At 36.9% G+C, this 538,718-nt stretch overlaps 7 protein-coding genes, 3 non-coding genes and 1 pseudogene across 13 annotated transcripts; 7 read left to right on the top strand and 4 right to left on the bottom strand.

Annotated features, from left to right (window-relative positions):
• Positions 1-23,456: 23,456 nt before the first annotated feature.
• Positions 23,457-38,034, top strand: LOC113057517 (GDNF family receptor alpha-1-like). The gene is made up of 7 exons (XM_026224941.1): positions 23,457-23,498; positions 23,889-24,304; positions 26,301-26,410; positions 27,123-27,257; positions 33,597-33,793; positions 36,680-36,724; positions 37,458-38,034. The coding sequence occupies exons 1-7, from the start codon at positions 23,457-23,459 to the stop codon at positions 37,599-37,601; spliced, it is 1,089 nt and encodes a 362-aa protein (XP_026080726.1). The 3' UTR covers positions 37,602-38,034.
• A 257-nt stretch (positions 38,035-38,291) lies between these two features.
• On the top strand, positions 38,292-42,936 carry LOC113057515 (serum amyloid P-component-like). Its single transcript, XM_026224939.1, has 3 exons — positions 38,292-38,749; positions 41,710-41,847; positions 42,205-42,936. Exons 1-3 carry the CDS (start codon positions 38,665-38,667, stop codon positions 42,873-42,875), a joined length of 894 nt encoding a protein of 297 aa, XP_026080724.1. The 5' UTR covers positions 38,292-38,664; the 3' UTR covers positions 42,876-42,936.
• A 10,520-nt stretch (positions 42,937-53,456) lies between these two features.
• On the bottom strand, positions 53,457-354,012 carry atrnl1a (attractin-like 1a). Of its 2 annotated transcripts, XM_026224245.1 has the most exons (30): positions 353,268-354,012; positions 325,411-325,494; positions 325,084-325,197; positions 323,887-324,015; positions 323,570-323,778; positions 320,426-320,600; positions 318,483-318,570; positions 312,151-312,406; positions 291,735-291,918; positions 283,760-283,914; positions 272,541-272,625; positions 272,070-272,281; positions 269,626-269,744; positions 269,419-269,535; positions 269,066-269,198; positions 265,441-265,628; positions 262,173-262,386; positions 258,222-258,410; positions 252,293-252,511; positions 252,051-252,188; positions 228,150-228,243; positions 218,282-218,334; positions 208,810-208,904; positions 208,426-208,504; positions 207,414-207,571; positions 195,789-195,850; positions 177,727-177,805; positions 109,842-109,949; positions 81,935-82,043; positions 53,457-54,357 (listed from the first exon to the last, which is right to left on the bottom strand). In XM_026224245.1, exons 1-30 carry the CDS (start codon positions 353,570-353,572, stop codon positions 54,233-54,235), a joined length of 4,275 nt encoding a protein of 1,424 aa, XP_026080030.1. In that variant the 5' UTR covers positions 353,573-354,012; the 3' UTR covers positions 53,457-54,232. The 2 variants fall into 2 exon arrangements, with proteins under 2 accessions (XP_026080030.1, XP_026080031.1); XM_026224246.1 differs by lacking the exons at positions 53,457-54,357; positions 81,935-82,043; positions 109,842-109,949; positions 177,727-177,805 and adding an exon at positions 191,111-191,463.
• LOC113057138 (uncharacterized) lies at positions 57,429-61,264 on the bottom strand. Of its 2 annotated transcripts, XM_026224247.1 has the most exons (11): positions 61,104-61,264; positions 60,743-60,866; positions 60,277-60,511; positions 59,900-60,176; positions 59,596-59,773; positions 59,404-59,480; positions 59,129-59,309; positions 58,639-58,887; positions 58,352-58,523; positions 58,121-58,269; positions 57,429-57,988 (listed from the first exon to the last, which is right to left on the bottom strand). In XM_026224247.1, the coding sequence occupies exons 2-11, from the start codon at positions 60,774-60,776 to the stop codon at positions 57,819-57,821; spliced, it is 1,722 nt and encodes a 573-aa protein (XP_026080032.1). In that variant the 5' UTR covers positions 60,777-60,866; positions 61,104-61,264; the 3' UTR covers positions 57,429-57,818. The 2 variants fall into 2 exon arrangements, with proteins under 2 accessions (XP_026080032.1, XP_026080033.1); XM_026224248.1 differs by having other exon boundaries at positions 60,743-61,254.
• Positions 311,173-311,243, top strand: trnag-gcc (transfer RNA glycine (anticodon GCC)). The gene has a single exon. It is a non-coding gene; the product is annotated as a tRNA-Gly (tRNA).
• Positions 317,155-317,225, bottom strand: trnag-gcc (transfer RNA glycine (anticodon GCC)). Its single transcript has one exon. It is a non-coding gene; the product is annotated as a tRNA-Gly (tRNA).
• On the top strand, positions 317,480-317,550 carry trnag-gcc (transfer RNA glycine (anticodon GCC)). The gene has a single exon. It is a non-coding gene; the product is annotated as a tRNA-Gly (tRNA).
• A 3,603-nt stretch (positions 354,013-357,615) lies between the features above and the next one.
• LOC113057136 (hyaluronan-binding protein 2) lies at positions 357,616-365,337 on the top strand. Its single transcript, XM_026224244.1, has 14 exons — positions 357,616-357,795; positions 358,385-358,526; positions 358,620-358,706; positions 359,192-359,299; positions 359,378-359,494; positions 359,938-360,048; positions 361,006-361,177; positions 361,460-361,554; positions 362,877-362,957; positions 363,375-363,666; positions 363,956-364,098; positions 364,627-364,761; positions 364,844-364,989; positions 365,090-365,337. Exons 1-14 carry the CDS (start codon positions 357,685-357,687, stop codon positions 365,252-365,254), a joined length of 1,905 nt encoding a protein of 634 aa, XP_026080029.1. The 5' UTR covers positions 357,616-357,684; the 3' UTR covers positions 365,255-365,337.
• Positions 365,338-365,643: 306 nt separating this feature from the next.
• Positions 365,644-369,574, bottom strand: LOC113057537 (probable E3 ubiquitin-protein ligase TRIML1). Of its 2 annotated transcripts, none has more exons than XM_026224961.1 (6): positions 369,326-369,574; positions 369,142-369,236; positions 368,219-368,482; positions 368,008-368,027; positions 367,197-367,339; positions 365,644-366,781 (listed from the first exon to the last, which is right to left on the bottom strand). In XM_026224961.1, the coding sequence occupies exons 2-6, from the start codon at positions 369,232-369,234 to the stop codon at positions 366,231-366,233; spliced, it is 1,071 nt and encodes a 356-aa protein (XP_026080746.1). In that variant the 5' UTR covers positions 369,235-369,236; positions 369,326-369,574; the 3' UTR covers positions 365,644-366,230. The 2 variants fall into 2 exon arrangements, with proteins under 2 accessions (XP_026080746.1, XP_026080747.1); XM_026224962.1 differs by having other exon boundaries at positions 368,258-368,482.
• Positions 369,575-396,016: 26,442 nt separating this feature from the next.
• On the top strand, positions 396,017-410,426 carry LOC113057134 (protein FAM204A-like; annotated as a pseudogene).
• A 48,484-nt stretch (positions 410,427-458,910) lies between these two features.
• Positions 458,911-473,006, top strand: LOC113057133 (rab11 family-interacting protein 2-like). Its single transcript, XM_026224242.1, has 6 exons — positions 458,911-459,179; positions 459,991-460,590; positions 464,198-464,601; positions 464,862-465,210; positions 466,492-466,588; positions 469,232-473,006. The coding sequence occupies exons 2-6, from the start codon at positions 460,238-460,240 to the stop codon at positions 469,460-469,462; spliced, it is 1,434 nt and encodes a 477-aa protein (XP_026080027.1). The 5' UTR covers positions 458,911-459,179; positions 459,991-460,237; the 3' UTR covers positions 469,463-473,006.
• Positions 473,007-538,718: the final 65,712 nt, after the last annotated feature.

The raw sequence follows: 538,718 nt of genomic DNA, 5'->3' as shown, positions 1-538,718 counted from the left end.
TTTGAGGCGTCTTAGACCTTTCCAACGATATATAGTTTGTCATGATTAGATTAGGATTTAATTGTAATATAGTGAAGTAAACGTAGGTTTAAGCCTAAAGACAACCTCTGTGGCCCAATTGGGGAGGACAATTTGAATTGTGAAAGTTACTGCACATCCGATGTACGTGCTCAACTTATGATTTTCCAAGCCAAACTGTCATTATTAATAAACCATCCCCTGTTGTTGAAAAACTTGCTAATTAGTCGAATGAGCTGTTGTAGAACACAGCTGGAACAAAAACCCATAGGACGCCAAACCCCTGAGGAGATGATATGAGCGCCCATGTTCCAAGTCATCAATGGCGCTCTGGAATCAATTATTGCTGGAAGCTCTTGCGAATGGCTCATATGGCACTGCATTGGCCTTTTCAGTCAGTTGGAAAGGGAGTTGGATGACATGTTAAGTTGTGCCTAATAATTCTGTTCTCTATCCGGAGTGGAGTTATTACATGAAACACAAAAATGGACTTGTTCTTTGATGAACACAAATCTTTGAATGTGTCCAGTGGTACGTTCATTTAGCGGCACACTACCAGACTATTGATCGGCATATGAGTCAATTTCTTGCGTTCTGGCTCAAAGCGATTGCTGAACTAGACATTTCTTCCATCACGCAGTCCATTACAGCAGGTCAGGGCTCAGCAGTAATGCAGAATCACCAGCGCACACCAGTCACACTCAACACAGAACAAGACTCAAGCCCCCAGAATTCCCTCTTTTTAAAATTTCCCCTTTCAACTGCTAAGCACTTTGCTGGTCTTTAAATATACATCACAGGGTTCAGGCACTTAACTCTAAGTACAAATCAAAGTCTGGCACTTGTCTTGTAATGCTGCAGAGTCCAGACTGTGACTTTAATCTCCTGTCATCCAATTTCCTTTAGACTGAAGTTAGGCCTGTCAGAAAAGCTCATACCAAACTCATAACCCATATTAAAATGTCTGATCTCCTCCCTCTTCACAATCAAAGGACAAATGACAGTTCTTTTTCCTCGGGGAAAATACTGGTTTCTTTTGATTATAATGGAGCCAAACTAAAAAAATGGCTACCTTGCTGATATACAGTCTAAATTGATAGGAAAGAGTGATCGGATGAGCAGTAGCACATAGAATTTGCATTTGCATATTTCCATAGAACTGAAATTACCTTTATTCCCCGAGTTCTACCATTGTGTGTGTGTGTGTCTGAGATATGTTGGTTTATTTGATTATGCTTAACAAGAGCACGGCAATCTCAGCTTCATTTAACACATTTTACCATGTTTAAATTCATTTCAACCAAATATTCAGCAGAGAAAAAGCTTTAAAATGTCTCTATATTCCGTCTGGGCTGGCTGATAAGTGATGCAGTAGCCACCGGCTCTTCAACAGAACTTTGCAGGACATTGTGTTTATTTAGTTTTCTAACTCCTTAAGGCTCCATTTAGCTGGTTCTTGAAGTAGCAGGCAAATGCAAAGGGCACCCTGACTCAGTCTGAGCTATGAGCAGTGATCCCTGGTGCAGTATATGTTTTCAACTTTGAGAATGACTACTACTTTTCATCCATAACCAGAGCTGTGCAGTCAGTCTTGTGCTGGATAGTTGGATTTCATAGTATTCTATAGCTGTTTTGATTCTGTATGCATGGTATCTTATAAGAGATTTATGTGGCCAGAAAAATGCCCTTCTTTATTTAGTATTTAGTTATTATGCTGGATACACTACTGGTCCAAAATGTGTTGTCAGTACTATTTTTCTCCCTTGCCAAAAAAAAAAAAAAAAAAAGGGAAATGCATGTAATAATAAGGGATTATTTAGCAAGGATGCATTCAATTGATCAAATGTGTCAGAAAATGTTTAAATGTTACAAGAGATTTCTATTTTAACTTTTGAACTTTCTATACATCAGAAAACCTTGAAAATAGTATGACTGTTTCTCCAAAAAATCCAAGAAGCACAACTAATTTCAACATTGATAAATGTTTCTTAGGCACCAGATCAGCAAATAAGTATGATTTCTAAAGCATTATGTGAAATTTAAAGACTAGAATTATGGCTGCTCAGTATTCAGATATTTAAAAATGTTCATATTATTTCACAGTTGTACTGTTTTTGCTGTGTCTTTGATCAACTAAATGCAGTCTTGGTGAGCATAAATACGTTTGAATGGTAATGTATGCAAAGGAATATAAAAATGTTTAAAATTATGTAAATTAATAACAATGAAAGGTCATATTTCATTGAGGTGATGCCTTTCCAGTGTGATTCTTTGGACAGCAAATGTTATGATCATCACGGATGGCAAAGTGTGCATGGAGGTTTAAAAAGCTAAATCATCTATTAAAATAATATGTTTTTGCCCTTTGGGAACATTTGTACACTAATAAATATGAACATTTAAATCTATTAATTCCAAGTGGATTTCTGCCACAGCAATTCTGTGGAAAAATACATTTATTATGTTTTAAATAGAATTGCTGAATGATTGAGAAGGTCATGAAAAAGTCATGCAATTGTATTAGTCATATAGTGTTAGAACCTTTTATTTTACAGAACTTAATATTGTAAAATTGTTCATTTCCTCAACTATTAATGCATGAGTATAGGAACTACTGTGATTCAGTTTTTTCCTCAAGACTGTTAATTCTTTATTTATGGCTGTCTGGGTTTCATCACTAACACTCACACTGAAAGATTTCAACATCACATCTTCCCCAGCTATTGATTCTCCCCTTCGTTTATTATGAATGTCTTGTGTTTCTTTTTTTTCCTGCTCTGTCCCTTCACCATCTCTTCATCTCTCTCTATCATAGTCCGAGCCATATGAGTGATGGATGTAGTCATTCTCATTGTGCTGTGGTTTATAGTCCTGTAGATAACCCACCAGCATGTCCTGACTGACCTCCATAGTAATGGGTATTAATTAGAGGTCATAAAGCATATCGGGCCTGACCACAGTAAAGCATGCTGCCAGAGGCCCGACAAACCCAGTCAGGCGACTGTTACATCCTCTAACTTCTCATGCAGCCCCATTAATTATGTGCCATGCGTTCATGGAGATGATGGAAGGAATGCAATGGAAAAGTGCACAGTCGTTATTTTGAATTTTGAGTTATCACGTACAATCCCTTGTGTCGCTATACAAACTTAAAAAACAAAAATGGGAATCAAGGTGAATGATTTGTGTGCACAGTCCAGTTCAAATGCAAGTGTTAAAGTCATGTTGCTTCTACAAACTTCAATCTACAATCTACTTCAATCATAATGGAAAATAATATCAGCTTATGCTTGGATAATACATGTGAAAAGTTATATGCACCCTAGACTTGCATTTCTAGTATTTAATATGGCAAAAAACAGCTGTGGTACTGGTGCATGGTAATGGTTTTGTGGCTTAAATCATGACCATCGCTAATCCAGCAAATAAAAGAGCATTTCCAACAAACCAGCCTTGCTGTGCTCTACGAAGCCCTCAGACAATGTGATTAAAATATTGGCTCAATGTCGAGACAGCGTACACTGGTGTTTCCAAATAATTACAGGGGAAGTTATCTGGCAGTTATTGGGTCTGGAACCCCTGTGAAGTCATTAGGTAATCTCATTAGGTAATAATGAGCTCATTGGCTGGTTCCTATACCCGCAACTAGTGTAAGCGAGCAGTTTGGGAATAATCAAAACCAGGATGTTGTGCATATCTGCATTGCTTTCGGTTTCCTTCCCCCATCCATGTCTGTTATACTTTGGTGGTGGTGTTTTTTAAGTAAGATACAAAATTTTCAAACTTCTGCAGCTGTGACATTGAATGAAGCACCAGCAGTTTTTAGCGTTCAAAGAAGCAACAAAATACAGGAGAGAGGAACATGTTGATGTGTTTGATGTGAAAAAATATCTTTGCAGCATTGCTGTTTCTTTGAGGGCAGAGAGACAGATTCTCCAGAGACCCTACATCTCCGCCAATTAGATATGAGAGCAGTGAAGCACTTCTTTCTTTCGTTCTTTCTTTCTTTCTTTCTTTCTTTTCTATAGGGAAAAGTACAAAATATATGATTAGCTAAAGTATAAAAGTATAAAAAAATGATTAGATAAAATTCTGCAATGGCAAAGCTGAATTTTAGGCAGCATATATTTTGCATCAAAAATCATTCTTACAGTATTGGATATGTTGTTTTGCTGCTCAAGAAATATGTGAAAAACAGTTATGCCACTTAAAATTTTTGTGGAGATCATGATTACCATGTATTTTGAGTGTAGAATGATGGCAAAAATAATTTCAATCATCAAATAGGAAAAAAAAAAATTCAATAGCCAATATTACATGTGACCCTGGACCACAAAGCCAGTCTTAAGTGTACATTTTTCGACATTGAGATTAATACATAATCTGAATCCTTCGGAAACAAACAAAATCCACTGCGTCTTCAGCGGCTCAGATGTCTGGAGTAAATGACGACTGCTATGTCCATTATTACATCCAACAACAGAACACCTCAGTGTCTCAGGAGTCATTCTTGACTACATCTGCTCCAGCGGTGAAACAATGGAGGACTGATGACAGCTCACTCTGGGCGGGTCTGAGGTGAGACACCAGTCCAGTCTGTGCTGAAACACCACTGTCAATCAAACTATCGTGGGAGGGGCCTGTCTGCATGACTTCACACAGACAGGCATCTGAGATTTAACGAGAAAAAAAAAACACTGGTTGGATTTTTTTCATTATAGGGTGCTTGTGTACACACACTGTCATCACACATTTCAGTTCAAACAACTTGTAAAAGTTCATGTAGTGCCTGATGAAAAAAGACCAAAAGCTGATGAAATATATCAAAAATATTGATATACCAAAATATCATGAATACTTATACTATTATTGTGTATCTTCATTCTCTATCGGTCTCTCTGTTGCTCTCTGTTTCTATTTGCCCATGTCCCTGCCCATTATTCACAATGGTTTTTGCTGTGCGATCCTCAACTTTACCTGTCAGAATTGGGAGAGCAGTAGTCATCCATCTTCCAGGGCTTACTTTGGCAGAGTGTATGTTAAATTAAAACATCTAAGGAGAACTGGTCAATGCATCTTTAAGTGTTGAAGACAGCGCTTAGAAAATTAGTATCATCAATCACTGCAATGCTCTGTGAATTCAGCCCAATTATAAAGGTTGATAGACTGGAGACAATGTTTGTTTTTCAGCAAAATGTACATTTTTAAACTGTAACCTGGAACTGTGTAGATTTAACGTCTGCTATTAAGTCACATTACATTAATCACTTAATCAGTTTGTATATATGAGTGCACTCCTTTAGCTGTCATCTTACCAGTCGTTTTCTGGGACAGTTCAGCTGAAATACTATTTTTGTCTTTCTCGTTAAAATACATTCTAGCTATTATTGTGTGGTTGTTCTTAGTTGTATATATGCCACCATCTTTTGTGAGATATATATATCAATCAGATGTTTCCTTGCTTTGAGAGTTCTTTATTTCGGGGTGTCTGAAAATCCCTCAGATGTATAAATCCCTGTCTGTAACCTCTCAAACTGAATGAAAGCTGTAGTTTTCAGCGTTTAGAACAGACTGTTCATTTCCTCTGCATGCTTCCTCTGATTGGCAGCTGACATTGAGCGATGACAAGGATGGCAGAGAGAAATATCACGGAGATAATAATAGACCACGGGACTCTTAAAGCTGTGGAGAGAACAAGCAGATTATATTCTCTGATGACTTTTGCACCGCTGAACGACAGAGAACCACCAACTACTAGTGTCTTATATAGTTATTAAAGTGGTAGGCATGATTATATATAGTATGTCATAATTATCATCTCATATAAAAGAGGCATTCAATCATTTTTGTGCAGTAACACAAGACTTTTTTATAATGCTTAATTTTCAAACAAGATTTGGCAAAGAAATATATATAAAACTGTATATTTTTATAATCAACAAGTCAGTGGGTTGTCTGAAAAACTAGTTGACTAGACTGTCTTAGCCCTGGATAATTGGGCTGATTTAGGGTCCACCACACAAAGCACATTCATGCATTAATGATCAGCTAGATACACATACGAATGTAACCAAATGCTTGAGGTCCAGAGATGTGCTTTTTAAAATGCATATTTTTAGTTTTACTGTGAACGATTCATTCCATGCATTGCTTTTAAACCCAAATATATATATATAACAGACTTCAATGGACTGAACCAAGTACCAAGTTTTTTTTTTTTGGGGGGGGGGGGGGGGCATTATCTGTTCTCTCAGATGCACATGACAATATGGGAGATCTCTCACTACTTCTGTCCATTGCAGCTATTTTTAACCTGACACAATTTTATGGTATTTTTTTGACACAACATTTATGGTGTGAGATGCAATGCAATGGCCAAGTCTCTCACAATCTCAAAGCATGTTATGAAAAACACTGACTCTAAAAAAAAACTTGTAGACAAACTAGTCAAACTATTGAGTTAGTGGATCAGCCATCCTGAATCGCGAATAGAAAGCCGACTACTTTTGAAAAGTTGTTTAAATTATGGTAAATCTGAATTGCATTCATTCCACACTATCAGTTAAGGGGTGTTTGTATGTGTGAGAGAAATGATGTGAGAAAGCATGTTAAAACTTGCCGTTTGTTACACCTCAGAGCCATATTTTGCTTGCTCATTACAAAGCCCCTGGCTCTAGTCTCTGTATTTTTGTTACTGAATGCGAGCAGAGAGAAATATCACAGTATTTGTATGATTTAGAAGTGCGGCAGACGCAGATGACTGGCAGTTTAGATAGCCGCACTGATATTCCACTCCCACTGGGTTTCCGCATTAGCTCAGAGTGATCTCTCACTCTTTCGGTCCTTTATGAGCAGTTCAGTCAGTGGGCGCCTTTTGAACGTGACTGCTGTTAAAGTATTTTCCCTCCCACATCTTTCCCACTCTCTTAGAGGATTCACACATGAGTAGCACTGCTTGACGGATTTGGGTGATGTCTCTTCACTTCAGCGTGACCTTTGACACATATAGTCAGTCGGCGGTGTGATAAAGAATGTAGTGATGGCTGTGACGTATGTCATACTACTGGAGCTGTCTGATGCTCACAAGTCTCAATAGTTAGTTTTAGCTGTCATTTTAAGGGTGTTTGGTAAGCCATGCAGCTCTCTGAGCTCCAGAGCAGATGGCCTCTATCAGTGCTGCCAGTTTTGATGTAACATGTATGGCCCAATCAGAGCCAAGCACTGCTGCTTTAGTCTGATTGCACTGTGGAGGTTTAAACTGCACTTAAAGCCTCTGGCAATAGATGCTCTTTTACCAAATTTTTTTACCACCCAGGGTCATTCTGTCTCACTTTGGAAAGTTAATCAATTCCAAATGAAATGGAAAGTTATTCTAAGTCATGAAAGCAGCATGGCTGGACCTGAAATACTGTTTCACAAGCTGCCTAATCTAACTCAGTAATGATGTTGTTTTCAGCCATGTTCATCGAGACCTGCAGCTTTTTAGTTTCTGCAAACAGCATCTCTTGCTTTGTTGTGCTAAGATGGGTCCTCAGTCTCTTTCTGTTGACACTGGTTAAGTTGAGGTCAATCAAATAGGCCGAAAATATCAATATTATTATTAAAATATGTAGTATGCATTTTTTTACATTTAATTTATGAAACCAAGGGGAGAAGATATTACTCATTAACATATTATTATTATTCTATTAATCTTTTTTGAAAATAACTTTTCGCATAATTTTATTTCCTTTAATTTTTTTTAAATAAATAAACATTACTGTTCAAACATTTGGGGTCACAAATATTTTTTTGATCAGTCATCAATCCTGCATTTAATTGAAACAAAAATGACAGAAAAGACTTAAGTTACAAGAGATTTCCATTTCAAATAAATGTTAGTTTCACAGATATTTTCTATTTATCAAATAGTCCTCAAAAAATGTATCAGTTTCCGCAAAATATTATACAGTTTTCAGCATTGATAATATAAAATATTTTCTTTAGCACCAAATCAGCATATTAGAATGATTTCGGAAATTCAGCTACACTGGAATAAACTGCATTTTAAAATATATTCATTTTAAATTGTAACAATATTTCACAATGTGACTGTTTTCATTCCAAAAATAATTTATGACAACAGACATTTGGACTTCACCAGTGTGGGTCACAGACCATACATTCTAAACATTTTCCCTTCTTAAACAATGAATACAAATCATTACTTTTTCTATATTCTTTCAATTTCTTATTTGTACATGGTAAAAAGTTATTTTTTTGAACAATGATTCAGCAACATGCATTTGTTTGCATGCTCTATTTCATCACTTCCAATCATGGGAAATAGATCACAGCTATCCTATCTCTTGCACTCATGCAAATAGAGCAGCAGGTCTAATGATTCTCAATAGTATAACTTTCCCTGAAACGGATGTCTCTCAGTGCACTGGTACTCTGGGCTAGGACAGTATATCTCTGTGACAGGCTGGGAGGGAGGGAGGTGGGGTGTTGTGCATATTAATGCCTCACAGATCATGTTTGTGTACAGGACCGGGATCGAGCAGGCAGTCTGGGCCATGAATCCTCATCAGTCGAGGGTTCTGGCAGGATGGTGATGCTAATGCTGCAGGGAGTGCGTATGTGTGTGAGGGATGTTAACTTCTCAAACAAACTTCCATTTTGGTAAAAGTGGAGATACAGTATCCGACATGCCCAAAAATAAAATGTCCATTGCTTCTAAGTCCCTCGGGCTAATCACATAGCCAAGGCATCAAATGCTAATTTATGCAAAATTACTCAAACTGTAACTAATATTTTCTGATCCAAAATCTCCTTAAAAAGACCAGCTTCCTTACCAAACTCTCCATTACCCCAGGGTTTAACCAGTCACCTCTGAAACCCAATGCATCCTTATGAAATCTCTTAGAGGAATGTCCTTCTCCGAGAGCACGCCACCTTGGTCGAAAGAATGAGGAGAGATAGAGAGAGCTTCAGGGATAAATTACAGAGGTCTTGAGTTATAGTTTCATTTGCCATTATTACACCGGAGGATTGTTTGTGGAAAGAGAGAGTTTATTAAGCACTACAAAGAGCTAAAGTACAAAAAAGACAGTCTTCTTCCCAACTGTTTGGCTTCTCTGGTTCACTCAGTCAACAAGGAAAGATAGCTCTCTATGATTCCATTTGTACAAATGCCAATTTCTGTCATGAAACTCTAGATGGTGCAGGCTGATGAGTTGTTAACACAAATTGATGATATTCACAGCGTTAAACTACTTGGAGCAAGCTGATTGGTTTAAATTGCATATGCAGCCAATGAGGTTAATGCCTGAAATTTAAATTGCTGGATAGCATTCACTAGTGTTACACCCTTGGTGGGGAATAACACGTAAGGATGGGAGGCAACAGGGGTAACTCTTCAAAGTCAATTTTATTTTAAGTTCTCAGCTACAAAAACAAACGAAAATGGCAGAGATGTGCCACGCAATAAAGCAGAGACGTGCCCATATAAAGGTGACTAATTAAAGCCCATTATCAAACACAATCCTTACCTTGTATTATCAAACACTACATCTGTGTGACCGCAGGGAAAAATTAACCTGGACACACAATAACAGTCTCTGTCAAAGAATTTGCTAATGTTTTCCATCCTTTTAGTCTCATTACAATCTTTTTTCTATAATTGTCTGTCTCTTCATTTACTTTCTCTGCAGTCCAGTGACTGACAATCACCTGAAGTATGATTATAGAGTTATAGAGAGAGACACACACACGCACTCAAGAGGACATTAGGTTCTAAACACGGTGTTTGTTTTAATCAAATCCTCAACCTCTTTGCTAATTACTGCTGACAGTACAGTTCCAGATAAGGTATGACAGGAGTGTGCTGCCCCCAAACCCCCCCCCCCCCCCCCCTTTGCATGTTGATCTACACAAATACAAGTGATTATGTTAGCTCCAACTTGTTAAGAATGTACTGCAACTTGGCGCTATCTTAACCAGTGTTTGGAATAACGGTTTTAAAAGAACGGCGTTAGGTAATGACGTTATTTTTTCAGTAACGGGGGTAATCTAACTAATTACTTTCCCGACGTTACAACGCCATTAACAAATTTTAATGTAATGTGTACATGTAATGTGTGACACACGCATCTACAAAGCTAGTGGCCAAAAACACTTTTCTTACAAAGATAATACTTGAATAAATCTCTTGCTTCTGTTGACGTGCAATAAATATCTAAAGTTATGTACGAACACCTGTCTGTTCTACTCATTTCAACTGACTGCTAAAAAAAAAAAAATATTATTTGGCATATAGCAATTTTTTCTTTTTTTTTTACAGTAATGCAAATAGTTACTTTCCCTGGTAACGAGTTACTTTTATTATAGAGTAATTCAGTTACTAACTCAGTTACTTTTTGGAACAAGTAGTGAGTAACTATAACTAATTACTTTTTTAAAGTAACGTTCCCAACAGTGATCTTAACTGATTATTGTAATTTTTTTCAATGCATTAATGAGTTTCTCATAGATATTTAGGGCTGCATTCTATGAGTTTGTTTATAATCATGACAACTTCCTTTAAAATAAAAATTCAAGTCTTTATTTGCCCAGTTGGATCGCTGCCATACTGGCTCAAGGAAAGAACAGATGGATAACAAAGGTCCAAATAAAACATGAGAAGCAGATCTGTAAGCACACCCCAGGTTTGTTCCAATAGCATTCAAGGTCATTATTCAGACTGATTCTCCTGCTAATTGAAAATTAGAGCTAAAGGGGATGGAAATAGGAGAAACTAATCAATTTGAGGTTGTGTCAGAGATGAGACACTGTAGGGGAGGGGGTTCCTGCTCCACCTTCTAGGCCAGATGGCCAGTGTGTGTGGTGAAGGAGCTGCAGCATCTATGTGTGATTTTATTGTTTGCAAATGTGAAACATATTTCTGCATTATGGTTCAAAAGTACCTGCTAAATGAAATAAGAAAATGTGTCCTTTCTTACTCTATTAATATTTTTTATATGTATTATTATTATTTAAAATTATTACACAAAGTAATTAACATTAACATTAAAATTATCAAAGGTAACAGACTTTATACATTGCTATGAACCATTTAAATTTCAAATGTTGTTAATTTCAAATGTTGAACTTTCTATTCATCAAAAAATCTTGAGAAAAAGTATCCATTTCCAGCAAATCCAGCATAGAATGATTTCTAAAGGACTAGTGCTGTTTGATTTTAATGACGCCATTTTATCGAGGTTTGACAATACAAGCATCTACCCAGCTGTCCCTGTATCAATATCATGTGCAGTAGACCACGCTTAATTTGAATACAAAAACATCATTTGAAATGGAGTAGAAAAGTGCACGCTTTTTAAAAATAATGAATAGAGCATAATATATGGGCTATAACAAGGTTTAATCTGGCCGCAAATAAAACATCCAGTGTTATGTAATGTAAAGAGACGTAATCCCTGAAACAGAGCTTCCCACTTGCTCAATACAGAAATATCTGCTAAGTTTTGTTACTTATCTTTGTCAACCTGGCAACCATGTGTGCACACGCTCTCTCCACTGTGGATAAACTTTAGTTTACTTACATAACCCCAGTTCCCTGAGAACAAAGCGAGGTATCGAGGTAGCGTGGTAGCAATGTTAAGATGGTTTAAATATATTAGAATGACTAAATTACAATATAAATGTATTAGAGTAAATACATTACTATTTATGGCCTTAAAAACAGGATGCAAACAATCAGAATATTTTACCTGGTGGGGTGTGTACAACAGGGCTCTCAAGTCTCACGCATTGGGCGTGAGACCCACGCATTTCAACTCGTTCACACGCTCACACGCCACACCTTGTATTTCTCACGCAGAGACATTACGAGGATAATAATGCCCACCAAGTTGCGGCGCTATTTTTTAAACAGCGAAACAGGTAGAGGAATCAAGTGAGTTTCCCGAAGGCCCTGACACGCACCAGCTAATCAAATAAAAAAAGTATATAGCTACCGATCAGCCAATCAGAAAATAGCATTGCTGTATCTGGGTAAGATTTTCACAGGCTCATGCTCAAAACAGATTCAGACTCTCGCTGAAGTAGGTAACGTAACGGTTACAGAAGAGGACAGTAAGCAGCGTCCTATGAGTACAGTAAGTTATGTCACCATTGCTGGGGAATAAGACAATCTAAGATATGTTTTGGTCTGATGATTATTATGACCCCGACCCCCACGCAATTTTGGCCATCGTACGTGGTCGGCCGTAGCTTTTGCGCCTATTATTAACCCACTATTATTTTTATAGCTAACGTTATACGTTGAAGAGGATGCGGGGATACTCTGACATTTTTTATATAAGAGACTTCTATAATAGGGCTATCCATAATACTTGTATGGCAGTAGTTTGGATTATTTTTAGTTTTTTCTTTCCTTTTATTTTTACTGCACAACTTCCTGGTCCCCATTTTGAAAACGTTTTGCCTAAGCTATTATATTTTATCCAATGTATAATATTGATTATTGCATTCATCTTTTTCAAAGATGTCAGGGAAGAGGCAAAGGAGCTCTTTCATGCTTTGCTCAGATCAGCTCCCTAAAAAGGTGGCTAGGTCAGAGGAGGAGACTGTGGAGAAGACAGTGGAGGAGGCAATTAGGGTGCCAGTAGAGGATGGGTCCATGGAAGAGACTGAGGAAACAGTGGACAGTGAACCCACTGGAAACAGGGAAAAAGAGAGGGTTAAGTAGAGCAACCACCTATAGGTGTTCCTTTAAGAAGGAGTGGTCAACCCGATGGCCATTCATCACAAAGGGAACCACTAGCTTTGGAGTTTTGTACTGCTTATGGAGTTATGGAGGCCTACATAATGCAGAGGTCAAGTGACTGTTCTGTCTATAGTTAGCAATGTCCCTATAGTATGCAATGTTTAATAAACAGCTTTTTTACTAAATTATTCTGAGGTGAAATTCAGTGCAGTCCTGTATCATGATACCTATCGTCTTTGTGGCCTCTTTATCTTGATGCATATCATATTGTGACTTTGCTGGTGATACACAGCCCAATAAATTATACATGAGAATTCTAAATATATTTGACACTAAAATTCTAATATTGGAAGCTGAAGCAAATTAGAATATGGTGACATGCCTATCAGCTAATCAACTCAAAACACCTGCAAAGGTTTCCTGAGCCTTCATATGGTCTCTCAGTTTGGTCGACTACACTGTAAAAAATAATTCAGTGGCTTAGTAAATTTCACAAAAATAAAGAGCTATATTAACTTAATAAAATCTTTTGAAATCATTTAAGTGATATTTTGAGTGGGTCAGATTAAAAAGAATAATTAAAAATCCAACAAATAATTTCTCTAAAATTTACATATATTATTTAAGTTTATGTAATGAAAATAAATAAGTATTTAACTAACTAGTTATATTTTTTATATACCTTCAATATTTCTGGTGAATTCTAATAGAAATATTTGATAATTATTTACTTGTACTGATCTGTTTTAGAAACTAAAATTATTAAGTATTTCCAACCAATTTTCCTAAATAAAGTTCCATCTTAATAAATGACAGTTTAAATAAATTGAGTAAATTTCGCGGCTAAAGTGATCACGTGTGCAGCTCCGCAGGAAAAAAAAATCTGCTTTCCTCAGCAGCGACGACGACTAGCCATACACCTCACAGCTCCTGGTAAGTAACGTTAGTCAGCTAACCCTACTTACGTTTGTAACACTTTATTAAAAAGTTAATAATTATTAAGCATTTTCTAACAATTGTCTTTGTATTTTACGTCATATTCAACAAGTTTCGTAGCTTAATCGAAGTCACCTGAAGGACGGCTTTCCTCAGCAACGGCAAGACCCGCACTCCTCTCATATTGTGGTACGTTATGTAATTTAGCCAGCTAATACTAATTATGTTTGTAATGTTTAATTCAGAAGTTAATTATTAAGGATTTCCTAACAATTGTGTTTGTATTTTGCATTATCTTAAGAAGTTTAACAAGTTTCGCGGCTCAAACAAGAGGCACCTGTCACTGAAGGACTGCTTTTCTCAGCAACAACGTGAACAGCATTACTCGAATTTCCTGTAAGTAACGTAGTCCTTTTATAACTATGTATATTTGCAAAAATGTTTTCAAAAGTTGATTAAACATTGACCGTGTGTACGTGTACATAACAGTGTAACGTTAGTTTTCGAAGTTAGTTAGTAGGGCAGCCATATGTATGTTAGGTTTTTTTTTTTTTTTTTTTTTTTTGGAGTGGGTTAACGTTCGTACTATTTGGATCACCGTTTATTTCAACCGCCATTTGAAAGTCTAACGATAAGTGTACCGTGGTCCAGCAACTATAACTATACATGCCCAATGGAAAACGATTTTGTACAGGTTCCCCTTTGGGGTCAGTGGCTTGTCAAAAGGGAACACATCATTTATGAACTTTCAAATGACAACATTCTTTCTTGTAAAAAGCTGTCACGTTGTTGTAAAACATCATAATTACTACACGAACTCAAGTATGAGCTCTTAAATCACCACTACAGATACGCCATGCAAAAGTATTTAAAATGGCGTGGACATAACATAGACTGGTGCGTTTTAATCAGCTCCCACTATAGGGAGTCGGACAGTTTAAGGCCTGCTCCATTGTAAAATCATTCTAGTGCACTGAAACCTAGATCACATACAATATCGGTCAAAAGTTTGAAAACCGTAAGCTTTTTAATGTAACAAATCCAGACCTGGTGGGTATTGAAGGACAGCGGAGGCTGGGGGAGGGGTACGTTGTTTTAATTGAGTAAACTTACTAAATTTCTTAAGAGTGTGTTTAAATATATTCATTTTGATTTGAAATTATTTGTAATATTTTTGTTCCCTGAAACAGATCAGTTTAATTTTCCATCCTTAAATAAATTGATAGAAATTTCACAAATATATTGTGTGTATTATAAATAAACAATTTGTTAGTCTAATACTAAATTGTTTTAGTGGAAAAAATAAAATATAACTGTACATTTTAGATAAAATAAACTGTTGTATTTTTAGTCCGTTAATATGTTTACATCTATGCATTTGGCAGACACTTTTATCCAAAGTAACTTACATTGCATTTCAAGGTACACATTTACAATTTAATCAATTTTTGCTAGCGCCGACGCTCTACTGTTTGAGCTACAGGAAAGCCATCTTTTGTATAATCAAGTGAACTATATTCAGAGATTTTATTAAGTTAATAAAGTTAAATATTACTGTAATATTTACTAAGCCACAGAATTATTTAGAGGGTTAAGGGTTGAGTGTGAGGGTTAATGCAATGCATATTTTTTTCAAGTAGTGCAATTAAACAAGTTTTTTTGTTTCAAAACCATTAGCCATTTTACTTAAATATTAAACATGTTTATAAAGAAATTGGTTGAAATAATGCAGACCTCAATAAAAGCCTATAGCATTGATTTACAGCATAGAAGCTCGCAGTTGGTCTCTTTTCGTTTTTCTTTTAGGTTTATTGTTAAAAATAAATGTCCCTATGTCGAAAATTAACCTGTCCTCTTGTTAAGAAGAATGCTGTTAATTTTTGCAACTCCTCCCCCTAGTAAACTTTGTTTGAGATTTTACCTATCATATGGTCCAACAGAATGTTTGCTTCTTCAGGTGCTATTTGTTTTGTGTATTTGTCACTTTCTTGTAACATTCAGTTTTGAATGTTAGCTCTAACCAGTTATCTTTAAAATTTGCCTGTAGGGTTCAGCTGATCTACCCGTCTTCGTACAAGCAGAGTTGGCAGAGGAGGTCATAAAAATCTACATCCTTCGGAACAATAATGGGGCAGTCAGCGACGTAATCTTGGGAATCTCAGCAGAGCCTGCTGCCATCTTTCAGGAGTCACATTGGATTTGAGATATCCCAAGACCCACAAAAACAGGTCCTTCTCCAAAAATTAGCATATTGTGATAAAGTTCATTATTTTCCATAATGTAATGATAAAAATGAAACTTTCATATATTTTAGATTCATTGCACACCAACTGAAATATTTCAGGTCTTTTATTGTTTAAATACTGATGATTTTGGCATACAGCTCATGAAAACCATAAATTCCTATCTCAAAAAAATAGCTTATTTCATCTGACCAATAAAAGAAAAGTGTTTTTAATACAAAAAAGTCAACCTTCAAATAATTGTTCAGTTATGCACTCAATACTTGGTGGGGAATCCTTTTGCAGAAATGACTGCTTCAATGCCGCGTGGCATGGAGGCAATCAGCCTGTGGCGCTGCTTCGATAGCGGCCTTAAGCTCATCCAGAGTGTTTTGTCTTGCGTCTCTTAACTTTCTCTTCACAATATCCCACAGATTCTCTATGGGGTTCAGGTCAGGAGAGTTGGTAGGCCAATTGAGCACAGTAATACCATGGTCAGTAAACCATTTACCAGTGTGAGCAGGTGCCAGGTCGTGCTGAAAAGCGAAATCTTCATCTCCATAAAGCTTTTTAACAGATGGAAACATGAAGTGCTCCCAAATCTCCTGATAACTAGCTGCATTGACCCTGCCCTGGATAAAACACAGTGGACCAACACCAGCAGCTGACATGGCACCCCAGACCATCACTGACTGTGGGTACTTGATACTGGACTTCAGGCATTTTGGCATTTCCTTCTCCCCAGTCTCCCTCCAGACTCTGGCACCTTGATTTCCAAATGACATGCAAAATTAGCTTTCATCCGAAAAAAGTACTTTGGACCACTGATCAACAGTCCAGTGCTGCTTCTCTGTAGCCCATTTCCTGCACACGCCTGTGCATGGTGGCTCTGGATGTTTCTACTCCAGACTCAGTCCACAATCTTCCTCAGGGTCCGGTCACCTCTTCTTGTTGTGAAGCGTTTTTTGCCACACTTTTTCCTTCCCACAGACTTCCCACTGAGGTGCCTTGATACAGCACTCTGGGAACAGCCTATTCGTTCAGAAATTTCTTTCTGTGTCTTACCCTCTCGCTTGAGGGTGTCAATGATGGCCTTCTGGACAGCAGTCAGGTCGGCAGTCTTACCCATGATTGCGGTTTTGAGTAATGAACCAGGCTGGGAGTTTTTAAAAGCCTCAGGAATCTTTTGCAGGTGTTTAGAGTTAATTAGTTGATTCAGATGATTAGGTTAATAGCTCGTTTAGAGAACCTTTTCATGATATGCTAATTTTTTGAGATAGGAATTTTGGGTTTTCATGAGCTGTATGCCAAAATCATCAGTATTAAAACAATAAAAGACCTGAAATATTTCAGTTGGTGTGCAATGAATCTATATAATGAACTTCATCACAATATGCTAATATTATGAGAAGGACCCTGTACTCACTTGAGTTGTTCCAAAAAAGGAGCTGGATCCTCCAAAACTCTGTTAATTGTCAGAGGTTAAAAAATTATCTTCTTGCATAGTAGTGGTTCATGGTCATCCCACAGAATGGGTATTCCTGATGGAAGTGTTTCTGTTATCTGATTAATTCTGTTGAAGACATAGTTCACCCCAAAAGATGATGTTGTCATAATGTACTCGCCCTCAATTTGTCCTAAACCTGTACGAGTTTCTTTCTTCTGTTGAACACAAAAGATATTTTAAGTGAAGTGACGTGACATTCAGCCAAGTATTAAAGAGTGTTGGTTAACGCAGTTAAAGGTTGCCATTGACTTTGCATAGTATACTTTTTTTTTTTTTTTTTTCCTATCATGGAAGTCAATGGCAACTTTCAACTATCTGTTAACCAACATTCATTAAAATATATTTTGTGTTCAACAGAAGAAAGAAATTCGTACAGATTTGGGACAACCCGGGGGGGCGAGTACATTATGACAACATCATCTTTTTGGGTGAACTATCCCTTTAATATTGATGTAAGTGTTGCTTTTATATTTTTTTATGGTTTAATGTTGAGTGTGACTGCAAATGGCTGGTATGCACCAGGAACAAAGTAAGATGTCATTTCTCTTACGGCTATCATATTTTACATGTAATCTACTTGAATACTAAGATGGATGAAATGTTTCATAAGGTTTAATCATTTCCCTTATGGCTACTTTACAGTTTTTAATTTTTGCAATCTACTGGAATATTAAAATGGATACAATGTTTCAAAGGTTGATTTTAGACTTTGTCTTATGTTTAATTGACAAATAAATTTTCAATAAAAAATGTGTTTCTTTCTTTATTTGGTTTTATTATATTAATTATAAAGGGTAAATGGTGTAAAAAAAAAAAGTGAATGCAGCATTTTGATAATTTATAGTCCAATATTAAGTTAAATTCACTTTTACATGTAGTAAACGTAGCACATTTTTTTTTGGTAAAACTTCATCCAATATTTCAATTATATCTACTCAATATTTTTTGTTTATTTTACATAGAATTACAGTTGTGGTGTTTTATAATTTTGATTATATCCAATTAATTTTATTTCTCATATAAAGTAATTCAGTTACTCAGATTTACTTAATTTTTTTACTGACAATTACTCAATTTAAACAGTATATTTCATTGATTTCACAGCTTTAAAATTTACTCAATTTTTTTGAGTGTAAAAATGTTTCACCAAAAAAATTGAGTAAATAATAGTTAAACTTTTTACAGTGTAGGCTACACAATCATGGGGAAGACTGGTTATCTGACAGTTGTCCAGAAGACAATCATTGACACCCTTCACAAGGAGTGTAAGTCGCAAAAATCCATTGCCAATAAGCTGGCAGAGTACTGTATCCAAGCATGTTAACAGAAAGTTGAGTGGAACAAAAAATTGTGGATGCACAACCAACCGAGAGAACCGCAGCCTTGTGCAGATTTTCAAGCAAACTGGATTCAAGAATTTTAGAGAACTTCATAAGTAATGGACTGAGACTGGGGTCAAGGCATCAAGAGCCACCACACACAGACGTGTCAAGGAATTTGGCTACAGTTGTCATATTCCTCTTGTTAAGCCATTCCTGTACCACAGACAATGTCAGAGGTGTCTTACCTTGGCTAAGGAGAAAAAGAAATGGGCTGTTTCATTGGTCCAAAGTCCTTTTTCAGATGATAGCAAGTTTTGTATTCTATTTGGAAACCAAGGTCCTGGAGTCTGGAGGAAGGGTGGAGAAGCTCATATCCCAAGTTGCTTGAAGTCCAGTGTTAAGTTTCCACAGTCTGTGATGATTTGGGGTGCAATGTCATCTGCTGGTGTCGGTCCATTGTGTTTTTTGAAAACCAAAGTCACTGCACCCGTTTACCAAAAAATCTTGGAGCACTTCATGCTTCATTCTGCTGACCAGCTTTTTGAAGATGCTGATTTCATTTTCCAGCAGGATTTGGCACCTTCCCACACTAACAAAAGCAATAACAAAATAACAAAAAAATAGAGAATCTATGGGCTATTGTCAAGAGGAAGATGAGAAACAAGAGACCAAACAATGCAGATGAGCAGAAAGGCCACTGTCAAAGAACCTCAGGTTCCATACCACCTCAGCAGTGCCACAAACTGATCATCTCCATGCCACACTGAATTGAGGCAGTAATTAAAGCAAAAGGAGCCCCTACCAAATATTGAGTACAGTAAATTAACATACTTTCAACAATTCACTAAATGTTTTTTATTATTATTATTATTATTATTATTATTATTGGTTTTATGAAGTATTCTAATTTGTTGAGATTGTGAATTGGTGGGATTTTGTTAAATGTGAGCCAAAATCATCACAATTAAAAGTAGCAAAGATTTAAATTACTTCAGTCTGTATGCATTGAATTTATTTAATACATGAGTTTCACAATTTGAGTTGAATTACTGAAATAAATGAACTTTTCCTCGACATTCTAATTTACTGAGAAGCACCTGTATTACAATTTCTACTGTATTGCTTAATTAACCTGTTAAATGTCACCGTCCCGTATACGGGACGCCTAAATTTACTTCAATATATTACAATTATATCCTAATCTAATCATGACAAACTATATATCGTTGGAAAGGTCTAAGACTCCTAAATAGATATTTGACCATGTTTTGTTGTTAAAAATTATGAAGGAACAGTAAAAGATTAATTTATAAAAAGAGTGCACCTCAAAACATATACATCATAAGAGGAGTTCTGACCTTTGTCACAAAAAATATACTCCGCTTCCTTTTTCCCTATCACATGTTTTAGTAATCATCATAAATTATATATCATTTAAAAGCTTATATACTCCAAATTCATCTTATGAAAACCATTTTGAAATCAGACACTGCGTTACCATGGAAATCATACTTTAAAATATTTTAGCGTGGTCCTCCCCCTTAGTGGGAGGGGTCATATTCCAAATATATTACGGTCTTTTAGAATCAAAACTTTTTATAATCTTGACAAAATACATATCGTTGGAAAGGTCTGAGTCTCAAGATTCCATATTTGGTGGTTATTTTGTCATAGACATAATATTGAGAGAGAAATTGATACATTCGTGACAAACAAATGCATCCAAAAAATTCAATGGAGTTTCAATGGCCCCCGGTGGCTTTTTGTGGTATAACACCTAAACAAAATTGCATATGAACCTACATTTTTTTTATATCAAATTCAAATTTGGAACACAACTTATTTAGACATATGGCTTTAATTTTATAGCAATTGTGGATTAAAACATATTTTATAAAATATTTATTTTATATAAAATATAATAAAAATAAAATAATAAATGTATTTACAGTAAATTTAAACTTCTATAACTTTTTTATGCTTTCATTTTTCTAAATGATTTCACTTCTGCAATAATCTGCAGATTGTCTTCTTTAAAAAGAGACCGACCTTTGGTCTGTATTCAAAAGCGTTTATGAATTATAACAATTTAAGTGTGAATAGTGTACTTTCACGTGTATGTTAAAAAATGGGGGTGACAGTTAAAAGGTTAAATAAATGAAGCCTTGATGAGCATGAGAGACTTCTAAATTATATAAGATTATTAATTAATTACATTTAATTAATTTACATCTGACTCTTTGTTTGTGCACTTCAATGTTTTACAAAAAAATAATTTACAAAAAAAATGTACTTTCAGCTTTATATTAGATTACTTATAGTTTATTCATTCCACATGCAGATAATGAAAAAGAAAAATGTTGAAAAAGGCACAAGTCAAGACAGATATTTTACTTAGTATACAATTTGATTTGAATCGTGTATCTTACATCAGTGGGAGTTGGAATATTGCTCCTACAATTTGATTTAAACCCTATATTATGCAATTTTTGTATGAAATTACCAGTCAACAAGTAAATCTGTTTTATTTACTCGCCATAGCAACTTTTTACTTGTTTTTCTCTTATTTTTAGTGCTCAATACATGTTATGTGGATTTAGACAGTGTTCATGTGTAATTTGGTCAGTCTCTTTAGTGTGACATATGGTTCTAAGGGTTCATACGACAGGTGAAGGATCCAGACAGCTGTATAGGATAGTTTCAACCTGAAGCCCTTTGGCCAAACAACAGAATAGGTATTTTATTCTTGTCAGCCTCAGGGCACCAGATCAGAGGGGCACATTGCAAACACTCACACACACAGACTGTCTCTTTTTTTGATGATGTCATCTGACAGTAGTGGAACTCAGCAGAGAGGGGTTTTTTTTCTTGCTTTGAGTGCCTGTGTGTGTGTGTGTGTGTGTGTGTGTGTGTGTGTGTGTGTGTGCATGTCTGATGCTCTGACTGAGAACATCACACTGCTTATGAATAGGCAAGATTACATTCCACTTTTCTCCCACACAGATAAGCACCCCTTCTAGAGAGAGAGAGAGAGAGACAGAGGCTTTTCTGTGCTGAAGGGCTTGAATGAGCAGATGTTGACTGGGCTGATGGACTTTCAATGTCCGTACATGCTTCTATGTGTGTGTTGAATTACAGTTCAGACGGCTAACAGATGGAGTGGAGCGGTGTTATTTTACATTGTTCTATAGAAGGCCAAGGGGTCATAGTGCATCTCTGGAAGACACACAAGTTTGGGGTCATTAAGATTTTTTGTTTGTTTGTTTGTTTAAAAAAATTCACTTAAGCTCACTTGACCTCAAACTTTTGAATGGTAGTGTATCTTGCTACATCATCAGAAAAACAGCTTTTTACTTGGTAGAGATCACTAGCTATGTTTTTATCACCCTGTGTTAGTGCGCATTTTGAAGCATTGCATTAGAAACGAGTGGTGTAAACGCCAAATAAAAAATATATTAATAATTAGCTCACTTAAGGTGTTTTTTGTCTTGTGTGAAAAAGGGTTCGTGCGAATAATTGGAGATGGTAACTCATTTTTCCAATAAATTCCTCCATGCGCATCAAAAAAAAGTGAGTTTGTGCGATGGTATGGCGAAACCTGACCAGCAGATGGATCTTGTTGAAGAGCACCTGAAATGTTGCAATGTTCATTCTGAAATGCCTGGGCAAAGTCTGTTGTCAAAGTATTTCTGTATTATTGCCCACCAGAACTGTTACAAGACTATGTTCCTGAACAGCAGGCATTTATGAGAGCAAGTACCACATTCATTGTGTTTTGTCTGCTCACTCTGAGGCACAAATAATTTTATTATATATGAAAAGTATTATATTCATTGACTTCTCCCACTTTTCTTTGTTATATTTAGTGCCCGTTTATCAGGGAGTGATAATTTTGTTCTCTTTGACCTGTTGGGTGGACATGGAGCTTATTCTCAAATGTTTTATGCGACATTCTAATTTTGCACAAAAGTTAAATATTCAGCTTTAAATGGAAACCTGGCTATTGAGCAGTGATTTCAGTTTTTCTACATATCATTGTGCAGCTTTATCAGTAATATACCAAAATGAAAAGTTATATACCACAAAAAAAGCAGTTGAAGAGGAGGGATCAAAAAAGTTAAATGGATTTGTGATATAAACTTCAGATGCATGCATACATTTTGTTGAAAAAAAAAAAAAAAAAAAAAAAAAAAAAAAATATATATATATATATATATATATATATATATATATATATATATATATATATATATATATATATATAACAATGCTTTGAATGAGCACAACTACTATGAAATGTCAATTATGAATCCATGTCCACTTCGAATCTCGTATGTATGACAAATTACTTCTCATTTCTAATAGAGAGCACTGGGAGCTGCATAGAATATCAGTCAAATGTGTATGAAGAATTTTCTAAATTGATTTAAGGTTTGGGTGCGGAATATTAAAATATTTTACATTAGATTGTATGTAAACTGAAAAACAAAAAAAAATTTGTTGTTTTTTTCTGACGGGGGATATATTCCTAAATTGACTATTCTGTTATTTCACCAAGTGGAATAAGACTGCTTTGAAACTTCCATGTAAAGTCAAGCATACACTGTGTGATTTTCGTCTGCTGCTGCTGTAGCTCAGCAAGTCTCCAGAAATGTGTTAGAAAGCCTGCAATTAGCCGCAGCTGACCTGCGAGCAGAGCTATGCTGGCCGCTTTGATGACTTCCCTGTTCGGCCAAGATGATGTTTGTTTAGGCTGCAGGGATCCAAAGGGATGAGCACTGTTCCATTAAACATAAAAAAACCAACCCAAAACAAAAAACAGGTTCCTTTTAAACAGCCTCTGTGTTTTGGAAGTCCTGCAGAAACTGGGATGATTAATTCACGTGTCTGTCAGTGCCGTAGGGTTTTCAAATAAAATAGTTTTCAGAGATGTGGATAATATCTCTTTTTTTTTCTTTGTCTTACTTTTTTTTACCATTCTTTTTATATATATATATATATTTTTTTTTTAATTAAAAAGTAAACAATTTTTGTCAGTTTATAAATGTTTTCTTTAAATAGCCATTTTAAAGCAATTTAGCTGGTTTAGCTGCATTTCAACTGCACATTCTCTCTCCACAAATGATTGACAGACAAAGTGTATCTGTGTTATATTTATTATATTGTCTTTTATACCATGCATCTTTGTCTTTGCAGGTGAGCCAGCGCTAGCAAAGGAGAACAACTGCCTGAATGCAGCGAAGGCCTGCAACCTAAACGACACCTGTAAGAAATACCGTTCGGCTTACATAAGCCCCTGCACCAGCCGAGTCTCAACGGCTGAAGTCTGCAACAAACGCAAGTGCCACAAGGCCCTGCGGCAGTTCTTCGACAAGGTGCCGCCCAAGCACAGCTACGGTATGCTCTTCTGCTCCTGTCCTCTGGGGGATCAGCTGGCCTGTTCTGAGCGGAGACGCCAGACCATCGTACCAGCCTGTTCATATGAGGACAAGGAGAAGCCCAACTGCCTGGCACTGCAAGCGTCCTGCAAGACCAACTACATCTGCAGGTCTGAGCCTCAAACAACTCATTTATAACAGGCAACTTATTATATTATTATCATGAGAATCTTCTTAATATTGCTAATGTAATGAAGTTCAATTAATAAATCAAAAGCACTTTACAATATGTTTCTATTAGTTAGTTAACTACATTAGTAAGCATGAATTAACAATTAAAAAATACCTCTAAAGCATGTAGGTTACAATTTATTTTAAGGTGTACTTGTTACAATGTGATGATTCACTTAAGTACTGAGTAATATTAATTAACTATATGTACTTAATATATGGTTAGGGTTACTTGCATGTAATTATGCACAACCTATTATTAATAGTAAGTACATATCATGTGTAACAAAGATACCTTAAAATAAAGAGTTACCAGCATTAATTAATCTTTTAATGATAACTTCAGCATTTACTAATACATTATTAAAATCAAAAGTTATATCTATTAACATTATTTAATAGAACTGAGCTGACTTGAACTAACAGTGAACATTTATATTTTTATTAACTAATATTAACAAAGATTAATACATAAATTATTATTATTATTATTATTATCATTCAGTGTTCACTTAAATTGTTATAAGATAATAAACAATAAAATATATTCCAATCTATTTCAACATGTTATAGTGATAATTTTAATAGTATGTGATTGAAATTATATATTTCTCTTAATAAACTAATGTAATTAAGAACTGACATTTAAAAACAATTTAAAATATTATTAATATAATAATTTCTAATGGTCTAATAAATACATATATATAATATAATATAATATAATATAATATAATATAATATAATATAATATAATATAATATAATATAATATAATATAAAAATAACAGAACCATTTCACTAGCAGTCTCAAACTTTATAGTTGTAAAGCGAGTAAATAAAGTATATACACAAAGTTAAGAATACCTAGCTATCCTTCTCTTTCAGCCTCTTACACACACACACACACACACACACACACACACACACACACACACACACACACACACACACACACATACAAACACTTACATGCAAATGCATCCACACTTCATGGCAACACTTATCTTGTGTGCATTAACACATGGCAGTGCAAAATGAGCTATTTAGAGGTGCTAAGAAATGCCTCACTGAATCTGAGAGGCAACATCACAACATGCCATCTGTAATAACACACATTCACCAATAGGGACAGACATTGCCATGAGCAGCTAAACTGCATCTATTGGGAAATAAAGCATTTATTAAGGTAAGGCAGGAGAACACATCGCCAGGACGATTGTGGTGATTATTGAAGTCTAGCAATAAAAAACTGCAGCCTTAAATCTGGTTTGTGCAGGAAGGAGGCAACCCCAGAGTCTGCTAAGTGGCTTGTTAAGGATTCATTAACACAACGTGGATGTAGTTTTGCCAAGTAAACGTCTTTAGGCACAGAGAGTGTGACAGCTAATGACCCTGCTCAATCAGAAGATTGACATTATCCGCATTCTGGGGGCACACTCAGACACTCATACAAATAAATGGAATATATTTGCACTTGCGCTCCAGGTCTGTACAGTTAGCATGCTCCATTCTGGTCATTTTTTCCTCATTATTTGTCTTTCTTGCTGCATCCATCCTGCTCTTGTTCCTATGCTTTTTTTGAAGCCAGGTGTAGCCCCTAGCTGTAGCAAGGTGTTCGGCGGAGTTGTGCAGAGATCCGACTCTAGTCTCACATCATGTTGTCTTAGGACACACGGCACAGCACTTTCATTAACACATTCCTTCTCCATTCTTAACACTGCCACAGACTGCTACTGAGAGTCTTCCAACACTTTTAACTGCCAAGAACTGTGTGCAGTTTGCTTTTCAAATAGATTTGGCAACATATGTTTTCTTTCATTCATAATGAACTGTATTTAATTATAAAGTGGTGTCATTAGTACTCATTGTACTAGAATAGATGTCAGGAAGAGGTGAGAATTATGTAATATGAAGTGTGTGTGTGGTGTTTTAGGTCTCGTCTGGCTGATTTCTTCACTAACTGTCAACCGGAGCCCCGCTCTCTCTCTGGCTGTCTGAAGGAGAATTATGCTGACTGCTTGCTGTCATACTCTGGCCTCATTGGTGAGTTTGCCCTGTAACATATACAGTATTTGTATGTGTGTGTGTGTGTGTTTTATTATTATTATTATTAATAATATGGTAAATTTAAAATTATGGTCTTGGGGAATAGTTGCACTTTTAAAAATCAAGTTATCACATATACCTATAAACACAAAAATGTATTTTTGAATTATTAATATAGTACATTTAATATTAATTTAGAGCCACGGTGAATACACAAACACACACATCAACCTGTTATATACTGATGATTCAGTGATACAAGTGTCTCGTTAACTACCACTGGGTGACTTCTACTCTCAGCACAATCCACTGAGATCTATATAGAGAAAGACTTTGAGAACACATGTTTGTTCTCTAGTTCTTTCTTTGCGTTTTGCTTGTGCTGGATGTCTTCCCAAAGTTGTGTGTGCAGCACACAGAAACAGCAGCTGGACATGTGGGAATACAGCAGTGCAGCTATTAATCTGTGATTAGCTCCTGTTGTTGTTCTACCAGTGGGAGACTGTTTCTCTGTGGGCTAACACTGTCACACCCCCACAGTATGGCTTTTATGAGGCAAACTGCACCAGCATTATTATTATTTTTATTATGACAAGGGTTTATGTTTTGATATGTACTGTACACATTCAGGCTGAAATAATCAAATTCCAATAAAATATGAAACTGATACTTTAATTTTGAAAACGCAACATGTCCTTTTGTTTTCCAGGCACGGTGATGACCCCAAATTATCTGCGCTCACCCAAGATCAGTGTGTCTCCATTCTGTGATTGTAGCAGCAGCGGCAACAGCAAAGAGGAATGTGACAGATTCACCGAGTTCTTCACTGACAACGGCTGCCTGCGTGAGTTTCTGCTTTGATTTACATGTGTAGCTTGTGTTAGAGCTGGGCAAAATAGCATATATATATATATATATATATATATATATATATATATATATATATATATATATATATATATATATATATATGCAGTGCCATCCATAATTATTGGAACAGTAAAGACAAAATGTATCTGTTTGCTGTGGAATCAAAACATTTGTAAATATGATTAGAAGATGAACATGAGACAAAACTACAGAATGTCACATTTTATTATTAGCTGTTTCAGTACATAAATGTTTTAATATTTTACCAAATAAAAGCACTTTTAAAGTTCATCCCACTATTTGATGTGAGAATAAGTATTGGAACGTTTGAATTTAATGATGTAAAAGATTAAAAGCTAATATTTAGTTGCAGATCCCTTGCAGTGAGTCTGTGACCCATAGACAACTGCAGACTCTTGGCCTTATGCTTTGAAATGATTTTCCCTGGCTTTAATGCAGCCAAAGTCCAACTGTTGCTTGTTTTGGGGAGTTTCTTTCTTTAGTCTCCTCTTCAGCTGGTGAAGTTAATGTTCAAATCGGATTTAAACTTGAAGATTGACTTGGTCAATCTAAGACTTTACTTTTTTCTCTCTCTCTGATAAACTCCTTGAATTGGCAGGGTGTTTTGGGTCAGTGTCCTGATTTAATGTGAAGCACTTTCTGATGTGACTGGTGACATTTTCTTGAATATTGGTAGCCAAGATCATTTTGTACACTTCCATATTCATTCTGCTACTGCCATCTTACATTAAGTAATCATTAAAATGAAGAGGTTCTGTTCTATAGACAGCCATGCATGCCCATGCCATGACACCACCTCCACCAAGCTTTACAGATGAGGCTGGATGCTTAGGATTATTTGCAGTTCCTTTTTTCTCCACACTTTTGCTTTCCATTCACTTAGATAAAGGTTAATATTTGTCTCATCTAACCATAAAACTCTAATCTTGCCTTTGTATTTTTGTTGCTGGTCAGAAGTTTGTATCTTGCTGTGTGGCATCTGTAACTCTGTGTCAAAGTCTCCTGTGGACAGTAGATTGTAAGAGCATCACTCCAGCTCTCTGGAGATTGTTGGTGATTTTACAGACATGTATTTTCATGGATGTTCAGCCAGCATTTTAGCGCTGTTAGAAGTCCATTTTTGAGCTCAGGGAAACACGGGAGGATATGGGTAATCGAAACCATTGTTTAGGCATATGGAGGGTCCCGGAGTGGGATGAGCTGGAGAGGCAAGGTGTGTTTCAGAGGAGGCTGGATGAGGATGATTCTCATTCTTAACTTCTATAAAGGATAAAAAAAAAATGTATAAAGTCTATAAAAAATAAAATACCAAAATAGATAGGATCACACACACACACACACAAAAAAAATGCAACAGGTTATAATATGATTGACAGATTAACAAAAGGATAATATTATTAGAAATGGCCTATACTTGTTGAATTTTTTTTTCTTGGATTCTTTTACTCTTAATGCATTTACATACCCCTCCAAAGGCTGACCGCCCTGCCACAGGCACCACAGCTGGTCCTCAGCCCAGTTTGCATTATTTGGTCTGGTCATCTGTCACGGTGATTCAGGAAGGTGGGGGAAGACAGGAGGTGCAGTTCAAACCCACTTCTTTTAATGAACAAAGTTAGACCACGGGCAGAATGGTGAGGGAAAACAGCATAATATAAAGGTGAGCGAACAAACAAAAAAGACTGAACAGATTGGGGCTTAAATACATAGACAAATGAGGTTAATTAACGGGACACACTTTAACTAAATGGCTAATCAAAATGAGAGGGAGAAACTAGTTCACGGGAAGCACATGGGGAGAAAACCTCAACAAAACAGGAACACAAGTCTGACAGCGTGCCAACATATAGCGCTGTAGTGCTATGGCCGTCCACAGTTCGAATCCTGGCTCATGGACCTTTCCTGATCCTGCCCCGGCCCCCTCCTATCATAATAAAGACAAAATAGAGAAAGTTAAAATTAAAATGTATAAAAAATTAAAAACGTTTAGTGCCCATATATATATATATATAACATTCAAAGCTTATAAAATGACACCAAGTGAGAACTTTGAAGTGATTTTGAATTAAACTTATCAAATCTAATGTCAATTTTCCAACTGAAATTTAAAATGAGACAGTATTTAAACTTTGCTGACTTAATGGTTTCATACTTGAGTTGTGCAAGTGCTGTAGTCTAATGACAGACTGTTTGGGAAACTTGTGGTTACATAAAAAGAGTCAGTTTCATTTAATCTGCCTCTAGTTAATGATATAAAAAATAGACGTAAAGATGTAAGCAATCTGTCAATCCCTCCTCATATCTTCTGTTAGCTTTTTTCTCTCTTCGTTTAAACTTTGTGCCTCCATCCGTGCCATTTCCTTCCTAACTGTCCATTTGTCTCATTCTCCCTCTGATCTGGTTTGCTCTGTCCAACTCCTCAGACTCTTGTTTGTCTGAGTTGTTTTCTAAGGCTTTTAGCTCTCCGTCTGTCAGCCCGTTTTTATCTCTGCCTCTAAAAAGCCTCTTCCATCTTCCTATTATGTACACCTCTTTCTCGTACACTTTCTCCTATATATCTTTTGCTCGCTACACTTCTTTGAATGCACCAAGTGTTTTGTTTTGTTCCCGTTCACTCATAGAATGGCGTGAAAACAGACTTAGTGGTAATAGCAAAAAGCAAGTTTTCAGGGAGGGCTTGTGAAAGTCCTGGAAATGCTACAAAAATGTATAGTACTGAAAGAGATCCATGCAGGGGTCAGTTTAAAAAGCACTGTCAGGTGAATGGCACTACTCAAACCTCAATACACAGCACCTGAACTAAGTTTCTCGTGGTGAAATAGTTCACAGAAGAAGAAAGTTTTGCCACAGTCCACTGCTAAAAGTCAATAGGAATACATAATAAGAAAAAAAATCTGATTATGATTCTTCTAACAGGAATTGTGTTTTGTAATGCAATAAAAAATAATAATAATAATAATGGAAAAAAAAAACAGGTTTGCTGTACTTGTTTGTAAGGGCTGCATTTTTTTGCCAAAATTGTGTAATTATATATCAATATGGAAATGATGTCAAAGAAGGAAAAAAGATTTCCATTAAAAAAATAATAATAATAATAATAAAAAAAATAATATTTATATATATATATATATATATATATATATATATATATATATATATATATATATATATATATATATATATATATATATATATATTAAAACAATTTTTTTATTATTATTATTAAATCACAGCCTTTGTGATTTGATAATCACACTAAGCCATAACAAAAAACTAAAATAAAAATATTATCTGAAACTATTTGTGTTACTACTGTAGCTATATGCAGCCTTTATGACAATAGTATTTGCTGCATTCAGACTCTGTGGCTGTTAATTTTCCACCCTGACTGAGAGTCTACATGGATTATTAGGACTTTTATGCAAAACACAAATTGTTTCACACCATTTACAGTTGTGAAGTAGTGTTGAAAAGTAGTGAGGGCAAAAAGGTGTTAAAAAAACTATGATAAACGTAAGAGAATAGTGACCTGTCAAAATCTTTCTCTAAACCACTGCAGGAAAAACAGAGATAGTTTTCAATGTTCAGATCTTCACCAGAATGGGCAGGAAGGTTTCATTGTAGGAAGAGTATATCTGTGAGCAGTCTGAGCTTAATTTATTTTGTTTCTTTTAGTGCCGAGGGCTTTGAGTGGATGTTGAAGGAGACTCTTCAGGAGGTTAAACTGGGTTAAACTGCTTCTTTATTGTTCTATCTTTCTTTCTCGTTCTCTCCTTCTCATTACCTCATTCTCTCGTGTCTCATTAGGGGATTTCAGTGTTAAGACATCCTGACAGTTGTGGGGGTTCGTTCCCAGCGCCGTCAGTATCTGGGTGTTTAGGAGGCTATGACGAAGCGCTTTGGCCTCACACCCTACACTAGCCCCCGAGCGTTATGCGTCTGTCTGCCCTTGAAATACAGCGTCCTCAACAAAGGCTGGTGTTTCAGCAGAACAGATAGCATTGAGTGAAACAGTGACATTGTTCAAACATTATTAAGAATATTTTTCACGTTTATATCATTGCTTCCGGAGTATGGTGGAATTACTCAAACTTCAAACTGGTGTAGAAGCACTGACACAATAATAAGAGTGTTTCCTGGTCCTTATTTATCAATCTACGTAGAAACAAGTGCAGATCCATACAAACAAATCTACTTATGACAGAGTTCGCATGTGATTCATAAAACATTTGTAAGCTGCCAATCTCATTTTACGAAATTCTTCACATGCGCAAAAATGTTTGTTTGAGCGCTGAATGCTGATTTTACAGTGGACGTTTTAAAATAACACTGTGACTTTTATGTTTGGTTGAATGCATCTTAGTTTTTATGATGAATGGCTCAAATGTCAGGCAACGGTAGAACTAATGTTGTTTGTTTGTGTGTGCGTGAGGTGCCTGTGCGATCAGATGGATTAAATCAAATATAAAGAAAAGAAATAAAATGCATTAAGAGTGTTACAAAAACGAGCGTTACCTATATTAATTTTTATCCTTTTGTTAATCTGTTAATTATATTATAGCCTATTATATATTTTATGTGATCCTAACTATTTTATTCTTTTTATAGACGTAATTTCTGTTTTTCTCCTTTCACCGAAGCATTGCAAGTGCATGATGCGACGATTTAATCATCAGTGTCTTGTTTACGCTGCCATTTACGCATATAAAGCTAAAGCCCTGTATAAAAATGACATGTTTGACACTCAGAAAATACAAATGAACAAAATGCTGTAATTCTACAATTCTCCACCATATTTACTATGCTGCGGGCAAGTTCAGGTGACTCAAAAACTTGCGTACACGATTGAGATTTGATCGTAGCCACTGCTCACGTCCATATTGATAAATTCCAAGTTTTGTGTTTAAACAACTGTATGCCCAATTTTCTGCCTTATGTTTGTTTAATAAATGAGGCACTGACTTTATTTAAACATATAATGGAGTTAAAAAAAATCTGGGAATTAAATCTAATTTAAAGCTGGAAATGAACTTTTATTTTAGAAAACAAATAAATATAATAAAACAAATAAATTATGCTGTAGATACATAGGTTTGGGGAGTATAGTTGTTATTTAAGTGAGTAAATAATCTTATGTTCACCAAGCCTGCATTTATGTGATAGAAACTAATATTTTGATGAGCTGAATGTTCAGAAGCCCTCACTCCAATCTTCATTGTCACTCAAACAAACTTTGTTACAATGAAAAGGTATTAATGTAAAAAATAAAATTATAATAATAATAACAACCCTTTTGACACCAAACTTTAAAAAATGTTATTCAGTTAGAAAAAAAAGGGGGGTGTAAATGTGCGCTGCTAAAAAAACATCTTAATACAAATGCTTTTTACATCAGAATAGCATGCTTATTTTAAGCTGGTCTGCATTTCATCATAAAGAAAAAAAAATACAAAAACAGCAAACAGTAGCCTTTATTTGTAGTGCATTTTTTTTTCTCCTTTGAAACCTAAAACCTTATGGATATGAAGGTCTCCAGACATCAGCTGGTGGATTCAGAGAACATGACTCATTTGAGAGACATGCACATGAGAGGAAACTACACGATTCATCTGCTGAAGAAAATGTGTCAGGGCTTATAGACTCAAAACAACGATCAAAGCGTTCGGAGCCTGCGGGGCTTTTCCAGTATTTCCTAGAGAGATAGAAAGAAAACTAAAAATAGCTAACAACACATTTATCATGTTTGTTCAAATGATTTACATGTGAGTATGATAAAATTAGAGAAGCAGATTTCAAATATAGTGCAGTGACAGACAGAACGAAGCACTGTGAGACAGGATGGACGTTTCTGATACCGCAAAACAACTTCACAAAGTAAAACAACTACACATACTGTACCACATTTTCTTGGATTTTGTGTCTTCGCAGACACGGACAGTGTTTGTGCTAAAGAGTGTGCTGTCTGTATTGTTTCAGTGGAGATGGCAGAGGGAGCAAGAGCCTTTCAGAGGTCCATATAATGAGGCAGGTCCTACTTCTAAGGAAAACTGGAGAGGCCCCGACTGAGAGTTTGGGCAAAAACTGGTCTTTTCCTGATTTTCATATGTGGAGAAGCAAATATGCACAATAATAAACAGTCATAGATCTCTGGGTACTCTTATATTATGGTAAACATCTCTCAGACTATCAAGACAGGAGGCAAAACTAGTGTTGTATTGGCCATCCAAAGTCTTAAATATTTCATTGTATCTTTTAATATAAGGAAGAAACCATCTTTGCTTTTTTTATGTAGGTAATGCAATCCAGGCATTTGGAAATGGGACGGATGTGAGCGTTTGGCAGCCAATGCCCCCAGTGCAAACAACCACCACTATGACAACACCATCCCAGAGGAACAGAGATAGAGAGAGATCACCCAATGCCATAGAGCCAGGGACACATCTCAATCCGGCGGATAACTCCCTTTACCAGTTCTGTGGAAGCCTCCAGGTCAGTGCAACTATTGCAGACATAGATCTTCAAATTTCATGTATGCATTGTAGATTTTATGCAGGGTTTTAAAACAGATGATGTATTTGTGGTCCTCATATGTTAGACGTTAATAAATACCTCTGTTAATCTTGAAAATTATTTTTTTAGGAAGGGAATGGTTCGGTTGCATATGCCTAATTTACATAAGATAACTATAATAAATAATAGGTGACTCCACTAAATATTTCTCATGGGCAGGTAAATTTGATTTCAAATTTAAAGAGTAAAAAAGAATTTAAGGAAACTTAGAAACTTTATAAATGCAAGACAGAAATTACAATTACTAAACTATCTAGGCTAAATTAAGATTTACAACATTACAAAAAAAAAAAAAATTTAGTTAAATTAATCCACATAATAATCACACAAATCAAATCCTAAATGTCCGTATTTAGGGTTTTGAACATCATCGGCCAAGTCACCTTTATATCTATAGTGTTTTATACAATATAGATGATTTCAAAGTAACTTCACTGTATAAAGCAAACTTCTTTAAATAGGAAATAAATTCAAATTCTGCTGCAAAGCAGTTTAAAAAAAGACAATAATATCCTTATTCAGCTCAAGTCTGTTTAATATTTCAGTTTAGAACAGTTTATCAATTATGAAATTTCATCAATTCAGCTATAAGCAGCTCTACAGAAGACAATAGAGTTGCTATTTAACTCAGGTCAGTGTTGTGTTGATTCTATATAGCTTTAAAACCAAATGCATCAACTATGAAAATAAGTCGATTCAGCTATAAAGCTGCTCTACAGGAGACAATGGTGTCATTATCCAGCTCAGTTCAGTTCAAGTTTTGTTCTCATCCGATAATGTCAGCGCAGTCTATTTGGCAATATAACTGAATATTAAGTGTCTTTTAGACCACAACTTAGAAAGCCAAAGGCAAATGTGCACCAAAATTCTATTAGAGAGAGAGAGAAGAAAAAAAAAACAGGGAGGGGAAGTCAGGGAGGGTCAGTTCTTCACTGGCCTAAAATGAACTTTTGTGTGTAATTAGACTTTTGACTAAACAGCATTCCTGTAACTCATACAGTATAGCAAGGCGTTAGCTATGCCAAGGTCATGGATTCAATTTTCAAGAAATGTGTGCACTGTTAATGAAGTATACCTCGCACTGATGTATACCTTGAATGCAATCCTACTCACTTTGGATATAAGGGTCTGCCAAATGCATAAATGTATTAAGATACATCCCTTTAGACAACAGTTCAATCCAACAACAAGACCCACACAGCCAGGGTTAGAGTTGGTCATATACAGCATGTCTTTTAATTAGAAACAAGGCTAATAAATAATCACAGACATTAGGGCACGCACACGCGCATGCATCCAGACCCAGACACTTCAACAGAGAAAAGCGCAGCAGCAGGAGAAAGTGGCGTTAATGAGTTTACATGTTTTTGCATTAGCCTCACTGCTAAACGTAGTCCTCTGAGGGGGAGCAGCTGTCAGTGTGAAAATGAGGAGAAGAACAGAGACGGAGAGTGCAGACTCATGGGATATGTCTGTCAGTCTTTCTTCATCGGTTACAAATGATCACAGCACACCCAGCTGACCTCTAGGAAAACTAGCGAGACAACTCCTGCATATGAATGCCATGTTAATGTAGCCTCTGTTGCATATCAAACTGCTTTTGCCTCTTGTTTAGAACCGAGATGTTTACAGCCAGCCAAATGGTTTAATTCCCCCTTCAGTTATGTGATAGAAAGGGTCTTTGTATTTTTGGGTAAAATGACAGAGCCAGATATGCACTGACACCCTCAAACAAAGAGACATAACATGATACCTTATATAAAAGCATGTCAGAATGCAAGTATTGGGCATATTTTCTAAATTATTGAACACTCTGCTTTACCAGTACGAGAGAGATCTCTGCATTCAGTGTGAACTCGTATTCTAAATATATAATAAAAGTGAGAAACTCTCTGCTTAGTATGCTGTCAAGTGATTCAGTGAGATTAAGGGCCAATTTCATGAGGTTTGTGTTCCTTTTTTTCACACTATTAAAGTGCCATATCTTGCATTTTGCTTCAATGTAATTAAAACAGCATTTGATGTGTACAGAGAACAATTATCCAACTCTTTTTTTTTTTTTTTTTTTGCCTGAACATCACACTTTCTAGACTTTTGTTGGTTTATTTCTTAATTTTAAAAATGTTTCTCGTGTTGGGAGAGATTAATCATTGATATTAAACCTTAAATCCTCTTTTTGCCGGTCTGTTGACGCGGTTGTTTATAATGTTGTTTATAAAGGCATTGCTTTATCATGCTGGGCTCTGGCGTAGATTCAAGTCGGCTAGTTTCAGGAGGATACCGAACCGCCAACACACAGGAATCCATTCATTATACTGTCACCAGGTCTCCTATATCACCACTGCTTCTCACTTTCTAAGACACACATACCTATACACCAAGTACACACACACAAGGAAGTGAAATCCATACTAAATTGTAAGCTTCTGGAGGGTTACATTTGAAATGCTAAAATCTGAGAAATATAATGTGCCCTCAAACTGAGAATCCTCAAGTAACCCACCTGCTATAATTAATATTAATATCAGCTTGTGCACACATTTAATTCTCTATTGTTATATTGGCACTACCTAAAAAGAGAATCACAGTAGACTTGTTAATATCATTATAAAGCACGCTACTAATGCAATTAATGGATATACAATCGAAGCTATAAACAGCAGTCGGACTATTTTGTTGTTGATTATCTAGTGTGGATCCTCCTGCAGAACTGTTGTAATATGTAGTCTAGTAAGGGTTTTCTTGGTCCAAAATGTTATTAACTTATATCCAGTTACTTTAACTGAGTTTTCCCCCCCTTTCTAGGCTCAGAAGCTGAATACAAACAACACAATAGATGTGTTATGTGTGGTAAGTATGCTTACATACTTCTTTTCATGCCAGAATAAAAACTGACAGCACATCTCAAACTAAGCATATCTCTGATATATGTCAAGTGCTATTGAAATGATTAATCATAATGAAAGAAAAGACAGACAAAGCATTAATTATCTCATGTCACATTGGCCCCTTTTGGCTGAACTTTGACCTGGCACTAGAGAGCTCTTCCTGCCCGCTATGCACATGATCTTTGCGTTGGGCGACGGCAAAATGTGAACATTGCTTATCTTCTGCCTTTTAAAGTTCACTAAATGTCATTGTACATAATAAAAGCAACATTATATGCTAGAATGACATTTAGTGTTGCAGCGGCAGGCCCAAACTGCCCTAAAAATGAGGACCTCTTTTCAGAGAACAGTTTCATTGCTGAATCAAAGTGCTTTTCTAATCTCACAGACATCTGAACCCGTGTTGGGTATAACTCAGACAGAATGGCATTTTTATTTTTTAATGAACCAGGGTTTTTTTATTTATTTTTTGCAAGGTGAAAGTCCAGGTTTTTTGCAATGCATTATGGTGTACTAAAAGTCTTGAAAAGCCAATCACAAACACATACAATTCCTAGAAAAGTTCAAGGTAATATCATAATGGAAAAATACGTCAAAATCAAATAGCTGAACTCTGCCATGTTTGACCACCTTTAGGCTGGTAAGACTAAATGCTCATCCTCTTTTTTGTCTGTTCACTGTTGTGTATCTCCAAGGACCCACAGATCGATGACCCCAGCTCCTCCAACACCATCTCCAGGAATTCGTCCACTCGGCAGGCAACTCTATCAGGCCTTAGCTCTCTGCTGCTCCTGCTGGCTACCTCCTTGCACTGCATCTTCACCATAGCGATGTTGTAGCCACCTAAGAACATACAACAGGGACAGTCACAATTTGTACAAAGTCGATAGCTGTTCCTGGTCAATCTGTTGTACTCGGTACTCTCTCTCTCTCTCTCTTAGTCCCTCCCTTCCTCTCTCTAGCTGTTCTTTTTTTTAAAAAAAGGGGTCATATGATGCGATTCAATTTTTCTTTTCTCTTTGGAGTGTTACAAGCTCTTGGTGCATAAAGAAGATCTGTAAAGTTGAAAAGACTAAAGTGTCAAATCCAAAGAGATATTCTTTATAAAAGTTAAGAGTCAACCACGCCTACCTAAAACGCCTCCCACGTCTACTTCAAGATTCAAGATTCAAGATTTTTTTTTTCGTCAGCTACACAGTTATATAGAGCATATATAACCAGCAGTGTAATGTGAGTCAGGTCCGCTCCATGGACAGTGCAATTATTAAAGAATACAACACAGATGAAATATACATAAATATAGCTAGGAAAGAATGAAATAAAAGTAAACAAAAAAAATATAAGAATAAAATATAAAAAAAAAAATTACTTCACGATGTGGGAAGATTTGCATAACACCGCCCAAATGTTCAAGCAAAGAAAGAAGACGTAACTTTTATTCTCTCTGTTGCTGCCGCCGCCATGTTGTGGAGACGCTGTGTGTTTCATTGTGAAAGCTAAACTACTTTGTTTGGTCTTCCAAAAGAGGACACAACTAGAAATCAGTGGTTAAGTTGTATTTACAACACTTTTCCAGAACAGTTCAACCCAAATATTCAGATGTATGCTGCGTATTTTATAGAGGATGAGGACTGTTTGCCATGAGAGTAGCCTGCAATGCTTCTGTGGCACAAAGGCTGTTTCTATAAAAGTGAGGCAGCCTGTAAGTAAGTTTTTTATATTTAAATAATTTGCCAATTTTATTAAAATGCGAGTTTTGAGCAGTGTAGAGCAGAGCTTGTTGTTTGTTGTTTCTCCAATCACAAATGCAGATATAGTTTTATGTATACGCAGCGTGATACTCAACGCAACGCATAAAAAGACCGTATAAGTCATTATAATTAGTAATCATGTCCCCACTGGATGCAACAAATGCCTCATTTGAAATGGGTTGTATTGGTTTTGTCTGTTCTAGTGATGTCTGGATCACGAACGAGTGGTTCTATTTAACTGGATCTAACTAGTTCACCAAAACGAACTGAAATGTTTGAAACGGTTCACATCTCCAGTACGCACTAATCCACAAATTACTTCACAAATTATTCAGTTTATAAACCTGGCTGACACTCCCTCTGATGCGAAATAAACCGATTTCCTGAGTCACTCAGTTGTTCCTAACATTGCATTGACTGAACTGCTAAAAGAGAACTGATGATGGAATGTGCACAAGCAGAGCAGCTGGACTGAGACTCGTCCTGCTGCGAGACGCCATCGCAGTATGTTAAGGGGCGTAACATATTCGTCACATGCTTAAGGCATTCGGCCAATCACAAAACAATGAGCTTTGTAAAAATCCATGCATTTCAGAAAGGCGGTGCATAGAAGAGAAACAATAATGTACATTATATGGAAAATAATGTGGGGTTTTTTTTTTACTATAAACCCCATCAACACATTGCATTACACCAAATAATGATCTTTTTAGAAACGTCAAATGACCCCTTTAAGAGATTTTGTTGATGTTGTCAATGCAACAAAACAAAGTGGTCTTGGTGTACTCGAGTTTCTGTCTCTCTTCCCTCCTGATTTCGCATCAGAAGATGAAATGGGAAAGAAATGCGAGAGAACCCTGGAATCATTGCAGCATTCCCATGTGATGTTGTGCCGTTTACGTGTTTGAGGTCCAGAAATCATAAGGACTCCTGTCACAGCAGTAGAGATTAATCTTATCTGTGCACTTAACAATACAGTGTGCACTATCCATTGCTCACTGGTACACAAAATAAAACCAAGAAACTATTAAAATGTAATTTTTAAGACGTGGTCACTGTTTATTTTTACGAATTGTCTTCTGCAATCTTTTTTTTTTTTTTTTTTACATTATGGTGAAAATTAGATTCTCACTAATAGTGCTTCTCCGTAGTTTTTCGATAGCATTACCGGCCCATCTGTAGGTCAAACATATCAAAAGACATTTACAAGACATCTAGTCACAGAAAGTGAAAGGAGGGTTTAGAGGGGAGTTTACTGGATGATCAACAGGACAGTAGCTTTGTCTGAAAATACATGAAGGAGCCTATTTGATAACTTTGCTCTGGTTTGTTATGGTGTGGATGCATGTGTGAATGTGAAATGTTGTTTGTATGTGTTTGTTTGAAGGTTGAGGATGAGGTCATGGGTTGACTGGATGGATATGTCAATAGAACTGGGGTTTCATAACTCCTCTGTCACAGTTTACGGGAGAAAACATGGACTGAGGCCAGGCAGCAGCATTGATTCTTGTGTAATCAAACGATGTGTCAAGGTTCTATGTTACAATTGCTTATATAAGTATCTGTAAATTGCATCACCACTCACAAGGCTAAACTTACCGGCATCCGTGTATCTATCAAGTGTATATTGCCTTTCTGATGTTGTTTTGACAGAGATTTTCATACTTTGGCCCCAACGAAACATGCAATCTACAGTAGTCATGTATGTAATATATACTGTAGCCAGTTTTTTTGTACTGTATGTCTATACAAAAGTTACTGAAAGAGTCAGTATTGTGATCCTGCATCACAATTACTTAAAACCAGTCAGAATTCTTTATGATGAATTAATAAATAAAATAAAAAAAACAGAAGTCTTATATATGGCAGTACGAGGCATGTGCAGTTTAACCAGCTCAGTGGTACACATTAAAAGAGTCTATGACATGCTGCTTTGGATCATGTGGCATTTTTGATCAAAAACATATACTGTATTGTTGTATTCCATGTTATTTATAGGACATTTTAAGTGCTACATAAAAAAAATAATAAAGAAATAATAAACACTCAAACATATATACTTCTACATGAACTATGTTTATAGAGCCTGCTATATTTGAATTGGGATTTGGTTGTACAATGTGTTATCATATTGGATAAGAGTTATCGCTTTTCTTAATAACTGTATACACAGTATATATTTTGTTTAGATATTACAGTACAGATTGAAGACTTGCATCTGTAATTATTGCTGTCCTGTCCTATATCCCAAATGAAGGAGATGTAACACAGCCATGTATTTACTATACCACTATGTTATTGTTTTATGGTAAGCCAAAAAGAAAGGGGGAAAAAAACTTATTTTTGTATCCTTTTGCATTATGAGTTTATTTATTGTAATTTTGTCTTTTCTGCTGGTAAGCAGTATGGGAACTTTAAAAGTATGAACATTAAAAAACCAAGCATGAATGATGGACATGTAATAAAGGCTATTGGATGCGGTTTGTTGTGGATTTTAAGCAGGCATTTTGTGGTGGTCTGCTGTATTTGGGTTTGGTTTGCGACATAACGTTGCTGTGAAGATGGGAGCAGGACAGTAAGAATCTTACACTGTAAAAACTATATTTCACTACATCCACATTTTATTGCTCCAGAGAATCAATAAAAATAATAAAAACAAAACCAGACGCTTCCACGATCTGTCACATTTATTCTTAGCTTGTGAAAATGTAAAAAGTATTCTATGAAAACGATTAAAATGTTGATGATTAAAATGTTGTGTTTTGTTTTCACCTGGAGGATGAATAAGAGGAATTTAGCAATTTAACCTTAACAATCATTTTGTTTACAAAAGGAGATAGCAACAGTTCAGTGAGGGCTGCACAATCATTCTAAATAAAATGGCAATATGGACTGAGACACTATAATAACTTAAAAAGATGTAAATAAATATAACCAAAGTCCCACAGAAAGTGGCTTTAGTTGGTTCTCATAAAGATTGAACCCACGTGTGAACATTCATAAAAAGCAGCTATTCCATTGAAAGCAAAATGTGGTCCCTTTGTTCTTTTTGCTTAAATGTCTCAGCAGCAGTTATACGTTTTCATATGAGAATAAAAGTTACAAATTTCAGTTTTTGGCCAAATCGTTCAGCCCTGCTCCTTATCTATGTATGTAACCAAACTGCTGAATCATCACTAACATGCTGTGTCCTCAGTCACTACAGTGGTGCAGAATAAAAGAGCAAGAGCGAGTGCTCAGGTGCCTCTCACATGCCTGACTCGACCCAACAGGACCATGGAGAGACTTGCTTCATACCTTTTCTTTATTGTCCTTTGTGGTTTGGCATTGTCCCGTAAGTACTATGTAATACTAACAATATACAGTAGTCAGCATTTAAAGTGGATCAAAAACTTTCATCAAAGTTGTCCTTAAACCAAAATGTTAATTAACTTTTTTGATCCACTTCAAATGCTGACTACTACAGTTTTTAAAATAGAGGTCACCTAATTAACGTTGGCTATAATAATGTTGAATTTAGTTCATTAATACCACTGGACAAAGCAAAATAATAATAATATTTTAGACAGCCTTTGTCAGTTTATTTTGTTTGTATACTGCTGTCTGTGTGGGTGAACCACATAGTGTCATTTCACATTCTAGAGCTTTTAATGCCTTAAGTGCTGAAAACCTTTACTTATATCAACAACAGAGCCGATAAAAGACAGAAAATGTTTGAGGGGGAAGGTCATCACATTCCCACAGCTGAACACCAACACCTGGGTGAAGCTCCACCCGAATGAATCCATGAACATGTCTGCAGCCACCGTGTGTTTGCGATTTTACACTGAACGAATGAGTCTCGACCCATGTCTGTTTTCTCTGGCTACACCATCGTACGCTCAAGACTTTTCTTTACGGTGGTTAGGTTACGTCAAACAGTACGAGATGACTATTCATAACTTCAAGGTTCAGTTGGATGGTTTGGTGTTTAACCACAATCAGTGGATCTCAGTGTGTGCGACCTGGGAAGCCAACAGCGGTCTTGCCCAGATGTTTGTGAATAAAGTAGCCAGCATTAAGAAGGAAGTGGGCCCTAAAGTACCTTTCAAAGGAAATCCGGTCATAACACTCGGACAGTATCAGACCCAATATGATGGAGGGTTCGACCAACTAAATGCCTTCACAGGTTTCATAGCAGATGTGCATGTACATGGAAAAGTCCTGCCCATCCGTCAGATTAAGACCTACATGGAGGCAAAGACCAAATACAAACTTGGGGATTACATTAACTGGCACAATCTGAATTACACCATTGCTGGGTCTGCACAAGTGGAAGAAAAGCATCAAGTAACATTCGATAGCAATGAAGAGCAGCAATAGTGCTCTGTTGTACTGAACTGTTGTTGTAATGTCATGAGAAATGAATAAACATCTTGACAACAAACTTTGTGCTGAGTTTTCAATATTGACCAAACAAGAGAAGCCTAACTGACATGAATTAGAGTCAGATTTGGGTGCATTTTAATGAACAGACTTGACACAGTGGTCTCAAGCTTGCATTATTTATTTACTATATATCTGATAGAGTAACAGCATTTACCACTAACATTGTAGAAATGACCTACAGTTGTTCAGTTTATCAACTAGCAACATCCTGAATGAGGTTGAATAGTTTGTACTGCCTAAAATAAAATAAAAATGATGTCACTTGTGGGTACCCTACATATGCCTGGTTTGTTAACCGGCATTTTTACTTGCACTATACTATAAAACCTAAAACGACAAAGCAAACAACTAACATTACAGGAGCAAACCTCTTGCCCATTCTTTGTACCTCATTTAATACATCTGAGATGATTTGAAAGATGCCAGATCTTCTAATAATGATACTTCAAACGAATTAGCAGATTTGATGAAAATATCTGGATTAAGTTGTCTAAGATTAGTGCACATTCCCTTGTTCCCCGAAGTGATGTATCAATATTCGAAACCACGGTCAGAAATGCAATGATTGGCTGGAGGCTAGACAGCAACGTATTGACATCATATAATTAAAAAAGACACCTGATAAAAAACTTGACAAATCTCTGGACTTTTATAAAGAGACTTATAAATTGTGATAAAAGATAAATGAACTGTGCAGTGTTTTTTTTTTTTTTTTTTATGTGATTCTTTATATTCATGATTTCTAGTATTTGTAGTGGCTTTACATTTTTAATCTCAATGTTGTTATTAGCAATTCATTTAATTTTATCTTTGAAACAGATTTGTTACTTGACAGCATTAATTATAGATTCTTAAGGGTCAAGATCAAGTTATCTGCATCTCCTGAGCTCCATCAAGTCACTCCCATAATAGCTGTCACCACTCAAATTAATGCAGGGCTCAGATTAACTGTATAGCATGCGTGTAAAACTCCAATACAATTCTAACATAATTATTTATAATGAATAAATATTTCAGTGAGTAAAACTGGCTGTCTATAGTATTATATACTACACAACATTATTATATTATTTTTCTAATTTTTTATTTTTTTATTATCATTTAAAATGATTGTCCATGGATCAGTAGAGTACTCTTCTAACACTCTTCTAACACTAAATGAACAAAGTATTGATAATTGTTGCTTTGAATGTCACGGTTATCTTCATTACCACATATATCACGACACCCCTAGTCAACACCTGCCTTGCTAAAACAAGCCCCCACATCTACATCACTTTGTGAGAAGATTTGCATAACACTGCCCAAACTGCCCACGTGTCCTTAGTCGAATCTGCCGGCCGATTCATCTTCTAACCTTAAACTGCATAAACACATTGCATTACACCAAATACACAACATGATGTTCTTTCTAGCAATGTCATATGACCCTTTTAAAGCTGTGACAGTTGAGTGCATGAAGTGTCCAACATTCCACACTTCATTTTTTCATTTATTTAATTGCATCTTCCAGGTATTTAAAGTACACTTTTTCTTTTTGAAATTTTCAGTGTCAACGCACTACTCACACTATGCATACTAAAAAAACATTATAGAATAGTGCATATGTATGCGATTTGGGACAGACCTTTTGTGTTTTCTGGCTTCAGACCTTTTCTTTGGCTGTGCACTACTGATTCTCACGTTTCCTTGTGTAAGCAGAGAATGGTAATGCATTATGTTGAATTAAAATTACACTGGCGACAGCGAGGGGGGAACCGCACTTGTAACCGCGTGTACAATTAAAACTTTTATTGAAAACTGTTATTAGTATTAGTATTCTTCATCTCATGTGAGTGTGCACCATTCAAAAACAAATGTATTATGTATACTTTTTAAATTAGCACTAAACTGAAAAAAGGCATGTGCACTTTTTTTGTAGCAATCATATATTAACCATTGTGCTCTTAATTATCTCTAAATATAATTCAAAACACATTATGAAATGTGTGGAATATGATGATGTAAAGCAAACCATGTTACTGTTAAGAAGAGCATAAGCCATTCACACTTCACATTACAATGTCCATAATTATGTATAACAATCAAATTACTAACATCAAACACAAAGTATGTTTTTGTATAGCAGCATATATAAATATTGTTGTATAATTAATTTTAGTTGTGCAATATTTGTAACAAATTCAGCAGAAAGCACTGTCACCCTTTATTGACATGAATTTTGTAAACACAATGACAACATTTCCCAACTCTAATTGCACATTGTTTGTTTAATTAGCATTAATTATAAATTAATGCCTTCATTGAGATCCTTTCTCAAAGACATTTCATCCTGAATCTTTAAAGAAATTTCAGCTGAATTTTCTTTCTGATGATATAAAAAATGAACTCCTGAAATATTTATCTAATGAATGAATGTGACCCCTCACAGACGTCCACAAAACAGATAATATTTACAAAGACTTTATGTGTGCATAGCTTTAGGGGCTGTAATAAGGATGGAATAATACTATTACATTAGCATGCAGAGAGCTGGCAGCATGGCTCATATTGGCTCATGTTGTGTGGTGTCAGGGGCCAGGCCCAGGAGCTTCAGGCATGTGGGACACTAACAAACAACGGCTGGGGAGAACAGCTATCTTTAACATGGCAGCCCCAAACATCACATCCATAACAGTCCAATAATGAACACCTACCTCATGCAAGTCTGATCAGTGTCTTGAGGCAGTTTGTGTCTCGAAATCCGAGGGACAATATGTATGCAGAAGATTGCTACTTTACTTTGATATGCAGTGTGTTGTTTGTTTAGAGTGGACTGATATGGTTTAGAGTGTATTTAAGTGCGCAGGTCTCAGCAATCTACCAAAAGAGTTTGGGAATATTTTGCTGAAGATCCTAAAAACTAAAGTGAAACTTTTGATACACATTCACTTCAAATGGTCTGGAAAAGATGGAGTCCATTCTAGAATTTGCGCCAGATTAAACCACTGATTTAGACATGCTGCTTTTTTCAACAACTGGTATTTTACCTGTCGATCAAAAGCTCAACTCTTTTTTTTAGCTTTTTGAAGCGCTCTGCTTCCTTCAGAGATTTGCCAATGTTCACATATTTTCTTTATCTCGTCACTTTTGGCCTCTTCATTTCCCTCTGTCTTCCTATTTTATTTGGCACACATGAAAACCAATTTAAGTTCATAGAGTGCAACCGTTGTTCCTTTAAGGCAAGTCATTTCTCTCAGACAGCTGTTACAGTCATGCAAGTTCAGCACCTGTCTCATTGAATGGGAAATCTCCAAATTCTCCAAAGCTGTTAACAAAACTTACAATTAAAGTGTCCCTATTTTGGGTAATGCAAGGTTCCTATTTTAGTTTTGGGAGTCCCCAACAACTTATAATATGCAAATTTTCGCTCAACGAATAATTTTTCCAAAACCCTCCTTTACATAATGCTAATCTACAGTGATCGGTTCGGTCCGATCGGTTGATTGTATTTCCATTTTATGGCTGATAAAGCAGCATTTGTGAGTGGATCCAGGTGACTTCAGTGACCATCTGATCGGATACAGACGAGATCTGGTAGCTGGTGACCTTGGAATAAGAGAGAAAACATTTTCAAGTGGGCGGACAATATGCTAATATTTCATGTTGACATCAATATGAAACGGCTTGGGATCCTTTTTAAAAACAACTTGTTTAAATGATTCAGAGTCAACTCTTTCTTTTGAGAGACAATAACTTTATACATGGTACACTTTCAGTGTTAAGTACCTTACACGCAGCGTTAAAGGGTTAGTTTAACGAAAAATGAAAATTATGTCATAAATTACTCATCCTCATGTCGTTCCAAACCCGTAAGACCTCCGTTCATCTTCGGAACACCGTTTAAGTTAACTTTTTTAATGTGGCTCTGAGTTAAAACAAACCAATATCTCTGAGTAATTCATTTACTCAAACAGTACACTGACTGAACTGCTGTGAAGAGAGAACTGAAGATGAACACCGAACCGAGCCAGATAACGAAAGAAAGATTGACTCATTCTCGAGTCAAGAACAGGTTGCATCGGTTTAAGGCTTGTGCACCTTGCAACCTTTAAGGCTTGTGCACACTGGTACGATCATTTGCGTGATAATAACTGATGTTTAATTCCTTGTGACTAAACAAAGGGCACCAATGTGAATGTGCACAAAAACATGCAAAGCACCAGACATAAAAGCGTCATTTAAAAAAAAAAAGGCCTATGGCTCAGTTTTCATTCAAGAGGGAGTTGTTATGGAGAGGAATTGCATATCAAATAGGATTCGATGTCTACCGTTGTATTTCTGTTTTTCATTAAGCGCCATCTTATGTCAGGAAGTGAATCTGCACGTTCACTCGGCTCATCACCAGCAAAAATCGCTTGGGTATGAACACAAAAACACATAAAAAAAAAAACGTCTCGAAAAACGCAGGTGACAAGCACGCACGATAATCACCCTGCATTCACAAGGCTTTGGTGACAATTTAAATTGATACTGGAAGACAGTATGGGACATATTGAGCAGCCCCGCCCCCTTTTAGCATTTTGTTTAAATCTTTTTAAATCATCTTTTAAATCAGAATATTGTCACTTTTTTTGAGCAAACTGGCTTATAGCAAAGACTATAGAATACCCAAGAAATATCACTCGTATAGTTTTGAATGGGGAACAATGCAACACTCAATATGGCCACTCTATCTAACGAAGCCACACCATCTGAGCAAAAGAGCCAATCGCTAATCAGTAAAGTCAGCACTGCAGCTGCCATTCCCGGTTGCTATAGAAACAGTCAAGCTTCAGCAAAATAAACAACATTTATGATACAGTTGTTATCAGATTTTTGATTTTTATTTGAAATCAATTAAATCTCACATTAATTGTCTCATAAATGTTTCCTATGCACAAACAGAGTTAAGCTTATCGTTCAGGCTAGACCAGCCAATGCTCATGTGAAGTCTTAAGATCACATCTCAGGACACTTACCGTTTCTATCCACTTGTTTTCAAATGACAAAATAAAACAACAAAACGGTGCTAATTGTATATGCAATGCAATGTAATACTATAATCTTTACATTTATCTCCATACTGAAATCTACATTTTTCATAAATTAATTAATAGTAATATAAAACACATTTTAGGCATAATATTAAGAAATGTGCATCGTGCAAATAAAGTTTTACTAGGGAAGGCTTTGATCCAGAAACAGCATTGCTTAGATCATGACTTCGCATGTGGATAACAATCTGAGCTGGAGTACTGCATGTTACGCTTTCTCCCATTCATAAGTAATAGAGTGCAACGTCTTTTTGTGTCTTAAGTCATCGGTGAAACAGTCAATTCTGGAAGTAAAAATCTAAAAATTTTATCCATGAAGAGATTTATTTATTTATTTATTTTACCTGTCTTTTTAATATTTTTTGCTTCAAATCAAAAAAATTGAATGTTGTGTTTCTACTGTTTGGTTCATGGCTTGCAACACTTTCTTTAAGATTCCGATGTGAAAAATCCTTCTGGTATCTAGGCAGCTAAAACTGGTAGGATGGTAAAGTTCTCTATTACGCTTATGGCTTCTTGTTTCCCATATATGTGGACATTTGTGGAAGAGAACAATGATTGACGGACAGAAAGTCCCCCAAAAGTATTCTTATTGGTCAAACAAAGAATCTGATCCTGTTTCATGGCCACCGTTTATTTTACTGCTTACAGACAGTAGAGCTGTCATGGAGATTGTGTGTTATATATCTCGGGACTGCTATTTCAGTGATATATTTTATGACGTGTAATCATTTTTTGCATACCATTCCATAAAGGAATCATTTACAGCACCTTTACGTCCACCCCTGCAGCTGTGTGTCTTCTCTTTGCCTATAGTTTGAATGACAACACAAACATCATCACCACCTGCCATGTTCAAATGAAAAAGCCATTCATGGGAATAGGAATTTCTGCAACAGACTTTACTCACTGATACACATCTGGAAGTGAGTTGACTGCAAAGTATTTTTTTTTCTTGATCAGAGCAGTTGTGGGCAGTATATACACACAGGCATAAAGACCAATTAACCGAATGGCAGAATGGTTATGGGAAAGTAGCTTGCTATTCCGACTTCATTTGTAATGAGGATGCGTGATAATCATCCTGAGTAGCTTTGTCACTCTTTTACTCACTATGTATAATCATCTCAACACTAAAAAACCAAACGGATCATCATGACTCATATTAGCAACCTGATGACTCTGACTGATGTGACTTCATCCTGGACACAATAATCCATTTACCATAATGGCACACTGTCATTGTGGCCTGGTTGGTGAACAGAGAGCAGTGTCTCTATTAGCACTGGTGTGGGCTGCTGTGAACAGACCGCACAACAGGAGAATCATTCTTCTCACTATGTGGGTACAAGTGACCCTAAAACAACTGCAGGCTTTGTAGTCTGACTGCATGACGATTGATCATTCACCATCAGACGACAACAATTACCAGACGTAAATGGAGCATAATGGTGTAAAGATTAAATCCGGCCTACACATCAATCTCTACATGAGAGGCGTCTTGACCACGGCTGTTCAAATAGGCAGAGGAGCGTTGATAATGACAAGTTCATGATGCCATGATCATGTGAGATGAAGTCAAACATGAGTCATGGTGGGAAATTTTACAAATTCAGTAACTTTATATTATTTTTGTGCATTTATTTATTTTAAAATATTCAACCTTTTGTATTCACCGTCTCCTTGCCATATGCACATTTAAAAAAATAAATAAAAAAAATAAAAAAATAATATATATATATATATATATATATATATATATATATATATATATATATATATATATATATATATATATATATATATATATACACACACATACATACATACAGGTAAGTTTTAAGGTCTGCTCTTTTTTCCCCTAATTAATCTTTACACTTTATGTCAGTCAATAGTGGCAATCTTAAACTGATAACCCCATTGCTTTAATTCTGTATATAACACAATTTATCAGTACTAAACAGATCTTTGAATCCATATCAGCAATATTCTGATAAATAAAAGAACCACTGTCTACTGTAGTTTTATGACTCAAGGCTTAAACTATCAATCATGTTATGTTTCTAAACCTATAATTATATCCCAACAAATATTAAATGTACTCATTTTAAAATGGCAAAGTGTAGCCTATTAATGCATAAACACATTTTCAACTGATGTAATGTTTAAAAACTTAAGAAATGTACTTTAAAAATCATCTTACCGTCCATTTTGTAGAACAACCACAGCAGAGTCATAAAAATACAAAGTTCTGGCATGAAACTCTAGATGGTGCAGTCAGATAGGTCAAACTTAATCTCAGATTATGTCAGATTATGACATCATGATCACCTTGCACATATGATATTGTTTTTTTTTTTTTTTTTTTTTTTTTTTGCATCAACAGTCAATAAGCTTGCTGCTTTATATTCAAATACTTGGCTAGTGTTTGCTTGCTGTAGCAGTTGCAGGGCACTTCAGAAACCCCCCACCTTCCCCAGCTCCACCTGTATAGATCTGACACAGGGTGATTCATGCTACAATGGGGTTATTTATTTTTGCTGCAGTAGTATTTCTTGCATGCTCACAACAGCATGTTGTGGATGTAGTGGCAGTAGCACATCTCAGTACTTCCTCTGCCACATCAGCAGCAGTGTAGCAGATCTATTCCGCCAAGAAAAAACACATTACCAATGTCATGTACATCAGTGTTCCCCAACCACTGGGCCGCACAAGAAGAAATAAATAATTTACATTAAAGCTGCAGTTGGTAACTTTTGGTGCTCGTGTCTGGCGGAAGAACATTGTAGCCGGAGCTACTTCTCTCTGTTTACATCTATGGCAAGACACATTGGTTCTGTGCTACTCTGCAGCATTGCCGACCCCAACCAGACTAAAATAGTCTGAAATTAAACACTTAATATAGGAGTACCGTAGTGATTCAGGATAAGACAAAAACACGTTTTGGAAAATGGATTCATGATGTACTCGCTCATTATATATATTTTTTACATTTTCAACACAAAATAACACTGTGGCACAGCCCTGCACTGACAGGACCAGAACAAATATCAGAGTAGAAGTGCGCTGAGCCATAACAATCTTTTATTTTGAAAAAGCCCGGATGCTCTGTTATTTTCATGGATTTTATATTCTTTTTTTGTGGTGTATCTTATTTTTAAAGCACTATAGCGACCAGAATCAGTGAAAAAAAGTGAGTTTGGGGGCAGAGAGGATGTTACTCAAGTTATGGTGTTGGCACAATGTTACGAGACGCTGCTAATAAAGTTGCATATAATACACAGCAGATTCATGTTTATTATTATATATACAATATACCACCATTTTTATGCCAGTCGTATCATTTTATTTTGTTGTATTTATCCGTCACACCTTAAAGCCCGCTCCGTGAAAATATTGTCTGACATTCAACCGGTCCTTGGTGCTAAAAAGGTTGGGGACTGCTGATGTACATTACCATGCCAATCCCTCCGAAATTTGTCACGACAGAAATATAATTTTACAAATACATAACACACGTGCATTTCTATTTACTCTGTTTAATAATATGAGCAGTTTCATGGAAACTGATGACTTCTCTTTGGCCTATACATCAACATAGCAAAGCACAGCAGAGGGCTGCCAATAAGGCCAAACGGGAGGGTTTCTTGGATGTTTAACTTGCTGGGTTGGATCCAGAGTGACAGATGATCCAATAACAGCTTTAACAAGTACAACTTTTTAACAGCTGTCTACAATCATACTGCAAACTTACTGAAAAAGTCATTTAATCTGTCATATATGAATCTCCATACTCTGTTCCGTTTAACACCTGTGGCAACAGTACATAATTACAAGCGTATGTGAATTCCTTTTTTATTAATTAAAAAATCTATAAGTGCATTAAACCATTGCGTGCTTGTGCAGATAATATTTGAACAGCTTTCCAAATCCATGTGGGTTTTTTGTAGCATTTTTTAATGACTTGGTGAGCCAAATAAATAGATGGTATGGACAGATTTAATAGACGATTAATCAGTAAAGTGAGCATGGAAGTAGCTACTCTTACACACACACACACACACACACACACACACACACATATATATATATATATATATATAAAATATTAATTTTTCTTTCAGGCCTTACTTTGTTCCTTGTTCTTGGAAAATACCATTCATCCCTCAGGATTTGTCCTGCAAGACCCATTTACTGCATCTCATGATCATGCGAGCAGTTTCAAAAATCTGCGAGCACAACAGATTTATCAAAATGTTTATTTCTGCATAAACATGAACAAACTGTCTTTGGCTGCTCTTCATTTATTTAAAGTTGATTTTGTATATTGTAAATTATTACATAATGCAGCAAAACCAGAAATCTCATCAACATTTATACAGTTTTCAAAGGTTATGACTCAACTACACAAATGAGAATAAATAAACAAAAACAAATGCCTTTGAGACATAAGAGACAACACAATGATATTTGTTCTGCATTGCAGTATAACACTGTACCTGTATAGCCTGTGTAACAGTGCAAATGAACCAACAACCCAGTCAGTGATACATTTGTTAGATTAAAGTTGAACGGAAGTCATTTATACACACGTTATATAAATGTTCAATTTAAAAATTTAAATCAACACTGCAATGAAAAAAAAACCCAATAATAATAATAAAATAAAAAAAACAGACAATATAACAAAGGGCTTAAGTTCAACACGTTTGGGTTGATAAACATAATAGAGAAATACAATAACAATTTTATGCAGGAAATGTATGACTTATTGAGCCTACTTTAGTTTAATAAACTTGATGCATTTTCATATTAAGAAATGAAATGTCTTTTACATGTCTTGACTATCTGAAGCAAACAAACCAAACATTATTATAATACACAATTAGATCTACAAATACAATCCGTTGTTTCTTGGCTTTATTAAAATTAAACAACACTGAGTTGGACATACTATATGTACTAATGGCAACTGTAGTCTGACGATTTTGTGAACAAATTAAAATACAAACCAATGATTTTGCCCACAGAACCCTAATATTTTAGGTCCATTTTTGCTGTGGTTAACTTGGCCAACTAACATCTGTTTATCACAGGCTGTTTCATTACAACCACTCTGTCTGATAAATGCAGCACTAGTTTATGACAGCTAAAGTTCCATAAGGTAAATCTGTAGCCAAATATATTTGATGATTCATATACTTTCTTTTATGTCAGGCACAAACACACGCAAGTGTAGTAAGCCTGTAAAAAAAAAAAAAAAAAAAAAGATGAAGGAGACGATTTAAATATGTACTCTTCCATTCAAAACTTCAAAAAGTTTGATATGCTCACCAGGGTGAAAACAGAATTTTAGCCAGCATACTGTGTATATATATATATATATATATATATATATATATATATATATATATTATAAATTAAATAAAGATTACTGGAGTATATATTTACAGTCCTTCTACTTGAAAAAAACAAAAACTTTTATTTCAGTATGTTCCTTTTTGCTCTTTGTAATTATGAGTGAATCCTATACCAAAACCTTTTCAGTGTAGCATCTAGACAACTTCAAATCTAAAATATACGGAGAAAAAGCCCAAAACTCCAGTTTTAATTTCATGTGGTCAAGTGCATGAGTTTGTGTATGGCCACTAGAAGACCCAAATATCAGTTTTATAAGACAAATCCAATCTAATCGCTAAAATTAAACTTTCCACAGACCAAGACCATTACAAAACACCATACAGTATGTACCAAATACAGTTCTCGGCTTACGATAATTAGTCTATTAAAGAGTCATCAACAGACATTTTACTAAATAACAAGACAAAAACCTGAAAATAGAGGCAGGTTTATTCTGAATCAGATGATTAATTCTGGCCTGAAACTTGTTACTAATTTGGGTCCGAGGGAGTTTTATCTACACGCTCCCTCCCTTTTCGAGAAACAGCTGTTGAAAACAGAAACCCAGTGGGTGCAATCAAAATGCAGATGTCCTCCACAGAGGTTCAAGCAATACTGAGGGAATACGAGCTCCACTATGGAGCGTGCAATTCAGGAGGAGCCACACACGGACTACTAATGTCTCGACCCTCCTTTGTCATTTACACTTCAAGAGCTCCCCGCTCATCAACACCATCTCCTTGTAGTGGTAACGAACGAGAGAGAAGGAGAAAAAAAGCTGAGAATCAGTGTGTCCAGTGAAGTCAGTGGGCTGGTTCAAACGCAGGTTCCCTGGTGCACCGTGTGCTGCTGTTTACGGCTCTTTAGACTCAAGCCCTTGTCTTTGAAGTCGCCGGCCCTCTGCTGCGATGTATCAGTAAGAGCACTGGCTATGGTAATGCCTGTGGGGAGAAGGAAGAGATGTGAGAATGGGAAGGAAGTGAGTTTCAAAGAAGAGGACTCAGAAGTGCAGCAGGTGAGGCACAGCATCCTGATAGGAACACACCGACACTTAACAAACAAACCTCAGTCTCTGTCAATATCACAGCAGTTCAAGCTCATCTTACAACCATCAGTGCAGATCACATTGATATTTATTGTGTTTTTTTTTTTTCTACAAATGTATACACTTTTGACAACTGGGAATTTTAGAAAACATTCCAAACAGCATCACAGCTCGGATGAAAATCATATAAATCTATGCTAAAATACATGTGAAAACTAGCAAAAATACATGTTTTAAAGGAAAAAGTGCCAATGTTTATTACTGGGATAAAATTATAAGATTATCAGTATTGCAGCAGGGGTGTTTTTCTGTCTGTACATGTAAGATCTAAGATAAAAAAGCCTCTGAAAGCTCATTGTTTACCTTTGTAATCTTGAAATGAGGGAACAACGTGGTGTATCTGATATAGTTTGATCAGACTCATAATGCTACAGGCCACATTCATCATTCAATGTGTATTCAGGACAGAAGCTCTGAGAAAGAGCAGAGGCTCTTTGAGCTCTTGTGTAATTTGGACAGCATGTGTTGATGTTTTACACATCAGAGATTCCTATTGAATACTGGCTACCCTGATGAGTTTAAAGCTTAATTCTTGAACGTATTTACAATAAGCACACATGAGAGCTAATAACTTTCAGATGTGATCTTTGGTAAGAAATAGAGTTGTGACTGAATAAAGCTTGCATTGAAAAAATAAGTAAAATGAAAGAATAAAACAACTAACTAAATACAGATGAATAAAAAATATATAATAAATAATTTATATACAAGAATGAATGAAACAAACAAACAACATATAAATGTACAACTTTGTATAGATAGACCTAATATTTTTGCACTATTCCACCAAAGCACGATTGTAGTGTAGTGATTGTAATTTCTTTCAATTGCTTTTTCAAAATATCAAAGTTCAAATTCACCTTCTTGTCCCAGTATTTGAATAAGATGGATTTATTTACAGCACACATTGTACATAACAATAGGACGAGATCCTCTAAGGAACAAAATGTTTTCCGCCGAGGAGAGCTGTCCATCTCAAGTGAATTAATTGCGAGGGTGAGTCAAATCAGGTGCGCATGAGGAGAAGGCTAAAGTGCTTTTGGCTAATGGAAAATCAAACTCATTATTGTGATCTTTGGCAGGTGAACTGCTTGCATGATTAGCCCTGATGAATCCTGCACTTTGAGACAGGATGTGCGAATCCGAGAACTCCATTAAAGGTAATCAGAAAGACTGTTGACCTGAGGCATGCATCACTGTAAATGAACCCTTTACAGCTCCTCCATTATTGGAAACGGCCGTTGTCTTGTCCACGTGAAGCATAAATGCCTTCCCGCCACTGCTTGCGTTTGCTGTGAGCAATGTGCGTGAGACAAGTTCCAGAGATAATCGGAAGAATGTCTCTGCGGGAGGCGAATGAGCAGCTGTCTCTTCGCACCACCTGCCTCTTCACAAAGTGTCATTATGCCACACCAAGGTCACTCTTTCAAATGATGAGTGTTTTCCACAAGCAATCAGCCACACTCCAGCCTCAGTGTGACGCCAAGGTTACTCTGAGAGGGGATACACTCTCAACCTGACTTTCTATTTCCTTGAGTCATAATGACTTCACCCGTCATTCTCAAGCCATTGGCGGGATGAGAGATCTGGTGTGGTGGGGGGTCAACAACATAATTTAACTTCAATGTTACTTGTGTGATTAAGGTTAGGGTAATGAACTCACTTGGTGTTTATTGTACAACACAGGCCTGACAGCATAGGTGACAACAGCTTACAGTGCTAGCATGCAAACATCAGTGCTGTAATGAATGCTAATGGTGTTTAGAAGTTTAGAAGTGAAGAAAAGACAAAGTTTTTCTTTTTCTTTAGCTGAAATGACTGAGCTTTAAAGGGCACCTATTATGCCCCTTTTTACAAGATATAATAATGGTCTTGGGTGTCCCCAGAATGTATTTGTGAAGTTTCAGCACAAAATACCCCACAGTTAATTTATTATAACCATTTGAAAATGTCATTTTTGGGGCCTGTTTTAAAAAGAGCTGTTTTGGTGTGTACCACCTTAAATATAAATGAGCTGCATATCCCCGCCCTGCCTTTGGATGAGGGCGTAACTGGCACACCTATTACAATGAGCGATCGGTATCGGTAGAAGCAGAATGGCTGAGAGTGGGAGACCCGCTGTTTTGTATGGCATTCAGCCGTATATGTTTGAACCAGAATCAGACCCAGATGATGAAGAGACTCCGGCAGAAGAAACACAAATGAGAATGGAGCAGGACGTCTCTGAATGGTTGTTTGATACATTTATGTACTTATATTTTAATCGCGTCCCCTTTGCAATTATGGATGTGCAACACGCACTGTGATAACGTTCGCGCAATTTTTTTAAACTACAAACACAAATACTGTGATAACGTTTGCTAAGTACAAACGAAATTATATTTATGCGAGGGAACGATTGCGTCATGTTGACATTACTTGTCGTACAGGTGTTTATGTGGCAAATGTGAGAAGATGGCTACAGAACCAGAAAATATATGCTGCAGGGAGATAGAACAGGTATTAATTTATTTACATTTGTAATTGTTGCAAAAAATAATAAGTGACATAAAACTGTCATACGCTATTTGTTGTATCAAAGGTTACAAGACGGATGCAACAACTTGAAGTCACTCCATCATGTATGGTAGACCATCCCGGAATGGATCCAGTTTGTTTAAATGTGTTTTCGTTACAAAACGCTTTTAACATTTACAGGGCTGACTATGGTCCCCTGCGACTTCGTGGAGTACAACAGTGAGTGTTAATGATTAGCACATTTAAGAAAAAATGTCAATTTCTTCTAAATATTACAAATGTTTTTATGAATTTTTGATGAATTAATTTTTAGTCTAATATTTTCCCGGGTTATAAGGAAATTATAGTGAAAACAAAACATATTATAGCTTTAAATAATTTCACAACAACTTGCATATACATTTTTTTATTTACATTATGTATAAAGACACTGAACTGTACAAATAAGTTTAGAAATTAAATAATTTTAATAAAAGGACATTCCTCCAAAAAAAATTGAACCATGATCAATTAAATATCAAATATTTCAACTCCAGACAACAAATGATAGATATTTGAAAGAAAAAAAAACACAGAAAAATCCTTGAACCCTGTTTTGAGAACGTGGCTATGTGTGTGTGTGCCTTAGTCGTTACAGATTTTTAGCTTATCGGAGTTTTGTGAGCTGGTGCTGGGGTTTCCTTGGACGAAAAGTTCGAGTTGTGATTCCATCCTGTGTGGTCCTGAGGATTCGAAGAGAGTTTCCTGATGCCCAGGGTAGTTATGTAGGTTTTCGACCACCTATTGATTAAACCGAGATACCCTACTAGAGATGGCCTCCTCCTTCTCTGGCCGGTCATACTCTGCGCACAATGCTGGTGGTATTGGTATCCTCAAAACATCATCCACATATGGTGCAGGATCCACAAAGACTTTATCAAATATGAGGTCCAGCAGGTCATCCACATATTCTGTGCAATATAACATTTTATTTTATTTTAAATTAGTCAAATATTGAGTTTTCTAATAGCTTGTAAGAAATTATGCAAAAAAGATATGTACATTTGTAGTAAATTTGTTAAGTAAACTCATTTTATACATACTGAATGTTGCTTGTGTCTTTACTTCTCTGACCCGGTATTCTCCCTTCTTGGCCTTTGGAAAGGTCACTTTGAACACCGGTCGACCAGCTGCTGTCGTGGCTTGAGGACGCCCGGCATTCTCATTGTAATGTAGTGCAGCCAGGTATAGTCTGTAAGCAATAAATACATTTTCAACATTCAATGTCTACAGTGTATGTAAAAGTAAATTTATTTTTACAACAATAACATTACCTGCACAACATTCCCAGAAATGGAAAAACCACATTTTTTGGTGTAAACCGTAGTATTACACTGTGGAAAACCTCGATAGAAGAAGTCTGATAGTGTGGACTTAGCTTGGCAACATCCTTCACAATTCTCTTGTTGGAGAGAACTTTCTCCAACTTGAGACATGGCAGTGTTCCTAAATTATTGGAAGTGTTACTATAGTATGATATGTAATTTTAAATAAAAAAAGGCAAGCTATATGATCTGTATACATTTTTTAAAAGTAACTATTGCTTCTTTAGCCTACATACCAGCAGCTAGCCACTTTTTTGTGTCTCGACTTCTCCTTGTTCCATGTAGACATGCTGGAAAATTGCTGTCTTCATGTGTGTGCTTATTTTGCATGTGGTTTAGCATAGACATCCATTTAGCCACTCTTTCAGGTCCACTGCTTGATGATGCAGCAGTCCAATAGATGTGGTTTTTTATACTATGCAACCATTTACGTATTTTCTCACAACCCTTTAGCTTGCACACTTTTTCCAGCTGCTTTGAAATTCCTGGAGATTTCAATTAAATACAAACATGACAACACACAATAAGTGGAGCAATGTGTCATTACATATAATGTAATGGTGGTGTTTTATATATATATATATATATATATATATATATACACACACACACACAGTATATATATAAATAATCCGCTAACACATAATGATCCGCTAAAACAGTTTCAGCGCAATTATTAGTCTGTAAAAATTTAGAAAATGATATGATGGTAGTAAGGTTATTTACCTTTCTCTATGTGCCAGACATCATAGAATTGGTTGATATTGCGTTCCCTGAGGAATTTTTGTATTTGCGGATGTCGGTCAGTCACAATGCAGTCCAGAGTCACTCCATGAGCATCCAAAAAGTCAAGACCTCTCTTCAAACCTTCCTTTTCCATGTGGTAACTTCCTCCCACTTCATTACTCTGAAAATTGATTAAAATATAATTATTTTTTTGCGTTTAAAATAAAATATTCAAGTTTTCCAGGACATTGAATCAAAGGTTTCTGCTCATTTACCTGGACGAGTTGTACATCAACAACGGTGTTTGTCTCCAGGTCCATCATTGTGTAACTGCCATATTTGGCAGAGTGCCCTTCAAAAACAAAAATACATAATCTCTTATTACACAATGTGCCCTGTCTATAAGATAAAATTCTATATATTTTTTTCTTTATAAAAAAACAATGTAAATGTGTCCCACAATGTACCTGGTGAGTCAGCCCTCATATCTCCTCCAACAATGACCTTTTCCCTTTGAGCCAACAGCTGTAGCATCTCATCCTGCCAGTTTCTCCATTTGTAAACAATAGCAGGCTCAATGCACATTCGTGCATGACGACGAAAGGTGTCGTACTTGAAAAGATGTAACTTCATAGCTGCAAATATCTGACAACACATAGAGAAGAGTTGGTAAGCAGTAAATTAATAAATGAATAAACATATTTTTTTTTACATTACACATTTTTAGTCTCATGTAACTGCAAAGCTATTGATTATTTCATTTACAAATACCTTTTCAATTGTGAAAAATGAAGCACCACTGAGATACACAGCAGCAGAAAGGTGAAGGTTTCCAGCTGGAGTACTGCCCAAAATCGGCTGACTGTTCCATTTCCGTGAGAACTGACAATGGTGGCAGAGTTGTTCAACACGTAGAAATGTTCCAATCCTTTGTGATCTTATATGACAGCTTCTATGACATACCGGGCACACATCAAACAGTTCCATGATGCAGGTCTCATAGACAATATATTTACAAATGTTTTGAATAGGGCTGGATTCTTGAGCTCTGAAAAAAAAAAAAAACATTAATTTACATAAGCACTACAGAAAAATTAGATATGCTATAATTAAAACAAACATTATTCTAAAATATAATATAAACTTACGACAAGTCTTTTGGCTCTGTTATTGATGTGTCTGCCTCTGCAGGATTAAATGTGACATCAGTCTCTTGTGATGTTAGTATTGAAGAGCATTCCTGCAGGATATCTTCATCTTCCTCAAGGTCCAGACAAGGTCTTTTTGATGAAGTCTTGAGGGGCGTGGAAGACGCAACAGCTGTATGAGAAACTAATTTTGTGCTAACATCAAAACTTGACAATGTTGTCTCTGTCTGGACACCTGGAATATATAATTCAGCAAAGTTTCAGCAAAGATTCACTTTCTCTATCGTGGCTATTCAATTCAATTCAAATTTATTTGTATAGTACTTTTCACAATACATTGTTTTAAAGCAACTTTACAGAAAATGAATTTCGAAATGTGCATATAAAAATACAATTAGCTATTACAATTATATAATATTATATTGTATACTATATAATATAAATATAGTTAAAAACATAAACATACAGACACTCCTGTGGTGTGTTTGAAGCGTCCTCATTGACAGTTGTGTACCAACACTGCATAGCTTTGATGTTTCTGTCTGCACGCCAATATCCCTCGTTCTACAGCTTCGTGTCGATGTGCTGGCCTTTGTATAAACATAGCAATTTTGATGTCTTGTCTTTACAGAAAACATACACGGTTTTTAATACAATATCTTTAAAAAATTATATACGTGTGGATACACACTTTACAAACAAGGTTTACATTATATACACAGTCAGATTTTCTACGACGACGACAACAACTTTAGACGCATTTGTTATTGAACTGGCTGACATCGACTGAAATGACTATTTTCTAAAAAAACATGAAATACACTTACTTCTTCTGAAGGTGACGTTGCATCGCGAACAGTAGGCAACGATCCAGACTTGAGGATTAACTTTGAAGCAAGACCTGCTTTGAATTGACCCTCGTTCTCAAAACAGTCAGTCAAAAAATGATTCGCGCAAACATAAACGTATTTTGGAATTTTGAGTGGCGCCTTTCCTTCATAAATAAAATCCATCCACTGCGTTTTCAGTGGCTCTGATGTCGGAAGTAAGTGAAAACTACTATGTTCATTATTACATCCCACAACAGAACACTTATGTTTCTTAGGAGACATTACCGGCTGTCGTTGAAACAATGGAGGATGGTGTACAGATCACGGAGGGCGGGCTCTATGCCAAAACCAGATTGTCAATCAAACCACGTCGGTGGGGCTTAGCTCAATTCTACGTCACAGTGAGAGCAGTCTTAGAACAGGGCGTTTTGAGACAGTGCTCATGAATTATTGAGATTGTAAAAAAAACACTAGGTGGATTTTTATCATGCTAGGGTGGTTTTGCTCACACACTGCCAACACACATGTATGGTCAAACACCATGTAAAAGTGAATTTTGCATAATAGGTGCCCTTTAAGTGGCATATTTTATAATTATATTTGCTGCTTAATTTTACTATAAATCTTGGATACAGCTGATATCACTTTCCACATTAGCAGACCTCAGATCTTGCCTTTCAGTTGCTGACCAAAGAGGTTTTAAACCATCCTCTCAGAGGCCCACAGCAATTAAATGGATAGTTTACTCAAAAATGACAGTTGTGTCATTATTTATTCACCCTCATGCCGTTTCATATTTTTTTCTGTAGCTATTTAGGTAGCTACTGCCACATGACAGATAATGATATTTATTAATAAAAGGGAGTTCCAGTCCTCAATTCTGATTGGTCAGCAGCTGTGTTTTATTCACGATACAGTACAGCTATGACCACTTCACCCAACAGGTCTGTGTATCACTGCGCAACACCCTTAACATAAACATTCATAAACAATCAATAATATACAGTGCCTTACAAAAGTACAAAAGTATTATTTTGTTTCATATTTTGTGACATTGCAGCCTTATGTTAAAGTTCTTTAAATTACTTTTTTCCCCCACATCAATTTACAGTCCATACAGCACAAAAAAAAACCAAAAAAAAAAAAAACCATACAAACAAAAAAACCTTTGTGACAACTTTCGTCAGTTTCTGAGCTCTAAAGGCAGTTCTTTTGACCTCAGGGCTTGTTGCTCTGATATGCATTATCAGCTGTTAGACCTTTTATTAAGACATGTGTGCCTTTCCAAATCATGCCCATTCAATTGAATTAGCCACAGGTTGACTTCACTCGAAGTGTAGTAACATCTATAAGCAGCAAACATATAATGGCCCATTACAATAGAGGGCTTAAATCGCATTGATAATATAGCAATATGAAATAAAAAAAATTTTCTACCACAGAGGATGCGATAAGACTGTCATGTGACAGTAAAGAGGTGTGTTCGACTTGAAGGTTGATCAGTGTATGACATCAAAGTACGGCGATAGAAACCATAAGTAGACGTCTGGTCTCTTATCGCTCTCGTGGTACTTGACACACACCTATCGGTCTAAGCAGCACTACTTTAAGTCGAACACATCTAAGAAGTCTTCAGAAGAAGCATCGCTTCAGTGGGATGCTACACCTTTAGCTTCCAGAAACATAATTTTTAAACCCTGAAGTGTGAATCTTACCAGGGGAACCCCTCTAAAAAAAACTATTTTACCCCTGGAATGCAATGTTGTCTGGTGGGACGATGGGCAGTGATCGAGGTAGTGACTAAAGGCAGTGTCTGAGTTGTTCTGACGTCACATTTTTACGGAAGTCACGGCACGTGAAAACGCACAGCTTCTTTATTCAGGCTGTGTGCATTTGACGGTGGATTGACTGTTTTGAAACTTATATAGTAGTTACATACAGTAGCACCTAGACCCTTTCCAAGTTGTCATGAAAAAAAGCCAGGAAATTTAAGTTTAAGAATATGGGACCTTTAAGTAGTCTAAGGTAAAGGTATACGTAAAAATAAATAAAACTAAATGCATGATATGGAAAATGTGCTCTCTGTCACCAATCCTGTCCCTGGTCTTCCGTCCGTTCGCCACCAGATTTTTGCCTGTGTATTTTGGATTTCCTTTTTGTCTTACCGGTTGAACTCTGTTTGCCCCTGCCTGAACTATTGCAGAGACCCTGGATTATCTCTCAGTCTTGCCCTGTTATATTACTTTTGCAGTTGATTGTCCGACGCCTGTTTACTGTAGTTCTCTTTTGTCTTGCCCTCTATATACCCGTGCGCCATTGTCTGACCCTAGCCTGTTTTGACCACGTCTTTAAATAAAGCTTTTCAAATGGACCCGCATGCCTTTCGACCTGTTCACTCCATAACAGAATACTCGGCCACATAAGAAATCATCAACTTTTCAAAAGGACATTGGCCAGGTATGGACACAGCAAGAATATTATTAATCCTTAAACAAGGCACATGATCGCTTTACACAGTAACCAGACTGTTTTTTTTTTTTTTTTTTCTGTGATGGTATTAATCAATGGTGTTACATCCCCAGGCGTAATTTTTATTTTGTTTTATTTGGTGTTATTTGTGCGGTATTTGATATTGCTGCTATGTTGATTACGGTTTGTCTTGGCAGTGTTTTGTTTTCTGTCCATCTCTCTTCTCCCTACTCCATGCAAAAGCTTAATGAAGATCATCTGGTCCTAGTTGTCATCAATCACTTGGTTGCTCTGTTTGGCTGCTGGAGGGAGAGCTTGTGGATAAAGCTGGAGACTCCATCTGCTCTTTTGGCCTTCGCTGCCTCTGGAGACTTTTTTGCTTGCCCCAGACCATAGCATGTGTGCTAGTTGTTATCTGTTTGTTTTGTTGTTGGTGTATACAAATAAATCTCAGCTCTTTCACGAGGGTCTGCATACATCACTTAGTCAATTTTTGGACTACGCTTTGTTGTCTGTTTATGGACTGTGGGTGTCATGGAGGAAGAGCGCAATGTTGCATCAATGCCAGTAATGGCAGACGCAAAGTTTAGTCAAGCTCCAGGACACTCGAGTACAATGATCGCTACTCCAGTGATTCAATCAGCTCGTTGAATGGTGGCCGTATCAGAGCACTCTCACATAATGGCAAAGACAGCAGAGTCTGTTCGCAAAATGGCGGCAAACAACGTCCCATTTGGTCACTGCTGCCATTCTAGAGTCTCATCATGTCACAGCCAATTGTCCAGTGTCTCGTCACATCACAGCTGATCGTCCAGAGTCTCGTCACGGCACAGCTGACCATGCAGAGACCTGTCACGTCAAAGCTGCTCATCCAGAGTCACGTCACTTCCTGCCTGTTACACCCAGATCTCCGAGGTTAGTTCGTCAGTATTCCTGACTGGCATCCAGCATGAATGCACTTTTAACAGTGCATCTACCGCTGATATCAGCAGGCACAGCTGGTATCCCCAAAGACCATTCATTCTAGTCCTGAATCCTTCTGTTCCTGAACTGATTTCCCTGTCTGTAGCACTTCCCATACTGGGGATCACTTTATGGTATGTTTGGGCTGCGTACATCACCACAGAGCTCCCGAGGCGGTGGCGTCCACTATGATGCTAAAGCTGCAGAACCTCCAAAGTTAGTGGTGCTTACTGCTGTGTCTCCAGAGGCAATGGCGTCTGCTACAGTTTTTCCAGAGTTGGCGGTGCATGCTCCAGAACCTCCTGCCACTTATTTCACTGTTATACACTACTGCTTAAAAGTTGTTTCAAAACTGTATCTCTTATGCTTACCAAGGCTGCATTTATTTGATCAAAAATACAGCAAAAACAGTGATATTGTGAAATGTAATAATATAGTTTCAACCCTCTACGGACACCTTGGCAATTGGCTAGTAAATTGTAAAGAAAATTTGTAAAATGGCACCGTTTTTTAAATACAGTACTAACATTACAAATATTTAAATCCACTAGCTAGCTACCTGTTGAAGAGTCTAATAAACCTCCATCCTGAGGGCAGTGTGTTGAGGGTGGGTGGGGTCTTTAATCATGGATGCAGCTCTTCTGTGGACTCTGGTAAATGGCGATGGTAAATGGCCCGCAGAGAGGGCAGCAGAGTCCTAATGATCTTCTCAACAGTCTTCATCACTCTCTACAGACGTTTGCTGTCCCTCAATGTAGTGCTGCCATACCACGCAGTGATGTAACTGGTCAAGACGCTCTCAACTACACAGCTGTAGAAGTTGTTAATGGTCTTAGGTGACATGCCAAACTTCCTCAGCCTCCTCAGGAAGTACAGCTGCTGTTGTGCTTTCTTAACCAGCTGGGTGGAGTTGAGTGTCCAGGTGAGGTCCTCACTGATGTGGACCCCCAGTTATTTAAAGCTGCTTACCCTCTCCACTTCAAGCTCTTGGATAAACAGTGGCTGGTGAGTTCTCTTTTTCCTCAAGTCCACTATCCTCTCCTTTGTCTTGTCTGTGTTGAGGGTAAGATTGTTATCCTAACATCATGTCACAAGACTGGCCACCTCTCCTGTAGGCTGCTTGATCCCCGCCAGTGAGCAGTCCTATCACTGCTGTGTCATCAGCAAACTTGAATATGGTGTTGTCCTTGTGGAAGGCTACACAGTCATGTGTGAACAATGTGTAGAGGATGAGACTGAGAACACACCCTTGTGGGGTTCCAATGTTTGTTATGACAGTGTCTGAGGTCCTATTTCCCAAAACAGACTGGGGTCTGCCAGTCAGGAAGTCTAGGAGCTAGTCACAAAGTGTGGGGGGTAGTCCAAGTACTCTCAGTTTTTGGGTGATTTTTTGATGGATGACCATATTGAAGGCGGAGCTATAATCAATATAGATCATCTGGGATGATTTTCCTCAACCATTGTGTACCGCAGCTAACAGTAGGGGGGAGTTGAGTGGTCCGAGTGTGTGTGTGCCTCCTTTCTGTGTCGAAGCAGGCATAGAATGTGTTGAGGTCAACCAGTAGGCTGTCTGAAGAGCTAACAGTAATGCTTGTGGTGGTCTTGTAGTCTGTGATGCTGCATGCCTTGCCACATTCGCCCAGCATCAGCATTAGAGTAGAAACTGTCCAGCTTCTCTCTGTACTGTCTTTTAGCCACTGTAATGGCTTTTCTCACTACGTACTTTGCAGCTTTGTTCTCTGCCTCGTTGCCTGATGTAAATGCAAGAGATTGAGCACGCAGCATGTGAGGTACCTGACTGTTTATCCAGGGCTTCTGATTGGGGAACTTCCTGACTTGTATGGTGGGTACAATGTTATCAACACAAGTGGTAATGTACCCAGTCACATACTCAGCATAATCCTGTATGGTGACAGAGGAGTCAGCAATGAAATGAGCCATAAAAGTCACTAAGGATTAATGAGCTGCTGGATTCATGAATATTAATCAGGTTATGTGCGTTCGCTCAAACTGATTTGCTGAAATCAAAACAGGGACAATAATACAGTAGGTTGCCAACCAAAATGCCTATTACCGGCGCTGCAGGGCCACGGCGTTGCAAACTGACTGGAATTATATTTTGTTTTGTAAACGGAGATTGAGAATGAACGAGTTACTCGTTCGTACGTTATCTGGCTCGGCTCGGTGTTCATCTTCAGTTCTCTCTTCACAGCAGTTCAGTCAGTGTACTGTGTGAGTACATGAATTACTCCGGGATATTGGTTTGTTTTAACTCAGAGGGAGTGTCAGACACATTAAAAAAAGTTAACAGTTTATGTCATTTGTGGATTAATGCTTACTGGAGACGCGGACCATTTAAAACGATTCAGTTCAATTTGGTGAACTGGTTCAAGAAGATCCAGTTACATCGAGTGATTCGTTCGCAAACCGGATATTACTACACTGCAGTGAACGCGCTCACAACAGATCCGGAAGAGAAGACAATGCTGAATAAAGTCCTAGTTTTTGCAATATTTGGACCAAAATGTGTTTTCGATGCTTCAAAATATTCTGACGGACCATCTGATGTCACATGGACTACTTTGACGATGTTTTTATTACCTTTCTGGACATGGACAGTATACCGTACACACACCTTCAGTGGAGGGACAGAAGGCTCTCGGACAAAATCTAAAATATCTTAAACTGTGTTCCGAAGATGAATGGAGGTCTTACATGTTTGGAACGACATGAGGGTGAGTCATAAATTAAATAATTTTCCTTTTTGGCTGACCTTACCCTTTAAGTCCTATGCTGGCGCTTGGTCGACAGCTTACAGTATGACTGGAGCCCGTGTCTCTTTTCTCTCTCGCCATTAAAATAGTTCAGTTTTGTTTTTAATTTAAAAGTTACATTTCTCATTGTTTCCTTATTAAGAAAAATGAGTCAATGAGTTTAATTCTGAGTCAATCACGTTTGACCAATTTAGCCTTTTCCAATCATCACGGCTTAAAATAAAATCTGAAGATATAGAACACTTAAAGCATACTACAATGTTATTTTAAACATTTAATTAAAAGTGCACTGTTAGGCTTATATCAAAGCATTTGTGCTGAAAGTGGAAGTTGAAGCACGCTTATTAGGCTAATACAGGCGCCAGTGCGATCACTTCATCCTGTTCTTCATAACAGTGGAAACAACTTGAAGTACGCCGTCTTTTTTGCTCATACATACAAGACTAATATTTCATTCGGAACTGTAAATGGTGTACCCTTATTTTTGTGTAAACATGAATATCAACAAAATGTGCTTTTGCTAAATAGAGAAAATAAACTGGATGCACTTTCTGCCATGTCTGTCTGAACATGTCGAGCCCGGGCTGAAATGCAAAGCTCTAAAGGCCAATTAGATAAAAATTAGAATACTATAATAAACACACAATAATTATCTGCTTGATGACACTCTTATTTTTATTATTGGCACATGAGAACGCGTCTGTCTTAAATGCGCAAACATGCAATGGATAATGGAAGTTTGGTTTATCAAGTTCATCTATGGTCCAGTGGTAGAAGTGATTTTAGAAATCCTGATTGTGTTTTTTTAATAATACATAACATTATTAATACAGATTTGTGTATTCTGCAGTTTGCTGTTTTTTATTTATTAATTTTTTTTTTTAGATACAGCGTGTCCATTGGTTTGGCTTCTGCAATTTTTGCAACAGCATACAGAGTATTACATACAATATAATATGGTTTTGTTTTTTTCTCAGGAGACATGAGGCGCCTCTTAGAGCGAGACAAAGAAACTGGCTGAAAGAGACGTGAGTCTGCCAAAGATATAACAACTTTTTATCTTAATGCGTTGCTTTGTACTATTTTCAGTTTTTATATTTTGTTAAATTCTAACAGAATATATTCATTACCAATATATTGAACCATCTCTTTATGTTTTTTAAATCCCAAACAGAGTACAGACATCAGAAAAGTGTCCGTCTATGAATGTGTTTTATAAGCAATTTTAGATTTGGGAAATACACGTTACGGACTTGACAAAAAATACCTTGTTGGGAGACAACATATTTTGTAGACTTTCTGTGATTTACCATGCACAAACCAGAAGCAACAGTATCTGCAGAATGGAGAAAGGTTGACCATTAAAAAAAATAAAATAAATAGGCCTATCAATTTTTGTGTTTCATAGGAAAAAAATCAATGTTAAGGATCTGACATCTCTCTGTTACAGACCATTCTGTAAGCAGAATTTTTGCAAATGCTTATAAAATGTTTTAAAAACTTCAACAGAGATGTCTAGAAGGAATATACACACGCATTTAGTTTGCGACAAAGCACAGGCAGAAGTAACCTAATAATTGTGAAAAAGGAGATATTTTAATTATTTATTAATGAACTAATGTTTTCTTGTCGGCAAGATGACATTCATGGTGCCAACTCTCTCCACATGAACGTGCCTTTAAAGGGGGGTGAAATGCTCGTTTTCACTCAATATCCTGTTAATCTTGAGTACCTATAGAGTAGTACTGCATCCTTCATAACTCCAAAAAGTCTTTATTTTTATTATATTTATAAGAGAAAGATTTTTTTTTCCGGAAAAACACGAGCGCCTAGAGGCGTGACGTGTGGGCAGAGCTAAAGAATCACGAGCGCCAGTAGGCTTTTGAGTTGAGAGCGTGTGGAAGCTGTGACACAGATCCAGAGGCTGAAATTTAACAAGAGCAGCATCAGCAAAGGCGGTATGCTATGTGGTATGTACTGAAACTGTATATATTTGCTTAGCAGTTTTGGAAAATGACTAAGTTCCACTTTATGTCGTCTTTTTTTTTTTTTTTTTTTTTTTAAGCTGTACATGTGGAAAGTGCAGTTTGATGACAACATCGCATGTTGTTTACTTGATGTGCTTACGCGCCGATAGCTAAGTTAACAACACAGAGATATTTGAAGCAGTTTTACTCACCGCATGTGGTTCCAACACACGATCGTGACCCTTTTTAGTTGGGACTGCATTATCCTTAAGAAATAAACGATGTTCAATCCGAAATGCAGGGATCAAACAAAAACACTTGCACAACTCCGTTGATGCTCTGTAAAAATAAACTCCATCCACTGGTCCCTTAATGCTGTTTCTCTTTTGGTAATCTGTGCAGGGTTGTCTTGCCCTGGCAACCAAAAACACACTTCTTTTGTGACATTTTGCGACGCTCTCGCTCTGATCAGGCTGTGCTCAGCCTCTCATTGCTCTGCTATACGGGAGCGCGCGCTCTTCCGGCATAAGTGCCTCAAGAACCATATAAGGAAATTCCGCTCCATCTAACGTCACACAGAGCCATACTCGAAAAAAACTTTCCGAAACTTGTGACAAACCGGAAGAGGTTTTTTTGGAACAAAAATACTCCTTCAAACGTACAACTTAATTTTTGAAACTTTGTCCATGTTTAGCATGGGAATCCAACTCTTTAACAGTGTAAAAAACTCAGTATGCATGAAATAGCATTTCACCCCCCCCTTTAAAGAGAAATGCAACCTCCACAGATTACATAATCAGGGAGTATTTGCTTTCATTTTGAATTTGTTCGTTTAAAAGTAGAGATTTCAAGCTTTTGTAGATATATTTCTCATGTATGTGAGGAACCCCAATTTTAAGTTATTTCATTATCAGGAAAAAATTTAAGTGATCTTGAAGACGACTCCCTGTCATGCATGCACATTAATAATTTTCCGGACAAAAACTTGAATATGAATAGTAATAGAGCACATTTCTTTTAGGTTACAGCATGGGATCTGCATTTAAATTACATTTTCACAAGACTAAAACTGAGACAGCTATTTGATGTTAATTTAATGCCCGATGTCGCTACAAAGCGCTGATCATTAGTTGTTTTTGATCAAGATTAAATGGATGCATTACTCTCATATACTTGTTTAAATCTCTTTTGCATTAAATCAAAAATAATTATAAAATGTTATAGACTGTGAATAAAATTGCAGTTTCACATTTTGCATATGCTTTACAAAGTTAATTACTATTTACATGCAATTATACAAAATAAAACCAAACAAGATTTTTAAGGAAGATAAAATATGTAGTCAAATAATTAATGTTGTGCATCGCACCGCACAAATATTGCACTCTGATATTTTAAGGAATAGTATATACAGCTGCATTTTTTTTTTTTTTTTTTTAGTTTTATATAAACATATAAATGTATAAAATCAAGTAAAGGCGGCTTACTTTAAAATAACTAAAGTTGTCAATTAATAAAGCTCTTTTTACATTGTGTGCACTTTGTTGATTATAACTTGCGTTTAAGAGAACCTAAGTTTAAACATGAGGACGTTTTATTAAACCGTCCATTCTTTTCAGTTAGGGTGATTTAACTAAATTGTAGTCCGGTTTAATTTATTTGTTTCTTTATTTTTATTTAGGCCTAAATAATGGGAGTGAAATTATACAGTGCCTCACATTTTATTAAAATAAATGAAATACTTAATAAAATCACTTTTAATGCTCAGATGAAAAGTAAACCACCATTTCTTTAGGCTAATATAAAAATGTTAAAAGTTAAATGTTTCAAATCTAAAATATGGTGTAATACTGTGTAGCTTAGAGAAAATATAAGCACAGGCTCATTTGGCTTGACATTTATCCTGCTTGAATTCATTCTAAGAAATGCACATAACTTCTTAAGTAGGCCTACAAAATTTTCATCTGTGAATATTACAAATTTTAACTACAGTGTTTGATGGCAAATCTGAATCTTCAGCAGACATTAGTACAGTCTTGAGTGTCACATGATCCTTCAGAAATTACTCTGATATGCTGCTTTGCTGCTCAAGGAACAATTATTATAATTATCAATGCTGACAACAGTTGTGCTGTATAATATTTTTGTGGAAACTGATTATTTGGTGAACAAAGTTCAAAAGAGCAGCATTTATTTAAAATTGTTAATGACTTGTTTATGATTGTTTATGATTATGATTGTTTATTTATTTTCATTTACGTTTAGTCAGTTTAATACTTCCTTTTAAAATGGTAGTTTATGTCTATTTCTTTTCTTTTTCATTCACTTGAGTAACCTGTGTATACTTGCTAATAACATTCTAATAACAAGTTTTTTTTTTTTAAATGAACTGAAATCTTGTCATACAAATTCAGCATATCAACTATGTGCTGGTCAGTGACAACCTATATACCTAGAAACAGTTACACTTTTGAATGATAATATCTAAATCTGGCAATACTTATGCAACATGCTGTACAGAAGCCAAGACAACCTGTAATATTATTTTTGTTTACAAAATGATAAGCATTATGATTCCACAAAGAGGAATATTTTTTAAGTACCCTGAAAGGCATTTGCTTGAAAAGGTTATAAATAAGTCAGTCTGCCATGACAGATTGTAGTTGCAGATAAAGCAGGTCAGAATAAAATCAATTTGGCTTTGTTGCTCACTTATAAAACTATCAAAAGACTGCACTCTAATTCACTCCCTATGCGACTTCCCTACGGTGCTGACTGTGCTTTAAATGCACTAAATGGAAATTTTAAAAGGGTAAACAGGCAATATAGAGACACTGCAGACTTTCTCGTAAAAAAAAAAAAAAAAAAAAAACACGGGAAAAGCATACTGGGAGGATACTCTCTAAAACTGTCAGCCAATGTCATGGTCATCAACCTATATTCTGATTGACAGGGTTAAAGGTCATTGCACACTGAGTCTGAAATTATTGTCTGAAATTTCCCACTTAAAAAATTAAATATGACCTCACTCTGTTTTATTACTGCTACCTGTTCACTTTATAACCTCTTTTGACTGTCCCAGTCACTGGCGGTGTACCTCTTCATCTGAATAAACAGTTGAGAGGGATGAAAAGTGGGAATGTCTTTTGCAAGTACTCTGCTGATACGTTGTCTTAGAGCTGTGGTTGTACTGACAGGAGAATCAATCTGTTATCTTACAAACAGATGTTCTGCATGTACCTGACTCTTAGTGTGAAACTTGCTACATTCACCTGACTAAGTGTGGATGTGCGAGTGCTTGTAAGGGTCAATCAATCAATGATCAATTTAACATGACCTTTGTTATTAACAGTATTATTTCTTTAAAACATCTTTCTCTGACTCCAAATGTTTGAATGCTGCAGCTAATTTTAAGCAGTATTCCAAACAGTTATTTAAGTATTGTTTCTGCAAACTCGCACTCTATCAGGCTCTATTCTGGTACAGTAAAATCGATTTCTGCAAGATAACATCAAGTTTCACTTTAAAAATATGTCTCATAACAGACATAAAATGGGTTGCGAATAGGCTTTCATTTTGATTGCAATCCATAACTTTGAATCGAGTTTGCATTAAAAGGTGAATTAAAGGCCCAAAACGAGATGTGAGAAGATGCTGACAGTGCAAAGGATGAAAAGACAGGAAGTGATATCACTCATGGCTCAAGAGGAATATGACCTCCACATGACCGTCTAATTTATAAACCAAACAAGTACACTGAGAAGTCTAAAGCTATTCTCTTTAATGCTTTTTGCAGACCTTCTGTCTGAAATATTTCCCTTGTCGAGGAAAAGACTGAGATGAATGAGAAAAAAGCAATCTTTTTATAGTCTCTTCCAAATTCTCTTTATAGCTTCCCAAACTTTACTAGAACGTCTACTTTTTTAGATTACTAAAAAGCCTGAATATTGCCATCTAAATCATTTTTAGGCAAGAAAAACAACCAAAAGTAGGTTCTCTAAACAACATACAGAGGAACAGAAACACCAAAAGACAAACTCAAGATGCCACACTACTGCTGGACTGTTCTGGGGAAATGAAAGAGTAAAGGCCCGTTCACACCAAGAATGATAACTATAAAGATAACGATATTAGCGTCCACACCAGCGAATGATATTGTCTGTGTATTCTAAGCGGACGCGCGTCTGATGCTTTAAATCCTTGAGCTCATTACAGCAGGATTGATTCTGATTGGTTGACAATGTTTTTATCATTCATCAGAAAAGAAAATCGTTCTGAAAGTGATTCCAATGATATAGTTTCTCTGTGCCATTATCGTTATAGTTGTGGTGTGGACTCCGCTATTCTTTAATATTGAGAACGATATATTGATATTCAATATTGAGAATGATTTTTAGAACTATATCTTTATTGCTATCTTTATAGTTATCATGCTTGGTGTGAACGGGCCTTAAGACAGAATCTTCAGGAACAAATGAATACATTTTGCCAATACCTAACCTACATGTAATGTCGTCACACAGCAAAACTATGAACATAAGAACTATGCATAACAAGTCTTTAGTTAATCGTAAAGCACAATTTATTGATCTAAATAACTTAAAACATAAAAAGACAGCCTGTAATTTACATTCATACAGTGTAAACTTTCAAGAGCAAATATATATGTACAGGTAGCTGGGTTTTTGTACATGGATTGTTCTTCAGAGAAATTGTTTGTGCTCCACATTTCAGATTTGATCTAGCATGACCCTTATCTGTCCTCTCCTTGAGTGCTTTTCAGATGAAAGCAAAAGTATAAGCTAAGACAACCATTCACACCAAATGTCTTCTATATTGACATATCTCCTTACTTTACCCTTCACCACAACTTTAAAAAAATATCACACTTGAGAGGTATTGAATTGCCAGTAAGCTGCATTATACATATCTAAAATATATAATTGATGTTACATATCCAAACATTGATTTTATATTGAACCACTATTAAAGTATCTAGTGACCTACGGTACAACAGGATCCAGTGAATATAGTGCTGTCACGATAACAAATTTTGCTGGACGATAAATTGTCCAAGAAATTTTTGCGATAAACGATAATATTGTCGTTCTAAGACCAGTTTCAACTAATATAATGATAATGGCATAATAACGCAAGTACACCTTTTCAAAGATCAATAAACTTTTACTTTATTTTATGGCAGATTCAGAGCAAAAAATAACAACATGTTGACTTTGTGTGGCTTAAAATTAGTTAATTTTGTATGTTATGTTAAGTTTATATGCAAATGAGGGATGCTTATATTGACTGTTTAACCTTTAACCGAAAGTAAACATTTTGACCGATGAAGGGGACATTCACATATCACTTAATTTTGGGCGCCTTAAGTTCGTTATTTCAAATGTGGTATGCGTGCTCATAATGGAAGAGATACGCTCGCAACACGCTAGTTTTTTCAGGCACGTCTGCACATCATCGAGTAAAAGCTGCAGTAGGTAACTTTTGTAAAAAAAATTTTTTTTTTACATATTTGTTAAACCTGTCATTATGCCCTGACAGTACAATATGAGACAGATAATCTGTGAAAAAAATCCAGCTCCTCTGGCTCCTCCCAGTGGTCCTATTGCCATTTGCAGAAATTAATCCGCTCCCGGTAAGAAACAACCAATCAGAGCTGCGGTCCGTCAATATAGCAAACAACCGACGCCTCAGGAGCGCAACTGCCCGAGCACTTTGGAAAGAAGGAGAAAACGACGCACGCACGCGTGTGTTTGTGTGTGAATTCACACATGCAACCACACACCTACAGACATATTTAGCTGAGCAAGCCAAATGAAGCAATTGAAAAGTAGGCCCATTTCGAGAGAAAGGGCAACGTTATTACTTGCAAAATATGCTACACGGTATTAAAATAAAGCAGTAGTGCAAGTACAGTGCAATATCACTTGAGACGCAAACATCCATAAGCAAATGAAAGGAGCTCCTCCCAAAGCTGGCCACTCTAGCGAGACGTTATCTCTTTGTTTCCATGCCAATCGGAGAGGGTGTTTTCTACCGCGGGCTGTCCACAGGCTGCGTTCTAGACTAACCCCACATCATTACATGTTACATTATTTAAATAAAAATTGAAACAATTAATTATTACGGCCGAAAAAATTATCGAGCTAATTTTTTACAATTGTGCAATTCATTGTTTTATCGACTATCGCAAAACTTTTTGACAGCCCTTCTTTATGTTAAAGGTGAAGTACATCATTTCTGCACCAATAGCAGCATCAAATGGAATTGCTAACTGAAGCCTATGCTTTTTTCCCCCCTACCTACCGTCCAAACTCAAACAGTGCTGTCATTTTATCTCTGATGTTTTTATTGCTATTTTCAATCTTCTCCGAGTAATTCCTGAATGCAACGGTCTAGCTTTGAAGACCCATAAATTAGCACAGCAAATTCAGGCACAGATGACGTGTGTGGTTACTTTTAGGCTATACGCAGACAGTCTGCACAGATAGGACTGTTTGAAATTTGGAGAACTTTTTAAATCATTGTTTTCATCAATATTTATTATTATTTATTTTTTTCTTTTTGGCATCGCTAGTGGTGCAGCAATGACACACTTCTTCTTAAAGAAAATAACACTTCAGTAGACCTTCAGGCAACCACAATTCTGCCTTAACACTGATAAAATATTGAACATAAACATTCTTTTGATTTAAGGCTTGTTTACACATTCTCCATTATCTATGAGTGACATTACCACATGCTGCAGGCCGAATCGCTCTAAATTTTACTGTAATCCAAGGTGAAATGTTGTTGCATATTTTATGATTCACCCTTGCTATATGTATCTGTAAAACACAAAGGCATCCTGCATCCCAACCAAACCATCTCCAAAAATCTGTCATATGCCTTCAGCGTGAAGAGTATCAGGCCAAATATGCCTTTTCAGTCTTTATCAAGAGCAGCAGCAGCGCAGGAGCCTACAGATTCACATGTGCCAGTGTTCATTAAATGAAAGAGCAGGTATTAGGCCCTCATAGACCACACAGTTAGCGTGCTGGAATAAGGCGGCTGGCTTAAGAGATAAAGGCGTACATTTACTGAATGTTTTGGAGTATTTGGATTTGATTTTCCTCGGGGATAACATTATCCCTGTCAGATATATTCCTCTGATCAGTCAGCAGTATTGGACTACCAACATGCATTTTATTTCTTGTTTTCACCTCATCTTTAATCCTTTATTCCTCTCGTTCTCCTTTTTTCCCACCCCTCCCATTCTTTATCTTTCTGTCTTTCAATGAGGTGCAGTGGTGTCAGTGTCATATTGCAGTCAGAAGATGTTGCTGGCTTGCAGAGTGCCGCAAGTGTTGCATCTCTGAACCGCTACTTCCTGCTGCAGTACCATTTACAGCAGCTCATTTTTCAGCTCATTCATCACAGTTACATGATGAACACAGCCACACCACAGAGACAAAGAAACTCAGTACGAGGACAGAAAAAAATGACAATTAAATGAGAGAATGAAAAAGAGAAAGGGTGAGGAAAGGTATCTATGTTAGACAGGATGAGAACAATATGAGATGTAGACAGCCAGAGACCAAAGGTCAGTGTTTGGCTGGTTAGTCTAATTAGTCCCTACTGGCAAATGTCATAACTACACCATCTGGATGCACAGAGCATCCCATAAGTAATGCTCACTGTTAATTATTATTTTTATTTATTTACTTTTTTAATTGAATTAAAACATAATAATACTTGTTAGTCGAAACAGTTGGTGCAATTGTTTTTGCAAAAAAAAAAAAAAAAGTTAAAGTAAAATAATAATAATAATAATAAAAAATAATAATAAAAATAATAATAATAATAATTATAAAATATTTTAGAGATTTTGAAGAATGTTGGTAACTGAATTCCCCATACTATGGAAGTCAATGGCTACCAGCAACTGTTTGGTTACCAACATTTCTCAAAGGATCTTGTTTTGTGTTTAAATTGTGACAGAATTTTACATTTCTGGGTGAACTTTGACTTAAAGGCGCAATATGTAATTTTTCTGCTTTAAAAATAGCAGAAACCCCTCTAGTTTATCTAACTTCCTGCGGAATCGCCAAATACAAAGGTGAACAGAAACAAAGACGAGACGCAGAAGAAAAAGTAGTAGCCTTTATCGAGACTATTATATTTTATATTTATATTGTTTATATTCGTATTTAAACCTCAATCAATAACTTAGTTATGGATCATGATTATGCTTTGCCTGCACGTTCTGTGAAGCGCAAACGCACGGGTGAAATAAATGACCCGAGATGGTTTTGGGACAAGAGAAGCAACAAGACACGGGTAAATATTGGAGTTGCATTTCCAAGATAGAGAGAGCTTCGTGACAAGCTGAAACTACAGAGAGATGCCGAACTCGCTTGCATTCTGATAAACAGGTATGCATCCATTCAGCTAACTTTATATATCCGTATATTTTGTGAAACGATGATGTCTTGTGTAAAACGCAAACGGACTAGCTCTCATGTAAATCTACATTTGTTCTATATCTAGCTGAATAAAGTAGCTTCAAATGCAGTTCTCTAACTTGTTTGATATCATAGTATAACGTAATTATAATTATTAACGAAAGGCGGCCGTGTTTTTTAACATATATTACTACTAGCTAGATGGAATATTGACTTGATAGGGGTCTCATAATTCATATAGACTGTTTCATCGGGCGCACGGTCGTGTATATCGGTCTGGCTGCGGTGCCTTCTACAAACGCAGTTAAGGGCTAGGTTATGAGTAGACTGAAGTTGGGCTCAGGTGGGTGTGCTGCAGGATGTGTTTCCCATACATTTATTTATTTTTTGAGACTCGCCACAATTTTAAAACTGATCTTTTTTCAAAAAGACTTCATTGAGTAACGTTGCGTACCGCACGTTTAATAATAATAATAATTCCTTACATTTATGTTTAAATATCAAAACGAGGCACAGGTGTTTTTATATCGCTTTATTTCTGAAGGAAGACTTGCATGTTATATGCCTGATAGCAGCCTGTGAGCGTGCCAGCTCTGCTTCGTTTACAGCTGTTACTGGGGAAACCTCTATTTCTCACGCTTTATGTCTATGCTTTAAAACATCTACTGTTGACAAATAATGAATTTGCATTTTCATTAAGTCCGTCGGATCCACGCAGCAAACATTTTGCTCACAAAAAATCTCTACTCTAGAGGGACTTTGCTGTTGTTATTGATTCTATTTGGAAGTCTACCGGAAGTTAAGTTATGTCCACAAAAGCGCTCATGCGCAGTAACGTTTGTTTATGTTGTTGCCATTGAAACCGTCTATATCTCTCCGTTCGAAAAGACGTGATTGTCAAAATACTAAGTTAGAATGAGTGGGGAATGATAGGGAGCGACATGGCGCGTGTTCCAATGAACAACAACTCCCATGAGCCTTACGCTCTTTCCCGACGTCATCAAAGTACGTCTTATGTTATTATTTTGATTGAGTGACCCCTGGTGGCCAAGAATTACATACTACACGTTTAACCCTCTGGAGTGGCTTCACGTGTTTACAAGTGATGAGGAATTTTCTTCTGATAACCCCGAAAAGAACTTAAATTACACTTTCAGTTTTGATCGTACAGATAAGAGCAATATATCAATCGAATCTGTAAAGGGTCTATTTTTTTTATACATAAATAATAACAACACAGCTTTGTGCACTTATAAAATAAAGATAACAAACAAGGTATGCTGTCTGCAGTAGGGATGCTCCGATCACGATCGCCCGATCGTTATGCGCATCTCGTCAGTAAAGCCGGTTCTCTAATCAGCGGTTAATTCCATCAGGTGCGTGATTTCACATAGAGTAGCTGTTACTACACAGAGCCGTTGTTAATAGAGAAGATGCGCAAATCAAGTTAATTTTCAGCGTTTATTGGCGCATCTTCTCAGTTAACAACCGCTCTGTGTAGTAACAGCTGCTCTATGTGAAATCACGCACCTGATGGAATTAACAGCTGATTAAATAACCGGCTTTACTGACGAGATGCACATTAACGATCGGCCGATCGTGATCGGAGCACCCCTAGTCTGCAGCCTTGGTCTGTGCTGATCTTCATTTGGAGATCCTCAGAAAAAAGAATGAAGCGCTAAATCCAACAGAGATCATAAAAATAAGTCTCTTTTTATGTATTGATATACTTGTATTAGGTTTCACATAACGTGTACACATTTTAGACTTTTTTCCAAACTATAATTCCTGACTAAATGTATAATCAAGTGTTTCAAACATGTATCAAACATGTTTCATTGACTACGTTTTCAAGCTGTTAAAATTCGGGTTATGGTCGGGTTAAGGTCACTATTTCTGAAACATTCGGGATAACCCGTTTACATGCGTGAGCAGAGAGAGTTACTCCTGTATACATGGAATGTGTAATCAGTCGCCAATATCCTGAGGTAAATAGCGACGCACGGACAACATTACTCAAAAGACCAAGATTCCTTGCGAATAGAACATGCGCAGAACACACATTTTGATGGGGATATGCCGAAACGCATTTACAAGACCAAATATTTGGGTTAGAAAAGGGGTACCCCCAGGTATAATATCCCATTTTTTAAAAACCGGGATATAAGCATATCCAAGTTTTTGCGGGTGTTTACATGGCCGTGCACGACCGGGTTATTGCTAATATTGTGGTTCTGAACGGGTTATTGGCTGCATGTAAACGTAGTCAATAACAATATACACTATACCATTCAAAAGCTTGATGTAAATAATATAAATGCAACAAATAAATGTAAATGTAACAAATGTAACAAAAAATGGTGTTCTTTCAATTTATCCAAAAAATAAAAATAAATAAAAACCCTGAAAAAAATATTCTCATCTCTTTTCCACATTAATAATAATAATAACAATAAATGTTTTTTTGTTTTGTTTTGTTTTGTAGAAAAAAACATTGTGTGACTGGAGCAATGATGCTAAAAATTCAGCTTTGAAAGACAGCTTTGATTGTTCCCAATAAACTGTTTAACTGCACTTGCAAGTCAATATGAAATTATTTTGTGGGATAATTAAATATATTCTAATTAAACTACAAACATAAAATTATATACATTTATTTTGTCCTCACATTCTTTCTTGTAACTCCTCACTCACAGTGGCACAGCTGACTGAAAGGCTCATTATGCAGCTCATTATGCAGGCCTTTGTCTTCTCAGGTGTAAATCACAATGATATTCATGATAGTTGACGCCTACTCGCATTTGACTTTTACCAACAAAAAGTGTCTTAGAAAAAATAAATAAATATATTGTTTTCTGTGAGTGAGTAAAAAAGATGATTTTCACATAATTTAGAAAGAAAAATTCTAGGCTACAAGCTCCAGTTCTCAAAAGTCCAATGTTCTGCATGTGTTGTATGGCCTTATTCAAGGGGGGAAGTCGTGGGGAAGTCGTTCCCTTTGAGGGGAAGTCGTGGCCTAATGGTTAGAGGGTTGGACTCCCAATCGAAGGGTTGTGAGTTCTAGTCTCGGGCCGGACGGAATTGTGGGTGGGGGTAGTGCATGAACAGCTCTCTCTCCACCTTCAATACCACGACTTAGGTGCCCTTGAGCAAGGCATCGAACCCCCAACTGCTCCCCGGGCGCCGCAGCATAAATGGCTGCCCACTGCTCCGGGTGTGTGCTCACAGTGTGTGTGTGTCTGTTCACTGCTCTGTGTGTGTGCATTTCGGATGGGTTAAATGCAGAGCACAAATTCTGAGTATGGGTCACCATACTTGGCTGAATGTCACTTCACTCACTCACTCACTCACTCACTCAAGTGATTTAAAATTTTTAGTTTTTCACTAACCACGCATAAAAATTGTTTTCTCAAAAGCACAATCATTTACATACATGCTGCTCACATATTATTATAGCCCAGTTGGTGCTGATTACAGTGAGATTAGACTTTAGCCATTTAGATGTTTATAAGCATTTTTGATTTTGGTGTGTTTAATTTGGGTAGCAGATGCACTTGTCAAAAGTAAGATGTAGGCATCTAAATATATTAACATCAGTATAACATGTCAGTTTAACATATACTCATTTTTTAAACTTAACAATTAAAGATTGTCAATAACATGTCCATATATTTTTCTTACATTAATTTACAAAAATCTTCCTCATGGAAGATGAAAACGTGCTTAATAACAGAATGGACAATACATTACTTTATCACCATCTTAGGGCAATGTTTGAAGATATGTCCTACACCATGGAAAAGCTTGAACTAAGCCACATAAAAACTGCAAAAAACATATCTCCTGTAGTCCATTTTCACCCCTAAAATTCTGTAGAAAATTCTCGCCTGCCACGTGGTAGGCCCGGGTTCGATTCCCGGCCAATGCAAATGCTATTTTCTTTTTTAAACTGTGCTACAGGGAGTCTTGCTATAAATCTATGTATATGTATCTATGCAAGTGCACGTTAAGATGAAACTCAATCCACATTCCTCAGCCTTGGTTCGATTCTCAGTCAATGCATTTTTTTAAAACTGTGTTTCAGAGATTTTTGCCAGTGAAAAATAAGTATGTTAAAAATAATTAAAGGACCATATGTTAAAATTAAACATGGAGCGAAAATGTTAAGTAAACATTGAATTTAGAGTTCTCACCACACTGGCCGGGGGGAGGCACTCCAGAAGATGCCCGTGGAAGACTCATCAGCAATGTTTGCACAGCAGCACAATTCCCAGAACATGGCTCCACCGCTACGGGACCAGCCTGAGAGAAAAGAAGAGTGATTAATTCACTGCAAGACACATATGGACTTTTCCTACAACAACAGTACAGTGGCAAAAGCTACCAGAATTCATGATGTCCAACACAGGGCCATTCATAGCAGATAAATTAATTAATTTGGGAAATTGTTAAAAAGTTATTTATGTCATACTAGTGACATAAATAGTTTACTTCAGATTCATGTAAATCAAGTTAATTACCCACAAGTCAGAAATTACTCAGTACTAGTAAACCATGACTGAGTTAATTAATTGCATTGGTCTTCTGCCAGGCAGGGCTCTAACAACACTTTTACAACATAGAGATTAACTTGGCAGACTTTTATACTGTTAGGATCTTTATTTGTTTCCAGATGCCAACTTTTCAGTGACTCCACTATTTTGTATATACCGGTACTCTGACCATATAAAGGGAGTATATTAAATTTGTTTGTTTTGAATGAAACAAACACCTTAATTCAGCAAGCTTGTATCAATCAGAATATTAGAATATGCATATTGATTTATGAAGCATCACGTGACATTGAAGACTGCAGTAATGAATGCTGAAAATTCAGGTTTGTCATCACAGGAATGAATTGCATTTTAAAATAAAATTAAAATAGAAAAAATATTTTAACTTGTGACAATATTTCACAGCATTACTGTTTTATTGTGTTTTTGATCAAATAAATGCAGCCTTGTTGACCACAAGAGAACAGTAGTGTGTATAATAATATATAAAACTGAAGATAGCATCTACTGCAAAACATGAGACTGAGCGTAACACAAGAAGCTTGTATTGAATTTTTTCTCTGCCTCCACACATGTTAAAGCATGCAGTTAAGACCATTTAAGCTTCAGTCTAGCTTTTCCAGCATTTTCTTTGAAAAGGCAAAGGTGCCTCATTCAAAGATGCACTGCAGGTTTCCCTTAACAGCTTTCTGTTTAAACAAGTGATGAAGTATCTATAAATGGGGTCCTTGCTTTTTTCACCATTTTTTTCACCAACAAAATGCCTTTGAATGCCTGAATGAAACTGCCATCAGTAATAGTCTGATGCAAAACTTGATGGTCAAATTGACGTGAAATTACTGTAGCATCTCTAAAGTACCATATTTTGCTCTCTATACTTACTCAAATGTATTAAAACTCATATACCAAACCAAATAGTGTTTAGAATGCATGTGGATGGCAAGATGGCAAGAACTATTCATTTATTAAACATGACTGCTTAATATTTATAACAAGACATCTTCACAGACATCATATGGACATGAACTATAAAGACATCAATGAGCATCTCAGCATCATTGTCAAAATTCATGAGACATAAGGATAATCGATTTATTATGTCAGGAGTCCAACAGATTGAGAAGTCCATCTAATTTCCCATCATCCCCAAGATGATGATCCTCTATTAGATGGTAGCTGTTTGATGGTCAATGAACAATAATGGTTGATTCGAAGCAGTATGTGGGTAATATATAGACACCTCTATATTTCCCCAAACACAGCACATCTGTCACCAAAAAAAAAAAAAAAACATTCACTTCTGTCACAGAAAATAAATCCCATGTTTTAGTGGAGTTGCTAATGCTCACATACAAACATTATAGTCCAATCTCCTTCAGTTGTCACTCTCTGGATTATTTGAAATTTTAAAACTAGCCTTTTCGACATGGCCAAGGGCCTAACTAATTTCAGTTTAAGCCTGCAACAAAACCATGTCAGGATCCCATCATCTGTTAAGGCGACATACATTCAATAGGTAAATAAAGCTTATGACTGATTGACGGTAAATGAGGGCAGTACAACCCCTAAACTACACAGAGAAGCACCATCAGGTGGTAAAAGTGGATTTCTTATTGCATTTTAAGGGTTGTTCATAGTGCATAAACAAAATGGGCAGAGATTTAAAAATTAATGCATACAGTTGGCCCCACTGCTGGGTGTTTGTTTATTCTAGAAGCTGCATTACACACATTAAAAGAGTGTTTGAATGACAGGAACCTAAACATAGGAAAGAATTCTTAAATTATGGGTTGCATATGTTAACGCCAGCTTACATAATATTTGCTAATAAAGAGTTTAGTGTAAACATAAGTAGTACATGGGGAAAAAATATTTGCCACTTTCTCCCAAATCACATTAATTCTGTATGTTTTCCTATCTAAACCATTGCAGCTTTCTGTGTTTTATAGATTTTTAAACAGGGTCCAAAATTAGCTCTTGATCAATGCCAAAAGTAAGTAAATATTGGTTTTGTTAAGGACATCACATCTGCTAGCTTTAATTTTGTACGTGATCAAAGATTTATAAACTATTTAAACTTCTGCCACTTACATAATTTTTTTTTTGTTATGTACTGATGACAATGTTGTTAAAATGATCCCCATTCACAAGGATGCGTAAAACAAATTAAAATGATGTATTATGCATGGCAGTCCTGTAGAAGGCTTGCTTCAAGAGTCTGTGTTTATGGTGATACCGGTGTTAAGCCACAACATGGTTATGTCATTTGCCCACTTGGCACAGCCAGACACCGTTGTTTTGAATTTTTTATGGTAACAAAAATAATTTTGTTCAGGACACTATTAAAAGCTGAAAGTGGCTGCTCAATGCAGCATGCCGAACGAAAGTGGAATCGCAGATCAACAGCAGGAGTCAGATTTAATTTGTCACGTGAGGAGAGTCAATCATGCAGACTGAAAAGAAGAGTATGGTGAAAGACAAGACAGCAGAACATTTAGTTTAGAAACTGGACATGCAAAAGCACCTGTTTGGCAATATTTGGGATTTTGAAAAGCCTTTTGACTTTTGCCATTTATCTAAGGTGGTTTTGGAAGTAGTTTTATATATATATATATATATATATATATATATATATATATATATATATATATATATATGTATTTGTTTTTTATTTAATTGGTTTCACAGTGTTTGCTGATTTTTACATTATTAAAACTTAGTGTATTTTATTTATTTTACTTTACATCCATGTGTATATGCCATGCCCCCAAGCTTTCTTATGTTTAGCTAATAAACTTTCTATGTTTCATATATATTTGCTTCCACAGTGTTTGCTGATTTTCAGTTTTATATACCTGTTTAAACTTTGTATAGCCTAAGTATTTTGTTATTTTACATTAGGCATATAGCATGGTGTATTTTTATTTGTTTTGTTAATGAAAGTTTTCTGATTTTGACATTGTATTTTGTTGTTTCATGAATTTAATCAATGCAGAATTGTCACTAATTTGACAGTGAAAGTAAAATGTGCACAGCATTTTTGCAAGCCATTTAAATGTGAAGGAAAGTGAGGAAAAGAGGGAAATCTCAAATGTTCAACTGCTTAACGCTGAATTGCCGCTAATTTGTAATTGAAAGTAAAATCTACACAGTGCTTTTACAAGCCATTTAAAAATGTTTGACTCCAAATTGCCGCTAATTTGAAAGTGAAAGTAAAATGCACACAGTGCTTTTACAAGCCATTTAAAAGTGAAGGAAAGAGAGGAAAAGAGGGAAAACTTAAATTAACTAAACCCCACCAATGGTAATACCATGTTGTCACATATCGATTAACCAGTGGGAAAATTTCTTCACCATCACAACCCTATCCAATAGTTACCAAAATACTATGTGAACGTAATATACTTGTGCATGGCATCACTGTTTTTACAAATTTGTGTTTTTGTACTTTAGACAGAGACTTTTCAACAAGCCTCCATGTGGGTTAAGTATCAGGGATGCAAACTTAATAGGGGTAAAGAAAGTGATAAAGAAGATGATCTAGGAAAACTTTTTTTTTTTTTGTAATACAAATTATTAATTTCAATTAAATTCAAGTTTATTTGTATAGCACTTTTTATGATACAAATCATTGCAAAGCAACTTTAAGAATTTTTTCTACAATACTTAGTAGTAGCTTATCAGTGGTGACTGTCAGTTTATGTGCATCTGACAGAAATTTTCAGAAAAATGTATACAAGACTTAATCAACCAGATGATGAACACTAATTAACAGCAAAATGATGCAAAATACAGTTTCATGGGCATATAAGTATTCAATCACCTTAAGTAAACCACTCATCATCAATACAAAGAGCAAAATGTTGATTTTGGACTGTCTTTGCAAGTGAATGAATTTAAGACAAAAGGAAGTACACCTACTATGAGAGCTTTATGACTACTGGTGTAATGGGTCTGAAGGTCATGGCTGAGGGTGAGCAGTTGTATTGAATGCCTGTGACTGCATAGCCTCCACTGTGGCTTCAGGCCGTCTGACTATAGGAAGGTGCACAGTGACCGCAGAGGTCAAAGAGGAGTACAATGTTTACATCTGGTCTAAGGTATTCAGTGACAGAGATGCTTCACTTGAGCAGTTGCCAGCCAAAGCTTTTACCCTTTGATCTCTAATCAATGACTGCTGTGTGGATGGACGTAGAAGTAGGGCACAATTACAAAAGTGCCGCAGCACAGTATCTTTTCTTTTTCCTTTTTACTTCTATTTTTAACTCTTTATTACCATCATCCTCTTTGCTCTTTTTCCCTCTCAAAAACTCTTATAGTTTGACTAAGCACAAATTCTCTTGTCCTTTTTCCTTTTCCTCTGACAGATAAGGCTAATAGGTTTAAGTACTGAAGCGTACAGACTAATTATACGTTGTACTACCTATGTTTGTGTTAGGTTTCAGAGATGATGAATTCATCAACATGTGGAAATAGGTTCCATTTAATCTTCAAATAATCCTTCATGCATCAGTTTCCAATTGAACCTGCCAAAGAGCAGCTTCTTGGGAACATATGTTAAAATACAATGGCCATTAACGTTGCATTTAGCAATATGTTCCTTATTTATGAAGAAAAAAAGGAATAAATGTTTGACAATGTATAAACATTTTGTCTCCTAATTATGACATACAGTAATGTCCTCTATGCAAATGGATGAAACTACAAAGAGTTGACTTTGACAGCTATCTAATGTATTGGACCACATACAAACACATGCATTCTAGGAAACTAAAATATTAAAATAATAATATAACAATGAATTATACTGTACACTCCATATTTTCATACATTAAATTGCGATAGGACCATATCCTCCCCAAAATAACCTCAAAGAGCATAGAATTTATCAAAGGCTTTTGACAAGGATGATCATTTTAAAGAAGTTGTACACTTGGATTTTCAGACATGAAAATGCTATTGCATGATTTGCCAACTACATTTCATCTTAAAATCAGTGCACTTAGAGGGTTGTACTTCATCTGTCATGCGTGTTTATAAAGGGAGTTCTTCAAGGGTCAGTTCTAGGACCCATTTTATTTTCTTTATATTTAAATAACATCAGAAGCAGAAGACACTGTGTTATTATTGTAGTGCGTCATCAGCATGAAAACATAACTGTACTTTGTTTGTTCATGTAAGTTCACAGTGCATTTAGTAATGTTAACAAATATATTTTTTGATTTTAAAAATGTGTAGGTAAAAGTTTAAATTAATAATTAACCAATATTAATACATTCCACAGAAGTGCTGTTCATTTTTAGTTAATGTTAACTAATGTAGTTAACCATTATTAACAAATGAAACATCACTATTAATTGTTGACAATAATTATTTTTTTAATACAACAACATTAATACGTTTTCAACGTGAATTTGTCCACCAAATATATTTTGCGGTGGCTCTGAAAATATATTCCCAGTAGCACCTGTTGCAGTGGCTCTGGACACCAGGAAATGGAAGTAAGCATGAGAGAGAGTGTGCATCCAAGCAGGACTTGGCTTCTCTTGGGTAAAGCATTAATCTCTTTAAAAGCCTTCATTAGCTTAGATTTATACATCCCCCACTCACTGAAGCAGCCTGTTCATCCACTTGAGCTGGGCAGGATATTTGTACATTTAATTTTAATCATTGTTAATAGCTATTTTATTAAAATGACACCTTCAAGAAGAAAGGCATTAACAGTGAAGTGATGGACTCTTCATGACAGATTGATCCATGGTGTGAACGGAGAGATTGACTGTTCAGAATGAGTGGTGAGGTGATCCAAATTAATCAAGCTAAGTAATACAGCATATAAATCAGGAAGGGGGCACTAGGTGCCCTCAGAGGAGGATTTCAGGTCTCGGGTAGTGGTCAAGATTCACTGAGATCCCATAGTGGCTGTTCCTTTAGGGAAATAACTACTAAAATAAATGTGTGGGTGTTCATATGTGACATTTATAGTATAGGACATTTCATGACCGATGGAAAGTAATTTTAATATTTGACATTTACACTCAAAAATTTTAATATATATCAAAAATATCAAAACAAAGTCAACACTTATACTCTCAAAGGAATTTTCAATGGTATGCTCAATAAAGACTACCATTAAAATCTCCCTTTAAATCAACAATGTTCTGACTTTGTTTTGATATTGAAATATTTGACATTTAGAAAAACAAAGGGCTTGTTAAAAACTTGTATTTGTGTTAACATATTTCACCTGAGGCATTATGTGCCTTATGTGGTAGAGCTTTTCTTTTTAGCAAACTTTCTGCATTTCACTCTTTGTCTTCCCACTCCAAAGTGCTTGAGCAGCCCTAAGGGGCTCTGACTGCTCTATGGGATTTTGAGGTAGGTGGTGTCCTGAATTCTGAATGTGCTGCCTCCAAACATTATGCACCCACATTGGTCTTATGTTACAGCCAGAACTTTATCGGTCACTGAATGTGAAGCCCCTGTTCCACTCTCAAAAATGGGCTGTAAAACAGTGGGAACGTTAGTTGAGTGGCCATCAGGTCTGCGAATCATGGAGGGACAAAGTGAAAAGGCTTTGTCATAAATGAGAGATACTAAACGCTGGTGAGGAGAACGATAAGAGCTTGGTAAGAACTGTAAGAGGTCATGGGTCATGGGTTCAAGTCCAAGGAATAATAATGCAAAGTATACACAAACAAAAGTTGTTTTGGAAATTCATGTCTGCCAAATGAATAAATATTAATTTGATTAAATAAAGGAAAGTCAATAGGGAAAAAGAGAGAGTGCTTATAAAGTAGAATCAAATCCAAAACTGTTCAGTTAGTATGTAAATATGTTCCATGTCTCTTAGCCATATTTCTGTCAACCACCACAGATGTCTACCCTTAAAGAATTGGAAAGTATATACTGTATGGAATGCAAAGCATGATCAGCAGAGCTGACAAAACATTATGGCACAACAGAGAGCAGACTCTGGTATTATTTATATTTTAAGATTATTGATACCAGATTCAGTTGGGACAACTGCATTGCTGAGTCAATATTTGAAGAAAATTCAAGAAAATCTAATATATAATAATCAAACACAATGAAGATAACTTGTTTCAGGAGTTGATTTCTTATCAGATTTCATTTTGAAATCTTGGAAAATGTATACAGTAAAATATGTTTTTACTAGGGCTGGGCAAGTTAACACGTTATTAACGCGTTAACACATTAATTAATAAATGCAGAGAAACATTTTATTGTGCATTAATGCAGTTTTATTATTATTATTATTTTGAAAGTCCATTGCTCACTGGCTCTGAATACACATACAGAAAAACCATGGGTCACAGGAGGGATGGGATGTTGATCCGTACTGATTTGGGATGGGTGCCATCAGGCGTCTCAACCAATGAGAGCAGGCATCCATCAAAAACAGGCGAACACTCTTAAGATCACAACAAATGATGGCATATATGAGCCTCCCTCAAGACACACCATCACAAGAAGAATACACGAGTTGTATGAAAAGGAGATTTACAAAAAATATTTTAACTGCTACTATGTAATGGGAATACTGCTGTAAAATAAATACTTTATTTGTTTAAAGTGTTTGCAAACCAAATTTTATTGCACTTTTGTGTGTGGAATACACTACATTCAAATTCATTACTGAATCTTTTGTATAGTCGCTATTCATTTTCTTTTTCAAATTAATTGTTGCCCAACACTAATAATTTTTAGGAAGTCAATTTAGAAAAAAAACACAATGCTATAAAAATAATTTAGAAGCCAAACTTAAAAATTACATTCATGTCATTTATAAGCTATTCTACAGAATTATTAGATGCATCTACTGGCATTGATATAATCATATCTAAGTAATCATCAAAAACAGTGACTACATTTTTGTGTGAGGCATTTTACTATAAATGTGTCTTCTAGAAAAATGAAAATGTAAGGCCTGTAGACTCCCTGTACAGGTCCATGTGATGTAGAGTTACTGAAATCATAACATTGATCCCAACATCCAGTTCTGTGAACATTATGCCCTAGAGCAAGGCACTTAACCCCTTGCTGTACTAGTGAGACTCTGTAATTACAGTACTGTAAGTTGTTCTGGATAATAAACTCCTGCTAAATGACATGTAACTCCCTGCTAAATGACAAGCAATTAGACAAGCAGTAAGAAAAAGGCTATTTAAAAAGCAGCATTTGTAAGGGTGGCCTAAGACCATACTATATAGTTATGACTTTTTACTCTGAAACTCTTAAAATAGTTAAACTTAAAATAGCCCAGGCTTTGATATTCCAAACTAATGACAGTGTCTTTGTGCCAGATTAAGTGCACCAAACCAAAAAACAGTTTTAAAACTTTAACCACTTCTACCTAAATAGCTTAATTCAGTGCAGTTAAGCAGTTATTGATTTATGAATTATTATGTTCTGCCTGTGTTTCATGAAAGAGCATTCCATTTGAAATTTCATATTTACAATGTGATTAAAATTAATAAATTCATATTTATTTCTTAAGTTCAGAATTCACTAAAAACCATATAAAACCTTATTCAAATTGAAATATTACAAAATATTATAAAACCTTATATTAAACATATAAAACACAATATTGTTCAAAAGTTTGGAGTCAGAAAGTTTAATAAAAATACAGTTAAAACAACTATAATTATTGAATAAAATTATGAAATATTATTACAATTAAAATAACTGTTTATATATCTGATTTGGTGCTCAAGAAACATTTCAGGTGTTCTGCTTAATATTTTTATTTTATTTTTATAATGAATATATAGAACATTCAAAAGAACAGAATTGATTTAGAATAGAAAACTTTTGTAATATTCTAAATATCTTTATAATGTCTTTTCATCAATTGAATGCAGTACTTATGAATAAAAGTATTAAAGCATTGTACTGACCCCAAACGTTTGAACTATATTGTACAAATAATAGATTTAAAATAGTTGGATGCAAACAGAGAAGGCTGTTGCTTTGGTAAACATTCATATTCAGTTTGCGTTTAATGGTGGGCTGAATCCTCTAAGTACCTGAAGGGCATGTAGCATCCCGCACACTTTATATTTCTTTATCAGTTCAGAGAGAGTGGACTGATGCCCTTTCCAGATCAGACTCAGTGTTTTCTGGTTAAATGTTAGAGTCTCTCTGCCCTTTAGAAAAGATCCTTACACACTCCTCATCAACATACTGAGCATATTTTCAGTAACAGGAGAACATGTTTGTCAAATCTAGATGAATTACTGTTTACCAGCAAATACTCAGGAGGTTTAGGCTTCTTTAGATTTCCATCAGCTCATTAGTTCATGAATAAAACCACCACAGCATATATAACCGGGACCCCGTCTCAACACTACTGCAGCATCTACTGCCTGATTGTGGAATGATATGTGAATAACAACCTTGCAATATTAATAAAATATGATTTTACATTTATGTTATCCTATACATAAATGTATCCTTTATTAACCTCTTAATGTTACTTAATAAAAATGTTTATTATCATGTTAGTTGTCAGAGACTATTTTTAATTTAAAAAATATAGTAAATGTAGTAATGTAGTAAAAACATAGTTTTAATTTAAATAATTTAATTTTAAATAAAGTAAATATTTAGATTAACAATAACTATAATCAACAAACGCTGTGGAAGTACCATTCACGTTAGCTATTAACTAATTTAGATAACTAATGTTAACAACATTATCATAAGGTGTTAATACCATTGTTTACAGTGATGTTTTTCTTATTTGTAAATAAAACTAATTATTGGGAGTGAATTTTACAATAAATTATTATTTCATTCTTTGTGCTTCAAAATTTCATGTTTAATTCAGTGTTACTTTCTTTATAATTAATTAACTATCAGTTCCGAGTGGAAATTGTTTCTACAACATTTTTTATCCCTTTATGGAATATGTGGGCCAATGTGTATTATATAATGCTTTTTTTCTGCAAATTATTTGCCTTTAGATTCAAGAATGATATCATAGAAGCAATAATGATTAATCAAAAAGGGAGTGAAGTTTTGATAATCAAAATAACATGTGTATATTTTTAAGTATTACTCTGAACTAACTCTCGAAGTAACTTTAAAATTAACTTAAAATAACTTTATAAGCATTATATTTTTAAAAGATCATTAGAACCCAGAGGTGGGGCTGACATCAACATATGTCAAAAATTCTCCTCGTAATTGCTGAAACATGCCTTCACTAGATGAACACATTTAAATACTGTTTTTTTAAATACATCAGGCATAGCAGGGAACTACACTAACCTTTTCCACTGGTGGCACTTGAGCGACAAACTTGTGTAGTGTAGTTCCCTGCATAGGTTAAGTCTGGAACTGTATACTAAAAGATGTCTGGGCAGCGCTTGAGAAAGTTGAACAACTCCTGAGTTTAGGTCTGTGTTATGTTTCAGTCTGCGCATCAGGAATGTTATAAAACTGAGCAGACACCACGCAAGCCCGTCGTGTTTGCCTCACGGCGCCAGGCACACTTACTCATACACCTGTCAGTACCATGGGAAACACATTAGCGTGAGTGCGTGTGTGCCTGTTTGTGCTGAGTTGGCCTGACAGAGAGCAAAAATGCAGGAAACAATTGGAGTTGAGAGGAAGACAAAAAGGCAAACAGGCCATCTGCTGGTCGAGAGAGAGATGAAGAGAGTGTAAGAAAGAGATGCTAAGAGAGAAAGATGGGGAAAGACAGTGAATGTAAGAGAGAGAGGGGAGAGAAAAGGAGATTAAATAACATAGAGCGATGCGGGGTGGCTGGCAGGTTATCCGAAGCGTGTCAGAAACACTCTCGCCGGGTGTCTTTTATTTTCAGCCTGCGAGCTGCAGTCTACACAACTAGCTGTTGTGCTTTTAGTTGCCTTGTGGTTCTGCTTTTCTGCACTGACTGGTTAAGATTAGTGCTTTTCAACTGGTGGGTCACCATTTCAAAACGGGCCAAGCCTGTTATTCTCAAGGTGGAGACATCTACCTGTTCATCTCACCATTCATCTCGATAAGCTCTATAGATGGGCCTCTTTGGCTTAAGCCTTGAGTGTTTTATTACCTTGACATCTCAGTGCGTACTCCTGCAAATCAGATGTGTAGCATTGCACATAAAATAAAAAACGTGTTTAATTTATTACAGAAATGGCTTTTGACAACCATGAGAGAAACTAGAGGATCCTGTTTGTTGACTGTTTGGTCAAGATGCCATAAGAACTCAATATTTACAGAAATACGTTGCCAGCTTTAAGAAACTATTTTAATCACTTCCAGATTTTGCAAAACTTTTTAATTAAGATACAATGTCATAATCTTGGGTAACTCTGGCAAATCCTGCAAGTATTTCTTTCTTTTTTTGTTTATTTTCTTCATTTTCTTGAAGCAATTTAATGGTCTGTTAACTTATAGCAAATGTAAAAACATTGTCGAACAATATACAGAAAGAAACTACTGTTTACTTTTTAATATTAATATTACATTTAATATTAATATTTAAATTTAATATTATTTCTTTTTTTAAATCACATTTGGAATAAAAATGAACAAATCTGACCTTTCAGCGTGTTAGATAGTTAGTCAAAAAATAAATAATAATAATGATAAAATAATAATAAAATAATACTGAAAAAATATTGCCTGCTAAACAAATGCACACACACACACATTGACCATCCTAAAACAAAACTAGATCCACTGCATTTACCTTGCAACAGACAGAGCTGTTTGTTTTCACTGATCGGCCTCAATTTTCTGTTTCTCCAGTGAAGAGTTACTAGGAACTCTGTTAATTTAGTTTCAAAGGAAATATGGAGTTAGTAAACTTTGAATTAGATTTGTTTCATGGCCAAACATTAAAAATAACTGCAATCAAGTTTTGGCTCTAGTAGACTGAGAAACAATGAAGAGCCAGTTCACAAACTGAAATGATTTTCCAAAAATAGTTTCACAATGAAAGAGAAACTGATTTGAATTAAGACACTCAAAAAGGGTCACTTAAATTACAGAATAAGACAAAAATGCAATACTACATTTTCAAAATCAACTAGTCATTGGGTTTCCTGAATCAGCTAATCAGTCTTAAAGGGATAGTTCACACAAAATCATCTTCTCATTCTACTCATATCATTGTGGAACACAAAAGAATGCTTCAACTACAGTATTTCTGTCTATAGACAGAATAGACTGGAACCCATTAACTTCCACTGTATGGAGAGGGAAAAAACACTGTTCTTTTGTGTTCCATGTAAAAGAGAAAGTCATACAGGTTTACAGTGATATGACGTTCTGGGCAAACCATCTCTTCGCAGAATCCCTGGATAATGTATATACCGTATCTTACAGCATAAAACACTGCCTCAAAAGAACAAACAAACAAAAAAAACATTCACAACAAAAATCCATAGGAAAACAATTGCAGGATGACTATTCAACCATAGCCACTCATCACTATAGTAAAACACTGCTGTCACGTTGTTTATAACCAAACTGTACGTGAATATAACCATATTCAGCACCCAAAACCAGAATTAACAGCAGTATTCTGCCGCTGTGTGAACGTTCCCAGAGACAGAACACAAAAGACAGAGTGTGACTGCACTTGAATTACTGCTTGAAAAACATATATAACTGTAGGGAGTTTGCCTCTCCACTTCAGTCACATTTGGCCTCCAACATTCCTCCCAGCATGCTCCAGGCCTCCAGTAGTGCACAGCTCAAGGTCTTCGGGGAGCTCATTGTGTTGGTTATGTGGAGCTCCACAGACAGATTCATTAGCCAGTTCCTGGGGATAAAAAAGGACCGTCCTGCCACCAAGGACCTTTGCCAAATTTCCATTTTAATTGTAGAGAGGGAAACAGAGAGACGGAAGGAGAGTAAGTGTACGATCCTATTACTGCTCTGGGGTAGAGAGGCCGGCGTACGATCTACACGAACAACAAATTAATCATCTCCCTAATGCTCTGCAAAAGCCATGACTTCTACCCTCCAAAGCAAAAGGAGGAGTGTGTCCTTCACTCCCTCTACCACTATTACGAGTGAAGATGAATGTATTTTCAGAGTCTCAGACATGGGCGGCTCACAAGTGCGGAAGAAAAACAAGCATGAAACATTACACAGCCCATCATTTCAGAAACTGTTTGCTCCAAATCCGTTATTGATTTTTTCGGTTCTCTGTGAGAATGAAGCTATTGATTAAAAACACAAAGGGAGAGAAGGAACACAGCTGTCATTAGGAAATAAGAGAAACTCTTAATGGAGAGGCGGAGGCAGTTTAAGGAAGTACTGAAAGAAATTAAATTCACTGATGCAGAAAGTTACGGGTGCGAAACCAACTGCCGTCTAAACCTGCTTCGACATATGAATGTCCTCTGCCAGTTATGAAAGATGATGCAAATTCAACCCCAGGCCATGGCGTCTGCCATGAAAGCATCTGTTGTTGATGAAAAACATAATTACTTGCAGTCTAGGCAAAAATAAAGCTTTGCAAAACAACATATTTGAGCACAGAATAAAGCTTGTCAAGGAGCCTTTATCACAGTTATGTGTAAAGTGCCTCTGTCTCTAGAAGATACAGCATACTGTCATGTCTTTACTCTTTATTTTCTTTACTTTCTCTTCTCTTCTCTTCTAATCTTCTCTCCTTTCATTTACGGTAATCTATATCTGTTTTGTATTTCTGTGTTAGCGTAAAGAACATACAAATGAATAAATATTTGGGATGCATCAATATTATAAATATTAATAAATGTTAACTAATGTTAAACCAATAAATGTCCATTTGATTTGTATACCATATCAAAACATTTATAATATGATTTTCTTTTTTTATTTATAAATATTCTGAATGCAAAGTAAATCACTTTGGACTAAAGAATCTGACAAATCCATAGAAGTAAATGCACTGTAACAGCATTCCTGGAGAACTTGAACACCTTTAAATATTTTAAGGATATTCTTAAGAATCAAATATTTTTCATTCTTTTTTGGAGACCTTTTGATCTTTAGAAGATAAGAAAGAAGCTATCGGGATTTGCAAAGACATTCTTGATGAGCAGTAGCATTTTGGATGAACGCATTTTTCCTGACAGACCCCTTCAGGGCTTTTGACCTAAGACTCTGAACCTCCTTGACAAACGAGGGTTTAACTCTTAATCATTACTAATCTCTAAGGCAGACAGGAAGCCTTTTTATCCAACAGCAAAAAGGCAAAAGTGTCAGTTCAGTTCAGTGAGATAAAAACGCGTGTGAAATGCATTAATAGTACATCAACTGAGAGATAAAGTATCTTATAATGACATTAATATAAATTCAGTCAATTAGTCTACACCTACTACCCAGGTAATGGTCTTCATCGGGAGCTAGGTGAACGGTTATGACAATCAATCAATTAACAAACATCAAATAAATAAATACCATTTTGGCTCCATAAATCAGAAACAAACCGGCTTCAATTCAACATTATCTGCATAAAACAATTAGTTAATAAACTGTTTGCATAGCTATCAATTTAACAATGAATACAATTATGATGTAAAATTGTTGATTTCAGCCAACAAAAGTTGTTTGAATACACTAACCAAATATTTCAAACACAATGTTCCAGTTGTTTTATTCAAAAATAGACATTTCTTATCAGTCATCAGTCAAACTTAATGACCCAAAAACATTTTAAGTACAGTTTCACCTGAATATCACTTACCTTTTCCTCTTATCTGTGCTAAATAAACATACTTTACTGTATATTACATCCGTCAACAGTGTGTGTACACATAGAAATTACACCCACTGACCAATCAGGCCTATATGAGATAACTATGAGATTCACTCTTATCTTTTCTGGGCTGAGAGAGCTCAGGTAGAGTCAAAACACAGAGTGATATTAGACTGCTAATGGAATGACTGATGAAAGGTTTATAACCCTTGGACTACAACACTATTGAACCAGCCCCATCGGCTAATGGCTCTTTCCCAGACTCTCTTTAACTAATATTAGCTGAACAGCCAATAAAACTTTGACTGCAATGTACAGTACTGATAGAGAAAGCTTGCTTGCCAGTAACCAAAATCAAACACGGGTCAGAATTCTTGCCTGCAGGAAAAATATAATTTAATTCCAATTCAGTTCATATCTGGCCATCAAATTTAATTTAGTTTCACTGAAATCAAATAATAATTAATAATTTCATAAAATATTGAAATTATTATTTTAAATTTAGTTTGATAATAATTATTAGGGATGCACCCCGATACTGAGCTCATGTACTCATACTCATGCTCATACTCGTTAAAATGCCCCGATACCAGACACAGATACCACACAGCATGTGATAAGTGCCATATTCAGAAAGTGGGCTATTCCTTCATTATTTCTACATCAATTAACCTGTTGACCTGCACTCAGGCTCGGGCGTCCTCAACTCCCCGTGTTCACACGTGTCAACATTTACGAATAGATTAAATGAAACGGGACAAATTTAATCTTCACAAACTATACAGTATATCATTATAAAGATCTAAGCCTCAAGCATATTTGAATTCTAGCACTCTCTCGTGATGGCTCGTGACGCGCGCTCTGACGCACCTGTCAGCTGATGGAGGCGGAACTTAGCGATCGCCTTTTTCTTTATTTGTTTTATTTTTCAGTTCATATATGAACAGTTTTCATATATGTGTGAGTGTGTTTTATGTATAATGTGCCTGTATCTGCATGATTACCATCTGTTTGAGTGAAAACCAGCTTGATATTACTGTGTAATCACGGCAATCATGGCTATAGATGAATGCCATCTATATGAATAGAGTGGTTTATTAACTTTATGGCCCATTTGTATTATTACCATCTCTATAACTGGCCATCAGCACATCAGCACGTATTTTCATTGTAATTAATTGTAAATGCTGCATTTCTCAGGATGTTCTGTAATCTGTAATACAAAGTGAAACATACATTTGTTATGCTTCAAAAACATAACTAAATCCATCAGAGAGATAGCAGGAACATTCGGAGTAGCCAAATTAATAGTATGGTATAGTCTGAGAAAGGATGCACTGGTGAGCTCTGCATCATAAAAAGGCCTAAATATTCACGGAAGACACCAGTGGTGAAATGATCGGAGAATCCTCTCCATGTTAAAGAAAATCCTTTCACAAAATCTAGCCAAGTGAAGAACACTCTCCAGGAGGTAGGTGTGTCACTATCAAAGTCTAAAATCAAGAGAATACTTCACGAGAGCAAATATGGCTTGTCGCAAGGTGCGAACAAGAACGGATTAGACTGCAATCATGGAGATGGCTTAGAACAGTTCATTATCCAAAGCATACAACAACATCTGTGAAACATGGTGGAGCAGTGTGATGGCATGAGCATGCATGGCTTCCAGTGGCACTGAGTTACTGGTGTTTATTGATGATGTGTCAGAAGACAGAAGCAGTTGGAAGAATTCTGAAATTTAGAAGAATATACTCTCTTCCCAGATTCAGTCAAATAGAGCAAAGTTGATTGGTTGGCTCTTCACAGCACAAATGGACAATGACTCAAAACACACAGCAAAAGCAAACCAGGTGTTTTTAAAGGTAAAAAGTATATTATCCTGCAATGGCCAGGTCAATCTTCTAATCTCAACCCGATTGAGCAAGTATTTCACTCACTGAAGACAAATCTAAAGGCAGAAAGAACCATAGAACCAAAGAACCAGAAAGAACAAACAAACAACGGAAGTCAGCTGCAGTAGGTCTAGCAAAGCATCACAAAGGAGGAAACCCAGTTTCTGGTGATGTACATTAGAGGCTGACATTTTTTCGGGATTTCCGCGGGTCACGGGAATCCTGCGTGATTGGGAACAAATTCACTATTAATCACGGGATTGGGACGGGACGGTAAAAAAAAGGCAGCAGGAGTGGGCGGGACCGGGAATACCCTTGATCCCCAACTTTATACACAAATATAGCCTACTTTTTATATAAATAAACTATAAACTAGGGGCGTGCGATATGAAGATTCTTGATCATGGATGATAAAAATGTCTCTACAATCAGCTTTTGAAGAAATGTAGTATCGTGCTACAGCACTCATTCTATCAGCTGCAGTTCTGGTGCCTCCGTCATATACTGTACAACACCACATCATTCACAGCAGAGTTAACTCAGCACTAGAGTTACTCTCTCATTCATGTGTGCTTTTAAATGTTTCATTCGCACGCTGCTTTGACCTGTGCTTTTTTTGAGCGCCGCATTCACCCGACAAGAGTATGTTAGAGGAGCGGTGTGATTCTGACTGAAGCGAGGAGAAGATTTTTCAAAAGTCGGATTGTCGTGGTTCTCACTCGCTCCAAGACTGCTTCATCACGAGTACAATTGGATCTCTCCGATCAGAAGGTTATAATGACGGCAGTAACCGAGCGGGAAATTACAGGCTAGTTCTCAAGGAGTTTGTCTGTTCCTTTACTGGATATTTTCAGGTTAAAGCATAATTTAAACAGATTCAGCACATTCATAAGCAGTCGCTTTCCCAGTAATGCGTTTAAAAAAGTATCTTACAGGGCTACTTCATCTGTCTCTGATTTTGAATAAGCAGAAATCTGTAATACATGCATCGATCTGTAGATAAAATAAATGATGAAAGTGTACTGTTATTTTCATCACAAAACTAAATTTTCACAGCAGAATGCAGCAATTATACCTTTTAATTCTGACAATGTTAATAGTTTGGCATGTGGTAAGTATAAAAAAAGTTTGCACACAATAGCCTAAGCATCTTTGAAACTCTCCTGTTATTTAATTTTATTTTTATTTTAATATAGGCTTCGTTATGAACATAACAATGAAATACACTGAAATACTTTATTCACGGAGTGAAGGCGTAGTGGTGTTTCTGGTATCAGTGAGCACGGAGCGGAGTGATTATAAAATGCTCAGAGCAGATTGGAATTCTTGTCAAAATACTCCGTCATTTTTGATCATACAGATAAAAGTTATCAATCTTTCGACGTTTATTTGTGTGCACTCCAAATAACAACGAAACGCAGTGCTTCTGTAAAATAATTAGGCTAAAGCAAACAAGATGCAGTTTCTGCCGTCTGGGTCATGTGACCTTGAGCGTGACCCAGGTTAGCATGGATGATTTACATGAAATTTAATGTGTGTGCAATGTGTGTGCAATGTGTGTGTGTGTGTGTATATATATATATATATATATATATATATATATATATATATATAAACATTTAAAAAAAATTATTTTACTAAAGTTGGCATGCTGTGATCTGTAGACTACTGTATTTTCTTTTTTTTTACTGTAACTGACAGATTCCAGCCAAAAAATATACAATCAGGGAGTGGGCGGGAACGGGATTCATTCTTCCAGGGTAATATTGTTCAATACCTTAATTTAAAGCTTAAAGTCTGCACTTCATTTCATATTGATGTTTAATCATATTCTGCTGCCATACAGAGACAAAATTATTACAATTGTGTCAGAGTCTAAGTATATATGGACCAAACTGTATATGAATGACAAAAACACTTATCCCATCTTCCTTTCATAAAAAGCAGCAGGTAGAGGATATCTGTATATATTTGATTATTTTCACAAACTTTCTGTCAACATCCTCTTATACTTGTCATTAATGTGAAATAAAATCTTCTGTCACCTTGTACTGTACAAGCATATGTTGACTTGTTAACCTGCTGTTCTGGAGGGACAACAGACCGAGAGGCTATTTAGTTTCACCTGTCAGTCTTTTGTAGCCCAAGATAACATCTGGTTTAGATCTATTTGGATTGTGCAGCTGAGCAATGTCTGTTTAACAGTAACATGCAGGATCAGCTGAACATGAGACGGGCAAAGTCAAATCTCTCAGAGCAGCAAAACTGCTGAGTGGAAACAGGGAAGAGAATGCAGACAAAACACTGCTAATATGAATAATAGACTGTGATCTGTGTCTGCACTTTTATGAGCCTTGTCTTTTGACACCAATATTGGGTTTGATTAAGAAGAATCCAAATGGAGGTGAAATGTTCTCCAAATGGCACATTGTCCTCAAGGGACCATGAATGACTTAGGTCAAGGTTCAGGTTAAGGATCAGTTAAATAGGGTTTTGAGTTTTGGTTAAGTCTATTAAGATTGACATTTGTTAACCTAGAAATAAGGGTTAAGTGATGTAGTCAAGGATTAACTATTGGTCAAATTGCAAACTGAGTTGTTCAGCCTGTAATTTAGTTTAGAAGACTGACGCCAGATTTGATCAAGCAAATTAAATGTGTGTGTTTCGCTCTGGGTCATTCCAAGGAAAATACAAGTACGCTGTTAAATATGACAATGACCAATTCCCACTGAAATTACTACTTGTACTCAGTGTTGCTCTGAGTGTGGTTGTGCTCTGGGGCAGCTGTAGGATTTATGGACGGCTCATAAAAACCATTCATGGATCATCGATCTAAAAGATGTTTTGCACAGAGATGAGAGGTGACAGAAATCAACACCCAGACAAAATGCACATTAGAAACGCAGAGCTAAGTTTTATGTGGAGCTCGCATAGGACTAGCTTTGATTGAAGTGTCCAAAAACTGTGAAATATGAGATGGAAAAACCAAACAGATGAACCTCCCCTTGTCTGCTGATATCATAGATTCTAATACATGGCTGTTCCAAGTTTAAATGTGCATGTTAATTAACCGCCTATTGTCAAACCACTCAAACAAACAATGTTTTGAAAATGCAACATAGTCAAAGTGTTAAAGTGCCCATATTATGCCTTTCTTACTATTACCTTTCATCAAGTGTATCGTGTAGCTGTATGTGAACATAAACTATCTGCAAAGTTGTGAAGCTGATCCAAAATAAAGGGTCGGCTCAAAATCGCCTAAATGAGTAGTCACAAATTTGAATCTTATTCCGTTATGGCTCTACGTCACGAATTAACACATTTGCATAATGTCCGCACACGTTTAAGGTCGCCAAATTGCCTGCCCACAAACACAGACGCTGTATCCTATAATGTGAGAGTTTGTTAGATCACATCTTATAATTACCACAAACATGGCAACACTTGACACTTATCACTGAAAAATTCCCTGCTCCAGTCGTGCTTGTGAATCAGTCTCTTGTCTATCAGCCATTTCATCATCAGACTTCGGCTTGAGTTGGTAAGCTACAATCCATACCATCTTTTCTATGTATTGACAAGTCTACAGGGCAGTCATTCTGTCATGGCAATTGATGTTTCGTTTCTGACATGCGCTGTACACAGTAGACCAATCCAGTGCCATAGAGAGATCTCTCTACGGTTCTTGACCAATCACAGAGGACTGTGCCATCTGACCAATCATAGCATTGAAGGCTAATGGAAATGAGGGGTTTAGAGAGACTGAGGGTGTACTCACACTAGGCACGGTTGCCATGAACCGGGCCCGAGTACGATTGTCCCCCCTCCCCACTTCCCCTCTGGCCTGCACTCACATATAGGGTTTCAGCATTCGTGCCGGAGCACGCTTACGTCATTATGGTGCGACGGTTTCGGGATAAACAGGAAGAGCGGCGCTCTATGAACACAATGGAGTGCATCGCTCTGTTTTCTTTGTGGATAATTTTGTGTTGTTTGGTCGACAGCCTGTTGTTAAACAGATGTGTCGCCTTAGTGGCGCGAACATTTTCACGTAATCGTGCTGCTCGTATGAGGATGTTTGCAAGATACCAGCTGAAGTGCAGCAAGGACTTTGCAGTTTTTCGTTTTTTTATGCGTTTTGCACCTCTGCCGTAGACCAAAGCGACCCTTTCCCTGCCATGTTGGTTTTGGAGCGTCGCAAAACCGTGAAGCAAAGCGTCCTTTTCGGTGCCCCGGCACGGTTAGCGCTCACACTGCATGCGAACCGCGCCCGAGTCCAACTGAACCGTGCCCTGGCCCACCTCTTCCAAGCGGGCCAAGGCCGGCCAATCGAGCCGCGCCCGGGCACGATTCGGAGCACTCACACTAGTCAAACGAACCGCGCTTTGGTGGTCAAACGCACTCGGGCACGGTTCAAACTGGCAGTGTGAGTACACCCTGATTCTTTGAACTGCTTTGCACGAGACATTTATAAATCATTTAGAAATTAAGTATTTTCTGAGAAAACGAAAAAATTTTGACCTTGCATGCATGTAAACCTGTTTTAGGAAACTCATAAAACAATATTAGCAACCTTAAAAATGGCATAATAGGGGCACTTTAATGGCCCTGTTCCTGGCAGATGAAAAAATAGCAACAAAATGAAACTAAACAAAAAGATAAATAAAAAAAAACAAAATCAACAAACCTTATCAAAACAAAAAAAACCAAAAAAAAAAAAAAAAAAAAAACCAAAACAAATACAAATCAAACCAAAAAAAAAATAATAATAATAAAAAAACTCACAATGAGAACACACAAACACACACACACACACACACACAAAATAACAATTTACAATAAAATAAGCCCCACCATGTCCCTCCCACACCCACAAGAAAAATAAATCATTTATTTTTTAATTAATTTACGAGAGTGACAACTGCATTCTAAAACCGAATTGACAACCAAAAATTTGAATCAAAAAGTGAGTTCTGTTATATATACACGATAAAGCGATAAAATAGGGAATTCACTCCTATATGTATATGCTGTATTTCCTGATATTTTACGTGAGATTTCTCAGTATTCTGAATTAATTAAAGACAGAAGATCTGCCTACAGGGAGAAAGAGAGAAAGTGTGTAGAGAATGTCAGTGTCCTTTAATGTCATCCACCACTTTCTGCTGAAGAGCAAGACATGACAGACAGAAATAGAGAGGAGAATGGGGTAGATATGTTTTTTTTTTTTTTTTTTTGACTCATGAGAGTTGGCACTGAGACTGCTGTGTATTCAAACAGCTGAGATTGTTTTGATAAGAGCAGTCCAGAGACAGACAGCTCACAGAACAGATGTTTGGGTCCCTGCTCAGTGGGCTACTGTTGTCATCTCCCTGATCGCTCCCACCACTCTCAGCTACCTAATATCAACAGCACATTTGGCCAGAGTACAGCGAATTACTGATGCCTAGCAGAGAGAAAGAGAGGTGTTAACTCAAGGAACAGACTAATATTAAAGCAGCTTCAGAAATAAGGTGTTTTTATTTTTATTTTTATGTATATAGGCATAAAACAGTAAAACTATCAATTTGAGAGCATACATCAGAGTGCCTTTTTCTTTTTCTACTGTATTCTTTGTATACTGTATAAAATAAATAAATATATATATATATATATATATATATATATATATATATATATATATATACATACACACACACACACACACACACACACACACACACACACACACACAGACACACATAGTATTTAATTAATTATATTAAGAATCTCCACTTCTTTTGTTTTTTACCTGCCATCTTGCCTTTAAAGTGCTATTTATGTACACTACTTTTTACATTTCTTAAAGAAATGATTAATTTTAGTAAATCTTTGAGTAAATATATTTATAATGTTACAAAATATTTATATTTCATGGTTTTTTTTTTACTTTCTGAAATACTAATCAAAGTGTTCACATAAAATGAAGCAAGATTGTTTTCAACAATGATAATAATAAGAATTTTTTCTTGAATAGCAAAATCATAGGGTAAAAATCAAAAGACTGGAGTAATAGATGTTGAAAATTCAGCTGTGACATCAAAGAAATAAATTAAATGTAAAATATTAAAGTATAAACATTATTTTACTCAACATAGTTTTTATTTTTATACATAAAATAAATGAATAAAAACAGCATGTGTGAGCATAAAAGACTTCTTTAAAAAAATAAACAAATCATACTAAATTCCAAATGGCACTGTGTGTCTAAAAAATTTCCAGCCTGCACCTTTAATGTTTTAAAGCTTGTGAATGTGTACGTGCGTTTTTGCACGTGTGTTAATAATAGTTGCCGTTCCCCAGTCAGACAGCTCATAAGTGTCATAAATAGTCTTTATCTCCACATTACCCACTGAAGGTAAATACGGCACATTATAACATTACATCTGAAATTGATTAATTTCTCCCAGCATTACAAAAACACTGGACTGCAATCGATCAGTCCTCACAAAAAATAGATATGCTTTTGGCGTAATGCAGGTGCTCTGGGCTGTAGCTTCATTAGTTTTATTACATTGTATGGACGTTATATGGATGCTGATGTGAAGATTTATGCTAATGTCTCACCTCTTGTTTATAATACAACAAGGTCATAGAGCCTGCTGCAATCAGATGTGGCACAATAGCATAGCAAATGGCAGCCAGTGATTTACTTGCTTGATATTTCACGCTTGTCGTTAGATCCTATTTTGGAACACTTCTATAAAATCTATAAATAATTTAACACTATTGATTTAAATCTCAATCAACAAGTTATCAACAACTCAGTGCTAAGGGGCTTATTTGTAAATACATTGTTCCTATTTAGAATAATCATGGTCTTAAATAATAAAATAATGGTATAAAATAATATAAATACAAATTATTTATATTTATACATTTTATTTAGTTTATTAAAAATAAAATAATTAAAATAATAGTTGCATGTAGTTTTTCCTATTTCATTTCATTTTAAAAAATCTGAGTACAGTTGCTCTGGTGCAGCAGATGTTGTTTGCACCTGAAGAGTTCTAGAGGTAACAGTAAGGACAGCTCAGTCAATGAACGTTTCTCACACGCTTCAGTCTAGATAATGAGAACAGCAGGTCTAGCACACTCTTAGCACTCAGTATGTTATTCCAGCAATTAGCAGTTATCTAGTATGATTCAAATTATATTGCAGCTATTTAAAAAAGTCTAACATGCTTGGGCGTATTTTGAAAGCACATCCAGATTTCCATGCATATGTTCCCAGAGCTCTTTTCCAACACACTCTTCCTACACAGCCACACCACACAGATGTATGCAGCGCAAGATAAAGGAACCGTCCAATAAATAACAGACAGCCAAACATTTGCTTGACTTTTACAAGAGGTCAATGATTGCAGATGGCATTAAAACAATTCTTGAAAAAGTCTGCATCTTTGAAAACAAGTGAAAACCACTCTAACAGGACCAATTTGAAGAGGAACTCTCACTATATCATCAAAATATTTTAAATCAATTCAACTGGCATGCTATCAGTTTCAATCACAGTCTGGTTAAATGAGGAAAAGTGACAAAGTAAAGCTGAAGTAATACCAGTCTGAACATGTGTGATCTTTTCACTTCAACTTGTTATAACATGTACCAATGAAATTAAACACTGTGAAAAGAAAAGTAGTGTAAAATAGTCAAATGCTGACTTTATCTATGTGGAAGATACTTGGGGCCCTATATTAACAATCTAAATGCATTGTCTTAAGTGCACGGCACAGGTGCACTCAGCACGTATCCGAATCCGCTTTTGCTAGTTTAATGATGGGAAAATGGTCAGTGCGCCCGGGTGCATGGTCTAAACGGGTTGTCCCTATCCTCCTAATGAGTAATGGGTGTTTATTGGGCGTAGCATGCAATAAACCGATCAGAGTCTCATCTCCCATTCCCTTTAAGAGCCAGTTGCACTCGTGCTATGAAGGATTTGCTATTTACATGGCGGAATTTGCAAGCGCAGAGACAGATTGTGTTTCCAGACAGGAAACTGAGCTGCTTGTGCATGAGCAAATAGGTAGCCTAATCCTTATACATTAAATGACTATCCAATATGACATGTAGGCATTTTTATATTTATGTAGTCTATCCAGTAATATTCTTTTGCATTGTAATCCTTTTATTTTTTAATATTTGGCATGCTTGTGTGCTGCTGTGCATCCCTGTGTGTTTAATAAGCAAAGAGCTTTGTGGACCCGCATATACTAATGCACTCTTTAAATAACAAAGGAAAAACATTGCGCCAGACTTTAGACCAGGTTTGAGTCCATTTTCAGTTCCTCAAAATAGCAACGCAGCAGCAATGCACCTAAACACACCTCGTTTTTAGACCAGCACACACATGAGCGCACAATTGCTATTTAAACAATGCAGCACAGGACAGGAAAATGAGAACTGCATCAGGCTGAAACTAGCAAAAACACTTGCACCACATGTATGATAGGGTCCTTGGACTACAAACATTTCCACTCTAACTGCAACAGTCAGTATGAGTGAACCACTCAGGGCCAGTGAAGGCATCCATCTGCAGCCTGTGCTTACCAATCAGCTTAGGCATGAAATGTGATGATGGCCCTGATCTTTGGCCTTGCTGCCTAATGAGCCAATATTCACCCGTATATTATGCAATTACGCTGAATGGATTCTACACTGTTATATCAGATGTTGTTTAATCAACCTCTGAATGAGCTTCAAATTCATGGTTTTGTATGTATTGGCAAAGTGAATATATTTAGTTTAGGTTTTTTTTTATTAAGTTAATTTGGAAAAGCGTTTGGAGTATTTTTTGTAAGTTAAATTTAAGTTTTAGTTTTTTAAAGTAGCTAATGACAACGCGGTCAGCAGCAGACAGTAAGCTAATTATATATGTTTGATCAATTTAGCCTTCTCAAGTCATTAGGACTTGACTAAAATAAAATCTATAGATATACTAAAACAGTTCAAGCATATAACAATGTTTAAACGTTAAACCTAGATAAATGTGCGCAATAGGCTATACAATTGTTAGTGCAGAGAGTGGAAGCTATGAGCACTTTGCAGGACATGGCGGCACCAGCGTAATCACTTGCATGTTTTTTTGTAGTTCGCCGTAATTTTTTGCTCATAAGGTAAGAGTAATTCATCATTCGTAACTGTAAAGGGTCTACTTTTATTTAGTTTTTGGTTTATTTCTGTACTTTTATTGTAAAAATTTTGTGTTTTTATAAAATAAAGAAAACAAAAATGTGCTTTTTGCCGTCTGGTCTTGAATAGGAGTGCTTCACAACGAAACACAGCGAATACTTGTCTCACAGACATGATAAATATACCTATAGAAAGCTTTAGTAATTAACAAAATAAAACATATTGAAAACAAAAACTCTTTTATCAAAATCATAATCCGTATAGATGCATTTCTTAAAGGCACGTCTAATGAGGAGATGGCATTCACTGCACATGAACAATTGGCTCATTGTTTGTAGTGCTAATCAAATCAAAACTCTTTTAAAATACAGCTTTTCCCGAAGCATTGGAACTTTTAATAACTTCCCAAGCACCAACTTCTCCCTGATGCTCTGCATGGTCAACCTTCACCTGTATGCTAATGCGTGTGTATATGGGTTGCATAGGCGATGTATAACATTTAAAATAGCCTATAATAATTAGAACAGTATTTCATACAGTAGCCTATGTGTGCTATGCGTGTATATGGGCACAATAAAAGGAGAGAAGCTAAATGAGCCCAAGTCCGACTCGAGCCAAATCTGTAAAAAAATATATATATATTGCCCGAGCCCGGCCCGAATGGGCTTGCAGACCTCTAGAATGTATAAAGTCATTGTCATTAGGGCTGCAACTAATTAACTAAGTTAGTTTGTCGATTATTTTTTTTGAATAATAGGATGAATTTCTTTCTTTTTTCTTTTTTTTTTGAAAAAACAACTGTAAATAAAACATGTTTGTGTCATTTATTAGGCAAAATAAACTTAACCTGTTAACCAGCCCATCCCAATTTTGGGACTCACAGCTGAAAGTGCTCTACCTAACTTTTAATTGTAACAGTTTCCTACTTCAGTGTGTTACAAACATAATTTTGGTGTCTTTGGAAAGAAGACACTTTGGGCTTTACTTTTTATTAACAAGAATTGATAATGCTCAAAAATATTAAAAGTTATAGACACTGAAGTGCCTTGATTTTTTTTTTTTTTTTTTTACTCACTTAAATATCTTTTTATTTGATATAACAATACATGAAATGAGTCCTGGAGCAATCTAGAAAAGTAATGGGTTGAAAGCCACATTCCCATGAGTCTCATGAGTTTCTATTTCAAATCTGAATAAGATATCATGAAAAATGAGACTCCTGCAAATATTTTTCTGAGACTATGTCTAGACCCCCAACCCCCCAAATTTAAGAAAAAATATTTCCCAATAGTCTTGAAGGCTTCTACAAACTATTTAGTCAGTAAAGATACCACTGCATAGTTTTTTTCAATTACAAAACACCAGACAGAAACTAAGACATCATATAAGTGATTTATTTGAGCACTAGAAAAATACAATAAGAATAATTTGAGTAAGAAAAATAAGAATAATAAGAAAAATAAAAAAAGATTTAACTTTGTTTGCCAATTACAGAAAATCCTGAGATTGCTAGAAATGCAGCATTTACAATGAATTAAGATGCAAATAAGTGCTGATGTGCTAATGGCCACTTATACAAATGGTAATAACACAAATGTGCCATAAAGTAAATAATCCACTCTCTCTATTCATATAGATGCGTTCACTTTGATAGCCGTGATCATACAGTAATAGCGAGCTGAGTAGGTAAAATAAGATAATAGGTAAATAACTATTGAATATCTACAAGCTTATGATTGAAGTTACCCACCTCCACCTGGCCCTGCAGAAGCTCCTCTTCTTCCTCTGGAGCCTCAAGTGCCACTGTAACAGATGCAAACGGACGGCTGGCCATCTGCTGGTGCTCTCGCATAAGTTGCTGTATACAGGAAGAAAAAGAAAAATAATAAGAAAAAAAATCATAAGTTACATAAATTTGTTTAATAGACATAATAAAGAGTATATTTCTTGTGCTGGATTAATGGAAGGAATATACAGGGGTTGAAGCAAAAAAAATTAAAAATAAAACCGAGCATGCAATGACTCTTGCGATTTTAACATTTGAAATGATACAATGGCAAAGTTATCGCTTTGCTCATTCAAATTGATTTTTTTTCATGAATATATGGTTGACCTGAAGAATGAAAGCTATTTCATACACTTGGAAAATTATTAGATATATCACCGCTTATCGACACTAGGGGTGTGACAATACACTTAGCTCACAAGACGAGACAAGATAAAGATACTTGGTTCACTAGAAAGAGACTATATTTTAATACTGTTTTTAAGAAATTTTCAGTGTCATCTTTTCATCACAAAAAGGAAAACATACGCAGTTTTATTTTTAAATATTTTAACTAATCTAAGACTGTAACTGATGACTACTTTGACAACTGAGTAATCTGATATTTTTAGCAACACAAACAGACCTAAGTGAAAAGCAGGCTTTAATATGAGTATTTATATATTAAACTACCGATAGGCAATAATAATGGGCTCAAATAAAATATCAAAACCAAGTAATTACATGGTTTTATTGAACAACACTGTTAAAATACATAATGTAATATGCCTATAAACAATGTGAATAACCAACTTTAAGTACATTATAAATTATAACAAATACCTGCAGAGGGCACCAACGGCCTGGTGACATTTCGCTTTACAGCAAGACTAAACAACGTTTAAATCAGTTTTTATATTTGCAAACTCAGAAACTTTTATTTTGAAATTGTGATGTACAATGAATGGCATATTTATAAACAGGTTGATGTATTCTCCTGTGTTGGCAAAGTTTTATAAACAATTTCTGTAACAAATCTAGTGAGATAATGCACTCTGTTTCCCCAGATGAATGTTAAGCAATTCAAATTCACACCATATGCAGAGTTTAGCCCCTTTTTCAAATAAAGTATTTACTGGTAAATTACCTGTAAGTAACTAGAGCCCGACCAATATTATCGGCCGATATGTGCTAATTGCATTTAAATCGGCATCGGCGTTTATAACGGCCGATGAAACATGAGAAACAGAGTCTCATGCTTCACTCATGTTATAATAATAATAATAATAATTCCTTACATTTTATATAGCGCTTTTCTAGGCACTCAAAGCGCTTTACATAGACAGGGGGTATCTCCTCATCCACCACCAGTGTGCAGCATCCACCTGGATGATGCGACGGCAGCCATATTGCGCCAGAACGCCCACCACACACCAGCTTACTGGTGGAGAGGAGATGGAGTGATGAAGCCAATCAGCGGATATGGGGATTGTTAGGAGGCCATGATGGTCAGAGGCCAATGGGCGAATTTAGCCAGGATGCCGAGGTCACACCTCTACTCTTTTCGAAAGACATCCTGGGATTTTTAATGACCACAGAGAGTCAGGACCTCGGTTTAACGTCTCATCCGAAGGACGGTGCTCGTTGACAGTATAGCATCCCCATCACTACACTGGGGTTATGAGTGTTGCATAGTTTGCCCACCAGAGGGAGGTCTATAACCCCAGAGTTGACAACAGCGCCAGAAATTCACTACAGAAGAAAGCGATCAGCCAAGCCACCCAGGTGAGTCTGTCGTTTCGTCATGTGAAATGATTGTAGATTTAGTTCATACACTGTTTATAAAAACGGTGTGGTAGTTCTAGCTAACAGCCCTATCATTATCACTTCTAAATATTCTATAACATCACTTACAGCCGCTAATGCATTGCTATATTAGATTAGCCACAAAGCTAATACCATGTTTATCAGTGGAAGAGCGCGGACGTTAATAAGAGGTCAAACTATAACGTTAGCATTTAACTTATTCTTATTCTATTGCGGTGTGTTTCCCACATAATGACAGCGTAATGGTCCTTTCACACAGGACGCGGTATTCACGGCGCTTGGCCGCTGGGTTTGGCGTTGCCCTTCAGATACAACGCGATTTGCGCTGCGCTATGGCGTTGGCGGAGTTTTAAAAACTTTTAGCTGGAGCTCTTTCATAGTCTGTTGTTCCTCCTTTCGGTCAGCAGCAAACATGTATTTATCCCGTTAGCAAGAAGCAAGGCAGAAGAGGCTACCCTCAGGTCCAGAGAACAATTTGGTGAATTCATGCTGGTTACGTTACTCTCGGAATCAACTTCGAATTGATTCCGTAATCTTCCGGTAACAGTAGGCTAACTTTACGTTGGCCAGCGCATGACAATGTTTTGATTCAGACTGCACAAAGAGAAGAGGAGAATATATACGGGTCCATTGTGAATGTGTCTGTGAGGGCAAATATAGTGTAGTTACAGTAGGTGCGTCAGAAATTATTAAACCAGAGGGGACATGTAAATAAATGTGAGCTGAACTCTTTTCTTTTTTTTTTTTACATATTGTTTCAAAGCAGCTTTAAAGACATAACAGGACAATGTTGAAATAATATAGTTAAATATAAGTAGGTAATACCTATTGCTTGACAAATAAAAAAATATATATATTTCTCATTTTTGCCTATGTAGGAGATCCCTGTTTATTATTATTATAATTCTAATGATGACATGAGTAATGATTCATGGTGATATTATTAATGCACAAACTTATTCTTTCTCTGTCTCTCTTTCTGCCTACAGATGGCTGAAAAAGGTGAATGCTGTAGCAGCAAAGTGTGGGACTACTTCTGCAAATACTTAAACTTTAGTATTATAATTTATTTACAGTACACACACAGACTGTTAAAACCAGCTTCAACTGGAAGAAAGTAAAAGTGTTAAATGTTTAAAATCAGTTTTTTGATCATTAAAAAATATATACTTTTGATGTGCAATTGTTTAGTCATTGAGACTGTAATCTAAGGCTTTCTTTTTTTTTTTTTACATAAATCCCTTCTGGAAAATGGTTTATACAGCCCACATACTTAGAACAGGCAGATATTAAAAGTGCAGTTTATAGGAAATGGGTCTAATATCCAGTTTATTTTCTAAATCAAAATATCGGCTTATAAATCGGCTCTTTTCGAGTTAATATCGGCATCGGCCCCCAAAAATCCATATCGGTCGGGCTCTATAAGTAACAGAGTATGTGAGTGGAGCGAGGAGTGGAGTGGCGTAATTTTGCCTGGAGCTAGGAGCAGATTTTTTGAAAGTCAGAGCATTGAGGTTTTTACTCGCTCCGAGAACGTTCCGCTACCGCTCTGTCACAAGCACAAAATATGCCAACTCATGCATTAAACATAATCAGTTAGCTTGACAGATATGTGGGTCACATACAGAGGTTAAAATGGCAATGGACGAGTGCGGGAGGTTAAAGCAACTTACAACTGTAAGTTGTACAGTTTGTTCATTTCAGCTCAAAACTAATGTGCTGGTACATTGCTGCACACAGACAGAGCACACAAGCTCGCACATAATGTACAGATCACATGCATACATTCTAGAATGAAGAAAAATTAATTCAAAAAAATTAATTCAAAAGTTACAGCATATTCTTTCTGTTTCTTAAATAACTACTCTCAGCTTCACCATAGTAGAGAGAGACATTGCACAGACAAGTAAGCTAAGGTTAAGCAATCATTTAATAAGGACTTGGGCTAATTGTAGTGTTCGAATAAAACATGTTAAAACTATTCTTCTAGTATTATGCATTTATTTTTCCTTTAATATCATTACTTAGATTTTTTTAAGCATAGTGAAACAATTTAGCTGCGGAGTGAAGGTGGCGCGGTGTTTCTGATCAGTTGAGCGAGGAGCAGGAAATTGTGAATCCGGAATGGAGTGATTATTGAATGCTTGGAGCACAGAGGGGAAACTGTTGCCACTCCACTCTGCTCACATACTCTGGTAAGATACCATTAAGAGATCATGTGTGAACAGGACCATTTTCATCTTATGGAGATGACGTGATTACTCTGAGCTGTTTACAAAGCTCCACTGCATTTTTAGTCATTTTTCTATGTAAATATGCACTAGATGGATATCTTTGACCATTGCACCTCGCAGGTTTTTTCACATTTATCCATTCATCAGGGCTGGGACTCTGCAAATGGATACTATTATGGGCATCTCATGTTTATAAGAGCACCAACATTTTATTAGCTGGTAATGTTAGTTTGGTTAAGAGTGAAAGCCCTGCTTCTCTCATACCAATGGTAGGCACACTCATGGGCTGCGTTCCAGTCCGGTTATTATGCCCTTCACTCGCAGACTTCCCTCTGTCTCATTGTGGTCTATGCATCTGTCTGAAGTGTGCATATGAAACAAACTCGCTCCCTCTCTCAAAATTCAGGAGTCGAGGGTCCGTCCATGGCTGCGTTTGATGTACATCATTGATTATGTTATATGAGTAGCCACTAATGGCGGAAGCCATGCAATGGCCTATATATATATTAGGGGTGTAACGATACGCGTATTCGTATTGAACCGTTCGAGGCTTTCGGTTCGGTACGCGGTACGCATTATGTACCGAACGGTTCGTTGGACTAATTAATTATATTTGGAAAATAAATAAAAAATTGTGAAATATAATGATATGCGTTCAACAAGGTAGCCCAATAACCCATACGACGTAACAGGCAATGCCCCTGACACCCCGAAGAAGAAAAAAAAACACCAACTTATATGTTTATGTTAGGCTACTCAGTCAGGTGCTCGCTCACTCAGTACGCGCTGAAGGCTCGTTGCAAAATGGCCAATGCATTTAACAGACCAGAAATAGAAGATCCTCCAATAACCAACAGGTCTGGTGTGTGGGTGCACTTTACCAATCGATCGGGGCATCTAAACATGCACGGAAATCGAAATGGACTAGTACTGTACTGTGTCGGAACTTCCTGAGCAGTACGATACAATTAACAGGCCTGCACGTTATTAGATAGAAGAACTGTGATAAATAGAACGTATTCACGGGCAGTTTTGAAAACTCCACCTCTTGGCATAGTGCAGCGCAAATCGCATTGTATCTGAAGGGCAACGCTGAGCCCAGGGTCCAGCACCACGCATACCGCGTCCTGTGTGAAAGACCCTTTAGCCATTTTGCAACGAGCCTTCAGCGAGTACTGAGTGAGCGAGCGCAGGTTTTAAGAACATGCTTAATGTAATTGAGCCCCATAACAATATTCCTTCACGAGCCCATTTCAGCCAGACCGTATCCTGCTTTGTTCCAAAAAACAAAAACCCTATAGAGAACCAATTGAGTAAAAATACTCAATATAAAGAGTTGTAGAGTTCCATATAAAAAGTTACATCTTTGTATTTGTTCATAACTACTACAACAATATAACATTTTTATTTTTTTTTATAAGGAGCTGTTTTTGTTTTATACAGTATGCTGCTAAGAAAACACCATAGAAGATGGGTAAAGAATAGCTCCATCATTGTTCAATGTAAAAAAAAAAAAAAAAAAAAAAAAAACATACTTTGTTAGTTTTAATTAATGATTTTTTTTTAAATCAAGGAAATTTATCTGCCAATTTTTTCTTTTTGCTGTATCTAAAACGTACCGAACCGAACCGTGACACCAGTGTATCGTATCGAACCGAACCGTGAATTTTGTGAACCGTTACACCCCTAATATATATATATGACACCATAATTGTGTTGCATTGTGGTGTAAGGAGCAGCCTGAAGTGTACATATGAAAGCAGACTTGCTCACTTAAAGCCCTGAATATATGAAATATGTTTTGACACGTGGAGTTGATAGAAGTGGGAGTATATAAGGTCAAGTAGATGAGGAAGACATTTTCATTTATATTTGGTGTTTTAGTTCATCTCTTTTGTCTATTTTCAATCACTTTCCTGGTGTCTTTGAGAGGAGGGTCTATGTATGGGCTTTTCTGATCTTTTGATCTAATATTGTGAAATAGGCTGGTGCAATTTACTTATGAACACAAGGAGACAATTGAAAATGATGTGGAGAGCAGTAGCTTTAATTTCTGCTATGATAGCCTCAGAACTGTGCCAAACATTGCGGGTTTGTGTTAGAATCAGGACTGGTAAGAGAACATTGTAAACTTTACTTTTTTTCGCCTTCAAACCAAATTTAAACCAAAATCCCATCTGTCTAGCATTCTTCAACAACATGTTACATAATGTTTAAAGGATTAGGTCAGTAGGCTGTCTGTTGTGGGTGTTTGTATGCATTTGACCAAATGAGTGCTCACATTATGAACCTTTATTTAGCTTGTGAGTGGACTAACATCTAATTACCAGGTGTAAACACTGCCTAAGATGAACTTTTGATGATGACTTATTTACTGAGTTAAAAGTTAGAAGAGAAATGTGTCACAACAGATGTTTTCTCAGTGTTTTTTAATTTGATTTGAGTCACTCGAATATGCATCAGTGAGAGTCTGGATGTTCTTGTTCCAAACAGTGGTATGCATTATCAATTCTCAGGAGGACAGACATGAGAGTATCAGGGAAAGTCAAGGTAAAGGGTGGTGAGATGATTCATAGGACAGTCACTTGCGATGATTATTAAAGCTGGCTATGTCTGTGTGTGTGCCACGGTCAAGAGAAAAAGAAACTCACTAGTAGAGAACGAATGGTTTATCATCCCTGACTAGTCCTTCAGGAGGTGAAGGACATTGTGGTATTTCAATAAATTTGTGATATAACAAACAAATAAGAACTAAAGGAACTAAATTTAAATTTAGAAATGTTTTGATATATACTAAGACAAGTACAGTCAGTTTGGTCACTGTCACAGAATAACCCCCCCCCCCCCAAATAAAAGGGTTTTTATCATCCGTAAGAAAATTCTTCTGCGATAATAAATGGCTCACTGTATATTATCCAGCTAATTACACAGCTACTTAGCAAATACATAAATGGACATGAAATATTGTTTGGTTTGAAATTATTTCATTATGTGAGATGAAAGAGACTGTGGAATGATATGAACAAGTAAAGTAGTTTGTTCGTAATTGTACAAAAAAAATATGCAGATTGCCAAAATTCACCAATCAAAATCAAGTATAGGGAGCCAGGTAATATATTATGGTATTGTTCAAACACAACTGAGGGCACACAAACAGGTTTCCCATTCCTCAGAAACTCATTACACTTAAACAAAAGATCACACCTTTTTAAAATCTGACGGTATAAATGCCTGCATATTAGCTGTTTTATCTTTCTGAAGAAAATACAAATATACAGAAGTAAAAAATTCAGCATATTAGATTAAATACAATAAACTTTTAGGAGTAATTAATGATAGCTGATCTTCATCATATTTTTACACTAATATCACAAACAATGTTTGGTAATGGTTGAACTTCACAACCTCCAGGCTGGTTTACTTGATCAATGTAGTTTCCTCTGGGTTTATCCTGATTAATGCTTTCTGGGGCTGATGTAATAACTCAAACCTTTAATCAAACAATTATCCAATAATACACACATGCAGTCTCACTGCATTCAAAGCAGCTAGTTAAAAAAATACAACCCAATCATTTATACATTTTAATATGATACAAGTTTACACAAGTTTTTATAAGTCATTAAATCTTTCATTCAACTGATTCTTTCCAAAACCCTGATTCATACAGCAATAAAACACTATTGCTGCCATGATTGTTATTTTGCTTTGGTTTTTTATGTTCAGTCAAATTAAAGTTGCAGTAGGGAACTTTTGACGCTCTAGCGGTTAATAAACAGAACTGCTTGCATCTTGCGGAAGAAGATTGTAGCCGGAGCTACTTCTCTCTGTTTATGTCTATGAAGAATCACAAAGGTACTGCACTGTAAAAAATTATTTAGCAGTTTAGTTGTTTCAATGAATTTTTTTATGTTGACACAACTTGCAGTTACTGAATTTGTTCATTCAACTAAAAATTGTAAGTTTTCAGTGTCTCAACTAGTTTGAAAGTTGACTGAACTAGGTTATTTGTCCTCATAACTAAAAAAAAATTGTTGACTCAATTCACTAGCAATATCACGTTCACAACATCACTTATCGCGAGATCTCGTCATTCTCCTGAATGCTGTTGAAGAGAGAAGAAGGTCGTCAGCCATTCTAGTCAGTTTCTCCTCAAAGTTTGGACATTTTACTAGAATACAACTTTGGTAAGTAAAATATTCTTATTCATTGGCTTAATGTGTAAAATTACATTTGTTGTCTCAGAAGAGTAAGTATGGTTTAAAGAGTCTTACATTCTGTATATAAGTTACTGTATGTAAATGTTCGTTTCGCGGCACTCTGAAGCCTCAAAATACAGGCGGTTCCACAGTATTTTCCTTATAAATATTAAAACAGATATTCCCCCATGCGGGACAGCGGAGCTGAACTTATGTGGAGAACAATAAAAATACAGTCTGTATGTATTATTTGAGCCCAGAGCTGCGTTAGAGACCGTTCAAACAGAGCGCGCGAGAGCTCATCGGATCACTGTATGGATTAAGAACGGCGGGAATAAAAAAAAAGGAACTGCTCTTAACCTGACAGCGTAAGACATCCGTCAGAATATTCAACGATGAAAAATTAGGAGATAAAAAGAAGATTACTACTCGAACTGTGTCTTTTCTGTATGTTATAAGGGCAACGAATGAGCAGCACAGATGAGCACCTCCCTCAGAGTTCTTCTGGAGCGCGTATCTTAACGTTACATTTGATATCGCTGACATAAGCTTAGTGCTGATGATTATTTTACAGTCTACAGTTCAGATGAAGTTCTGAAGGTAGCGTTACAAACTCTTCTTTCAGTTTTCTGAAGTAACGTTAGTCATTCAAGTGCCTCACTAGAACCTAGAACCCAGTGTAATGCTGCGTGAATATCTGTTTTTATACAGTCTATGGTGAATATACGGTCATAAGTAAATTGCATACATTCAAATCTATATATTTTAGAATAAAAGTAATAATAGCATATATCTTGTATAAATAGAGATACAATAACGATCGACACAAATGTGTTAAATTTCCTTTTATTGTGTTATAATTATGTGTTGTGTCATTTAAAAGCATCGTCTGGATGGTATAGTTTGTCTTTGGCATTTAATACAAACTTGTCAATACATTTGACTTTCTTTATATGTATTTATTTATTTATATGTATGTTTATTATTTTACAGTGTTTTAACATGTTTTTGTATTTTTCATGTTTATGATATTTTGGGATGACTGAAGATTCAGAGCAGAATTCAATAATCCTGTGGATGGACCGCAGCGAGTCCTTTTGCAGTTATCCATCAAAATGCTATGCAGACATAATGGAAATTGTATTTACATTGTAGAGCTTGGACGAAGTTGTAAGTAAATTTATTTATTTATAAATGCACATCTATTGGAGTCTATATGCTTTACGATTGTAAGGCCCTGTTTAATGCATCCCTTTTGTTTTTATTAAAGCACACAGGCTCTGCGCAGGAATTCATCAAGGACATGACTGCTGGGATCACGCTTGTGGATGACCAATCTGAGCACCATCAGTCTGCAATGATGTGATCCAGGTAATAGAAGAAGAAGAAACCTGGGTGATCTGGGGTTGTAACACGTTGTGGGGTTGTGTACTGTGTTAGACGATCTGGGACTGGGACTAACAGAAATAAACTAATTCAGGTTTAAAACAACTTGAGGTTTAGTAAATGACAATTTTCTTTCTTTTTCTTTTTTGGGTGAACCCTGTACGAAAATGTAGATATTTGCATTGGAAAACAGCTTCAAATTTTAGAGAACATAATTTGACATTATTTTCCCTTCAGTTTTATTCCGTGAATTTTCTATAATTGGTATTTAAAATGTCTTTATAAAGTGTTGAATTTATTTTCATAAAACCACCAGAAACCCTGTTTTTGGACAAAGCCATTCTTTATTATTTTGCTGAATACTGTTTTGAATCCTGAAAAATGTTCAGTGCTAGCATATTGGCCATTAGCAACTTTGCTTAAAGGATTATTTCACCTAGAAATTAAAATTAGGCCATGTTTTACTCATTCTCAAGGCACCCTATGTGCATATGATTTTCTTCTTTCAGACGTATCTGATCTGAGTTAAATTAAAAATTTTCCTGGCCCTTCCAGGTTATTTAATGGCAGTAGACAGGTGTGTTTTTTTCTCAGCAGTCCAAAAATAGTCAAATAAAATGCACCCATCCATCAATAAAACGTGTCTCACATGGCTCTGGGGAGTGAATAAAGGCTTCCTGTAGGAAATCGATGCGCTTTTTGTAAGAAAAATATCCATATTTAAAAAGTTGTAAACACTTTTTTTTCTCTTCCACTGACTTATCATACGTGCAAGCCTAATTTTGTGATTTTACTTCATGATTGGCGTATCGTTGTCTCTCCTCCACTCTTCCGTGTTCGTCACTTATCATCGGTGCATGCATGACCCATATGTCCTATTTTCATCCACCCGGAATGGCTCTCACGAAAGTGAGAGAAAAGGGTTTAAATATGCTTTGAATATCATTTTAAATATGTATATTTTTTTACAAAAACACATGGATTCGCTACAGGAGGCCCTTATTCACCTCTCAGAGCCATGTGAGGTACTTTTTATTATGAATTGATGCACATTATTTGACTACTTTTGGACTGTTTAGAAAAACACCCACCAATTGCCATAAATATTTTTTTATTTAATCCGACTGGATTTGTCTGAAAGAAGAAAGTCATACACACTTACGATGCTATGAGGGTGAGTAAAACATACATGGGTTAACCAACCCTTTAAGGGTCATGCTTTACTCTGAACGTGCAGTCCAACAGACTATTATTTAAAAGGAATACTATATTTTCTGATCATTGTATAAATGGTGTGACAGATTAGACACTTAGAATTGGATTAAGAAAAAAAAAAAACTGAACAAAGAAATTTGTACAGGCTTTTAACAGTTTAATACAGGAAGTCATTTGAATGTTTCTAAACGAAACCGTTGAGGAGCACCATTTACAGTTGACTTTCATTTTTGGTTAAATTTTTCAAAATATCTTCCACTTGAAGGTGAATTACAATTTGCATTTATTGGTAGCTGTGCTTTTAATAAAACACACAACTTTAATAGTGTATGTACATATGTGTGTTCATTTGTTATAAATCTATTAAGTAATGTAATATTTTTTTCTTTTCCCAGCCATCCAGTGACATTAAGGATGTTGAGAAAGAAATTGAAGAGGGCATTCTGATTGTAACTGAGGAGCAGCAATGTGATGTGCTTCCCAAGGAATAACCAACATTGGTCTCATTTGGACATCCTTTCATCACTGACATCTCCCATGTCCCCAAGGCATTTGGACCCCTAATGGGTCTGTATGCAGTGAACATCCACTACCTTCAGCGCATTAAATACACCATTGAGGCTCTGCAAAAACTTGTGAAGATCAGCTGCTCCCACCATGTGCTCGCTACAGCGGCAGGAACTGTAGGTGTGGAGGAGTGAATGTCCAGCGCTCTCTCCACCCTCAACACCACAAATAAGGTGTCCTTGAGCAAGGCACAACTTCTCCCCGGGCGCTGCAGCATAAATGGCTGCCCACTGCTCTGGGTGTGTGTTCACGGTGTGTGTTCACTGCTGTGTGTGTGCACTTTGGATGGGTTAAATGAAGAGCACAAATGTATGTCATGTCACTTTCACTTTTCAGTGTTCATGATGTGTCCATCGGCTCCACAGCACTCTTTTTGTACATTAAAGTTTATCTTGTCATGACTTGGAATATGCATGTTCTCATGTAAACAAATGTTGTTTCACCTCTCATTTTCTTAAACAGTATGTACACATTTTCAGTATGTAGCATTATGATGGGGGACGAGTTTGGAAATTTTCAAGATCCTTCTGATGTTAACACTTCTGTCTGGTCATGTTGTGCTATGAAATTTAGAATCTGACTGTTTAGATCTTTGTGCTTCCATGTGCATTCATTCCATTTATATCTTATTATACAGAAGTACAGTACACTCATTTTTTGTAACTAAGTGTGATATTATATACATATATCTTGGTTTCTCATTTTGACCATGACTTGCATTATGGTGGGGGGAGTGCGTGTGAACTTGTGCAGGGTTAATATGCAGAGTTCAACCTTCTGATTTTCATATTGAGTTATGAAATTAAAAACAATCCCTGTGGTTTTGATCTGATGAATTGAATTGCAACTATTTGTTTCTCAATCCCATGCCAATGTTATTTATTATACATCACAATTTCAAGTGTCGGTTCAGATCTTTAGACATGTGTTTGTATTTTGCATTTTTTGTTTTGTTTATCAATTATCAGTTGATGTGTTGACAGCAAATTGCTTGTTCAATTTAAATGTGAATGAAAGTGTTGTTTCTATCATTAAATAAATTACATAAAAAAAAGTGTTTTGTCATCTTTATTTAAACATTTAAGGCAGTGAGCTAAAATTTGTTTATGATTATTGATCGAAGTAAAAAAAAAAAAAAAAATCCCTGTTGACACAACATGATTTAGTTGACTGGACTAGAAAATAATAGTCAAGTCAACTTAAAGAAATTTGTTACCTGGACTAACTCCACTCTAATTTGAAGTTGTTTCAACAAGAAATTTTTTGTCAAGATAACAAAAAAATTTTAGGCAGCGGGGTAACAAAATATTTTTAGTTGACTCAACAAATTATTTTTTACAGTGTGGGTTAATCTGCCGCGGTATCCCCGAAGCAATCTAAAATAGTCAGAATATAAACACTTATTATAGTTGTACCCTAGTGATTCAGGACAAGCTAAAAACACGGTTTGGAAAATGGATTCATGGTGTACTCGCTTATTATGTTCATTTTCTACAAAACACAAACAAAGTTACGGACCGCAGCTCTGATTGGTTGTTTTTTACCGGGAGCGCATGACTTTCTGCAAATGGCAATAGGACCACTGGGAGGAGCCAGAGGAGCTTGATTTTTTTCACAGATTATCTGTCTCATATTCTACTATCAGGACATAATGACAGGTTTAATAAATATGTAAAGAATATATATTTTTTTTTTTACAAAAGTTCCCTACAGCACCTTTAACTAAATTAATTATTCAGAAAACCACATTTTTACATAATGATTCTTCATTGTGCTCTACTATTTTAATTTCAAGAATGCAAAAGTGCATAAAAGTCAAAGTCATTAAATTTGACTTGACTGCTTTTATGATTTGCTTATCAATTCAAATAAACTGAAAATAAACTTAAGTTCATTTTCTGATTCTGGGAAGAAAAACACTTGACATTGTAACATCTCTTTGTAGACTGCAATATAATTATTTTATAATAATTTATTATGTGTGTAGCTAAGGCATCCATTATACATTGCCTGTTGGCATGCAAGCGGAACAAAAGCATATACCTATGAATAAGCCCTTTCTGAATACAAATTGATAGAATGGGTACCACAGTGACCCTTTTCTAGCTTAGGTGACAATAGCACCCAGGCATAGGTCTATAGTGGGTCATTGTAAACATCCACGATGTCTTTCTTTTCTTCAGAATGGTGCACAATAACTCTGGCCGATAAGAGAGTGTAATTTCCGGCTCATTCCAGTACGGTTTTAACAGAAAACCCTTTACTTTCCAAGCACAGACAGAAAATTAACCTCTTTTGTCACCATGAAAGCAAGGTGTCTCACAAAAACAGGACACACTCTGTTTTTATTCAGTAACATCTGAAGGACCAAGTTGCTTTGCTCCTAAAGTAGCATTATTGTGGTCTGTTTCCTCAGGCATTTTTGTAAACTGGCAGAACACAGACTGAAAGCTCATACAGAACATTTACTCCATATGATGGACTTATTGCATAATAGCTTCACAATATATCATTTCTATCTTATTGCCAACTGCTAAATGATTATGCTGAATTGCACAGCCTTGCACTTCAGCAAACTTACCAAAGTTCAAAAGTTTAAGGTTGGTAATTTTTTTAGAAGCCATTACACCATTATTTTGTCACATGACCCTTCAGATTTCATTCTAAGGTGCTGATTTGGTGTTTTTTTTTTTTATATGGAGATACTTTTTAACCTCTTGCTGTTGTTATTTTTTGCTGATTCTTTGATAAATAGAAAGTTCAGAATAACAGCATTTGTAACATGAAAATATATTTATTGTTGCTTTTGATCAATTACATGCATCTGTGCTGGGAAAAGTACTAAACAAAGTAAAGAAAAAAAATTGAAAAAATAAAATAAAAAGAAAAGAAACAAAGTACTGACCCCAAACTTTTGAATGGTAGTATACTAATATACTTTAAATATATAATTTTGTATAAATTGTTTAAAGTATTACCAGATTAACTGTACTGTGTAATTACCCAAGTCTGTGTAATAGCACTAGCATATAGCGTGACAAAAAGATAATTCATAACATACAGTGGCTTTAAGAACCGTTTTATATGCCATTAATTTTATATACAGAGTAATATATAAAGGGTGACTGAATAGCTAAAAAAAAAAAAGTTTGTTTGTTTAACAGCTTTAACACCAGTATTAAAGACTTTTAAAAATAAGTTGAGCTCAAAACTCACTCTTAGTCAGCAGCTAGTGTTCAAAATTACTTGATCCGATGTGGACTATAATCACTAAACAAGGCAGAAATATTTTAAGACTATGCACGCTAAACATTAACGTTACCATAGTAAACATGGTAAATGCAACCACTTGGAGGAATCAGACATCAGCTTCTTATTCTCTATCACAATTGTGCATTTATTTAGTAACATATTTTATCTGTCATCTTGTCTGATAATTTAGCTCCATGTAGCATAGACTATCATAGCCTAATGATTTTTGTTTGGGGGCTTTTATAAAAATAAGAGAGTCTGCACTGCGGATCCTTTCAGAAAGCTAACAGCTATAACACCAGCAATAAACACTTTTTATTATAAGTTGAGCTCAAAACTCACTTTCAGTCCGCAGGAGTTTTTGCAATAACTTGATCTGATGTGAATTATAATCACCATACAAGGCAGAAATATTCATAAATGATGCAAAAGACTGTGCACGCTAAACATTAACATTACCATAGTAAACATGGCAAATATGACCACTTGAAGAAATCAGATGTCAGCTTCTTATTCTCTATCACAATCGTGTAATTATTTAGTAACTTATATTATCTGTCATGTCATGTCCCATTGAGCAGATCGGTAAGATCATGATCTTAGTCAATCAAAGTGGAACATAAGCAAAGCCAAGACCCCTCTAGACACTCTGTTGGGATGGGTGGAAGAGATGAAGGTATAGCGAAGTACTATGAGTGCAAAGGAGTCTTCGAGTTACCTTAAAGCTCATAAAAACTCCCTTTATGTGCAAGGTCCATTGTGAATAAAGTAGATCAATGGTTACATACGAGGAGGCTTCCATTTTAACGGGTCCAGCTGGGGACGTTATCTAACTCTGCTGAGCAGAGCAGAACATTACTGATTGTCAGATCCATCTCTGCACTCATACAACCTCTTTATAAATGGGCCAAATACTTTCAGTCCAAGATTATGACCAAGACTACAGTTGACAGAGAAAATGAAGCAAGGAAAAAAGGGAAACCAGATGGAAAAGGAACGATGGGGAGTGACAGACAAGAAGAAGTAATTAAGGCGCTAAGACCAATGGGATTCTCTCTTCTTCATTTCACTTACTCCCCTAGATAGTGTGTGAAAAGGATGACAAGAGTAAATCTCACTCTGTTGACATCTCACACTGTGGTGAGGAGGAGGAGGAGTGTGACAATTTAGCTGTCATCATCACATCCTCACTTCACATTAGCCCTCATCATCAGCTCTCTCTGATACAGGTTTGCATCAAGCCACACATCTGTGGAAAAAAATCTGCTTTATTGATGGGTAACAGAAGCATGTAGTCTCTGTTAGCCTTAAGGGAAGACGTTTGAAACAACCAGGACTCTTCCTATAGGCCAAACTGAGCAACTGATGGAGAAGGGCTTTGGTTAGTGGGGTAACCAAGAACCTGATAGCCACTCTAGCTGAGCTCCATGATAATATGTGGAGATAGGAGAAATCGACAGAAGGACAAACATCACTCCAACACTCTGCTGATCCAGTCTTTATGGTGGTGTGGACAAACTCAATCCTCTCTTCAGTTAAGACACATGAAAACACGCTTGGAATTTACAAAAAAGCACCTAAAGGACCCTCAGACTCTGAGAAACAAGATTATCTGGTCTGACAAACCTCAATTCTTAGCATCTTTTTTGAAGGAAACCAGCTCTGCTCATCACCTGCAGATACCATCCCAAAAGTAAAGTATGCTGGTAGAAGCATCATGCCGTGGGACTGTTTTTCAGCAGCAGGTAGTGAAGGACTCGTCAGAGTAGATGGAACGCTCGGTGCAGCAAAATATAGAGATAGCCTTGATGAAAACCCAGTCCAGAGCATTCAGAAACTTAGACTGGGCATAAAGTTCATCTTCCAATAGGACAGTGACCATAAGCACCCATCAAGAGTGGCTTATAGACAACTCCGTGAATATCCTCGAAGGGCCCAGCTACTGCCTGAGATCGAACCCAATCAAATATTTCTGGAAAAACCTGAAAATGTGCATCTGCCCCGATCCAAACTGACAGAACTTGAGAGGTGAAAGGATGAGGAGAAGAATGACAGATATTTGCCAAATGCTGATGAGCAAAGATTGTTGCATCAAACAAAAAAATACTTGAGATTGTAAAGGTGTATCAGCTAAATATTTAGTTAAGGGTATAAATACTTATTCAATGTACTTATTTCAGTTTCTTAATTTTTTATAAATTTACTAAGTTGTGACAATTCTCAGGGCTCTAGAGTGTGACTAATTTTGTTGCACGTGCGACCTAATCTGTCTATGGTGAAATTAAAAAAATCTTTTAGAGGGAAAAAAATTCTCAGTAACTCTGTAAAGTTCGACAACAGACACTAAATCCCTACATTTCAGCCCGATACAGATGGGCCGGGCTTCGAGACAATTTTCACGTCATAGTTCAGATGCGGGCTGGGCTTCCCACCTGTTTTAGACTTCTCGTTATTTTTATATTTTAGACATCCATCAATAAGTGCTGAAAAAAATTGCTGCGCTGGTGGAAACGACACAAGACCGTGCTATCGCTACTGTCAAGAATGGCGCAACACTGTCCCACCAACAGCAGTAGGTGCATGCTGTCAGCACAGCTGAACAGTTCTGTGTTCAAATACACGCAATAGGCTTAAGATTGCTGCTAAGCACCGGCAAAATTTCCATAAATGTGACAGGGGAATAGTAAGGAGATATTTGAATTATTTACTAATAAACTAGTGTTTTCTGAGTCTGTGTTGCAAGGATGAAGTTGCCGATCCTGACTCGTCATCTCCTCATGATGACACACCCTTAGAGAGAATTGTATCTTTACGGATTATGATTATAATGAAAGAGTTTTTGTTTTCGATTTGTTTTATTTGGTTAATTAGTCACTTAAAGCTTTCTATAGATATATTTATCATGTCTGTGAGGCATGTTTGCACTGAGTTTCGGTTAATTTTTGTACTCCTGTTAGAGATGGGCGATATATCGCATGCGATTGTCACCTGCATTTCATCAGTAATGCCTGTTCCCTGATTTGTGGTAAATCACCATCACCTGCTTTCAAATGGAGCAGTATTTAATAGACAGAGCCGTAGATCACTGACAAGCTACGCAATATCACGTTCATTATCGAAGATGAATCGCCTTTGATAATGAACGCAATATTGCGTAACTTGTCAGTGTTACTCTTGTTAACGACGAGATGGCAGAAAGCGCACCATGTTTGCTTTCTTTATTTTATAAAAGCACAACATTTGTTGATATTGTGAGTGCACACAAATAAAAATACACCCTTTGCTGTTACAAATGATGTATTACTCTTACCTTTATGAGCAAAAATGACAGTGTATCCACTGAAAAAAAATCCAAGTGATCATGCTGTCATCTCCAGGTCCTAAAGTGTCTCCGCACAATCTATTGGATATAGCGCACATTTATCTTGGTCTGGGTTATATGCTTGAACTTGTTTTATATCTATAGATTTTATTTTAGGCAAATCGTGATGATTTGAGAAGGCTAAATTGATCAGACATAGGCTCACGGTCTGCCACTGGGTGCTTGGTAATCACTTAAAAAAAAAAACACTAAAACTTATATTTAACAAACAAAAAATGCTCCAAACGTTTTACTAAATTAACTTAATAAAAAAAAAAATAGTAACAAAATATAATCACTTCGCTATTACATACAAAACTGAACTATTTTAATAGCAGAAACAGTATTATAAGCTGTTTATGGACTGTTTAGCTGTTCAAATCAGACAATAGAGCATCGCTTCATTCAGGCACAGTGGAAGATCTGATAAGAATCAGTGTAGAAGGGTCAAGTCTGGAAGATTTTGATGCTAGAGAGAGTGTTGTGGCCAGCTGGTTTAGCTGAGGCCAAAAATCAAGAAAGCCAAACTACAGGAGTTGGCTATCCGAGGGGCATGTGACTGCAATGGAGAATAGTCCATAAGACATTGAGCCATGAGATGTTCAGTCTGAAGCCCTTAAAACACATAATTTAGTTTTAAGTTTAAATTTCAGCTCAATGAAACACTTTAAGCACCAACACGTTTTCAGTAAGTTACCTTTCTTGTAGAATTGTGCTTCAAATAAAGAACTTTATGTTGACCAGAATGTTAATCAATCATTTAGGCTACAAGTCAATATTGCCTATATGGACAGCGATTTGAAAAAAAAAGTGAACTTGTAAGACTGTGGTGTTAAATGCGATGCGGTCTAAACTTTATGCAAAATTAGTGCAAAAAGTTAGTCTAGAGCCCTGATTCTCTTTTTGCTTTGTCAGTGTGGTGTATGGAGTGTAGATTGATGTGGGAAAAAATTATTGTAAGAAGTTTATCATAAGGCAGCAACATAATAAAATGTGAAAAAAAATTGAAGGGGTAAGAATACATTCGCAAGACACTGTACACTGTATGAATTTCTTTGAAATTAATTCCATTTTAATTCCATCTATGTCTCAACTTTAACTTCAAACTTAACTTAAAATCTAAATTACAATCCTGTTTGTTAACTCAATTTAAACTGGGCAATTTAATTTTAAAGCTACTGGCATTTGAAAGTAATTCTCAAATCAGTTCTGAATAGCTCTCAGCCATGGTGTATGTTATCCTTCCTTCCATTACTTGTCATACCTCCTTTATCACCTCTTCCCTCTAAACTGCAGAGGCAAAACAGCCCAGAGTGCAATTACTCCTCAAAAGACCAGCCTCTGATTTCACAAAGTGCTAAATCTTACCTCCGAGCCACTGGCACTTTTCTATCTACAGTGTGTTGTGCACAAACTGGTACCATTTTAGTCTTAAGGGACTCACAAGCTCCACTGCGTGAGTGTAGGTGTGAAAGAGACGGAAAGAGAGAGCTATAGTCATAGTGTTAAATACATCTATAGTGCTCAGTTTATCACCTCACATTTCAAGGGACAACATATAAACACACACTTGAGTGACATTAGAGGGTTACTCCACCCCAAAATGAAAATTTTGAGATTTAATAACATATCCCCATGTTGTTCCAAACCCGTAAAAGCTTGTCTCCGGAACACAATTTAAGAAATTTTGGATGAAAACCGGGAGGCTTGTGACAGTCCCATTGACTGCCAAGTAAATTACACTGTCAAGGTCCAGAAAAGTATGAAAGAAATCGTCAGAATAGCCCATCTGCCATCAGTGGTTCAACTGTAACGTATGGAAATAGTATGGAAAGAAATACTAAACAATTCGATGGGGACCATCAACTGTTTGATAACCAACATTCTTAAAAATATCTTCTTTTATTTTCAACATAAAAATGACATGAAGGTGGGCAAATGACACACTTTTCATTTTTGGGTGTATGTGCAATAACGCTTTAAAAAAAGATATATACAAAGGTCATTTATATTTTAAAAAATTATCTCTAAAATACAGTATCATGGAAAAGTTTCTTTTTTGCCATTTTCAACAGATATCTGGAAATAATTCAGAATTAACTTGAAATTATGCTGTTATAATACACAAAAGAAAAAGGAGTAATTCTAAAACATTCTTTAAGGTCTTATTTGTATGGATAACAAATAAAACCTCTGAGCTGCTTTCTTGTTTGTTTGTTTGTTCATTCATTCTGTTTTGGAATCCCTTTGTACCAGTATGTTTTTCCTTATCTGGATGACTCATTATATATCTGTTTGTGTTTAGAATTGAATAGACTTTTTCATAACTTTTCCAGTAATTTGTGATGACTGGAAAAGGATAATAAAGAAGCATTTCTTTATGCCACACACAGAGAATAATTTTTGGCCGAACAAAAACTAAACTAGTGCAACCAAAATCATTTATATTCACTATAGTAATCTCCATGACCTTTGACGATTCATTTTTTTACCATGACTTTTGCATGACCTTTTAAGATTCCCATGACTTTTCCATTCCTGTAATTGGAATTTTCCATTCCAATTCCCTTTTGAAATTCTCTTATATTTCCAGGCTTACAAGGAACTATAATGCTTTGTGTTGAAGCTTTGATGTTTACATCCTCTACTGGTCATACATCTGTTCACTAATCATATTTCAAGGTCACGGTTGACCAAATATGAACTTTAGAAAGCAGCAAAAGATTTCACATGTACTTTGCTTTCAATTATACTATGCTTGTATGCGTATGAATGAGAGAGAATAAAGCACAAACTAGTGTGACCTCACCTTTAGCTCAACTTTTCAGTCACTGCAGTCACAGTCCACTGACAGCACATCTTTATTCTATTAGTGTTTGTCGAGAAGTTGTCTCCTGACTTCAAGGTTGAGTAAGTCACAGCTAACAGAGTTGTAGGACACAAGCACAGACATATCCACTTCTTGTGACAACAACTGTGACCCCAATACCTTTCACCTAACATCCGTCACAGAACTCTCTCAAAGAGAGAGTCAGAGGATTTTTTTTGCTGGAAATCTAAAACTCTGACTTTAAATAGAGTACCCTTTGATATGACTTCTGATTCTAAATTGTGAATTTAATTAGATTTTCCAATATAGTCTTTTTAAAGGTGAAGGCAAACAGTCTTTGTTCTTTGCCTCAAGAGCCATCTTTTATTTTGACTTCAGTATGGTCAGAAACAAACATACATGATAAAAAAAAAAGGTTTTCTTAACTGTAATATCTCCAGTGTGATGTCAGATATCTTAATCAAGGTTGGTCGTTTCCCTCTGATTTCCCTGGACCAGCTAATCCTTTCTATCCCAACAAAACAAGGCAGGAAAGAAGGTGAAATTCCCCACCAATTAAAAAGAGGCCTCCGGTGAGCCACATCAATGCGAGTCGGCCTCTAAAATATGATTCAGCAGATTTACAGCTTCATCTCGACATCCCCTTAACGAGGAGTCCACCCAATCAATCTTTGATCAATACCAATCTCCAGCAAGGCCGTAAGGCAGAATCCACCAGCATCCCCATAGAGATTTGCTTTTGGATAATAAAGCATACAAACAGAGAGAGAGGTCTTATGCCCTTCACATGAGAAGGTAATACGGATGGACATTATGGCATTATCAACCAGTGTAAAACATTCAGAAATCTGGACTGATGCTGGTGTTGAAATTACGCTTTGAGAAGGATGCCCAATCAAGTTTATGAGCGACCATCAGCTTTTCCACAAACCATGTACACATTTAACTTAGAGGAAATTACAGTTCTAATTTAATTTACTTGAAATTACAGAATGTCTTTATATTGCTGAAGCAGGAAAGTGAATTTTGTTAAACAAGTTCACATGTGCACATGCTATGTTCCTGTGGCTCAGTGGTAGAGCATTGCATTAGCAGCGCAAAAGGTTGTGGGTTCAATTCCCCGGAAACAGACATACTGGTAAAAAATAAATGTATAGCCTGAATCTTACTAAGAATGTATAGCCTGAATCTTATGATGCTGCTGACGTGTTTTCTGGCGCACCCATTAACAAAGATAGCACGTCAGCAGTGTCGTACGTCAACTGTCACAGCAGTCGCACTCACAACTAGGGATTGGAACCGAAAAACGTTTTGTTCTTTTTTTTTTTCAAAAGAACCGGAACCGTGAGCAATTTCTAAGTTTCGGTTCCGAAAATTGTTCTTGTGCAAATTGTGACCAAGCCCCCCTGCGCTGTGAGCAGCCTTGCACCGCTGTTATGAGTATTCAGCGTTTTCCGTAAAGGATGTCACGAAGTGAATAACAGACACACCTCCCTGCCTCTTTAATTACTGAGCACATTGATTCCAATAACGCGCATTCCACAAAATCGTTGCGCTGTTGCGTCTTTAATTGCCGAACACATTGTTTCCCATGACTGTACGTACACTCGTGCCTTTGATAACTGTACACATCGTTTTGTCTGAGGCCGGCGACACACCGGATGCTTGGTGCAAGCGTCTCAGCTGCGTGGCATGTCCGTTTTGAATTCGGCTCCCAGGTTAGACTGCCTGCATGAGACGCACGTCTCGAAACGCCACGTAGCCAGTGTGTCACCGGCCTGACTGTACATCTAACAGCAGCGCGCTGCCCCTGCCGCCACTAAATTACATTATATTTGTCCCATATTGTCATTAATATACATACTGGCTTCAACTTCGACCACTAAATAAATAAACTGCTATTGTTATGCAAGTATGAGGGTTAGATTATTTAGTGTACAGGTCATTTCAAGAGTGATAAACAAAGTGATAGAAAATATTTATTTTAATGCATTTTAAATGTTTAAAAATGTGGAAACCACTCATTGCATCACACCATCTCCTGACTGCATTATTATTTGTAAAATAGGGACTTTATGGAGAGTGTGTATACATGTTTATAAGTTTAACCGTTTATATTTCATTAATTAAGGGAAATTAGTGTCTCTGCCCTCAAGGGACTATTTGGCCAACAAGCTTATTCCTGCTTGAAAAGCAAAACATTATTGATTGTGTAAAAAACAACTTTGAAACACATGCTGATTGATGGACTAGCATTACTCAACATTACTTACTACCTACTTACTTTTACTAAAGGTAAAATAGTAAAAAGAAAACATAATAATAGTTCATTTAAATGGAACAAGAAGCCGAACCGAAAAATTTCTAAAAATACCCCACCCCACTTATGAAGGTCTTTACACTGTAATACATGTTGCATTTTGACATTGCCAACCTTTAAGTTAAGTTGACAGTAAGTAATAAACAGTATTGAGCCTTGAGTAGTTGAGTATTGTGCATTTTTCCTTACCACTATTTCTTAATAATTGTTTAATGATTTTAATGGAACCGAAATCAGAACCGGAACCGTTAGGTGGAACTGGAACCAGAAAATTTCTCACGATTCCCAACCCTACTCACAACTGACCCGGAAGAGAGGACAATGCTGAATAAAGTTGTTATTTTTTTATTTTTGTACCAAAATGTATTTTCGATGCTTCAACAAATTCTAACTGACCCTCTGATGTCACATGGACTACTATGATGATGTTTTTATTACCTTTCTGGACAAGGACAGTATTCCGTACATACATTTTCAATGGAGGGACATAAAGCTCTCAGACTAAATCTAAAATATCTTAAACTGTGTTCCGAAGATGAACGGAGGTCTTATGGGTTTGGAACGACATGAGGCTGAGTTATTAATGACATCATTTAAATTTTTGGGTAAACTAACCCTTTAACTGTAAGCGACGAGCATTCGCAAAAAAACAAAGAGAACAATTACATGTTAATGTTAAAAATGTTCAGAGGATTCATATTTCTTTCTTTTCCTGATGATTTTATATTATTAAAATGTATACAGCTCATAGCTCACAGCTCAGACACATAATATTAAGATTTAAGGGTATGTAAACCTTTGAATGGGGTAATTTTTATAAATTCAGTTCCCTTTCAGTCGGTCACGTTCAACGTTACAACTGGGATCTCGCCCGAGAGCCCAATCACCTTCGAGTGGTACAAAACGAGCCAATGGTACACAAAGTACCTGGGTCTGCTAAAGTGAGCAATTTGCATTCAAGCTTTCGCTTTGGAGCCGAGCACATCACTTGCAGCAATCACCGGAGTGTTTAAAAGCAAGAGCTGGTGTTGGTGTGACGGCGCGATTCAGTGGTTCGTCTGGGTTTCCTGCGACAGCTCCCGCGTTCCCCTGAGCGCTTCAACACCTCTAAAGGAGACATTTTCTCTCACAAAAAGAGATACGGGCCGATTTGCGTCTTTTTAAAGATGTCATTTCGCCTGTGTGTTTCTGGGTGCGGTCGCTCCTCGTGACGGTCAAGATCGCTGTGTTACGTGTCTGGGCTTCCAGCACGCTGAGATTGCGTTCGTGGATGGCTCATGTTTTCATTGCGGAGACATGACCATCTCGGTGTTGAGATCGAGACTCGATTACCTTAAAAGGTACAGAGTCCCCTCTGCCACACCCCGTTCTAGCTCTTCTTCTCGTAAGAGAGCTACTTCGGCTGGTGGCCAGGATGATCTGAGGGTTACCGTGTGGGCTTCCCCGACAAGCGACGCTCCTCGGGCCACACCCCCCTCACATACGCCGCAGCCGGTTGAGTTCCCGGATGAGTTTGCTGGACCCTTTCAGGTTCCTGACATCACATTTGGGGCTCGCGAAGAGGACCGTATGTCGATCGCCGCATCACAAGGCGGGCTTGAGTCCTCAGGAGATGAGGGTTCAGCTGTGTTGCCTCCCTCGGGAGTGCCAGCGTTGTCCGAGTCCGATCCCGAGCTGACGGCCGTGCTTTCCCGCACTCCGCCCCCGCTAAGGGACGCTATGCCTCCCATGCCGGGGCTGTCTGCTCCACCACGCTGCCCCACTGTGGGTACGCCTGTAGTCCCCTTGACCCCACTGGTTCGGTTCCTGGGAGCCTGGCTAGAGCTCCCCAGGCCTTCCCGATGGCTCATCCGGATGCTCAGGCTCGGCTACGCGATTCAGTTCACCCGGCATCCTCCTAGGTTTCGGGGTGTCCACGCGACGATGGTGGGCAAAGATGCCCCTGTCATGCGCGCGGAGGTCGCGACCCTGCTGGCAAAGGGCGCGATAGAGTCCCTCCAGCCGACATGAAGTCCGGCTTTTACAGCCCTTACTTCATAGTACCCAAGAAGACAGGTGGGTTACGGCCAATCCTGGACCTGCGTGCCTTGAACCGAGCTCTGCACAGACTCCAGTTCAAGATGCTAACGCCCAAGCGCATTTTCGAATGCATTCGTCCGATGGATTGGTTTGCAGCGATCGACCTGAAGGACGCGTACTTTCATGTCTCCATTCTTCTTCGACACAGACCGTTTCTTCGGTTTGCTTTCGAGGGGCAGGCATATCAGTACAAGGTTCTCCCATTCGGGTTGGCCCTGTCTCCCCGCGTCTTTACGAAGGTCGCGGAGGGAGCCCTGGCTCCTCTCAGGGAACAAGGTGTCCGTATCCTCAACTACCTCGACGACTGGCTGATCCTAGCTCACTCTCGGTTGTGCGAGCACAGGGATCTGGTGCTCAGACACCTCGCCCGACTGGGTCTTCAGGTCAACTGGGAAAAGAGCAAACTCTCCCCTTTGCAGAGGATCTCTTTTCTCGGTATGGAAATAGACTCGGTCGCCATGTTCGTGCAGCCTACGAATGAGCGCGCAGTCACTGCTGAATTGCCTGAGACAATTCGAGGGCAAGGGAGCGGTTCCACTGAAACTGTTTCAGAGGCTCCTGGGGCATATGGCGTCCGCGGCGGCAGTCATACAGCTCGGGCTACTCCATATGAGACCGCTTCAGCACTGGCTTCACGACCGAGTCCCGAGATGGGCATGGCAACAGGGCATGCTGCGAGGGACCATCACTCCGGCCTGACGTCGATACTTCACCCCGCGGTTGGACCCCTCATTTCTACGGGCCGGCGTGCCCCTAGAACCAGTGTCCAGACATGTTGTTGTGTCAACAGATGCCTCTGCCATGGGCTGGGGTGCCATGTGCAATGGGCATGCTGCGTCAGGCTCCTGGACAGGACCTCGACTTCAGTGGCATGTCAATTGCCTCGAGTTGCTAGCAGTACGTCTTGCTCTGCACCGCTTCAGGGCCCTGCTGAAGGACAAGCATGTTCTGGTCCGTACGGACAACACTGCGACCGTAGCTTACATCAACCGTCAGGGTGGTCTACGCTCCCGCCGCATGTCGCAACTTGCTCGCCATCTCCTCCTGTGGAGTCACAAGCATCTGAGGTCGCTTCGTTCCATTCACATTCCGGGCAGACTCAATCGTGCAGCCGACGAGCTCTCACGACAGCAGTCTCGCCCGGGGAATGGAGACTCCACCCCCAGTCGGTTCAGCTGATTTGGGAACACTTCGGAGACGCTCCATGTCCACCAGACATGCCTATGTTTTGAAGTGGAACCTCTTCGTCACTTGGTGTTCTTCACGGCGTGAGGACCCCTGGAAATGCCCGATTGGGTCAGTGCTTTCCTTTCTTCAGGAAGGGTTGGAACGAAGACTGTCTCTTTCCAGCCTCAGCCACCCTATGTGGCTGCCATTTCGGCTCACCATGACCCTGTTGAAGGTAAGTTTCTTGGAAGGCACGATCTGATCATCAGGTTCCTGAGAGGAGCAAGGAGGCTCAATCCGCCTCGCCCTCAGCAAGTCCCCTCTTGGGACCTCGCAGTGGTTCTATCAGCACTGCAGAGAGCTCCCTTCGAACCCTTGCTCTCAGTAGAGCTAAAGTTTTTATCTTTGAAAACTGTGCTCCTGACGGCTTTGGCTTCGGTGAAGAGGGTCGGGGACCTGCAGGCATTTTCAGTTGACGAAGCGTGCCTGGAATTCGGGCCGGCTAACTCTCACGTTATCTTGAGGTACGTGCCCAAAGTTCCCTCCACTTCTTTTAGGGATCAGGTGGTGAACTTGCAAGCGCTGCCACTGGAGGAGGCAGACCCAGCCCTGGTGCTGCTCTGTCCAGTACGTGCGCTCCGCACCTACGTTGACAGAACTCGGTGCCTTAGGACCTCAGACCAGCAGAAGGGAAAGGCTGTCTCCAAGCAGAGGTTATCCCACTGGATAGTGGATGCTATTGTCCTGGCTTATCAGGCTCGAGACCTGCCATGCCCCCTAGGGGTGAGAGCTCAATTAACTAGGAGCGTAGCTTCCTCCTGGGCGCTGGCGCATGGCACCTTGCTAGCAGACATCTGTAGAGCTGCGGGCTGGGCGACACCTAACACATTCGCGAGATTTTATAATCTCCGTGTAGAGCCCGTGTCCTCCCGGGTACTCGCCCCTTCGGGCCAGTAAGGACCTGCTCGGTGTCAATCCGCTTGCTGTGCCATTCCACTCCGGACTGGATGCTTGCGCTATTCCCCTCAGGTGAGTTCCTCAGTCAGAACCCTGGGTTCCTCCAGCACTGTTGATGTCCAACACTTGCGTACATGCCCCTTGCTCAGCCATGTGTGGGACTAGGTGCCTCCATGTGTCGTGATTCCCCTTTCTGGGTAATCCCACGTGTGTATGTCCACAGTAAGTCTCTCCGCAGCATGTGTCTTTGCCTTGGAAAGCCCCTTGCCAGCTCTGTCGTTGAAACTTCCACCCTGCGGGCTGGGTACCTCAGAGTTTTTATGTATCACCACCTTGGTAGATACCTGCTTTCTGTAAGTCCTCCCACGGGCAGGCAGGCTGCTAGCATATGTCCAGCTGGAATATGCTACCCAGTGTATTCTGTGCGAGCTATAGGCCCTCACTCGTGCTGGCCTCACGACAGGGTGCTATCACTCACACGGGTCGCTAGAAGACAGCCATGTGGCGTTTTGTAAGTGACCCCATTCGTAACGTCGAACGTGACCGACTGTAAGGGAACGTCTTGGTTACGTATGTAACCCTCGTTCCCTGAAGGAGGGAACGGAGACATTACGTCCCCTTGCCACATCGCTGTTCCGCTGAATGGCCGGGTCACTGGCTCGGCTCCTCAGCGAAGACTTGAATGGGAATTGCTCACGTTGCTCCTTATATACCCGCTCTGCGGGGCGGAGCTCGCGATGCAAATTCCGCAGACCAAGGTACTTTGTGTACCATTGGCTGGTTTTGTACCACTCGAAGGTGATTGGGCTCTCGGGCGAGATCCCATTCGTAACCTCTCCGTTCCCTCCTTCAGGGAACGAGGGTTACATACGTAACCAAGATGTTATTCTTCTTCTTGTGGAGCATATGTAAACAACTGTTATGTGAAATATCTTACTCAGGACAGAACTAAATAAAAAAATAACATGCAATTTTCATGATTTTGTTTCAATTATTAACATTTTGCACATTCTTCAAGGGGTAAACTTGTGTAAACTTGTGAACACAGCCATAATAATAATAATAATAATAATAATAATAATAATAATAATAATAATAATATTATATATATATATATATATATATATATATATATATATATATATATAGATAGATAGATAGATAGATAGATAGATAGATAGATAGATAGATAGAACAAATAGGAAACGCCAAGGCACTCTCTTTAAGAAAAATTAAAAAGCCTTTATTTTATGGCTTGGTCATCATAAACCTTTAAAAACTTAAAGGCTTGTATGCCGAAACGCGTCAGAATTTTTTAAAGGTTTATGATGACCAAGCCATAAAATAAAGGCTTTTACATTTTTCTTAAAGAGAGTGCCTTGGAGTTTCCTATTTGTTCTATATTATGATTATCCCAAAGAGCACCTCAAGCTAACATTTTGAGTCCTGGAAGCGTCCCTCTATAGACATTTGATGAAAAAAAAAAAGAATAATAAAAAAAAAAAAAAAAAAAAAAAAAAAAAATATATATATATATATATATATATATATATATATATATATATATATATATATATATATATATATATATATATTCAATTATCATTGTTTATTCTACAGGCTTTTTAATACCTTCACCATTTTTACTGTTTTACTGAATCAATAATAAATGCACATTTATTTATTATCCAAAATAAACTATTCAGACTGATAATTCAAAGCATAATGTCTTATTTTGTGAATATTACACTAAAGTACAAACTGTCAAGTTATATCATATTCTAGTCTAGGGATGGGCATTTTGGGAAATTTCTCATTTCGATCATCGATAGGTTTCAAAAACGATTAATCGATTAATAGGGGGTGGGGCTTAATGCGGGGGGGGGGGGTCTTGGGCATAATGTATATAATGAAAATTGTTATGAAAATGAAAAAATAAAAATCTGACATGAAAATCTGTCTATGAAAACATGAACACGTGATTAGGACAGGTTAGATAATGATTACGATGAAGCAATGTTATTAATAAAGGAGCAAGAAATATCTGTCTGAGGTGAAGAGTATACCAATAAACGGAAGCTAATTCTATGACACATCCTATGATAGATCAGATAACTGAGATGCATATCAGACGTAATATTACAACTTATATCAGCACAATAGGATGCTAAGTTATGCGTCAGACGGAGAGAGAGAGAGAAAGAGTGCAAGCGCGAGCGAGCTTCCTCTGATGCGTTTTAATGACAGCGCGCTGAAAGATGAGCAAGGACAGATTTTACTATAGATTCCTATAAAGTTCTCATTGTAAATGTATGGCAGATTTGTGCTATATTTTCATCTACGTTATTAAGTGTAATAGTTGTAATTAAGCTGTATTTTTAAGTTAAGTTTTATTTTCCATAAACCACATGCGCGTTTTCAAAGCCATATGAATAGAATTATGCCCACAAATATGACGGAAAAAAAAAGCTTGGCTGCAAAACATTTAAGAGCAATATCATTATCGTGCATTGCTTATATGAGCATGAAACGAATCGCTGATATGATATAATTGTTCATGTTAATTAATCAGACATAGACTAGCTCTTGCAACTTTTATCTGAAAAAAAATCTGCGGATGCAGATGTGAACTTGACCGAAAGTGTAACTCGGATTGCGCTTTACAAACACGAAAGTACAATAAATTCACATTAGTGTCACTATCGTTATTTTTTATGTATTCTAATATTTAATTAATATTTTGTATTCAATTTGCTCTTTCTGATAAACCAAAATATTATTTAAATATTATTTAACAGCATGGAAATCACTGATTATTGCTAAATAATTGAATAAGATTTAAAATATATTTAAAATAAAAACTATAACAAACAAATAATTTTCGTCATCTCTACGGATATGTTTAATGTAATTAGCTACAAATATATCCAGTGCATTTTTATTTTATAAAGACTTTTATAAATTTCATTATTTGTCTGTGATTTAAAAATTAACACACAAAGATACTTTTTCTTTTTTTTGTTACTTAATTCAACTGCATTTTTTTTTTTACAAAACATTATCTTCCAGTATAACTTTAGCAGAATATTTAGATCCAGCGGTGAAACGTAGTTTTTAAAAAATAAAGAAAAAAGTTCACCAAGTTTAACCAAACAACTATTATGAGGTATAAAACAGAGACTAAATAGCCTAGATATTTTAACTATGGCTTAAGCTCTAAACTAAATAATAATATTATTTTTTTAAAATGGATATTATATTTACCACGACCGGTGAAACATTCAAATGTCTATTCAAAAAGATAAGCCGCTCTATGTGCTCAGATGAGAGCCGCGTGTGCAGCCTGTTCACATTTAGTGGAATAAATTCACTCCGCTGGAACAGATGTTGCAGGAACAGCCAGGTACCACTGGACAAGTAAACCTTCTCTGTACCTGAAACTAATGGGCAGCAAATCTTTCACCACCATTTCAGCGAATAGCTTTGTCGTCTTCTCGGTTCTGCCTGCGTTGCATTTAGGTCTTACGACAGGTGATTCAATGCTCGTCTGAGTTCCGCTCTGTTATCGACAAATATTTTATGTACACAATTTAGATGATAGCGGATTATATTTGTTGTATGTGTGTGACAGCTTGGCGCTGCACAGCTAACCCTGGACTGTATTTTCATCGTTCTTCCCAAAGGGAAACCAGCCATCACTTACGTGACTTTGAGGCCATGATTAGCTGTCTTCTAACGTCTTTTGAGGCATCAAGTGGGAGGCTAACCAATCAGACATCAGGGCGCTGCCCAACGTGCTGCCATAACCAATAAAAAAAAAAAATAATAATTTCGATCATCGTTTACGTGATCAATCATCGCTGTCGCGGTCGAGTACTCGAGTACTCGATCACTGTTGCACATCCCTATTCTAGTCTTCATCATATATTTGTCATTATTATTTTTAACCCAAATTGAATTAACAAATGTAGTTTTAGAATACATTTTCAATATTTCTAATATTTCAAGCTGCTTGGAAAGAAGTACAGGTGAATTTGTAAAGTGAATATGTGTTCTCTACTTCACCAAATAACAAAGCCACTCTATGCCATCAAAACTTATGGCACAGTAACACAACAAGCATTGTTTGGAAATGTTTTGTAGGTCAGTCTCATCCAAAGGCTAAGCTTTTATTTCACTCTTCCCTGGGCTAAGTGAGCAGGCCTATTTTAACCATCTTGTTAGAGGCCAGTCAGTACCAGTGGCATCCAAACCTGCTTCAGAAGCAAGACAGGCCAGCAACAAAGAGTAAAAGTTGTAAGCACAACCCTAAGGCATAGATTCTTATTAGAGAAAGCAGAAAAGGCATAAACAACCCCAAAACTCCAAAACTTCTGTTGGATTAGTATGCAAAATATTGCACATTATAAAGTTAATGTTCCCCTTCAGGAACTCGAGCTGCGTCCGAAGACACTATGGGAACGCCCCCAGCATGACCACGGTCTGAATCACATGTGTAATCAGTCCAATGGAAGGATGCCCGCACAGCACTGATGTGTCGAAATCGTGGGCAAGATAGTAAGACACAGGTCAGGCTGGTGCGTGTCTGCACACCATGGCAGTGTTACAGGTGTACCAAGCCGACCTGCTTAACCCTCTGGAGTCGATTAATGCGTATATGCAAGTCATTTTCTCCTGATTACCCTGAAAAGAACTTAAAATATACTTTCAGTTTTGATCGTGCAGATAAGAGCAATACATCAATAGAATTTGTAAAGGTTCTACTTTTTTGCATAAAGAAATAATAACAACAAATTTGTGCATTTATATAATTAAGATAACAAACAAGGTGTGCTGTCTGCAGCCTTTTTCTATGCTGATCTTCATTTATACACGCGTCATTAAAATTAACTGTAACTCAGTGAATACTCAACGCAGAGACATGAGAGAGATATCTATAGAAAGCTTGACATGTCTACTTTTAAACTAAACAGTGCTGCCGAAAACAAATATTCTGTGATCAAGTAATCTATATAAAAACAACGCAATGTACATTTTTCACATCTCCTTTCATTATCTTCTAATGCGACCATGCCCCCACATTGATGCACTATTCAGATTCTAATGTTTCACTGAAGTGCTTGTCTTGAATACGCTGTAGGATTATCCTTGAACAGTCCATTTCATTAAAATAACCCAACAGGATCACCAAATAAAACTTAAACCAGGGAACATCTTTCTGCAGCTATAAGTTCCACAGACTTTGTCTTTCAAAACCAATAGACTGAAATTTAACCCACTTGTGGTTTAATACAAACAACGGTCTCAAAATTGCTTCCAATAAGCTGAATTGATCACCAGGTTTTTACATCACATATATTTAAAGTATCATATATGTTTTATACAACCTGTGGAATTATTTCTGTGTGTTTAACTTCCATTACAGCCTATTCGTAGGGTTTTCTACCTCAGTTATAGGAACTAATCACCAGAAGTTGCCTCATACATGTGTATTTCTTGTTTTGTGCATGCTTTATATTACTCAAGTTAATTTTGTGTGTTAAACACTTATCACGGCTAAATCCTTATTGACTTCCACCTCAACTATGGGAAGTCTATGTATTTTGGTACCTACTTGATGGGTAAATGATTTTCTAGATTTTTTTATATTAAGTAGATGCGTGTAGGATGCACCATATTTAAACTATTAAGTTTACTAATTATAGTGTTTAAACTAAACTCTCAGGAGTTTGGACACATGCGATCACGTGGACATTACGTTAATTACATGCAAGAACCGGAGAACGGGGTGTAGGTCCCACCCAAGACAATATCTGATTGGCTGTCGCACTAAGAAGGATGGGTCAGATGGACACGCTTATAACCAAATTACAGGCTTTTTGCTTTTTGCCCTGCTTGCAGTGACTTGGGCTTTTGCCTATGTTTTGTGCTTACCTTTCCATCGTCCAGCGTGTACTCTTCAAACCACCAAGAGCTCACTCAAAACTCATTTCGCTGAACTTTGTCAAAGAAAGAGTCACTCCAGACTTAGAGAAAACTCTGTTGCATAGCAACCCGCAATCCAGGAAGTCTTGCGAACGAAGCGCCATCCGGCAAAGCCAACCAACCAATCACCATCGAGTGCTGTCCCTCAGAATGCGTCATCGACTGACTGGGACATGGGACCTGGCTGTGGTGCTAGAAGCTCTTTGTAAGTCTTCTTTCGAACCCATAGAAGATATCTCTTGTAAGGGAAACAAGTAAATTTAGCTCAAAGAGAATCATTTAAGATTTTAAAGGGAATTTGAACAAATCTGCACTGGATATAATTATCCAAAGTATAGTTAAAACACTATCAATTAGCACAGTAACAAGATCGGCAGTTTAAGACATTAACTTGTAAGCACAAAACACAAGATACTTCTCTTTTCAATATGAATAAGGCTCAATAAGATAAATCAAAGGCATATAAACTAATCTAACACATAAGCACATGCATTCACACAGTCATACAAGTTGCAGGAAGATAGGAGTTTAAGAGAATGAAAATGTGGAATCCCAAGTTTACAGCAATACGTGAAATTGCATAGACATGAACAGCCATCAATCAACTAATTAACCCTCGCATTGAGTTCCTCAATGAGGTTAAAATTATATTAGATACACCAGTACAAATGTCTGGAGGTACTACTTGCATCTCCTGTGTAAAGTTGTCATAGAAAGGGGTTTCCCGATGTCACTGAGTGGCTAGAAGTTCAGTAGTCGCTGAAGTGGCGTCTTGGGAAGCGCGTGTTTGTGCGTTGGCTGAAGACACGGAGTTATGTGGGCTGGTTGAAGTTGAAAGGGCACTCGAGGTCAGGCTCGGAGACACGGCATTACAAAACTTAACTCAGAACACGAAACTCTCAAACGGAAAAGAAAAGAAGTAAAGTTTGATGAGACTAGGTGGTGTTTCTTCTCATCATGGCTAAGTAGCAGCAGGTGTGCAGGCCGAAGCACGCTGGAACCGCGCTCAAAGAACAGTGATGACTAAAAGCATGGCTAAAAGCAAAGGCTAAAAGCAGGCATGACTAGTAGCAGAAGCAAAGCTAACAACTTAAAGCAAAATTTTACGGTGTCCTAAGTATTTAAACTGCCAACACCTCAAATGTTGTCTTGACCAATCAGATATAGTCTTGGCTCGGGGGTATCATAAATCATATGTTATCTTATCAAGCACGTGGTCTGAATTTTCCCGCTCTTGCAGTGTCTAATTTTGGACATGATTCCTATAACAAGAATATGATTCATTTAACAAATAACTGATGGTCATGACTGTTTCAAGCAAGCAGATTCAAACAAATACATACCAAACATGATTATGAATCCATAAGCTATCTCATAGTTATTAAAAAACATACACAATAAGTGATTATAAACATGATAGTCAAATGTGTGGGTTACATATAAATGAATATGGAGTGAAGCAATGGACTGATATTCATAAGTTTTTTTTAGTTCATTTTGGTCCATATATATGTAGAAAAGACAGTTTCTGTGCCATTATCTGACAAAGATTTCTGCGGAGACCGAATGTTCAAAGTCCCCCCTTAGGAATTTCAGTCGGGTTCTGCTAGGTGGGAGGGAAGTCAATCCAAGAATCTTGTTTATTACTTTAATGGGTTAACATGTGATGTACGGCGTTGCATCTCAATTACTCGCCCCAAATTTGACAATCTCTTCTCCGAATTGAAATTGTCAATGATTGTTCTAGTGGTGTTAATGTTGAGAGCTGTTCTGTGAAAGAGTTGGTTGTTTGGTTATCTTGCTTGGGACTTGTCGCACAGAATGATTTATGACTTCCTGTTGCCTTTCGGAGGAATTCGGCTCGTGTTTCAACCACAGTCCTGATCGACTCTTTAATTTGTCTGGTTCGGGTCAGATCCGCTACACTCTGATCGCTATCTGACAGTTAAGACTGCTTTTCTACAGGGTATTACTTCTCTAAAAAGAGTTGGGGATCTTCAGGCCCTCTCAGTGGCCCCTTCTTACTTAGACTTTGCGCCTGGCATGGCCAAAGTGTTTATTTACCCTCGAGGGGGTAATGTCCCGAAGGTCCCCTCTGTTACACCTCAGCCTATTGTGCTACAGGCCTTTTGTCCTTCTTCCTTCAGGGAGCCAGACCAGCACTGGACACATACATCCACAGAGCTGCCCAGTGGAGAAGCATGGACCAACTGATTGTATGCTATGGTCCCCCTAGGAGGGGTCTTCCTGCAATGAAGCAGACCATCAGTCGGTGGACAGTTGATGCCATTAATATTGCCTGTGAGTCCTTAGATCTCCCCTCACCTATAACCTCATCTTGTTATGCTTTGCCTTGTTATGCGAGCCACTCCTGGCTTTGCTGTTCTCTTTTCTTAGCTGTGCTCTTCCACACTAGACAGGGATTTGCAAGTCTGGCGGTTTGGGCATTCTCTTTCCCATGCAGTGTCTTTGAACGCAGCTAGAGTTGCTGAAGTGGAACGTCTCCAGGTTACGTACTGTATGCAACCATGGTTACCCAAAGGGAATGAGATGCTGCGTCTCAGAGCCATACTTCCGGCATCCCTAAGAGCGCTTGCTTCTTTCCCATAGTGTCTTCGAATTTAGCATCTCGTTACCTCCGGGAAAACATGGTTACACGTTTTGTCTTAGCAGTCCAAAGTGAGGCCTGTAAGGTTGACAGCAGGGGATGTCTCCACAGGCATCCGGAAACGAGGCCAGTGAGATTCTCACATCACAGCATGTCTATACACTAGAGCTTAGCCTGAGTCTACAAGGAGAGGAGGAAATAATTTTATATTTTAGAGTAAAAAAAAATTAAATAAAAACAACTTCCAGAAAGTCCCAGAGTCCTGAGAAATAAATTTTAAAATCTGGAAGTCAGGACACTAAATGAAGTACAAAGGTGGGTATAAGCCAATGTAGGTCAGACCTGCTGTGAGACATTTGTGCACTATAAAGCAAATAAAAACACAGGGGAAAAAACAAAAATAACCACCTAAATGCTGAACTGTTTTTTGTTGTTGTTTTTTTACATATGTGCTAAACAAAGAAAGATTCATATTTAATTATACATGTGGACTGTGTTTCAAACTGCCACCTCATATGGATCCTGTAAAAGGCACCATAGTGAATTAAAAGGATAATTTTCAGAATATTTTGAGAATTACTTTTTTCATATAATGGAAGTAAATGGGATCTAATATCGTTTCTTTCCCAACATTCTTCAGAATATCTTTTGCAGAAGAAAGTAAGTCGCACAGGTTTGGATCCGCAAACATGTATTAAGCAACTGAACAGAGCATATGGCTGACTAACAGGTTTACTTGCCATTAGCAGGAACTGCTAACGAGTATAAATAGGCTGGTAAAGGCATATGCAAATGTAACATGAGCCGTATCTACAAGACTCGAGGCAATTACAACACACTGAAAGGCACATATGCTCACAATTCCCACTCTCACACACATACATATAAATGCATGCAGCTCACACTTTTTTACAACCCTTATTGCTTTCAAACTATCCGTCCTTGCAGTGCAGTCTTTTAAAATAAAGGGAGAAAGAGATAAATGTAGAGTTGGTGCCGTTTCACTGCTTGTTGACTCTTGAGAGAGGCTTTCTCTTCAATAGCTCCTCGGCTGAGAGCAGAACTGAACTGATTGCAGCAGATGTTGGCACTTGAGTGGCGGCAGGCTAGAGGTAATTAGTGCCCAGCGCTAGCTCTGTCTCTTTCTTTTTGCAGTGACCAGCATCATCAGATCATACAGTGCTGCACTAAATACTGCAGGAATAATAAGATCACCCCAACTGCTAATAAGCAGAATCAAAACACAATCTGTAGAACTTTTTTTTTTTCTCTAACTTGTGGCTTTAAAAAGCATCAAATACATCATAATACATAATAAAATGCCAAATAAATAATAAAATGCCACTACTTTTATCTAGCATTTGTATTTAATTATTTAGCAGACACTTAGGCTACAGGGTTCAATCGTGGGTTTGATTCCCAGGAAACACATGACCTTACAATATATATGCTGAAATTACTGTAAATTGCAGGGAAAAAAAGAGGCCATCTCTACAATATTAGCCGTACCAAAGTTTCAGAGTTAAGCCGGGCATACACTGTGCGATTTCGGCAAGGTACCAACTCACACTGTACGAGTAGATTGCATGCAATGTAAAGCCAAAGCTCACGATTTTTATGTGCTCACTGTGCGGTCCGATCGTCGAGTTGTGATTGGACTGCTCACACTATACGTGGGGAATCAACATGTAGGATCCCTCAGAACCCACTGTTATTGTTTCAGAATAAACATGCTTTCCCGGGATAAACGCACTGCTTTGGTGATATGCGCATCTTTTTTTTTTTTTTAAAGGCGTCAGCGTATCTGGATGCAAAGATATGCAGATAGAAAATATGCCCGGCCTTAGAGAACTAAATGGAGTAGTTCAGGAAACAAAAAGTTAATGCTGAGTATTATGTAAATCAGTGGTTCCCAAACCTGTCCTGGAGGCCCCCCTGCTATGTACATTTAGTATGTCTCCCTAATCAGACACACAGAATTTATTTCTTGCAGTATCTACTAACGAGCTGATGAGTGGAATCAGGTATGTTAGATAAGGGAGATATACAAAAGGTGAAGGGCAGGGCGTCCTCCAAGATAGGTTTGGGAAGTACTGGTGTAAATAATTTAATGGAATAAATGAATCAGTGAGTCATTTTCTTTTTGCTCAATGAATCAACGTATTTAAATTGAGTAAATGATTCAATGAATCACTCACAAAGTCAGCCACTCATTACTAATTGAATTAGTGTTGTGAATGAATCATTGAATGAATACAGACAATCCTTTTTGTTTCTCCTGAATGAACTAGGGTTTTTCAATGCATTGGGTCACTGACTTATACAGTTGCTTGTTCTATTGAACCGTTTGAGTGAATGATTTGAATAACTCACTCAAAGTCTGTCACTTCTTTCATTATTGAAACAATTAGTGTTGTAAATCAACATTCTTATTAAACCAAATGGGTTTAACCCCTTTGCGTGCAAACATCGCTGACGGCCCCAGTTTATTATTGTTTCACTTTCACAGCACATTAAACATCACTGTCTTACTTCATCTGGACAAACTGTGCATCAATGGAAAGTTTAAAGACTCAAGCTTCGATATTTGACCAATATTTTGATAAAACATTGTTGCAGTGACAGATATTTAGTGATTTATGTCAGGAGTGCAAAATAATAAATCCGTATTATGCCACATTTTGAATAGAAATTCACAACTCACTCATATTCAGTCACGTCAAGAGCGGTTTATTTGTGTTCACATAGACTCACTGAACAGCGTCAATAAGGATTTACAGACCAAAGATGCATATCTGCGGAGATATATGGATATATTTACTGATGTTTACTTCATATTTCTTCAGACAGAATCGTCATTTCTATTCATTTTCCACGGATTTACGCGATCAGATGATAAACAGCCTCTCCCAGCGATCTGTGTGTGCGTGCAGTAGTCACAGCTCGTGCTGTGTGTGACTCAGACTCTGATTGGGTCTTTCAAACGTCAATCTTACAGTGTCATATATGGACACCGCCACATCGTGTCACATGCTTCCTGCACACTTCCTGGTAGTTATCTGGCCAAAACAACACTGAAACACCTCTGTACACACAAAATATCCGAATAATAAACCCGCGATTACGATAGTAAAGCTTGGTATGAGAATTTCTTGAGATCTGGGGCGTTTTTATAAAAAAAAATCGAAAATGTACATCGGAAATGCTAACTTGTGCAGCGATGAAAAAGGCAAATAACAAATAAAAATAACATATTTTTACAGCAGTAAACGACCAAATTCCACCCCTGATCGCTAAAGGAAGTTATTATAAACACTCGATCGGGGTTTAAAGTGAGTTTTGAGTAAAAGTGTACTAATAATTTCATAAATTGTCAGATGTAGCTTGATGCTAACGTTAGCACCAATGCTACTAATAGCAGGTGCTTTTCTTCTTCATAATGCATTTTTGTCTCAATAATTCACGTAAGGTCGTAAGAAAATGTTTTGTTGTATTTTTATAGTAAGACTTTTGATAAATAAGGGCTAAATGCAAAGAGAGACTGAAGTGAGATCGCTGCTTTGTTGCTTTGTAAAGCCTGAAAAACCACAATCAAGGCTAATAAAGGTGGAATAAAAACAAAAGAATAATGATAAAAGAATAATGCGGATAATGTGTCATACTTGGCGGAGGTGTGAAAGAACCGTTTGGTGAGAACAATACAATCATGATTCGGGCAGTTTTCAACAGTGAAACATACACAAAGAGCACAGGAGAGTTTACATGTGAGATCTTACAGAGATGACAAGGGCCATAAATCAATCTGATTAGCCTTCTCTAAAAACACACATGACATGGCCTTAGAAAATATTTCATAAAATTCACAGTTTTACAGATTCGATTATGAAATTTTTTATGAAGTCTTGGAAGACTTGTGGCCTTAGCTACACTGTGTTTTCAAACTCATTTCCTACATCAACATTTTTTTAAATACATTTAAAACATATGTTTTTAATATTTTTATTTTTGTTTTTATGTTTGAGCTTATATATCTCTATTATCATAACAGTCTGAGTGATTCTGATTCCTGAACAGTAAACTTTAAAGTGTCAGCTTTGTGAACAAAGGTTGATTATGTATCTAGTCAGAAAGAATCATGAGCAGAAACCTTTTTATTTTGGGTATGTAATTTCGGTCTCCATGCCAAAAAAGGGGGGTTACTAGTAAGGGGTTAATGAATGATTTAGACTAACACATAATCGTGTGTTCTTTTACTGAAATTATCAGTGTGTTTGACTCATTCTCTCACTTACAGTCAGCCATTTTTTGCCATAATTGATGGTGATGTAAATGTTAAACTTCTTCATAATTTCTTTTTGAAAGAATTGGTTAAACAAATTCATAGTCATAAAGTAAGTTACATGTTGCCACCTAACCTGAAAAAATGAATCTACTAATGCACAGATTGATAGTCTGCTCGAAACAAACACCGACAAGTAGATTGTTTACAATATATGATTGCATAAGCACATACCTAATTCATATGTTCTGCACATCTAGACAAAATAAATAAAGTGAGAGGCGTACACAAACACAAGACAGTCTTTTATTGCGTTTTATGCAATGAACCGTCATTTAGCTTGCTAAATGTTTGTCTCTGTCACTCTCTCCTGCTGTTTTGTCTCTCTCAGGACTTGCACGTGCCAATTGCTTGTCTTGGTCACTGCCTGGCTCTCTCAGCCGACTGTGTGAGATAAGAGTGGGTGGGAATAAACCACAGCCCAGACATCCAGGACAAAAGACAAAAGACAACCTCGCTGCTCTGCCCTCGACTCTCATCTTCTCCTTGAACCAGCCGGCGAGACACGAAACACCGGTCTCCCAAAGTGATTACACACACAGACACATCTCATCTCCACCATCAGTATGCAAGGCTGGAGCGCAGTCTGACTGAGAGATGCGATTTGCTCCAGTGATCGGGAATGCTCCGTTGTGAGGACATCTGTCCTGCTCAATCGGCTTTGAGGAGCCACTCCAGTCTGTTTTGTGAGCTCAGTTTGTCCATGTGGAGGGAACTATAAGCACCCTCTCTCAAACTTATCTTGCTCCCTGCTATGGTCCACCTGGCTGTATAGGATTGCGTCAGTTAGCGGTAACTTAATAAAGGAACAGAGAAAGGACTGTTGGGTGAAATGCATGGCCGGAAGGTGGAAAGGGTTCATAAGACAATGCTCCAAGCATCTGCCTGCCCGGGAAGACACAAAGGTCTGGGTTGAGCAAGGGTTAATTAATGATCAAGATGACTAAGACTTTCCCATGTGTGATTACTAAGCTCTGGGGATGGGTTGGAGGGGAAAGAAAAGAGAACGGCATGTTTCATGCTTTCTTTCACTCGTTTACTCACTCTGCTGCTGTTCCTGTCTTGTGACCGAAAATGGCTGAATTTTTGCTACTTTTTTTTCCTGTGGCATTTGCAGCAGTTTTTGTGTGTTGATTTGCAATATTTTTTTTTTAACTAATATACATTTGTAATAAATTGTAATAATAAATTATATATCTTTTAAATAACAATCTCTATTCATTTTCGGTAACATTTATATTACTGAATATATATTATATATATTTAAAATATCTTAATTTGTATGATAAAGTACCAATATTAAACTTTCACTGACGTGAAGTCAGGAAAAAAATAAATAAATAGCAGATTTAGCAGTCCGTACGTGATAGCATGCAATAAAGAATAAAATAAAACAACAGCCACCAGTTTAGTTCAATTTAAGAACTAAATTACTGAATAAATAAAATTATTAATGGAACCTGATCCTCAAAAAATGATAGAAAATATACTCAAATGCATCAGAATTAAACAGAATCTAATTGGGAAATGATGTCTTAATAAAAGACCCAGAAGACTGAATGTAATATATATTGGCAGTTGAGTAATTGAAAACTCTCCTGCCAAATGGAATACCTGGTTTTCATTTTAAATTTAAAGCCTTACAAATAACTGAACAAAAGGAACAATGACTGACCTTTATGTCATTCATTCATGTCATCTTAATGTAAATGGAAATGGAATTTATTGCATTATCATGACTATCATAGACCATTTGCATTTAAGGCATGATTTACTCAACAAATTCTATATAGAATCAGTTAATTAAACTGAAAAACGAACAATGACAATTGAACCATGCACATACTCTCATTCTCTCCTGCATTCATGGGTGACAAACAGACATTCAGTCTCACTGTATTTCAAAGCTACTGTTAAGACAGCCCTATTGACCTTGAAGAGCAAACTATTACGAACAGATCAATAAAGGTCTCCTTCAGAGCAAGTATGTGGATCCAACGAAAACAAATCCCAGTGCACTACTGCCCTTCCTCTTAATAACTTGCCCAATAAAGCCTCTGCTGTAGATACAGTTCGCCTCTTTATTGAACAAATGTCTGACATGCCTTTGTCTATAAGTGCTAGTATTTCCCATAAGCCTGTTTTACTGGATGGTATCATCTACCTTCATATCACCCCCTCATCCATGGCAGTATATCTGACCCAGTTTTTTCATTCTATTTAAAAACACTTCTCTTTCCTCGTAACATTTTGGAAACTGCCCATCCAGTGTATGTGTGTGTGGCAGATGGTTGTGCTAGGATAAGTCTTTTGGGACGATAAGTTCTTGCTGCTTGAGATCACAGCTGTTTGTTCTTCCAGCTCTTCATAAGAAACGGACAGACTCTCTCTCTTTCGCAGATGCTTTTTACATCGTTTTTTCATTAGCAACAACGTGGGAACATGTATATAACTCACACTCACTAAACAGTGGATAATCCATGTAATTTATTTGTAAAGAGCAGTGCTGGATTACATTTCTCACAAAGCAAGCATGGCGGTTTGAGCAGGTCTGTGTCAGCGAATTGATATGTCACATTAACGTGCATCAACGTATACTCTCAGTGCATTAGAACAGATAACAATATATTTACGCAGTTATTACTGATTTTTTAAAATAAAATTAAAATATATATATATTAATGACTGATGAAGAAAATGGAAAATCTCCAGTAAAACCAGGTCCTGTTGCTCAAGATATCTATATATCTGAGTTACAGCCATTTTTCCAGGTGAGCATGAACTTATTTATACTGAAAACCTTGCCAACATTTTGCTGGCACACAGATGTGGAAGAAATTATCTTATTTTTGAAAAGCACAGAATGTTATTTCCACATGCAATTTTATGGAACAGCAAAGTTTACTTGTAAGAAGGCATAATCAAATACTACATATAGTTTGCATGACTCAAAACATTTTTTTTTCTTTCTTTTATTTTTTGCCAGCCAGTGCTTCCTGCCTTTTTCACGAGCAAAGCAACAAAATAATGAAGAAATCTACAAACACTCACTTTCAGTTCGAAAATCGATTGCACAATCGATCGGACCAACCAAAAAAAGTTTCGAAAATAAAAATAGGGAATCGATTTTAACCAAATATGTACACTACTAATTTTAAAATAATTAATCAATTAAAAAAATATAGATGTAACAAAACTCAAAAACAAGCAGAAAAAGAAAATGAATTCCGAAAGTGCAGTATGCCTTGCAAAAGCTAGACAGAAAATACCAGCAATTTTACGCACCTTACAAGACCCAGTGACGTCGAAAGCAACCTCTTTATGCTGCGTTAACACCAAACGCGAATAGAGCATCTGGCGCTAATGATTTCAATGTTAAGTCAATGTAAAGACGCGTTTACGTGCGTCTGGAGGTCTCGCGGCACGGTAGATGCGAATTCGCCTCATTCACGCATCTACTTACAGGAGATTCTGAGTTATGAGAAGGACCATTGCAAGCTGACAGCGATACCCCCACCTTGCACAGCTGTACCTGAGTGTCCCTGGGACATCAGTACGGTCGGAGCGCGACATATAGTGAGTAAAAAACGCTCTGCTCTGGACCCCGAAAATGTTGATCGACTTGTTTTCCTATCCAATACATTTGTAATGGCCCTAGCCTTTAATTATGCCTGCCTAGTAACGCCTAGCCTAAGAGTCGGTTATGTTCAATAAAAAAAAACACAAATGGCCTGTTATCAAGTCCATTTAAAGTTTCATTTTTTTGAACAGTTGTTTGAAATGGATTGAATCATTATTTAAAATAATCTTGGAGATTTTTGAATTGCCTAAATCATAAATGAAGCTGGGTTGAAGCCTGTGATGTTTTTCTTTTGTTATGGCAGCTGTCCCCTCTGCATATAAATTTTTTCGAGAATGTTGCACTCATATTGCTGTTTGTTATTCTACACGAAACTTCATATATATATATAATAAAGAAATCAATATTTATGATTAAATAAATGCAACCTTTTTACCAACCTCTTACGTCTTACCACCCAAACTCTGTAATTTAACTGTACATTTTTAGAATTTTGGGAGGGAGGTTTTGGGGAGGGGGAATAAATTACAGATATACAAGATTAATGAATGTAACATTTTCTGTGGCAGTACAAGACTGGTCTGAAAGGGCAGGTGTCTGTCTTTTCCATCAGCTATCTGGAGACTCTTTCACACTGACTCCAGGACATCCTTATTTTTGAGCCCTCCTTTACTTTTATTTCTCTACTGATGAGCTTTTGAACAGTGCGTCTGACTCCTGCCTCATTAAATCACCTTTTGATCATTTCAGAGGTCAAAAACCGGTCTGAAATAGCCACCAACAAGGCCACCGTTACCACCCACTAGCTCCTAGCACCATATGTCACTGTAGACTAGAGGCATGATGGGTCATAATTATCATAACAAATATCCAAACAATCATCAGAGAAGAGAAACTTACCCCTTACATGTTAGTTATACGATTGACCCTGAAGGGTTCATCAGGCCCTTCCTCAAATTAAAATCTGCTGATTGCTTGTTTCATTTTGACAAGGTCATTGTTGTAAGTGAACTATAGGGAGCTTGTGAGTGGGAGATCTATGTGAGCTCATCATGGGGATGGAAGAGAGAGGCCATATCATCACAGCATACACTCCGCCAATGACACACTGATTGATTTGTAAAACTAAGGAGGTGGAGACTCATGAGCTTGGTGGGGTGGAAGGTCTCTCTGGGCTCATTTAGCACTTAAAAGCATAATTAGAAAGAAAGAGTCAGGGGGGTGTTGTGCTGCTTCTTGTGCTTTGAAATACTCTGCTTCTGCTCTGTGCACTTGCGCTATCACAATGAGAGTATTTCTTTTTGTTCAGTTAATAGCAACTGGCAACTTTCAGATTTTTTAAATGATCCTTTTTGCAGCTTACATTATGCCAGTACGTTGCATCAAGTGACTGTGTTTAGAGTGAGCCACTATGTTATTAAACCAATTTGGTCTAAAACACTGATTCATTAGAAAACTAAACACTAATGATTAGTCAACTGAATCATTCACTCAAACTTTCAGCAGCAAAATCTGGTAGCCTACGTCATCCTTTGGAATGCCACTTTCTCATGAACTAGGGCTGTATGATATTGGAAAAAACTCCCATTGCAATAGTTTTTTTTTTTTCTTTTTTCTGCTGTATATATTGGGATATGAATAAAAATCACCGGATTACTAGAATTTCTTTAAAAAAAAAAAAAAAAATGATTGGGATGATTTTGTATAAATCAGCATAGAAAATAAACAAATTACAAGCATAGAAAAATATAATAGAACAAAAATAAAAAATAAAATAAACAGTGCTTTATATTTTTCAGGTAAGTCTAATAGTATTCAGATACAGAAATTGAAAAATCAATTGCAAAATAACACTGCATAGTTTTCATGTATGAATTAAATCAAATAAATCTGTTTTAAAGCTACAAAAGTGTTCATGTGCATCTGCGTGGCTCTTACCCTGTCTACACCGGACGCAAGCACCGGAATCTCATTATAATCGGTTATACTGTCTATACTGGATGCAGCGCAGCGCAACAAAAAAAAAAAAATATTAAACCCATTATAATCAGGGATGCTGTCTACACTGGATGCAGCGTGGCGCGACAAATCTCCAACATTAAACTGATGCTGCGTTCTTTTTATGATGTACTGAATCAAAGTTAAAATAATTTGCAACGGTCACTTTGTCGCGCCCAGTGTAGACAGACTTTAGCGGTGCTGGCCAGCGTAACATGACAGCTGCCGCATTCCAGTGTAGACACATTTTCTGTGTGTGAGCAAAGTAAACATCACATTAATTGCAACATTTACTGTGACTATCGTGGATAAACACATCACGATATCGATATCGAAATGACATATCGTGCAGTCCTATCGTCAATGCCTGTGCAACAGTTAGTGGAAGCTAGAGATTATTATTTAATAAATATTAAAATATGAAATTTGTTCTTACACAAACTCATCGATTTGCTTCAAGAGGCCTTTATTAACCCTTACGTAATATTTCGTAATACTATTTCCCTTACAGCGCATAACCAAAACATGGGACATGGCTCTCAGAGACCTGGCACACCTCTTGCCCCCAGAAAGACTGTTTACTCTTGTACTACACTACAAAGTTCGACTACAGCTTGGCTGTGAAACCATGCTGCTTAAAATCACTGTAAATAACTGTGCACATATAGGAAAGAAAAGGTCAATAATAATATTTGGCAACAGTGGCTTATAATACAAAAGCCCAGAGAAATGCTAGTGAAGGGCAACATTAATGTCAAACAAGTAGCACTAGCCTTGGCTATTCTAACTTTATACTGTTATGTTTTTTGACAAAAGTCTCTAAGCTGTCCTTTTGTGTGTAAATGTGTGTATATAAAAGGTTTGTTGCTATACATTGCCTTAAAAAACACAATTCTTTCATTCAGCACGCTACAAGAAAATACAGGAGAACAATAAAAGTATCCAAACAACAAGTCTCTAAAAGACAGCCTAGTTTCTAATGAAGAAATAGAAAAGCTAATTTATTTGCTTCATTAGTCCTTTCGTAATTAAAAAAAACAACAACAACAACAACAGAAAGCAGTGCATTTTATTGTTTTCTCAATAGCCACATAGCTAATTTAACCAACAGAATTCATATAACAGAGGAATGAGAGGCTATTCGATCAAGAAACGTTAAACAAATGCAAACATACTACTCAAGTTAATATTCTTTAATTCACCTATTCCCATTTGTGGGAGAGTTCTCCCCCCTAAAGCAGGAAAACAGCATGTTTAACAACATGTTTACGAGGCAAGAAAGTCACTCTGCGTAACTGAGGGTCATTAAGACAAGCACTCCCTTGTCACTGAGGACTACAGATTGTTGTGCGACGTCTCGTCCAGACAGACTATTGGCAGAGATTGATTATTTTGTGTGTTGCCCTTATAGTGTTCTGGACTTGATTGTGAGGGTCCATTGGGGAAAAGGGACAGGAAGAATTCATGATCGTACAAGTCACCACCACAGGACAGCTTTAATAAATGATCATTTGAAAAAATGCTAAGCAAAAAGGAAAAAATACGAAGGTAACCTAAGTGGTTAACACAGCAGGATTAATTCATTAAGTGGATGACTTACAGAAGGGGTAAATATACATTTCTATTAGCAGAGAGAGCTGTTTGTAATTCAGTCACACTAATAGGAAAAAGAATGTAGCTTCCATTACAGACGTAGACATAAACCAACCAGTCAAGCTGTGTCGATCCAAGCTGTGATTCAACATTTACTGCCCTTTATACTGATAGAATGATGCAAATGCAATGCCATGTTTCATGTACATAGCACTTAAGCATTGCATATTTATTTTGCTGCCCATATTAACAGTTTAAAGCATTCACACTGCCCACATAAGCAGCATAGCAAAAGTCTGGCGAGCTTAATGGAAGGTAAATGTGCACACACACACACACACACACACACACAAAATGTTTCTTTTTAGTAAATCTGACTGAATCCAGATTAAATATTATCTGGATGTAAACATGTTTGTACATTTTTGCTAAATATATTTATCTTTATATATCTATCTATTTAAATATATATAATTTATCAAAAAAATTTAAATTAAAAATCTTACTGACCCCAAACTTTGAATTAGTAAAAAGTAGGGCTAGTAAGCGATTACAATTTTTAATCTAATTAATTACATGATGTGGTAATTAATCTAATTAATTGCTCATCAAATTTTGAAAAATTACTCTGAAAAGATAATTTAAAGCCATTGTTGTGCAAAGCATCAAACAGACATTACAAAAAGTAGGTTCGGCAAGAAATATTTTGTTTGATAAAAATTATTACATATACGCTTTTGGACCATGTGAGTAAATGATGACAGAATTGTCATTTTTGGTTGGGTGAACTATAACTTTAATAATTTATTTTCTTAATTTTATTATTATTACTATGAAAATATAAAATTATTTCTTTAATGAAATGATACTCTAAATAATTACCTAAAACTGTCAGTAGGTGGTGGTAAATGTCTTAATGATTAAGTCATCGAGTCATTTATTCATTTGTTTGATTCGTTCAAATGGCTGATTCATTTAGGAGTGAAGTAAATGGTTCTTTATGAATGGTTCATTGAATCATTAGGCTTGTTCGACTTGAAATGGATCAACATCATCAGACCGATCGGTGTGTGACATCAAAGTACAGCAAGAGCTTAAGAGAGTAGATGACCTGTACTTTTGAATCATTCTAGTGGTACTTTGATGTCATACATCCGTCTTTGCAGCGCCACTTCAAAGCCAACGCATATGCCAATGGTTCAACATGGCAAATGGTTCACCAAATTCGTTCAAAATGTGGATTAAGAAATGAAATGCCGCTGTTGGTTGCTCGGAGATGAACAGTTCTGATTTGTCTTTATATTTTGGTTGGCAAAATTGAGCAAAACAGACAACACTGTGTCTAAAATAACACAATATTAACAATATTAATGAACTGTTGTATAAGATGAGCATCACATTTGCACATTTGATATTCTCTAGGCTCCATCACGCAGTAAATTGTCGCCTGCCTCATATTAGTTATCAATTGAATGTATGAAATGGCAGATGATCCACATAGGTCGAGGGCCAGGCAAGTGCATTAATAATTTTAATGCGTTATATTTCTCCATAATTAATCTAATTAATGCGTTAAATTACCAGCCCTAGTAAAAATGAAAAATAACAGTAAAAAAATTTAATTCACAGAGTGCACCTTTAATGAAATAGCAAACTACCGAAAGTTTGGGAGGCTTGTGAAACTACTTGGCAGTAGCTTCCTTTTGAAGCAATCAAACCTTTTAAATCATGGACAATTGCACTTTTGGCTGCAGAATGTTGCTCTGATTAACTACTCAATCTGTCTTGTAAGAAACTCTGTGGTGTGACTAATGAAAAGCAGCTTTACATCTTAACTCAGTGAACTCTCAAAAGTGTGTGATGATAATGTGTCCAATCTCTTGCCTTCCATACCCTGAAGAACTGGTTATTTTAACAGTGCGCTGTTATGACAAAATGGGGCCACTGAAACTGATTCATCGTGTCCATATCCAGTGTAGTTGGAAGCTGGGGATAGGACAGGTTTGGAATGTTTCCTTTTCAAATGTAAAAATGCATCATTTATCACATATGGCGAAATTAATTTATACTACCTGAAGGTGCAGATAAAAGTTAAACTGTCACATGCAGGAACAGAGAACTATCTCTGCATTATAACCTACCACAAGAAAATACAGAAGCACAAGACCTGAATCCCACCAGGTCTGAAAGGTGCAGCGCTAATTAGACTGTCTCACAAAGCAGGAAAAGGCATAAACCAGAGATGTGTGAATATGAGAAGGGTCATCGAACATCCGGCTGGCGTCAGAAGATGATGGATGAAGTTAGTTTGTGGCCAATAACTGCATTCATTACCTCTCAATATTTACTGCCTGCTTCTCCTAATCAATACATACAGTACACATGCACCACCGGCCTCTTTTTTTTCCCTCTTTCCTTTTTCATCTACTTATCTTTGCAAACACTCTCTGAACTTAGCTCTAACTTTTTGAATCAGATTTTTCTCTGTATATATACAGTACAGACCAAAAGTTTGGACACACCTTCTCATTCAAAGAGTTTTCTTTATTTTCATGACTATGAAAATTGTAGAGTCACACTGAAGGCATCAAGGGCTATTTGACCAAGAAGGAGAGTGATGAGGTGCTGCGCCAGATGACCTGGCCTCCACAGTCACCAGACCTGAACCCAATCGGGATGGTTTAGGGGTGAGCTGGACCGCAGACAGAAGGCAAAAGGACCAACAAGTGCTAAGCATCTCTCGGGGAAGTCATTCAAGACTATTTTAAGATCATTTCAAGTGACTAACTCTTGAAGCTCATCAAGAGAATGCCAAGAGTGTGCAAAGCAGTAATCAAAGCAAAAGGTGGCTACTTTGAAGAACCTAGAATATGACATATTTTAAGTTGTTTCACACGTTTGTGTTATGTATATAATTCCATATATAATTCCACATGTGTTAATTCATAGTTTTGATGCCTTCAGTGTGAATCTACAATTTTCATAATCATGAAAATAAAGAAAACTCTTTGAATGAGAAGGTGTGTCCAAACTTTTGGTCTGTACTATATATATATATATATATATATATATATATATATATATATATATATATATATATATATATATATATATATATATATATATAGTGTTAGTCTTTTTACATTCCATATTAGGTGATTTAGAGCCAAATCTGCAATGACAATGCATTAGAAAAATGTTGGATTAATGTAATAGACTGTAGGTATAAATGTACAAAATGTTAGCAAGTTCTGTGTGGGTGTGAAGTTTATAATTTATATACTGTATGTGTAAAGATGCAATTAAATAATTTCAGTTATTCAGAATAATTCAGTTATTCACAGTATGTGTATGTGTTTGATGGTCTGCATGTTCTCTAAGTAAATGCATTACATGTGCATGCTTCTGGCTATGTCTGAATAATTATGCTGACAGTTCAGATTACGATGATCATGTTTACACATAACATAGAGCAATTGTTGCTGAATATTAAGGCTATATGTGATGTGTCTAGGTTTAAAATTGTTTTCAGTGTTAATTCTGATATGGCCACTATCATATGTAATTATGGCAACAATTATGGTTAATTCAATTACTCTGAAATACAGAGCTTATTCCTATGGATGGTTGTCAATTATTAAAGTGCCCCTATTATGGGTAATGAAAGGTTCATATTTTGGTTTTGGGAGTCCCTAACAACAGGTTGACATGTATCCAAGGTCAAAAAACACTTTAATTGTCTTCTAATATGCATTTATTTTTACCTTACTTCCTCAGCGACTCCCAAACAATTCACTCAGCGATTAATTTTTCCAAACCCCTCCTTTGCGTGACCCTAATCTGCGGTGATTGGTCCGATTGGTCTCATTTTTTTTTAAATCTTGCCTGTAATGCCCAATAAAGCAGCAATAGTGAGCGCAGTGCTGCTTCATTTACAGTGTTACCGAAGAAACAGCTATCTATTTACTGCTCCAAAAGCAGCACCCAGTGGGAAAAAAGTAATCTGCATTTTCATTCATACAAACTTGAAAAGACCAACAAGTGAGCAGGCAATATGCTAATTTTTCATGTTGATCTCAACATGAAATGAAAGTGACATGACACACAGCCAAGTATCCATGCTCAGAATTCGTGCTCTGCATTTAACCCATCCAAAGTGCACACACACAGCAGTGAACACACACACACGGAGCAGTGGGCAGCCATTGATGCTGCGGCGCCCAGGGAGTAGTTGGGGGTTTGGTGCCTTGCTCAAGGCCCGAGACTCGAACCTACAACCTTAGGAGTCAAACTCTCTAACCACTAAGCCACGACTTCCCCTTAAATGACTTGGGATCTTTTGAAAGACAAAAACTTAAAACACAGTGCACTTTCAGATTTTAAACTTTGCAGAATGTTTTCTTTCATTTAGAGCTGTGGTGCACACTGGATTAAAGGTCATTTCCAAAAATCCATAATAGGGGCACTCATATTCAAGTGTTATACAAGCTTAATTTACTAATTTGAAATCAAGTCCTACATTTTTGTACAAAAATATTGCTGTTTTCTAGACACTACACTGCATACTAAGGCCAGTGACCAATCAATTAAATCTCCTTAAAATGTAAATATATATGTTGTCGTCCCATTGCAATTATGCATTTTGTTTAATTGTATATTATTTAAAAACTCCAAGGTGATCAATTTTGTAGAGAAACTGCAAAAATGTTCTAATTGTATGTATAAATGTATAATTTTGAGAGTCTGAATTTGGATTGAGAAAGCTAATTTAGTAAATATAATTTTTTATGAAACATGGCCTCCACTCTTAACTTAACAATGACTTATTCTCTTCCCCCCTTCAACATCATAGGTAATTGCAGAAACCAAAACATTTTACATTTTTCACTGTCCCAAGGGTCAGATTACTGTCATAAAGAAGATGTGACATACTTAGCATATTGATTTCTCTAGTTTGTTTGTTTTTAAATAGCTATAACAGCACATGCACACAAAAAAGCAACAAAAAAGGCCTTAACACATTTGTATTTTCACCAGCTGAAAAATTATTTTAAGTCAGTTATTTCTATATTTTGCTGTAGTATGTCCCTAGGAAATATCAGTTTATATTTCCAAACACTAATTTTGCCATTAAATGTACTAATCCAGTGAGATATTTGTTTGCACAAGGAGTCTGACAACGTCCAATCTGTGCTCCACACACAGATCTGATCTCACCATCATCCAGTCCGTCTGGAATAACATGAAGAAACAGAACAAACTGAGACAGACTAAATCCAGAATAACTGTGGCAATGTCTCCGGAATGCTTCAAGAGACCTACCTGCAAATAATAAAAATGCTCCTCTTTCATATGTTCTCTTTCCCTACATGTCCGCTCTCTCCCTCTCTCTCTCGTGCTAGCAGGTGAATGAAGAGAGAAGTGCTGCACAGGAGAGCGGAAGTGTCTCTGATCACGGGCTCAGTCATTAGCTCTACTAATTGTCTCTTCCTGGCATGGGGGAGGTTACCACAGCAGCCGTTTCCACAGCAGCTGTCACCACTTGGCGGGAGAATAAGTGGAAACATAGTGTGAGAGAGAGAAGCAGGGGTTCTTAACAACCCGATGCTACAGCTCTCAAAGAGGGAAACAGAGGGATGCTTAGAACTACAGGGCACTGCATGAGAGTGACAAGATAAGACCAGGAGAAAGCGAATGAGTGAAAGACTAAAATGTTTCGTGCTTAGTCCCTCCCTCTCTGTCTGCCTCCCTCCATCACTTTCAACATTATTATTATAGAGTGTGAGGCTACTTCAGAGGTAGAATTATCACACACCATGCAGTTAGCTTAGATAGAATTTATGGATAATGCATGTATGTGTACAGCAATACATTGCTGTCTTACATGTTGATTGATTGATTGTTGTAGAAAAAGCATAGGACATTTATAATCAAGTAAATGAAAAATTATTGTAAATGTTTACAGAGTAGCAGCTCAACTTCACTTATACATACAGTATATACACAAAACTGCTTTTCTGACTGATATGACACAATGTTAAACATTTATACATTCTCTAAAATGCATATTTTAGATACACAATTTATTTAAAAGCCTCTTGTGTGTAAAAATAGTAAATAGCATCATGTCCTCCTTTTTTAACATCATAGAAGTTACAGGAGCATTAAACAGTTAATAAAGCAACTAGGGCTGGGACAACGCGTCGAGGTTGTCGACGCAAAATATGCGCATCGATTCGTCAACCTGTTTTTATTTCTCTAAAAAACGTTTGCAAAACGTTTACCTTATGTGCACTGAATATACGCGATGGCCGGATCAACATTCTGTCCAACGTTATATAACCAATCCAGGGGGTTTTCTGCATTGATCTTTTTTTTTTGATTGTTATTTTCATCTGAAAGAAGAACTTTTTTCAGTAAGCTAGGCCCTATGTGTTCAGTAAGCTTGTTTCAGTAAGCTATGTTTTATCAAGGCTTCAAGGTTTTATTGAATGCTATCTCTATACAAGTGCAAAGTAATGCATTCTTAGTCAGTCTTTTATTTTGTAATTTTAAGAGCAATAAATAAATATTGCAATGTTAAGGAATTCATGTTTTTTTTTCATTCAGATATGTAAATCAACATGTATAAATTGTTAGTAGTCAATTAATGGGGAGATAATCGAAATCAAATCGGTCTGAAAAAATAAATCGTTAGATTAATCGATGCATCGAAAAAATAATCGCTAGATTAATAGTTTATCCCAGCCCTAAAAGCAACTTAATTTTTTTTATTAGTGTTAGCCACACTTATACTAATGATAAACTACTCTAATTACAGCATTCATTTGTGGCGGACCCCCACAAATAAATAAATGTATGGAAAACAATTAAACTTTGGGTGTCTGTCTTTAAAGTGCTTTGTTAGTTTTATGTGTTACCTCCTTTTGAGCTTGCCACGTCTCAGTACTTTTATGAAGAGAGCGCATCTATTCTTTAAGAACTGGGCTTACCGGGTACTCGGTACCACCGGTACTTAAAAAAACCTGGTACCATAACATTTAAAAATATATATATTAAAAAATATATATTATAAAAATATATATTATTAAAAGTTTGCTATATATTAGGGGTGGAACAGTACACAGTTCGTTATGTACCTCAGTTCAGGGGTCACAGCTTTATATGGTTTTAGAACAACAGGAACAAAAAAAATATTTTCATTTCTTTTGAACTGACAGCAGTACAAATTTGAAAAAAAAAAAAAATACTGCATTTAAAACAGCTAGTTCATATATAGTCAGACACAACTGTCACGCACTCTGTGACAAATGTGCTGCATCTGCACACGGAAGTTACCAATCTAAATGTTCTGCAAAATCAGTCAACAGTGAAAATCAATAGTAGATTTAATTTAACCAGCCCACCAAAATATGCCCAATATTTTGAATATGAACTAAAGTAGGCTAGCAACAACGCTCATATCAAACAAATTACATTTGTTTAAAAGTCTGTGTTAAACACACAATGAACTCAACAGCAATCATACAGAGTTTACAAAAGCAATGTTTACTGTCAAGCATTCAGCAAATGTTTACACATGAACACTTTCCAAAAAGCAGTAGGAGTACCCACTGGGGTAGAAATGTCGCAATGCTAGGGTAAAAGAGCAAGATGGATCCTCTGATAACCTCAGTAAGACTTTGGTGCATTTCAGCACTGAAACACGGGGAAACAAAACAAACAAACGACATTTCACATGCTTGAACAAGCCGCGGTTAATCTGGTTAAGGCCTGCATTCATGTGCAATTAGTTTCAGCGCTCCATATCGCAAGGAAGCATTAATATCCACGCCTGTAGCACTGCTCAATTTGAAGTCATTTAACAGTCAAATCTTTGGAATTGTAATTTGGCCCTCAAGCTGTTCCTGAAGGCAGAGTACATGTGCATGTGTCTTTGTGTGAGTAAGTGTGTGTTTGAGCATGCAAAATATACATCACTTTGTGAGTCACATCATTTGAGGCTCTGTCTACTTACAGAGCTTGTGTATTTGCATGTATTACAATTTCCACGTTCGACTTCTTAATCTGTGACCATTCATTCTAAAATCAACATGAAGCTAAATAGATTTTTCACTTTCTTAAACCACATCCCTGGATTTCTTAAACAACATCTGGCATCTTGAGTGTTCCTTGCTACCTTTAACCAGCCATTCCTAAGAGCACCTAAATGTAGGCTTATTTGTGACTTGCTGCAGATCCTTGAAAATCTTGGTACAACTAAACATTAAAAATTAAAACTAACCTAAAGCTGTACATTTGTGTTTGTATGTCAGTGTGAAAGGTGGTTGGAGCATTTACAAACATTACAAATAAGTGAAGGAGATGCGACTGCACAGCTTTGTCATACTCTGGAGAGGTTTCTGTGATGATACTGCAGCACTGTGAGAGCAGAGTTTGGACAGAAGCCAGTGTGAACTCAAGCGATCAAGCTGTAGTGACAAGCGCTATCTAACCGCAGATTTCTACTCCTGTTACGCGCTCTAATTCTCTACCTTTGCCCAGATGTATACCTGAGGCGATTAACATGCACACAACATTGGCACTACCTCAAAAGGCAATATTTTACTGGGAACAGGCACCTGATATATTACATACGGTGTGAAGGGAATGTGTGGAGGGAATAACTCGGGGTGTCTTATGCATAAACTCCTCTCTAAAATCCACTCACCGCAGCATTTCTCTCAAAATCTCTGTGAGGGCAGGGCACAAGGGAGAGCCAAACATTTCATACACAAATAACAAAGCATAATCCAAGACCAGGGCCCCCGATCAAATCATCCTTTGTTTATGCATCAACACAACAAGGTGCTATTGAAAAACGGTTTTCTTCATCTGGCTGAATGCTTTTCAGAGCAGAACTGAAATCGAGGAAACAATACCCTCTAAGAGAGCAAATTCTCTGTAAGAACACTTTAATAATATAAACAACAAATTTAATTTCCTGAATCAGGCTAACATGAAGTCTGCCATTTCTTGTCCATGAGCCAGATCAAAGTTCTGATCGCTATCACTTACTGATAAGTCAAAAGTGGAGAAAATGGAAAGCATTTCTGGCTTCTCCCTTGTTGATGTTTTGCAAAGCAGTAAAATTTGGCTTCCCTGATACAGTACATGGTTTTCTAAAAACAAACATGCTTTAAATAAAAAGAATAAAATAATTTTTCAATATCGAAAAAAGAATAAAATCATTTTTCAATATCGTGTGCAATCTGTTCAATGGAAGGGGGCGTGACGTCATGGGCGGGGTGACATAACGACCAGGAAGCTATAAAAGCACATGCCACACAGTTGGCTTCAGCTTCATTTCAGCAAGCGCTCTGTGTGTGCATGTTAAAATGTCTGTCCTGTCAGTCCTATTTATTGTTGTTTGTATATTAACTCCTTGAAGTAGCTCAATATGTCAAAGAGCAAGGCGAAGACTAGACATTTGAAGGGTGATTCCAGATCGCGTTATAGATTGTCTGTGCATAGTTTGCCTGGGATCAGAGCACGCTGAGTCGGCTCTCGTGGAGCTGACTGTCCACATTGTGAACAATTGCCAATGCAGATGCTTCAATCTCGGAGGGCTCTCTTTGAGGAGGGAGCCTTCGGCAGCATTCGTATCGCGAGGCGCAGAATCAGAGTGTCGCCGCTTGTGCTCCCCCATGTCGGGACTGAGGGCCTCAGAGACGCTCTGTGTCGGGGACATCCAAGCAAAGTCAGACTTATTTAGCAGCTTGGAAACTAAAGAAAAGAAGTGAATACCTTATTAAGGAAGGAGGCCATTGAGGTCCCTCAAGACAGGGAATCCGGGTTTTACAGCTGGTATTTCATAGTTCTTCCAAAGAAGGATGGGGGATTGCGTTCGATGTTAGAGCTACGTCAGCTGGACCACTCAGTTATGTCACTGAAGTCCAAAAGCTTACCATCACGCATGTTGTAGCTAAAAATCAGGGCTGGTTTTTCACAATAGATCTCAAAGATGCATACTTCCATGTCTCTATCCTTCCACAACACAACACAACTCCAGTTCAGAGAAACCCCTATCTAAGCGTAGTTTGGAATCAACCACGATGCAGGCATGTCTGTCTCCTGCATGTATTGAGTCGATCCTCATGTCAGTCTAGAGAGTCAAAGAATGTCAGTCACTCACAGTCAAACAGTTTCAGAGACTGTTAGGTCTGATGGCAGCTGCGCCCTACGTGATACCTTTTGGCCTGCTGTATCTGAGACCCCTACAGTGGTGGCTCAAGACCAAGGGTTTTTCCAGAAAGGGGATACACTTCAAACTATCAAGATCACGCGCCGATGCCTTCGTGCCTTAGACATGCGGAAGAAACCTAGGTTCTTGAATCAGGGCCCGGTGCTGGTGACCCTCACCGGTTGGGAGGCATCCCTCACCGATTGGGGTGGGGTCATGAGTGGCCACCTTGACCACGATCTGTGGAGCGGTTGCCATCTGACATGGCATATCAATTGTTTAGAGATGCTAGCTGTGTAATGAGCATTGAAACATTTCCTCCCAGACCTGAGAGGTCACCATGTGTTGGTGCGCACAGACAACACATCGGTGGTCTCGTATCAATCACCAGGGGGGTCTGCGTTCGCGCCCCTTGTACAAGCTGGCACACCAGATCCTTCTGTGGTCCCAGGAAAAAATCTTCTTGCTCAGAGCAGTGTATATTAATGGGAGATTGAATGTGGCAGTAGACATACCGTCGAGACAGCGGCCAATGCCCGGGGAATTGAGGCAGATATGGAGAGTGTTTGGCGAAGCTATTGCTCTGTTCCTGGGAGTTCTGGCGAGAGTATGCCGGGACAAAGTCTGTCTTCTATTAGTGGCCCCGTTCTGGCCAGGCCAAGTATGGTTCGCAAATCTGATCTCTCTCCTCGACGGCTCTCCATGGGAGATTCCGATCAAGACAGATCTACTCTCTCAGGTGCAGGGCAAGATAATTCACCCTCGCCCGGAGTTGTGGAAACTGTGGGTGTGGCCCCTGAGGGGGCACAGCTCATAGCATCTGGTCTCTCTTCTGAGGTTGTTGAGACCCTCTTCCAATCCAGTGCTCCCTCAACGAGGAAACTATACGCCCTGAGGTGGAAACTCTTCACCTCATGGTGCATAGACCGCCAGCTTGACCCAGCTAACTGCCCAGTTGGTACAGTTCTGGAGTTTAGGTGTTCCCCGGGACTTGGTTGTTGTTTTAGAGGATCTTTGTAAAGCTCCATTCGAGCCAATACATGATATGTCAGATAGACATCTGACTCTTAAGACTGCCCTGTTACTGGTTATCACCTCTCCCTAGAGAGTGGGAGATCTCCAGGCCCTCTCGGTGGCCCCTACCTACCTAGACTTTGCCCATGGTATGGCCAAAGTATTTTTATACCCGCCAGCAGGTTACGTTCCTAAAGTTCCCTTGGTCACACCACAACCCATAGTACTGCAGGCCTTCTGCCTTCCTCCCTTTCAAGAGCCAGACCAGGAAAAGCTCAATTGTATGTGTCCAACAGAGCTGCCTTGTGGAGAAAATCAGACCAATTGCTTGTTTGCTATGGTCCTGCATCCAAGCAAACCCTTAACTTTGTTGGATAGTCGAGGCTATCAACGTATCCTATGAGTCCTCTGGTCTTCCGTCAGGTCTTACGATCTTGATATGCGAGCCACTCCTGGCTCTTCTGTTCTCTCGCCTTAGCTGTGCTCTTCAGATACCTACTAGGCAGGGATTTTTAAGTCTGGCAGCGTGGGCATATAGTTCCCCAAAGCGTTCGATGCAGCTCGAGTTTTGGAAGAGAAAAGGAACAAGACGTTTTTTACTGTATTTTGTATCAAATAAATGCAGCCTTGATAAACATGAGAGACATATTTTAAAAACAATAAAAAAATCTTACCAAGTACAAACTTTTAAAAAGTAGTTTATATGTTACTCCCAGTAATTACTGTGGATGGTAAAACTTGTTTAAAAAAAAAAAAAAAAAAAGGCTTTGGTTTTAGTCTTTTTTGAAAAGTGTATCAATCTGCTCTGCTCTGACAGTGACTGCTATGCTTTGTATGAAGCAGATTATCAATTATAGATTGTTTCTAAACCACAAACCGTGCACTGTTATGCTTTTAAGTTGTAAAAATTATTCAGTTGGGGCAAATGCAACATTTAAATTTTTTATCGACAACTCCTTTGTTTCTTTGAAATCCGCCATACTTCATGCTGACTGAGAGCATGCTAATGTTCATACTGCTCACTAAGCAAACGTGTAATTGAGCAGAAAGCCCCGTTCCCCTATTCTAAGTCATCTCTCTGTCATCTGCAAATCTCCTATGCCAGGTTAAGTAGGCTGAGAAGAGAAAAAATAAGTTTGTATTTATGAAATAGGATGTGGCCATTTTTGCCTAAAAAGAATGACAAAATCATAAGACAATGCATAAGAAGGTAAGAAAATGTATCTAAATGGATTTGTAGAAAAATTATATTTATTATATAATATTATATTATTACATTAAGTGTTGTTATGGTTAACTAAATACAAACTATTATATATTGATTTTGTTAAATTATTAAAAAGTAAAAATATAAATATTACATGAAATCTTAAACCTATGCAAAAATTAGCAATGATTCATTAGCAAATGCAGTTTAAGTTGAAGTACTCATATTAAAACTAAATAAAGTGTCAACTGAAATATATATAAAACAGAACAAAAATACTAAAACTTATGATGAACCTAACGAAATCATAACTAGTTTAAAATATAAATAGATTCTGTAATATTATATATAATACCAAACCAGAGTAAATTATTAAAGAGATGAATTACATAAGAAATCAGATCCAAATTAATATCCCAAATTAATAAACAGATACTGTTTGGCCAGGTTTGACAGAGGTGGTTACAGATATCATTGGTTTATTTGATCACAAGTCGCGAGTCTGAGTAATCAATCACTGTGAGATCTCATCTTTATTCCCCTACATAAAATTATACACATCCAGAGACAGAGAGTGCCAACAGTAAAAAAAAAAATAAAAAAAAATCTGATAAAAGCCACATGAAATTCAACACAGGCACCTACACCTGTGCTTAAAAGATCTCTGACACCATTTTGAGACATTCTCTGGAGAGTCCTTGTCTTGTCCCTGAGAGCAAAAAGCAGAGGGTGAGACTGATTTTGCTTCTTTGATTGATGTTGGTGTTTAAGAAGCCTCTGAAAAGCAGACAAGACCTTCAGGCTAATCTAGCCTTAGATGATAAAGACGCTCACCTGCTTAGAGCTGATAGCATGGCACTGCTAGCCAACACTGTAAAGAGCAGCCACCTCTGTATGTAGCAATATTGAGACTTCAACATCCTCATTTCAGCTCCCAGATGACCATCTTTTACAACCTTAAATAACCTTGAGTCAAAGTTTTCGTAAATGTGTATAGTGGCACTCAGAGCTTTAACAAGTTCCTACAGATGTTGAATAGAAATATTACAGGTTCAATATTTGGGTTGGCTTATATGTATTTTTATAATAGAACGATTGCAGAGAGATTTGCATTTTTTATGAAACTTTCATCATGAAGCTGAACTTTAACTGAAAAATAATGAAATTTGATGTCATGATGTTAGGCTATAAGTGAATTCATGCGATATGAAATTATATTTAAAATGTGTAACAGGCCAGATAAAGCCTGGCCTCAAAGATAAACACTTTCAAAGATCATCTCACTGTTTGCTATAATGAAAAAACCTTAACATTTCCATTAAATAAAATTAATCATCATAAATGTATCACAACCTCTAATTATTAAATATTTAAAATACTTAAAATAAATAAGCAAACAAAACCCCTAAATATATGCCAATCACTGTCTGAAGTAAATGGGACTATCTTGTTCAAAATAATTAATTCCTGTAATAGGGAATTATACTAATTACCATAATGTGCCAGAAAGGTCAAATAAACACACCCACTTCAAGCCTCAAAACAACCTGGTATTTAATAAATTTGCATCAATTCATTGTACTCTATGCAAGCGGACAGGGGTTTGGCCGATTGGCGTGGAATAAGCCAATGTCAAATGATAAAATTAGTCAATATCTGGCTGACAGGGGATACAGTGTGTTTACAACTGAAAAAGAAGGCAGTTGGGAATTATTCATTTGATAGTGGTAGAAGGTGGGCTGCCTTTGTAGCGCTCCAGATTAATATAGAAAATACATGTTTAATATGACTAGGCTAAGTATATTTAACTATCATATCTCTTGGTGTTCAGTATTTCCATGTTTGTCAATGCCATTGACGGCTTGTATTAACCAATGCATGATTTACAGAGTAAAAAAAAAAACATGAAAAAATTAAATATTTAAGGTCTTTTTTTGTTTATTTATACATTTACGGTAAGACAACAGCAAAACTTAACGAGGTTAGTTGTCAAAATATGACTAAATCCCTGTCTGCAGGGGGGAGACCCTATTAGGAGATTCATAGACATCTGTACAAGACGTCTTGGGCATCATCATTAGAATTTCAAAGTGGTTTTGATTGTTTGATCTCATATCCAGAAAATATTGTTGGGAGTCATTATCATAAACCCAGTTCTAAATTTGTTTGCCATACTCTCGGTTATGATCCATAATTAACTATACTGGCAAGATTACGATATTTCTTCATTTTTGAATAAGGGATCCGCATGGAATTTCTCCCACTGGAAATTTTATGGATTTTAAAAGATTTTTTTAGGCTGATTTTTTTAGTTTCATTCGTGTGCCAACAGACTGGGACTGATCCCTCTGATTGCAACTGCAAAGAAATTAAATTACATTTGGTGGAATGAAATAAAAATACCCCCCCCCCAGTGTTCCGCGCTTTAGAAAGAAGAAGGGATGAAATAATGAATTAGGCCCATTTGAGGATATTGACTGATTCCTTGAGTGCTCAAGGCGTCGTCCGTCCGTAATCTATCTCAGAAATAATAATTCATGCTCTAAATACATCAGAAAGAGGGCATCATAAAAAATACACCATTCAGCTCCATTGATTTGCATTGTTAATTTCCCACTTGATGGCTTCAGAGAGACAGTGTGATGAAGGGGCCATTATGGTGGGTTTAACCCTCTGGAGTCTAAGGGTATTTTTGGGGCCTTGAGAAGTTTTGTCATGGCCTGACATTTGTGCTTTTTTCAGTTTCTTATAAATATCTAAATGGGTAAAGTCTAATATCACTGTAATCAGCACAAACTGGGCTATAATAATATGTGAAACCCATGCATGTACATGATTGTATTTTTGAGAAAAAAAATGTTATGCATGGTTAGTGAAAAACTAAAAATGTTAAATCACTTGAATAAGGGAATAAAACACATACATAAAATTGGTTGCCGGAAAAGTTGAGAACTGGAGCTTGTAGCCTAGAATTTTTCTTTCTGAATGATGTGAAAATCATCTTGTTTACTCACTCACAGAAAACAATATATTGATTTAAATTTTCTAAAACACTTTTTGTTGGTAAAAGTCATATGCGAGTAGGCGTCAACTATCATGAATATCATTGTGATTTACACCTGAGAAGACAAAGGCCTGCATAATGAGCTGCATAATGAGCCTCTCATTCAACTGTGCCACTGTGAGGGAGGACTTACAAGAAAGAGAACAAAATAAAAGTATATAATTTTATGTTTGTAGTTTATTAAGAATATATTTAATTATCCCACAACATAATTTAATATCCACTTGGGGGAGCAGTTAAACAGTTTATTAGGAACAATCAAAGCTGACTTTCAAATTTTTTGGCATCCTTTCTCTAGTCACACAATCCTTCAGAAATCCTTTTAACAATCTTATTTTCTACCAAATAAACCCCATTTATTATCATCATTATTATTATTATTATTATTATTATTATTAATGTTGAAAAGAGCTGATAATATTTTTCAGGTTTTTTTAGGGGGAATAAATCGAAAGAACTGCATTGTTTTTACATTTGTTAGAGTTATCTCTATTTGTCACATTTATATTATTTACATCAAGCTTTTGAATGGTATAGTATTGTATATTGTTATTGAAACTTCATAATGTTTCACTTGATTATACATTTAGTCAGGAATTATAGTTTGGAAAAAGTATTTGGAAAAAGTCTAACTAGTAAAATGTTTACACGTTATGTGAAAACTAGTACAAATAAATAAAGAGAGACTTACTCTGTTTATGATCTCTGCTGAATAAAGTGCTTCATTCTTTTTTCTGAGGAAATCCATTTCTCAAATCCTCAACCACATCACATCTTTTTGGGGTGAATTATGTCTTAGTCCTCTCATCGCGAAGCAAACAGTAAAATAAAACAAAAACTCGAAGAACAGTCTCGCTGCTTTTTCTTCTGTGTGGGCGTATTCAAGCCGCGCGCTTCAGTTTGAATCTGAATAGCGTGTTAAGCGCGGGGGCGTGGTCACATTAAATATAATGAGCGGAGATATGAAAAATAGACATCGCGTTGTTTTCATATGGATTACTTTATCTCAGAATATTTGTTTTCGGCAGCACTTGTTTAGTTTAAAAGTAGACATTCCAGGCTTTCTATAGATATCTCTCTCATGTCTCTTCGTTGAGTATTCACGGAGTTACAGTTCATTTTAATGAAATGTTTGTACATGACGATCAGCGGAGACAAAGACTGTAGACGCGCACCTTGTTTGTTATCTTTATTTTATAAGTGCACAAAGGTTTTTTGTTATTATGTCTGTATCCAAAAAAAACTAGACCCTTTACAGATTCGATTGATGTATTGCTCTTATCTGTACGATTAAAACTGAGAGTGTAATTTAAGTTCTTTTCGGGGTTATCAGGTGAAAATGACTCAAAACGCATATATGCGTTAATCGACTCGAAAGGGTTAAAGTATCCAACACAGCAAATCACAAGATAGCCGGTGTCAGCAATGAGGCTTGACAATGAGGCAACACAATTAAGCAGCAGTGAGGAGCACTGAGTGATGCAGCTCTCTATAAAACTCCTGAGAGATCACAACTTGTCAGCCTCCACATAACCATAAAAGCACAGCAGAGATAAAGCCCTTGCTAGAGATCTTTATCAGATACCACATTCAGCTAAAAGCAACTTGGCTGTTTATAGATGTGACTGTGCGGTGTCGGATAGATCCTGCTGGATCTGACATCATCACTGCCTGACACCTGAGCTCTGTTGTGTCGGGCAGAATGTGAAAAATTACTGTGTGAAGAAAGAGGTTCAGTGGAACTACAACAGCAACAGCAGGGCCTGGCCAATATGGGACAGACATCATTAATAATGTAGACACATCAGCTAACTAAGATCCTTGTGTATGTGTGCGTGTCTCAATATGGGGGTGTTTGCTAACTTGGGATGCAACAAGGTCTCGTATCACATGGAACAATACACAATGCATACATAAACACATACAGCTTGTTAAAATACTTAAAGGGGTAGTTCACTGAAAAATGAAAATTATGTCATTAATGATTCTCCCTCATGTCGTTCCAAACCCGTATGACCTCCGTTTATCTTCAGAACACAGTTTAAGATATTTTAGATTTAGTCAGAGAGCTTTCTGTCCCTCCATTGAAAGTGTGTGTACGGTATACTGTCCATGTCCAGAAAGGTAAGAAAAACATCTTAAAAGTAGTCCATGTGACATCACAGGGTCAGTTAGAATATTTTGAAGCATCGAAAAAACATTTTGGTCCAAAAATAGCCAAAACTATGACTTAATTCAGCATTGTCTTCTCATCCGGGTCTGTTGTGAGCGAGTTCAAAACACTGGAGTTTAGAGATATCTGGTTTGTGAACGAATCACTCCATGTAATTCATGTACTCAAACAGTACACTGACTGAACTGCTGTGAAGGGAGAACTGAAGATGAACACCGAGCCGAGCCAGATAACGCACGAACGATTGACTCGTTCTCGAGTCAAGAACGTTTTTTTGTCAGACGCATCCGATTCGAGAACCGAGGAACTGATGATAACTGCGAATGGGTGATTCAGCGTGAAGCAGACTGACACACAGCATGTCTGAACCGAAATGCTTCTTTTAATGATTCTGTGCTAATGTTATGAGCGCGGGTAAACCGAAGGCTTGAATGAAGGGCAACCAGCGCCAATGACATCATTACGTACCGGTTTATTGAATAAAATTGTCTGGAAAAGAACCGAACTTCCCATCACTACTGGTGATCCGAAAGCCGATGCAATCTTTTGTTCGTTTTCTGGCTCGGCTCTGTGTTCATCTTCAGTTCTCTCTACACAGCAGTTCAGTCAGTGTAATGTTTGAGTAAATTAATTACTCTGGGATATTGGTTTGTTTTAACTCAGAGGGAGTGTTAGCCACATTAAAAAAGTTAATAGCTTATGTCATTTGTGGATTAATGCTTATTGGAGACACGAACCGACTTACTTCTAAATTATGATGTTTTTTATGTACAAATCTTGATAACATTATAAGTGGGAAAACAAAATAACAGTAAAAAATAAAAAAAGAGACCGTTTATGAAACCTTTTTAAGATGTTATGTTTCCCTTTCAATTAATGAGCTGTAATTTTAATTTAATTGGCCACACCCACAAGAAGTTGAACTGGAATTTACTTAATTACAATTCAAAATGAATCAGGCATTCTGGGAAATAATGAGTCTTCCCAAGTTGATAAAATTGTTATATAGGTATGCACTATCTTTATATATATTTCAATCGATTCTATTTTTTATTTATTTTTTTCTGTCTGTAAAGCCTATAAAACCTTCAAATTTCATTTTTTTTTTTTTACAAACTTTGCCAGGACAACATTCAAACTTATTGAAAAAAACTAAACAAAACAACAATTGCAATATTATGTCTGATGTCCATGTTTGGCTCTTGCATCACATCCCCGTTTTTATTCAGCACCTTGTGCCATACTTGCTGCATTTTTAAAGTGCTGTCAAGTAAAAATGAGCACTTTTAAAAAGGTTTTCTCCCTCTCTCTCTCTCTAAAAAGAACATTTAAAACCCATGTTTTTTGTTCCATTCAGTTGTGCTCCATCTAGCTGTCTAAAAGAAGGAATGTGCCCTGCATGAACGTCCTGCAATCCAGCTCAGCCCACTGAGTGCTGACCTGGACTGAAAGTCACCATGAACAGTTCTGACACAAATTGCTGTCTGAAGAATCGGTCTGCAAGGTATCACCGAAAAACACAGCATAAATCATCACAAAAGTAAAAATTAGGTCCTGCTGACATGTACGTATAGCGGTTACTTGAGTTCAGCTGGTGTAAAATCTTTTAAAGTTGAAGATGTTGCATTGTTTTCAAGGATAACGGCTGTCACAGCCAAATCACTATAATGAAGTATACTAGACTCCTAATAGATGAATTATTTACTTTAGCTTTCCTATCAAATCACACTGTGCTTTTATTTCTCTGATCAAAATGGCTTTTGGGGCGTTGAAAGAAGTGCAAAGCTTGTCTTTTATTTGGCTTAAACTATTCCATTATCTAAATGCTTGTTCTACAAGTACATATTTGATGAAAAGGAAAACAGCAACTGTGACATCTCTGAAAACAGCACACATTTAACTCCGATAAACCCACACTTATTGCTCTCGACATGCTTTCAATTACAGAGGCCTCGATTATTGTATTGATTATAAAACGCTCGATGACAACTCGTTTGCAAATTTCCATTTGCATTCATGCAGCCACTAAAATGACACACAAAATAAGGAATAAAAAGATAGAGGTAAAGTGAGATTCTGGAGAGAAGGTGGCATCTGTTAGGGCTTTTAGATGGATATATCACACTAATCCATTCCTTTTACATGAGCCCCTGTCAGGGTTAATTGGTTTGTGAAGATGGGTAATGAAGGGAAATGGCAGTGTTTATTGTAGTGCCTCTCTCATTAAAAGAAGGCAGTTCAGCTGGCATGCGGATAACATTTGCACACCCATCAGACACTGGGAGGAACACGTTATAAAATGATCAGCTTTACCCGGTGTCCTCCGATCTGAGCACAGAAACGCTGTGTGACAGTGAGTTTCATAAACTATAATGAGGTTAAAGTCATAAGGCAGTTTTTCAAAGATCAACCATACCCAGGAGCATCATGGGAGGTCACAGATGGTAAAAGCAATAAAATCCCAACTAACACAACTTGTAAATGCAAATGCATAACACACTATCGCAAAAGTCTTTCATTGGTGGCACAAACTGAAAGTCCCACCCCAAACTCGTGCTACTGGTTAAGCCAAAGAATTAAATATCAGCTTCAAACATGAAATCAAGGGCAACATATTAAGAAACCTGAGGCAATGGCCAATAAAACTATGGACACGTCAATAAACACAGAAAGTGCTATTGTGCAGATGTTACCTCTCTCCTGCGTGATGCCCAGCACGTCTGTTTGACTTTCCAAACCACAGCAGCAACCAGTAGCAGGGACAGGAAACAGCTGGAGACAAGACACATGGAAAATCAATAGATCAATCAATCAAATAAGATTCAAGAGTTAGAAATTAGAATTGTGGATAACATTCCTCTAACCTTTGAGGCTGGACTGAGGACAGCTGTAACATATTTGTATTTCAATCATACAATCAATGAGAAACAAGTTCATCCAGCATGAAAGAATCAATGCCGTATGTAACTGACTGTTACGTCAATCATTTACGCGATACCAAACAAGCACATCTGCACCCCAACAGGTTTGATTTCCTTTCGCACATACACTGCTAAATGGCTATTTTAAGCCATCTATAAGATATGTAATGTTAGAGAAAGTTGGCCTTGAGTAGGACTGGCTGCAGTAAAAGCACATATAAAAGCAAAAATCCCTCTTTTTGTTTTATCCACAATTGACAGAATTCACTTGACAAGGTGACAAATGCAAGGAGCTAAAATAAAGGGAAAAAGCATTTTGTGGTCATACACAATCCATTTTGTTGTTGGTTTTTTCCAACGTAAGTTCACTGCCTGCACCTGCTTCTGCAGTATATGATAAAGCACTGGTGAACAAGTGTCAGAATGTTTGTTTCCAATGTGGGAGGACTAAGTGTCACTACTTAGAGACAAACTGTCCCCAAAAACAAAACATTTTTTTTTTTTTACTTTGCTTATCATTAAACTGCTGCTGGGACTTTTCTTTTTTTAATCACCCTGGTTATGTTAAGATGCAGATACGATTTTTTTTGGCATTTTTGGCTTTATTATGACAGGGCAGGCCTCAGACAGGAAGTGAATTGGGAGAGAGAGAGGGGGGGACAGGATCAGAAAAAGTCCGTAAACCAGGAGTTGAACGCGAGATGTCCAAAACATAATGGCACTATATGACAGTGCACTGCCCAAAAGGCTATTTTTATTTTATTTTTACTAATTTAATGTCAGCTTCACTTTTCACCTTTCATTCATTTAGTATAGTGATTTAGGTGCTGTAGAAATGTTTAATTAATGTTTCACTAAAATAATACTATCTATATTGTTCCCTTTTTGTCGGTCACCTCAATTTATATTATGACAACATTAGACAATTAGACAATTAAATTTGGCTGGTGGATGCTGCATGCTGAGCCACTCCCCATGCATACGGATATAAATAGGCGACAGATGCATTCACTCATCAGATTTTTGCTTCTGAGCCGAGTGAATGAAGGAAACATGACATTTACCAGGCAAATTATCTTTTGTTCTGAAAGAAGAGGCTGTTCTGGGTGGCATTACGACATGTTCAGCTACATCCCTGTTAACTCCACGAATACCCTCAATGTTTCTCTTTTGAAATTCCAGTTTCAGATCATGGTTGGTTCACATCTTTTTAAAGATGCCCCTCCAGCTGTGGCCTCTTTGGTGTGGTCATTACCGGTCTTCTACTGATGGCCACAATCGCTGTCATCAGTGTCTGGGCATCCAGCATGCTGAGGATGCGTTTGTGTATGGTTCAAGTGCTCACTGTGAGTGTTTGTCCATGACAGTGCATTGATCGCACTGCGATCTCCACCAAGACAAGGCACACAAAGACATGCAGAAGAGTGGCACCAATCCTCGATGATGCAGTAGCTGCGCTCAGCGACTGACTACTCTCCCTTGGGAAGGCAATGTCCGCACTTGTGGTTTAAGAGAACCATCTATGACTCAACCTGGCAGAGATGAGAGATGCCGACAAAGTTAGCTTTCTTGACCGCCCCATCTCGCAGGCTGGACTATTCGGCAACATTTTCGAGGACCCAGCAGTTCTTGGCAGTGCAGCAACACACTGAGGCCCCGGGCAGGAATGCAGTGCTCCTGTGTCACAGCTGGCCCCTTAGTCCTCTAAAAAGATGAGAATAGAAGAATAAGCCAGAACACGATGCTTTCGGGGCCATCCAGCATAACTTTCCTCTGCTGCAGGCATGTCGATTGTTCCTTTGGTGCCACTCGCACAGAGCTTGGGAGCATGGCTTGTGCTGCACAAACCATCCTGCTGGCTCATTCTTACAGTCCAACTCGGCTACGCAGTTCAGTTTGCTAGGTGACCTCCCAGGTTTAATGGTGTCATCGAGACTTCGGTGGCAGTTTGAGTCACCCCTGTCCTGTACGAGGATATTGCTGTCCTATTGGTGAAGGATGCAATCAAGCCTGTCCCTCCAGCTGAGATAGTGTCTGGGTTTTACAGCCCTAACTTCATCGTGCCAAGGAAGGTGGTGGCCTTTGACCAATTCTGGATCTGCGAGTTTTGAATCGGGCCCTTCTCAAGCACCCATTTAATATGCTAACGCAGAAGCTCATCATCAGAGCATCATCACCCCTTCTCACACAAACACTGTGAAAGGTCAGGCAGGATGAGGAACAGGTCTATCTGGTTGCACCTTACTGGCCCATCCGGACCTGGTTTCCGGAACTCACACTCCTCGAGACAGCCTCTCCCTGGTGTATTCTCCTGAGGAAGGACCTCCTTTCTCAGGGGCACAGCAAGCTATGGCACCCACGCCCAGATCTTTGAAACCTTGACATGTCTAGACACAATTACTCAGGCTAGAGCTCCCTCTACAAGGCAAGCCTATGCACTGAAGTGGAGTCTGTTCGTGAACTGTTTGAAGATGCATGTTTGGAGTAGTTGTGAGTGCTCACTCCACCTATAAGTGTCGCCTTCTCCTATGTGCTGGCACACGGTGCCTATCTGGCAGACATCTGTAGACACCGAACACCTTCGCGAGATTCTACAGCCTCTGCATCGAGCTGGGTTCTTCCCATGTGTTGGGCAGGCTCAGCAGAGCAATCTGAACCAGGCCCAGTATCGGTGTTAGCTTGCCCGGGTCTCTGGTTTGCCCCTGTACTGGGCTAGGTGTCTATATGGCTTAATTCCCTGCATGCGATCCCATATGTGTATGCTTCCAGGGTAAGGTTTCCCTCTCAGTCCATATTAGTGTCTCCACATGATATCTCCCTATAGGTAGGATGTGGCCTCCATAGTGACCTTCTCCAGAAAACTTGCTTCCCAATCATTACTGCCAAGCTGTAAACAACAAACAAGAAAGGTGTGAAGCACCTTTCATGAAGGTTGAAATCCCTTCTTTCAAGAAATTGCTTTCTCAAGTAAGAACAGCGCATGGCTCACCTTTGTCAGTGCTAGGGCATAGGGAATAGGGATGTAAACAATTAATCGATTAATTGTCGATAAGAGATGCAATCGATTAAGGCTGCAGATGATTGGTTAACCGATTTAATGTTTGGCTGTGTGCGGCTGTGAGTGACGGTGACGGTATATAAATGTATCATCATTAATTCACAATGTACTAAATGAGTAGGTTTAGGGTTTAGTTACTTTTTAAAAGGTTACACTGTTCAGTTTAACCCCTTTGCGTGCAAACATCGCTGACGGCCCCAGTTTATTATTGTTTCACTTTCACAGCACATTAAACATCACTGTCTTACTTCATCTGGACAAACTGTGCATCAATGGAAAGTTTAAAGACTCAAGATTCGATATTTGACCAATATTTTGATAAAACATTGTTGCAGTGACAGATATTTAGTGATTTATGTCAGGAGTGCAAAATAATAAATCCGTATTATGCCACATTTTGAATAGAAATTCACAACTCACTCATTTTCAGTCACGTCAAGAGCGGTTTATTTGTGTTCACATAGACTCACTGAACAGCGTCAATAAGGATTTATAGACAAAAGATGCAAATCTGCGGAGATATATGGATATATTTACTGATGTTTACTTCATATTTCTTCAGACAGAATCGTCATTTCTATTCATTTTCCACGGATTTACGCGATCAGATGATAAATAGCCTCTCCCAGCGATCTGTGTATGTGTTTGCTGTGCCGGCAGCTCGTGCGGTGTGTGACTCAGACTCTGATTGGGTCTTTCAAACGTCAATCTAGAGTTTCATATCTGGACACCGCCCCATCGTGTCACATGCTTCCTGCACACTTCCTGGTAGTTATCTGGCCAAAACAACACTGAAACACCTCTGTACACACAAAATATCCGAATAATAAACCCGCGATTACGATAGTAAAGCTTGGTATGAGAATTTCTTGAGATCTGGGGCGTTTTTATAAAAAAAATCGAAAATGTACATCGGAAATGCTAACTTGTGCAGCGATGAAAAAGGCTACAAATAACATATTTTTACAACAGTAAACGACCAAATTCCACCCCTGATCGCTAAAGGAAGTTATTATAAACACTCGATCGGGGTTTAAAGTGAGTTTTGAGTAAAAGTGTACTAATAATTTCATAAATTGTCAGATGTAGCTTGATGCTAACGTTAGCACCAATGCTACTAATAGCAGGTGCTTTTCTTCTTCACAATGCATTTTTGTCTCAATAATTCACGTAAGGTCGTAAGAAAATGTTTTGTTGTATTTTTATAGTAAGAATTTTGATAAATAAGGGCTAAATGCAAAGAGAGACTGAAGTGAGATCGCTGCTTTGTTGCTTTGTAAAGCCTGAAAAACCACAATCAAGGCTAATAAAGGTGGAATTAAAACAAAAGAATAATGATAAAAGAATAATGCGGATAATGTGTCATACTTGGCGGAGGTGTGAAAGAACCGTTTGGTGAGAACAATACAATCATGATTCAGGCAGTTTTCAACAGTGAAACATACACATGTTTACATGTGAGATCTTACAGAGATGACAAGGGCCATAAATCAATCTGATTAGCCTTCTCTAAAAACACACATGATATGGCCTTAGAAAATATTTCATAAAATTCACAGTTTTACAGATTCGATTATGAAATTTTTTATGAAGTCTTGGAAGACTTGTGGCCTTAGCTACACTGTGTTTTCAAACTCATTTCCTACATCAACATTTTTTTAAATACATTTAAAACATATGTTTTTAATATTTTTATTTTTGTTTTTATGTTTGAGCTTATATATCTCTATTATCATAACAGTCTGAGTGATTCTGATTCCTGAACAGTAAACTTTAAAGTGTCAGCTTTGTGAGCAAAGGTTGATTATGTATCTAGTCAGAAAGAATCATGAGCAGAAACCTTTTTATTTTGGGTATGTAATTTCGGTCTCCATGCCAAAAAAGGGGGGTTACTAGTAAGGGGTTAAATAGACTGTAGTATACCGGTCCACTCTGCTGTTATGCCAAGGACTTTTTTGCTCATATGAAGAGGATCATATTTTCTGTCTATGTGTGAATGCGTGTTAAGTACAAGTCTAGTTTACATTATAATTAATAGTTTAACATTCAAATACATTGCGAGTATGGAAACATTTGGATTTGTGCTGAATGAGACATGAGCAACAACCTCCCAATAAATTTAGCCAAAGATGTGCTCGCTCGTCCTCGCATGCACGCACACATGCACTGTCATGATCTAATGCATTGAATGCCGGATTTTTAAAAACGAATAGACCTAAACACTTGCAACTCCATAGGGTTGTGATGGGGTTCAGGTTGTGGCGCTTTCCATGAACCACGAACGAGGGTTACGTATGAAACCCAGATGTTATCAATGTTCTCAAAATTCTCAAATTCTGATCCAAAATTTGTTTTCAAATCATCCATTCATCCCATCATTCAATTCAAATAATTTCTTTGCAACACATTTTCATCTACTAATTTTCATTCCAGGCCACAAATAAGAATAAGAACGTCCAAATGTTGACTACTTTTTAAGCACATTTTACTAAAAATAAAGCCAATTCATTCCTACGTAACATTTTGTCAACCTTGTATAAATGAGTAAAAGTAACCAATAGGCACAGAGTTTATATAAAAGCTCAGTATACTGAGATGAACATCAGAGCAACAGGGGGTATGTGGGGACATTGTCATCTACCCATCTTCCACATTCAAACAGAGACTTAATTCAGCCGGCATTATTACAAATACATACTATCAACTCCACAGACACATCGCCTTGAGGAGAATCTTCATTTTCAAACTAGACAATCTGAGGCATTGTGAGACTCTGCAAAAATATGGGGTGTATAATATATGAAGTGTTATACGATCACAAAATTTGAATTTGCACCATGGGAAGAGCTGCAATTGCACAGCTTGGGGGCATCTTGGGCTCTAACATTCTTCTTCTATTCTCTTTGTTTAAGCATCATATATTAAAGGGCCGAGCTCATTACATCTGAAACTGTTCAAATGCTAAAATTAGCACTGGACTAATCAGAGTGTAGCTGAGGTAATGCAAGAGCCTGAAACTGCGTTTTCAACCATTTCATCTACCATATTTCAAAACCCAATCAGCACAAGTCAGAGGTCCCTTATTAAATCTATTAATGATGTGGGCGATTAATTCTTAACAAGCTGGATTATGGTTCTAATGGGCGGAGAATGAGGCTCAATAATGCTGGAGCGCTTTCACAGAGAAAGTTATAAAAGCACATTCTTTTAAGTGCTATGACAAACGTCATGATTGCTGTCATATTGAAATCTAGGCTGTGAGAGATAGACAGTTTGTTCAATGGGTTGCAGAATCTTACTGCATTGTGGCTATTCAGTGGATGTTTCACCTGGGAACAGAAGCGATTTGTACTAGGGCTGAACAATATATCGTTATCGTATCTATATCTATATATGAACTTTCAAGATATTACTATCGAAAAAAGCAACGATATAGACCATATAGATTTCCCCTCCCCACGCTCACCCTGCATACAACTCTGGCAGTCACAACAAACATAATTTTTATGAGTGCCCTTGAATGCACCGCTAAAGCCAGCGCGCACACACTACCAGGGACGTGGGAACTATATTGTTAGGGGGGGGCGGCGTTTCCATAGTGACGCGTCATTGCTTGTCAATTGCTTGTTATTACCCCTTCCATAGACATCAGTGTGTATTTTACAAACTCTAAATGTATTGTTTTTTTAGTACTTACGTGAATTAATATGCTTGAAACCTATAATAAACAGTATGTGGTTGAAAACACTGAAAAGTTGTGATATATGACAGCTCTGAGCACACCTGTCTCTGGCTAAATTCAACATTTGAATTTAGCAGTTGATCATGTGATGCACTTGATCCAGGGACCAGCCTAGACTGATTACACCTGTGTGATTGTACGTGCGAAAGGCTGAAAAACAATACATTTTCTGACACAAAATTTTGAAATGTAGGTTTAAATCAAACACATTTTAATTCAGATTCTGTATTTATATATATATATAACAATGGAAAACAAAAACAACGAACAACCCCCCAGCTGCCTCACCCCGAAAGTGGTGGGGAAAGGGGGAGGGGGGCGGCCGTCCCCCCAGCCCCCTCTGTTCCAAAGTCTATGCACACTGTACAGGGACAGCGGATAAATTAGAAAGAAAGAAAATGAGTGTGGGAGATAATGCGGCCGGTGGCAGTGCAGAATCTGACTTGGTGCCAAAACATAAATCATCTTCCATAAATTGTAAGTATTTTGGATTCAGAAAAGACGATGTAAACCAGAGTGACGTGTTGTGCAGGTCGTGCTTAGCAAAAGAACACGTAGTCATATCGTATTGTATCGATATCGAGATATCTGGCATGAAAATCGAGATATGAAATTTTGTCCATATCATTCAGCCCTAATTTGTACCTACAGAAAGGGTAACACACTGATCAGACAAAATCGGACAAACTTGTTTTTGTTTCTTTGTGTTCTTTACTATTTGTTGGTGTCTGTCAGTACCATGTGAATTGGCCTTTAAAGTGACAACTCTGTACTTTATCTACCCCAAAGATATATACATTACTACCTTAATATATACCCTTTATTTGTATTTTTTACCAATATATGGTTAGTAACTTAGGGCCAGATTTACTAACAGCTTGCGCCAGCACAAGAGTGTTGCAAATAAAACTTAACCACTGATTTCTAGTTGTTGTCACAGTGTCTGGGTTGTGTTCCCTGGGGTTCCACTAGATGTCCTCCTTTCTCACGGTGTCTGTCACCAGATCACTTCCTGTTCCCTTATTTGGTCACCTTCCTCCTTGTTGTGTAATTGATTGTTTCCCCACCTGTCTCCTGTTTCCTCATTATCCTTCTGTGTATAAATACCCAGTCTGTCTTAGTCTGTGTTACGGAGTCCTTGTTTAATGTCAGTGTATTATTCATGTCCGTCATCCTTGCCTTGCCTTGCCTTGCCTTGCCTTGCCTTGCCTTGCCTTGCCTTGCCTTGCCTTGCCTTGCCTTGCCTTGCCTTGCCTTGCCCCGTGTTCGTGTCCTGTTTATGTTCCGATTTGGATTCTCTGGTTTTGACCCTGCATGGACTGTTACCTCTCTGGATTATCCCTTAAATAAATCATGCTTACCTGCAATTGGTTCTCTCGCCGTGTTTCAACCATCACATAACGTGACAGAAGGACTCCGTCACAAAGAGAACCAGCGGTATGTCATTTTTCCGTTCCCCAGCCAAGATGGCGGAGAGGCGAGCCAGATATCTGAGGTTAATCGCCCTCCGCCAAGAGGACAATGAAGTGGGTGCCCTGGCTCAGGTGTTCTGGTTCCTGGCAGAGGGCATGGGGTACAACGACACGGCCCTTAAAGATTATTTTAATGGCGGTCTGGATGATCCAGTGTCTCTGGAGGAGATGGCGCAGCATCGGGGTCGGTGGGATGCCCCAGCCACTCCTGTCTCTTCCAGCGGGGTGGTCGTCAGCCCAGCGCCACAACACAAGATGGCCGCCAGCTTAGAGCCACAGCACAAGATGGCCGCCAGCCCAGCGCCACAGCACAAGATGGCCGCCAGCCCAGCGCCACAACACAAGATGGCCACCAGCTTAGAGCCACAGCACAAGATGGCCGCCAGCTTAGAGCCACAGCACAAGATGGCCGACCCAACGTCTGAGTCGCCAGTCAAGGTGCCCCCGACTCGCCATTGTAGAGGGCGGAGGAAGAGGGGACAGGTTTCTACCGTTCCTCAAAGCCTGGAGAACGTTCCCGAGCGGGCTGCTGCCGTCCAGGAGGACATTCTCGAGCGGGCCGCTGCCATCCAGGGGGACGTTCTCGAGCGGGCCGCTGCCGTCCAGGAGGACATTCACGAATGGACCGCTGCCGTCCCCGAGGCGGTACCCGAGGCGGTGCCCGATGCTGTTGTGGAGGTCGAGGTGGTGTCCGATGCCGAGGCGGTGCCCGAGGTCATTCCCGATGCGGTAACCGATGCTGTTCCGGAGACTGAGGCGGTGCCCGATGTCGAGGCGGTGCCCGAGGCTGTTCCTGAGATCGAGGCGAGGCTCGATGCTGTTCCGAAGGCCGAGGTGGTGCCCGATGTCGAGGCGGTGACCGATGCTGTTCCAGAGGTCGAGGCGGTGACCGATGCTGTTCCGGAGGCCGAGGCGGTGCCCGATGTCGAAGCGGTGCCCGATGCGGTTCCGGAGGCCGAGGCGGTGCCCGAGGCCGTTCCCGATGCGGTGCCCGAGACCGCACCCGAGGCCGTTACAGAGGCGGTGCCTGAGGCCATTCCCGATGCAGTGTCCGAGGTCGCTCCCGATGCCTCGACCGAGGCGGTGCCCGAGACTGTTCCAGAGACAGTGCCCGAAGCCAAGGCGCCTCAGGTCTTCACAGACAGTCCAGAGTCGGGTCAGGTTCCGGTGGACTCTCCGGAGTCGGGTCAGGTTCCGGTGGACTCTCCAGAGTCGAGTCAGGTTCCGGTGGACCCTCCGGAACCAAGTCAAGTCACTGGGTGGTCTGCTGCTCCGCCCTGGGGGACTCCGGCCTCAACTACGGGGGCGTGTGGGTCATCTGCTCCGCCCTGGGGGACTCTGGCGGCGACCACGAGGACGTGGTGGTCTTCCGCTCCGCCCTGGAGGGCTCTGGCTCTGACCACACGGATATGGTGGTCATCTGCTCCGCCCTGGGGGACTCTGGCGGCGACCACAAGGACGTGGTGGTCATCCGCTCCGCCCTGGGGGACTCTGGCGGTGACCACAAGGCCGTGGCAGTCTTCCGCTCCGCCCTGGAGGACTCTGGCTTTGACCACATGGCCGTGGTGGTCTTCCGCTCCACCCTGGAGGTCGTTGGCTTTGACCACACGGCAGTGGTGGTCCTCTGCTCCGCCCTGGTGGGCGCTTCAACATGCCCTTCTTGGACTTCTGTCTGGTGTTCTTGGTTTCTGTTTTGTTGCTGTCTGTTCCCCCCAGTTAGTCTTGCCCTCCATCCCTCCCCCTGAACCTCCTCCGTTCCTCCTCCCTCCTGGTTCTCCCTGTTTTATGTTACATTTCTGGTGTTTATTCCCCATGTTTTTCTTTTCCGTCCCTCCCCCTGAGCCTCCACCTGTCCGCCTCCCTCCTGGTCTCTGTGTTGTGTTTTGTCTTGGAGCGTCTGGGAGCCGCTCCGTAGAGGGGGGGTACTGTCACAGTGTCTGGGTTGTGTTCCCTGGGGTTCCACTAGATGTCCTCCTTTCTCACGGTGTCTGTCACCAGATCACTTCCTGTTCCCTTATTTGGTCACCTTCCTCCTTGTTGTGTAATTGATTGTTTCCCCACCTGTCTCCTGTTTCCTCATTATCCTTCTGTGTATAAATACCCAGTCTGTCTTAGTCTGTGTTACGGAGTCCTTGTTTAATGTCAGTGTATTATTAATGTCCGTCATCCTTGCCTTGTCTTGTCTTGTCTTGTCTTGCCTTGCCTTGCCTTGCCCCGTGTTCGTGTCCTGTTCCGATTTGGATTCTCTGGTTTTGACCCTGCATGGACTGTTACCTCTCTGGATTATCCCTTAAATAAATCATGCTTACCTGCAATTGGTTCTCTCGCCGTGTTTCAACCATCACGTAACGTGACAGTTTGCAAGGCCAAACAAAGTAGTTTCCCTTTCACAACGAAACACACAACGACTCCACAACATGGCAGCATCAGCAACAGCAAATATAAAAGGTTACATCTTCTTTCTTTGCGTGCTTTCTTTACGCGAACATTGGGGGCATGTTAGAATGAGTCATTTTAAGTAGACGTGGTTGTCTTAACTTTTATAAAGAATATCTCTTTGGATTTGAAACTTTAGTCTTGCAACTTTACAAATCTGCTTTATGCACCAAGAACTTGTAACAATCCAAAGAGAAAGTCCAAATTTAAATCGCATTAAACAACCCCTTTAAAAAAATAAATAAAATAAAAAATAAATATATATATATATATATATATATATATATATGTATGTAATTTATCAATTTAGCTAATACTTACAAATAAGTAGAAAAAATGGTTTTATAAGAAAAAGCAAACATTTAATTTAGTTTAACTTTCTTTGTGCTGTCAAATATACATCACAGTTTAATTATACATAAAATATTCTAATCACACGCGCACACATATAGGTATATGCATATATATATAACATATTAAATAATAACAATAATATTAATAAATAATAATAAAAAAGATTTTGTGTGCATTGTGTATGTGTAGTCACTTTTTGTAGCGTGTGATCTGTTTGTAGTATTGATTTTGTAGCAACAACAGTCGGAAGGATGAATGAGAAAAGTCAATCTACCAAAGCCGCCTGAGAAAGCAAAGAAAGCCTACAAGGATTACACAATCAATACAGACAACCAGACAACCTGAGCTGAGGATATAAACATGCACACCATCACAGTCACTTCTTGTATCTATCTGTCATCCCCCCCCCTACTTATGTTTATGAATAATAATAATTCATAATCTCGTATTCACTTGCTCTAGTAGGTACAAAGGACAAAAGCCCCATTATGCTCAAATCATGAGTGGGAGAGAATGAGCTTTAGTCAGTTACACAAGTCAAATAAATTGACTTGTGTCGCCATCCAGTAAAGCACAGGCGTTCAGGACGTTAATAGCATCATCGTTGATAAGAGCGCGCTCACTCAACACTTCAGCCTTGTGGACGACTTATGTGCTGATGGAACAAAGGAGAAGAAAAAAAGAGAGGTGGATGAATGTTTATCAACATAGAGAGAGTGTGTAATTGGGATAAAAACCAAATAGCGGTGTCACCAATTAGCTGAAGGAGTGGGTGAACGGCTTAAGCGCTCTTTAATTGTTACTTTTTTTCTTGCTCATTTAGTGGAGCACCTAGAAACTAGAGACGGCAAAAAAGTCACTCTTCAAAGGAAACGTATTCAAAAGGACTTTTTGAAGCTAATGAGGGACTACACTGAAACACCTATCGGTTCAAAAGTACAGACTTTTCTCCAAGTGCACACCAGTTTTTGTACAACTAAAAGGAGTTCTTCCAAATATACATATAATATTATCATTTTATTCCCATTGTCCCATTTATTATTTGAATAGGCTTTATATTTTTTGAATACTTTTTCTACCTAATCTGCATAATGGTCTCTTTGTTTAGAAAGACATATTTGAATGAACGAAATACATTAAAAAACCTCAGAGTGATTAAAAAGCTCATCAACTTTATCAAAGCCAGATGAATCAGAACTAGATAAATATACATCTACTTGCTTGAGGCTGGAAGCCCGCAGTCTCTCATGAGGGTGTTTTGAAATGTTTGTTAGATTTTGAGAAACGCATTTCTAATTAAGATTACGTTAAGAGCTAGAGGTAATATGCTAATCAAATGCATGAATCAGATGGTGAAAAAAAGTAATGTTTCACTGGCTAACTTTAATTTATTAATTTTATTCTTTCACTAAGTTATACTGTAATGCTGCCTTCCAACAGTAATGGTGTATTTTTGTTGGCAAAAGGGGAAGTTAGCAACACACAGGTTCCCACCAGGTATAAACAACCAATAAAATATTCCCACTGGTTTTTGGATTATTGTGGGAAACAGTTTATCAAATGTATAATCCTCACAAATAAACACTAACTTTTATGAATTTTGATGCCTAAATACAATTGCCAGAATGAAAAAGATAAAAGCTAAAGTTATAAAGGCAAGAAACAAACTACACCACAATTTGAGCAACAGTTTGAGTGTATGAACATAATCAGATTGTAAAAGCGGTCTAGTGAGTCCTCCCACTGTGTGATGATGCTGACAATGTATGTGACAATCTCTGTAGTCCCATTTAGTCACTTGTTATATCAAAAACGTAGTCAAAAAAACTTTTGACACTAAAAGAGAAATCCCTTTTCCTGGTTTTAGGACTCATTCTTGCAGCACCTAAAAAAAAAAAGTAATTTTAATTCTGACATCTTACATCTAACACTTGTTTGAAGCAACACAAACATGGTAGCACTCAAGGATAAACATTTACATTTAAGCAAATAAAATGCATCAGTCAGTCAATATTTCATTACTATGCAATATCAAACGCTAATTAGATTTGTTTAGCAAATGTTTGTGGAGACTGATATGTTATACTATACACTATAAACGATATCTTAAAAACTTGCAGAACATCTTTGTTTGTCCTCTAAAATGAGATTGCTAGAAGTCTCCTCTGTTGACTAAAAGAAACTGCTTCGCGAGCAATAAAATGCCTTTACAGATAAAGATAAGCGATATCAAGCAGGACTATCCCACATCCAACTTTGAATGGAACAAATCGTGAATGCAGAATGAAGTTGATATGAAATATAATTGGCTCTAATCTCTGTAAGTAGCTTACTAGGCCCACTTGTGTTCCACTAGAGAAGTGTTTGTTTACCTCTTTAGTGTGTCTGGTACAAGGCGGTATATCCATCATCCTGACAGCCAATCAGGTTAGGGAGTTACATGGTTACTGTGACATCCAGACAGAAAATATTTAAAAGAAAAAAAAAAAACTGAAGGGAACACAAAGGCTTAAAGGGTTAATTCACCCAAAAATGCTTAATTATCATAATACCATAATATAATTCTTGACTGACTGATAAAGAAGCTAAGTCTATGGATATTTTTCTTACAAAAACACATTGATTTTCTACAGGAGGCCTTTGTTCACCCCCTCCGGAGCCATGTGAGACTCAAATTTTTTTTTCTTTTTTTTATAATGCATGCACTTTTTATTAAACTTTTCTTGGACTTTTCAGGAGGACATTCACGAACTTTTCAGTGGAACACACGCTGAGTGGCATCAAACAGCTTAAAAGATCCATTTGTTTAAATGTATACACCCAGGATGACTTCAGGCTGAGTAATTTGTTTCCTAATTTTAATTTTTAGTTGAACTAACCCTTTAAGAAAAAACACAAACAATCTGAAAGGTATGTTATTGGGTAACCTCACTTACTTTTGCAGTATTATTCGAGTCTGACCAGTGTTTTAAAACTGCTCTTTAATGTATGAATATTAATTTAAAGGTATAGTTCACCCAAAAATTCTTCCATGATTTACTTACCCTCAAGCCATCCTAGGTGCATATGACTTTCTTCTTTCAGACAAATGCAATCAGAGTTACATAAAAAAAAATCCCGGCCCTTCCCAGCTTTATAATGGCAGTGAATGGGGGTCGAAATTTTGAGGTCCAATAAAATGCATCATAGAAGTACTCCACACAGCTCCAGGGGGTTAATAAAGGCCTTCTAAAGTGAATCGAAGCATTTGTGTAAGAAAAAATTACGTAGGCATAGTGTAATCCCCAGTGACAATATGCTAGTCTTGTAAGAGTAAAGGAAAACCAGTCTCCTCTTGGCTTATATTGAAATCCTCCGACATTTTTCTTTACATGTTTCCATGACCAGTGTTTTGTTTTGCTCCCTCCTATGTTCTTCTGTATTCGCCTACTTTCTACGTCATCTGCAGGAACGCCACTCTCTTGTGAATGTGAGTGCGACATTAAGCAGAAGCTAGAAATTATGGTTTACAAAGTTTTAAATACCGTATTTTTCGGACTAAGTCGCATCAGTCCAAAAATGATGAGGAAAAAACATATATAAGTCGCACTGGACTATAAGTCGCATTTATTTAGAACCAAGAACCAAGAGAAAACATTACCGTCTACAGCTGCGAGAGGGCGCTCTGTTTATTAGGGGTAGACTACAGGAGCACTGAGCAGCATAGAGCGCCCTCTCATGGCTGTAGACGGTAATGTTTTCTCTTGTTTTATTTCTCCTGGTTCATGTCAAATTAATGTTGATAAATAAGTCGCAGCACCAGCCAAACTATGAAAAAAGTGTGACTTATAGTCTGGAAAATCTGATATGAATATTTTTCCTATAATTTTTTTCCCCGGAGCCGTGCGGAGTACTTTCTATGTTGGATGGATGCACTTTTTTGGACTTCAAAGTCTCAACAGCTATTCACCACCATTACTGGCAAAACTATGATTCTATTAATTTGAAGGAAGAAAGTCATATACACCAAGGATGGCTTGAGGGTGAGGAAATCATGGAGAAATTTTCATTTTTGTATGAACTATCCCTAATTTTTTATATGTCATTTTCTCTCTCTTTCATTCTTTTCTATTAAAAAGAACATACTAATTTATTTTCCTTGAAAACTACAAATTTATAAACAATCTGTCAGCCAAGCCACGGACACAAAGTGACAGAGCTCCAAATCAATACTCAATGCTGCTTAATGCAGTTTCACAAACAAACACCATTATTCATCCGTGTAATTAAAATAACTTAAGTGTGCCAACGCAGCACAGTCAATTTACCTCAACACAATATTTTCAATAGTGCTTTATGTCTGTTTTGGCATTGTAAAGCAGTCGGGCATTTGTCTGAACTTTGGCTTTGAAGGACTTGGCTTGAACTTCAAGTAAACTCTTGACTGAGAACTAGAACAGTGAATCCACAGCCAGAAGATATGAAAGGAAAGAGGAAAAGAGAGAAAGGGATATAAAATAGGAGGGATACAAAGTATACACACCAATCTCCCTCAAATGCCATGATGAATTACATCAGAGTGTCCCTCGTCTGCAGAGGACTAAATGCACACCAAACAACAAACCCCTACAGCCTCTAGCTTCTACTTTGATATCGATTAACACATTCCCATGCCCACAACTGTAAAACAACAGCAACAAAAAAGCTCTTGCAATTCGTACTGGATAATAAGTGCATCTTTTTACCACACATCAAATCACTGTTGCCATGACCTTTACCTTTGTGTCACAGTGTTACCATGCATTTTCCAGCACAATCTATTAATAAAAACTACATATCTGTGTATCAAATAAAGTAAAATGATGAAATACTCTTATAATAAAAAATGGCATGATTAAAGGGTGCTTTCACACCTGGCCTGTTGTTTTGAACTTGACTCAATTCCCCCCTTAGCTCGGTTCATTTGGGCATATGTGAACACAGCAATGCCGCTCGGATCCACGACAAAACAATTGGTCCGAGATCGCCTGAGCGAAAATGATTGAAAATGAACTCTGGACCGTTTGGTTGTAGTGAGAATGCCATCCGAACCAACAGACCAACGAACCAGGCTATATCCAATGTATTATAGGTACCGTATTTTTTGGATTATAAGTCGCACCTGAGTATAAGTCGCATCAGTCCAAAAATATGTCATGATGTGGAAAAAAACATATAAGTCTCACTGGACTATAAGTCACATTTAATTAGAACCAAGAGAGAACATTACCATCTACAGCCACGAGAGGGCGCTCTATGATTTCAGTGTATGCTACAGGAGCACTGAGCAACATAGAGCGCCCTCTCGTGGCTGTAGACGGTAATGTTATCTCTTGGTTCATTTCTCTTAGTTCATGTCAAATTAATTTTGACAAATAAGTTGCACCTGACTATAAGTCGCCGGACCAACCAAACTATGAAAAAAAGTGTGACTTATAGTACGGAAAATATGGTAATTACGTAAGTTCCATGAAAAGCATTAACTTGAACCTAAAAAATGAATCTGTTCATCTCTGTGTCTGAGCACTTCTTCACTATTCAAAATTATAGCACACTTTTTCATTTTATAATGCCGTATTATTGCTTTTCTTCCTAGTAGGTGCATTTTAAAAATGTTTTCCCGATGAATCATGGACTCAAAATGATAAATTAAAATAATGACGCCAAAACAAAAAAACAAAAACAACAATAAGCCCGCAGAGCTGTTGTCCTTCTATCCAGACAGATGACAGTCGTGACAGCTAAGTGAAATCCTAGAAAATAAACCCTGGAACTTTGACCAATGAGAGAACACTTTACTTGCACCTGACTTGTATTAACATGTTTGGTCCATTTAAAATTTTGCCGTGTGAAAGCGAACCACACCAAGAATAAAAACCAACATTGTAACAATTTTAATCCTTGTTTTGGAACAAAGCAATTGACCTACAGGTGTGTAAGCACCCTTAATTTATAGGAACATTTTGTTTTCTTTGATAAACAAGTTGAAAAGTAAAGGTTGGAATGACGTTACATGACATCTGTTTTGACCTGATAGTTAAAAACACCACAGAACACAATACAGAGGTGGCTAACAGTCTAACGCGAGCTTCAATCTTTATACATAGCAGGCGGCATGTTATTATTTATACAGAGCAGGTGGCATGTAATTATTTTTCTGCACTTTGAGGCACTTTAAACACAACTGCAGTCACTGAGCTCTGTAATTTGACTGTCCAGAACTATAACAAGTGTGACATTTCAGAACACATATGACTAGTGAAAACTGAAAATGAAACCATGCAATTGCAAACATCATAAGCTGTCACAGAAATGTGATGATTTCCATCACTGGCAAAACTGTGCATATGTTCTGGCTGCTGTTCAAGTATAACATTAAAAGAGTAGTGTAGGTACATGTGTCTTAAGTACATGTCCATTTTTTTTTTTATAATCTTTAATAATTATTATTTCTTTTTTTTTTTTTTCATATAATGCGTTTATTTGCAGAGACAGCAAGACTGGCAGTGTTTGGCTTCATCACATCAAACACAATTATATCTATTGTGCTTATTCATCAGCCAGCCTTCATTAAAGGCTTTGGATGGTGAGGTTAATGCATCCTTGCATCCTCATCAAACTTATTTCACTAAATTCCAAAAACTAGAATTCAGTACATATTATGGAGAAAGAAAGTAAATTTTTTATTTATTCACAAATTTTATTCCACTTAATCACACAGACATTTTTATTTAAATGAGTGAAGTGTACATACCTGAAAAATGTGACAAAGAACTGCACCAGGTCCATGATGCTGCTATGTTGAGAGAAGGATATCTGTGAGAAAAGAAGAAAAATGTGTTATAGAATTAATTATTACTACCCCTGTAAAGTATCAAGCAAAACTGTTGTTGAAAGATACTCAAATATATGTATAATGGAGAATATTGTCATGTGAATCATAATTACATAGATTTCTGAATTAATGTCTCCTGAAACAGTTTTTGTCATATTAAAAATACATCAGTTCACCGTGCACAGTATTATTTCAATAAACATCTTAATCACCAATGGTTTCAAATTTGAAGGGAAAAAAAAGCAACACGCTGGGCTAGGTGACAAAAAAATCAACTACTGCTGAACCATGTTTAAAAGCCTTCTGAAAAAACAGATGGCCAGTAATAAACTTGACATATAATTTAATCAAGTGTTTATGTTGTTCATCTAATCTAACTTGAATTTGTGCACCTTACACTGCAAACTTTCTGTAGTATAATAAATGCTTCTAATCAAAATGATTTTTACTTGACATGCAAGTAGTTTTATTAAATATACATGGCATATTAATTTTCTACATTTTGGCAAGGTTCCTTAAAAAACAAGCAACATGAATTTTCCCCAACTGCCAAATAGGGACTGTAATTATGTGCATCTATGGTGCTTTATTTGACTTTTCCGATGCAAAATGTTATTTATTTATGGATTTTATTTATTTATTTTGCCCCCATTACACATATCTCAAATATTCTAAAAGACTCTAAGGTTTAAAAACACAACTACTTTTGCAATGATAACAGCTTGCTACTATCTCCATTATGGAATATAATCCACATAATGGAAAGCAATTAAAAGTAAACTAATTATGCAGTGAAAAATTTATTCATATCACTATTAAAACAATAAGCAATTAGAACTAGCAGTGTTATTACAATATTGAAACTGTTATCTTACTCAAAATATACCCCTTATTAGGTCTGAAGTGCACTAATATATATATATATATATATATATATTTAAAAAAATTACTTAAGTTCTAATAACTTATATTGTTATACTGAATCATTTAAAACCATGCAAATTAAGTAAACAAGTAAAAATTGTAAAGTTACATAATCCAAACAGTTTTTAATTACGTTGTAAAAACTGTAAGTTTAATTACAGTTTTTAAGACCTTGACACTGTCAGTGTCACAAGTTCATGTATATAAAATGTATATAAAAACAGATACATGTAAATGAATTCAAATTAAGTCATGCCAAATGTTGCCTCATTATTTAGGCTTTACAAATTATTATTATTTTTTTTACATAGTGCATGTACATCATGGGTCCCAAGGTTAAACCAAAAAATATATATATATAAAAATTTCCCCCATTTCACATTATGTAACGTGCCAGTACATAACTATAGTGTTTGAAATCACTGGTGTTAGGAAGATTAACATTTCTCCCAGTCCTCCCTTACGTAAGATGTACAATAACCACAGTGTGTTATATAAAATGCATTTGATTTCTCAGCTGTTGCAGTCCACAACTCCACAAATAAGATCCTGTGTTCCTGTCCATTCACTGATTGCTTTAACTACATGACCGAGTTATTTGCCTTTTCAATATCTGAGGCCACTCACATCGATTGCTTATGAGGATCCAATACATAATTCTCCCAACTAAACCTAAATCTTAATCCGCACTCCATCTCCATCTAAAAATCGACCATCTGATAAAAGAAAATGTCATTTTATGATTGATTTGTAAATGTCAGATGTTATCACAGTGATTTATTTTTCGAGAAGTGGCGTGCTTTAAAAGTTCAGGCGACAAAATGTGTTTACTTAGTTCAAATGAGTTTTGGACTTGCAATTTTCTTTTTCTTGGAGCATACACTATTATTGACTGCAAAAACAGAGGCAGATATATAGTGAGGCAATTATGCACACACATACAGACATTACATGTGGACCTTCTCTGTCAGGCTTTACAGCTGTGTTAATTTGTGCTGGGGTGCAAAGCCGGTGATCATGAATGGTGACTAATACATCCATGAGACATTTCCAATCGGCGTAAATGTGCTTTTATTTCTGGATGGAAGCAACAGCATTTGGATAGATGGAGAGGAATGGATGGGGAGGTGTGAGCGTGCAGGTGGAAGTGAGGGGGTTGGTCAGCCCTTAAGTGATTTACTGGCATTTGCTTTTTGCAGTGAAAGTGCATGACAATCAAAAACTGAAAGAAAGAAAGTGTTGAGAAAAGCTGATTTTTCTTGCCAGAGGAACTGGCCATTAAGTGAGCTGAGCTGGTGGCTGGAGCTGGTACCTTACTGAAGTGCTCTTGACTCCTCCCCACTCCTAAATTCATCCTTTTTCTGTAAACATCATGCTGGGTTGAGCGGTACCATGCGAATTGAGAAAATCACTATTAGTAAATGCGTTCCAGTCCTTAAGGCAAGACACCACAGGGTGAACTGCACATCGGATGAAACCAGGTTCAAAATGTTTTGTTTCTTTTTTTTGACACACTATAAATTTTTCTTTGTAGTTTTATAAATTAACCAAATGATATATATAAAAAACCCTCTATAAAAACAATGAAAACTGTAGAAAGCAGTAAAATAAAGCTTGGTGTATGTAAGGACTACTGGGGGGAAGATATTTTTTTTAAGTTATGTACTGTCATAACACATTATGTAAGCCAAATAGCCAAAAAAAAAAAAAAAAATTATTATTCCAGTGTAAACACCCACACCACAGCAAACAAAGCAGCGAGACTGTACCTCAAGTTTTTACAATTTTACTGTTCACTGCGCGCTGAGAGGAATAAGACTTCACCTCACAAAAGACTCGCTGTGAAGAATGAAGAAAAAAGTATGAAGCAGCTTGATCCAGCAGAGATCATAAACATGACTAAGTCTTTTTATTATTATTAATCTACTTGTATTAGTTTTCACATAATCTGTACACATTTTACTAGTTAGACTAGTTTATCCAAACTTTAATTCCTGACTAAATGTATAATCAAGTGAAATATTATGAACTTTCATTCACATCATCTAAATGTTTTACGATGCCAGGATGTTTTTATTTTTATTTTTTAAGTTCTATAACTCAGACAGCAATATGATATAAAGGTAATATGAGTTATAATTTTGTCAGCCTAATGTCAGTAAGAATGAAACTAAACTTTACTGATTTATTATTCTCTGTTCAATATAACCATATATGTTTATAACTAGTTTTTGGATTGTATAGGCCTACATACAAAGCATCCTTGTGTGTAAGAACGTAATTAAACTTCTGTTCATTAATATCTGCTCTGGTGTAAATATTTTGAATGTGTTATACCCCATCATTAGTGTTTGTGATCATCTGAGGTGTAGGGATATGCCAGTATTAATTTTTCCTGTTGCAGTTAATTGATAATGCTTTTATCACGGTATATGGTATTATCACGCTATTGGAATTTTGTTTTAAAAAAGTCGTCATAATACAGTTTAACAGGTTAAATAACTTTTTTTGAATAACAAAAATAACTAAACATTTAAAACAATAAAGCAATACAGAAAAATATATAAAAGTTAAATGTTTTACACATTAACTTGCAAAAGAATTATAAAAACCAATAGGTATCACTTTACAATAAGACCTCATTAGTTAACCTTAGTTAATGCACTAACATTCAAGGCAAGGCATTTAGAGCCGTCTGCTGTCAGAGGGTGAATGTGCTTTCATTTCATCTCTCATGTGTTCCTCCATGTGCTTCTCATGCGTGCTTGTTTACATCAGAGTGCATGCACTACATGGCTGCATGCTGCTTGAAAGAGTGCATTTTAAGCAGCTGATGGAAATACTATTCTTAAAATGCATATTTATTCACGGTATTTAGAAGTGCCCACGATAACAATATAGTCCATATTAATCACCACAATATATCGCATTACCGAATACCGGCACAAGTCTACTGAGGTGTAAATGTATTAAGTAAGCTGTAAATATCACTGATAATAAATGTGCTATGTGGCAATTGTGTTCTTTTTTTCATTTAAATGAATACTAGTATCAGTGACCATCACAATAATGTTAATAATGTAGTTTATTTGTGTAAACAGCATGCTTACTTTTTTTTTTTTTTTTTTTTCTCAGATGTGAGGATAACACACCTGTTGCAAAGCGAGCCAATGCAAATAAGCAGCCCACTCAGGAACCTGGAACCCAGCTAAGACCAAACGAGGCACACACTCCAATGAGTCTCTTAAATTTATATTTTATTTTTATTTATGTCCTTTAGATTAGAGCACATAAATAATATGTGACCCTGGACCACCAAACCTTAAGTTTTAAGTCTCAAGTCTCATAGGTATATTTTTATCAGTAGCCAAATAAACATTGTATGGGTCAAAATTTTTGATTTTTCATCTATGCCGAAAATTTATGCCATGTTCCATTAAGATATTTTGTACATTTCCTACCATAAATATATCAAAACATAATTTTTGATCAGTAATATGCAATGCTAAGAACTTCATTTGGACAACTTCAAAAGTGATTTTCTCAGTATTTCGATTTTTTTGCACCCTCAGATTCCAGATTTTCAAATAGTTGTATCTCGGCCAAATATTGTCCAATCTCAATAAACCATACATGAATGGAAAGCTTATTTATTCAGTTAATGTATACATCTTAGATTGGTTTTGTGGACCATGGTCACATATACACATTGGAAATGCCAGGTATGTGATGTTCATTTATATATTTTAACATGACCCAATACCAGTCAAAAGAATTATCTTCTGCTCACCAATCCTGCATTTATTTGATCCAAAATACATAAAGTTACCATTCAAAAGCTTGGAGTCTTGGGAGTATATATAGAAATTTAAACTTTTATTTAGCACGCAAGTGATGATAATTACAATAATCATGTTACAAACAATGCTGTTCTTCTGAATTTTCAATTCATAAAAAAAAAATTCTGAAAAAAATTATTCTCAGCTCTTTTCAACATTAATAATAATAATTAATGTTTGTTTGTTTGTTTTTTTCAGTCGAATATCTGAATATTAGAAGGATTTCTGAAGGATCGTTTGAATGGAGTAATGATAATAAAAATCCAGCTTTGAAAGTCAGCTTTGATTGTTCCTAATAAACTGTTTAACTGCACTCGTAATTAAATCTCAAGTTATTTTGTGGGATAATTAATTACATTCTAAATAAACTACAAACATAAAAATATATACATTTATTTTGTCCTCACATTTTTTCTTATAACTCTTCCCTCTTCCCTACACACCTGACTCTACAGCTCATTATGTGGGCCTTTTATCTTTTCAGGTGTAATTCTTTTTCCATATACAGCTATTCAAGTCATCTGGTGCTTTTTTTTTTTTTCATGTAACAGAAAAATAAAATATTTGCAATGTGAGTTTTTTTTTCAATATCTTGCAGCCCTAGTACTCAGACTAGGCAATATTAACCATGCTCAAGCGCATTTGAACCCCAAAGCCCGGTTCATTTGAATAGTGTGATCGCTCTGTGCCGCACTTGGGCGGAGTTAATTTATTTATCCCTGGCTCGGTTGGAAGAGTTGGGCCAAATTATATGTATATCAGTGAGTGTGAGCACTAACTGCACTGGAGCATGGAACAAATAATACGTGCCGCATAATTGCGTGGCGAGAGTGATAGATCTGTAAAGCAATAAATTGAGAGGGCAATGTGTTACCGCATCCCAAACAACTCAAAATAATAAACCACAAAGTTAACAAAATGATGCACTCCACTGTGCTGAGTGAGAGCACTTCTCTTGTTGCCTTCACATGCTTCCTGAAACTTCCTGTTTCCCACTTATGAAGTCGTGATTACGAGCAGGTTGCAGTGAACAGTGGTTCGTGAATGTTGAACAAATAATTTTTTCAGGAGCGTTAGTGTGTTAGCATTAGTGCTGCTGCAGTCTTAGACCCACCCCGAATGTTCTCATTGGTTGAGATGCATGATGACACCCATCCCAAGCCAGTACTGATCAACATCCCACCATAGCTACAGAATTATCTCAAATTGCACAAACTCATGCACATAGCTACATAAAAGTTGATTCTTGACAGTATGTCAACAAACCATATGAAGGACTTAAAAAAATAAAATTAAAATAATAAGAAATACAGACCAAATATATGGATGAAACTATGGATGATCTATAAAACATTGGACTGCCAAAGACCAATGGACCCCAATCCAAAAAATTGTTGAAAAAAAAAGACTGACATCCAACTTGTTCTTCTACAGACATTTGTTTCAGAAAGCTTCACACCTAATTGTATATATTGTAAGTTCTCATATAAAATATATACATACATAAAAATATAACAGGGGACATTAGAAATATGTTGAAACTGTAGTTCAGAGAGCATCTGGAGCGATCTGAAGGAAGAGCTCATAAGAAGCATTTTCCTGTTTGTGTAAAAGTGTCCACCACTACACCATAATTGTACAAAGATCAGAGGCTAAGTGATTATTGAGTGCATGTGCTTTTTAAAGGTCAATACCACCTTTGAGGACCAAGAAAAGAATCAGCGTGAATCAGATGCTCTGTGAGGCCTGCACATAAAAGCACAGGGAACTGTTAAAGGCAAATACAACTATTCTCTAAGGAGAATATCAAAAGCTCGGATGAGGAGAGAATACTGCAAACCTGAGCACTGGTCAGTGAACAACAAGTTGTTGCAACGACGCTCCTCTAACTTTCACAGGATTATTAAAAGAATTATAAAAGGTTTATGAGTATGATATCTGATTTCTTGAACTGGAAGTGTGGAACAAAGACATGGCAGAGCATGAGAGAGAGAGAGAGATCATAAAGATCTGCAGATGGTAAATTAACATATTCATGAAAGAACCTAATGACTGCAGTAAGATATTAGTTGAATATTAAACATACCTACAATATTCAAATGAGCTTAATATTTATAATCAGTCACATGCAGAGATGTGGCTCACCTATATCATTTGAGGTGGAACAAACTAATCGCATCCTTGTATGACGTGATGTTAAATCATACACACTCACAATATACATCTGGCCTCAAATCAAGCCACAATGTCAAGTTTTGGTGATCTAAGACCCTGCTGCTGCGGTTTATATTGTAAGACACTACTGCTGAAGCAAAATGTTAAAAGTTTTAATAAATCTTTCTCTAAATCCGTAAAAAAAATAATAATAATAATAAAAAGTGACGCAAAATTATATAGATTAGCCAAAAACTAGGCTACAAAATAAAATTATTTAATTTTGCGTGGTAGTTTTAAAAAAAAAGAACATGTATGAATAATAATAATAGTAATAATAACAATTATGATCATAATAACAAATAGCTAATTTAAATTAAATATATTATTATTATTATTATTATTATTATTATTATAATTATCAAATTAATGTACAAATCAAATTAAGTAAATATGTAACAGGATTCACATTAGTGCAAGTTTTGCTCTTTTTCTTCCCATTCCTACTCCACAAAAGGAACTATGGAGAATTCAAGAGAGCGAGCGAAAACAGATGCAGCACATGAAGTAATCTCTGCTGTCATGGCCTTCTCGTATTCAGGAGCACTGAGCACTTAGCTTTACCTATCCTCTTTCAACCCCATGAAAGCCAATCTGCTGTGATAAAGCTATCAACAGATATGGCACCACTGTGTTTCTGGCTAACCGTTTCAGTTTTCCCTTTATCCAAAGAGATTCGCTCAGATGTCGAAGATGGACAGAGGCTGAGGTAGACCGCAAACTGTCTGTCAGAAATGAGATTACCAAATGCTATTTAATGATATCCACTGGAATAGGGAAAATAAGCCAAGTGTGTGTAGAGAAAACCAAATCACCCTCCATTCCTCGGCCCAGAATGGCTGCGACAAAATGGCCATACAACACGGAAAGCTATCCAGTCACATACAAGTCAGAATAAGTATTGTGGCTTACTGTAAAAGTATTATAAACACTTTTTGATTTTAAATTAATTGAATAAACAATCTCTCTCTCTCTTTCTCTCTCTCTCTCTCTATATATAAACGATATAAAGAGGGGTGAGAAGAGCAGCCCATTGTGGATGTGGACTGAAAAATACCGGAGGGGTGAGGTGCGGGACCACAGTGACAAACAAAATGTCTGTCTGTTCCAGTAGGATGGGCAAATACCCCCATCCTCTGCCCCTTAAGCAGCCCTCAGCTCTAAGCTGATGTCATACTGAGACTGGGGCGATAACCCTGGGGAGCAGAGGGAAGGCAGGAAATGTTTTCATCACTGGGGTAGCCTTTCTCAAGCCGAGCAGACTACTTTGCACATTACTATCCTGATTCTCCTACTGTTACTCATTAATGAGTCTGCAAGACTGGGCTTATTTGATCTGGATTAAACCTGATAACCAGGTAATGTTAAACCATGAGCATAGAATCATGATTAATAGGAAGAGATACAAATAATGGCAAGCATTAGGGCAGAAACACGTGTGCAAACACCGCTGGGAATATGTGATAATCTCAGTTTTTTTGTTTTTTGTAGATATTGCATTGCTGCATTGTTTATTATTGTCTGGAATGATCAGGTTCAGAAATGTGTGAGGACATCACATGAAATGTGTGTGAATATTATAAAATACACAGATTTTTACTTTTACCCTACTTTTTATAATTCAAACATTAAATGCAATAAAATAATAGTGTAATGTAATATAATATATTATAATGGAGTGTTTGGAGTCTGTAAAATTGAAGGAATTTGCTTATATATTTTTTTAATCAAACAGTAAACAGTAGCACTTTGTGAAACAGTATTCAAATTTCAATTCAACATTTTTATCTACAGTATTTGCAAAAAAAACTTGCTTCTTTCTGTCTCGCAATTCTGACTTATTTTCTTGCAATTGTGAGTTTCGATCACGCAATTCTGATAAAAATAAATTCAGAATTGCAAGTTTATATATCACAATTCTGACTTCATAACTTGCCATTGCTAGTTTACATTATGCAATTATGAGAAAAAAAGTGAAAAAAGAGAAAAATAATTGTGAGATAAAAATTAGCAAAAACCTTTTTTATTTTTTATTCAGTGACAGAAAAAGGCTTCCATAGAAAGCTTCATATTTTTGTGGAAACTGTGGTATTTTTTTTAGGATTCTTTAATAAATGTAAAAAAATAAACAGTATTTACTTGTGAATGTATTTCCCATTGTAAATTTTATATATCCTTACAGAATTAAAACCATGAATTTCTTATTAATTTTACTTTTTTATATATTTTGAAAAAATAACTGAGACTAAGCATTTATGGCTCTGCTTATTTGATTCAACTGGTGTGATCAACTCTTTCAGACTGAGCATGGGGTGAATCTGTCATAAATGGAGAATCTCTGTCAGTGTGACATGAAAGAGATAAAGAGAGTGGAAGAGGAGTGAGTGACTGAAGACAGTGACTGCAGGCAGCAGAAAAGCGAAGACTGAGGGTGATGAATGCAGCACACAACTCCAACTGTGATAGCAATCACTCGAATGTCAGCAGTTCTCTTCAGTCACAGGGCCGACAGAGACACATCTCTCACATTTGCTTCGGCCTGCATTTGTGTTTCTGAACATAGCCTGTGGACGGGTCACTACAGCCTTGACCTACACGATTAACCCACATAAAGTATGAGACTACATAAAATACTCTGTTGTATTAGACACTCCACGACCACGCGTAACCTTCACTGACAGGCTGCGCGCACTTGGACCACGAGACACAGAGAGAGTAATAGACAGCACATTCAGAACATTAGGCATTGTGTCAATCTTTCAGTATCACTTTGTGTGAACAAAATGAGCTTTTCATAAGCAAATACTGAAAGACTCTGTGCTCTAGCTAAGAGCGGCAGCAGTTTCATCTCTTTCTCTAGTCGATAAAAGAGTCATTTAAAAGGAAGATGCAACATCTCTCACTGCGAATGGCAGGAGGAAACATTATTTTCTCTTTATGCACCAAATAGACCAATAAATCGGAGGGATGGATGATTTTATTTTGAAAGCAGTTTGACTGGATGTCCATCAGATGTGATGAAGGTCAGCGCCGGAGAAGCTGTTCTTCTCAGGTTACTTAGATCAGTCTATAGATGACTGTGTTACTGGGCTCCTGATGAGAACAATTAAGGGCTCGTGTTACTATCTCATCTATATGTGGCTTAGGTAAAACTGCATTAATGGGAATGATTTACAGCCACAATCAATACACGGCTGATACTAACAGGCCACAGAGCAGTTGCACTCTCACACAGGGCACAGCAGGATCTGACTGAGGGTTGCTGGGAAGACTGATGACTCTGTTGGCTTACTTAGTGGCCCGATTAGATGCAGCACTACCTGTTCTGACCAAAGTTGAGTGGGAATGGAAAAGTAAAGTAAACTTTATGACGCACATAACATTTAAATGTTTGGGGTCAGGAAGAATTCCAAAAAAGATTTAAAATAAATCAACATGAAATCCTGAAAAAAGTATTATGATTTCCAGAAAAAATGATTAACAGTAGTTGTCAACAATGATAAGAAACGTTACCTGAGCAGCAAATATATATATATATATATATATATATATATATATATTTTTTTTTTTTTTTTTTTTTATATATATAATATTTCACAATATTATTGTTTTTATGCATTTTTAATCAATCAATGAAGCCTTGATCAGCATTAAAAAAAAAATCTAAAACCCAAAGATTTACAGACCCCAAAGTTTTGAATGGTAGTGCATTTCCATTCTACAGTATATCTTTAATACTGAAATCTAATGCAATAGAATATTTCAGAACTAGTTATATATTTAACATGCACATTGCCATGACCTTTCAATAATTCACCAGTGTCTTTTGCAGGCCTAAAATCCCCTGGCACATCAATTCATTGACACAACCCCCCCCCTTTTTTTTTTACACAGACAATAACAAACATGATTTCAAAGATAGGATATGAGGTTTTATGAGTTAAACCGGATTTCTCAAAATTATCTAAACTCAGAATTCAGTGGACATTAAAAAGCACAAGTATTTAAAAACTTCTTCAGTTCATAAATGGCAATTCTACGAGAATGAAGATATTTTGGACAGTTTGTCAATGCTTTTCTAAAGCACTCCAAAAAAACTGATGAACACAAAGCAGACTCATGGATCATTAAACATATTATTTTTTGCATAACACACTTCATAATGGTTTATGCTTGATGCCCTATTTAGACACGAGGGCTTAGAGAGCCTGACTTGAAATCAAAAACAAATTTCATGGAAGATATTTACAGTAATTTGTTATTGTGGTTCATTATGATGAAGGTATTAATGAACATGATGCTGTTTTGAGCAAAGTCAGAAAATCTGAACAAAAATGTAATCATTTTACAACTTTATCATTTGCCATATAATATATCAAAATAAAAAGCTCATTCGTCAACAGTTTGGCATGTAAGATGTCATATTAGCTTCGAGCTAAAACATTTTTTATGTATTGCCTATTTCTCAGGTGTTTTTATTATTTTCTTCAACCCCTGTGCCTGATGAATAAGAAAAGGCTGTTTTGGACTGGACTAAATTAAATGAACACCTGGCAGCGGATCTTACCTGTATTTTGACTGGCCATGAAAAGTTGCTGACATAAACATGGAAAGTGATGTTGGGATTTGCAAGGAAGGAGAATGTCTCACAGGAGAAGCTGTCTCTGTACTCTTTGATGTTAGTCTTGGACACTATGGGGAATTCCTCCCCGGAGATCGTACCCGCTGCAGGGACACAAAACACAGCATCAGCAAAATGCACGTCAGCCAACAACAACGCTTGCACACAAAACCCTCTGCAAGATTAAATATGGTATAACATTCTGATCAACCTTTCAACTATAAAACATCTGAATAATGCATCTGAATAAAGCCATTGTAAGGAGCTGTACTTGAATGCCAACAGGATCAAGAGAAAGTAAACATGAAAAAAGGCTAAAAACTTTAAGCTTCTCGCTGCTTCTCAAAACATTTGAACAGAATAAATGCTTAATAGTGAATACATGATCTATCACAATACAGTAAATCTCAAACCACAAATGAAAAAGAACATCAGTCAGTCTATATTGATGATTCCCAGATGACCCATTCAGAGCCTGTTCCATTAAGTACGAGAGTAAGAAAATCTGATTTATTTTACTTATTAGCGATTCATCACTATTAAAATGGGACTCTTCCATTAACCACTCGTATGAGCTCAGTCTCAAAATACTGCAATAAATATGCTCTCACACTTGTCATATGACAATGACTCTTACACTCAAACACTATTCTAGTGACCATTGGGAGGGTGCTTTATCTCTGTCTGTAGGGCAATACATAACACTTCTCTACATATCTGCTTGTCATAGAGGTTTATTCAAACAGCGACAAAATGAAAAACTATTTCGCTTAGGCATTTGCCTGTGCAAGAGCACTCCTTTTATCTTAATTGAAATCAAAAAGCACTTTATGAATGCCCTGACAAATGGATTCATCGTATACTTTGTTTAGTCAGATCTATTCTACAAAGTAACTCTTTCTTTTGGGACTTCATTTTATTCTAATATACAGGAAATCCAAAAGCATGAGTACTTTACCTGTTGAGCCAATGGACCATGTTATGTTGAGGTTGAAATTGTTGGATGCGTTAATTGACATATCGAGGTTCTTATTGGTCTGGAAAACAAACAAACACGACAACAACAAAAAAGTATTTAAATAGCTGCGATAAAACAAGTTTTACCGTATTACATTTATTACATGTATTAATCATGTTGTGCTCCAATCATCTTTTCACCAAAAATATTTGTTAATATTATCAAATTAGACTTAAAATTATCTTAAAAATGTATAATTGTTGTACTTTTGGGGGACTCTTTCTCCAAACTGTAACACCTGTGATGCTGGGAAACACTAAGTTCAAAATCAAATATAGACCATTCTAAACCATTTTGTTTATGAACACGATGAAATTCACTGACCTCTTCTGGAGTCGCCATGAAGTTAATGGCCGTGTAGTGCTGATCGTCCTCTTGAAGCAGGCTAAAAGTGAACTGGTAGTCTATCAGAAGATTATCTAGTGAGGTAGAGAAAAAAGACATTGTAAAAAACACAAATTGTATTTGGCATTTACATGTCAAATTGTTTCAGCATTAAAAAGCATGAGATTTGTTAACATTATGAAAGTGATTGCTTGGTAAAAGTTCTTCATGTTCACGTCATTTTGAAATCACAACTTCATGGCAGTAACAGCTAGTCTTAAAAGTTAATCAAACTCTCATTGGGAGAGAGAAGCAGTTGTGATATGAAGGACTTTTTGACAGTTCACATCTGCACGAGCAACCTTAAAGGTCACCTTGTCCAATTCAATTGTGAAGACGGCATATGATTAAATAGCAACAGACAGAGGAAGGCTGAGGATTGATTTGATTGTCCAGCGGGTCAAAATTAATATCAACTCTGCCAAGGGAAGAAAACACTGAACTGTCATTGGCATTATTGCAGAAAAAGATGAAAAAGCTTTCACTGGATTCTAGTTATCATTTATGACCTTTCTGAAATCGACAAGAACTTTTATAGATTAGGAACACTCAACAATGAGTAATTTATGGGTTTTGCATTAAAAAGTGGGGAGCGGGGGGTCGCGAGATGATTTACAGATACTTTTTTTTTTTATATATTAATGCGAGATGGAGAAAAAAAAAGTCCGAAATACACATTCAGGTCTTTATTTTATTACACTTTGTCTGTTTGCGTCTGTAGATTTCGCGTAAATTCAACAAAAGTTAGCGTTGTAAATCATCCTGCCGATCCGCGATCTCTTGTCTGCTCTCTTTCATCACAGGCACGGCTGGAAAGCTCTCTCTTCACTGTACAATGCTGTCAGATCCAAATATGGTCATTTCCTTTTTATCAGCAACCAATCGCGAAAGTAAAAGGGCTGAATGCGCAATCTCATTTGCTGATGATAAATCTTTAAAGCCTGTTTTCTCAAAATGACCTTTCTCTCATACTCCAAGTACGAAATCTCCATATTAGTAGCACCTATATACACCAAACTTTCCAGTCTTGTACCTAGTTATATTATGAAGACATTTACAGAGTTATTTGTAAATATATTATTCCTAGCCTGATTTATAAAACATTTTATTACAAAAAACATGGCGAAAATCATTTTTTTAAGGCTATTGATAGTATATTCTGATTTACAGGATATAACAAAAGTAGATATCCATAAATCCCTCTGTAATTTTTTCCCCATCTAATATGTGAGCACAATGAAAAAATAATTTTTAATCTGGATTTATCCAGATCACTTTCATAAGTATTTCCCTGAAGGAGACACTCCCGACGAATATGACTGGATAAAGTCACCATTTAATTTAACCACGGCAAATCATCTAGCGTCAGATATAGAAGATGCGCTGATAGAACTTTCAACCGATCGAACCCTGAGGACGGCATTTGACGGCAAGACGCTGGATGAGTTCTGGGTTTCTGTCGCGCTGGAATATCCACAGTTGTTGAAAGCCGCGTTATATGTCCTCATGCAATTTGGCTCAACGTATTTATGTGAAAAGACATTCTCCGCGCTGACTTACATTAAGAATAAACACAGGTCACGGCTTAACATGGAAGATGATCTGTGGGTGGCGATCTCCAAAATCAAACCTAGAGTGGACCTGCTTTGCTCCGCGCACAGCGCCCATCCATCACATTAAGGTTTTTTTTTTTTATTCACAATTTAGCACATATTACACAAACAATGCAATCACAAAAAAAAAAAACATCAAAAAGAGTACTAAGGCCCATATAGATTGGAACTCTTGCAGTCTTGAATGCTGTTTACTTGTAATCTTAAAAATAAAATTAAAATTATAAAAATATAAAATTATCTGCTCCACCCATTGACCAAATCTGGGTCCTGATTGGGAAATCCATGTATGTAAGGCATTTTTTCTGAATACAAAGTTATTGTTGTATGCGTGTTATAGGCAGCTTGTTAGTATTCGGTCTGTAAGCATTTCACAGTTATGGATGTATTTGTTTTTGTCCATAATTTGTTAATAAAATAGCCTGGCTTAGAGATTGTGTTCCTTTTTGTTTTAGCTCTGTCAGTATGTAACCAAATCGCAAATCCTCACAAGAGGAAAACACAGAAAGGAGGGGGGGGGAGGTCGGGGGTCGTCAGCAATCTAATATTGGGGGTCGCGGTCTGAAAAGTTTGGGAACCCCTGTTCTAAACAACTCAAACCATTTCTGACCCCACACTCACCCAAAGAAAAACTTCCAGGCCTTGTTCACGAGATGTTTATCTCAACATATCCGTGCATAACATAACAAATTCACACTAAACCATAGCAGACTGGGAGATGTTCACAGAAAGAGACCGAAACTAAAGGATATTAGCTTCAACAAATAGCCGTGTTCTTTCTGCAACCACAGAGAGATGGAGAATTACTGCAGATCAGATCAAAGCGGCTGTCTTGAGCTTATCTCTTCCTCTGACCACTCAGTACCCTCCACTGCCACACAAATAGAGAGATTATTGTGGGTTCTCACTGTCTTTCTATCCTTATTCTTGCCCCAGGTACACAGCAAAGCTATGTTTATCCCATTAGGGTCATTATTAAACTTCAGAGAGTTTTTACATCCCATGAAGGGAAAATAAGAGTGGAAAATCTAAGAGGGAGATCAACAGATGCATTGAGTGTGCATCTGTATTTGCTTGCATGACTACATGTGTATGTGTGTGTGAGTGAATGTGTGTCAAGCATTAATCAAGTACAATGCAAATATTAAACGAACATAAATAATACTATGAAATATTTCCACTGCTTCCAACATTTTTGCATTCATTCGGTTATAATAATCCAAATAATTGCACAAATTTAGCCAGTAAATCTAATTTCCCCTTGAGAGAAATCACGGAGCACTTAATAATGTGGTTATTTTGTGGAAACTGTACGAAAACATGTGCTGCTATTCTATTTCAGAGGTTTGAAATTATTAACATATGAGGTTATTAACCTTTCTTGAACTCTGGAATATTTTCACCATCATCTAATAAGACAAAACATACATAAGAAGCCAAAAGAGGACGTTCTGATTACAACCGACAACATCAATGCTGTTTTGTGACGTGCTCTGGTTATGAAATACACACATTTATTTACAATTCATTATTCAATAAAGCTATTACAGGAATCTCAAATAACAATCTCATTAAGCAAAAGTGTATTTTCCTCTAAACATCCTGCAGAACACATTTCATTTCCAGGTTCAGAGGAATGAAATGAAGCAATAACAGGAAGCCATCCCTGGCAAATGGGATCTAGGTATTTTATTTAATGTCTTCTACCATAAACGTTATCATCCTCAATTTTGGAACACCTTGCTGGCAGTAATGAGAACAGCGGAGAGTTGGGGACATCTGGAGTCATCTTTTTTAGAAGCAGGAAAGAAAACGGCATACTGCCCTTAAATAATAAGTTGAAGCTAAATATACACATGGTCCTTGTGAAAGCAGTGAGCTGAAATGTCTTTTTTTTTTTTTTTTAAAGAGTTTTATACACAGCAGACAACCAAGTATGCATTAAAAAAAGATTGAAAAAAATAATAATTTAGCTAACCAAACCTGATAGTACTAGGTCAGATGTTCTTGTTTACATATTATTTAAACACGTATGATGTTAGTGTTTTTGCTCATGTGCATCAAAACCCATAATCAATCATAAACACATGAACAATAAAACAATATCTCCATTATCTCTGACTACCTGCATTGACTTCATTTGAAAGCACTTATTATATTTTAAAGAGGCATAAATAGAAATAATCTATTGACATTAGAGGTTCTGGATTGATTACATCATTGATGTATCTTCACATCAATTTTCTCTCTATATCATCAGCGTGACCAAAATACAATGAAGAAATGAAAATCCTAATTCACCCTCATGCACTGTAACATTGTCTTGATTGGAAAAGAAATCGACATCTAAGGCTTAAAGCAAATACAATTATCTTAAGAAAATAAGGTAGGCCCTTAGATGTCCAAATAAAAGTGCCTTTGTGCACAAGCACAAAACAGCCTGACTAAAAGTATTTAGCAGTCTAGGCAGAATGCCTGATTAGTTCTTGCTGAGGGGCCTAAGGGTGTCCGGTAGTGTCTGTCTGGCTGGTGGGATGCTCATTGGGTATATATTTAAAACAGTAGTTCTGGCTTTTATTTAGGCTGAGGGGAGTTAGCCGTCGATTAGTGTATCAGGCATAAATTGAGCTGGGCAATATGGCCAAAAATAATTATCACAATAATTTTCTTCATATCAGTCGATATCGATGATTATCACTAGAGGTTGACCGATTTATCGGTTTTGCTGATTAATCGGCACTGATAGTGGCTTGCTGGAACAATCGGTTATCGGCAAAATCCATGCCGATAGTTTTCTGTGTGTCGTCCCTTGCTGGAGTGGCTGAGGCGGGTCTGTTTTCATTATACAGTGTGAAAGTGGCTTCTAGTGGCTGAAATCACTGACAGCACGTGCTGTTCGTTTAGACACATGATGCTGCATGCTGAACAGAGTGAGAAACTTCAGACAGAAGGTCAGACTCGTGAAGATTTCAGTGTCTGCCGTCTTACAAAATAAGGACGAAAACACATGAAGAACATTTTAATTATTAGACTTCCTTTATAATTAATAAACTTTAATTTAACTGATAAAAAGCAGAAGAGAAAATTTTAAATGGAAAAAACAGAATCCAGAAAAATTAAATTTGGAAATAAATAAAATGGAATTTAGGAAAAATTTTAACTGATTTCATAGGGCCCTATTAGATTGTGGTAATTTCAACATTTATTATTATTACTATTATTATTATAATTTTATTTACTACTACTACTATTACTATTAGTATGGATCAGTACTGTTTTTTAATAAAAAAAGAACTGTTTTAGTTTTTGTTCAATATCCCTTTTAAAACTATAAGTTAATTAATCGGTATTGGCCAGTGTGGTACAACCTAGCTATCGGTGTTGGCAAAATCCAATATCGGTCAACCTCTAATTATCACTATACATATTTCAGATCTTTATTTCTTTAAAGATAGATTTTTGCTTCTAAGTGAAAGCTGTAGAAACCAAACCATTAACTATAGTTTTAAACTACTCTTTGTGGTCAGAACATGACAAACACTTCACATTTTTGAATTATATTCTCTTTCAACGAACTTTTACTTAACAATTGCCCCACATTCATCCTCATGTATATGGCAATTGCAATATGACCTAATGATACTGGAGGTCAAACTGTAATATACAGCTATCCATTGCGTAAGTTAAGGACACATTCAATTACCATTATAAGTGAGGTGCATTTATCATCATCATTACTTTTATCATATTTGATGGCCCTTGATTTTTCTCCTTGTGATAATGGACATTAAAGTGTTTAAGGCTGGTTGAATTAGCCTGTTACAAAGAGGAAGCGTAAACATCAATCCCATTCAGTGGGTAAATGTCACTGACGTTCCCTTGGGGAGTTAGACTTGTCTCGCTCCGACTAGCCTCTCTTCATGACTTTAATTGGTCAAATTAGCGATTGTGTCCGCCCCACATATTCAAAGCCAGACAACTGAATCACTGCAGTGCACACGTGTGATGAAATCCATAGTGACAGAGTGATGGGAACAGTGATAGTAAGAGATAACAGCTGGATGCTGTAAGTGTGAGGTACTGCTTGTGTTTGCTGGGACAAGTGTGTGTGTTTATATGTCTGTGAGAGATTGCAGGCCAGCTCCAGTGTACACTTCAGCATTCAGTACACCATACAAGGAGTATGAAATAAAGAATAGCAGTTGCTTTAATCTGAACTCCAATGTAATATAATCATAGATACCACAGAGGTTATTTTAACTAACCATGACTGACATCAGATGCCTTACAGCATGTGCTGAGTTTAACATGCATTTGGGAATGCAGCGTGCGCCAAGTTCACTTTATTTTCACATTTGCATATTTCTAACATTATTGTGGACAGTTTACAGCATTTCACCAAAATTCTGGTAAACTAAAAGCTTTATCTTTAAAATGCTAAAAGCTTGAGGGTTTGTACATTTGAAATCTAACCATTTAAGATAATTATTACTACTGGAATTAAATGAGTATTATTTCTCATAAAATATAATTTTTAACAGTACTATGTAACAGTATAGTGTGACAGTAATATATTGATGTTTTTGTGCTAAGTTAAAACTCAATAATAGTATATTATAATAGTGTAAAAGTATATAGTATATTATTATTATTATTATTTTATTAAAATATAATTAAAATCTCAGGTGGTACTTCAAGGAAATATTTTACATCAAAGTGGTTTGGCTGATAAACATTTGTGAACCCATGTCTTATGGTTTGCAAATATATAATAATAAATATATATATATTAACAATAATTTTTGATTTTGGCAGGGCTGTACAATGTGACATATGTTGCATGTGCTATGAAAAAACTGGTCATACCACTGTAGAACACGTGCGATACAGTTTTGCATGTTCATAACTAATCCTTCAATATAGTTCAGTCACAGGTGTGTATTTATCTGCATTTTACAACAGAACATCCAATGGGAATCCATTTTCTAATGCGTGTTGCATTTCAGCTGGAAAGAGTGGGAGATGCTGGAAGGGATTTGTTGACCACAGGAGGATATGATGCAGTGCACTATCAATCATGAAGTGATATAACAGTATTGTGCTGCAGCGACTCGAGGGGAGGTCAATTATAAATAATGCATTGGTAATAAATCCTCCTATATACAGGGTACGGGAGTCTGATCTGCTCATAAATGCTTGGCAAACCCCTCACACCTGCTTCTGACACACAGTCATCTTCTATGTGTGTTGATTAATCATACTATTAAGAACCTTTCCACAATAAGACACCTTTTGCCTTTGTATTGCAGTAGATAACACAAATGTCTGGAAAGCAACATAAACCTCAGATGTCCAAAAGCTAGCAAAAAAAAAAAAAAAAAAAAAAAAAAACAGTTTAGTTGCAAGAGTCATACAAATTGCTAAGAACAGAACGGATCACCTACTGATGATTCTGTGTCCATTAAAATAAATTGGCTGCCTAAATGTGCTCTGCTTATCTGAGACTCTGTAATCAAATGGAGCTTAGTTTTAAAAACATTCACTGGTGGCATTAGAGGGCTGTTTACGTAAGCTTGGTTTGGTTTGTCAGATCTGGTCTGGGATGGAAATTCTGGGACTTGTAGTGACAGGAGTAATGATTTACAACAGGCTTTTTTATTTGAGTACTGAGTAGAGTTCAATTTCCTGCTGTCTTGAAGTTTGTGTGGATGAGCTCCCAGTCATTTTCAAGAGAGCCCATGTCTGCTGCTCCTGAAGATGATGCTTCTGTTCTGTGGCTGTGTAATTTCCTGTATACATTTCCTTTATTTTGTGGACAGATGAGGAAGTTATGACTGCTCATGGCATCTGGACTAGTACAAGAGCTGTTAGGCTGCCATCTAGTGATCTGAACATAAACTAAATCTATACTGTGTGTTTGAGACAGATTTTTTTTTAGACTTTTCAATGATAGACAGAGAATGCTAAACAGGGAGAGCCAGAGATAAAAACACAGCCAGCTTTGACATAAATATCATGGATTACTGCTAACGTTTTATTTGTAATCCTATAATAACCAATGTACATTGTGGCACAGTGGGCAGTGCACATGCTCAAAACATATAAATAAGAGCAACAGTGCTCTAGAGACTTGGGATTTAATTCCTATTTCTAATTTAATAATAATAATAATAATAAATAATGCAAAATATTGAGGGCTAAATGTACCATGCAAATGATGCACATTCTGACATGCAATAGTAGCACCTGTAAAAAACAATCTATTAGTTACTTTCATTACAAAATAAAATAAAAGTAAAGAAAAATACAAAAATAAACAACATAATATATAAATTGTTTACCCTATAAAACACAATGAACAATTTTTATCTCCTTTTTTTAGGGAGAACACCACTTTTTCTCTGAAGAAGCACAAAGTCAGTCCAGTCCTCCTAGCTTCTAATCAAAAATTTGTACTGTATTTTATATTTTTATATTTTTGTATTTTATAGCAGCTGACATGTGGGGGTGAATCAAATGTGACTGCTTGCCCACTGCACTTTCTGACCTTCAGATTCTATCTGAGGCACTTTAAGTCAAAATTAGTGATTATGGCTTGAGGACATGCTGGCCACTTCCACTTCTTTGAAAATGGAACAGAAGCCCCTACTTAAGATGGTATAACAGATTACATGAGTGAATGTCCAAAGATTTGATGTCCTATTTTTAAATATTGCCAACAATTAAACATCATTTCTCCACATACTCCTATTAATGCAATGCAAGACAAATATCATTCTGTGATACAATAATGAAAATCACCTTTTATTGATGTTTAATCTACATTTTGGTAAATCATAAGATTTTCTGAGATTAATCCATGTTAACTCCAGACAAAAACTAAATCAATAAATGAGCAGAATGAAGTGGTAACTGGAAGTCACACTCCAAAAACCACATGTCCTCACTCAAGGTCATATATGATTATTCTCCTCAAAGAGTTTATCCTAATCAAGTCCAGGTGAAATCCACCACAAACAACTGTACTGAGATCCTAAACCTCTTTTAATCTCTCCAAATAAGCAACATGTGAACCACACATCTCAGCTGTGGGCGAAGCCAAGGGCACACGTGTTTCACTTTAGGCTATGCTCTTGGCATTTAGTGACATGGTCGACAAATAAGATTCCCTAATACACACATAAAGATACAGCAGATAGAAGCCAAGATGAACACATGTGGCGTTATACCGCTGAGAACAGATAAATGCTTGTGCGATGGAGTCCCGATGAGGCGTTAGAAAGAAACACTTCCATCTGCTGTGCTTCCAGAAGGTGCTGTATATTTTTATTTGTGAACACTGCATGAAGAGTTTGAAAGTGTTTGACACAGGTTATGAGTGTGAGTGTGAGTGTGTAGTGCTGGATGATATACTGAATACCCACAATATAAGTGTGATGTTCTTTGTTTGTTTTTTGGCTACATCAAATAAGCAACATTGTGACTATTTCAATTACTTTAATGTGCTGTTTATTTGGCCATTAAGTTTCCTAAGGGCTGTGTCATTAGTGTTGTTGTTCTGCTGTTGTACGGTTCTTACATCAAACATTTAACTTGATTAAAAGATCATATCTAAATAATTTTGGAGAAAATCCATGAAAAGAGACAGAATACATTAACATAATAAAACGGTGAGATATAATAGTTAGCAATATCACCAGACCTGTGTGTGCGTGTGTCTGTGTGTGTGTGTTTGTGTGCGTGTGTTTGTGTGTGTGTGAGAGAGAGAGAGGCAGAGAGTACCAGTCAAAGTTACTTACAGTAACATGTTCCTCTAAGTGGGTTGCCAAGGTAGCGATTTTCAGAATCACATCTGCAGTAAATTAATAGAAAAAACAAATACAAAAAAACAATTAGTTTTAAAACATGATGAATGTACACAAAATAGATTTGGGAGCTGGTTTTGACCCATCAACAGAGAAAAGTTCATCAAAAAAAAAAAATATATATATATATATTCAGTGAATATTTACTGTAGCTATGCAACAAAATAACAGCTATTATTTATTCAACTTTTCTTTTAAAATATGCTGTGCCCATAATAAAAAAATAATAATAATAAAAATAAAAAAAAAATGAAAAGTGACTGATTGACACATTACATGACCCAAAAGTGATAGTAAAGACATGTAAAAAAATAATAATAATAAAAGTCTCTATTTCAACAAATCCTGTTCTTTTGAAGTTTAATCATCAATCATCAAAGGAAATGTTTCTTTAACATCAAATCAGCATATTAGAATTATTTCTGAAGCATCATGTGAGAATGAAAGACTGAAGTAATGGCTGCTTAAAAATTCAGCTTTGCCAGCACAGGAATAAATAATATTTTAAAATGTATTAAAATAGAAAACTCCAAAAACAGTTTACACTATTACTGCCATGACTATATTTTTTATCAAACAAATACAGTCTTGGTGAGCAAAAGGGGCATTCAGAAACATTTTAAAAATGTTACCAACCAAACCTTTTAATAGTAGTGTGCATACCATATCAAATAACCAAAACTGATACCAAACACTAAACTATTCTGCTGCTTGGTCTCAGAACCATGAGTGGGAGTGTTTCTTGTTTGTGGGACCATGAAGGGCTGTGTGGTTGTATTTTTTTATGGTGATCTCTCCCTATGCTGCAGGTAGTATATTCTTAGCTGGGCTTGAGATGATTATAGTGGACAGGCCGTCAGGTGCCCCGCTCCTCTGAGGCCTAAAGTGGAGGATGAGACCACACTTCTGATCAATTCAGACTGACAAACCAAACAAAACACTTCATCCCGTGCCAAAAGCACAAAACTATCACCGACTCTCTCATGATCAAAAAGATGAGCCAAAAAAAAAAAATCCCTGAGTGGAATAAACACACATAAACACACCTTTTTTATGCATGTGAGAAAAGTACATCAGTTTAAACAGTGGGTTAGAGTAATGCTTAAGCTTTCATAGTAGAAAATAAAAACTATCTGGATGTTCTTGTATCAAGGGCACAGGTGCTGATAAGTTTTTTTGTGAAGCACATTTATTTTTAATGACCATTTTTAATTTCCATATATTCAGTCAGGATTGTAAGAGATTGTGAGGACGAAAGACGTGAAGAAAGAGAGCATGCCAACTAGAAGAACACAGTTGCATGTCTGGTTCAGTTTAACCCTCTGGAGTCTAAGGGTATTTTTGGGCCCTGACATTTGTGCTTTTTTCAGTTTCTTATAAATATCTAAATGTGTCAAAAAAATGGCCAAAGTCTAATCTCACTGTAATCAGCAAAAACTGGGCTATAATAATATGTGAGCAGCATGTATGTACATGATTGTGTTTTTGAGGAAAAAAAAGTTATGCATGGTTAGTGAAAAATAAAAATGTTAAATCACTTGAATAAGTCAATAAAACACAGACAGAACATTGGTTCCCGGGACTTTTGAGAACTGGATCTTGTAGCCTAGAATTTTTTCTTTCTAAATCATGTGAAAATCATCTTGTTTACTCACTTACAGAAAACAATATATTGATTAAAATTTTCTAAACACTTTTTGCTTGTATAAGTCATATGCGAGTAGTCGTCAACTATCATGGATATCATTGTGATTTACACCTGAGAAGACAAAGGCCTGCATAATGAACTGCATAATGAGCCTTTCAGTCAGCTGTGCCACTTTGAGTGAGGAGTTACAAGAAAGAATGTGAGAACAAGATAAATGCATATAATTTTATGTTTGTAGTTTAATTAAAATATATTTATATATATTTAATTTATAATATACTCTGATTTTATACAAAAAACATGTATTGTTATAATTATCATTACTATTAATAATAATAATGTTAAAAGAGCGGAGAATATTTTTTCAGGTTTTTTTTGGGGGGGGGGGGGGTAAATTGAAAGAACAGCATTGTTTGTTACACTTGTTACAGTTACATTTATATTATTTACATCAAGCTTTTGAATGGTATAGTATTGTATATTGCTATGGAAACTTCATAATGATTCACTTATATATTATACATTTAGTCAGGAATTATAGTTTGGAAAAAGTCTAACTAAAATGTTTACACTTTTTGTACCGTATTTTCCGGACTATAAGTCACACTTTTTTCATAAGTTTGGCTGGTCCTGCAACTTACAGTCAGGTGCGACATTTTTTTAACAAAATAAGTGTGAGCGTATTCAAGTCACACGCTTCAGTCAAACATTAGAATCTGAATAGGGAGTTCAGCACGGGGGCGTGGTCGCATTAGAAGATAATGAAGGGAGACATGAAAAACGGACGTTTGTTTTCATATGGATTACTTTATCACAGAATATTTTCGGCAGCAACTTGTTTAGTTTAAAAGTAGACATGTCAGGCTTTCTATAGATATACCTCTCATGTCTCTTTGTTGAGTATTCACTGAGTTAGTTCATTTTAATGACGCGTTTGTAAATGAAGATCAGCGCAGACAAAGGCTGCAGACAGCACACCTTGTTTGTTATCTTTATTTTATAAGTGCACAAAGTTTTGTTGTCTGTCTGTATACAAAAAAAAGTATACCGTTAACAGATTCGATTGATTTATTGCTCTTATCTGTACGATCAAAACTGAAAGTGTAATTTAAGTTCTCTTCGGGGTTATCAAGAGAAAATGCCTCATAACGCGTATATGCGTTAATCGATTTCAGAGGGTTAAAGCAAACACTCGTTACTGGCATGTAAACACTGAGTGTTTATTATTCACCTCATGCTACAGAAGCAGTGAGTTCATGTGTGTGGATTCGGAGCTCAATAAACACACAGATGGATGGATGGACGGACCAGCAGGGCAAACACGCATGATTAATCGCCAAATTGCCCTTTGAAGTGGAAAAGTGGCCAAGGGCCTGAGAAAGAGCACTGTATTGAAATCATAGAAGATAGAAACAAAAATGCTCCAAAAACAATACATTACAATTTTAAAATTTTTTTTATATGTTTCCAATTTTAATATATTTTAAAATTATTTTTATTCCTGTGATGACAAAGCTGATTTTTTTGCAGTCATTACTTCAATATCATCACATGATCATCCAGAAATAATTATAACATACTGATTATGTGATAAAGAAACACTTATTATTATTACTGAATATTTTTGTGGATTATTTTTTTTTTGGATTATTTCATGAATAGAACTTTTAAAAAACAACACTTATTTGAAATAAGTATCTTCTGTATAAATGTCACTTTCTTACTGTCTAATGTCAATCAATCCAAACCTTCTCACTGAATAGAAGTATTATTTTATAAAAAATAAAAAAAACCTTTGAACAATAGTTATGAATAGTTATGTGTAGTTATGAATTAATATCATGTAGTGATGGGAAGTTCGATTCTTTTCCGCGAACCGGTTCTTTCGGACGGTTCGATTCAATAAACCGGTTGAAAAAACCGGTTCATCGGTTCTTTCACGCTCGACGTAATGACGTCATTGGCGATGACGTAATGGCGTCACGTCTATCAAACATTCAAATATATAAAGTCAGTAATCATAACTTTAGTCAGTTAAAACCTCATAATCATGAAAAGTTTACATTTGAATTTTGCAACAACACCTAAATACAGTAACAGCAATAATGTGCATATGAGGATTTAAGTCTTGAAGATATAAAGTAAATAAATTAGGTGTCATCAGTGCAGAAACCATGATCCACTTACTAAACATAATCCATTGCGATGTATTTGTTATTAAATTAACTTACGTTTCGCCAGATTGCCCTTCATCCAAGCCCTCAAAATACCCGCTCATAACGTTACTAGTACAGAATCAGAATCAATCACCAAAAGAATCCCTTCGGTTCAGACATGCTGTGAGTCAGTTGGCTTCACGCTGAATCGCGCATGCGCAGTATCATCAGTTCATCGGTTCTCAATTCGGACGCGTCCGACAGAAACGATTCTCGGTTGAGTGTACTGATGATCCGAAAACCGATGCAACCGGTTCTTGACTCGAGAACGAGAATCGCTCTAACCGGCACGTGCTGCAGTTCAGTGTCATCAGCTGCTCTACTCGTGTTCATGTTCTGTTTACTACAAACTCAATTTGTGAATGTCATCATTAACTATAAATACAGTACAGATATCTCATAAATCATCCCTTATTCCTATTAAACATAAGAGTCTTTAGAGTCTTAATTATTGTCCAACTTCCCTGAAAACCCATTTGGCCTATACATTATATACAATATACAGATTGGAAACATTAATCTAAAAAAAATAATAAAAAAAAAAATCTAAATAAAATATAGTTACTTTATCACACTTTCCGATGTTTAACAAAATACTTACAAAATTACACGCATGCGCAGTATCATCAGTTCATCGGTTCTCAATTCGGACGCGTCCGACAGAAACGATTCTCGGTTGAGTGTACTGGTGATCCGAAAACCGAAGCAACCGGTTCTTGACTCGAGAACGAGCATCAGCTCATCGGTTCTCAAATCGGACGCGTCCGACAGAAACGATTCTCGGTTGAGTGTACTGGTGATCCGAACACCGAAGCAACCGGTTCTTGACTCGAGAACGAGAACTGCTCCAGCAGTGGGCGTGTTTGTTCATTATCTGGCTCGGCTCGGTGTTCATCTTCAGTTCGGTCTTCACAGCATTTCATTCAGTGTACTGTTTGAGTAAATGGATTACCCCGGGATATTGGTTTATTCTGACTCAGAGGGAGTGTCAGTCACGTTAAAAAAGTTAACAGCTTAAGTAATTTGTGGATTTATGCTTATTGGAGACGCGAACCGTTTCAAACGATTCAGTTCGATTTGGTGAACTGGTTCAACCGGTTCACTAAGAAGAACCGGTTAAATTGAACGATTCGTTCACGAATCAGCCATCACTAATATCATGGGTAGGTTAGTCATTTAGTCATCTACCAAGATAACGAAGGAAAAAGAACTTAACAAGACATTTTTAAAAGTAACCATTTATAGCTTTGGTTACACACACTGTACATACATCACACTGTAATAATATGTGACATAACTTATTTGATTGCCAAATTACAGTTATAATTCACAAAACTAACACCATAAAGCAATTTTGCAGGATTTCAAATCAGGCACCAGAAAAAGTACCAATTAAAACATCTTTCAGCCAACAGAATTATTTTGTGTTCTGAGGGGAAAAGGATTCTGCGGGAGGGTAAAATCATGCATGACACCACCTCAGGACAAAAACTAGCATAAAAAGAGGGCATATAAAAGGCAGACCCCTCCAGGGCTCCGATAAAATTATATTATTCCAGAGGAACATTTTTAATGCTGAGTGTTCACAATGCACAGTGGGACAACCATTCACACTGTAGTCCGATTAACAAAACATTTCATTATTGTTCACATATTTCTAATTCTCTTCAACTACCGCCTGCTTTTAAAACTCTTATTTCTCCTCCTTGGCTTCAAACTGCACTGCCGTCCAGTACCCTACTGTTAAGGCAGTTTTGCTGTATTTTTATTCCATTCAAGGGACATTTCACCAAAAAATGAATATTCTGTCATCACTTACGGACCCTCATGTCACTCCAAACCACTATGACTCTCTTTCTTCTGGGGAATAGAAAAGAACATATTCTGGAAATCAAACATTTTGGGTTCCCATTGACTTCTGGGCAACACTTTAGTCCATAAAACTGAAGTAAAAGGACCAAAAAACTGACGCTTAAAAACAGCAGGTGTCCTGGACCAGCTACCCGAGCAACTGCCACTGAGATGAATAGAAATGCTAGCACATTGCTAAGCTTTTTCCAGTTATTTCTGACCTTCTTGCTGTTTAATGGCATCAGTCAGTCTGTAAACAGATTAAAGGAAGTGCACCTAGTGCTAGGGTTGAGAAGGTGAGGGAATTTTTCCACCAGTTAATCGACGTGTGACAACACTGATTATACCGGTTTTACCGTGGGGTGCGAAGGCGTTCCCTCTTTTCCTCGTTTTCCTTTTCTTTTAAATAGACTGTAAAAGCAGCATGCTCATTTTACAGTCACTTTCAATTAGAGGCAATTCAGCATAAAGCAATTGTACATTTCTAGTTCATTTGATTTTTTACCCTTTTCCTTGCTTTCCTCATTTTTAATAGCTTAAAAGTTCTGTGCACATTTTACTTTCACTTTCAAATTAGCTGAAATTTGTTGTCAGTTTCTTGAACAAAACAACAAAATACTAAGCCTATATTATAAAACATAGAACTTTTATTAAAAAAACTAATAGAAATAAACCATATATAATACTACATGACTAATATAAAATAACAAATAACTTTAAATAGTTTAAATAGGTATACAAAATAAGTAAAATATATAATATATATATAATATATAACCAAATAAAAAAAAAAAACCTAGAAAGTTTATTAGCAAAATGAATATGAAAGCTTGGAGGCACGGCATACACTTTGTGGTGAAATAAAATAAATAAATTATTTCTAAAATATTTAAAGTTAAAAAAAAATCAGCAAACATGTGGATTCAATTAAATAAGAAACACATGTTTAAATAAACTTCAAAAATCACCTTAGATAAACGGCAAAAGTCAACAGGCATTTCAAAATGCAAAATATTGCCAAACAGGTGCTTTTGCATTTAGTTTCGCAACTAAATCATTCACCATTGAAAAAAAATTAAACGATGGTGGGGGTCGGTGCCATGGTGGGAAAGTGACATAACCGGTGTAGAGGCTTAACAACAGTCTCACCATTAGCACAGTCTATTGTAGCAAGCCTAACTAGTGCAGCACAACATGAGGTCAAGAAAACGTGTGAAAAAAAAAACATAAGACAGGGACTGAGAGAACAAATAAGGGGATGGAAAATGAAAACAGCAGGTGTCAGACAGTGGGCATGCCCTCTAGTCATCTGTCTAGTCCTACTGCTCTCTTAGTTTGAAGGAAAGAAATAAGACAAGCAGGTGAGGGAGAGAGTGGTACGCTTACTGCCCTGTGTTGATCCTCCTAGCCACACGGTAACAGGCCCTCATCCTGACTTAATAAAAATAATGTGTGTGGCACCTGCTCGCAGGAGACTGAATTAGCAAATAAATCCTCAGAGTGCCACATTCCACACTGAGACAGCTCTGTGTGTGCGTGTCTCTCAAAAGCACGCGCAGTTGTTGCTCACAGGGTTTAAGCGTTCTCGCTTGAGTACTCCTCAGGAGGGCCTGTCTAATTAAATAGAGACTTTCTTCATGGATCAAAAGCGCATAAACACACACAATTCGAGACAGTACAAAAAAAGAGATATTAAGTTGAAATGAAACAAACATTAACAAGATGAATTTAGCTGTGGTGAATGAAAAAACACGTTGCTGCTGGGCTACTGTATAAACCCCAAAAATTGCATTGTATTAAACATAATGCTAACAATAATAACCAGATGAGTAAAGTTTTTAAACAACATTTGATGTGGCCTTGAGAAAACCTAGTCTGAAAGCTGTCACGGGAGGAGCACAAGACAGACACAGTGGGCGTGGCGTCAGGCCTCGGAGAGGCTTTTATTAAAAGAAATCATAAAATAACAGGGAATAAAAGTGGCCAAAGGGGGAAAGTGGCCAAAATAACAGGGAATCTGGTGTCCTCGTCGTGCTGCGGGGTTTGTGTAGGTCGGGCAGTGTTCATCGAGGAAGGGTCCAGGTAAGGGGCGGAGTCCGGCGGCCGCACGCGCTCCCCTCCTTGGTCCGGGGCGCGAGGGGCGGCGGCTTCCTCTAGCGGCCGCATCTCTCTCTTCGGCCGCGGCGCTGGTAGGGGATGGACGGCCCGGCATCCTGGCCCGTCGGCCGTGTAAACGGGTGCGGTTCTCCTCCGGATCGCGTGTCCGGCTGCTCACGTCTCTTGTGGCGCGGGAGTCCCTCAACGCACCCTTCCTGGACCCACGAGGACACCAGCGTGCATGCACGGGGAAGAGACCGGTCTCCCGAGGAGAGGCGCGTTGGGCTTTTAAACAGCGGCGGGGATGAGGCTCCATTCACATCAGGTGTGCCCCATCACACGCCGCCAGCCCTGACTCGTCCAGCGCCCCTCCTCTCACACACCCACTCCAGTCGGGAGCCTGGTGAAGGGCGGCGATTTAGGACGGGGTGCCGGTGACAATCAGGGAGGAGGCAGCTGACTCGTCACAAAGCTTACATAAAGAGATGTTCCAACAGTACTACCTTAACGGCCTCTGAACGAGTACCACATCTTTGTCTCACCGGCCATGCTCAATAGACAGCTCAGCTCATTACAGGAAACAGGCTAAAACAGGCCATGGGCCACCTGCTAGCTCCCTCTCTTTCTCCCTTCGGTCTGTCTTTTTCTTGATCCTTCCTTCTCTCATTTTATTTTCTCAAACCCTCTCACTCTGACTCTCGCCCTTCCTTGCGCTATCAAACACAAAGACACAAAGCAACAAAGAGAAGAACCTGGAAATAGACTTCGGTGTTCACTGTGTCACAAATTTTAGAAACTTACTTTCTCTCAGTCTCTCTATATAAAACACTAGTTGAATTTCTTGTCATTTCGAGTTGACTGCTTTCCAAATAGCAGTGAAAAAAAAGTAAGTGACCCTATAGAGCCATATGAAAAAAGAAAGAAAAGATTGCCTTGATAAATCGAGTTGTTTCTTCTAAAATGCAGTGCATTAAGAGCAAATAGACACTTGTCTTCTGCTTTAAATTTCAGAGAACACATTTCAGAAGATAACAACGTCACAAAGATGCCAAGATGCAAAGATTTCAATAGAGTAAGAGACAACATCTCATTCTACCAAGAATTACCAATGCTATTTTACATTAACATCCATAAAACCTTTCTAATTAACACTGGACACTTCTCCTTGATAAGGAGCATTATGAAAATCTTATAGTTTACTGAGAAAAATTATTTTGTTTCATGACAAATTACTGGAACGAAATAACACTATTAAACTGGTACCAGCATTTAAAAATATTTTTTTTCTAACTGGGGCCTATGAGTCATATCAGTGCACTGTAACAGAGTAAATACACCTACATGTACATCAGTTCCACTGCCATGTGATGTGCTGCATGAAACATCAACCCCGACCAGCACCAACAAACATTGCAAATCCATCCATGCGGTTCAGGCATGCATTTGAAGTTCTATTGCTTGTGTGCCATCTAATTATCTACCCATGGGTCACATGAGTGATATTTTAAAAAAGGATAGAGGGTGTGTGGAAAAGAAACTTTTGAAAACTATGCTTGAGTCCTAGGGAACTCATTACTGCTTAACAGATTATGAGTGCCAATGGCGGTGGTGCAGCCTGTTACAAATACATCCACACAGCACTCTGTCTTTACGGACCTCAGTTTATTTACACACGCAGGGCACAGTGTCAGCCCCAAAAGTGCTATTTAAGCTACAGAAAAGATCCCTTTGCCACTGAGAACAGGGGCTCGCTGACACAGCACTGTAGAGGTTGCCATTAAAATTAATGTCCTGGGATTAAAAAGACACTTTAGGTGGGAATTAATAACAAAGAACTTACCAGAGGGTTAAACGTGTGAACAAAATGTGCTATGATGTTAATGAGAGCATTATAATGTGAGAAAACTGGTTGAAGGTCTCCTGTCTATCACTCTCTGACTGACAGGCCACTGGGAGGATTGCTGTTGATGTGAAATGCAGGCATACTCACAGCTGGCATTGGTCCCCTTTGACCCCTTTAGTGGTACAGTAGCATTTCCCTGAGCTGGAGTGGCACACGTTGGCGTGATTGTTACATCTGCAGACTGGAGAGAAGACAGAAGACATAGACAGAGAAAAAAGGGGAAGAGGAAATTTTTTTTAAAAGGATAGTTCAACCAAAAATTAAACATCTGTAATTTAATTACTCACTCTCACATCGTTTCAAACTCGTGTGACTTTATTTCTTTTGTGGAACAGAATAGGAAAAACTGTATACTTTTTTTTCCATGTAATTACAATGAAAGCATCAATGAATAAAGAAACTTTCATGCTTCACAAAAGATCCAAATGTGCCATAAAAGTAAAAGTAGTCCATCAAAGTCTTCAAAAATTAGCGTTTGAGGAACAGACCAAAATTCATTATTCACTGATTATTCTCTCTTTTATTGTGCTGTTATCAAAGACTATATGAAGAGTTTATTTGCAAAAAAAACTATAAACGGCACTTAAAAAAAAAAAAAAAACATTTAGCTGAGTGCCAAACATAAATGGTCGATTTGTGGATGAATCCTGCCCTTAAGTGGAACAACAACAGTCTATGAATAAACAAGGCTCAGTTTGCATTTAAACAGACAATTAATGTGACTATTTTAACAAACCTGAATCTACATCTCTGGGGCTATTGTTCCAATTTTATCATTACAAATGCATTTCTCATTAAAGGTTATCAGACAGTAATATCAGAATGAAACCACATGCAGAAACAGAGTTCATTAAGCAGATTAGCATCACAGAGGTGAGGCTCTTGAATAAGCAAGAATATTCCATTCTTCACAACCCATCGAAAACAATTATCTTCCGTGAGATCCAAAAACCAAAAGCCAAAATGAACCAGTTGGTGTGTGGTATAGTGGCTAAAGCCGCCTGAGATGCTCCTGAGGGGATTAACCTTGCCATTTTGGATAAAAGTGTTTGCAAAATCACTACTAATTATTAGATTAATTATAATTTCTTGGAAGGTAATTATTTGTTTGCAATTTCAACTCAAAAGACAGACGGTTCTGCTCAACCTCTATTTGCTGTAGATATGACCATCAGTGAACGCACAATTGAGATTATAATGTTCCACATGAAGTTCGCGGCTTGTAAACGCCCATACAGAAAACAAAGCAGCAAGACTGTTTTTTTTTTTTTTTTTACTGTTTGCTTTGCGCTGAGAGGAATAAGACATAATTTACCCCAGAAGACGTGCTGAGGATTTTCAGGATTTGAGTTTAGGATTTCCTCAGATAAAAGAATGAAGTTCTTTATCCAGCAGAGATCATAAACATTAGTAAGTCTTTGTTTTTTATTTATATACTTGTATTAGGTTTCACATAACATGTACGAATTTTATTTTTTTAAAACTATAATAATAAATAAATAAATGTATAATCAAGTGAAACATTATGAAGTTTTCATAAATATAAAAATACACAAAATCAGTCAAGGAGCCATCTAGAAAAGTAATGGGTTAAAAGTCACATGTCTCATGAGTTTCTATTTCAAATCTGAATAAGATATCATGTAAAATGAGACATAAAAATTATATTTTTATGACACTATGTCTACACGCCCCACCCCCCCAAATAAAAAAACATATTTACCAACTGTATTGTAGGCTTCTACAAACTATTTAGTCAGTAAACTGTAATTCTAACTGAAAGCAAAACTTACTCTGGTTTTTCATGTTTAATAATACTGTAAAGCTGCTTGATTTAAGTAAATAACCGTGACGTTACTGGAGTACTGAACTACAGATCTTGTGCAAACATTCACATATTTTTAATCAGATGCATTTTAAACTGCTGCCTTCTCACCGTCGTCAGTTTTTGATGCGTTTATTTTGTTATTAGGAGAAAAATGCGCAGTAAATATTAACAATCATCCAAAACGAAGATTAGCACCCTCAGAATCGGCTGCGTTTGCTCTGAAGCGCTGTCGTCTTCTCCTGAATTTCATCGGGAGAGCTGAGTTAACAGTCTTGCGCTACAGCACCACACTGGTCAAACCGCGTTATTGCAGGCTCTTACATTAGATCATATGACTTTAACTTCTACTCGACAACAAAAATATTTGTCGATAATGTCAATAAATGGTTTCAGCCCTATTCTCCTGTCTGACCTCCGTGGAATGAGAAACGAACTGAAAAAATAAATAAAAAAGAATTATTGAATATCAAAGAAGGCGAAGTTCCCGAACACACCCACAGACTGCGTGATCACCACGCACCAATGGTAGCTCAAAGGGGTTTAGGATTCAAAACTAACTCCCCCAAAAAGTTTGCTTTGATGAGTTGTTTTAAACTGCCAAATGAACTCAAAAAACAAACTTACTTTCAGGCTGATTTTGTTTGAAGTGACGTCATTTCAGTTCATTCTTTGATTTCGTTTTCAATATATCGGGGCCTTAAGGACTGTGTTCTTTTCTTTGAAGGCCTTATTTCTTTTTCTGAAAACAGCAAATGATGTGCTTTACCAAAAAGCTCTATTTTAGTCTAATCTGTCCACAGGACCTTCTCCCACAGGGTTTTTGGCTTCCTCATGTAAGTTTTGACAAACTCCAGTCAGGCTTTATTATGAGTCTGTGTCAGCAGTAGGCTCCTCCTGGGTCACCTACCATAGAGTCACTTTTCATTCAGATGCCGATGGATAGTGCAAGTTAACAATTTTGTACTCTGAGCCTGCAAGTCAGCTTGAATTTGTTTGGAAGTTGATCAAGGTTCTTTATCTGCTATTTGAACAATCCTTCACTGCAAACTTTCATCAGTTTTTCTCTTTTGTTCACATCCACGGAGAACTGCTACAGTGCCATGGGCAACTTCTTGTCAATGTTGCGCACAATGGACACAGAAACATTAAGATTTCTGAAAATAGATTTGTACCCTTAAGACTGTCAATGCGTTTCTAGAATTTTGCTTCTCAAATCCTCAGATAATTCTATGCTCTTCTTTTTCTTCTCCATGCTCAGTGTGACACACAGACACACAACACCGTGGATGAGTCGACTTTTCTCCACTTTAACTAGTTGCAAGCTTGATTTCTATATTGCCAACACATTTGAATTGCTAAAGGTGAATTTAATTACAAATTAAAGTGTTAAAGTGGAGTTAGGTTCATAGAAATACCAAAGCATTTGTAATGGCAACAATATTCTGGGAGAAGTACTGCATTACCTGATAGAAATGCGATATTTATAATGTATACATGATTCAAAATAAGGGATTTTCTTACCTAATTTATTGTGGACAAGGTGAAAATCTTAAATTTGATTGCTTAAATTAATATCACAAGGGTGTGCAAATGCAGCAGTTGACCAAAGCATCTGCTAAATGACTGCAATTTCTTCCTAACAGGTATCTGAGGGTTTTTACATCCAAAGATCCAGGTGTTTGTCAGAACATTCATCATGTTCACACAACAATGACTGCTACACTATTATGAGGTGAGTGTTTATGTTGATCTAGTCACATGTTTTTATGTTGTACACATTAATGAGCTGGTTTAATAACTGTGTAGAGTATGGCTGTATTTGTAACACTACACACCAAGCCTTCTCCGGTACAACTGATGTCAGCAGTTTCCACATGCCTTAAACTCCCCCTCTGCCCAGAGTGTCATAATATACAATGCCATTAGACTATAAAATGAACTAACTGCCTTTCCAGAGCGACCCTGCATAAAAATGTTTTCCATTGACTCATTTAAATAGCATGGGATGTCTCTCCCAGTCAGAGATTTTATTTGTATGTAGATACAACCGTTAAAAGGGCTGTCACATTTCTAAATAAAATAAATAAAGAGCAACAAAGAGAGAGAGGGAAGAAAAACTTTAAAGCTTGTTGGCTTTTTATCTGCAGGTCTGTTCTTTACACAATTCTCTGTTCAAATTCCCAGCATGCACTGCAACCAATCTTTCATTCCAGTCAACAAGAGACAATTGACAAAGGAGAACATTAATTTCTTACCACTCAACGTATTTTATTGCTGTGGTCTGTTGTTATCACTATTATGAGTGCTCATATTGTGTTAAAGTGTTGTTTCACACAGTTTATGCTATGGACATGAAATAAGAAGAGAGATGTACTAATAATTTTTTAAGCATTCATCTGGCAATCATTAACACCATTTGATATGCACACATTATTATTATTATTATTATTATTATTAGCTAGTCAGATTAGAAGGAAGTCACTTACATTATCTTACATGGTCAAAAATATAGCAATACTGTGAAATATTACAATTTAAAATAGCTGTTTTCTTTTTGAATATATTTCTAGAGTTAATTCATTCTTATGATGCTAAAGTTAAATTATCAAAAAAAAACATGATACTTTTTTACAGTTCTGTTACAAACTAAATATAATTAGTTTTATATTATATTATATTATATTATATTATATTGTGTGATATGAGATGATATGATATGATATATTATATATTAATCCAGGTAAGGATGAAGTCCACCCTTTTCCACAGAAAATGTACAGTTTACAATACTAATTGTAAAGTTTGATGCAGGACAAAATATTAGCACACATTAATATCAAACAGTGCATTAAAGAGTGCAGTAACATATAAGGCTTCAAATCATGACAGTATGTGCATACACTTTATTTTCACAATGAACTCATATGTGTACATGCATGCTCCTACACATTATACGTATGTGTTCATTTGTGCATCAGTATGCGTGTCAATTTTACGGGACTGTGGGGACGGGCTGCAGCAGTGTCGGTGGCTGCACTGTGCATGCTGCAGAAAGATTTATAGCTAAATTATGATGTGTAAAATGTACTCACATTACAGCAGAGAAACAGCACTGCCTGGAGCTGCTGTTTCAGCACTTACTCTGAAAGCGATGGACTACAAACACACTCACTCACACATGTAGGCACATGCGCACACGTACAAGTACACTCTCATAAATATTTCTGCCAAAAGTCATTTAGGCCCTGGAAATGACAAAACACACACTCACAAATACGCTTACAATGAAAGTAGTCACCTAACCATGTCTAACAAAACTTTTTCATAACGCATACAAACATTAGCATATATCTGACATGCTTCATTTAGAGCCACAATAAAACTTAATGAAAGAAAGGAAATAAATACACAAATAAAAGGAGATAGAAGAGATAAACTGATATTTGTATGCAAACAGACCGTGGAACATAAGTGACAAAACCAGAGTGAAGGCTTTCACAAATCCTAACAAACAGATGCGCGAACAAAAACAAACACACACACAGATGACATTAAAGCTGATGGAAGTTAAACCAGTCTTGAAAGGAACATGGCTCAGATGCAATTCATTCTGAGTTTTCATCTGGCTGAAAGTCAAATCTGATAATGCAAAGAGGCTTTTACTGCTAAATTGACATGGTGCATTGTTTAAAAAGTGAAAACTGTTCAGTATGTCAAACATCTTTATATCATCTATCTACATGCAAACTCATTGGCAAAGTCCTCAAATCTCATTTGCTCTTTTTGTGCAAGTGTATGCTTGTAAATAAAAGAATTATGCAAGTACTTAGGCATTTATGTTGGTTTCAGATGTCAAGAAACGTTTCAATTAAAGAAAGAAAGAAAGAAAGAAAGAGAGAAAGAAAGAAAGAAAAAAAGAAGAGGAAAAAGGCTGCTTTTTTTTTTACGATCTAAATGCAAAGTGTAAAGCGCACGGCGCAGCTGCACTCAGGGTGCGTCCAAATCCACTTTTGCAATTTTAATGACAGAAAAACAGTTGGCGCGCCCAGGCACATGGTCTAAACGGGTTGTCCCTATTCTTTTAATGAGTAATGGGTGTTTTTTAGGCGTTATGTGCAATAAACCAAACACAGTCTCATCTTTCACTCCCTTTAAGAGCCAACTGTGCTCGTGCCATGACGGATTTGCTATTTACACGGTGGAATTTGGCAAGTGCAAAGAAAGAACGCATCTCCGAGATGAAACGGAGCTGATTGTGTGCAAGCAAATAGATAGCCTTATTCTGATACGTGATGACTATCCATTATGACATGTAGGCGCATATATATATCCTACAGAAAAAAATTATATGCATTGCAATCCTTTCATTTTTAATATTTTGCATGTTTGTTTGCTGCTGTGTTTAATAAGCGGCGTGTATGGACGTTGTGGACCCACCTATACTAACACGCTCTTTAAATGACAAAGAAAAAACGTTGCGTCAGACTTTAGACCAGGTTTGAGTTGGTCTATGGCGCAGTCTATTTTCAGCTCCTTAAAATAGCATTGTGCTAGCAATGCGCCTGAACTCACCTCTTTGTTAGACCAGCACGACCATGGGCGCAAAAATGAGTGCAAATGCATTTGCTTATTAAACGATGTGGCGCTGGACAGGAAAATGCGAACACACTTGCGCTGCGGCTTGTGTTGCATTGCGCCGGTTGTATGATAGGGCCCTAAATGTAATATTCACATGTCTGACACAAACATGAAAATAGTTAACTCGCTTTTATATAAAGCACACATACATTTGTAATGGCAGAAGCCATGTTCATTCTAAGTAAACTGGATCCAGGTAAGTGTTTCTTCACTCACCTCTATAGGGCAAAAGGTTTTAATTAATGGATAGGAAGGTGAGCCTGGTGCTGTGGTCCCCATGACCTCCGTTGTCAGCTCACAGTGATGTGCTACCATCCTGAGCCAAATACAGCAGATGCTGCCAGCCGACTCCATAGAGACATCACATAGACTGAGCCACTGTACAGGGACATCAGGAGCTAAAGGACACATACTGTCCTAGTGTACTATACAACACTGCTGATCTGCCAGGGAAACTTATACACAGATACATAATATACATGTAACATCTACTAATAAAATAAAATTATAAAATAAAATTAAAATAAACAAAATAAAATGAATTTGTTTTATAAATTATAGCAGCTTTTATTATTACATAGACAAACATAAAACACATAAAATATTTAAAATAAATATATAATAAATATAATTATTATTATTATTATTTATATACTTGTTATGTAATATTTTGGGAAAAACAAAATGATAATTTTAATTATATAAATGTTTTATATATAATTTATATATATATATATATATACTTATCTTTTCACTGAGATCTATTTTTCTATTATTAATATGATAACAATGTTATAATTTATATAATAATAATAATTATTATTATTATTTTTTTATTAATAATAATAATAATAATAATAATCACAACAAATTATTATATTTTATCAATAATATGTATTATTATTACTGTTATTATTATTAATTAATTATAATTAAATCACTCATAAAAATACTTCACTTGTTCCATTACTGGAAGAATCAGCGTTTTTGAACAATTCTCTTGAATTAATAATTCATTCATTGACAAATACATTTTAACATCATTTGACATTCGCGCAATAGACATAAACGTTATTTGAAGTGCATTTACTTTCAAAAGGGGATTTGTTCTATTTTGATCACTGCCATAGACATCAATGTTATATCTGAACTATAAACTTTACCCCAGTATTTCTGTGATAATATGAATGACTGAATGTTTTTGAAGACGTTTCTTAACCAAACATGGTTACTGCTCTCTGTATCAGCGGCAGTGCGAACACAGATGTGAATGATCCGGTGAGACTTTGTAAAAAGTTTAACAGACTCAGTGGAATCATTGTCAATTAGAAATGAGATGGCATGGGTGTCTGAATTAAGATCGCGATCTTTGAACGATTAATCCTGCAGCTCTAACACCTAGGATGACTCAAGGGTGAGTAAAACACACGCTTATTTTCCTTTTTGGTTCAACTAACCCTTTAATGTTAGTTTATGATTTCAATATTGTAATGCTTTATGCATTTTATTGTAGAAATGTTATAAGTTATATATACACTTGTCTTTTTACTAGAATAAATTTTTCTAATATTAATTATTATTAATAAAATTATTGTTATAATCTTTATAATTCATTATTTTTTACGAATTAACTAACACATTATATTTGAATACAATATTATTTTTATTATTATTAAATAATTTAGAAATTATGAAACCTGATTTATAATACATTTTAATTTAATATTATATAACTAATAATGAAACAAATATATACACGTAACATCTAATATAATGCACATGTTCCAATGAAGCATTTATAAGAAATGTCGAGTATGACCTTCTGTTAATACACCCCAAACCCAACAGAAGCTTGTACAACACAAACTGGATGTGGCAAAACATGATTAGATGCCACAGTTGTTTTGTTGGAGATGAGGAGCATGGAGGGGACAGGCGCTGCTGAAACCTCACTGTGTGCAAATTCAAACTGCCATCTCAAACAGATCCTAAAGAGATTAGGAGGAGGCAAATGTTCGGAGCGGAGCTCTCCTCTATCTGCGCTTAGTGTTAGAGTTTCCCCTCCTGTCTGCTTTATACGACTGCCACCATGTGCTCGTACTCACTGAGAGTGATGCCAGCAGTGCTGATACATGGGAGTGAATGATGAACAAAAATGATACTTGACACTTTAGGACAGAAATATGCATACTATACATACACAGATATACCGGTCTTCATGTACCTATCCACAGATCCTATTAAATATGAATGAGTTTATGTGTGGCATCAAACAGCCACAAATGGCTTGGTGCATCAGTGCAGTACAAATGCTATGAGTAAAGTGAATCATCATCATTGGGCAGGGTTTCTTGGAAATGATTGGCTGACTACTAGCATGTTTCTAATGAGGATTCATGCAGACATAAATAGGAGGCGGCAATAAAGCGAGAAAGAGACTATGAGGACGTAAAAGAGAGATAGTAAGTGTTTCACTAAATCCCTCTTTGGTTCTTTCCAAACAGCTCAAATTGGAATTTAGGATCAGGAGATACCACAAACTATCCAGGAATAAGAGCGGACAAACAACTGCTTACCTGTAGCACTGTTGTTTGAACATGCACCTCCCAAATGTTCATTATAATCATTGTATACTGTCATACTAGTTCCACCAGCTTCACAATCATTAGGGAACCTTCATCAGACACTATAATGAGTGAGAGTGCTTTCAATTATCTTGTAACCGAGGCAACAAAGTTTACAAAGCTAAAACAGATTTAAATGGATTTTAAAGCTAATATTACAGGTTCACGTTAATATAATCTATGAGAGATTCAACTTTGTCTCTGATTAAGGAGGCTTGAAATTCACCTGATGGACTTAAGATGCTAATTCACCCAAAATTTTAAAATTTAATCTTTCACATATTTTCAAACCTGTATCACTTTCTTTCTTCGGCACAACACAAATTGAGATATTTTAAAAATTGAACCATTTTGGTGATTACTGATGACTTTCATTGTATGACTAAAAAACACAGATGTTTCTCAAAATGTATTTATGTTTCACAGAAGAAAGAAAGTCATACAGGTTTGGAACAACATGAGGATGAGTGAATGATTACAGGATTTTACATTTTTGGTAAACTATGCCCATAATTGTGAAAATTATGAAGTTTGCATGGAAATTAACATGTTATTTCAAAACTTTCACGTTTTCATGCTCAAGGTCCAGTTTTGGCTGTCATGTTGGGTGACTGAACAGGTGTGTGTTTTAGACCTCAAGCAGAAAATGACTTATACAGGTCAAATAAAGAACGGGAAAAAACAGTGTTGTGTGCATGTGTTTGTCCAGTCAGAGGCCAGGAATAGCACTGCTGTAGGGTCAAAATGACTCTGCCAGGTACACAAACAAACAAAAAAAAACATAAAATGTCCACAAACAAGTACACAGATAAACACCACCGAGTATGGTAACCAAGTATGACTATTTACACAAAGCCACTTTCAATTAAAACCATAATGAGGTATGGAAACTGCAAGATTTTGAGCTGGAAAGGGGGAACTGCTACCATGCTAAATACACACTACAACACATTCTACATGCATTAGTTTGTTCATTATACTTAATGCTGTTACATTCAATGAGCATTATGCATGGATATCGTCAATTGCCTCACAATACAATGTACAATAAATATTCACTTCACAATATATGACAATAACCACAATATTGTTATTGCATCAGGCAAAATCAGTCCTAATGCAAAGATAACTTTTGCAATTGCTTATAAATGTGGTGGTAAAGAAATAAAATTAAAAGGCAAATTACTTTAATAACCAAATAACAAAATTACTCCATTCTCAATTTATGCTCTGGTACCATTTTGTGAATGAAATCGAGTGTATCAAATATAATACCAACTCAAACAGATCATTTGTGAGCATTCAAGCATAAAAGTTTAAGTTTTGTTGTTTGTTAATCAACCAGATTGATTTGTTCAAACGAATCAGCTCATTAGAGTGGATTTTCACTTTGATAGTCAGCTCTCTGGCTTGTTATTTCTATTACATGTGAAACACATGCATTATCTGCTTTGAAACTGTGTGTAGCATTATGATCCGAGCATTTTGATTGACTTTCCTACCTGTCTGTCATCATATGTATTTACATACCTTGTACAGACAGGATACGTCATCAGCACGTTCACATAAGTTATGCAGACATGACAGGCAAACACAGGGTATCTTCACATTTTTAACAGCAAATTTAATGACTTTTAAGACCTTTTTAAGTCCTCTAAAAGGAAAATTTAAGACTTTATCTAAACAAAAAAAAGGGAAATGTTCAGTCCGACAACACAGATTGATGTGGCGAAGCATTAGTGTGGCACAACTCATCACAACCACGCTCAAGACAGGTCAAAGGGGCGCGAAAACTTTTATACCAAGTGCTGATTGACCTTACAACCCTGACATGGTTGACTATGTATAAACTATCAGCCTTTAAGGTACTTCAGGTAATTTCTAAATTCTGGCCCCTCATAGCAGTTTGAAAAAGACATGGAAGACAGCCCCAGGACATTACAAAAGCCCATTTCATCATACTTGCTCTAAATTATGGTTAAATGTTGCTGCCTAATAGCCTTGAGCTAGGTTTGGGGGTTCTCCCCCAAGAAAATGTTGTTCAGGGTCTGATTAGTGTTTTCTATGTCATTTCAGACACAGATAAATGCAAGCATATTCAATAATCTATGCATAGACCTAATGAATGACAGACAATTGTAGGAAAGATCAGGATCAGAAATTTATCGCATGTTCCAGTTGTAGGAGATCCATGACTTTCCAATTTACTGTGGATACATCCATTGACACAGAAAGCATGTTCCTTAAATTAAGTTCCTTGGTGCCCTCCTGAAATTATAAAAAAATAAAATCAAAACAAAGTCCACCTCAAGAATGATAACATTTTCATTCATGCTCACTCAGATTAAATTTATGCATTTAGCAGACGCTTTTATCCAAAGCGATTTACAGTGCATTCAGGCTATCAATTTTTACATATCATGTGTTCCCGGGGAATTGAACCCCCAAACTTGCTTGCTTGCTAGATCAGTGCTCTACCAGTTGAGCTACAGGAACACTAGATTAGATGGTTTGTCTAAAGTAGTGATTCTCAAACTGTGGTCTGGGGACCACTGGACGTATGCCAGATTACCAAGGAGGGTCTGTGAGCAAAAGTCATCAACCAAAATGACTGACATGGACTGTGACACCGTTGAACATTTCCAATTCACTTCTCATGACTTGTTTTCGAATCATGCACATTATTAGCAGGTGAAGTTAGCCATGGTTTCAGAAGACTAAAATGGCCTACATTTTTACATGCATTAGGGATGATCATTAAGCCAAATATGTCAAGTTTTTTTTTTTTCTATTGGCTAAGTGGTCCTTGATTTGAAAGAAAAAATGTTTAAGAAACAAGTTAAGCCATAATAGTGAATGCTCACAAATTGGGCCTATGTGATAGGGTTCAGTGCCAACGTTGTTACCCTAAAATTGAGAAGCACAAAACAGATATGTGGAGTCTAACCAACTGGGCTACATTATTTAATTCAATTCAATTTTACTTTTCACATAAAAAAAATGCAAGAAGCATAATGCATATTGAATGCTTTATATAATAAAGTTATTTACAGCACTGCCTTCCATCCATAATGCAGTAGTCCTAGATGTCACCCACCCACAACATTTTTTTAACTGATTGGCTGGGACAATATATCGATGCATTTTGAATCGAGAAATTATTCTGGATCGATTCCAATTTTTCTGAATGCATCGCAATTCTCTCTCGAATCAATTTTTAGTTTAGTTTTTAACAGCAAATGCCACTGCATGATTTATATGCCTGACACACACCACTTGAACCTACTATAAAATAATAATAAAATACAGTTCGAAAAGGTTGAAGCGAAGTACAAGGGTGTTTGCAGTGGGGCGTTTACATTAATCTCGCGTCATAAAAGCATATCAATTACATAATCAGACTCAGCAGAACGCACGAGCGCTCTTCGTCATGAGCATTTGAGTGTTCGGTTAAAAACTAGCCTAGAGCGCAATGTGCAAAAACTAAGCTCAGAATCAATTCACAATGCATTCAGAAAAAATTTAAATCAATCCAAGAATTGTGACGCATCGATATATTGTCCCAAATATTCATTAGGAAATAACAAAAACACATGAAGCATTTTAACATATTCAAATAATTTTAAATGTTACTTTTAGAGTCTTACCTTAAAGTGCTACAGCAAGTCTTCTGCCGTTGAGGGGCTCAAAAACTGAGAACCAAGATAGCGAGACCTGACAATCGTGTTCTTGTCCACAGCTTTATCGTCTTTGCCCATGCTTGCGATTTCGCAAACTGCCGTGGTGGCGAACCATCAACGCAACGCGTTCATCAATCACTTACTCGTATGTCACCTATGGAATGATGCAGGTTGCACCCACGAAGTGCTGCCCCCAAATGTTACGCTGGTCAAATTGCGGTTGAAAAAATAAATAAAAATGACGAGTCGGACATGAAATTTAAGATCCCACATGAAATTTAAGACATTCATATGGAAAATTCCAGGATTCAAGACATTTTCAGACCTTAAAAATCGAAAATTGTATTTAAGACATTTCAAGACTTTTTAAGGACCCGCGGGGACCCTGAAACATTAACAACCTGACCTTCCTTCCTGGTATTGTAGTACATTTACATTTATTCATTTAGCTAACGCTTTTATCCAAAGCGACTTACAATTGCTATATATGTCAGAGGTCACAAGCCTCTGGAGCAACTAGGGGTTAAGTGTCTTGCTCAGATTGCTTTACATTGGTGTCTCACAGTCTTATTCACTGCACCAACACCACCCCATCTGTAGTACGTTTACCAACTGTACTATAAAGTTTTCTCACCAGTGAATGACACATGATGTATTGTAGTAATGTTGTCTATGGTCATCTGGTCTATGTGCATATATGGGTTCAGGAGGCGTGGCTTTGGACAACAATTTGCAGTGAGGGTAGGACATTCGCTTTCAGTGCTATCAGGCTGAAGTTAGCATTTTTCAAGATGTCCTACTGCACCTTTAATACCATTAGATTAATTTTCTGATTCCAGACCACATTACATCTTCCAAAAACCTTTTTGTGTGTGTCTTTAAAATTAGATTTATAATTTTTAATAGTTTTTTTAAAATAGTTTTTAGTTAAAGTCATCCTGTGTTCCATTTGTGTGTGTGTGTGTGTATATATATATATATATATATATATATATATATATATATATATATATATATATATATATATATATATATATATACACACACACACACACACACACACACATACAGGTGCTGGTCGTATAATTAGAATATCATCAAAAAGTTGAATTATTTCACTAATTCCATTCAAAAAGTGAAACTTGTATATTATATTCATTCATTACTCACAGACTGATATATTTCAAATATTTATTTCTTTTAATTTTGATGATTATAACTGACAACCAAGGAAAATCACAAATTCAGTAGCTCAGAAAATTAGAATATTTCTTAAGACCAATACAAAGAAAGGATTTTTAGAAATGAACATGAAAAGTATGAGCATGTACAGCAGTACAATACTTAGTTGGGGCTCCTTTTGCCTGAATTACTGCAGCAATGCGGAGTGGCATGGAGTCGATCCGTCTGTGGTACTGCTCAGGTGTTATGAGAGCCCAGGCTCCTCTGATAGTGGCCTTCAACTCTTCTGCATTGTTGGGTCTGGCATATCGCATCTTCCTCTTCGCAATACTCCATAGATTTTTTTATAGGGTTAAGGTCAGGCGAGTTTGCTGGCCAATTAAGAACAGGGATACCATTGTCCTTAAACCAGGTGCTGTTAGCTTTGGCACTGTGTGCTGGTGCCAAGTCCTGTTGGAAAATGAAATCTGCATCTTCCTAAAGTTGGTCAGCAGCAGGAAGCATGAAGTGCTCTAAAACTTCCTGCTATATGGCTGCGTTGACCTTGGACCTAAAAAAAACACAGTGGATCAACACCAGCAGATGACATGGCACCCCAAACCATCACTGACTGGAAACTTTACACTGGACCTCAAGCAACGTGGATTGTATGCCTCTCCTCTCTTCCTCCAGACTCTGGGATCCTGATTTACAAAGGAAATGCAAAATTTACTTTCATCAGAGAAAATTATTTTGGACCACTCCACAGCAGTCCAGTCCTTTTTGTCTTTAGCCCAGGCGAGACAGTTCTGACGCTCTCTGTTGTTCAAGACGGGCTTGACACAAGGAATGTGACAACTGAAACCCATGTCTTGCATACGTCTGTGCGTAGTGGTCCTTGAAGCACTGACTCAAGGTGTAGTCCACTCTTTGTGAATCTCCCCCACATTTTTGAATGGGTTTTGTTTCACAATCCTTTTCTTGTGCAATGTGACAATGGTTGTCTTTTGGACAACTGTCAAGTCTTCCCCATAATTGTGTAGCCTACAGAACTAGACTGAGAGACCATTTAAAGGCCTTTGCAGGTGTTTTGAGTTAATTAGCTGATTAGAGTGTGGCATCAGGTGTCTTCAATATTGAACCTTTTCACAATATTATTTTTTTTGAGATACTGAATTTGGGATCTTCCTTAGTTGTCAGTTATAATCATCAACATTAAAATAAATAAACATTTGAAATATATAAGTCTGTGTGTAATGAATGAATATAATATACAAGTTTCACTTTTTGAATGGAATTAGTGAAATCTACTTTTTGATGATATTCTAATTATATGACCACCACTTGTGTGTGTATATATATATATATATATATATATATATATATATATATATATATATATATATAAAAGTATGTACATGCACACAAGACAGACATTAGCAAATTTGAAAAGCATGAATTCCAAATTAAATATTCAAACACATTAAAAAACATAAAAAATCCCAGGACTCTGTCTGCCCTCTGTTGTCCTCTAACTAAGTGGGCCGTTTCAAAAGGACACATGTCCTCCATTTTCCACAGACTGTTTTCTCTCTCCCGTCAAGGGCAGCCGGCCACGTGTCATATTTTACCCCGATTTTTACTTTGATGGCCTGTCTCTTTTCTCCTTCAGACAACACACGCACACACTTGGTGAGAGATATCCATTCAGCCTCCCCTGTTCTCCACACAGTGGGATGCTCTTCATCTCTCCTCGTCTAATCTAACACAGATCAGTGGCTTAAACGTATTAGTGTACGAGGTGAGGTAAATCTCCTCCATTCACTAACTCTGAAAAATGACACTGCTGGATTAGCGGCAGCCACAATCAGAGCATTAAACACACATGCACATTTACACCAAGACGCAGTCAATAAAGCACTCTTAATCACGGAGGTATTCAACAGGAAGGAGAGCGTGTATCCTTGAGAGATGTGGAGGGCCACACATCTATCAAATCTCTCCTATGAGCACTGGACCGCTCGTATAGGCAAGGAGGTGGGGCGGCAGTCAACTCCAGGAAATAAGAAAATGATTAAGAGTGATTTAACGTCACAGAATGTGGAGAAAACGCACATCTGTCCGACAGAGAATGATGTTATTACACCACCTTCCATGTGCTTCTTCGCCTCTCTGCTGCCTTTCTTTAGCTCTCGCTGCAGTTTCATCTCTAAGAGTGATGAAGCTTGTATATAAACTCAGTGATTGGAAACTGGGAGAAAAGTGAAGAACTGACACGAGGAGCCAACATCAAATCAATACAATTTGCATCAGGTTGAATACTGCACTCGTAATGAAATATGGCCACACTAACCATTACAAAAAAATTAGATGGGGGACACTGGGATATCCACTAGTACATCTGGATGCATGAAGACTGTTTATGAATTAACTTCTACATCGATTTCAGTTTGAAATAGTGTGTGGCCACACGTACACCTTAAAGGGGTCGTTTAACAAATAATGAAAGTTCTTGCATCCTCTACTCATGTCTCATACCTTTCCAAACCAATGATTTTTTCTTCCATTAAAATTATGTTATTTAGCAGGTTGTCCAGGCTGAAATTGGACATCCTCACTCATTATCTTGTCCAGCAGTCTCAAATTTCAACAGAATTCTCACTCTGCACAACCAACCTGCCATGGCGATATATTTAACAATCATTCAGGCCATAACTGATCTGAAATAATATGGCATTTAAAACAAAAAATATAGTGTCAATGTTTTGGTTAGAGTCTATCCATGTATGCACACATTAATTAAAAGATTTAATAAGTATTATGCTTCCCTCTAGTCAGTCTGGTAGAGGCACACTTGCTGTCCTTTGTAGTAAAATCACAAACGTATATATGTATATATAATATGAATATAAACACACACACTCTCACATAACGTAATTCCTCAAATAAAAACTGGGGCCTTTATTTACCTGAACTGCAGAAGGTATTAGGCTTTTATTTGAAGCAGGTTTTATTAGAGGCAGGCCTTTATTTCTAATTCCATCTGTTTGATAAATAATTTTTTTAAATAAACTGTTTTAAATTAAAAGAGATAGCATTCCAGTGAACAGAGATCATACATTTTTTGAGAAATATAAAAAAAAAATCACCATATACAACAACAGCCAGAAGGGCGAAAAAGGAACTTAGGTCAGAATTACGTTAATAAAAAACACCATCATTGTGTCAGTTTGAACCCTGTAAATGAACAAAGTGTTCATTTCAAATACAGCTACTACAGTATTGCTGGTAGATCACAATAAGAGCATACGGTAGCTATGTAAAACATATTTCTGGTTTGCAGCACACCAGTATCTGATTAACGTTACAGACAGTATCTATAACTAGCATGAATGTGACAAAAAAAAAATAATATTTTTTTTTCCTCTGAGCTACACAAGTTAACAGTATGAATATGGAATTACATTTGGTTCAATAATAATGAACGAAACTTTATAAAACTGAACGTAAATTTTTCAGAAACTATTTAAAATATGCAATTACAAAAGAAAAAAAAAAACACAATGGAAAAAAAATTTTCAGTCGCAGAAATTTAGCAGGCTCTTCAAATATGCTTCATTCTTTGTTAATGTTTTTCACGCTAATAGTGGATTCTGAATTCATTGCCACAGATTTCTCTTATGCTTCGCAGTTTTTTGTTTGGTGTTTTTCGTCACAGTTAAGCCCGCCCCCACGAGAAGTTTGTGTCAAAACACCGAACGAAAAACTGCGAAGCATAAGCAAATCTGTGGCAATGAATTCCGAATCCCAGATTAGCGAAAACAAGTCTTTGAAAAACATTAACAAAGAATTGAGCATATTTGAAGAGCTTGTTAAAATTCATTTTTTCATTTTCATTGTGTTTTTCTTCTTTTGTAATGGCATATTTTTGATAGTTTCTGAAAAAGTTACGTTCCGTTTTATAAAGTTTTGTTCATTATTATTGAACCAAATGTAATTTCATATATGAAAACAACAAAAAATCTGAAGTAACGCTTAGGGCTGGGTACCGAACTTCGATGCCTTTATGGTATCGAACGAAAAACTTCGATACTATGAGTATCGAAAAATTATTTATCTTTCGGTGCCAAATGCCAAGCGGACGTTTTTCTTTTTTTTTGCCATGCGGCTGTGTCTGTGTGAGCTTGTAGTAGTGATCGACCGATATTGGTTTTTTATAACCGATACCGATACCGATTATTTGTATGTTTATGTACCCGATAACCGATATGCAGAACCGATATTTATTTACTGTTATACTTCTGTTTCTGACAATTATTACAACACAAATGAGCTGAAAAAAACATTTTATTTATAACAATCACTCCCCCCTTGCATACAAAAAAAAAAAAACATTATATTTATACACAAATAAATAGAGGGATCTGAGTCCAAAAAATTTAAGTGCACTGTTACTAAGTGTCTTTGTTTTAAAATAAAAGCTTTGATGAGGTAAAAAAATAAAAACAGGTAAAAAAATAAAGCACAAAAATGATTCTAACATATTGGTGGGGGCGGGAGGGCTATTTAGGAGTGCATAGCTATTTACTCCCAGCTAAGCAGAACTAGGTTTTAGTGTAGAAAACAGAGTCTTTCAGCATTCTGCCCTGTAAGCCTGCTTCCTTCAAAAATGTCATGCAGTGGCCGTGCTTGAGGCTTCCTGATCATCAACCCAGTCAGGTGCTGAGCAATATGAACGAACTTTTTTTCCCGAGACTATATAAAGTTAAACAGCACTTGTCAGTTGGCATTTTATGATCTAGATTCAATCTAACGTTAAATCATGAAATGCCAACTGACAAAGTGCTGTTTGACTATAATTTAATCAACCGCGATCGCGCATGGAGATAATAAATAATTAATTTCCACAAAGCGGGATATGTAGCCTATATGTGTATTAGCGAAATAATTGTTATGTAGTAAATGATAATATAATCTAGGGTGTTTAAACAAGATAATCTTGTCAAAAGTTTCATTCAGTGGCATTGCTTGAGGCTTCCTGATCATCAACCCAGTCAGGTGCTGAGCAATATGAACTAACTTTTTTTCCCGAGACTAGCTATATAAAGTTAAACAGCACTTGTCAGTTGGCATTTTATGATCTAAATTTAATCTAACGTTAAATCATGAAATGCCAACTGACAAAGTGCTGTTTGACTATAACTTAATCAACCGCGATCGCGCATGGAGATAATAAATAATTAATTTCCACAAAGCGGTAGGCTATATTTATATGTGTATTAGCGAAATAATTGTTATGTAGTAAATGATAATATAATCTAGGGTGTTTAAACAAGATAATCTTGTCAAAAGTTTCATTCAGTCGCCGTGCTTAAGCCTCCAGATCATCCGTCAGTTGCTAAGCAATATGAACAAACTTTCTCTTCTAGACTAATGGTGAGCAAATACAACAGATAGAGAATTAAATTCAACGCTTTTATTTTCAACATGCACTCATTCATGTCTGTTTTATTTAATTCATGTAAAGATACGTACTTTATTGGGGCAGGACATGATGAATTACACTACGTGACTCAATGAGTTCGTCTCAATTGTTTAGAAACAAGCTGCATAAATTAACTATATCAGGAATTTATGTCTCAGATCTCATTTGTGCATGTCTGTTATGTTAAATAAAGTTGATTAATTAAAGCAAACCAAGTAGAACATATATTTACCTGTGCACTGAGTTGTTGTTGACTGATCTCCTCAGACACCCGGGCTGCAATGGCGGAAATCTCAAAACGGCCACAAGATGGCGCCGTAAATCGGCGAATCCGATATTACAAAACCGATACCCGATTATGGAAAAATGCTTAAATATCGGGGAAAATATCGGTAAACAGATACATCGGTCGATCACTAGCTTGTAGCATACGTGCATGTAAGGACCCAAATTCGCCGTGATTGGCTGTCCACCACCACGTGACGGGACGGGACGGGGAGGATTTCTGAAAAAACACGCAGTCACACAACACAACTGTAGTTGTTTTTTCTCAAAACGTTTCCGGCTACACTTTATTAAAGTCATGCCGAGTGTTACCAAAAGTACCAAGAGTGCAACCAAAGCTGGTGTTAATGATGCATTTGTTTGGATGAGTGTTTTGCCCTCCCTCCCTGTTTAGTTTGGTCTACTCTATTGCGTATCTTGAAATGCCCCTTTCACGTCGTCTAAAAAACAGAGAGAGAGAGACAGATTTATCCGGTACAGTGAATTTCGATACTTGAAAGATGAATTCATTATCTGTACGCGCATTGTCTGAAATGCTGCTCACAGTCCATGCTTTGAATGAGTGAGCGCAAGCTCCGAACGCGCGTGAATTGTTTAAAACGCTTGAATCAGCAATATTTAGAAACAAATGCAAACGATCGGCTATGATCCGTTTCACCCCTTCAAGCGAGTGAACAACGCGAAGCAAGTGAAGTTAGTAATTTTACATCACTTTTCACGATAGCCCATCGGACTGGAAAACACAATAGCCCAAGGAGGTGGGGCTAACGATTTTGCGAGCCCTGCACCTCAGATCTATTTGTGAAACACTGGTTTCCACACTGGTTTCGTTAAACAAAATAAATTATTATTTTAAAACATTGACTCAAAAGAATCATGGGTTCACTAATCTGATCATGAACTTGTATTACCGAGTCAAAGATGAGCTATTATTGAACATCTCGAATGAATAAAGACTTCAAGTTCATCTGTAAAGCACATAAAGCTATTGTTTGAGTCTATTTCATGCATGATTCGCATGGATCTGCTAACTGAATGCAAAGAGTGAGTTCTAGAAGAATGTTTGTGTCTTGATGAGCATGTATCGCTCACTTGGAGTCGCTAAATTAACAGCTGTTGTTCTTTTTTTTTTTCAACGGAGGATCAGTTGCCCGATTGGTTAAAATTGAAAATTTAAAACTGTTTTTCCTTAAAAATAAAATTAATAAATGACATAAAAACAGGGGCTTTTGCGTTATGATGTGGTGGGCTGCTGTGGGCCAGAAAGCCTGGGCAACTTTTTGGTCCCAGTCCACCGCTGAATAGCACACCCCTATCCAAAAAGCACAACCAGTTGTATTAATAATGTTATCCTGAGTGTGAAGTGTTACCAGAATTTGTTTTAATTAAGGTGAAAAATAAAAGTTTTGTGTTTAATGTATTTGTGCTAATGTTGAAATGGATTTCAAAACATATGATATCGGAAAAAGTATCGTTAGGAACCGGTATCGAAACTGAGGTATCGAAATTGGCACCGGATCAAAAGATTTTGAACAATACCCAGCCCTAGTAATGCTACTCTGGATACTGTAACTTTGATTAAAGTCAAAAGACAAAAGTCCTGATAGCATAGTCAACTGCTGGTATCCAATAGCATTCAGCTGCAATGAAAAATCTGAACAAAACTGCTTAAAAATAACATCGTTGCAGCTTAACTTGATAAATGAAATGGTGTTATTACCCATAACATAATATTTGGTAGTCAGTCCTCCTGCTCAAATCACCATCCTCACCATCAGTGAGTTTGTTAAACAGCTCCTCTTCGTCTTCCTCCGCATACTTTAAGGGCCCTATTTTAACGATCTGAAACGCAAGTGTCAAAGCGCGAAGCGCAAGTAACTTTGTGGGTGGGTCTCGGCGCTGTTGCTATTTCCCGGCGGGATAAATGGCTCTTGCGCCCGACGCAAATCTAAAATGGGTTGGTCTGAAGTAGCTTCATTATTCATAGGTGTGGTTTGGGCGTAACATGAAATAATCCAATCAGAGCGCCATCCAACATTCCCTTTAAAAGCAGGTGCGCAAGTTCCATTATGGATTGCTATTATTATAGCGTAGCTATTTACCAGGCGCACGCCAGGAGCGGTTCACAGCCAAACCAATTTGTCAGATGTCCTTATATACATATATGTCTTGCCACTATTGGGCAAACAGGTCTGATCCTTAATTATTACAATTAGCCTGAATAATTTGTAAGCTAGATCTATGCCTATTTTTTCACATCTTCGTGGCACACCACAATGATTTCCGTCATCTCATGTGTTAATATTTTTTTAGTGTAACAATTTATGATTTGCAAAAATAACTGTTGCATCTGTGTAGATTACATGAGCAAAGTGTATGCGCGTTGTGCACGCTATACATTATGGTCAAGCATGCGCCCTTAAAATAGCATAATAAACAACGCGCCACTGACTTTAGACTAGGTTTTTTCTGGTCAGTGGCGCAATTGTTTAATGGAACAGCAAAATAGCACCAGGGATTGTTTGCACCGGAACACACCTCCTTTTTTGCGCTGAACCGCCCAGGGAGCGCAAGTTCATTCACTAGTTTAGCGACGTGCTTCTGTGGAGGGAAAAGCGCGCTTTGCGTGGGTGCAAAATAGCAATGACACATGCGTCGGTGTACAAAGTCAATTGCGCTGGGTGCAAGATAGGGCCCTAAAACTCTTTGTTTAATTTTAATTTTCGTCTGGATGCCATGCTTCTCAAGTTCATTTTCAATAAAGTTGTTTAAAAGTCCGTCACTGGCACTAAATGAGACCCATGTTAAATCCAGTGTTGCTATTACCCCCTATTGGCACCTGTACATTACGATGAAATTGAATGCACATTATATGAAAGGCACTTATGAGTGTCACGGTTATGGACTTTCTGTTTCCTTTTTTGGTCACCTTCCTCCTAGTTTTGGTTAATTGATTCTTCCTACCTGTTTCCAGTCCCCTCATCACCATTGTTTAAATACCCGTTCTGTTGAGTTCTCCCTCGTCCGTGATTGTTTGTATTTTTCAATGTAGATGGTTGTAACCTAACCTAAATGTGTTACTGCTGAATGTAATCTAGTCTGTTGTCTTTATCCTCCTTCGTTGTAAGTAAACTCCTAATTTATTCCAGATCCTCCTCTTGCACTTTATTTTACGTTTAGCACTACCTTAGTTTCTAACAATGAGATTATCCACAAAATTTCCCCCGGCCTTTATTTGTCCGTGTTGACCAAGCCCCCGGCCACTATCAGAGGCCAAGCGTTTATTTGACTACCGGTTTTTATTTGAGGAATTACCGTATTCATATATGTAACAGGCACAGCGTATTTATCTTTAATGACTGATAACTCAAAGGGATAGTTCACCCCAAAATTAGAATTCTGTCATTAATAAGTCATTCCAAGCTGGTAAGACCATTCATCTTTGGAATACACATTAAGATATGTTTTATGAAATCCAAGAGTTTTCTGACCCTGCATAGACAGCAACGGAACTACCGTGTTTAAGACCCAGAAAGGTAGTGAGGACATTATTAAAATCGTCCATGTACCATCAGTGGATCAAAATTAATTTTATGAAGCTACGAGAATACTTTTTTTTTGCAAATAAAACAAAAATAGCAACTTTATTAAACAATTTCTTATTTTCTGGGTCAGTCTTCGCTGCCATTCACAAGATTATCATGATGCATGTTGAATTAAGTTGTTCCTTTTCTTTTCTTTGCTCACAAAAAGTATTCTCGTAGCTTCAAATTATGGTTGAACCACTGATGTTACATGGACTTTTTTAAGGATGTCCTTACTACTTCTGGGTCTTCCATTGTTGTCTATGCAGGGTCAGAAAGCTCTCGGATATCAACAAAAATATATTTTTTGTGTGTTCTGTAGATGAAATAAAGTCTTACAGGTGTGGAACGACATGAGGGCGAGTAATTAATGGCACAATTGTAATTTTTGAATGAACTATCCCTTCAAGTTTTGCTTTGTTCTCTTCATATTAAGCTGCGGTTTTAATATTTGGAATGTATGGCACGATCAAATGGACTACTTTTGTGTTACTTATGTTCTTTGTAGCTTGATAGCCATATTTATTATTTATTTTCATTCTATGGAAACAACATCTGGATATTCTGCTAAATATATCTTGTTCCACAGAGACAAATTCGTGCAAGCTTAAAAGAGAGACTGATTTTCAAACGCAGATACATACAAGCACACAAACAGACAGACAAATACATGTACACATGCGCATAAAAAGAAATATCTCACCTTGGCATTTCCCTCCATTTGTGGGGTCTCCATAGTAACCAGGTAGACAGATCTGGCACTGCGGCCCAGTTGTGAGATTCTTGCACTGCTCACACACACTGCCGTTAACACACGTACTGTGGCCGTTACATTGACATGCTGAAACATACAGTGAGAGGAGTGTGTGTTAATTTGATTCGACTTTTTTCACAAACGGCTGCTGTTTAGTACATATATGTGTGAACGTGTGTTTTTATGTTTACCTGGGCAGGTTATGTAGGCCCAGTTATAGCCCTTTTCTCTTGAACAGACACTTGTGTCCAATACCCTCTCTCGGCTCTGTCTGCTCAGGCTTCTCATTGGTCCACGGTATGATCCCTCAATACACTGGCCCTGACCTGTGTCTGTAGGGTCTCCGCACCAACCGCATTCAGGATGTTCCAGGCACTGACCACATGTACGATGACCTGAGCAGTTCTGAGCTAAAGAGAGAGAAGTCTTAATCAATTTTAGATGAACTAGTTCAAGATAATTGAGTATTTGCCAACCCTTTCATCCTCATGTACCGTCACCATCACATCAGTAGCGATCAGTGTTGTTATTGCAAAAAGTACATTACATTGCTTAATCTAAAACTAAATTGAAAACTATAAATATAAAAAGCTAATATTAAATCTACACTATTTTACTTTTATTATACTTATTATTATTATTATTATTATATAAAATGGTTAAAAAAAATGATAATAATAATTAGAGAGTCCATCTTCCAAACCATTATTTGATCAAAATACAATTACACTTACAAACGTATAATAATTATTTATATTTAAGTGCAGTCAATATTTATTTGTATATTTAATAAATACTATAATAGTAAATAAATACTCAAATAACTTGGTAACCTTTAAACTAAGCAGTAAAATAGCAAGTAACATTACTATGTGTAAAGCCATCAGGCCATCAGAGAACATCTGCGGCAGGCAAGTAGCAAAACATTTTGGTTATGTATATAAGATCAGATACATACATTACATACTTGACGCACAGTGAAACAGCAGTTCCGCTTTGCTGCTTACTCACAAACTCCATGTCTGAGTAGAGGCAGCCCACACACATGGGCCTATTTACAAGGGTCTGTCTTTTTCAGTGCAAACAACCAGCTTTAAAGCTTTCCACTGAAGTGTGCATGAAATATGGCATTTAAAGTGATGTTTTTTTTTTGTTGTTGTTGTCGTTTTATTTTATTGTCAAGCAATTAATTAGTTGTTTAGCCCAATAGAACAGACCACCACAGGAGCGGTCTTATTGATCTACAGTAGGTACATGTAAAAAGTGCAGTGACAGTCACTGGAGCTGACAGAGAAAAAAAGAGAGACATAAAACAAGAACAATAAAAGCCTAGAGACCAGCTTAATTTATCTAAATGAAATAATGAAAAAAATTAGAGAATACAAATGCATTTTCACGGTCTGTCAGTGAAACTTACAAGACTGCCAGATTTATACGTAAGACATGTGGCAAAGTGTTAGCAGCTCCTAGAAGTTGCAGCAACTAGTTTATATTCAGAATTTTTCTATATCAGTTTTACTGCAAGCACTGAAATGTTCTGCAACTCCGTGTTAGTATCTGACCTTTTCATTTCAAAATTAATCGAGTTTTGTGCCATTACATTATGAATGTGTATTCATACAAAGTGTCTGACATTCAGAGTGCTAGACATTTGAGACACATGGGAGAGTCTCATATGATTTACATTTTCTCTGCCAGTAGGGGTTGTCTATAACAAAGTTTCCTAAACCCCTCAGTAATGACCTCCTTTCATTTTTAGACATTTGCGTGTGTGGGAACAGAAAATGTATGCAGCCAATAGGGACAGAAGTAGCGTCCATCAATGTACCCCTCAACCAGACCCCGTCTAATGGGTCCTCAGACAGCGTGAGGGTCAAAAAGTGTCTCAGGGTTAATGGCGAGGGCAGATTCTAGAAGATGTGGAGAGTGTCATTAAAAACCGGGCAGAAAGGCACCCTGAGAGAACGCTGCCACAGCCAGTGTGATACTCAGAAGTGAAAATAAGACTCTCTCAAGTGCCACAGTGTTTGACCTACCTTATAATATTCTAAAATGTGCTGTTTGGAGACACAAAGAGATTCTGTTTAGAAATTGTAAAGGCAAAGTTACTCCTACAAGGAGTCTTTCAGGCCATTATCACAACTGCAGGTTTAAAATATTGTTCATAAGAGTAAAATAAAAGATAAAATAAACTAATATTTAAAATTACTTATTAAATATTATATAAATATATAAATAGATATATAAATATAATTATAAAAAAAAAAAAAACACTGACATGGGGAATTGAAGCTGTTTTGATTGATGCAGGATGTATACAAACATCTTATCTAAATGAATAATGCATCACATAGAAAAAAGAAATGTGAAAAGTTTTTTGACATAATCTGTAGAAGTTCTGGGCATATTTGCATGTTCTTTTGCGTTCTTGATCTAGATTTCCACAGCGCACAGATGTGTTAGGTGAACTCTCTACCCAGAAGCCCCTCACTCCTCCAGCATTATTCGAGCCCAGTACAATGATTCATTTTGCTATGCCATGTATTCTGCACAATTACAGAGGTGTTTCATAATTACAAACACAATTCTCATCTCCTCCTCTATCACTTTCTCTCGCTCCCTCCTTTCCCTTTTTGTGTTCTAGCAAAAGATCGAAGGATTATCTTTAGCCAAGGACACCTACACATTCATTGCATATGCAAATCTATATGACATTCTCAATGTGATGCTTTTTTTCTTCTTTTTTCTAAAAAGTACCACTTGCCTTCACTTAATAAGCACACTGATGGGTCTTTACACACATTCAGTATGAAGCTTCACAAAAGGTCATTAAAAATTCCAAATTAAATCTAGAAATAAGCCCTTATTATAACATAGAGAGTTGCACTCTTTAAGTGGCACTCTTTAAGCTATTAGACTTTTAAAAAAAGACTTTTTGTGAAATCTCCAGTAGCTATGAAAACTAATTTACCTATGTTTTTCATAACTATATGCGGGGACATTATTAATACCATACATGATCACACATCAATGTAACTCTTTTGTTTTATTCCTTCAGATGAAGCCTTTAACACAAGTACTGACGTATGTATAAATTTAACTATAAATTATAATCTGTTCAAGGCATGTCTGGCCAAATGTCAACATGAAAACTGTCTGTAGTTAGGACAACATCTGTCTCATGGAAATGTCCACCAGGGACATGGACACCTGTCACATAGATTGCAGTCAGTATTAACAAGCATAAAGCGGAAAAGAAAAGATTTTATTAGTGAGTTATTGATGGTCTGTGACTTTCTGAGAGAGGAAATACATACACATACATAACTACATAGCTATCAAGGGAGGAACATCCCCCTCAAAATGGAAAATAATGGGTTTTGCATCGACTGCTGATGGCAAGTCTTTGGGTATGTGATCTTGAAATGGCCACGCAAAATAAAACTGAAGTACTCATCTTCTGTATTTGTGTGTGTGTGTGTGTGTTTTAAAAAAAATAAATTAATATTTTTTTCAACAAAGATACGCAGTATTCAATTGGTTGAAAGTGACAAAGACATTTGTAATTTTACCAAAAATCACAAAAAAAAAATTCCATGGTGAGCATGAGACCGACCTTAAACATTTTGACAATAGTGTTCATAATTTAAAATACTTTTGCAAAACTTTTCTTATGTGGAAAATCTTATCCACAATGACTTCCAAAAAATTATAATAATAATAGAATCGTAAGATAATTTTGAACAGAAAGGAAAGTTATGACAAATGTAGGCTCACCATACAGCTTTACTTTTTGCCTGAAGAATCTTTTTTGTCTGTGTCTTTTTAGGCTGAATAATAACAAAGACTTCAAAACATTTTTGAAAACAAAAAAACAAAAAAAGACTTACCATAACAGTACAGCACAATGGACGCGGCCGACACGCTGGTGCATTGTACAGTACGATATTTCTATTATCTCAACTTCTGAATTCAAAAGGCTATACTTGCAAAGCATATTGAAGCAGTGAACAAGTTCATTTCCATTTTGATTAGGTGCATATTATCATGCTGTCATACTGTTTCTTTATCTCTGTCTGGAGCTTTGTTTAAATATGAAAACTGTTCTTTCTCTAATTAAATTATCCTCCATCACAACAGCTACATCTTCGGGGCCTTTCAAACCAAAGAATCACGCAGCAAAATATTTGCTCTGCCCAGGAACTGACTCCTTGGAGGAGGAAAAGATATCCTCTAGCAATTCACTTCCATCAGAGAGCTGACCTTAATGATGTTTATTGTCTGACAGATCGCCTCTATGAAATACAACCATCAACATCCAAGTTAACAATGCACTGGAGGCCTTTAGTCTCTGCAGTGCAGATAAAATCAATGACCAGCACATCCACAGAGAAAGAACAGTAATATCTGTGTAACTCTATAATGGCGAATGGAAGGGGAGGTCGTGGTCTCAGGGTCTCGAGGCCATGAAAGTCTTTCAGCTTCCTGAGACACTACAGACAGGCAATTTCACCTGTCAGGTTTTTGAAGTAGTGTTTTTTTCAGAAGAAATATGTTGGTTATTAAGCATTATGCCTCTCAGTTGGACTGCATATCTATTTTTCATTCTCGTCCCCATTGCAGCTGCTCATTTACACTGCATTACGATGCCAGCTCCAGTGCCTCTTAATGCAGAAGGAAAGAATGATTCTATGCGTCTACAAACTTGCTGATGACTATACAAGGTAGGTCCGCGTCAGCTACTCCTAAGGCTTTTCTGAGACGATTACCATCAGTCATTTCAGATACTTTGGCATGATTCTGTTGTTTTGGACCACACGATATCACTAGTGTATAGGGATATTTCTGCAAATCTACTTAGAATGAACTAAAGGAGCTGTTAAATCATAAAGTGAATGAGCAGAGATCTGATCAACCTTGGCCTCAGACTCAAGATACCATGCCCATGGACTGCCCACCGTTTTCACACTGACGCAGGATGCACATAAAAATGGCAAGGCTGAAATCAACTGTTCAAATTTAATTGGCTGACTTTACACGTCTTCAGAAATATTATATATGTAGTAGGGTTGCCACCTAATAGTCGACTAGAAGAGGCCTGGTCGATTGAAAATATTGATAAATTGTTATTAGTTGCTTAGTCACAGAATTCTTTTTAGGCAGGGCATGCAGCACCAACGCAATCAACTGAATGTTTTCCTTCTAACAGGGGAAGCAACTTCTTTCAGTCAAAAAGATAATCGGAATTGTAAAAGGTTTGCCTTTATGTGGTACATTCCCAATAAAAAAAACAACAACTTTGTACTCCAGTAATTTAAGCCTAAAGAAAAACAGAATGCCACTTTCTGCCATCTGGTTTCCTTTCGCGCAGCACAGTTTTCATTCATTTTCTCAATTTATTAAGTAAAAATTTATTTCTTGTATAGGCCTATTTATTGGTTATACATAGGCCTATATATAGCCTAGCTTTATCATGTTTTTTCCACCTTTACAAGCGCTGCAGGTGCGTGATGGGAAATGAAAATTAGCAAATTCTGCAGTGTAAATAACAAAACCGTCATTGGTTTATTGCACGTTATGCCCCAAAAAAAACACCCATTATTCATTAAGAGAATAGGGACAACCCGTTTAGACCATGTGCCCATGCGCGCCGACTGATTTCCCATTGTTAAACGAGCAAAGGTGGATTTGGACACGCCCTGAGTTCACCTGCGCCGTGCGCTTTAGACCATGCACTTAGATCGTTAAAATATGGCCCGAAATGTCTGAGACTAAGATCAGAAATACTTTTTTCTCTTTGTTTAGGGTCTCTGTCTCATGTGCAAGGCCGGACAGACGTCGATAATTTATAGATTTTCTGGTGGAGGCCAGTCAGACTATGACAGGAATTTATAGTGAGTTTGATACCTGCCTGTGCAGCAGAGCTGAGTGTTCACAGCATCTGCTCTCTCAGAACTCAATCTCCCTTAGGCTTACAACAGAAGGGAAACTGAGAAGGCAGAAAATAAACGAGTTAGAAGCTGTGCGTGTTCACCAGAATAGTGTGTACTCAACTCCAGCTTTTAGTCTGCCATGTATCTTAATGCACGAGTGTCCTTGATGGTTAGAACGTGAACTCACCTCCACAGTCTCCAGTTTGCCACTCCAGGCACTGGCCGTAGGGGAAGGAGATGACATACGCATTGGAATCCACACAGCGCTTGGTACTGCCACACCACATGCACTCCATGGCCTGGCTAGTGCAGTTGGCACAGCTGGTTCGCAGGGCGCAGGGAATCTTACATGGACGTGCGCTAAGGTTTGGGCTCACTGAGGGAGGAAAATGCAGTAGTAAGTATTGCAATGACCTTGTGAATTATGTAATTGAAATACTGAGCAAATATTGTCAAACTATATAAAAAAAAACTGAAAAACAATTGCATTAAATTTCCTGATAAATATACAGCAAGGTCCAAAAAAGTCTGAGACTTTGTGTAAAACCTGAAGATCAAGTATGATCCAAAGAGCATCTTGTGCTTCAATGGAACCAAGAACATTTATACAATCAGATGATCAATGTAATGAAATTTTCTTTGATTAGTAACTGAGAATCAGCAATGTTAAATATATTTTATAATAACATTTCTCTCAAATTTGAATTAGATTAGGTTTACCTAAAACTGCTTATTTCAAGGTTAAAATTATATCTTAAATCCTACATTTCAGTGTGGTCCCAGACTTTTGCACTCCTTTTTAAAACTCTGTAGCTATAATAATATATTCAGCATTTTTTTTTTTTAAACTTAAAGATGACAATGTTTATTACAACCATGATAATGGTAATGTCTATTCTTATTGTCTGTTTGTAACCTCCTGTAGAGTAAAATAAACAACTGAAATGAGCACAATGAGCAGAATAACGTGAATAAGGCATGAAACACAGAATAGGGGAGAATAGGGGAGGACCAGTTGACATTCATTCTTTATGCTCTTTGCGTGTCTGTAGGGGGGAATGTTCAACTCTCGTTCAAGGCCTAATTTGTGCTTCCCCTGAGTCTCCATACCAGAGTGTTTCAAACAGGTCCAACATACATACTGCAGCCAAGGCAGCAGAAGATGAGAGTGTACTCACAAAATTTCAATAAGAAGTCTATAAAAAAGCACGAAACTATAGCCTTGTCATTTGTTTAATACAATCTATATGGAAAAAAAAAACATTATGGCTGATGCACACACCAAATACATTCACATATGTGTCATATATAAAGCCAAGAGCAGACTGAGACTGCATCTGCATACAATTGACCATATGCACGATTACTTCTTGGCACTGTTGGGAACGTTACTTTAAAAAAGTAATTAGTTATGGTTACCCACTACTTGCTCCAAAAAGTAACTGAGTTAGTAACTGAATTACTCTATAATAGAAGTAACTCGTTTCCAGGGAAAGTAACTATTTGCGTTACTGTTAAAAAAAAAATTGCTATATGTCAAAGAATTTGTATTTTTTGAGCAGTTTTAACAAGTCAGTTGAAATGAGTAGAATAGACAGGTGTTCGTACATAACTTTCAATATTTATTGCATATCAACAGACAGCAAAAGTTTTATCCTGCACTTCAAGTATTATCTTTGTAAGAAAAGTGTTTTTTGGCCACCAGGTGGACACTAAATGTGTGTGTCGTTGTGAGATGCTTCATTAAATTAGAGCTGCCTACAACGGATGTCGACAAAGTCTTCGCTCCTGGACATAATATACACATTACATGCACGTTCTTGCCTTTGACCACAATGAATTTGAAGTAGTGCTTATATCTCCACCTTGAAAATGCCAACTTTTCATCGGATTGCTCCTGACTCGCCATCTCTGCTGCTGCTGCGAATCTGTTTAGCTGTTGATTGTGTGTGTGAAGCGCCGCTGGTGCGTGTGCTGGCATGTGCGTAAAAACACTGTCTCTGATTGGCTACCATGAAGCACATGACTCTGCCTTAGCCAATCATAATCGCTGATCTCGTTATTAACCCACCTCCTCACTAGCTGTGTGAGCCAGGGGTGCGTTCGGATTATACAGTTTATTCAATTAATGCATAGTAACGCACCGCATTTAATGTCCAGTAATGTTAACGGCGTTATAACGACGGGAAAAGTAATTAATTAGATTACCCCGTTACTGAAACGCAGTTCTTTTAAATGGCGTTATTCCAAACACTGCTTCTTGGTTTTAGATAAGCCAGTTCAGTCAGTTTTGGTCAGTCATAATCTATTCAAAAATTTTGAGGAAAGTTTAGTTTGTCTAGGATGACCAAACGTCCACGTATACCGTTTCAGGAATAAATAAGAATTTTAAATTTACGCCAGAGAATCCATTAAATCATGGCGCGAGATTGACAGTGGCAACGGAATGAGTCATCTGACAAGCCAATTCAGGCTAACAAAATTACAGCAGCAACAACTGTTGGATGAAACTTAAACAATGTAGTTTTTGAATTAAATCTTAACATTTAAAAAGATTCAATGCATTATTTATTTGTTAGAACTTATTCAATTTGTGTTTAACTATAGGTATTTAAATAATTCAGCCTTGTAGGCTGTTGTCTGGCCTTATTTATTTCTTTAAATGACAAGTGACTTTGTGTCTTCCCCACACTTGCTATACTTCAGCACGATAAAGTACTAAATTTGTTATAATATTTATGTTATAATAAATCAAAAGATGTGAAAAAAAAACTAGGGAGTTGAAATGGCAGCTGCAGCCTATGAGTGATCCTAAGCTGAAATCTTGTGGTTATAACAGTAATTTCATTTTCATCCTAAAAAGTCTTTATTTTTCGCCAAGACATGTTTTTGGTTCATGAATTAGAAAGTAAGCCTTTAATAATGTACATTTTACAGCACAACATTGAAAAATAATAAATGCTTTTTCATTTTCCCTGGTGGTCTAGTGGTTAGTATTCGGCGCTCTCACCGCCGCGGCCCGGGTTCGATTCGAGTCAGGGAAAGCTCTAAGGGAAGTCTTGGCCTAATGGTTAGAGAGTCGGACTCGCAATCAAAAAGTTATGAGTTCAAGTCTCAGGCCGGCAGGAATTGTAGGCGGGGGGAGTGCATGTACAATTCTCTCTCCACCTTCAATACCACGACTGAGGTGCCCTTGATCAAGTCACCAAACCCCCAACTGCTCCCCGTGCGCCGCAGCATAAATGGCTGCCCACTGCTCTGGGTGTGTGTTCACAGTGTGTGTGTGTGTGTGTGTGTGTGTGTGTGTGTGCACTTTGAATGGGTTAAAAGCAGACCATGAATTCTGAGTATGGGTCACCATACTTGGCTGTGTGTCACATCACTTCACTTTTTTACTCACTTTTTTATAAGATTTTAAAAATGTGTTCATGAAGGTAAGAGGTTGATTATCGAGAATGCCATTACGATGTCATTTAAGAAATTAGCCTAACTGCTTAAACAGTTACGACAGTGTTTATTTGTCAGCATTGAAATGTACTGTTATGTGTCTGGGTACTTTCCTGGGATTACTACTCTGCATATAAAATGATATGCTCTTTAATGACATGAAACTGTATGCTAATTCTGTTACCGTTATTTAACAGTGTTGCAATTGTTTTGTTTCTCAGTTTCTGATAAGAATGAGGCAGGAGAGGTTTCTGTGAGAGTCTCTACCTATGTACTGTGCATATAAAATGACCTTCACCAAAAGATTACAAGCTGGCCTATCTTTATCCGGAAGTTCTAAACAGTGCTCTGTGCATATGATCAATTCAAGGGAAAATCTCTAGAACTCCCTGGAATTGGTATTAAACACAGTCTATGTAAATGGAGATGAGAATGCAAGACCGAAAATGCTAACTGAAAGCATTATCAAATTAAGACCAAATATATTTAATAAAAGAGAAGGGATGTGTAGAACTGTGTGAATGCCAGACTTCCCATTTCTTTAGAACTCTGTGGAGCTTTCTGTGGGAGCGGATTCAGTTTGGGTTTGATGTGTAAGAACATCATCCACCACAGAACAGGTGCTGAATCACCTCCAGGTTCATGTTACAAAGGAAAGGTGAAATAAAAAACAATGAAAACTTTTTCTCACCAACTGGCTTCTCACAGATCAGCCCCTCGGTGTTGGCAGTACAGGGTTTGGCTTTGAGTCCGGCTACCTCAGCTCTTTCCAGGTACGCACAAAAGCCTGAGTCACTTGGCTCCCCTGGTAACCACTGCAGCGTGCTGGCAGTAAAGGGAGACATGTCCTCCCACCCCCAGTATGAAACATTTATCTTCCTTAGACCCACCCAGGGAGTTAGTTTCTGCAAGAGAGAAAATGGCTTTGTTCATGTCTTCTTTACACACATACATGCACAATACAATACAGTGAAACATCTAGTAAAATTCTACATAGAATGTATCCAAATGGAAAACAATGACTTATAGAGAATTCTTCTATGAATAGCATTTTTTTTTTCTGGACTGATTTTAAAATTTCTTACAGCTATTACTATTTGTTCACAAAATGTGCTGTAACCAAATGCAGAAATATGTTATTACGAACAAAGAAATACACCACTTAAGATTCCTTAAATGTGCTTAAATGTGATGCTAAAATGCGACTGTGTCACATATCTAACATAAAGCTGTTTAATTACATTAAAATTGCTTTGAACACAGGCTCAATAAGCTGCTAGCACCCTGTGTTCATAAATACTGATTATGAACATTAGTGTGAAGAGCAGAAAGGCATCTGAAGTTAAAACGACAAACAGACGGACATATTTGCAGAAGTGATAAATTCAGTGAAATAAAAAAAGAAGAGTTCATCTTCATAAACTGCTATTTGAACTCAATTTGAACTCGAATTTGCAACATTACAGACTTCCAGCTGGACATTCATTCAGTGCACCTTGACGTTTTGATGGCTAATAAGCCTGTCTTCTGAGCATTAGACGTGTTATGGTTCTATAAATACACTTTTCTTCCTGTCTGTCTTCTTTAAGGAAAGGCAAAAGGTCAACGCACAATTTAATTATCAATTCAAAGCAAAACAAACTGAATTTGACATACCCCAAACTCTCAGATTTTCCATTCAAATTAACAACCTCCCTGTATGAAAAGGTCTTGCATGCTTTGATTAAAAGGTTTAAAAGGTTTAAGATCTCCTGTGAGTTTGTGAAGCCACAGGTAGTGAGTGTGACTGTCAGTGTGAGTGACAGAAAAGAGAAAAAATAGTGGCAACTGAGAAACCGGTGAATGTGAATCTTTTTCACATCAAAGGTGGGTCCTTTAGAAAACTGTGTTAATCTTCAAAGGACAAAAGCTGCTTAAACACTGAGGCTCACACCGCAGTCAGCGAGGGAGCGGATTACGCAGAGAATCACTCCTTTCCTTTTGATTAACACCTGACAAATATTTACACCACAGCATCGAGGGGACGCCACAGATTTTGTGCAGAATGGCTCTTTACTGAAGGCATGAGTAAGGTTTTTTGACGTGTAATGTTGAAGTTTAAGCTTTACTGACATTTAGAAACGAACCTACACCCGAAACAGCTGGCACTACATCTGGGCTTGACACACAGAAACTTACCAAGTAATTTGCAAACGCTAATGTTTGTTTACTTGGACAGAAATATCTTTCAAGACATTTAAGGGTGTTTAAATAATCATTTTAAAATGGGAGTCAGAGCAGAGTGTCAATGCAAATATCCTTAAAATCAAAAACTAATTTAGTTAAACAAATCAGGTGCCCAGAAGAGCTTGTGTCAGTAAAAAAAAAAAAAACCTCACCATCAGCATTATTCCTTTACTTTTTCAATCTGCAGTTGGTGTGAAGGGGCCTTTACAGATGTTAAAAATACTGGCATTTCGATAACAAGCCAATGATTAAAAAAAGTAGCAATATTTGTATTTCTACATGCTGTAATTCCTGTCTTGGCAAAGTATTAAGTGAATGTAAACAATAATTATTACTGTAGCTCATCTTTTTTGAGTTTGACTTCAGTTTTGTGATATCTGCACAAAACAGCAGACGAGCTGAATGAGACGCAGATTCATTCTCTGCCAGCAGATGGCCCTTAAAACGTTTTCTTGGTTTCTGCTGTAAACGAAGCAGCACTGCACTTATGAACTTTAATACAGATGAAGTGAAAAAAGATGAAAGGAAAAAAATACTATTTAAACTTTTCTAAAGACAGTAAGTTCCCCTCAGACATACATTCTTATAAACTCCTACACCTAAAAGAATCGCGATTTGTTTAGCATCTCAATCAATTTTAATTGTCACATATTTTAATCGATTTTCAACCAGGCCTTAGTTAACTGCAAACATCCCTAGCTTTAAGTATCAAAAATGTACAGATAAAGTTTTGGGTTTTTATTTTTTCTCAGAATTACTGCCATTTGATTATTCCTCTTATGTGTGAACATACCTGGCAATAAAGCTCATTATGATTACTGATGAGATTATAGACACTGGCAGCTTTAATAAGATGGAATTCACACTAATGCACAGATCTATTTCCACATGTCAGATGTTTTGTCCTGTTCTGAAAACATAACTGACTGTGTTTACATAAATTTCGTACCATAAAAGTAGATGCAAGTGTATTTAACCACAGCCGCGAGCTCCAGGACAAACAAACAATACGCACATGAAAGTCTGTCAGTACATGAGTTTCGTAGGGCATTCGAAACGGCAAAAATTAAAGCATATCTAAAGTAAAAGAATAAAATAACAGCAAATGGAAATTGTCAAGCAATAAGCACGTGCCTCACAGCGCATATTCTGTGCAATGAAGCCAGAAGCATTTGTTTCTAGCATACAAACGTGCCATATACGGGAAAAAGCCAAGCTCCAATTTAAAAATAGAGAGTTCATTTTTAATACTCGCTTGACAAGTGCATATGCGAATGACATCATAGGCTATAATAGTTTATAGTCTATTAAATAAAAAAAAAAAAAAAAATGTAATTTATGCATTTAGCAGATGCTTTTATCCAAAGCGACTTACAGTACATTCAGGCTATCAATTTTTACCTATCATGTGTTCGAACCCCCAACCTTACGCTTGATAGCGCAATGCTCTACCAAGTGAGCTGCAGGAACATTACTACATCAATGCAGAATCATCCACATCCGCTTCGATGCAATGATTAATTTCGACACCCCTAGTGTCTAGTACCATGAAATTTCACTAGTATTGATAGGGCACTGATTAATGAATTTTTGACGTTGGGACAGAACTAACCTGTATGCAACGTACTGAAAAACAGGAAAGTGTTGACTCTGTTCTAGATCAATACCCAACCATTACCAAGAGAAATCAATGTAAGCTAGCACAAGCGTCAGTGACTGAGAAGGTAACTCACCTTCTCCTCCAGCTGATACTTCTGAAGCTCATCCAGTATGAAGTCCACCTGCCTGGCGGAGGTCAGAGAGACGATGTTCCCATCCAGGTTCTTACAGTAGTGCTGGGCATTATCATAACTCTCTTTGCTTGCGTTCAGCCTCAGACATGCATCTCCAACCTGACTCCAGCCCTCTCCACACAAATGTGCTGTAAAAAAGCAAGAGAAATCCAAGATTCACTGTCCAAACTAGGCCTCAATTACACAAGACCTCTGAACAATGCTAACAAATCATTCTGATCATGACATTGATAAAAGGAGCTTTCTATGTATTATACAGCTAAAAATAATTAAATAAACGCTGTTCTATTCATTGCAGTAAAAAGGTGTCATGGTTTCCACAAGATATTGAGTTGTTTTCAACATTGATAATAATAGGATGTTTTTCTTGAGCAACAAATCTGCATATAATTATTTCTGAAGGCTCATGTGACACTGGGTACTAGAGTAATGGATGATGGCCATTCAGCTTAACAATCACAGGATTGAAAGAATTGATAACTACAGTTATTTAAAATTTGAATAATATTTCACAGAATTACTTTATTGTGGGGTTGTACTCTGGGGTTTGAACGTATCACATTAAGCAGCACTGAATAATTAACCATGACAATGGTTAACCACAAACACCACCCCTCGAATTCATGAAAAGCAAAACAAAAAGAAAAAGACATGGTCATAGCCAATTATGAAACCACACAGCTCTAAAAAATAACATAAAAATAAGCCCTTTTCATTTCAGCGGTATACTTTATAAAATGTGGTTGATTATATTCTAAGATAAAGGCTGTAATGTGAGAAAGAAAGAAAGAAAGAAAGAAAGAAATAACAGAAAGTAAAAGAACATTACACCCTAGGTTTCTTGACAAGCTGCTCAGCCATGAATGGATAAATAACTCAGCAAACTTGAATAATTACTGCACTTGGAACTGACCTTCTGGTGCAGGTCAGAACTCATATGTGATGTACTATCCAGCTGCAAAGGTCACATTTTTTTCATGCTTGGATATACACGTCTATACTATAGAGTGTATGTCCTTTGCAGATAAAATTTTCATTTGTGTGTGTATGTATGCCTCCAAACTGAGCTATCAGTCAGAAATTTGACAGCTGAGAAGTGAGTCTGTCTGGCTCATGTCCTTGAGAAGAGCATGATATCAGATGCAGAGAGACTACAGGAGAATGACCAGCTTAAACCCTGAATGTAGGGCTGTGCAAAAGATCGAATGAGATTTGCATGCGCCTCTCATCAGTAAATACGCTCCTGTGATTAGTAGTATATTTCCAGCATGTGCGTTCAGATCAGGGTTGCCAGGTTTTCACAACAAAACCTGCCCAATTGATTCTCAAAACAAGCCTAATTGCATTTTCTAGGGGGGTTCCCTGATAAAAAAAAAATCTGTCTTCAGGATACTGGCATCGCTTCAACCCGTGGACATGACCCTACCTTTAATGTACATGAATTATGGATATTTACTCTCTAATTAAAGTGAGTGACTTAGATACTTACTAAGTCACTAAGTGTTTACTTTCAGAAAAAGAAAATATAAATATACATTGAGTTCACCCTGAAATCTTATAGTTTTTACATTTTTATTCAAAACTAAAACAAACAAAAACTTTATGATTTTGACCATTTTTATATAACGTAATACTGTGATACATAATAACAAATCTTGGTCAAGAAAGTGTCAAAAAATTAACCAGTGTGTGTGTGTGTGTGTGTGTGTGTGTGTGTGTGTGCATGCATCTTTAAAGACAGTCTGGGAAAAAATACAGAAAATAGGTACAAAGTGTAGGTAGAAAACATTTCTTCCCAAAGGGAGACAAAAATGTTAATAATACATCAAACAACTGCATCACTTCCTGCTCTCAAACTAGATCAGATCAAATAAATCAGGCAGAGATGCCCTCAGAGTGTGGAAAGCGGTTTCCTTTGTTTTTGCATCTGAGGTGCACAAACTCACAAAATTGAAACTGCTTAAAAAAAATTTTTTCTAGCTTTTCCAAAATTGTGCCCTATACAGACATAGACATATACAGTCTATGGTCACACAGCAACTGCAGATTCGGACACACACGCATAACAGCAAATAATACTTCTGCACAATGTTTCTCTTTTTACAACAGAAATGTGAATTCTCCCGGTATTCAGACAGTCTCATGCATACAGATAAAGATTCGGGCTAGAATCGTCTATGCAATTTTTTGCTGTTGTTGACATTTCTAATCGTAAACACAGCCATGTTGAAGCCTGCAGTAAATATTTTGCATTATGGCAGTCCACTCTGCTTATTGTTTTTCAAGAATGTTGCACTCCTGTTTGTCATTGTGCATGAAACTTCACGCCAATAAATCATCAGAAATATTGGTCTTTACCAATATATTGAATCTTTACACTCATCCTGCATGTTGTCAGTGGATTTACCTATATTTGGTGTTATTTGCTGTACAAAACGTATTTAGACAAGCAAAATCGATTTTACAATCGAGTTAATGAACACTTGTCTCTCAAAATCAAACAGGATTTTTTTCACAAAAGTGACAACCCAAGAAAGCAAAGTAAACAGTCTCTCATTTGTAGGTTGCATTGACACCTAGCGGTGGATGCAAGTAAAACAGTATAACAGTACCTCATTATTTTCTTCTCACCTAAAATTCATGCAATAAACATATTTTTGACAAAAATTTCAATTTGTTTGTGGTCTGTATAGCCTGCATCAAAATGAGGTTTGCAATGATGCACCCGAAGGCACGGGTTGAAGACCCAGTCAGTGATGTCACAATATGCTAATTTGTTTAAATTCATAACAACGTAATCACCATCACCAAAATTGACTTTTTTTGTTTTACATTAAAACTTGAAAAAAAAAAAATTTAGACCTACCTACCAACTCTTTAAAAAAAAAAAAATTACTCTTACTGTATACCAAAATATTTTTAATGATGGCCTCGGTGTCAACAAACCTGAATGCACAAAATGATCACAGGTAGAGAGCACTTGTTGGCTGGTGTTCTGGTTATCTAAAACATGTGGAGCATTCCCTGTGCTGTTTTTAGAGCCTGGGTCCATCAAAGAGACAGCTGAGACACTTTTGACTCTTTCACTAGAGTTCAAAAGTTTGGGGTCAGTAAGATTTGTTTGTTTGTTTGATTTATAAGATGTCTCTTATGCTCACCAAGGCTGCATCAAAAATACATTTAAACTTAATATTTTAAAATATTATTACAATTTAAGCAAAGAGCTGTTCTTAGTGTTAATAAAAGTGCCACACAATCCTTAAGAAATCATTGTAATATGCTGATTTATTGCTCAAGAAACATTTGTATAATTTAAACAGCTGAAAACTGCCGCTTAATATTTTTGTGGAAACAGTGATACTCCAAGATTCTTTGATAAAAAGAAAGTGCAAAAACACAAAGTTGATAGAAATAGTATAAATGTCTTCATTATTATTTTAATGTGTCCTTGACCTTACTGAATGATTACCTCATCGACTTTAGTTACACAGAAGAAATCTCTACTTTAATCACTGTTTATATAGACATGGAACTTCTCCGTCTATTCATCCATCCTTCAACTCACCAGGCAAAGCATGACACTCCTGCTGTTGTGGTTCCCACTGACAGTTGATGTTCAGTGAGCAACTCCTGCAGTTCACCAGTTTGCTGCAAACCTGCTCACTTCGAACACTGCATTTGGTGAAGTTCTTCACAGACTGAAAAACAAGAGGAAGGAAATAAGATAACTTCAAGTTACATATTTTAATGCGACACTGCAAAGTAATTTTATAGTACAACAAAGTGTTGCCTTTAAGCAAGAAATTCATGGAAATCCTCCAGAGCATTAGTATGAAGAAGAAACAAGAGAAATCAAGAGGTTACAGATGCTAATTCTCTAAGCCAATCAATCATTTTATATGCTCTGTTACTGCATACCTGGCCATTTTTGCGCACACCGGGTCTCCAAATGGAGAGCTGGTGCTCAGAAAGCATTGCAGGTGGAGGGTTGAGGTACAGGGGACCTCGAGGGTGGCGGGCAAGCTCAACTGTAAGCTGAATGCAGAAAAAACATGGCACAGCATATTTGAATTGTTCTAAATGCTTTTAAATCTTTTTGACAGAAGAGTCTCTGTTTGGACATACCACGGTGCAGTTGTTTGAAGAGGAGATGCATTTCTTGTCTTCACACCACTGGCAGTCATTGGTGTTGGCCGTACAGGAAGCACAGTCTGAAAACTGCTGACACTGCTTACCAGCTGAATCTATAGTCAAAAAAACAAGAATCATCACAGACAAGAAAAAAATTCTACTTATTAGCATAAAACACAATTGTAGGTTTGGCGGTAACAGGGCTCTGACTTGGAGCTCAGAGCTCTCAAGGTGAAACACTTCACAACTGAGGTGAAAAACGAGTGTGTGCAATGACACATGGGTAAGGGCTAAAGTTGAATAGCGGAGGTGGGCATGGACAGGGCACAGCAAAATTAAAACTGCAGAATCGAGGGGAAGAGCCAAGGACAGAAAAGAGACTTTAGTACTGACTGTGAATTTGTTTATTTCAGACCATGAATAAACACCATACACATAAGTACAGTTGTTCCTGTTCTTTTCTTTTTGGGAGGATGTTTTCTGTTTGTTGGTTTGTTTTCATCATTATTTCTGGGAAAGAGAGGTCACACAGGAACTGGCTTTTGTCTGGAACAGTTTCAAAGAATAAACAATGAGAGAATCCAGGACAAAAATGAACACGAAGGTTGGGAGAAAAGAAATAGGAGTAACAAAGATTCTCCACACTCGTTTAACTGTTTACTCGACTCAACATTTATCTTTATGTGAATGTTTTAAAATCTAATCACTGATCAAAAGTGACAGTTAAGACTTTTAAAATGTTATCAAGTTTTTACAATAACAAGTGTTTCTTGTTCATCAAATCAGCATATTAGATGATGCTAAAAATTCAGCTTTGACATCACAGGAATAAATTACATTTTAAATATATATTTAAATAGAAAACTCCTATTTTAAATTTTAATCATATTTCACGATGCAAATGTTTTGTGGTATTTTGATTAAATAAATGCAGTGAGGATGGAGAGATACTTTTTTCAAAAACATAAATTCCCAACAACCTCAAACTTTTGAATGGTAGCATGTGCACGAACATTTGTGTGTGTGTGTGTGTATAAACAATACATAAAAATATAAGGAACATAGTGCATAATAATGTACAGTATATAAAGAGAACAACCACCCAAACAGTGACTGTGTACAATGCTAAATGGCCAAGAGTACAGGTCTCTAAAATACACACAATACAGAATAATCCATCATGAACTTGTGTGTCATTCCATTACTTAATTAAAGTCCAATCCACCTCTGATAGCACTCCAAACTCCACGCGATAATTGCAGTAATCCTCTCAGGTCCAGTTTTGCCCACAGACAAAAACATCTGTATCCACAATCGCTGGAGTTTGGTTTCATCGCTATCATAATTGCATCGCTATGAGATTATTATGCGCTGACTGACCTTTTGTTCAGTCAATTATCAACAGGCATTTCCACAGTCAGACAGGATTTACCCAGTGGAAAACAGGCTGTACGCCATCAAGGTAAAACAGAACGTGCAAATGGCTCTGCATATAAGCCTCCCAATGTATCAAGTGTAAATAGGATTATATGTGGTTTAACAATAATCTCCTGACAGAGGATTTATGGGAAGGAAAAATACTCTCCAGGTGTGCATTTGACATAGAGAGCTAAAGGTCTAACACAAAAGAATGAGATGTACAGTGAACTTCACCCCAGTGGGATGGTGATGTGGGATAGTAAACCAGATGTACAGATATTGCCACAAGCTGAAAGAATGTGTAAACATTTGTAATGGTCACAGATTGCTCATAAATTCCACACAACTGTTCAAAAGATTGGCACTGGTAAGATTTATGCTCACAGAGACTGCATTTACTTGATCAAAAATATATTAAAAAATTTAAAGCAGTAATGTTTTGAAACATGTTCTTACAATTTAAAACAACTGTTTTCTAATTTAAAAATTTAAAAAATGTATTTCTGTAATGGCAAAGCTGAATTTTCAGCAGCCTTTATTCCAATCTTCAGTGTCACATGATCCTCATATTCTAATTAATAGCTCAAGAAAATGTTCTTATTATTATCAGTGTTATGAATAGTTGTGCTGCTAAATATTTTTGTGGAAGACATACACATACACAGACAGCATTTATTTAAAATAGAAATATTTTGATCAATTCAATGCAGCCTTTACTAGTAAAAATATTAATTAATTAAACATGAAGTGGTAGAGTATCTTCCAGCACCTTAGGTCAATATTTAATATCCATTTATTCATTTATTTTTGTTAAACAGCCTTGTAGTAAGCGCAATAATTTAGTCAACTACAAAATAAGCCATGTTCAGGGTAAAACAAGGTCCACTTTAACAGACTCCTTCGAATTAGTAATAAACTCAGTGTGAATGTATGATGAAACATGCCTCTAAAACCTCCACAATTGACCAGAAAAGTAATTCTGTGTTTTAACATAAGCTTTTATGATGACAGGTTCTTACTGGTGCGTGCAGGGCAGAAAGAGGCAGGCAAAGTGTCATTAGCATGGCTGGAGTCCCAGGGTACACAGCGTTCTTCAATCCAGACACAGCGAACCCCAGGATGAGAGCTCTCACAGAGATCCACCTCGAGGAAGGCCTCACAGTTGGCAGGCTTATACACCAGTACATCGTTCAGGATCACACCAGAGAAACCACCAAATACATACATTGAGCTGAGAGGAAGAGAAAACACAGACCCTTTCTGTTAGTAGCCTATTTTAAACTATGTCTTGCCAAAACATCATTCCAAAAGAAATTAGAGGATTTCCATGTGTGGATGAGAAGGCCACACATTCAAGTGAAAAAAACATTTCTGACGCAGGATGAGTTGTTAACTAAATAAACGTCAGTGGAATAAAATAACCAGGGTACAGGAAGAGTGTATACACTGATGGTATCTACAAATGGAAAGAGACCACATCAAGAACATACCCATTACTGACAACTGCTGTGTGTCCAAAACGATTGACGTCACGGTGAAGACTGGGATTTGGAAGAACTGTCCACTCATCACATGCTGCAAAGCACACACAAACAAAGTGAAAAAATATATATTAAACAAATAAAGTTGAAAATAATTAAACATTCTATTTACCTTATCAGCAATTCGATATATATATATCTAGTAATATCTGATGTAAAGATGCATGATATATGTCAGTACCATAATAGTTACCGGATAGAAATATTGGAAATTTGATTGGTCAGTAAGTATATATATATATATATATATATACATACATACATACACACACACACACATAAAAACTGTTAAATATGTTTTCAGGATTCTTTGACAAATAGATTTCAAATTATATATTTAAATACATTTGTTTTTGAAACATTATAAATGTTTTACTGTCACTTTTATCAATTCAATGCATCCTAGCTTAATAAAAGTATTTATATTTATATTTTATATATTTATATTATTTATATTATTATCATCTAACAACACACAATCTCTAAAAACAATGAGAAATTTATAACATAAAATGTCAATCTTATACTATACATAATAATGCAAGGAGGCCTAAACAATTCCAAATGACAATTATTATTTTTTTTTTTTACTAGTATTTAGATAATATAAATTAAGTATCAAAATATTAGATACCTTAAAAAACCTGAATAACTAAATCTAACAAAAAGTGGAAAGTAACAAGTAGAGAAAAATAAAAGTGCACAAAGAACTTTTATGGTGATTTTTGCATCTACAGATTTTTCCCTGAACTTCTTTTCTCTGTAAATTAGGATGCACATTTTTTGCTGAAAAACACAATCACTACTCAGCAGTCAGATGTCACTATGCACAAAGTCACAAATCCATAAACAAGACCATATCTGAGGATGAAGATATGTACAAGAAGCAGCAAAAGACACAGGTGCACATGCAATGTACAAAACATGGTTATTTTTATGTAAATATAATGGGGTCAAAATACTGTACAATAAATTATTGAGGTCATGTACATATATTGCGCGATAAGTCTATATATTGATTATTGCGACATGCCTAATTTAAATAACTTTTTTTTTACATTGTACTTTATCTGCATTAACTAGAATATTAATATCAGAGCAGAGATATTTTACTCATCAGGAGTGAAAGCAGCAGGGTACTCCATATTCTATCTAAACTAAACCTTTTTACTGACAGAGACATCTGTGTGTTTTGAGATGTACGTGTCTGTCCAGGTTATTTGAGCTCTCTGGACTATGTTATTCCAAGGCTGCCAGATCGGACATGCTCTCGGCTCATTACACGCTTCTCAATTCAGTAATTAGCTGTGCTCGTGTTCAGTTAATCATCAAGGAGAGGAAACCAAAGACTCTCTTTACATTCTACAGGCTTTCCTGCTAGTAAATGCATTAACATGCATGCACACATATGCAGACAGATGTGTCAAGAAAACATACAGTATACAAGTACATCTCAATGAATTAGAATTTAGAAAAATTCATTTATTTCAGTAATTTAACCTAAATTGTGAAACTCGTGTGTTAAATAAATTCAGTGCACACAGACTGAAGTAGTTTAATTTTCTCTGGGGTTCAGGTCTGTTGAGTTTACTGGCCAGTCAAGCACACCAACACCATAGTCATTTAACCAACTTTTGTTTTGTTTTTTGTTAGTGTGGGCAGGTGCCAAATCCTGCTAGAAAATGTAATCAGCATCTTCAAAAAGTTGGTCAGCAGAATGAAGCATGAAGTTCACCAAAATTTCTTGGTAAATGGGTGCAGTGACTTTGGTTTTCAAAAAACACAATAGACCAACACCAGCAGAAGACATTGCACCCCAAATCATCACAGACTGTGGAAACCTAACACTGGACAACTTGGGCTATGAGCTTCTCCAACCTTCCTCCAGACTCTAGGACCTTGATTTCCAAAAGAAATACAAAACTTGCTCTCATCTGAAAAGAGGAGTTTGGACCACTGGGCAACAGTCCAGTTCTTCTCCTCCTTAGCCCTGGTAAGATACCTCTGACTTTGTCTGTGGTTCAGCAAATTCCTTGACACGTCTGTGTGTGGTGTCTCTTGATGCCTTAACCCCAGCCTCAGTCCATTCCTCGTGAAGTTCACTCAAATTCTTGAATACATTTTGCATGACAGTCCTCATAAGGCTGCGGTTCTCTCAGTTGGTTGTGGATCTTTTTCTTTCACAATTTTTCCTTCCACTCAACTTTCTGTTAACATGCTTGGATACAGCACTTCATTGCTTCATTGGCAATGAATGTTTGTGGCTTACCCTCCTTGTGAAGGATGTCAATGATTGTGTAGCCTTGTGAACCAAACTGAGAGACCATTTTGAAGGCTCCTTTGCAGGTGTTTTGAGTTTATTAGCTGATTGGCATGTCACCTTATTCTAATTTGTTGAGATAGTGAATTGGTGGGTTTTTGTTAAATGCAAGCCAAAATCATCACAATTAAAAGAACCAAAGACTTAAACAACTTCAGTCTGTGTGCACTGAATTTATTTAAGATACAAGATTCACAATTTGAGTTGAATTACTGAAATAAATGAACTTTTTGATATTATAATTTATTGAGATGCAACTGTATATACACAATGTTTACACACCCTTGTGCAAATGTTGTGAAGACTGTGTTTCTTGTGCAAGAAAACATCAATATACAGATCACAGGAAAGAGCGAGAAACAGAGAAACAACTGTCACATCTAACATCTCACAGCCTCCCTATAGCACCACTAATGACAGCATCAGAGATTAACACCACACATTACATGCTCTCAAGCACAGCACTGCATCACAGAGACACACCAACACAACAGCATACTGCAGTTCTGTCTAGTGATTGTGAACAAAGATGCCATTATGGCTGCGAACAAGAAAAATAAACAACTGAATATTGATCATCTTGTCTTAGATATTCAGAGCAGCTGATGTCAAAAGAACATTATATAGCACTCACTTTTCACCCCAATTCTACACTGTACACAAAAACTCCCTTCAAAAATAAAAAAGTTGTGCTGCTTATTTATTTTTCAGGATTAAAAAAAAATGTCAAAAATAGATGTCATTTAATGCTGTAGAGTTTCAAAAGCCATCACACACTTTCTTAGTCAACACAGACTGCCACATCATTACTATGTAAATTTGGCATTTACCCCTCAGAGTTCGCAGGAAAACAGGAAGCAGAGAAAGTATGGCCAGGTTGCAAACCGCTCTCTTGAGTGCAGTACTGATTGAACTGCTGTTTAACTAAGATCACACAAGCATACACACAAAAATTCACCTCAAAAAACAGACCAAATGGCCATGCAAAGAGGATTTAGCTAATCCCTGACCTCCTGTGACATGGTGGTTTTACAGCAGAAGTTAATGGACACTGGACATGACATAAACAGACATGATTTGATAAAGAAATCATTGTCCTAGAATGTCAGGAAGACTTTGTTCATTATAACTGGGATTTCTTTCTCATTGTTTGCCATATATGGATTAATCAGTAGTAATATGATGGGAACAATCTGGCATTTAACCGTATCATACACCTTGACATCAGTGAAGTCTTATAAATTGCTGTGGAAGTAATCACTGTTAGAGTGCAAATTGATTTGAAATACCACTCTATTCCCATCAACTAATGTAGCTTTAAACTGGTCGTTCACCCCAAAAATGAATATTCTGTCATTTATATGTTATTCTGTCACCATATTTTCTGCACTATAAGGTGCACCGGATTATAAGGTGCCCCTTCAATGAATGGCCTATTTTAGAACTGTTTTCATGTATATTGCGCACCGGATTATAAAGCGCATAGAATAGAAGATGCAGCTGTCAAACGTTTGACTGGGTTTGCGTTATGCATCCACTAGATGGAGCTGTGCTAAAGGTAATGTCAACATTTTGACAGAGCGCCTTGATCCATATATAAGGTGCTTCGGATTATAAGGCGCACTGTCGTTTTTTGAGAAAATTAAAGGCTTTTAAGTGCGCCTTATAGTGTGGAAAATACTGTAGTCACCCTCGTATCGTCCCAAACCCGTAAGACCTTTGTTTTATCTTCAGAACGCAAATTAAGATATTTCTAATGAAATCCGAGAGCTTTCTGACCCTGCATAGACAGCAACTCAGCTACCACATTCAAGCCAAAAAGCTTCAAAAGACCTTAGAAGACCTTAGCTTCAAAATCAAGGTTGAACCACTGATTTTAACAATGTCTTACTACTTTTCTGGACCTTGAATGTGGTAGTTCTGTTTCTGTCTGTGCAGGATCAAAAATCTCTCTGATTTCATCAAAAATATCTTAATTTGTGTTCATCACAAAAGCAAAACGTACATTTCTGAACTTTCCCAGGGAATGTATGAACTGCAATGAACTGCAAGGCAGTCTGAATCCAAATAGCAGCATAGATGTACTGTATACTTCACTACCTGAATATCCAATTCCATGACAGATGAGCTAAGAAATAAAGATGGCTTTTGAAAGTTTTGGATGGTGGTCAGTTTAAGGATAAATGTATGATTTGACCAACTGTTTCAATTTTTCATGTAATTTCTAGCAAAAAGAAATCGTTGCAGATCACTAAGTTATTATATTGCTTCAGAGGTTTGTCCGAAATCAGTTTAGGGAGGTACTACCTTACATGCATAAATGCTTTCTGGCACAGCCACTGTCTTCGTCCATCATAGTTTGGTCAAACAGTGTACACTACTCCACAGTCTTCTGGCTGGAATAATTCATTACTTCAATAAATCTGGTCCAAATTTCTACAGATCTAAAGGTGACACTCATATTCTCTCAAATGGTAAAACCGCTCCAGATAGTCATCGTTGGCTCTGCCTAGATTTCATTTCCTCACAGGATATTGGCTCAACTCCCATTGCTAATGTACAGGAGACAAAGAAACAGAGGGAAGAAACACTGGATGACAGAATAGAACAGAGGTAGAGAACAGTAGATGCAGTAGGAAGGAAATCAAACCAGTTTTAATTGCAAGCTTAATAAAATATGTTTTTGTGCCGAGGCAATCTGCTACCTAGTCTGCTGGTTGTATTAAAACAAAAAGCCTGTGCAGAAAAAACACAGCTTCACAACGCCTCTCAGCCAGAGCGCTACAATTTTAATTAGGGTTCATTTTCACTGAATCTAATTAGAAGTACGAGAGTGGGGGAAGACATGGCAAGAGGGTACGCAAATGAAAACTGCTTTCTGTGTCATCCTGAATTCAGTCCCTCATTGCAAGAAAAACTGCATAAAAAGAGCTAATAATGCCCCTTCTCTCTCCTCAAAAGTTGAGTCAGAGTAAAAAGAGAAAGAAAGAAAGGAATTAATGGAGAGATTGAGTGTGCTCTTGAGCAAAAAGAGGTGAGGGTTGAGGACAGGACAGGGAACTTGCCACAGGTGGGAATTAAATAACATTAAAAAGCACATAAATGCAAACTAAAGAAGAGAAAATTACGGCCCAATTCGCATACCTGGAAAGAACATACTGCATACTTTATAGGGTGTACTGTATGCGCTCTAGTTAGACAGTATGCCACAACTTGGTACAGACCATCGTAACATATAATGTAATGTGGGACATAGTACAAATCTTGTCCCACATGCTATGATTTGGCAAGCATTAAAGGGTTACTCCACCCCAAATTGAAAATCGTGTTGTTAATCTCTTACCCCCATGTCATTCCAAACCCGTAAAAGCTTTGTTCGTCTTCGGAACACAATTTAAGATATTTTGGATGAAAACCGGGAGGCTTGCAACTGTCCAATTGACTGCCAAGTAAATAACACTGTCAGCCAAGGTCCAGAAAAGTATGAAAGACATCGTCAGAATAGTCCATCTGCCATCAGTGGTTCAACGTACCGTTGTGAAGTGACGAGAATACCTTTTATAGGCAAAGAAAACAAAAATAATGACTTTATTCAACAATTTGTCATTTTGCTTAATAACATTATGGTTGAATCACTGATAGCAGATGGACTATTCTGACGATGTCTTTCATACTTCTCTGGAACACCACTAACTAATCACTAACTTATATTTCCAGTGCTGATGCCCCTTGTTGTGGTCTTTGATCTTGAAAATAGCTGATGATTAATAAAATGCTGCTCATAACTGGTGCTTTCGTTTACGTGAACTTTGTTAAATTTGCAGATAGCATTGGTATTGAAGATCGCATGTAAATGTTTCCAGTGATATATTTTTGGTTTGGAAATCCAAATCTTAAATTTGAAGATGACAAAAGTGCTTCTATACAGCCTTAGGGACAGAAAACTTGAATTTGATTTCCTGGGTTGGCATCATATGCACTATTTTATTACAGTTTTACTCTTTTGGTTTTGACAACACATTTAAAAAGTATTAAAAACTTAAAGTTCTTATTTAAAGTTTGTCTGTTACAGGCTTTATTTACACTGATGTGAAAATTGGTTTCCTTGTGTGTGTGTGTGTGTGTGTGTGTGTGTGTGTGTGTGTGTATATATATATATATATATATATATATATATATATATATATATATATATATATATAAAATACAAGGAAACCAATTTACTGTTTCCTGTGTGGGTGTGTGTGTGTGTGTGTGTATGTGTGAACAAGTACACTTCTGAAGAAAACTTTTGTTGATTTCTGTGTCTATATTGTGTTCTTAAATCTTTACACTAAACTTATTCATTAATTAAACTGAAAAAAAAAACTATTCTACATTTGGGAATGCCTGAGGGTGCAGCAGATTTACATTTTTGGGTGAATAATTCCTTCACTAAAACACATAAGTAAGCTACAACACAAATGTAATGATGAAATACTTTGCTTGTAAAGTTAAGTAACTCGTTTCCGCAGGTTTTCCAAGTAATTTCAAGCTTAAATAAATAAAGAATTTAGAAAACTACCAGCTGCAGTAAAAAGCAGGTTTGAAAAGCAGTGCAATTCTAAAAGAGCACAATCACTGCACTCAATGCAAACATAATCAGTCCAATAATCAGTCATTTAAATGCAAACAGCATTTTAAAAGGTATAAAGTCAAGAAAAGAGTTTGTTTATCACCTCAGTGTGTTTCATACACTGCAACAGGTTTAAAGGGCTGCCCTCTGTATCCTCAAAGGGAAGAACACAAGACCAACAGTTATGAGCAATTTCCCGGAGCATTTCCAGAAAGGCTGCTGGTGATTAGAAAATTGCCTAATTTGCTACTTTAATGAATTAAGTGAGTGGAGCAGATTTTAGGCCAGTGCTTTAGTGGCAGTGATAGATATGTGGACAGACCAGTATGTGTAAAGCCATTCAAGTCTGTCCAAGCGAACTTGTGCAATCAGAAAAAGTGGCTTGAGCACACAAAGCCAACCAAGACTCAAACCAAAAATGACCACTCCCAAAGACCAGAACAGAACCAGCAAGGTCTGATGAGTACACAAGCCGTTTCTACTAACTGAGCTGCACAATTCTGTGAGAACATACTGCAGTAGAGCAGCGCCAGGTGGAAGTGATAGTTTCTAGTCTACTTTTACTGAAGTATGAAACACTGTGGGAGGAATTTACTAAGAACGAGCACAATGCCTTACTTCCTCGCATCCTTTCGCTCTCCCCTGGCTCCACAACCTCCTTGTCTAAGGTACTGTAAAAGATATTCATAAAATAACAGACACCATCTGGCCTGCTGGCATTCGCTGCTCTTTATGGGGATTTAATGATGGCTAAATATTACTGTCAGCACTGAAAGGAACACTTTAAATCATCCACTGATATTCCTCGTAAAAGTACCAATCAAAAACCTGCATTAGCCAAAGTTGCCAAAGGCCGTAGTAAACCTATAGTGTGTGGATCATGCTCCACTGGGACAACGTAAGCCAGAGAGAATATCAAACAATATAAGCCATAAAATTCATCGTTGGCTTGCAGGAGAAAAGTTGTGTATGTTAATTGGTGTTTAATATTTTAAGGTAAGTGCAATGTAAAACATGATGTGCACACTTTGTTCTCCAAATCAGCCCATTATAAATGATTATTTAAAGTGTTGTCAGCATTTACAGTGCCTGACTCTGCAGAAGAAAGTTTTGTGAACTTGAAGTCTACAAGCAAAAATCATTTAATAAAAATTTTTAAAGCTCTGTGGCACAGCACAACCCTGCGAGTGAAGAAATGTATTTGAACCACCTGATACCTTCAGACAGATGCCTATGGCCAGACATTATACTACAGAGGTCAAAGGTTTCAGAAACAATCCATCACAAAGGTCTTGCCTTGAGAAAGGTCATACTGAGGATATCTGTAAATCTACATTAACAGCCCCTCAGCTGTGTGTGCTTAAAGATTTACAAATGATCTGCATAACTGCAGCAACACACTCTGTTTAAACCTTGCAAGCCGCCTTGCTGTACTGTATGCAGCCTACATAAACAGCTGCCTTCAAAGGTCAAAAGTATACTTCATTTTTATGCATTAGCAAAGTATTTGTAAATGATTTCAACAGTTTGGCTTTAACGTGTTGTTAACATTAGGTACATTTACATGGACACTTTTTGCTTCCATTGAAATGAATTAATTCTGATTGACGACTCCGAACATGGTGTTTACATGAATGCTAAATAAAGTGATTGGGTTGATATGCGTGTACATGTCACAAGCTTCTGATCGGATTTACTCTTTTGACATGCATACACTGCATGAATATAAAGAGTTTCCCGCTGCTGTCATACTGTTTTAAAAATCACACTTGATATTTATATATATTTATATACTCCAGGTCCTAATTAGGCGACAATTTCCACACCCGAAACCAGTCATCTGTGGATGATACTCTTAAACAAGGACTGGTGGGACGCTGTGCTGCTCCAAATGAAAGGGGAGTTTTATAATGAATTTATAAATACTGTATAAAAACATCCCTTAATAATTATATTTCAAAAAATTATCAATGTATTATGTATTAAAATAAATAAAAATTAAATAGGCTCTGTCCCAACTGGCACACTTGTTGTGTAATGGTTCTCAGTTCCAGTCCTCGCGACCCCCTGCTCATTACGTTGCTTGCACACTTTGCAACACTTTTAAAGAGTGGCGCTAAAAGCATGTTAGGTTTTATCTGAAACATAATTCACGAGTTCACAGTTACATATAATTAGCTGGAGTATGTTAATGCATATTTGATGTTTTTGTCAGTGGAAGGACTCGAATGGCCCGAACCTATAATACCTAGTTATAAATGTTGGCCTTGTTGTACTTCACTAGTGCTCCTTTCAATTAGAAGCCACAGTGAATTATATGGTAACTTTTTGAGTTTTGTAAAAATGTAGAAGTACATTTTTCTAGTTAGCCTGGATTGGCATTTATTTTTCAAAAGGAGTGTGCTGCATTTGGGACATAACTGACATTTTGTTCGCTTTCCCATCTTTTTTTTCTTACAGGGTCAATGCATTCTGAAATTGTCGTTAGAATTTGACCAATGAAGGAATCTTAGAGGGCTGCTAAATTATACCATTCAAACTGGCTTCGTGTCTTTAGCATATAATGCCTTAAAATCATGTCTGCATAGGCAGTTCACTAAGTTTTGGAACAGAGCCACAGAAACTCACTTCCAAAAAGTGAAAAGTGAGAGCACTGATGAGGTGGTATGTGGACTATTTAAAGGTTGTGCACTGGGAGGTCTTCCATGAGGGTACCACCAAAGATCTGATTACAGACATCTCACATGCTGTCACTGCATTCTGTGTGTCTCGCTTGCATATGTCAGCAATATTCTGGGAAATTTCATTATGACTCAACTGTGCATTCCAGTAGATCTCCACTGGCTTATCAGCTTTCTGTAATGAACTGTCAGTAATATCACACTGCAGCAGCTTGAACAAAACAATTTATAGTAACTGTACCACTGAGTGTCCATGCAATCTGTTTCTCATAACATGTTACTGGATCCCAGGGTTTTTCCTGAATAGAGAATTATTAGGTGTCCACCTCTGCCAAATTTTGTGCCGGCTCTGGTTGTCAACTAAATTCAGGCAGGCAGTCACTTGCAAACGTCACCCGTATGAAAAAAATATTGCTCAGTGGTTGCTTATCCTAACCTCAGTAGACTTAGATGAGATTATCATATATCTCTCATTTAAAATCCCTTAGGAGAAATTGAAGTAGACACAAATGAGACATGAGAAATATGAGGGGAAAAAACTTAAAACAGAGGATGTGTTGGAAGAAACAAAGAATATATCTTTATTGTCTTGTCGCAATCTCTATCAAGACTCCATTATAGGAATATTTTATTGCTCAGTGGCTGCACTTTCTAACCTCGGGAGACTTACTTGTGATTCTCATGTATTTCTCATTTTAGTCTAAACATGATGTTTCTCCTAAAAATCATTAACAAATCCAAAATGGCAATTTAAGAGAAATGTGGGAGAAACATGGGAGGTCTCTTTATTGTCTTGCTGTAATCTCTTGCAAGACTCCATTATAAAAATGCTTTACTGCTCAGAGGTTGCTGTTGCTTTTTTTATTACGATGGGGTTTTTCATCTTTAATGGTCAGGACAATAGGAGTAGAGACACGACATAATTGTATAGTTGAAAGTTTAACAGGATAAGGAAAGTACCTTTAGCTGTGATTCGAAGCCATGCTATCTGAGGTGCAGCTGTGCCTTTATGTCAATATGCTGCCCACAAAGCTATGGCTCTGACAGTGGTCACTCTATGCTCAGGATATTGAGGGGTGATTCTCTTATATGTCTCATTGAGATATCAGCTTTGTCTTAAGATGGCTTCAATTTTATTTTAGAAGAAACATTAAACTTTTACTAATATTGTAAACACGAAAACTATCATTTAAATAGCATTAAACATTTCAGAATATAAAGGGTTCCTAGTTTAAATGTTTACATTTATATTCAACATCCACACTAGTAAGGGCTTGCAAGTGCAATACATTTAGCATAAGAGCAATACCTTTTTTTTTTTTTTTTACAAAAATACCTTTTTTCTGCTTTGTTTAGTATAAAAATATCATCTTGTTCAGCCCATTTTTGCACATATGTAAATAAAGGTTATATTTCCTCTGTTAAATCATTGTGCAATGAAACACTGTCTACAGAAAACAACTTCAAGTATGACACTTTACACTTTATCCACACTTTACCTTTAAGGAAGTACTAGTGTAATCAGAGAAAGGAGGTCACAGGTGGTTCATACCGATGTCATAGGACAGGAAGTCAGAGGAGAAGCATTTGGCCCCATTACTGAGTGAGGTGTCATTATGAGTGTTTCCCCCGAACACCAGCAGAACTCCACTGATCAGCACAGCGGAGTGGAGGTATCTTGCCAGACCGCTTTCCTTCAGAATAAACCTGGGGAGAAGCAAACACACATCTCATTGGCTATTGTAATACACTGTGTGGGTGAGTGTTTTGCTAATGGCATGGAACAGTTGGTCTGAAGGTCACTCTCCACAGGCTAGGTCAGATACGCAGACGGACACCATCAGTAATATTGCACCACAGAGACATCTACCCACACAAAGAAACACACACGTATGCATAAGCACTTACGCACACACAATCACAAACTCCCAAATTCACATTCTGTCAGATTAAGAACCAGACAGAGTTTTTACATTGATTTAAAGGGTTAGTTCGCCCAAAAATGAAAATTATGTAATTAATAACTCACCCTTATGCTGTTCCAAACATGTAAGGCCTCCTTTTATCTTCGGAACACAGCTTAAGATATTTTAGATTTAGTCCAAGAGCTCTCAGTCCCTCCATTGAAGCTGTGTGTACGGTATACTGTCCATGTCCAGAAAGGTAAGAAAAACATCATCAAAGTAGTCCATGTGACATCAGAGGGTCCGTTGGAATTTTTTGAAGCATCGAAAATACATTTTGGTACAAAAATAGCAAAAACGACGACTTTATTCAGCATTGTCTTCTCTTCCGTGTCTGTGTGATAGAGTTCAAATCAAAGTAGCTGGATTTCCGGTTCGCGAACGAATCATTCAGTTCACCAAATCGAACTGAATTGTTTTAAACGGTTCGCATCTCTAATACGCATTAATCCACAAATGATTGGAGGGACTGAGAGCTCTCGGACTAAATCTAAAATATCTTAAACTGTGTTCCAAAGATAAAAGGAGGCCTTGCATGTTTGGAACAGCATAAGGGTGAGTTATTAATGACATAATTTTCATTTTTGGGCGAACTAACCCTTTAAGTCTCACAGGTTTTAAATTCAGCATAACATAGCAACAGTTACTGGTTTGTTTCAAGTCTTAGTTTAGTCCCTTAGTCCTAGTTTAAGAAATTCAGATTGATTTAGTAACTTTTTTTTATTAACCAAAAATTCAGTTTGAATTAATCATTTGTTCAGAAATCAGACTACACTGGTCACGCTGAATATTGGTTTAAAAATCAGACACACTTGTCACACTGATAGTTTTAATTCTCTAAAAACAACCCACTCACATGTGTTGGTCACTCACTATTCAGACTAAATGGGCCTTTCTGTAAGATTGTGATTTACTGAAAAGAACCAGCTCTTAAGAGTCATTCGTTTATATGAATCAGACTGCACAGGGTTGAATTTGTATGTTTTTGAAACTTTTGTTTTTGAAATCAGCTGTTCACTTGTGAATCAGACCACACAGGCCTTGCTGTTTGGTTTTTTGATCCACTAAAAAGAATCAGGTCCTAAACGCCATTCATTAATAAAATAATTTTATTTTTAGTTTCCAAAAATATACAATATACAAACTTCAAAAATGTGCAATGGGTTCTTAAAGTCATTCACCACTTTCCATCTCATGTATCATATCTGCTTCAACCTCATTGTGTTTATATGTGTGAGAATAAGCACTCTGTGTCACTCTGCATCCACTCAGCACTCCTCTCTACACCCTGTCAAACACCTCGAGTCCTGTTAGCAAAGCATTGTTTGATGCATTGTGCAGCTCCTTTCACTTACTTTGCCAATCAAAAGCCAGAGTGAGGAACGCACAGTCAGACACAGTGTGTGTGCAAGTGAGAGATCCTTGCGTTTAAGGGTAAGAGAGATTTTAGAGACAGGTTTCACTGTTAGGCCAAGCAAAGAGACGGTAAATGTAAAGGCGGGGGGGGGGGGGAGCTGGGTCTCTTTTTTTAATGTCTTCCATCTGCAAGCACAGAAGACAGTGATGTTCTAGAAGAAATGTATATAAAAGCTTTCTTTGTGTAGCGAAAAACTTTTAAGAGAACCGTCTTTAAATATGAAAAGGGACGAATGCAAAAAGAAACCTCAAATTAACTTCTACCACTACTTTGTGCTTTGTCTAAGCTTCAAGAAGTGTTCCATAGCATTCATAAAGTCATCGGTGGTACCACTGGGTTCAACTGTAGGCCAAACACTACAATAATAAAAACAAATGTCATAACATTTCCAAGTTAGTTTTGGAGTTAAAAGGGAAAGGGTGTAGTATCTGCACCATTGGCAGCATCAAATGTGGCTACTATCCATTTGTTTGACTGACCAGATTTGAAAAAATTGCTGGAAACTGGGGGGAAAAAAAACGTAAGGTTACTATTTTACAGTGCCCTCTTTACACATAGCATGTAATTACATGTTACTTGTTACATGTCATTATTACTCTGTACTTTTTTTTTTTTTATTCCAACCACCTATATTTGATGTACAAATAATTTTACAATTTAAAGAAATATCCTGTCTTGCTTGAAAAATACATATATTTACTAGGGCTGAAACGATTCCTCGAGGAACTCGAGTAACTAGATTACAAAAAATTATCAAGGTAAATTCCTCTGCCTCGAAGCCTTTTAATTTATTTTAAATCTCACGCCAGGTTCTTTCGCAATGATTTTTTTATGTGACACAACACGTTTACGTCACTCACAGAGAGGAAGGAGACACAAGGAGTCAGCAGTGTTTTGATTTGAGGGCGCGGGCAAACATAAAGAGAATGTCGTGTCGTGTGACCATTGCAAGATAGAGCTGGCATATCACAACTAGGGCCCTATGATTTCCGCGATGCAGAAAACGCGGAGGGAATCGCGGAATCCAGTCATAAAAACGGAATTTACAGTTTAACGCGGGATGGTACGGAATTTGCCAATTTTTTTATGAATCAATCAAAAATAGGTCATTGCACTTACATCAAATCACGATATGGACTAATATCTGTAAATATTAAGCTGGAACAGTCTATTTAAATATGAATCCTGCATGTTCTGCGTGTCTCTGTTAATGAATGGAGCAGTCTTCCTTTATTACCACACTGAAGCACGCATGATGCTCGCGGTGATTTCAGCGTCTGCTGTCTCACTAAATAAGGACGTGAACACATGAACAATATCTCCAGAACTGCTCTGACAGTCACTTCATGAGCATTTCACAGTTTTATTTGACTAAAACTAGCGTCACATCACATACACAGAACTGTAAAGGTATGCCAACCCGTCAAAATAAAAGTCCTGTTTTAGACAAGTATTTGCCAGAGATGCATCACTATTCTTCAGCAGAATATACATAGCTTACTATTACAAAAAAAAATCACCTTTATTTAACAAAAAGTTGTTTGCTTAATTTTCAATAATTAAAAGATAAATTGAATTAATGTTTTATGTGTTTAATGTTTAATGTGCATCTTAGAAAATGCTTTATTTCAAACCCAAACTGGGGTGCGTTTCCCGTATAATGACGTAGCTCGCAGATTAACCACCATAGTATGATGCATCGTTATAGAAACGAACGACCTAGTCAAGACTGTTTCCCGAAACCATGGTACCTGTGTCGCAGATCCATAGTTCAAACTACGTTGGTTTGAGCCGTCGTTCTTCTTCTTCTTCGATCTAATGGCTGACTGGAGACATTAGCACATACTGCCACCTACAGTAATTTGGTTTTATTTTCTCTTTTCTTCGACTCGAATTACGTTTTTGAAATGATGTTACGTAGGAGTCGAGTAATAACGAATCATTTGTTTGTTCTGCAATACATTATACACACACAGAGTTAAAAAATTTGCTCTTTTCTGATCCCAATGTCCATAATTTCACAATGTCAGATAAATACTATTTCTTATGTAATATTGATAGGCTACTTAACCACAATTGAAAATAGATGGGTTTTGAAAAACTGTGATGTACTGTTGTTGATTGCTTATTTTGCTCAATCTTTCCTATTTATGTCTTCTTACCATTCTGACGTGTTAATGAAAATGACGTGAAAACCCCAATTTTGAAAGCTTGAAATTGCAGTTCTTTTCGAGGAGGTGGACAATAGTAAAGTCCAGCTATTTTCAAAGCTGAAAAATAGCATTACAAGTGTTGACAAAAATAAAATCTGGGCAGAAATCACAAAAAAAAATAAACGATGCTAGCTATGGATATGGACAAAGCCCAGACGAAGTCAGGAATAAGTGGAGGGACTTCGCAAGTGTGACAAAACAGAGGGCTGTGGCAGGTAAGAGGGAAGCAAACAAGACTGATGGGGTATCAGTTCAGTTCCTCCTGTCCCTACAGAGGAAGAGACAGTTTTGGCCATTCTGGGGCCTGTTGCAATGGAAGGATCCTTTGAGATATAGATACATGTGCATCAACCAGGCCTTTGGCTTCAAAGTTCAGGCCTCCAACATCAGCCCCTCTCCAGTCATGCCCTTCAACATCAGGCTTCACATCTTAAGAGGACAATAAGAAGAAACAACGCTTAAACTTCAGTTGTTAGCTACACTGAATTATTATGCTGTTTTTTATTATGCTGAAATTTATGGAGGTGGTGGGTGATGGCCTGATGGGTGGGTGATGGAAGCACACATGCTTTTGTGTGGGCCACTTCTGCAGTTTGCAGGTGGCTGAAGAGGGTGCATGGCTTTGGTTATTGCTGGCTGCTGGAGACATGTCCTCTTCGCCATATGTCCTATCACCTGTGCAGCATCCAGCCACCACTGCAGTTTAAACCATTTGTTTAAGCTGACATAATTTCTGTTAAATATTTGTATATGTATTCACACACAAACACATTTGTAGAGAGTATTCTATATTAGAATTCTGTAAAAACAACAAAATCACTCACTTACTTATACATTTTTTTGTTACTTTATTTAGGTACAGGTACAATTAAAAATTAATTTACTATAAAAATACTGTAATTTGAGTGTTAACTTTTTATATAAAAGTGAAAACCTTTAACACACCAATATTGTTATATGAGACATATGTATTTTGGAATGTTTTTACAAAGATAACTCACTCGACAAACTCACCGTTTCTTCTCACAAACGAAACAATGGCTGCGTTCTAATCGACAAGATTAATGCTTTCAGAGGGCACTTCTAAGGGAGAATAATCGCGAAGGCCACGCTGCTATACAGTTTCAAACTGAATTTGTAATAATAATAAAAAGGCGAATTATGTAATAAACTTAAACCACAACTTTAAGTCTTTTAAATTACTCAAAGTGGATGGTGCAATCTTCTAAAGGAATAGGGCACAGGGTCGATAATGAATAGAACACAGCCCAGGTGCGGCGCAATCAATGATGTAGACACAGCAAACTAACGATGAACTATGCTTCTAACCACAGGTGGAGAGCTGAATGTTTGCGAATGTTCGTTTGAACTATGGTTTCGGGAAACACCGAATCGTTGAACTACGTTGGTAACGACGGAACTTGCGACCATAGTTTGCTAACGATGCTTTTGGGAAACGCACCCCTGAATGGCACTTAATTCATCTGTCAACTTTATTGTCATTGTTCACAGTACAAGTACAGACAGAGAAACAATGGGTACTGATTCAATGTTTATTTTTGATGTATGCATTGCATTCTATGCATTTAAAAAATTTGCATAATTAATATTGCACTTGAATTAAGCAAAAACACATTTTATCCGATTACTCGATGGAATTTTTGGTAGAATTCTTGATAAAATATTCAATAGCTACAGCCCTAATATTTACAAAATATATATTCCTTGTTTTTAAAACTGATCTCCTTGATAATGAAAATAAAAAGAGAGTAAAGGTAAAAGATGAATGTTAACATTTCTATCATCCATTTAACACCTTTCCAAAATATTACTTAAATATATAATTATACTGTAACAAGGACAGCTTAAAGAGGTGTAACCAAAAACAGTAATTCCATTTGGTGCACTAATTACACACTTCCTTGCTCTCAAACCAGCCTAAACTGTTTTAGCTTAAGGAAGTTGATTGAGTTGAAATAGTTAAAGTCGTCTCTTACTTAGTTTAAGATAGTTTCCCAGCCTGGTCAATCTGGTGTTTCGCTATTTTAGCTGGATGGCAAGTTGAAAATACCCAAACCAGCCAACATACGAGTCTGACCAGGCCAGCAGACCAGTTAAAGTTAGGGTAAGTGATTTCGGACAGGCTAGCAATAGCAAGCTTTGAAAGCATAAGATCCCACTCTCCCTACAAATCACTCTCCAAAGCCACGCCTCCTACAAAACACATGAGTGTGACAACAAGACCAGAGGCAAACCAGCAACACAAGAGGCTGCGCTGGTGAAGGCTTCAATGCAATGCTGTCAGATTACTTCATGTCTCATTAACCGGTGAGAGAAAATTAAAATACAAAGCGCATAGTATTACAATAATAACGCCTTCCATTCTCACTTGTTCTGCAATGGCATACTGAAACGCACTGATGATGTATCATGTGTGCGTGAACAGGGTGCACAGAGGTATGCAAACACATACACTAACTGGCAGGTAGGACAGCCTATTATAGCCCTCGTACTGAGGCATGATTGGAAGAAAATGTTATGGTACTTTGCTTTCCACACACTATATAAATACAAATAAATACATTTTGATCACTTAAGATCTGTGCAGTTCTTTGTCATAAATACAGTTTACAAAAGGTCACGAGGGAGCAATCGGTTTCTCATCTACTGTAAAGTTTTCACTCTCTTCACCACTCATCACAGCACAGCTGTTTCCTCCAGCGAAAATTTAGCCCTTACACATATGAACGCATACTTTAATTACACTTATTTAAATATACTTCATTTAATTAAACATACTTTATACATACACTACAGTGCAAAAAGTCTTAGTCTTAGGAAGTCTGTTGTCAGACTGCTTGTGCATTCAAAAATTTCACTAGATTATTAATAAACTTAATGGCAAAATGAATGTTTAGAAATGTAAACTGATATTTCCTACTGACATAAAAAAGATTTACAATAACTGGCTTAAAACCCTTTTTTGGGGGGTGAAAATACTAATGTGCCTAAGACTGTACTTTACAAAGACATTGTTGCTACTTTACAAAGAATGACCATACAGTCATTCATAGAACTGATTAAAGACAGTGACAGACAGCACTCATTTATCTAAATATCAGAGTGACTGACAGAGATACAGTAGAAACATTATGTGTGGTTTTGTATTAAATAATGACCCAGAACATGAAATACATTCAACCAGCATAACAAAAAAAAAATTTTGAACTAAATCCTGCCTTTAAAACCAGCACTCCAGTGATTTGAAAGCATAGTTTATTCAAAATTGAAAATCTGTCATCATTTACTTACCCTCAATTTATTCCTGACCTGTGTAATTTATCAAACGTGTATGACTATTTCTTCTGTGGAACATAAAGGAAGACATTTTGAAAAATGTCACTGTGCTTTTGTCCATACAACAGAAGCCAATGTTAGCCAAAACTGTTTGGTTACCAACATTCATCAAAAAATTTGATTTAATAATAGCAGAACAAAGAATGTCAATGATGACAAAAATTTTTTTTGATAAACTATCCTATTTTTTGCTGTTTTCCACCAGGATTATTAAAAAGAGATAAAACACCTGTTTGACATGTTGGAATGGTTCCTCTTGGACTAAACCTCCAAAGAACACAGCCTGGCAACAGTAACCTGGCATCATTAATAGTGTCACTACTAGCTTATTTGTAAATGTTGTCATATTTCACACATGTTGGAAAGTCTTGGTCAGCACACTCATTGGCTTAGTAAAGATGTGATTCCTGCTTACATATGTGCTTAGGTCTGATTTACATGTGGATGAAAGTATCTGTTCTTTTTTTTTGGGGGGGGGGGGGGGGGGCAGAGTTCAAAATAATTAGTCAGTCATGCAACAATACACAGGCACACACACTTTTCATAGTATTACATGTACACAGTGTGGATACTCACCAGGTGTGTGTGTGGACCTGATAGCGGTACAAATGATCCACTAGGCCGTATTTGTTGGCAGGGAGGGCTTTGTATCCTCCATGGACATATATGGAATGTGAAGAACTGTCATAAACGCTGCTGTGGCCATTTCCTCCATGCACCAGTGCCCCATTCGTCTCTGCCACTGACCAGGAGTTAGTGCCTGACAAAGAGTTAGACTTTACTTTCAAAAACTCATACATTTACATTTACATTTAATCATTTAGCAGACGCTTTTATCCAAAGCGACTTACAAATGAGAATATATGTACAATATACGCTAACAGTATAACGCAACATGAGAAAGCAGACATAAAAAAAAAGATCTATCTTTAATTAATACTGTTATTAGTAAAAAAGTCAGTGTAAACGATTTCAAAAACATACAGTGGTAATAACAAAGATTCAAGATTCAAGATTTTTATTCGTCACATACAAAATTATATATAGCATATATAACCAGCAGTGAAATGTGAGTCAGGTCTGCTCCATGGACAGTGCAATTATTAAAGAAAACAACACAGATGAAAATATACATAAATAAAGCTATGTAAGAATGAAATAAAAGTAAACAATAAAAATATAGGAATAAAATATAAAAAATGTATATTGTAGAATTAAATATAGAGCGCAAAATAATGTGCATGAATGTAAACTGTAGACTTAAATATTAAGATGTACAGGGATGTACAATGGGCATATATGCATTTTACTGTAGTCTTAAATATTAAGATACCCAGGAATGTACAAGAAGCAAATGTGCAAAACAGGTTGACACTGTCAGTGTGTCAATGTGAGGTAGTGAATAAAGTGAAAATGATAAAGTGAACAATTAAGTGGAGGCATGAGGATTTTAAGAAGCTGGTTTAGAGTTTAAGAGCCTGATGGCCTGGGGGAAGAAACTCCTGCTGAGTCTCTCAGTTTTTGCCATCAGGCTACGGAAGCGCTTTTCAGATGGCAGCAAAGTGAAAATATGATTACCGGGGTGGATGGAGTCTTTGATGATTTTTGCAGCTCTACTTCTGCAGCGTTTGAGGTAGATGTCCTGCAGAGAGGGGAGAGCAGACCCTGAGATGCGCTCAGCTAAGCGCACAACTCTCTGCAGGGCTTTGCAGTCTTGACTGGAGCTGTTCCCAAACCACACTGAGATACACTGAGTCAATACACTTTCTATAGCCCCAGAATAGAAAGTTTTCAGGATTGCTGGTGAGACCCTGAATTACCTCAGCTGTCGCAGATGGTACAGTCTTTGTCTGGCTTTATTAACCTGTGTTTGAATGTGAGTAGTCCAAGTCAGGTCCTCCGAGATGTTTACACCAAGGTACTTGAAGCTGCTCACCCTCTCCACAGGGGTCCCGCTGATCATAAGAGGAGTATAGGGCTGCTGCTGTCTCTTCCTGAAGTCCACAATCAGTTCTTTAGTTTTGCTCACATTCAGAGAGAGACAGTTGTCCTGGCACCATGATGTCAATTTCACTACCTCATCCAAGTATGCGGTCTCATTATTGTTGTGAATGAGGCCCAGAACCACAGTGTCATCAGCAAATTTGATAATGGATGTGGAGCTGTGCGAAGACACGCAGTCATGTGTGTAGAGATAGTAGAGCAGGGGACTCAGGACACAGCCCTGTGGGGCTCCTACGTTCAGGGTGATGGAGCTGGAGGTGTACTGGCCTAGTTTCACCACTTGAGGTCTGCCGGTGAGGAAATCAAGGATCCAGTCGCAGAGTGAAGAATTCAGTCCGAGGTCTATGAGTTTGGAAGCTAGCTTTATGGGGACTATAGTATTAAAAGCTGAGCTATAGTCAATAAATAGCAGCCTTACATAGTTCCTGTTATTGCTGTCGATGTGTGTGAGAGAAGAGTGCAGGATGTGAGAGATGGCATCATCTGTGGATCTGTTTGGGCGATAAGCAAACTGAAGAGGGTCCAAAGTATCCGGGATGGAGGAGCAGATGACGTTTTTAACCAGTCCCTCAAAGACCTTCATGACTATTGATGTGAGGGCAACTGGACGATAGTCATTCAGACAAGAGGGTTTATTGTTTTTAGGCACAGGGATGATGACCGATTTTTTGAATGAGGCAGGAACCACCGATGTAGCAAGAGACTCGTTAAAAATGGATGTAAACAAACCAGCGAGCTGATCAGCGCTGGACCGCAGAACACAGCCAGAATCCCATCAGGTCCAACTGCTTTCCTTACATTCACTCGCTTTAGTGCCCACCGAACCTCGTCCTCCGACACGGTGATTACATGATGATCGCTGCTCTGACTGCTGCTTCCTGACGCGCTGATCGGCAGACTCGCACTGCTTAGATTGCTTTCAAAGCGGCCGTAGAAAGTGTTTAGCTCGTCAGCCAGCGACGGATCTGCTCTCACCTCTGCAGAGGATTTATTTCCAAAGTCACAGATGGTCCTTAGTCCTTGCCACATGCGTCGGGAGTCATTTAGCTGGAAATGTGACTCTATGCGTTCCCTGTATCTGTGTTTGGCAGCTCTTACTGCACGCCGGAGAGCATAGCACGATGCTTTGTACTCGCTCATGTTTCCTGATAGAAGACTGGCGTTGTAAGCAGCAGTGCGTTTGTTTATTGCTGCACGGATTGATCTGTCCACCCATGGTTTCTGATTTGAGAATGTCCTTATAGTTATTGTATCTGTAGCTTGTTCGGCTAGCGTGTTTACGAAGCTTAACGCAACATCCGTGAACTCGCTGACGTCAGATGAACTTGCGCAAAACATGTCCCAGTCTATGTCATCAAGAGCCGCCTGTAACGTTGCTTCTGATTGGTCGGACCATCGCGTCACCACCCTCTGCACCGGGGGATCTTGAACGAGCCGGTGTTTATATTCCGGTGTGAGGAAAATGGCGGCATGGTCCGATTTGCCGAAAGCCGGTAGTGAGCATGCTTTGTAGGCATTCTTAAACTGAGTGTAGCAATGATCCAGTGTATTCGGTCCTCTGATTGGACAGGATACATGTTGATAAAAATTAGGCATTACTTGCCTGAGTTTGGCTTTGTTAAAGTCCCCAGCAATGATAATAGCAGCGTCAGGATGTTTGTTGATGTTGCCGCTGAGCGCGTCGTGAAGCTCAGACAAAGCCAAGCCAGTGTCTGATTGTGGAGGGATGTAAACAGCAGTTATGATGATCGATGAAAACTCCCGAGGCAGATAGAATGGGCGGCAAATAATGGATAAATGTTCCAGATGAGGCGAGCAGGAGCACGACAGAGTGGAGATATTCCTGGGGTCACACCATTTCTTGTTAATCATGAAACAAACTCCTCCGCCTTTGGATTTGCCGGCCTCAGACTGCGTTACAGCAGCGTCCGGGACCAAGGGTGCGAGCCACGTTTCAGACAAACAAAGGATGTTACAGTCCCTAATGTCCCGTTGGAAACTTATCCTGGCTCTAAGATCGTCCATCTTATTCTCCAGAGACTGGACATTGGCGAGCAAAATGCTCGGTAAAGGAGGGCTGTGTGCTCTTTTCCTCAGTCTATTGTGAATCCCAGCACGTTTCCCGCGGTGTTTCTTGTTCCGTCGCCTCGGGTGGTTATTCAGGTGGCCATTGTTCATCTCGGTGTTCCGGAGAATCTCAGATGGCCACGATGGGTTGGAGGATAAAGTGTCCTGAAACAGGTCAGTAAAGCGGTGTCCAATGTCCAAAAGTGTTTCCTTTTCGTATATGATCAGTGCAGAGGTAATGTGTGTAAAAAGAGAAAGCAAAAGTAGGTAAAAAAGTAAATAAAAACATAATCTAAGCGAAGCGACCTGGACGGCGACCGGACACGGCGGCGCCATCTTGAACAACCGACAAAGTACATAGTGACAGATGTTAATACACATGGCATACACAGCACTCAATGATTTACATATTTATGAACCGTGGCATATACAAGGACCTTTAAGAAACATAATAATAATAATAATAGTAATAACAGTACCATTCTCCAGGCACAGAAAAAAAGTTTTACTATAGAAACTGTCTTGTTATTATCCTCGTTACCCTATGTATTTAAGTCTGAGTGTTCTGTCTTTGTCAGGTCTATAATGTTATATATGTGTGTCTTCAACCATTCCTAGTGTGGATTTCCCCTTGTACTACTTTGCATTCAATCTTTTTTACTTCAGCAATTTTAACGGCATTTGACGATGCTGCACCGAAGTAACTGTTCTGGATTGGGGCAAATTACCATCACCCCACTGATCTCCCAGGCACCACTGGATTGAACTGGAGGGAGGAGATCCAGAGCACAACCAGACCCAGAGCCCAGACCTTCATCACCCCGTTACATGGAATGCAATTTGGTGTGTGTGGGTTGCGCACACCATTCCTGAGAGCCCCGAGGCTCAGAAATGCCCACCTACCCTTCCGCTCCTGCCTCCTACTCTGCTGTCGTTTGGCAGCCCCTCTGCTCACCCTCAACCCGCCATCTATTCAGTGCAAGAACTGCGGTTCTGCCAGTCTCCATCATCGGGGTGACAACTGCCTCCACCCTCTGAATCCCTGACTCCACCTTGGCCCCTGTCAACCCAGCGGCTCCGCCGGGCTCCCTCGTCCCTCCAGCTCTACCTTGGTCTGTTGTAGACCATCCGTCGCCTGGAAAATCCACTCCTCTGACTGTGCCTCGTCCTCAGCTCCTCCTTCCCTAAAGTTCCTCCTCAGTCCTCTGTCGCTCCAGCTTCGCCACAACCTTCTGAATCCGCTACTCCATCTCGGTCGCCTGAGCCATCTGCTTCAGCTTGGCCCTCCGGATTCTCCCCGTTGCCCTGGCTTATCGGCTCTCCATCTCTGCCTTGGGCACCTCCCAATGATCCGCTGCCATCGGTTTGGTCCCCTGGAGTCGTCAGCCCTTCCTCCACCATTGCTACTCCCTCTGTCGGCCACACCGTGGGTCGCCTTCATGGCTGTGGCTTGGGTCCAGTCTCGCTCCGCCTGCTCCAAGTCCCTCATGTCTCCTCCCTCCATCTAGTCTGTCCTGGCTCCTCCTGGCTCTTAATGTCTCCTCACTCCATTGTCTCCACCCTGGACTCTGTTTTCCATCCTCCTCCTGGTTATCCTTCCTCCACCCGAGCCTCCTCCCAAATTCCCACCATCTCTTCTGGGAGGGGGTGATATGTAAGGATCATGGACCTGTTTTCTTGTGTTTTCATAACCCATGTGCTCCTAACCCAGATTCTCCAGTGCTTGATTGTGTTCATGTCATGTTCAGATGTGTTATTACCCCTGTTACCCCATGTATCCAAGTAAATTAGTGAGTTCTGTCTTTTTTGGGTTTATAATTTTATGTACAGCGGTGTGAAAAAGTGTTGGAACCCTGCCTGATTTCTTATTTTATTGCATGTCTGTCACACTTTAATGTTTCAGATCAAACAAATGTAAATATTACTAAAAGATAACACAATTAAAGACAACATGCATTTTTTAAATTAAAGGTTTTTATTATTAAGGGAAAACAAAATCCAAAACTACATGGCCCTGTGGGAAAAAGCGTTTGCCCCCTAAACCTAATAACTGATTGGGCCACCCTTAGCAGCAGCAACTGCAATCAAGCGTTTGCGATAACTTGCAATGAGTCTGTTACAGCACTGTGGAGGAATTTTTGTCCACTTATCTATGCAAAATTGTTGGAGGGTTTTCGAGCATGAACCGCCTTTTTAAGGTCATGCCACAGCATCTCAATAAGATTCAGGTCAGGGCTTGGCTAGGCCATTCCAAAGTCTTCATTTTGTTTTTCTTCAGCCTTTCAGAGGTGGACTTGCTGGTGTGTTTTGGATCATTGTCCTGCTGCAGAACCCAAGTTCGCTTCAGCTTGAGGTCACGAACAGATGGCCGGACATTCTCCTCCATATGGCTGGACGATTATGGCCTAAAATCAAGACCTCGATTAATTGAACATTTTACCTCGATTACAATTAATGAACTTGGGTTCTGTTTTATTTTTTGTCCTCATAGTTCACTGACAAGGTCTGTACTGTAAATATGATTTACTATCAGCAGTTATTTAATCTACAGTATGTTCGTAACATTTCTTACTAGAGTTGGGTATCGTTTGAATTTTATCGATTCCTAGTTTCGATTCCAATAAGATAAAAAATCCAATACAAAAAAATTAAGTCAAACATTTAGATGTCAAACATTTTTACAAAGCATTCTGTTGCAGCTGGATAACATGAGCAAAAATAAGCAGCCTAAAGACACTGCAAGAGGAATTGTTGCCTGTGATTTAAAAAAAAAAAAAATACCATAGCAAAAACAACTAGATTAATATAAATTTCAAATATTAAAGTGTTAGGGGGAAGTGTTAACACGATTAAAACAAAGAAATAACCGACATGGGGAAATTACGTCGGTTAGAGGTTATGAATTTCAGTTTTGATTATTTTTCGATTAATCGTCCAGCCCTACTCCTTCAGGATTTTTTGGTAAACAGCAGAATTCATGGTTCCAATTATCACAGCAAGTCTTGTAGGTACTGAAGCAGCAAAACTTCTTTTTCTGAAATGTGAGGTTACTTTTACACATGACGTAATAATAAACTTTATTTTCTATAGAGCCTTTAAAAGTTACATATCAAAGCGCTTTACCAAGGCATACAGGAAAAATACATTGAGATTAACAAATCAAAGAAACATATCACATATATGCTAACCGGAAAAAATAAGTTTCAAGAGAAGATTTAAAAATACTAAGGGATTCAGCCTGTCTAATTTCAGTAGGGAGAGAATTCCAGAGTTTAGGTGCCACAGAAGAGAAGGCCTGGTCACCTATAGAACGTAAACGAGTTATGGGAATAGTTAAAAAGCCAGAATGCGATGAGCGAAGATTACACCTTGGGGTGTAGATAGTTAAAAGTTCAGTCAGATATTCTGGAGCTAAACCATGGGGCCTTTTAGGTAAGTATAAGAATTTTAAAATCAATGCGAAACCTGACCGGAAGCCAGTGCAAGGAGTCCAAGACTGGAGATATGTGCTCACTTGTCAGGATTCTGTCAGCTGCGTTTTGAACATACTGCAATTTGTTTAGAGTAGATTTCGAGACCCCAGCAAAGCAAAGCATTACAGTAGTGAATTCGAGAAAAGACAAACATATTGATCAGTTTTTCAGCCACGGAAAAAGATAACATGGAACACAGTCTTGCAATGTTTCTAAGGTGAAAAAATTATACTTTAACCATGTTCTGAACATGAGGATCAAAAGTTAAGTTTGAATCACATATCACCCTGAGATTTTTTAATTTAGCTTGAAACTCCATAATAGACCAATCCATCTTTTAAGTGTAAAATACTAGCTTTAAGTATTTGATGGGGTGAACCAATCAGCATAACTTCAGTGTTGTCACTGTTGAGACAAAAATTTTGATACATCCACATTTTTTACCACTAATATTTTACTACCGTTCAAGAAAGGCAGCATCCGAATTATCACCAGGTTTTGAGTGAATGTAAGTCTGAGTGTCATCTGCGTAAAAATGAAACTTAAGACCAAGGGGATCTTAGAAATAGCCCAAGGGGGAAAAATGTACATACTAAAAAGGTAAGGGATTCAAAACTGAACCCTTTGGAATACCAAACTGGACTGAGCCAATATTGGACCTGCAACCACCCAGGGACACAAACTGCCTATGATCTGACAGATACGACTTGAACCAATTTAAAGCAGTGTCAGTAACACCAAAAACTTTTTCCAATCAAGAGAGTAAAAGAGAATGGTCTACAGTGTCAAAAGCTGTGCTAAGATAGAGTAAAATCAAGACTGACAGAGAGCCAGAGTCAGCAGCAATTAACAAATCATTGGTGACTTTAACCAATGCTGTTTCAGTACTATGCAGTTTGCGGAAGCCAGATTGGAGGGCCTCAAAAAGATTGTGCAAAGTAAGATTTAAGTATTTAACTGAGAGGCCACAAATGGAACATACACCTTCCAAAAAGTTAAACTTTTGTCTCATCAGTCCAGAGTATTTTCCCAAAAGTCTTGGGGATCATCGAGATGTTTTCTGGCAAACCAGAGATGAGCCTTTATGTTCTTTTTGCTCAGCAGCAGTCTTTGTCTTGGAATTTTTGCCCAGTCTCTTTCCTATGGTGGAGTCATGTACACTGACCTGCGGACCTGAGGCCTGCGGTTCTATGGATGTTGTTGTGGGGTCTTTTGTGACCTCTTGGATGAGTCGTTGCTGTGCTCTTGGGGTAATTTTGGTCAGCCGGCCTCTCCTGGGAAGGTTCTCCACTGTTCCATGTTTTTGCCATTTGTGAATAATGGCTCTCACTGTGGTTCACTGGAGTTCCAAAGCTTTACAGATGGCTTTATAACCTTGTCCAGACTGATAGATCTCAATTACTCTCTTTCTCATTTGCTTCTGAATTTCTCTGGATCTCAGCATGATGTCTAGCTTTTCAGGACCTTTTGGTCTACTTCAGTTTGTCAGGCAGGTCCTATTTAAGAGATTTCTTGATTGTGAACAGGTGTGGCAATAATCAGGCCTGGGTCTGGCTGGAGAAATTGAACAGGGGGGCAAACACTTCTTGAATTTTGTGTTCCATAAATAATAAAAATCTTCATTTAAAAACAAGTTACTAGGAGTGCTACTTGGGTACTGAGGAGTGTATTCCTATAGTGCTCTTCAGCTAGGAGATCCAAAATGTTTCCCAAATAAACAGTGGTTCTAAGGCACTCACAAGGAATTTAAGTTTAAAAGCCTTTATTTAAACTTGGCTATCCATTAAAAACATGCCAACATGTTTCGGCCTCTGTGGCCTTCTTCAGGGCAAATTCTAAATGGCAGCCTGTATACTGCATGCTATATATCTGCATGTGGTTACATGACCTAAAAGCACAGGTGCTCATCTGCACAGTAGTGCTGCAACGACGCGCCGACGTCATCAATTACGTCGACTACAAAAATACGCCGACATGTGTGAAATGTGTCGATGCGCCACACTGTTTGTTTACATCTCGGCATACTGGGAATAGAGAAAGTTGCATTCTATCACAAAAACAGAGACCACTGTTATCAAAAGTGTGGGAATACTTTAAACAGAGGACAAATAAAATGGCCCTTTGTTCCCTTTGCAAAACTGATATGGTGTACCACGGCAGCACAACTGCGATGCGCAAGTACCTCAGAGGAAAACATCTTGGCACTCTCCGGTGTTATGGTTTAACTGGTTACCGTGTGATCTGGTGACCAACTTCATGGTTCAGGTCTGATATTCTTGCGCTTGCGGCATTCTGAAAAGTTGAGATGTTTTTAACTCGATGCGGTGCGGACGCGCCTTGGAAAAACGAGCGTGTCGCACCGTGTGCACGTCACAACCGCGTCGCTTCCATTATGAGCACGCATATCGCGCGCCTACATTGGAAATAACGTACTTGAGCGCGCAAAAGACGCGATATGTGAACGGCCCCTTAAAAGACAGCGCGCCGTGAGACAACAGTCACAAACCCTTGGTTGAAAATGAATAAAGGTTGAAATATTATATTAGAAGTTGTACTTATATTTCTTTTGTGAAGTTATCCAAAGGATTCATTAGCTAATTAAAAAGAATAATAAAAAAGAACATTAGATAAATTTTTTTTTGTAATAAAAATAATCGTTAGACTAGTCGACAGAAAAAATAATCGTTAGTTGCAGCTCTACTGCACAGGTATCACCTGACAGAGAGCAATTACAACATCTAAAGTTACTTTAGATAAGACATGTCACATTTTCAATATTTTACCAATTCCTGCATCAAGATAGTTTAAAATAACAATATAAATAGATACATAAAGCAAAAGGTTGCTTTGTATAAGACAAATTACAGAAAAAATTACATTGTGAAAAATATATCATTTAATTTCATCCTCTAATAAATATTTGCAGTCTCAGATGTTGAATAATTTTACAATTTCTCTGTTTTACCACTTTCCACATCAAGATACCATTTGAAATATCAAAATAGATAGATACATATAGCAAAACACTGACATGTGCATATAGTCAGTTAAAAAAAGGGAAAAATCCAATTTCAAGTTTAGACCAGGGTATTGACTAGCTTTTAAATTATAAATCCAAAAGGATTCTCTTTGTAAAAGTTTTTTGAGTCTATCTCCCCCTCTTGGTGATATATTAACATGTTCTATCCCAAAGATGTTTAGAGTATTGCTATTTTTGTGGTTCGCCTCTTTGTGATGTAGAGCCATAGGTTATTGGTGGTTACTTGTTCTTATAGCATATTTGTGCTCTGCTAATCTTTCTTTAAGCTTACGCTTGGTTCTTCCAATATAAAAACAGCCACAATAACATTCTAGTCTACAGACAACAAATGAGGTATTACAATTAATAAATGAGTATATGCTGTATTCACGATTTGATGTCACATCTGTAAAAGTATTAGTCTTGACCATATTGTTACAATGATTACAGTTTCAACACATATAATTACCTCTTTTTGTGCCTAGCCAAGTTTTATACTGTACAGAAGTACAGTACAGTGTTTTATACTGTATAGCTTTTCACAAGACTATCTTTTAAAATAGGAGCTCGTTTAAAAGTGATAGTAGGTACCTCCGGCAGTGCATCTCTCAAGACAGTATCACTTTTTATTATGTCCCAATTCTTCATGATTATTTGCTTTATCTTTTTGGCTTGAGTACTGTATTGTGTAACAAAATAAACTTGGTTTGGCTCTTGTTGTTGCCTCTGTTTCTGAACCAACAGCTGTTCTCTACTAATTTCTTTAACTCTACTGTATCTAAGGTCTTGTGTTTATATCCTCTTTTCTTAAAGCTGCAGTTGGTAACTTTTGACACTCTAGCGGTTAATAAACATAACTGCTTGAGTCTTGCGGAAGAACATCGTAGCCGGAACTACTTCTCTCTGTTTATGTCTATGAAGAATCACAAAGGTACTGGGTTACTCCGCCACGGTACCCCCGAAGCAATCTTACATAGTCAGAATATAAACACTTATTATAGGTGCACCCTAGTGATTCTGTCAAGGCGAGACTGGGACTCAGTTGCAGGTGCTCAAAAGGTCAGTTTATTAGATGGGCTTAATTTCAAAAAGACAGAAAAAATAAAATAAAAAATGAACAAACAAAAACTATCCAGGAACAGGGCAGTCTGGAGCAGATCCAAAAGAGCCTCCTGGACGAATTCCACTTGGAAATCCTCTGATGCAATGCCCAGATAAACTGACAGGGAGGCGAGGGCGCTGTTGAGGCGGAAAACTGGTGGCGCGATCTGGCAGATGTCTGTCTCCGAAGTTCCTGGAGCTGGGCAGTCAGCTCCGACAACTTGTGGCGTGCTGCGGCGCGGCTAAGAAGAGGAGTGACAGCGATCGGTTCTCACTAACACGGAAGGCTGGAGAGTAAAGCTGCCTGAAAGCAGGAGGAAGTGGGAAAAAACAAAACTAGAGGATGAAAACAAAATGGGCACGATCTCTGTGCAGGCTAAACAAGAGATGTGGACAAAGCTGAGACATGGTCGAGAACAACTCGACGATCTGATAACAGACAGCACACATGAGGAGACTAAATAGAGAAGGAGTGATTATCATGATGCAGAGCAGGTGATGGTGACCAATAACAAGATAATAATGAAACAAGAGGGCGGGGACGGGCACCACGGTGACACAGAAGCACATGGTAAGTGTAAACAACACACACACTATGGGGAAAAACAGACAGATCAGCCCGGGGGCGTGACAGATTCAGGACAAGCTAAAAACACGGTTTGGAAAATGAATTCATGGTGTACTCGCTTATTATATAATTTTTTCTACATTTTGAACACAAACAAAGTTATGGACCGCAGCTCTGATTAGCCGTGTTTCCACTATTGAGCTAAGACCGGGCGTGCTAGTGCGTGCCAGGGCCAGTCGCGTTTCCACTGTCACTTCCGGGGCTTGATCGTGCCTCGCAGGGGCTTCCTCGGGGCCAACGGCCAGGGTATTTTCGCCCGATAAAAACCTTGGGCCAAAGCGGGCCAGCTGGGGCTAGAGGAGGGGTTATTAACAAAGGCGGAGTTTCACCGCGCCTGGAGAGCGTCAGCGCGGATCATTTCAGAAAGATAACAGCTGTAACACCAGCATTAAAGACGTTTTAAAATAAGTTGAGCTCAAAACTCACTCTTAGTTAGCAGCAAGTGTTTGAAATAACTTGATCCGATGTGGATTATAATCACTAAACAAGGCAGAAATATTTATAAGCGATGTAAAAGACTATGCACGCTAAACATTAACGTTATCATAGTAAACATGGTAAATATGACCGCTTGGATAAATCAGACGTCAGATTCTTATTCTCTATCACAATTGTGTATTTATTAGGGCCGGGACTTTAACGCGTTAATTGAGATTAATTAATTACACAAAAAATAACGCGTTAATTAAGATTAATTAGTTACAGAAAAAAAATTGCCGCATTTTTAATAACTTATTTTTGCACCTAGAACGTTTCTCACTGGATGAGTTTCGGCGGACCGATTATACTGAAGCACCAACTAGCGTTCGCATATCACCGCAGCACATGATCGAACCTCAAGTATCACCTCAACGCAAAACATATAGCAGCTAGCGTGGACTTTACACTTTATGTTGAACTATGTATTATTTTGTTGGTGCAACTGGCAGTTTATGTTAAAATCTTTATTGTTTTGGCCAAGGTTGTTGAGAGTTGGACTTAGTATGTTATGGCCTCTGAAGCAACAGAGAGATGTTTTCTAATAGTCAGTGTTTCCAATGTTCTGAATGTAATTGACAGTATTGTGTATTACTTAAAAAACACTTTACAGAAGGTTCCAGCACCTATAAGCTTCCTGAATTTCTGAAATGTACTATTTCTAAATTGTTTCTAAATATGCTATTGGTACACTTAATGGTAAAAATTGCACTGGTCTGCTAGATTTGGTTGAACAAAAATAAACAATATTTTGTTGCTTAAGTTTATGTATTCAGTCATTATTCAATGGTATACTATAAATCCATGTGAAAAAAAATTACTTCGCACTGTTCTCAGATCAAATATTTATATGCGATTAAAATGCGATTAATTTCGATTAATTAATTACAAAGCCTCCAATTAATTCGATTAATTTTTTTAATCGAGTCCCGGCCCTAGTATTTATTAAGTAACATTTTATCTGTCGTGAGTTTAGCTCCACGTTGCACATCATCAAAATATAATAATGATTTTTGTTTGGGAGCTTTTATAAAAATAGAGAGTCTGCGCTGAGGATCATTTCAGAAAGATAACAGCTTTAACACCAGCATTAAACACTTTTTTAAATAAGTCGAGCTTAAAACTCTCTTTCAGTCTTTTCAGCAAGTGTTTGAAATAAATTGATCCAATGTGGATTATAGAATCACCATACAAGGCTGAAATATTTATAAGCGATGAAAAAGATATGCACGCTAAACATGTTACCATAGTAAACATGGTAAAATATGATCGCTTGAAGAAATCAGATGTCAGCTCCTCATTCTCTATCACAATCGTGTATTTATTAAAGGGTTAGTTCGCCCAAAAATGAAAATTATGTCATTAATAACTCACCCTTATGCTGTTCCAAACATGCAAGGCCTCATTTTATCTTCGGAACACAGTTTAAGATATTTTAGATTTAGTCCAAGAGCTCTCAGTCCCTCCATTGAAGCTGTGTGTACGGTATACTGTCCATGTCCAGAAAGGTAAGAAAAACATCTTCAAAGTAGTCCATGTGACATCAGAGGGTCCGTTAGAATTTTTTGAAGCATCGAAAATACATTTTGGTCCAAAAATAGCAAAAAACGACGACTTTATTCAGCATTGTCTTCTCTTCCGTGTCTGTGTGAGAGAGAGTTCAAATCAAAGCAGCTGGATTTCCGGTTCGCGAACGAATCATTCAGTTCACCAAATCGAACTGAATCGTTTTAAACGGTTCCCATCTCTAATACGCATTAATCCACAAATGACTTAAGCTGTTAACTTTTTTAATGTGGCTGACACTCCCTCTGAGTTCAAACAAACCAATATCCCCGGAGTAATGCATGCACTCAAACAGTACATTGACTGAACTGCTGTGATGAACACCGAGCCGAGCCGAGCCAGATAACGAACAATAGACTGACTCGTTCACGAGTGAAGAACCGGTTGCATCGGTGTTCGGATCACCAGTAGTTCTTTCGGACAGTTCGATTCAATAAACCGGTTGAAGAAAATGGTTCACCAGTTCTTTTACGCTCAACGTAATGGCGTCATTGGCGATGATTGCCCTTGTTTCAAGCCTTCGGTTTACCCGCACTCATAACACTAGCACAGAATCAGTTCAGAATCAATCACCAAAAGAATCAGTTCAGAATCACACAATGCGCAGTATCATCAGCTCCTTGGTTCACGAATCGGACGCGTCTGACAGAAACGGTTCTTCACTAGTGAACGAGTCAGTCTATTGTTCGTTATCTGGCTCGGCTCGGTGTTCATCACAGCAGTTCAGTCAGTGTACTGTTTGAGTGCATGAATTACTCCGGGATATTGGTTTGTTTGAACTCAGAGGGAGTGTCAGCCCCATTAAAAAAGTTAACAGCTTGAGTCATTTGTGGAGTAATGCGTATTAGAGATGCGAAACGTTTAAAACAATTCAGTTCGATTTGGTGAACTGAATGATTCGTTTGCGAACCGGAAATCCAGCTGCTTTGATTTGAACTCTCTCTCACACAGACACGGAAGAGAAGACAATGCTGAATAAAGTCGTCGTTTTTGCTATTTTTGAACCAAAATGTATTTTCGATGCTTCAAAAAATTCCAACGGACCCTCTGATGTCACATGGACTACTTTGATGATGTTTTTCTTACCTTTCTGGACATGGACAGTATACCGTACACACAGCTTCAATGGAGGGACTGAGAGCTCTCGGACTAAATCTAAAATATCTTAAACGGTGTTCCGAAGATAAAAGGAGGCCTTGCATGTTTGGAACAGCATAAGGGTGAGTTATTAATGACATAATTTTCATTTTTGGGCGAACTAACCCTTTAAGTAACTTTTATTATCTGTCACAAGCCTCGTCTCGAGAGTTTTTCTCACGTTACCTATCATAAAAGAATATAGCCTAATAATATTTTTTGTTCGGGAGCTTTTAGAAAAATAGAGATATTATCATTCATTCTAAATATGACAGCTATTGTGGCTAATAAACAGAAACAGACTCGACTGAATAAGCAGGCTATTTTCATGAGCATTAAAAATAAATAAAATAGAAATAATTGTATTTATGTGTGATTAATTTTGAGTCCTGATAAATTAAATCAATATGATCAATGTATCACTTATTCTATAGTTAAAACATCGATGCTTTTGAATTTGAATATATAACAAAGCATGCAAACAAACGGACGCTTTTATCATGTTCCACTGTGGAAACATTGCGCTATTCTGGCCTCGGTGCTACTGGCCCGGGGCTTTGAGCCCCGCCCGGCCCGCTTTAAGCCCTGGCTTGTACTGGCCCGACAGTGGAAATGCGGCTATTGGTTGTTTTCTTACCGGGAGCGGTCAGTAACTGCAAATGGCAATAGGACCACTGAGAGGAGCCAGAGGAGCTTGATTTTTTCACAGATTATCTGTATCATATTCTACTGTCAGGACATAATGACAGGTTTAAAGGGGGGGTGAAATGCTCGTTTTCACTCAATATCCTGTTAATCTTAGTACCTATAGAGTAGTACTGCATCCTTCATAACTCCAAAAAGTCTTTAGTTTTATTATATTCATAAGAGAAAGATAGTCTGTACCGATTTTTCCCGGAAAAACATGACCGGCTGGAGGCGTGACGTGTGGGCGGAGCTAAAGAATCAAGAGCACCAGTACGCTTTTGTGTTGAGAGCGTTTGGAAGTTGTGACATTACCGTGAGGAAAAAAAAACCATCATCCAAAACAAACCATGGCTAACAGTCAGATTCAGCCATTTATTTATGATCCAGAATCAGACCCCGAGGCTGAAACTGAACGAGAGCAGCAGCAGCAACGACTCGCTCCGAGCGGGGCTTGAACCCGGGTCTCTGGCATGGGAGGCGGACGCACTAACAAGAAGGCAGAGATATTTTAAGCAGTTTTACTCACCGCCTGCGGTTCCAACACACGATCATGACTCTTTTTCGTTGGGATTGCATCATCCTTAAGAAATAAACGATACGCAAATCCGTCGTCAAACTGGGCCTTGTTTGTAAAACAAGCATCTTCGAAATGCAGGGAACAAACAAAAACACTTGCACAACTCCGTTAATGCTCTGTAAAAATAAACTCCATCCACTGGTCCCTTAATGCGTTTTTTTTTTGGTAATCTGTGCAGGGTTGTCTTGCCCTGGCAACCAAAAACACACTTCTTTTGTGACTTTTCGCGACGCTCTCGCTCTGATCAGTGAATGAATGTCTGTGCTCAGCCTCTCAGTGCTCTGCTATACGGGAGCACGCGCTCTTCCGGCAGACGTGCCCTCAGGACCCATATATGGAAATTCCGCTCCATCTAAAGTCACACAGAGCCATGCTCGAAAAAAACTTTCCGAAACTTGTGACAAACCGGAAGGAGTATTTTGGGAACAAAAATACTCCTTCAAACGTACAACTTAATTTTTGAAACTTTGTCCATGTTTAGCATGGGAATCCAACTCTTTAACAGTGTAAAAAACTCATTTCAATAGCATTTCACCCCCCCCCCCCCCCTTAACAAATATGTAAAAAAAAAATATATTTACAAAAGTTACATACTGCAGGTTTAAACCTTTGAATCATGTCTTGAGCATTTTTATCAAAAACGTCTTTAGAGTCACATATGCATTTAATCCTTTGAAACGGGCCAAAAGGGATATTCTCCATTAAAGGTGCCATCTGTAATGTTTGGCAAAAAAAATCAGATCATACTCCACATTCCATACCAGATGGGGGCAGTATGCCTCAATAAAGTGAATTGGTCTACTCTAGAGTAACAAACGAGAAACGGCATAGTCTCTATGCTCCACCCCTACTTTCACAACAACACTACAGCCATAGCCGAAGCCTAACTGTGCGTTCACACCGCCGGCGTCTAGAGCGTCAAAAATCGTTCTTGCCGCTCTGCTCACGATGCTGCAGAAAGATTTGTGAGCGCTCAGACGCTCTAACGTAGATCGAATGCTTATTTTGTATTTAAAGCGGCCGCAAAGCAAACAAGCTTGTTGATCTCGTGCAGACTAACCACAAGGAGTAATAACCTCATTAAATATTGTTGTGGACGAAATATTAGGATCCTTTACTTAAAATGAACAATCTCAGACACCTTGGTCCACGTATCACTTTTAATTTATTTTTATTTATTTTTATTATTACTGTAGGCAAACAGGGACACATAGATTAATACAAACGCTAAACAGCAATAATCAACCTGTCCTTTATTCTGCTTGAGAACTAATGTGCCAACTCTCAAGCATTAACCGTGAGACACACGCAATTGACTCTTTTCACACGCTTTCACACCACACATCAATTTTTTCACGCACAGAAAAACCACGAAGCAAAGAGGACACGGAGACCAACAGACTAGACAGAGCAGGTTAGTTATGATACATAGGGCTGTGCATAAAATCGAATGCGATTTTCATGCACCTCTCATCAGTAAAGATGCTCCTGTAATTAGAAGTATATCTCCAGCATGTGCATTCAGATCAGGGTTGCCAGGTTTTCACAACAAATCCTGCCCAGTTGCTTCTTAAAACTAGTCCAAAACTAGCCCAATCGCGTTTCCGGGAGGTCCCCGATAAAAATTGCTTCCCGGGGTTAAAATATACATTTTTGGGAAGGGTTTCCCTGGTAAAATTAGAATTTTAGGGGCTAAATATCACGTTATTGGTATTGGGATTGCTTCAAACCGCGGACATGAAAAACAACCGCAGACTTGGCAACACTGGTTCAGGTGGAGCGGCAGTTACTGCACAGAGCCTTAGTCTACCGACAACTAACACAAAATCGCTTTCAAAATCGACAAAGAATCACCTACGATTTTAACATCAATGTTGTGTAGATTGTCAGTGAATTACGGCTGTGTAGTAAATGCCAACCAGTGTTGCCAAGTCTGTGGTTGTTGTTTTTCATGTCCGCTGGTCACAGCGACCCCAATACAAATAACGTGATATTTAGCCCCTAAAATGCGAATTATACCAAGGCAACCCTGCTAAAAAACCTATATTTTAACCTCGGGAAGCAATGTTTTATCAGGGAACCTTCTGGAAGCGAGATTGGGCTAGTTTTGAGAAGCAACTGGGCAGGATTTGTTGTGAAAACCTGGCAATCCTGATCTGAACACACGTGCTGGAGATATACTCCTAATTACAGGAGCATCTTTACTGATGAGATGTACATGAGTAAAGACATGCACAGCCCTATATAATAAAATGGGTAACATTAAGTTATAGCTAGCTGATTATCAAACGCAGCTACGGTTAGCCATCGCTAACATTAGCATGTTTATCGAACAGCCTTCGATACATTTCTATGTCATAACTTCCCGAAAACAAATACACAAACATTTAAAACAAACTTCTAGTGAAATACTAACAGCATCTAACTTGCAAGTTCGGAGTCGAACCTCATTTCTTTCAGGTCCATCAGTTGTCTCCAGCGATTAAAAGCAGTGCCGATGTTTACTCTGGTATTCTTATCGGATTTGATTTGTGATTCCGAGTGCGGTTGTTTCACTGTAGCGGGTGTTGGTCTCTTGCCAAGGGCTTCAGCTATCCTTCCGCTCTCTTCTCTGAACTGAAAGTAGTGGGCTGTACTTTCCACACGATTGACATCAGGTTCAGGTACGCCCTGCGAGTTATTCGTGTATTGCAGGTTGGCTGGTGGTTATGTTGCCCGCATACCGCCTCCCACGGCCGAAACTGGTATTACAACACCTGTCGGGCCGGGGCTAGTAATGCTAATGCTAATTAAGGTTGATATCTCTGCAGCACTATACCTTGACATTTTTTTATTACATCATTGTCCTTATTTCTTCTCATTCTTTTGATGCGTGTAGGTCATGTTATGGATATTTTTACCTCAATTTCTGCATATGGCACCTTTAACGTAGGTGGGTGGTAGCGTTCTGCCCTCAGTATGGTATTCAGATCAGTGGGTTTTCTAAATACAGACGTGTGCAATTCACCTTTATCATCTTTTGATATCTCCATCTCCAATATTTAAATTTGTTTAATGATCTGAAACATTAAAAGTGTGAAAACATGCAGGAAGGAAGGGGGCCAACACTTTTTCACACCACTGTATGTGTGTCTTCAGCCATTCCTAGAGTAGATAACCCCTTGTTCTAGTTTGCATTAAAGCCTGTTATATTGATTCAAAACAGGAAAAAAAAGAGAGGAAATACTGCAGCAGCAGCCAGTGGAGACCACGTGTCAGTAAACATACGAGTCATGCAAGCATTGGTGGTTCAGTGGTAGAATTCTCGCCTGCCACGCGGGAGGCCCGGGTTCGATTCCCGGCCAATGCAAACATTATATTTTAACTTGCTACTTTCAAATTACATAAATTAAAAATACATTCTTACATTACAACTAACTTTAAACATAAGTTAAGGTTGTGATGTAACTACATCTAACATGCGGACATTTAGCATTTTAGTCTGATTTCAAGACTGTGGTTAGCTGCTCGCTGGAAGAACATCTGTGATGAATTACACATGACTAAGTGTTACAGAGACAGAGGATCCCAGAGTTAAGAAGTCTCTGCCTTTCATTGCTTTCCTGATTTGTTACATCACTTTATTTATACCTATCTAAAGTTTAAGAAAACTTCTCTTCAAATATTGCATCACGCTACTTTCACCAAGTTCTTTATGTCATCAATTTTAACATGTGTAGCGGAGTGCGATTGCCATCATTTTCACCAGCTCTAATAAGCTCATGTATTCATTTAGAGAGTATGACCAGAGACAGAGTAAGAGGGGGAAAGCGAAAGCATAAGAAAGAGAGATTTAAGTGGAGTCTCAACAGAGCTCAGACACATTAATCATTGTTCAATCCCAGACAGTGCATTTCAGGTACGTACCACCACTTCTTAATGACCTAAAGCACGAGTGTGCATTTGAGTGGGTGTGTGTTTGTGTCAAGTCAAGTAGAAAATACCACTGAAAGAAAAAGAAAGTGGAAAACCTTCACTTTAATGAGACTGGCCATGTCAACTCTCCATGTCATCACTAAAGCTCTGCACTAATTAAATGTTATAAAACACTCCCATCTGCTGGAAGCCAAAGGAATTGCCTGCATTTTTAAATGACTGAATTATTTTCCGACTGACATCAATGCAGCAGCCTCTGTCATGAAACTACAAGCTCAGTTCATGGGAAGGATATTTTTCTCAATAATGCAATTCTGATTCTATTTCAAGGCATTACTTACGAATGTTGCACTCCTGGACAAGGCTGATATAGCTGTAAATGGGTGAATAGCCAAAAAGCACCACCATGATGGGTTCTCCATTCCTGTTGTCCACTATGTGAGCAGTATGTCCCTCCACAGCGAAGGGTTGGACCTGCAGCCCAGGGCTGGGTGTTCTAAGAGACCAAGACCGGCTGCGTGTATCAAACAGCCACAGTTCATCTGTTACATTCCCGGAGCCTGCCTCCAGCTTCCCACCAAACATGTAGATATCATCCTGTAAAGAATAGAGCAGAGACATTAAGATGATAGGATGAGTTTTTGTAACATTTATTCATTTAGCTGACACTTTTTATCCAAAGCTTGTGCAAGCATGAGGTATTACATCACCTCAGGCTGTGCAAAAATTGGAATCCAATTTACCCGCTTTGCAGTAGCACATATTCTCCTGCGTAAACAGCCAATCAATACACTGCACCTGGAAAGGACTCCATGGAGAACAAACTCAAGCCTTGTGACACCGCTGCATCTCTTTAATTAACAAAAACCAGACTCGAACTTGAGCGTATACCTACGGAAAACTAGTCACTTTACTATCATAACGTGGTGTTCACAGATTTATAGTTAAGAAAGGTTATGAGCTGATCCCAGTTCAAAAAGACCAATCTCCTGAACTTCAATTTATCTATAAGTGTCCTGTAATCATTACATGAAAACTCAAGTCATTCATCACAGTAACAAATTACATTTAAAGATATATTCAAATATTAAATTATTGTTTTTAACAACTATGTCTACATTTAATTGCTCAGAAATTAATAGAGAAGAAAATATTACAATTTAAAATAATGGTTTTCTATTTGTTTTATACTTTAAACTATTATTCATTTCTGTGATGCAAAGCTGAATATTCAGCATCATTATATTCCAGTCGTCAGTGTGACATGATACTTTAGAAATCATCCTAATATGCTGATTTATTATCAATGTTGGATTTATAAAAAAATTAGCAGCACAACTGTTTCCAGCATTGATACCAAATAAGCATATCAGAATGATTGTGACACTGAGAAGTAATGGGTGATGAAAATTCAGCTTTGCATTAAAGGAATAAACTGTATTTTAAATTACATAAAAAAGTCAAACTTTATTTTAAATTGCAATGATATTGATCACAATCTTTTGAACGGCAGTGTATACATGCATGCCATACAGTATGTATAAATGCAACCCTGTGTTTTGTAATTTGTTAATATTTTGAAGGCAATGTTTGGCCTAAAGACAATTGAAATGGAAAAGAAGTATTAGTATTAGTATCAAATTTTTTTTTTTAGCTCAGATAAAAGTGCACACCCGCTTCATGATTCATGAAACAGTAAGCAAAAGGCCATCTCATATTCTGCTGACTGAACTCATATGTATGTACACACACACACACACACAAGCAAGCACAACCTCTAATCCTCTGCAAGTTCACATTCAGTAGCCTTCAACTGCATTCCTATCATCAAAGTGCACTCGACAAATAAAGACATCTGCCAGACGACAGCTTAGTGAAACACAGTCATGTGTATTTTGGACAAAACAATGATTTTAATTTGTCCTTTGCCAGGGACCTTTTGCCACAATGAAAACAGCCAATTTAAAACATAATGTGCACTGCGCATGCAAAAGAATGATGTAGCCTATATATGCACAATCAAGTGGCCACTAAACTGCTGTAAAGGTATATCCACTGCTGTATTATACTAACTTCAAAGCAGCCCAGTAAAAACCAGTTTACACTGTGGACTGAGAGAAAGTTCCTGCTTATTTCCTTCAGACTCAGTGAGCGTATCTTAGAAACCATTAGCAGTATAAACATTCTATTGAATCCGCAGACATTATCACAGGCTCTGGCGGTGAAAATGAACACCCTGCGGTGGAAAATTTGTCGGAAAGAATGTGATTCACAGTTGTGTATGGAATAACTTCACCCCATTTCTTAAATTAAACATACATCTCAGTTGTGCTTGACAGCATGCATCTCAGCCAAAATTAAATCGAGTTATAGTTCATTATCTGAACAAAATGAAGCTCATCCAAACAAAAAACCTTAGCTAGAGGGATGGCAGTGGCTTTCTATGTGCTTTTTAGGTTTTTTGTACATACTAGGGATGCAACGACACCATTTTTTCAGAACCGATCCGATCCGATACCTAAATTTCTCAGTATCTGCTGATACCGATCCGATTTGCTGATACAGATTTTTTTTTTTAAATCAATGTAGAATTTCTATACTTCTCTGTAGGCATGTCAATCATTTCCAAATCAAACGATCATTTCCATGATCAATTGATGTTTAAATTAGCCACCTATGACAGGATGTGCAAAAGGCACACACACACAACACTTTCTCACTTGAATTAAAGGGATTTTAGTCTGAATAAAAAGCTAGTAGCAGGATTATTGAATTAATAGATATGATTATGATCATTTGATAAAATCGAGAGAGTAAGCCGTACGTTTGAGGTCATTTTACTTTGTTGACTGTTTTCTATCCCACACGGAGACCACTGAATGCATTTCTTTAAATGGTTTTGTGGTGCTCGTTGAAACCCTATTGTCATTGTCTGTCACAGCGCCTATTAATTGCAGTTTTGAATACAGAAATTATTTATTTACTAATTATAAGCTCAGTTTATGACAAGTGTGGTATAAAAGCTTTGTTTATTAGAGGAATAATAGGTTAACTGGAAAATAGATCGTGATCTTGCCTCTGGTGCGGTTTGAGCCTATAGCCTTCATTTATGTGGCTTTGTTATGGTTTGCCGGTTGGTAACGAATTTCCACAAATTCAAGAACGTATAGGCACGGTTTGTTTTCCTAAATCTTCACAGTTAAACCCTCTTATTTCACAGGCTTATTTTATTATCTTTCACTTTTAAACATTGTTTTCGCATCTCTTACTGTGGTAAACATGCGGGGAGGGACATTAAAGATTTAAAGAATTAAGAATTTGTTCGATTTATTAGTTTGTTTCCTTATTTCAGTTAAATCATGTGTTATTTAGGGAACAAAATTAATGAAACATGGACAGTTGCCAAAAATGAATAAGTCGTAGGAACAAATTAACAAGTTGTATGATAGCCTTTATGTCCTGTGTCCCACAGCCCTGCAAAGCGCATGATATGAAACAATTATCTGGGGAAATTACTTTTCTATTTCTTTCCATGTTGAAGAACTTTTGTGTAATTTCTATTTTAATGTAGTTTTAAAGTTTAAATCACATTAAAAGATTAATTTGTACATTGTGGATGATTGATGATGCTTATTCTGTCAGCGTCACTTCTAAGCCGCTTGTGCGCATTGAGTGTGCATGAACCGCATGCACCCCATCAGTTAACTGACCATCGACAGCTTAAATTGATCGCATCTTTTATCGACAATTAATTGATCATCGATTAATCGTTGACATTCCTACTTCTCTGTGTTGACCTGATCATCACTCTTTTGTGTTAATCACAATCTTCTACATTCAAGTTCATTTCTATGAAAAATAACGAATGAAAAAAAATATCTAATCATAATCTATGACAAAAATACTATTATAAACTAGGTTAGAGGATAATTCAGCAGCAAAAGATCCTCTAAATTCTAGAAAGGTTACGGGTGCATAATAATATTATAAAATCTAGTGAAATATTTTATTTACAAATAAAAGTGAACAAATCTAAAATCTGGTAAAATGTTACACATTGCTCTTTGTTTTGTTGTCAAATTAATTCATGAAAAAACAAGTATATACATTTATACAGAAATCTAAATGACATTTATTTTAAATGTATAGCCAGTGTTTCCCACAGAATTAGATTCTATTTGCGGTGGTGTGGTGTTTGGGGACCGGGGAAGGGGGCGGTGGGATTAAGTTAAATATATCATATATTTTTAGTTACAAGTACACATTTCCATTGCAAACACTTAGTGTCAGATACCTTAAAGGGATAGTTCACCCAAAAATGAAAATTCTATCATCGTTTACTCACCCTCAAGTTATTCCAAACCTGTATGAGTTTCTTTGGTCTGTTGAATACAAAGGAAGATATTTTGGTGTGTGTTTGTTTTTGTCCACCCCAATCTCCAGGTTTGTGTGTGTGTGTGTGTGTGTGTGTGTGTTAGGGCTGTCAAAATTGCTCAAAAAAGACGTTTGAATATTCCCTCAAAAAAATACACGAATATTCAAACTATTCAAACATCTGGTTGCGCATGTTGTCAATGACGACATTAAAAGACTTTATAATGTCTTTGTGCCTTTCGTGGGGCTCAACAATAGCACAGAATAGTATATGCACAATATTGGATTTGGATCAGTCTTGTCTGCCAAATACCCGATCCGCAGAAAATGCCAGTATCGGAGCCGATACCGATCCCTAGTATCGGATCGTTGCATCCCTAGTACATACTGCAGCAATAATACCTATTGTTTTCTATCTTGTCTATAGTCTGTGGAAAATCATTAGAGTACCGTATTTTCCGCACTATAAGGCGCACTTGAAAGCCCTTAATTTTCTCAAATAAATGATCAAGGCGCTCTGTCAAAATGTTGAAAAAATGCAAAAATGCTCCATCTAGTGGATGCATAACGCAAACCCAGTCAAACGTTTGACTGCAGTATCTTCTATTCTATGCGTCCTATATATGAAAACAGTTCTAAAATAGGCCATTCATTGAAGGTGCACCTTATAATCCGGAGCTCCTTATTGTGCGGAAAATACGGTAATATTTTCATTGTACTTCATACATTTTTAAAGTATGTGAACCCTCTCATTCGACATGTATTTTTGTGATAAACCGTCACAGTTACAGCCTTTTTTTTATGTTCTGTTTTTAAAATTAAAACCACGGGTACTTTTTTCAGCTGTTTCTGCAATTATTCATTTACTTTCTTCATACTGCATGTTAAACACACAGGCTTAGCTAAGTATTTTTTTAAATTTCCCAATAAAGTGGTCACTTTTTTCTGCACTGACAAACGAAAAGAAGTGCTGCATTGGCCGGGAATCGAACCCGGGCCTCCCGCGTGGCAGGCGAGAATTCTACCACTGAACCACCAATGCTCACATGAAAGATTAATGGGGGTTCCCGTCGCCATTTGGAACTGCATTCCCCATATGCTCAGTCACGCACTACACATTCCACAGTGTGCACTCTATCTTTTGTTTCTCCAGTTCTTCCCTTTTCTGATTTACACTTCTACACTTTATGCTGGCGCTTCTGCTTTCATCGTACTGGTTGTAGATGCCATGTGTGCCTCAGCTCACATGGATCACATGGCAAATCACGACATGAGCACAAAATCACTTCCACGTGAGCATTGGTGGTTCAGTGGTAGAATTCTCGCCTGCCACGCGGGAGGCCCGGGTTCGATTCCCGGCCAATGCAACGCATAATTTTTTTGTCAGTCCAGACAACACAAAACTTAACACTTAACTGTAACAAATTAATACTTAGCTAACTTTAACTAATTTGTGACAACCTGTTGTAGTAAAATAAACAATGACTAGTAAGTGCAGTCAGATTTTGAAATAGGACGTAATATTTTTAACTAAAACTAAATTGAACACATACAATGCATCTTACCAAGTACTAATGTTTAATACACACAAACAATACTGCTTATCAGTAAATAATGAACAGTGCAACAGTTATGCTAACCGCTACATTGCAAAGCTAATATCTACCGGTATAATGCTAAATCACTAGTGTAACAATCTCTAATATGAAATCACTCCGAAGCTTACCCTGGTATACTATTGAGTGCTGACATCTCCTACAGAAGAAAGCATGACACCCAGGAAAAAGAGAGTAGCACATGAGAAATCAAGAGACTGTATCTCATTTAACACCCTCTTTTAAATAGCACTAAAGCATAAACTGTCATGGTTTTATAATGCAATGGTTACTACATCACCTGATAAAAAATACTCTACATTAACAGTAGAGGGCACTGTAGCTACAAAATAATGAAAGTACATGCAACTTAAGAAAGAAAGAAAGTGAAGTGACATTCAGCCAAGTATGGTGACCCATACTCAGAATTTGTGCTCTGCATTTAACCCATCCGAAATGCACACACACAGAGCAGTGAACACACACACACACACTGTGAGCACACACCCGGAGCGATGGGCAGCCATTTATGCTTGATGCAAGATGTAGCTAAATACTATCAAACCCTGGCATGCAACATTCCGTATAACAGTGACTGAGGTCACATTTTCTCAAATGTAAATCACAGGCTCTGAATTGTAATGGCAAACAGTCAAATCACTCACTGAGGCATTATTATGCAAAGTGATAAGCAGTGTGTTTACCTTGTAAAGAGCCAGAGAGTGTCCATAGCGCTGAAGAGGGCCACCGTTGATTGGTATTACATCCCATGTGCTACTTTCTAGATTATAGCTGCAAAACAGAGGAACATAAGCAAGGAAGAAAGAAAGAAGAAGTGCAACTTGCATTCATTGCAAGTTGATAAACATGGGGATAGTAATGTATACAGTACAGAGATTTTTTTTATATTTAAAGAGGTTGATCAGTATGTTGTTAAAAAAAATAAAAAATAAATATTAAATATTATAACAAACTTTTATTTTATATTTTAATATATTTTTAAATGTAATTTATTTCTGTGCTAACAAGGGTGAATCTTCATCAACAATTAGTCCAGTCTTCATTGTCACATGATCCTTCAAAAATCATTCTAATAGGCTGATTTGGTACATTTATTATCATCAGTTGCATAGTTCTGCAACTAAGGCTGTAGCTATTGAATATTTTAGTAATCGAGAATTCTACAAAAAAATCCATTGATTAATCGAGTAATCGGATAAAATGTGTTTTTGCTTAATTAAAGTCGAATATTAATTATGCAAGAGAAAATAAGACTCCTGGGTCTCTTAAAATGAACAACTAAGTTTCCTTAAAAAAAAAAACCGTTTACTTTTTAAATGCATAGAATGCAATGCATACATCAAAAACAAACATTTAATTATTACCCATTGTTTCTTTGTCTGAACTTGTACTGTGAACAATGACAAAAAAGTTGACATGAATCAAGTGCCATTCAGTTGGGGTTTTAAATAAAGCATTTTCTGAGATGCACACACAAAACATTCATTTAATTTATCTTTTAATTAAAGAAAATTAAGCAAACATACATTTTTGGTAAACAAATTGGATTTACTATTAAAAATAAAACATGGAAGAAATGTGTGATTAAACCTTTTTAGGAGTAGGCTATGTACATTCTGCTGAACAATAGTAATACAGGACTTTTATTTTGACGGGTTGACATACCTTTACAGTTCTGTGTATGTGATGTGACGCTAGTTTTACTCAAATCAAACGGTCAAATGCTCATGAAGTGACTGTCAGAGCAGTTCTGGAGATATTGTTCATGTGTTCACGTCCTTATTTAGTGAGACAGCAGACACTGAAATCACCGCGAGCATCATGCGTGCTTCAGTGTGGTAATAAAGGAAGACTGCTCCATTCATTAACAGAGACATGCAGAACATGCAGGATTCATATTTAAATAGACTGTTCCAGCTTAATATTTACAGATATTAGTCCTTATCGTGATTTGATGTAAGTGCAATGACTTATTTTTAATTCATTCATTCAAAATTTGGCAAATTTCGTGCCATTCCGCGTTAAACTGTAAATTCCGTTTTTATGACTGGATTCCGCGATTCCCTCCATGTTTTCTGCATCGCGGAAATCATTGGGCCCTAGTTGTGGCATGCCAGCTCTATCTTGCAATGGACACACGCCACGACGTTCTCTTTACGTTTGCCCGCGCCCTCAAATCAAAACACTGCTGACTCCTTGCAGTATGCGACTTCGGACGCAGCGCTCGTGTCTCCCTCTGCTTTCTGGGTGACGTAAATGCATTGTGTCACATTTTAAAAAATCATCGCAAAAGAACCTGAAGTGAGATTTTAAATAAATTAAAAGAGGCTTCGAGGCAGAGGAATTTGCCTCGATCATTTTTTGTAATCGAGTTACTCGAGGAATAATTTCAGCCCTATCTGCAACTTAATAATCTAGTAAAAACTGTGAAACATATTTTGAGAATTATTTTTTTTAGGTATACAATATCAAACCCTGAATTGTCAAAGATTGCTTTTAAAGATCATATAATTAAACAGAAGTGAGCATGAACAATTATTATAGACAAAAGTGATGTGATGCATGCAGATGCATGAAAATAAGTACAAAATATTGGCTTATTATGTCACCAGGCGGCAGAACTTACTTTATAACCATCTGAAAGGAGCTGTAGTTAAAGGTGAACCCTCCAATCACCCACATAAGCTTCTCATGAACCACTGCTTTATGGGAAGCCCGACCTAGTGACTGACCATCAGGTTTCACGTTAGGCAGAAACCAGTACGGCTTAGCCGAAGGAACTTTTAAAGAGCAATCTGGACCTGAAATGAGAAAGAAGTCATATAAGAAACTAGACGGGCAAATTAAACTACAGAGAAGTGTGTGTGTCTAGTTTACAGTTTTTTTCAACTGCTTACACACAAAATCTTTGTCACACAATTTCTGAAACCTGACACTTAAACACCAGAACCAAATCTGCAAAATCACACTAATTCTCAGCCTTTTCATAAAACACTTTTTGCAAAACACAACACACAATTCTCTATGTAACACATAACAATCTAACAGGAATTAATATTATGGCAAAGGTGTTTTTAAGGTAAATTTGCTTTTAAGATGTTTTTTAATGCAGTGCTTCATTTTGCAAGAGATGTGAGGCATTTTGAATTCTGTGCGCAATTCTAGGATTTGTGTGTAAAGTTAAAAAAAAAAAAGAGAGAGAGGCAAAGTTTTGAAAACACTGAGGGATATGGACCAGAACTGTCAACTTGATATGCATTTTCAATAACATGGTTAACAAGTCAAATAGCTCACCCAAATATGCCCTTTCTTTCCTTGAATTACAAATGCTCCAATAAATCAAACCACAGAAACCTAATCACAAGTGCATGTGTTAAAAATTGCTGAATAAATGATAAAAATAGTAATAATGAAAGAAGCAGTAAACAAAAAAATAAAATAATAAAACAGTATGTTGTTGTTACAAAGACGATGAATTACTGCAAATAACCCGCTTACACGTCTGAATGAGTGGTTTAAAAATGATCCAGCACTGCCATCTAGCGGTTAGTAGAAGCCCCTCTCTAAACGAAGAACAATGATGCAAGTTCAGATCAAGCCAGAGAGGGTAGCTTTTCCCAACAGTAAGCAACTGCGTATCATCTTAGCATCTGAATAATGAACCTCCAGAAATAAATCAAGTACTTTAAAATGCCCTGCAGTCACTCATTTTATCTCTTTAAACTAATCCGTGGTCATCAAAATTACGTTTAAACGCTTTCCCTATGTTAATAACGTTTTATGCCATGATTTAACAACAAGCTTACCTCACTCAACATAAGCGAGCCATGAATATGTTAACGAACGTTAGTTCCCGCCATAACTCAATCACCCCAGCTCGAACTTTCTCCACTTTTCCACACATTTAACTTAAGTACTAACGTTGAACACTACACAATGGCAAGTGGCAATACTAAACAGTTATCTGGGAGTAAATCCGTGAGTGACGTTAAATGTATTCTGAACGGATTAATGTTATAGCCCAAAAACGCTCCCCTTAGCTAACTTATATGAATCTGAAACTCTAGCTTTCCAATTAATATATTATCTACGTCATCCTACTTACATCTTATTTGCACCTTGTTTGTTTTATCGAGAGAGGATTCGCGACCGTGCAGAAATCAGCCTTGGACAAGTCTCAACTTGTTTTCAGCACTTACTGAGGTGATTCTGACCTCACTTACCTGAACATCTCTGATTGGTCGTTGCGCTCATAAAATAAACAGGTATGACTGTGATTGGGTACTATGCTCAACGCTGCGAAATACACGTTGAAAAGCCTCGCCCAGCAAATTGATGGGATTTGTTAAGGATAGGTAACGATCGAAGTTTTCAAGATGCCTTTTTTTGACATTCTCTTTGGTACACCGCAATATTAAGGAGAAAAATCCTCAGCAGTGGTGCTCCCTGATGAATTTGCAAATGGTTTTCTTTAAGCATAATAAAACACCTGACAGACATTGTAAACAACGTAAAAAAGTGATTTTGTTTAAATATCAAAACATTATTTCAGGTAACCAAATACAATTAAAACTGTAGACAAATTAAATCTTTATTTTCGATTATGTACATGTATAATTACTAATATTCATGGATGTTGAACATGCATCGTAAAATTAACCAACATATCATTGATAACCAGCAGGTGGCAATATTGACATAAAACATAAGACCCATTGCGTTTCTGTTACTGGTGTGTTTATTCAGGTGGACTTAAAGAATATTTCATGTGTTTGCAGTCACATGCAAACACATTTTTTCTTCCCTTAAAAAAGAAAAGGAAAAAAAAGAGTCTGTAATATTTTCTGTTTATGTTTTTGAAATAAGTAATTAAATAATTAAATATTACAATTACCTGGACTTTTTTTTTCTTTTCTTTTCTTCTTTTTTTTTTTTTTTTACTTTATAATGTAATTAATTTCTGAGATGGCAAACCTGAATTGTCATCATCATTACTCCAGTCTTGGTGTCACATGATTATTCAGAAAATATTCTAATATGCTTATTTGGTGCTCAAGAAACATTTATTATTAAAACAGTAGTGCTGCTTGATAGTTTTGTAAACAAAAAAAGTGATACATTTGTAGGATTCATTGATGAATATAAAGAACAACTTTTATTTGAAATATAATTAATTAATTTTTGTACATGTATTTAAAGGTGCTGTAGGGAACTTTTGTAAAAAAATATTTTTTACATATTTATTAAACCTGTCATTATGTCCTGACAGTAGAATATGAGATAGATAATCTGTAAAAAAAATCAAGCTCCTCTGGCTCCTCCCAGTGGTCCTATTGCCATTTGCAGAAATCCATCGCTCCCGCTAAAAAATAATCAATCAGAGCTGCGGTCCGTAACTTTGTTTGTGTTCAAAATGTAGAAAAATGAACATAATAAGCGAGTACACCATGAATCCATTTTCCAAACCTTGTTTTTAGCTTGTCCTGAATCACTAGGGTGCACCTATAATAAGTGTTTATATTCGGACTATTTTAGATTGCTTCGGGGATACCGCGGCGGATTAACCCAGTACCTTTGTGATTCTTCATAGACATAAACAGAGAGAAGTAGTTCCGGCTACGATGTTCTTCCGCAAGACGCAAGCAGTTCTGTTTATTAACCGCTAGAGCGTCAAACTGAACTGAACAGTGGTGTATGAGAAAATTAACATTATCAAAAAAATGGAGGTATAAAGAAATAAAAGACATCTGAACAATTACTTGCTCCTCACCTTGCCAGCTTTCATTGCAGACACAGAGCTTTTCTCCGGTGAGGTCGCAGTATCCGCGGTCAGGACTGCCACAGTCATCCCAACAGTAGGGAATATCACAGGCCTCACCTTTCCAGTATCGCTCACACTCGCAGTAAACACTGCTGGAGATGGAGTTACCCGTTGTACACCTTCCATGACCTGAACAGTTATTAGGACAGGAGTTGATCCTGAAAAACACAGCAGGGGGAGAGGGATCAGGAATATACATTGATTATATAAACACATATATATATATATATAAAATTAAAGCATTGTGACTGTATAATCATACTCACGAATAAAAGATGTTGAATCCTGTAAGATTGTAAGCAGCATCACTGAAGAAGTGTAATAATGCGTATCCAGATGTGGTCACCACCTCAGGAATGGTTTCATTTCCTTTAGTCTCTGGGACAACCAGGCCACTGGACATGACAAGAGCAAGACACACAAGCATGACACACAACACACAAATGAGACAGGAAAGACTCCCTTTCTTTGTGTTCACATATTCCGCACAGCATGAGGACAGCTGTTGCTAAGCAAACAGCATCAGGAACAGGATAAATCTCCACTGCTTGCTCTTGACTGTGCAATAATCTACTAATAAGGAAGAGGATAAGCTCTCATTCAGTGCTTCAACACAACAAAGTGGACAACCACAGAGATGCAATGGACCAGACACTGCACACCAACACAAACACACACACTAAAGTACAAGCAGGTCATCTGAAAACAAGGTCTATGCCATTAAAAAGGCATAAGAGATAGCATCTGAGAGGAAGAAGAAAAGAAAAAGAGACAGGGAAAGGATGAAGAATACAGAGTGCAGCAAACAGACTGCTTTCATTTTTAATGTGGTACTTAACTTAGGTAGTTAGAAAGCATAGAGAGAATGACTTTATTGCATCATTCGCAGTGCTTTATAGACGTGGATGGTAACTAAAGAGTTCTTTTGGGGCGATTTGCACATTCAATTTTTTTGTAATCACTGGTGTGTGTTTTTTTTTTTTTTTTGCAGAATCAGGTGTAATTTATTTGTCACCAGCAATTCCAAAAAAATCAGCAGTAAATTTTGGAGATATGCACATTTCTCCTGCTATTTAGATTCCCTGCCATTTATTACTCTACACATTCCAGTCATTTTAATTAAAGCATTCATCATTCATTTCCTTAATGATTGCAAATGTGGCTAAATGATGATCTGGGAATAAACAACATTTAGTGGGCAAACAGAGGTTAACACCCTCGCTGTGTTTTCAGTTAAAAAAATTATTGTATTGCTAAGGGGAAAAAAGGCAAAGGTTCACACAAATGAAAGATTAGCAAACATTTTTTAGGCAAGCTTCATGGGTGACATAGTCTGATTTGATTATGAGATTCTATGCACTGTCTTAGGCCAATAAAATGCATTTATGTTTGACATGAATTGACGTTTGTATCTGCCGTGTCAGTTTGTGTGTATTAATGACTTTGATTCCAGTATCATTTACCTAAACACAGCAACCAAAGGTGCGTAAAGCGAGTCTCCATCAAAGACATACATGTGATCCCAACTGCACTCTGTGGCAAAATGGTTGAACCTCAACCTGAGCACAGCATTTGGGCTAAAATAAAAAAGCAGAAAATATATTATTTTTTAAAATAATGAATAACAAGGCAAATGTATTTGAACCAAAACATTTGTCACATAAATGTGTGTCACATAAATATATGAAAATCTAGCTCCAATCTTTTTTATTTCTTTGAACAAAAACATTTGGTAATAAATAAATATAAATAACAAAGACTGGAGATTAGTTTGACATCGTGGTACTCACTATCCTTCAATCAGCCAAGTGCATTTAGTCTTGTACTTGTAGTTAACTGGTCCATCAGTGAGCCATCCTGATGACTCTGTCAACCTGACAAAGAAAAATACATAGATCACTTGACATATCAAAAGGGCCTTGAAGACACCAATGTAAGAGGAAATATGGTACGCTATATATGTGAATTCAGACAGTTGTGCACATGTGCAAATATATTTTTATTCTCTAAGATAAACACCTATATAATAAAAAATAAATAAAACTATAGAAGAATGACATAACAATTGTAAAGACTTCAAAATATGCAATTATAGAATATGCAATATCAAACTATAAAATCAAATTGCAATACAAACATTTGGAGAGAAAAAAAAGGTGACTGAATGCTTTAAAATGTTTTGGAAACTCCTGTTTCCAAAGAGAAAAAGAAATTTTAAGCCTTCATAATTTAAGGTCCAGTGGAAAACAGAAAAAAAAATTTGTTGTTTAATCAAAGACAGTAAATTCTGCATCATATGTGCATGATGCCTCAGGGATTTCACACAAATACAGCCCAAAAAATATTTCAGGATCGTTGACTTTAAATTTAAAGATGTAAAGCAAAAAAAATAAAAAATTCAACAACAACAAGTACAGCACCTGTCCAAAAGTCATAGAGACGTGTCGCACAGTGGCTCAGTAAAAATAAATAAATACCTTGTCTATACTAGTAAAACTGATCGGAGTGGACAGAAAGTCTTTGAGGGAGAAAGTGAAGGCACCATCTAAATTAACAAATGATTTTATACACAATGTCAATATCCATAGAAACACCTAAACTAAGATTCTGGTGCGATTAATGGGTATATTTTCCCAGCACAATAATACATGAATAAAAATTCAAGCATTGATGAAGTGTGTGATATTAGGACTTCAGAAAACATTGGCAATAACTATTACTGACATCTGACATCTTGACTACACAGATGCCCAGTAAAATCCTCTACAATGTCACCATCATGAAACGCCATCCACGTGCACCAACAAACTAGCCATGTGACACTGGCACAACCACCTGCTCCTGATTCATCCTCTTTCCTCTCATTTTCCATCCCTCCTCCTCCAGCACAGAAACGAGGGTCATAATCCCAACGGATTGAAGCAAAATATACTCATTTGTCTGACAGTGGAGGAGGGCCAAGACCAGAATGTTAAGAGCCAGTCACAGCAACTGCACATCAATCAAAAGATCAGCTTATCCACCAAAAAAACATGTTTATCACACAAACAGCGCAAGAGGTGAAGATCACCAGCACAGCACCAGCCACAGTGAGTCAGAGCATAACGTAATGAACAACTGGCACAACAAATCACTCAATCCTAAATGCAGTGGCCACAGTGTTTTCTTCAGTAATGACCACAGAATTCAATACAAACATTATGACTTCTGTTTTGAGAATTCTATAGTAGTGAATCACCCATAACCCTTGTTTTGCAGTACAGCGGCTTCTTCATAACTGCCACCCATGGAACTCTGAAACTTTAGCAGGGGAAATCTTTTAGGAAAATATGAAAATATTTTTTTAAATGTTTTTAAATAAGCTATACTCTCAACCTCAATATAGACAAAAAACAGCACTGTCCATTCAAAAATAAAGATGTCTTGTAATACATAGCCTGAGTCTATTTAACCACAGTTTGCTTACTGTTTATATACTATAAAAATTAAAAATATGATTCATTTTAATGTATTTTAATACTGAGGTTTCACAAAAATAAATAACACATTTTCACTGTTCATAATATCTATGCAAAAAAGCCTGTCATCATGTCAATCACACACTGTGCTTGTGTTTGGACTGGGCCTGACTGTAGCGGGAGCTCAAATGGAGGACAGAAAGTGATTTTAGGTCTGAGCTGAGGCAGATGACTAGAGATACTCAGGTTAGCACAACAGGCATGCCACTATCAACAACAGACGTAAGTGAAAAAAGGGCATTTTCTGGTTGCTTTTGGAAAACAGCAACTTATGTTGAAGGTATCTTAGTCTATTGTCTATTGTCTATTATTGTCTATTATGACTTTAAAATAAATAAATAAAAATAGATGAAAAATAGAGTTCACCATCAACATCAGAAAATAAAAAAGGTTTCTGATTTCTCAAGGGTATGCATTGCATTGATATAGGAATGACAGTCTAAAATAATATGGCACAGTTGATGATTACCTTGATTAACAGGTAAAAAGGCAATAAAAGAAATAAAATGCATTAAACAGAAATATTTACAGTCCAAAAGGCTGCTACAACCTCTGATACAGTGCTTTCTAAAAGCATATAATTGATCTTACTGTGAACCATTCATCCATGAATATTTTTCTTTGGTAACACTTTTCCTTGTTACACGTACTGTAACTTGTACTTACTATTATAATAACAATAAAATATGCATAATTACATGCAAGTAACCCATTTATTTACAAACATGCAAAAAAACAGTAAACTTGTTATTGCACTACTGTCTGTTCATCCAGAATACTGAATAATCCATTTGCACACTGAAATATTTTCTATGCATTTTACTGTACATTGCACTAGTGTAAATGATGTTCATATGTTCCTAGTTTCTGCTTATAGTGTATATACACTTTTACATAATTCATCAGGGGTGCGTTTCCCAGAAGCATAGTTACTAACCTGTTAGAAACTTAGTTGGTTGGCAATGGGAAATTGTATTGCAACCAACAAAGTTGCTAATTTAGTTAGCAACTATGCTTTTGGGAAATGCACATATCTTTAGTACACATCTGTAGTACAAATCCTGCATAGTACACATATCTGTACATAAAGCTGATAGTATTTAAAATCTGTAAATAATGTCCATAATACTGCCTTATTTGTTTATTTATTGTACTTTTGTAACATACTGAAGACATACTTGTATATTCTGTATTTACTTCTTATTGCACTTCTGGTTAGATGCTAACTGCATTTTGTTGCCCTGTACCTGTTGTACATAAAGTTGAATCTAATCTAATCTAAGCCAAACCCTAATTTTAACTCTAACCATATAGTGAGTACAAACAGTTCATTAATATTACTCAGTACTTAAATGTATGATTACACTATAACAAGGAAACCTGTAACCTTTTTTTATTATTATTATTATATTTTTTATTGTATTTTTTTTTTTTTTTAAACCTGCATATTTCTCACAATAGGCTGCAATAACCTATGGATAGGTTTAAAGTTTTTACAAATTGGTATAGAAACAATTTTTGTTTTCAAATTTTTCTGAAATTGCTATAATTTTTACAATTAAAGGGATACTCCATCCCAAAATGAAAATGTTGTCATTAATCACTTACCCCCATGTCGTTCCAAAGCTTTGTTCGTCTTCGGAATACAATTTAAGACATTTTGGATGAAAACAGGGAGATTTGAGACTATCCATTAGACTGCCAAATAAATAACAGTGTCAAGGTCCAGGAAAGTATAAAAGCGTCATCAGAATAGTCCATCTGCCATCAGTGATTCAACCGTAACTTTATGAAGCAACAAGAACACTTTTTGTACACGAAGAAAACAACTATTCAACCATTCCTCTCCTCTGTGTCTCTCCAAACCATTGTAGCGCCATTTTGACAAATCTGAGCTGTACACAGGCGGCGTACGCTCTTCTGTATCAGTCGCACCACAAGACTACGTATTTTAAGTGTATTTATGCTTAGGTTTGAAAGACAACAGCGCATCAACATTTTCATCTTGCGCTGGAGTAACCCTTTAATAGCAATGAAAGAATAACACGATGAACAAAACAAAACATGAAATTAGGAGATGAAATAACATACTCCAAGGATTTTACAACGTTGAAAATAGTTTTTATTTTTTACAGTATACGTCACAATATAGAAGAAATGACATTGTTACATTGCAGATTTAAATAAAGAAGGATAGACATATAAAACCTGAAGCATTGTGTTTTATTAAAGGGGGGGTGAAATGCTATTTCATGCATACTGAGTTTTTTACACTGTTAAAGAGTTGGATTCCCATGTTAAACATGGACAAAATTTAAAAAATTAATTTGTACGTTTGAAGGAGTATTTTTGGAACATTATCCGGTATTTTGGAACCTGTATTTTCCGGTTTGTCACAAGTTTCGGAAAGCTTTTTCGAGTATGGCTCTGTGTGACGTTAGATGGAGCGGAATTTCCTTATATGGGTCCTGAGGGCACGTCTGCCGGAAGAGCGCGCGCTCCCGTATAGCAGAGCACTCAGAGCACAACAGACTTCACTGATCAGAGCGAGAGCGTCGCGAAATGTCACAAAAGAAGTGTGTTTTTGGTTGCCAGGGCAAGACAACCCTGCACAGATAACCAAAAAAAAAAAACAGCATTAAGGGACCAGTGGATGGAGTTTATTTTTACAGAGCATCAACGGAGTTGTGCAAGTGTTTTTGTTTGTTCCCTGCATTTCGAAGATGCTTGTTTTACAAACAAGGCCCAGTTTGACGACGGAGTTGCACATCGTTTATTTCTTAAGGATAATGCAGTGCCAACGAAAAAGGGTCAAGATCGTGTGTTGGAACCGCATGCGGTGAGTAAAACTGCTTCAAATATCTCTGTGTTGTTAACTTAGCTATCGGAGCGTAAGCACATCAAGTAAACAACATGCGATGTTGTCATCAAACTGCACTTTCCACATGTACAGCTTAAAAAAAAAAAAAAAAAGACGACATAAAGTGGAACTTAGTATATAAGCAAATATATACAGTTTTAGTACATACCACATAGAGACGTCGTTTGCTGATGCTGCTCTTGTTAAATTTCAGCCTCTGGATCTGTGTCACAGCTTCCACATGCTCTCAACGCAAAAGCCTACTCGCGCTCGTGATTCTTTAGCTCCGCCCACACGTCACGCCTCCAGCCTGTCATGTACCGGTACAGACTATCTTTCTCTTATGAATATAATAAAACTAAAGACTGTTTGGAGTTATGAAGGATGCAGTACTACTCTATAGGTACTCAAGATTAACAGGATATTGAGTGAAAACGAGCATTTCACCCCCCCTTTAATCTCCTCTCCTCCACTCAGTCATGTCATAAAATGTAACCTGCTTTCACTGCTGTCTGGGACAGGGCGGACTACCTGGATCTTCCTGAAATATTTCCTATCATCCAAGGTGACTTAGAGCACATTAATTACAAAGACTCGAGGCACTCAGAAACCGATGTATACTGGCTCATATAACATATTAAAACTTACTACGGTATTTTACCCCAAGCACATGTAACGATACAATAGTCTACAGCTGAACACACAACATTCTTTTAAACTGCAACCACATATACAGATGAATACCTCAAGAATAACTTGTGACTCCACCTCAACACCTGAACTCTCTGGAAAAAACAAAGGCCACTTTCAAACAGAAATCATTATTTAAACAACGAGGCCTTTAAACCATACATTAGAAATATGTAGCAACCCAAATAGATACTCTGACAACAAAATGGACGATATCAAACTTCAGTATCTCTGGGATAGTTTCAAATCTCCTTGGAGTCTCCTCACAATAGTTGAAATAGCTTTAATAACCATAACATTAATGTCTGTAAATGTCTTGAACTGCACAAGAAAGCCACAAACCCATGCTTATCAGAAAACAGTGCTTTATATGTCATTCTTTTTCTCCCAGTTATCCCAGGCACAAACATTTGCCAACTATTTAAAAATGGTTTTGTGTGCCCCAAACACAAACCACATCTGGCAAAAACAGACAAAATCAACTGAAGTTATTTCACCGCAAAGCCAGCTATGCAAAGAAGTCAACTGTGATGTGTTTGTTGGGAGTTTGGAATGAACATTGAAAGAAACAGACTGGTTAAAAAATTTACTTTTGTAAGAATGTGAATCTACCTAGGGCTGTGACGATAACCGCATTACCAAGGTAATTAGATGCCGACCGCAGTGTTGAGGTCATCACCAGCACTTCTTTTTTGTTTAGTTTTTTTGCATAGTTTTGCAAAGTTACATAAATGCTTATATCAAGAGCATGCTCACAGAAAACAACAGAGAACAAAACAGCGTTGGATGAAGTAGATTAGAGCCCTGCACGGGTCTCAAATATAGGCCCTAGCCAGTCTTTTTTTCCCCTTCTCCCAAAACAGCTTATATACTACTGTTTCAGTTATTAGAATTGTTCAGTTTTGTATGTAATGGAAAACTGATTATATTTCATTTTGTTTTTTTATAAAGCTAATTTAGAAAAACATTTGAAGCATTTTTTTTTGTTGTTAAATGTAAGTTTTTGTTTTTTAAAGTAATGACCAAGTGGCCAACGGCAGACAATGAGTTGATCATAGCCTATGTTTCTATCAAATTAGCCTTCTCAAATTATCACGACTTGCCTAAAATAGAACCTATAGATATAAAACAGTTCAAACATATTACAATGTTTGTTTAAACGTTTAACCTAGATAAATGTGCACTGTTAGGCGCATATCCAATCGTTTGTGCTGAGAGTGGAAGCTGCAGGACATGGCGCCAGGGCTATCACTTACTATTTTTTTCCAACAGTGGAAACAACTTAAAATAGGCAGTCATTTTTGCTCATAAAGGTAAGAGTAATACATCATTCCAAGCTGTAATGGTCTACTTTTGTTTGAGTACGCTCACAATATCAACAAAACTTCTGCTGTCTCTGGCTTGAACAGGGAATTGCCTCACAGGCATGTTAAAATATATAGAAAGCTTTAAACTACTACTTTAAAACAAAATATTTCAAATCGAAAAAAATAAACTATTTCATTGTGTAAGCTGTGCATTTCTCTCTATAGCATCAGTTCTCAATTCCAGTCCTTGTACCCCACTGCTCTGCATATTTTGCACGTCTCTCTTTGTTAACACACCTAATTTAGATAATCAGCTTGTCAGAAGTGAACTCCGTATATGAACTGTGTTCCCATTGTTCATTGCTCCCTACGTCTGAAGCTCTAAGAGAAACATACAAAATGTGCAGAGCAGTGGGGCGCGACGACGGGAATTGAGAACCGCTGCTCTAAAGCCACATCCAAAGAGGAGATGGCGAGTCATTTTTTTTTTCATCACCATAATTATCCATAAAATATAAAAATAAGGAAAGGCCTAAAACAGTCCCGATTAAAATTTGTGTTTATCGCGACACCCCTACTCAGGTCTGAGCGCTCATGTACAATGCACAGTCAAGTTAAATCAAGTCAAGACACCTTTATTATATAGCGCTTTAAACAAAATACATTGCGTCAAAGCAACTGAACAACATTCATTAGGAAAACAGTGTGTCAATAATGTAAAATGACAGTGCGTACAGCCATACATCTGCAAACGCCACCGTCCTATGTTCAAGGGGCTGCTGAAAAAACAGGCCCGGCCCGAGGGGTGTAAAAAAGTCAGGGCCTGTCGGTACCAGGCTGAAATTCAGGGCTCAGGCTCGATTCCCTCTTCTTTCAAAAGTTGCCAGAAAATATATAACTATATGCACTACGAGCTACGAGAGTGTATTCAGTGCGGCTGGCAACATCACCCTGTTAAGATCTTTGTTGAAACCAGACAAAGTGAACATGGTGGTTTTCCAGGCATTAAACTTCAAAAATGAAAAATAAAGCAGAAGGACTTGCCAATTCATTTAAGCGGCCCAGTAGTTTATCAGTGATGTTCCTGATGTTCCCTTATGTTGCACTTTTAAAAAAAAAACTGTAATCAGAAAAAAGTTCCACTTCATAAATGTTGTTATAAATGTAGCCTTGTTAAGTTAAATAATATTAATGGTAATTTGCTGTTAAATGTTGAAAAACTATTCCATAATTCCTATTAAACTCAAAAGATATTGAAAAATCAAAGTTGAAATAAATTTTATTTTATTTAAATATTGTAAATATAATTTGCTGTTTTAATAATAAAGAAGACAGACTGCTTTATTATTATTCATTTACAAGCTGCATGCATTCATAAGTCATTACATTTCCTTGGGGGAGGAGAGAGGGACGGGGGTTGCAATTAACCGCCAAAGTGCGGTGATCTGTTGTGTTTTCACCACAGTAAAATCCCATACCATCATACAAAAAAGAATTAGCATGACCAAAATCCTGTAATACTAATGAAATATTAGTGCAGGGTTACACCTAACAACGAAACCCTTGAGATACGCATTCAAACAAATACATATAGATAAATGCTCAAACTATGCAACAAATGTGTATGCAATATTGATTAAGACAAAAGGCCTAGTGAATGTCCATCAGCAGGGGATGATCTCATCTTCAAGACAATGCAGAGTCCAAATGTGAGCTATAAAAGCACTACTGTTACACTACAACAGCACTGCCATTCTAAATGGAGGCTATGTCACTCTTACAAGAGGTGATGGGACTATTCTTAGAATGTGTTTATTGTAGGATGCGAACTGTTGAATTAAATGAGCACTTGGAGACACAACATTTTCATTTTTGTGGTTAACAAGTGTCTGATATGCCCTGTACCACATCGTAATTGTTTTTATTAGTGAAACTCTTGCCAGCTCTAGCAACATTAAATCCTTTGAAGCATTTATGTTAAGAGAGACAAATATGTTTTCTAAAAATATCACTTATTCCTTTCTTTACAAATCCTTCCAGTTTTTCTGTGGGTGGAGTTTTTCTGAAATATGGTTTGGGTTGTTCCACTCCGGTAATAGTATAAATTAAACAGTCACTAAATATCTTACTTGTCTAATTTTATTGGTCAGATTCACAACACAACATTTCATGTTGCCCACACACCACATGATTTTAGCCCTGGTTATCGAGATCGCCAACCAGTGTTGGTCATAGGCTTTGTTGCGTTACTCTTTCTTCTTTTTTTATTTACTAAAATTATTCAGTGAAGAGAATGATTCATTCATTTTCTTTTGTTGTTAATTAACATTCGATTACAGAGAGCAACAGGTTTTTTAGACGGTTTTTGTGTCCCACAGCAGCAGCAGTAGCAGGCCCATCAGCGCAGCTGAACAGTTCTGCGTTTAAATGCACACAATAGGCTTAAGCTTGTCACAAAGCACCGGCAAAAGTAATTACCATAAATGTAACAGGGAGAAATAGTAAGGAAATATAGATGTGCCTTTAGAGAGCATTGCATCTTTACAGATTATGATTATATTGAAAGAGTTTGTTTTAGATTAGTTTAATTTCGTTTAGTTGTAATTTAAAGCTTTCTATAGCTATATTTATCATGTCTGTGAGGCATGTTTTTGCTGAATTTTGGTTCATTTTTGTACTCCTGTTAAAGACGAGATGGCTGAAAGCACATGATGTTTGGTTTCTTTATTTAATAAAAGCACAACGTTTTGTTGATATTGTGAATGCACACAAATAAAAGTGGACTTTTTGCAGTTACGAATGATTACTGCATGTTTACCTTTATTAGCAAAAATGACTGAAAAAAAATGCAAGTGATCACGCTGTCACCTCCTTGGCCTGCAAAGCGTCTCCGCACAAACTGTTGGTCAAGTCATGATAATTTGAGAAGGCTAAATTGATCAAACATATATTAGGCTCACTGTCTGCCACTGGCCGATTGGTCGTCACTTAAAATATATATATATATATATATATATATTAACAAATAAAAGACGCTGAGGCCCATGCAGAGGTCTAGTTTGAGGACCCTATACAAAATTTACATACTTTGCATATAAGGAGGAATATGTGAAAATCGGTTCTCATTCATGTCAATCGTTTCAGGCAAATCAGTTCTCATTCATGTGAGTGATGATTGCTATGTGTGAACTATCACAGGCAAGACCTGAGAGATGCACTGCAGATGCCCATGAGATATTTACGTTATGTCTGCCATACACTACACAACTTGTAAAGTCTTTGAATCACTGTTCTTTTCATACCCAACTGTCTGTCATCGCCAATGTCAATTCCAGCACAGGACTTGGATTGCAGAAAGGGAATTCTGAAAATGTGAAATGCAACCACCCTTTCTACAATACTAAATAAATCCTGCATATAGATGAAATATATCCACTTTGTGTGTTTTGCACATACAACAGAGGCACTGTAGAGACCTTACAATGAAAGAACTGGTCATTTTTCTTAAATAACCTTGACCTGCTGGCACTGTCCTTCATTAAAAATGAAAAATCACTCATGCTTAGAGACAATGGGGGCAGCAAGGGCAGAGATTGATATTTGTAGGTCTCTGACGTATAGTCACGGCTCGTCGATTTCCCACCATCCACTCATTCATCTACTGAGCCGGGGATGAAAACCCCACTGGCTTTTACATTACAACCACAATAAGGTCAGGAGAAAGTTAATAGAACTTCACAACGGCCAAGCCTTAAATGGTACTTCAATGCTCGTCTACAATGCCTCAGAGCTTGATGTGAAAGATCAGAGCATGAGGGTCTCATGACTGAAGACACATTTAAATATAGATCAAAGCATGAAAAAGTGCATCTTTCAGAAACCCAGACAGAGTTGTTTTAGGGGCTCTTTTAATACTGCAGTGTATTTGACAGCAACTTGCTTGCTAAAGGATTCATATAAGGGAAGAGCTATTGCACACTGCAGACTGAATAAATCACATTCTTTTCCCCAATAAAGAGCTATGCTTTTTGATGGTCAGGTTTGACAGTTCAACCTCATGACCTAAAATAAAAAATAAAAAATGGAACTGGCATTTGAGTTTGGAGAAGAAACACACCCAACCCATACTTCCTGAGAAAACTTGTGAAATTATATTTATATTCTCTGCCTGATCTTCCATTTGTGCTACTCATTCATCAACTCATTACTGGCATGAATCAACCATTGTACATTTTATAAATAACATTTTATAGTTGGCAACTGCTTCCTCTATGGCAAGGGTGAGGAACGATGATCCTGCACTTGTAAAAATGTATTGTGATTTTAACAGTAAAAACGTATAAAAATGCTACAGTAAAAACCTGTTGACTGGTTAACAGTAAGTTTCCATACTATGTTCGGTGAATAAATGTATTTAAAATACTTTTAAAAATACGTTTTTTGTAAGTGAAAAAGAAATTGACACTCCCAGTATTCCCTGCATGACGCTTCATAATTGATGTTGTTGCTTTTTTATATATATATATTTTTTTTCTTTTTTTTTCTTATCAGTTGTGTATATTAGTGTTTAATCTTACATCTAATGTTGGTAAATTATTGTTTATTGCATTATTTCAGTATCATGTGTGTCACCATGATGGTGTTTATTGTTTGTGTGAATGACACTGTGCAGTATGCACCTTGTATATATAAGTAGTGCCCTCCTCAGCTCGTAGAAAATCTGTTCGTGACGAGCTTTGGTTCATCATGTGACTCTCATCACCACCAGTTTTTGGTGGTTATCAGTGCATTACAATGGTTCAAAACAGATAAAAGTACTTCATTATGTTGGTTTACTCACATTACATCAGTTAATTACATTTTTTTTTTATTGTGAATAAAAGTTAAGTCTGTAAAAGCTACAATTTTGGTACTATATGTTTTACTGTAAAGTTTTGGCAACCACAGCTGCTGGTATTTTAAAGTAAATGTCACAGATTTTTTTAGTGGAGGGCCACTATCCTGCAGAGTTTAGTTCCAACCCTGAAAACAAAACCTACCTGTATCCTTCAGACCTTGATTAACTTGTTCAGGTGTGTTTGTTTAAGGTTGGAGCTAAACTCTGGAAAAACTCTACCCAGAAAATATGTCAATATGCTAGCTTACTAGTGATGGCCGATTCGTGAACGAATCGTTCAATTTAACCGGTTCTTCTTAGTGAACCGGTTGAACCAGTTCACCAAATCGAACTAAATCGTTTGAAATGGTTCACGTCTCCAATAAGCATAAATCCACAAATTACTTAAGCTGTTAACTTTTTTAACGTGACTGACACTCCCTCTGAGTCAGAATAAACCAATATCCCGGGGTAATCCATTTACTCAAAGAGTACACTGAATGAAATGCTGTGAAGACCGAACTGAAGATGAACACCGAGCCGCCAGATAATGAACGAACAATGCCCACTGATGGAACAGTTCTCGTTCTCGAGTCAAGAAATGGTTGCTTCGGTTTTCGGATCACCAGTACACTCAACCGAGAATCGTTTCTGTCGGACGCGTCCGATTTGAGAACCGATGAGCTGATTCTCGTTCTCGAGTCAAGAACCGGTTGCTTCGGTTTTCGGATCACCAGTACACTCAACCGAGAATCGTTTCTGTCGGACACGTCCGAATTGAGAACCGATGAACTGATGATACTGCGCATGCGTGTAATTTTTGTAAGTATTTTGTTAAACATCGGAAAGTGTGATAAAATAACTATATTTTATTTAGATTTTTTTTTTTTTTTTTAGATTAATGTTTCCAATCTGTATATTGTATATAATGTATAGGCCAAATGGGTTTTCAGGGAAGTCAGACAATAATTAAGACTCTAAAGACTCTTATGTTTAATAGGAATAAGGGATGATTTATGAGATATCTGTACTGTATTTTTAGTTAATGATGACACATTCACAAAATGAGTTTGTAGTAAACAGAAAACGAACACGAGTAGAGCAGCTGATGAAACTGAACTGCAGCACGTGCCGGTTAGAGCGATTCTCGTTCTCGAGTCAAGAACCGGTTGCATAGGTTTTTGGATCATCAGTACACTCAACCGAGAATCGTTTCTGTCGGACGCGTCCGAATTGAGAACCGATGAACTGATGATACTGCGCATGCGCGATTCAGCGTGAAGCCAACTGACTCACAGCATGTCTGAACCGAAGGGATTCTTTTGGTGATTGATTCTGATTCTGTACTAGTAATGTTATGAGCATTTCAAGGGTATATTCGAGCATATTTGAGGGCATATGAGGGTATTTCGAGGGCTTGGATGAAGGGCAATCTGGCGAAACGTAAGTTCATTTAATAACAAATACATCGCAATGGATTATGTTTAGTAATTGGATCATGCGCTGATGACACCTAATTTATTTACTTTATATCTTCAAGACTTAAATCCTCATATGCACATTATTGCTGTTACTGTATTTAGGTGTTGTTGCAAAATTCAAATGTAAACTTTTCATGATTCTGAGGTTTTTAACTGACTAAAGTTATGATTACTGACTTTATATATTTGAATGTTGATAGACGTGACGCCATTACGTCATCGCCAATGACGTCATTACGTCGAGCGTAAAAGAACCGATGAACCGTTTTTTCAACCGGTTTATTGAATCGAACCGTCCGAAAGAACCGGTTCGCGGAAAAGAATCGAACTTCCCATCACTATAGCTTACAGGAAGAGTTCACCCAAAAAATTTAATTCTCTTTAAAAATTAAAATAATCTTTACTGTCCCTCATGTCATTCCAAACTTGCATGACTTTCTTTATTCTGTGGAGATATTTTGACAAATTCAAACTGTTTTGGTTACCACTGGCTTCGACACTGTATGAACAAAAACACTGACACACTTCTTAAAATATCACAGACAGAAGTACTACAGAAGAAAGAAAGTAACACAGGTTTGGAACAACTGCATGAAGACTGCATCCAAAAGCACACATTATTTTGAATAAGTGCTTATTGCTTACATTGCAAAAGTAAAAAAGAAAAAAAAGAAAAAAGAAATCTATATAGTATGAATGTGATTACTATAAATGAAATCAGATGTACTTGAGTCATGTTGTCACTGTCATGTGACCTATAATGTCTGTTGCTTTGTTTTACTGTCACACACAAGAATTCTCTCCCATACGCTCATGTGATGGTAGAGTATCCCTTTGATGTGCTCTACAGAATATTACGAAAAACCATAAGTCATCTGGGTCCTGCGAATTCCAACATGCTGCTCTTTTTCTATTTAGTTTTTTACCTACTATAAAGTAGTGAAGTATTCATATTCGGATGAAGCCAGTGTGAATCAATTATGACAAAATTCATTTATTTTTGGGTGCCTTTAAGATGTTAACATGGCAAGAGAAGCTCTGCACTGGTGCTGTGAACAAAGCCATAAGATTAACAGTTTAAGCACATACTGTACAATATCGAAAGCAGTCTGCTATCATACAGTTTGATTCACAAGTTCTGAAGAAGCTGTCACAATTACTTCATGATGTTTCCCCCCCCCAGAAGAACCAAGGTCTAAAGTAGTCAGTAATGTCTTGGACAGAGCACCGCCTTGCTGACAATTGAGAACCACTGGTTTAACAGTCATTTCCAGCAATAATACATAATAGAAAGATAATTTCAATGCTGATGTGTGAAGAGTAGCAATACAGTTAAAAGACAGAAAGGCATTGTTTGTGTGAATATTAAATGTGGTACATTTACTAGGACAATTAATCTAGCAATTATACAACACTTTTGCCCCAGTGACTGGGGTTCCATTATTTGATCTTCTGCTGGGAAAAGCAGTTCCCATCAGCCAAAATATACTGCTGTAATAGTGAAACAACCACTCCCTGAGGTTTGGGAAAACAAGACAGCAGTGAATTGTAATGTTATCTGTATTAAGGGTCGTTAAACACATACAAATACGATCCACAAAGGGTCTCAGTGGATGTGCCAGCACTTACAAACAAAGATTACACAAAGCAGAGCACCTGCTACATGATGCCTTGAACCAGCACAGCATGTTCAGTTGATATCAAAGTTCTGCTGACAGCATCAACGCCTGAATATCAGTGCCTCCTCAGCACTACACACTAATCCAAATTTATCCCATCAAACCACTTTAGAGAGTCAGAATGGATTTCCCTTCAACAGGGCAGGATAAAACTAAAACATTCCCACAGGTTATACACTCACATTACTCATTCTGCTGTCCGGGCAGGATTAGCCTAGTTTTTGTGGTAGTTTTTGTAAGAAGTTTGAGTAGCAGATATTATTGAGACATTTGTGATTTCATGTACTGATTCAGATGGGATGTGGCCCCTGAAGGTCAAGTGTTTTAGTTCTATGTATCATCAAGGCTTGTATACTGTTTAACAATTTGGTGTCAGTGAGGTTTATTTTTATAGAATCACTTATGCTCACCAAGGTTATATTTATTTATTCAAAAATACGGTGAATGTCATGTCGTTATTGTGCTTTCTGTTTAAGCCATATTTGTGTGTGTACGTTATTGAAGTATTTTAACTGATCAGTGCCGCGATTTTAAGATAAGTTTTCATTGCACTGTTCATTCATGGTTCCGCACCGAAGACAGGTCAGCACAGCACAGCACAAGCTCTATAATATTGCTCTGTTTCGGCCCACTTTCAGTGCATTTGGCTTCCTATATGTCACGCTGAACAACGGATCTCAGTTATGCTGCATCTACTGGCTATTTATTGCTGTAGATATGAAATATGCCGACGCCCTCTTCTGGAGACAGGGCGGGAATATGCAGCTCATTTACATTTAAAGCGATACACTCCAAAACAGCTCATTTTTTTAGACACACCCCCAAAAATGAGTATTTTGGGCTGAAACTTCACAGACACATTCTAGGGACACACACAATACCAATATTACCTCTTGAAAAAGGGGCATAATAGTTGCCGTTTATTAAAAGTTATTGAAGTATATAAATAATATAACAAAAAAATAATATAAGAAAAAAGAACTAAACTAACTATATGGAAAACCAAAAGGAGACCAACTTTCTCATTCAACATAGAAGGCTCAGCAGCAATAATGTCATCACATTGATTTTAAAACAGTATATAAGTATAGCAGCCTATGTAAAGTATAGACTTCATAGTAGGTCTGAGACCACTAGTGCTCCACTCAATCTTAGTCCAACAAACAGAGATAAACAGGCTGTTCAAATCATCCAAACATACCCATCTTATAAATAAAAGCCAGACTGGAGCAGAAGTGTTTTGACGCCGACACAGAGAGACTGTAAAAGTGGTAATTAGTGGGTGAGGTCTGGAGCGGTTTAGACGGAGACTATGTCTAAGTGTAAATGAACATTTACTATGTTTCCCTGTGAAGTCCTTTGTGGTGAACAGACATTAAGTATATATTAAGAGCTAAAACAGAGCTTGATGTTCTAAAATGTGCAGAACATCAGCAATCCCAAAGGTGATGTCAGAATATTTCAACTGCATGATTTGGTGTTATTTATAGATTTGTGAACATACAGTATATTGCTCTGCCATTTGTGTCATCTTCAGACAAAAGTCAGGAGTAACTCAACCCACAAGATCACACAATAGACAATGTGGCATAAAAAAAAAACAGAGTACGGCTGTGTATTGGATCACAAACCCAGATCACAGCGATTAGTGCTGAAGTCTGCCGTTCCATCTCCCTAAAGAGAGGACCTGCCACTGTGACTGTACTGTGTGGGATTACAGGATTAAAACTGCTTTATGAAGCAGCATGTGAGATTGTTCTGTGATCAATGTAGCTTAATATAAATAATAAAAGAGGCCACAGAGAACTCTATTAATTAAATAAAGTCCAACCAAAAAATTGAAAATGTGTCATCATTTACTCACTTTCATGTTTTCAAAGGCAACACAAATACAAAAGCAGCTGTTATGGAGAATGTTCCTGATTGACAACCTTAATCGCTTTTCACTTTCACAGCATCTTTTCCCATATAAAGTAAATGTTAATTAAGGCTGTACATCTTTGGTGTACCACAGAAAATAATACAGTTATGCAGATTTGGAATGGCATAAGCTACCATGAACTAAAAAGAGAGAACAGCATATTTTATATAATGTTAATTTATAAATAATATACTTTTTTATTGATCTATTATTGAAGATTGGAGTACATTTTAAAAGAAAATACTATTTGAATCTCTATTTGAGTATTTTTAGTTTTGTTATAATTCAATGTTGAATTTTACTTGCCATTTATTTGCAAATATTTGAAAAAATGAGGAATTTCTTAGTAAACCATAGAAAAGAAATATTTGCCATTTATTTGCAAATATTTGAAAAAATGAGGAATTTCTTAGTAAACCATAGAAAAGAAAAAAGCATTAGCTTACATAAACTAACAATGAAAAAATATATCTTGTTGTTTGTCCTTTCTCCGATCACAAATGCAAACATGGCTTTATGTTTACGCTGTGCCATATGCAACGTAACATGAAAATAGACAGTATGTGTTATTATAATAAGTAATTATGTCCCCACTGGATGCAACAAATGCCTCGTTTGTAATGGGTTTTATTGTTTTTGTCTCGTTGCATCGGCATCACAGTATGTCACGGGGCATAACATTTCCATCACACGCTTGAGGTATTCAGCCAATCACAACATACTGGATAGCTGGCCAATCAGAGCACACCTCGCTTATCAGTGTAATGACCTTTTGTAAAAATCAATACGTTTCAAAAAGACAGGGCACAGAGGAGCAACAATAATGTACAGTATGTGGAAAATAATGTTTTTTTTTTTGTACCTTAACTTGCAAAAACACATTAAATTAAACCAAATACACAAAATAATATTATTTTTAGCAACCTCATATGACCCCTTTTATTTTCTCTGTATAATAAAGATCTGAAGTATACATCTGAGGTGACACACACAGGAAGCACCCACCAAAATAATTTCCTACAATCCAGAATGCCTGATTATTTAAACTGCAAAAAAAAACACACACACACACACACACAAATAACCCCCTAAACTTACTTTTTCTTCTCAGCACAAACACACAAAGTCTTCCCAACACTCCCTTGCCTGGGGATTAGTGTTTACTCTCATGTTTTTCTTATATGAATGTACTAGGGAGTCACTAAACACTGGCCGCCTCCCAAACTGTACGACTGCCATGGAGGATGAGGGGCTGTGTCCCTATAGACAACAGATCTGGCCTCTCAGCCCTGCTCATCTGGGCCTGCTGTGAGGAATCGGACACAGCTTGTGTACACTAGAGTTTTATGTGCACTGATGCTTCTCTGAAGTCAGCCAAGAGCAGACCCAGAGTTCAACTCAAATAATCAAAGCACGCTGTGGCGTCCAGAGCACCACACCCTGAACAGAGCCTTCAGAATCATGCCTGCGAGGTGATATCATAGAGCCGAGGACAATCCCACAGGGAACCTGACTGGCTGACTGACATGCTCTCTGTGTCAAATTGCGGTCATTTCCAACACTTACAAGAGGAAAGAGGGAAGGCAAGAACACATACTGGCTGGATACAGATGCAGTTGGAGTATGAAGCAGAAAAACAGTGAGAAAAGACAAAACACAAGGCCAAAGGGTGGAGACAACAAAGATGACGGAAGAATAGGGATGAAAATTATACATAACACAATTTTTTTTTTCTTTGATGAATTTAAAGTTCTAAAGAACAGCCTTTGTTTAAAATATAAATATTTTAACATTAATCAATTTGTAACATTAATATGTCTTTACTGTCAATTTTAATCAATTAAATGCATCTCTGTGCTTAATAAAAGTATACATTTCAGTGAAAAGTACCATGTAGACAGATCTTTGTTGTTTGATTAACATGAATTAACAGAGACAAGATTAACAGAGAGCAGGAATATTAGACTGTCACTTTAAGAGCTGGCTGGATCCAATTTAATGTTACACATCTGTTCTTTTTGTCAGCTGTTTGCTTTCACTTAAGACCTAATTTACTGTGTTTAGGAAACTTACAAAGAAGGGCATTTTGACACATACAAGTGTGTACCGTTTAAAGGGGGGGTGCAATGCTATTTCATGCATACTGAGTTTTTTACACTGTTAAAGAGTTGGATTCCCATGCTAAACATGGACAAAGTTTCAAAAATTAAGTTGTACGTTTGTGACGAACCTCTTCCGGTTTGTCACAAGTTTCAGAAAGTTTTTTTTCGAGTATGGCTCTGTGTGACATTAGATGGAGCGGAATTTCCTTATATGGGTGCTAAGGACACTTCTGCCGGAAGAGCGCGCGCTCCCGTATAGAAGAGCACTGAGAGGCTGAGCACAGACATTCACTGATCAGAGCGAGAGCGTCGCGAAAAGTCACAAAAGAAGTGTGTTTTTGGTTGCCAGGGCAAGAAAACCCTGCACAGATTACCAAAAGAGAAACAGCATTAAGGGACCAGTGGATGGAGTTTATTTTTACAGAGCATCAACGGAGTTGTGCAAGTGTTTTTGTTTGTTCCCTGCATTTAGAAGATGTTTGTTTTACAAACGAGGTCCAGTTTGACGCCGGATTTGCACATCGTTTATTTCTTAAGGATAATGCAGTCCCAACGAAAAAGGGTCACGATCGTGTGTTGGAACCACAGGCAGTGAGTAAAACTGCTTCAAATATCTCTGTGTTGTTAACTTAGCTATCAGCGCGTAAGCACATCAAGTAAACAACATGCGATATTGTCATCAAACTGCACTTTCCACATGTACAGCTTAAAAAAAAAAAAAAGACGACATAAAGTGGAACTTAGTCATTTTCCAAAACCGCTTAGCAAATATATACAGTTTCAGTACATACCACATAGAGACGCCTTTGCTGATTCTGCTCTTGTTAAATTTCAGCCTCTGGATCTGTGTCACAGCTTCCACATGCTCTCAACTCAAAAGCCTACTGGTGCTCGTGATTCTTTATCTCCGCCCACACGTCACGCCTCCAGGCACTCGTGTTTTTCCGGGAAAAATCGGTACAGACTATCTTTCTCTTATAAATATAATAAAAATAAAGACTTTTTGGAGTTATGAAGGATGCAGTACTTCTCTATAGGTACTCAAGATTAACAGGATATTGAGTGAAAACGAGCATTTCACCCCCCCCCCCCCCCTTTAAAAATAACTCTGTTCAATGCTGTCTTTCTCTATGAGCAACATCATCATGCTTATTGCGAAATAAGTTCTCTTTCACTGCTGATTGCATTTCAATGGCTTAAAAACATTTGTTTTAAAACTTCAATGTTTAAAAACTTGTGCAATCGATACGTTTTCGTGATGCCACAGCACAGCAATGTCACATGAGCATGTAACGACGATAGAGACGATAGTCTAAAATCACTGAACAATTATGCAATGTTAAACAAAAATAATTATTGATTTTTAAAATAAAATTTATCATGCAAGCAGAGAGATGTCATGACAAATGTTTAGTGATCATTTGAACTCGGATGAATCAATTCAATGCTCACATTTTCATTACGCAGAACTCTTTAAGCAAGGTATTTTTGAGAACTTCACTAAACAAAGTTGTGTGTGCCGCGCAAACCAGCAAAAGATAAAGATGCAAACATGTAGGCCAAGAAGAAAATTTATCTGTATCTAAGTTGATTATTAGCCTGCTCTCTAGAGAAAACTGGTTTGGTTTTTGAGAGACTGAGACGCACAATGCGGCTGTTTGATTTGTGAGTGCGCTGTGCTTATTTCATTCATTCGTATCATATCGTAGCCTAAGGTTTAAATCATTGCCTTTTCAATATATACAAATAATAGAACATGTATGATGTTTTATTATTATCTTGCAAAACTCTGATTTCTGAGAGGTGCACGGAGAGGCAACAGCAATACGGTGTTTGATTTGTGCTAATTTCATTCATAAAGTTTACATTGATTCACTTCATTCAATATTGCATGACTTTAGAGGTCTGTGTATAATATTGCGCTGATCCCCTGGCTCACCTGTTATCTAGCAAACACCAGACTGTGCCAGCTTAAGCCGAATATTCAGGCAGAATTATTCCTTGTCGGTTATTCGTTTTTGAAGCCATTATTCGTGCCATTCTTAATAAAGTATTCTGCTTCGAGCACACCCCTAATTATTACATTACATAATTAAATTTTACATGCAACATAGATAAAAACATAGAAATTAACAGCTACATGCAATATTGCAATCCTAAAATCCCCGTCGTACTTGCAAACTCTTTGCATGCATTATGGTTAATGCATGCAAAGAGTAGTCGATTGTTTCTGACAGCGCAGACTAGTGGTTGAAGTAATCGATCACTCAACTAGTCTATGCAAGCCCTATTGACAATGTTGCTTTATCTTATATTGCCAACAAACCCTTGTGAATAGAAAATTGTATTCCGTATAGTTCCCAGCCATCTGGGTGAATGACAGAAATTGGAATGTTAGCAAGAGAGAAATATTCAAACTGAGAAAAAGAGCAAGATCCACAGGAATAAAGGGGGGGGGTAGCAAGTGAAAAACTGGATAAAGGATAATTACATACAGAGTTCACATGCAGGTTTGTGCTGAACTTCATGTGAACCATCTCTCTCTACCCTCTTAAAATGTCACCCCTGTAGTGGAGGAGAAAGAGCGAGGCTGAGGAGTGAAGATGAGAGTGATAGAAAGAGGATAGGGAGGATGGGAGGAATAGAGCAGAGGATGTGATCCAGCATAGACGATCAAAACAAGCCCAGCAGGAGCACTGGAAGACACACCAGAGACTCAGTAAAGCAAACACCGTACAGGTCAAAGGCCTTCAGAAGTGACCTCATTCTGCACTTAATACCTTCTAATCCTTTATCCCATTACAGTCAGATATTTATATTTATATTTATATTTAACCAAGAGAATAGAATCTAAGTACCTTTCTGGCTGTGCTGTACCACATTACTCTAAGGCGATCTGATGCAAGAGAAGTAGCCATGTGGTTTTTGAACAAGAAAGAGAATGACTCAGTTTACAAAAAGGCATCTCTTTGTTGTTTGTCTGGTTTCAGGTGCACTACTGAACATTTTTGTTTGCTTTTTTAAATCAAAGGAAAAGCTTAAAATGACTTTCTGTGGTAATCAACAACATGCCACAGATGATGTAGCTAAACAGAACATTCATTTTATTGACTGAAATCAACCCTTGTTTAAATCAGCACTGACATCAATTTTTACTGTCTGGCCCAATTAAGTGGTAAAAATGTGGTAATTCCTTGACAAATTGAGGTTACCAGTTGAAATGATTATTGATTGCTGGACTGTTGAAACAGCATGTCTCAGGGACAGAAATCCTGTTTTCTCATAGTGCAGTTGTGACGAGTGGGACGGGGCCAAGAACTGTGGGAATGGAGCGAGGCCGCTGGAGTTTATGAGGATGAGCGACACCTGTGCCACTCACCGTTCTCGAGTCCCACGGAGGATCTCCGGAAGTATAAAGGGAAGAGTACGACAGTGAAGGACAAGAGAAGACCAGCCATGGGTTTTATTTTGTGTTTTGGTTTTGTTTGTGCATGGCATTCTTGGCACGAGGGGCTGTCGCACTGTTTTGTGTTTATTTAGCTATTAAAGTTTTATTTAAATGTTTGCTGGTTCTGACTTACAGACTTTGTTACATTGGTGCCTAAACCCACGGTGCCATCGAGCATGGCAGAGCAGTCTGCCGCCTTGGACCCTTGAGGTGGTGGGCTGGAGTGAGTTGCCAGGGGGATGGATGAGCTCGCTGTCGGCCGTCAGGGATGTGGATTGATGGCTGTCGTCCATGAGGGAGCGGAGGAGTCATCGCTGTTCGCCTGGAGGACGGATCCTGCTGCCGTCTGCCATGATTAGGGAGTAGCAGGGAACGGGGAACTCCTGCCACTGCCCAAATTTGGAGGAGCCGTCATCGTCCACCGGTCTTAGGTCGTTCAAGGTGGTGGGCTGGAGTGCGTTGCCAGGGGGACGGATGAGATCGCTGTCGGCTGTCAGGGATGTGGATTGATGGCTGTCGTCCATGAGGGAGCGGAGGAGTCGTTGCTGTTCGCCTGGAGGACGGATCATGCTGCCGTCCGCCATGATTAGGGAGGAGCAGGGAAAGGGGAACTCCTGCCAGCTGCCCAAATCTGGAGAAGCCGTCACCGTCCACCGGTCTTAGGTCACTTAAGTCGGAGTTAATGAGAATGAGCGAATCCTGCGCCACTCACTGGTCTCGAGTCCCACGGAGAATCTCCGGAAGTATAAAGGGAAGAGTACGACAGTGAAGGACAAGAGAGGACAATGCCTGGGTTTTATTTTGTGTTTTAGTTTTGTTTGTGCATGACAGTCGTCCGCGATGGGCTGTCATGCTGTTTTGTGTTTATTTAGTTATTAAAGTTTTATATATATGTTTGCCGGTTCCCGCCTCCTTCTTCCCGACTTACAAACTTTGTTACAGAAGAATAACACACACATAAACCTAACAGAATCTTACACACAAAGAAAATTATCTCACACATGATAGAACCTTATGACAGGTTTGAAAAGCATTGTAATACCTAGAGATGCTAATCATTTTATAGATATATACTGCATTTATGACATTTAAGCAGCTTTATGTAATTGGATATCAGTTTTGTAATATTGGATTCAACAATAAATGGCAGCATTTTGTAGGCACTTGAACAATTGTGTGCATGCCATATGCTGCAGACACACTATTCACTATACAAGGCTAAAAATAGCCTTTTCAGCAGGTGTTCCATAACTTTTTCATTTGATAATATTAAACAGGTAATTTATTTTTCTGTATATTCACTGTTCATTTCAAATATTGCAATCATGCATTCTGTTTGCTACCTCAATTTGAACTCATGAATTAAACTGATTTTCACAATTCAATTCTGAATGCACAACCAAATGGCGCTTTTTCTATATAATGTGGTTATAAACACACAATTCCACAAACCTGGCTGATTCTAGATACACTCAAATGCACGAGAGTACAAGGGTGCACTACCTGATTAAAAACAGAGCAGAAGTTCCAGACAGACACCACAAGCACCTGCTAAAATAAAAAAAACTGCTTGTTTGACTTAGTGAGACAAAGTGAGCGAACGATATCAAAGTATCAGCAGTGACTGACATATAGAGGTACAAAGACAGACAGCAAAAAGACACAGGTCTTCAATCAGTCTGCAATCAAAACACAAAATTCAAGCCAATGTGTAATATGCTACACCTTTCACATTTAATTCAATGTGATATTTTCTGTTACTGGATCGATATAGGTTTTTCAATGGCTACTGCAAAGGCAAACCGCTATGCATTTCCAGGCTTTTTTTTTTTTTTTCAGATGGATTAGTTTATCCTGTGATGGACAGATGGTCATATAAACAACACACTCTGAGAGATCAGCAGAAGAACACTATCACTAAAGGACAGTTTCACATGAAAGGTTTGTGAGTAGGGTTGGGAATCATTCGAAATTTTCCGGTTCCGGTTCTGATTCCGATATTTAAAAAATAGTTGTAAGGAAAACTGCACAGTACTCAACTACTCAATGCTCAATACTGTTTATTATTTACTGTCAACTTAATTTAAAGGTTGGCAATGTCAAAATTTAACATATATTACAGTATACAAAATTTCCTGTTGCGATTCCGGTTCCATTTAAATGAACTATTATTATAGTTTTTTTTTACTATTTTACCTTCACTGAATGTTTTGTTTTGCTGGAAGGTAGTGAGTAATGTTGAGTAATGCTAGTCCAATCACCATATGCTTCGAAGTTTATGTTTTTTACACCAACAGTAACGTTTTGCTTTCAAGCAGGAAAAAGCTGGTCTGCCAAACAGTCCCTTCAGGGCTGAGACACTTGTTAATTTCCCTAAATTAATTAAATATAAACTGTTATACTTATAACCATGTATACACACTCTCCTGAAAGCCCCTATTTTACAAATAAAAATGCAGTCAAGAGATGGTGTGATACAATGAGTGGTTTCCACATTTTTAAACATTTAAAATGCATGGAAATAAATATTTACTATCACTTTGTTTATCTCTCTTGAAACGACCTTTACACTAAATAATCTAACCCTCATACTTACATAAAAATAGCAGTCTATTTATTTAGTGGTCCAAGTTGAAGTCAGTATGTATATTAATAACAATATGGGACAAATATAATGTCACTTAGTGGTCGCACCAGAACCGTTTTCAGAACCGAAACTTAGAAATTGCTCACGGTTCCTGTTCTTTTAAAAAAAACAGAACCGGTTCTGAATAAGAACCAGTTCTCGGTTCCCAACCCTATCTGTGAGTGACATCACAGTGGTCCGACTAGAGTCTTCATCCACTCGCAAAATGGCATGTATACTATCCATCCATACATTCACAAACCCTCAAAAATATTTTACACACAGGGTTGTGAATTACAATAATGACTTGTGGAAAGAGACACAAAATAACAGCAAACGACGACTCCTCATGTATATTTGAAAAAAATCGTAAGGACAATTATCATTGGGAATTTAGGCTATTGTTCTGCTCACAATGATACTGACAGAAAAGTACCTTCATAATTACAATATTAGCAGCCTAAATGAGAGGAAATGCATTTGGTTTGCAGAATTCTACCATCCACTATTCCCCTAAAAATCCAAGGACTAATTTCACATATTTTATTTTAAAATAAGGCCTAAAGTAAGGCATTGCATGATGTCCCCTGGCATACTGTGCCCACAGTTAAAGACCATCAACAAGAGAATCTTTCTGAAATATCTGTATGAAGATTTTTGACTCCCTCGGGATAACCAAGTATGTTGATGAAAGAAATAAATTATAAATGGAGAGCAGCTTGTTCATTTTTTTTTCTAAACCAGAGAGACATACAAAACATGTCTCTAAATCCATTAATGTCAAGCATGAAGCTGTAACCATGCACAATTATATGCACTGGCATGGTGAAGTAGTTACATTTTGGACTTTTCTCACAGGATGTATTTGAGGAATTGGAAAAACTTTGAATACTGCAGACAAATCCTTTTATAAAGCTTGAAAGCATCCCCACTCTTTGTAGCTGCAAAAAAAAGAGAGAGAGAGAAAGAGAAAAAAAAAGGATACAATTCTTTTTAGTGTACAATGCTTCAGGATTTTTCTTTTTGTGTTCCACAGTGAAATAAAAATTCGTATGGCTTTGGAATGACATGAAAGAACATCAATGAAAAAAAATATAATGTAAAAAATTTAATTTTTTTTGATGAACTTTTCCTTAAATCTCTTACTGAAAAGCACTTCTCTGACAGATTACATGACATTTAGAAATGAAACAGACATCTGTGGAGATTGTCAAAAGGGAAATACAAGGTCAGATTCTTCAGTTAAGCTCTTTTATAAGCTCCTCACCTTCCCAGAAGGCACTCTGAGTGACACTTCCCCTAATGTTCCAAGGACTATTTTTAGATATACAGCATTCAAGTAACCAAATTTTGATGAAAGTGCAGCTGAAAACTACACATAGGAGATACAGGCTCCATCTGCACCTTCTTTCACACTTCATCTGAACCCAGAAGTTATGATTGGAGAAGATAACATGCCACTTACTTAGGCATGAATGAATATAATCAGCATGGCTGATTCTTCAGAGAGAGAGCACAAGGCCAGTTCAAACACTCTAAACACACCACATCATTATCCCTTACTAGAGCTCAATGTATTTGAACTCAAGGAGGAAACCGTTTTTTAAACACCAATGTAATTATACCTCTGAAATCAACTACTTAACCACTAAATGTGCATTTACGTATTCTAAACCTTTAGTTACAGCCGCTGAGAATAAGACTCAGAGGTGCTCATTCATAGCTCAGGAGATTACATTCAGTTCTCAATTATATTTCATTTTAACATCAACTTTTTTTCAGATCTTTCTTATATATAGTATAGCGCCTTAAAGTGAATGTGTGGAATACTGGACAGACAATCCCGTGCTGAGAAAAAGTTATTTATTCCACCTTCAATACCACGACTTAGGTGCCCTTGAGCAAGGCACCGAACCCCCAACTGCTCCCCGGGCGCCGCAGCATAAATGGCTGCCCACTGCTCCGGGTGTGTGTTCACAGTGTGTGTGTGTTCACTGCTCTGTGTGTGTGCACTTCGGATGGGTTAAATGCAGAGCACAAATTCTGAGTATGGGTCACCATACTTGGCTGAATGTCACGTCACGTCACTTTATATTGACCGTTTGAAAAAGTCTGAGTAGTTTATAACATTACTGAGATCTCTTTTGAAAACTGGAGATATGAGATCACTCAGGGGAGTGTTTCCCAAAAGCATAGTTGCTAACTAAGTAAGCAACTTTGTTGGTTGCAATACAATTTCCCATTGCCAACCAACTAAGTTGCTAACACGTTAGCAACTATGCTTTTGGGAAATGCACCCCTGGTTGGTTTGGCAGAAGTCTTAATTTGCTCTCCATATGATCTCCTTGATGTAGAAACAAATGAGATATTAAAGACACCTTTTCATTAATATGGGTCCGTCAAGAGTTTTCCCACACAAATTTCTGAATGCATAGAAAACTTCAAGGTAGACCTGATGAGAATCATGAAAGAAATATCTCAATATACATACAATCAGTTCTATTGTATTTGATGTTTTGCTAGATACAAATGTTTCATTTTTGTTATATATGACATGCTGAAATGATCTCATTCTGCATATTTACCTTTACATTTAGTCATTTAGCAGACGCTTTTATCCAAAGCGACTTACAACGAAAGAGCAATGATATATAAGTGCTATAGCAAGTCTCAGTTGTCTTAAACATAGTAAACGTAGCATGGGGTTTTAAATATAATAAATAAAAATGAAACAAATAGAATATAAAAAGAATAGAGAATGCTAGTGTTGAGTTTTTTTTGAATGTTTTCTTCTGACTTAACTCTAAAGCAACGGTTGTGACCTTTAAAGAATCAGTATTTGACTATAGTGGCATAATGTAATAAGCATGTACTAAGCAATCTTTGTAATGCATGTGTACCTAATTAAAATTTGATTTACAAGATACCCTCCTGAAGATACACGAAGTAGCAGACTAGAAAAGAAACAAACCTAAAACCCATTTTCCCCCAATTTCTGGTTTTTAAGCACTTGATAACAGTAAAGCAAACATTTTAACAAAGAAGGATTGTTCTTCCAACGCCACACTCATGCAATCCGCCTTTAGGTGTTGCTAACGCCACACATAACCTGTTACACGGAGAGGAAAGCGTTACTTACTTGAATCTCCCTTGGCAGTGTTGACATTGATCCCCAGCCCATCCCCGTTCACAGACGCAAGTTCCATTGATACATCTTCCAAAGATGCAGTTTTTATCACAGGTTTTAGAATAGGACCCTTCAGTGCACACTAACAGGTAAAACACCATAAACACGAACAGGTACGTCCTGAGCCCCTGAGTCCCACACAGGGGAGAACACCTCGTGGTGAAGCGTGGAGACATTCTTCTTCTGCCAAAATCAATCCTCCTGTTCTCCTCTGATCTAAGCATTGCGATGAGATGACAGTCTTCATTAGACTTCATTAGCTTTCAAACTGTGAATTTCCACTCCTTGTAGTTTTGTTACAATTTGTAGTTTGTTGTCATCGTCACAATGCAGGGATTTATTATTTCCAATATTTAACGTTAACGTAACTTTCCCCAGTCAGTTTTCGAGGTAAAGCATCTACTTTAGCGCGTTATTCCCCAAAAATTAAAAATCCTTGTCGCCTAAAACCGTGTCATTCCAGAAATAGCGACATTTGAGATAACGTTACAGATGTGCAGTTATGTTAAACTGTGGCTCCACAGTCGCAAAAATAACAGCATCATTTGCAGCTAAAACAATAAGCCGTGCTGCTGTTGCCGTTTCGCCTTTGTTTATCTCAGAGATGCACTCGGAGAAGAATGACAGCGAAACTCTCATCCAAAACAATGTGCAGTTCCCCGCTGCTGCTGCTCCTGCTCCTGCTGAGCTCAGAGCCAACGACGAATCTCACTACGGAAAAGGTTTAGCTTATGAATATTAAGTAGATTACGCTGACGTTGCTTGGTAACCTTGCTCTAGCGTCCATTCGGTCACGTGAGGCAATTAATATTCAAGAGCAGATCCTTTATCATAGTAGGATAGGAAACTAGTCGTTTTATACTTAAAGCGACAGCGCTCCATTATTTTGTGCAGGGGTAATGAAGCTTTAAGAGAACATGCAGATTTGGGCTTGTTTTATTAAGGTCACAACTTAAAGGGATATTGCAGACACACACAAAATTTGTCTATACATTCTACAGAATACAAAAAGATTTTGTCAATATTCTCTCATGATCTTAGCATAAACGTTTATTCTTTCTCTCTCTCTCTCTCTCTCTCTCTCTCTCTCAAGTAAAGATATTACTACTAGACTGCCAGTAAACCATTAGTCTAACTGGAATGTTATGTCTCAAACAAACATCAACAACTCCTGAGAAACATGAGTCATATTTCTGGATCAGCCTCCAGAATATTTATTTTAGATTGTGTAACTAGCTGTAACTGTTTATTTGCAGAATTATCCATTGTTCACTTATCTGAGTTAAATACCTTAAAACAGTTCTAGACGCATAAGTGATACTGCTTTTTGAGGATGATAATGTTCTTTGAAGCATTTGCAGTGATCATAGGACAACAGAAAATGACTCTATATGCCAGGTATCATATAGAGTATATTAAGGAATGTCAACAACATTCTCAGAAGGTCATACTCTCCTCGGCACACTCACAGTGGGAGAAAAATAAAATTATCTCACTCAGGAGAAATGCTCTTTCTCTCTCAGGAAAATTAGATTGGCTCTGTTGATAGAAACCAAGGTAAACAGAGAGATGTGGCATCCTTTGTGTTAATAAGGAAAAAAACTTTGATATTAACCATATTTGTACCATTTTATGTAACCTGACTGTCCCACTGGAAAGGGGCATAACTGAGGTTGATTTCAGGGCATGGGAAGCAAAACCAGACTTTATGGGCTGCTACAACAAGCACTGCTGTTTGAAGATTTGCCAGATGAAAATCAAGCTAATTTCTCGTCAACATACTGAAGAATGACAGCACACACAAGCCCCACTGCTCCTGTAAAGAGCTATAAAAAGAAACTGAAATGGCTTGTCAGTCTCACAAGTATTAAATGCGCTTAATTTAAAACACAAGCCCCATGAGACAGTTTTGGTTTATTTTGCTGTGTTTTACATTTTCCCTCTTGGATAACTTTAAATAGGTCATAGTGAACACATCAGCCAAGGCACCTGCAATGGAAATGGTTGTGGAACAGTGACTAGGAGGATAAACATGTGATAGCACATTCTGTAAACGATTTATAGCAGAAACAGATTATGCAATAGAGCCTACCATCTGTCCTGACAGCATACACACTCTCTTTTGTGAGCTAGTGAGGGGCAGAATCCTCCGTCTGCATGTGTGAAGGGGGCTCAAACATCTGACCTTCTCTTTATTCAAGAATGTTCCTAAAAATCGTCCTACTTTCTCACTCACATTCAGTTTCTCTCTGTTCATGAAATCACTAATCATCCTCTCCAGCTTCACGGATTTACTTTATCTTTTTCTATTTTGTTATTAAACCTACATTTAGAAAGCAGTAACCCAGATAAACACATATACATCACCATCACTGTCAATAGATCTATTGCACAATAACAGAAAGTATTATCCAGAGAGAGGGGGTTAGGTTGCACTGTTTCATCATAGTCTTTATCATGTTACTGATGCAGAAATTATGTGCAGCTGGAGATGAATCACTGAAGAAGTGTCAGCGTGTGTGTTTCTGTGTCTAGTGTTACAATACATTATAGGCTGTCTATGAAGTATTTCACCAGGAGATAATAAAGACGTGTAGGAGCTACATCATTTATCTTTTTAGAATTACATGTTAAGTACCCTATAAATATATGTTATGGAGTGATGTGTGCATTCTAATGACTATCATAAAAAATGAATAATAAGCTGGAGTTCAGTGGTGACTGTTTTTATAGTGCTTTCATATTAATGATGTTATATTAAGGTATATTCTAGCGCCCTCGTGTTGTGAGATACTGAAGGTGCTGTAGGGACACTATACTTTAACATGTGTGAGGCTAGCAGAATCAAAGTAGAGACAGACGACGGAGAATATATTGGACATTTGGGAATATGGCAGTATATTTGGCAGATAAGAATGTATTTGATACATTTATGGTTTGTTTAATTCAGATTGTCCAGATGTAAAATAAAGCAATGATTAGTTTTGTGTTACTCTTAAAGGGATAGTTCACCCAAAAATTAAAGATTCTGTTATTAATTACTCACCCTCATGTCGTTCCAAACACCTAAGGAGAGAGAGCAAGCGCAAATCCTTAGCCCTTAAGACCTTCGTTTGTCTTCCGAACACAAATTAAAATAGTTTTAATGAAATCCAAGAGCTTTCTGACCCTGTATGGACAGCAAAGCACCTACCATGTTCAAGGCCCAGAAATGATATTGTTAAAATAGTCCACATGGCATCGGTGGTTTAACCGTAATGTTATGAAGCCACGATAATAGTTTCTGTTTGCAAAGAAAACAAAAATAAGGACTACTTTTTTAACAGTGTCCTTATACCTTTCTGGGCCTTGAACGTGTCAGTTGCATTGCTTTCTATGTGGGATCAGAAAACTCTCAGATTTGATCAAAAATATCTTAATTTGTGTTCCAAAGATGAATGAAGGTTTTATGGGTTTGAAACGACATGCAGGTGACTAATTAGTGACAGAATTTAGTTTTTTTCTGCTCACTATTGTAAAAAAAATAAAACAAAATAAAGAAAGAAACAGTACGGATCATGTGTGTCAGACTCCATATCTCCTGTTGTGTTTTCCTCCCTTACCTTACATGCTCTAATTTAATGTTTATGCCCATATTTGGTTTTTCCTATTCTTGTCAGTTTTTAGTTCTACTGGTTTGAGCTGGGATTCATTAGTTACTTTGTATTTAAAGTGTGTTCTGCCCTTCATTTCCCATCTGCTGTTAAATGTCATTTCGTGTTCTGTGTTTCCCGTGTTCCTGTTTTCCCAGCTTTGTGTTTATCAAATACTTTGGATTTGCATTACTCCTCACTCTTTGTTCGTGTGCTCCCAATGTGAATCATGACAATGTGTTATTTAACATATTTATATTCAACTTTTTGCCTTCTACCTTTAAAATCCTCTTCGGAAAGCATGACCTCTCACAATCCACATTTCGGACAAAGTCTGCAATGAAACAAACAGTATCCCACTTTGTCAATATGATCTGTGACCTGCAAGCATATCCAATAATCCAGAAACTTTCTCTGCAGGACTTTTTTGCAGATATGATTACTGCTTACTTAATTATTTAGCATCTCTTAATAATGCGACAATCACATTTTAATGTATTTTGAAAGTATGGAATGTATTAGTCATGTAATGACCAAAGAAATTGTATCAGACTGTACTCGCTTGCACCCAAGTGTAGATAAACTAGAGATAAGACTTTTGAAATCCATGAATGAGTGGTTTGAATTTTGTTCATTGCTCAGACCCACAGACCCACAGAAACCTGTATGCCTGTTAACCATTCACACACACTTGTATAGACATAAACACCCACACACTCAAAGGACACTGACCTTATATGCGAAGTAAGATCTGCAGTGTGTCACTGCTTCAGAGACCAACGGCCAGCATGAATCTCAAACTGTGTCTGCTGCTCCTCTTTCTCTGTGCTGTCATTGTTCCTGCAAAGGTGTGTATGAACAGTTGTATACTGATATACCCCATGTTATTATTAAATTACATTGTTGTACTTAACAGATTTTTAATCTGGATGGAATTTAAGTGATTCTATATGTGACCCTGGACCACAAAACCAATCTTAAATCACACGGGAATATTTGTAGCAATAACAAGACATGATGATACATTTTTCTGTCAAAAATTATTACGTTATTAAGTAGAGATTATGTTCCATGAAGATATTTTGTAAATGTTCTGCCATAAATACATGAAAACGTAATTATTGATTAGTAACATGCATTGCTATTGACTTTATTTGGACAACATTAAAGGCGATTTTCTCAATATTTAGATATTTTTGCACCCTCTGATTCCAGATTTTCAAATAGTTGTATCTCGGCCAAATATCATCCTAACAAACCACACATCAATGGAAAGCTAATTTATTCAGTTTTCAGATGTTGTATCAATCTCAACATCAAATTGCAGTATGAAATATGTTTTCATACAGTCTAATGTGTGAATATCAGCTTTTAATCACATTTAGCTGGTCTTAATAAAATAGTGCATTTCCTGAGCAGTTTCTTATCTCTCAACAGTTGAATAAAGAAAAACATGATAAACATGATAAGCTTGAGGAACGTGGGAAACATGGGCAACATGAGAAACCCGGACCACAAGATAAACCTGAGAGACCTGGTGGTAGACATCGTGCAAAGAGAGGCAAAGAAAGACTGGCGAGTAAGTGGTCACCTTTTGGAGTTGAAATATAATACGTATCCATATTTATATGTCTTTAAATCCAAATGTCCTATTTACAACTTATGATATCAGTCCTGAAGGCTGAGTTTGAAAGCTCACGTGACTCTGATGATGACGACGATGCAAACGATTGGCTGTTTGAGCTTCAAGGTGTAAGAGGTATGATTCATTAAACAGATTTCTTACTCATATTGTGCATACTACCGTATACATCTGGGGTTAGCATGTTTATTATTTTGATTTAATTTTTTTAGAGGAAATGGATACTTTTATTCAACAAGGACACATTAAATTAATTAAAAGTAACAGTAAAGACACTTCTAATATTACAAAAGATCTTTGATTTCAAATAATTTAAATAAATACTGTTCTATTCATCAGAGGATCCTGAAGAAGAGAATAGCATGCTTTCCACAACAATATTAAGCAACATTAATGTTTTCACCATTGAAAAGAATAATAATCTGAAGAATTTTTTTCTTTAGCACCAAATCAGAATATTATAATTATTTTAGGATCCAGTGATACAGAAGACTGGAGTAGTAGCTACTGAAAATTCAACGTTGCCATTGATGGAATAAATTAGGTTTTAAAATATCTTACAAAAATAATGCAAATAAACATTTCCCCTTTTGGTTATTCAGGAAAATGCAGTCCAAATCCATGCCTGAATGGGGGGCAGTGTGAAGAAAAGAAAGATCAATTCATATGCAAATGCCCAAAGCAATTTGTAGGTAGAAGATGCCAGAGAGGTATGAGTTAACTTCACACCACCTGCTCATATACAGTAGACCACTGAAGTTTTGAGAAACATTTGATGTTTGTTTTAGGGAAAAGGGTTTGCAAGAGTGGAGCATGTGGGACAGGACTGTGTCTTCTGACCCAGTCTCCTCCCTACTATAAGTGCAAGTGTATTCCACCATTTGCACCACCAAACTGCAAAATACGTAAGACACACTGCACTGGACTCAAGCTGCACCAAAACACTGTTTCTTGATCTTCTGATGTGGTTCTAGAATGCTCAGGCCAAAGAGTAAAATTGGTCTACAACTAAATCAGATTTCTATGCGCTGAAGATATGTGGGTTTTACATGAAACAGTAATTAAAAGTTAATTAAAGCTCACGATGCAGGGTAGTCCAAAAAACAGTCCTTTATTGATATAACCAGGAGAAAGCGGTAGCACGACACACTGACACATCTAATAGCAGATGAAGGACCAGGGGACGACACAGGACTTAAATTTTGCAGACAAACAAGATAATAAATCAGACACAGGTGGAAGCAAATAAACTAATCAAGGAGCACAGGAAAACTATGGGGAGCAAAGCAAAACATAACAGAAATGTCACAGTAAATGTTCTGTTAATGATTTTTGCCTTTTTGTTTAGCTACTCCATGTAATCCAAACCCGTGTCAGAATAACGGCAGATGTGTTGTAGACGACGGTGATTTTGAGTGCATCTGTCCTGATGGTTACAGTGGACAATACTGTAAAGTAGGTGAGTGTGTGATTACAGAGACACTGCTTTTCTTTCCTCAGATGAATTTCTGTGTACAAAAGATTCTGAATTTAAAACATAATTTAGAAATGTAAAGCATTTTAGTGGTTTATATATATATATATATATATATATATTTATATATATATATATAAAAACCACTAAAATGCTTTACATTTCTAAAATATAATATATATATATATATATATATATATATATATATATATATATATATATATATATATATATATATATATATATATATATATTATTTGGCACTTCGTACATAATGTAAATAACAACAATAAAATGTCAATGTCTGTTACTGATAAAAATTGTTTTTTATTACTTTGGGGTTTCAAAGTTCTTGATACTTGTTCTTTTTTTTCAGTTCACTTTACAGACAAAGAAAAATATTTAAGAAACACATTTTAAAGTTGTTTTTACAACTGTGTTTAATTACAAATGAAAAGTGTAAATTATAACCTTTATTATATCCTTATAAAAAAAAAATACTGTACAAAATGTCACACACTGTAATTGTTTAGTCATTTGAATCAGTAAATCAAGAATCATATATTTGAACCCCTTTCTGACCCAGATGTATTAAATTACATGAACTAACATTGCTAAACCTGCATTGACTTTGATTTTTAGTTCTTATTCACATGCTACACTTTTTCCACAGCAACAACTACCGTAACAATTATTATATTTTTTTTCTGTGGATTAAATTTGAATTTACACAATTATTATTGTCATATATTAAAAATAAAATTCTCATGACTGCCATTTGTTTTCTTTCCATACCTGCTGATGTTTGAATCTGAACTTTTATTAGACACATTCTCTTGAGGGTCTCAAAGTTTCTTTTATGTGATATTTTTTGTTTTACGGTTTTCTCACAACATGACAACATGATCCCACAATCTCACTGTGCTGTGACTGTATCCTCAGGCCCTGATGACTGCTATGAGGGGGATGGACAGTCATACAGAGGGAAGGTGTCTGAGACAGAAGATGGGGATGAGTGTCTCGACTGGAACTCTGAGTTCATTCTGGATAAAGGAGTTTTTCCTTCAGTGACATTTGCATCTACTGAAGGCTTGGGACCGCATAACTTCTGCAGGTTACAAACATGTGTGGACTAAGAGCCTAGGACTCACATTAATTATTGAGAAGCAGTACTTTCATTGTATGTGAAAACATTTAGCATTTTTTGAATCCTAAAACTTTAATTAACATGTATATATCTTAATGCCAGATTTTCAATCTGGTCTCAGACTTTTGGACTGCACTGAATATACACATGATGAATATGCACAAAAACACATTCATGTAGCTGGGCTTCATCTGCAGTGGACTTGTAATCATGGTAACCTTCAACTCAACTGCAAATTCTTCATTACAGAAACCCTGATGGAGATAAGAAGCCATGGTGCTTTATAAAGAAGGACAAGAAACTTCGATGGGATCATTGTAATGTCAGAAAATGTCCCATGACAGGTAAGACTGATGATAAAGATACAGTGTGGTTTCTAATCTACTGTAAATACACTGAACAAAATTATAAATGCAACACTTTTGTTTTGCCCCCATTTTTCATGAGCTGAACTCAAAGATCTAAAACTTTTCTATGTACACAAAAGGCCTATTTCTCTCAAATATTGTTCAGAAATCTGTCTAAATCTGTGTTAGTGAGCACTTCTCCTTTGCTGAGATAATCCATCCCCCACACAGGTGTGTCATATCAAGATGCTGATTAGAAATCATGATTATTGCACAGGTGTGCCTTAGGCTGATCACAATAAAAGGCCACTCTAAAATGTGAAGTTTTATCACACAGCACAATGCCAAAGATGTTGCAGGTTTTTAATGGAGCATGCAATTGGCATGCTGACTGCAGGAATGTCCACCAGAGTTGTTGCCCGTGAATTAAATGTTCATTTCTCTACCATAAGCCGTCTCAATAGGTGTTTCAGAAAATTTGGCAGTACATACAACTAGCCTCACAACCGTAGACCATGTGTAACCACACAAGCCCAAGACCTTCACATCCAGCATCTTCACCTCCAAGATCGTCTGAGACCAACCACCCTACAGCTGCTGCAACAATCGCCAATATCCAGCAGCTTAACACAGCCATTGAAGAAGAGTGGAACAACATTCCACAGGCCACAATCAACAACCTGATCAACTCTATGCAAAGGAGATGTGTTGCACTGTGTGAGGCAAATGGTGGTCACACCAGATACTGACTGGTTTTCGGACCCCCCAGTACAGTAAAATTGCACTTTTAAAGTGGACTTTTATTGTGGCCAGCCTAAGGCACACCTGTGTAATAATCATGCTTTCTAATCAACATCTTGATATGCCACACCTGTGAGGTGGATAGATGATCTCCGCAAAGGAGACGTGCTCACTAACTCAGATTTAGACAGATTTGAGAACAATATTTGAGAGAAATAGACCTTTTGTGTACATAGAAATAGTCTTAGATCTTTGAGTTCAGCTCATAAAAAAATGGGGGCAAAAACAAAAGTGTTGCATTTACAATTTTTGTTCAATATACTTTCACATAATGAACTCTAACTCAACAACTCAAACAGCATGCTTTTGCCCTTTAAATTACATGGCCTTTAGAGTCATTTGAATGAATAAATCAAGAATCATATCTTTGAACCCTCTCTGACCAGATACATCAGTAAATGTATTAAATTCCATGACCTAGCATGATCTGTAGATACATCAGTAGATGTATTAAATTACATGATCTAACTTTGCTAAACCGGCATCGAATTCAACTACCATAAAAATGGTGTCCACAGCTCGACCCACCACAGCTGAATTCTTAGGCAGTATTCCACCAAAAGAAACTCCTCTCCAACCAACCGTACCAGCTAAGACAGGTAAGACTTCCTCATCATTGCCCAGATGCCATGTCTGGTAAAACTGATGACAGTGCAGTAGCATGGTTTAAAATTCCGTTATGTTCCATTGAAAGCTTAAACCAAAAGCTGTAACTTTAACAATAGTAATTTGAATGATATTATCATTCTAAATCTAATGTAGCACGATAACTTTTTGTTTTACTGTTTGTATGACTCTGATTGTCTTTGTAAGGTATGGCGGTGACAAGTGACTGTTTTTATGAGTGAATCATTGAATCATTTATTCAACCGATGCGTTCAAATAAGATGCATATACTTCAGAGACATTTTGGTGAAATCAAAAGTCATGTAGTGTATTCCAGTCTTAATTGTCAATATTATGTCTAAAATCTATGCAAATCCTCATACTTTATTTCCACAAATGTCACATACCAGATGGCAGCATAACCCCAGAGAGCACCAGTTCAGCCCAGATAGCCCCTGCTACTGTCCCACCAGTCACTTTACCAAAGAACTATACTTTAACAAAGAATTTTCTAACCTGTGGTAAACCTGAGCCGAAAAAACAACTTAACCGGATTTACGGAGGTCTTAAAGCTATTCCTGGAGCCCATCCATGGCAAGTATCAGTCCAGGTTAGGCCTAAGGGAACCATCCAAGACTACAGACACATCTGTGGAGGCACCCTTATCAAGCCTTGTTGGGTGCTGACTGCTGCCCACTGTATGTAAGTATGGCCTTTAGTAGGCTACAGTATTAAAGTACATAATCCACCCATTGAACACAGAACAATTCAAAAACTCGATCATGAACACTGTTAACTGCTTCAGTTAATATCTATCTGAATTTAAGAGCTTTTAATATTAAATCTGACTTCTTATCTGCATTATTTCAATATTCTTCAATGTTTCTTTGTGGTTAATAAATTGGAAAATTGTCTCCTAACAATATATTTAGTTTCACATTAAAATGAAAATGAAGTATAATGGTTTTATTATATTTTGTTGTGTGTACAGTGATAAAAAGCATGAATACAGAGTTCTATTGGGAGGACTAAATTTGATACAAAAAGAGCAAACAGATCAGACCGTGGTGGTTGAGGACACCATCATCCATGAGAAGTATAAGGAAACCCCTGATGTTGTCTACAATGATATTGGTGAGTATGTAGACATTCATTTGCACAAATTGTCTCCATCCGCTTTGCACTATTTTGAGTGTGAGCCATTTTTTTGTTGAAATTATGTAGCACTCATTCAAACCAATATGCAGTGCAATAAGTATTGTACAACTGGTATAGGTTACCCATAATTTGTTGTTGGTGTCTCATGCAAAGAAAACAACTGAACTAAAAGTTCTTCTGTAGGATTCTTTATTTAGGCAAAATTTCCGGAAACACACAAGACAGGAGAAACCCCAGCATTAAATCAGAAAAAGATCAAAAAGCACAGACAAGGGCAGGGGAATGAGAATCGAATAATAATGGCCTGATTGAAATAAGAATTTCAGAAGAAAAGACCCCCAAAATGTTAATTTGATCATTATTTTTTTTTTAATATATATTCCATGCAATTAATCTGGCTATTTAGTGATAAAAATCATGAGAAGCTCAAAAAACTACTTAAAATCTACACTTTTTATTTTCTTGTATTTTCTATTTTGTTTTTAATTCTTTCTTGTGGTGCAGCTCTTTTAAAACTGAAAACTACTAATGGAGAATGTGCTAAGGAAACTCAGTTTGTGAAGGCCGCCTGCTTGCCCAAAGAACCGTTTGCAGATGGAACAGAATGCAGAATTTCTGGATGGGGAGCCACAGAGACGTGTATGTTTCCATATGTCTATTTCTGAATTTGTGTTGAACTATGAAATGACTGAATCTGTTCTCTTTTCCTTCCTGTCTGTAGCGATGTATGGCTCTATGCATTTGCTTGATGCACAGGTTTTGCTGATTTCTCAGGAGGCTTGTTCCAGCAAAAACGTATATGCATCTTTGCTGGATGATGGCATGTTTTGCGCTGGTTATCTCAAGGGAGGAGTAGATTCCTGTCAGGTGGGTCATCATTTTAACTGTATAATGTTGTTTACCATAATTAAATGGAAATGGCACTGCTGTAACAATGACATTACCGTTCAACTCTCTTTTATGGCAGGGTGACTCTGGTGGACCTTTAACCTGTGAGCGAAATCAAACACACTATATCTATGGTGTAGTGAGCTGGGGAGACAATTGTGGGGAGAAGAACAAGCCTGGCGTCTATACCAGAGTCCTTAAATATTTGGATTGGATCAATAAAAAAATTAGTGTCCCACAGTAGCATGTCTATGAAATATTAACCACGGCCACAGTGTTTTCTGTTTGAGATAATTCTTCTGATGAATTAAAAAAAGCTTGCGTCATCGTGTTATTCTTTTTTTATCTTCAGTGTGTGACAGCGGGATAAATACATCATAATTTGTTTTCAAATTTTAAAACACACAAATATCTTCCAGTTACAGAAGTTATCTTCACATTAAAATGTTCATAAGTTTGTAGTCAGCTGTTTTTTTTTTAAAGAAATGAATACATTTACTATTCTGCAAGGATTAATTAAATTGATTGAAAATTACAGTAACAGCCTTGTTACAAAAATATATATATATATTGAACTTTTATAATACTTTTGAAATAAATGTGTCTCAATTTCCACATAATAATAAACAGCACTAATGTTTTCAACTTTTAGAAAAATAAGAAATGTTTCTTGAGCAAAATCAGAATGATTTCTGAAGGATCATGTGATACTGAAGACTGGAGTAATGATGCTGGAATTCAAATTTGCCATTATAGGATTACAATTTCATTTTGAAAATATATTAAAATAGAAAACGGTTATTTTAAATTGTAATAATATTTCACAATATTGCAGTTATTTGCTGTATTTTTGTCAAATAAATACAGCCTTGGTGAGCATAAGAGTGTTCTTTTAAAACATATTTTTTTTACTAACCCTATACTTAGTGTACATGTGGCATGCATATGTATTTGCATATCTTTTACCATACCATTTTGAAGTGCTAATTCTTCTAACTGATTATGAATGAAATCACATTTGTTAAAGGTTTGCAGTACAGTTTAATCAACTGTTACTCTACAAAAAAATTCATAACGTTTAATTTTTAGGTCTGGAAAATACCAACTAACAAATCTAATCTACACAAAGGCAAAGTAAAATCAAACAACCCTGTGCTAGGAAGGCTTTCCTTATCTTCTAAATTCTACAACATGCATTTAAGGATGAGGTATAAAGATGATTAGGATCGACAGATCCTAATAGGCTTCGAGTTTGTCCCCTGAAGATCATGACCTGGACAAAGAGCCAGATATAGAGAGTCTGTAAATGTCCCAGCACAGAAAGAGTAGAGCGGAGTCATGCTATCCACCCCTAAAAATGTCACCAGACCTCCAGGAAAACTGCAGAAGATCCCTATCCGATGGAAGCAGGTGGAAATGGGTAAAGGATGAGCAGTACCTCCATGCCAGGCATTGTAGTCTCCATCAAAGTACTCCAAACACCAAGATTCAGCATGTCGGCCCAACCAGCAGTCCTCCTTTTGGCCTTTTCTTGAGATGGATGGGTAGGTGAGACCCAGTTCCCAGTAGATCTTTCCACTCACGTCTACCTCCCAGTAATGGCGACCAGAATCCCAGCACTGGATGCTCAAGACATTAAGGGTGGTGTCAAAGCGTCCCTCATGCTCAGGGACATCTTGCCATACATCTGTGAAAGTGGCACAGTCCCCTTCAGGTGAAATAATCAGCTTAGGGTGGGCAGTGGAAGGGTCCAGGACCACTTCTGAGGAATCTGCAAAAAGTACGCTAACTTCACAAAGAATGCATTTTTCCATTCCACTGTGCTACTTTTCCATTGTTTTTCTCCATAAGCATTATAAACAGACATATTTGATGTTATGTCTCCCATCTTGTGCATGACAAGGTGTTCTAAAAACAAAGCAGTCTAGTTAAAATAAGTTTAATTATTTAAAAAGAAAGTGTCTTGACACTTTGCATTATTTAGCTTATTGGACTGCCTATGGGTTGCGGTCTTTAAAAGCAAAAAAAAACCAATGTCCATATATTTGGTTTATATATTTGAAAGAATATGAAATGTTAATTTGTTTGTCAGTGAACTAAAAAAGTAACATTCATTCATTTGCTGCAAATTGTTCATGCAAATGATCATAAATTGTATGTGCTGTGTGCTGTTGACATTTACTCACAGCTCTTCAGCAGCCTCTTAGCGTTGGGGATCTGTGAGCGGATAAACAGTAGTAAATTGTTGGTGAAGCCCAGTAGCTGATCTGATTTAGCCTCATCAAGATTTATGAGTCCTGGGTCTGTTGCTGTTAGCAATTCCAGCATCCTGCCAAACAGAAAGTAGATAGGCACCACAGATAACACCTGTCCTCTATATAAAAGGTTGAGGGTTATATTGAGTTTAAGGTTAGTAACTAGAATTACTATTTGTTTGGCTACACTAAATAATTCAAACTGTACCATTCATAAAATATTCATCCCATTAAAAAAGTAAAATTCTCCTCAGTATGCATTTTATTTAATAATAATTGTATAATAAACTTTTGTAACATTATAAATGTCTTACTGCCACTTATGTTACTTAATGAATCCTCACTGAATTAAGAGTAAGGTCTAAAATTCAGATTAATACAGGAATACTGCATTGCAGATGTCTTAAGACTTTTCTAAACTAGAATATTAAAATATTAGACTATTGGAATCTACTAATTTCTGAGTGGTATCAGAATATGTTTGTGCATGTAAACTCAATGAGCCCATCCAGCTATAGAATGGATGATATAATTTAAGAATGTTTGTTTAAGTAAGCTAAACAGTGTTCATAACAGCAGATTAAATAAGCCTAAACATGAACTGGACGCTGGCAAACATGATCTCTACAACCGAAATGCCTTTGCAGATGAGTCATTCAGATTTCATTGTGCCAGTGAAGGCTAGAATGCCTGACATAGTGACAAAACAATCTCTCTTAAGTGGGGTTATAAATATACATACCTGTCCTCATACATTGTGACCTATGAGAGAGAGAGAGAGAGAGAGAGAGAGAGGCAGAAATATATAATGAAAATGCATTATGTTGCAGGGATGGCAGGTTTCACCATGTATTGTTGGTCATTTGAATTATTGGTCTATTCATGATGTTTTTATATAATGACACCCCATAATTCATGGTAGATTAAGGTAAAACAAAAAGATGACGATCAACCTGTCTATTGTCCAGTTGTTCTCCTGATAAAAGGCTCACCCTGTCACCAAGCTGTTTTTCACTGTCCATCATCCCTTCATTCAGCTGAACCTCAATGTCTCGCAGGAGGACCCAGTTTGCCTCAATGAGGTTGTCCAACGCTCGGACCGCAGCCGTCTCCTCCATCTCCAGCAGGGACAGAGTGATCCTACAGTCCTCCTCCAGAACTCTCCGCATCTCTTCATACTTCTTCACTATACTTTCTCTCATTGCAGAGGACTTTGACTGAAGAAGATGGGAAGATGGTTAGACTCAACTGGGCAATCCAGTAAAATATAGATTAATTGTATTTCATTTTCATTTAAGTACATTTTATATCGTTTTAAAAGAGGTTTATCGTTTATAAAGTACAATGGTATATATATATATACACACACACACACACACTAAATATATTACAGATTTTGTTGCTTAATATTTTTGTAAAAGCCATGGTACATTCTGGATTCTTTAATAAAAGAACAGCATTTATTTAAGACAGAATTTGTAACATTACAAAAGATTGCAAAATCATAAATATATTTAGTCATTTTTGATCAACATAATGCATAATTGCTGAAGAAAATAACTTTTCTTTCTTTCTTTTTTCTTTGTTTCCTTTCTTTCTTAAATAACATACAGTACAATACAATACAAATAAAACTACTTACTGACCCCAAACTAAAATACAGGGCTTAAAATAGCTTTATGATGTACTTACTGTATATAATTGTCTTAAATAAAACAAACTTGTAAATAATATACTTATATATTTATATATATATTTTTTTTTTTACTCCAAAATTTGAGAGATCACAAAACATAAGATCAAGATAATATTGAAATGTGTTTTGTGATATATTTAAAAAAGAACCGCTTGATTTTATTTTACACACTAGACTCACTTTGATTGCGTTTTGCTTGCCATTCAGTTTCTTCAGTCTGCATCTGATCGCTTCCCTTTGCCTCATGAGATGATCCTGGCTATTTTTTTGCATGTCTTGTTGAGTAAACAGAGAAAAACATGCATGGGAATTAAGGCAAACTTTGACAATTTTAGGATTAAAAATAAAAGTGAACAAAACTTACCTGACACTGAGTTTTCATGTCACTTTGCTGGACTGAGTTGTTAGACTGAGAGACAGTCCTTATGTTACTTTCACAAATCCTTAGGGGGTCATTTGCAACTCTGTAGATGTTCCAGCAAGCCAGATTTTAAGGAGCTCATGCTTCACTAATAGTGAAAGCAGATCACATGGGTGGGTCACAGTGGCACGATCCTGCCAGAGATAAATGGCATTCACCTTGACTTGTCGCTGTGACGCATCTGTCACTGCAGTGCTGCTCGCCACCTGTGACAGGACACTCACATACCCCTTCCTCTCCAGGCCATTTTTAGAGGTGGTATTTAAAGAAGTGGATAGTGAGACATTGTCCCATGTGGATTCATAACAACCAGGCTCTGTAATACAGCCTGTGCATACTCTCTACAATGTGGCTATTAATGTTACTCACAGTTAAACAAAGTACAAGTGGATTCTGGGAAGTGCATGAAAAGGTCAGTTACAGCCTTCATGCAGTAGCACGCAGGAGGTCCTACGATTCAGAACAGTGAGAAGAAGAGAACACAATGTGTGAACAGACGAATAAAAAAGAAAAACTGAATACAAATAGTAAGAAAAAATCTTCATCTTTAAGCTCCTGCTCACAGATGAATCCAGCAGATGGCAGCAGAGCTTGCAGATGGCTGGACATCTTGGGAGAATCAGATGATTAGTTTACAAGCTTTAGGACAGAAAATGACTTATGACAGATGATGATAATGCTAAAGTTGATGTTGATAAAGATGAAGATGATAATGCCATACTGACACAATCCATAATACGTAAAACCATCCCTGCAACAGTAACAATTTGTATTGTTCAATATTTTGCATACCTTAACACAAATACAAAGATATGTAAATAAATTAATAGTTTGTAAAATAGCTTGCATTCATTTTCAATTGTATCATAAGTTTGTAAATTCATATTTCATACAAATACATTTAGAAAATATGTACAAAATAATAATATATTGTGAATACATAAAAAAAAAAAAAAAAAAAAAAAATATATATATATATATATATATATATATATATATATATATATATATATATATATATATATATATATATATATATTTTTATATATATATAAAAGGAAAATCTCCCTAATTTTCTAGTTTGCTTTCCTTTCTAGTAGTGCCATTAGTTTGTACAATAGTATATTGGGAGGGAAAGTAAATAAATAAAATGTTTGTGCAATTAGTATACATTTAGATGAAATGTAGAAAAAATTATAATCATACAATCAAATAAAAGAAAAGTTGTGCAATAGTTTGCATTATTTCATTAATAGTTTCATTAGTTTATACAAAGGTATTTTGCACAAATACATATTTAAAAATATATTAAATACGATTTAAAATAAAATATGAGATACTGTTTGAAAATGTTAATAAATAAACTTCATAAAAAAAAAAAATCCTTTTGGATATATTGGTCTTTTGCATGATTTTAGAAACTCATTTTATATTAATGCTGATTTTATCCACTGCTCAGTTTTTCATTGGTCTTAAAGTGTGTGTGGACAGGCATTTAACAACAACCTTGTATTACGTCTGGCAGTGTAAAAACACATATTACATAAAACATACAAGCACAAATAAAGTATGATTGACTTGTTTTCCTTTGTCCTTGCCTTGCGTAACAATAAAGCATAGCCAGCTTTACGTGTGCTCTAATAAATGTAGGCCTGAGCACATTACCGGACTCAGAGGTGGACTGGGAAGACCACTGTGATCCATAATCCACCTTTCATCAGAATTTCCTGTGGAAATAAAGTCCCTTAATTTCTCAAATCTTCACCATTAGACAGCAAAACCTTGACCCCACCGTTACCTCCCCTCTGGTCCTTCTTTAAACCACTGTCTATTAGGCAGCTCGAATTAAATCCCTGCTGTTGGACTTTAATAAGAGAATATTTGCTCCTGCATTTTAACCTTGTTATCCAATATCCTGTTCCATATTCCTCTGAGATATGCTACGGGCTGCTTTAATACAGAAAGGGTGGTTGACTAGTGGCCCACAAGAAGAAAGCAGGTTTTGAAAAATATAGATTTTTTTAATATATTTAAAACATAAATTGGTCATTAAATTAGGCAAAATAAAAACAAATCCATATAAACGAATTAAAAAATTGTGATTTTTGCATTGTCACACCATCCATACATCATCCTGTGATGTATTAATCACAAATCATGTTGGAAAGTATGAACAATTCAAAATTATGAACAATTCGAGCATTTAAAAAGTCCGCCTTGGTGACCAGACATGAAATGTTATATGCTTGTTTATCTGTAAACTGTACCTGTGAACATCAACACAAGTGTGTGTGTTGCACTTGACACCTGTTTATGTTTGGCAGAGGACAGTTCATTAAATATGTACAGAGTGTGTAGTTGTACTGGGTGAGGTTAAGTGCTTTGGAAACCTCTTAGGATTTAATAAAGAAAAGGGCCTTACCACCTGCAAGCACATATTTTAAGAGTGTCACATTTACATTTTTTATAACCTGGCTGAAACAAATTACTACCAGGTTTTAGGACAATATACTGCACAGAATATATATATATATATATATATGCAAAATATGGAACAGTAGCCTAGAACACTTCACGATTCAATGGTAATTCAGCAAAACGTAACTATACTTTATGCTAGATTTCACTTTCACTAACAAATACAACACAAAACATTTAAAATACTTTTCTTTAGTATAGTGTTAGGCGTCCTTTTTAGCTGTGGAACATAAACTCAACCTAAACATTACTGAGCGCAACAAGTAAACCCTCTTAAAGTCATTTACTAATTCTTAAGTGTGTTCATTTGTTTCTTTTTAGACTTGAAATCCAACATACATTAATAGTTGAGATTTATTGTGGTCAACGCCGTCATTTTTTGAGCACAGCAGTATCCAAGAGCTGGCATCAAATGAGAAACACAGTGCTAATCGTGGATAAGAAACTCTTTCCGTGTTAAATGATTTAGGTTTTATTATCCAACAGCCCTTCTTGTTTAGTTAGGCAGAAACATAAATAACAGAACAAAGGAGGGCCATACAGGCCTGAATGAAAACAGCGCCAGCCGGGCACTGTATGCATCCGCACTCATCTTACAGCCTCTCGCTTATATTACCGTCTCACTTACTGTACTTCCCCCCGAGCCGGGAAAAGCTATCCGCTGTATCTGCATCTCTAATGGCTGGAGTTTTCAAGCAGAAGGAACCGGCAGACAAGCAGCAATCGCTTAGCTAAATGCGGAGAGCAATCTTGAAACAGAAAACTGGAGCAGGACTAGGGGGTTGCTGGATGGGCTGAAATGTTATTTGGATGATACCCGTGCATTAAAGCAAGGGGAAGCTGTGTTGAGTTTCTCATTGAGAGGCAGCAGCAGGGCTCATTGCGATAAGGAAATAAGGCTAATGTTACCTGATCTGGTATAATGTGAACCAATTACTACTCCATTGCACTTCATTACAGAACAGTAATAGGGCCAGGGTGAGCCACGCTATATGAGCAGCCGGGGGAAAATTGAGTGGTCATTGATAATATGATAAAAAGTGACAGAGAGAGAGGCCTCTCAAACAAATTATTGAAATTTACAGTGAGTGGGAGAAACAGAATAACCTCATTTAGGCAGCCGTGGGCCAGCACTTGTCCAAAGTTGCACACTCGACACAAAGGACTGCTTATGGAGAGAAATCTAAAACGATCAAAGAATAGTTTTAGGCCCTGAACTCAACAGACCTGCTCAGGAATTCGAAATTATTCAGGCGGCCTTAATTCTTTAATTTCTAATACAGAAGGGTTATGTGGTGTTCTGTGCGAAACTTTGTTTATAATTAAGCGTTTCAGCTGTTATTCTATCTATCTAACTTGCCCGAATTTTTTAAGTGACAATTAGGACGATTTAATGTTCATAAAATTCACAATTAATTTCAGTTTAGAATCTGCTGATGTCATTACAACCATCAAGAAGAGGAGGGGGAGAGCTGTGTTCTTGTGCCTCCATTGGTAAAAAAAAGTGTTCACTTTCAGCGCTGAGGAGTGTTGAGAAAAGAAACCTCGCAAGGGAGACTAGCCGCCCTTCTATTATATCAACCAATCATCATAGAGACGTAAATTATGTGCTATTAGTTTGAACGTTTCCTGCATCTGCTGCACTGATAATATAATATGCCAAGTACTTATGATTAGTGAATTGAATTGAATATTTAATTGCGACAAATTTACAGAGAGTCATTCAAACAGTATATATACAAATTAAAAGTAAAGGGAGCTAGAACACACCTAAGCTGGATAAAGGCTACAGCAGTTAGCTTAATTAAATAGCACAACAGGCAGTACTCTTTTAACATAGACTTTTAAGAAGGGATGGATGTTTGCTTCAAGTGATAAAACAGTTAAGTTATATTATCTTGCTGTATCTGTAGTTTTCTTTACGTTTTCTGACTAAAAGCCACCATAAAGCCATTTTACAGTGGTTAAGCAAATAATAATATTAATAATTGGCAGGGATCTCCAGACCAATACAATTAGAGTGCCTCATCTGTTTTAAAACTCATGAGCCGCCACTGCCATCTAGTACTGTAAAGTTTTTACTCCTCATCATCACAAAACAGCTGTTTCCTCCAGTCAAAATGTAGCCCATAAAGGGTTACTCCACACCAAAATTAAAATTTTGTCATTAAACACTTACCTCTATGTAGTTCCAAACCCGTAAAAGCTTTGTTCGTCTTTGGAACACAATTTAAGATATTTTGGATGAAAACCGGGAGGCCTGTGACTGTTCCATTGACTGCCAAGTAAGTTACACTGTCAAGGTCCAGAAAAGTATGAAAGACATTGTTAGAATAGTCCATCTGCCATCAGTGGTTCAACTGTAACGTTATGAAGTGACGAGAATAATTTTTGTAAGCGAAAAAAAAAACACAAATCATGACTTTATTCAACTATTTCTTTGTCAGCAGTCTCCTCTGTGTTTCATCATATCACCGTATGCTGTGTATGCTGTTCTGTATCAGCCGAACCCCAAGGATGCGCTGTTTTTTTTTTTCAAATCAGAGCTTAATAAACAGCACATCCTTGTGACACAACTGATAGAGAAGAGCATACAGCATATACAATTTTGTCATTATTGGGGTGTAGAATCCCTTTAACACATATGAAGGCATGGGATACTTTATAAACGATCATGTTGCTATTTTCAATCGACAATTTTACTTTCAGTATAAAACATATTTAAGTGCATGTGGCATTAAATACCTGTAATGGGAAGTCGTGGCCTAATGGTTAGAGGGTTGGACTCCCAATCGAAGGGTTGTGGGTTCTAGTCTCGGGCCGGACGGAATTGTGGGTGGGGGTAGTGCATGAACAGCTCTCTCTCCACCTTCAATACCACGACTTAGGTGCCCTTGAGCAAGGCATCGAACCCCCAACTGCTCCCCGGGCGCTGCAGCATAAATGGCTGCCCACTGCTCCGGGTGTGTGCTCACAGTGTGTGTGTGTGTGTGTGTGTGTGTGTGTGTGTGTTCACTGGTCTGTGTGTGTGCATTATGGATGGGTTAAATGCAGAGCACAAATTCTGAGTATGGGTCACCATGCTTGGCTGAATTTCACTTCACTTTTTACCATACAGTTATGTGCAGAAATTATCTAAAAAGACAGTGACAGAGAAAGAGGTATGTATAGCATAAAGAAAGAAGTTTTCACTAGAAATGCAAACAAAATGCGTACAATTTTGTGTTTGTACAGTAAACGGGTGCGTGTGTGTGTGTGTGTGTGTGAGTGATCAGGAAGACTTGTACTTGGCTTATTAGTAACTCAAATGTTATACCCATATTAGGCAGTAGACCTTGTCTGTGAAGCTTGGTGGAAGTTTAGTACCACCCTACCCTATTAGCAAATTTATTTTTAAATGTAATTTAATTTTTATTATAATTTTGTTTATTATGAATGAAAATCCTAGAATCACCCATTTACAAGCACAAAACATACATTTTATATGTTTTTATTAATGCTAATATGTACAGTTTTGTATTTGTCATTTTAGCGGTCATAATTGCGGACTCAGAGGAAGACTGCAAGGGTTTAGGATGCCATTTGGGACGTGGCCTCGGTCAGAGTGGGCTTTGCTGTTTAGGGTCACTGGATTAGCTTCTCGGGATGGAGATGAAGATCGCTGAATAAATGCTTGGATTTGGGTCTACTCCTCGCAGTCATATGGATTCAGAAGATTTTGATTACAGCGCACAAATAAAATTGTTTAATTTCTTAATTATGTTGCTTTTTTGGTGTATTTTATAGTTCTATTGTCAGCATGTCAAGAGAAAAGGCCTTTTGTGTCCCATGGTAAACAAAGTAAAAATTACATGACAAGTAAAGGTTAAACAATTGCAGAAATGTTATTTATTTTAAGGGTTTAATGTGAAGTCTTGTTTAACATTATGATCAACAATAATAATAAAATTACACCCACAATTTCAATATTCATAAGGATTCAATTTTAGCTGTCATCAATACATCAATTTAAATGCTGAAAATGTGAAAGTTTAGCTACGTCAGTATTGTACGTTTAGTTCTTGTAAATATGTTAGTAGATGTAAAATTTTTTAAACAGATTTTGCACAAAACACATACAAATTAGCATAAGATCACTTTGCTATTAGAATTTTTACTCACGCATCCCAAAAAAAAAAAAAAAAAAATCAAACCAATTACTGTCTAAACACATTTTCAATCTTTCACGGTAATCAGATTGTGTTTACCTGAACGGGGACCATTTTAAAGTATTATTAAAAACTTAAATGGAGTTTAGGCCCAGAAAAAAAAGCTCATATGAAACGGTGTGCAAACAGTGTTGAAAGATTTCAATCATTATTTGAACAGGCGTGAGACTGGTGAAAGGAAAATTAGCATTGAGACTGTCTTCTGTTGATAAGAGTCTATGTCGACAGGAATACCAAGAGGTGTGAGTGACACTCTGCCTTTTGCTTTCCAAACACACTCAAGTGCTCGGTAAATGTAAGTGGAGCACATGATAGAGGATTCTCACACTCCTATTCCACTGTTTCAAAAATGAGATGCTAAACATTTTAGAAAATATAATATTATATATAAAATAAAAGGCTTTGTTTCTTCACTTTTCAGTTTTTCATTTTTCAATTTTTTTTTGTCTTAAGTCCAAATCAGTAAAAAAGGAAAAGGTAGGGCTAATAATTTATCCAAAATTCTTTGTCTCACCATAAACATGTATTACAAGTTAACTCTGCTAGTAATATTAATAATACACTAAAGCTGTGAAAAGATTACTGCAGTGCACATCATTTAAGAAGCATTAAAGGTCCAGCTGAATTAATCACCTGGATCTAAATAGGCAAAATATTGAATACACGCTTCATTGATCAAAACAGTTGTGAAACAACTTATCGGAAGCACAATCTTAAACCACTGTTTAAAGATCATTTTGCTTTCATCACTGTGTTCTGCTGAAAAACCTCAAACATGATAAGCATTTAATTTGGAATAGCAGCTTTGGCTCTACAGTAATCGCAAAGTGGATACTAATCAGTCCTATTTATCTTTAGAAAAGTGTGTGTGGGTCTGGCTCAAGGTAATTGTTTCATCCTGAATAGAAAGTTGGTATGGCGGTCTCATATTCATACCTAAATGCCCCTTTCAGGCCAGACTGAATCCCAGAAATGAACACTGTTAGCACTGCCAATCTTTCTCGGCAGAAATATGCAGCGGTAATTTATGTCCGTGATGGTATGTGGAGTAAGAATATTAGCTGTGAAAGCTGAGATTGCAACCTTTTAAAACCTTGTTTAAAATGCTTAAATAACAGTGAGATTATAGGGTGGTGGTGGATCAGCGCTTAAAGATCTGCATTGCTCTAATAATCCGAAGGTCACAGCAATGTCGTAGTTTTGGATTGAAAATTGGGTGTTTAAAGTGTGAACTGTTTTAGTAGAGTCCTGGGTCATGCTCACTCATACGGTTTATTTATTTTATTTATTTGTTTGTTTGCTTATACATTTTTTGTGAAACAGTCTTTTGTGCTATCATCCATGCAAAGTTAGTTTAATAAAGTAAAATCATAGTTAATAAATACATGGGATATATATATATATATATATATATATATATATATATATATATATATATATATATATATATATATATGTAATGTATACAGTAGGCACTGACAGAATGTTCTAATTCAACATGCCATGGGAAGACAATCTAACATAACGTTTTCTTTTATTGTTTATGTCTTACTCCTTAACAGTTCATCAGGCTCTTAATGATTGAATCTATGCCAACGCTATCTCTCGACCAATTCGTAAGTTTTTTACGAGGTGGCAAATTCGTACGAATTCGTATGACCTCACTCTTACGATTTTGTATGATTTGTCTAGACCCCAGGGATAGGTAGGTTTAGGGGTAGGTAGTTAAGTTCATACGAATTGTGCAACTCGTAAAATACTAATCACTTAGCACAAATCATCTGAATTTGTACAAATGAGGTCATACAAATTCATACGAATTAACCACCTCGTAAAATACGAATTGCCATGAGATCAGGCTGTCTATGCCATTTTTTGGAATATCTGAAGGCCATGTACCATAGCTCTTAATTGTAGCATTTGTTATAATAAGACTAGCCTATTAATCGTGCAGGCCAATAACAATGACTTTTTTTTTTTAATTAATCAGTAGCATTTGCTATGAAGAAACAACCACCTGCACATTTAGAACCAATATCTGCAACCTGCCACAGTTGTAATAAAAATCTATTCCCTTAACAGATTATCTAATAGAAAGTTACAATAAATAAGCCGACATTGAAACGTGACAAATTCTAGTAAAGGTGATCATGGGTAGTTAAAAAATATTTAAAAATAGAATATATCAGTGCTGGTTCAAGACTGTTTTCTTCTCCTTTCATCAGTCTTTTTAGTTTATTTACATTTTTCTTTTTTGAAATGACAGTTGAAATTATGTTTAATGCTAAATGGTTGAAAAAGGTTAGCAAAAACACTTATAAATCAACATTGTTATTTTTTTTACAAGATCTGTAAACTGAGTCAACTTAATGTCAACTTATTAACAGCATAGAAAATGCATTTCTGCTTTTTAAATTATTATTAAAATTATTGTTATTTTGCAATATTTTGATCATGAAATCTATTCTAAAATCTAAAGGTGTATCATGTTAAAATATTATCACCTTTAACGACCATAAAACTAGATACATTTACAGGTATATTTTAAAAAAACCTTTCAAGTTACACACATAAAAAATTATTTGCTTACAATTTCAGCTAATAGGTCAAATTTCCCAAAGAAATCCATTGCCATTTAATTAGTAATTTACAATAATTCTAAAGGCTCTTTATTAAAGGCTTTTCAAAGAGTTCAGAGGCAATTCCATGGTTGCATTGTGCGCACTGTTGACAAAATATTGCAAATGTCTAGAAGCTATTTTATTATTTCAGAATTTGCATGTATTTATTTGCGTATTATTGCATTATGTTGGCTTTATATTGGAACAAGAGCTTAACAAAAGAAATGAAAAATTCCTGAGGTCATTTGCATGTTTTATATGACTATACCAGTACATTTACTAAATGTTACAGCTTTTTAAAACATACATAGTTTCATGTCCAGAATTTCAATTGCACATTGAAACAGCCCTACTTTAACTTCACGAAACTTACCACTGTTAAAACAGAGTTTAACAGACCAATATTTCAGGCCTAGTTGCATCTTGACAGAATAAACAAACTGATGAACAGAGAATTATACACCAATGAAAGTGATCTCACAGCCTTTTGTCACATGCATAAATGTGACATTTACACCCGAAGATCATATTTCCTTAAAGAGTTTTTGACATCTATCAAATTCAGGCCTGTTACATATTGCCATTAAATCACTTACATCGTAGGTGAGCCTAGAAGTTATGCAATTTATACCTTTAGTGTTATACATAGAATAAATGAGCATTGTTAATAATGACACAGCAGATTTGTAGAAAATAATAGACTCATGTGGGGTTCTAGATCTCTCTCCATGTTCTCGGGCCTCACTTGAAGCCCCGTGTGCAGTACAACTGCTCAACATCCCTAACAAACACAGTCTTTGTATGGAGACTAACATGACACCCAATGTGGAGGAGGTAAGCTTCCTAAAGTTAAACGCATCACTTAGCTCATTTTAAAAGGCTTTGAACAGACAGACATTAACCTGAAATATACGCGGGCCTCTTCCTCCAGCTTAATCCAGTATTTAATTAGAGCGGGTCAAGAGCTGGGGTCGCGTGCCTGGCTGATCGCTGCTTAAAACTTGTCCGCTGCACAAAGAGAGTACTGATAGAAAGCAACCACGGGAATGACTGCAGATCTCCGTCTAACCCTATCACAGGTTATTCTTACAGAAAGTGAACAGTGAGAGCAGAACACACAGAGAGATATGCTGCTCTAATGTTGTAAACAGCGTTAGATGAGTGGAGAGATTAAGGAAATTACAAAAAAAGAATTAGGCCTGTTAAACAAATCGACATGGGGTGTGTAGCACCTTTAAATGACCAATTACTTTATAATGTATAACTTTGATATTTTGACTGTGCATCCAAGTTGAGGAAGTGAGAATCAGTTGTAATGACTGCATATTAGTCCATTAATGTTTCCAGATATGAACATTATTGTCCATTTTGTGCAAATGAGAATACAAATTATCATGTTAATCTGCACATTATGCTACTTCTGAAATGAAATTCAGTGACACTGACACTTTGTGCTTCTGTCACACAGCCACTAGAGGACAGAAGTTGACTGCAAATTTCCACATATTTTCTGCACTTGAGAATATTCCTCGAATAGTCTGCTTATCACCAAGTCAAGGGACAGGATTAGATTTAAAATGAAATAAGTTTATATGCAATAGCAAATCCTAATTGAAATAATTTCATAATTCTTATTTAGACAAATGGTTGAAATTATTTTGAAATAAATCAGACATGAATTTTCCAGGTTGCCGAGTTCTATCAGCTTTCTCGATGATAAGCTCTGCCAGAACAAACACATTTAATTGATAATTAGTCCAGTGACAATACAACTGTAATTTGATGTGTTATTTTTATTTTGTGATGATTGATTGTGATAATGTGAGCAGTATTTTATATTGGCCGGTAAGTACTTTCCTGTGGTTTACTTAACAGAGGCATCACAAACTCTGCATTTAATGGAATATCACAATTCTGTGAAAATAAATTGAGATATAAAAAACATTCTTTGCCTCAGTAATTATTCCTGCAGGGTAACAGAAAATGCTACTGAGGTAGGTTTCACATTATTCTAAGAAAAAAAAAAAAAAAGAAGTAATAATTACAAAAAACTTTCACTGCAAATGCAAAAATATCTTGTACAGTAGCTGTAAAATGTAATTCTTGAACATCATAAGAATAGAAGATTTGTCCTAATTTAGACATTCATGTTGAGATTATATTTTTTTTCTTAGGCAGTGTTGCATTTATTTCGTCTATATTCATGTTGAAAAAAAAAAATCTTGAATTAGTATCTCACTGATCAGCTGCAACAACATGCAGAATAGGAAATGATTTCACTGATGAGACTATTGTGATGAGTTTCTCTTTCTGTTAATAGTTTGCGAACATTGTCTTTGATTCATTTTGCTGGGGTTGAAAAAAGACACATCATTCTTGACAGGCAAATTCACCTGGATAGACTGATTCACTTCGACTTGACACCATTCCCAAACTGGTCGTCCTGAGCGGAAGCAGATCTCAAAAGTTTGGTCTCCGAGCATGTCTGAGAGGGACGGGAGTGCGCCGCAGAGACAGGGACAGGTCTGTTCCACTCCCAGCTCTTAACAAGCATAGTAATACATCAGTCAAAAGCAATAATTTTACAATTAATGAAATTCCAATTTGCCTTCAGAGCATTTCGCGTTGACATTTTCCACATTGCAACAGCGCTTTGATAAAGTTTTTAAAATGCAAAAATGCATGGCAGAGGCTAAAGACCAGCCTGGGTGTCAATGTGCCTGCCAGAGGACTATGGTACTTAATTTTTATCACCACTCGCCCAGGGCAAAGAAAGCCTGAATGTTAACGTTGGCACCATTTTCATTATCACCATATGATTATGGATTTTACTGTGTTTAGCTGATAATACAACCAGGAGCTCACCTTAAAAGAATTTGCTGGGAGCCTCCATTTCCACTCAAATGAAATTTTCGTTCGACAAACAAGTACAATTAGGCTGCTCCTCTTGTTCAGTGTCAGTCTGTTTTCTGATTGAACTTAGACCAATTTGCCGACGCTAAATGAGTTTGAATAATTTACATTCTGAATGTCTCGGGGACATTAGCTTTTGGAGTGCTACGTGGCAGTATGCTTTTTGAAGTTGCTGATGATTAGATGTCATCCTCCCTCTACCTGCACATTTTGCAGCCTACTTCAAAGTTAAGGAGTGAAAAACCTATATACCTTGAAGTACAATGACAAGTTAAAAGTGATTTTTTTTTTCACTCCCTCTCTCTCTCTTTTTTGGGCCAATTCTGTTAGGCGGAGAGAAAATTACTTTAATATGTGTGTAATGCACTTCGTTAGCTTTAATGCACTTTGGCCTTCTCCGAGGGGGCCCTTTTCTTATTACAAACATTGAATATTTGGTTCAAGAAGAGGATTTGTTTCTGTCAAATTCATATAACTAATGAAACACAATCATTTAATTGAACTAAAACATTTACTAATTGGGATTTAAGAAATTAAACAGCATGCAGGTGCGTCATTTTCTGAAAATTCACAAAGGGATTGTTTTACAGATACGATACAGTTCACGAAAGCGCTGCTTCTCCTTGAGTGCTGATTTCACACGTGCTGTGAATGAAGCTGGATAAACAATCGGAGTCTTATTTATTACATACGTTAAAATGATTCGCCTTCTGACGCTGTTTATGTTGTCTACATTCCGACACACGGACACTTTCATACGCAAGTTTAGCTGTGTTATTGGTATGGCTTCCTAATTATGCACATTAACTTATCATTAGCTCAAGAATCCTTAATATTAGCCTCGGCGTGTAGAAAACAAAACAGCTAAGAGCCAAGATAGCATTCACGCGTTCCCTCGGTTCCCCCCGGATCGGGCAGAGGTCTCTCCGACTCAATGACATCCAGTTGTTGTGTAAGTCTGCCAAGTCAGTTTATGGTTTCCCGTCCACCAGATCCAGTTTCCCTGTACAAATGTGCCTATTGTGCAGGCCTCTTGGCAGAGCAGACATACTTACTTTAATATTTGCGGGGCAGGATAACCTGCTGATACTGAGGAGGTCAGCTTGCCTCTCTATTTGCCTCCCTCTCTAGATTATAACTAGTTTCCATGACTGCGAGCAAACTGAGCCTGGCTTTATCACCGTCTCTGACCAAATCAGTCTGCGCTAACTGTCATTCCTGAACAATGAGCGTACACAGAGTTTGGGTCGAATCCTGCATGTTTAAATAAGTGGTTTTGAGAGACGGGTTGCACTAGACGACGGCTTCACTCAATACTGGTACGTTCGACAATCAGTTTGATTGGAAGTCGTAATTAGACAAAAGTGTGCGGCATTGTTGTTTGTGTCGTTTATAACCCTCTTCTGTTTGACATCTGTTTAGGATTCAATCCTGTAGGCAAATTCTCCAGACGACCCGAGCCTCGCTGAGCCATGAAAGGCTGTTTTTAGGCCCACACAATAATGTAAATATATTAGAGGAGAAATTGTGCTGCAGATTACCTTCTATCAATGGGAACTAAGCCTCAGCTCAGAACAGGGAGATGAGGAACTGTTGAAAAGCAGGTCACTATGGGTAGAGGAATAATGCAACATTATTTGTTTCCTCTCTCTCTCTCTCTCTCTCTTTTCTCGCTCTCTCTACTGGATTTGGAATTGACCTCAAATTTGAGTAGCAGCTTTTTTGGAGTAATCCATTCATACTTGAGAATCTGAACACCAACGCAGAGTGAGCGCAAAAGAGAGAGGGAAGGGGAAAAAAGAAAGGATCGTAAATACAGGAGGGGGTGGGATAGATGAAAGGCGCACGGATTTTTACAATGTGATTAGGAAGTAATGGGCTTGAAATAATGCTCCCGCAGCTTATGGGAACAGTGCAGAAAAATGGGGAATTTCCATTAAGGCTTTTCCCTTATTGAAGGTCAATGGTTCGACTTGGTTTTCTGATATCAAAATCATTACGGAATGAGCCGCGCTTGCCTTCCACTGAAATGGATGAGGGCCTGATTTGGTGCCCACCACCTTTGTCAACAATGAGTCCTCTGTCCTCGTCTGCGATAACTTACTACGCATGCACACACACTGACTCCAGGAGTCTTCCGAAGGCCCAGGTGGAACCGCTTCACCCCGTAATGGCTTTGTGGAATGTGGAGTAGTGACCCCTATTGGTTTCCCTTCCATGTGAGAGGCACGCGCACGTTAAAGCCTCCTTGCCTTGCCGTTGATGCAGGGAGAGCAATCAGTAGGGTATTACTCCCAGCTTGCCTTAATGAGCGCCGAGTACAGAGGGTTTAGGTTTACACAAGGTTATTAAAGAAACTTAACAAGGATGCACTGAGACAAATCAAGCCCCATGTTCTAATACAGTCCTCTACTGTCCCGAGAAGGAGACTTCAGCTAGATCGCACAGAAACGTTGTTGTCCATGTGTAAATCAGCTCTACTGATGATGATGAGATGCATTAGAATGAATGCAGCTAGAATGAAACCCTTCATGACAACAAGAGTTGTTTTTAAAGTTTGTTTAGGTCGCAAACTACAGTCAGTATCTAAAAATGTAACGTAAGTACTATTACAAAAAAAAAATTAAGTAAAAAATCTGGAAATGTATTTTATTTTTAAATACATGGTATATTCTAAAACACTGAAAACTTTACAACTTTAATAATCTAGCCAAAAGTGGTCCAATATTTAAGTTGGGTTGCAGGTCTTTTTTGATCACAGGGAAATTAAAATGCTAAATGTGCATCATTAAAAGTGATATGTGCATAGTGGGAGGTAAGAATGCTTCAAATGTTTTGTTTTCCAATGGTATTTTGATCAAATTGTTACTTTATAGAAGAAGCTAGTCAAATTAGGCAGGTTGCATGTTATGTCCTCATACTTTTAAAAACAAAACCACACAAACTGAAAGAAAATACAATGCTACATTAAACACAGGTTCACTCATAGCAAGGTTTGTGTCAACACCAATATATTCCTAGATGAATTACTGGCTGCCAAGAGCACGAAACCAATAAAATACAGTTTTGTATCATATATCATTTTGGCAATGTGTTGGATCATCACTTGATGTCCAATGTAAAATCTGGTTCCTGAAGCAAAACCATTTGAAAACCATTGCATTATGCCATTGTTTATTCACTTTTATGTGATTCCACCACTCCTTTCCAAAATACTTGAATGTTGGTAAAAAAAAAAATCATTATTGCAGTTTTCTTACAGGCTTACAGGTGTTGCTTTCATATACTCTGAAACTGCAAGGAATAAAGTTCAATTCATTTATAAAGCTGAGCGGTGTGCGTTTCATGTTCAAACCCCTTAAGTAGCTTGAGACCAATACAAAGAGCTGTAGGCCTCTCATTCAACGGTCCGGGTTCTTGGCTGTAATTGAAGAAAAGAAGAAATCCTGAAAGAGAAAAATGGTGCCATGAGAAAAATAAGGTGCGCGCGTGGAGTGACGGACAACAAACAACAGCTCTAAGCAGGCCATTATTTATTCAGTCACCAGAGAAATCAAAGCCAGTAACTGCTGTTACGATTGTTTGCTTTGCTTTCCTCCGCTTCTGTCAAAGCATTGTGCCTTGATGATGCTTTGCATATGTTCTATGTGATCTTCACCATTATGAAAAATGCGGGACTCATGGGGTAGCGTGATTCAAGTAATGAACAATGAGAAGCTGTTTCCATGTTGATCGTGAATCAGCATCTCTGGAGTCCTAGAATCACAATGGCATTTCCTTTAATCTGGATATATGCCACACATGCTAATTAGGCTAATTTCCAGTGGGTAAATTATTGAGAACATTAGAGTATGTATGGCACAATATAAAATAATACCATCCCTTAGCATACTGTTTTCAATTAAGCTGTTTTATGTAGGTTACATCATTATACCTACAAACTGAATCATAGCCATGCTAGAGAACAGTTTAATAAACAGGAACATTAAAAAGTACCATAAGTTTCAAATGGCCAGTGAGTTGGTCTGTTTTGCTTCACCAATGGAAATTGTTCCAAACAAAGTCACAGAGTTGCAGCAGAATGCATTTTGCACGTCTCCAAGCAATATACTGTAGTAGTGGTGTTTCCTTTCTTAATGTATCAGTGTTTTGAACAAATTGGTTAAGTTAATCATGCAATGACTGACAGTCACTGCATCCAGATATGCTTATTATATGCTTATTTCCATACTGTATAGAGTATATCCGAATTCCTAGTCTTCATAATACAGATGGACAATTTAACATCCCATGTCACATGGCAATTACAATATGGCGTATGTAATAGCCTGCATCCAGATTTCATTAATACAATTCAGACAGTATGTGATTTTGGATCCACCTGGTCAGAATTTTCTGAATGTGTATTTTGAACAAATCAGTTGAATGAATGATTCAGAGATTCATGCATAAAGACAGCCTACTGGCATCAATTATTATCCTGCAGTAAGAGTCGCTGAGAAATCATCACCACTAATTCAATGGAATGTGTAAACAGAGTCATACAATGTACATTTTCAACCGTAGAATGCCACTCGGCCAATCAAATTCAAGAACCGGAACAAACTCTTTTACAATAACGTATATAAGAACAAAGGCAATGAATCATCATTCCCATGCACAAAACACACTAGTGAATATGTCTTTGATAAATTGGAGTATGTCATAGAATCTGAATGAACACAAATAGCTCAGTGTTGGATATTTGTAAGATATTTTTCTAGTACTCTTAAGGGAATACAATGAAATGATTAGGATTGCTTTATAAGAAAATGCCTACACTTGGTTAGACACCTCTGCACCACCTAGTGAGATGGGTTTTATATCTCATTTCTGATAAAGCTCTGAAAAATGTGTTTTTGGATATACGATCAGCACGTTCACAACATAATTTGTGGTGGATCTCCAAACATGTTTTCAAACTAGCTGATAAATCTACTTTCCACACACATCCAAATTTGGCCTGAGAGTCTTCAAAGCAGTCACAACTAGGTATTACAAGTGTCACTGTTGAAAATAGGCTGGTGGAGTTTTAAGTGTACTTATTTGCAACTACAGAGCAGCCACACGATATGACACTGGATCCCCTTAAAGACCACTTAAGAAGTACAAAAATCTTCCTTAATCGGTAATGTTTGCCATCAAAACCACAAAGCCCTGCAGTTTTCAAAGTTTAAAATCTAATTAAAGCCACTCAGATTCTACATGCATTGTGTTCCCCCTTGACAGAGATCTCTGGAAGATCAAGAGTGCCTAAATCTCTCCCAAACCACTCAACAAACAAAAGCTGAGTAATAAATCCTAAATCTGATTTTGGTATCTGCAGTAGGCAGCCCATGTATCCCCAACACAGACAGAGACTCATTGTGCTGGGTGTGTGCATGTCTCTCTCTTTCTCTCTCTCTGCAGAGAACTAGAATCTGTGTGAATCTAAGAAACCAATAATCCATTTGGACTGCCCTCATCTCTGATACTGCCGTTAGCAGGTTAAAACAAAAGAATGGTTGGATTTTTATACTGCCGGTATTTCTACTTTATATCCATACTGGACAGTATTGACATTAGAAAATTCTCTCATAGGATTATCCAACATTTTTGCGAATACCAAACAGAATGGGCAATGTATGACAACTGCATTGTGATATATTATTTCAAGTGACTAAGGAGCCTTGAAGCATTCATATATTATTCATATATTATGCCCCTCATATATAGCCAAAAAAGAAAGGATATTGATAAAGAAAAGATTTCTAGTACTTTTGAAATCCAGTTAAACAGACGATATCTCTGTTTATAAACAAAATTGTGATTGTATACACGGCCATAAAGAGCCTCCTTTTATTGAACACACACTATAAAATAGTCTCTCCTGTATTGTGCACATAAGAGAAAGAGAGAGATGGGCAGAACGAGAGAGAGAGCAAGCAGAGGGGGAGGAAAGGGGAAGCGTTGGAGGCAGAGGGACTCAAACAAACGGTGGAGAGTGGCAAGTTTGCATTGCCCATACCAACAAGGCCCTATCTCATTAACACACCGCTGAAATAAAAGGGGGCTTTTCTGGCTCACAGCTATAAAAAAAATTATCATAGTGATGATGTTCCTCAGCCGTCAACAGAGCTGCGATAACGTTGTTTGATGATGACTTTCCCATGAATGTTAAGCAGCTGCCGCAGTGGAGGAAAGCAGCTTATCAGAGCCTAATGCCCATCTCTAATTCCTGCCCTTCTTGAACTAGCCATTTTCTAACAGCGTTAACTGTCAAATTTACATCCTGTCTTAATGCCACTAAAGAGTACGAAGGATGAAGAGTAAATGACAGCAGTGTAATGAGCAAGGCATCCCTCTTTCCTTCCTTCCCTCTCTCTTTCTCTCCATCAGTCTCTCTCTATCTTTAGGCACAAGGTTTTCTAGAATTTGAGAGTCCTTTTTTCTCTCCACCTGAGCTAAGAGCACAAAATGATGCCCTTATGCTGCAATAAAAGAAATAATTGTGTTATGAGCAGAAATTAATGAAAAATTATGGATTTTATTACAACATAGGAAAGTTCCATAATAGGAATTAAAAATCACTGTAAGTGATTTCAGGTTTTGATACTTAATTCATTTAACAATTTAGTTGGGGGTAATTTTCCAGTTACATGCACATTCATAGCACTGAAAGCAGAACTATATTTTATCATTTAAAAGCAATATTATGTAGTTTGAAAACAGAGTCCACTGTTTACGTACATAAGAATTCTAATATTGCCTTTTTTAAAAACTATACAGTCTATATATATATATATATATATATATATATATATATATATATATATATATATATATATATATATATATATATATATGGGTTTTATATATATATAAAACCCAATCTAAAATTAAGTAATTTTACTATATTCTACTGTATACTATATATTTTAATTACACTTTTTTCTATATATTTTAATTACACTGCCTTTCCTTATCAAGATTTATCTTACCTTGTAATCTTTTAAATGATCTTCTTAACTTGTTTGCAGTGCATTGTGGGATTGCATTCTCTGTGACGGATACATGCAATTCTGCCTTAGAATTTCATCAAAACGAGGTACCTTGGAAGATTAAGATATATTTTGACATTTCACATTGGATATATGTATATGATGCCTTAAATTGTAAATTCCGTAAGCTCAATGGGTTTTAGAACAGAACAAATAGAACTCATAAAACTGAGAAAGAGCCTATTTAAAACTAAAAAGAGTAGATATTATCATACTGGTAAGGAGATACTGGTGCTATTTAAGAGGGTAAATACTTTACTAATTGCATAATTTCCAGTGTACTATTCTTATTATTCCATCCGTAAGTATTTTAGAGGTGCGTTCAGGCTTCTCATGGTGAGGCACAAAGTGAACCCAACACTAAGCTAATGCAAATGAGACTCGTTGAAAGTTTTCCAAGGTCTGCATATAATTTAAGATGGCATTTAAGCTTCTTACCCTCGATCTTATCTCGTAAATTAATTCATCAGGTAATATTTCCTATTATTTAAAGACATTATTTTATGTCAAAGAAACTAATGGTATGATTACAGAGCCATGCACACAAATTAGCAGTGGAACGTGAACGTTTTCTCTTAGAAAATGATAGTTAGAGCAGCCGGAAATTAATGCAAAGAGGGGGGAAAAATCCTTTAAAATGTATTGAAAGTGAAATTTGACAATATATCTGGACCAGAAGGCCAATTCAATTTGTGATTCTTTTTCATCTTTAATGATATATATCCTCTTCTGTTCAGATTTTGATTCTCCATTGATGAAGAAAGAGGCTATGATTAACTATTCAAGTTTGGAGGCAAAATTGTGCTCGGAAAAAAAAAAGCTGAGAATGAGAGTTACCTAGCTATCTCCCGCTTCATAATCAGGCATGTAAGTGAAGTTATGAATATAAGGTGTGTTTCATCTGGGCAGCCCCTCACGGGTGGGATGGACGATTCAGTCTGATTAAATCTGTGCTCATCTGATTGGAGCGTGTAAGAGATTCTAACTGGGGTACATTTCACACTAATCTATAAGCCAGTGAAGCTGTCCAAAAGGCAAGGAAGTGTGATTAAAATAAAGAAACAGACAACAGATAAATGTGTTGGAAGTCCTGCAATGAAAAAGGGAATAAATTATTCAATTTAAATGTACGATTTTATCTGGGAATGGTCTGGTTCTGCAACTTTGTGCTTAAACTAATTACAGATGAATGGCGACAAACTCTGAAAACCATGACTTTTTGGCAAAGCATGCATTTGAAATGCATTGCATTCATAAAATGTACTGCAATGATTTACTTTACTGTACTTTTTTAATAGATAACGTTATATTTTAACTGTGGAGTTAAAGATGTTTGACATTTTTGCATTTTGCAAAACTTTTTGCACATATCAAAGAATAATATAAAATAAAAATAGACACATTTTTATTGTGATTCCTTGATTAGAACTTTCTTCCTCAGAGTCAAAACTCACATTGAGTGCAGCCAAGTCCTACATAAAGTTACTTGTTATAGGATGAGACAAAACTGTATGTGTATAACAATTCTCTGTGTAATTCCATTTTGGATCACCTGTTTTTACTATTTAGCTAACTGAATATAATGAAATATAATGTTTACAAATATGACTTTTTCCTTTCACCATCCATCCATGCTTAAACCTCCTGCAGAGCCTTTAAGTATTATATTGCCAATCAAATGAGTTTGTTTTAGCACTAACCATCTAATCCCAGTAACACTGCCACCCTCTTCAAACTCCTTATATGAATTAAAATGTCACGCAAGCGAATCATTACAGCTTAATGGTTCAAATACGGCTCACTATTACTGCCATAATAAGTAGTTCGAGGTGACAGGTGAAACTAGAAAATAAAATAAATGAAAATGGCATGATGGAATTATCCAGTGCGGATATGTACCATTAAAATGTATGACGCACCAGGAGAAGTCTGCTGCACCCCAATTACACATTAGGAGCACTGTCATATTTAAAGCAAAATTGAAACAATATATAACCACTCAGCATTCTTCAAGATTTCGGCTATAGAATGACCATAAAGAACCACTAGGCTTAGTTACCTGATTTATAGTAGAGATACAAGGTTCATTACCACAAACAATTAATCGTATGATTAGTAATAGCGATTGCTGGCCAGCTGATATTGCCAATGAGGTACAGTACAGTATATAGCGACTTAAATTCAATACCTTGCTACACTATTGCTGCTTTTAGTTCCACTACCTCCGACAAACAACAGGAAGTTGTTACTGACTTCACTGCAGAATTGTGACATATTTACAGCTGAAATGGAATATTGAATAGAATAGAAGCAGCAAGCTAACGGTTGGACGAGAAGTGGTTAAGGGTACTCTGATGTCATCAGAGAAGAATCCAGAGCAGAAGCAAATTTTCAGATTTTAATTAAAGATTACCAAGACAAACTTTTTTTTTTTATATATATATTAACTTGCAGGGATTAACTGTTCACTTCAAGACTAGCAATGAATGCTAAAGTAAATAGTGTCAATTTTGATTTTGTGCAGACTTTAACTTCCAACAGAGAGTTGTACGAGAGTTGCATGGAGTTTGTAAGTAATTGTCAGGTCCGTTGTGCATTTTTGGGTGCATTGAAATATTTTAACTTCTTCAGTTACAGTTATGCAGCCGCCTGACCAGATGTGATGTATTTTAATCAAAACTATTAGCATTGGATGAGCATCAGGCCTACCAATGTTTTTCAGCTGAACACTTATTATTTATAAATACTATTTCTCTTAAAAAGGGGATTATGTATAATTATGTCTGATATATAAACTGTAAAGAAAATTCCGTAAAATTTACAGTAAAAAAACGACAACTGTGGAATTTTACCATAAAACCTACCGTAGCAACATTTTAGGTTTAAAATTTACAGTTCATTTCCGTAATGTCATTAACTGATATAATGTTAATATATCAGTACTTATTGAAATACTGAAATTTGTTTTGTACCTTTGTAATACACTGATAACCATCAAACACTGGTGGTCATGGGAAAGCCACACAATGAACCAAAGCCCATAGCAAGCAGTTTTTAAATAATAACCAATATAGAAGGTGCACAATGTAATGTTCACAAACACTAAACACCATCATGGTAACACACATGAAACTCAAATAATGCAATAAACATTCATTTAACAACGTTAGGTGTTAACACACAACCCTTATATACAAAAATGATCAGAAAAAAACTTAGAAGAAACAGTTATTTCAACAAAAAAAAAGTAAAATTTGAAATGTAACACAGGGAATTCTGGGAATGTCAATTTACAATTATTCACTGTAAATTATAATGTCTTTTTCAATTACAAAAACCGTATATTACAGTTAAATTACATGTAATGTCCAATATAGTTTTTCACTGTAAATAGTTGGGGAATTAACCATTTAGCAGTTTTTTATTATTTAATTTTTACAGTGTTTTACTATTAAATTCACAGTCATTATACAGTACAGACCAAAAGTTTGGACACACCTTCTCATTCAAAGAGTTTTCTTCATTTTCATGACTATGTAAATTATGGATTCACACTGAATGCATCAAAACTATGAATTAACACATGTGGAATTATATATGGAATTATATACATAACAAAAAAGTGTGCAACAACTGAAAATATGTCATATTCTAGGTTCTTCAAAGTAGCCACCTTTTGCTTTGATTAATGCTTTGCACACTCTTGGCATTCTCTTGATGAGCTTCAAGAGTTAGTCACCTGAAATGTTCTTCCAACAGTCTTGAAGGAGTTCCCCGAGAGATGCTTAGCACTTGTTGGCCCTTTTGCCTTCAGTCTGCGGTCCAGCTCACCCCTAAACCATCTGGATTGGGTTCAGGTCCAGTGACTGTGGAGGCCAGGTCATCTGGCGCAGCACCCCATCACTCTCCTTCTTGGTCAAATAGCCCTTGATGCCTTCAGTGTGACTCTACAATTTTCATAGTCATGAAAATAAAGAAAACTCTTTGAATGAGAAGGTGTGTCCAAACTTTTGGTCAGTACTGTGTGTGTGTGTGTGTGTGTGTGTATATATATATATATATATATATATATATATATATATATATATATATTTATTTATTTATATAATCGTAAGATTTGTGTTTTTTTCATTACTTCTATCTAAAAGTAGCTAAGCCTTGACATTAAAAACAAAACCACTTTCTGCTTTTGCTCTCTTGGTAGAATTTGAAAGAGAAAATGTGTTAAAATCATCATTAAAGGCGTCATTCCAGACGATGGACACAATGTGACATTCTGTCTGCGTAAATATGGTTTAATAAATGAATTAACTCCATAAATAATGGCTGTAATGACATTTTAGGGGACAATAAGTCTGAGCATTGTCAGGAAATAGTTGATGTATGCGTTTCATGCCTCAGCAGTTCCTCAAAATGAATCGGCACAGGAAGATAGCTAGGGCCTTGCAACTAGCCCATTTCCCAGAATTATCTACTTGTTGTCAATTTGCACAGTGGAATTACACATGCAAATTGCACTGCCTGCACAAACACCACTTGGAGATGATAAAAACAAATTAACAAAGGCTATAGAAGAAGGATTTATTTCACTGGCTCACCCAGGTCAAGCAATACATGTATTTGACGATTGTGTGTACCCAATTTTGATGTAATTATATCTGCAAATTATTCTTTGTAATCTTTTTTTTTTTTTTTTCAACCTTCTTCTTAAACTCATAATTAGCTTCCCTGGCTTCTCTCTCAAAAACAATTCAGCTGGCTGCCCTGTCAGGCTAACAGTGAATAATCTCATCTGGGTGTCATCCTTCGTTTCCTCCTCCCTTATACTGCTTCGTTGGCCGTTATTTTTAATGGTTTATACACTGTACACATGGAGGCTTAAAGTCAAGGGTCATTAAATACGAGAACACACCATTGGGCCAAATGCACAGGAAAACAGGCATATAGCCAGTCCAAAAGTCAAGCTATACATAATCGCCTCTTAACATGGTTTCTCATATTCGGAGCTAAATGAGGAATCCCTGGACCTCCGTGTTGGCTAGTATTAGATATCTCATTTACTTTGTACACACTTAGCTAATCTGCTCTAATGAATTCAGCCACCCCAAGCCAGATCCAGATGACTTTAAATTATTACTCTTTCCTCAGACATGCGCTTGCTCATTTGCAGTTCAACTTGGCTGGCCTGGAAAAAAATTAAAATAAAAAAACAGCCTGTCACAGTAAGATACTAATAATTAAGGCTTTGAGATGATTAGTTTATCTCGCCACACTTACCACCTCTTTAACCAAAACTAATAAGGGTTTCCAAGTTTTAAACAACACACTCTAAATAAATAATAAATTACAGAAATAATGATCTGGAGCCCAAACTGAACAAAAGTGCCAGTGTATAGTAAAAAAAAAAAAAAAAAGTCTTAATAAACAGAATTAAGAATGATCATAATCATTTTGACAGTAGTAACTTAGTGATATATTACACCACCAAATTACCTTTAAAAGTTCTAGTTGCTTTTGACATTGAGTTGTCACATATATAATTAAGTTGGTATTAACTGTGGGGCAGCTGTGCAGAGTGAAGTTTAATATATCTTGCTGACTTAAGCCCTATCATGTCATATGTCCTTAAAGTTCTTGATATTGGATGAAATTGATGTTTTTAGGGACATAGTAACCAACATACACTTAACCCTATAAAGCCTACAGTATCATATCAGATACGTGAATATCTTGGGTCTCAAAATGATCAAAACATTGGTGAACACAGACAAAAAATGTTTAGTGTTACAGACAATCTACATGTCTTCTGACATCTGATTAGTTTATACTGAATTAAAAGGCCTTTTAGTATAATTCTTGAAATGTTTACCCTTCGGCCATGGTATGTGTCTTTTTGCTTTGAAATCTTTAGAAAGTAAACATAAGAATTGGCGTAGATATTTTTAGTAATATTTCAAGACACAGCTTTACTAAAAAGGAAAATTACCAGGAAAATTATTGCATCTCACTAAGTATTTAAATATAATCAACATATTATTCGGAAATGATAAGTGATTTTTAAGAAGGTCAAAAATACTTAAAGAAAGTCAAGGTAGGTTAACATTCACTCTACTAAAGGGGTAGTGAGCAGAAACGACGAGCATTGCTCACTGACTACAGGTTACAGAACACACATGTAGAGAAAGATAGAGAGAGTGTGGAAGGGACAAATGAGAGAGAGCGGGAGAGCAAATGAGAAAGAGCGAGAGAGAAAAATCGTTGGGCACATTCAAAACTAGTGGCACCCCCGCTGGAGGCATAACAAGCAGAAATTATATTGATGAAAATTTCTGACATTATGACAATACAAATGAGCTTGTTGCCTCAGAATCTGTGCACACTAAATAAATCATTTAAGTAAATAGGTGGTTTTGCAATTAGGCACAAAGCCCACCCCTATTTAGCAACAAAACAGAAAACTGATGTTATTTGATATAAATAAGCAATTTAAGCATCAGTGTTTTTCGTCTGCCAATGCCACAGGCTAAACAAGATTAGCATGCTAATCATTTGAATGATAATGTGGTGATGCCCTCAGCTGTCTGAATAAATTGGGAGACATTGCTCATATAAGAGCATTCTTATCACTCGGGAAAACATGAGCAATTGTGTTTTACTTTTGCCATTTGTAAAACAAAAAGTACAGCCTATACATAATATATATAACTGAACTGGCAACTATGTTTGAACAAGTTTACTCATTCCTACATTAAAAAGTCCTGCTACTGCATAAAAATATTTTATTTGTTGTTATTTTTAGTCGAATACCTTACTGAGGCCAGTAGATGCCACATTTATTTATTTTTCACAAATGAAAAAAGTGTGTGGCATAGGTTTTTTTTTTTTTTTTTTGCTTGTTAAGCTAAATAATTTATCACCAAAAGCAACAAGCCTTCCAAAGTTTTAGAGGAATAAATGTTTAACATAGACCAGTACTTGATATAATTTATAATAATTTGGCAAAAAAACATGGTTAAAAAGCACACTTATCCACCCACTATTTGTCTTTTTAGATAAGGTTTAAGCTATAATAATAATAATAATAATAATAATAATAATAATAATAATAATAATAATAATAATAATAATAATAATAATAATAATAATTCCGTTTATTTATTATTAATGTTATTATTATTACAGAGCTGGACAAATTGACGATTTAACAAATATTACACAGAACTGCAGCCTCCACTATTTTGTAAGGGGGAGGATCGCCTTTCATAATGAGATCAAAGTGGCCAATCAGCGTTTTTGTTACAGCTTTTGCTCCTCCGCCGGTCCAATAATGAAGCTCTATATTCAAAATGCGGAAATACAGAAGGCAACGGTAAGCGTCATGCAGCTGTTGGTGTACTTCTCTGATATATTATGATATTGTTAAATCACCAGTCGCATTTAATAATATATTTGCTTTAAACGTTTTGTGGCTGATAATAATGCGGACATCTGCAAGAGTCGTGTTTTTGGCGATTTGTCAGATTTAATATGTACAGTGGACATCTGCCGCCGGGTCTCAGTGAGGCTGACCTAAGCTCTGAGGATGAGGAGGATGATGAAAGAGCAGCAGAAAACACTCGAGGCGAGCAGCTCTCACGTCAGTCAGACACAGAGCAACTTTCAGTTTGTGTACAGGTTGAATGTAATAACACAAAAACTGGTCTGCACAATGATGCATTTGGAAATGATTGTCTTCTTGGAGTTTCCTTGGATAAGTGGCAAGTATGTGGATCTGTTGTAGTTATGCATGCAAATTATGCAGTATGTGTGCAGTGCAGGTCATGCAGTGATCGAATGATTTATTATTTATCTAATTGCTTGGTAGACCGTTACAATCATTACGGTATAAACAAAGCAAGTTGCATTTGGTTCATTCAGAATTTATTTTAATGTCATTATGCAAGTATCATTGTTTAAAAGCATTGTTTTTTTTATTGTTGCAGAAGTTCAAAGAGCTCCAGCGAGCAAAGTTTTATCAGAGAATGAAGGAACAGCAAACAAAGTGGAAAAGGCACCAGAAGAAAGGTCATTATAATAAGTTTTCTTCTCATTACCTACTAGTTCTGTTCTTCTATATTATTTCTACTGTTGTTAACCATATCCTATTTATTCCTTTCAATGCAAACATAACAACTCTTTATACAGCTGTGCTGATTTGAGTTCGAAAGGAATTTCTTATGCAATCTCATTGCTTAAACACCACAACATGTGTGTTTAGTAGGATTGACTGCAGTAGAACTGATCCCTTGCTTGCAGAGATGAATGACACAATTTAAAAATATAATAATGCTTGCCCATGACTTTTTTTTTCAATATATTAACATATTTTGGTTTTAACATCTCAAATAGGTGGGACACAGAATTGTGACACTGGGCAGAAAAGGTATGATTGACAATTATGGTTTGCTCCAAGACAGTTAATGATGATTTCCATAATAGACCATTGCATCAAAACATCACTACATTTCTCAGCAGGTCACGAGAAAGACTGTGAGAGACGCTGTGTTAACAACAAGCTTAAATACAAGTTCTTAACACATGTGAATATGTACTGAATACATATTAATAACATGGCATGAAACTCTTCTCACATTGTAGCCCGAACTGTTATATGATGATTTTAAATTCAGAGATACTTATATAACAAAATATTTATATAATATATTTGTTCATTGACTGATGTAAGAAATATTGCACTTTCACATATCTAAAGTAAATCCAATGTGATCTTTAATGCATAATTGAGTTAGCTGAAAATCATGTAGCATATAATGAGCACAGACTTTGATTCTCTCCAATTGGAGATTATAAAACATGTTTGGGATTTTGATGTTATACATCTCCAAGCAACAAGGTGCATGTTTCTGCGTGAGTTTGTTGTGTTTGGAACCACTTAAAAAGTCTGGTAGTGTGTGTGATCCATAGTTGTTTCGTGTATGTAGTTCAGGGTTTTTTTTCCCAAACCCTTTATGAAATCGGCAGCTGTGTGATGCTTAAGTTTCTAAACTCCATTCAGATCATTCCAGCCTTGAGGCAAAGGAGGGGAAACAAATATAAAATTCTTCATATTTAAAACCTGCCTATTTCACTGAACGCCCATAAATTCCCAAGTACTGAATGGCTCCATAATCCACCATTTATAGCAAAAAAGGATGTGTGCAGAAATAATTGAATCTCACAAAGTATACATGCCTAGTCCTGGAGTGAATAATAATAATAAACAGAATGACTTGTCATCCTGTGTCTTTGCTCAGGGAGCCTGAAGAGAAACGGGAGGAGCACTGGAAGGAGCTCACACAGTATTTTTGGCATCAATGATAGACTCAAGCCGCCCTCTTGTAGCAGACCTCCTCACATGGTAACAGTGATTTCCTCCGCCATCTTCCTCTACCACTCTGTGGGTGTCCTAATTCAACTCTGATGCTGAAAGCATTTTTATCCCACTGCCTTTCTGTTCTGTGCCTACTGTATGTGTAGCTCGTAATTGTTTCCTCTATCAAATGTGAAAGACAGAGTGAGGAGGTGTCTTTTCTTCCGCATGACACTGAGCATAACAGAATAGATCATATTATATTTAATGATGAGATTACCTTAATCTTGACATGAGGATGTAGCTGCACTGTCTGTTCTGGTTGGTGTTTAATATTTCTTATGAGGTGGATTTCTCCGTTGAAAGCCACAGCACAATGGAGTCGAGAGCTTTCTGTAATGCTGTAATTCAGTGAAAGGGAGGGAACGTTTGCAAATCAAATACACTGGACAGCTTCTGTAACAAATATGACACTAAGATTTTTCCCACTCAGATGCTGAAAGGGCATCACATGTTGTAAAGCAGCATAAACAATATAGTAAATATTTGTCCACTGTAAATGGACCTGTATTTTGTATTACCCACTCTTGAACCCCGCACATAGAAATTGTGATTCAATATCAGCCTCCAGGAATTTGACACTTTGTAAAAAATGTCTGCAGTAGCATTGGTTTTTTGTTTCAGAGCGCTTCCAAATTGAATATAGTGCAGACATAATCTTTGTTAATAAGTGATTGCTCTTTTAGAGAAACTTTTGACTATTTGAAATCTTGAAAAAATTTTCCAGTCTGATGATAGCTTTGATTAACAAAGTAATTCTGGATATGGACATATGAGGGTAATGAGATTTTCCACTTCTCTCTCTCTCTCTCTCTCTCTCTCTCTCTCTCTCTCTCTCTCTATATATATATATATATATATAATTTATTATTATTAGGGAAAAGTGACCCTTGTAGAGGTATCAGCCTTGTGTCTTTGCATTAAATGCCTTCAGTGAGTATACAGTATGCTTTTATTGTGCTGACACATAAGCAAGCTTGCTTTACTTCCTATGTCTGCATAAAAACCAATTTGTAAACGGACATGATTCAACAAAATTCACATTATCAACACCTAGCTATAGCCGTTGGCAGCAATGGATGTTTGTTCATGATGTGTGCAAAGGTTTGTTTAGATCTAGCACAGCTCAGTTTCATTTAAAGCAGTTAGTCTTTTTACAGTATGTGACTTCAGGTTGTTCCTTGTGAGATGAGAGCAGAATATGTGAGAGAATGAAGAATGATTCAAGAAAGCTGACTTTGTACACTGGCTCATAATTTAATTTCGTCATGCAGGAATTTCCCGATTACATTTTCTATAAATAAGTCTCTTTAAGTGCGAAGCTTTGTAAACAGAACTAATTCATTTGTAACTTCACGCCAATTTTGCACTAATGCATATTATCATTCTGCAGCATTAACTCGAAACAGTTTTTGCCGTTATTTTTAATTTGTAAATTGTCGTGTAAGCAGAATGTTGGCAAATGTAATTTGTTTTAAGTAGGAAAACGCTGCTAATTCAATTGTCCATATCGTTTAATGTTGAGCTCAAATAATTTTGCATTAGCAAGTTAAAATATTGGGTTATTGAGTTCAAATATTGTTTTTATTATATATATCCAGTTGTCACATTAAATTAGACAGCTTCCCCATTTTCCCTCACTTTCAAAAGCTATATCTATTTTGGATTAAACATTATTAAAAGGCTGAGCATATGCTGTGAAAATACATTTTAATAGAGTTGTGAGAGAGGCTGATTGGAACAGTCCCTCTGAAATGTTTACCTAAGCAGAATTAATATTATATGGCCATTTCTGAAATCATAGTATGGAATAATCATCAGCTCAGAAATAAATTACATCAGGAGGTTATTTATTTTTCGTGTATGTACAGTAGTATGTTTGGGTTTTTACAGCTTTTATTTATTTATAAGAGCAACAGACATGTCTAGAAATGGTGAAATTTGTCAAATATGAGAACGTTGTGTCTTTGTTTTGGGATTTCTCTGATGAAGATCCATAATAGCAGACAGAGAGCTCTGCTTCACCAGTCCTGCTGCTTTGATGGAAATATCTCATTAAAGACCAACATTTATGTTTGGTAACCTCCTGTGGCTAGACCGATTTTTTGCCTAATATTTAATCAACCGACGATTTTCATTTATGAGAGGAAATCTACATATTTGTTGTAATGGCAATCATATTAAAAAGAATGCCTGGGGGAGTTTTTAAGTTACTCTTTGATTTTTTTTTTCTTCTTCTTCTCATCCTTCTCTTCCCTTTTGAAAATCACTTCATTTTATTTCCCTCCTTCTCATCTTCAGTCAGGCCTGGAAAAGAGCATAGAGAGTGCCATCGCTGAAGGGGACTATGGGAAGGCGGAAGAACTGAGTGACAGACTTGCTACTCGAGAGGTATGTTGCCCAGATAAGCCATCTCGGGGGGCGCTTCAGCTGTGACAAATTGAGCTAATGGGTCTGCGGCCAATTTTGCCTGCAAAGACACAGAGGCTACAAACACACACACGCACACACACACATAACTCGACTTGGGCAGAAAGTCTTGCAACCCTTTTACACTAAAGTTAATGGAAAGCCCTCCCCCAGTTTGAAGTACGGCAGTGTCTATAGAACTTTCGGTTCTGCCTTTTAATGAAGGCTACAATGCTTTCAACCCGGGCGCTAAAACATTTTCAAGGTGCCAGTTTTACACCTTTGAAGTGAGCTCATACCTAAATACAGTGCCTGCAGTTTTAAAAAGACACATTTTAGGATTGTACGTAGGATCAAGCGCTTCGCTGCTAATTTGGCAGAAAATGTAACATTCGCACAGCTGTAATTGCAGTTAAAAAGACATTCAACTTTTCTGAAGTTGGGGCAATCATAGCGGGCGATATTTTTAAGCCTCGCAACTTGGATTCAATGGAATCTGAAATGCATTCCGCTAAATTCCGGCCGAAGCTTTGATTTCAGCATTACTGCATGGAATTGATGTTCACTGTCAACCTTAAACAGTTTAGTACAGAAAAGGTTTGGGAATGTGCTTCCAGTTCACTAGGCATTTGGTGAATACTAAGAAAACACAATTCTTTTGCGAATATCATTTATATTTCTTATGTCCAGCATCCACTTGTTGGGATTTTAGGGATAGCAGCTATCAGTCTGCATACAAACAATGAACAAGCTTAATTTCATCATGCCACTGCATTATGATATACTGCATAAAGCACTAATTAATCTTCTGTTATTAACTTTATATTTAGGTTAACTAAATGGTTTGCAGGACTCATTCTGTAAATCCTTTTTGTGAGAATTATTTTCTTTTACGGTTTATTGCCGTACTACAGCTGAAGCTAAAAATGTGTTTTCAGTTTCTACAATTAATTTTCTGTAAAGATTAATTTTATAGTTTTATTGTGTATAAAACAGTCTTAGGTCATGCTTCAAAACAGCTCTACCATCCATCTAATGGGGAGGAGCAGTGTTAATTGTGTTAACCTCAAATATTAGTTTCCTACGTAATCAATTACAGCTGTCTCTCTTGGTGTAAATTCCAAAATGACACCATTTACTCCGCACTAATGAAATCATATTGTGATGCTGTTGATAGTTGATCTGAATCAGTTCAAAGCAAGGTGATAATCATGCTCCTAACAAGCGTAGCACCATGGGAACAAGCATTAAATAGCTCAGTAATGCCAACAACAGGCCCTTGGTTTAGGCAATTTTCTTTTGAGGGTCTTTACGCAGTAATCCATACAGATGCCACTTACGCTTATCTCTGGAGTATCTTTGTGGTTTTATCTTTTTCTTTCCCAGGTAGACAGAGACATAATAACAGTTTCTTTGGAAACCATTGTCGCAGACATTTCATCAGGACGTGGGCTTCATTGTGATGCCAGACGTCTATATCAGCCATAGCCTTTGTTGTTGTTTTTGTTAAGAATTGCAGATTTAAGCATCCCTTTTACAGAGAGTTTATCTACACTTCAAAAGCAGGTAAAGAATTTCAGAGATGCCATCATGCTGTCTAAATGCTTGCAAATGACAGCGCTGAAATGTTTAAGGTTAGTGCCTCTTATCAAATAACACTGCTATAGTAATTATAGCAGGCTGCGTTATTAGTTTGGCATTACTTACAGGTAAAAACACAAATACAAACTGCCTGGCTTTCGTCTTTGATTGACTTACCAGGACCATGCTGTCACAGAAAGCTTCTTACAGCATCAGTGGATTTGAGCAGACTTAGCCGTCTCGAATCTCTCGCTCAGCCAGACAGCTGAAGTCTGCCTCTGACAGAACACTGGCAGTCGCTGCGCAGTAATGCCACTGTTAGCTGCTTTATTTGTTCTCCTCTAAAGACTGTAATTTACAGTTTTCACCAGGTAATGTGCATTTGTCATCTGCTGGACATCTCCCTAATGCTCTATATGTTGATTCAGCTTCTCTCAGGGCGATGTGGGTATGAAAGTTTTTCTGCGAACATGCCAAGATGATACTTGCGTGTTCTATTTATCCAAAGTTTCTGGGTAACATCATTCTATGTTGTGCAATGATAGAACAGGATGCACATATGGAAGATCATTTCTGAAATTTGAAGGGTTTCAGATTTAGGTGCATGAGTTGCAGTATTTGTTTTTGGAGCCACACATTATGGCTGTATGTTTTTGTGTCACTGTAGCTACCTGTACACTATTATTTAAAAGATTTTTTGAGTGTTTTTAAGTTACTCATGATTGAAAGAGAAAGGTCGGATTTTTGTCTGCAAATGCGGCAAGCCAGATTTGAATTATAATCACCCATATGAACATCAGAGCTCAGTGTGCTAGCCATTAGGCTGCAGCTCTTTTTTGTGCTCTTTTTTTTTTTTTTTTGGATTGAAGTGATGTAATCACAACACATCCTTCTATTATGCAGCATTTTCTTTGACAGAAAGACTAACTCTAGATAAACAGAGAAATATGTTGACCTGTTTCAAGAGTCCTTGGGGGGCAATTTGGATATTAGTGAATCATTTTATGCCCTAATTTGTAATCCGGCTAGTATTTGTTATCACAGCGCTCCGTGCGGCCACAGAGACTCTGCCCAGGATAAATGTTGTTGCAGACATAGCTGTTTGAAATAATGCAATAAACAACTTAACAGAGTTGAATAATCCCAAATGTGGCAAGCTTCAATTTCAAGGTTCTAATAATATTTGTGTCCACTGATATATGAAATATTATATGTTTTGTAATGTGTTAAGATGCTAATACAGCGTTAAATTAAAGTGTTAAGATGTCAATGAGACAGTGATATACTAAAGGTCTTGTGATATTTTTGAACCCCTTGAATGTGTCCTCGAAAGTGATATTTATAAATTATGCCTGGGCTAAAAGTATTTTATTGGTCATAAGCCATTTATCTTTGGGGATAAATGTTTTTCCCTTTTCTCTCAACCCAAAAGTTTTTATGTTTTATATTAAAAACACTCCTGTTTGGAAACATGCAGAGGAAATATTAGTTACTACCTTGTGTAGCTTTTTTTAATCATATGATAATATTTTGCCCATTTCCTTTAATCTGCAAATGAAAGCAAATTTGTTAAAACCTTCTTTCAAGTTATCCTAAAAAGTGTGTGCTATGTGGGCTTTCATCTTTGTCTGGGTGTTTAAACACAAACGTGGATAGTAAAGGTTCCTTTGAGATTTTCCTTTCATAAAAGAGTATTCAGATATTCTGTAGAAGGTTTAAGTCTTTTTGTTTTTATTTCACAAAGTGTTTTATACATTTGCCTAAAAGGTAAAAGCTTTTTAATTGATCAGAATGAAATACAGAATTATCAAATTCTTCCCTGCCTATCCTCTAACAATAATAAGATACAGGTTGCACTTTTAGCTTTAGGGACAACAGAAAGCCTAATACAGGAGAAAGAGTGCAATAACCATAAGTCAGATGTTTAAGTTATATATATATTATATATATAATGTGTGTATGTATGTATGTATGGACTTTTAGATTCATGTTTTTTTTCTGATGTTTTGATTTTGAACCGTTTCTGCTTGTAGGGAATGCATTTCTTTCTCTAACTTATTTTTTAAGGGCTTTCATTTAGCCTTCTAAGCACATTTCATAACAAGTCTCAGTGGTAAAGACGAACTAAAGCAAGACTAAACAAAGGCCTGTCACACTTTATTATTTCCTACAGTTTTTCTTTGCCCTGATCACAAATATTAGCTCCGCATTACCACTTCAAAACGTAGACTTTCTAGTCTGCAGCGGTGGGGGGTACTGTGTCCATTTCAAGTTCTCCAGGAGTCAGACCATATGAAAATGATTAAAAGAGGAAGACACAGTCTGAAAAGGAGTTGTTGGAGAGGCGAAAAAGATAGTTGGAGTGAGCGGGAGTTCATGAACACGGGCGCATATATGCCGTTCAGCATGTGACTAAGATGCTCACTTTTTTTGGCCTTAGTATACCCATTAAATATGTTGCATTGCCATTTCCTTTATCAGCCTTCATCTCTGACCAATCAGCTGGGGTTTGTTCTAATATGCTTTTGAAATACAGCATGTCTCAGTAACTACGAACATACAGATCCCTAATGACAAGGTTCTCTGAAAGTTTGCCTTTGTTTGTTCTTTACAGGAGTGTCATACTGTTTGAAGTGCCATTACAGCAGTTAAGTCAAACTCATCCAATCCAATTAAAATGCACTACTTTGACAGCTTTTGTACAGGCTTGCTAAGGCTCATTGCATTAAACATAATGCATGTCTGTATTTTATTTTTTTCAGCCAATTATTAATCATCTTAACATCTTTGTTCTGATTTTGAAATCCTATGATTAGGTATTTTTAGCCCTTTCCTCCGTCTATAACACACAATCTGTACAGGAACACTAGACCGGCTTTTCCTCCTGTGCGGGCCCCTCTGGCAACAAGAAAACTGCTTCGCAAAAACTCTCCTCTTTGTTCCATTTTCTTTGAGCATTAGCAATTTATCACAGAATGAACTTTTATTATATCTGTAGATGACTCACATTAAATTTTTGCCCATTAATTTTGAAATGGGTTTTGAAATGGGTCCTAAGCTTTTATCAAATGCTGGGGAATCTCATTTGGATTATTGTATTTCATTAATTACTTGATAGACAAAGCATACTTTTCAATGTAGATTTTTTGTGCTGTTTAATTAATTAGCATGTTTTCTCTTTTAATTAAAGCCATTTTTTTCCGAATTAAAGCCCACAGCAAAACACATATATAATTTGTTTGTAATTAGCCCTTAATTGGTGGTAGTGGAAGCTTAGCACCCTCGTTTCCTTTTTTTTTTCTCTCCTGATTGCCATTTTATTTCCAGTCAGTCATTAATTAAACTGTTTTTCTAATTAGCTTATAAAACTGTTGATGGCACATTATTGTAAGAGTGAGTTCAAAGCTTGCTAATAAGCCTTGCCTGCTCAGAAAAGGGAAGATAATGAAATGCGCACAAAGCCAGCGAACTTTCAGACTTTTTTTCCACTCCCTTGTTCCCTGAAGATGACAGTCTTATGTATCTGGAATCAGATTATTGGGGCTGAAACATAGAGAAGCGCATTATACCGAGAGCTTTTCCAACTAGATCCCCCTCAGAGAGGCTGCTTCTCTGTATGTCTTGTAATGCTGTTTGTCAAGTTGGTGGCAAGATTACAGGAACTCCTTGTCTTATTTCCCCCACCACCCCCTTGAGACTGATAAGCTATGTTAACTGGATCTTTGACTGTATACAAGGATATCAAATGTAGGACTCTCAATATGTCACTTTTGTTGAGAGGATTTGGTCTCCTCCGCTTTAGTGTAGATGACACAGGGTATTGTCACGGGAGCGTGGCCGGTTTTATTCAGGCACTGCAGTGGTTTTCTTGAGATTTCCCTTGCCATTGTTTTTATGCAAGCCATGATTATTACTGTTTATCTGCTTAAACTGACCCCATTTGGCATGATAGAACAAAATGACAATAATGTAATTGATTTATTGGTAATATTAGGCCAAAGAATGTGAGAATATTTAATTAATTCTCAGTAATGTATAAAAAGTGTTCACAATGCACCAATATTGACATAATTCTGTAATATTCTCATGCACGTGGAATTTTAATTTGTGTATTTATTTGGTAAATTGGTGCTACATAGCTAGAGAAAACCGAGAAAAGGTCATTTTCAGCACCCACAATGCAAAGGGTTCGATCAGATTATAAGTGATGATTATAAGTAGCTTTCACCACTTTCTTGGAGCTGTCAGAACTCCGCCAGATGATGCATTTTACCTCATCCGGCAGACTTTTGCAGACAAATAAATAAGTGTATCTTGGTTAGGGTTGCAAAGGGGTGGAAAATGTCTGGTAAAATTCCAACTTTCCAAAATGTACGGGATATTTTCCACCTTTTTGCAACCCTAATCTTAGTACAGGTAAGACAGAGAAATAATGCACATTGTTAATTTACTAGTGCTCCCGACAGTGTAACAATACAAAGATTGTTGAAAATCTGTTAAACCTAACTTTAATTAGTCAATCAGTCATATCAACATCTCATGAATTTTCTAGAGGGAAATATAAATAATAGCTAGTGCCATTTAGTTAGTACAAACCACACAACTGGATACTTATTCCAGTCTTATGTAAGGTGTATTTTGTTTAATTTATTTTACAGAGTGAATGTGATGTTTAACAACTATTGTATAAGACAGTATACATCTGTAGGAGTTTTAATTGTTTACAACCAGTGCTTTTTCAGTAAGTGGGTGTGAATGAGACGGCCAGGGTTAAAAATGCAAGCTCAGAATTGATTTAAAACCTATTTTAAACCGCTGCAAGGAGCTCTCTTTTTTTTTCAGGTTAAAGTCTGCTCTGAGTTTGCAAGATGTTATAGTCATATAGATTGGAACTGTTGTTTTCATATATTTGTGGAAGGGTCAAAAATGAAATGGCTGTAAGGAATGAACAGTGCATTGAAATCAGACAACAGACTAGAATTGTAAATGTATATATTACATGTTTTTTCTTTACAGTGTCTGCTGTGGCAGTCGTTGATGTACTATACATTACCACTGCATCACTGTTGACTTAACCCACCTAGTGGACCCACATTGCAGTTACAGGACTGAGCAGAATGAATTCATCCTTCACAAACCTTTCAAAGGTCACGTCATTAATGGCGCTAAATAAACCCAGCAATGAATAAGGCTTTGCTGAGGACCGGTGTAAATGGCACACAGTACCTTTAAAGAGGAGAGTAGAGAGGTGAAGGACAATGGAAATGGACTGAATGTAATTCTTACGGAAATATGGGAAGGTTTAGTGGACTACCTAGAACAAAGAGCACAAGCGCTTTTTGTTGTGTATGTTAACCCCCCCACCCCCCACACACACACACACAGCCCACTTTTTTTTCTTTTCTGGATTGTGATTTTCATTCCTTTTTTCCTGCCCTGCATTTTTCCTCTGTGCCCGCATTTGATGTGAAAGGATTTGGCACTAAGTCACAAGAGAGGGAAAAGGAGGGGGGATAAGGATGAAAAAGGAGGGAAAATCATGAAAAGTGGATCAAAAAAGTAAATGAAAAATAATGTCATATTACGGAAAATATGAGAGGCTAATTTGTGCCGACTTTTTGCTAATTTTGTTCTTGCCACAGAAAGAAGTGCTGTCACCTGCTCTGCGCTACACTGATGACAGTGCCAGTGATCCATGAAATAAGCTGCCGCCGGCTTTGTTCTGATAAGAATGAACAAATCTGCACAATGTACTGCGCTCCCAATCTCATTTTCATACTTGCATGCAGGCTAAAAGAAATAAGCTGTTTGCAAGGCTTGATTAATCAGACATTCGAGAGCTTTTTTTTCCTTTTTTGTCTCTTTGATCTGCTCTGTCTCCTAGGTAACTTGCTTGACATTAATGTTGAGCCCCGGTAAAGACAATCAGGGATAGTAGACCGGACCGATTAAAATAAAAAAAATTAAAGACCTTTAATTCCTTGAATATAGTAATGTGTGGAAATCGGGGAGTCCCGGCTGGAAGAGTGAGGGGGGCCTTATTTTGGTGGTTGGGCAAATTTTGGTTAAAGCCGGAGTGCATGTGGGTAATCCTTGTCGAAAACGCAAATAAATCTCAAGATTTAAACCTCACGACAGCAAAAAACAAACAAACAAACCAAAAAAAAAACTGTTCTGTTGTCTCAAAATACTTCTTTTTGTCCATGACATATTTATATATACAGCTTATTTGTGATCTGTGCACGCTTTCTTGCTCGCGATCGCTTTAGCACCGATTCTGCTTTAACGCGCCTCTCCAAAAACACCCTGGTGTGAATTATCTGCGAGTGGATCTGCGCTAAACATGGGCATGATCACCCATTATAACTTCCCTCTCTCCGCTGTCTTGCTAGAAAACATGATTTATGGCTCTTAAAACCTGGAAAAAAATGGCATGGATTTAAAAAAACTGTCATAGTGTGTTAGCTTCAGGTTATGCAGACGCCTTTACAAATCTTCCAAGTGCCTGTATAGATGAATGCCTCGAGGGCCCAGCCAGAACCCCGCTCTCTCAGCCTGCTAAAGGCCTTATCTTAAATCCAAGCAAAGTACCATTAATCTTTTTGAAAGACCTTTATGGCTTTTAATGTATCCCAAATTAGAACATTTTACACCCTTGGTTCCTGAAATATGGCGATAAAAAGCCTTTAGAGTTTAATTTCTCCTTCCTGCTCGCTCTGACCTGCCTAATCCCAGCATGCATTAGGAGATATTTTAGTTTCAGTCTTTCTAATAAAGTTTATCCCACTTAATTATAATTGAAACAATTTTTTTTCCACTCTCTTGCTCTCTCCAGGTTTTTTCCAGCTTACAAATGGTGGCACATTTCCTCATTATGAACTGAGTTTTTTTTGGTGTTCCCCTCTGATTGTGTTATTTCACTGTTCTAAAGAATTACCCTCATATCCCCTCCCAAAAAAAAGGAGGCAAGAGAAAAGCAGTGGGTAAAAAAAAAAAAAAAGGGGGTTTGCAATTTGTCCAAGTGTTTATCAAAGTTTCTTGCGGTCCAATAATAAACCCATCCCAGGAGTGATGGAAGAGGCCCGGACTCTCCTTTTGTTTCCTGAGCCCTCTGTGTCATTCTGGCTATTGGAATTAATCTAGCCACACCACACACATTTCCCCTCACTGATACCGTCGACATGCGCCATTCGCCCTCCTCCATTCATTTTGCCGGCCTAAGTGCGTGCACTGCAATTTTCCGAATTAAAGGTCCTCTTTAGATGAACAGATTAAGTATATGAGATAATAACATTAATTATGCACATCCATGCTGAGTGGTGGAACAGAGGGTTGGCTGTCCTACTTCTATCTATGAACCGCAAATTCCTTTTTGATTTACGAAACTCAAGCATGCGTGTGTCCGTGCTGCCATCCTCGCAGTGATGGAGATATGCCTTCTTCGAGCATCACCTTGACGCACAGGCAGCACTGGTGAGGTTTGCCAGGCAGACTGATTTTCTCCAGCTAATGGAGCTTGTCTCTGTCTCCTTCTCAATAGCTGGCCGTGAAAATCGCACAAGCCGCCGATTGCCGTGACTTTACCCGCACCAAACAGGAAGCGGAGGCTTCCCAGGCAGCCCGAAAAAGGAGGAAGCAAATCGCTTGGGGGTTTGTTGTCTGCTTTTTTTTTCTTCTTCTGTTCGTCACTGGTGCTGACACCCTGCAGTTTCATTAAGTCACTCTGCATTTCACACTTTAGATGTCCCCTCTTTCCTGGACATGCTGCTGTGTGTTAACTCATATGTATTCACTTGAGCTTTCTAATGAGTATGCAGATGCTGCTTATCTTTTTGGTCAGTCAGTCCCTTTAGAGGGTCTCTGAATGCCCATTGTGAGCTTATATCTACGATTATACTTTTCAGATTCAGTTTGTGCATTGACTGCAATTATATGCAACCATGTTTACCCAATTAGTTTTTCTTTATATTGCTTTTATAATTTTTTTCTTCTAAAAATACAGATTATTCTGACTCTGATTTCACTGCATTTTTTTAAATATATTTTTATTTGTATTTTTTTTTTTTTGTCATTTTAGGTTTGAAGCAAAGAAAAGATGGGAAACCAAAAGCAATATGGGATTCATGTGACATTCGGCGCAGTTAAAACGTTTCTATAAAGATGAGTAATGATTTAGCATTTTGATAATTGTTTATAGATGTAATCTTTTTATTATACAGTGTTATTGCGTTCAAGTTTCTTTTTTTGTCTTAACATGTTATTTCTTTCTGAATCAGTTCTTTGGTCGTTCATTCAGATTTGTGGGTCATTTTTTTGTGTAGCTAAATAAATTCCATAAGCACACAATTGTTGTTAGATTGGTCGTTTTTGTATGCATTTTCATTTCTTTCCTCATAATTAAATCTGGCACGTACAGCCACGCACGCCATTTATTTACTGCCGTAAGTGGGTTAATCAGGAGCCGCTTTTTTTTCTTCCACGGAGGTATGGAGCGAGGGAAGAGAAAGGAGAGATTAGGGGCCTAATGCAATGTACAGGATAATATGCAATAGGATTTGCCCGGGCAAAATGAAATTTGTCGGCTGTAAGGAGGTTTGAGCAGTCATAAACGAGGAGTTTAGTCTGGTTCGAGTGTAAGATGACTGTGTGTGAGGGAGAAAGAGAACGAGATGGAGAACGGTGTGTATGACACCGGACTCATCCCATGATGGCTCTTTGAGAGGATTCCTGTGGGCAGTGCACATTTTTATATATTAAGCCTTTCTTTTAGATAAAATCTAGTTGACCGCACTTTCCAAATATGAAATGCATTTCTTTCTGCATAGAATGTATAGATATTATTCTGTTAGTTGACCAAAAAAAATCTAAATCTGCCATCATTTTTGTTCCAAACTGGAAAATGATTTTCTTTCATCCGAGGAACTCAAAAGAAGAAGCTTTGAAAAATGTTCATGCTGCTCAAAATACAAATTTATCAGTGAAACATAATAGATAAACTAGCTAAAATCTCCCCTTTCGCTTTCACTGTGTTGAAAATAACATTCATGATGAGGGTAAGTAAATAATGACAACATTTTTAGGTGAATTATTTTGAATTAATTTGTATTGTTTTTTTAGCCGGATGATTCTTTATGCCAATCACCTTCCATTTTAAACATCCCTCCCACCTCCACGGCTCGGTCTCCTGAGGTCATTAGTGGGAATGTGGAAACTCGCTCTCTTGATTTATACTCTGTTGGCCTGAGGCGGAGACATCTGTAATTTTAGGGCTTTGACATACCCACCCTGACGAAAGCCAACTGACAACTGTAGCACAAACTTGTCAGTGCTGCCTTAAGGCAAGAGGTGTGGTTTCAGCCCTGCCAGTTACCACGGCACCGCTCTGTTGTAAACGCCTGCTTTAATATATCAGTCACATTGTGGATGTTCGATCACTAGTGCATGAGGTCTTATACTGTGTCAACACCGGATGCAAGGATCTAAAAGACAACAGAACCCATTATAATCAGTGATTCTGTGTGTGTATATTCCAATGTACTGTTAGTCTTCAGTATATGAACATTTCATGCCATTTACTAATTTATTTAAAATTGGGATTCTGTAATCCAATTGTTCTGCAAAGCATTATAGTATTTTTATGAAACTTTCCTTTGATTTATGCAGCTTTCAATAACTCCACATATCACAAACATCTCCGAATGAGTTTAGAACCTGTCCAAGGCCGTACCGCATCTCATCAGACTCCCATTAGTCATCTTGGTCTTTTGTCTTTAAGGAGGGCACGTGTCATCACCTGTGAGGTGCTAATTACACTCATCTTGCAGAAGTCTTCACAGTAAATGTCTCATATGCTGAAAGATGACATCTTTTCACCATTCCAGGCCTTACATCACCGGCCTGAAATTCACACACATTTACAACCAGAGGCTTGTGCAAAATATTTTTATTGTTGCACCGCGCAACAGTCTGAAGAATGTTTCCAACGGTGCTGTAAGCTTTGCCAGAGACATTTATAATTAGAAGTTATAAAACCCACTGTCAGACAGTTTTTCCCTTGACGTGGTAAGTGATGTTTAAAATGAATGCAAATATAAATTATACTATATAATAAATGGCCATCATGTAGCTTCCTACATAATTTGTGAACTTTTAGTTTCAGCAGGGTAGCTCATAGCTATATGTAAATAATACTTTTTAAATGTTATTTTCAATTGTAATAATATTTCTCAATATTACTGCTTTTACTGCAGCATTGGAGACCTTTCAAAAACTTTTGAATTGTATGCAAGTATGAAAGTTTTCATTCACTGACATGACCAACATATTCAGTAAGTGAGTCAGATGTTGATTCAGTAACTGCTAGAGGGATATAGCCAGACTAATTTCAAAATTCTAACTTTTTCTTTTTTTTTTTAGATATTCATTAAAAGATATTAAATTAGCCTTAGAAATAATTTGTTTCGGTTATCACTCTACACTGATTGTGCTATTTGTTTTTTATTTTTGTGAGTTCATTTTCAAGATTCAAAGTCTTAGTTGCATGACAGAGTAAAATTAACATTGTTTTTAGTATTTTTTTTTTCTTAAAACTGTGCATCTAGCTTTTTCTTTAGTTTTTCTTTCATTTTAACCCTTTTTTTCCTGCAATGGTTCAGTATTCTCATGGTACAGTACCTGGCATCCTTTTGGTCATTAAAAACCAATGCCGAAATTATTGAAACATGGGACGTGAAATGATTTGTTCCAGTGAAAATCGAGCAATGATTTGTGTGAGCAGAACCTGCACCGATCTCCTCAGCCTTTTGAAAATAACCTGTACATCATTTACAGTAATCCCATGTCCTCCAGGAGTCCGGAAGGAACATGCATCTGCTGAGAAGCTAGTCTCGAGCAGCATACATAAACCATTTCACCATGAGGCAATGTTCAAGAGACCGGCTTTCAGAGAACATGACCGTCCTTCCGCTTGGAGGGGTTGCTTGACGGCTCGGTTCCCTATCAAAAGCATCTCAGTCTATTAATCTCTTTGAACATGGCACAAAGCCTTGAGCTGTGTGTTTGTAGCATTTAAAGCAGGACAATCCGCTTTTCGACATCTTCGAGTAGCTTTGCAGCTCGTGCAGCGTTTCTTTACTGCAGGCCAGGCTTGCACCTTGACCCGTGTTGATTTGTTGTGAAGCGCCGAGGAAAACTCTTGATGCACATGTTGAAACACTTAAGGGGGAAAATGGTTATTGTTGGGAAAAGAATAACATAAGAAAAAATCGGTGACACCAATCCTGTTAGATGCTTGAACGTGGCTACGGTGCGTTGAAATCCAGGTTTTTGCCGTGAAGGAGACATTCGGACATGGTAATCCCTCTTCACTAGAAACCTGCCTCACTTGAGGAAAAGAACATGTAAACAGAAATACAACAAATGCAACCTTGAGGACAAAATCACAGCCGAGATTCCCTTGATAAGCGGTTTAGCATGTCGCGCAGTGTGATTAACACCAATCCATTCGGGAGAAGAATACAACTTCGCTTCGAACCAATTAAACGTTTTGTCGTGTTGGTGTGCGACTGCTAGCGTTCGTTTCACTGGAAGACAGGAAAAGAGGAGCTGTCTGTGAGGATGTTGATATTTTCCTCCGCTGATTTAACGACCTGCTTAATTCGGCGGCCCTCGCAGATGTTTTGCAGTTTTAATTAGAGTAATCATCACTCTTGAGAGAGGCCAGGAGGTCACTCAGCGGGCCTTGTTTGTCAAGATGCTCAGAATAATAACACAAAAGACGTGTCATTTATACTGTCGCTGCATTCATTAAATAATTATATGTGTCAAGACAAAAGATTCTTAATCAGTCAGGAGAAGAAAAAATAGGCTCATTACGGAGTCAGATGAACCGCCATGCTCGAGAAAATGAAAAACAGTCCAGTTTATGTTACTGTAGTGCCAGTATTACAAAAGCATTCGATGGATATTTTCTAAAATTGTCTGCACATTTTGGATGATGAGGACAGAAATATTCAGAAACGTAGTATAGATAAAGAGTCCAGTGTCTGTGTTCTATGTCATTAGAATTGGATGGATATATTTATAGAGTTTGCATAAATATCTACATATATATTTTTAAGTCTCTTCTGTGACTTTTACTGAAACTTGCTCTGTTTAAGTCATTTGTTTACTATAAAATAAACTGCAATGTCAGTTGCATTTGATAAATATTGATACATTCCCTGAGATTGTATTATATTTTAATGTTTTTGTAAGCCATCTAGATTACTTTATCACTGGTAAAGGGGACAAGTAGACTATACATTGGTCTGCTAAAAAAAAAAAAAAGGAAGTACAAATGCAATTTCTGTATAATTAAAACTAAGCTGTGCTTTGGCTGAATATTGATATGCCAACATGTGAAACCGAAAATTGTTTTTTACTTTGAAAGCACTTTAACTGCACTTATTATCATCTAAAAATAACTCTTGAAACAAACTGGAAATTAACTTCCAATTAAAATTATGGTATCTTTAAATGAAATAAATGTTCCCTAGAACAAATATGCTGAATGCGCAGACATAATGCTCTCTCGTCATTAAAAAATAATGACATATTGCGGGTTATCAGAATGAATTATTAATGAATCTTCATGAATATCACACAGCAGCTCTTTTTAGTGAAATTAGTCAATGCACACAAATGCAATCCAATCTGTGAAAGTACTGCTTTTCAATATCGTTTGATTTTCCCTATAATTTAATTACGAAATAAGACAAAGGTTTCATTTTAAGTTTGGGAAATTTAACTTCAAGGTTTTTTGTGTTCCCTTTAACCACAAAAACGTATTGTGACCCTGTGAGGATGGCCATAGAGTCGCTCCGTGGTCAAGCCGCTGCAGTTCCTGTCTGTGTAATGATTCACCCTCAGGGCTCTGACACTACTGACCAAACTAGAGAAATGCCCCTGACTTCCAAATGGACACTAAGCGCTCGCAAAAGCCTTCAGGGGATCTGCCCAAATCATCTTAAATGACGTAATTACCATTAGCTTGTTTTTTCTGTGTAGCCAGGGACGGTGCTGTGGAAGCCTGATGAAACCTTTAGCCTTTTCATTGGAGATTCAGTGTCTGCCTGTAGACAAAAGGTATTCCTTTCCCAAGCTAATAATTACAAAAGTTAGCTTGATTAGCAATAACCCATTAACTGACCACGTTGTCCTAGCAACTTCAAACATGTTTTGGCAGGGCCGCATACTGAAATAGCCTTTGATGATGAAAAGATGCCATCAAACAGGTTTAAAGCAAGTTGGGAGAAACAAAGAAAAGGGGGGAGAAAAAAAATACTTGGCAAAACAAATTCGGGCAAGCCGGTGTATCAGCAAGTTCTAACGAATTTCTGAGAATTACACTTGGCAGCAAGCGAAACAATTTAACGTGCATGTATTATAATCAACTGGGTCATTAAATTTGCTGGAGTGGCTGTGGTGGGGTTGTGTAGCCGCGCTCCTCCGAGTTATGGCAGCATCAGTATTTTCATGTCGAGGGCTGAGCTTACTTTCAGCGTAGACCTGACGAGTGCTGAACCAATTTGTCTCCGAACCCTTAGGAACTTTGCACAACTCTCTAAAGTAATTCCCTCACTTCTGGCTGCCTAAAACCTTGTCCCGGCACAAACAATAGCAATGCTTTGTAAAAGCCATTCTAAAACCTCTGCCAAGCATAATTTATCATTTGAATGACAATAGGCCACTTAACACAGCTTAAATTATTTCTTTGCACTATCAGCTACTTGACTGGATATGTGTTGTAACTGCACACTATCATTAACTGCAGAGTTTATGAGGTAGTCCCTTATCAAAGGCTCTGCACCACAAGTTTGGGTAGGAACTATGCTGAACTTTCTGTTTTCTCTCTGAGGTAGAAACTGAAGAAGACAAATCACATATTTCATGGTGTGAAAGAGCTGGTCCTGAGGGAATGGGTGGTAATTTAGTTGTTTTGAATAGTTGCAATCATTTGTGGAACTCGGATTGCTTAGTTCACATGTCACAGTCATTATTTTTAATTAAAAGTCTTGCAGATGTACTGTAGGTGTATCTGTGAATATTCAACTTTCTACAATAGAAAGGTTGGTGATTTCTGAAAGGATAGTTCAGCTGAAAATTAACATTCTGTCTTTTAATCACCCTCATGTCGAACCGGGTTCGTTTTTATACTTTTTTTTTTTTGTCTTTTGACAAAGGTTTTTTTCATTCAACTTCATTAATTTTAGTCAGTTTCACTGAAATCCCCCCTCCCATCCCGTCCGTGGTTCTCCCTGACTTCTATCCTCTTTCATGATGCTTTAACCATTTCATTAAATCATACTTTTTTATTTTTCTTTTTTTTTTATTTAAAGAAAATATGATTTGAAGACATACTTACAGTTGAGGTCAAAGTTTACTTACTCCTTGTAGTATCTGCAAATTGTTAATTATTTTACCAAAATAAGAGGGATTATAAAAAATGCATGTTGTTTTTTTTTTTGTACTGACCTGAATAAGATATTTAATGTAAAAGATGTGCTGTAGTCCTCAGTTGTTCATGAGTCCCTTGTTTGTCCTGAACAGTTGAAATGTCTGCTGTTCTTCAGAAAAATCCTTGAGGTCCCACAAATTCTTTGCTTTTCCAGCATTTTTGTGTATTTGAACCCTTTCCAACAATGACTGTATGATTTAGAGATCCAACTTTTCACACAGAGGAAAACGGAGGGACTATGCAACTATAACAATTGCAACTATTATAGAAGGTTCAAACACTCAGTGATGCTCCAGATAGGAAACACAGTGCATTAAGAGCAGGGAGTGAATACTTTATAAATGTAAAGATCAGGGCTAAATTTAACTTATTTTGTCTTCTGGGAAAGATGTAGACATAAAACATGGTTTTTATGTTTCACAAATATATTAGGCAGTTTTCAGAATTGGTGCTCGAGACATTTATTATGATCAAATCAGCATACTAGAATGATTTCTAAATGACCATGTGAGTAATAGCTGCTGAAAATGCAGGCTTACCATCAAAGGAATCCTTTAAATAAATAAATATATATATATATATTAATTGGCTATATTCAATTAGAAAACAGCTTTGTAATGGCAAAATATGTCATATGCATAATGCAGCCTTGGTGAGCATAAGAGACTTATCGGTCACACTTTATTTTAAGGTCAGATTCTTGTTATTAGCAAACCATTTACTATGACTTTTGATTAAATATACTCCTAATTTGCTGCTTATTAACAGTTAGTAAGGTAATTGTTAGGTTTACGTATTGGGTAGGATTAGGGATGTAGAACATGGTGATGCAGAACATGTGCTTTATAAGTATTAATAAACAGCCAATATATTAATAATTTGCAGGATATCTTGCCAAACCTAAACTTTTGAGGGCAGTATATTTCAGATAAATACAGTAGGCTATATGTATAGGATTATTGTATTTACAGGTGCAGCCAATTTATTTCCCCAAAATATGACCATTTAAAAAAATTACAGTCTGCGTAGCTAAAATCAACAGGCACAAATGAAAGGTTTTGGCTTGGTGTCCTTAAACCAACTAAATATTTCCAGCTTAGGACTTATTAAAAGACCAATGACAGATGTGCGGGCAGAGAAACGGGCCTATTTCATTAGCTTTGAATAACTGATATAATGCATGCCTGCATTAATCCTTTTTGTCTGAGAGGGAAAAGTGGACTAAATAAAGTTCTCGGTTCTCTAAACTAAGCTTGTTCACAAACAAACTAGAAGGCTGAATGCTAAATATCTGACGTCATGAGGCTTAACAGCATTAGGCCTCTGTTGTGTATGCAGGAACCAGTACCGGCGCTCTGCTCCGCCATTCTTTTGGAAAGCCCAGATTTAATTAGTGAATAAATCCCCTGAAAAAATTCATGAATTTGCCTTGCCCCCTCATTGCAAGTGACTCGGGCAGTGGTGTGAGGCTTGCAGGTCATCCCAATAAAGCAGGGTCACGCATGCGAACGCTCGCACACGCACGCACGCACATTCAAAGTAAGAAAGAGAAAAGAAACAACTGTTTATGTAAATAGGGGCTGTGTGTTTACTTGACGGAAGAATGGCGGGGCCCTGGTCTCCCCGTTCAGCTTAGCGAGTCCCAGCCAAAGGGGACCTCTCACCAGCAACTCCAGCCTTATTAAACTGATTACCAACTCCAACTAATTAATCAGAAAACGAGGAGGGAGCAGTGTGTGTCGCTCCCAGACTCCCCCCTTTCTCCTGGTCCAAACCCCCCTCCTCCACTTTTCTCAGCTCCCCTTTTCTCTCGTCTCTTTCCTCGGCTGTGATTGAAGTAGGGGAACGGTTATTTTTCATGCATCATCAGAACTGGTGGGATGGGAGGACGAGTAGTAATTACCTTACACAAACAAGGCCGAGATTGCCTGTGAAGCCACCTCTTTATTTTAGCTGGTGAGGAAAGAAGCGGGTAGAAGGGGGGAGGAAGGGAAAGGGCTGCATAATGACTTCAAAACAGAAGTACAAGTGTGCCTCTTCAAGAGGATGTCGATTCTCTTATTTGAAAATACATTTCCTTAAAGGGATAGTTCGCCCAAAAGTGAAAATTGTCATCAATTATTCACCCTCGACTTGTTCCGATCCCTTTTCTTACTTCTGTTGAACACAAAAGAAGTTATTCTGAAGAATGTTGGTAACCAAACTGTTGACAGTAGCCATTGACTTCCATAGTATATTTTTCCATACTATACTAAGTCAATGACTACTAGTGTCAACTACTGTATTACCAACATACTTCAAAATAACTGCTCTTGTGTTCAACAGCTGAATGAAATTCATACAGGTTTGTAACAAGTGCAAGATGAATAAATGATCACAGAATTTTCATATATTAGTGCTGTGCAATGATTACATTTTTTCACTGCTAACGCAATGCTCTACCACTTGAGCCACGGGAACACATTATAACAGGGACCTTCCAAATAGAGACCTGCACTATCACGGGACCCAGCACTTGATGGGCGAGTGAGGGTGCGGGCTGTGGGTGGGTAGAGACTCGTGTGAAGGATGCATGAGAATAAGGCTGTACTCTAACCAGGCAACCATGCCGCACTCGGGCGTTACAGTTTGTTTAGCTGACCCTGGCTCAGTTGGAAGTGGAGGGTTTAGTTCGGCTCGCGTGCGCTACACATGTATGTGCGCTAACCTTGCTGGAGCACAGAACTTCTGACACGTGCTGCATGATTGCGTGAACATTTCTGAGTGGCAAAAGTGATAGATCTGTACAGCAAAATATACTGTGAGAAGGATGTGTGTTACCGCGACCCAAATAACTCAAAATAATAAACCACAAAGTTAACAAAACGATGCACTCCATTGTGCGGTGCGAGAGCGCTTCCTGTTTCCAACTTATGAAGTCGTGATTACGAGCAGGTTGCATTCTTTTCTGTTAAAAATAACAGTGAACCGTGGTTTGTGTCTGTTGATGCTTAGCTTAAATAATTTTATCAGAAGCATTCATGTGAGTGCTGCTGCAGTCAGTCTTAGGCCCACCCCAAATTGGTTGAGACGCATGATGACACCCATCCCAAGCCAGTACTGATCAACATCCCACCGCTCCTGTGACCCATGGTTTGTCTGTATGTGTAATCAGAGCCAGTGAGCATGGACTTTCATAATAATAAAAAGTGTAATTTGTCCCTTTAAACAATGAATGCGTAAATGCGATGACATGTTAACTTGCCCAGCCCTATATATATATATATGTATATGTGTGTGTGTGTGTGTGTGTGTGTATCTATCTATCTATAAAATGAGCTAACTTGAACAAACTACTGAAGTTATATTTTTATTAACTAATGTGAAAGATTAATAGATACTGTAACAAATCTATTGTTCATTTATAAAACATTATAAGACCTTATTATAGTGGGATGTTATTATATACCTTATTATATTGTAATGGGACCATAGTGACTATTACCATAAAAATCTAATAAAAGAACAAAAAAGAATTATGATTTTATTCTCTCTCGTGAATGGAGAGTGGAGACTGACACGGAAGAGAATAAATTGTTGAATAATGTCATTATTTTTCTTTTCTTTGTAAGCAAAAAGTGTTCTAGTAACTTCATAACATGACAGTTAAACCACTGAAGATGTCATTGACTATTTTAACGATGTCCTTACTACCTTTCTGGGCCTTGAACGTGTCAGTTTAGTGCTGTCTATGCAGGGTCAGAAAGAAATGCTCTCGAAATTCATCAAAAATATCTTCATTTGTGTTCTGAAAATGAATCGAATGTCTTACAAGTTTGGAACAACATGAGGGTGAGTAAATAATCACAGATTTTTTTTATTTTTGAGTGAACTATCGCTTTAATCATCTTCATGATGCAAATTCTTCTACATTTCTCCTTGTGTGTTTCACAGTAGAAAGGTTTTAACTGACATGAAGGTGAGAAAATAAATAATGGCACTAATTTCATTTTAAGGTGACTCTTTTACTCCTTTAATACTGGTACAGTATATTATATTGGCATCTGCATCATTTGTTTCTTTTTGTAAAGTGCGACTATTTTGAAAAACACACAAACCCTACATGCTCTTCCAATATTCCCTTAGTTCCAAACCCTCCAAACAGAGTGAGATGCCATTGTCAGAGTGTTTTTCCAACACGTTTCTCCGGAGACCAGACTAACACAGTCTTTTCTTCAAGCAGCCAATCTCTTAAAATGCCATGTGTAACTTGGTGCCCTACTGTTCCTAATTAAAGCATGATTAAAGAGCAAAATGAAGGATTCCACAAAAGATGTATTCTCTCTCTCCCTCTCTCTTTTTCTCTGTCTCCGTCTCTCTCTCTTCAAGGAGTTCAGATTAATCCCCATTGGATGTAGTCAAACCATTTATGCATTCCTCTTCTTCTGTTTATCAAATAAACCCAAGTAATTAGAGACTTTAGATAAGTAGGCTAAATGGATGCCCACTATCCTGATAGGAACTCTAGTGGGTTTGGTTAATATCTGCTGCTATCCTCGTTGGAGAACAATGCCTTTGTGTCTGGCATCTGTTATTATGCTCACTGGGGCTTCTTTGACCTTAACAGACGGGATAGTCTGATTACACAAACCACTTTTCTAAATGTTACATTCTGACAGCACACTTTCATTTGGAGGGAATGGAAGAATATACATTACCGGTCAAAATTTAAAATAAGTCTCTTAAGTTCATTAAGGCTGCATTTATTTGATACAGTAAAAATACAGTAAAATATTATTACAATTTATTTTTTATATTTTAATGTATTTTAAAACGAAATGTATTCCTGTGATGGCAAAGCTGAATTTTCAGCATCATTACTCTAGTCTTTGATCTTTGGAAATCCAAAATATTTCTGTTTTACTGTAATAAATGCAGTCTTGGTGAGCAAGACTCATATCAAAAACGTTTTAAAAAGAAATATAAAGAGGTATAAAGAAAGAGCTTTTTACTGGGCAAATGGATGACAGCTGCTTTTTCAGACAGCTTGAACATGTTGAGAAGAAAAGGTGTGTTCTTACCAGATGAAGCTGGTGTCTCTGTGAAGATCACAAACCCAGACGTTTTTGTTCAAGTCTTCATTGTGGTTTGATTTTCCAGCTTCAAACTGAATACCAATACGCCTGAGAATGTGGAAAACCCCTTAAAAACATCTAGGGGTTAGAGTACCTGAGTTGGGCCTGTTGGCAACCCTTATGCTTAACAAAAAGAGGATTAGTTGTCAGCACTTTAGTCAGCCATAGAAAGTGAAACCAAATGGAAACCAAATGGAGCCAGATCTTTCCTTGCTATAATAGCATCTATATCATTCTCCCATATTACTTACAGTTCACTAGACACACACTTTTGTGTTACTGAGCGTTTTTGAAAGGAAGAAATCAATATTAGCAAATCCTTCAAATCCTTTTTGAAAATAGAAATGATTTGAGTCACTTTTAGATGTTTAAAAGAGGATCAAATGTGTTTAATTGATTGCCCAGCGAGCTTGTTTCGTCACAGGAAAGGAGGACGCTAAATCAGATCATCGCATTGTCTTTGTTTATGTAAGGACTCAGAATCGACAGCTCACTGTTGTTGGATTTGGTTTATCCTCCATTGTATTCGTTTTCATTTACAGTAAGAAAAGGCTGGCTATGATCTTGCATATCCCTTAAGAGATACCTGAAATAAAATGCTTGGATACAGATGACAAACACATCTAAGTTTAGGATTCCTCATTTGGCATGAATTAAAAGCGCTCATTAGCATATCTCCTATCTGTCCAGTCGTCCAAAACCAAGCAAATCATTTATTGATGAAAACCTTAAAGTTAATGGCATCCTTGTGTTGAATAAACAGAATTAAGTAGGTCAAAATATGATTATGCACTGTTAAAGTGTGTTAAGCTCTCTTCTATTTCAACAGCTCTTTGTATAAATTATGCTAATTATGTTAGCTGTTCTCAGCTGATTGGCCTCCAAATCATTAAAAAACGATCAGTGCTCTGACTTAAATTATTCATTCAAATTTAGCGAGGATCTTTAGGGTGTACTATGTATATTTTAAACATTAAAGCAGCCATATTCCAGTTTTTCTATATGATTGGTATTTAATAGTGTTCTCCGAACAATTCTCTCTCTGTCTGATGTCGTTACTCAAACCATGTAAGAGTCTTTGCTAATTAGATCAAGAATTTCAGTAATTGGCTCTCAGAAGTTTTTGCCGGTTTCCTCTGAGCGTGGTAGCTATTTCTAATGGTCATTTTAAATTCTCTCTTTCCCTCCCTCCTTCCTCTTTTCCCATGTTTTGCATTATAAAACAGCAGTGGGAAGAATGACAAACAAAGTTAATCTCTTGCTCACTGGCAATACATTACAAAAGGCCTAAGATAGGATTCAGCTCCAGCAGAGTAAACACTCACAATTCAGCAATTGTCCATTATGTCTAAATGCGAACGATAACAAGCCTCATTAAGTTAACTGCTAGAGTAAGTGGGGTAACACGTATCAAAATTAATAATTGGCCTCCAATGTAAATGCAACTGGCATTTTCCAAATTCTGGATCAAGCTCACACAGGTTTTTTTTTTCCCCCCTTCCCAATCCTAGGGATAGGTTTAGTCATGGATGGCTCTTTTAATTGTTTACCACCTTCTCTCCTTTTCCCCAGAAAACTGATCAAGAAGCCATTTAATTGCTGGAAGAAAAGGAATCACTTCCACCCTTCTCTTGTTTTGTTGCCAAGTCTGCTGCCAGGAACATGAAATATCTCACCACTTGTTTTTTGTAAGTCCTCGTAAGGAGAAAATCAGGTCAAATATAATGAAGGGCCCCCCAGAATTCTCTCCTGATGACACTTATTTTGATTAGCTCTCAGAAAATCTCGGCTCTCGGAAGAACTCGCTCACAAGTCTAATCCATTCCGGGTTAAAGCTGGAATGGCCGAATTTAATGAGTAACATTTAAAGACTTCAAAACACTTATGAGCTGTAGCACTGAACTTAGAACAGAATCCACATCAAATCAATCAATCAATCCTATAAGAAGTTTTTGACCTGCTGAACTCTCGCCTCGCTTTTCCTGTCCTCATTAATCTGGGTGACTTGCATCATGTTGTGAAAGTGCGGATGTCGCTGTGCTAAGTTCAGGTGAAAGGTGCATTTCTGGAAACACACCTGAGTGTGTGTGACAGGCAGGAGCTCCGGGGAGACAGACGGAGAGAGCGACAGGCTCAGGCATGCCCCTCATCATCTGGCAGGAGACGCAGACACTGCGCTTTTTAAAAATGGATGGTAATTTAATTAACTCTTTCCTCCCCACAGGCTGCTCTGCACAGATGGATCTAAGTGAGGGTGAGGGCAGAGGACTTACTTTTGTTGTGTGCTGTTGTTGCCAAGGGTTGGACAGGGTGAAAGTTGCAGTGCCGATTATGACTAGTCAGTCCCGAGTGATATCGAGAGACACAAACCTCCTGGGGGAGATCGGAAAAGATGTTCACATAGCTTTAGCAGTCAGTGCGTCTCTGTCAAAGTACTGTGGAGGAAAAACAAAAACAGCTGTCGTGGTAGTTTAACGCATGGCTGATCAAAAAATTGTTTTTATGCAAAGCGAAAGAGGAAAATGTTGAATGTCATTCATCTTAGTTGGTGTTTTTCCCTATGGATAAAATTTATATTTTTAAAAAGGGTCATTTATATGAAATAACTGGCAAATCCAAGTTTTTTATACTTTAGTTAGAGCAATAATACTAGGTGAAACTATATACTCAATGATAAAGTAACTGGAAAACTGGAAATTAAAATTTTGTCATCATTTATTCATTATTCTATAAATCTACAATCCCATTAGAAACCTGCACTGAAAAAAATAAATCTAGTAAATTTCACAAATAATTACAAAGAAACTAAAATCGACAGTCTGGATAGAAAGACTGAAATAGTATTTATATTAAAAAACCATTTAAATAGATTTATTCTATTAGTTTTTGCTTTATTTGCTTCAAAGTATCATTTTTACAATGGATACGACTTTGTTCATTCAATAAGTCAAAGGTAATCATTATTTTAAATGTCTTAAAAAGCTTTTGTAACATACTAAATACAGTACACACTATACCATTCAAAAGATGATAAGAGACATTAGTTACAAAAGATTTCTATTTCAGATAAATGCTTTTCTTCTCAAATTTCTATTCATCAAAGAAACATATATATTATATATTGCATGTTAAAATTGGAATGGCATGGAACCTGAGTCTACATTTCGTATTAAGTTCGTCATTTTTATCTGACATCGTCAATCTTGTAATATTTTGGTAATCCACTGAAATCCAGTCCAAACCCCATATACAGTAGTGCTGTAACTTTATGACAGTGATGTTTTGTATAGTATCATCTACATTTAGGCTTTTGACCAGTGGTTGCACAGGTTCATGGGTCTCAGTCGGTGGTTATTCCCAGTCGAGCGGAGATAATTGGTCCAGTCCCGCTCAACACAAGTCCAGACTTGAGAGGCATGAATGTGCATACATGACTGCCTCATTGGCTCTGTGGGTGGGCAGAAGGTGGTTAGGCCTTCTGGGGGATCTCATGTCATGTGATTGGAGTTTTTCTAAAGTGAGGAGAAAGTGTATCCCAGAGATGAACTCCAGGGGCGCAGGGTCACCTCACCGACAGCCAATGGGATGAGGGCTCCTCATGATGCCATGTCTGTTTTGACCATACTGTCAGTTTCAGTGTGGCCCTGGAGACTGAGGTCTGTTGTGAGAAGGTATAAAGTATTCTCTGTGGAGCTGTACTCAGTCTGTGGCTTCATAATTGCATTTGAGTGAGCCAGCAGACAGTTAGGTGTGGATCTGTCTGTCTGTCTGTCTGTCTATCTATCTATCTATCTATCTATCTATCTATCTATCTATCTATCTATCTATCTATCTATCTATCTATCCATCCATCCATCGGACAGTTTTTTTTTACCATCCATCTGTTTTTAAATCTATTTATCCATATATCCCAGAAATTAATTTTTATTTCATCCATCTTTATATTTTTTAATTTTCATATCTTTCCATCCATCTGTGCATTTTTATTTTTATCTGTTTGTCATCACAATTCTGTTTTAAATCCATCCATCAAGTTTTATGTAGTTTTATCCATCTGTCCATTTTATATATCTTTGTCCATCCATGCATTTTTATCAATCCTTCAGTTCTTCTGTTTTTGTCTTTCCATCCATCCCATTCATCCATGTTATTTTTTTATGCAACTAGTCATTTATATATTTTTTATCCATCAATTTTAGTTTTCATCCATTCCATCCATTTATATATATTTAACCATCCTTCAATTAATCAATTTTTATAGATTTTTTCCATCTTCCAGTCCTTTGTAACATCTTTTTATTCAGCCATCCTTTTTCATTTTTTTATCTATCCATCCATCTATTGTTATCTTTTTATTCAACCAATCATATATATATATATATATATATATATATATATTATCCAACCATTTTTGTTTTTAACCAATTCATCCATTTATATATATTTTGAACCATCTTTCAATTAATACATTTTTATATATTTTCATCCATCTGTCAGTCTTTTGTAACATCTTTTTATTCCACCATCCATTTTTTATATTTTTGATCCATCCATCCATCCATCCATCCTTCATTTTTTAAATATTCTCAAATCCATCCAATTTTTTTAGATCTTTTTATCCTGCCGTCCACTTTTTATATTTTTCGATCCGTCCTTCCAATTTTTTTCATTTTCATCCATCCATCAATTTCAATACCTTTTTTATCCATCGGTTCATCCACAAATCTATTTTTGTTTCCATGCTTATTTTTATTCACCCATGGATCCATCTATCTATTCACAAATCCTTCCATCCATCATATAGATATTCTACCTTTCTATTTGTGTTTCAATGAGAAAAGTTGACTCTTTCATTGACTTGTTAAGAGTCAGACCTGTTTGGAGCAAAGCTTCTGCACCTGTATAATTACACCAGAGCTAGTCGAGACGCTGTGTTTTCTTTTTTTAAACCATGCACTAAAACAGCATTTTGACTGACATAATTGATGTGGGAATTTCCTGATTATTGCTCTCTCTCTCTCTCTCTCTCTCCCTTTCCATGTATATCCCTTTCTCTTTCTCTGTTTTTCTAATGACATATTTAACAATTTGTCATAAACACCACAATCATACCCTCTACCATGGGAATTTCTATTAAAGGGGGTTGAGGGGAGAATCAGCGAATAAATAAAAGACATTCTCGGGGGAAATCAAGGAAACATGCAGATACATGTTGAAACTCTAGAGAGGCTTCTCATCGAGACTTGAGAGGGATCTGCCAAATGCTGATGTGATGGAACCGCAGATGCCACACAACAAGAGGAGGGAAAAAAAACAGGGGCCCGAGACCCACAAGAAATAATGAAGCAATTAGAGAGACAATTATGAGCACCTGTGATGCTGATTGGCACACTCACACTCCATCTGTGTTTTCCTGATGCTAAAGATGCCTTAATGTTGCTAAGTTAACCTCTAACAAGGCCAGTAATGATTAGGAGTGCCCAAACTTACCGTCACACACACACACACACACACACACACACACACACACACGTCCTCATCTGTGCACCATACACACACAGGAGGTTTGCATTAGGAAGAAGAGTTCATCCCATAGAGCAGGATTGCGTCATGTATTATTGAAGCTTTCGCTTGTATAAACACAACTCCAATAAATTGGGGTCTCCATTTTTCCGATTCATTAAGGTTAATGCAGTTTTAATTAGTACTTGATTTGAAGCCTATTAGATGTAATTTATAAGTCCTCTCTCGGACCTGCAAACGTTGCTGCATAGGATTACTAAGATAAAAGGGCCGAACTGAATTAGTCACTGTCTGGTACCGGCATGGGCTCTGAGATTCCTCTCTATCGGTTCTAACTGCCTGTTTATTTGCACAAGTGCTTTCAATCACATTAGGGCCGACTAATGAATGGTGGCTTTCTCTTCGGGGATTGCATCACCAGGCTTGTCAACTCTTTCTGTCAGATTAAAACCATCCATAATCAAGTCTGAAGGAAAAGGGTGTTCCTACACTGACGTTTCTCCACGATTTCCTGAAACAACTCTCTCTCCCTCAAAGCTCTCTCATGGGCGAGTCTCTTTTTAATAGCTGGTTTTATAAAGGATCAATTATTCAAGAGAAGAGAGAGAGGATATGGCCTTGGAATTAATGGAGCCGCTGAGCTTTTCAATTGAACTCGTGATTTATGTGTGGCCTTTTGCCTCAGTGAGAGAGAGATAAGACGTTAACATCATCATCATATAACCGGACTTAAAAATCATACTTCTTTGTGTAGCTCGTCGTATGTTGTGATCAGCTCAAAGATTGCCATTGTGAGGGAAACTTTAAGATTCTTTTTAACATAAATTGATCTTCGTTTCAAATCAGGTGTATACCTATTTTCAAATAAAGTTCAATTTATGTTAATCATTTTTTACACACACACTCACACACACACACACACACACACACACACACACACACACACACACACACACACACACACACACACACACGCACAAACGCACACACACACACACAAAATATATTATCTATTAATACAGTCAATTCCATTAATTCCAATTTACTGTGTCAAATGTAAAAATATATAGTATATGAAAATCTGAATGTATATTATGTGAAGATTTCAGATGCAAAAACCTCTAAGTCCCATCTGTGATTTATTTTAAATGAGCATTTTTATCATGTTCCTATGAAAATAGCCTTGTACATTTTTGAGAACAATTTAATAACTGACTAATCAATGCAATTAAAGTGAAATTACTGAACCTAAACACATGAGCCTGCATGATAAAAATACTAGTTTAAAAGAAAAAAAAATCTCAGACAGACTTTTTTTTACAGACTTACACACACAGACAAGTGTGTGAACATAGGTTTTTGCATTTATATTCAGTAATAATAAATATTCAGGATTTATATCTGCTGTATATATTCAGAATTATAATATATGTTCAGACTTATTTAAATCTATATAGTCAGAAATATAACAGTATTTTCAGATTTATATAACTACCTATTCAAAATTATAAATAAAAAATACAATTTAAATTTCTATATTCAAAATAATAACTTTATATTTAAGCATTATAAATGCCTATATAAAAAGTAGTTATTTTATTATTCTCATTTTTTTTCTTCAGTATTTACTTGATGACATAACCAAACACACAGTGACCTGAGAAACAGTAGTGGACTTCATGCAAGCATCTGTATCTGTTCACCATTGCAGTTAATGTCTGTGTTAACGTGAGTGACAGTGATATTACCTGCAGCTCATCTGTTTCCTTTTTCACGTATGAACACCACAGTACAGTAAAATAGGCACCAATGCAACCCGACCTCCTTGTTTTGTTTTGATACACTTATTCTGGGAGACACGCACTGAAACGGTAGAAGAGGGTAAAATTTAGCAGAACAGGACAGATACTGTAACATGGTTCCCCTCTGTTGACAGCCAAAGTCACAACAGATGAGGAAATCTCCCCTTTCAACATGACGTGCTTACTGTATGGAAGAGAGTCGTTAACATGGTCGATTTGAAGGCCATGTCACACACAGATGTTGATCTCAAGCAGGGAAAGACAAGAAAGGGCTATGACGGGCGAGCAGCGAGGAACAGGTGGAGCACTTCTGGTGCACAGGTTCTCCGGGAGAGAGATATTCTCTTTCACTAGCATGTGTGTGTGAATTGCCGCTAGACGTGAATTAAATGGTCCCATCTGTAACCTTATAAGACACAGCTTTGCTCGCAAGACCTGAGATCGATTTTGTGCACTTATTCTTTGAGAGGGAAAACGCAAAAGAAGCTCGCCGGGGATCCGTTTTCAGACGGATAATGGCGTTGTGAAACAAGGGGGCAATATAGGGCAGCGCTTTCACACATTCTTACATCTTTCTATCTACATAACATGAACCATATTTACGATCAGAATCACAGCCGCTTCCACTTCATTCAATCTACCTCAAGCTATTACATATACACACTGTGTGCTGTTGCTTTATTATACAAAAAGCTGCAGACATTCGACATTTTCTCATACTTCTTATTTTTTTTGTATTGTCGAGTTCTTTTTCATTCTGTCATATTGACTTGTATGTGTGATAATAGCTTTTGACTCACAGTTGACTGATCTTTGGCTCTATTCCTCATGCATGCTTGCATAAGGACATACAGTAAGTGTTGTGGAGAGGAGAGAGAGCTTTGCTGAATTTCAGTAGACTTAGTTTATCAGTCTAACCAGCTCCAGCCACTAGATGGGGTATGATAACCATGAAGAGATTCCCTGCAAGCTCTCAGCCACATAAAGAGCTTTAGATCAGTGGCTCCCAACTGGTTTAGTATGAGGACCCACGGTTTACATTGGACATCATGTGGCAAAGATTTTATGTGTAAACTTGAAAAACATTGGAATATAATGTTTTCTTTTTTTTATATGTCAGACTGAAATTGATTGTTAAGTAAATGCATAAGCAACAGCAGTAGGTCTAACAAATGCAACAAACACTTGACTACATATTTTATTAATATCTACTGAGAGGTGAATTTGCAGCTAAATATTCTTAATTGTTTTCTCGTTAAAATTAAATAAATAAAAACACACAAGCCTAAATTCTTTGCTAGTTATTTTATTTGTATTTTTTTATTTATATATTTATTAATTAGTAGACTTTATTTTTTTATTATGTATTATTTAGTTTTTTCCCCTATGCCTGTAACTATATATCTTTCTTACCCATAAAGAAAGAACGAAAGAGGTCTTGTTGGTGATTTATGGTTTCTTTTTCCTCAATAAAATCTTTGCACTTGCAGTACACTATAATAATTTTTATGACTGTCTTTAAAGACGGGAAATTTCGTAGTAAGCGGTAAACCAATAAAAGTCAATTGTAATTTACATTAACAACATGATAACTGGTCTGTATTTCTGTCCTTGAAATGTGGTGACACATCAGCTTGACATGATGCCAGCTCGGATCTTTTCTTTTGGGCATGATGTGCAGTTTTGCAGTTGCTATAACATGTAAATCTCAACATGTGTAAATATGTGATGATAGATCTATAATATCAAAGCTGCAATGAATTCAGTGAAATGAATCATCAAAGTAATGAATGCTTTATGCGATATACTTTGTATTTAGGGCCACAAAATTCACAAGTATTCTGTATTTGAAATAAGGATTAAAAAAAAAATAGAAATATTTAAGCTTGATTCTTAACCTATTATATATTATTTTAAAACAACTAAAATAGCTGAAACTCAAAATGGCAATTTAAACGAATTTCGGGCCCAAAAAATACAGACGCAGGTGTTCAGGAATTAACTTACATTAAAGTTTTTGGTTTCAGTTTATAAATTCACAAGCTAGCCAAAATGTCAGCATGTAACCAAAGCAAAACACTCTCTCTATGGGTGGACATTCCATCCTTCATGAATATTAAAATCTTTCCAAACTAATCACGGGTCTTTTGGGCTTCATCCATGTAACTTGATGTAGGCATGTGTATGTGATGATGGTCTGTACTGGAAAAGTTTAACCATTTATATTGATATTTTAAAACAAATAATAATAATAAAAAAAAAAAATGTCACACAAAATATTTGTCTAACCCAATATGTTTAGACTGCAGTGTATACAAAAGTTTGAGGTTGGGAAGAGTTTAAATGTTTTAAAAATCTCTTATGCTCACTAAGGCTGCATTTATTTGATCAAAAGGTAAAAACAGTAATAATGAATTGTTGTTATTATTACAATTGGTTCCATTAGTTAATGTTAGTTAACTACTTTCGTTAACATGAACTAAGCAAGAACAATCCTTCTACAGCATTTATAAGTCTTAGTTCATGTTAATTTCAACATTTACTAATGCATTATTTAAATCAAAAGTTGTGCTTGTTAACATTAGTTAATGCACTGTGAATTACCATGAACTAACAATGAATAACTGTATTTTCATTAACTAACATTAACAAAGATGTATGAATACAGTAATAAATGTATTATTCATTGTTTGTTCATGTTAATTAATACAATAACTAACATTAACTAATGGAACCTTATTCTAAAGTGTTACCATATATATATATACATATATATATATATATATATATATATATATATATATATATATATATATATATATATATATATATATATTAATATTTAGATTTTTATTTTATCCCTATGATGGCAATGCTAAATATTCAGCAGCCGTTACTCCAGTATGACATGAGCCTTTGATTTGCTGATCAAAAACACATAATAAGTGTTATAAATTTACAATAAGTATGTATGATAAAGAAAAAGTGATTTGTTTTGATGTTTCGGTGCTTAAATTCTTTGTTCTTTTTTTTTAAACCATAATACTTTTTTTCAGGAGTCTTTCAGGAGTAATAGAACTATTTTTTTTTTTACATTATATTTACTCACATTTGATCTATCCTTGCTGATAAACATATTAATAAAAAAGAATTAAATAAACTATATTTAACATTTAGATATAATAAATGCAAAATTAACTATGGACACTGTTCACTGCAGTGCTCGTGCAATGTTTAACATCTACATATGATTTCCATGATTGTGTTTTCATAGCCAGATTTAACCACAGAGCCTGTGAGTATGAAAAGTGATAAAGCTGGACTGATCACTAGAAAATTTCAAGCAGCAGCAGACACACTAAGACGGGGAATATTTCTCCACCTGCTCGGAGTTCAGCAAGGGTTCACTCCACAACCTTAAGCCGCTTCGAGTTCACTCTCCTCAGGGCACCCCAGTATATAAACACCAGTCACACACAGCTCAAGCCATCTGATTGTAAGTGCTCAAATATTTGTAATGTCTTTAGTGGTGCAGTGAACGGACAAGAGTGGAGGAACATTTTCGAGGTCCGAACTGGTACTGGTTCTCATCGCAGTCGGTCACACCAGTCATGCTGTTATATTGAATAAAATACATAAAAGCAAACATTTGTTTCCCTCACTTTCTACAGTTTAAACACACTGTTTTTGGAAGAGATGGTGTGGATATATTGTTAATGTAAGATATACAGTATCAAGGGGAAAATATATTTCCTGCTCGAGTGTAACAATCACTGACCAGCACCTCTATTAAAATCAACCCACACCATCCACATCTCTTAGTTGACCTTTCTTCAGAATTTTTCCCTCGCCCCAAAATAATGATTGCCTCCTGACTACTTCAGAGAGATGACCTAACACGTCGTCCTGCAGTAGTGGAATGTCACATCGCTCCAAAATCGCCCAATCAGCATGCTGGAGCACAGAGCAAACAGAGAGGGGGTCCGGCTGTGGGCCGAGGATGAGTTCGCGTGGGGCTGGAGTGCGCTCCTCGGGATGTCAATGTAATAGACTGGCTTATGATGTGTAAATAGCACGCTGCTTTAATGGCGGCCGTGTCGCGCCGATGCACTCAGCGATTGAATTTAAATCACAGGGGAGAGGAGGAGATGGAGGCAGAGCAAGGGGACGCTCCACACCAGGCCATCCCAGGCTTCCTCTCACGTTCATGGGCTAATCTCGTTGACCTCTGGGGTGGCAGGAACCGGCGGAAGACAGGGGCCGCTGAAAGTGGGATATGGAGTGCTAGCTCATATTTTCCGTGACATACATTTACTGCGGAGCAAAATGGGTATAGTTCACATTTAGCATTCTTCTTTTGATATTAGCAGCATCAATGCTTTGAAAGATTCATACTTTCTAATGTAAAAAGTGTAATTATTTGTAAAAGTATGTCATATTTATATATAGTTTGTTTGTATTTGTAAATGTTATGAATTTGGCAATAATAAATTATTTTATTTTAATTACATGATATATTATTGTATTTATTATTAAAATTATTATTTAAAATTATATATATATATATATATATATATATATATATATATATATATATATATATACTATAAAATAATTGAAATATTAAATATACAGTTAAAATACATAAAACAGAACATGGTATGGCACATGGTAAACTATTAAAGCCTTTGTCTGAATCTGGAAACAAAAAGAAAAAGTGGGAGAGAGAGAAAAAAATTCCCAGCCATTTGACTGATCTTCATCGTACCTCACAAAGCAAGGATTTTATTGAATTTTTTATTTTAAATACACCACTTTCACACACCAAATGCTTGTGTCTCTGCTTCTGCCAAGACGTTTTAAACTAGCTGAGATCCGTGGATTGTTTTGGAGGTTTAAAATGTAAAACCAAAAAAGATTTTGCAGCATATGGAGGCAGGTTGTCTAATACACTCAATCGTTATTTTATTTTAATCGATTGCAACTAAAATAAAACAAGAAAAAGCAATTAATCAAGATTTTCCATATTGGTTATAAGTGTAATGTATAACTAGATTTATTACTACGATTAATTGCAAATAGTATTATTAATAAAAAAGTAATACGTTTAGCAACCAAAATATACCTAACTTCTTCATCCTCCATTAATCTCTTTCTCTTTTATTCCTTTAGGGGAAAGAATTCACATGCTCAGAATTATTTTTGGATTGTGAAGAACACCACATTCATCTGTTTATATTAACTTATGTGGTTACATAAGTTTCAATTACATTTTAATAGTGTATTTGGAAACAAGCTTCAGATTTCACATTGAATTCAATGCGGTAGATGCGAACTTATTTTTAAATGCATTAAAGCCCCCAGTTATGCCACAGATACATTACAAGGCCTCCATCAACATGCAGCAGACATATGATAGTGTCCGCTGAGAGAGGTGAAAGACAGAGTTTGAATCCAGCCTCCGTGGAGGTAGCAGCCTTTGATACGTTCTCCGTTTCCTTTTTCATTCTGGCAATCGTGTCGGTTCCCACAGCAATTGACCTTGGAGTCTCTTCAGAACTTTCTCCCCACCCAATCTGCTGGTGCTAAAAGCTTGCCTGGAATCTGGCTGTTGTTTCATTACATCACTAAACTCCGACTCTCCCGAGATCCCCTTTTGAAAAATAACACCTGAGTTTTGGGGCAGTAGTGGCACGGGAAAGGAGGATCGGATTGGAAGTGGCGGGTTGGAAGGGGCAGATAAAGAGAAGAGGAAGAAATAAACAAAGTAGATGAAGTGAAATATAATTTGGCCCCCCTGTGTAATCCAGGGCAGTTTGTGTGGTTAGTTTCGCGGGACTGAGCGAAGCCCGACTGGCTGCTGCTTTTCGCTCTGATCCTGAGAAGCAATCAGGCCGAGGTCGCTATCTCAGAAGCGCTGAGGAACACTCTAAGCTCACATGCGTCTAAGGCCACGGCTAAAAGTCAGTGGAAAACCTCAAGTGTGGCAAGGGTGCCCCGGGGGGGAACTGAATTAAATAAACATTTGCTCAACCAAATAAAGCATACAGTATGTCTTATACTTTTTACTAGTAACTCTACTATTACTACTAATAACCACATTTACAAAAGCTTAGGAATAGCAGACACAATGATAATAAATATAAAATCTAAATTATTATTATTATTAGTAGTAGTAGTAGTAGTAATATTGGTGCAAACAATAAAGTATAACAATAATTTCAATAAGAATGCATATGTATTTATTTTCCTCTAAAAGGGAATAAAATTACTAGATATTTAGATGTATTTATAGAAGATTATATATGTGTGTGTGTGTAATTATATGAAAAAGGTGTGCATTTTTGAGTTTCCCTTGTTGTTTGGTAATGTTTGTCATATTGCTCATACTTTTTGCTGAAGTGCTGGTTCATTTATATTTTGCTACAGCATATTCACAGCCCATCTTAATCGGAAACTGAACTTTAAAATTATAAACACAAGTGCTTATGCGAAACATATTTCAAGACATTAGTCTAGTGTGTTTGCATTCTCTGTTTGTACAAAAATCTTTGGTGGTAAGATGATATATCACAGGAAACCGAACTCTTTGATAAACCTTAACACAGGGGCGAAGAAAGTAAAAGAAAACACCGAGAATGAAGAAAAACAAGTGCTATGTCCTCCAGAGGATGCTAATAAAGCGTCTGCAAATCATCTGGACAGACAGACCCTGATATACTGCTTCCTTTCAGCCCATTTTACATTCCTGTTACATTTCTAGTAAACGGTGACTAATACACATTAGTCATCATTTACTAATTAAAGTCCTAACATGTTTATCCACTTTTGCTTCGTTGACATGTCAAACATTTTGAAGAGTAGTTAGATGTATGTATCTCCATGAATTCAAATGTTTATTGTGTTTAAATTACGTACTGGCACAGAATGAGTATCTATGATTTTGACAGAGCACATCTTGGAAATCCTGTTTGCGTTGTGTTGGATATTTGCGTAGCAGACACTGGTCAGGGAGTATATGAATGAATTAAACTGTGGTTTTGTGGCTAAAAATCAATGTGTGAAGCTGAAACACTTGCCAGCTCTTGCAAAGAATATGAAATAATAGCGGTTATCACGTTTTTTTTTTTTTTTTACTGAAGAATTTTGAAACTTTCAAAGCTTGTGTGTGAGGATGCATAGTGTGTGAATTTATGCCTCAATTATCATGTCAGGAATCATTTTTGCTTCCTTACAGTAACAGCAATGCCAACATAAAGTTCAAAAGCCTTGCAAAAAGCACCGGACATTATATAACTCCAGCTGCTTGTGAAAAAAGCTTCTTCCTCACCTTCATCCCTCATTCTGACTTCTACCTGCTTCTACGTCCCATGTTATCATATTAATTCCCCTTTTTAAATGAGTATCGTGCTTTGAGAAGTTTATTGTGACTTCCTGAGTAGCGTGACCATTGAAATCATCCGATATGGGTTCTTGTTTAGAACCGCAATCAACTGTATTACAGCTATTTGGTTTTAAGTTATTTGATCCATTTCACTTACTAATCAGATTCTTAATAACATGTCTCATTTCTAGAAAAGTGTTTAGATGAAGCTTTTCCTCCTTTTTGAGCACCACCAGATGACTGTTATGGGCTACACGGTTTATCCCAGGCCCAAAGGCATGGCGAATTCCATGCATGTGCGTTTATTTGATTGTTTAAGAGTGATTTCCGGAAACCAAGTATTAGAGCGCCAGGAGCTGCCTTGTAACAATTAGGGGGTTAAATGGTAGTTGGCCACACAGGAGGGCATCACCACACAAGGTCAAAGTTCATGGAGCTTTTCAGGAAATGTCAATTTCTCAACTGGTCCAAAGCAGGTGGACACCAGGTTGGCATTGTTTAGCCGAACAAAATGAAGCAAGTAAGGAAAAACGGCTATCAAACAGCAAGGATGAGGCTGTCCCATTGTCTCTCCTGGAACTCTTACTTCAACTGTGTGGCGTGAAGTGCGCAAAATGGTGCTTGCTATCATAATTTTGGGTTAATCCTGCCCTCCGGCAAAAGCAAGTCTAATTTAACTTAAACTTTAGTTCAGGTACTCCAGCTTTGAAGCTGAGGCCCTTAAAAGCTGGTCTGTAAGCTCCCTCAGAGTTATGCACTTTCACCATGTTATTATATTGAGACCTGAAGATGAACCCTCCGGGGAAGGGTTAGCTATTGGTAAAAGGATCAGACTGTTATTTGAAGAGCCAAGGTCAGATTTAGAAGATTGAAGGAGAGTGTTTTGATTATGAGGTAAACAAGCCTAGAAGAAGTTGGGAAGTCTCTTGAAGGAACACTCCACCCAATCTCCTCCTCTTCCCCACTGAACGCCACACACCTGCGAGAGGAGCCCACGGAGTAAAGAGGAGGACAGAGGTCCCGGGAACTCTTGCGTTGTTCTCCTTGACACCAGCTGCCATCACCAGCGTGGCCAAGGGCAAGGTCACAATGCCGACCAGAGGGAACAGCCAGCGGATTGTTTTCGCTCCAGCAATAGACAAACAGCCGCCGTGGACATGCTGAGACAGCCAGCTGTGGCCGTGACCTTTACACCCTACAGCCTGACCCCAAATTAGCACTATAAAGGCAAGCAGGGATGACAACTAATTACTGGCCTCTTGGCTGCCTTTGGCTCTACCTGAGAAAAATGCAGCTCAGATGTGCTGCTATGTGCTTTTTTTTTTTTAAAGACATAGTAGTGAGGTATGACTTGAGTTTAATATATTTTGAATATTAACAAAGTATTATTCATTTTCTGAAAATGAACAGTTTTATTTTATTTGATTAACATTATTTTTAATATTAAAATACTGTAGACTTGCAGTTTATTTCAGTTTATTTAAATGATAGCATATTGCCAAGCAAGCAGCAAAATACTCTAATAAGCATAAAAATATACAACGCAAATAAATCATGTTTTGATTACATTGTAACTCATTTTAAATGGTTAGTTCACCCAAAAATTTTAATTCTGTCTTTGATTACTCACCTTCATGTCGTTCAAAATCCGTAAGACTTTCAAACATCTTTAAAACAACAAAAAAATTAAGATATTTTGATGCAATCCGAAAGCTTTCTGACCCTGCATATACAGCAATGCAACTAACACGTTCAAGGCCTAAGGACATCGCTAAAATAGTCGTGTGACATCAGTAAAAGACTGTTATGCACCATATTTGTTCAGGTGAATTATTAGTATTATTATACATAACTGCTCTTTACAGTGACAAAATTGCCATTTTACTAAAACACACATTCATCCTGTGACCTATGTTAACTCGCAGACAAGCCTCTTAAATGACACTGATTTTGAAGTCTGTCCCTTAGACAACCTGCTTTCCTAAAAAATAGGTTTTTCGTAGGTTCATATAACATAACATTCATCGCTAAATTAAAGAACTGCTTGCAATGTTGGCTCAGTTCCCTACAATGGAAATACCCACATAGTTGACTAATTATAATCATTTCAGCACTATAATCACGGAAGCGTTTGGTAAAAGCTGTGTTTTACAGCCCCACCAACAGGTTGTTTTTGAACGTTTAGCGCAAACACGATTCTCACGAAGATGGTGCTCCACCTGTTTTACCACCCAAACAGAAATCCAGCTCTTTTGAAACAGCTAGGTTTTCCATTACGTTTCCCATCAACCACAAGCTCATCGTAGCACATAGTTGTGCTGATGTTGCCTGGTGTTCTTGCGCAGTATGTCACTAAGTTGGCCTTATCCCATTATTAGGCTAATGTAATGGGCTGTCCTAATCCAAACACACCAACTCGGTGGACCACAGGGGGTGAAACGTTGGGGCACCATGTTATCTGGGCACAATGCGGCTTCTTCCACTGATACTCTGGCAGGCATTAGGCCTGTTCAAACAAGTCCTTCACACCAGGTCCCTTTTAAAATGATTTTCTCCCTTCAGTCTCTCTTTTTCTCTCGCCCCGGCTCTGACTGACAATCACATCGCTGGCTGTGCACATTCTACGGTCTTTAATGCCAAATTAAGCTCCGGACTCTTTTATTTTAAGTGGGGGAGCCAGAGAGAGTGCTGACAATCACGATTGTGCCAGAGAGAGGAAAAATTAAACGGTATTTAAAAAATACAGAACCCCACATTAAAACCCTCCGCCACAATTGCTGCTAATTGGTAGATTATCCGGCCGCTCTTGGAAGCCTAATACGCGGGGTGAGGAAGAGGAGACCGGGCCCCCGAACTCTTCCTCGGAGCGGCGGGGTGTGGGTCCAATCGCGTCTGAGTGGGCGAAGGATTAGTAGCGCCATTGTCGGGGAACATGACCTTGAGTGGAGTTTAGTTTAGCCCCTCCCTGTCCTCGCCGCAATCTCTGTCACCATATTTTTTAACGGCACATAATGATATGCTTTGGGAGAGCCGCCGATCCCACAACAGACAGGAGAACGCTCGGCGATGCCAAAGGAGGTCTGATTTACAAGTATATAAAAGTGTCGCGTTTCATGTCCTTTTGAAATAAAAGAGAAACAACTGGTAATGAATTCCTACAACTTGACCTTCAAGAGTGACAGACATAAAACACACTGATGGTGATTTAAAGAGAGAGCTCACCCCAAAATGGCGTTATTTAATAACCCTCATGTCGTTCCAAACTTGTTTGACTTCTTTCTTCTGTGGCACACAAGAGAAGATATGTTTTGGCTATTATTTGTGTAAAAAAAAAAAAAGTTGAATGGATTAATTACACATTTGACTTTGATATGACTACATTTATTTTAACAGTCAAAACTTGAAATTACAGTAAAAACAGTAATATTGTGAGATATTTGTACAATTTAAAATAATTGTTTTCAATTGTAAAATATTTTTACATTTTTAAATTTTCAGCAGCCATTACTTTAGTCTTCGGGGGTCACATGATCCTTCAGAAATCATTCTAATATATTGTTTTGGTCCTTAGGAATTTTCTTAATATTTCTTATTATTATGAATGTTGAAAACTTACATAATTATATATATATATATATATATATAATATGCATATATGTGTGTGTGTGTGTGTGTGTGTGTGTGTGTGTGATTGTGTGTTTGTGTGTGTGTGTTTCCATTTTATTTAATGTATTACAGTTTCCACAAAAATATTGTAAAACATTGATATTAAGGGCCAATAATAATAATTGAGCACTAATAATATATAATAAATGTATAATAAATACAATCAGTTTTATAACATATTAAAATGATCAACTAATCAAATAAATAATCAGATAAGAAATGATAAAAAGACACTTCTGATGATGGTAAGACCGATGATGAGAATCTTCTTTCAAAAACATAAAACAATAATAATAATTATGATTTCAAACATTTGTCCAGTAGTATATATCTGGGGTTTTTTTTTTCATTGATTTGAAGAATATGGACAAAAGCGATGATACATTTTCCAAAATGTCTTCTTTTGTGTTCTGCAGAATAAAGAAATGAATTTTGAACAACATGAGGACGAGTAAAGAAGTTTCATTATCGGTAGAACAGTCCCTTTAGTATTCAGTATTTTCTCAGTTGTGCTCCATTTGAACGGCGAGATCAAACACCCGAGCTGTTGACGAGCAATTATCTTCATTAATATGAAAAATATTTAATTGCTCTACATTATAACTAACTGCTATTATATCTCCCTCACGTTTATTGCAAAGCCCCTTTTAATTAATCACTACTGCACCATAATAACACTCAAATTACATTTAAACTTCATTACTATTTGGTTTACTGATCCATAAACAGAGGGCTGGGAACAAATTAGCAGTGTGTTGTCCAGCATTGCGCTCCTAATAATTTGAACCGTAATCCTTTAATTGCAAGTGTGTGTGACTCGGATATCGTAGCAGGAAGACGTGCACAATGTCCACACCTGTGCTGCCGACTGCTTTTCAGCGCTCTGAGTGGACACTTTACACAGTCCTTGGCTGTGTGATTTCCCAGAACGAGAGCGAGACCCATTACCGTCCCGAAGAAAGAGATGTTTTTCGGTGCTGCTTTTGATGAGCGGCCATTTGCATCAAAAAAGGCCTCAGTTTCCGACTGTAACTTGTGAACTGATCAAAAGGCCAAGCGATGTCTTAAAAGCTGAGCGGCTTTTCCCCTCTTTTGACATAAGAGAGGCTCTCCAGAGGCCCCCTTGCTGTTGTGGCCTTGGAGGTTAGCTAAACCAAGCTCTCAGACTGTACTGAACAGATCTGTGCGCTCCTCTTTACTGTGCCCCGTTTCAATGGAGAGGCTCAGTCACAGTGTATCGACGCCCCCTTTGACTAAAACACAATGAAAGCTGCTTGTGTGCCTGCAATATGTGTATATGTGTGTTTCGGTGGTCATAATGTGTGTGCTGTGAGTGCATGGAGGAATGCTTTTGGAATAAAATGCCAGGACATGCTAGAATTAAACTTCAGATAGCATTATTAGCCCCATGGAGCAAGTACATTCAAATTCTTACTACAAATCTGCTTGAGTTGTATGTGGAGAAGAAATACAGTGAGGGTCTAAATATCTGAGACCAGATGCAAAAATGATTTTATTTAGCAAAAGTATTTTTTATTTATTTTTTGCATATATTTTAAATGAAAAAAAAAAAAAAGATTAAATAAAAATATTATTATTCATATTATTAAGATTTGCTCACATTAACATTAAATATTCTAAATATTCTAAATATGTTGTGTTTTTATTTCCCTTTGTTTCATTTTTTATAACAACGAACCTTCTGTTTATTTCAGTTTAAATAAAATTATAAAATCAGTGTAGTCTCAGAGTTTTGAACCCCAATTTATATTCTTGACCTGCCTCGCTTTCTTCCATTTGTTCTGGTAAGGTAAGTAATAGAGCACTTCCTTTTAAAAATAAACATCACAATTTAGTTCATTCAAGAGCCATGTCAGTTTTAAAATCTAAATATTTTGTAAAAACCTATACAGATGTCATATTCATTTTGACCATATTCAGCATTGGAGGGTTTATACTTTGTGAAAGGGTTTACATATTTTTCGGTGACCATTATAAGCTAAGGGCCAGAATAAAGATGAGAACAGGTTGCATGTGATGTGTGTGTGTGTGTGTACACACGTGCAAATCTCTCCTGATCTGAATCCAGCTGCTTTCGCTTACAGGACATAGGGGTATAGGGGTCATAAGGTCACAGCATGACCTCATCAAATTAGCCCCAACCGAGCGAGGTGTTTAGCACGAGTTAACGCTCGTAATCTGAAGGGCATTAAATGCAAATGCAGCAACCATATGCCCACTTCAAACAGGAACCGCTCGCTGGTTTCCCACCATCTCCCCCCCAACCAGTATGCATTCATTGCCCAATCATTCACATGCCTGCCTGGGTGGGGGGGTGGGCGGTGGGGGCTGTTAAAATGACAATGGTTTTCTCTCATACTGACCAGGTGCAAAACATTTCCATCCCTGCAGAGGGAAAAACTAGGAATAGGAAGGCATTAGATGTCTGTTACACAAAGATTTGAAATCTAAATCATCTTATTATATATTTTTTTCTCTGCTGCACTCCTATTATATATTTCATCTGCTTATGAGTCAATGAGGTGATTTTTGTTCTATCTATTCATTGATTCAAAAATGCATTAAAGTGCAATTCATACATGCAATGATTTGAATACGGGGAAAAAAAGTATGATTTTACATTTTTATGATAAGACAAGGAGGCTTTAGGTTATGAAATGTCATATGGTGCTATTCCTCAAATGTATTGATTTAACTGTAATATTTATGAATTCATCATTTTTTAAACTAATGAGTTTCAATCAATGATCTAGATTCAGTTTAAAAAATATATATATTTAAAATTTAGAAAATCTAATAACTTTCCACATGGGTGCTAAACAATTTTTATTTAAAAAATGTTATCCTATGTATTAACTTATTCAACGATACATTCAAGTGCATTTCATAAATGATTTTAATACAGTAAAAAAATCATAATTTGACATTTTTTATGCCAGGAGGTTGAGATTTTAGTTGTAAAATATAATGTGGTGCAGCTTCCTCAAAACGACTTGTATTTATAAATTCATACTTTTTTTTCTTTTTTTTCTTAAACTTAACACCTTTAACATTCTAACAACTTTCCAAATGTGTTCCACTAATTTATTTTTTTTAATTTTTTTATTATTATTATTTTTAGTTTTCCATTTTCTTAATCCTGGACATTGTTATATATCAATGACCCAAATATCTATGCATTGGATTGCATTAGGGGTGTTGATATAGTGAAATGAACTATTGGGGTCAAAACAAGCTAAGGAAGAAAACATTTACAAAATGCTTTGCTGCCCCACTTGATCTCTCATGAGACAGAGTGAGTGAGTAAAAGAGAGAGAGAGAGCGCTGCCAGGGTTGCTGATGATTATGGGTGTGAGGGCTGATTGTACACCCTGAGGCTGTGTTGCATGCTGGGACATATGGCAGCTCCTATGTGCTAATAAACACCTGTGCACAGAGTGAAACAGGGGAGACCCCCACTGGGCCTGAGGCCTTTAAAGCCACCTGTGCAGACCTCCACTATTCATACTCACCATCTTTTTTTCCCAACATCTCCTCTTGACTTTGTAATCTCTTTCAATCTTTTATCCTTTTTTTGTCTCAGATTCTTTAAAGATGCACGTAGCTTTTTTCTTAATTAAGAAGTAAATAGATTAAGTGTGTGTGTGTGTGTATGTGTGTGTGTGTATTTATTTAAGTATAAATTAGTGTATTAGTAGCCAATAAAGGCCGATAGCGTTTACACAAGGCAGCCATGTTGAATCATGTTAGATGAAACAAACACTACACACTCTATCTGTTTGATTAACTTTGATAACACTTTATTTTAAAGTTTCTTTGTTACTCATGTGAACTAACCCTAATCCAAACACTAATCTTAACCCTAACCATATAGTGCATGTAGATGTACAAGTACATGTAGTTAATTCTTATTACTCAGTACTTAAATGTATAATTACACTATAACAAGGACATCTTAAAATAAAGGGTAACCGAAACTTTCGTTCACTTGAATAAATTAATCATAGTTGACTGTTAATAGCGAATTTCTATACTAATTACATTAGTAACTAAAAAATGTTTGCTTTTACACAAGCTCAATGTGACTGGCATGCCATAACATATCACAACAAAAAATTATGATAATTAATTTTTTATAAATCATTTTCCTTAAAACATTCAATTACACTACACATTTTTTAAATACTTTTATTCAGCAGTGATACAATAACTTGGTCAAAAGTGGAATTATTTAGATTTATAGATTAATACTTTTATGCAGCAATGATACAATAATTGGTCAAAAGTGGTATCAAATACATTTATAATGATAGATTTAGATTTCAAATAAATGCTGTTTAAAACAATCCCAAAGAAAGAAATAAAAAGCAGCACAACCATTTTAAACATTCGTTGTTGTTTTTTTAGCACCAATTCAACATATTATATGATTTCTGAAGGATTTTCAGATAAAACGGAAAACTGTTCTTTTAAATTATCATAATATTTCACTAAATTACTGCTTTTGATCAAATAAAAGCAGCCACTGTGAGCTTAAGAGTCTTAAAAAATAATAATAATAAAGATTGTGCAATAATTTTAGTGTGTGTGGGTATACCGTAAACACCACAGTTCTTCATGCACTGGAGAATGTGCACCATTAGAGCAGAATGCAATGTTAAAACGAGTAGTATTCCACCATGTAGTGTTATGAGGAATGTTTTCATAATGCTCTGAGAGTGAAATTGAAGTGTTGGGTTAAGACGCACCTCCACTAGCGGAGCGGGTCTGCACAGCTGCTGCTGAAGGAGGAGTGCAGGGCAAAAAGAGAGCATTGTGGGAGAGCTCCCCCCTGTCACTCAAAGCTCCTCTGATTAAATTTGTTTAAGCTGTAAAAGCATTTTGACAAGAGTAAGACTGTGTGCCTCATAACATATTCCAAATGCTGAACCTGAAAATTAGGGATGCTCTATCAGGATTCCCAGAGAACAGTTTACTGCTTTGAAACCAAGAAAAAACTCTATTACTGAGGGTAATATCTTTTAAAACTAACATTGCCACTGCTTTTAATATAATCTTAGAAAAGATTTATTTCTCATCATTAATGACACACTTATGATCCATTATTGTTATGTTTTGGTATAAGATTATGTTGGTGATATTCATGATCCCTTTAGGCCAGGACGCAGTGTAGTGGCCAGAAAGCACATGTTGGTATGTGTGTGAGATGTATGCATGTTTTTATACCCACTTAAAGCTTTGGTTCCCTCAGATTATTAGATTCTTTACTGTGGGTCCAATCTGCAAAACCACATAACAGAGAGTACTATATAGAAAATATGTGGGGCTTTAATCGGGAGGGAATGCTTATATGCTATGAGTGATGTCCTGGTGAATTTTGAGGGCTGATAATCGACCTGAAATAATTTATAGAATTTCATTTTCGAACATCTGCTCCACATTAAGAAATGTGTGTGATGCATGGTGACCTCTGTGGACATTCTGTGTAATCTAATGAAGACTTGACCGTGTACATGTGAATTTGTGTTAGTGAATATTAATTATTCCTTTAAAGGAATTCTTTGTTATTATTATTACTGAGCTTCTGGCATTATATTTACAAAATACAATTTACTAAATCTGTTTTCTGAATTTAGTATTTTGTATTTGGAATGGAATAACATTGAATCCTAATTTTACACAACAACTTTATGATTTGAAATCCAACATTTATACATGATTTAAATGGGGGGGGGGGGGGGAATAAATACAAATCACATCAAGTTTAACTGAAGAAATTTGCAAAAGTATAAATATAAATTGAAATAAAAAGGAACAATTTATGGTAATGATTAAATTAGCAATAGATCACATAATTTATCACTTACCGCTTCTTCAAAGGTGAGACATGTCTTATGTTGTTTTCTTGTTTGTGATGGTGTCACAATCACAAATCTGAGATTTAGTTACCTTACGCGGACGGGATCCTCAACATCGCGTCAGTGCAATTCTCTGTTCCACCATTTATGCGAAGACTAACATTAGACTACCCAGCTTTAATCCTTTTCCTGAGCCTCTGTCCTAAACAAGGGCCTTTTGACCCATTCATTGAGACTGTGCCCTTTGATATTGAGGATTGGTTGTAGAGGAGCGCAGCCCCTTTTGCAATGTCTTAATAAGTAGCTTCAAACGTAAGGTATTGAGATCTGCTCTTGAAGGTGAAGGGTTAGCATTGCTAGGGCATGAGATCAAGCGCTGGTTTATCCCAGCAGGGTAGTGAAAAGCAGAGCCACTTCAGATACTAACTGTCCGGACAATGGCGATCGGGTCGAACAGCGTTTGGATGAAGTGGTGCCCCTTTCACATCTGCAACAAGTGACAAAAGAGGCAGAATGAGAGACTAACCTGCTGTTTAGATAAATAAAGCTACTCTATCAGCTCTCATAATTGCTCCGGCCCCCTTCTCCTCTTCAGAGTCCCAGCACCCCTATTGTCCAGCGGCGAGTGCTGCATGGCCCCCTCAGATCCTCCTAATTGCTGACAGATTTGATTTCTCAGTGACGGCGGGAGCTCTGTTCGTGGCCTTTACATCCAGTAATTGCTTTCTCTTCTCCCCCTCGTTCTCCCCTTCCCCTTCCTTCTTCACTCTGCAGTCCGTCCTGCCCCCACTCTTCTCCCAAAACGGAATTCCCCTCTCCCCGTTCTGAACCCCCTTTTAATGGTTTCCTTCTATGTTAATAAATCCCCGCCATTTAAATCACATTTAGAGATGTTTTGAATAACTGATTCCAATTACCCCGTGCCCCTCTCGCAGAGGAGAGCAGCGCGAGTCTCGGTGCGAGACCGAGCTGCAGTTGGAAAGTGGGAAAAAGTACAGGGTTGAAAGTGAAAGAGAGGTCCTCGAGTCTCTCAATAGTGCACGAGCGCATTCTGCAGAAGTTTTGCACTAGCCTTCTGAACCACAGAATCACTGGGATTTTTGCTTTTTCTTTTAAATTTACTCTCCTCTTGAATATTTTCTGATAAGGGGGATTAAAATTATACAATTGTGCTTCACAATAAATTAAAAAAAAAAAAATTTTAATGAACTGAAATGAAGTTGATGATATATATAATATATGTGTGTGTACTGTGTATATTTATATGTATATATAAATACACATATATGCATGTATATATATATATGTAACAAATGTCCAATGTCATTTATATATGATTTACATTATACATTAACATAAAAAATATTATGAATTTCTTTAATATATACATGTATGTGTGTGTGTTTACACATTACAGCTTTGACAGCATAAATACATAGGATATAACATTTTCTTGTTTACCAAAATATGAAATCACAATTTTATTTTTAACTTTTTTTATACGTACTTTCATATATTATATTGTATACCATAAAAATCACGAGTAGGTGCTCCACAGTATTGCAGAGTGCTCCTCACAAAGCTTTTCCAGCAGTTTTAGCTCTGTAAATGTGGTTTAAACATGAATGAAGGGGCTATTCAAAAGCAACCAACCTATTAATGCAACTCCATTAAAATATGTACAAAGCCTCAAGCATAAAATCAAAAGGAAGTCTAAACAAACAAATATGCTGCACTACAAAGTTATTTACAGCTAGAAAGCCACTTTCCCTCAATAATAAAAGTCCTCAACACACATACACACACGAACCCAAGTCTCATACCCCTCAGGAAAGCTAGAGGGCCCACTTGAAAAAAAGAACATGCGCCAGAGCACAGCTCCCACAATCACTCCGGCAAACATTAAAAAGCTAATTATCCCGGGAACAAAAGTGCCAGTTTATTTTCACTTAACACAATTAGTCATAAACTGCATTTTGAGTTGTTAATCCAAGCCAGCTCCCATTCTCTGCCAATTATTCATAGTTGCATATTCATGCCGACTGTATTCAAAGTTTCAAAGCAAATGTATTTTTTTTCATGCGGTTGTGTGAACGTTAATCACCCCACCCACACATTGCATGGATTAGCCATTTAGATAGGAGGCAGTATCAAACCCGAGCGCAGCCCCGCCAAGTGCTTCCTTTAATGTATATGGTGTTTATTCTCTTACACTGGTAAGTGGCTAGGTACTATGTTCTCTGTCGAAATCATTCTAATCCACTCTCAGAGTGGGTGGAATAATTAAATGATTAGCAAAATATAGAAATATTTAATGCGTCTTGCCTTTTATTCACCGAGAATCAATGCAGCGTCTTGAAGTGTCAGAGGAGCTTGAATGCTCGAAATCAAATTGGCTTGACATTCAGTTTCGAATGCTTGAAACTAATTCAAATGAACTCTGTCAACACGTGACCCTAACAACCGCGGACTTTTCATTACCTTCGTGAGATTTACACACACGTGAATATGACCTATGCTCTTTGTTTGTCCTCCTCAGGTATCCTATTGAAACTGATGTTCTGTAAAGAAAAGTGAAAAATCACTTGTTTGGAGGTTTAATAATACAATATTAAAATGACTGCCCCACCGTCTCTGACTTAGTTCAGAAGCTTCACCTCTGAAGGTCATAAACCTCAATGTGTCAGTCAAACACGTCTTAGGAAGAGCATAATGTCATCTTGGTAACCTTTAGTCTTAAGATATCATTTTTTTAAATGGAAAGGCCTCTCTGATGAGCGATGCCCTTTGTTCAGCCAGCAAATATACAAATAATCACGTGGCTTGTGATACAAAGACTTCAATGTTGTAAAGCCTTCCAATTCGTTTGTAGACTATGACAAGTAAAAAGAAAATAAATAATGGAAGTAGATGATCTGCAGGCCACGTTCATGAGAAGGTACAGAGAATAGTAGGTGTACAAAAACATCAAACATGAAGCCGAAAGCGTAACATCTGGAGAGTGCATTAGCGGTCTGGTCAGATATAAGTGATTTTTTGGTAAGGTGACTAACGCGTCTTGTGCAGCGCAGGATGAAGAGTGATGGTGACAGTAAAGCAGTCCTGTGACTCGCTGACCCTCCTGTGCTAGCACTCCTGGGACACCTGGGAAGAGTTTTTAACAATACCCATGACAGCTACACTCTTAAAGCATTTTCACTGCAGCATTTCATTTTAGTCTGCAAGTCCAGACTTATAAAATATACTCAGTACACGATAATACAAATACACTAATGTAAAATGTAATACACAAATCACACACACACACACACACACACACACACACTCACACACACGCACACACACACACTCACACTCACTCACACACACACACACACACACACACACACATTCAATTTGTTAAAAAAAGTTATTTAAATAGACATTATTTATATGTTAAATATGCCATATTTACAATAATTGTCAAAATCAAATGTAAACATGTTTTCAAAAATACCTGTAAATTTGTTTAATCAAAAATAAAAATAAAGTTTCCACAAGCTGATGTAAATACTGATATATAGAAGGTGTCGTACACAAAACACAATTATTGTAACACATAAAGGAAATAATAATGCAATAAATATGAATTAAACAACATGATTATTAACAGAAAACTCAATATACATAACTGACAAAACAAATACTGTTAGAAAACACATGTAAGTGTCACACAGGGGGTTCTGGGAAAGTAATTTGACTTTTTTTCACTTTAGATTATGAAACAACTTGTTCTTTTTAACTTCCACAAACTTTACATGCATCTGTATGTTACTGTAGAATGTAATGTAGAATGTAACTGTAAAATTACATAAAATGAAAGGTAAGATCTATTAATTAGGAAATTTACTGTTAACTAACTAACAGGTTTATGCTGTATAGCATTTTTAGTCTTTTACAGTTAAAATTACAATAATTGTTACATTGTGTGTGTGTGTGTGTGTGTGTGTAAATATATATATATATATATATATATATATATATATATATATATATATATATATATATATATATATAGTTATTTATTATCTTATTTCATTGACATAACTTTTCTTTTCTTTACATGCACGGTCCAGACGGATCAGCAGAACTTGATTTATGAGTACATGGCTTTTGCAGGTACTTGCAACACCATCTGCGGTATTAAGCAACCATAAATAGCTCTGGCTCTGCCAATGAGTTTGTACTAGTCTTGTAACTGTCTAATGTGGACACCAGTCCCAAAACATTTGAAAATGATTTCTAAGCTATAGCCGAAAGTGTGTCAAGACCCGCAGATGACTTCATCACAGCTGCCGAGTGGAGATGTGTGAGTGTGTGTACAGTAGTATTGTACGGCGCTCTCTTCTGCCTCAGGGATTAGATGAGTGTGCTGTTCTAGCTGGAGCAGAACTACACCCGATGTGCCTGTCTGCCTCCACTCTCACCGTGCTATCTGACAAAGGTAATGGAAATATTATAGAACCAAATTCATTTATTGTGTATATTGTTATGCTTTTTTTTTATCTAACTATCTTTTGTGTGAACTATGTGTTAAAATAGAATTGCTCAAAGAATGCCATTTTTAAAAGTGAATCTCAGTCTAAATGATTCTAATATTTTTTTTGAAGTAATACATATGTTATAATTACAGTATTGAATTTTTTAAAGGCCATTGACTTTGATAATATTTATTGCTTTAAAAAAAAAAAAAAACTTGATCACTTTAATTGATTTGGATATTTATGACTCAGAATGAATCAGAATTTGCATATTATACTATCACAAATATATAATCAGTGTGGTTTACCTAAAGAAAGATAAATACAGAATGCCATGTTTCAGTTGAGCATTGGATTGAACATAAATTATAATACAGTTTTTCTCATCTGCATTCCCTAAAATATAGCTTTCTTTAATACAGTCTAATTCATACAAATATACCAGATATCCAGTCAGTTGTGAACTGAAACTATTCCTACCCACAATGCAACAATATGTCTGTTATGGTATCGTTTGTGCATGGCAGGTCGAGACAACCTTTATCAGCTGAACGCATCCTTGTGGGAAAGAGAAGACCTTCACCAGAATACTAACCTTTGGCACCAGGGCACACAAAGGGCATCAATTTAGCTAAATGTTACCAATAAAAAGAGATGCATCTACTTATCTCATATTTTACAAAAAAGGACTGCACTGACATTAGCAGCTTAGATAATGTTTGATGGATAAATATCATTCTGTTCTACATGCAGGCATGTGTTGCACCAAAAGAAGGCTGTCTGTTAAATTGTGCGTATACTTTTCTAAAGAATCACTAGCAAATAGTACTTATTAATTAATAATAACAATTTTATCACTGTTATAAGATGACTTTTATATCATTTCAATATGCAAACTATAAGCTATTGATATGCAACTTCAAGACAGAAGGAAGTTTTCTTTATCAGAGGTAAACAAAAATAAATGATAGATTATTCTGTATTTAATGCATTTATACAGGTACACCAGCGTGGTGAAGAGTACAAAACCTGTACATTACTTAATCTATAGGCTGAGTGTGTTGTTGTTTATCAGTTGTGTATTCAGAAAAATGTAAAGTGTTTTCAATTGTGCCATTTCTGTTTAATTGACGTGTGCTGATTACTGTAATTGCATCATGCATTTGTCAGTATTTAAGTTTTATAAAGCTGCTGACAGAATCCTGTCCATATGCATTCATATAATAAATCTTTGCACATTTTCACAAATATCTTTAAGAATGTGATTGATTTGTTTAAACAGATTGAGAAAAGCCTCGTCTTGTGGTAAGATTTTGCTTATTCGGCGAGGCTTTCAATGTGGGTGTCTTTTCTTTGTGTATGTGATTAACCGCATGGAGTTTGATTTATATATGTGCAATGTGTTTATTTAATTTATTCTAATATGCTGCTCAATATGAGCTATTTTCAAGCATCTTAAATAGATAAGGCTTTATCACTGAGGGAAGACATGAAAACAGCACGCCGTTTAGTGCGGAGTTGAGCTTCCCAGTGACTGCTAATAGGCTTTCACTAGAGCGCTTTAGCACTTTGAAGCTGAGGAGACTTAATGATCCCACAGAGTGTATTTCCATGCAGGGGAAAGCTGTTTCTCACACATTTTTTGAACTCATCATTACTTTAGATGTATAGCCTCTTTCCCCATAACACTTCTCCTGCATGTAATGCAGCTTAAAAACGTCCCTGGTATGCAAATAACACAGGCTCTTATACTCCTACATGGGAAAATGGAATGCCGCAACAGCCTTTTCTCCATTTCTCCTACTTCAGGCAATAAGCAAAACTGAGGAATAATCATTTCAAATTCAGAGAGCAAAAAGGTTTCACTGCCTACCTCAAAGACAGCTGTGTGTTTGCTCGTGCTGTATTACATTTTGTGGGAAGAAAGTCACATGCGCACATTATAAATAACATTATAAATATACACATATAGACAGACAGACAAACTGATGGATAGACAGACAGACAGACAGACAGACAGACAGATAGATAGATAGATAGATAGATAGATAGATAGATAGATAGATAGATAGATAGATAGATAGATAGATAGATAGATAGATAGATAGATAGATAGATAGATAGTTTACAGTCTTAGTAACAATATTATAACAATAGTAATTTTAATGAATTATGAATTGGATTAAATATGAATAGAGGTAAAAATAACAGTATTATTTTTACATTATACATTAAATAACTGACCATTTGAGTATGAGTATTGTTTAGACATTCAATAATTACAGTAAAGTTATATAATTTTGTACAATTAAATCTGTATATTTAAAAATAAGAGTTTTGTGGAACACGTGACTGTCCTGCATCATGTCCTGTTCCCATTCCTCTTTTCTCTTCCCTATTTTCGTGTCTTGAACAAAAAAAAAAAAAAAAAGAAAGACAGACCTATCGAATAATGCGGTAAAACAATCAACATTTACAAAATCTCAGGATCTTCTCAGGAAGCCCAAATTAGTTTTAATAAAATGATGGGAGGACCATAACACTTAAAAGTATTACTTAAGTATTTTTACTGTATGGTAGTATAGTATAATACAATTATTTATTATTTGCGTGTATGTCTGAGAGAGAAAAAAAAACATCAAAAACAAAAACATCAAGGTGAAATCTCAGAGGAAGGCAGAGATGATGCATAGTAAAATTCCAGCGGAATTTTTGGCTTGAGAAATCTGACATGTCAGTTTCTGTAGAGGAGATGTCTGATCTTCAGTTGCCCAGCGCATGTCATCGGATGTCAGAACTCATCAAGCACCGACAGAGAGATCTTACTGAGAGATAAACATGGCTCTTCTGTTCATGGACAGATCTTTGATATGGACTTGACGTGTTTTCTTTCATCAAGTGTGAAACGGAGATGAGTTTGCTCTTTTTCACAGTTATTAAAATGGAAGTCTATTAAGCATTACAGCACAAATGCAGAACGTGGCAGCTGTAGATTAGTAATTCATTAACTGAATAACAACAATTACATTTCTTTGTCTGCAAGGCCAACATAAAGTACAATCAGTTCATTAGATGTTACATGTCATCTCTACTATACTGTCTATGAATCCCTTACAATGACTTCTGGATGCTATTTTAATATAATTGCAGATAAAACCTATAGTTATTTGTCCATAATATATATATATATATATATATATATATATATATATATATATATATATATATATATATATATATATATATATATATATATATATATATAGTCTTTCAGAAAGCCCCTCTGTACCTTAGCACAACACCTTCAAAGCTTTCTCCTTCATCTATTCCCAAATTATTTCTGGGAGCACATTAGCATGTGTCTGAACTATGGCACTGCATACCTCCCCATCACTCTAATATATACATACACACAAGGGGGAAAGAGGGGCCGCGGGGCACACACATGTGGGTCTTTTCTCTCTCTCTTTCTCTTTCCTATCTCGGTCTCTCAGACTGGGGCACAGGGGACTTCTCTTAAACTCCAGCAGGAGGGACACCTGTTCACTCGCCCCCTTGAAGACATGAGCTCGGTATTGCTCTGTCAATCTCTCAGCATCCTGGCTGTTGAACACATGGCAGCGGCTAACCATTCACTGACTCATTGAGAATGGAATGACTGGGTAAAAACATGAGACGTTTAGACATGCCTTACAATCGAAAAGATTCTGTAGTCCAAAGACCAGTTTGAAACAAGAGGGAAGTGTTTTTCATATAACTTCATATAACAAGTAAATTAAATGGGTTTAAATTGAGTCAAAAATGTTGAATCTGACTAAATTAAATTGGCAAATTAGTTTACAGTAGTTCAGCAGTTAATGGATTAGAATGTGTAGAAAAATACCCTTGAGGTAATAAGTGAAGGTTACTACTTTTTCCTTTTTAATTCCACATTAACTGATACGTATATACAAAATATCAGTTAAGAAAAAGAAAAAGAATCGTCATCTTTACTTGTTACCTCAGGGATATATTTAATTAAAAATTAATATATATTAATATAAAATTAAAACCTTTGATGGAGTGTTCTGTTCCCATTCCCCCTTCTCTCCCCCAGTTTCTTGTCTTGAAAGGGGGAAAAAAAGTCCATAAGTCAAATAAAACTATGGTAAACTCCCAACAATTACAAAACCACTTCTTGGAAAGCCAAAATTAGTTTTGATAAAATGATAAGAGTTTCATAACACCTAAAAACCAACCTTATTAGTGTTCTTTCCAAATTTCCCAATAATATTAAGAAATGCAATGTCATTTGAGGATTTCGACATGATAATCTCCGACTGCAAATGATTTGCTTTGGAGAGAAGAGCTCTATGAAGACTTCAGCTGAATTACAGCAGAAGGACACTGGGGATTCTATTGCTAATTTACTGTAATATGAATTGCACAGCAGAAACAGACCATTTAAATTAATGCAACATCTGAGTAGCGCAAAGTGGGTGTACCTCATTTGCTATAATTGCATGCATTTGCCTTCATAATTCCCTGAATTGGTCATGCCATTTGTGGATCCAGCTGTTTTAATCACTCTCATTTGTTTAATTTGTTTGTCATATCCCTGGTCTGCACATCCTCTCATGCATACAGAACAGCGTTCAAAAGCAGCACTCGATTCATGCAGTGGAATGCAGATAGAGTACAATTTTGCAAATGCTATAACTTGTTTACTTCATAGTGTTTACCTTACAACATGCCGACCGTATGTTTACATTTGCAAATGACTTGCTTGCCAGTTCACAGTGCTCAGCATCATTAAATAAGCACAACTCGACTGCATCATACCAGTAGCAGTTTTGTGCTTCTCTGTGAAAATGTTTTATTTTGCAGTTCCATTTACTGTCATTTGATTGTAGTCATTAAATATATGGTAACCTCAATATCCTCTTGTGATTATTCAGACTTTGACATATGAATGCATACAAAATACACTCAGACACGCACACACAACCACACACACACACGGACAGTTTCATCATGAAGAGTATTTGTGCTGACAAAAGATAAGATAAGATATATATGTTCTCATAAAACATCCTAATGTTACTTTTGACAATGTAAAAAAAAAAAGAAAAATAAATTCAAACCCATCACCGTTTATGATTTGGCGGTTTGGAGGTTTTCTCGATGCTCAAAGTGCAACTTCCTAACTTCTGTGACAGTCGGCTATGAAGGGGTGAGAGGTTATAGCCTTTAGCGATACTCAAATAAACACTCTTGAAGTATTGTTCCACACAATGGACCTTTCGGCAGCCGCACGCCCCCAACAATTCCTGCTCCAGCCGTCGCAGGACCTTGCACATCTGCAGATCCATATATCACCGTGCATTGCACACCCTAACATTCCACAGAGAGCTGCGCCAACAGTGATTTGTGCTCTTCTCTCCTACTTTTCTTTATTATTAAATTTTCATCTGTAATCTGAATGTCCTCTTGACTAAAAGCACAGCCTTTTAAATCAATCTCGCAACCCGACCATAAACCCCGAAGCGCATTATGAGCCGTATTGATGTCACAATGGCATCCCCTCACCTTCTCACGCTCCTTCTGCACATATATTGCCGTGTACTAACAGATGGGCAATCTTGCAGCCAGAGATGCTTAAAAGTGTAATTTAATAAATGTAAAACAACCTATATAGTGTTGAAGAAAGGGGCCTAAAGCAGAACCAGCTGTCTGACTGTGGCAAGAGACCTTACAGAGGATTCAAGCCCATAAAGATGATGCCTAATACAGGCCAACACGTGGCCCTTACTGATATGCAATACTGGGTCCTTTTGTATATTGGACAGTTTATGGGCTACAACATCATTCCTCTGGAAAAGTGGACTGAGGCCATACGTTACTCTAGGCTAATTTATGACTTGATGGATTTTTTTTCCCTTTATATACTCTATCAGAGGAGAACAATAAAAGGAAGCAGGTGAGGTTGGAATGTAAAGCCTTTCATGTTTTTATCCCACTCCAGAGGCACATGGGCGTATTATGGTCTTAGAAGGTAATACATGAAAGTGTCTAACAAATTGTCAAATTAAGGATTGGTGTCATGACCCCTAGTGGTGTCTCTTTACAGACATGAGCCTCTTCCGCCCCATGAGATTCTTTAGAATTGAACAGTGCAAAATTGAGAGCTAAATTTATGGAATAGAGAGGAAAAAAAACTTTATTCGTTCCTTTATCTATCTTTGTTTTGTCTCTGCCAGTGAAAATAGTTCCAAACAAAGCCTCAGCAGAAATGGTGTAACATACAGTAGTGGTGTTTTTGATTATGTCTACTATTATTTTTGGCATTTATTCAGGTAGGATAGTTAGAAAGCTGACAAGAAGTAAAGTACATATGGGATCGCAAAGGATCACAAGCAGAGGTTTGAAGTCAGGGTGAACTGAAGCGTAACAACATTCTTAAAAATAAAGGTTCTTAATTGGCATCTATGGGTTGATGGAGAACATTAAACATCCATGGGACCTTTTCATTGCACAAAAGGTTTATTTGAAAGGTTTATTTAAATATTCTCCGCAGTAGGAAAAAATGTTTTTTTTAGAGCGTTTCACTGATATATCTTTGGGGAGCCCAAAAAGGCATTGCTGAGAAAACACCCTCTTGTAAGCTATATTTTCAAGAGAGTTGGTTGCATGTCGAAGCACTCCCCACAAGACAATGTTCCAGTCTTTTGTTTCTGAATGAGTAAATGAATCAGTGACTCATTCACGAAGACGGTCACTTCCTGAATAAATCTGTGTTTTTGAAAGAACTGGTTGAGTGAATCATTTAACGACTCCGTCATAAACACAGTAGTTTCAGTTCTTGAATGAAGTGGGGTTTTTGAACAAATCTTTTCAGTGAACGTTTCAATTGGAATCGTCATAAAGATTTATCACCACCTACTGGTATAACAATGTAATCTGCCTGCAGAAAAAGTAGCTGAAAAAAGTCCTCCACTAATATACAGATAGACTGTCTGCGGTGCGTAAAAATAAACAGCTTGTGATACAAACAAGGAACAGCTATACATAAATTTAAACAGTGTTTCATTGGTCCGTGAAAGGACCATGCAGCTATCTTCTGGATGATTCTTCCGCTCTGTTTCCTGGTGTTTGCAGTGAGGCTTAACTCGAAGGGCACATGCAAGGGCCCCTCCTCAGTTTAAACTGTCTTAAATGCATTTTATATGACCTAATATTTCACCACACCAGGCCCATTTTCATCCTGAGATACACTCCAGATAAGAGTTATAATCTATGTGTGACGAATGTGCCAGGCTCATGCCTCTGACTCTGGTATGTATACAACACTCTGCGGTTATGGCAGGCTGATGGGGATAAGGAGAGAGAAAGAGAATAAAATGAAAGAGCAGGTGTGTTTGGTTAAGATGTACCTGTCAACTGGGATGACACACACGTCTGTACTCATTTAAATGAATCTCTTATCAGTACCTCAGCGTCCCCACTCAAGAAGCATTGACAGATGGTATGTTAACATGTTTGGTTGGTTTACTTTTGTCAAGAGCCTCCAATACACATTTATTGACTTAACTGAGTGGACATTATAAGAATCCCAGATTCACTATTTCAGAGAGAAGATTGTGATCTTCCCTCTACATTTTATTTGTTTCTCACAATTTATGCAGCTTTTGTTAAATTGGATTCTCTGTTTCCATTCTGAAGTAATTAACCTTCAGGTGCATTAATTAGGCCTGGACCACAAAACCAGTTATAAGGGTCAGTTTCTTGAGATTTATCATGGTTTAAAGGCTGAATAAATAATATTTGCATTGATGTATGTAATATATATATATATATATATATATATATATATATATATATATATATATATATATATATATATATATATATAATAAATCAAAAGATTGAGAAAATCGCTTTTAAAGTTATCCAAATTAAGTTCTTAGCAATGCATAATACAAATCAAATATAATTTTTCTTATATATTTACACTATGAAGTATCTTCATGGAAAATGATCTTTACTTAATGATTTTTGGCATAAAAGAAAAATCGATAATTTTGACCCATATAATTATATTATTGGCTTTTGCTACAAATATAACTGTGCTACTTTTGACTGTTTTTTTTTTTTGGTTCAGGGTCACATGGGCTATATTTAATATAAAAGAGTGACCTGCTTATAAAAATAAAAACTAATACTACTGAATAGGTCATTTATATGAAATATTTTTCCAAGTTATCTAAAAAAATGTAGGTTACTCGTGTTTTATATTTGATTGTTATGGTTTCGTTTGACCCATTTTTTATTATTCTAAATAGCAATACATTGTTTCACAAATAGGCTGTTTTATCACTTTCCTGTTTCTTTTCTCGACAAAACTAACAACAAAAGGGAAGCGAACAGCTCAAACTCTCATAAGCCTCGCAGTCATTCGAATCCCAGGAACAGCGCCAGGCGCGCGCCCATCAAATCCTCTGTTTCCACGGCAACAGAGGAGGAGTTTGCACTTCGACCCGTGACCACATCGGCGGAAATGAGGAACTAGGAAGTCGACTGCAGGGCTGATGTGGAAAACCACACATTTGTTTAAGATGAATTAGTATCGCGTACAGCAGCTCGTTCGTTTTCATTCACCACAGATATCGAATGGTATAAGCGGTCATCCCACATGCAGTGACAACGCTAGCTTGTTCGAGAAAGATGCTTCAGAGGTAAATATCAGAGCTTGTGCTGTATGACTGTTTGACAGCAGCAGTGACTGGGTAATGAAGCCAGCAGTGGAGCTTCTGGAATTGAATTAAATAAGGGAAGACCGCGGAGGTTTTTTTTTTTTTTTTCATTAAATATACTAAATAAATGAAATGAGATAAATAACAATAATCATCATTAACAACAACAACAACAACAACCATACATAATAGCCTAGTAAAATGTTATGTCTCGATTATACATTTTATTTTAAATGATAAAACTGGTATTTAAACCTCGCACTTTTTCATACAAAAAATAAAAATAAAATAAATAATAATAGTGCGACGATAATTTTATTTTCTTTTTTGGATGACAGTGTTTTTACATGTTCATCATTTTTACTTTAACATTTTAAAATTAAATTAGGGTTACTTGACATATTTGACAATTTTATTGCCACAATAAATTCATGGTCATTTTTTATAGCATGTTTTCAAATTAAGTGACAGTCCATCCCAGTAGTGTAGGTTGTAACAACAGCAATATATGTACTTGACATGATACATTTAATTTATCTTCAACAAATACATATGTGAATAATATATGTAAGTTTTAGATATATATAGCAAAAAAAAAAAAAAGCTCCCTGGACACAATGGTAAAACTGGTCAGAAAAAAATTACTTTCCCCAAAAAAATTTAAAACAATTACACTTTTTTAAGTTCGTTGCATTGTTCAAGTCACACATTTTTTAGGTTACAATTGTTATTTCTGTGTCATTTGTAATATTAATTTAAGTTTTAATATTATTTTCCTTCTTCTTTGGTTTAGGTGACCTAAATTGGAGCGGTTGAATGTGTGGGGTATTTACAGAGTGTAAAGACATCATTACCTGTTCTGTTATTCGATGCGACTTTTGCAATGACAGATATGTTTTTCCCGTGCTGTTAAACATAACCTGGTCTACTTTTGGTCACTCATTTCCTCTGATAAGAAGCTGAACAAAATGCCACAACCAAATTGAAGTAATACACTTATCTCATGCACCAAAATCCATAATTTTACACCTGAAGTCATCATGTCATTGGGCGAACAGTCACAGAAGTGGTTTCCAACTCACGTCCAAGCCACTGTTCTTCAAGCCACAGACCTGCAACCAAAGGGCAAGAATGGCACCAACGATGCCTACACCATCATCCAGCTGGGCAAAGAGAAGTACTCCACATCAGTGGCGGAGAAGACCCTCAGCGCGGTGTGGAGGGAAGAGGCTTCATTTGAACTGCCAGGGCTGCTGATGGAGAGCAACCCAGAGGTGTATGAGCTCTGCCTCACAGTCATGCACCGGTCTCTGGTTGGATTGGATAAGTTTCTGGGCCAAACAATCATCAACTTAAATGAGATATTTGACAACAAGGAACGGAGGAAAACTGAGTAAGTGAGTTAAATATTTCATTTTTTAAATATCATCATTTTTGATGCCTGATCTTTTAAAGATCTTGTAAAAATATACAAATGTTGCATTATTTCAAATAAGCAGAAGTGCAACTTAAAAGAGGAACCAAACACTAAATCGCGTCTTCTCTTTTGGTGTTACGGTTAAGAAATTAGTTTATATTGTTTATACAGTCCTCAAGATTCTTTGAAATCACAGGCCTTTCTCTCTCTCTCTCTCTCTCTCTCTCTCTCTCTCTTTTTTTTAAGTAGAATTTTCTATTATTTAATAGCAGACCTTAAAGTCTCACTCTGACACATCATCCTACGTAGACCCCGTGTTTAATGCTTGTCAGCATTTTGAAGCCATGTCAGTTAATAGTACTCAGAAGTATAACAAATAACATGATAGGAGGTTTTAAACAACCTGGGCCATTTTAACTTCTGTAACTATTAGTGATGCAGTTTCATATGAATTAATCCTCTGACGTAACCCTGTCTTTGTTTTTTAAACCTGTCATCTGAGTGTTAATTGTCTATGGACATGCCATTGCTGTGCATGTCTATAGAAGGGCAGCCAGCTCTTGCAGGCAGGTTTGTTCTGGTATGAAACTCAGATAAAGGCGTTTCGACACCATGCAGTTTGAGTCACAATCCTGTGGCAGATGAACAGGTCTAGCGAGGATGATTGTCATGGGTGGTATTATATTTTCTTCTCGGTTTGTCAGGCCCTGGTGACTAACAGGTGTGTTTCCTTAGAGGAAGTCTTCTTACTTCCTCTAATGTTATTGTCAGATGTGACAGAGACTACTTTCTGTAACTTAATGTCAAGACTAGTTAATAAGAGAGACAATATTTCCTGATTTTACTTTTTGGGCATGTACAGACTAGCATGGTTATTTGAGAATTATGAGAGAAACAGTTATGGCTAGTTGCAGTAGATAGACCTGCGCCAATGTATTGCATGCCTGGCGTTAATGAATGCGGTCAGTGACAAAAATCAATTACAAAAATGACATTTTTAAGAATACTGCAATTTGCTTTTTATTTACATGTCCAGTAAGTAAGTTTTACACTGATGATGCTCTTCTGTAATGCACAGTTGGTACAACATTAGTTATAGACTGATATTGGATGTATAGTCCATTTAATTGTGCATAATTATCAGCCTATTGGTATTTAGACAATTTTTTATAGATGTTTCTTTATTTTCCTCCAAGCTTCTAATCATTGGCAATATGTCACAATCAGTGCATGCATTGTTTATTCAGCAATAAAAAATTCCCTTGGGAGGAAGTTATGTACTGTAACTGATTGCTAACATCACTGTTGACACTCGTGACACAAATCACTCTACCGACCTCGCATCCCCTGGAAAGACTCTCAGGGTTAGTAGTCCCCACTGACTCTGTTCATGCAAGGGTTTCCTCTAACTGACGCAAGGGTACAAGAGTCCGTTTCGACATTGGAGTCGACAGGCCCTAATTATCGCACACCTGTGTTTGTTGATTGTACGATGGTTCCCAGCGGCCCTCACAGAGTGGGAGTATTGTGGTTCCAGGCAGAGGAAGATTTATCTTGGCCTTGACTCCCATGTGAAGAACAGGGGCTGGCTGGCTTTCCACATGCCCAGATCAGAGCTCCCTCACTGGGCCTGAGACCAGGTAAACCCTCTTCCCTCGGATCTACAAGCTCCCCAGTGTGTGGATGGTCTTGGAAAGAAACATAATCACCATTCACTAGCTGTGCCATGGTGGAAGAAGAGCACTCAGCAAGATGGCAGCCTGTGACGCCCCCAGAGGGAAGTGTGTTCCGATACTGAAGGAGTGTTTACTGTAGTGTTTGCATGAAGGTTGGAAGTGTTGAACTGCATTCTAGAGGGATGCTTTGTGAGTGTACAGAGTGTCTTTTTAATTAGTACTGAGGTCAAGAAAGGGAATGAGTAATGTTTTACAGAAATAATGAACCACATTCTGCATATACAGTCTTTATAAATGGCAAATACTAAAATCAGTCAGTTTAAACAACTACAAGTACATTTTGAGATTTGCTAAATATTTTAACTTTTATTATATTATCTTCTTATTATTACTATAAAAATAAAGTTTTACTATTCAAAGGGGCAGCACAAAGTACAGAATGCTTACAACTTTTTCACCTGAACATATATAATAATTTAAAATAGTAGTAGATAGTAGTAGTAAAATAATATGTATGTAATAACAATGACATTTTAAAAAGTATGATTATAATAATAATTATAACCATAACAATACATTTACATAAGAAAATTACATAAATTATACAGTTATTCAGTGCAGTAACTGTTATTGTTCATTATAGTTTAAATTTTTCTTATTTTAAAAGTTTTGAACATTTGCGATAAATATGCAATATTGGCTAATGTCAATGAAAAAATACATCTGTAATTAACAATATCTTCGCCCGCTTACTGAACACATTGGACCTGTCTTGAATAAAAGTCTGTGTCTAGTATTTTACCTATGCCTGAAGTGTTCATGACCATCGTTTCTAAAGAATGATCCTGCTCCAAGTGTCTTGAATTGTAGGAGAATCAGTATTCAGCCACTCTTGAGATTCATGTGCCTCTGCTGAAATATTGTCCATTTCATAATCTCCAAATACCGGTGTGAGCATCAATGAACAAAGGCCAGATTTGTGCAAATGCCACCTCCTTTTCACACAGTTACAGCATCAATCACATTACTTCCAGCAGAAAAAAAAGAGTGAGAGGTTAAATAAACATATGCCGGGGAATGGCCTAGATGGGGGCGTATTACTTCACATTCTTTATGTGGCCCAAACCTTTGCAGTTACCAGGGAATTATGTTTATCCCTACTATAATATGCGTTCTCAGGAAGGGGGAAGGCTTTCAAATGGACTAAATGGACTATGCTGTGGATTTGTGTGAAGTGAAATTGGGTTTCTGGCCAGACAAACACATTGCCCCCATGTCGTTTTTGTATGAATTATACATTCAGAGCAAAGCCTGAAAAAGAGTCTTCCCACCAGGGGGGTTTCACAGAAAAGGAGAAGTGAAAGAGTGTGCGGTTTTCTCCTGTTTGTTTTTATCAAGCTGTGAAAGTACACTGGAACATCTGCAAATCACTGGTGCATCTACCAGCAGCTTAGCTGTTTTTAATAACACCTAAGAGCCCAACCACGCTTGAGACACAACCGCAAAAGACGTGTAGCTCTGTAGCAGCTGTGTTCAGAATTTAAATATGCCTAGTTTGAATTTACAAACTTTTCAAACTTTTTTTTTTCTTTTTTACTCATTATTATAATTTTTTTACTCTATCTAAATAGATAATCTAGTGAATTTGACTTGATTATTAATTGACCTTTGTGCAGAGATTGTGTTGTTTTGGAAATTGGAAACTGGAAATTTCCAGTAAAGTTAGCATCACCCCGATAACCCCCAACAACAACAGATTTTTCCACTGACTTTTGGATTTTTACAGAAAATAAACTCTGTGAACAACAAAAGATGTGAAGACTCAATAAATAAAGCTGATTGAAAAATAAGTTGTATCCCAGTCCATCAAAGTGACAAAGTTATACTTCCTGTCTCTCTCTTGTCAGCTGGTACACGCTAGACTCACGGCCAGGTAAGAAGAGGAAAGACCGAGGCAAGATTCAAGTTAGCATCCAGTTCATGCGGAACAACATGACCGCCAGCATGTTCGATTTGTCTATGCGAGACAAACCCAGATCGCCGTTTTCCAAGCTCAAGGAAAAGATGAAGGGTCGCAAGCATGACGGCGCCTTTTCAGACACGTCTTCCGCCATCCTTCCACGCTCAGGACTGAGCGAGACTGATTCTCTGCCAGACCCGCACCCTCACCCACAGGCTGCACCCTCACCCAAGCCAAAACGCTCGCTGCTCACTGGGGCGCAGAAACTTTCTACTGCTCACTCCATGTCTGATCTGATAGGAACTCACTTCAGGCCCAAACTCGACTCCATGAACTCTATTGAGGAGAAAGGTGAGGATAAACAACCACTGTAGTCCCATTTAATCACTAAGTGAGTTATAAACTTAGGGGTCATTACTGATGTATTTTATTTTGTAGAATAAAATGTGGAAATATCTTGAACTTGTGTTATCCACAGACATTATTTCAAGCAACCAAAAACCCATTGCCTTCAGGATGATGAAACGTGCTAAAATGCTAATGCATCTCTGGGTTTCTACCTACAAAAATACCTCATCCCTTTCTTCATCCACGTCTTTTCTCATCCACAGGGGTTGCTGCATCTCACAGACACTCACAGAGCGATGGATATGGTTGCCCAACCAGCGACGTTCCATGTGACCCCTTTTCCGACATCGGAGACAACATGCCCCAGAAATTCGCCACTCTCCCACGCAACCACAATCCCTTCGAGGAAAATCAGGGGACGCTGTTGGGGGCTGAGAAGAGAGAGAAGAAGGAGAAGGTCGGTCTTCTGGGCAGAGTGACTGGGAAGAAGGAAGGTAAGAAAACGGCTGCTGGAACGCGAACAGGAAGCTCTGGAGACCTGCGATCTCCAAACCCCTTTACCAGTGAAACCTCAAGTGAAACCAACCCTTTCCTCTCACACTACAGATCCAGGTATGACTAGTTTTTTAGCCATTTTGTTGGTATATATTTCATATATTTAATTTAATTGTATTCTTACTAGTATTATTCATTCAGCAATAATTGCTGAGGATCGTGTCTTCCATTACTTTTGCCTGTCATTTCCAACCTCTGCTCTTTTCTCAGTCGAGTTAGATGAGGACAGTCAAGCACTTAATGTTTATCAGAGAACGTATGTCATTAGGAAGACCTTATCAATGTCATTAGGCCCAATTCAGACTACAGGGTCCTGACCAAGCCACAGTAATGAGATCTGAACGAGAGATAGACCATTCAATTAACAGTTTATCTGCCCGTAGCCTACCAGGCCGTTCATCCTCTCCAGTTACTCTCTCATCTTAGATCACAGGTCTTCCAGGGGTCATAGGTTAGCTAAATAGACATTTAACAAAGCTGCTTAATGTTTTCTAGTACATAAAGATCTGTGTGATCTTTCCACCAATATAAACATAACCAGCATCCTTGATGGATCCCATCCATTTACACCATGCATAACAGTCCGCCCATATGAGGATAAAGTCATTTTGGTTTTTTTAACAAGTTGTAGTGGTATTTAATGGCTGTGGTTTGGGTGAAAGAAATGTCAACCGGTTGAATTTCCAAATTTCCTGTTATGATAAAAAAAAAAAAAAAAGTGTTGCAGACAAGCATCGTCTATGTAGATAACTTTTTATTATTATTATTATTAAAATGACTTTAAAATAATAATTTGATATTATATAAAAAAAATGTATAATAATAATGCAGTATCTGTATCTGCAATTGGTGAACAGAATAGACTTCTTTCAAAAAAAAAAAATTCCACCCTAAATTTTCTAACCGCTTAAATATATATGTATGGCGTCACTGTGGTATAAAATTGCTCATAATGTGATAAAAGCTTTCGGTCAACCCGCCCACTTACTGAGTGCCGTAACTGGCTGTAATGTCTTTGTTGTGGTCAGCGACCAATTGTTGAGAAATGAAAAGTAGGCTTGCTGTTTGCATGTTAGGGGGTGTTGAACCATTTCCTGACCCTCAGTCAGATAACTAAAAGTCAACTCAGTAGTTACACTGAACTTCTGCAGGCAAGTAGCAGTTGCATTAAAGGAAGCGGTGTGTTTCATCATAATGTTTGTTGTTGTTGTTGTTGTTGTTGTTGTCAACCAATATTTATCCAATGTTAAATTGATTTAAACAAAGGTTTCCTGTAAGATGAGCATGCATTTTATGTTTTTATTGAAGTAACAGTTTGGTCTTTTTCCTGTCTTGCAGTGACAACATGAGAAACCCCACCAGTACTGAGGACCTTACTCAGAGATTCCAAACCTCTCCTGAAAAGAAGCACGGCATGAAAAGTGCAAGAGAGCATGTAAGTTCATTCTGAAGAAATAGTGTATAGTGTGTTTTTTTGGTAATATTTTACACTATTGTAATAAAGATAAATTAGGTTTGACCACAATATTATTTTCCATTACTGTACATTGCAAAAAAAAAAAAAAAGGTGTATTTCCACATTGTCACTGTCCAGTATGTCCAAACACAGTTTGACCACATTTCTCATAAGTTTTCAAAACTTGCCCAAAGTTTTAATTGGTCATTTATTGCAGCCCTATTAAACACGGAGGCCGTCGATGCTGATCTCTGACTGAGTATCACTTGTGGCGGTCTGGTTGGAGGGCCGTTTATCTAATTAACAGCTGAAATGGGTGGTCATCGTCTTTGATCTGCATGTAATTTGAAGTAGTGTGATGTTATTAGTGCGCTTCCATTTCGTTAGCGAGCCATCTTGGACAGTATGTTCTCTCACTCAATAATTGGAAATGTAATCATTAATAATACGCAATTTATCACTGGTCTAATTTTACACTATAGGTCAAACCACGGTCAGCATTAAACATGGAAAGGGGCCCTCGCTCACTTTGTCATAATTATACTGATTCTGATCATCATCATGTCCAGCGCGGAGAGACACAACGTTTGCTTGCCTGCTGTGTGAGACTAGCCACTGAAGAGATGTTGAAACTGGAGATGCATTGCTGAAAATGGCTTTCCTCACCCATTTTTGAGGTTATGTTAACACTGCATCCGTGAAATAGTGTGTCTGGCACTCTAAGGCCTTAATTAAAGGATGGGGGGGTTGGGGGAGAGCTGGCCGAGGCGTTTCAAAGGACTTGGAGTTTTAGATTTTCAACGCAAAGGCCCTCATTAGAGCCCATAATGAGACAACTGAAGAATGCCAAGTGGAAGTCTTATCTCTCCCACACTCCTGATTGCCTAAATCTGCTCATCAGCTGCTTGCCAGTTCATGGTCATTTCCTGGGCTCTTTTCCTGCCCCCGCTAGCTTGTGCCCTGGTGGGTTTGCTACTCATGCAGCACCTCTTTCTCTAAATCTTACTTTGATTCAGTGGTAGCTGTTCTATATTTCCAGAGAGTGTTGTTTTAACCTGTGTTGTCGGTTTACCAGCATTACCAAACGATCAACTCAGCATGCACACCTAAAAATGTTTGAATGTTTATTGCATGCAAGAGGCACCAGCAAACAAATTTGGAAGGATTTTTGAAATTGTGTTTTTTGTGTGTGTGTATAATATGTATGAAGCTAGTTCCCTTCAGGTTCAGTGTAGGTGTAATTCATCATGTTGACTAGAAAAAAAAAACAACTACCAGAAATAATAAAGCATCCAAACACTCTTTTACTTAAACTTTTAACAATAGATCATGAAATCTTGAATTCATTGAAGATTCATTCATCTTGATTTTATATTTGCAATGACATTCACATGATTTGCACGTCTAACTACTTTTTAGGGCCATTGTATTTTTGTTTTAGTTTCTAGAATGGCAGTTTTATGGAGTCAAATTTGCTCTGCTGTTTCCTCAGTTGCCGTAATCTAAAAAGGATAATCATAATCAAAGTGTCACACGTGTAAACAGCTGTCTGATATGGTGGATCAAGTTCAAACCCACAAGCAGTTCAGACTCTGAAGCTTCAGGTTAAATGTGTTGAGGCTTGCTCCTTCCATGTATTATTTTCTTAAAAAGTCCAATGTATCAATGCAGATTTTTATTAATCTTCTATTTAGTATCATATAAGATAATGTTTTTTTTTCATATTGGTTGCCCTAATGACTATTCACAGTTGAAGTAATCATACTGACGTTGTTTAAAGGTTTTAGTCCCTGTCAAAACCTTATTTAATATATGTACTATAATAAAGTAAAATATTGAGGTCTTAAATGTAATTCTTTAAGCACAGAACATTATCAGTGTAGATTTGGTGTAAGTACTTTTTTTCTGGAGCTATTTGGATTGTTTAGTAATTAGATGAACTTCGGGTCTGTGTCTTGTTGATTTTGGGTGGCAGTTTTATTGTAATTAAAGCATCAGTAATTAGACATGACTCAGTCATCCACTCATATTTTGACAGCTCTCCAAGAGATTACATCAACTGACCGCATTTAGTGCTTGTTTTCACCTTGACACCAGAAAGTGTGAATTTGTCAGACACTTGATAGCAGATGACCAAATGTTTCTAAATTGCCGTTTACTCAATATCATTGTGAAATCAGATGCAGACACTTCTCATGTCGACACATCATCTAAAACTGAGGCTTGAGCGTTTAGAGCAACACTTTTAATAAAAGCTTGTTTATCAAGTAAGCTCTAAAGGCAGCATTAAATAACATGTTTATTTCAATCTTGTTTCCTTAATTATTTTGCCCAATAAATGTTTTTTTCTTTAGTTTACTTGGGAGTCCCAGAATTATTAGTCTGCCTCCTACTGTATGTAGCATTACTTCTTATCCATGTATACATTGTGCAATGTTTAAATTGACATATTAGCATTTTTCACAGTGGAAATTTTACTGTATCAAGTTATAGGTCAAAAGAAGTACACATTTGATTTACTTCAGAGAACCATTTGAATTCCCAGCATGGTATGAGCAACACAAAAGTATAGATTTGACAACATTTAAGAATCATATGTCATGTATTATTCCTCACATCTAGGAGCCTGAACATCTGCAGGTGAATATGGCGGCCTACAGCAATCTCTCCTTTGAAGAAGTTGTGCAAGAGCTCATCAAGCAGAAAGAGGTGGTGAGAAAGAAAGATGCTCATATTCGGGAGCTGGAGGACTACATTGATAACCTGCTGGTCAGGGTAATGGAAGAGACACCCAGCATCCTGAGAACACCCTATGAGGCCAAGAGAAAAGCTGGGAAGATCTCAAAAAAGTAAAGGATCTCCAAAGCGTATTATAACAGTTTTCTGGCTAAATATGAATTGCTTGTAAAATGACACTGGAATGTTAATACACTGACAGGCCAAGTGTATTTGTTCACACACGGACCGTTTTCTTGCCATGAAGTTACTCTAGGTTTGCAAAAACAACCGGAAATATTGTGAAGAAATATGGGCACTAAATGTGGCGATGCCAAACCCCCTTTTAGATTTTTCATTACTTTTGTTTCGATTTTATTTTTTTTAAGAATCTTTTGAGCTGTTGAATTATACTTTGAGTAAAATGTTTTTGAAAATCTTCACAAGCAGCCATTCATAGTTTAGAGCATTGTTCGTGCGCGAGGAGACCAATGTTATGTTAATACCGACAATAACTGTGTTTGAGTTTATTTCTATTTTGGATTCAGTCAGTATAACAGAATTGAGCACGTAATACTCTCACTGTGTTTTGTGATGATCTCTAAGGTGGACTGTGCATATGAGGCCTTTAATTTGCTGTGACTGAATTCACACTTCAAAAACTGTACCAGATCAATTGACATACGTTTGTCCACAAATATGTGCTGAAGTGAGGAAACACTTGGATGGCACCATGGGACAAAGAGGTGGTTGTTTACTGCATGTGTAGTGTTTGACAGGGTAACTCTCCTATCACTTTTGAGTGATCAGACTGGCATGTGTTTGGTGCCATATTGATACTTTACAAGACATTGGTACCAAAACTTTTTCAAAAGCATACGTCTATAAAATAATACACTCAGAATTACACTACTGATATTTATTTTGAGCTTGATTGCAATGGGCAAATGTGTATGTGAATAACACTGTTCACTTTTTAAGTCTAAAAAACAAACAGAAGTGTAGAAATGAGCATCCGGACTCCGAAGACTTCATTCTGAATGTCCTTCAGTTGAACTGGACTGTACTGATGCTGAATATCTTTAGTGTACCGCAGGACTGTCAAAATGTGTGGGCTGCCTACAGTTGACTACACCAAAGTGTTGATTAGACATAAGCCAGCACATAAGTATTATATAGCCCCTTTTTTAATTTCTAGTTTTACCAGAGCAAGTCTAGCCCATGCGTTTTTAAAACCACAGCAAATAACTGATCCATTTGGCACATCTGGATGCCTCATTATGGAAACATTTCAGTCGGTTTGATTCATTACAATGTATAGCGTGATTCGTAATGAGCGATGTAGACAAAAACTAGCTGAAGAACAATTGTTTACAGATTGCTTTATAGATTCACGGCAGTACTCTTTGACATTGTACTGCTTTCCCGATACCTTTCTTGTAGGCCAATTCTTATAGTGATCACTGTGATTTTTTTTTCTAATCTTGTGTCATATCTAGTACATATCTGGTGAAAAAATGATATTGGCTATCATCCTTGGTCACTCGGCATATATTTTGCACCTTGGGCTGTTACACTGGAGCATCTGTGTAGTGAAATCCTGTGCGGCAGTGGTACATGTGTGCCCCGCATACTTAAAAATTTACATTTAAGACAACTAGAATGACTGTAGTGTTTAAAATAACACTTTTTAACATGTTAGCCCTTTATGTGAAGAACAAAACAATTCTTTAGGCCATAAAACCCCTTTGTGATATTTTTGTCACAACAGTATATATGTTCTCTGTGTATATAGCTCTGCGGCAAGCTTCCCAGAAGAAGTTGTTCTAAACAACATAGTAAAACACTGTGCTGGAAGGGAAGTCTCGTCTTTTATAATATTCAGTCACGATGAGCAAGTGATGTATTCTAGCAGTCAATTATTATTGTTTTGCTCATTTAAAGTTTTATTTACTTGCATTGCATGTATTCGGAGAGGTTTACATATGTGTAATTGGCTATTCACTTTAAAATCATTCAGTGCCACATGCAGTGTTACGCAGTGCTGACATTAGATAAACGCTCTAGTTTAATGTCAGTTTTCTAAAAATGAGACCATTACATTTTGTGTTTGAAGACAGAAGCTAGTTTTTCCAGATCTGTTTACGTGCAAAATTGTTTATCCTTTGTAATATGGATAAACATGTTAACGCTTATATTTACAAATCATTTACAAATGTTGTATGCCAAGCTCATGTTATTTAAACCAGGAGCATGTTATTTATTTGATTAAAAACTCTTTTTTTTCTGCATTATATTTGTCACTGGCCAAAAATATTTCATTGAATGAATTCATCTGAGAAAAATGATACAATGAAGAGTAAAGTTAGCTATAGTCCCTGTTTTTCATATCAGGACTTTGTGTCTTTATTTTTTTTTCTTCAAGAGCTTTCGATCAAATAAGGTTCAGAATTGCTTAAGATTTGCTGTCGATCTTATTGTGGGATGGATAAGAAGTGTTGACTTGCATTGATCAGATTCAGCTGAGCACTTTGCTTCTCCTCTCTGTTTTGTCTTATTAAACTATGCATCTCTCTCAAGAGCAATTCTGTGTGGCACGCTGAATGTATTTTGTAATCACAAACACAGTGTTGATTATCCTGTGTACATATTACCTAGCACTTCTTTTATCACTTTTTACAGCTAAAATGATGCTGATACATTGTTTGCTTTCACTAATATTAACAGTATAATGATTGTCATGGTTTTAAGTTGATTATTAAGAAGACATATCACCATTTTGAATGTGATGGTTCTTTATATCCATTGGTTTATTAATGGTCCCTGTGTTTAGACTACCTATTGTGGTTGCATTTTCTTTCCTTTTGCTACTTGCTTGGCTGTTGCAAGTAACAGCTTGTTTTTTTTTTACAATTTATTGTTGTTTATAGAGATTTTTATCGCTATTTAATTCTAAATATGTTACAGTGATCATATTTGTTTGTATGCTGCTATTTTCCTGCTGTTTCACCAGCAGATGGTTTAGATTAATTCACATAGCTTCATTTATGACTTGGAAAAATCAGAATTATAAAAATAAGTGTTTTTCCTCCAATAGTAGCAGGGCAAAGTAAAAGAAAACATATGGAAGCCACAGGATCAACACCATGTTAAATTTGAAAATAATAATTATATTATATATATATATAATTTTTTTTTTCATTTGGTGTCTTCTATACATTAATCTCTGGTGCTGCAAAATCATGTCATGAATACGTTTGTACAATTTTTTTTCAGTATTCTGTATCATATGGGTTTCCTTTTATGTAAACCGTTTTATACTCAGACACTCCTTCCATTAAAATACTCCCCTATTTCCTCCAAAAACTTGAATTTCCAATAGTGTATAAATAACACTACTTAGAATGTAGAATTTTACCCTAAGAATTCAATCACGGTATTAAAAAAAAAAAAACATGATGAGGACTTTTCCCAACGTGACACTTTCCCATAGGGTGGTTAAATATTTTGTGTAGATGGAATTATCGATGATTCATCCTTGAGTAATACGTTTGTCTTTGCATTCTTGGCATGCGGCATGAATGAGTGTAGAAGAGAGATCTGAGTGTATTAGTCTATGTGCTACCATATAAAAGGGTGAGAATGACGGTACAGCCCATTTCAATAAATCTCCTGTTCTTCATTACTTGTGTCTTGTATTGCTTTCATTTACTGTACATGTAAAAGCAAGACAAAGGGCTTTTAGAGCAAATGCATATTTTCGTGTTCCAAGCTGGGAGAACTCGAATGTTATTTGACAAGTGCTCTTCATCTGAAAAGCATCAACATCAGTTTGCTCTTTGTTTTTTTTCAATTGCGACTTGCTAATGCCCACATCAATACGTTCATTAAATCAAAATTCATTAGACCCAGCAACTATCTCCCCAAGCTTTGGGATTTTAGCTTTGTATTTGCATTACACTACACACGGATGTTGTTTCTTTCAGGGAAATTAATGGGAAAGAAATTCTCACGCCCACCCAAACAAATAAAATGACAAGGTAGCTTGTTAAACTTCTCACCTCATTTGTTTATGAGTACCAGGAGTGTGTGTGTGTGTGCAAACCGCTGCATGTACAAGTGCCACTCAAGCTGTTTACCATCTCCTCCTTCTGAGGAGCAGAATCATTGCTCTTCATTCAAGACCGGCCCCTTCACAATCCACACAGATACTTTCTCACTGCAACATTTGGATGAAAATGGAGCTTATCAGATGCAATGATATGTAGATGAATAGAATTCCCTATTGAAACAGGACTCTTCTCAAAGCAAGGATTTTCAGTAGTTCCTTCAATAAGACACAGTCTGTCTAAGGAAGCTTGAGACAATGTGCCGTGCAAGATGAGTGCTGTCTTTATACTAGAGGGTGCTTAAAGGTATTCAGAGTTTTTTGGTTTAGTAGCTGCGTTTTATTATTAAAGGTGTATGGGAAACCATTATAGTTCAGTAAGTATAGTTCATAAGGCTAAAATAAAATACAAGTCATTACAAATACATTTATTCTTTCATTTAAGTTGATTTTCTTTCTTTAAATGTGATGATCTTTGCAGACTGTTTAAACAGGTTAAAAAGTCTTGTACAGCTAAAATATAATATATGCCATCTTTAAATGTGTGAAATTTTCTATTACTGTAGTAATGGATAGTCAGTCATTTGTGGAGTCTTGCTTTATGAGTGAAATATAAAGCAAGATATGGAAGAATCTCCATTCTGTATTTCCATTATTGCTTAATGATTTCCTCATTTTGTCCTTTCCTTTGGGCAAACTTGGTTTCATTTCAGTTTAGTGTTTTAAAGCAGAGCCTGAATGTCCATAAATACTCACTGACAGATATTAATACGGTTTATAAACTTTAAATTTTATTATGAAACAAGTGATGCTAGACAAATTTTGTTATGCCTTTTGCATTTAGCATATTAACATAGTAAATAAAAATATTCACATTTTCTTTGCAACTAAAAATATATTTTTATCTTAATAATAAATAGACATAAATATACATTTCTATTGTTTAATATTATTTATTTGTATATTATACTGTATTGTATGCATACATCCATACAATTTTTATTATATCTAAATATTTTTAAGTGTAAATTAAGTGTCCAAATACTTTCTAGGGTCTCTGTTAATATTCCACCATGTTCCACTGCTGTTAATAATTATGCAGCATTAGACAGAGAGGATGGGAGGTGTAATGTTTACTAAGGTGCACTGTGGATCATTTTAGACTGGTAATACATTAATTACCCTTTTTGAAGGACATCTAAAAGCCAGTAGTTACATTCATTACGGCATAATGTTTTCCCTTTGGGTCAGAAATGTGATCTTTGGGTCAAGTCAAGTGCATATTGTATTTTGATATTGGGCCACAATATGCGACAGAATCCTAAAAAATAAATGAGGGGCACATTTTATGCTATCTTTTCATGAATTAGAAATGACTGACGCTGTAAATGTTCTGGCGTAGGTTTACATCTCATTTTCATCTGCTCTAATTGGAACAATAACTTTAACACATTCATTACGAGATTCTGTTTCGTTTTGTCTAGTGTCCAGTGGATGTGGCACGCATCACGTCCCTTCTGCTGGACTTTATACGATACATGATAGTGCCTGTGTTTGATCGTAAATTACAGTACGGGCAGCCGGGGTTCGAGCCCACCGGTGGGTGCGTGTGTTTACAGGGACACACGTGCAGGTCGAGGCCACCCACAGTTTGTCTGTGCTCCTGTTAAAAATGGATGGGCGTCATGGCGCAGAGATCAGTGACACCTGGCACGCGTCCATTCAGAGAAAAACACCCCAAGCAATTTCTGTAACAAGATGTTCGACAAGTGAAATTCAATGGATGAGCTATTTTGGTTATGACAGTCATTGGTGGCTGTCGGCCCCTCCTTACTGCCCCAGCTCTGGCTGAACCTGACCTAACATAAGCCAGATGTCAAGGTTAACTTCCACTGGGTCTTTCACTCTGCTCTGTAGCTTTAGCAGAGAACAGAAAGTTAATCTGGAAAAGCACTTGGTTTGTAGGGGAAACCTGCACACAGCTAGGTGTCAAATGAGCCTCTCAGCGCGAGGATGGGCCCCCATCAGTCCCTATTGTGTGCACCATTGTGTGCTTGATTGGTGCCACGCGTCCTGGATCAGGTGAACAGAGGCCAGATGACACCCTGAGATGCAAGACGAGAGGAAATCAGACACATGAACAGGGCAATTAAAAGAAAAGGATGTGAAAGGAGCTGAGCCCAAGCTTAGAGAAAGCCAAGAGAAATTCAAAGCTAAATGATAATGTTTACAAACTAGAAAGAGACAAGATAGAAAGATAGGAACATCTTTACAAGTTGGATGCATAGAAGTGCATAGAACGTTCATTTTAAAGAGCACATTTGTATATGCTGCAAAAAAGGCTAAAATATAATGTATGCTGCTTTGTGTATAGGCTTATGTGCATCTCTATGGATTTAGTACTGCCATATTGCTTTACCCTTGAAATATATTAAAAGAACAAACAAATATTAAAACTATATTTTACAATTATTATCTATAATAATAGAAAAATCATTGAGCAATAAGAATTCCAAGCAAAAAGTTGTCACAAGTCTCTTTGCAAAGATTTGACAAAGACATTTTGATTTTACACACCCCTGGTGGTTCTTGAGGGAATTGCAGGTTGTTTGTGAGTTGATGAAAAACTAATAACTAAATATAAAAGTGTAAAATAAAAATAAATATTTTTTATAAATGTAAATATATATATATATCTGTATGTTGATCATTTACCATCATTAGAGGACCGTGAAAATGCGTAAGTATTGTTTAAATAATAACTTTAAAATCTCACGGGGTACATCAAGTAAATATCAAACCAAATAGGTTTAGCTGACAAAAAATTTTAGGAACACCTGCTTTAAACCATATAAACAACAATATGTGGCACCATACTAACTATGGGATTATTTCTTTTTTTTTTAACTGTTTGCTTGTACCCTGTTAAAATGTAGTATTCTTGCAAGGCTGCATTACTCATAGTGTTTTATCAGAACTTTTTCCAACCTTTAAAAAATCTCTGTTTTCATGAGAATTGACTGGTTCATAGCTCTTGTTATATAATAACCAACAAATGCACTTGTTCAGATCTGTTGAAATGCTGGACAAATTGAACTTTCGAATGTTTGGTAAAGACGACTTGCATGAGTCAGTGTGTATATGTTGATCTGTAAATGCCTCATTAGTCAGTCTTTACATTCTTCATAGTCTACCCATCTGGCGGTACCAGATTTTCTGGTTTAAGCTGATACGACTCTCCCTCAGGGCCGCAGGGGAGCAGGTTTCTCTCTTGATCTCCTGAGCACTTTTACTCTCAAATATGCTGCTAAACATGGAGTAATACAGTCAATCAGTCAGTTGTCTGCCTGCCTTTCCTCTAACATAAAAGCCCAGTCGGTGCACCGCTGGACCCTGTACCAGCCAAATTACTCCGGCGGGAATTACCAGCTCATAAATTCTAATGTGTCAGAGGGGTGGCCGGATTTCAGAGGCTGAATGTTTTCACCATTTTTTACTGGTTCCTGTGTAAGAGCTTGTCATTTTGCAGGCCAGACAAACAGTATGACAAACTGACAAAATGTAATGGTGTTTACACCTAAACACGGCCCAAAATCACAGCAATCTGGGCGGAGGGAGGCGATGGAAGCTGGGAGGCTGAGTGGCTCCCCACCATGCCTTTACAGGTCTCTTCAAAAGCAACATCTGTGATGTGTCAACTCTCAGAGACTCGAATCACCATCCTAAACCATGATAATCCACTTTGTAAATGTGGGGCAAGTTGCAGCATGCCTTTTTCTGCTTCTCTCTCTGTCACTTTCTCTCTGTTTTCTTCACCGTCATAAATGTTTATTCTTCCGGCACCTTGCTGACTCTTTAGTGTGGGAATGTGGTATTTAAATCGCATCTTCCTCCTCTGTGCGGTTTCTGATTATTGAACATACGGTGAAGAATTGTAGTGGATGGATTTAGATGCACATTAGGAAAAGCTCTTCTGTGCTTAATGTGGTTAATGAAATTTCGACAGAAAGATGTTCAGTGAAGAGAATATTAACATCATTTTCCTTGTGTGAGATTACATTTACAGCCCTCTCTAATACATTTCAGGCTTTCCTGTAAGGTTTTGCTAAATTACTCCAAACACAATGTGTTGTGAAATATATATGCATTGCCGTTTAAAAGTTTGGGGTTGGTAAGATTTTTAATGTTTTTGAAAGAGGTCTCTTATGCTCACCGAGGCTAGAAGGAGAAATGGTAAGATTGTGAAATATTATTACAATTTAAAATAGCTGATTTCTATATTTGAATATGTTTGAAAATGACATTTAGCCTATTCCTGTGATTGCAGAGCTGAATTTTCAGCAGTCAGGATTCAAGTCTTCAGTGTCACATGATCCTTCCGAAATCAATTTGCCAATTTTTTTGCATGAGAAACATTTATTCTTGATTATATTGAAAATTGTTAACTACGCCAAATAGGTAATTGTTTTGCGACTAATAAAAGTTTTTCGTAAAGGTGCCACAGAATGCATTGATACAATATTTTAAATTGTTCTCTAATTTCTACATAGAAGGTATGTGGCTTAGCTAAGGGCAAAAAAAATCTCCATGTGTCCCTAGAATGAAATAAACTAATTTTACCCTATTTGGAAGGGTCACGAATAATAATGTTGAGCTCTGCTCTGATTGGCTGTTTCACAGTGCGGTTCATTTCAGTAGAGCCCCTTTCACACTGCACGTTGGACCTGACAAATTGCCGGGACATTGCCGGGTCGCCTTCTGTGTGAAAGCAAACACGTCCCGGTATTGATTCCGGGACTGATCCCGGGTCAGGTGCCTAGTAACATTGCCGGGTTAAGTCCCAGAACGAGTGCTGTGTGAACAAAAGCCAGATCTAATGCCATGTCGTAGTGATGACGCATGTCAGTGTGTTACTCTTTTACCGGCTGTTTTGAAGGAAGATCAACGTTCGCGATGAAAAAATATGTGCAAACTGTAATGAAGCAGAGATAAGTTAATTCCTCACTCTCTGTGCTGACATTGAGATTGTTCGCTAGCTTCAGTGAAAGTATAACGTGCCTAGCGTTTTCGACTCGTACATTACACATCACGCCCTGAATACAGTGTGTATGATTGCTGAAATCAAAACAGGGACAGTAATAGATGAGCGACAGCCAATGAGATTGCCATTTGTGCATTAGCTCCGCCCACTACTGGAGAAACCGGCATTTCTTCTGCTTGTTCTAAAAAGTTAGTTAGAATAATTATAAATGAACTCCATTATTTTGAAAGGAAAATACAACAAAGAATATAGTTTACATATAGACTCTCGATCTCTCTCTTTGCATGTGTTTGAAACAGCGCTATCAGCAAAGCGACGGCGAGTAGTGCACCTTCACACAGTTTATAGTGTGTCAAATACAGGTGCGCTGTGCGTCCATTGAGATTAAAGGGTTAGTTCACTCAATAATCAAAATGTAATTTATTTATGTAATTAATAACTCACCCTCGTTCCAAACCAGTGAGACCTCCATTTATCTTCAGAACACAGTTTAAGATATTTTAGATTTAGTCAGAGAGCTCTCAGTCCCTCCATTGAAACTGTGTGTACGGTATACTGTCCATGTCCAGAAAGGTAAGAAAAACATCTTCAAAGTAGTCCATGTGACATCAGAGGGTCATTTAGAATTTTTTGAAGCATCGAAAATACATTTTGGTCCAAAAATAGCAAAAACTTTGACTTTATTCAGCATTTTCTTCTCTTCCGTGTCTGTTGTGAGATAGTTCAAAACAAAGCAGTCTGTCATATCCGGTTCACGAACGAATCATTCGATGTAACCGGATCTTTTTTAACCAGTTCAATCCAACTGAATCGTTTTAAACGGTTTGCGTCTCCAATACGCATTAATCCACAAATGACATAAGCTGTTAACTTTTTTAATGTGGCTGACACTTCCTCTGAGTTCAAACAAACCAATATCCCGGAGTAATTCATTTACTCAAACAGTACACTGACTGAACTGCTGTGAAGAGAGAACTGAAGATGAACACCGAGCCGAGCCAGATAACGAACAAAAGATTGACTCTTTCACGAGTCAAGAACCGTTTCTGTCAGAACGTGTCCGATTCGAGAATCGATGAGCTGATGATACTGCGCATGTGTGATTCAGTGTGACGCAGACTGACACACAGAGCGTCTGAACCGAACTTATTGATTCTGAACTGATTCTGTGCTAGTGTTATGAGTGCGGGTAAACCGAAGGCTTGAATCAAGGGCAATCATCACCAATGACGCCATTAAGTAGAGCGCAAAAGAACCGGTGAACCGTTTTCTTCAACCGGTTTATTGAATCGAACTGTCCGAAAGAACTACTGGTGATCCGAAAACCGATGCAACCGGTTCTTGACTCGTGAACAAGTCAATGTTTTGTTCATTATCTGGCTCGGCTCGGTGTTCATCTTCAATTGTGAAGGGTTGGATGTATTGTCATTGCAAGGCCTTTTTACTTCACCCTTCTTTATTTATTGTGTGTGTGTGTGTGTGTGTGTGTGTCCAAGTCCTCTAAAATATTTACTACAGTTAAGCTCTAGGCTTTGGTTCTGAAGTTTTGAATTTTATTTATTAATTTATTTTAAACATTTATATATCCTACCTCTCTCATCAGCTAGATTAAGTCACCTGATCAACACCCTGTTTCATTTCCTTTTTACAACTGCGCATTTGTATATTCTATATTTGTCTCTGCTATTTTCTTAATTAATAACCTGTTAAGCACAGAGAGCATGGAGACCAAATGGACGGACATAAAAAACATGGAAGGTGCTGGATTCTTTCCCATACTTCGAAACACAAGCATGTGTCAAGTTATCCCATGAGGAAGACTGAGGTGACATTACATCACCTGGCACCAGTCACATGTTTCAATCTGAGACTGCATTTGGAAAAATACTATGATGCTTGGTGAATATTGAAGGAGTGCTGATGAATTGTATGTGTGGTGTTTATGAATAGCAGATGTCTATCGTTAATGCTGATGGTTCCATGCACTTCATCACAAAGTAGGGCAGTATGATCTTTCTCAATGGGATGGAACAAAGTGCTTTGGAAAGCTGCAGGCGTAATGATGTAAGGTTGGTTCTGATAGATCATGATGGCGGCACCCAATCCCTCTAACACCTGCCACCTCAGTTTTACAGGTGCCTAAAATCAAACCGGCTTCCTCTAGTGTGAATGTCACTTCACTTTTATTGCATCTCACTACGTCTGAAATCTTCATAAAGCTTTAACAGTCAGTCTCATGTGAATACTCTAATTTCTCTGCCTGCATTAGAGGTGTCAAGGTACTTAGTGTAATTTCACTCTAATCCTCTCTGCTAGCCGTTAACAACAGGTGATATGATTTCCCAGTCGTATTTTTTCCCATTCTTCCCATTTTTCGAACCTCAATAGAATCATTCTTTGGGACGTTTAATGTTTGGATATTCTTTTAGGCTATAGCTGAGCGCGGACTGAATATACTTGCGGAATAAAACTGTCAGTGTCTCCAGCATGAAAAAGGTCACTGTGCGAGAGGAGACATCCGTCTCTCAGTGGTCCCTTATTAAGAAACAGGACAATTAGCCAATTGCCCAATTAATTACAATCCTCTAATCTATAGAAAATGACTTGCTGCAAAGATGCACTGCTGCTTTCCACCCCTTACAAAGAAAAGCTCCATCGGCGCTCCACAGAAGAGACTTAAAAGCTCTTTAATCAAATTAATCTGAGATAAACAATCATTTACCCCACTATAAAACTGCTACCAGTGAGGATTACAGTGATGTTTAAGAAATGAATTAGCTTGAGTCATTCACGTCTGCCTCTTTCTCTGCTATCGAGAGACTTTCTCATTTTCTCTCTCGCTCTCTCTTCCCTCTGTATGCTAGTGCGTTTATATTACAGTCAAATACTCTGCTGATTTGACACCATTTCAACAAACCGTAGACTGAAAACCCATCTCCTAGTAATCCCAGAGGTCACGAGGTCACTCCGGTTGTAATGATAAACAGCGATGCCAAATCATGCCGAGTGAATTTTTGGTGCCGAATATGAGTCAGCACAGATGTTTTACTTTCTTCCTTTGACGCTGTAATTATCCTGGAGAGCCAGCACGGCCTCACAATGTTTCATTTATTTTTCGGCCTTTGTGGCAAACTTTCTAAATGATTGTGGTGTTGACATGAAGAATGATCGTTCAGTTCCCAGTCACGGCCAACAACCCCAGGCTCTCACAATCCCCTCTTAGCGGCGTGCTTGCAAACATGCCAAGGTTTATTTTATAAACACGAGAACATGGCAGATAATCGCGCAGTACTTCTCAAAACAGGCCCACAGCGTCATTCCGGCCGCTTTTCACCCATATGTCCTCATTAGGGTCTCTCGCACTCCGTTTCCATAGTGCAAACAGGGTGGAAATTCTCCAATGTTTTGCAAGTGTCACATAGCTGGGTGATGAGCCATCAAGCACTGGCTGGCTGGAATATCACTGACCCTCAGTCACCCCTCTTTTTTTCCCATCCGTGTTTTTCTCTGAAACGTTCTTGATTTGCAAGTAAAATGAGCACAAGAGTCGGCTTCGCAAACTACTCGCAGGTGGTTCGATTTGAAGGGCTGTTTTGATACAATTAGGCAACAGATACAGGGAGGGGGGTTCAAAGGGGTCTCTGACTGTGAGAGTTGGGAAAATATTAGTAATTAATTGTGAGGCTTCAGTTTTGACGGGCCAAGAATTAAGCTGTCAGACTATAAGAATGGAGATTCTTATCCTCATCCAAATGGAGAAATTGCTTGCTGTCACATGATGAATTGAAAGAGCTAAAGGATACACCTGTATCGTAGAAGGAAAAGAAACATGCCAAAGAAACATGCATCATGTTTCTAGAACTTAATAGATTTTTACATTAATTTTATTTTTTATTTATTTTATTTTGATTCTGCATTTTGAGCACAGGCTTGACTTGTTTATGATACAAGTTTATGTTTTTCTCTTTTTTGTCCCAAAAATTGTTACTCTTTTTTTCATCATTACTTTTGAAATTACTTTTATCAATAGATTTTTTTATCTTTGTGTCAGAGGTTGGATCTTAAATGAAAAATTATTTAAAAAAATATATATAAAAGTATAACAAAATATATTTTTTGTGCCCCAATAACATTTTTCAAAATGTTATTAGCAAAAAAGTAAATAAATATTATAATTTTATTGTGCAGATTTTGTATTATTCCAGTTAAGCTGTAAATTTGTCAAAATATGCAAAAAGTGCAAAACTATTATTTTCTTTTGATACATTTTGGAATATTGCTGTCAGTGGAAATTAGTCTATTTTTTCCTCTTTTTTTTAACATTCATTTAATTTGTAGAGTGTTACTGTATGTCCATATGTAAATTAAAGAAACTAGTTACGACATGAAAAGTCTTTGTTAACTTTTTTTTTTCTTGTAAGAAACACCCATAAATGTATAAAATGTCCTGCTGCCTTCGGTGGTGCTATTCTCCTTTCCTTGACAGAGAATGTCCATTAGGACTGAAACTCTGCATCAGTTTCCAGTGCTTATCAGCACACACACAGACGTGATATACTGTATATCCTGAAAGAGCAGGAAGGGGCTGAATTGAATGAGAAGGGAGACAGGGATGAGCATAGATACTGAGGGAGAAAGCAGATAGCAAGACAGATGGACAGATGCATAGATGTGGATGAGTTTAAGGCTGGAGTATGGAGTAGCCTCTGACTCACTGGACCAGAACCAAGTGGGGCTGATGGAGGCATCCACAAGAGCACTATTGTTCTCTTCATTAATCAAACTCCACTAGGGCAGGTAACATTCCCCTTATACACACATACACACGCACACATACTTAAACACAGACTGCCAGGAGGCATGAATGGGCTGCTTTTTTAGCTGGCAGCGATTGGCGTTTGAGCTGAGGAGAGGATGTGTTTCTGTTTCATTAGTGAGATGAGCTCAGCGCAGACTCGGCACCGTGTTCAACAGCAGGTATTAACCTCCAGAGTTTGACCTCTGTTTGGATTCAGCTTCCATTTCGGAATCTTTCCTTCTCCTTTCTCCTTCCTCTCTCTCTCTGCTCGCTAACTTTTTTCTTAGCACGTTTTCTCTATTAACTGTCATCTTTTTCTGATTTTGTTTTAGGATGATGGTAATTGGTCATTTCCAGTCATTTCACTGTGCTGTTTTAATTATGGTCAACATCATCTTTTTAAAACACAATTAGTACTGATTATTTGTCTTAGATTATCTATCTATCTATCTATCTATCTATCTATCTATCTATCTATCTATCTATCTATCTATCTATCTATCTATGTGTATGTAAACAAAGACTTATTTTGGATGCAATTAATCACAATTAATTGTTTGACAGCACTAATACTGTATATGTGTGTGTGCGTGTGTGGATACACATACAGCATAAAAAATTAATAATTAAAAACATAATTAATTCTAATAATTATTTACTTTACATTAATTTGTCTACATTTTATTTACATTGAATTAAATGTAATTACGTTGTCGATCTTTAAGCATTTAGCAGGTGCTTTTATTCAAAGTGATTCACAGTACACATTAATAATGATAATAACAATTCATAAAAAATGGTGTTACAATTTGTAAAATATATATTTGTCAAATAAAATAAATACAAATGTCTACTTTATCAAGATGTATTTCATATTAATTTTACAACTTATCTTTGTTTTAAAATCCTAAAACGTTCTATTTTGTTCCATTTCTATGTTATATGTACATTTATTTGCTATATATATATATATATATATATATATATATATATATATATATATATATATATATATATATATATATATATATATATATATATGTTAATATACCTAACTATGATATTCAGTTTGCTGTAAACATATCTCCAGACAGTATAATTCAGTGGAGTTGGTCACAATCTTTAAATTTTTGAGCTCTCCATTTGTTATTTTTCCCTATACAGGTGTAAATAAGGACAGTCAAGCACAGAGATATGTCATAACCACCCTCAAGTGCCTCTCTCTCTCTCATTCCTTTCAACCATAACAGTGTTCTGTTAACTACATTTGTTAACTAAGAGATAGCAAAAACCATGAAATCAACAGCTTGAGTGTCTGTGCATAAATTCCCCAAAAGTAACACACACCTCTTCAGGCACAGTAAGGCTGTGAGCATTGAATGCTCATTCATGATAAAGATCTAAATGGCACACTCATTAACCGATCAAAACAAACAAGAGGGGGCAATCTGCATGCTCAGACACATGAAAACAGCACTCTTTATGCACAAGACGCTTTTCTTTTTTTCTCTCTAAAGATAACATATTTATGTATTTTGTCTATGGAAGAGCTGGGAAATGAGATACATAACACTTAACTGCAGGTGCTATATCTTCACTGGTCACAAATATTCCTCATAAACAGCTGCTTAGTTGTGTGTATTTCTTTCCAGTTTCTTGTTAGGCTTGTGTTCTGACAGCAGTGTGTTGGTCATGACCCCACCTGAAGCACTAAGTAGCACTGTCAGCCTTTTTATGAGAATGCTTGTATGTGTTAATGAGTGTGACATCGTAACGTGATCATAACTGTTCTGAACATGGTCACATAAAGACTTTTGCTAGTTTTCTTTCATTAATGAGAAATGAAATTTACAGTTCATATGGTTAAAGTTCACCCAAAAAATGAATTGATCCCCATGTGGTTTCAAACCTGTATAACTTTCTATGACGGTAACCGGTAAGTAAAAATTCAGAGAACTGTGGAAGGAAAAACCTTAAAATAACTTTATATGAGAAACATACTAAAATTGAAGGGATAGTTCACCTAAAATAATTAACTAATAAATGACTTCAAATAAAAAAATATATTTTGAGAAATGTCTCTTTTGTTGTTGTTTTATCCATACAACACTGTTTGGTTTCCAACAATAAATGAATGAATGAATGGTGAGTAAAAGATGACAATATTGTCATATTCAATTTTGGGTTAACAACTCTTATGTTGTATTTATATTATTATTCTGTGATTTATAATTTCATTCAGGGTAATTGCAAACATTTGATGATGGGCTTTCTTCATGCAGAAATTAGAATGTACAGAGAATAATGCAAAACACAACTGACCAAAAAGATTTATTTTTTCTTTATTTATGACTCACCAAATTGGTTTAGCGCTGGATTGGCATGCATATTTTCATGTATACATGCACAACTGCCGTATGTTCTTCAGGTTTTTCTCATAAAAAACAAAAACAAAAAAACAAATTGGTTGTTTTTTTCTATTATTGTTGTTGAAGTCACACCCTGAAGTAAGCCATTCTTAAACAAGATGTACTATAAACACATCATAGGATATTTCAGACTCACATTAAATCATATTGTAAATGCGTAATATATTGTAATATATTGTACATTTAGCCCTCTTTGACACAATGTAAATCTCAAAAATACAACATTCAGTGTTTACATTACCCTTTTTATGACAATTTATGTCAGTTATTTGATATAAAAAAATGTAATTTTTTTAAAAGAAACATACATGCTCTGTTTACACTAAAATCACAGTTTTTTTTTGTAGTTGCTGGACTTGTCAGTTGCTGGACTGTCGGTGTCACCTGCTGTTAACTAAACAAGCTCTCTCACAACCTGTTCACACTCCCTTCTAACATATTTTTCCCCCTCACAGTGGTGACTGTACACATATATTTCTGAAAAAGCTAGTAAATTTTAAAGTAAAACACTTTTTGTAAAAATATATATAAAAAAAAACTTGCAAAAATGACAATATGGGTGAATCATAAAGTTTCATGCAAAAGCTATTATTTAAAAGCACATTGTTTGAGCAATTCTCAACAGCCGTGATTTGTTGCACTGGCAGTGCACAGTATTTCATGGTTCGGTTATTCTGGACTATTAGAATTATTTTCAGACTAGTTATTTAATTGGCTTGTACTTAGACTGTGCTTAAGAGAATCAAACAAAATGTCTCTGGAATATATATATATATATATATATATATATATATATATATATATATATATATATATATATATATATATAAATTGCACAAAACAGATGATCGCGTATTTAATTACACATTAATTCGTTTAACCAGAGAGCTCCTTGACTCATGAATTCAAGAGTTCGTGGATATCAAAAAGCTCTGCTTCTCTAAAGCACCATGGATTCTGGGGAAAGGCCTTTTCGGAGTCTGACGCATTAATTAAAAAGCTTGTGGAAAGTGAATGTCTTATTTTCCTGTAATGAGTGTGGCTTTCATCATCCTGTTTTCCCCAACATGACGCTCCAGGCTTAAGTTAGCTTTTTTTCAGCCTTACGCTCAGTGCTGACGCTGAGGCGGGCAACAAAGGCCTGTGAGTCACAGCGTGTCAACTCTCTATAGCATACTGTTTTTCCTCACCTCCTTTGAAAACACATTATTAATTGGATTTAGATATTTGCAAAATGATCTATTTAATGGGATTACTAGTACAATAATGATCTTATTTGAGAAGGAAGCCATCCAGGCTTTTGGGGGCGGATTTATAATGTCTTACCAGGTCTTCGGTAGTTAATGTTATGTTTGGGGCAAAGATAAAGCCCAGTTTGTTGTTTTTGTGCATGTGTGAGTGAGAGAACGAAAGTTGGGATGAGAGATGGGCAAAACGAGTGAAAACGGAGCTGGTCTGGAGAGAGGTCGGATGAATCCGAGGGGACCTCTTGCTCACTTGCATCCAAGGGGCCCCTCAGACACTCAGCCACTGAACTCCTGACAAGTTCAAGGTTAGAAAGAGGGAACGAGAGAGGGACAAGTGAAATAAGGGAGAGGGATAGAGTCTCCTGTGGCTACATAATGGCCTTTTCTGCCGTCTTTATCCAGCCTCATATCTGGCTGAAGCTTTAACAGGCCCCATGTCAACTTAAGTGCTGGTATAGGTAATGTTCTTTTCACTATCACTCTCTCTCCCCATCTCTGTAATTTGTTCCCCCTTCCTGTGTACACTCGTTTTATCTGGTAATGAATTTTGCAGGGGAAAAAAGTTGATATAGAATGCAGAAAAAGTCAGACAGAGTTTACATTGTGTTTGAGCACACGAGAGTGAGGTCTTAAAACAATCTGATGACACATTTAGGCAACTTTCTTCACGGATGTTCTGACCTAGAATTTGTGCGATTTGTCACACACATTTGAGTCTACTAACACTCGAACACACTGCTCACTAATTCCTTCACAGTCCACACCACGTTTACATTAACATTTGAATATGTGTCTTTAATATACACGTATTTTAAAATGCGCTGTAATCTTTCACTTGGTTTATAAGGATGTAGTCAAATGTGATTATGCTAATGACTCATGATTTGCATAAAACAGGAGGATATATTAAACTAGATTAAAAATATTGAATATTTATGGTATTATTTATTGCTGTTAGTCAACAGACATTCGTATGAATCCTCAAGATAAATGCATTGCATTTTAAAATAGGAGTAAGTGAGAAATCTATTGTCTTTCAACACATTTTTCATCTGTACGTATTCTGGGAGGTCCAACATTCAATTTGGGACATCTGTGAGTCCAAAACATAATAATCCCTAAATTCTCACATAAACACATTCAATTATTTTTAGTCTTTGAAGTAATAGTTCACCTAAGAATGAAAATTTGCTGTAAATTTACTCGCCCCCAGGCCATCCCAGATGTACTGTTGATGAGTTTGTTATTTAGCATTACCATTACTTGCTCATCATTGGTGCAGTGAATGTTGAATGTTTAATGTCATTAAGATGGGTTTACATTCAAACTGTTGCTTGCAGCAAAAATGCAATATTGTCTTGGCTATAGAAGGAGAGAAATATGCACAGATCAAGCACTGTTTACAAGTGAAAACTGTCCAAACCAAAAATATATTTTGGTGTGAGACAGTGGAGGGACTTTTTGGATTTTTCTCTTACAAACACAGCTTTTTCACTTCACAAGATGCTAATTGATGGACTGAATTCATGTTGATTACTTATGGATTATTGTGATGTTTTTATCAGCTGTTTGGACTTTTATTTTGACGGCACCCATTCACTGCAGAGGATCCATTAGTGAGTGATGTGATGTTAATGCTACATTTATCCAAATCCTGATGAGGAAACAAACTCATCTGCATCTAAGGGTGAATAAATTTTCAGCAAGTTTTGGGGCAAATATTAATGCTTTTTATTGTACTAAAGTGAATGTTTTTAATGTGGCAATCAAAAGCTCCAGTCAAAGTGTCACTGTTATATGCAATCAGAAGGCAAACAAGATGTGTTCAAGCAAAAGTTCTTAAGTAAAACTTCATAACAGACTTGTTCTTTTATAGCACAGTCACTTTAAATCACTTTAGGGTTGTTCAAAATCTAATTTGAGTCTAAGTTTGGTTTGTAGACTGGAGGTAGCTATCTGTACGTGTGTGTGTGTGTGTGTGTGTGCAGTGTGTAACAGGAGTGAGCTGTAGGTAATCCTCAGACTTGGTCTTGAGGCCCACATGTGAAGCCATCCATAAAGGGCAGACTCACAGACCGCCATTCAGAACATTAATCTGCAAACAAGTGTTTTTTTGTGTCCCTCTTTTCCAATTTTCATCGCCATCAATTTGGTACACAGATTGAATGTGATTCAGCTCATGATATCGAGTTCCAGTCTTCTTTTTACTACCACAGATACACTACCCACCATCCACACACACACACACTGCGTCTGTGCACGAATATTCACACATCACCCCTCCCCACCTCACCCCTGACCTGCCCTGACTCCAGCCGTGGATTTAAATTGGGTCAGAGGATGAGTAAGACAACAGCATAGATTTATCATGCTCATAGCTGCACATACATCTACGTGGATAAACATTATCATAATCATATACATGCACTGAGGGAGATTAAACCATATGCATGAAAGAAATATGTGCTTACATACTACAAAGACTCGATGAAAAGCGTTTCAATGCATTCACATGCACACACCTTCACCGATTTGCAGATGCAAGTTCAAGTAAATACAGACAGCAGTATATTGTGTTGTGTTTGATACATTTAAATAAGAAAAGTACATTAATGCATCAAATCTCGTCACTATATACACAAACAGGCAACGCCATGCACCTCTATCACAGCTCCTGTGTATTTAATTTCCTATGAAACAATCTAATCTAATGAATTAAATAAGCCAAGAGCAACGCCTCCAGCAAATCACAATTATCAAATTGGCAATATATATATATATATATATATATATATATATACATACACACACACACACACACTCAACTAAAGGATTATTAGGAACACCGTACTAATACTGTCTTTGACCCCCTTTCGCCTTCAGAACTGCCTTTATTCTATGTGGCATTGATTCAACAAGGTGCTGAAGGCATTCTTTAGAAATGTTGGCCCATATTGATAGGATAGCATCTTGCAGTTGATGGAGATTTGTGGGATGCACATCCAGGCCATGAAGCTCCCGTTCCACCACATCCCAAAGATGCTCTATTGGGTTGATATATGGTGACTGTGGGAGCCATTTTAGTACAGTGAACTCATTGTCATGTTCAAGAAACCAGTTTGAAATGATTCGAGCTTTGTGACATGGTGCATTATCCTGCTGGAAGAAGCCATCAGAGGATGGGTACATGGTGATCATAAAGGGATGGACATGGTCAGAAACAATGCTCAGGTAGGCCGTGGATTTAAACGCTGCCCAATTGGCACTAAGGGGCCTAAAGTGTGCCAAGAAAACATCCCCCACACCATTTCACCACCACCAGCAGTCTGCACAGTGGTAACAAGGCATGATGGATCCATGTTCTCATTCTGTTAACACCAAATTCTGACTCTACCATCTGAATGTCTAAACAGAATTCGAGACTCATCAGACCAGGCAACATTTTTTAACTTTCCAATTTTGGTGAGTTCGTGCAAATTGTAGCCTCTTTTTCCTATTTGTAGTGGAGATGAGTGGTACCCGGTGGGGTCTTCTGCTGTTGTAGCCCATCCGCCTCAAGGTTGTGCATGTTGTGGCTTCACAAATGCTTTGCTGGATACATCGGTTGTAATGAGTGGTTATTTCAGTCAAAGTTGCTCTTCTATCAGCTTGAATCAGTTCTCATTCTCCTCTGACCTCTAGCATCAACAAGGCATTTCAGCCCACAGGACTGCCGCATACTGGATGTTTTTCCCTTTTCACACCATTCTTTGTAAAACCTAGAAATGGTTGTGTGTGAAAATCCCAGTGACTGAGTCGATTGTGGAATACTCAAACCGGCCCGTCTTGCACCAACAACCATGCCACGCTCAAAATTGCTTAAATCACCTTTCTTTCCCGTTCTGACATTCAGTTTGGAGTTCAGGAGATTGTTTTGACCAGGACCTCAACCCTAAATGCATTGAAGCAACTGCCATGTGATTGGTTGGTTAGATAATTGCATTAATGAGAAATTGAACAGGTGTTCCTAATAATCCTCTAGGTGAGTGTATATAGATCAGTGTTCACATTTAATGGCATTTTTGGAAAATTTATAGAATCAAATTTAATGTAAATAAGCCTTGGGTGGCAATGGCAGGCATGTTCTTCTCATCATCCTTTCCTTTTGAGTAACTCGGGCCAAGACCTACATGTCACTCAAATCAATTTTTTTTTCTCTTAGCCATTCCCTTAATCTGCTCATTGCTGGATAATTTCCTCTCGCGGCACCTCCACTAAAGTGCAATATGTTGCAATATTCCATTTAAATGGATTAATTCATTGTTCCATATAAATTATACCCTGGAAATTTGGCCCGGGAAAAGATTTTGATTAGTTTTTGTTTTTCTTGAATAAGGGCATTTTTTCCCTAATCATATAAAAACACACGTCCATTCATGTGAAATTGTTCAATTACAGGTAGTTTAAATAAATTGTCAGTCTGAAATCTTGGTTACTAATTAAAAAAATAATATGAAGCAACTGTTATTATTGATTTAAAACAATGAATTAAATGCTTTAGTATATAGTACATTTAAAATAATTGTCCTTAGATTATATGACTTACATGACTAATATATAATTATATATCTACTGTGTAATATCACAGTCATTTCTTCCCCAAAAGAGGGGTTTTGCGTAGCATAGAACAACCATTTTGAGTCTTAATGCGAAGAACATTTAATAATATAAAGACACTTTTTACAGTATAAGCAGCATTTTGTGCATTGGAAAGTAGCCTATATACACGAGTCCAGCCTTGGTTAATTTCTGTGCCCATGTTTAAATATAATAAATGAAATTTTAAAATGTTCAAAACTAAGTCACATGCATGAAAAGCAGCATTTCACAGCAGTCACAGCAGGCACTGTGGTTGTCCAACATTGTGGTATGGTAGTTTTCTCACAGAAAGCTAAGTGCTGTGATTGTCTGCAGAACATTAGCCGTGTTTCAGTATCTTTGCCCCCCGAGCATCACAGCAGGTTTGAATATTAGTCTCCTCAACCAGCTTGTATTTCATATTAATAGTCCATCTGACATGGAGAATCCAGAGAAAGCTCTCCGTGGGCTGCCTCAGTTCTGTGCTGCACAATAACACTTTGATGCAATGATTAAGACTGTGCTGCATATGACAGGCTGGCCTTCCCGCTCTCATCTCCCTCATGTCTCTCGCTCTCTCTCTCTTTTCCGTTCTCAGAGATTATTAATGTTGTTGTAGATACTGCCGGAGTGAAATAACTTCGACATTAGGATTAATGGGGGCTGGTGAGTGCAAAGGATATTGAAGTGTAGGGATGCACAGCTGGGATGAATAACAGACCCATGCCTGTTTAAGGCATATTTTGATGAAAGTTTCCGTTAGGCCTTGAAATGCACCTTTAGATTCCTAACACACTGTTACTGCAGAAGCGTCATGCACTTATTTTCTTTTTTACGGCAGTACTGGCTCACATTGTGAACCAGGTAACATTTTTATCTTAACATATAATTTAACAAATAATCATGTAATTAACTTTTTTTTTCCATTCGATTTTTTAATGTTTTTATTTATTTATTTTACAATTTACAATTTACAATTTATTACAAATTGCATGTAAAATCCACTTGAAAATTATGATTTATTTATTTGTTTATTTATTTATATATTTATTTATTTATTTATCTGATTCCAAAATAAATATTTGTTGCAATGTCCTGTTTATAACTTAAAGGGTTAGTTCAGCAGAAAAAAAAATTCTGTAATCGTTTGGTCAAGCTTCAAACCCATAAGACTTTGGTTAAATCTTTTAGGCCTGGTTTTACAGACAGGGTTTAGGATTAGGCCATATTTCAATTATGACATTTAAGTAACTTTTATAAAGTGCCTTATAAAAAAAAGAAAAAGACAAAGAAACAGTCCTGGTGTGCATCTTGAAACAAAACAAATGGATTGATATATTTTAAGATCAGTCAGCGCAGTTTTACATTTACATTTTTACATTTTAGTCTGGGACTAGGCTTAAGCCTTGTCTATGAAACTGGGGGATAATCACAAATTAAGTATCTTTTTTAATATCTTAAATATGTGCTTTGAATATGCTTATGAACTGCGATCCCTTTTAATAATTGTAATTTCTGCAGACAATGCATGGTCTGCTTTGAACCTCACATTTAAAAGCCAAAGTATTCCGAGAATTCTTCTGCCCAGGTGCTACTGTTTTAGCCATGGAATCTGAATCTGGCAGTTTAAACAGAAAAGGCAGCTCGCAAACATTAACCACACTTAAGTTTTATATCCTTAGCATAGAAAATTAAATGTTACATTTTTATGGCCTTTCACCCTTTTTATTATAGGCGGCATATTAGAAACGCTACTTTAACAACAAATTTTCCACTCTTAAGTAGACAGTCCAAAACCTTTTGGTATTTGATTTTTCTGTTCAGCAAGCAATCTTGCTCAGATGGGCACACAAGCAGTCATCCATATAAAGTCCTGCCAGGTACCAAGCAACCATACTAACATTCACAAACAGGCCCCATACAAACAGTTTTCAGGTAATTTATCTCCTGTGTTACGGCATGTTGACCAGAATGCAAAACTGAGAGCCTTCAATGAATCGCACACCTTATGCACAAGCCAAAATAGCACTGAAACAACAGTAAGCCTTTTCTTTAATACTTGACATCAAATGCATCCTCCTCGTGGTTAATTTGCGCGATTGTAATCAGTAGCAGATGCCTGCCTCGGTTCTTCTTTATCAAGACTCACAATTTATTACTTCCTAAATGATTGTTCAACAGGTGGCTCCTTGTGCATCTGTGAACCTTGCCTTTGTGAACTTGAAGCATGCTTTAAATAGCTGCAAAGTTAGATTAAACATATTCCCTGCTGCATTTTCTCTTTCCATCGCTTCAATGTTGAATATGTTGATTTATGAAGTGTTTGGGACTGAGGTCAGTGGCCCATTGAAGATTTATGAAACAGCAACTGAGAACGATTACAGAAGCCCAATCTATCACGCCACCCTGTTCTAGTATTGTTGTGACTCCGCCGTTATAACCTCCATCAAATGCATCACTCTCTGTAAATTGTGGAAGTTTGTTTGAAGTCAAAAGGGGATTCAGAGATCAGTGTAGACGGCACACTTCAGTGGATTGAGCTCATCTCTCTTTCTCAGTATGAAAAAAGCTCCATCTAAACTTCCACTGTGTAATGCAGAACATGTTCCTGTATATGTCAAAGCAAGTGGATGAATAAGCCTAATTGTTTTTGTAACCCAGTGTATTACGGTCTCTTTAGGACACTTTATATCATTGAGTATGAAGTGGGACAGTATTCAAAGGCATACAGAACTTCTGAAAACAGAACAATTGTATGGATGTGTTTAGATTTTGAAAATAAAAGGAGTACAAGGGTCAACGGAAAAAAAACGGAGTAATGGCTGCTGAAAATTCAGCTTTGCATCACAGGAATAAACAAAGTAAAATTTTAAGGTTCCACTTTAAAGTCCTATGTATTTAAATTTAAATCATTATGTATATATTATGTATATACATGTTTTTACATTTTACTCATGTTTAAAAAGTATTTAAAAAATACCTGCATGTAATCACATTTGTAATTAATTTCTGTAAATTTGAACTACCATTACACTTTAGAATATGTAACCCCTATAAGCTGCTTATTAGCATGCATATTACTAGAATATTAGCCATGTATTAGTGCTAATTAAGAACATATTATTAATGCCTTATTCTACTTGACCTTATTCTACAGCCCTAATCTTACCCAATACCTAAACCTAACAACTACCTTACTAACTATTAATAAGCAGCAAATTAAGACTTTATTGAGAGAAATATTGTAGTTAATAGTTAACAAGTGTTACATATTATAAAGTGTTACCTTATTTTATCAAAAATACAGTAAATAGTAATATTGTACAGTAATAAACTAATAATGTTAACTATTATTACAATTTAAAATAACTGTTTTGTATTTTTTTAAATGCAGTTTATTCATGTGATCTTAAAGCTCTAGTAGTCATTATTCTTCAAATGTTCTTTTACACTGTAATATACATGATTAATACAAAATGATGTACAGTATGGTGAGCTTTTCAAATGCAGGCAAAGCATAGCATCTTCTGCATCGAGTGTACGGAAAAAAACGACAGCTCTCAGTTTGGCAGGATGTAAAGTTTACTCAAGAACATTTGGAAATGAAGCTACGGCGTTTAAGCTAAAGAGTTTTACATGATCCTTTTTTGAGCGAGCTGTGGATGGCTATGAGTTTAGGCTCGTGGGCGTTTTTCAATGGCTCTTCTGGCCTTAGCAGTGGGCAGATGCAGTCTCTGTCCCAGATCACTGAATAAACTCACATTGTTGAGTGTGTGGGACGACTTGCTTGGCAGTCAACGCTGACAAGTGGATTAGTGGAGGCAAGGCCACCTCTGAATGGTACCCACACGACTTGCAGCCATGGTGACGAGCATCGCCGAGCATCAGTGCCACATATCATCCATCTGACAATGCTTGGTGTTTTCAAAAGAGGAAGGGAAGGAGGAAGAGAGAAAAAAAAAAACAACAGATACGCTACAGCATATTTTGAGGCTTCCGTGCATATGGCAGTGGCATTAAATGGTGGAGTAAATTTGGCATGTCTAAAAACTAGGATAATGATGATAAATGTGACAGCATGAAAACTAATTACAATTGTTTCACTGCGTTTTCCAATAATGCTGCAAACGCTTCTGTGAAAACTCATTTGAATCTTCCACAAGTCCAAAAGACAGTCTTGCTCCAAAGCCATTTGGCACGTCCCCTCACCAGTTTACATTTCTAGCGGATTAGCAGAAGAGCTCAAAAATAATCATGCCAGATGTCTCCTTACATCCAGAAAAAGAGCCTCCCCGGTGGCCATTTTGTTTTTATTCTCTTTTTCCAATATCACTTTTAAGTGAAAACATTTCGAGGCCTTTAGAAATGCTAAATCTCATGTCAAGATGTTGTGTATGCCAATACGAGTCCTCTCATGTCTGTCAAGTTTTACAGCATTACCAGATTTATTCATTACCGCTATTTGTAGTGGTACTTGTCAGAAGGGAAACCAAAATGCCTCTTTTGTTGAAAAGTGCGTAAAAATAAACTGGACGGCAGGCGGATGAATGAACAGCAAACAAATTAGTGGTGAGAACTTTAATAGCCTATACATTTTCATTACAGAGGGGCGTTGTTGCTTCTGTCACATTGTTAAATTAAGTAATACGCTTTTATTGGACATTTCATCTTTGATTTATAATTGAAGGCTGTACTATTAACCGCCTTAATAAATGTTTTAGTTGTCAGTACCCTATACAGAACTATAGAGAATAACTAAGTTTCTTTTTGTATTATTGTTTGTTTTATTTATTTTTTAATACATGAAATAATTATTATTGCAAAATAAAGTTTAAGAACATCCTTTTAAATAAATATTCGATGTTCAATACAAGAATGTTTCACTCAATAGTATCTAAGCTTAAGATTGATTACCACAAACAAGCACTTACAAGTAAAGTGGAAGGAAACAGAACCAACGAGTGTGTATTATTTGAGCTGTACAGTTTAAGGGTCATTTTTACAGAAGGGTTTTACGATTTCACTGCAACAAAGTTGTCAAATTTAATAGAACTGAAATTAACATTTATCATTAAATTCTGTCCCCTCAAATTAGTTTTAATCTATTTTTATATTTATTTTTATATACAACATTTTAAGATAAACATCTTTGTAGTTGATACTTAAATTTAATGTATCTGAGGTGTCCATGAAGCATAATATAAAATGTATTACGGTAAGCAATTTTTCACACTAAAATCATAGTGCTTTTTGTTTATGTCTTGTGGCTATTGTGCTAAAAAATGTATTTTATTTAATGAATTGAAGTAATTATTTATGTAAATGGCTACCTGTAACTCGTGATGTTTTTATTTTTATTTCATTTTTGGTTGCAGATTACAAGTTACCCTATTTAAAATCTAATAAGAAGTGTAACTATTTCAGTTTCTTTATTAAAGTAATGTAACTGATTACATTTGATTACTTTTGGTTTACTTTTCTAAATTTCTAACAAATATTTAATCATACTAACTGTTAATCATTTTGAAATATTTAAAGCAGGCTGGGTTAACTTTACAGCAGTACTGTATCAACACTGATTACTGTCAGACCTTCAAAATTCTCCATCACCGGAATTAAGATTATAATTTATTTAATTTTAAAGTGCAACCACCACAAAATCAGACTTTAGCAGCTCTTTTTACTTTGAGATTGTTAGACTAGTTACACTAAACCTAGTTACACTATATCGTCAACTAGTTACACCCTGATACTGGTTGAAATTCATTATTTTTATGGTAATCAACATTATGCCACAAATCCTGCCCAAATATAAGTAATTTAAAGTCCTAAACAATAGAAATAAGTGTCAGGGCAACCTGACAACTTTTTCCACAGAGCACGGATTCCTCAGCTGACCCTCCACTCGCAACTATCATAGCCTTAGTGGGAAAATAAAGACACATGTCTCGTCACCCCATGCAAGAGAGTGCTACAGTGTTTGTGGGATGAGTGTTTTCAGCTTTAATGAGCTTGGCAGGAATGCTCTGTCTCCCACATGTCTCGGGCAGGGAGGGGGCAATCTTATTGCTGCCATATGTTTAGGTCCTTCTCCAAGCAGTTCCTTTAGCCTGGTGTGGTCAACCAGTTCAAAGCAGCACGGCTCATTTGTTATACAACTTTATGTAACTATGAGCTAAAGCCTTGGTGTGTCTGAGAGGGAAAAAAAGGGGTAGCGTCCAAGGAACGTATCTGCACTCATCCTTCGTCCTTCTCCCTCTTTAATGTTAAACGAGACCTGGACCTTTCACTCGTAGCCTCTGGTTTATCTGTTTTGGATGAATATGTTGAATCCAGTGCCCCATTGCCACATTTTCCAGACAGCTCAGTAGTCATTTTCTCCCTTTTTTATACATGGAAGCCCTTTTAGGAGGGTTTTTAACTCCAGTAATAGCACTTAAGTCGCTCTAAGAGACGAAAACTCTGCACCGCACTTGATCATTGTCATGGTGGAAGCAGAGCGCCGTGCCACATATGGCAACAATCTGCCACACTAATCCATCCAGAGATTAGACGACTTGGGTTCAGGCTCCCTAGATCATGCACACTCCATCACATCTTATGCACCATTTTTATGAGAAGAACATAGCCAGCAGTCTTAAGTGGTAGCTGACAGAATCATTTGCCAGTGGTGGGGAATCTACCTCCAGCAGTGTCATCTTTGGCCCAACAGCATGAGGAACAACAGTTGCTGATTTGCAGGGTGCTGTAATTTAAGACCACATGGGTTTAATCTTGGAAAAAATGAGTTTGAGAGTTTGATCTCTCTGACTTAAAAGTGAATTACTGGCACCATGGATTGTAATTGTTTTCCACCTGACAGGAAAGAAAAGTCATAGATATTACAGAAACGCTTTAATATCTCAGTTATTTATATTATATCTCAGGTGGATGCTGCACACTGGTAGTGGTTGAGGAGATTCCTCCTTCTATGTAAAGAGCTTTGAGTGTCCAGAAAAGTGCTACATAAATTTAAGGAATTCTTATTATTATTTTATTTCTTATAGGCAGTAGTGAGAATAAACAGCCATTTTTCTGCTTCTTAGAGGTTTCCCTGAGAAAAACACCCCAGTCATTTCAGAAAAGAAATGTCAACGTCTCAAAAACGTGTGAAATCAAAAGTCAGCTTATATAGGAACATTTACAAATTTTCATCAAATTCTTCCAAAAATGATTTATTTATTATTATTTATTATGATGTGTACATTCTCTCTCACACCTAAAACCAGTCAAAAGTGTCGAATAACAAAGATTTTGTAATGTTTTTAAAAGAAGTCTTTTATGCTCACCAAGGCTGCATTCATATGATCCAAAACACAGTAAAAACAGTCATACTGTATAACATTACTCCAATTTAGAAAAACTATAATCTATTTTTACATATTTTTAAATTATCTAAGTTTTTCTAAATTAATCATCAAAATTTTCATCAGCCAATTACTCTAGTCTTCAAAGTCACATGATCCAACAGAAATCATTCTAACATGCTGATTTGCTGCTTAAAAATTGCTATTAATAATGATTCTTAATATCAAACGGTTTTTGCTGCTTAACATTTTTGTGGAAACCATGATAGCTTTTTCAATATTTTAAATCTTATTTATCGTAAACGTTTGAATAGCATCACAGTTTTCACTGAAATATTAAGCAGCAAAATAGTTTTGAACATGAATAATAAAAAGAAATGTTTCATAAGCACCAAATCCGCATTATAAGAATGATTTATGAATGTTCATGAGACTTTAAAAACTTTGTAAATCCCTTATTAATTTTAAATATTATTAAATATAAAATTATTAATAATAATGGTTTTTTTATTATTGTTGTTATTATTATTATTCAAGACACTTTATACAGAGTTCAGAAACCCTTATCATAGTGACACCGGTGGCTGTTTAGTGAACTGCAGTCAGCAACTTACTGCTTGTGCTTGCCTTGCACTCATCCACAGATAATGAGACTGTACATGTTCTTTTTCATTCTTCTTTTCTTATAAAAAAAGATGGAAATATTTTTGCTGAGATATACTGTTTTACAAACATCCAGACTCCCTTCATACTGCTAAGAGCAACATTTAGATAAATATGTAACATTTAAATATGTGCTGCATGCTTTACTGTCTATAAAAAAAAATAAATAAAAAAATGACTGGTGAGAAAGTAGGTGTAGAAAGCATCTGATGTGGATATGTTTGCACCATCCGGTGTCGATAGATAAGGTAGGCCTAATTAAAATTGCATTGTTATGGGTTTGATTATAATGTATATTTGGAGACTATCATATAGATCTGGCTGTGAAAGACTTTGGATGAATCCCCTTTCTTTACATTACACTTTGAATGGTGATAGTGAACACATTTTAGGGAACGCACTTCACATCTTTAGATTTTTCCGGCAAAATTTCCCTAGTCTTTCACATATCTTTTTTACATTTTGTTACAAGCTGTTCATACATTTCATGCATTAAAAATGCAATTCATATATGAGCCCATCTGACACAAAGTTGATCTTTTATTGAAAAATGAGTTCTGTCTAAATTAATAAGTTATCCTTAGTTACCCAAAACCACCACAGTGTACTCACACTTGCATCACTTCAGCCCTCCATTCATCCGTCAGCCAGTGCGTCTGCTCTGGGCCAAAGCCCTCAGGGAGTCCTCAGCACCTCTAATTTGGGCCGCCCCTGGGGGCTCCAAGCTCTGGCTAGCTGGGGCATATGCAATAATCTCCTTTTTACCGTTTAGAGGCTAATTTGGTAACATTACACCTGCCTCTGTGAGCCACCGCTTTGGCACGGTGTGGTTTGTGAGGCTTTTCCTTTCTCTCTCTCCTCATTTTATTCATCTGTTGGTAAGTTTTGTAATGAGATTACCCCAAAGCCTCGATCTGCTTTGTGTCACCCCGGAATACTCTGAGATCCCGGATCAACCGAATCAAAGCGAGGAGTTCCAATCGGCACAAGATGCAGCCCAGCCGACCTTGATTCGGCACAACCCCCCTGCCGTCCAGACCCCCACTCCGCATGTGACTTGGACAACCTTGTTCGCTATCACACATGACATTGTGTGAGAGCTTTGCATAGGAAATATCTTTGTCTTCTGTGTTGTGTTTGCTCGCCGGGATGCTTCTTGCCTCTGTCTTTATCATGGCGTCTGGTCTATATTTCTATAGACCAGCTACATTTGAGTTCTTTTTCGTAAACTTTATTTAATGCAACAAAAAAAAAAAAAAGGTAAAAGAAAACGGGTCAAATATTAAAACAGAATGACAGGACAACAGTTCACTGCTTTGTCTGCTTCAACTGTGGTACAACCCAGCATTTCCCTTTCTGTTTTTCTTTAATAGTAATATTGGATTTCATACCACAAATTCTGAGAGCTAGACAATGCTAAACAGCCCTTTATAGACGGCTGTGTCCATGGCTGATTCCAATAAAACTTTGAGCCACACACCCAAAACAACCCATCTACAACCGCTGTCTTTGTTCTTCTAATTTGCTCCAACCCTAATGGCCTTGAGACTACAGACACTGCAGCACAGGAAAAATGATAAAAAAGGAGAAAAATTAAGTGGAAAAAGAGAGAGAAAGCTTCACAAAGACAAAAAAAAAAAAAAAGTCTTCATTCCCAGAACATTGCCCATTGATTCCTCCACTGAACACATCAAGAAATACATGTCAATTATTTTGCCCCTCTCCACAAAATATGATTTTGATTAAAAGGTGTAAAGGTTAGGGTCATAGAGAGGGTGAGGATTAGTATTATGGGCTGTGTCTGGGGTTACCATAACAGTCTGGTAGTGGGACTAGTAATAACAACAGTAGTAATAATAATCACGGACTAATTGATTGAACTTTGTGTGCTTCCTAGCCAGAGAGTAGATATTTTGACAAGCCTAGAGTTCCCTTGAGTCTGTAGAATTAAAGCTAATATAATGAGGGATGCTTAGGGCTCTTGTTTTTAAGGATGAGGTTACTGATGATCGTGGAAATTGCTTGTTGAATACCTTTTGTTTGGTCTAGTAATGAGTAGCACAGAAGAAATATTTGAGCTCATTTTCCCCCCAAGAGTCTGAGAACTATGCGGTCAGTCATGAATCTTTAGAAAAGATGTTGTTAGTTTTTAGAGATAGTTCAATAATTAATATATTGAAGGAAATTATTTATATATCTGATCTTTTTTCTTAATGTGCTGCTATATTCTGTATGGCTTTTTTTGGTAAAACTTAATTTTAGGGTCTTTTAACTAGTTGCTTATTAGCATGCATATTACTAGAATATTAGGCATTTATTAGTTACTAATTAAACACATATAAATGCCTTATTCTGCATGAACTTATTCTACCCTAATCCTACTAATACCTAAACTTAACAACTACCTTACTAACTAGTAATTGGCAGGAAATTAGGAATTTATTGAAGGAAAAGTGAATAAGTGTGCCGTATTTAGTGTTACGATTTTTCAAAAATGTCAATTTTCAGTAACACTTTAGTTTAGGGACCAAAATCTCACTGTTAACTAGTTGCTTATTACCATGCATATTAATAGCATGTTGACTGTTTATAGTACTTACAAAACACATATTAATACCTTTTTCTGCATGACCATATTTTAGATCCCTTAATTCAACCCTATTCCTAGTTTATTGAGGCAAAAAGCCATAGTTAATAGTTAAGTTATAATAGTGAGAATTGATTCCCAAACTAAAGTGTGATCATTATTTTGCTTACCTTCACTTTGTTCCAAACCTTTCTGACTTTTTAAGATATTTTTTATTGTAATATTAATTTATTAATTTCAAAATTGAAAAAACAAAGGGGTCCAATATAATGCAGTGTTTACTCACAGCTGACACATTTTTTAAAATATCTTTTTTTTTTCTTTCATTGTCTGATTTGCAGAAGAAATGTTTGGAATGACATGAAGGTGAGTAAATAATGAGAGAATTTTCATTTGTGCTGTGGACGATCCCTTTAACATTGGCACACATATGTCACAACAATACAGTTTATACTGAACGCCTTTTTTAACATTTTAAAATTAGCAAATATTCACCATGAAGGTTTTTACACTGGTTTCCTTAATGTCACTCACAACAGCTTATTTATAGCACAAATCATCCGTTTTACTGGTAGCAAAGAATGTGCAGCTCTCTACATCGGCTGTAGTCTCTCGGAGAGAGAGGTAGGCTATGTTTGAAGAGTGCTTTTGTCACGCTGAGGAAAATCATGTTTGAAGTCTGGCCCCTGTCTTTCACACTTCTGATAAAGCCGTCGGGTTTAGCGTGTCTTCCGTGCAAAGCCCATGTCCTCCCCCTTTGTCTGACGCTCTCTTCCCTTGCCTGCGCTCCCCTGGCTCCCCTCTATTGTCTGCTCGCCTGTCACCATGCCCACATTACACTGTGTGGAGAATGGGCCCAAATTATCCGGGGCTTCATGGGAGATGTAGTTGGGGGAATAGTTTTGTGGGGTTTTCTTCTATTTTTTTTGTGTTTGACCTTTGCCGTTACTGTGTTTATTTAGTCTTTTCAGGGTTTATTTTATTCCAAATTAGATCAATTAAAAATTAAAACCATATATTGTGAAGAAGAAAAAGGCAGTTATATACAACAAGCTTTTTTATGGTGAAGTGATCTAATTATATTACAACAAATGACATGATATTTTCTTATATTTACATGCTGAATATTGAGCCATTTTTCAAAAAGCAATTTAGCTTTTGTTTTCCCTCACACTTTCTCCTCCACTGTTAGCCATACAGCCATGTCTCTTAAACACTCCACGCATATGCATGCACAGTATCGTATCAATTGAATATCTCAAACATTGTCAGAATAGCAAATATTTAAACAGGCTGGACAAACAAGTGACCGGAGGGATTGTATTAGGGGGGATATTTCGCATAGTGTCCTATCAGCCCTGTCGATATTTTCATATTGAATGGGTATGCATGAACCATATGATCCCGGCATAAAGAGGGTGCCTGAACCTAGTCTCTTAAATCTCTTAAACACTCCACGCATATGCATGCACAGTATCGTATCAATTGAATATCTCAAACATTGTCAGAATAGCAAATCCCGGCATAAAGAGGGTGCCTGAACCTAGGTCTCTTAAAACTGTAGCAGGCATATATTACCAGGCTTAGAGCTTGGCAAGCCCTGCGTTTCCCAAAATAGATTTTCAACAATACTCCACGAGGTTGCATTAAATAAATCTGCACTCAGCTAATCCTAAAAGCAGTTCATATGTCGTGGAGATACTCTCGCGCAGGACAAAGGCAGACACTCCGCTCGTCGCGCCTTCGTCGAGGGACAGACACATTTAAATACAGATATTTAGGAGGGGGTGGATGGGGGCGCCAAAAAATCCTCTTTTAATATGACACAGAATTCGTCTAAAAAAACGGGAAAGAAAATCTCTATCAATGTGCTACAGTGACACACAGCGAAGCAGATTTTTTCATATAAACCTATCTCTCTCCCTCTCGCTTTTCCTCTCTCTTTCTGCTGCAGTCTATTTTTTTAATCTAGACCCAAACACTTGCAGGAGGGGCCATTTCAAACATGTTGTAGATAACTGTTAATCACATTACTGTTTTCCCACTTCCGTAAAACACCATAAATAGCGTACTGAGGTTCATCCCCTTCTTTTTTCCCCATTGAGAGAAAATTATGGTTGATGAATTGCTTCTGCCATGCATGGAGGCTAATGAAAGCCTGGCTCCTGGGCTTTCCTCAACAAAGGCTCACGATTTTTTCCACTTTCCACTAAAATAAGAACCTGTTTCCACTTTTAAATTAATGGTTCTACTCTTCTTCATTCAAAGGCTACGGAACACTTTTAAATTGATTTTCGGAGGTGAGCTTGCTCATTAGCACGGGGAAAAACAAAAGCATTGTTCTAGGATTGCAGGGGAGTAATTTGATCACACAGGTTTACAAAAGCTTTTAATTCTGATGTGATCTGCCAGCCGAAATTACGTAACTCTACGCGTAACTATAAATAAACCAAACTCATGTTGTATATGTCATGTTGTATATTCAGAAAGCTCTTCTGCGAGGTAAATACATATTGTGAATGTTCTTAATACTCGCGATGGAATTCTTCTGTATAGTGACATATATCCGAAAAAATGTAGGCCGGGAAATTGGTTTTGTTGATCAGTTGTTTGATTGGATGTTGAGATGTGGGTGGGGTTTAATCAGATTGACTGGACAAGTCCTATATAGGTCATCAAAGAACAGTATGTTGTTTTCATCCGGAGATTCAGTTAGACATTTTGACCAAAATTGCAAGCTGATACATAAATAAATCGTTCACAATACGATGGGGCATGATGACTTTAAGGCAAAGATTGATCAATCTGTGATTGTTGCGTGCGTGGGTTATTAGCAAAACCTCTAACATAAAGCAATTCTAATCTGTGGCAGACAGTTCCAGATAAACCCTAACCACTCCTTAATGTGGATGACAACAGTGAAGGCAATCTTAGCATGCTCCTTAGACAGCTAGCATTGTGTTTGTTCATCGGTGTGACTGGTGTTTGCTTTTGGATGAGTTGTCCACACTCGGCTAACAATTAGCATACATCTGCTGCAGACAGCATGCAGCCTTGCTTTATGTACACTGCTATCGAGACCCCTCGCAGGCAGCTCGGTGCAGTAGTGTGCAAACACGCGTCTGCTTGACTGGATGCTAGCCACCCTACCGAGTGACCCTGAAAGCAGAGTCAAGTGCACCAGGATTCTAATTGGTGAGCAATTATGCATGTCAACAATTTAATTACACAGTGTTTAGGTGGGACTTAGCCCTGATTACCGGCAACTTCACAGAATCTGTTTAGTCACCAATGAAAAAATTTCATTTACCTTATCAAACGCAGTTTACCCAGAGCAATGGAACACCTTTAGGTTTCATTTTCTTCTATATTTATTATTGTTTACAATCCTGAATCCAACATTTTTGTCTTTCAAAAACTAGTTTACTAAAAATGAAAATAATGTCATTAATTAATGCGTATCTAATGCACAAGTATATACAGTAACTCATGAAGAACTAAGCATTTATTAATAATTGATGCATCAGCAACAAATGAACATTCATAGATTAGATGTTTCATAGATTAAGTAATCAAAATTGTTATTAGTTAAATGTATCATAATTTATTAATTCCCTCATAACATATTATATTAACTAATAGTGTAAATTCATGGGTTAATTACCACATTAGCTAATGATTTGCCAAGATGTCATGTCATGACTAACTTATTCAAAATCCATAACCACAATGGCATATTCCTTAACAATTAGTTAATACTCCTGTGCCTCAACAAGTAATATCATAGCAAAATGATACCTTTGCAAATCATTAGCTCATGATTAATTAAAGCAGACAACTGGAAGTTGAAGTACATAGCATTGACCACTGTGGTAATAAATATAATAAAAGTTAATATAATATGTTATTAGGGAACTAATACATAATGACACAGTTAACAATAACAATTAATTTTACTTAATCTTTGAATCATATAGAATTGTCATTAGTTGCTGATGTCGTAATCATTCATACATGGTTTAGTTCTTCATGCGTAATACATTAACATGTGATTATCTGTGCATTCATTAAGCATGAATTAATGTATATTTGTGCACCTATATTGTGAGTTACCGATATGTTGTGTAAGAGTAATGTTTTGAACCTCATTGGCTTTCACTGAAGTAACAAAACAGTTTAAAACATTGTTCACAATAAATATTTAATATACCGTTTTGGAACAATATGAGGGCGAGGAAAACAGAATCAGTAGTCTAGAACAGATTTAATGCGTGAACGATTCCTTTAAAGTTAAAGTTCACCTTAAAAATGAACATTTTGTCATCATTTACTCACCCTCATGTTGTTCCAAACCTGTATAAGTTTCTTGCTTAGGTTGAACACAAAATAAGATATTTTGAAGAATTTTGAGGAACCAAACAGTTGTTGGTGTGAAATACTGTGGAAGTCATTGCGGACCATCAACTGTTCGATTTCCAGCATTCTTCAAATATCTTCTTTTCATTTTAAAGTGATCTATCCTTTTAAGTAAAACACTGCTATCCATTAGTTCTTTAAGTAACCTTAAACACATTAAACCTTTTTAAATTGTTTTGACCATTTTGATTGGTCACAATCCTTAAAAGCAGTCCATATATTTAAATAGAACTGCAAAGTGGCCGATAGGTGACCTGTGATCTATTTCTACCAAATGGAGAAATGGTCCCCCTGTTGGGTGTTCGCTGCAGGAGTGATCTGGCATTTGTATTATTAGCTGTCAGAATGAATACGTGCTGATGCTGAACAGACGCCGTGCAGAAGCAGTGGTGGAAGTGGCACTTTAGCACTGTGGCTGATTTCATAGCGATTAGTGCAAATCACCCAGCACTTAACGTTATTGCCAAGAAGGACTAATAACAGCTTGACACCTCCACCTCGTGTAAAATTTGTGATGTCCACTGCCCAAGTTACTATGATATATATATATATATATATATATATATATATATATATATATAAGCTCAAAGAATCCAAAGTCAAAAATTATATGTGTCAGTGTGTATAAAAAAGAAAAAGAAAAAAAGAGGCAGGAGGTTTGGAATAAAGTTCTAAGCCGCAGAATGGGAGTATTTAGGGGTTTACAGGGAAACGTTGGTGGCGTCCCCAGAGGCTTGGCATGCCACAGAAGCTGCTGTCGCCATGGTGACAACCACTTCAGCTCAATCAGTGGTGCCCAGTTTTAACATGCTTTGAATCAAACTGAATTCAGAAGAATAAAAGAATATAACTGGGTTTTGATCACAATGATTACTGTGAGAAGTTTTGAAACATGATGAACAGATAATTATTATAATTATTGAAGATTAGGTTCACTTTACTTAATGTTCGGGGTCCCAAAGATCCCAATGAATGCATGTGTAAAAACAGAATATAAATTATGAAATGTAACTCTCTAGTCAGGTGTTACTGAAATGTCACACTTTTTATGAAAAGTGACTGGATTAAAATATAGTAAATACAAAAATATGTAGCATATGTGAAGCAGATAAAATAGAAATGGTTTGATTCAAGTCCTGAAAATAGGGTTTAAAGTGATAGTTCACCCAAAAAATAAAATTCTAGCATAAATTACTCACCCTCATGTCGTTCCAGACCTGTAATACAACTGCGTTGTGATACTGTCATGAAAAGCATTGAAGACTGACACAGTACAGAAGAGAATAAATTGTTTTGTTATTTTTGTTTTCTTTGTGCACAAAAAGTATTCTCGTTGCCTTCATAAAATTAATTAGTGAATTTACATTAAGTTTCACCAACAAAAATTAATTTTAAGGGTTGGATTAATTAGAGAAATAAATAAATCTAAATATATGGCATGAATGTAAACTGTAAAAACTCTATTTCATTCTGCAGCCCAAACAAGTTACATTTTGTTTCTCGGTTTTATTAGGTTACGAAAGGTCTTCCAGTATCAACCCCATACTTCAAGCTATTAAATAGGCCTTTAGGTCTCTCAGACTGCAAACTGTGTTGCTGGTGTTTCAAAAAAGCATCAAGCTGAAATGACGAGGCTGATGTAGAGAGAAAGACAGGGGAGAAGCACAGTCCCGTAGCATGTGATATGGAGAGTGTAATAGTCTCAAACTGTCACAGTGTTTGCATACATCCGTCAGCCTCTGAAAATATAGGAATATCCTCTCCCCTGCCTCCGACAGCAAACGTCTGTCTCCATCAATCAAGTGGAGTTAATTTAAAAGCATAAGCTTCTTAATTAAAGGAGGTTAGTTGAGCACTGAAATCAAATTCCTGAAATGAGTTCTAATGTCCTCATATTCCCCAGCTCATAGGATGCCTCGTCCTCATCACCTCTCGGATGGTAGAGTAATATTCATCAACTATAGTTTCAACATTGTCCTAAAACACAGTCTGGCTGCATAGGCATTTGCTAAAAGGCAGAGAGACGTTAATGTGGTCTCAGCAGGCCAAATGCACTTCTCTCTTATCGCCATAAGCTCTTTCCTTCCCTCTCTCCATCCATGCCCTGCATCCGTGATTGGACAGACTTCAAGATGGTAGCATTAAGTAAATAATTTGTATGATAATTCATTACAGTGGCGTCTTTTTCAACTTTAATTGGTCTAAATGAAGAGACATTTCACACCATTTAGATAATAATAAAAAAGAAAAAGCAGGCCAGCATAATGAAAAGGGGGCCTGGCTATCGGACTTCAGAGGTTTGCTCTAAATGAAAATGTAATTGCAGGCGGAATGGTACAAGAGGAGTCGACCCAGCGCAGCAGATCGGGGGTATCTTCAGACAGCAGCGCAAAAGCTAATGACTGAGCAATTTGGAACATTTACTCACCCCAAAGACTCTCATTAAGTCAATCACAGGCTTAGCCGAAGCCCACTCGCAGCGGCGGAGGGAACCCTACGCGTTTATTCCGACATCAATCAGGAAGGCCGTCTCTCGCGCGCGCTCAGTGTCTCTCTCTCTGAAGCTCTCTCTCCCTCCGCCTCCTCCTGCTAGGCGGCGGGAAAAAAGAAAGGCCCAAGTAATTTATTCGGGATCTTTGAGAGGATAATGGCCAATTATTTGTTTATAACACTGGTTAAATTTTCATTAGGCAGATTAATGGAATATCATGTACTGTCAACAGTGGACCGAGGGGTGGTGTGTCAGAGATAAACGCCCCGGCAGATGATGTCGCTCTGTGGGTAAATTGGTTTTTCCCACTCCCCTGTCTCTGCTTCTCCATATGGAAATGTAAAAGGTGGATGAGGTGGACAGAGAGGAGATGACAGAATATGGAATTGTGGATATACTGAGAGAAGTGTGCGAGCACTCCAGGCAGAATCTCGCCTTTTTATATATTTATATATAAGCGTATGGTCTTTTTCAGACTTTCTGTCACTGTTTAGATCATGAAAGTTGCTAGCATGTCTGAATTTTTGGTGGTCGATTCATTTCTGGAAAATGTGTCTTGGGAACATTGGCTCCAGTGCTTCTTGAACAAGTTATACATTGCGAGAATGCGGATATAAGCCTTCTTTTACAGTTTTCAATTTCAACTCCAACACTTCTAATGGTTCAGCTTCATTGGAGATACAGTTCCCGCTTTGCCTTCTATCGGGGCAAGATGTTGGCACCATTTAAATGATTCATTTCAACAGTTTAAACTTTCAGATGGGCTCATAAATAGATTCATGGAGTCATAAATAGAGCTTTTCGAGTGGTGACACGAGGGGGACAGCATAATCTCACATTATGCAGCTGACTCTATTTCTGTAAATGACAGTCTTCAGTGAAGCGGCTGCTACAAGTAAAGGCAGTGGGACACCGTCTGACCCCGCAGACTGATAGGATGATAAATAGCGGTTTGAACCTGAAGTCAAAGGTTCATAAACAGCCACTTGAAACGTATCTAAGAATTCCTATTTTCTGCATATTGGAGCAGTATACTGCCAGAGGCATATTTATATACACACAAATCCAGATATTATTTACTGGATTTGTATGATTCAAAGACAAGTTCTGAGTAGTCTTACAGTAAATCATGGGGTATTAATATTTAGAAAATTGTTTGGCAAATAGTACCACCACTGATGCATAGTATTTCAGTATAGTAACCCGAGCTTTATTCACTTTTTGCTCCAATAATCCAACAATTTAACTAAAGATTTATACATTATTTCTATGTAAGTTTGTTTATTTAAAATGTTTCCTAAATTAGCATTTTTAATAAAAATGTCACAACATGATCGCGTAAACCCAGCACCTCTCTTAAAATTGTCAGCAAGCTCACATTTAGATCTGCTTTCATCCAATCAACAACCAATATATTCAGCCAAACTCTCTCTCTACATTTTTTATTCAACTAGAATTTACGTCACAATACGGAAGAAAAGATCTGTCGCTGCTTCTGTTACACCGCAAATTCAATTAGGATGTTATGGAAAAGAGTTTAAAGGCAGTTATATATCTAAATGTGTGGTGTATAACAGTGTATATGTTGCCTTTTTTTATAAAGCATCATCTGGTACATGGATAGTATTAGAGCGATGCTAACAGTCTCGCCAAATTGCAGCAGTCTGCTTGTGCTCTGCATAGATTTTATGGCCTTATTTGTGGCATTATGTTATTTGCATAACTGCTTCTCAGGAATCAGGCACTAAAACAGCACAAGCAAGTTTTATTCATTTTTCCCTTTCACTCTATGCACTAAAAGAAATGCTATCAAAAATGTCACATTGTCATTTTTTTAGACTGACAAATTAAGTTTTAAAATAAATATATTTTCTAAAGGACATTTTTAAGACAGCCCAGGATTATAGATTATAAATGATAAAAATAGATGCTTCCCACAGTTGGTTACATATAAGAGTTGCAATTTTTTTTGGAAATGTTATGTTAAAATATGCATTATGTAAACTCTGCAACAACTTTCAGAATATGGATGGAATAAAACTGTGAAGTTTGGTGTATACAGGTATGTAAGTATAGTACTACTAAAGTTGAGGAAAGCGCATGAGGAAAAACTGGTTCTGTGCATGAGGAAACATTTATTTTGCAAAAAAACCTGTAGAGAACAGTATGTACAGTAATTGAAATCTATAGACACAAATAGTGTAATAAAATACATTATAAACACATAAAAGTGTAATTTGGATGTTTCTTTCCACTAGTCCAAAACAACATGTTATGGAAGGCCAAACAGTCCAAAATCTCAAAACGGACAAAAAAAAAAAAAAAAAAAAAAAAACATTGTAGGATGAGTGACAACAACAAAAAAGATAGTTAAGGTCAACACAACCACCATATGCAACAGTTCAGCATCAAAGCAGAAAAAGGAAGTGAGCCGATCAAGCATGTTGCCCCCTCCTCTCTGTCACCATCCATATCACTGTGGACAAATTGTCCTGATCTCCCTTTAACACAGGCCTCCTCCACATCTAAATATTCATCCATCACTTTCCCCAAGTCTAGTATCACCCTCCTTAAAAGCCCATGGGGAAACCTGAACGGCCGGCTCCACCCAATCAAAACAATCGCACAACGAGAGGTGGGGGTTATTGAGGGGCGTGCTATCTGTAGCTGGAGCTACGGCTTGCTGGCAGGACACAGGGTCCATTTAATTAGGCCTGCTGCTTCCCTCTGGTGTGAAAGACTCTCAGATCACTTTGATTCACCATTGCTCTCCCAGCAGGAAGTGCCTGGTGATAATTGACACAGGATTTCCTTGTTAACCAGCCACAGACTGGCTGGATTAAAGTGACAGAGATCTCCAGAAGAAAGTGTGGAGCAGATAAAGGAGGGGTTGGCGAGGTGAAGGTGCTCGCTGAAGGTAGGGGAAATGGTGCGAGGGGGTTGAGCGAAGCAGCTATTTACTGCTCTTGAGAAACCGGTGAGGAAATCGCAATAACGACGGGTGTGTGGGTCCCGGCGTGAGTTGTAGCTCCTACTTATCTTGGCCATTTCAGCTTGGCTGATCAAAGATTGGCTCCCTCAGAATAACCTGGACCCTGGGTTGAGTACATGCTTCCACGCTTTGGGTTTTTTGGCAAATTATCATTCCCTCCTTCCCTGCCTCCGCCTCTACTGTGGTATTACTGTTTATAGAGGGCTAGAGAGGTAATCTCCTTTCATTCAGACAATTATGCACTATCCTGAAATGAAAGCACATTTGCAAATGACGTAATTTTCACCTCTTTGCACCAACTAGGTCATAAACCCTGACAAAAGTATTATCATACAGAGAGAGAGGATAAAAACTCATTCGTCCGTGGACAAACATGAGGGTTCCACAGCTCCTAATCCATATTATTTATTTCCACATTTTCACCTCCCTTATCCACACAGCTCACACGCTCACACTCACAAATACACTCACACTGTGCTACCAAATGTCCAGATTTAGGCAGGAATGGAAAACTAAATATCCAAGAAATCAGGGCACGGGAGTCTACATCTGGACAGTCATAAAGTCTCCAACTGACATTAATTCTAAAATAATGCATGAATATGTCTGTATCAAAACAACATGTTGTAGAGATCAAATTGCATACATGCAATATTGAAATACTTCTTTATTGAAACATAAATAATTTTGCTTGGCTTTATATCCTTCTATGAAGTTGTGTTTTCTCCAAGAATTTAGCTACAGTTATCTTTCATATGCGGTAATTTTGTATTTGTTAAATATTTTGTTTTCGTAAATATAGGAATAATTGCAACTAATGAACAGAAATACTAGGATAAAATTCAACTTACCAGCACAGATTTGGTTACTAAAATATTTTATATTTTTTCAACTCATTATAAAAAAATAAAAAATAAAAAAAAGTTATACTTTCATTGCATACAATTAATCAAAAGTGAATATTTCTATTTCAAATAAATTATGTTCTTTTAAACTTTCTATTTATTAAAGATTCCTAAAATGTATCTTGGTTCCCGCAAAAATATTAGGCAGCACAACTGTATATAAATTCATTCTTATAATAAGAAATATTTATTCAGCAACAAATCAGCATATTTGAAGGATTTTTGAAGGATTGTGTGACACTTAAGATAAGTTATTGCTGTTGAAAATACATCTTTGTATCCCCAGAAAAAAAGACATTAAATTTAAATATTAAAACAGGTCTTTTAATTGTCAGATTTGATAGAAATACTATATATATATATATATATATATATATATATATATATATATATATATTTGAGCAAATAAATTTAGTCTTTGTGAGCATAAAAGACTTCTTACCAACCCTGCACTTTTGAAAGTAGTGTAAATACATTGATTTTCTCTATTATACGGTATTTTAGATCTTATTTTCAATAGCTTCTCTTTCATTGGCAGCATGATGAATAATCTGACAGTGACATTACTGTCTTGTAGTGGAGTTCATCAGGAGGACTAGCATTTGACCCCATCTGACCTTCACTTCCTTCAGCTCCATCTGCCCAGAGGTCAGCAGCACATGATCACGCACTTCGAGAACAAATAAGTAAGTTATAAATTTGGCCAGAGTGACAGAGTTACGTCTGTAACTGTCTCTCTCTATATAGCACACTAAAAGTAAAAATTCAGTTTCATTTGCATAAACTAATGCTAATTGTGTCATTGTGTTCTGGTCAATTTCAGACAGGCATCTTTTAACCCTCTCCAGACAGAATGCATTAATATTTGGACATGTTGCTCCAAATATTTTGGGTCAGTTGTCACAATAAACAGTTAAAACTGATTCAAATTAGGTTTGAATGTTGAGTGAATTAATGCTAGTGTGTGAGTGTGTGTGTGTGTTAACTTGTTTGCGCATCTATTAGAAAATATATGATGATATTCCCATTTTAGTAAAATTGACAGAATTCACAAAACTTATTCTAGTTTTGAGCAAGATCCTCTAAACCGACATACCAAGTTACATGAGAAAACTTCCTCTCATGAATGACTTTTTGCAAATAGTAAACAAACTTTAATCAGATACAAAATCATTTCCATGCAGATGAACTCACTTTTTTATTCAAATTAAGCACATTTCTATATTAAAACATATTTTAAGTGTAGTATTCTTTATTCACAGGCCAGAGAAACTTTACACTGTGTGTTGTGAGACTGTTATCAGTGCTCATGTCGGCAAGAACTGCATCTAAACCCTGCTGTAAGACTTCAATATGTGAGTATTAACACGCTTCAGGGTGCTTGACTTCTGTATCCGGAATTGCTTTCTAGCAGAGAGTGAGAAAGGCGAGACAGAGGGTTAGAGATTTGCTGTTCTCTCAGACCAAAGTAAATATGATAGGCAGGAAAAGCAATCATATAACCAACATATGCTCCCCTATCGAGAAAACACAGGAGTCTAGATTAAGATTTTGTCATGAGAGAAATCATTGCTGTTTAATTGAATCGTGCTACAGATAAACTCCTTGGTCGAGCCCTCTCCCGATGGCTTGGTCGTGATAAACAACTTCAATCAGAGTGCTATAGAGTCACACACTGGCTCTCTTGACTTTTCCACTGATCTTTATTCTGTGAAACTAGAGGGGATTGCATGAGCATGTGTGTGTGTGTGTGTGTGTGTGCATGTGTGAGATTATGCCATGATGAAGAGTGCTGTAGGATTGAGCTTTTTGAAATGTTTTAGTGCAATGGTGCATTTCTTCATAGTTTTTAATTTATTTATTATTATTTTTCATGCATAGATGTCTCAATCTGAAGTTTATTTACATAAACCTTTGAGAAATATCAGTCTGTACAGTTATTTGACATGAATATGCATGTAAAAAAATGCCTCATAATTACATACAGTTAAATCCATCTTTAAATACTGTACACTGAATGAATACTGTACTTTTGTGTGTGTACAGTATATGTTATCTTGTTTTACATATCTATTAGAACATAGATGATGGTACTGAATGAATTGACATCATTCTGGTTTTAAACAAGTTTGCTTACAATTACTGAAAACTTTAAGCAGACACCAAATCATTTGCTTTCACATTAACAAACTTTTTTATGATTTTTTAAAATTATTATTATTAATTTAAATGAATAACCTTAACACTTTGGAATAGGGAGCACATATTCACTATTAATTATTTGTAGTTGGTAAGGTAGCTGTTGAATTTAATTCTGAGGTGGGTTATGGACTCTAAAACATGGTCATGCAGAATAAGTGTAATATGTGCTTTATAAGTACCAATAAACAATATGCTAGTTAAATGCATGCTAAGTAGCTAGTTAATAGTGAGAATTGGTCCCTAAACTAAAGTGTTACCTTAATAACATTCTTCTGCATAAACCTTTCAAATCTATACAGTTATTTGACATAAATACACATGTAAAATCTTTTTTTCTATGAATCAATCAATAAATTCCTTGTACACATTAAGAAATAAAAGCACAAAGCTGTCACTAGGGTGGAACCATTTTTAAAGGTTCTAATATGCACATTTAGGAGTAAATAATCTACAAGTGGTGTAACTTTTGAAAAAGTGACAGCTTTTGTACCTTTATTTTTTCTTAGAGTGTATAGTCCACAGTGAGCATTTGAAAATATCTATGACTAGGAAATCAATATGAATATATGGATCCTGATCCAGAGGTGATGATTATGATTTATTGCGATCCCATGTCACTGAAATTTGAGAAAAAGCTCTTTTATCCAATTGGAATCCTGTCTAACTCTATATCACAAAGGCAAACTTCAAACACGTGTACAGGGAGCCGTCTGACTAAACGGTTATAGGGGACATGATCTTGAGTGGAGATTGTTGGGTTAGTATTTTGAGTACATGCCAGAATCAAATGATTGCTAGGCTGTTTATCAGTGCACTGACATGCCATACCTTGTGATCCAGGCACTACACATTCTCCTAATCTGACCCCTTCAGCTTTCCACTCATTGTTCTTCTGTATGGAGCCATGGACTAGGATCCATTTGTGCTACTGCCTTGCTTGACTGAGATAAAGTAGTCCAAGGCCTCCTATGAGATTTCAGTACCGAATACATGCACTATAGGATTGAAAAAGTTGGAAGATAAAGGAGAATTGTCTTTTATGTTTCATTGTTTGCTGTTACAACTATTAAGCCATTTTTTACAGCCTAAATGTTTGTAATGGTCCTCCATTATTTATATGCTTATGTCCCTTTGCTTCAGATGGATCTGGATCAGCTCAGATTTGTTCAGTTTAGTGTAGCTAAATATATATATGCAAAAGGATATGTTGAGGGTAGGTGACCCAGGGTCAGCTACAGACTTCAGGACAAATGTCCAGGGAAAGGGAGGAAAGGGTCATGGCCTCTTTCGTCCAGGACTCCTTAGCCTTCAGATTACCCCCAACGGCAGCCCCTGATAAAGTACTGAAAATCAGAGCCACCTGTGAGCACATATGAAACCTGAGAGAGAGGGCAGAGGTGCTTATTTGCTTTTGCTAAATTAATGGAGGCTAATTGATTCCATTACATCATTACAGAGGGGGAGGAGAGATGGAACGTTTCCAATCAGTCGTTGTAGGATGCCGAGGATGCCGAGGACACTTGATGAAGATCTGTACTGCTAATTAGAAACATGCTTGTCCACACTATGTGACCACATGTCAAACTTTCTCTCTTCCTCTCTCTCTCTGTCATTCATTTTGTTCACCAGAGAATGTGTGGTGTGGTGCAACGAAACATTGGTTTAATCAAGCAGGGTGGGAACTAGCAGGGACATGGTGATATTATATATCTGGGTAACAATTTGTAAAAAAACGATTACGTATTTTTTCGTTTACTGAATCTTTTGAGTCACAAATACTAAGAAATGGGAATTACTTCAAACTACATGAAAACTTGTGATAAATCTAAATAATTCACACTAATGTTGTACCAACTAGTCAAACAGTTGTCTGAACAATATTAAATTTAACGATATTGCTAAAATATTGTGGGTTTGTGAGTTAGTAAGCATTGCAGCATGACCAATGGCATGAAGTGATTTACAGTTAGTGAACAAACAAATTAAAAAGAACAAAAAGCGTTACTTAGGACCATTTTTAAGACAATAGTTGGGAGAACGAAACAAATCTATTAATAAATTGAAATAATTCAATTTTACATTGTAATTATTCAAATGTCCAATTATTATATGGAATCTTGACTAGAAATATTTTTTTGGTTAAAAGAAACAGTGAAAATAAGTATAAAAATGAAAAGAAATCAGCGTTAAAATGATTTCTGAAGGATCTGGTGACATTGAAAACAAAGTAAATGCTATTTAAAAAAAATACAATTTAGCTTTGCCAGGAATAAATTAATTTTAAAACATATAAAATAGTTATTTAAACTTTTTTAATTTAAAATAAATAACTTTGCTGCCTTAGTGAAATATCTTTCTTACCCCAAATGTTTCAATAATTGTGTGAATATATTTACAGTGCCTAAAAATCAAGTGAATCTTTCTGTTATGTGACCACTGAAGATGTGTGACGTGATTGTTCAAACAGATTCCAGTTATGGTCAGGACCAGAAGCTTAGTGAGGTTCAGGTCTGTGATAAAGTGAATTAGCCTGTTTACTCTGACCTGAGTGGGTGCTGAAAGATGTGCAGTGTGTTGGATGTTGGACTAGTGACATGCTAGGCTACACTGGTGATTTAGATGACAGCTAAAGGAGAGGGCAAAGAAGGCAAACGAGTTCATTATACTTTTCTCCACTTCCCCATCACTCCCCTAGGAGCAGACGGGGAAGACATTGAAGAAATGCGAGAGCTTGGTCTTGTTCTTCAAAACCTATTAGCAGAGGCCCAAGGGTGAGAGGGCTATCTACTATCCTACCCCCACAGCCTCGACCCCACGAAAGGTCGCCCTTTTTCTTCCAGTACAGCTTAAACATTTGTATTCCTAAGTTCTCCCCAAGCACAACTTTTATTTTTCCTCTGACTAACAAAATGAACAGGAGGGTGGAGGTTTGTAGGAAGAGAAGTGATTACAAATGCCTCTGTTCTAGTCTAATTGGATCAAGCTGACTCAGAGCATAATGAACAAGATGCTGTTTGTCATGCTGCATGTAGATGAACAATTGAATTTGCTTCATGATGAAGTGTTATATACACCTCAGAGCCTAAATTTAGCAGTTGTTTCCATAAAATAAAGCTTTTTAAGCAATGCCATTAGCAGGGAATTGCTAACTTTGCTTCTTAAATAATTTGGCTAGACTTTCATATTTCATCATTGAAAGTGGTTCATATTTATCAGTTGCATATGCTTTTCTTGGCACACTCAGCTCAAAGTTGCTGCTGCCTGACAGAATTGATTAATCCCCTGCTTGAAATTAATTTAGCATGTAATTTAGAATGACTGAACTTGATAATACAAGTGCTGAGTTGATATAATGATCGTAGTAGCATCATAGCATAGCGGCATTAGCTTGTTTTGGCCATTTTGGTTAGTTTTTGTTCTACACCTGAACCTTTTAATCCTGACATCATTCAGACTCACATGACATTACTCCATATTTTGTTCATGCAGAACTAAATTGTACAAACAGAAGAGCATAGTGCCAGCAACACCATAGTTAGGGTTTGATTTCCAGGGAATGCATGAACTCATAAAATGTATACAAAGCCAAATTAAATGCAGTGTTTTTTATTTTCATTTATTTATTTATTTTATAGAGTTTATTTTATTTTAAGGTCAAACTCACAGGTAACATTTTATTTTGCCACCTTGCCAAGCACTGGTATTTCCTTCAGGAATTTAAAGTCTACGGTAGTTACTTTCAGACGATTTTGTAAGCCTGAATCATAAACTTGTGTCATCATTTTTCCTTCTGCTGCCAATTTCTAAGCTGTTAATTGCAGTTTCTATGGATATGATCCCATGTAATCTCAGCAGTAAAGCTGCCTCGAGCTCAATGAACCTGTTGCTGTATTGCTCCCAATATTATTAAAGATGTGTGCACTGGCTCTGTGCTAGAACAGGCAGCCAATCAGAATCAGCGATGTCATTAAGCTGTTTCGATATCCCTACCAGCAAAATTCCCCCTTTGGCTTATGAAGAAAAGCAGCTACATCAAAACATGCTAACCTGCTGGTAGCATGCTAGACCAACACAGGAAAATCATGTATCAAAAGCTTATTTTAAAGCTCCATGAATGTCAAAATGTGTTGGCGTTCTTAATTGAAATGTAGTCCGCTAACAGAGGAAATATAGCTAGCCTCAGCCAGCATGTTATGCCGATTCTAGCAACACCTGCTTAATATTAGCAAACCCCCCCTTACAGTATATTTTACATTCCATGCGTCACTCTGACTTTGATTTATCCGAGGGAGGTCAGGCTGAGATAAGATGGCTTATTCATTCTCGTATAAACATTGAGTCATTGATTTTTCAGATGCTGGCTTTGTCTCAATGTACAGTTTGTTTTGAGGACACGCAAGGTGCTAAACAAAGTCAACTTTAAGCATTGGCGGGATGCTCCCGTAATGATTAACAAACGCTCTCTGAATGTTTGTCATCTGTGAGTGATTCAGTTTCAGCAACTAAGCCATTTCATGTGCGTAAGATCTGCAGAGGCACGTTTCATAAAGCAACACCAGGCCGTAGAGTCTAACAGCTGCGACGGCGGAAATGATTAGCCAGGACCGCTGGTGTCTTTCACCCAGTTCTCCGTCGGAGAGATAGAGCAATTAAAATCGGTTAATCACCAACCCCTCCGTAGGATACAGAGCAGTCGCGTAGTCTCTCTGCCAGCACTTCTTCACAATGCTCTTCTTCATGTCAGCAGTTTGGGATTGTAGATTTTTGGATGCTATCTATCGCTCTCCATTTTTATTTCCCATCCTTTCAGCTGCAGCATCTGAATATAAGACCGAGGGTCACCCTTCCCCCTCTCTGTCAACCTTACCATAACCCCAGGCTCCTGAACTCACTTGTACATTTTAGTCCTCGATAATAAACCAACATCTGCAGAACTTACAAGTGCTTTAGCCGAGTTAATTGAGTAAATTGAAGCAAGCTGTGGCGCAGTGGTGATCTATGAGCCCCAGTCCAGAGCCCAGAAAGGAGACAACAGATTTACTGCGAAGACAGTGGGCGGCCTTTTGTTCAGGCGCTGGTTCACGGGAAGTTTGAGGTCAGGGCGGATTAAAATATCTAGAGGAACAAATGGAGTAATTTTGAGTGTAATACAAGGAACGCTGTGCCAGTTTCCACCAGCCGGCAGGTGTGATTTATTTAATTTCAAGCCCCCTTTTTTCCATTTGATTTTCACCATCCCCCAGCTCTCACCTGACCGCTGTTGCATTATTCAGGATTTATAGATAACAGGAAGATTTGACCATATTAACAGGTAACTTCAGTTACGGTTGACATGACTAAAGGAGAGTTAAAGAGCAGGGGAAATGCAGAGAGCGAGTGGGAGATGCATAACAGCAGTAAATAAATAGCAGCAGGGGAGAGCCTCCACTGAGGGAATCAATCCAGCTATTTCCTCCTTTACTCAAGCCCCGGGGGTCTCTACATGGTCAAGTAGTGTTCTTCTAAAACCAAAGAGAAGTGTTAGAGAGCATGTGAGAGAGAGAGAGAGAGAGAGAGAGAGAGAGAGAGAGCAAGATTTATAATTCTTTACCATAGCCTGGTCTGATGTGGTCCACTTGTGCAGTGATTGCATTAAATTGAGCATGCAAATTTAGCATGTTAAAGCTCAGGTAATATGTTTGTGTGGAGCATGTCACATCTATAAGAGAGAGAGAAAAACATGCTGAGATAGTTATTTAGCACATGTTATTATTAATGCATAATTTATTTGATATTTTCAACAAATGTCAAAGTTTAATAAAATAAAATAAGCATCATCATTGTATATTTTAGAAGGGCCATATTATATTATATTATATTATATTATATTATATTATATTATATTATATTATATTATATTATATATATTATATTATATTATATTATATTATATTATATTATATTATTTTGATATATATATATATATATATATATATATGGACAAGAAAACAATAAAAAAATAACTTTGGAAGTTTTTATTACAGCTATTTTATTACAGTACAGTAAAATACTTATTTAGCCTTTTTGCTTCAAAATGTCGTTTCGTTTAATGTAATATGCCATCTCTTTGTACTTAATTGTGAAATTTTTATCAATTTCTGAGTGAATATAGTTTCTAAACATTTGTATTTAAAGTGTATAAAATGCAAATAAGTAGTAAATAATTAATATTATGTATTTGGTTTTAAATCTACTACATCAAGAAGAATTTGCATTATCAAGTCATTTAGCAAATGCTTTCATGAACAACACAAGCAAATCAAAGGTAATCTGTTTTATGAAGCGTGTTATCATTTAGGATCTTTATCATGTTATGTTCATTGTTGGGACAGCTTCCATAGGCTGTCTATTAATGTGGGAACACATAGTTTTGATTGTATATGAGGAGAACACTAATGAACCTGGATGTCCTGGATGGATCGGATAATTATCCCAAACTGATCAATGGCACTTCAGTCCTGCTGTCTGCTTCAACATTCATATTCAGCCAAGACCAGAGATCTGTTTCTTTTCTATCTCTCTCTGTTCGTCTCTCTTTCTCTCTAACCGCTCTTTGTGATTGAGTATGAAGTCTCCCACAAAGAGAATGTCAGAATGAAAGGCAGAGAGCAGGAGGGAGGGAAAAACAGTGGGCCAACCTCGTTTTCCGCTTGATGGGTTAGCTGCAGAGAATGCGCCTCGACGAGGTAAATGATTAAGGAGGGAGAAAGAGAGAGAGAGAGCTACAGATAGAGAGAGAGAGAGAAACCTTTGCGGCTCTGCCATTTTGCACTTCAAAGATCTAGCCAGGCAGGTTAAATGAAAAGCAAATGTGTTGCCCTGCCGTGCAAATACCTCAAATGTTTTAGCAGGTGCAAGCAATGAGGAAGGTGGGCAGTGGCAGAGTCTTGAATGCACCTTGCTTTAGGAACAAGAGAGCGACGTCCTCTTCTCTCCTCATAAGAGACCTGGCCTTCAACAGAGGCTATAGAGAGGTCAACTCAGTGCAGGTCTCAAAGGTCAATTACTGCAGGTTACCATGGGATAATATCTAGCCAACTGAAGAGGTCAGTTTTCTCACAGAGTGCATGGGAATATGTTGTGCTCTCCCATACTGTACTGTCACAGTGCTTTCAAAACAATGTGTGAATGTGGTCAGTGTTAGTATAAGACAAACCTAATTTTATTAAGATGCGAGGAGAATTTACATAATACACAATGAATTAATCATCTGGCTTTTATAGAAAGTCACCAATAGTTGGCACTGTTTCTCTGGCTGTAGATAGACACTGACGTCCTATAGAGTAAAGTCTCTGTGAAAAGTAAATATTATATCTGTGCTTGGAATGCTTTGCATTTTAGCCTTGTGTAAATTTAAAAATAAAACTATATTAAAGAAGGTTTGAATGCAAGCCAGTTAAACCGACATCTGTAGGGTGGTGCATTTATTTAGCACAGATAATGTTGTAGTTAATATTTAAGTCCTGCTGCCATTTGTAAATCCTTGCCCAGGGTTTCCAGGTGTTTATAAATCCCCTCGACATTTTACCAAGACATTCTTTACTGCTCAGTGACATTCTGCTATGGGTGGGGGATAGAGAGTTTTCTGTGCTCTGCTTTGGGTTTACGAAACTCTCCTAGGACCATCATGTCAAAGACTGACTATATATTTTACGTTAACCAATGCTGCATATATTTCATAAAAATTCAGAAATGCAGTCATATTCTAACAATTATTACAATTTAAAATAACTTATTTTAATATGTATTACAATATTAGCCATTAGGCTTTAGTGTCACACGATCCTTCAGAAATCATTGTAATATGCAGATTTGGTGTTTAAGGAACATTTCTTGTTATTATCACTGAAAACAGTTGTGCTGCTTATTATTTTGTGCCATTAAATGTAATTGTGCAACATTTTTGAATTATTTTATTTAGATTTTTATTATATTTTCTTACAAATGGCAAGTTCGTCAAAAGAAAAATATATTTAAAATATACATTTTACAGTATTCTATACATATTTACTGTCACGTCTGATAAACATAAAGCATCCTTGCTGAAAAAAAAAAAAAAAGGGCACAGAATTTTTAGGGGATATATATATATGAAATTAAGAGCAGTTGTGTGTTGGCCGAGTACAGACGCAGCAGTCAATAACCCCTAAACTCACTTTTCAAGGATGTAATCATAATTTTCCAAAGAGCCATGCCTTACTGTCTCTCCCACTTTGCAAATCCAGATCATTTCTTACTTGCCTGAAGATGACTGGGGAATCAGGGACAATTATTAGGCAATTAAGGAAATTGTTTGTCAATTGTTCTCATCTCGGTGTCAAACACAATGGCACTCATTAATTAATTTAATCTTGATTAGTGACCGGCGAGCTGGCTCACCATCAAAAAAATAATATGGATTCAATGTTGGTTTCAGACATCATTATGTGTAAGATGATATCTACATATCAGCTACTACTAAAGTTGGGGTTTTGTTCATGACAAGGCGGTTTGTGTTTCTGTAATTACAAACTCAGCTCGAGTGTTCCATGCTGCTGGAAAAAAAAAGTGAAAAAAACAAAAACGAGGGGCAAGGCATTCCCAGCACGCCTACGTTTGATCTGCGTTACCGCCAGATTGCTTAACACTGCACTGCTCTACTGTCAGACAGTTCAAGTCTATTTTGAGGAGGATCGATTATATTTTCCTGAGAAAATTGTGTGCAGTTGGAACCACAGCGTAGCTTGAGGCTGAACATTATGCAAAGAGGCAGTAACCCAACAAAAGAGGGTTTTTTTTTTTTTTTCTTGTTTGAAGGGTCAGGTTGGGGAGCTCTCTGATGGAGGAGAGAGTGGAGAATCGTGGCTTCTGGATTTATCTGGTGAGCGAAGCGTGAGGCACTTTTCTCCCTCTTCCCTCCATTTCTCCTCTATCTCTGGCACCAAACTTATCAGAATAATGTTGAGTAAGATCGTTTTTGGCTTGTGCCTGACAAACTGATATAAATTTCAATCTGACTCTGACAGAAGTTTTCATTTTGCCAAGAGTGCAAAAAGAGTTAAGGAGAGAGACCGAATACACATTATGTGGATACAGCGGTAGCTTTAACATTGGGAGTCAAGAGTTTTGAAGGATGACTGAATGAGATTTTTACTATTTAAATTGATCCGCACTGCTGAGTAGTGACTTCCTGTATTTATGAATATTTGGTACTTTTTTAAATATTAAAACTTGTTCCATCGTTGAAAATAAACAATCTTGTTAAACAGTCAGACCCAGTGTTATACATTTGTGCCTTGAAATTTATTAGAAGAAATTCTGAGAAGTTTGAATGCATTTTAATGCTTCATCATATATCATTCTTTAGATCTTTCTTGAAGTATGTCTTGACCATTTATCCAAAGATGAATCAAAAAGGGCAAATGCTTAAACTTTAACAGAATGTCCGTTGCATTTAATTTGATGATTTCTCTTGCTTTTGGCTGTTGCAGTCTCCCCTATGATGGGCATCTACAGCCAGGTCCAGTTTGGCACAAACAACAGAGGGAGGAATCTTGCACCCTCATTACATAGCAGCCACTCTAATTACAAGCTGCTCAAGAGATGTTATTCTACACCTGCCGGTGACAATGACAGCACCTCTGTCCCTTGCTCGTCTTTGCTTTGTGTAATGGGGCGCGGGGTGCAACACAACACCGTTTTAAATAAATGAAGCTTCTCCAGAAGGAAGGGCCAGCAAAGGAACAAAACACAGAGAAAAGAACTTGACTAGACAAGTTGAGAAGGCAGGTCATAATTTCACTTATTAACAGTTCAAATAAAATGCATATGTACTCTTTTAATTGGGCCTAATTGGTCAAATTTACTTAAAATTATTAGCAAACCAAACTAAACTCAAAGACAAAAAACGCCTCTAAGAATTATCATTCTCCATAAAAATGTACTGACAATTTTCAAGTCCAAACTCAATGAAACATAAACTCCTATCACTTCATCATCAACATAAAGACATATTCTTTTTGAAATACTTTATATCACATTTCTGCCTTTGCAACAATAGCCTGGATGAACAGAGAGAGAATTTTTGGTTATTTTGGCACAGACATAGACATTAATATTGAGCAAACGTTGCAAATCATGCTGTTGATGCTGTAAATACAAATAACAAATGGGTGAATCGGCTCATTCGCATTACATTTATGCCATTTGTATTCTTCGCTATTTGTAAGCCGCAAGAGGTTTTAATAAATTGCAGCACAGCTTGTGTGATCGGTACAGCGAACCCTAAAACCCATTGTTATACCTAAGTTCAACCCCTTGGTCTAAATAAAAACATAAATGTATTACACCAGCGAACACTTTTACACAAGTACACATTAGGCGGCATGTCTCCTAAAAGGTTTATGACATCCATTTAGCATCAGTGAAGCCAGCTTAACATGGCCATGTCAAGATAACATGTAAGCATCTAGTGGGCATTCATTGCCTGTCAGATGAGATTTTACAGTGGCCTTGAGGAAACGGAGCCTATGTTTCCCAAGCAGGGACAGGGGACTTAAAATAGCACCTAAAAAGAGAAAAAAAAGAAATAGATGGGGGTGAGAAAGAGAGACAGGGATGGAAAGAAAGTGAGAGCAATAGAGAAAGAGACAGAGGAGGCAGTAGACTGAGAAACCTGCTCTATGATAATGGTCGTTTTATAAACCTTATAAACACTCTTCAAAATAAAGGTTCCAAAAAAAAAAAAAAAAAAGTGTTTTAGCAGAAATATCACAGAATAACCAATTTGGGTTCCCTAAAGTGAACAGTCCCTTTCAGTGAAAAGTTCTTAAAATAACCCTTTTTGCTAGTGTGAAGGTCATTCTAATAATCTAAAGAATCTGTTTCCACTAGAAAAAAACAACAACATTTGTGCAATGTAAAGATTACATAGATATAAAAGGTTCTTTATGGAACCATTGATGCCAATGCTAGTTCCAATATATATATATATTAGTGGTGGGCCGTTATCGCCGTTAACGTGCTGCGTTAACGCGAGACTCTTATCGGGCGATAAAAAAAATATCGCCGTTAATCTATTCTCAAAGTTGGGTTGAGAGCTGGAAAAGCTGAACAGAGTAGCGCGTGCCGTTAGGTGCGCACGAGAGAGAGGGAGCCGTGTATCACGGACAGTGACACTGAACCGAGCTCTCTTCTGCGAAGTTCACCTTGAAGTTCCTCCTGCAACCGAACGAACAAATGCAAATCGCAGTTTGAACAAACAAAAAGATGTGAAAGATCCCAATTCAACACCAAGGTGTTCTGGTGTTCAGGGCTCGCACAGAGAAAGGCGTCTCAAAACACTAGAACATCGAATATGCTTATTTTTGCTCTTGTGCCGACAAATACATACAAAATATGTCAAAATATCCACCTTGGAAATTATGCTCGAAAAAACTGTCAGTTATTTCTTAAGTGAAAGTAAACAGTTGAGGAATGGGATGTGTATTATATTGGATGCGTTCATGGTCTCTTAAAGTGACCGCGCCTAATTTAGCTTCTGGCTGCTGTAATGTTAAAGGGTTAGTTCGCCCAAAAATGAAAATTATGTCATTAATAACTCACCCTTATGCTGTTCCAAACATGTAAGGCCTCCTTTTATCTTCGGAACACAGTTTAAGATATTTTAGATTTAGACGGAGAGCTCTCAGTCCCTCCATTGAAGCTGTGTGTACGGTATACTGTCCATGTCCAGAAAGTTAAGAAAAACATCATCAAAGTAGTCCATGTGACATCAGAGGGTCCGTTGGAATTTTTTGAAGCATCGAAAATACATTTTGGTTCAAAAATAGCAAAAACTTTATTCAGCATTGTCTTCTCTTCCGTGTCTGTGTGAGAGAGAGTTCAAATCAAAGCAGCTGGATCATTCAGTTCACCAAATCATCTCTAATACGCATTAATCCACAAATGACTTAAGCTGTTAACTTTTTTAATGTTTTAACTCACTGCTCTTGACTGAATTTCTTTGTAGTTTTAACAGTCAAACCAAAAATTATTCAGAAACCAGATATAATTTTTGATATATATATATCAAAACTGTAATAATGTGAGAAATGTTGAAGGTGTCTGAATAAATGTAGGTTTGATTGTATATTTCATTTTTACATTGAAGGCTATCCAGTGCTATTATTTGGTTTCTGAACCTTGAAACCTACAAACTTGAAAAAAAACATAAACATTGGTGTGAAACAGGAGTAATGTTGTTTGCACCTTGTGCAATGTGGAATTAGTTTACAGCTTTTTCAAGAACTTTGTGATACATTTTGGAAACAGGAGATGAGCCCCTTTTCTAATGCACCACCTAGCTTGATAAACCCCTTCTCAAAGACTTACTGTTTGTCAATTTTATATATATATTGTAAAATATTAAAGCAAGATGGCTGTTGTAATGAACATAAATCTTGGAGTGTGAAATTCGAAAAACATTTTCTGTAATCAAGACGTTTAACTCAAGTTCTGGACAAAAACTGGCCAGTTTGTATTGTCCTCCATCAATGAAAATAGTTCCAAAAAAGGCCAAAGCATTATTTATTTTCTATATTGCTAAGCAACACAAAGACTGGAATGGACTATCTGATTAAAGGATTCTATAATCAGTCCACTCCAGGTCCACTCCGGGTTTTACCTCTCTAGAACAACACAAGACTGTCCCAACAGTCCTCAAAAAGGTGGACTGCTGACATTAAAATCCATACTGGGTTATGTATTGGCTCTAGATGAAAGCAGAGAAGAGCAAGTATCTGTGGATACACTGGATATAAGAGTATCTCAAGCAGAATAAATTGAGATGAGAGCTGTAAGAAGAGACTATAAGAAGAGAGAAAGCATGGCGTACGTGATGAAAGGGAATAGAATATGGAATAGGTCCGAGCACACAGAGGCGCAGTAAAGTGCTCTACCAAGCTAGAATAACAGTATATTTCCACCATCTTTAGTCTTAATTCACTCATTAGCCCCGTTCCAAGCCCCATAAGGTGAAAGCAAACTGCTTATTATCTCATGAAAGGCTGTGTATTTGTGATTGTTGGGTTGAAATTCACAGACTAAATAATTACCCTCTGTTTGTGTCTCTCTCGCCATCTTCCATGCATAATAAGAGGCTTCTGGTGAGATGAGTAATCTGGTGAGTAATCTGGTTCCAATTCTGGTTCCGGCGTGCTCCCCTCTTCACGCGATCGTCAGATGGCAAGGCAGCTTAGTCAACCCTTCGCTATAGGCCAGGATAATAATTGCTGTATTAATTGGTGTTGTCCAAGCTCGACAGAATATAAAAGATCCCACTGGGGCTAATAATTAATGTTTTTTTCGCTCTTAGTTCCTCTGTCTCCTGCTTTTCTTTCCTCTAACCATGTCTCTGTCAGTATCTCTCTCTCTCTCTCTCTCTCTCTCTCGCTCCCCACATCCCCTCCTTCCCATCTTTGGTTAGATGTTGGAGGCTCATTTACAGTGTTTTTGCATTATTAGCTGATCTACAACAACTTTGCTGGCTCTTTACTCTGTTTATTCAGAGTATATGTGAACATGCATATAAAACTCAAAGTGGTCCACAGTTGTCTAAGAAGGAACTCCTTGATAATGTCTATTGTTCTCTAAATTAAATTATCCTAAATTGATTAAATTATGGAATAGTCACATAGAAAGATTTCATCATGTTACTGTATTACTCTGTTAAGTGTTACTCTGATGGATAATTTTTTAAAATAATATACTCATAGTGGGTTATTATTTATATATTTTTAAAGATCATTACCAGAGAACATGTTTATGCAGCGTCAACTGAAATGGCAAAAATATTGAATTTTCAAATAGGTTTCCCTCACTGTACAAAGTTTGACATTTTTACAAAAAAGCCTGCCAAATGCTACACTACAAACCTATTATAGTTGTGCTTTGACATTACGTTAAATGTAATTTTACTCTAAAAAGAGTCAAATGTATGGATTTTGCACAACATGCTTCATGCCACGTTCACATATGATTATGATTTCTTTAAATTTTTTGTGTTGTCATCAATAGAATTACATAAACATTAGAATGTTTATGTAATAACATTATTATTATATATTAATTCATTAATTATTACATGATGGTGGTTATCAGTACATTTAAGTTCCAAAACAGCTTTGGTTGTTCAAGTGGCTTGGTACAACCCCAAAACTCATTAGTAAAGTTTAATTAATGAATAATGCTGTTGTCAGGCTGGTCTTGATGTTCAAACAACCATATCAATATTGTTATAGCATGGAAATCAAACTACAAATGTTCCACGAATGGTTACATATTTATCTGGGATAGGAGAGTGTGTTTAACATTGAAAAAAAATGACACACTTTAAATCAACAAGACCAAAGTTCTGTGCAGTTTTCCTGAGGAGGGTCTATTCGAGGTGACTGTAGAGGAGCGGTGCAATTTCATACACTATACCAGTGTCAGAGACAAATTCACAATGCTTCATTATAACCAGTTGTGCTGCAGAAACTTATCAACAGATCTCAAGAGTCAATCTCAAACATGTAATTCTAATTAAGTCTCAGTGCACTTGAACTGCTTAGTGGCTGTCAATAGATTACCCAACAGCCTTGCGTCTGCATAAAGGCTGGTAATGGTCTTGACCCCCTACCCTTTACCCTCCTCAGAAAGACAGCAGGAAGACAACTAGTTCATTAAAATGCCTCATTAGTCTTTTTCTGGTATGAAGGTTGTTCTCGAAGTAACACATTTTTGGAGGTCCATTTATGAGCCTCTAACTGGGTGTTCATAGACTAATCAAACTCTAAAGAACTGTAGCCTTATTAGTGGATCAGTGCTTGGTGAGCGCACAACCATTTGTCAATTCCTGATTTCCTCTTTCTCTCTGAAGCCACCTGACAACCCATTTGTAAGTAAAGTCCTGCTCTTTGTTAATCCCCAGCTGCATTTATTGTTCTTCTTAATTGTAGCCACATCTTTAGTGAGGAGGGACATGGGTCCTGGTGTTAGCAACAAGATTGTAATGACCTGTTAGGGGAATAAATCCTGAGTAACACAGGTATATCTGACCTTTATTTTTAAAACAGGAAGACCATTACAAAGCATTGACATCTTTGCAGGTCTGCCATCTGTCTTAATTATAGGTGCATTCGCATAGGTGCAGAGACAGGGTACAAATGGGATTCTACCAAGGTACAAGTGAAAAAATCCAGTAAGGCACAAATAAAGCCTGTCATATGAGTACTTAGCAATTTTATCACAATTCTTTAATTTTGTTGATATATGTGTACATTATAGATCTGATGCATTCATGGGGACAAGATTTCCCCATAAAAATAGTTATTTTTACAATGCAAAGACTGTATGTAATGCTAAACATACATATTATATGCTTTGATAAAATGTTCTCTGACCATTTATATTTTTTGCTGTAATTTGAGCGGGACTGATGAGATATGGGCATGGCAGAACATGATGAGAAAAAAAAAAACTGCATAAGATGCCCACAGGGCAAATCAAATGGCTGCCTTCCCAGCATGCACTGCTGTCCGAGATACTGGTAATTAACTTAATAGGGGCCTTTAATTATAGTGGACGGCTGATTCATGGCATGTGTTGATGCTCCCCCACTGGCCTAAACAACCACTTGCTGTCTTGTTAAAGACAAATGCTAATGAATCTCATGGCAGTTTGTTTGACAGCAGTGAGAAAATATATTTTTAAATGGCATGACTGTGGCAGTCTGTTGATGTGTGATCAAATCTTTGTTCATTTCACTCTAATGCATTCATAAAATTGCACTGATGAGCATATGTGCATTTATTGTTGTTATCAACAAATAAAAACATCTGATGCTAATGTTTGGCATGTTGTCAGATAAAGACCAGAAGTGTGATATAGCTTTACTATAAAATGCTTTTCATCTTGCAGAGTCCTTCGTTTCTAATAACTGGTCTAGTCTCTGAAGTCCTGGCCCAAATCACCTTACCATGTGCTACCAAAGAATCATTTAAGAGACATTTAAGGTCAGAAATGAGGAGCAGAAAGGATAAAAAAAAAAAAAACTATAGTAAATAACATGTTTTAACATTTTAATAAGCAATTTTAAAAGCATGCGGGAAAAATAAATAAAAGGGCATGCACTGGTGGTTGTGGACAGATATTCGAGACACATTTAATGTAATGAAAAAAAAAGGTTTTGCAAGTTATGTTAATGCAAGAAATGTAACTTTTTTCCAAGCATTTTGCACACTTAAAGGGCAAATTAACATAAGTGATAATTTATTTTGTAACAAACTTTTAAGCAAAGTTTACATTAAAAAAAGCAACAACAACAAAAAACAGTGATGACAATGATACAATTACACTCACTAGCTGAGGTAATCTGTTCCTATTTTTTTTTTTTTTTTTTTTTTTTTTTTTTATATGCCAACTTTTTGTGTGTTTTGAGATGCTTGACAATTTAGGAAGCTGGAGAAGCACAATATGCTGTCAGCTGCCCAACCCAAGCAATAACGCTTGTTAATTAGTCTGATAAATTACGCTCAAAACAATGACATGTTTAAATAGCCCAATTTAGCTTGAATCCTAAATGAGATATTACATCAAAAGCCATCAGTTTCCTCCTTTTTTCTCATTTGAAGAGGCGTGTGCCTTCCTGAAAGCATTTTAAAGGTTACGATTTCCTTTGACGATAAAGCAGTACCTTTTAATGAAATTCTAATTAGTAATTTCATGGACTTTGTTATTAAGCATATCTGATAAGTGCACATTTTTACGGCACAGCTCTAATTAAGAACACTTACTGTATGGTTTCTAACAATTCTCGTTTCAAAGATGGAGCAAATATGTTAAAAAACTATTTGGTAAACAATAAATGTAGCAGTTCAGAGTTTTAATTAAGTTAAAGTGTGATTTCTCTCCACACCCTCTCATTCCATAATAGTGTGGCAGCAGTTCTCTAGAAATTAGCAGAAGTGTTTGCTTCTTTTGATTTTCAGTCACACTAAAACTAAAATTAAACTCTTTTTTTTTCCTGTATACTAAATCATACTAACTCTCTAAATGGCTTGAATGATAAGAAATGTACACCACTGTATTTATGACATTACAAGAACTTCTGTATGCAAATTTGCATTACACTGATGACAGACTGATATAACTCCAGGTCTGGCAAATTTAGCGGTTGGTGAATTTGTTTAAGACTCCACATATGCACAGATGATCTGTGATTTTTAGAAATACAGCCTTTCTTTGAGAATATAAATAAACCTACAAAATGTATATTATTACCAAGACTTGGTGGTGGAATTTGTAATCAAATACTGTATATATTTGCAATAAAAACTACACCAGGTTGACCTGGCTCCTTGAGAGTCATTGATTCTTATTGCTCCACACCTGACATTGACTTCTCAAATGGTCTCAGTACAGGCCCCTGTGGGACTCCCGCACTCCCAAACTGCCAACATATTTCCACAGTGGCGATCTGTTGGGCCAATGACTGACACCACAGTACCGGAGAGCCCATTTAAAGTCCACAAAGCACCACAGACCACCCCTCCAAACTTAAACCTTATCCCCCTCACCCCACCCTTCTTTAACATGAAGTCTACCTTGTCAAGTCACAAGCAGGACCTGTAATTTGGTCTAATAATTACCAGACATCACCACAATGAAACATCAGTGTCTGAACTTCTTTGGGCCCAAATGAATTTTAATACATTTGGAAAAGGTTGGCCGGAGGTGGGAAAGGGCTTTCCAGAAAAAGGGAGGTGGGAGCTCACATGTGGAAGCACTTTAGGAAGTGATAAATGATTTGAAATCCATTGCGTACCCTAGAATGGAAATTAGGGCGAACAGGTGTTAAATGGTAACCGCTGGTGCATTTTTAAAATCTGGATGGAAAGGGGTTCCTGGTCTTTGGGATCAGAACAGAGATGAGGTGTCAATCTGAGTATTAAATGGTTTAGAAGACTGTAGGCTTTACACCCTTAACCCAAAGGCCTCGACTCTACTGATCGCTGCTGCTTTTGAAGAGCTTTACTACTGTTCAAATAAATACTCTTCTGTTCATGAGCTGTGTGCTTCTGCTTTTGTTGCTTACCCTGGTCCTTTTAGAGACTGTATGTATGCTACTACAGATTGTGAGGGTATAATATTACTAAAACAGCGTTCGACATGTTTCTTTCTTTTTGGTCATCATGTCATTTGTTTATTATTAAATCAGAGTTTAGTGAAGTTTGCACATTTCAGTACTGAGATCTAAAAATCGAAGCTTGATGTTAACTAAACTAAAACTATTAAAAATATTTTTGTTATTTAAAATACATCTGAAATGTACAGAGCCCTGCATGTGACATGCAAAAAATAATAATAATAATTGTACGCACAATTTACTAATTTGTTCCTTTGATGTTCTGTGCTAAAATTTAAATTACTTATTCGTTCTCTCAATTTATAAATTGTGTGCACGATTTAGCAAACTGAGGAAACAAATTAGTAAATTGGAGCACACAGTTTAAAAACTAAAGAAACAAATCATGCACACGATTTTGCCTACTATTTTTTTTTTCTGCATGCCAGTGTTCAGCACCGTATAAATGAAATGATGAAATCAGAAACAAAAATTAAATATGTAACTGAAATAAGTTATAAAATATAAAGTAATAAAATAATTATTAGTTATAAAATAAAAAGTAGTTGAAATAAAAATGAAATGTAGAAATATTCTTTAAAAACTAAACCATTACATAAAGCACATGAAATTATAAAAAAATTAATTAAACTAAATTGAAAACTAATAATATACAAATTTAAAAATAAATCAAAATAAAAACTAAAATAATACATAACTGATAATAAACACTGCTGTGAAATGTAAAGGTAATTTGTCATACATACAGTACACACAAAGAATTTTAAATATTTGTAAAGTGGTCAGTCATGTTTTCATGTTTTTATACAAATACTTTTAAATCTGTTGCCACTTTTTAATATACAGTAGCCCCAAAGGTATATTATATAGAGTATTATATGGAGATTAAAGTCTGAAAGTTTTGTGTCAGATAACAGAATATCAAAGCAAGTGTCATTTGCCAAGGAATGGTACACGACTCTTTGTCAAAGCTAACTTGGTGGTCTCACTGTGATTTTGGTAGATATATAAAGTCAGTTCCCCTAAAGTTCACACAGGTGTCCTAGCATATGTAGTTGTTCGAGCAGGTGTAGTTCATCACATTAACTATGAACATGTTCGACAAATGTTTGAAAACCACAAAATCTCCAAATACTTTTTGCCTTCATTGTTTAAAATAGAAAATTTATCCATCCATTTCCTGGAGCCTATCCCAGGATCACCCTAAATGAATGGCCATTTAATCCAGAACACATTTTTCATTATGTTTTTTATTTTTTATTTTATTTTTTATACTGAATACCTAACTGAAATAAAAATGAAATCATGTTGATGTCTCTGTACTATCTTAATGGCCTAATTTTAATGTTGTTGACTTATAGGCCTCAAGTTAAATCCCTCTAAATAGCTTGAGACAAATTAAACGCTTTGCCTTTTACTGATATGAGCTACGCAGACTAATAAATTATCTCGTAATTGTAATCTGTCAGACGGTCTGTTTATCTGTTTGTTTTTCTGTCTCTTTCTCCGTATCTCTTTCTCGGCCTGTCTCTCTGATTCTCACACCCACCCATCAAACAATTTTATGCAAAGTTTGGGGAAAGGGAATGAATTGTCCACTTGTTTTAAGTCGAAACACTCTCGGCTTGTTTGGTGCCAGCTGTCCAAACACAAGAGGCTGAGATGATGATGGTAGTTTAGGGGGTTGAAGAGAGGGCGACTCAGTCTGATGACGATGTGTTATATTTCTCCCTGACCCCAACACATCCCAGAATGCATTACAGCGTAGCACACTCTAATCAGGCAGCACACAGTTGGGAGATGGACAGCTGGTGAGACTATTTATTGTAATTCAAGTTAATTTACATCATACCTATAGGCTGGCCCACAGCCCAGATGGAACATAATCCTATCTGTTCTCCAACATTCATTAGCCCAAGAACACTGCAAGAGGCTTTTTGGCCTGGATCTTCACCTACGTGGTGCTTTGCCATTGTTTTTGCTAGATTGCAGTTTTAGGGGAGTTTCATTGGCTGTTTCATTAATGGACAAACTAATTTACCAGATCCTGTCTGCTTTAAAACTGCGGGAACAAAGGAGTGGGAGGGTGGAAATCAATCTTAGCCTTGTGGCAGAGCTGCTGACCCGTTTATGCTTTGAAGACGGTCACTTTAAAAAAAGAAAGGGAGGGAATGGAAGGGAAAAAAAGAAAAGGGGAAAAAAGCATCTCAGAAGTTATTTAACTACAAACAACGCCTACCTTCCCCATTCCAGCTGCATAATCAAGCATAATAAGTGGCCTGCAAAGGTCCACTTAATGTATTTCTAACACCGCAGACCAGCTAATCCTGTCAGAGAGAATAAAATGGAGGGAGGATGTGTGTGTGTGCGTGTGTTGGATGAGTGGTGTTTGTGTGTGTGTGTGTAAGCTGCAGCATGGATTTGAATGTTTAACTCCATGAAGCCTCATATTTCTGCCCAAGTGCGGATCCATTTTTCCGCTTTAGTGGCCATCAAGGAATAGAGAAAATAACAATAACAGCAGGGGCAGGCCAGCAGCTCACAGTGGACTGAAATATGCCTGTAATGACTGCTCTTATTCTGCCTCTAAATGGAGACCTCCTCTGTCAGGCTCTGTAAAGCATATCTGAAAGTCTGTGTTATATTCTTGCAAAGAGACGTGAGTACAAATCTGAAATTTTTGTGTGCGTTTACCTTAAAAAAGCAGAAAGCAAATGGGGTAACGGAACATCTCTATCATAGAAGTCATTTTGATAAGATGTGGTATTCTGAGAAGTTCTTAGTTCTGCAGTTTCATTCGAGCGATACACTCTTACTAACCTTAGGTAAAGGGATGACGATTCATCATTCCAAAGCTGTGTGACTTTCTTTGTAACACAAAAGAAGATATTTTGAAAAATGTATTTTATTGTTCATATGATAAAAGTCAACGGGTTCCAATGCTGTGCGGTGCTGGTCACTATATTGACTTTTATTGTATAGACATAAACAGCTGAAACATTCATTAAACACCTTTTTGTGATTTGGACACAGATTTGGAATGACATGAGTTAATAATTAGATGGTTATACTTTTCAATTGTTTTTTACTTTATAAAGCCATAACATTTATAAACTAATAGACAGACACATATTTATTTTATTTTAAATGGAAAAGCGTATTTATTTTATTTTGATTTGTTTCATCAGGCTTGAATTTCTCATATAAAAGGATATAATGAGAATATAGAACTCACCCTCAAGAAGTTTATGATATTTAATTTGTACATTTATAATCAAAATTATGTAATCTTAATTGTGGGTGGGGCACATCCTCCAATGCAACGCAATACAATGATGATTGAGAATTGTACAAACACAAAAATATAAACTATCAATCAGACAATAGTCAGCATGTAGTTCTTTGTGTGTAACAGCTTTTTCAGCACAGTTTATCATGTTGATAATCTTGAGGTCTTAGAAATTTGCATATCAAGCGAGATACAGTATCCTTTATAGGGTTAATTACAACAACAAAAAAACATTTTGGGTGAACTACCACTTTAACAGCATTTTTAATTTTTTTTTTTCAAACTATTCTCGTTCTGTTGTGGGTACAGCGGCAGAGCTCAAAGCCCCACGCTGAAGAGTTTGGTAAAGCGTGAAATTTAGAGATGCATGTGACGCTAGACCAGTCATGAGGCAAAACAAACAAAGACGTCACGGAAGACAAACAGAGATTTGAGTGCATCAGATGCCTCGTTCTCTTCCCTTGGCTCTGTCAAAACACCTTCCCCGGGATCTGTGAAACAGACAGGGTCCATTAGGAACTCAAGCATATAATCACATCTCTGTAATGAGTTATTAATTAAACCAGGGGCATTCATTGCCCCGCTAACAGCCTCATAAACAATTGACTGGAGATTTGTGATTTTTGACTCGCTGACACCATTAAACAAATCAATATTGGGTTTTGCAGCAAGAGCTCTGTGCCTGGCTCTCCCTGGTTTTTGCCAATCAGCCGCGCTGAATACTAATAAGGGAATTAGTCGCCTCATATTCCGCATGTGTCCCATCAAACAGATCCTTATCTAGAGGGAGCAGAAGACTCATTTGCATGGAGGAAGACTCTGCTTTGTAGGTAAAGATTTCACAATATGTCATTCATTTCCGTGCGCTTCCCATCCTCCATCTTCCTCTCTGGCTGCACAATCACACACACACTTCGCTTTTGCCCAAATGACATGGTGTGCCATCGCTGGCCCCTAGGAAGTAGTTTATCCTGCTGCGACAACTCTTGAATGCTTCTTTAAATGTGCCTGCTTTCATGTTCGCGCAGTGTTTATCGTATTTTTTATTTATTTTCTAAAGGCATCCTATTTTTCTAATGAAGTCTCTGTCCTTTCTTTGAAAACGCTGCTGCCAAACGAGCGGCGACCCAGCCAACCCCAGCTAGCATTCGGTTCCTTTTGATAGCTGCACCAATCTAAGTCGATAAATGTTGCACTTAGCACACCTAATGATGTTTACCATTCAAAGCGTGGAAAGAGAGGCTCTTAAGTGTGCTTTTATGTATGATGTGTTAGCCAGAATGCATGAGAAAAAATCTGCGCCTAAAGCTAATCGGCACTACAAACATGTCCTACACTTTAAAATGTTCTAGAGGAAGAGATCATGAGAATAAAATCAGGCTGAGTCGGTGCAATTCCTTGAATGCAGAAATGATATGGCTGCCAGTTTAAATTATGTTTTAAAAATATGAACCATTTTTAAATGGGGTGACTCTCACGGTGTGAGATGCTGAAAAACAGCGAGATACGTTGCGTACATATGTACTACATAGACCAACACTGCTTTGGAATATATTTGGAATATATTTATTTGAAGGGAGTAAAACATCTGCAAATATGTTTTCCAGTCCACTTTATAATCTTTCATTTTCCTAGATATCTTGCCCAAATCACTCTGCACTCATTTACACTTAATATTCAATAAACCACTCTTTTCACTCAAGTTAAGGACATAATTATGCTCGGCCTCCCCCACTTCTCTGATCCTGAAATCATTATCAAGACCCAGGTTTAAGTTTCACCAGGTGGACAGGGGAAGGAGAGAAGCACTCATTTACTCAAACCCAGCAGTGATACTGGGTCCATCCCTCCTCTCCTCACCTGAGTGCCTCACAGAAAGGAGCTGGCAGGAGGGAGACCATGCAGAGCGAACCCCTCGTGTGTGGTCGCAGCTCTGTGGGGCTAATGCAAGAGATTGACTCTTTAATTGAGGCAAGAGTGATGCTCATCATCTCTCATTAATGAGGCCAGTTAGAAAAGTGGGAGTGCTTGTTTGAGAAAATGAGAATGAGAAAGAGGGGAAAAGAGAGGTGAAGAGGC

The sequence above is a fragment of the Carassius auratus genome, chromosome 38 (assembly GCF_003368295.1).
Source record: "Carassius auratus strain Wakin chromosome 38, ASM336829v1, whole genome shotgun sequence".
NCBI classification, from domain to species: domain Eukaryota; kingdom Metazoa; phylum Chordata; class Actinopteri; order Cypriniformes; family Cyprinidae; genus Carassius; species Carassius auratus.
This window is presented reverse-complemented; position numbering and strand designations above follow the sequence as displayed.

Coding starts and splice junctions, on each gene's coding strand:
- LOC113057517 (XM_026224941.1), top strand. CDS start 23,457: ATGCTGGCCGCTTTGATGACTTCCCTGTTCGGCCAAGATGAT. Junction 24,305..26,300: donor AAGACCAACTACATCTGCAG/GTCTGAGCCTCA, acceptor GTGGTGTTTTAG/GTCTCGTCTGGCTGATTTCT. Junction 36,725..37,457: donor CAATAGATGTGTTATGTGTG/GTAAGTATGCTT, acceptor TGTATCTCCAAG/GACCCACAGATCGATGACCC.
- LOC113057515 (XM_026224939.1), top strand. CDS start 38,665: ATGCAACAAATGCCTCATTTGAAATGGGTTGTATTGGTTTTGTCTGTT. Junction 38,750..41,709: donor ACGAACGAGTGGTTCTATTT/AACTGGATCTAA, acceptor CTGTGTCCTCAG/TCACTACAGTGGTGCAGAAT. Junction 41,848..42,204: donor TTGTGGTTTGGCATTGTCCC/GTAAGTACTATG, acceptor TATCAACAACAG/AGCCGATAAAAGACAGAAAA.
- LOC113057138 (XM_026224248.1), bottom strand. CDS start 60,914: ATGTTTTCTGTAAAGACAAGACATCAAAATTGCTATGTTTATACAAAG. Junction 58,888..59,128: donor TGTCTGGCACATAGAGAAAG/GTAAATAACCTT, acceptor TGAAATCTCCAG/GAATTTCAAAGCAGCTGGAA. Junction 58,524..58,638: donor AAAAAAGTGGCTAGCTGCTG/GTATGTAGGCTA, acceptor CCAATAATTTAG/GAACACTGCCATGTCTCAAG.
- atrnl1a (XM_026224245.1), bottom strand. CDS start 353,572: ATGAAGTCTAATGAAGACTGTCATCTCATCGCAATGCTTAGATCAGAG. Junction 269,745..272,069: donor TTTCTGCCCTGCACGCACCA/GTAAGAACCTGT, acceptor TTTTGACTATAG/ATTCAGCTGGTAAGCAGTGT. Junction 228,244..252,050: donor AAATGGAGGGAAATGCCAAG/GTGAGATATTTC, acceptor TCTTCTCTCCAG/TCTGCAGATGTAACAATCAC.
- LOC113057136 (XM_026224244.1), top strand. CDS start 357,685: ATGCGAAGTAAGATCTGCAGTGTGTCACTGCTTCAGAGACCAACGGCC. Junction 358,527..358,619: donor AGGCAAAGAAAGACTGGCGA/GTAAGTGGTCAC, acceptor TTATGATATCAG/TCCTGAAGGCTGAGTTTGAA. Junction 360,049..361,005: donor TGGACAATACTGTAAAGTAG/GTGAGTGTGTGA, acceptor CTGTATCCTCAG/GCCCTGATGACTGCTATGAG.
- LOC113057537 (XM_026224961.1), bottom strand. CDS start 369,234: ATGCAAAAAAATAGCCAGGATCATCTCATGAGGCAAAGGGAAGCGATC. Junction 368,483..369,141: donor GCAAGCAAAACGCAATCAAA/GTGAGTCTAGTG, acceptor CATCTTCTTCAG/TCAAAGTCCTCTGCAATGAG. Junction 368,028..368,218: donor AACAACTGGACAATAGACAG/GTTGATCGTCAT, acceptor TCTCTCTCATAG/GTCACAATGTATGAGGACAG.
- LOC113057133 (XM_026224242.1), top strand. CDS start 460,238: ATGTCATTGGGCGAACAGTCACAGAAGTGGTTTCCAACTCACGTCCAA. Junction 465,211..466,491: donor CTCTCACACTACAGATCCAG/GTATGACTAGTT, acceptor CCTGTCTTGCAG/TGACAACATGAGAAACCCCA. Junction 466,589..469,231: donor TGAAAAGTGCAAGAGAGCAT/GTAAGTTCATTC, acceptor CCTCACATCTAG/GAGCCTGAACATCTGCAGGT.